At 39.8% G+C, this 469,759-nt stretch overlaps 2 protein-coding genes across 2 annotated transcripts; both read right to left on the minus strand.

The window, feature by feature from the left end:
* Window positions 1-1,368: 1,368 nt before the first annotated feature.
* Window positions 1,369-4,907, minus strand: LOC103003409 (grpE protein homolog 2, mitochondrial-like). The gene is made up of 2 exons (XM_057549152.1): window positions 4,831-4,907; window positions 1,369-2,065 (listed from the first exon to the last, which is right to left on the minus strand). The coding sequence occupies exons 1-2, from the start codon at window positions 4,905-4,907 to the stop codon at window positions 1,369-1,371; spliced, it is 774 nt and encodes a 257-aa protein (XP_057405135.1).
* Window positions 4,908-41,468: 36,561 nt separating this feature from the next.
* GNAQ (G protein subunit alpha q) lies at window positions 41,469-331,721 on the minus strand. The gene is made up of 7 exons (XM_057547794.1): window positions 331,570-331,721; window positions 230,831-231,015; window positions 133,154-133,308; window positions 115,830-115,958; window positions 113,047-113,176; window positions 52,633-52,786; window positions 41,469-46,771 (listed from the first exon to the last, which is right to left on the minus strand). Exons 1-7 carry the CDS (start codon window positions 331,703-331,705, stop codon window positions 46,581-46,583), a joined length of 1,080 nt encoding a protein of 359 aa, XP_057403777.1. The 5' UTR covers window positions 331,706-331,721; the 3' UTR covers window positions 41,469-46,580.
* Between the last annotated feature and the right edge of the window lie 138,038 nt (window positions 331,722-469,759).

Genomic DNA, 469,759 nt, shown 5'->3' on the forward strand with positions numbered 1-469,759 from the left:
AGTTTACTAGTTTTAGAGTTTTTTTTTTCTTTGAGTCCAGTCCTAAAAAGACTATGTTTTCATACTTCAGAAGAAGTTGAAAGGGTGAGATTAGATCATCATTAAGGCTGCTTCTAACGTTAAAATAGCCATATGACCTCCTTTCTAATGTACAATTGATTGATATATATATATATGTAATTCATTCACTAACTCATTTATTGAATAAATTTCTTACAGAACACTATCTATAAGCAAGACTGAAATAAAAAATATACACATAGGCTCATTAACTCTAGGAGGTCAATACATAAAAAGGGAGCTAGATGTTTACACATGTGACATAAGACAGACACAAAAACTGGGAAATAAAGCTTGTCAATGTAAGAGAGGTAGTGAATTGTGAGTACCCCATCCCACCCCAAAAAACACCCCCAAACCCAGCATAACTAATGAGGAATCATGGGAACCTAACATTTTTTTATCCTGACCACCTCCCCACGTAATCTAATAAAGGATCATAAGGTTAATGTGACAAAGTGGCAGAGGATTTAAGGGCTAGTGGAAAGAGAAGTTGTGGGTAAATTACCTGTATAGACCAATTTAGGTCATTAGCTGTTGGTGCTGCCTCAATTTCCCTGAAACGATTATATACCTAGGGAGGCTGAAAATAATTTGAAGATAATTCAACAAAGAAAGCACAAGGTTTCTTGGCCATACTTGCTTGAAAGGGACCTGATATCTTGATTTCTTGCTAGTCCTTGCCTTCCAAGCCTTGCCTTGTAAATGGGATTTGAAAAGGGACAATGAGTGTGTATATGAAGTCTATCTGGCAGGAACTACAAGGACAAAAGATGGCTAAAAGAAAAATAAAATAAAAATGGGAAGTCGGAAAATCTATGTGCATAAAAATCAACCCAAATGATTTAAATGCATACAACTATAAAGCTTTATCATTTAAGTACCCAAATGTTAAACCAATCCCTACCATCTCCTTTTCCCACAAATACAAGATTCTATACAATTCCTATTATAGGGACCATTACTAATGAACATTTAGTTAAAAATAAACATATACTCATTTCCACCTTTAAGAAAGATTTTGGATTGAAAGTCATCAGAGTACCAATTTAAAAATAATTTTCTTAAACATATTTTGATAAGACCATAGGAACACTTGTCACATTTCTCAAATGCCCAATGACAAGACTTCTGATGAGACCAAACAGGTCACACAAAATCAACAGAGTATCTTAGAAATAAAGCCAATATGACTAAATCCAAGACAGATCACATGAAGTACCTCATGTACAATACGAACCTAGTTTAATAAATAAAGGAATCACAGGTGACTGCACTCTGGAGAACATTCAGTTCCTCTGGGCCCATTCATAGTCTTCTCTGAGACCCTACCGCCACTTCCACCTGGGCGAGTCTAATGGCACGGCCATGAAGCTTGTAGCCATCCTGCCTTACTGATGCCACAGTGCCAGGCTGTACCCCAACATCAGCTGGCACATGACAGATGAGTTCATGCTCATGAGGGTCATATTTGTCACCAATGGGTGTCAGCTTCTCCAGGCCATGTTTGGCAAACACACTTTTCAGCTTTGTTTCTAAAAATGACAAGTCTAGGAAGATCTTCTCCAGAGTGAGCTTCTGGTCTCCAGGCTCTGTTTCTTCAGAAATACACTCTGTAGTCTTCTCCAAAATGTCTGCCACCTCCACCAAATCCTTACAGAAACTCTGAATTCCAAATATCTTGGCATCTTCTACACACCTCTGGGTTCGCCTTCTTATATTATCACCATCAGTTACAGCTCTCTGGTATCTCACTGTGAAATCCTGTACTTCCTTCTCCAGTTTAACAGCTTTTAGCTTTAAGGCTCGTTCTGCAAGAGAGGGCCCAAGTTCATCAGGAGAGTCCTCAGAATTGCAGTCTTCACCCACGGTTCTCTGGGTGACAGTGCTGAAAGGATGCAGCCATCCCCTGCCATCTGACGCGGCACTTGAGGCCAGGAGAGACTGCATCCACCACCGGACAGCCCACAGGGACCTGGTGGCCTTGTTCCCCAACTCGGCTGACCTGTCAGTTGATTATTAAAAGCCAACTTGTCAGAAAAATCTGTAGTTGTATCAAGATTACATCCTTGAACCCGAAGAAATACAAACAATAAGTATATTGCTAATAAGGCCAGTCATCCTAGCACTGGCACTGTAGAATGTAGAGAGCGAAGGAATCCTGGTAAATGACTACATAAACTAAAAGACTTCTCTTCAGTCCACGTGTTGTTTGTTTCTGTTTGGATGATTTATTTAAGAGTGACATGGTTTCCCTCTGGCCATTGTCTTTGTTTTCTTTGGCTCTTTTTTTTTTAAAGCTTTTGTTTTTGTGGGGGTGGGTTTGTTTTTTTTTTTTTTTTTTTTTTTAAAGGATTTTCTTATTTATTTATTTATTTATTTTTGGCTGTGTTGGGTCTTCGGTTCGTGCGAGGGCCCTCTCCAGTTGCGGCAAGCGGGGGCCACTCTTCATCGCGGTGCGGGGACCGCTCTTCGCTCTTCATCGCGGTGCGCGGGCCTTTCTCTATCGCGGCCCCTCCCGTCGCGGGGCACAGGCTCCAGACGCGCAGGCTCAGCAATTGTGGCTCACGGGCCCAGCTGCTCCGCGGCATGTGGGATCTTCCCAGACCAGGGCTCGAACCCGTGTCCCCTGCATTAGCAGGCAGATTCTCAACCACTGCGCCACCAGGGAAGCCCCTCTTTGGCTCTTTAATCATTATGTGTGACATGCATCGCCTAGGACCCTGAAGTCATTAATTGCCTTATAAGCAACTAGTTCCGAATGACCTGCTTGCCAGTGCAAGCATGTCTGACAGGTTTAGTGACCACCCAACTCGCATATAAGGGGCTGAACCAGCCAGGCACAGGCTCTTCTCCAGGGGTACACACACAACCAAGTCCAGGGTTATTTCTGATTTGAAATCCTGACTTGGGCTGCAAGGCTATCTTCCAAACTACCCTGACAAATGGCGTCAGTCAATTCATGCCTTCTTTCGTTCTTGCACAGATGTTTATTGGGGTCTACAGCTGATGAGTAAGACTCATTCTCTTTCTTGAGGAACTTCTAGTCTGCAGGGAGACAGGTCTATTGCTATATTTACAACATACCCTAAAAGTACTTAGATGTGGACCACAGGCTTCAGGACCACAAAAGAGGGGAGCTCTTTAGGAGAGAGAATATTTTCTCCGTTACAAATATTTTCTTAATGAGTACACTAGTGTTTACCTCCCTTTCTTGGACATAGTCCTAACTCAGGCTACTTCTAAATAAAACTAAAAATTATTTTCTACTAATAAGGACCTACTGTGTAGCACAGGGAACTCTACTCAATATTCTGTAATGGCCTATATGGGAAAAGAATCTAAAAAAAGAGTAGATATATGTATATGTATAACTGATCCACTTTGCTATACACGTGAAACTAACACAACATTGTAAATCAACTATACTCCAAAAAAATCTTTTTCAATTAATTTATAGCTCTATGTGCTATCTAACTTTAAATATGACTAAAATTTTCCCTACTTTCTATTTGGAAATTGTTGTAATGTAGAAAAAATTTGAAAGAATTCTATAATGAACCCCTGTAAATGCTTCACCGAGATTCACCCATTGTGAACATTTCCCCCATGTTTGTTTTATCTTCTCTCACTCTCTCAAAATATATATTTGCTAAACTACTTGAAAATAAGTTGCAGTTATCATGGCACTTCTCCCCTAAATAATTCAACCAATGTTGCCTAAGAATTAGGACATTTTCCTACAAAAACACTATATGATTATCTCACCTAAGAAATTTAACAATGCCATAATATAATTTAATGTACAATACACATTCAATTTTACCCAGTTGCCTCAAAAATATATTTTATAGCTTTTAAAAAAATCTAAGGTATAATCAAGGCTTATGCACTGCCATTGGTTTTTATCTTCTTAGTCTCTAATCTAGAGCCGTCCTCCTGCCTTTTGTTGTTTTTCATGCTATTGAATTTTTGACAAGCTCAGGTCACTTGTAGAATATCCCACAGCTTCAATTTATCTGAGGTTCTTCATTATTTGATTCTAGTTTAAAAATATTGGCAAGAACACTACAGGTCATTTGGGTAGTTCTTATTTCATTATATTAGGAGGTATGCAGTGGGAATACGATTTAAATTTTAAACTCATACATTTAAAACAAACCAAAAACAGGAAAACAGTTGATTTCTTTTCTGACTGATGAGAAGATCCTGTGATTTAAGGCCTTACAATTAAAAGTGTGGTCAGCAGGCTTTCTTAGAAATTAAAAGCCCCAGGCCCCTCCCCAGATCTATTGAATCAAAATTTGCATTTTAACAAGATCCCCAGGTGATTCGTATGCACGTTAAAGTGTGAGAAGGACCAATTTAAGATATTAACTAGAGGACGCGCATCTGGCATACTGGCTTTATCCAAATCAAAGATTTATTTGTGGCAGACACTCTTAGGACATAATATCCATTTCTTCTTTTTCCTGACTAATAGGAAAAAATTGTACCTAGCTAAAAAGCTACATTTTCAATCTCTCCTGAAGTTATAAGTTGCCATGTGACACAGTTCTGGCCAATGAGAGGGAAATGAAATGCCCTGGGGAAGGTTTTAGAAAACAGCTTGGATTCACCTGGCACGCACAGTTTGTTCTTCCCCTTCTTTCTTCCCGGTTCAGGGATAGGAAAGTAGAGGTGGAAATGCTACTGGTGACCCTGAAGCTTCAAACCGCAGGCTAAGGATGGCTGCGTGGCAAGAGCCTTGAGGAGCCCTGGTCTGCCTACCTCCGCACCTCTTTCACGCAGGTAAAATGAAGCCTCTGGTTTAAGTCACTGTTTAAATTTAATTTCCTGTTATTCATAGTCAAACTGAATCCCTAACTGATAACGCTGTTTGAAGAATTTCTTTTTTTTTTTTAAATAAATTTATTTATTTTATTTATTTATTTTTGGCCGCGTTGGGTCTTTGCTGCTGCGCGTGGGCTCTCCCTAGCTGCGGCAGCGGGGGTTCGCAGGCTTCTCATTGCGGCGGCTTCTCTTGTTGCGGAGCACGGACTCTGGGCCCCAGGGCTTCAGTAACTGTGGCACGTGGGCTCTAGAGCGCAGGCTCAGTAGTTGTGGCGCACGGGCTTAGTTGCTCTGCGGCATGTGGGACCTTACCGGACTAGGGCTCGAACCTGTGTCCCCTGCGTTGGCAGGCGGATTCTTAACCACTGCGCCACCAGGGAAGCCTTGAAGAATTTCTTGATGGGAGATTTTGAGGAACCGCTGGTGGATAGAGTCGCAGAGAGGTGGATTCTTTTTCGGTTTTTTGCTTTGTTTTTGGTTTTGTCCATAAAGAGAGACTGAAATGTGAAATGTATTCCCTTCCTGTTTGTGAAGGAACAGCTAGGCCTCCTCCAGAGGACTGTCATTAGGGAGACAGATTTATGCTGCAAGAGCGTTTTCATTGAAATTTTGGTTCCACAGATAGGCAGTAATACACACATTTTACTGCATGTGAAGACTATCTCCTACTAACAGAAAAGGTATGAACCAAGGACTTGCCTTGCCCTATGTTGCAAAAGTTTTTCCTCCTCATGTGACAGTCTAGTCCCCTTTGGTGACTCACTCACTATCTCTGTTAATTTCCTTCGACTTTACCGTGGAAAAGGAAATGTATGTGTGTGTATGTGCGTGCATGTGTTCATTATGGCGTATGCCTTTCCAAATTGTTACGCATCTCGTTCCAAAAATAATTTGAGATAGTTTACATCTCAGCTTTCATCACCATTTAGGACTGACCTTTGCCCAGAAGAATATTTAATCTCTAGTACTTGGCTTCTTCTACGCCAGGTATAATTCATTCCTGCCTGGATGTAACGAGTTCTCACTCCATCTTTGAAACCCCTCCCCCACCCCATAATCTATTGCTAAGTCCTTGCACTCAGTAGAAGAGTTAAATATTTGTTGAATGAATCTATTTGTTAAACATTTATTAAGCACTCTATTTGCAAGGACTGCATCTGGCCACAGAGGTTGGCAAACTTTTCTATAAAGGGCCAGATAGTAAATATTTTGGCTTCATGAGTCAAGAGACAAAAGTGAGCATATTACTAAGGTCATATTACCTTTATTTGACCATTTAAAATGTAACCATTTAAAAATGTAAAAACTACCTTACTTTACGCCGTATACAAAACGTAACTCAAAATCAAAGACTTAAATGTAAGAGCTAAAACTATAATATTTTTATGAGACTGATGCCCTATGTACTGCGTTAACAAGGCACCTTAAAACTATAATATTTTTAGAAGAAAACATAGGTGTACCACTTCATGACTCTGGATTAAGCAATGGTCTTTTAGATATAATACCAAAAAGCAAGAACAACAGAAGAAAAAAATAGATGACTTAGATTTCACCAAAATTAAAAATTTTCATGCATCAAAGGAAATTATTAAGAAAGTAAAAAGGCAGTCTATGGAGTGGAAGAAAGTGTTTGCAAATCATATGTCTGATAAGTGTTTAATACCCAGAATATATAAAGAACTCCTGCAAGTCAACACAAAAAGGCAAATAACCCAATTAGGATTTTTAAATGGGAAAAGGACTTGAATAGACATTTCTCCAAAGAAGATATACAAAAGTTTGAAAAGATGCTCAACATCATTAATCATTAGGAAAATGCAAATCAAAACCATAATGAGATACCACTTCACATCTACTAAGCTAGGTATAATTTTTTAAGGGAATATAAGTGTTGGCAAGGACGTGGAGAACTTGAAACCCTCATGCCTTGCTGGTAGACTGTAAAGCGGAGAAACCTCTGTGGAAGACAGATTAGCGATTCCTCAAAAAGTGAAACAAAGAATTGCCTTACGATCCAGCAATTTCAGTCCTATGACCCAAGATTCCTAACTGATATGTAAACACTTTCCAAAGCCGTTTCAGGTTCATTCATCTCCTTTGATTCTTCTAACACCTGAGGTTTGGTGGCAGAGTGAGGGCTGGAACCAATCTCCCGCATCCCTACTAGGCACACTTGTTGTGTTGTCCAGCCTCATGAAGGGGGCTGCTCAGTACACAGTAGGCTTTGCTATGGAAACAAATGTGTCGGGCCTTGGCTAAAGTCAAGGACACTCTCAGTGCTGGAAGGAGTTTCTTCATGATACAGCCAAATGCCGAGGACCGGATCCAGAGAAAATAAATGAACAGGAAAGGCTGTTATGCATTAATGTGATCAAACTGCATGATTTATTTGCTTAATGTTTGCTGAAAAAGAATATGGCATTTAACCATTCCCTTCTACTCAGATTTTACGTGGATCCTTTTAAAGTCAACCAATGAGATAATTTAACAAAGAAGTCTTTTTATTTCTACTTGCTACTATTCATGTAAAAATTAATCAAGAAAAAGCTGTAACACCAGTAACCAAAGACCACATACTGTACAACTTTATTTGTATGAAAGGTCCAGAATAGGCAAATCCAGGGAGACAGAAAGTAGATTAGTGCTTGCCAGGGGCTGGGGAGAGGGAAAGTGGGGAGTGACAGCTAATATAGGTACAGGTTTCTTTTGGAGGTTATGAAATGTTTTGAAATTAGATTATGGTGATGATTGCACAACGCTGTAAATACACTGAAAACCACTGAATTGTGTACTTTAAACAGTGAATTTTTTGCCTTGTAAATTATATCTTAGTGAAGCCATTACATAGGAACCATCACTGTTCTGTTTCATAACTCCACTTTCTAATGTTAATAGGAAACACAAATACTTTTATTTAATATCGACAAAGGGCCATTCATTATATTATTTATCCAAACAATACTATTAGGTAAGCATTATTATTATCCCATGGTACAGAAGAAGAAACCCAGGCTCCAAGAGATGATATCATTTGCTCAGCGTTACATAGCTACCTAGGAGGTTGTATACCTAGGAATTAAATCTGATCTATCAGATCCTGACTCCAAAGCTTTGGGCTTAAAATTTTGGTATATTCTTCGATTATTTGTTTTGTTGTTGTTATGGTATATATGGTAAAGACTGTTTACTGAAAACAGGCAGACAATTCCTGGTTTCTGGAATATCCTGATAATAAAATAATGTCTTGATGCAGCAGTTATTTATCACGTCTCCTATAACTACTCTATCAAATGCTCTCTTTGTGGGTGGCAGAATGGCGGGATCACTTTCCTAGAGAGTAGGGGGATAAAACGACAGAAACTCCTCTGCACCCGCCAGCTTTTTACAACACTCAGTGCAGTTGTCTATGTGAAAGCCAGCCTGTGGACTTGTGTGTCTGCCTGAGCTCATAGCTCTGGGCACCCGGTCTGGATAAAATTATGCTCTGAAGGTCTTTTTGAGCTGGACACTTTGTCCAGGCTCTGCCTACATTGGAAACTCTCAAGATTTCCCTTGTTTCAAAGATTAGCTTCTTTGGAAATCACTGGAGGGACTCCGCTACAGTGTACATTTAAATGTGCTGGTTCTCTTTTTCTTCCTGCAAAATACAGACTTGGATTAACAGGATGTAAGAGGTACTATTTGGCGGAATGTAAAATGTCTTAAATCTCCCCATATTTGGCAATGCAGCGTTCTCTCTCTCTTCCTCTCTCCTTTAGCAGATTTCCAATTGCACTTCATAGATGGATGTCAGCTGGTTCTTTTTTCCTGTTATGTAAACTTGAGAATGATTATTTGGACTATGTTTCAAACCATTCTTCCTTGAACTTCAACCGCCAAACACTGTTAAAATGCACCAGAAACTCTAACTGTAATTCTTTACCAGAGTTTAGAAACACCACTTGACACTTTTCAATGCCAGCAATTCCCTTTCTCTGTCTATAGATCTTCAGACGTTTCAAAGCTCCATTCTTCCTCTATGTGCCTTGACTCTCTTTCATTGCCTCATTGTTGGCCAGTAATCCAGCTTTGCTTTCAATGAGAGAGGGAGAAAAAGAGAAAGGTGAGCCAGAAAAAAAAAGGGTGTGAACCCAGAAACTCAGGAGCTTTTTTTTTTTTTTTTTTTTTAAATAGAGTTCATGCTAGTGAAAGACTGGAAAGAGGCTTAACCAGTGTCAACCAGTATCCACCAGTGAGGAGACTTCAAGTGCAAGCCACCCAGTGGCTGCTGAATACAGAATGCTCATTCAAGCGCTAGTTGCTAAGCCAAAGATTTGAGGAGTGAGGTGTGTGGGGGGGGCAGGGTGGAGAGGTTTGGGGGCTAAGAATAGTTTGATGTATTTGTTATCACTGAATATCCCTCCCCCAACACCATTTATTTTGCATAATGAATATTTCCAGAGAGACAATTCACGCTTATGGTTGTATCCCGTATTCCCTAGCACGTTTCCGTGTGAGCATGATTTCTTGAAAACGCTGTAGACAGATTTAGCAGGCATCACGCTCTTTGTCCCCTGGGATTATGTTTTGATGGATGTTTTTGGTGTATACAAACAGGTATAAGAATACAGACCCTTTGCGGCTTCAGGAGGGTAAAAGTCGTTTGCAAATTGACAGTGGAGAGATTCTGAGAACAAAGTGTTTCAAACAGATTTCCCACACGATTGCTGTCGAATATGTCTTCTCCTGACACTGAGAGAACATTGTAAATTGCCAGTTGTCAATGTATTGTCAACCAAGGTTGACAATACATTCAGACAGGAATATGTTTAATATCCCTATAGAATTTTAACGAAAGTGACTTTTGGTTCTCTGCTCTTCTTACACAACTAAACAAACTTGGTATTTTAATGTTATTTCCTTTCCTACCACAGTAGCCAAAGCAATTGTCAAAAGAGACCAGGGGATAAATATAGAAAACTAATTACAGAGGGTGGAGCTCTTTTATTTTAGAAATGAGGAAACTGAAGCCAAGAGAGGTAAAGCGATTTGCGTAGGTCACAAACATTAGTCGTGGCCATGGGGGCGTCATATTCATTTGATTGTGTGACTGATCACTAGAGCCTCATACAGAGGCAACTTGGTCTTTGATGCCATCTGGAGCGGATTCACACTCAAACCAATGGCCACCTGTGTCCATGCAGAGCCTTCGGTAATGAGGAGAGGAAAGTGTGTTATGCTCCCAATAACAGTGAGAGAACTAAGGAAGAAGGCCAGGCAGTACCCCAGAGTGGCAAAGAGGGGATAGGGAGCAGGCCAGTAGATGCCAACAAGGTCTCCTGGACCACAGTCCACATATCAGCCATCACGTGGTCCCTCAAAATATGGGATGTTAGGAAAACGCTAAAAAGTCAAGGAAGGCTTTAGGTCAGTGGCTCTCAACTTTGGCTGCACTTGAGAATCACCTGAGGAGCTTTTAAAAACTGGATACCCAGGCTAAACCCCAAACCAATTTCATCAGTGTTTTCAGTGGTGGTCCCAATTTATATGCAAAATTGAGAACAACTACTCCAGATAAATCTAGTATAGACCCATTAAAGGAATGTTAGATGTAGCTTATCCCTAAATTCCTGAGACTGAGACTTGGCTTTTCTTTAAGTTCCTGAGTGCTGCTATAAAAAATGAGGCATTACCTCCTCTTACTCTGCTGAGGTGCTTTTTTAGCAGTAATATAGTGACATACTGGACATGTGCTGAGTTTGGGTCACCTTTATTTTTATTCCAATTAACTACTTCTGTATAAGAAATCACTCCAAAGCTTAGTGGTTTAAAATGGCAATGACTATTATTTCTCAGGATTCTGTGGGTTGGTTGGACGATTTTTCTGCTGACTTTGCTTGGGGTCACTCACACAGTTGCATTCAGCTGGAGGGTTGGCTGGGCTGAGAGACATGAGACAGCCTCACTCACACATCTGTGGTTGATGTTGGCTGGGGCACCTTGGTTCATTGGTCCAGGTCAGCATTCCAAGAGAATAAAGGTGGAGCTACAAGGTCTCTTAAGGGCGAGGCTTGGAAATCACATCACTTCACTTCTGCTGCATTTTACTTGTCACAGACCTCCCACTACAGGAAATGTAATTGACTCAGGGCCTCATCTCTGTGCTTTGAAATTCATTGCTGAGTTTGTGCAGAGGCCACAGGCTGGATATTAAGTCAGACCTGTTCCTGGGCGATATGGGACTCCGTTTTTTGGCCAGCTTTGGCTAAAGGATTCCTCGATGACTTTGCTGAACCTTTTTCTTAGACACTTCTACCCAACCTTTTCTCGCTCTTTCCTTCTCTCAAGATCTGACTTGCCTCAAGGTCTGATGTTCTCTCAGCTTTCTCTCCCCAATTCTTTCACGCAGGTGCTTCCCCTAATAAAAATACTTGCACATTTAGTTTTGCCTTGACTTCTTCTTAGAGGACCTAGATTAACCTAGGAAGTTGAAGACCAGCCCAGATTCAAGGGGAGAGGAAGTAGACTTCATCTCTTGGTGGAAGGAGCAGGAAAGTCACACTAAAGAGGAGCGTGAGAGGAATTGTTCGCACCATCTTTGAAAACAATCTCCCGTGATTTCCCCACGGGGAAGGCCTCCTCCCTCATTCTCCGCGCAGATGCTTTAGGTGGAATTGATTCTATTCCCAGCTCCAACGTGAGTGAGTGATGCCAGTGGGATGCTATTAGGAGGTGGGGCCTTTGGGGGAGTAATTAGGTTCAGATGAAGTCATGAAGGTAGAGCCTCCATTATAGGATTAGTGCCTTTATAAGAAGAGACTAGAGCTCACTCTCTCCGACTTGTCAGAAGAGACCAGTGAGAAGCCAACCATCTGCAAACTGGGAAGCAGGCTCTCACCAGACACCAGATCTGCCAGCACCTTGATCTTGGACTTCCCAGCCTCCAGAACTGTGAGAAGTAAGTGTTTGTTGTTTAAGTACCCAGTCTATGGTATTTTTGCTATTTTGCCTGAGTTGACTGAGACAGAAGGTAAAATATCTCACTAATAATTTGTGCATTGATTACATGTTGAGATATTTTGGATATATTGGTTTAAAGTATATAGTTATAAATTAATTTCACCTTTTTTAGTTTCTTTACTAACTAGAAAATATAGACTCATTTGCAACTTGCTTGATATTTCTGTTATGTAAGCACTGCCTTTGAATATCAAAATTTCCCAAGAAATTAAATCAATATTTTTAGTTAAAATATTTATTTTGAAATAATTGTAGATTCACCTGCATTTGTAAGAAATAAACAGATCCCTTGCATCCTTTACTCAGTTTTACCTCATGATAACTTACCACAAATTTATAGTATAATATCACAACTAGGATATTGACATTGATACAGTCAAGATACAAAATATTTCCATCAAAACAAGGGTCCCTCATGCTGCCCTTCTATGGTCACACCCACTACTCTACACCCTCACTCTCTTGGTAACCCCTGGCAATCACAACTCTGTTCTGCATTTCTGTAAATCTGTCATTTCGAGAACGTTGTATAAATGAAATTATACTGTATGTAACCTTTGGGGGTTGGTGTTTTTTTACTCAGCATGATTCCTCAGGGATTCATGCAGTTTGTTACATGTATCAATAGTTGGTTCCTTTTACTGCTGAGTAGTTATTTCATGGTATGGATATATCACAGTTTATTTAACCATTCACCCATGAGGAAAGACATCTAGGTTGTTTCCATTTGGGGGCTATTACAAATAAAGCTGCTATAAATATTCATGTACAGGTTTCTGTGTGAAGCTAAGTTATCTTTTTCTGGGATAAGTTCCCAGGAGTGCAATTTCTGGGTCGTATGGTAGTTGCATGTTTAATTTCTAAGAAACGACCAGTCTGTCTTCCGGAGTGGCTGTACCATTTTACATTCCCATCAGCAATGTAGGAGTGACTCAGTTCCCCGACGTTTTCCCTAATCATTGGGGTTGTCACCACTTTTTATTTTAGCCATTCTGATAGGTATAGAATGGCATCTAATTCTGGTTTTAATTTGCATATCCCTAATGGCTAATGATGTTGAGCATCTTTTCATGTGTGTGTTTTCCATCTGTACATCTTATTTGGTGAAATATCTCTTCATTCCCTTTGTCTATTATCTAATTGGATTGTTTGCTTTATTACTGTTGTTTCAAATTCTATTCTAGATAATAGTCTGTCAGGTATGTGGTTTGCAAATATTTTCTCCCAGTCCTTTCATGCTTTTAACAGGGTCTTTCTGAAAGCAAAAGTTTTTAATTTTGAGAAATCTAAATTATCTGTTTGCTTCCCTTATGGATCAAACTTTTGGATCATGCTTTTGTTGTCAATCCTAAGAAATCTTTGCCTAACCCTAAACCCTTAAGATTTTCTCATATTTTTTTCTAAAGATTTTATAGTTTTACATTTTACACTTAAGTCTGTGATTCATTTTGAGTTAATACTTGTACAACGTATGAGACTTAAAGCTGGAGGTTCATTTTTTTGCCTAAGGATGTGCAGTTGCTCCAGCACCGTTTGTTGAAGGGGCTATATTTTCTCCACTGATTTGCTTTTGCATGTTTGTCAAAAATCTGTTGGCTATATTTATGTGGGTCTATTTCTGGGTTCTCTATTCTGTTCCATTAGTCTATGTGTCTTATCGCTTCACCGGTGCTGCATGATCTTGATTATTGTAGCTATTTAAAAAGTATTAATATTTTAGACTGATTTCTTTTTTCTTTTTTAATGTGTAAATATGGTGGACTAGATGGATTTATTCCCAAATGTTAATCTAGTTTTGTATCCTTGGAACAAACCCTACTAGGTTATGGTGCAAATTCTTTGTATAGATTGCTGAATTCTATTTGCCAGTATTTTGTTAAGAATTTTACATCTATATTGTTATAGATTGAATGTTTGTGTCACCTCCCTACCACACACACACACACACACACACACACAGACACACAGACACACACTCACACACACACTCGTGTTGAAGCCCTAACCTCTAATGTGATAGTAATGATATTTGGAGATGGAGCCTTTGGGTTACATTACTAGTTACATTAGGTCATGAAGTTAGAGCCTTCACAATGGTGTTAGAAGTAAAAGAGATCTCGCTCTCTCTTTCTTTCTCTCTCTCCACTTGCATATACCCCCCACCCCCTGCCCCACCCCCAAAAAAAAGAAAGAAAGAAGAAAAGTCCATATGAGGGACACATCAAGAAGGCAGCTGTCTGCAAGCCAGGAAGATAGTCCTCACCAGGAACCAAATTGATTAGCCCCTTGATCTTTGAGTTCAACCTCCAGAACTGTGATAAGTAAATATTTTATTATTTAAGCCACCCAATCTATGGTATTTTGTTATGGCAGCCCAAGCAGACTAAGGCATAGATTCATGAAGATATTGGTCTGTATGCTGTCCTTGTCTAATTTTTGTATCAATGTAATACTAGCTTCAGAAAATTCATTGGTAAGTGTTAGTTCCTCTTCTATTTTCTCAAAAATATTGTATAGTGTTGGGATAATTCTTCTTTGAACATATAATAGAATTGTCCAGTGAAACAATCTCGGGCTGAAAAAAAAAAAATTTTTTTTTTTTTTTTTTTTTGGCCCTGCGACATGGCTTGTGGGATCTTAGTTCACCCACCAGGGATTGAACCCAGCCCTGGCAGTGAAAGAGCTGAGTCCTAACCAGCAGACTGCCAGGGAATTCCTGGAAATTTCTTAGAGGGAATTTTTAAGTTATAAATTCAGTTTTCTTAATAGTTCTAGAGCTAGTCAAATTAACTGTTTCTACAGGGAGAGTTGTGGTGGTTTGTGTTTTTTGAAGAAGTGATCCATTTCATCCAAGATGTCAGTGTTACATGTGCAGCATTATTGGCAATATTCCCTTATTATATTTTGATGTCTGTAAGTGATATTCCGTTTCATTCCTGATGTTGGTAATCTGTATCGTCTCTTTCATTCTTTTTTTCTCTTTCAGTTTTGCTAGAGGTTTGTCAATTTTATTGAACTTTTCGAAGAACTGGCTCTTTATTTCATTGATTTTTCTCTATTTTTCTGTTTTCAGTTTGATTTCTTTTGCTCTCACTGTTATTTTCTTCCTTCTGCTTGCTTTGTGTTTGTTAATTTATTTTTTCCTTGGTTCTTGAGGTGGAAGATTAAATTATTGATTTGAAACTCTTTCTGTTTTCTACTGTATGCATTTCGTGTTATGAACTTTGCTCTCAACACCCACACATTTTAATAGGTTGTATTTTCATTTTCATTCAATATAATATATTTTGAAATTTTGCTTGAGATTTCCTCTTTGACCTATGGGTTATTTAGAAGTGTGCTGATTAATTTCCAAATGTTTGGAGATTTTTTGTTGTTGTTATCTTTCTGTTATTTCTAGTTTGATTCCATTTGTGGTCAAAGAGTGCACTCTGTACGATTTCAGTTCTTTCAAATTTGTTGAATTTGTTTTATGTCCCAGGATATGGTCTATCTTGGTTATATACACATTCGGGGGCACTTAAAAATAATAGGTATTTTGCTGTTGTTGGGTAGAGTGTTCTTTAAATATTAAGGTCCTATTGGTTGATGGTGGTGTTGAATTTTTCTATATCCTTGCTGATTTTCTGCCTAGTTTCTCTATAAGTTGTTGAAAGAGGGGTATTGATGTCTCCAACTATAGTTGTGGATTTGCCTATGTCTCCTTTCTGTCTTGTTTTCACTTCACATGCTTTGCAGCTCTGTTTGGTACATACACATTTAGGACTGCTATATCTTCTTGGTACATTGACCCATTATATAATGTCTCTAGTCGTCTTCTTTGCTCTGAAGTCTACTTTACCTAATATTAATATAGTTATTACAGCAGCTTTCCATTCATTAAAGTTTGCATGATATCATTTTACTTTCAACTTGCCTATATGATTATGTTTCAAACGAGTTTCTTGTAGAGAGTATATGGCTAGGTCATGCCTTTTAATCCATTCTGCAAATCTCTGACTTTTAATTGGTATGTTTAGACCATTTACATTTAAATGTAAATATTGATATGTTAGGGTTTAAGTGTACCATCTTATTTTTTGTTTTCTGTTCTGATTTTTATTTTTCTCTGCATTCTTGTGGGTTACTTGAACATGTTTTAGAATTCAATTTTGATTTTCTCTATAGTGGTTTTAAGTGTATCTTTGAATAGCTTTTTTTGGTGGTTGCTTTAGGTGATACATTATATATACATATCCTAGTCTACTGGTGTCATCATTTACCAATTTGAGTGAAATATAGAAGTTTTACCTACTTTTACATTCTTTTACTTCTACACCATTTAAAATACAGTTGTCTTAAATACTTCCTCTAGATCCATTTAGAACCACATAAGGCAGTATTATAATTTTTGCTTCACTATCGAACACACTTCAAAAAATTAAAATGATGAAGGAAAACCTACTGTATTTATTCATATTTTTTTATTACCATGTTCTTTCTTTCTTCCTGATGTTCCAAGTTTCCTTCTTTTAACTTCTGTTTGACCTCTTTTCTGTTTAAAGAACTGTCTTTATACATTCTTTTAGGGTAGATTTGCTGGTGACAAATTTTCTTAGTTTTCCTTCATCTAACAGTGTCTTGATTTTTACCTTCATTCTTAAAGGATATTTTCACTGGGTATGGGTTTCTGGATTGACACTTACTTTAGCAACTGAAAGATATTGTGCCAATTATTTCTAACCTCCATCATTTCTGATAAGAAATTCAGTGTCAATTTAATTTGTTTTTCCCCTATAGGTAAGGTGTAATTTTTCTTGAGCTGCTTTCAATATTTTCTCTGTCTCTAGTTTTCAGGAGTTTAATTATGTGTCTTGGCTAGCATTTCTTTGGGCTTGTTGTGTTTGGGGTTTGTAGAACTTCTTGAATCTATATGTTTATGTCTCTTTCCAAATTTGGGAAGTTTTAATTTATATTTATTTGAGTACTTTTTCAGACTCACCCTCTTTTTCTCTCTTCTGGGATTTCAATGACATGAATGTTAGATCTTTTGTTAATTCCCGCAGGTCCTTGAGGTTCTGTTCTTTTTTCCCCAGTCTATTTTCTCTTTAATGTTCAGATTGGTTATTCTATTGTTTGTTGATTCTTTCCTCTGTCCCCTCCATTCTGCTGTTGAGCCCATCCATTGAGTTTTTAAAATCAATTAACGTAATTTTCAGTTGTAAATTTTTCATTTGTTCTACTTTGTAGTTTGTATTTCTTTACTGTGGCTTTTTATTTCTTTGCTGGGATTTTTTATTTTAAGCAAGTGCATAATTGCTCATAGGAACATTTTCATTATGGCTATTTTAACATCCGTGTCAAGTAATCCTAATATCTCTGTCATCTTAATGTTGGTATCTACTCAATGTCATTTTGCATTCATTTTGAGATCTTCCTGGTTCTTAGCATAGTAAGTGACTTTTTTTCCCCAGAGGAAACCTGGACATTGTCATATCGTATTATGAGACTTTGAGTCTTATTTAAACCTTCTATTTAAGCTGGGTCTGACACCACTCCTGTATGGTAGGGGTGTACCACCTTGTTCCTGCCAGAGAGGAGTTAGGATGAAGAATGGGTCCTTGCCATCACCATGAATATATTCCTGACTCCTTCTCTGACCTTTGCCCTGGCCTCCATATGCCCCCTGTACAGGCCTGGTTTGGGAAGTTGATATTTGAGTTACATATGTTAAACACATATGGTTAGTGCAAAATTTAAAATAATAAAAATCCAACTTTCTGCTCAGTAGAAGACTAGGAGAAATTTGAAAAAAGTTTGTTGATAAAGCTAGGATTTCCCTAGAAATCCTAGGGGATTTGGAGGAATGGTCTAGGAAGACAATCTTTAATATTTTGTATTCAAGACAACTGATTTCAAGAGGCAAAATGGAATAGAAGCAATATGCCCAAGAAAAGAAGGTATTCATTCTGCTATCCACTTGAGCTTCATTTTATTAACTAACATCAGGAAGGAAAGAGTTATAAGGGTAGCTTACAGGTTTAGCTAAGAGCACGGCCTGTGTCACAATGGGGCAGTAAGCCAATAAGAAGAAATCCATGTCTACTTAGTCCCGTTGGTATTTCATCATCACTCAAATGCACTAATGCTTAAAGAATGCACTTCACATAGTTTCCTTTCCACATCATTTTATTTTCCCCAAACACATCTATCTCTTGGGGAATTCATGGCTTCCAGCTTTTACTTTTGGAAAGTTGTGAGCTATTTACCAACCACAACTCCATCTGCAGAAAATTTGGGCTGACGCACAATTGCTGCTCTCAAAAGTTTTGACTGACACTGTGCCAAGTGACCTCAAGGACGAAGTGATCAACTCTCGGGCTAGCCACCCACTTGCACGCTGGTCTAGCTGGGCTATGAGAAAGGAGGGAGATTCTCAGTGTAGCACCTGGGACAAGTCTCAAAGCCTCCTATGCTTGTGAACCTTCAGCTTCAAAGAATATCTGACTGAGAGAATATCAAGGTTGGGGCCCAATAGGAGGCAAGGAGAGCTGAGAAGTGTGTGTTTATGCCTGTGAGCCTGGAGGTTTCCTTGCTGGAAGAGTTAACTTGTGACTGTCTTGCTGGAAGGCTCTAAGAGGTATTCGCCATATGACTCAACTCTGTAAGTGCCAACTCGGTTCTGAGAGGGGTCTCACCGGTTGGTATTTCTGTGCTATAGCCAACCATACTCATTGGAAATGGCTTTTTAATCTTGCATTGATTTCCTATTGCTGCTGTAACAAATTAGCACCAACTCAGTGGCTTAAAACAGTGAAAATTCATTATCTTACAGTTCTGGAGGTCAGAAGTCTGACATAGGTCTCACTGGGCTAGAATCAAGGTGTGGGCAGGGCTGCTTTCCTTTCTGGAAACTCTAAGGGAAAATCTGTTTCCTTGCCTTTCCTAGCTTCTAGAAGCTTCCTGCGCTCCTTGGTTCATGGTCCTCTTCTATCTTAAAAGCCAGCAATGGCCAGTTGAGGTCTTTTCACATCACTCCAGCACAGACTCTGCTGCCTCCCACTTCTAATTTTAAGGACCCTTGTGATTACAGTGGGCTCACTCAGATAATCCAGGATAATCTCCCTATTCTAAGGTCATCTGATTAGCAGCCTTAATTTCCCCATCACATATGATTTAATATAGTTATAAATTCTGGAGATTAGGGTGTAGATATCTTAGGGGGAATAATTCTACCTACCACAGAGCCCCCACTGCCCTTGGAGTTTCTCATCATCAAAGTTTAGCAGTTTATAGTTGTGTTTTCACCTGTTGTCATGGAGACTCTGAGAAACCCTCCTGAGGCACTCCTAACAGTCTAGTTTGAGTCCCCACACCATCACTTTAACATCATCTGGACCTCTTGATTTACTTAGGGCTTTGGAAGGAATTCTTTCCTATGGGATATATGGTTTTGTTTCTAAGGCTTGACGAGCTGGGCATAATGTATCACACAAATCCTATCCCACCTCAGAAAAGAGGGTAGCACTAGTGAGAGAGAAGAAGAAAATAACTGAGTATCTGTGTATGAAGACCATCCCTTCTTCCAAACGTGTGCATTTATTCAGTCAATGAGTATTTCTTGAGTCCCTGCTGTGTGCCCAGACATGTGCTAAATATTGGGAATGTATTGGTGAGCAGAAAAGCCCAGTGTGCAAGGTTCTAATAGTCTGCTGGAAGGTACAAATATATTTTTTTAATATTTATTTATTTGACTGCATTGGGTCTTAGTTGTGGCACGCGGGCTCCTTGTTGTGGCACATGGGCTGCTCTCTAGTTGTGACGTGCAGGTTTTCTCTCTCTAGCTGTGGTGCGTGGGCTCCAGAGTGTGTGGGCTCTGTAGCTGCAGCACGCAGGCTCTAGTTGAGGTGCACGAGCTCAGTAGTTGGGGCGCAGGCTTAGTTGCCCCGCGGCATGTGGGATCTTAGTTCCCCGACCAGGGATCAAACCTGCCTCCCCTGCTTTGGAAGGAGGATTCTTTACCACTGGACCACCAGGGAGGTCCCTGGAAGGTACAGATATTAATCAAATAGTTGCACAACCAAATGTAAGACTTGTATTTAACTAGTGCTATGATGGAGAAATATATGTCACCATATTGACCATAATAAGGGGATTGGAGCTACACAGAGAGGCCAGGGAAAGCTTCCCTGAAGGTGAGAAAATAAATCTGAGATTTGAGCTCAAAGTGACGAATTAATTTGGAGTTGGTTTGGTGATATAAGAAGAAAGGAATACTCATGAAGAAGGATGAATACTCATGTGCAAAGGTCCTGTAGCAGGAGAACATGGTGAGGATGCAGCATGTAAACAAGTTTGATGCAGCAGGAACACCAGGAGCTAAGGTGAGCTTGCTACCAGGTGAACCTAGCCAGGTAGGCTATGTTAAAGGCTTTGTCATTATTTTAAGAGTTTTAAGTCAGAGGGGGGAGGGGACTATGTAATGTGTGGAAAATTTCTCTCTGGCTGCTTTGAAGAAAACAGATTTTAGGGGACACTGTGTGGATGGTAGGCCAACACAAACAAGTTAGGAGGTTATTGCCACAGTTTAGGTGAGAAATCCTGATATTGTGAACCAGGGTAGTAATGATAGAGACAGATGTGCATTAAAGAAATATTTAGTAGGTAAAATCATGAGGACGTGATGATGGATTAGATTTGGTTAGTATAGGAGAGAGAGATGAAAAATGCTGGGCAGAAGAATGGGAGTAGATTTCACACCTGTTGACTTTGGGGGTTTTTTCCTTCCAGTTTTATTGAGCTATAATTGACCTACAGCACTGTATAAGTTTAAGGTATATGGCTTAATGATTTGACTACATATATTGTGAAATGATCATCACAATAAGTTTAGTGAATATCCATCATCTTATATAGATACAAAATTAAAGAAATAGAAAAAATTTTTTTCTTGTGAGAACTTAGGACTTACTCTCTTACCAACTTTCATATATAACATACAGCAGTGTTCATTATATTAATCATGTTGTACATTACATCCTAGTACTTATTTATCTTATAACTGGAAGTTTGTTCCTTTTGACCACCTTCACCCAATTCCCCCTCCCTCTGTGCCCATAACCCTGATTCTGGTAACCACAAATCTGATTCTTTTTCTGTAAGTTTGTTTATTTGTTTCTGAAGTATAATCGACCTACAACACTATATTAGTTCCTGTTACACAGCATAGTGATTTGGTCTTTCTATACATTTCAAAATTATCACCATAACAAGTCTAGTTAAGATATGTCATCATACAATAATATCACATGTGCTGGCTCACTGATAGGCAGAGCTGGGTTCCTGGGGTCTCTGGCTACAAGGCCCTGGGGGTCCCTGAGCGGGTGTCAGCCTGCTGGTGGATGGGGCCGGATTCCAGGGTGGCTGGTTAAGGGACCCAAGGTGTCCAAGAGCTGGTGTTGGCTTGCTGGTGGGCAAGGATGGGGTCCAGGGGGCTTGGGGGCTGATGCGGGCCTGCTGGGGGGTTAGCTGGATCATGGGGCTAGTGCTGGCCCACTGGTGGGCAGAGCTGGGTCCCAGGGTCTCTGGCTGCAGGGCCCTGGGAATTCCAAGGCTAGTGCCAGTGTACTGGTATGTGGGGCTGTGTCCTGGGCCCTCTGGTGGACAGAGACAGGTCCTGGGGCAGCTGTGGGCTCAGGGGGTCTTAAGGCAGCAGGCCTGCTGGTGGGTGAGGCTGTGTCTCTACCCGGCTGGTTGCTTGGCCTGCAGTGTCTCAGTACTGGTGCTGACAGGCTGGTAGGTGGGGTTGGGTCCCAGCGCTATTAAGTTCAAGGGATGATTCCAAAATGGCGCTTGCACTGGTGTGCACATGGTAGAATGAACTCCCCAAATGGCTGCCACCAGTGTCTGTGTCCCACGGTGAGCTTCACTTGCCTTCCGCATCTCTGGGAGGCTCTCCAAGATCAGCAGGTGGGTCTGACCCAGGCTCCTCCCAAATTACTGCCTCTGCCCTGGGTCCTGGAGTCTGTGAGGTTTTGTGTGCACCTTTTAAGAGTGGATTCTCTATTTCCTAGAGCTCTCTGGGTCTCCCGAAAGTAAGCCCCACTGGCCTTCAAAGCCGAACATTCCGGGGGCTTGTCTTCCTAGTGCAGGACCCCTGGGCTGGGGAGCCTGATGTGGGGCTCACACTCCTTGCTCCTTGGGGAGAACCTCTGCAATTGTAATTATCCTCTCGTTTGTGGGTCACCCACTGCATGTATGGATCTTGACTGTGTCACAATTCCAACACAACTACCTGTCTCATCATGGTTCCTATCTTTAGTTGTAGAATATCTTTTCTGCTAGTCTTTCAGCTTTTCTCATCAATAGGTGCTCTGTAAATAGTTGTAATTTTGGTGTGCCCATGGGAGGAGGTGGGCTCAGGGTCTTCCTACTCTGCCATTTTCTGTACCTGTTGACTTTGAACTATCTTTCATCCACTAGCCTGTCATGTAGACAGTTGAATGTGAGTCTGGAGTCAGGCTCATAGATAGTGACTTAGGAACCATCGGCACACAGGTGGTAATTGAACTCCCTCACCTCAGTGAGTTGAAAGAAGAGAAAGGGGGCTAGGAATATGACCTAAAGCTCTCCAGCATTTAATAGCTTAGTGAACCTGAAAATAAAAGAGAAGGCTAAGGAAACAGAAAAGAAGGGAGAATTTTATAACAGAAAAGAAAAAATTTTTTAATTAATCAATTTATTTATTTTTGGCTGTGTTGGGTCTTCACTGCTTCGTGTGGGCTTTCTCTAGTTGCAGTGAGCCAGGGCTACCCTTCGTTGTGGTGCACGGATTTCTCATTGAGGTGGCTTCTCTTGTTGCGGAGCACGGGCTCTAGGCGTGCGGGCTTCAGAAGTTGTGGCATGTGGGCTCAGTAGTTGTTGCTTGCGGGCTCTAGAGTGCAGGCTCAGTAGTTGTGGCGCACAGGCTTAATTGCTCCGCGGCATGTGGGATCTTCCTGGACCAGGGCTCAAACCCTTGCCCCCTGCATTGGCAGGCGGATTCTTAACCACTGTGCCACCAGGGAAGTCCCAGAAAAATTTTTAAAAAGCACTTTATTTCAAGAAGCAAACTGTAGTCCTTGGTGTTAATACTTTTGAAACGTGAAATAAGTTAAGGTCTGAAGAATATCTTCCGTGTTTAGTGACACAGTAATCATTGCCAAGCTCAGTGAGAACTCAGGGTGAGAACCCACACCAGAGGAGGTTGAGGAGTGAGGAAAAGTGAGAAATAAAAATGAAAAATATTGAGAATTCTTGTAAGCAATGGTTGTGTAGACAAAAGGAGTCATGACTGGAGGTGAATGAGGAGTTAAAGGTGAATTAGGTTAAGCTGGTGATGGTATTGTACATTCTTTCATATCCTTGACATTTTCTGTTTATTTGTTCTACTGGTTACTGAGAGAGGGGTGTTGTAATCTCCAACAAAAAATTGTCTGTTTCTTTTTTCAGTTTTGTCAGTTTTTGCTTCATATGTTTTGAAGTTGTGTTATTAGGTGCATATATATTTAGCATAATGTCTTCTGGATGAATTGACTTCTGTGTCATTATAAAATGTTCTTATTTATATCAGGTAATATTCCTGAAGTTTACCTTTTCAACTACTTTTAATATAGGCAGATTAAAAAAATTATTTACATGATATGTATTTTCCCATCTTTTAATTTTTTTAAAAAACAGGCCTTATTGTTTTAGGGCCGTTTTAGGTTCACAGCAAAATTGAGCAGGAAATGCAAAGATTTCCCATATACCTCCTGCCCCCAGGAATACATACATTCCATTATCAATATCCCCCACCAGAGTGCTACATTTTTATTACAATCAATAAAGCTACTTTAACACATTATTATAAAAGCCCACAGTTTACCTTAGAGTTCACTCTTGGTGTTGTACATTCTATTGGATTTGACAAATGTATAATGACATATATCCACCACTACAGTATCACACAGCATAGTTTCACTGCCCTAAAAATTCTCTGTTCTCTGCCTATTCATCTCTCCCTAGTCCCTACCCCTGGCAACCACTGATCTTTTTACTATCTCCATAGTTTTGCCTTTTCACAGTATGTAGCTTTTTCAGATTGGTTTCTTTCGCTTTGTAGTATGCATTTAAGTTTCCTCCATGTTTTTTCATGACTTGATCACTAATTTCTTTTTAGCAGTGAATAATATTCCATTGTCTGGTTGTACCACAGTTTATTTATCCATTGACCTACAGAAGGACATCTTGGCTCTTTCCAAATTTTGGCAATTATGAAGAAGGCTTCTGTAAACATCTGTGTGCAGGTTTTCACGTGGGCATAAGTTGTGAACTTCTTTGGGTAAATACCTAGTAGTGTGACTTCTGGATCTATGTAACAGTAAGTTTTTAAAGAAATTGTCAAACTGTCTTCCAAAGTGACTATACAATTTTGCATTCCTTCTGACAATGAATGAGAGTTCCTGTTGCTGCACATTCTCACCAGCATTTGATGATGTCAGTGTTCTGGATTTTGTCCATCTAAGGTGTGGAGTGGTATTTCTTTATCATTTTAATTTGCATTTCTCTAATGTATATGATGTGGAACACCTTTTCCTGTGTTTATTTGCCATCTGTGTATCTTCCTTGGTGAAGTGTCTTTTTATATCTTTGGCCCATTTTTAAATTGGATTGTTTGCCTTCTTGTTGAATTTTTAAAGATTCTTTGCATATTTTTGATAATAGTTCTTTATCAGATATGCCTTTTGCAAATATTTTCTCCCAGTCTGTGGCTTGTCTTCTCATTCTCTTGGCAGTGCTTCTTGCACAGCAGAAGTTTTTAATTTTAATGAAGTTCAGCTCTTTGATTATCTCTTTTATGGATCTTGCCTTTGGTGTTGTCTCTGAAAAAGTTCTCATCATACCCAAGGACATCTAGATTTTCTCCTATGTTATCTTCTGTGAGTTTTATAGTTTTGTACTTTATATTTAGGTCAATGACCCATTTTGAGTTAATTTTAGTGAAAGGTACAAAGTCTGTATTTAGATTTATTTTTTGCATGTGGATGTCCAGTTGTTCCAGCACAGTTTGTTGAAAAGACGATCTTTTCTCCATTGTATTGCCTTTGCTCCTTTGTCAAAGATCTATTGACTATAATGTTTGGGTCTATTTCTGGGCCCTCTGTTCTGTTCCATTGATCTGCCCTTTCACTAATACCACACTGTCTTGATTATTGTAGCTTTATAGTAAGTCTTTAAGTCAGGTAGTGTTGGTCCTCCAACTTTGTTCTTTTGTTTCAATATTGTGTTGGCTATTCTAGGTCTTTTCCTTTGCCACATATACTTTTAGAATCACTTTGTAAATATCCATACAGTAACTTGCTGTGGTTTTGACTGGGATTTCACTGAGCCTCTAGATCAAGTTGGGAAGAACTGACATCTTGCCAATATTGAGTCTTTCTATTCATGAACATAAAATATTTCTTCTGTTCCATTCTCTTTCTTCTTCCGATATTCCCATTATGTGTATGTTACACATTTTGTAGTTGTCCCACAGTTCTTGGATATTCTATTCCTTTTTTTTTTTTTTTCAGGCCGCACCGTGCGGCATGCGGGACCTTATTTCCCCGACCAGGGATCGAACCCATGTCCCCTGCATTGGGAACGTGGAGTCTTAACCACTGGACCGCAAGGGAAGTCCTCTGTTCCATTTTTTTCCACTCTTTTTTCTCTTTGCTTTTCAGTTTCTATTGAGATATTATCAAACTCAGCAGTTCCTTCCTCAGCCATGTTCATTTTGCTAATCAAACATTCTTCATTTCTGTTACAATACTTTTGATCTCTAGCATTTTTTGATTCTTTCTTAGAATTTCCATCTCTCTGCTTACATTACCTATCTGCTCTTGCACAGATCTCTTAGAATATTAATCATGGTTGTATTATGTTTCCAGTCTGAAAATTCCAATATCCCTGCCATATCTGAGTTTAGTTCTGATACTTTTCTGTCTCATCAAACTATGTTTTTTCCCCTTGCAGTTTTCTGTTGAAAGCCATTCATGATGTCCTGGGTGGAAAGAACTCTAATAAATAGGGCTCTAGTAGTGTGGTAGTGGGGGGGGTGTTGGGAGCATGCTATAGTCTTATGTTTAAGTCTTAGTCTTTTAGTGAGTCTGTGCCTCTGCCCCTGAGATGTAAACTTCACAGGTGACTCTCAGCTGTTTTTTTTCCCCCTGCTTTAGGTGGGACTGGATGGCTGGATGGGACTGTAGTTCAGTATTTCCCTTCCCCTACCTAAGTCAGGCTCCCATAAAACCCCCATCATATAGGTGCTAGTAAAATAGTGTCTCTTGAGGACAGGCCTTGTTAAGAAGTACAAAATGTTCCAGTGTGTTTCAGAATGGTTACTTTTTATCCCTACCCTGCCTGAAGCCAGAGGGAATTTTTCTCTGATCTTCACTGTGAGCACCTGGTACAGATCCAGGAGGTTAAAACTCACAGAAGTATGGAGTCCTCCCTGGAATTTTTAACTCACAGGTTTGTCCACACTGAACATCCCATGATTCATCGATTACAGGTCTTTTCTATCCTGGTGCCAGTTCCTATAGATGCTTCTGTTTACAGGTTTGTGCTCAAGTAAGTTGTAATTCTCTATTTCTCCGCTTTTGGGGGGGGCAACAGTTTGCCCTGTAACCTCACTTCTCTGATGAGTCTGAAGAGTTGTTGATATTGGTTTGTTCAGCTTTTTACTTGTTTTTAGGATGGAATGGCAACTTCCAATCTACTTACATGCTGGACGAAAAACTGCAAGTCTCCTTTTACTTTTACCATATCTGTGTATTTATATTTGTAGTGTTTTTTCTTGTAAATAGCATTTATTTAGTATTTTTTATTCAGTCTGATAATCTCTGCCTTTTATTTTCAGTGCTTATGTTATTTACATTTATTATAATTAATATGGTTAGGTTAAAATCTACCATCTTGCTATTTTCTTTTTATTGTTCTTTATTTCTGTTTTTCTGCCTTCTTTCTGACTAGTGGAGTAATTTTTTTATGATTTCATTTTGTCTTTTCTCTTGGTTTGTTAACTATACCTTTTTATTTTGTTTTGTGGTGGTTGTTTTATGGTTCACAAAATACATCTTTAACTTATAGTCTACCTTTGAATAATATAAACCAATGCACTTGTAAGAACCTTAACAAATACACAGTTGGCCCTTGGACAACACAGGAGTTAGGGACGCTGACCCCCCTGCACAGTCAAAAATCCATGTATAACTTTACAGTCACCCCCTCCATGTCTACATCTGTGGATCCAACTAACTGAAGATCATGTAGTACTATAGTACATATTACTGAAAAAAAAATCCATGTGTAAGTGGACCTGCACAGTTCAAACCTGTGTTGTTCAAGGGTTAACTGTACTTTTATTTTCCGTGCCTATCTTTTTGCTATTGCCGTTATATCTTTTACTTTACATGTTATAAACTCTACAATGTTTTAGTACTTTTGCTTCCAACAGTTAATGATCTTTTAAAGAAACAAAAAAAATGAGAAAAAAAATTATGTTTATTCATATATTCACCACTTCCAGTTTTTAGTCCTTTGTGTGAGAGAGATCCAGGTGCTCATCTGCTATATTCCTTTTGTGTTAAGAAATTCTTTTAACATTTATTATAGTGCAGGTCTACTTGTAGCACATTCTCAGCATTTCCCCCCCCTACCCACAAAGTATTCATCTTTAATTTTTTAAGGATTTCTCCTCTTACTGGATATGGATATTTAGGCTGACTTTTTTTTTGTCAAGCACTTTAAACATAGCATTCCATTGTCATAATAGTTTCAGATAAGACATCTTTGTTAAGTTTTATCTTGGTTTCTCTGGATATGATGTGTCTTATTTCCTTGGCTACTTTTAAGCCATTTTCCCCCTTTTATCACTGGCTTCCAGTAACTTGATTATGTTGGGTCATAGTGTGGTTTTGTGTTTATCATTCTTGGATTTGCTGAATTTTTGAATCTGTGAGTTTATAGTGTTCATGACATTTAAATTTTTTCCCATTTTTTCAAATATTTTTTTCTTTCTCTCCCCATTTACCCCATCCCTCTGTCCCTCCCCCCTTTCTTGGAATCCATTTATATCAGTTTTCTCTAAATGTCATCAGTGAATTTTTAATTTCAGGTATTGTATTTTTTTATTTCTAGTAGCTTCATTATTTGATTCCTTTCCTGTCCTCCATTTTTTTCCTTGTTACTTCAAGTTTTCTTTTTTTTTAATTGAGAAATAATTGACATACAACATTATATTAGTTTCAGGTATACAACATAATGCTTCAGTAATTGTATATATTGTGAAATGATTACCACCATAAGTCTAGTTAACATCTGTCAGCATATATAGCTACAGAATTTTTTCTTGTGATGAGAACTTTTAAGATCTACTCTCCTAGCAACTTTCAAATATGCACTACACTATTAACTATAGTTGTCAAGCTGTATATTACATTACCATGACTTACTTTATGACTGCAAGTTTGTACCTTTTGACCCCCTCCACTCATTTCACCCACTGTCCGATCCCCACCACTAGCAACCACCAATATATTCTCTGTATCTATGAGCTTGGGGATTTTTTTGTTTGTTTTACCTTTTTTTGTTTTAGATTCCACATATAAGTGAGATCATACAATATTTGTCTTTCTCTGTCTGACTTATTTCACTTATGATAATGCTCTCAAGGCCCATTCATGTTGCAAATGGCAAGATTTCATTCTTTTTATGGCTAGATAATACTCCATTCTGTATATATATACCACATTTTCTTTATCCTTTCATCCATTGATGAACACTTAGGTTGTTATCATATCTTGGCTATTGTAAATATGTCACGATGAATATGGGGGTGCAGATACATTTTTGAGTGAGTGTTTTCATTTTCTTCAGATAAAACTCAGAAGCGGAATTGCTGGGTCATATGGCATTCTATTTTTAAGTTTTTGAGGAGCCTCCATACTGTTTTCCATAGTGGCTGAACCAATTTACATTCCTACCAACTATGTATAAGGGTTCCCTTTTCTTCACATCTTTGCCAATACTTTTTTTCCTTGCCTTTTTTTTTTTTTTTTAATAGCTACTTTATTTATTTATTTATGGCTGTGTTGGGTCTTCGGTTCATGCGAGGGCTTTCTCTAGTTGCGGCAAGCGGGGGCCCCTCCTCATCGCGGTGCGGGGACCGCTCTTCATCGCGGTGCGCGGGCCCCTCACTATCGCGGCCCCTCCCGTTGCGGGGCACAGGCTCCAGACGCGCAGGCTCAGCAGTTGTGGCTCACGGGCCCAGCTGCTCCGTGGCATGTGGGATCTTCCCAGACCAGGGCTCGAACCCGTGTCCCCTGCATTAGCAGGCAGACTCTCAACCACTGCGCCACCAGGGAAGCCCCCTTGCCTTTTTGTAATAGACATTTTAATAGGTATGAGGTGATATTTCATTGTGATTTTGGTTTGCATTTTCCTGATGATTAGTGATGCTGAGCATCTTTTTATGTACCTGTTGGTCATCTGTATGTCTTCTTTGGAAAAATGTCTATTCAGATCCTCTGCTCATTTTTAAAAATTGGATATTTTTTTGCTATTGAGTTGTATGAGTTCTTAATATATTTTGAATATTAACCCCTTATCAGGTACGTGATTTGCAATATATTCCCCCATTAAATAGTTTCCCTTCTCATTTAGTTCATGGTTTCCTTTGCTGTGCAAAAGTTTTTTAGTTTGATGCAGTCCCACTTGTTTATTTTTGCTTTTGGTGTCAGATTAAAAAAAATCATCACCATGGTCAATGTCAAGGAGATTACTACCTATGTTTCTTCTAGAAGTTTTATGTTTTCAGATCTTACATTCAAGTTTTTAATCTATTTTGAGTTAATTTTTGTGTATGGTATAAGGTAATAGTTCAGTTTCATTCTTTTTCAATGTGGCTATCCAGTTTCCCAACACCATTTATTGAAGAGACTAGCCTTTCCTCATTGTATATTCTTGGCTCCTTTGTTGTAAATTAATTGGCCACATATGTGTGGGTTTATTTCTGGGATCTCTATTTTGTTCCATTGATCTGTGTGTCTGTTTTTATGCCAGTACCATACTGTTTTGATTACTATAACTTTGTAATATGGTTTGAAATGAGGGAGTGTGATGATTCCAGCTTTGTTGTTCTTTCTCAAGATTGCTTTGGCTAGTTGGGGCCTTTTGTAGTTCCACATAATTGTTTTTTTTTTTTTCCTGTGGAAAATGCCATTTAAATTTTGTTAGGGATTGCATTGAATTTGTAGATTGCTTTGGATAGTATGGAAATTTTAACAATATTAATTCTTCCAATCCATGTGCACAGAATATCTTTCCATTTCTTTTTTTTTTTTTAATTTTTAAATTTTTGGCTGCGTTGGGTCTCCGTTGCTGTGCGTGGGCTTTCTCTAGTTGCAGTGAGCAGGGGTTACTCTTCATTGCAGTGCGCAGACTTCTCATTGTGGTGGCTTCTCTTGTTGCAGAGCACAGGCTCTAGGTGCACAGGCTTCAGTAGTTGTGGCTTGCGGGTTCTAGAGTGCAGGCTCAGTAGTTGTGGCATGTGGGCTTAGTTGCTCCGTGGCATGTGGGATCTTCCCAGACCAGGGTTCAAACCCGTGTCCCCTGCATTGGCAGGCGGATTCTTAACCACTGCACCACCAGGGAAGCCCCATCATTCCATTTCTTTGTGTCATGTTTAATTTCATCAGTGTCTTACAGTTTTCAGTGTACAGGTCTTTCACTTCCTTGGTTAAATTATTCCTAGGTATTTTATTCTTTTTGATGCAACTGTAAATGGGATTGTTTTCTTTCTCTTTCTGATGGTTCATTATTAGTGTATAGAAACACAACAGATTCCTGTATATTGATTTTATAACTTGTAACTTTACTGAATTTATTAGTTCTAAAAGTTATTCTGATGTGATCTTCAGGTTTTTCTATATATAATATCATATCATCTGCAAATAGTGACAGTTTTACTTCTTCCTTTCCAAATTGGATGCCTTTTATTTCTTTTCCTTGCCTAATTGCTCTGGCTAGGATTTCAATTACTATGTTGAATGAAAGTGATGAGAGTAGGCATTCTTGTTTTTTCTCTGATCTTAGAGGAGAAGCTTTCAGCTTTTCACCATTGGGTATAATGTCAGCTGTGGGCTTGTCATATATGGCCTTTATTATGTTGAGGTATAATCTCTCTGTACCCACTTTGTTGAAAGTTTTAATTATAAATGGATGTTGAATTTTGTCAAATGCTTTTTCTGCATCTATTGAGATGATCATATGATTTTTATCCTTCATTTTGTGGTTTATCTCATTGATTTGCTGGTGTTGAACCATCGTGCACCCCTGGAATAAATCTCACTTAATCATGGTGTATGATCCTTTAAATGTATAGTTGAATTTGGTTTGCTAATATTTTATTGACAGTTTTTGCATCTATATTCATTAGGGATATTGGCCTGTAATTTTACTCGTGGCATCCTTGTCCAGTTTCAGTATCAGGGTAATGCTAGTCTTGTAAAATGAGTTTGGAAGTGTCCCCTCCTCTTCTGTTTTTGGAAGAGTTTGAGAAAGATTGTTATTAATACATTATTGACCAGAGATGTACTAATATGTCTTTTGTTACCCAAACATTATTGACTGGAGACATTTCAATATTCATTTACATAACAAATCGCCGGCCACAGGTGTTAGTTTCTGGAAAAATCCCCTGGTCAATAATGAGTTAATTTGTCTTTAAATGTTTGGTAGAATTCACCAGTGAAGCTGTCTGGTCTGGACTTTTGTTGGGAATTTTTCAATCACTGATTCAGTCTCCTTACTAGTAATCAGTCTGTTCAGATTTTCTATTTCTTCATGATTCATTCTTAGAAGGTTTCATATTTATAGGAATTTATCCATTTCTTCTAAGTTGTCCAATTTGTTGGTAAATAATTATTCATGATAGTCACTTATCCTTTGCATTTCTGTGATATCAGTTGAAACATCTCTTTCATTTCTGACTGAGTTCTCTTTTTCTTTTCCTTGGTGAGTCCAGTTAAAGGTTTGTCAATTATGTTTATCTTTTCAAAGAACCAGCTCTTGGTTTCATTGATCTTTTCTGCTGTCTTTTTAGTCTCTAACTTTAGGCTTCTTGTGTTCTTCTTTTTCTTTTTTTTTGAGGTGTAAATTTAGGTTGTTTATTTGAGAATTTATTATTTCTGGAGGTAGGCATTCATCTCTATGAACTTCCCTCTTATCACTACTTTTCTGTATCCTATAAGTTTTGGTATTTTGTATTCCCATTTTCATTTCTCAAGATATTTTTTTATTTCTTTGATTTCTTCATTGATCAATTGGTTGTTCAGTAGCATGTTTAATGTCCACATATTCCTGATTTTTCCAGTTTTCTTCCTGTAATTGATTTCTAGTTTCATTCCATTGTGGTTGGAAAAGATACTTAATATGATTTCAGTCTTCTTAAATTTGTCAAGACTTGTTTTGTGGCCTAACAGGTTATCTATCCTGGAGACTGGTCCATGTGCACTTGAGAAAACTGTGATCAACTTTTTATTTAAATACTCAAACATTTATAATAGCTATTCTGAAGTTCTTGTCTGCTAATTCCATCATATCAGTCTTTTCCAGGTAATTTTCCAGTGACTGATTTTTTTTCCTGGTTATGGTTTACATTTCCTGCTTGTTCACCTACTAATTTTTAATTGAATATTGGACATTATGTCTTATGTTAAGTGCTTGATTTGTTGTATTTCTTTCAGGAGCGTTGGACTTTGTTCTAGCAGGCAGTTATTTATGGATCAGCTTAATCCTTTTAGGGTTTATTTTTTAATATTTCCTATGGTGGATAGAGTAGCCCTTACTTTAGGCTTCATTTAACCCTATTTCTAAGGCATGTTCAGTGAGAATGCTCCACTCTGGTTAGTTGCAACTCAAGCATCTCCCAACTCTGAGCTCTGGGAACTGTTAAGCTTACAGTTCCCCAGTTATTTTCTGCCTGGCATCATGCAGTTTCACTCTATGCATGCTTGCTTTTGTCTTGAGCAATAGGCCCAAGGTCTGGGACCTTTATGCAGATTTCTGGAACTCTTTTCTTGTGCCAGTCCCTTAACTCTAGTAGTATGCCCCACGAATTCCAGCTACCTTGGCCCTTCTGAACTCTAATCTTTGTGCTCTACTTAGAATTCTTGTTCCTCAACTATAGTTCAGAAAGTATTACCAGGAAGAAAGCCAAGATGTTGTAGGGCTCATCTCACTAGATTTTGTTAGGGGTTACAACTCTATACTGTCTGTTGTCTAATATCTGAAAACTTTTTTTGAGTTTTCTATTTGTTTACATTGGAAGGTAGATCTGGTCTCATTTATTCCATCACAGCCAGAATCATCTTCATTCTTTTCACATATTTTCATTGTGGACAGAATTCTAGGTTGGTAGTTATTTTCTTCTTGCCCTTCCAAGGTACCATTCCATTGTTTTCTGGATTTGATTGTTTCTGTTGAAGAGTCGGCTATAAATGTAATTGTTGATCTTTTAAAGGTAATTCTGTTTTGATTTTTCCCACTAGTTGCTTTCACTATTTTTCATTTGTTTTTCAGCATGTTTACTATGATATGTCTAGGTATATACTTCTTTTTATTTATCCTTCTTGGGGATCATTGAACAGCTTGATTTGTGGCTTGATGCATTTCATTAGTTTGGTAAAGTTCTACACACCATCTCTTTAAAAATTGCTTCTTTACTATTTCTATCTCTTCTCCTTATGGGATTTCAAATATATATATATATATATATACTATAATTTCTCACCAAAACCTCTATGTCTCTTGTCCTATATATTTTCCATTGAAAGAATGGAAAATATATATGATATATATTTTCCTCATTTCGTCCTCATTATGTTAGCATGGTCTGTTTTCAAGTTTGCTATTTTTCTCTTCAGCTATGTATAATCTGCAAATCACATCCTGAGTTCTTAATTTAGGTTGTTTATTTTTTTCCTTCTCTTGAATGTTCATTAGTTCCTTTTCATCTTTTACAAGATGTCTTCCAAAATTCACTATCTTGTTCTCTTATCTCATTTTGAAGCAGAACTTGAGGCCACATGCATTTCTGGTCCATTATTGCTCTTAGGCTGTAATCTTTGTAGTTCATTCCAAGCTGACGTAGTTCACTTGGACCACACTGTTGGGCACTGCACTCTAATACCTGTCCTTTTAACTGTAAAAGGCTAACAAAAATGTCACACTACTTCTCAGCTTCTTCTCTGCCCTTTCTGGAACTGATGAATACTGCCAGAGGAAGAGTGGGCCTAAACACTGGACACATTCTCCTAAGCTTTTGTCTTCCTCTCTGTTGTGGTCCAGTAACTATTCATTATCTTATTAGTTTGTCCACGCCTTTAGGGAGCTGTTTTTTAATATTTTATCCAGTTTTTCTAGATGACCTTTATGGGATGATTGGTCTGAATTAGCTAGTCAGCTATTGTAAGAAACGTCTCATGGGCCAAGTTGGGGTTGAATTTATAGTGGAACTAATCTACTTTGGTTATTCTCTCCAGCTTCCTTCAGCTTTTTATTTTATTTATTTATTTATTTATTTATTTATTTATTTATGGCTGTGTTGGGTCTTCGTTTCTGTGCGAGGGCTTTCTCTAGTTGCGGCAAGTGGGGGCCACTCTTCATCGCGGTGCGCGGGCCTCTCACTATCGCGGCCTCTCTTGTTGCGGAGCACAGCCTCCAGACGCGCAAGCTCAGTAGGTGTGGCTCACGGGCCTAGTTGCTCCGTGGCATGTGGGATCTTCCCAGACCAGGGCTCGAACCTGTGTCCCCTGCATTGGCAGGCGGATTCTCAACCACTGCGCCACCAGGGAAGCCCACCCTTCAGCTTTTTCAGTGTAGGCATGGAGAAATAAGTTAGTTGGCTTCATGTATGCAACCAATAAACAAGTTTGTTTGGGATAGATTGAGTGTAGAATGTTTCCAAGTTGGTTATTTAGTCCAGGAATATTAAATCTAAACTGGATAAGAAGTGAAGAAAAGAGGGTTGGTGAATTGGGATAAAGTCAAGTGGTAAACAGCCTGAAGAAAATCTTTAGATTTAGGACAGTTGAGTGGAAATAATTGAATAAACAACCAGGAATGGAAGTTGTAGTCAGATGTTTGAATTAGTGCTTTGGAGGGGGAGAAGTTAAAGAGTGATCATGGAAATGGTTGGCTGGAGTGGAGTAGAGGAATTACTAGAGATGAAGATGTAGAGGATCCAAAATCCAGGCTGCCCACTGGGTTAGCCGTATAGATTCTAAAGCCACCCAGGGTAATGTCAGGAGAGGTTAATAGATGGGAGCAACAAGGAGGGTACCAGGCATGTTTACTTTCCAGATCCTGAATCAAAGTTTTGCAAAGCCTTTATACATCCCTTCATTCTCTTAAATGGCCTAATCATACCATGTAAGCTCAAAGATACACAATCATAGTAATGAGTTGGCTTCTTCTGATGGTCAAAAGTGTACCCCTCAGTCTACACCACACAGTTTAGCCCCCTGACGTCCCTAATCAAGCAAGAGACAAATTTCCGGTCAACAATGTCCAGTATTAAAACAGTAGGAATTGATCACTTTCTTCACTTTTTCTCTAGTCTATTCCATGGATGGTAGCCCATATTTGGTGAATTATGTGTAATATAACTTGTAGTGCTCACAGTCGAATTGATCCCTAATGCTAGTATTTAACACCAGCAGATTCACAAGTGATCTTATTGAGAATGTCCCATTTAAAGTAATAAATCTAACTCTAAAAGGAAGTCAGGAAGGGAAACAATCCTCCCATTCTTCAATGGTTCTGTGGGTGCACCAGACCAGGCAATCCTAGAGGTGTTTGAGTTTATCTTGGAAAGGCTAATAAGTAATAATAAAATCAAAGAGTGCAAGAAGCTATGAAGAGGTCTTCAACTGCCATCTAAAATCGCTGAGACAAGGGCATATTTAAAAAATTTATAAATGATAGAGAAAAAGGATAAATTGTAACATATTTCTGGTGGCTAAATGGAATGGGAGAGGCAATCTTGTCAGAGATTTTCCTGAATCATTTATATTCAGAACCACTAAATTAGTCTCTTGGTGCCTAATTCTATAAAAACAGTCAATTTAATTTACTCTAAAATTTTTCCTTCTGAGTTAACCTGAATTTAGTCCCAAGTTCCATACACATTGGCACATTCTCTTTTACATGGATGTCTTTGAATAACTTTTCCCTTAAACATATTAAGCCACCCCCAGATTTTGTCATCATTGTTGCTTTCTTTTTGGAAATATCTTCTCATTCTTTATAGAATTATGCCCAGCGAAAGTATTTCAATAAAATAAATCTGGTTTTTATGAAACAGTTTGGAACCCTGACAGTGCCTTCTAAAAAGATAACAACATTTGATTTTGAATACAACTTTATTTAGCTTTGAACCATCTCAAAATATACAGGTGTGTAATCCCTACTCAAAGACTCATTCCTTTACAATCTCGTCCAAGGACTTAGTTAATAATTAGATAGCTAAATACAACATATTTTAGAACAATATATTCAGACATTAGTACTGACAATTGTGGTATAATAGTTTTTGCACTGGCAGAGAGCCTCTCATTCTAAAGTCTTGTTTCAGCAAGATCTGAAGCATAGTTTCCTTAATTCATTTTTTTGAAGGAGATACCTTTACCAACCACCAAAAATTAGAGAAATTTATGAAAGAAGGCAGACACTCCCTTTCCGAACATGGCCTTTCCTTTTGTAATAGTTTTCAGTATATGTTCCCTATTCTCTCATTTTTCTCCCAACAATGAAATGTCACAATATGTGCTAATTCTCCGATGGAATACTCTTTCCTCTTTCCTCCCTGCCTCTGATTATGTCAGCACCATCCACTGGCTGGGGGAGCAAGATAAAAGTGCATGCGTGTCTCCAGGGAGGCCGGCCTGACCCAGCTGGAATCAGTCAGTCGGGGCGGGTGTGGGAGCTCATCCTGGAACGAACAGACAGGGCTGGGCAGGTGGACGAAAGGAGTCCAGAAGCCCCTAAACAGAGCGACTGCAAGGGGGAAACGTCCGTGTCACTTCTCTTCAGCAATTGAAAGTGATTATCTTTAAAAATGGTTTGGTGGCAGCTTCCAGGAAAAGGCAGCATTTTTGTTCATCAATGTATTATTATGGGTGTATCCAGTCTCCCACTGTGGGACCCGTGTAGCGAATTCATTGCAGGCTGGGGTTCCAGGTGCTTGTCTTGGACCTCAGTCACCCGCTGCAGCTGGGAGTCCCCTGAAAGGCTAAAAACACTGTCCCTAGTTGTGGCCATTTCCTGACAAGTCCCTGTGGGTGCTTGCCCACATAGAAAGCCACCCCTTGATGGTCTTATTGTCTTTACTGGGATTTCCCCCAAAGCACACCCGTGTAAAGGATTTTGGCGCAAGCTGTTTATTGGCGAGATGAACCCAGAAAGCATAATGAGCTTGGAAGTGAGGCAAGGGAAGGAGAAAAGCCAATACAGTGGGTGCTAATGAGTGGGTTCCTGCAACCTTTGCGCTCAGGCCCGCTGGGGGACCCCCTGAGGGCGTGGCAAGCCTTGGTTTGCCCACCGAGGGCCAGAAGCTGCAGGATTTGTTAAGCGTTACTCCTGAGGCTTTGGCTTTTGGTTTCTGGTCTGCGGCCAGAGAGTGCTAGGAGGATACAGGCAGCTCCTGACTTGAAAGAGAAGCCTCTGCAGCGCCCACCACCCCCTGACCCCCGTGTGGACCAGGGGGCATGGAAGGGCGGCCACCCTCGGCCGGTCTGACAGCACTGACACAAGAGCACAGCCCCACGCTGTGTGGCCCAGCCCGAGTCTGTGGCTCTGTACAGGCGTCTGCGTGGCGTGGGCCTGGGGCTCTGGGAATTCATCCTGCTTCATGGGAAGTAAGCAGTCTGCACAGAGAGGACTTAACCCAGGGATGGAAATGACAACATGGAACAGTGACTGCACTAAAACACGCAGGCCTGGCCTTAGTAATTTAGGGAAGCTTTCGTTCAGCTTCCGAACCTTCTCGAAACCCTTCCTCCCTGTCTATGCTGGAAATACAGGCCCTCATTGCTCAGAGGCATTGAAGCCCCAGCTCAGGTTCATCATTAAAAACAAAACATTTTAAATTGGCCATAATTAGGTGTTCTCTCCTAGATTAGGACAGAGCTCTTTAAAGATGGCTCCTGAAAAGACTGGCAAGAGAAACATTAACAACAGCAACAAAAGAAGGTTAGCTGTGGATTTTATAATCTTTTCTGTCTTGAGCATGTCAGCATGAAGCATTGCCGAGTTAAATGCTTCTAGTAACCAAGAGATGAGCCAGTCTGACTGTGACTACGCATGTATTCACACATGTACACAACTTCAAGGTCAAACTGTTTTTAGGTTTTACATGTGTACCCCCATATGTATCGAGATTAGTTTTTAAAAGATTTAGGATTAATCTTGTCACCCACTGGTATGAATATTTGGACAGGCTTTTTCTCTTTGTTCAGCAATGATTGAATTGCTTGGAAATGCTGAGACATCTCACACACATGCACACAGAGCGTTAGGTTAATCCGATGTCCAAATTGATTTTGCATTTCTCCTCCCCAGCTTCCTGGGTACCCATTCCTGCCATTCCTTTTTTTTTTTTTTTTTTTTTTTCATTTTAAAATTTTATATTGGAGTATGGTTGATTTAGTTTCAGGTGTACCCATTCCTGCTATTCCTTCTGAGAGTTTAAATATTTAGTATCGCCAGCCAAGCTGCCTCATCTCTGAGCCTATTGTGAGCGGGGTGCTCTTTGGTAATTAGCTCCAGGTTACGGGGGAAGGGAATGCATGTGCTCTGGGTGCAATAAGCCAGGTAGGCTTGTCCTGCTGCCGGCTTCCCAGGTTTACAGAAAGGCATTGTCTTAAGGGAGTGAGGGTGTCCTCCCTGCAGGAGAGCTTGAGAGTCCATTGTTAGCATCTCTTCCCAACTCTGAGTTGTGACCTTACAAATCAGTAGCTTAAAATTGGGCATGGTGGGGGAATACTTCAACCATGGAAATCAGCACTCACTACCAATCAGTACCATAATCCTGCACTGCTCCCCCGCTGTTAACCATTTATCAGGATACCACTGGGTGGGTTGTGTTGTATTCCACGAAAAGAAAGCAGGCCCCTTTTGCTAATGCTGCTCTGAGCCTGGGAAAATAACCATGGCATTTACAACTCCTGACGTGGGCCCTGCCCATCAGGGGCGCCCCAGCTGGTGCCTTGACTGGACAGTACGTGCCAGGCAGTGTGGGATCCCTAATAGGCATGGCGCCCTAGGTGAGGGGACCCCAGAGCAGACACAAACATGGTCTTGTGAGCAGCTATGGGAGCTTCTTGGTAGCTGGGTACATAATGTGGAATTCCATTTACAGACTTCCAGGGTTTGCCAGGCTTCACTTGCCAATCTCTCTTTTCCTGGGACTCTCATTTCTAAAGATGCTTAAAATATCCACCATAGAAATACACTGGGCAAACTGTGAACAGACTGTAAGTTCCAGGGGCCCTTTATGCAGCCTGTCTCAATGGGACAGGCATATAGTCCTCTAAGCTGCAGAACTCCTCCTCCAAGGCCACTGAGGCCCAGAGCAGTGCGGTGGAAGGCCCGGAAGGCCCACCGAGGGAATCCCATCGGCTCTTTGCTACTATGGTTTGGTTTAATTACCCTCTTAAAGAGGCAAGTTGCCTATCTTACCCATAGGCTTTTGGGACAGAAAAATATCTGGCCTTTGCATTCTTGAAGAAAACAGGAAGAGAGAACATCAACCCAGATCATATTTAAAGTCTTGAGGCATAAGAATTCAAAAAGAATCTTTTCAGAACTCCCTGTGTATCTTAGATTTTAAAGAGACCCACATTTTACAACCAAGGCCTTGTTTCGCAGGGACCTAAGAGAGGCTCCCTTAAAATAGACTGAGTTCAGTGCCTCATAATAGCTGGATCTGTATTTAATTAGCCGTGACAATGAAACAAAGAAACAATGGTAACACATAGATAAGTTAAAACAAAAGGAACCAACCAGAAACCCGCCCTCAACCACTGCCTTCCACTCTCCAACCCTGAGCAACATTTCAGTAAAGGATTTAAATATGAAGTAGCTGATGAACATGGAAATGACTCAGAATTAGACAACTAGAGAAAAACGAGACACCAGCTGATGACCATTAGACATTGCTCTGTACACACTATCAAACGAACTACTGTTGTTCCTTGGCATCAAGTTCTCTCCCTCCATCTCTTTGCTGTGGTCTAATCGGTTTCTCAAGAGGCAACATGCCGGCTGTCACATCCTAAGAGAAAAATGGGAGGAGACAGGGAAGATGAAGAGCAAGGTAGAGCAGCTTTCAGACCAGCTACTCCTTTATTGCTCCCAGGATAGGACAGAAAAACATCAGACTAGGCAGGCTTGACCTATGAGTTGAAAGGTCAAGTTAAAATACTTGGCTCAAATAATGTTCAGCAAGTTCCTGTCTTTTTCTGTGGGCGGGGGTCTTCAAGATGATGATGCAGATGGACCGAGGTCAGGTCCTGGTGGGGGTCAGGCCCCAGCAAGACGGCCACAGAGTGAGGAGCGCTAGGGGGCTGCCTAACACCCCGGTTCCTCGGCAGAGAGGCTGTGGGAACTGTCACTCCAGGCCTGTACTAATGATAGTCCCCAGGCACACAGTTCCCTTCACAGGAAGGTCCAGAGAGAAGGGACACCACCTACTGGAAAGGGTCTCTAAAACATGCAAGGATAGGAGAGCCTTAAAACTAAGGCTTTTAAGTAAAAATGACACTTTCTTCTCTAAAGTAAATGGACAGAACAGTATTCTGAAAGACACAATTCCATAAGCAAGGGCTGGGCTACCAAGTAAAAGACCTGATCACGAGTAGCAGGAGGAACAGTTCTTGCTCCTGTTACGGTTTCGGGTCCCTACGTAAGCACCGATTTTCTGGAGAAGCACTTGCTGCCATCACCCCAACTTCACAAAATTGCTAGAAAAAGAGAAGCTAGTTTTTAGCTGATCTCAAAAGCCTCGATGTAAAAATCACAGACTTAAAGGACACCTACAGCAGGTCCTTTTTCCCACGTGGAGTGGACCTTTCCTTTCCAGGGCTGAGACAAGGAACTCTAATCAAGCCCTCTGCCTGTAAGGCCTGTGTTCTTTCTCTGAGGAGAATCTCGGCCTCAGGGTGAAGACAGTGGCTTGTTCTAAGTCTTTTTTTTTAAAACAAATTTGATAAATACTATCAATATGAAACTTTCCACTAAAGAAGTCAGAAATTTCTGATTATATTCAGAAAGGAAAAGGGTTTTTTTTTTTTTTTTTTGGTGGTTTGTTTAAAAACTATTGAACCTACTTTGGGAAATGGATGTGCAGTATAAAGTGCTTTAAGGAAGGAAAGATTTATCCCAATACTCCTTATAATAAAAAACATTCTTGGAGAGGCTTAGGCAACTTCAAGAGAAGGAAAACTCAAGAATGAAGAAAACTGTAGTACAAACTTATGGCCAAAAATACTGTATTTTTAACCAGCAAGATCATCGGGGCATTATTATACAACATTAGGTGTTTTTTTGCAAAACTAGTTCCCATCCCCAAACAATAGACAATACATGCATTTGAATGACATTTTAAGAACAGTAAATATGATTCTTTTAAATACTGCAAGTTAAAAATGTTTTTCTGACAAAACTCCCTAAATACATAGGTCTAGTAAGGGTTTCCAGCATGATGACAGGTGAGGAATCCAGCAAGTTGCATTTAGAGAGTTCTTTGAGGAAAAGAAATCCACCAAAAACATGTGTTTCAGTCGAAGTAACCTGAACAAAGTTACATAGTAATTTTCCATCTTCCCTTTCTAAACTTAAAAATATTCTACTGAAGAATATCTTCTCCCTGTTGTTTTTCTGTCTACCAAAGCTTATATGGAAGTCAGAATTCCTTTATCCAAGTGAGATCCAATTTTACCCAATAGATGTTTTCATAACATGTAAATGCCACTTACTATTGGGTTGGAATCATATGGGGAAATGGAGGATACATGATAAGGGAGGTAAGAAGGAAATTAATATTTGAGCACCTACTATGTGCTGGGTGTATATGCATACTTTGAACAGATGATTCTAGGAGCAACAGGGTTATTGAAGGGCATTGGTAGTTGGGAAGACAGCAGGAAATGGTTATTCTGTGAGAAAAACAAGTGGCAAGTTCAGACTGTGTACTAAGTGTCTACGAAACAGCAGGTGTTTGGCTCCAAAAATCTCTAGCTAGTCATATACAACTAAGCCATTTCTTTTCCTAATTTTATGGAATCAAAATGAAATCCCAAAGACATAGTTACCAGGACAGATCTATTAACGCTACATATGCTGGAAATATGTAGAGATAGATAAACACAATGTTACTAGTTTTAATTTTTGTGTGTTATTTCTAACCAAAGATAATCTTTGGAAGAAAACAGTATACCAAGCACACCTTATCTGTGTCAACTGAGATGTTGTCAATGACCAATTAAGTGGTTTTAAACCCTTATTTAATTTTAAGAAGAGCAGCAATATCCGTTACAATATTTGGGTACACTTTATTTTTATATGGGTTAACATTCTGCTATATTTCATTTCATTCATTCTTTTTGAGAAACTGAAAACAAAGGGAAATTGAGGGTAACTTGATTATTTCCAACCAGTATCTGAGTCTTGCAGTATCTCATTATGCAGCCCTTTCTTCCCATTATTTTTATATATTTTTTGCAAATAATAGTCATTTTTGACCCATATCCAGCATAAATAGCTTTTCACTGATTCCTGACTTAAGACAACTAAGATTTACAATCATGTGGCAGTATAAATTTTAAAATTACAGTTCGTACACCTTGACAATCAAGATAGTCTGAAGTACAAAAAGTAAATTGTCCTTTAGCTGAATTAACTTTTTTAAATATTAGACCTGCTCGTTAATCTACAAAAAAATACAAGTTTTGGGTGTTCCTTAAATACCTTTTGTAGATGTCATCTGCTAGTAAACAACATATGCAGGTTTCTAGAAGATTTTTCCCCCCAATCTATTCATGACATTCAACAGAGCTCTTTATATGAAAATGTATTTAAAAACAAACATTTTGAGGGGATTTATTTACTTTTGTTATTTCCCTTTGTTTCAGATATGAGGCACAAACTTCTGAATTTAAGCTCTGTAAGGCATAGTACAAACCTCCAATTTACAAATAAGGGATTCTCTGTGGGTTGGAACTGCCATGTCACGCAAAAAGGGAAAAATCATCTGTAAACTGGTACACTGCAATGTGTTAAGTGAGTCATGAAACGGCTGCTTGCCTTGGTCTGCTGAAGAAAGGTTTCTGTGTTTTGTGTTTTTGTTTTTCAATAAGACATGCCCAAGTCACCACAAAACTCGCCACAGGCCTCCGTTACTGTTACCGAGAGCATCAACAAGAGGGGTCCAGCGGCACACGCTTAGAATGCTTGCAATCACAATAATAATAGAAAGCATGAGTAAACTTTGTTTTTATACAAAACTGAAAAGAATCCCTTCCCACCCCAGACCCTTCAGTAAAACCCCAAACAAAGAAACAAAAAAGAAAATCCTTGAGCTTCGACTGACTAGTGTGGATACAATTCGGTTTCTATGCATCACTGTAACTAGGGTGATCAATTTTTTCCTTTCTCAAGAGAAGGGATCTTGTCATGCACCCTAAGATGAACAGTGAGACCACAAACCTCAATTCTGCATAGCAATTCCATCCCGATTTCATAAAGACAAATATAACAATCTTTCCCTGTTTTGCTCAGCTTCTTCGAGCTTTGAGATCAGGTTTAATTGACTACATCTACTATAGCTCTATTAAATAGAATATCTTGATTCCCTAAAACTGTAACACTTATGACCTTGTGATGAGGTTTTCTCTATACACACTGTAGGCCTTCAAATGTTGTTGTTTATACTATTTTTTTCTTTTTTTTTTTTTTCTTTTTTTTTTTGCTGCACCAAATTTAAGATCGCCCTTTCAGGCAAGCAGTGGTCGCTAGCTGTTAAAACATTTCCTTAGTGGATCACAATAGCTTCTAAAACTGCCTTTCTAATAAAGGCCATCAGAGAGGTAATACTAAACTGTGCATATTTGCCAAATAAGAATATGAATTGTATAAAAGCTCATATTCCAATCCTAGGTCAAATGGCAAAAGTTCTACAAAGTTGGTTTCCATGTTTGTATAAAAGCTCCAACTGATTTTTGCTATGAAATTACCTTTGGGTCTTAAGACCTTTGGGTCTTATAATCAGTATACCTCTACTCAGGAATGTGCAAATGATTTTATATAGCACGATGCTAGTACCGCTCCGTACGATAGTAAGGTTTTTTTTTTCTTTTCTAAATGGAAAAAAAAAAATATCCCTAGTCAGAAATAAACTGACAAATTTACATTCTCCTCTCTTAAAAAAGTAAATAAAATAACATTATTCAAAATGTGAATTAGCTATAAGACACACAATACAATTACATAGATACATATCAATACAGCACATTCAATCTGCCAAAAAATTAATGATTACAAAGCCAGTATGGATGACGCAATATCAAGGGAGAGATGTATGTACAATGATTAGAGCATTCGTAATTGCACTATACCTACAGGCAGTCTGTTTCTTAATTAAATTACAGGTGCTTTCTGAATAAGGAGAAAAAAAAAACCCAAGTAACCTGTGTAGTTTGAGGCTGGGAGAGTAAAGAATGGGAACATTCCATTACTACTTAGTAACTCTGGTACTCATCTGATAAGCCATTGATTTTTCTCCCTCTCCTTTATTGTTCCAAAAGAGTGATTTATATGAAAGTTTAGACTTGTGCCAAATAGTATTGTAGTTAAACTGAGACCAGCATCATGGCCTAATTCTAACTTCCCAGCAGGTTTAAAACAGTCATGACTTATTTTCTTAAATCATATTTCAACTCAAACTGCTTGACAGAAGCTCATCAATACATGTGCTGTGTTTTTTGCATTGGTTGAAAAATTGCACATATAGAATTCCAGATCTCTCTCCTACGATGTTCAGTTATATAAATACATGTTCTACAGAACAGAGAGGTTACTTTTGAGTTTCGGTCCACAAATCTTCCTTAAGTTCAACTCAGCCAGTCACCAGTTTAAGATCCCAAAGGTGGTAAACTAGCAGTAACTTCAGATTCTGCAAATTAAAGGTGTCAGAATAATACTATCATCAACCAATGTTCTTGGCAGACCTACTTGACCTTAGAGAACACAAAGAGAGTAAAGCTGGCTTCAAGTGAAGAGAGAAAAGCAGATTTCATGGGGTATCACACAGGACAGCTTTTCCACATTGCCGATTTAGATGCTCAACATGGAATGTGGACACAAAACAATGTGATTTGAAGGGCAAAGAAAAGGATAGACTATGAGAGTCAGATTGACAGTGACCAACTGTTTGGCAACTGGTGTTTCAGGTTCATTCGCAGCCAAACATTTTAGCCTTCACAGTCTTACTCTCTTACATTTTAAGATACTGGCTTTTATCTTTTAAGTTCTTACTAAAAATTTTTTTTTTAAAAGCCAGCTTTGGCAACACATACCCATTAATAAAAGTCATTTTTAAAATTGTGGCCCAAACACTAGGAAAAAAAAAAAAAAGGGAGGAAAAGTTTGAACTGAAGGAAAAAAAAATTAAGAGCAACCTATGAAAAGGATCTGGGTAGCAGCCATTGGGATAATGTAGTGTCTCTTGGCATATTTTTTTGGCATCTGCAGTTTGAAGAAAGCAGGGTGAAAAAAAAAGGGAAGGGAAGGAGGAAGGACAATGGCACATGGCATTTCAAAAGAAAGGACTTCTGTGTGTCTTGGCCCGTGCCTTACTGACTTCTGTACAGTTCACTGAGCAACCAAGCTATGGCTGAAGGTAGAAATCCAAAAAAAAAAAAAAAAAAAGACACTTAACCGTTAGATGGGCCATCCACTGTCCCAGCCCAAAGTGAGGCAAAACAATATATTTATATAAAAAAACCTCTACATGTGCATCCAGAGCAATACACTTAAAACCACAGTATTAATACTTATAATCCTTCAGCAAAAACTACAAACTGTTAAATTAAGCTGATGTTGATGGCTTAAATTGAATGACAATTGTCCTGACTGTATCATTTGAGAGAAAAACTTGACCAAGAATGGAACTAGGATAAAGGCCATTGTAATGTGGGAAAAATCAGGAGGAAGGGATGGGTTAGGAAAAGGAAAATCAGCTTCATTTTGCTCAATAGAAAAGAAGAGGGGAGAGAGAGAGAGAGAGAGAGGAAGAAACAGCTCTTTGTGAGTGTATGACTGAGAATTTAAAATACATTGAGTCACAAGGTTTTGCCTAAAAAAAAGAGAGGAAATGTGCTGGGACTGTACTTCAGCATCCTGTTTTTCCTCTGAATAGTTTAAATAAAATCATAATATTTACTACAAACTCTGTGGACACGCTCACACAGAGTCCAGGACGGCAATAAATTAGTATTATGCAAATTGTTTTCCACAGAAATACAGTCCCTCTTGTATAGCTTCAATAGCCCACCAGGGAAGGGAAGGGCGGTGTCAAGGAGGCACAATTAGACCAGATTGTACTCCTTCAGGTTCAATTGGAGGATGGTGTCTTTGACGGCGGCAAAGACAAAGCGGATGTTCTCGGTGTCTGTGGCGCATGTGAAATGGGAGTAGATAATTTTGTCACTGTCTGGATTCAGGTCCACGAACATCTTCAGGATGAATTCTCGAGCTGCCTGGGCATCTCGCTGGGGTCCTGTTGGCCAAGGGAGGAAAGGGACATTTTGTCAGCTGATCTGTTAAGGCATTTGCTCAGTAAATGTTTACTGATGCTCACAAAGACCTCTTCAGTGCAGATGTGATCTGTTATAAGCATCTTCCTCAACACTACTATGTGTAATTGCTCCTCTCTGTCACTTTACCTGCCCATCCATTCATCTCCATCCATCCACAGAATGTGATTAGGTGAAAACAGGCAGAGCGCTTGAAGGGCAGGCTACGTTTAGCTCTGATTCTTGGGGAGACAGGGAGCCACAGGAGAATCTTCAGTAGGGGTGTGATTAGTTTACTTCTGTTGGACTGAGTTTAACTGCGCTGGTTTCAGCTGCCTGATAAGCATGGGTACAACGTAACTGCCTCAGGCTCTCTTGTCAATCTGCCCCCCTGTGTCTCCCCTCCCCCACTCCATGATGGATCATTTTACATTCTCCAGACTGAAATCTCTCTCAGAATACAAAACCTGTTCCTTAAGGTCTGGTCCATCTACAGCTGTCCTCTGTAGCCTCACGTCTGGTGTTTCTGAGCAAACCACATTTATGAGAATTCAATTCACTACGTGTGATGATTTAAAAAGTTGGTTTACATTTTCTTACATTTATCCAGGGTCTCTTATGTGCCAGGCACTGTCTTAGAAGGATTATGGTACATTTATCAGGATATATGAAGAACTTATTTAATAATTTTGCAACAGATTCTTAGATATGACACCAAAGTCACAGGCAACAAAAGAGAAAACAGATCAATTGGACTTCATCAAAATTAAGAACTTTTGTATATCAAAGGACATCAAGAAAGTAAAAAGAAAGACAACCTACACACTCTGCTGTACAGCAGTAATTAACACAACATTGTAATTCAACTATACTTCAATAAAAAATAAAAAAAAAGAATGACAAAAAAAAAAAGACAACCTACAGAATGGGAGAAAATATTTGCAAGTCACATATCTGCTAAGGGGGTAAATATCCAGAATATATCAAGAACTCCTACGATTCAACAACAAAAAGACAACCTGATAAAAAGATGGGCAAAGGACTTGAATAAACATTTCTCTCAGGAAGATATATAAATGGCCAATAAGCACATGAAAAGATGCTCAACATCATTAGGGAATGCAAATCAAAATCACAACAAAGGTACCACTTCACATCTACTAGAATGGCTATAATCAAATCAAGTGGAAAATAAGAAGTGTTAGTAAGCATGTGGAGGAATCTGAACCCTTGTGCATTGTTGCTGAGAATGTAAAATGGAAAGCAGTTTGACGGTTCCTCAAAACTCTAAACACGGACTTACCATGTGAGGCAGCAATTCCATTCCTAGGTATATACCCAAAAGAATTGAAAGCAGGGACTCTAACAGATACTTGTACATCAATTTTCATTGCTGCATTATTCATAATAGCAAAAGGTGGAAACAACCCAAGGATCCATCAACAGGAATGGATAAACAAAAGGTAGTATATACATACAATGGAATATTATTCAGCCATAAAAATTAAGTTCTGATAGATGCCACAACATATATGAACCTTAAACACTATATCAAGTAAAATAAGTCAGACACAAAACGACAAATATTGTACGATTCCACTTATATGAAGTACCTAGATTAGGCACATTTATAGAGACGGAAAGTAGATTAGAGGTTACCAGAGGCTAGGAGGAGGAGAAAAGGGGAGTTATTGCTTAATGATTACAGAATTTGTTTGGGGTGATGATAAAGTTGTGGGAATAGTGATGGCTGCAAAGCACTGTGAGTGTAATTATAATATCACTGAATTGCATGCTTAAAAATGGTTAAAATGGCAAGTTTTACGTTACATATATTTTACCATAATTTAAAAAATTAACATAACATACCAAAAAGCATTGAATTATATGCTTTAAATGGGTGTATTTTAAATGGTATATGAATTATATCTCAATAGAGCGTAATAGATCACTAAAACACCACCACCACCTATCAAGGATTGAGCACCTTTCTCATATGCGTCTTTGTGGCACTATACATCGGCATTTCTCCCATTTTTTCCACTTCTGTACCATGAAAGAAGGTCTTGCGCTATAGCCTCCACTCCTCCTCTCTCAGAAGACCCTCTCGGGAGTCACAGCTTAGATTTTTTTCTATCAGTATTGTTATCTACTGGTTGGGACAAAGAAATCTTTGAAATTTCTACCGAGGGCCTGCAGATTCTAACAAAGTGCACCGTGAGTTTCAGACAGCCAAGCTGAAAACTTTTCAAACCAATCTTACTGCAAATAACTTTATATCCAACATTGCTGGAAACTGGGAGAAAGAGCCATGAAAACGGATCATTCTCATTTGTACAGTTTACAAAAGGAATGTTTGAATTTCTAACTTCAGAGCCCAGAATTGAAATTTTTGTCAATGATTAAGAAGGCTGGCATCATAATGAATTAAAAAGTTCCACAATTACTAATATATAATATATATAATCACTTAATGTCCTAGCTTATTCGATGTACTTATTGTTACTTAATAATTCCATAGCAGTAATAAAAATATTTAAAACCAGGACTAATAGATTGTTAGAACTGGTGCAGCCTCTCATTTTCATGAAAGAACACTATCTTTCTGGCTTATGAATGAATTTTGTACTTATTCTTTTTGGGAAAGAGAGGTCTACTTTTTTTTTTCCTAACTCTAAAGTGTATCAGAACAAGACTCAAGTTCACTGAAGAGCACTTGGAGCCTGTTATGTTTTTAAGCATAATTTGCTATTTGAATAAACATAAACTACAAAGAAATCCTTATAGCCATCATAGCAGTAACAGGATTCCATAGTCTCTATGGACAATTTTGCAATTCAAGTCCATGTAGAAATGGTAGTTTTCCTTCCCGAAGAGAAATACAGAAATGGCATTCATTACAATGAAGACCTTGTAAGTGCAGAAATGTGGAAGTGTGAAATTTAGAATACTATAAACATGTTTATGATAAAAATATCACTGCAGAGTGGGCCTAGAATTTTTTCTGTCTTAGCTCATCTTACAAGGGCTTGAAGTCTCCTGGAATGACAGCTGTGTTTGCTTTATGAATAACAATCAGTGTCTTTCTTTTTCCACAGCCAAGTTTCCTGTATGCGTTACGTGTATTACTGGGGGAGATGGACAGTAAAGAACATCTTGGGATTTAAAGATAGTCACAATGGGCACATGTTAGAAGGAAGATGCTCACACTCATAGTGATGGGATATCTGGAGAAATTACTGGCCAAAGGAGATGTGTAAAGAGGTTAGGAAGACGCTGCACAGAGAGGGGAGAACAGTACTCCTAACACGTGTCGTACTGCAGGAAACCAACCCCGGTGTGCTGTGTGTGCTGCCGCCTCATGCACCGTGAGCCTCGGTGGGTCTGCTCTGTGGGGCCGTGTGCTGCCTCTGTCCTCCCGTGTGCAAGCATATCACGAAAACATGCTGGCCTGTAGGCGGGTGCTGCGTCGGGAGGTGCGGGTCATTTCCCATCCGTGGATTCTCACCAAGTTCTGAGAAAAACTACAAAGAGCCTCTCCTTCCCGGTGTGTGAGGCAAGCATGCGTGTTTGGGTGTAAGCCGGATGCTTCGTGCTCATCTTATTCGGGCAGATCTCATGTTTAAGGAGCCAGCCTGTTGCCGTGGGAGAGAACTAACACAAAGTTATTTCCTTCCACAGTTTCCTCAGGAGCACTGAGGACTCCAGGCTCTGGCGCTTGTGACGTGGTGGCGGGCGAGTGGCAAAGTAAAAGGAGGAAAAGAGAACACACTGCCTAGGCTGGGCAAGTATCGTTTTAAAGGAACCTCAAAGCACAAAGGAAAATGTACTTGGACAGAGGATGGGAACACACTGCTACCAAAAACAGTACTATCTCTTCTAATACCTGACAACATCCCCACATGGCAGAGTCAGCAACGCTTAGAATCTTATATGTATCTGAGAAGGGAACTTCATTAAACATGTAACGTTCCCCTTCCAAGAGCAGCGCCATACCAAACGCATGTGTGATGAAAAGATGAATAAAACTCCATCCTCGATGTGTCTGTGTCTCCGTAGAAAGCTATGAGGCCAAACTGAATATTAGTTTTGAAGCAATTACCATTCTGAGGGAGTTTGCAGAACAAAAACACTGCTGAGCTGACATCCATGCCAGATACCCTTTGCTGATAATGTACTTTTAAAAAATAGCCCGTTCTCTTAATGTTGCACCTCTATAATAGGTACTTTTGGGTTTGTGCTCTTCTCTGTGCCAGGCACTGTGCTAAGTAACTTACATATGTGATTCCATTCAATTCTCTTTTACTCAGGAAGAAACTCAGTGGTTGAGTAAACTTGTCCGAGGCACCACAGGTGGTAAGTGGCAGTGCTGGTTCTCTGTGACATTCAGAGCTTGTCCTCTTACCTGCTGTTCACCTAGATCTGGGTTTGGCAAACTTCTCTGTTAAAGGACCAGAGAGTAAATATTTTCGGCTTTGTGGGCCACTTGAGCTCTGTCACAACTTCTCAGTTCTGCTGTTGTAGCATAAAAGTGGTCAGACAGTATATAAATGAATGGCTGTTTCAATAAAACTTGATTTATAAAAAGAGGCGGCAGGCCGTAGTTAGCCGCTCCTAACCTAGACTTGAGCACGTATGGGGAGATGGGTGTGGACTGGGCACGGAAGTTCTTACAGGGCAGTGGCTGTGACTCTTTCACCTGTTTCAGAGTGGCTGGGTGTGGATGCATTCTGTTACCAATCTATCAACAAGTATTTCTCGGAAGGGGTTGGGTGTCATGCCCGGTCATCCAGGATTTCACAGTCCAGTTGAGGAGGCAAGATTTGTTTATAAGAAGGAAGCAGGGCTTCCCTGGTGGCACAGTGGTTGAGAATCTGCCTGCCAATGCAGGGGACACGGGTTCGAGCCCTGGTCCGGGAAGATCCCACATGCCGCAGGGCAACTAGGCCCGTGAGCCACAACTACTGAGCCTGCGCGTTTGGAGCCTGTGCTCTGCAACAAGAGAGGCCGCGACAGTAAGAGGCCTGCGCACCGCGATGAAGAGTGGCCCCCACTTGCCACAACTAGAGAAAGCTCTCGCACGGAAACGAAGACCCAACACAGCCAAAAATAAATAAATAAATAAATAAAATTAAAAAAAAAAAAAAAAGAAGGAAGTAAATAATGCAAAGTGCATACATATGAGTACTGAAGTGGGTGCTACAGACCCTAAGTGCTACAGGAAGAGCTTAAAGGATGGGTACCGTCCCTTAGGATGATGGGGTCATGAAGCGCCCCAAAAGTAAATATTTGCTAAATATTCGACGGGCATCATGCTAAAATGTCACAATATGTTATCTACAAAACATAAGTTTGGTCCTAAAGCCCAGAGCAACTAAATGACTTGATCACGGTTCCACAAATAGGAAATATCAGAACTGGGATTTGAATCTGGGTAGATCGACTCCAGACCATGGACTCTTGACCACAATGTTGTTTTCTCTCTAGAGAGAGGCAGAGGCAGACTGTTACCAAACGAAAGGGAAATCAAGAGGGAACTATAACGGCTGACACACAATTAGTCGAAACTAGGGGATTGTTCCCTCCTTTGAACAGCAAAAGAAAAGAACTTCTTATATGCTTTGAAATAACTATAACTTTCAGCATTGTTGGGGTATGAAACATTTCAGGTCGTCGTTAAAAGACAGGACAAACAAGAATTTGTACTCCATCAATCACAACGTGCAGGCTTTCTGAGGGCAGAGGCAGTGACGGAGCACTGTCGTGTGTCGGCTCGGGCACTGGTCCAGCGAGGCGGGCGGAACGTGTCCCTAGCTATTGGGCGGGCGGAAGAGTGCTGACTTACCATCATATTCTGGGAAGTAGTCAACTAGGTGAGAATACATAATTTTCTCCTCTAGAAGGTCTTTCTTGTTTAAGAACAGAATAACTGAGGAGTTCTGGAACCAGGGATAGGTGATAATTGTTCTAAAGAGTGCTTTGCTTTCCTCCATTCGGTTCTGAAAAAAATCATCAGAAAAACAAGGCGTGAATTACATGATTACTCAGTCTGTGAATTGTTTGTTTTGTAAGTCCAACCCATCTTTGGTATGCATTCAGTTTCTGTGGCCCTGGGCTGGGCTGCAGCAGCTTTTATCAGGATTTACATGCAAAAGGCTCAGCAGCTCTTTTCATTAGGCGAACTCTCAGGTTGACAAGCTGAAGAGAATAATAATAATAAACATCTGCTGAAATAACACTTAAGGTTGAAAGAGAATCATCAAAGGCTGAAGAATCATGCATCTGGCACACTGTCACAAGAGTCCACCAAGCGTCACAAATGTCCACCAAGAATTATTCATTCATGGCCAAATACTTAAGATCTGAATTAAGAACAAAGTACCAGGCTTCATTTTGCATCTTTAAGCTGTGTGTACTTGGGGCTTCACTATTAGTTCTATTTCATCATAATCAAAACAAAGTTACTTAGGGGGCTTCCCTGGTGGTGCAGCGGTTAAGAATCCGCCTGCCAATGCAGGGCACATGGGTTCGAGCCATGGTCCGGGAAGATCCCACATGCCGCGGAGCAACTAAGCCCGTGCGCCACAACTACTGAGACTGAGCTCTAGAGCCCGCTCGCCACAACTACTGAAGCCCACGTGTCCTAGAGCCCATGCTCCGCAACAAGAGAAGACACCGCAATGAGAAGCCCACGCACCACAACGAAGAGTAGCCCCCGCTCGCCGCAACTAGAGAAAGCCCGCGTGCAGCAACGAAGACCCAACGCAGCCAAAAATAAATAAGAAACACAACAAAAAAACCCCCCACAAAGTTACTTAATTCTTTGCCCAAAGTGCATCTGTATTCTTAGAATTATTACTACTTACTTTACAAATATATACATTCCCTGATTAGAAAAACACATGGAGGGCTTCCCTGGTGGCGCAGTGGTTGAGAATCTGCCTGCTAATGCAGGGGACACGGGTTCGAGCCCTGGTCTGGGAAGATCCCACATGCCAAGGAGCAACTGGGCCCGTGAGCCACAACTACTGAGCCTGCGCATCTGGAGCTTGTGCTCCGCAACAAGAGAGGCCGCGATAGTGAGAGGCCCGCGCACCGCGATGAAGAGTGGCCCCCGCTTGCCGCAACTAGAGAAAGCCCTTGCACAGAAACGAAGACCCAACACAGCCAAAAATAAATAAATAAATAAATAATAAAAATAAAGGAATTCCTTTAAAAAAAAAAAAAGAAAAACACATGGAAAAATATTTTTAGATCACACATTTCCTATTTATCAGTACACACTTTCTCCCTAAGTTTCACTATAATTTTCATACAGAACTGTGGACATATACACAGTAATTACTTGGAGATACAAATGTAATATTTCTCACCACCCTCAGTGTTGGTGAGAAACTATTCTCACCTGAAACCATCATCAAGCCACCCTTGGTAACAAAACCTCAACGGATTCTCAAGGAATTAGTCAGCCTGCTCTTACAAACAAAGATACTAATCAAAGTTACTCTTGAGACTCACCAGCCAAAAGCTAGAGAGCCTCCTAGTTTAGCCCACATCTATTCACCAGCTTCCTTCTACAGACACACTTGCTTCTACATCATTCCCATCCTCAGGTCACGGACAAAGGCAGCACATTTGGAGAGTCCTCCTTTCCCTGGTGCACGGGCACACTTCTTCTCCCAGGGAACACTCTCCAACCCCCTGACTTAGTTCTACGTGTTATGACCAAGTCTGGGGCAATGGAAAAGCCTGCTGGGGATTGAGCCCACCTCCACTGCTACCAGGTGGGCCAGTGGTTTAAGCCAGAGCATCCGATTCTCCTGGTACGTGGGCTGATTCAGGGCTGGGCTCTGAATCCAGGCTCATGTCACTCGGAGTATTGCTTCCCTGGTTTATGGTCATCAGCGTAGCCAAGCTGCTCCACTGGTGTAATTAACCCCAGGATTTTTGCTAAGAGCTCTGGAACAGAGAACCCTGCTTTCATCAAGAAAATGGAAGAGGCATTGTATAGCCTCGAGCTTCTAGCAACCATCTTGCAACAGGGAGAAAAAGAAACCAGGTTTTAACTTCTTGGTCAAACCATGCCTGAACTTGGTTATGCCTCTGGATTTTTTGGTAACATGAGCCAATTAAGTACCCTTTAGTTTTTAAGCTAGTTTGAACTGTATTTTTCTGGTTCTTATTATACATAAAATGGTTCTCAGAGAAGGACAAGTATCATATGATATCACTTATATGCAGAATCTAAAAAAAAATGATGCAAACGAACTTATTTACAAAACAGAAACAGACTCACAGACGTACAGAACGAATTTACAGTTAGCGGGGGGAAGGGTGGGAGGGAGGGACAGATTGGGAGTTTGGGACTGACACGTACACAATGCTACATTTAAAATAGACAACCAACAGAGACCAAACGTATAGCACCAGGGAACTCTGCTCAATACTCTGTAACAACCTAAATGGGAAAATAATTTGAAAAAGAATAGATACATGTATATGTATAATTGAATGCCTTTGCTGTACACCTGAAACTAACACATTGTTAATCAACTCTAATATAAAATAAAAATTTTTTAAAAAGTGCTTCTAATTGATATACCTGGATCCACCTCACTCTCAATTTCTAAAAGGAAATTGAATGAATGATGTTTGAAGGATGACCATGAAGACTAAGGCTCCAAGCTGTTAACACGTTCTGCTCAGCTTTTGCCTTCCTGATGTAGAATGTGTCCTAAGTTTCATAGTGCAGCATTATGGAGGCCAAGTACACTCCTCTGCATTACCCTTTGGCTGCTGTTCCAGGAAATCTCCGGGAAACTGAGCTCACCAAGCACAATTTTCTAGATCCTGAATATGTCTTGCTCTTTTCTTCTATAAAGTGTGCTGACTCAAATCAGGTTGAAGAGGCCCACTTTTCAAAAGGAGATCTTTACCAAATCTGGTAAAAGTCGATCGCCACCAACTGAAACTGAGCAGGACCCTGTGGGGCTCCTGGGCACGGAAGCCCTTCTGTGTCCCCCATTTCTTGTTTGTAGGGAATAGGCTTCAGCCACCATGACCCTCCCAGAGTTCTAAAGGGCAGGTTCAAACAGTTGCTAATCAGGGAAGGAAGGGGATGTGGAGACAAGGGAGGAGCAGTCAGGAAACAACAGTGCAGCCTTGGGACAGGGTCCTGGTTCCTCCTCGCCCCAAGGGATACACATAACAATATCTTTGAGCTCTTCCGCAGAACTAAAACCCCCAACAAATGGAAGATGTTAACTACTTGATGAAGCATTCTTCATTCCAGAGAGAAGGTCACATTTTGATAACCTTGAGAACCACAGAAGCTCATCAAGAGACCACCTGAGGCCAGATTAAAGGAATGCAGGCCTTGCACACACCCCTGAAACACTGCTACAAAACTCCTCACCAAATCCCCCTGGGTTGGGACACACAGTTTTGAGGGCACGAGCCTGCTGTGTCCCCCTTTGCCTGGCAAAGCAATAAAGCTATTCTTTCCTACTTCAGTCATAACTCTGTCTCTGAGATTTGATTGGGCACGGGTGCACAGAGACCAAGTTTTTGGCATCACAATCTCTTTGACCTTTACACTTTGCGCCTACCATTGCTTACATAATTAAATATGGATGAAATGTGGGACCAGTGGAGTGAAAGGTTACTTCATGGCTCAAGGGACAGTGTTTATTTTACTGTACACATTTATCTTTAATATAAATAACACGCATAGCCTTTAAACATAATATTTTACCATCTACATGCCTTTTACTGGTTATCATTACCAGTGGTAAAATTTTAAGCCTGGAAACCATATTCACTGAGAAACAATGTCTTGTAGCCTGAGATTTTATAGGTTGAAAATTTTAGGACTGAAGGAAAGCAAAGGCTCTAATAAGAACTGAAAGAATTAAAGGATCTAAAGAAGGTTAATTAGATAGTGACATCCCTGATGTGAGAATTAACATTTTTTTCTTATTTACAGCTACAGAAATTCTAGAAAGTCATACTGTGGTCTTCAGAGAAGCCTTCTCTAAAGGGTGGGTATGTACATCTTGGCCTCAACTAGGGAGCCTCTGTCAGAAAGGCTTACTGTAATTAGCGCTCTCCAGAAGGGAAAGGGGCCCTATTTGGGGCTTTCCTGGTTGGAGTCCTTCAAGGGTAAGTCGCTAGACCCTGGGTGGAGACAGGGAAAGGGAGAGTGGTCTTGACCTTGAGTCAAAGCACAAGGAGGTGCCTGAAGTCGCTCTGATTAAGTTTCAGATCAGAACTGGAGCCCACGAGCTCCAGACGGGGCTCTATTGGGAGGGGGTCTCATACCAGCCTGCAGGACAACAGCCAGGACAGTGGACTGTGCCCAGCCCCGGGTCCTAGAGAAGACTGTGTCCGGCTGCACTGGGCCACTGTGGAGGCATGCCCGCTTACTGGCCTGGTCCCATTCAAGCTTTGCTCGTGTACGCAGTTCGGGGCTGCTCTAGGCTATTCTCCCACTTACCATGTGCTGTGTGGCCTGGGCCTGAGCTTCTCATTCAGGGGAAAGCTAAAGAGCGACAAAACGGACCGCTGATAAGCAGCGTCGGCACCCCTATGCCTTCAACCGGATCTGCCGAACTCAATCTTAGAGGGCGAGCCCCAGGAATCTACGTTTTAACAAGCCCTCCAGGGGATTCTGATATAGGTGTAATTTTGTGAAGCACTGTGCGCTGTAGGTGAGCTTCGCCAAATTAACGTGTGTTATGAAATCACCCGGGGACATGGGTTCTGACCCAGCCTGGGGTGGGACGCAGGAGTCTGCAGTTCTAACAAGCTCCCAAGTGAAGCTGACTTTGCCGACACACGGCACACACTTGGAGGTGGAAGGTGCAGAAAGCTTGCCGGGCTAGGGACAACAATGAGACAGGCGATGCTCTGTCCCATTTTCGTGATGAGAAGCTCTAGTCACACATCCAGCCCAGTGCCTGAGTCGTGTGAGGAAAATATAACTCTGCTGGCTTCATGCTTTTTGTTTTTCCCAATTAAGATAAGATTCTTACTTTATGCTCTGTTGTTTTTTCCTAATGAGAATTCCTAATGAAAATTGGAATTCCTAATGCCTTTTCCTAATTCCTAATGAGAATTCCTAATGCCTTTTTTCACCTGATCAAAACCCCCAGACTAAATCCTAAATGGACTAAATGAGATTTTCATGATGCCTCACAAGGTGGTGGATTGTGCAGTGCGGGAGGCATAATCCACTTTGCTCAGTAAAAACTGAAATCTATGAGGGAACGGTATGTCCCACAAGACTTGGTGGCACTTGCTTTTTACTAATTCTGTAGGGCCTGGAGTTGCAAGTAAGAAAACAAAATAGCAACATGGGACACTTGATTTTATCAGTCATACACATGAGGATTTGTTCACCTCTGGAGACAGGTTTAAAAGCCGTCTAGGGGTGGTGGTGCTAATCTTAGGCTCCTTCTCTTGGGGTTAAAACCAGCTGATGTTAGTAAAGGTTTTACTCTCTTCAACACAGGGCTCCTTGTTACCCAGGGGGGCCTGCCTATGCCTGAGGCCCAAGGAGCCTCTGTCTTCTTATCAACCCCATCTGCCACTTCTCCCAGACTGAAAGCAAGTGTCTCTCCCAATGACGGGTGGCCCGACGCAGGTGAGAAAGCTGGAACAGAGGGAACAGAAATCCATGGGCCTGCCTAGTCTCCCCCCCTCCACAGACATGGGAAGAGCAAAGGGCCATGCTACCTGAGGACGGGCTGCCAGTGAGTGGGCACCCAGTGGCCTGGGTGGTCTCCATGCAGTCACCCTGCCTCAAGAAAACGTGGCCACGGAAATGTCTGTCTTGGCCAGACCACGTGTTTGGGACCCCCTGAAATAAGTATGTTGAAATCCTCACCCCCAATGTGATGGTTTTAAAAGGTGGGGACACCAGGAGGTGGTTGGGATTAATACCATTATAAAAGAGACCTCAGAGCCTCACCCCTTCTGCTATGCGAGGACATGGCCATCGATGAACCAGGAAGCAGATGCTCACCAGACACTGAAACTGCCCAAGGCTTGATCTTTGACTTTCCAGCCTCCACAACTGTGCGAAATAAATGTCTATGTTGTTTATAAGCCACCCCGTCTATGGTATTTTGTTATGGCAGCTCGAACAGACTAAGACGACACTGATCAGGTAAGTCACTCCTCACTCGGGCTGGAACCAGTGAAAAGCTGGAGCGCTAAACTCCACGCTGATCGCTGGCCTGGGAAGAAGGGGAGGCTACCTGTTCCCCACTTTGTAATCACGAGCAGAATGGTGGGACCGTTTGGTGTCTTCCCTCCCAAGATCATCAGAAAAGGCCCTCTTTAGGCCATCACTGAGGGGTCTTACACCTCTAATCCTTAACATCTCAAATTGATTCTCAAGATCTCATACAATTCCAACAGCAAAAAAACACAATTTCTGATTAAAAATTGGGCAGATGACCTGAATAGACATTTTTTCCAAAGAAGATATAGAGATGGCCAATAGGAACTACATGAAAAGATGTTCAACATCACTAATCATCAGGGAAATGCAAATCAAAATCACTATGAGATATCACCTCACACCTATTAGAATGGCTATCATCAAAAAGCCAACAAATGAGTGTGGGCAAGGCTGCGGAGAAAAGGGAACACCTTGTAGACAGTTGGTGGGAATGTAAATTGGTGCTGCCACTATGGAAAACAGTATGGAAGTTCCTCAAAATATTAAAAACAGAACTACTATATGATCCAGGAATTCCACTTCTGGGTATCTCTCTGAAGGAAATAAAAACACTAAGTTGAAAAGACAGCTACATACCCATGTTCACTACAGCGTTATTTACAGGAAGCAACCTGTGCCCATCAGTGCATGAATGGATATAGAAAACTGACATTAAATATATATTATAATGTATAATATTACATGTAATGTAAAATATATATATCTCTAATCTCTAAAAAATAATGGTTTATGCAACCCCCCTGCTGCACATGAGTGACTAATGCTTGCTGCAGGGTAAAGCCCCAAGTTCCTCAGTCTGGCATTTACAGCTTGGCAGGGCCTGAGTGCAGTGCATATCTTCAATCTGACCCCTCACAAATGCTCCTTTTGCCACATAAAAGGACTCAGTGTCACCACGGTCACACAAGTGTGACCACTTTCCTGACCTGTAATGCTGTCCTCCTCCGCATCCTTCAAGACCCAAATCGACCTGACTTCCCTCAAAACTCCTTCCTCGAGCCCCCCTGGACTGGCCCTTCCTCACACCCTCAGCACACAGTGTCCTAGCCTTTGTTTGCCCATCACTCAGCAGACATATGTGGAGGGTTTGTGAGATGCCGGGGATGACGGTGTGTTGGAGCAGGGCCTGTGTCCTGGAGGGCGGAAGCAGACAGGAGGGTCAACATGTAGTTACAGGTCCACATACGGGCCCCTAAGAGTGGTTATAAAAAAAAAAAATAGGTTGGAGTCACACAAGGAAAGGTGTGACTGGGGAAGGCTTCAAAGCAAGGTAATTCTGAGTTGACTCTTGACAGATAGAGGAGAGATTACAAGGAGGAAGGGAGAGCAAAAGCAAAAGAGAATTGAAACCCAGGACCCTCTGGAGTGAACTATGACGATTCTGTATAAAACAGTTCGTGGGCTTCTGATCTCTGCAACTTGGGCATCAAGTTAAGAAAATTCTCCATTTTGAGAATGTGAAACAATTCCTCCTCATTTGGATCTTACAGTGGGGGCTGGGGGGCACATACATGCCAAGTTCCGTGAAGAACACATGCACTCCAGCCCATCACTCTTGAAATAAGCTGCCGGCTCTCAGTGCCTGCTTGTTTCCAGTGCTGGCAGGTAGCAGAGTCCAACAGGAAACCCCATTAGACATTGCAACTGCAGCTCGCTGAGACACAATTATCTGCCTGGAGGTAAGAGGCCTCTGCTTTCCTCTTGGCTCACGTGCAAACCTCCCTCTTATCAAGGAAAAGGCCAGATCCTGTGGACATGGCTCAGGACCGCAATAGGAAGCCCGCTTTCTTCAGGCTATGACTTGGCCCAAATCTCTGCATAAAAAATTACCAGTGGGCTTCAAGGGGCAATATTTCATGTCTATACCCTTTGTAACCCTGCTGCCATTGAGAGCTTGTTTGCTGTCTGCCAAGGTGGTACTTCCCTCCAGCAAAGTCAGCATTAAACAAGAGATCTGAACATCCATTTTCATAACTTTTACAACTCCTCATTATTTTGCCATTAAATACAAGTTCTCACATTCCTCTGTGAAGAATACAATTTAAACGAGACCTTTAATTCATTTCTATGATTCAAGTCACCCACTGCCTGTCTCTCCCTATTGAAATATTCCCCTTATCAATGCCTTGATAAACCACATTGATTTATATTCCCCGTAAGATCTAGAATGTAGCCTTTAAATGCAAAACTAGACACTTAAGAAATAAGCATGCAGACTGTTGAATCACCACTGAGGGCCTGATTGATAGGATGTACCCCAGAGAAACTGGGATGCAGCTTTTCAGGGCTCAGAAATGTCCTCTGGTATCAGAGATGCAGACAGTCTGAGTGATCCACAAACTCACTAATTGATGCAGAAGTCGGTCAGGTGCCTATGATTCTTTGTTCACAATTTGTGTTCACAATTCTGTGATTCTGTGTTTCCTGAGTGTTCTAAAAAAGGCCAAGCAACACACTTGAATGAGTGAGGTCCAGATACACGGACATAGAGTGGTTACATGAGCATGTCTGTAAAGTAACAGATTGTTTAGCACAGGGGTCCCCAACCCCTGGGCTGCGGACCGGTAGTGGTCAGCGGCCTGTTAGGAACCGGGCCACACAGCAGGAGGTGAGCGGCGGGCGAGCGAGCAAAGCTTCATCTGCCACTCGCCATCGCTCCCCATCGCTCGCATTACCGCCTGAACCATCCCCCCACCCCCCCCCCCACCCCCGCCTGCAAGTCCGTGGAAAAATTGTCTTCCAGGAAACCGGTCCCTGGTGCCAAAAAGGTTGGGGACCGCTGGTTTATTAGCAGAAGGGAAAAATACACGTTTTATCATGTCTTACAATATTTTAAATCCAGATCTTCAGTTACAGGTTAAGATATCTGCTGGCCACACAATCACTCAATTTTAATGCCTAGCTGCTTGTAGGGCTGCTTCTATATACTGCACATGATGAAAAATGTGCAGCTAAGGTACACTGCACCAGTTACCATTTTTATTAGCACTGTTTCTGCTTCTGAAATTGATCAGGAAAGGAGATCGTCAGGATATAGGATTTTATGCTTCAGGAATCTTATTTTATTTATTTCATTTTTATTGGGGTATAACTGATTAACAATGTGTTAGTTTCAGGTGTACAGCAAAGTGAATCTGTTATACAAATACATATATCCACTCTTTTTCTAGATTCTTTTCCCATACAAGCCATTGCAGAGTATTGAGTAGAATTCCCTGTGCTGTACAGTAGGTCCTTATTAGTTATCTATTTTACATAGAGCTTCAGGAATTTTAAATGCCACTCTTCACTTTTATTGCTATGACAAGCTTCACTATTTCTTCTCAGACATAACTTATCAAAGAATACCTCATAAATTACTATATTAAAGGTCATCATTTTAAAAGAGCAAGACTAGTTGACTTTTAATGTAACAATCCATGATAATGTGAAATTTGAATCAGTCATTATCATTTGTAGCTTACCAAACATTGAATACTTTGAAAAATTCACATCCTTAACAAGGACTTAGGAACATATTCTCTCAGGAATTTATTTCATTTACATATGTCAACTAAGTAAATAAACGGAACAACTGAAAAGACAGGAACTCCAAAGCCTTTATGAAAAAAAAAAAAAATTTGCAAGCCTGGTCTGCATATTTCTTCCCTTCCTCGATTATTTAGTTAAAAGCTTGGTGTGTTTGACTTTGTATCTCCAGCAGGATCACACTGATGTGTGTCCTAGCTGACGTCAACACACACTCAAAACACATTCTGTGCTGAGCTCCTGTTGTTGGGGGGAGATGGGAGTGGGAAGGGCCAGGGCTGTGAGCTCCCTTGGTTTGAAACATGGCTCTACTTCGAATACCCTTGTGACCTTGGGCAAGTGACTGCACCTCAGTTTCCTTATATCTCTCAGGTTTTGGGAAGACAGAATGAGATGATGCATGCAAAGTGCTTAGCCATGACCCCGGCACACAGTAGCTTTTGATAGCAGCCGCTCCCAGACGTGGCAAAATTGCTATGTAAGAGCCTCCTGGTAAGGTGATCGCTTATCTCAAATCTTTGGCCAAACTATAAATCCAGTAAAATCTTTCTATTCCCTGGAACTGCACGAAGTTAATCTATCCACAATTTCAAGTCCAGATACATTTGATTTATAAAAAACTGGAAAATCATCCAGGTTTCTGCCAAATGCTCACTTAGAGATGGTTTCTTCCTACGATTCTCCATGGGTTAAGGGGGAGTATCTTGAAAATCTCTGAAAATGTTCAGTACTCATATACTTGGTCCACCCAAAATGACTGTTCTCTTGATCTTTGTACATCCCCTGCTCGACCAGTCCTTGCTTCACCTACACCCTACTCACGTAACTGACCTTCCCTCTTAATCATAGAGCCTAATTAGTAAATGCCTACATACCTGCCCCAGGCCCCAGCTGGTGACTGTTCTAATCTTTAGATCAGAACATCTCCACTACGATAGTTTATCAAAGGGGCCTCCAGAGCAGGACATACCCATCTGGTTTCCCTGGTAACCGATGAGCCAACCTGACGTCAATTCCCCCTATAACTGGTAGCCTCCCTCTTCCCTTGGTAGAGAAGACGCTGCCCTGTTCCGCCTGCTGTCTGCAGCCACGTTGGGATGTCGCTCCGGGAACTTTGAGCTTCAGATGTGTAAGATCCCCCCATCTATTAGACCATCGATGTCTCTGTGGCTGACTCAGGGCTCTTTCTTTATCCTTGGGGCTGGGCAAGTACAGGGCTTGCAGGCCTGCAGAGAGCAGCCCAACAACTCTCAACCCCAGAGCAAACCAAGAAAACAACTGATAGAAGTGGAGCAGTTCGAATGAGAAATAATTAAGGACAGCTCCCTAGCCATCCCACTTCTGCTATCCAAATTAGACAACAGGAATAGAAATAATAAGGATACTAAACTCAGCTGGACAGATATCATTTCCTCTATAATTTTCTTAGTCTTTGCAAATCTTTGCAAGTGATTATTTGAGATCGATTCTGGCATACTCTCCAGGCTTGAAGACAGCTCCTGAAGGTTTTAATATTATAATTTCTATGAACTGATGTATTCTACCTGCACAGGATGTTTAGAGAAGCAAGGAATACAGCATATTTGCCTATTACCTCCTGTCTAAGGTTTCTAGCAGAGATGAGGTCACAGAGCAGGCAGGCCCTTGTGCAGTGAACTGGTGCAGAGCACAGCGTGTTGTAGGAGAGGAGTGGAGGAGGGAAAGAGGAAGACAGAAAGAGACTGGAGGGACAGGGCAAGGAGAGGTGGTCACCCTCAGGCCAAGGACTGCCCAGAGACTCAACATGAGCAAGAAGAAATATGACAAATGATGTGGAAGCCCACAGTCCCAGAGCTTACTTCCTGGGACCTCCTTTAATATGTCCTAATATTTTGGTTCAGTCAAGTGACCAAGTAGCAACCTCCTTTCAAAGACTATTTTATAGCACATTGATCTTTCTAGTTACTTTTACCCTATGCTTCATATCCTACTAATTGTATGCTTACATGCCAATGAGCCAAAGTCTATCCTTAACTTACATACGTAAATTCCTTCTCTTTTCCCAGAATGCGCCTCAATTACTGAGTTAGGATTCAGATAGTTAATGCCTTGAGTAGTCACACCACTGACTTTTCAATTCACTCACCTTTCCTGTACTCCATCCACACCTCAAACTGAAAAAGGATTCTGCAAACTGTACTAGAGCTGTTAGCAAGGAGCAAAGTGTGTGTGAATGTCAGCTTCTTTTGTTTCACTTGTCCACTTTCTGATTCTACAGTTGATAAATAGTGACTTGGCCAAATTGCTGGAGACTTTGGATAAAGGGAAACAGAAACAGGCTGCAGGGATGTAGAGGTAAAGGATTAAAACAAAAACAGGCATTGCTACAACTGAGCTTGGAAACCCTGAGTAGCCTGAAAAGGTCCAAGGAAGATTTGATTGATGTACACAAACCAATCATGTACGCATCAGCACATCAGACTGAATCTGAGCAAATTCCTGTGTTATGCCAGTAAAGTCTAAGTCTGGGAGTGAAAACAGGAGTGAAATGAAATAAATCAAGCAATTCAGTAAAATATCTCCTTTGTTGACTTAAAATTTTTTTATGGATGAGTCAAGTTTGGCCCAGAAACATGTGGTTGCCTAATTCTTTGGCCAACAGAATAGGTGTTGGATAAGAATTTGGTTTGCCTTGTGTCCAAAGAGATAAGCTCAAAGGACTTACATGGACTGCACTTTTGAGCCCTGTTCAGTGGGGGTAACCCCTGACCTGACTCATCCCTGATCACACACACACTGAAGGTCTTGCCATTAACTCTTGGTTTCTAAGCCTTTTCTTTCTTCTTCTACCCTCCAAAGACTGCAGAAGGATCGTAGGTAAAAGACGATCAGTAGGTAAAAATGGAGAATTCAGACAGGGAATAAGTTTGGAATTGGGGCAGATAAATTGAATACTATGACAAAAAATTTAAGGAGAAAGGAGATGTAACCTATTGAAAGTTTACTCATAAGGAATATATATTCTAAAAATAAGTCCCTTGTAAAATAAGCCTGGTGCATTATATTCCTAAGGCTTTTTTTTTTCACATCTTTAAACAATAATAATTTGTCATATTGTTAACAGGGTTTTTTGAATTTTTAGTCTTATTTTCAGGAACAATATATGATAAAACTTTTCAGACTGTGACGTATTTTTAGCTATATGAATGTTATTATTCATTTTATATAAAGTTTAATTATATTAATAATAATAACTAACATTTGTTTAGTGTGTATATACACCAGACATTGTTTGAAGGACTTTAGCATGTAAAAGGAGTTGGCAAGCTTTTCTGTAAAGGACCAGATAGTAAATATTTTAGGGTCTGCAGGGCACACTGTCTCTGCTGTAACAACTTAACTGCCCATGTAGCAGGAAAGCATTTATAGACAATATATAAATGTATGAGTGTGGCTGGGTTCCCATAAAACCTTGTTTTAGATGCTGAAATTTAAATTTCATAATAATTTTCATGTGTCACAAAATATTATTGTTATTTTGATTCTTTTCAACCATTTAAAAATGTAAAAACCAATCTTAGCCTGCAAGCTGTACACTAACAGATGGTGGGCTGGATTTGGCCTGAGGGTCACAGTCGGCTGACCCTTGGTGCAGAACAGTATTTAATTCTCACACCAACCCTAAGCGGAAGGCATTGCTGTGATTCCTATTTTCTAGGTGGAGAGACTAATAAAAAGCAAGTTAAAGTAACAGACCTAGCATGTAGTTAAATAACTATCATAACTATTTGAATCATTAGCAAATTTATATACATATACATATATGCACATACACGTGGAAATAAAAGCACAAATAAGGTTTCCTCCATATAAATTTGTTGTAACATATGTTGCCTTAATTTTCTCCCTATTTACCTTCTCTCTATAATTTTTAGTTAGATACTGAGGTTCTAAATTTATTTTCCTCCCAGGAAAAAGTATCCATTTTCTTTCTTTCCACAACATGGAGGATAAAACATAAGAAAGACACTCAATGTTTTAATTCGTTTGCTTAATTTTTAGTGTCAGGGCAGGAGATCTACTTACTCAGATGTTGCACACATGTAAAAATGCCTTTCCAGATGATTTAATAACATACATCTGGCATTTTAAACCAATAAAATTGTTGTGAAATAGTCCTCATTTGAAGATGGAGATATATTTTTCATATGACTTTAAGTAGCTTTAAAAACAGTAATTCTACAAACATTCTTAGTTAATAAGACACTATTAAGGATCTATGTGTGGGTTTGCTTTGTCCCTGCTTTTAGTCTCTATTCCTCCAGAGGACTGAAGACAGTGTGGAGGGAGGGCAGGGAAATAAACATGTAAAGTTCAAACCACTCAGCTTCGGTTTATGTGGCTACTAAAACATATGACTAGAGGATCTGAGGGTAAACTTTTGGCTAAAATTCTGTTGCATGCATTATCTGCAGTTTTCAATTATTTATTTGATCCTTATTCTTTTACCAGTGTTTTTATTTGACAGTGCACACTAGAATGAGGTCTTGGTACCTTTTTAAAGCAACGTTTACTGTCTGCTTAAAAAAATCAGTACCCTCATCTCGCATGACTTATTTGGAGGTACAAGATATTCACCCGATGAATTTCACCGGAACCTTTCGCCCACTCAAAAGATCCCTCCTTGGAAAAACTATAAACTGCTCAATTATGCTTTAGACTAACAAACTTTGAGAAACAATGGGCTCTTCCCCTTTTATAATTCCCAGCATTCTGTAGAATATGCACGACAGGAATTAACATAGAAGGTACAAAGGGTATTATAACATTTACAAAGAGACTAAGTATTACTTTTCTAACAAAAAAGCATTATCTACACCAATGAAAAACTGAAAACTGGTTGTAAACTGCTAAAGTGGAAAGTTTCAATATTCTGCCCTAGACAAGAGTTTGCTTCTTCTCTTTGCTCTTTATTCTGACAAAAACTTGATGAATAATTTAAAACATTTTAAATAAAATGCTTTCATAAAGCATTTGCAACATAACCTTATTACTAAATTGGGCAATCAGACAAAAAAATTTTAAAGTATCAATGTTCTATTAAGTATAGAAAACTGCATTCTGCGTGTTATGAAGGAGGTAAAAGATCTCTTCCAGAAGCTAATAACCAAGTGAGATCAGAGACAAGTGCAACACAAACACCTTTAAATATAACTAACAGAACATTAAAACCATACAAAATCAACTTCTTGTATAGTGAACGGAAAGAGGTGGGAGTTGGGGGTGGATGGGTGGATAATTCAAGTATCATGAAGAAAGCAGACAATTCTGAAAGAACTGAGGGAAGACCTGGAAAGATCAGCGCATGAGAAAACAGCAGTAATTCACATGGGAAAATCCGTGCCTGTGGTCACAGACACAGCATCAGCATCATTAGACTCTACCATGGTGTTACCACGGAGATTCAACGGGAGAGGGAGCACAGCCGGCACCCAGCCTTGAAAGAGCACACGCGTCCAACTTAAGACCTCTGAGATGAAGTAACTTCTCAGGTATCCAGACAATATGCACGCGTTGAGAAATTTGTGAACCCACAAATCCCAATGTGTTGGAGACTTGAATAGAGGTAAAAAGGGGAGGGGATTAGAACTAATTCTACTGTTGAAAAGAACCAGATGAGGGAAGTGGAAAGTAGCAGAGGCGGAGTGAGGCAGCAACTGTAAGGATGGATGCGTGTTGTAAACTGGCTAACGTTCAGTTGATGGCGAATGTCCACTCTGGCTGATCCTCTTTTCGGACTGCCTGGTAGTTGAGTTGTGCCAAACTTGTCAAATATTTAGTATGTTTCTAAGGTTTTGCAAGTTTATAAGCTATAAATTTCATTCAACTCTAAGAACAGCTTCTGAAATTCCCCAATCTGTCCCCTGCACCCCAACCAACATTTTCATCTTCTTAAGGCCGAGTAAATGAGTAAGAACTGCAGCTCCTGATCTAACTCTGAACTCCCAGTGGAAGTTCAGGAAAAAAGTAGAAGGAATTTTGGGTGACAGTGACCATGTGCTCATTCATGGCTGTGATACTAGAAAAGGGCACAGGTCTTATATAATCCATATATATTTCCACGGACTTCAGGAATGTAATTTAGTAAAATCAGGATCAGGGTGCAAGGTGGAAATTACATAGAGTCTAATAACTTACCCTTAAAAGTATATTTTTAAGGTACCTACTGGTGGCCCCAAGACCGTCTTGCCATGCTGTATGTCTGCTACAGACTGCTCTTCTTTCCCTCTGTGGTAGGAAAGGTCATGGCTCCTTTAGTGAGCACAGATGAAGTCTGGTTTGGGTCTGTGGTTGCATTAGGGGAACTTGTTAAACGAAGAATTAGAACCACTGAACACTAGCTCATACTTTGCACTGCAAGCTGCTCACACGAGGTGAGGGAAGCAGGAACTAAGACTAACCGTGGGAACAACTGATACCATTTCTCCATCACACATTATTTCACTGCATCCTTTCACTGGGTGAAAGGCAGCCAGAGCGTTTTGCATAACTTATTCTCTTTCTCCCTCTCTCCATCCTTTTTCCTTTTTATGGGTGAACATGTATAACTACATTTTCATAAATCCACTTCTGATGTGACCCGTGTAATTCCACGGCATGTCTCTAAAAGTGACACTGACCCTAAAAGATCTAGACAGTCTCAAAAGATATGATTTGGATAACTTAGTCCAAGCCATTCTCATGAAGGTGAAAATAAACTTCCCAAATCACTGTCGCCACAAAGGAGCTTCCCCATGATCTGAACTTCCAAAAAGACAAAATAGGGGGAGGGGAGAAACTGAAGAAAACCACATAATCAAAGATAATTAGGGGGGCCTCCCTAGTGGCGCAGTGGTTGAGAATCTGCCTGCCAATGCAGGGGACATGGGTTCGAGCCCTGGTCTGGGAAGATCCCACATGCCGCGGAGCAACTGGGCCCGTGAGCCACAACTACTGAGCCTGCACGTCTGGAGCCTGTGCTCTGCAACAACAGAGGCCGCGATAGTGAGAGGCCCGCGCACCGCGATGAAGAGTGGCCCCCGCTTGCTGCAACTAGAGAAAGCCCTCGTACAGAAACGAAGACACAACACAGCCAAAAATAAAACAGATAAATTAATTAATTAAAAAAAAAGATAATAAGGTAATGTATAAGGACTTGAGCAACTTGAATTTGAGAGAAAATTTCAGAAACTTTCAGGAAAAGACATATTTACTTCATTCTGTTCCCTGAGACCCCAGCAAAATGAAACACCAACAAAACCCGATGAAGAAACTGAGCAACGACTCCAGACACAGATGTGGAAGAATATCTGTCAAATATGTAATATCTGCACTGACCCAGAAAGGATGCTGAAAGTTATTACACACCTTTCCATATTTCAGGCAGGCTGAGACAATCAAGTGATAACCTTTCACTGAGAACACAGAGGACTGGAGGTGCACTGGTCCTTGGAGAGGAAGAGGAACCCAGTGGGAGTCGAGTTCCATAGCTCGTGGCTGTATAGAAAGCAGGACTGGTGAGAGGAACAGCGGGCTTATGCAGTTTTTATATCCCCAAACCTGGACTCCTAACTCAAAGAACTGGCTAGAGAAGAGGCACGGAGAAGAAAGCTGTTTACTGCCTCACTACTGTAAAATACCTAGGAATTCCAAACCTTTGAGAAAATTCCCAGCATGGAAAACAGAAATCTAAGCAAAAAGAGAGAGAGAAGAGGAAGAAGAAGAAATCATAGGAAAGAGATCAATGCAGAAAACTGAAAATACTTTGAAAAGGAAAGAAAAAAATCCTCAGAAAGACACTGCTGAAACACAAAAGGATACTAACTTAAAAGGGAACATATGGAGCATAAAGAGAGCTGAGAGTTTTTAAAAAAAGAAAATCTATAGAAGCCAAAATACAAACAAACAAAAAAGATGGTTTGGAAAATAACTCCAGGAAATTTGTCAGGCAGTAAAAAGAAATGGAAAATTGGAGAGAAAAGTTTAGAAAAAAAAGCAAAAGTAGTTCTCCATTTAGCCAAAAGAAGTTATAGCAAAAGAAAAAAGAATAAAATTTCATATGAATAAGGAAATAAACCAAGAAAAAAAGACAATGATGGATCCAGAAGCAGGGAACTCAACAAAGGAAAGAAGCTGTGAACTCCCAGGATGATGGTAAAACAAAGTCCCAGAATGATAAGTGTTTAAGATGCAACCAGTTATGATTAGAAAAGGAGGACAAAGGAATCTAGAAAGGAGATCTCCAAAAGAAAAAAAAAAAGAACTGATATATTATCTGATATGTTAGTGATCTTTTATAAGATTTCAAAGATCTGTTGATGAATTAGAAAAAAATCAGTTAGCAATATACACAAACACACACACACACAAAATTTAAGGCAATTATTAACTCCAAAGAAAGTTGACCACAAAATGACTGAAAGCACAGTCTAATACTCAGCTCATCAATGAACAACATTTATATTATCACATAGTGTAAACACTGAATTACATAAAAATTGTGCTATACCTATGTGGAAAGGATGGGAGAAGAAGAAATGGGGTAGGAGTGTTAAGACAGCATGATTTTTAATCCACCATAAAAGAAGGAAAATAATCTTGACAAATCAAGAAACAGTGGTATATTGGGACTTCCCTGGTGGCGCAGTGGTTAAGAATCCGCCTGCCAATGCAGGGGACACGGGTTCGAGCCCTAGTCTGGGAAGATCCCACATGCCGCAGAGCAACTAAGCCCGTGTGCCACAACTACTGAGCCTGCGCTCTAGAGCCTGTGAGCCACAACTACTGAGCCCGCGTGCCACAACTACTGAAGCCCGCAAGCCTAGAGCCCGTGCTCCGCAACAAGAGAAGCCACGACAATGAGAAGCCCACACACCGCAACGAAGAGTAGCCCCTGCTCGCCACAACCAGAGAAAGCCCGCATGCAGCAACGAAGACCCAACGCAGCCAAAAAAATAAATTAATTAATTAAAAACAAACCCCCCCCAAAAACAGTGGTATAAATACAGCACTTAGACATATTAGGGAAATAACAACAAACAAGAGATAAGAGTTGAGGGTAGTGTATCTGGTTATCAGACTGGCGGTGGGGTAGCAGTTGAAGAACTGCTGTTTTTTTTTAAAAAAGGTTAAGTATTTTTTTTAAGGAATTTTTTCTTTTTTTAAAATTTGTTGGGCTTCTCTGGTGGCGCAGTGGTTGAGAATCTGCCTGCTAATGCAGGGGACACGGGTTCGAGCCCTGGTCTGGGAAGATCCCACATGCCACGGAGCAACTGGGCCCGTGAGCCACAACTACTGAGCCTGCGCGTCTGGAGCCTGTTCTCCACAACAAGAGAGGCCGCGATAGTATAAGGCCCGCGCACCGCGATGAAGAGTGGCCCCCGCTTGCCGCAACTAGAGAAAACCCTCGCACAGAAACGAAGACCCAACACAGCCAAAAATGAATAAATAAATAAATAACTGATTGAAGGACTTTAAAAAAAAAAAAAATTTGTTTATTTATTTTTGGCTGTGTTGGGTCTTCGTTGCTGTGCGCGGGCTTTCTCCAGTAGCGGAGAGTGGGGGCTACTCTTCGTTGCGGTGCACAGGCCTCTCATTGCGGTGGCCTTTCCTGTTGCAGAGCACAGGCTCCAGGTGTGCGGGCCTCAGCAGCTGTGTCACACGGGCTCAGCAGTTGTGGCACATGGGCTCAGTAGTTGTGGTGCACGGGCTTAGTTGCTCTGCGGCATGTGGGATCATCCCGGACTAGGGATCGAACCCGTGTCCCCTACATTGGCAGGCGGATTCCCAACCACTGTGCCACCAGGGAAGCCCGGAACTGCTGTTTTTAAAATTATACATCTTTTAGTTATTCAGCTCTGTAAACCATTATTGATTTAAAAATACAAATTCATTTTTTAAACTTAAAAAATAAAAAAAGGTTATTGGTTCATGTGCAAAAAATAAAGTTCTGGGAAGATGAACACAAAACTGCTGGAAGTAGTCCCCTAAATTTGGAAGTGTAGAATGCCGAGTAAGAGTATGAAGGAATTTTTTACTCTCCTCTATAGCCATCTGTATATTCAGAATTTTAAATAATGGACATGTATTCCCTTGGTTATTAAAATGGTAAAAAATGGACTAATATACTTTAGGAAATTAACAATATCATTATTTTATATTAAAAATGTAATATAAAAATCAAAAGGTAAGACATCCAAGGAAAAGACAAGTCCATTGCCGGATAAATGTCACACACAAAACCAGACCTTTTAACTTCTACTTTGCTCTTGACTACTCTGTCAAGGAGAAGACTTCATATTGAAAAAAGCAAAGAGAAGATCAGTAAGAAGAAAATAAGACAGGAAGGAGATTATGAGAGAGCACCCTAATTGCTTTAAATAGATCAAGTCTCTAGCTGGAGACATGACATTCTAAGGCAATACATCAATCTGATTGTAGTTATTACCGTTCTTACGAACACTAGTTTATAACACTATCAAGACCAGCAGGGAATAGGTCCAAGGACCCTTAATTTTGATGGGGAACAGGGACAAAATGGGATAGTGCATAAGGTTGCCCCACACTGTATTCGGAAAACCTTAGGTATTCTGGGGGCAAGGTGAAGATCCACGCAGCTAGCCACAGCACCTCTTAGACCAGCGGTCCCCAACCTTTTTGGCACCAGGGACCAGTTTTGTGGAAGACAATTTTTCCGCGGACAGGGGTTGGGGGAGATGGTTCAGGGGGTAATGCGAGTGATGGGGAGTGATGGGGAGAAGCACATGAAGCTTTGCTTGCTCGCCTCACCTCCTGCTGTGCAGCCGGGATCCTAACAGGCCACGGACCAGTACCGGGGGTTGGGGACCCCTGTCTTAGACAACACAGCAAGGGTAGGTGAGGCGGCATTAGAGATCAACCTGCCTGACTCTGTGGATGTGTCTAGAGCTGGTAATTCCTCTGCAGGAATTTATTTCTTGAGCATATGCTCTGTGCTGGGTGGTTCACATATTACCTCGATTAATTCACAAAACCTTGTGAGATGAAGTATTAGTTTTTCCCACTGTACAGATGGAGAGATCTGAGGCTCAATTTTGAATTTCCCTGGCTTTTCCTATGCAGCCATGTTGGATGATATCAATTGGTGAGAAATTAAAAAAAAAAAAAGTATTCTCATTCCAAAAAAGCAACATGTTTAAGATGTTGGTGAACATTCCCCATATTTCGATCTAGCCGGACAATGTGGTATAGAGATGGGTGTCAGGACAACTTAGCTGTCAGCCGAGACCCCAAGGCCACTTCATGGGAAGTCCTTTCACTTCTCGAGGCTCCAGTTTCCTGATCTAGAGGCTCATCTATCTATCTAACCTTTTAAGATGAAACAACGTCCAGTGAAAGAAATACTAACAGGATAAATATTTTCAGCTTTTATTTTTAAATGGATTACGTCAATACTTACCTTTTCTTTTAAATCTACATCTCACTGCACTACAAACAGTACCTTTTTGTAAAACTGTCATTTCAAGGTGCTGAAAATCTAAAACTTAGATCATGAAAGTATAGTAAATGACTGAGGCTTTCCTAAAACACCCTGGAAACATCAAAGGATTCACTACCATTCTGGGAAAAGGAAACACATGTACCTGGCACTCGCTCCTTCCCTGACACTCCCAATTAACTTTTAAGGACAAGCGCAAAGCTTTGTAGAGCCCGATGACTTAAGCAGGCACTCCAGTGAAAGTGGGGCATAAATTGCCTCCCATTAAACAGCTGTGACGGGTAACAAGAGCAGGTCAGTTGTGAACAACCTAGCTCAGCAGGCTGCGTAGTAAAATCCACGACTCTAGGGCTTCGACATCTTTGAAAGCAATGGGTAATAGAAAAAGTTAATTAACCCTTTTGTGCTGAAATTCCCAACCCTCCTTAGTTTTAGAGAGAAAATGTCAACAGTTCTTGTCAAAAAATAATTTGGAAATCAGTGGCACAGCACGAACGTGACAAATGTTTAATAGGTTCCAAAGTAAATACATGTGAGAAGTGTTTAATAAGTGGTTATCAGCTCACTGGGGTGGGAATCAAGTGTACCACGTGGTCCAGGTACAGTCCCCAGTGCTATACCAGGACTGCTCCTGTTATTATACTCAGATGCCTCCAGTTTAAAAAAGTGGAGCACAGGAATGGAGAGATGCCTCAGGACAGGCGGGAGACAGGGTAAGGAGAAGGCCTGAGATGAGGACCCTTGGGGATCCTGGCTTCTGACATTTCCAAAGGTGGGCTGTATATCTAACACTCCTAGCTCCTCCATCCCCCCAGTTCTCAGCCTCTGCATCTGGGAAGGACAGCCGTCCTCACTCTCCCCTCTGCCCCCAGGCTCTTCATACTATGCACGGCTTTGACATTTTTCCTCTCTCCCCAGCTGCCTAAGCCCCCTTCCTGCTTGGAGTCCAGTCAGAACTGGTACCAGCTCCTTGTGGGGGAGAGAGGCTCGACCATACAGGAGCAATGAGCTGATGGTGCCAACCAGACCTTCACAAAGTAAGGGCTCTTGGGTGTTCACCCCAATGGACCCCTTGCCAGAACTCCCTTAACCAGGTAACAAAACGTTTTCAAGGAAAACAGGCAGTAAGCTTTAAACATGTTAGCAGGCCCTTCATCATTCCTTTTCTTTGTCTCGGTTTCTCAGGAACACGTACGTATGGGAAGAAGTTCCTCATGAGAACGGAAGTACTTTAGAAACATATTTTTACATAAATGATAGGCTAAGTGTGGATCATTTTTCTCTAGTTACTGACACTGGGACTTAGACGGGTCTCCCAGGCCAACAGCTGTGGATGTAATTCCACTTACTGTGTACACAGCTTAAAGAAATAAAGGGTTATTTCTCTAAAACAACGTTTTTCAAACATTATTAAGAAATTAGTAAGAAATACAGTTTACATAGCAATCCAGTAACAAATGCATACAGAACTACACAGCTGAAGCTGAAGTCTAATGAAACAGTATTTTTCCTTATAATATGCAATGAACTCTCTTCTACTCAGCTGCATTCTGTCTTCCCTAGGCTATTCCAGCCACTTGTATTTTAAAAAAAAATTGCTGAACAAGACCCATTAAACTGATTTCATACCCAGTGATAGGTTTTGATGTGCTGAAGAAAAATACTGTGGGTATCCTCTATTTCTTCACTAATTTGGACCGTTGTCTCCTCAGTCACACTACAATAGCAAATACTTTGCAAGGCTGGGCTAAAAAGTCTCTATAGCCAAATGGATACACAGTTTTGAAATCTTGCAGTAGAAGTCCTGAGTGGCAAAAGGATACTTGATGAGTTACATCTAATTCATCTTTAAAAAAACACTATCTCCACTGAAAATCAGCTGCAAACATTCTCCTTTTATAAATGTCAAATTAATATTATATTAAAGAAGTAATCTTACAATTCCTTTCCATCAATGTAGAAATATCCTTAATGCATGGACTAACAACTTATTGTACTGACTCCTGTATTTGTTATAGGATTATCAAGAACAGATGTTTTGGACACCCAATCTTAAATGTAAAATATGAAAAACAAGCAAGCAAGCAAATGAACCTGCCTCTTTCCAACAGTTTAAATCCTAATGTAGTTTTACTTAGTTAGCAAATATAGATGAGGCCTTAATAAGAACATTTTAAATGTCAAGAGGTTTTGGTGATAATATAATCCCATTAGTAATTATCAGGCTATCATCAGTATGTAACTTAGAAATAATATGAATCAGTCAAGTTCATTTCCAAGATGGTATTCAGAGGCTGACCCCATGCCATCTATTCTCTAGAGGGAGTGGCTCGACCTTCCCTGAATAGGCCTGTATTTTTTGGTTTATTGCCTTTATCTCCACCATTCTCTCTGATTGGAATATCCTTAATCCTTATCTCCCTCTTATGAAAATTGGCCTATTTCAAGTTTCAGCTTAAAAGCCACCTCTTTGGGCTTCCCTGGTGGCGCAGTGATTAAGAATCCGCCTGCCAATGTAGGGGACACGGGTTCAAGCCCTGGTCTGGGAAGATCCCACATGCCATGGAGCAACTAAGCCCATGTGCCACAACTACTGAACCTGCGCTCTAGAGCCCGTGAGCCACAACTACTGAAGCCCGCGTGCTCTAGGGCCCGTGCTCCGCAACAAGAGAAGCCACCGCCATGAGAAGCCCGCGCACCGCAACGAAGAGTAGCCCCTACTCCCCGCAACTAGAGAAAGTCCATGTTCAGCAACGAAGACCCAACACAGCCAAAAAATAAAATAAAATAAAATAAAAACCACCTTTCTTGAAGCCTCCCCACTCATCAAGCTGGAAAAAAAAAATCTCTGAAATCACACATGGCTTGTTAACATCACTTGTGATATTAACTTCCCTTGACTTTTCAATATATTTATTCATGTATATGTTATATCAACCCTGATGGACCACGAGCTTCTTGGAGGGTAAAGGCTGTGTCTTACTTACTTCTTATCTCTTCCAACACCCTAACATCACCTTGTCATGGCAGGTGATCAAGAAGTATTTGTTAGGTGAGTGCACATTTTGAACAAGGGTAAAAAAGGGCACATATCTAAAACAGTGGCAGTGATACTCCTCTAAAGTGACTGAAATACATACTCACTCATGAGTCTAATAAAGGAAGACCCACTACTGCTTTGGCTTTCCAAGTTATTCCTTTACAAATCTTTTCCCTTTTATAGTCTAAAGAGCAGACATCATGTAAAGTCACTGGAATCCCATTTAGCAATTAGAGGTGATTAAGGGAGCTATTAGGCACCTGCTTTCAATATTATTCCAGGCATGGGAATCAGTAATACCCTACCTTTCCCAACACACTGCCTAATGCCTTGATTTTGGAAGAGTCTGTCCAGTTTTCTTTGTGGTCTTGCCTTGCTAAGGTCGGCAGGGATTCCACACGTTCTGTGGAGGTGTTGCCAAAAGAACAGAAATATTCTAAGAGTGGGTTGGGTGGTTTCTCTGATTGAATATGTGGCTCTGAAGTAATCCTGTACCGAGGTCTAACTCTAGGTGAGCCTGACAGGTAACCAGGAAAATGAACAAGCAGATGCTGTAATCTTCGTTCAAGCAATCTGAATGATCTTTGAGATAGTTGAGTGTGTTTTGTAAAGCCCAGTAAAGGAAAAACATGAAAAATGGTGGTTAGCCTAGAAGTAGGCAGAAATTCTATAATGGGGGGTGGGGGTGGGCGGGTGGCCTGGGGATAGAGGGGTATAGAGAGTCGTGACCTCACTCAAAGCAATGCTGCCCCCTGTGGATACCAAGAGTCAACCTGTATCTGAGTCAATAGCTCTCCCTTCTCCTTAGTAATAAACAAGGAAGACCTTTCACTTCCTGTAATTTCAATTTGATGGTTGTTGCCCAGAAGACTAGGAAATGAGGTGAGGAACAGAGAGACCTCCAAAAAAAATCCAAAAAACAGGCCACCCAAGTGAAGTTATTATATTAATTCTAACACTGTAGCTCTGCCAAGGGAAATGTGAAAATGAATTTGAAATGAGGTGCCACTGTCCTGATAAATGACGGCTGCAGGTATGCCGTGCCTGTATTCAGGCAGTGTGAGAGACGCACATATCAAATAGTGCTGGTAAGTGCTTCCCTTGGAAGTGGACGACAAAACGACTTTCTCTAAAGTCTCAGGCACACAGTGTGAAGGAAAAGCTCATTTAAAAAAATCTGTAGTCACTTGTAAGTTAATCACCCTGGCAAGTATTTGTTTGCAGTTGAATTGTCAAACAGATAATAAAACAAAACAAACATGGTGTACAGAGGTCTCTCAGCAAAACTGCAGTAAATGTACCTCAGTGAAAATAGCAGGAGCATTCAAATGTACTATAGAATTTGAAAAACTTAAAAGAAAGTGTTCAACGGTTCATTAAGAGCCTTATTTAAAAGTGACTTTGAGACTTAGGAGTGTCATTCATTGACGGGTTACAGTAACTAGCATTGGGCAGGTAGAGTAGGTACTCAATAAATGTCTCCTAATCAGTGAACTGCCAGGCTATTAAAAGTTCTGACAGGACTGATGTGAACACTGTTTTACACTCCCACTCAAGCATTAAGAAACAAACAGGAAGGGAACACTGAGTTCACCCAGACCCAATCTCCTCTGTTTATAGCAGCTCCAACTGCAACCTGCAGAGGTTGAAGAACTGGCTCCAAAATCCACAAAGCATTTCTGGTGATGCCAAGACTACAATTCGGTTTTCTCACCCCTCAGTCCAAGGCTCTTTGTTTTCTTGTTTTGCTATGTAGAACTGTCTCTGTCCATTGTTAAACCTCGTAACCCTGAGGTGTTTGTGCAAACTTGGCTTTCTATAGACATTATTCTGCCTATGATTTTTGTTTACTACTCCAAAGTGATTTTTAAATTGAGGGCCATTTCAAAATTAGTGTTCTTATAGATAGATGCATTCGCTGAGGATTTTTTTTTCCATAAATAGGAAGAGTAGGAAATCTAAGTCCAGTTTTGAAGTGACATTGCTCAGACACATACTTGAGATACACATTCTTCAGTGTGACCATTGGGAGGTGGTATACTCATTAATATAAACACATACACGTGCACGTGTGTATGTGTGTACAGGTGTGTTTTGACAAAGTTTTCAGGATAAGATATGAAATAGCTGCAGGAGGCATATCCTACCATTCACTTTTTACCGGAGTCTAACATGTTTTCTTGGCTTTAGGATGACAGACGGTCCTTTTATGAAATTGTCAGTCACGCTTACTTTGCATATGGATGGCTCTGTGGATACCACTGCTTTCAAAATGATCAGGGCTAAGATTAAGAGTTTCTCTTTAACTAGAGAGCAAATAAGCTTTCACGGATTAAAAGATGCCTGCAGTCAGATATTTCAGGTATATACAAATTGAATTTATATATATTTAAATTTTGTATATTTAAATATAAATATATTTATATTATATTTATATTATGTATAAATATAAAATATATTTATATTATGTATAAATATAAAATTGTTTTGGGAGGATTCTTGGGAATGCGGTGATATGATTGGGGGGGTGACAGGGAGAGGAAGTACAGTCTGATAGTTTAAACCATACTCATGAGGTAGGTAAAACTACTTTTTTCCCTAGAGAAGTCTAGAAATACCAATACGGTGTTTATCTGATGATCATGTTTATCATTATTTAACATGCTTCCTAAAACCATTATTACGTAATATGAATGACAGAAAAGGCAGTGGATGTTCTCCCTTGAAAAACCAAAATATCTAAATAAACTGAAATGTTCATAAGCCACTGGGATATTTAACAATGTTCAATTACTCTGTGTATACACTAAATACTGTAACGGTTTCCTGATTTTGTTTTGGCCACGCCACGCGGCTTGTGGGATCTTAGTTCCCCAACCAGGGATCGAACCCAGGCCCACGGCAGTGAGAGCGCGAAGTCCTAACCACTGGACCACCAGGGAAGTCCCGATTTCCTAATCGGAAACAGTAAAAGCAAAATCTCCCAGAATTCTCCTGTCCTGATGTTATCTTTATCAAACTACTTTCCTTTCTTTGTGTGTGGGGATCGACTTCACAATGCCAAAGTCAGGCAAAATATTTCTTATGAAAGCAAAATCACGGTCTTTCCCCTGTGAGCCCTGATGAGTGGAGTACTGAGAAGTAACATTGAGAAGTAACATTGGAAGAGTGTGGGGAGGCCAAATTAAAAAGGGATGTTCAGGGCTTCCCTGGTGGTGCAGTGGTTGAGAGTCTGCCTGCCAATGCAGGGGACACGGGTTCGAGCCCTGGTCTGGGAAGATCCCACATGCCACGGAGCAACTGGGCCCGTGAGCCACAACTACTGAGCCTGCGCGTCTGGAGCCTGTGCCCCGCAACGGGAGGGGCCGCGATAGTGAAAGGCCCGCGCCCCGCGATGAAGAGCGGCCCCCGCACCACGATGAAGAGTGGCCCCCACTTGCCGCAACTAGAGAAAGCCCTCACACGAAAACTGAGACCCAACACAGTCATAAATAAATAAATAAAATAAATAAATAAAGTATTAAAAAAAAAAAGGGATGTTCAGGCTTTCCTGGTGGCCCACTGGTTAAGAATCCGCCTGCCAGTGCAGGTGACACGGGTTCAAGCCCTGGTCTGGGAAGATCCCACATGCCGCAAAGCAACTACGCCCGTGTGCCACAACTACTGAGCCTGTGCTCTAGAGCCTGCGAGCCACAACTACTGAGCCCACGTACCACAACTACTGAAGCCTGCGAGCCTAGAGCCCGTGCTCTAAAACAAGAGAAGCCACCACAATGAGAGGCCTGTGCACCACAACGAAAAGTAGCCCCTGCTCGCCGCAACTAAAAAGAAAGCCCGCGTGCAGCGACGAAGACCCAACACAGCCATAAATAAATAAATAAATATAAATAAATAAAATAAATAAAATAAAAAGGTATGTTCAAGATCCTGGAGTCTCTGTGCTGGCAAACTCCTACCTGTTGTTAGGTGTCAGCCCAGGCATGCTTCCTCAGGACTAGGTCCCTACAACCCAGGGTTAGGTTCTTTTGTTTCCTTCCCCATGTCACCTGTATGTACTGCTATGGAAATGCTTTGCTGCCACTCTGCACTATCACTGCCCACTTACTTGAGTGTCTCCTCTACTGGGCTGGGGGCTTCTTAAGGACAGGGGCAATATCTAGAGCATCCTAAGCATCTAGCACATTTCCTGGAACACTTCATAAATATTTCTTAACAAAATAAATAGGTATTTTATATGTATTACCTAACTTAGCATTCATAACAAGTTCCCAAACTATAACCATTATTTTATTTTAATGAACCAGTAAAAAAAAAAAAAAAAAAAAGAGAGAAAGAGAGTGAGAGAGAGAGAGGAAGGATTACTGAGCTGCAGAATTTCCTTTGTTCTGCCATAATCATCCTCCCGGGTCTGGATATAAGAACAGGACCTTGACGGCAGATACCACCACATGGTCCTGGGTAATGGGCATATTATGACCAGGTAAGTAACGCTTTTTTGCTATGTAAGTGTCCTTCATAGGATAGGGGATCTACAGGAGTTAGTAACAGGAAAGATGGTTCTAAGACCTGCTAAGTATGTCAAATTAGGAAACTTACTTCCAGGGCTCATTATAACCTGGATGGAAACCATGTGGCATGGCTGTGGATTTCTGAAAACCAAAACTGCTGACAGCACTTGACCAGGAGTCTGGTCTGCCCCTATGGCAGAGACCATTCACCGTCCATCCGAATGGGTTTCTCCCTCCTCCTTTAATAACAGAGTTGTAGCCAGAGGCCTGACTTCCCAGCTAGACTCCATGTCCAAGCATCTCTTGAAGTTACATGTGACCATCTGACTAAATTCTTACAAACGGGACATGAACAAAGTGATGTGTGCCAGTCTGGGTCTGGGGCTTAGACAGTAGATATAATCCACATGCTGTTCTCTACTTCCCGCTGACTGAAACCTGACAGGGTGGTGACCCAGCTTCAACTGCCCACTTGATAACCGTGCCTAAGGAATGTGGAGCAATGACCTGAGGGAACCTGGGCTCCTGACTGGCCACGAGCGCCAGACCTGCTGGGCTGAACTGGATTGCTTCCTTAGAAAAGAAATTAACGTCTATAGCTCTTTAAGCCCCTGAATTTTCACAGGACGCTTTCTTATAGCAGTTGAGCTTTCCCTTAACTAATAAATTCTCTAAGGAAAAACTTGAACTAGGAGGAGATGGTGGCCTCATTTCCCCTTCACATTTCTGAGCTTCAAGTTTCCTTATCTGTAAAATGAGAAGGGTAACGGAAATCCTTTCTGGCTCCAGAATTCTATGATTCATCATTATTCTCCCTCCCATGAGACCTATCCAATCCCACCCTAATAAGCACTCTGCTTCCTCAAGTTTGCTTTCACTGGGCCTTGTCAAAGTCGGCTCCATGGCTTTCATTTACACTGATAACAGCTTGTTATCTCAACTTGGAGCTTGTGTCATTACTGAGGATCAAAGCCTTAAACTGAGCTCATATTTGAAAGTTCAGGTACCAACTGAATTGATGAGATTTTGGAAAGGCAAGGACTCCATGAAATTATTCTATTGAAATGGAACTTTCAAGTTAAGCTCTGCTTACATTAAAACATAAACATGCTGTAAATTTGTAGTAACTGTCTTCTAACAGACTAAAATCTATCCTGAGTACAACAAACTGCACCTCATTTATTTATTTTTATCAGCAAAGGAATCACCCTCAAGGACGTTTGATCACATAATGATTTCTCTCACTTCTGGCTACCCCACAATATTTACCTTCACCAGATCTGCAAATAATCATCAACTTTCTACCAGTTTAAAAATCTCTTCCCCGTATTTCCACAATTACTCCCATACCACTAAGTCATTTTCTCTCCCTTTCTGCCTGGTCCCTAGCTCATAAATAACTTCTTATTAGGAAGAGAACTGCTAATATGACTTTCACATCTGTATCTCTTAGAGCCCAGTATCTGCTCTTATAGGCACAGGCCTCCAATTCTTACCAGCCTAGAAAATACTCACTACAATATTTTCTACCACTACTACCAAGCCATAGGCTGTCACCATAGAGCTCTCACTACCTCTTGGATATCAACTTGTATAAGGACCTTATCAACCAAAACTGCATTTCTGGCTTCTACCAGCTGTGAGTCCCTGAGCTACACAAATGTTCTCCAATTTCACTAGCTGCACACAAACCTCCCACTGGCTTATCGATTTTTTCAATTTCCAAGAGTCCAATAACTAGCTCCAGGCACACTTGAAGCCCTTTTTTAGTTCTTCCCAATCAACATACAGCTCTCCAACATATAAATATCACACACATTTGAACTGCTTTGAAATTTTCTAAGCCTGCTAAATCCATATATGTCACTAAAAGCAAAATTCTAAAAGACACAAATATCAATCGTTCCAACTACAATAGTTCTTGATTAACTACTTAGTCTAAAAATATTATGTAGATTTAAGTCAAGTCAAAGTCAAAACGTTTATTGGAAACCTCAAGTACAAAGGATTATTTCCCTCCAGCAGTGGGGGGCATCTTTAAATGTCCTTGCTATGCAAGGACATTTGCCCTACATTTTCTTTCAGGATTTTATTTTTATCCATTCTCAAATCATCCTTTCCTTTATACAAGTTGCACGTGTTTTGACATGATTTTCCTTAAAGTTACTCGGCATAGGCATCAACATGTGAGTTAAAGCAGCAACTCAATTAAAAGCCCTGAACACATTACAAACGTTCTGAACTCAATGTCAAGGAATTCATTCAAGAAACATTTCATAAAGAAAAAGTAGGTGTATATTTAGATGGCATAAATGATATGTATGGCACGTTTTTAAAAAATTTTTAATTAATTAATTTATTTTTGGCTGCGTTGGTCTTTGTTGCTGCTTGCGGGCTTTCTCTAGCTGCGGTGAGCAGGGGCTACTCTTCGTTGTGGTGCGCGGGCTTCTCACTGCAGTGGCTTCTCTTATTGCGGAGCACGGGCTCTGGGCGCATGGGCTCAGTAGTTGTGGCATGAGGGCTCAGTAGTTGTGGCATGTGGGCTCAGTAGTTGTGGCTCGTGGGCTCTAGAGCACAGGCTCAGTAGTTGTGGCGCATGGGCTTAGTTGCTCCGCAGCATGTGGGATCTTCTTGGACCAGGGCTCCAACCTGTGTCCCCTGCATCGGCAGGCGGATTTTTAACCACTGCACCACCAGGGAAGTCCCAACACATCTATGTTTTAATGGTTACTAAATGTCAAAGTACTAATTTCTAAACTAAATTCATTGCTATATTTTAAAATGAAAATTACATATACAAGGTAAAAAAAATTTTAACATCAAAAAATATACAGGGACTTCCCTGGTGGTCCAGTGGTAAAGAATCCGCCTTCCAATGCAGGTGACGCGCGTTTGATCCCTGGTCAGGGAACTAAGATCCCACATGCCGTGGGGCAACTAAGCCCGCGCGACACAACTACTGAGCTTGCACCTCAACGAGAGAGTCCACGTGCCACCAACTAAAGAGCCCATGCAGCCTGGAGACTGTGCGCCACAACTGGAGAGAGGAAGCCCGCAGGCCACAACTAGAGAGAGAAAACCCGCACGCCACAACTAGAGAGAAGCCTGCACGCTGCAAGGAAAGATCCCACACGCCTCAAAGAAGATCCCGTGTATCGCAACTAAGACCCGACGCAGCCAAAAAAAAAAGAAAAAAAAAAAACAAAAAATAGGAATTCCTTCCACCCCAGATCCATATTACCTCCCATTTTTTCCTGTATCATTTCAGAAAAATGTTATGTACATACAAACATATAATTGCACTTAGGTATATATAATTTTTAGATAAATGGAAGTATACTATATGTATTGTCTATGCTTTGCTTTTTTCACTTAATTATATGCTTTTGAGACTATTCTATGTTAGCACACGTAAACCTAGCTTGTTTTTTAAAGAGCTTGAATAATTTTGAGTCAGTCATTTTGATCTCAAGATCAAAGATCAGGATGGGGGCTTCCCTGGTGGCGCAGTGGTTAAGAGTCCACCTGCTAATGCAGGGGACATGGGTTTGAGCCCTGGTCCGGGAAGATCCCACATAAAAAAAAAAAAAAAAAAAAAAAAGATCAGGATGATCTTTTCATCTCTGCACATAAGTTTTTGTACAAATGTGCACAAATAAGTAAAACTGCTGAGGCAAAGGATGTGTATTTAAAATTTTGAAAGATATCCAAAATTGCTTTCAAAAGAGACTGCTGTATATTTAATTTAAAAAACAAATCATGTTGTTTGTAAAGACTAAAAACAGCCCATTAAAAAAAATATACAGATAAAAATAAATAAAAGAACTCAACAGAGTGTCCTTAGGATATGAACCAATCTGGATATGTACAAAGTACTTTCTTGGCAGAATTCTACAGACCCCTCTTGAAAATACATATTTCAGATTTTATAGATCAATGTTATGTTTTACAGATCAACGTAAATATGGCATTCAAAACAACATCATGCAAATTTTATCAATAATCCAAACCTAATGCCATTATGTGCAGAGCAAAACTCAATTTTACGGCTCTATCTTTAAACATTTTAGTAAATCATTATTTTTTGGCTTTTCAGTGAGTAATTAGACAACACCTGGATGTTAAAAGAACATGACAAATCCGAAGTCGTCTTCTATAATTTCCGTTAAATTCAATCATAGCAAAAGTGAACTTTCTTCATTAGGTATTTTTCAAAACAAAAAACAAAGCTGGGATAGTCCCTTGCCAATCAGGATTCTGAGATAACATGTTTTTCTTCTTATATGCCAAATATTTAAAAGTCCCTGTTCAGTTCAGGTTCCTTAATCAACAAGTGCAGGATGTGACTCTAATTACTGCTCTCTCTACTGCAGACGTGAGGCAGGTCTGTGGAACAGGGCAGAGGATGGACTGATTTACGCGCCCTCCTTTAATACGTAACCCAGGAAACCAGGCCCTCAACCCTGGGATAACTTAGGAAAAGGCCAGACCGTGACACAGATATTTTCCAGATAGCTAGAAGAATGAAACAAAGGAAAAGGCTAGTAACAGAAGCACAGCAGCTGGTTGGAAACTTTTGAAAATGTAAAACGAAGCTCAAGATTGCAACGTGTGTACTGAATAAGGTAATCCATGAAAAGGGAGCAAGGTTTTCGCTCCCTTTGCCTTCAAGAACTATGACATGTTGTGATAATAATATTCTATGGGCAAAGCCATTTAAATTGTTTTCCCCCTAACCCTGTTTTCTGTGAGGCAATGATCTTGCCTTTTGTGATTTTGCTAATTGCTGTACTTTTCAAGGAGGTAACTCTGACTTTGGTGAGGGATTACTGTATTGTGAGAGATCAAATGTGAAGAGATATTTACATTCATTACAAGCGTAAACAAAAACTGTTACTCTGAACATTACTGAGCTGTACAAATATAAAGTTGAAAATGTCCTGCCTGGTGGGATGATTCTGTAGACAGACAGACATGGAGTGAAAAGCAAAGCGCACACACACACACACACACACACACACACACAAAGCAAAGCACACTGGTAATACAGCCACAATTTACTTAGGGAGAAGACAGGTGAGAAACAGTGTGTGAAAATCTGTAAATGATTAGCAGCCTTGAGCACTGCAAGCTGCTCTGGGAAGCCTATATAAATGTTCCACTTAAGTGCTATTTTTATACATTCTGCAATACATTGCTATAAAATAGTAGCATCTTGTTAGTAGTTCTGTTTTAATTGCAGGCTTATGTATCATTGTTCAGTACCAATACTAGTGAAAGTGAAAGTTGCAAAAAGTTTAAAAATGGTTAGCTGGTGCCCAGATTTCATCCAACACCATGAGAAAAGGTAAATAAGAATTCACATCATTGTACTGTGGAAAAAGAAATACAAAGCTATGTCCCAAACTAGAAAATAAGATTAAGTCAGGGAAATATCAGGCTTCTGGACTAAATTTTTATATAATACAGAGCTTAAGGATTATCTGCATACATTTAATGCAACCTCTTAATTTAATGATAAGGGTACCAGGACTTGGATACTAAATGACTTTCCCAAGATTAATAGGTAAACTAGTGGAATTCTGTTTTCCTTATCTGTAGCCCAAGGATCTTTCACAAGAGCAATATAATATCTTGCTCACTTCCAGAGTTTCCTTTAGTCATGGAAGAAGCTACACTAACCTAGGCCCTAGCACACTCTAGGACACTCCAGGAAGACTTCCTAATAGCAAGAAGTGGCAACATGGGGAATTAGATTAAGTACCAGATGGGGAGTAAAAGCCTGGCTTCATCGGGTAACTAGCAGTGACTTTGGGAAAGTTACTTAACCTAATTGGATCCCAATTTTCTCATTTTATAAGGAGAAGGTCAAAAGAGGTGAACTCTAACCTTTGGTTCCGACATTTTATAAATGTGATCACTTTGTCCAAATTAACACAAATACCATATTTTTGTGAAGCAACAAGTCTTTGTCAGGATAACTTTGGAGTTTACCTTCAGCTTTATGCAAATACTTCCTGCTGTAGCTCGAGTACCATCTAGTGGACGTTTGGCTGACTTGACAGCCAAGAGTAATAAAAATCTGAATTTACATAAGTGCTAAAAAGAACTATTTATCTATTTTTAAAAAACCAAAGGACTGGAAGGACATCCAAAGGTCGTACTGATCATTCTCCCTGACTTCAGGGTGGATCAAAAATAACTATCATTGACATTTGAGAATCTATCTTCTTATTACTGAAGTGATTTGAGTGCCATTATTAGTATACTAGAAGAACAATGACTTCAAGAAGTTGATATCACTTATGGAGTGTGAGAAAATATCTGCAAATCATATACCACACAGTTTAATACCTAAACTATACAAATAACTTACAACAGCAACAAAACAGCAACAAAAACCTGAGTCAAAGGAATTGAAAAGACATTTCTCCATAGATGACATACAAATGGCCAATAAGCACATAAAAAGGTATTCAACATCACTAATCACTAGGGAAATCAAAATTACAGTGAGATATTATTTCATATCTATTAGGATTGCTACTATAAGAAACAAAACAAAACCCAAAATATTAAATGCTGGGCAAGGATGTAGTGAAATTCGAACCTTTATACATTGCTGGTGGGAACATGAAATGGTACAGCCACTATGAAAGACAGTATGGTGGTTTCTCAAAAAATTACAAATAGAATTACCATATAGTCCAGCAATTCCATTTCTGGGTAAAAGAAAGAATTGAAAGCAGTAACGCAAAAGAACTGAAAGCAGGAACTTGAACAAATATTTATATACCCATTTCACAGTAGCATTATTCAAATAGCCAAAAGGTAGAAACAACCCAAATGTCCATTGATGGATGAATGGATAAACAAAATGTGGTATACACATACAACGAAATATTATTCAGCCTCAAAAAGGAAGGAAACTGTGACATATACTATCAATACATGGATGAACCCTGAAGAAATTATGCTAAGCAAAATAAGTCAGTCAAAAAAGGACAAATAATGTATGATTCCACTTACGAAATACCTAGAGTAGTCAAATTCCTAGAGACAGAAAGTAGAATGGTGATTGTCAGGGGCTGGAGGAAAGGGGTAGTAGGGAGTTAAGGCTTAATGGGTTCAGTTTCAGTTTGTAAAGATGAAAAAATTCTGGAAATGGATGGTGGTGATGGCTGCACAACAATGTGAATGTTCTTAGTACCACTGAACTGTACACCTAAAAAAATGGTAAAATTTATATATTTTTCACTATAGTAAAAAAAAAAATTGGTATCAGTGTGAAGCCAAAAGTCTGTTTTTAAAGAAGAACTCTTGTTGCCTTAAAATTTTTATTTTTAAACTCTCCTAGTTCTTTTCCAGTGGTTTAGAGTTCAGATATAATACATCATTAACTCAAAATACATATGGAGAGAGTGAATTGTTCTCGATAACTGTTGAAACACTTTCAAAAGGGGAAGGTGTACTTTCAGGAATCTGGGAGAAAGATAACAAACATCATCATGCCTTGTGATTGTTGACTAATAAACAATGCACATTTGATGAGACTTCTGGGTATCCCTGACTTTCTCTGAGTTTGATCCAGCAGGGAGAGGTGCTAACCGTGCAAATGCTCACTCTCACTCCGTTGCAGGCTGGGCTCAGCACCAGGGGGACATCCGACCATGGCGCTCTGATGCCGGAGTGCCAGTTATGTAGTTTTGCTGCCACTGTCTGAAGCCCAAGAGCAGTGTAAGCTAGGGACAGCGGGAGCTGCCTCTGCTGGAGGGGACCAGCATTCTATAAAGAGTGACTGCCTCTCAGTGAGTACCCTTTGCTCTTGCTTTCAACGAGGTAGCTGCATGGGGTCTCTCTTGGGGGGGCGGGCTACAAAGAATGGCTGTCCTTAGCAAAAATTAATTAACTTTAGGTTCTGATAAGCCCTTTCCAGCGCCTTTCCCTTCGGAAATACTCTCTGTGCTCCTGTACTTAATCTTTCTCTACAAAATCTACCTTTGGGAAGAGATATTGGGCAAATGACATAACCCTAATATGTAAGTGTCAGGGGAAGCTTGATGTGTATTGGCATTTTAAAATGAGGTCTGACAAAAGCCAAATGTAGGAACCTTCCTTAACTTTGGAATTCCTGATGTCAGTGAGCTGGCAAGGGGACGAACTAGGGGGAAGGTATGGTGGTCCTCTGGGTTCCTCTAAAGCCGGGTTTTCCAACCTCGGCACTGTTGACATTTGGGGCAGGATAATTCTTCATTCTGGGGGGTGGTCCTGTGCATTGCAGGATGTTTAGCAGAACCCTGACCTTTCCCACCAGATGCCAGTGGCACCCCTCCAATTGTGAGACCCAAAGATGTCTCCAGACATTGGCAAACATTCCCTGGCGGGGGCAAAGCAGCCTCCCCCCAACCCTGTTGTATAGCCACTGTAAACATACCATGTAGGTGGTCGGCTGCTCTGCCAATACGCATCACTAGCCATTCTTGCCAAGGAGCTTATAGTCTCACTAAGGAATTCAGATCTACACTGAAACTATTAGAAAACACGCCAACATATAAGATTAAGTGCTCAAAAGTTAAACAGTGACAGTAACTCTTGTCAGATTTCCACAAGACCCTTCCAGTGCAATTTGATAAAATGGAATGAGAATATTAATGTCTAAGGAGAAGTCTCTCTTTTTACGATGAGAAAACTGCTTAAAGGAGAAGGAATAATATAGATCTCAAATTGGTCTATTTTCATAGGATCTCATGCGCCAAACCTTCCACCTTCTTTACTCCCCTTCAGCCCACCCTGAATATTTAATCAAGACTGTTAAATCTTGAAGTCATGGTCCCCTCTGCCCCCATTTGCTCCTTCTGGAAGGGAATAAGTCCTAAAATAGCCTCTAAATGTAGGAAATTCATTGAGTTTTAATGTTTTGAGGTTGTAGCTTTTGAAAACAAGAACGTGTATTACACTGGAAGGCAGGGAGCAAAGCTGGCCTTTGTCCCTTGAACCCCACTGGAGTAGTGCCCTATATTAAACAGCTCAACTAAAACAATTCGGCCACACAGCACAGAAAGGGAGGAGGAGAAACCGCAAACTCCCCTCAACCTTCACACAGCTCTGTATCCCAGGCAGGCAGAAGGTCCAATAAGAATGTATAAGTTTCTCACCTACGGAGAATGTTGGAATACTCTCTCAAAAGAAGAATACAGATTGTAATAATTCCAACAAGAATTACCTTTTCTCAAAGAAACAGGTTCTTAATGGGGATTGTGTACTTGAATAACGAAATAGCAACGAGTACTAGTTTCTCCTTGTGATGATGCACACTGGTTAATGGGACTGAATAATGAGCAAAATGATCGGCACAACTTGAGAAATTTCAGGTTAGTTTAAGAATTTAGCATATGATCTGGAATATTAGGAATTCACTGTTAGCTTTGGTGTTTAAAGTGATATATATCATTCAACAAGATTAGGTTTCAAATTTATCTTTAGTGTTTTAAAAGGTACTCTCGAGATGAGAGGAGAAAGGCGAAGATGACATCTATTGATGAAAATTCATTCACTGTCTAATGAACAGAATGATTTTTATCCAATTAGATGTTGGTTCATTTATAATGTGCTCGCTGCCTGGAGGATTTGTGGAAAGGCAGGTAAATACGTCACTTCACATGTCAAGACCCCAAAACACACAATCTCAAATGAAACCGGAGACCAGAGTCTGCTGGACTCAAAAAAACAGGGAACTCATTATTCGTGTCAACAACAGGCCTTTGTCAGAAAAGGCCCCCTCCCCCTGGTTCTTTTTTCATGACTGTCTTTCCCTTTGAAAGAGCTCACTTCCGTGTGAGCTAGCGTCTGAAATTCCAACCTGTGAGTCATTTTTAGCTGGATGGCTGAAACTGCCCTAAACTCCAGCTCCAACACCTTAGGAGCTTTTCCTTTTGGTCTGACAAGTTCCAGAGCAAGACCTCAGGCAAGACCTCCCTTCTCAGCGGGAAAGCAACTTAAGGCATGAAACCTCTGGTCATTTCAGTGAATCTGAATTAAAACAAAACAAAAGATTATATATGTTTTATATCTGTGCCAAAGGGACTCTTACGGGGCACTGGGTAATTTGGACATTTAATCACAAAGCAAAGGTAAAAACTGTTTTAAGATTTTTGTTTTTCAGGTGACAAAAAATAAAACATGCTTCACCCTTTTCCTCTGTAGTTTTTAATCAGTGGGGGCTTTCTTGTGGGGGTGCGTTAGGGGTGGGGTGGGTCTAGCCATTAACTCAGTTCCACGGACAACTCTATGATGAGCCGAGAGGCGCACTGGCACGTGGACACTATATGTCAGCAACTCAGTTTAATGAATACACAACCTGTACCTTTTAAATCTGATGCTGTCTCTTTCCCTTCAGTAAGTTGACAGCCTATTTAAAGGATGCAGGACCAGTGAGGGGACGGGGAGAAATGGGGCATACATTAAACGTTAAGTTTGGGCTGCCACAGACTCAATGATTAGTTTCAGCCTGACCTCACTGGGCATGTCAGCCTGGCACCATTGGGAAAGTGAGGCAGGAAATCAGCTGCTAATTATAGTATGTATTAACATACTGCAAATTAATCAGGAAGAGCACATTTCGTGTCATTTAAAAAAAAAAGAATTAAAACTAAGAGGCATCAGGTGAAACTAAGTTTAACAGAGAATTAAAGATATATTCCTCTTGTCAGTATCACATGCCCCGTGAGCACAGGTGAGAGCGAAGAAATGTCTACAGCTCTCCGGGTGGAGGCAACACTGACTAGAACTACTGATCCCTCCATTCAGTGTTTAGAGGACAGGACTGGCTACATAATTTGCAGGGCCCAGTGCAAAACAAAAATGCATGGCCCTTGTTCAAAAATTAAGACGGTGACGTCAGAGCATTAAACCAAGAGTGGGACCCCGTGTGACTGCATGTGGCTGAACATGCAGCGGGCCCTGGTAGTGGAAGAGACTTTGTACGTTAAAACATACAAACTGAGTAGAATTTATGGTTGCAGCTGTTTCTATTACTTTTACTAAACTGAGTCACAGGAAAAAATGTGCCCCTAGACTCTCCAACCAAAAACAAAACAGAAACCCAACTCTGTTAACGGCGAGGTTGGGGAGCAGCTATTTCCCACCTGCTGCTGTGTACTACTCCAAACTCACTATTCTTCCCAACGCCTAGGTCAGAATGGAGAATAAGAGCCCAGTTACAAGCAGACTACCTTCCCATTGATGACACTCATTTATCAGTGAAGAGCATTGTGCAATGGAGACCTGGAATCTTTCTAAACTGCAATCTACATTTTGAATTGCACTTGGCCCAAACACACACAAATACTGATACAATGGAAACTAAAGTTTCATGAAGCCATAATTCTCCTCATTGTGATATTCTTTGATAGTTTCTATTCAGTTTGATTAAAATCTCTCCTATTTTATTTTTTAATGATACTGCTCATGACTCATCATACGGAATTTACAACCCAGTAATGGTTCCAACTCATTGTACTAAAATCACAATTTGAAAACACTGTTATAGTGGCTGTTGTTTTTACTCTGCCAGGTGTGTTCTCCTCCACACACCCCAGTCTTCTGGCAATCCAATTTGCCTCTGACTACTACGTCAATGTTAACTTACACTGAGACAGTCAACATAATACATCAGCCATTCCTTGAGATTTTCAATTTTGAGCTGGAGTGGAAACTCCCGCTTTCTCTTGGGTTGTTAAGCTGGAAAGATGTGATTCGGGGCTGTTTGAGGATAAAAAAAGAGACAGATTCCCAACCAAATCCCTGGTTCAAGGAGCCTCTAAGGCAGCTTCCCAGTTGCATGAGCCACTATGTGCTTGAGCTAGTGTGCAAGAATTTTTCTCTTTTTTCAACTCCAAACTAGTAACAAATACAAACACTATGATAAACAAAACCTGTAAGCAGATAACAAATAAGTTATGAAAATGAATAGCTGTATCTTAAAAGCCATATTGACTTCAGTTCCTCTTTTTTGCATTTTAAAACCTTTTCCTTCTGTATTTCTGAAAGGAATTTTCTTAAACAAAACCTATTTTTTTAGCATGTGCACAAATAACACTTTTTATCATGTTTTTATCTTATTGAACAAATATCAATTAGGCCTATTACTCTGGTTATAAGGCATAAATGTCAAATCAAAGAGTTCTCTTAAAGAATTCTTCTCTACTGAATTAACCACAGATGATGATATTTAGAAATAAAAGTTATAACAGCATTTCTTTCACCATTAGAATTATCGATAATATGAATTATATATATCTATCATTTACTGAATAGATATCTATGTGCTCCAGTAAGCTTACATGTTATTTGTTTTAATAATCCTCATGACACCCTGAGACAAATAATATCCTCATTTTGTACATTAAAAGGGAGGCATGGGGATATTAATTTGTTCAAGATCACCCAGCTTGAGGGACTTCCCTGGTGGCACAGTGGTTAAGAATCCGCCTGCCAATGCAGGGGACATGGGTTCGATCCCTGGTCTGAGAAGATCCCACATGTTGCAGAGCAACTAAGCCCATGTGCCACAACTACTGAGCCTGCGTTGTACAGCCCACGAGCCACGACTACTGAGCCCATGCACCACAACTACTGAAGCCCGTGCACCCTAGAGCGCTGCAACTACTGAGCCTGCATGCTGCAACTACTGAAGCTCGTGTGCCTAGAGCCCGTGCTCCGCAACAAGAGAAGCCACTGCAATGAGAAGCCTGTGCACACAATGAAGAGTAGCCCCACTCGCCACAATTAGAGAAAGCCCGCGTGCAGCAACGCGTGCAGCAACGGAGACCCAACACAGCAGGGGGGTGGGGGGTGGGGGTGGGGAGAGATTACCCAGCTTGAAATGGGTGGAGTTGCAATTTAAACCAGGACTCTTTCTACTTCCTACTTCCCTGTTGCCTCTTCAAGGACTGTCTTCCAATGTCTTTAAAAAGAAATCTCTGTTCTCTTATACCTTTTTTAAAGTCACAATTCACATCACGGGAATTGACAATTCAAAAAATAAAACATTGCTTTCATTCACTTCTTCATTGTTTCATTGGTGAAAACATATTGGAGATGTCACTGTAGCATATTTAACTAAGGCAGCAGAAGAAATGTAGACAATGGCTGCTTTGCCTCGCAATCTTAATCTCTTTGAAGAAAATTTCATGCAATCCAGACCTCCTATTAAATACTGAGTCTGGGATTCCATCAAATGTGCTATTTTTCTAGAGAACAGCAAAGCCACAGATAATGATCTTAAGCTTTATAAAATGCAGATTCCCCGATAAAAGATAAATTCTTCTCTTTTTTAAAAAAGGGAGAGTCAGATGGTACTCAAGAAAGACCCCAGCTGGTTAAGTTTGGCCATTGAAGTGGTCCGATTCTTCCGGCTTCGAGCTCACAGCATTTTGAGCATCTACAATGTAGAGCTTTTATTTATTTTTGAGCTTTAAGCCCTCTGCATTTGCTCCATCTAATATGAACAAACAAGTGTTGAGATAAAACGTAGCCTTATAAAACTGTCTCCCTTACTTCAATGAACTCCTTAATTTGCATTATCTCTAAAAGCTGTCTCAGTTTTGAAGACATCTGCAACAAATTGACAGAAAATGGATGTTCTCTAATACAGCTAAGCTTCTTTGACTAGCCATTTGTACTTATTTCTCTATTCACTTCCACCTCCATTTTATGCTTCTTAAAGCAATTAGGAAAAGAAAAAGCAGGCTAAAAAGCTTTTTAAAAAATTTAATCAGATTTAATTGATAAACTTAAAAAAATAAGACTTCTTAAACTTTTAAAATATCTATGCTGTGGCCATGCTGTGCGGCTTGTGGGATCCTAGTTCCCTGACCAGGGATTGAACCCGGGCCCTAGGCAGTGAAAGCGCAGAGTCCTAGCCACTGGACCACCAGGGAATCCCCAGTGTCTATGATTTCTTAATCCACACAGTTTATATGTTCATGGAAAACATCAGAAAATGCAGATAAGGAAAATGAATGAAACATAAAAACAAAATTGCCCTTAATCCACCCATTCAGAGATAATCCCTGCTGACAGTTTCACATTAACCTTCCAGATATTTTGTATGCATCTATAATAAACACCTGTATTATATCGTTAAAATCAGATGCATTTAAAAATTTATTTAGATTAAAATATTAAATAATCATTAAAATGTAATAAATCATTAAAAATGATTTTAAAAGTCATGTTATTTTGAAATTATTTCTTTATGTCAATATATAATGAACAACTTTCTCTCTAGTATTAATTATACATCCATATTATCATTTTTTTTTTTTTAAAGAGTTATTTTTTTATTGATTGATTGATTGCTATGTTGGGTCTTCGTTTCTGTGTGAGGGCTGTCTCTAGTTGCGGCAAGCGGGGGCCACTCTTCATCGCGGTGCGCGGGCCTCTCACTATCGCGGCCTCTCTTGTTGCGGAGCACAGGCTCCAGATGCGCAGGCTCAGCAGTTGTGGCTCACGGGCCCAGTTGCTCCGCAGCATGTGGGATCTTCCCAGACCAGGGCGCAAACCCGTGTCCCCTGCATTAGCAGGCAGATTCTCAACCACTGCGCCACCAAGGAAGCCCCCATATTATCATTTTTAGTATCTAAATAGTATTTTATTTTTTAGATACACTCTGACTTCTTTAGCTGATCTCCTACTATTGGATAATTTAGTTGTTCTCAATTGTTTACAATTATATACAATGTTGTGATGGATTGTCCTCTACATATCTTTGGGACTTATAACTAATTAAACAATTAGTATAAATCCCTAGCAGTGGAATTAACTGGATCAAAGGGCATAACCACCTCAAAGGATTTTACAAATTACCATACAACTGGCAGATTGTGCCAATTTATCCTCCTACCAGCAGTACATAAGAATGTCTATTTCTCTGCATTCCTCTTTCTTTTTAATCTTTGCATTTCTAACAGGTAAAAAGGCACTATCACACATCAACTGTGTTTCTATGATTATAGAATGGTCAGATTTACCTTTAAAATTCGATTTAGAGAAGCACATATGGACGATGGAGCAAGGGTTGTGCATAATGGGAATAAAAAAGGAGAAAAAAGAGAGGAAGGAACAGAAGAAATATTTGAAGCAGTAATGACTGAGAATTTCCCCAAATTAATGTCAGATACTAAGGGGGATAAATATCAAAAAAGCAAAAACAAACAGAAACATGTAGGCATATTATATTCAAGCTGCAAAAAATCAAAGATAAAGAAAAAATCTTGGAAGAAGCCAGAGGGGAAAAAAGCTGACCTCTCTTCAGAAACCATGTCAGCAAGAACAGAGTGCAGTGATATATTTAAAGTGTTGAGAGAAAAAAATGACCACCATAGAATTCTGTACCCTATGAAATTATCCCTCAAAAGTGAAGGAAAAATAACGACTTTCTCAGACAAACAAAAACTGAGAAAACCTACTGCCAGTAGATATGCTTTGCAAGAAATAATAAATCATTTAGAGAGAAAAAATGATGTAGGTCAGAAACTCAGATCTACATTGAAAAAGAATAAGTGAAGGTCAAATAAAAACTTCCATTTTTCTTATTCTTAATTGATTTTAATTGATTTTGAACAGTTTGTTCAAAATAATAATACAATGTATTTGATTATGAATGCTTATATATATGCTTATGTATTCTTATGTGGAATGAATGACAGCAATGATACAAGAGACGGAAGGGAGGAATTAAGATTATTTTGTTATTATACGGTACTCACACTACTGGTGAAGTGGTATAGTGTTATCTGAAAGTGGACTTGTATTTGTTTTAAGTGTATATTGCAAACTCTAGTTGCAAATACTAAAATAAGTGAAAAATATATATACAATCTATATGCTTAAGAAGACAAAATGAAATCATATAAAATGTTCAATTAAAACCATAAGAGACAGAAAAGGAGACAAAAATAGGAACAAAGAACAAGGGCAAAACAGTATCAAATATGGCAGATATTGATCCAACCATATTGATAATCACTTTAAATGTTATTGGTCTAAATACACCAATTTAAAAACAGAAATTATAAAAGTAGATCAAAAAACAAGACCAATTGTGTGTTGTCTACAAGGAAGTCACTTTAAATATCCAGACACATGTAGATTAAAGGTAAATGGATGAAGAAATATGTACCACACTAACACTAGTCAAAATAAAGCTGAAGTAGCTATATTAATTTCAGACAGAGCAGACTTCAGAGCAAGGAAAGTTATGAGGAATAAAGAAGGACATTACATAAAGATAAAGGGCTTAATTCTCCAAGAAGACATAACAACACTTAATGTACATGCACCTAAAAATAGAGTGTCACAATATGTGAGGTAAAAACTGATATAACTGCAAGGAAAAAAGAGATACATCCACTATTATATTTGTCAACTTCAACATCCTACTATCACAAATGGACAGATCCAGCAGGCAAAAAATCAGTAAGGACACAGTTACTCAACAGCACCATCCATCCACTGGATATTACTAACATCTATCGCCTACTTCATCCAAAAACAGAAACAGAACAGAAATTCTTCTCAAGCTCACATGGAACATTCACAAGATAGACCATATTTGGGGTCATAAAACATACCTTAATACATTTAGGACATGACACCATGTATGCTCTCAGACCACAATGGAATTAGACCAGAAATCAATAACAGAAAGATAGCTGGAAAATCCCAAAATATGTAGAGATTAAAAAATACACTAAAGGGGAAAGAAGAAATTTTAAGATAAATTTTAAAATATTTTGAACTATATGAAAATTAAAAATTATCAAACTTTGTGGGATTCAGAGAATATAGTGCTTAGAGGGAAATTTATAGCATTGAGTGCATATGATAGAAAAGAGGAAAGATCATATAAGGTATCAGACAGAAGAAAGAATAATCATCTATGCTTCCACCTTAGGAAGCTAGAAAAAGAGAGGAAATCAAATCCATTGTAAGTAGACAAAAGGAAATAATATTATAGCCAGGCTAACTGAGAAAAAAAGAGAAGATACAAATTACTAATATCAGAAATGAAAGAAGGGACATTATTACAGACTCCATGGACATTACAAGGATAATAAAGGAATACACTGTTGATTCCCATAAATTTGATAATCTTCATGATATGGATCAATTCCTTGAAAGATACAATCTGCCAAAACTTATACAAGAAGAAATACACAATCTGAATAGGCCTATATCTAATAAATAAATTGAATCAACAATTAATAACCTTCCAAATCAGAAAACAAAAGGCCCAGATGGATTCATTAGCGAATTCTACCAAACATTTAAGGAAGAAATTATGCCAATTATCTATAATCTCTTTCAGAAGACAGAAACAGAGGAAAAACTTCCTAACTTATTCTATGAGACAGCAGTACCCAAATATCAAAAGCAGACAAAGAAAGGAAAAGCATTACAAGAAAGGAAAACTATGGACCATTATCTCTCACGAACTTAGATACAAATATCCTCAACAAACACGAGCAAATCAAACACAACAATGTATAAGAAGAATTGTACACACCATGTCCAAGGGGATTTAGTCCAGGTATGAAAGGATAGTTTAGTATCTGAAAATCAATGAATGACATCCATCACATCAATGGGCAAAAAAAGAAAAGTCACATGATCCTATCTATTGATGCAGAAAAAGCATTTGACAAAATCCAACACCCATTCACAATAAAAATTCTCAGCAAAACTGGAAATAACGGGGAACTTCCTTGACTTGACAGAGAACACCTAAAAAAAACTCTTACAGCTAACCTCATGAGAAACTAGAAGCTTTCTGGCTAAGACTAGGAACAAAGCAGGAATGTCCCCTCCCATCACTACTTTTCAGTACTGTAGTGGAAGTCCAACCTAATGCAATAAGATAAGAAAAGGAAATAAAAAGTATATAATTTGGGAAGAAATAAAACTTTTGTTTGTTCACAGATGAAATGATCATTTATATAGAAAGTCTGAGAGAAGTGATGACAAAAATCCTGGAATTAAGAAGTGACTACAGGCAGGTTGTAGCATACAAGGTTAATGTAGCATACAAGGTCACTTTCCTATATACCAGTAATGAACAAATGGAATTTGAAATTAAAAACACAATATCATTTACATTAGGAGGAAAAAAATGAAATGCACAGGTGTAAATCTAACAAAATATGTACAAGATCTAAATGAAGAGAACTACAAAACTCTGATGAAAGAAATCAAAGAACTAAATAAATGCAGAGCTATTTCATGTTCCCAGATAGGAAGATTCAATAATATCAAGATGTCAGTTTTTCCTCACTTGATCAACAGATTCAACACAATCCCAATCAAAATCACAACAAACTGATATCAACAAACTGATTCTAAAGTTTATATGGATAGGCAAAAGACCCAGAATAGACATCGCAATATTGAAGAAGAAGAATAAAGTTGGAGGACTGATACTATTTGACTTCAAAACTTACCTATAAAGCTGTCATATCAAGACAGTATTGGCAAAAGAACAAATAGAGAACCCAGAAATAGACCCACATAATTACAGTCAACTGATCTTTGATAAAAGAGCAAAGGCAATAAAATGGAGAAAAGACAGTCTTTACAACAAATGTTGCTGGAACAACTGGACATCCATATATTAAAAAAAAAAAAAAAGACTCTAAACACAGATATTTCACAAAAATGAACTAAAAAATGGACCACAGACCTGAATGTAAAATGCAAAACTATGAAAATCTAGGATAAAAATCTAGATGACCTTGGTATGGCAATGATGCTTTAGCTACAACACCAAATGCACAATCCATGAAAGAAACAATTGATCAACTAGACTACATCAGGGTTAAAGACAACTCTGCAAAAGACAATGTCAAAAGAATGAGAAGACAAGCTACAGACTGGGAGAAAATATTTGCAGAAGATATAACTGATAAAGACTGTTATCCAAAATATACAAAAACCTCTTAAAATTCAACAATAAGAAAACTAACAACCAGATGAAAAAATGGATACCTGAACAGCTCACCAAAGAAGATATGCAGATGACAAATAAGCACATGAAAAGACGCTCCATATCATATGTCATTAGGCAAATGCAAATTAAAATAAAGAAATATCTCTACATACCAATTAAAATGGCCCAAATCTGGAACCCTGACAACACCAAATGCTGGGGAGGATGTGCAGCAACCGTTTTCATTCAGTGCTGGTGGGAGTGCAAAAATGGTACAGCCACTTTGGAAGCCAGTTTGGTAGTTTTTTACAAAACTTAACACCCCCTTATCATATGATCTAGCAATTGCACTTGTTGGTATTTGTCCAAAGGAGTGGATAACTTATGTACACACAAAAACCTGGACATGGATGTTGATAGCAGCCTTATTCATAACTGCCAAAACTTGGAAGCAACCAAGATATCCTACTGTAGGTGAACAGAATAATACACTGTGGTACATCCGGACAATGGAGTATTACTCAGCACTAAAAGGAAATGAGCTATCAAGACAGAAAAGGACACGGAGGAATCTTAAATGCATGTTAATAAGTGAAAGAAGCCAGTATGAAAAGTCTACATTCTGTATAATTCCAACATATGACATTTGGAAAACATAAAACCCTGAAGACGGCAAAAAGAACAGGAGTTGCTGGAGGGTGGGAGGGAGGGAGTGAGAAGGGAATGAAGAGGCAGAGCAGAGGATTTTAGGGCCAGTGAAACTATTCTGTATGATACCACAATGGTGAATACATGTCATTATACATTTTTCAAAATCCATACACTACACAACAGAAAGAGTGAACCTTAAACTATGGACTTTGAGTGATAATCAAATGTCAAATGTAGGTTCACTGATTGTAACAAATGTACCAGATGTAACACACCCTTTGTTAGGATGATGATGATAATGGGAGAAGCTACACATGCGTGGGGGAAATCGCTGTACTTTTCGCTCAATTTTGCTGTGAACCTAAAACTGCTCTAAAAAAATAAAGTCTCTTTATATATAAAAAACAATTAGACTCCCTAAATATCCCTTCCCCACACCGTTCCCCCCGGTAACCATAAGTTTGTTCTCTAAGTCTGTGAGTCTGTTTCTGTTTTGTAAATAAGTTCATCTGTATTATTTTTTTTTTAGATTCCGCATATAAGCGATATCATACTTCTGACTTGCTTCACTTAGTATGACAATCTCTAGGTCCATCCATGTTGCTGCAAATGGCATTATTTCATTCTTTTTAATGGCTGAGTAATATTCCATTGTATATATGTACCACATCTTCTTTATCCATTCCTTTGTTGATGGACATTTAGGTTGCTTCCATGTCTTGGCTATTGTAAACAGTGCTGCAATGAACACTGGCGTGCATGTATCCTTTTGGACCATGTTTTTCTCCAGATATATATATAGTTAGGGAGTTTGGAACTGACATGTACACACTGCTATATTTAAAATGGATAACCAACAAGGACCTACTGTATAGCACAGGGAACTCTGCTCAATATTATGTAACAACCTAAAAGTGAAAGGAATTTGAAAAAGAATAGAAATTAAAAAGAAAAAACAAATAACCCAATTAGATAGTAGTGATTTTGTCCAATTCAGTGAATATACTAAAATCCATTGATGTGCACACTTTAAGAGGGTGAATTCGATGTTTTATGAATTAAATCTCAATAGGCTGTTTAATCTTTTCTACTATTTTTCAACTGAATATTTTCTACTTCCTTTATGGCTGGACTCCACTTCTGAAATACTCTTTCCTTCCCAAGTGAGTCAGCCGTTCAGCACGTCTCCCGCAAGTGTGTATAGTCTGTCCACTGCTGCCCTCGCCCTGCTGCTGCTACCAACTGACTTCCTACTGCGCAGTCCCCATCTCTTATGAAAACACTGAACCTCTTCTGTGGACTCACCCAGACTGAAAAGCAGAACACTAGCACTTCTGGTTTGCTTCTTGCATAACTGCTTTATTTCAGCAAAGAACGCTTCTGACGTAAGAAAAAAATCTTGATGACAAAAAGAATAATTCAACAGGAATATATAAAAATTTCAAACTTATAATGTACATAATAATGAAGTCTCAAAATATAATAGTAGAAGTGTGGAATTTAAAATATAGACAAGTTTACAAGCAAAGTGGGTATTAAATAAAAAAACAAACAAACAAACAAAAAAACACCTCAGTCAGTGAGGGGGAAAAAAAAATCCCTACACATTGTTTTTCAGACGGCTTTATTTTTTTCACCCCCAAAAGTGAGAGGACATTTTTTTCATTTTTTTCAGGGATTCATTTCTGTATACAAAATATTTTTATAACACAGGATTGTATATCATATATCAAATGACTCTGCCAACGTATGCAATTTTTACTTTACAGGTATATTTCTACCATATTTATCTAAAAGAAATATATACCTTAAAATAAAAGTTTAATTTAAATTAAATTTAAATATTTAAATTTTTTCCAATGTTCCCAAATTACATAAATGGGTAGTTGCTCTCCAAGTGATTTCAGTATCAAAGAAAAATCACATGCTAGTGGTTAATTATTTATGCTTATAATGTTAAAATGCTGGTGTTAATATTAGCATTTAATTTTTAAATGCATTTAGAGTCAACAAAATAAAGGTGGAACTATACAAGTAACAATTCAAAAACAAAAAATTTATAGCAAATGTCATGTTAAAATGTCCATTTCCAAAATACAAATGCTTATGCACTACAATTGGGAGGAAAAATTCCTTAAGGAGGACATGTAAAGGACAAAGTTTAAAAGACCAATAAACTAAGCCACACCAACACACACCACTTAAGGCAGTAAAAAGCAAGTCATGGAGTAGCAGAAGTTATCTGCAATATAGATAACATACAAAGAGCTTGAATCAAGAATATAAAAAGGACTCTATGTTAATAATGTTTTTCCAAAAAGTCAGATCAATAGAAAACTGGCAATAGAATCAAATGGGCACTTCAAAAAGAGGACACCCAATGGTAAAGAAATACATAAAGAACTCAGTCGCATTATAATCAGGGAAATGAAAATTGACACCACAGTGAGATGCTACTACACACCCATTATAATGATTAAAATTGAAAAGCTGACCATATCTTTGTTAGCAAGGATATTGGTCAACTGGAACACACATATACTGTTGGTGGAAGTGTAAACTGTTTTCAAAGTTCAAACTGGTAGTGTAGTGGGTTGAATGGTGACCCCCTCAAAAGGTATGTCCATGCCATAACCCCTAGAACCTGTGAATGCAACCTTATTTGGAAAAAGTCTTTGCAGATGTAATTAAGTTAAGGATTTTTAGATGAGATCATTCTGGATTATCTACTGGGCCCTACATCCAATGACAAGAGTCCTTTTAAGAGACAGCAGAGAAGACAAAGACACAGACAAGAAGGCCCTGTGAAGACAGATGCAGAGACTGGAGCTATGTAACCCGAAGGAATGCCAACAGTCACCAGAAGCTGGATGAGAAAAAGAAGGGATCCTCCCCGCTATCGCCTTCAGAGGGATTTCAGCCCTGCTGATACCTTGATTTTGGACTTCTAACCTCCAGAATTATGAGCCAATAAATGTCTGTGGTCGTAACCCACCAAATTTATGGTGATTTGTTACAGCAGCCCTAGAAAATGAATATAGGCAGTATCTAGTACAGTTGAACATACACATTCCCTGTGAACTCTAATCAAGAGACAATCAGGCACATATAAGGCAAAAAACATGAAAAGAATATTCATATCAGCATTATTCATAATAGTCCCAAAGAGAAAACCACTCAGATGTCCATCAGAAATAGGATGGATTAAAAAAAAAGAAAAATAGGATGGATAAATAAATTATGGTATATTCATTTAATTGAATAATATAAAGTAATAAAAATGAAAAACTGCAGCTACACAACATGGATTTATCTAATAAACTTATTCTGAACACAAGAAGGTAACACAAAAGAATTCATTTACTTTCACTTATATGAAGTTCAAAATAGGCAAAATTAATCTACAGTGTTAGAAGTCAAAATAGTACCCTTGGGGAAGAGGCAATGGGGTGGTTTTAATAGACATAATGTTAGAACCTTGCACCCCAAAAGTTGAAATCACAATTTCAAGTGCACGTGGAACGTTTATAAAACTTGACCCCTTCAATGACATGACAAAAGCAATGTCCTAAACAATAAATGGTGAGCTATACCATGGCACATTCATGGATGGTAACATTCAATACTGTAAAGTTGAGAAACCAACCTCAAATTTACCTATACATTTATTAAAATTCCAATCAAATTTGTGTTTTGGTATTTGATAGGCTGATCTTAAAATTCAAATGAAAGACTAAAAAACCAAGAATAGCCAAGAAAATTCTGAAGAGCAACAAGGTAGGTAGACTTGATACTCTAGATATCTAAACTGGTGATTTGATAACTTTTATATTGCTACAGGAGTAGTAAATACATCAATCAAATAGAGGGCCCAGAGAAAGACCCATGTGTGTAATAAAACTTGACTCACATCTCAAGTGTCATTAATATCAATGGGAAGAAGGACTACCAGATGAGCTAACAAAATAAAAAAATACATCTGCTTAAAGTCCTTGGAGTGCTAAACAGTAGTGAAGAAATACCAGGTCAGAATTTGGGGAAGGACAAGTCTGGAGAAGTGAGCCCAGGCTTTGGGGCCACTTTCCCATGGAGGTATTTGCTGATTCTGGAGATGGCAGCTGAGAGGCTTGAGGGGATGAGGCTCTAGTGAACCATCACTGCTTTGTCCTAGGCTATGCACTGGGAGTGAGGGTATGCCCAAGGACACAGGCACCTGCAGCTCAGCTCTCTAGCCTCCAAAAGGGCTAACATGAAAAAGACTGACAATACCAAGGGTTGGCAAAGATGGGAAGTGACAGGAACTTTCTGACATGGCTGGCAGGACTGTAAATTGGTTCACTCACTTCGGAAAATACTTTCACCTTATCTACTAAAGTTGAAGATATGTATTCCCTATGTGCCCACAATTCTACTCCTAGGTATACAGCCAACAGAAATGTAAAGCCAGGTACATCAAGGGACCTTTACATGAATATCCACGGAAACGTTATTTGTAATATTCCCATACTGGAAGTACATGAAAAGTCTATACTTAGTAAAATGGATAAACAAATTGTGGTATTTTTAGGCAACAGAATACTATATGGCAATGTAAATGAATGAGTTATGTAAAATATATATACCTTGCAAACATAACACTGAGCAAAAGAAGCCAGACACCAAAGTTTATATAAATAGCATACTGCTTTTAAAGGTCAAAAAACACACTATTTGATTCCCTTTGTGTAACAGTTAAACACCAGTAAAAACTATAGTGTTCAGGAATGCATAGTTAAGCATTAAAACTAAAGAGAAAAGCAAAGAGTGATCACCTTACAGAACTGTGGTTACTCGCTTGGGGAGGGGCACTAGCAGGGCTTCAGTGGTCTTATAATGTTCTGTTTCTTGACAGGGGTTTTGGACGCACAGATGCTTTGTGGTAAACCAATGCTCTGTACGTTTTTTGTATTTGTGTACTTTTCATATATCTTTCGTAATTAAAAAGGTAAGAAAACATCAGTGGAGATGGATGATGGATTTATTATTCAATACATGGTAGTGGATCAACTGAACAGAAATATGGCAAGAATATATTAAATCTTTACTTCCTATCACACACAGAAATCAATTACAGGTGTATAAAAAACCTAGGAAAAGCAAAAAACCTTGTTAAGTTTTAATAGAAAATATGGGATGTATCTTCATATTCTATGGAATAAAAGTAATTCCTGAAGAAAATACAATAATACAACCAATAAAGGCAATGAGTGAGCTGACCACATTAAGATTAAAACTCTTCTATAAGATAAAGTGAAAAGACAAACCACACACCAATAAGTTCTATATGTATAACCAGCAAACAGTAATAACCAGACTACTTAAAACTGCGTACGTATCAACTGAAAAAAGAGACATCTCCACTGGGGATCGGGGTGAGGGAGAGAACAGGCAACGGTAGGAAAAGGTGATCCCTATTACAAACAACCTGGCTGGCTGAGATGAAACATGGTAGGGCATATTCACATAATGGAATGAGATGGTGATCTAAATAAATGAATTAGAGCCATGTGTTGCAACATGAAAAAAATCTCTAAAACAATGTTGAATTAAACAAAAGGACCAAATGCAAAATAAAATCATTTTATAATAATAACATTTATAATCATGCATACTATTTAAAATCCAATATTACATATTCCTTATCAACACATATATAGTAAAAACATGAAAAAAATACGCTTAGGAATGATAAATGTTAACTTGAGGCCAGTGGCTTCTTCTGGGGAGGGAGAGAAATGAATCAGGGAAGTTTACACAAGGACTTTGATTGTACCTATACCATTTTATTTCTGTGAAGATAAAGATTTAAAGCAAATATGTCAAAAATTTCAAGTTCTCTATAATTTTACAGTCTCCTGTATCACTGAAATAGTTTATAAAAACAAAGGTAAACAAAATCCACTTCCCTAGCTATTCTCAGTTTTATTCTTACATCAAGCTGTGGGTTCAGACCCCATGTTACTGGCCCATCACAAACTTTGATACTATGGCTCCAACTTACACTGAAGGAAGCTTAAGAAACAGGGCTCGTGATTCTGATATTTGGCTTCCTGGAGGGGAACCATCACGGATATAACTTACTACCTCCTGCAGCATCTCTGTACAAAGTTGAGGGAATAGTCACTTGGAGGGCCCAGTACCAGGAGAAGCTAACTTTTTCTTTTTATATAGACACAGTGAACCTTGTAACAGACCATGGTTACTTCCTTTTATTGGTTGCTAAGAGACGCTTGACTTGACTAAATCTATGGACTACCACTAGGAAAGGTACCTGATTGCCTGATTTGTATTTTAATTCTTCATCTCACTCTCCAATCCTTACTGTCCTTTCATCCAGATTTTTCAGGTGATTTATTTTATCCTACTGTGTGTATGTGATTATGTACACACACACACGGAGGCATATAATATAAAGGAAAAATCTGATCGATTTCTATTATATTAAAATTTAAAACTTCTGTAGATCAAAAGGCACCATTAAGAGAATAAATGGCAAGCTACAAAGTGGAAGAAGATGTTTGCAGTACACATGACAAAAGGTTCACATCCAAGAGTGTAAGGAACTCCCACAAATCAGTAAAAAAAAAAAAAAAAAAAAAGGACGGAAAATTCAAAAGAAAAATGGACAAAGTTGGTAAACAGCAGAGCTAAAGTTCCAGTCTGAAGTCTTATTTTACTTAAAAAAATTATCATTTCACTTATTTGTAATGCCATCACCTAGCAACAATGACAATCACGCTTTACACTTTGGTCTTGGTAGAAGATCTTCCATTTTCTTTTTTTTTGGGGGGGTGGGTGTGCTAATAACCTTCCCTATAATTATATATATGTAATTTGTTGTGATTACAGAAATCAGATTATACCCAATATACTATTTTGCAATCTTTTTTCATATAATTCATCTTTTTAAAAAAACTATTGCATAGATTATGCTAATATGGGTTCCATGTAGTCTTTAAAAGATTTCCAATATACATTCACATATAAGGTGCCCTTGTGTGTCTGCTTCCCCACACCTTTACCAGCACTAAGTGCAGGTCTCTGGTTCAGACTCATGAAGGGTGATCAGAATACTTCCTTCAAGCCTTGAGAACAAAGCAATTAAGGAGGAGTAAAATAATGAGCAAACAGAAATGCTAGCAAATGAAAAGGGTGTGGGAAGGAGTTTAGAAAAGAAACAAGTGGCTGAAAATGAACAAAGGAATGAGGAAATGGGAAAGGGGTTAAATATAAAAAAAGTAGGGCGTCTTTCAGGAATATTCTTGTTAATCAGGCCATGACTCTGAGTCGTATACTAAAGACTGAGGGGCAAGATGTAGCTTCTGATTTCATAATTTGATTAAGAGTCGATAAAGGAGGGCTAGAACCAATCCCATTGAGACCAGATATCTTAACCTAAGCTCTTACTTTTGGAGTTCAAATTTCTTCTCCTCAATTTTTAGTCAGTTTCCTCCCCCTAGAGCTGAATTTTATCTGAAAAAAAAAACTCCCAAACTTCACTTGAAGTTTTTAGAGCAGAACAAAGTACATGCTTCACACTTTTAAAGAAAATGTTCAGACTCTGGTTGCAGCTGAATAACTTCAAAATGGCTTCATTTTTTTTTTTTTTTTTAAAGGATTTTCTTATTTATTTATTTATTTATTTATTTTTATTTTTGACTGTGTTGGGTCTTCGGTTCGTGCGAGGGCTTTCTCCAGTTGCGGCAAGCGGGGGCCACTCTTCATCGCGGTGCGCGGGCCTTTCTCTATCGCGGCCCCTCCCGTCGCGGGGCACAGGCTCCAGACGCGCAGGCTCAGCAATTGTGGCTCACGGGCCCAGCCGCTCCGCGGCATGTGGGATCTTCCCAGACCAGGGCTCGAACCCGTGTCCCCTGCATTAGCAGGCAGACTCTCAACCACTGCGCCACCAGGGAAGCCCCAAAATGGCTTCATTTTAAAACTTAGTAGAGCAGAAATATCTGAAGGAAATGCATATTTTCGATTATTTGTTTTAAGATAGTTTAAAATCACAAGAGCAATACAGAAACTCTGAATTACTGGTAAAGGATCTCTGGCTGGTCTCATGTGAGTATAACAAGAGTTTAGAGGTGGAGAAGAGGGGTTTCAACTCCTGCAGGGTCAGGATTTTCATTCTACCTCTATGTTCTCGGCCACCTTTCACAGCTCCTCTTGCTTTTCCTCTGAGTTTATCCCTAACTTCTGGAAGACACTGTGAAGCAGGGGAAAGAAAGCTGGTCTAGAAGGGGAGGAATGGGGGCCCTGAGTGACCTGGGCCATGGGCCTTAATCTCTCCATTCTTGTATCCTCAGCAAACCTGATCTTCTCACTTCACGGGAGGTCAGCTGGTGAGATTCAAATAAGTAATGGTTTAAGCAAGTTTTGAATAGGCATAAAGCGCTAAGGTATTATAAATGTCTACTCTCTCCTTTCACTATTCTTTTTTAAATCAATTGAGCAACTCCAAGAATCAGATTTGAAGGATAAATGTTTATGGGAATTCATCTTGGTTCAAAGGAGGATCTGGGGTACAGGGAACTATCTTGATATTTTAATAAAACTAAAACCTAATTGGTTGTGACCATTTCAAAAGAATTAATATAAGTTAGAAGCATACATTCAAAAAAGGAAGCATCGGAGAAAAGGGGCCTAAGTCTTTGGGATTCTATAAAAAGCTTGGTCTGTAAGACAGTCCCTGAGTCAATATCTGAGAAACAGCTTTGTATAGTGCTCAGATACTCATGTAACAGAGAACCACAAAAAACAAGGACTAAAAGACAGAATCTGGATACACACTGATGAGCTGAAATACGTTATGTGAATGCCTTATTGTGTGCTCTGTGCTTTCAGGGGTACTGAAATAATGTATGCGTGAAAGAATTACAGCAGAGTAACTGTCTCTGTGCTGGTGTGCTATCAAAGGGAAACCAAGACAGCAAAAGGAATATGTAAGTCAACGCAGCTCTACAACCCTGATTATGCTCACCCACTATTTGATAACATACTTCCTTCTTTGGAGAAAAAAAATAAAGAAATTCATTCCCCAAACTCTTGGGAGGCTGAGAATCTAGACAGACAAAAGCATATCTACATAAAAATTTTGGAGATTAATACATAATAAAAGCCAAAACAATAATCTAAAATAAAATACTTCCCTTAGCTGCTTTTGCTTGTGGTCTGCAATGTATTTTCCACAGTTCCCCAAGATAAAAGGGAGATTGTCAGTATCCATTTCCAGGTTTTTCTCACGAATATATATCAAGGGAAGTACAACAAAGTCTGCTTTGGATTAAAGTTATGAACATCAGATTTCAAAACCAAGAACAAAATGTTTTAGGAGTCTATTCCAGCTTTGTCTCACCAAACCCTGAAAATGTGGGGAAAGTAGAATTCTATAGTTCTGAGTTTTTTTAATGATTTAAGAAAGTAGAGAGGCAATGACATTTTCATATATTACTATAACTGGAAAAGAAAAAATAATAATGGACTACATCCTGACATTAAAAAATACTTTTGACAGTGTTTCCTAATTACCAACAGTGATGACTATGGCTAATATGGATGAAGAAATTAATGAGCAGTATTTTTTTTCTTATTATGTTTAAGATCATCTCCAATACTACCATCAGGCTTGACCTGATACCTGAAAAGAACACCATAAAATTACAAGGTAGGCTTTAAAACTATTCACAAGTGGTTAGGGAGTCCTAATGAACAATAATAGAGTTATTATTTTAATTTGTAGCATAAGGCATCACTACAGGAATCAAAGAAACTGATGTATTTTTAGATGTGTGTACTGCTTATACATTGAATGGTGAGTTACTGTGGAAACTTTCATTCTGTGGAAACTTTAACTGGATTTACGTGCTAGAATTAGCTGATGAGTTGCAAATTTTAAAGTGGTAAACTGATTAGCATTAAATCACAAAATATATTTCTTTATAAATAGAATGCATTTATCTCATATAAAATGTGTATTGATAAACACTTGTTTTCCTCTAGCTATATGTAAACAGTGGCATGAGAAATAAAATTATGCATGCGTCTTACGTCTTCTGTGCAGTTGAAAATGTCTTAAATTTTATTTCACTGGACAGCAAACTAAAGAAAAGAAATGATGACCTTTATAACTAAGGCCTTCCTTCTCTCGGACTCTTCTATTTTGACAAAAACATCCCTCTTTTATGAGGTCCTTTAGGACAATGTTGATTTTTTTTTTTTCCATTTCTGTATCTCTTTAGATACCCTGGTATCCAGCACATAGTAGATGAGCGCTCAAAATATTTTTTGTCTTGATTCAACATTCAAAGAAATAAAAAATGTTGTCATATGCTTCCAAGATATGTAGTATGTTTAAAATACTATACCCAAAGATTATGGAACAACTAACAGATATAAAAATAAAAATACATATAGAGATATCATAGCTCAAATTGTGATGGTAACTGCTTAACTCAAAGTGTGATAACTGATTCTCATATATCTTAGCACGGTTTTCAGGCACTTTGCATTACGGCTACAGAGGGCAAATGGCTGATAAACCTCATTGTTAAAAAGAAGTCCCTTAAATAGCAAGATATACACATGAACAACAAAAAAAAGAACTTCTTTGATTGGTTCAAAAGCCCATATACTTGTAACCCAGGAAACATTTGAAATGTATGAATAGGTAACTCAGCTCTATATGGGATACTGGTTCATAACTCTTCATCAATCCTACATACAAAAAAAAATGCTATGTAGGACTGGATACGTATTTTAAGAGATATTAATACCTGCAGAAAAATAAAATATTTAAAAGGACCAAGAAGCCAGAATTCTTATGTACCAAAAAAACTGTATAAAATTAGAAGTACATTTTAATATGCCAGATCTTATTTTAATCAGCTATTGGGGATACTCACTTCCGTCTCTTTATTTTCTACCCTATTAGGAGGAAATTTAATACCTACTATTGGCATGTCAGTCTGCAAACTCTGCCTCTAACAGTATAACAATGGTGTCTTCTCCATTCTCCCAATACACACCGAACTCCAGATCCAAGTCACGGTTTTCTGTGCCCCCTTAATTATCCTCCACAATCAACTCTGACTCACCAGCGAGCCTTTATCGTCCTAAAAATCCATATTTATACTTGTTAGGATTTCATGCCATAGGGAGGAGATGACAACACTGAATCAGTTCTCCAGACAGGCATATCAAGGATGCTTTTTCAATCACCCAGTGCTTGGTAGAGACAAAGTTATGCAGTAGCCTACAGAATTCTGTACGAGCAGAAAGGCCACGTCACTAGGACACTTCTTGGCTCCAGAACAAACTGATTTAGAGCCCAGCTGCAAAGTCATTCACATTTGCCAAGAGAGGTTTTGACTACTCTTTGGGACCCACCCCTCATACAAACAACGATTTAAACAAAATGAAAACAGAACAAAACAGGCTGACTCACTCCAACACTCCCAACTCCATTCTGGAGGAAGAAGGCTATAAAATAATGTGACAATTAGCCTAGGGATTTCCTTGTTATTTTCATTTTCAGAGCCTCTGCGTAGTGTTAAAAGTATCACACAGGGTCCAATTAGACCTGAACACACAGACCTGCTCAAACATCTTACTGTTCTGAGTACACCACGTGGTACCACAGGGTTATTTTTAAAAATTCCCAAATCAGTAGTCAAGAAAGCAATGAAGTCAGTTTACCCCACACCCTATCATTTATTTGTGTCAGATGTTAAAATGAGAATCCATTGCCTGTCCACAGAGCACTCACCTCATTGTCTGACTCCACGAGAACTTGATCATATTCACTAAGCGCTACTAGAAACATGATAGAGGTGACATTTTCAAAGCAGTGTATCCATTTTCTTCTCTCTGACCTTTGGCCCCCTACATCGACCATTCTGCAAGGTTAATAATATTCATATTAATAGCACATAAAAAAATGTCAATATAAATATAGCTTTACTTACAAACTTAGGAAACCTACTCTCTAAAGAGAATGGTCATCAAAACCAATCCAATTAACACTTATTGAACATCTACTAATTTTCTGTTACCTAACAATCAAAGTCAAGACATTCTGGGTAATAACTCATTGCACTTATTAGAAAGTTACCTGATATGTATAAAAATTATAAGTTTGTAAAAAAAAAAAAAAATCCTGTGCCAAGCCAAGGAAAAAGGCTGTTTTATTTAATCAAGCACAGAAGAGTCAGAAACAAAATGAGTTTTATTTGTGTTCAGCTCTGATGGCAAATACTGACTTCAGTTTCTTTTCCTATAAAGTGAGAATGAAGATCCTCACGTATTTCTCAAGGAAGCTAGGAATGACTACAAATGCATTTAAAAGATGTAAGACGCTATGTATTTCAACATGGGTGTGTAATGCTTCAACTAAATGCAAACAAAACCCCACTGATCTTCATCAGGAAGGTAAGCTTTTGGGGCTGTTCTTTCTTTCCAATACTGATAATAATTTGGGACAGTCCAATCATGTTGGGTAACATGGTGCAATTAGCCTTATGCACAAGTCAACTTGCTAAACTGCTAGAAGTGGTATGTGTAAAACATCAAGATGCTATAAGAGGCCACCATTTGAACTATATCAAGGACTTGTTTTTACACATCAATTCTGTGCTCAGGAATCAACACTGGCATCAATTAATTTGAGTGCTAGTGTATATAGAAAATATCTAGCAGAACTTGGTAATGAATCCAAGTTTCCTCAAGTTGTTGAATCCATAACTTGACTAAAATGTGCACAATGTTTACAAGATAAAATATTTTCAGAAAATGAGAGTTTTAGGTATAAAAGTTTGAGAGTAGGGCTCTTTAAGTGTTTGTTGAAAACTACAGTTGTTCCTGGTATTTTCCTGCCTCTAAGGATCAAACCTAAACTAAGAAATCAAGAATCTTCCCGTGACTGCTCTCAACAGTTTCCTATGAAAGAGATATCTGAGGGGCAAAACAATGGATCCAGGGAGACCTATGAACTACAGACATCAAAACTAGAATTCTTAGGTCTTTAGAAATATTAAAATGCTAGCTCTTCTCTAATGTCAAGTCAATAATATGCTCATTTATATAAAATTCTCATTCCATGAAATCCTGTCATGCTAAACCCTATAAGATGTTTTTGATGGTAGCAAGAAATTATTCTTCTACGTCATTACTTCTACTGAAGTGCCAAAGAATGTCCTTTAAAAGCTAGTGCCCAAAATGTAGGGGAAAAACCCAAGATGTAATAGTAACCTGGTTTCAGATTTCACTAATCATAAAGCAAAAAGGAGATGAAATCTCCATGAAATGCTTTATGTTTTCTGAAAATATTCTAACATGGTTATAAGCAGAAGGAAATTTGGTGTCTCAAATTAAAGATCTCTAAACGCAATGAACTCAAAACTTAATCCAGAATGCTGGAGCTATAGGGAGCCTTGGTGGTCATCTAATGTAACCATTTTATTGATGAAAAAAAAGAGGCTCAGAAATTATTTCCAAAGTGTCACCCTCTTTATGGCTATGTCTATTAGAGTAGCGTATGGCAGCCAGATGTAACCACAGGTGCAGAGATTGATTAGAATGAAACACACAGTGCTTTGCAGGGAATGATGGAGGGCCTGCCCATCAGGGTCACATGGCAGAGTTACATCACAGGAGTTACATTAATTTCCACTTCACAACCCTGTGTTGTACGTAGTTGTCTTAAATGGATGGCTCTCCCAAGGAGCTCAACTCTCTGCACCCGAAGACATATTCATATGGCCTCATTTCTCCATGTACCATGTGCTTTGTATTCTAACTAAAAGTACGTCTGAGTGATTGTGTAATAAGAGATTAAATGAAAGTACATCAGTCTTGTTTATTTTTTCTCATCTTAAAAAAAATTAGACTACTTCAGCTGAAGTATTACCCAGAAAGAATAGCAGCAGCAAGGGAGAAAGTAATAAACTTTCATTCTATTTTCCTATGTAAATTTAGACTAGGTTAATCAATCCATTTCCAAAACCATGTATTTTTAAAATTTTCAGGCAACTCATTTTAGGAGTACAAAGCAGCCCGTATTCTTATTGCTACTGAAAAATTCTACCTTGGTACCAGAGGACCTGGAGGAAACAACATGAAAGCTTCTGACAACCTGTAATTTCTGTTATTAATAGGGTTATGAGATAATTTATATCTTATACAAATGTAAAAATACAGTGTTTATAGGTACATGTAAAAATACAGTTTGTACAATGTACAAACATTGACCTCACAGTTAAAATGATTCCCAACCAGTTTTAGTCTGGACCAATGTTTGAGTAACTTTTAACCACCAGCAAACTATTCACTGATTTCTCAGTGATTTAACCTGAACTAAGAAACCTGCCCATACATCTTTCCTCTGCTTCCTCTTTCAGGGACACACTATTTCATTTGTGTCTCCAATGATAATAATTGTTATAAAGGTGATATTGTTTTAAAGTCTACACATGGTTTCAATATTCGTAGAGTTCACAAAACGTGCTCAAGGCAGAAGAGCTGGGAAGTAGATTTTATGGACTCGGGTACTACCTGAAAATGACACTTTGTAAGTCAAAGGGGTATTCGATGATCCCTGTGGTGGGAACTCGAACTCTGAGCACATCTTGCTGCGTAGGCAGGTAGGCAGGGTCGGCAACGCGGTCCAAGTCATTAAGATAGCTGGAGGAGGGAAGACACAGGAGAGCGTCAGTGACACCGTCACACCAGACCTACTGATGGAAAAGGAAGGACAACAATGGATCCTAAGACAGAAGTGGAGAGAAGGAAGAAAAATATCAGAAAGTGGTAGAGTAGCTTGGGAAGTGAAAGATACGGTCAACCTTCTGTTAGTCAGAGCAAGGTTGTCCATCTATGGATGACTGGTTCCCAGTATTTCTCTTTTCTTCTCTTACGGTCAAATAGAACCCTGACAGAACGTAAAGCGGGAGAAGAAAAGAATTAAATGAGTCTCCTACCCTCTACTTGTTTAGCAGGTCTGGTGGGCAAGCAGGAGTTTAAAGCAAATAGTTTTTGAATTATTTATACAAATGTTATTTGTATAAACAAACAGATAACAGAGCTACACAGAAGGTCAGGATGCATTTTTTTGCCTTTTTACAGAACATCAGAGCCTTTCCCTGGAATGTATTTCCTTATAAAACAGCAGCATACCATGTCCTAAACTCTGTCCAAAGCCTAAGTCATTCACAATTAATGTGAAGCCATGAGATTTCTAGTTACTGAGGCAATAATATTGAAGGCCAGATATTCCCAGTATATAGACTCATCACACCTAAACTTTAAATTTATCTGCTTATATGACACTTTTCCATTAAAAAAAAAAAGCTTTTTATTGTGAAATAATTATAGACTCACAAGAAGCTGCAAAAATACTACAGAGAATTCCCCTGTGCCCTTCACCTAATTTCCCCCAATGATAACATCTTATGTGACCATAGTATATTATCAAAACCAAGAATTTGACACTGATCAATACTATTAACTATACTACAGACCCTACTTGGATTTCACCAATTTTTACACACACACACACACACACACATTTTTGGGGGTGTATACTTCTATGAAATTTTATTACATGTAGAGATTCGTGCAATCACCACTGCAATCAGGATACAGAATTGTTCTCTTAGCAAAAAGAAACTTCTGTGTGCTACCCATCCCAATCCTAACCCCTGGCAAGCACACATATGTTCTCCATCAGTATAATTTTATCATTTCAAAAGTGTTATATTCCATTCACTTTCCATTCTCTCAAATTGCAAAAATAATTTACAACTTTAAGAATGACATAACTTGATATAACTGATGACAAACAGGTAAAAATGACTGTTCTGCATGGCATCCTCATGATTTCAAAGAGTCACTATGTTCCCTTTGGCCCTGGAAGGGATGGAGCACAGATATGATTTCAAAACATACAACTGCAAAGTATATACAGAAAGTAACTAACGTGTGAATAAGATTTAAAGAAAAGGTAGAACCATCATAGACTTGGAAGAGATTAGATCTTCAACCCCTTTATGCCCACAAACAAGACACAGTGAGGGCTGGGGCTTCCCTGGTGGCGCAGTGGTTGAGAGTCTGCCTGCCAATGCAGGGGACACGGGTTCGAGCCCTGGTCTGGGAAGATCCCACATGCCGCGGAGCGGCTGGGCCCGTGAGCCACAACTGCTGAGCCTGAGCGTCTGGAGCCTCTGCTCCGCAACAAGAGAGGCCACGATAGTGAGAGGCCCGCGCACCGCGATGAAGAGTGGCCCCCACTCGCCGCAACTGGAGAGAGCCCTCACACAGAAACGAGGACCCAACACAGCCAAAAATAAACATAATAAATAAATAATAAATAAAAATTTAAAAAAAAAAAAAAAAGAGACAGTGAGGGCTTCCCTGGTGGCGCAGTGGTTGAGAATCTGCCTGCCAATGCAGGGGACACGGGTTCGAGCCCTGGTCTGGGAAGATCCCACATGCCGCAGAGCAATTAGGCCCGTGAGCCACAACTACTGAGCCTGCACGTCTGGAGCCTGTGCTCCGCAACGAGAAGCCACGATAGTGAGAGGCCCGTGCACTGCGATGAAGAGTGGCCCCCACTTGCCGCAACTAGAGAAAGCCCTCGCACAGAAACGAAGACCCAACACAGCCATAAAAATAAATAAACAAACAAATAAAAAAAAAAAAGAGAGACAGTGAGTTCTGAGACACGTAACAGGGAAAGTCTGGTGTGGAGCATAACTCAGCAAGCGCACAAACATTCAGGTGACGTGACTTACCCAGGATAAAGACTGTCTCGCCCTGTTATTCCTGCCTTAGTACCTAAAAGAGCGCCTGGCAAATAGTACTTAACGATTATTTGCTGAATGGAGGGATGATTTCCCATGCTGAGATTTAGTTTTAGCATTATTTAAATATCCTTCTTACTAGTGGTGTTTCCATATCAATGATACTGTTAAATTTGAAACTGAGTATTGAAAAAAATTTAAGTCTCTAAGATTCATTGGATCATAAAATAGTAGAGCTACGTCTGTCTTTAACAAAGAAAGAAATTACTGCCTTTTTGGAGCTGTATCAATTCTTTAAGACAAAAAAGTACAGTATTAGTCTGGAAATTCCTAATACAAAGCAACTATAATTAGTATTCTAGTGACCTTGTCCCAAACATATCAATGATTCTTTAGCTGGCAATTAACTCTCTACTGGCTGATAGAAACCAGCCTGGTATCTTTAATTATTAGAAAAATGGCTGGGGGACAAAAAGAGGGAGAGCCTGGGAGAATATGGGCTTGAGAGGCAGGAAGGAAATGTAAAAATGGACTGGACTCCAAATTTTAGTGAATATCCTGGCACGGTCCGGGAGTTGCCTGATGGGGTTAACAAGCCCATGTTTTGGGTGTTGGCCTGTATCTCATCCTACAGATAAACCAGCTCATGACTCCATAAATGCAAAATCAACTGGGTACTCTGTATAGATGGAGTTTTTTGATTTATGAGCTCCTTGATTTGAAAAAATCGAAATGAATGTACATTTTGAAATCTGCAAGATCATCATTTATTTAACTACTATATACAAAAATTTAATTCAGAGGAATCAGAGAACTTCCAATTCACATTGGCAAGCTTGTTTGGAAATAGGCTGCCCAGTAAACCATTTCTACTCACTTCACCCAATCCAGAGGTCAGAACAGAAGGTGGCTAAGTCTTGGACACAAGGCGCTACTGTGTTCTTGTGGGAAGAGAAATCGTGGCTTTCTGTTTGTTGATCTGTTTCTTGAAGATGAACTCAACAGACTACTTGTTGCCACTTCATTTTTAAACATGTGTCCTTGCACAGGAAAATTTAAAGAACCAGCACATGAAGTGGGAGGGTCCCTGTCACACCGCACGTGAGAACCTTGCTAGTCTCTCTCCAATTCAGAAGGGTGAACTGAGCTCTGGGAAAAACACGATGGACTAACACAGAATCAGGATATACACCTGCGACTGAAAGCCACTGATACGACTTTAGAGGCCGTCCTAAAAATACTGTCAGTGGTTTCTCTCTGTGAACGCCGGGCACTACTGAGACATTAGCTGAATATCTGAAGCATTCATACGTGCAAGAATATTTTCCTCCTTCATCTTTCTTTTGCTCCTTTTCAATGTAAGCATAGTTCAGAGAGTAATAACGGCAACGTAACAATTAACCTATACTGGGCACTTGCTGCTAGCTAGGCTCTGTTCTGTCTGTTCATTGCCCAGGTTTCAACATATTTCAAGGCAAGGAAATGGCCATTAAAGATCCTCATACATTTACAATTTACTGGAAAGTGAACTGCACTCCTTGCTTGACATTCTTGTTGTTTTGTTTTAGTTGGATGGTGGAGAGAAAGGCCCACTTCACTTGGAGTAAAAAAGTTAAACTGATCTAGTTTAACAAAAGAAAAAAACGGAAAAGAACTTGTTATCAAGGTCTGCTAGTTGAAACATACATTATCTAGAACCGGAACCAAACCAAACCAAACCTAGAACACCCCAAAACAAGACTAGAAAAACAAAACAGAACAACAACAAACCCCCCCAATCAAACAAAAGACACACAATCTATTTTCTCCTACAGGAAGGTCTGGGCGGCTCAAAAGCTACCCAAAGCTGAAGACCTGTTGCAGATAATTTGAGAAACGGTAAAACGTGCAGGCCACCTAGACTAGCATCTTTCACTGCCAAAGAGAGGCCAGTGTGGAGAGCTTCTGCCTGCACAAGCACCAACCCCACGTGGCCCCCTCACTCTGGGCTTCAGGACTTGGAGGGACTCACAGCACTTTCTGCATTTCACATTTGCTTAGGGAAAAAGGCCACTCTACTGCCTTAGAAATGGAGTTCTAGCATGATAAGACTAGCATATCCTCATTTGTTGATTCTTGTCATATTCTGAGAAGAGGTAATGATGGAATAATCTCTTAACTGAATTGTACTTTCCACTGAAGCACCTCATATTTGGGGGAAAAACGCTGGTGGAATATGGGGGGCGGATGGGTTCATGTTGGATTACTCCATTCATTTAACCTTTAACTAAAAAACACTGAGGTCTGAACAACTTACATTGCAGAGTAAATTCAGAGTTAATTATAGTTATAATTTGTTTTGTAGGAATGATTTTGAGTGGCTGCTGAGGTCATTCTCAGGGTGCTGCTATGGTGACAGGCACAAGGTACATTTCCAAGGCAATGTATGTATAACAAGTGGCTGGCAGTAGCTCTCTCCTGATGTCAGAGAGAGAAAGCTCCATGGTACACACAGGACTTATTTAACTGTCTAGGAGTGAAGACTTATTTAAGATTGTGCTTGAAAATGGGTTTAGTCAAACTCATCTTACTCTAATCCATTCAAGGGAATTTAATGACTTGTCATTGCTTTGAGACATTCAATAATTGATAACTTCATAATTGACTAAAAAAACCCAAAAAACCTCAACATTTTCCCACAGACATTTGCCCATTTAGGGCTCTCACACTCCGTGGGGTCAAGGACCATGACTCCCTTTGTCCAAGGCTGGTCACCGACACTCAACCAAGGGCCTGGAACACAGCAGATGCTTAACATGGGACCCAAATTAAAACTATTTTATGGAAAACATTGTAGTGGTTAGAAAGGCAGGTTACACCTTCTAGGAGAAAACAACAGAGTATGGGGGTTGTTAGGTACCCATCTTTACACAACTCCTTCTCCGGGCTATTACTGGCTTGCATTATGTAAGACCTAAATTCTGAATTCAAATGCCTCTGACGAATATAAAGACAACACAGAAAGGAAAGGCAGTATCCATTTAATTTCATTTAGTAGATGCGCTTCCTGCTCTTCTTTAGGTCCTGGCCACAAAATGATATAATTTGTACATCCATTTTATGCCTGTCAGTATCAAGCTTTCAGGCCTTGGAATTCACTCTAATCCAGGGCAAACAGAGGGAGCGGTCCCTTATTAACAAACGATTGTGACACAATATCTTTAATGGAAGAAACAGGTTTCTGATGGTTTTCAGGGAAAAGGAAGCCGACAAAAAGACTAGTAAAATTTCCATAATTCCTTTCCTACCATGAAAAAAATGCAGGGTCATCTGAAATTCAACAGCCATCTTGATCATGACATTCTGGTAGGTGCTAAGGAAATGAAAATTCCCAGGATATGATCCCTGCCTGCAATGAGTTTACCAACTTGTAGGAAAAAAGGGTGTTATATGAAGAGGAGAAACAGGGGAGTTTATTAGGGAAGGAATGAATGCTTGTATATTTTGGAAAGAGCCATTTTCTGGGAACTTGTTTGAACTGTCTCTAATCCTTGGTGATTATCCACAAAACATCCTTCTCTAGCATGACTGATTTATAAGAAAGACAAGGAAATCATGTCCATTCGTTTATAACTACACCTTGTAACTGCTAAAGTCTTTATATATTAAACTTCAGTATCACATCTGGCTGCAGAAAAAATAAGAAATTCAGAAATGGGCTATAATCCATTACTTTAAATGATTAAAAATATATGCGATAAGCTTGAATGTCACTAAAACAATATGCTCTAATCAAACTAAATATGGCATTTCTCTTTTGAATGTTTTAAAAAGAGATTTCAATTGTTCCTTAGTTTTTGGCAGTAGTTTGTCAGTAACAGATTTGAGTTGACCTTCAAATTTAATTTATGCTCCAATCTGACATGTAATGAGAACTTATTTTCTTAGATCTTTTTAGAAGTAAAAAGAAAAAGCCCTACTACCTATGACTGGAAGGGTAATTGAAATCTAAGCCAAGAATAACATAGAAATTAGAATCAAGTGGGTTTTTTTTTTTTAATGAAGGAAACACGAATAAAATTTAGAGATGACTCAGCAAGTAAACAGTATCATATTACAGCCGGGGTTAAAAAAAATTAATACACGTATTAGGCATACAAGCCTTAGCAATTATACCAAAAGGGGGAAAGCACCCGTGGGTGATAAGTGGAAAAAGAAATCTCTGACATTTGTTCTAAATCCAACCAAACATAGTAAGATGACTGAATACAGCACCTTAGAGCATTTAATGTAACACACTATGGGGTGTATGCTGGGGCTCTTCAACTCCTGTGTAAGAGCCTCTTATCTAGAGGCTGTATTTATCAATATAAGAGAGTTGCAGTTCAAGTCAGATATTAAGACGAAGTTCTGGCACAGAAAATGACTCTGGGTAGAATTTCACATTTTTTATTATTGAAAAGAAGGTTAGAAAAACTAGGTCGACTTCATTAAAAAAATGAAGAAGACCTCCTTGTAAGAGGAGAAGTCTTGGGGGATGTGAAAGCTAGATCATGCCTGAGATCTTATCTGACACTGTCAAAAGCAGTGGAAGCTAAGGAGAAACTAGAAACTTACAGTTACTGTGCAGTTTCTATGTGACCACAAGGATTCAAAGGAAAAAAATAAAAGAAATTGTCAAAGTGAACTTAAAAAAAAAAAAAAAGTGAAAGTAACAGTTCTGCAAAACTGCCGTCCTGAGGGGAGAGTCAAGTACAGGTTTTGATGCCAAGACCCAGCTAAGTCCCTCCCTCCTCTGGTAGAGCCCACTGCTCAGATGAGCCTGGCTGGTAACCTGGTTAGGTGGGTCAGCTGCACGAGATTTCTGATTACTCATTATACAAACACTTCCATCTTCTGAAGAGCTCGCTCTGTGGAGGGCAAATCAACTCTCCTTTTTCCTCTTTAACACCTGGTACACCATGATCAGAGTTCAAGGAGGTGCAGCATTTACTACAGAGAATTTGTTCATAAGAAATTATTTGTTTTCAGTACAAAATTCCAGGTTTAAAACACGATCACCTAGTGGTAGCAGGGGGGCTACAATCTCACAGTTTATGAAAGCTACTCAGGGAGAATATGCTGTGGGATAAAACAGAAGAGATCATGCATTTAAATTGTCCTTTGCCAATAAACTAAACCAACCTAGAAAATCAGATTTTTTGAAAGTAAATTAAATAGCTCGTAAAAAGATCCTATATCACTGCATCTAGTAAACAGTTTCAGTATCTTATATATGGATAGTTGATCTGAATGTCTACTGTAAAGAGACCACTAGTGTCAAGTGGGGAAGGAGCGGGGCACCTATGTGTGTGTCAGACAGACTCCAGGGCCAGGGCCACCGCCAGGCTTGGGTCAGAGCGAAAGATTCCCAAGTCTGTTGCCCAAAAAACAAATTAACCTTGTAATTAAGAGCAAAAACAAAACAACAACAGGGGGGAGGGATAAATCAGGAGCTTGGGATGAACATACACACACTACCACATATAAGATAGATAACCAACAAGGACCTACTGTATAGCACAGGGAACTCTACTCAATGTTCTGTGATAACCCATATGAGAAAAGAATCTAAAAAAGAATATATGCATAACTGAATCACTTTGCTGTGCACCTGAAACTAACCCAACACTGTAAATCAACTACACTCCAATCAAATTAAAATATTAAACAACAACAAAACAACAGAAGAGGGTGAGAGACAGAGATCGAGAAGGAAAAGGGAAGGGAGGAAGAGGCCTTTTTCAATTTGCCTGTTTGGCTTTGTTAATTTATTCATCTTTTATATGTTAACTTTCAAAGCTGTTGACTAATTTTGACACAATTTTTATATTTCTAAAATGTATCAGAAGCATCAGAAGGGTACTTTTTATTCTAGTCTGCTCAGCCTGAACTGTAAGGACAGTGCTTAATTCATTAATTTACACATATTTATTGAAAATCTGTTATATGTTCAATTCAAATCACTGTGTGTGTTGGAGAGGGAGGCGGGTTGGCACAGGGAGCTGGTACAAAATACTTAAAATATATATATTTTCTTTGCCTTTAGGGACATCAGGCTACCTGCGAAGCAAAGATAGCACAGATGAATCTATTAAGAAATAATTAAGTGCCAAACTGTGAGGTGCTAACTACGAATGCATTAAGAAGGGAGAGATGATTATGAACTGCAGTCACTAGAGAATTGCGTAGAAAAGTGGGGGATGAGTTACAGCATGCAGACTGAATGGGACTGGAACAGGCAGAAGAGGGGAGAAAAGAGGGATGGGAAGAAATCAGCAAAGAAACATAATTTACTTATTCTTTTATTATGTTCCTCATTCATTCAACAACTTTCTCTTAAAGCCTGACTGAAAGCTAGGCACTGTGCATAGCAGTGGGTGGGAACCACAAAGGAAAAAAAAAAAAAAAAAGATGTGAATCCTGTCCTCAAGGAGCTCGTGCTCTAGCAAGGGCGATAAACATGCTATAAAATAACCATTCTACAGCACAGAAAAGATGTGACTCAGAAGAGAGCTCCCAGTGATGGTAGCGAAGAGTCAGCCATGAGCAAAAGGTCGCTGACTAAAGCAGGTCTCTCATGGTCACGTCTCCTTAACTTGGATATTGTTTCTGTAGGACCAGAACTTTCATTTTAACAAGGATGATCAGGTCTGAGGAGCTGGTCACATTAAACTAATCATAGACCACAATTCTTTAAATCAAGAAGCCATGGTGTTAATGAAGAAGAACATCAGGGTCAGCCCATAAGAGTCCAAAGAGGGCTTGGTAGGTGGGGAGTGAAAATAAAGGAACGGGCCCGATGCAGAAAGCAAGTGTCCTGGGCTCACTTGAGACTGGAGGTGGGGTCATCTCCCAGTCAGGTACGAGTTCTATTAGGCCCCTTTCAAAAACCGGTCAGCCCTACCTTTGGTTCCACTGACTGTTAAATCCCATCACACTCTCAACCAGCTGCACCAGGCACTACAATGGGGGCAAAAGCCAAGCCACATGAGACACAATCCTTACTCTCAGAGCCAAATCTACTCAGTCAACATTTCTGGTCATTTATGCCATCTTTAGTACTGGACATTCTGTGCACGGCATTTAGAGGTACTACCAGGGAACACAGTCTAGAGCTCTCTGACGCTCACCTCCTATCTGAAGTTTTGTTGTGCAAAGAGCTATTGATGGAGTACTGCTGAGGGACTGCAGGCCATCTGTTCTCTCAGTTCTCTATAAATGAATCTCTGGGTTGATTCAGAGCATCCGAGGCCTAAGGTAGGGTCTATCTAAATGGCAGAAGTGGAAGCAGAGTGCTAGTTGCCTTTTAATATTCAGTCTTCTTCCATGGGAGGGGCTTGCCATTATTTTCTTTTCTTTTTTATGCGAGCTGGGGTGGTTTGAAATCAGATAGTAAGTATTTTAGGCTTTGTGGGCCATTCAGTCTGTTGCAATGACTCAACTCTGCCACTGGGCACAAAACCAGCTTTGGGCAACACATAAACAAATAGGCTTGGCTATGTTCCAACAAAACTTAATTTATAAAGACAGGCAGCAGGTTGAGTTTGGCCTGCGGGTTTTCCAATCCTGTTCTATAGTAATAGCGCCCCTGGTTTCATGTGGGTACAATGTCATCCTGAGTAGACTGTGGGAAGGATTGTAAAGAAGAGGTCAAACTACTGAACGTGCAAACATTCTGCCGAAATATGAGCAAGCAGCAAACTGACAGAGTGAAGCGTCTCCCACATCCACTTTGCCCTTCAAGCAGAGTGAATGAATGACGAACAGGTGTCAAGGCAAACCCCCTTCCCTACTACATCTCTGTAATGAAGGTTACAGTGGTTAAGTCTTACCACCTCTAACAGCTCCAAGCATTCTGAAAAAGAAACACTAGAGACCAAGTCTTAGAATCATCAGAGTTCACTGTGGAAGACAAATACAGGGTATGTTTTATTCTTGCAAAAGGTTATTAGGAGAGGGACTTCCCTGGTGGCGCAGTGGTTAAGAATCCGCCTGCCAATGCAGGGGACATGGGTTCGAGCCCTGGTCCGGGGAGATCCCACATGTCGCCTAAGCACCACAACGACTGAGCCTGCACTCTAGAGTCCGCAAGCCACAACTACTGAAACCTGCATGCCTAGAGCCCTTGCTCCGCAACAAGAGAAGCCACCGCAATGAGAAGCCTGTGCACTGCAACGAAGAGTAGCCCCCGCTCACTGCAACTAGAGAAAGCCTGTGAGCAGCAATGAAGACCCAATGCAGCCATAAACAAACAAACAAACAAACAAACAAATAAAGGTTATTAGGAGATATGGCTCATTAGATAAAAGAAAACAAAAATAGAAGTAAATATGTCACGCGGGTGAAAAAAAGGGCCACTCCATGTTATTACTGTCACTCTTTAAAAAAGAGCAAACATGCAAGATCAATACCCTCTTCTGAGCTCAAGACAGCATTTTTAGTCATTTAACTATATAGAGAATAATCTCTCTGTTCATTATATTTCTAGGTAAATTTGGGGGGTACCAGGTTTCCACTTGACTGCATAGCGTAATGGTTTCTCAGATAAAGGCATTCTACTATTACAGAATCAAAGGATTTCAGAATTAGAAAAGAGTTTAGAGATTACAGAACAGACACCAGTGTCTGAGGCCAGTGAGACTTACGTAGTCAAAAGCCCCACAGGTGAGGAATGGCAGACACAATTCCACTGAAGGCTGGACTTTGACCCAATGGTCTCACCACACAATGTCTCGTCTGCCTCCAAAAGCCTGCAGTAGGCTTACACTTCTTTTTAATAGTCAGATAAAGAGTAAAGTTAGAATGGCTGTGAGAGTTAGAGATAACACACGCTCAGGTTCAAGTATTTGGCTCATGAGTCAGGAACTAATTTAGCAAGGTACTTCTTCAAGAAGGATTCAGCCCCAAAGCAGGCGGATATGCTAACCTACCTCTGAAAATTCATTTTGCATTTAAAATCCAACATTCAAATTCCTTGTGCATTTTTAAATTAAATTAAAAATTTAAGCATGAAGTTAGAAGTAAACTCCAAATTGGACTTATGCCCCAAAGCCAATTTTCATGTACTTTGGATTCATGGGCTGTGGAACATGCGGAAATTTCAAGGTGTCTGATCTACTGAAATCCTTGGAGGGTACTTCAGTAAAGCAAGACGAGGCATTACCTGGTCCCTGAAGGTGAACAAGGATACAGCAGTCTTTTGCCAAAAGCCTGCTGTGTGAGGACTTTTCTCACTATATGCCACGTTGATTGAGATTTGTGTTCTCTGGCTAATGTCAGGGAGCTTTTGCTACTGTAGGCAGTGAACTCATTTGACCTGATGTCTCAGTCTATTAAGGCAGGTGGTGAACCCCAGCCAAAAAAAAAAAAAAGTAAACCTACAGCCATCTGTTTATTGTACTCTTTATCTAAAGATATTCAGAGGCCTCAGACTTTTTTTAATCAATAACAAAAAGGGTAATAAGGGAATCTACAAAACTCTCCAGCATCTTTTTTAGTCTTTCATTAAATAGAACTGGAAGACTATGCCAAATTAAAGCCAATTGCAAACTTATCCTAAACTGCTTATCGGTCGTCTGGAATTTCCCATCTCCTTGTTTCTACCAGTGGTCCCTGTCCTTTGAGCCATCTGATTGTTTATTATGATCAGCAAGTTGGCTAATCAAAGTAGAAAAAGGAAAGCTCAAATCATTTTAGTGTTCGTATTGGCTCTAGTTTGACTCCAGTAAGAAGTTATTGGATGGAGTATGGGAAAAGGGGTTAAGACTGTAAACTAAAATAAATAATATTTCTCAATTCTGTGTGACCTAGAATATCTTTTATGTTGTATGAACAATTGATATACTGTTAAACATGGCTAAATTTTCTGGATGATAATCAAAACCCTGCTGGGTGTGTTTTCCAGTAAATCGGAACTACCTATAGGCAACATTAATAAAGATTAATAAATAATTTGTATCTTTCATGGTAAGTGATTTATCTAATCATAGCTATTTTATCTATTAGTCTATCATCTATACATCTAACAACTGTCAATTATCTCTCTCCCTCTCTCTCTCATTCATTCAACCAACCATCCATCCATCCATCCATCCTCTGTGAGGCTGGATTTCACAGTGGTTAAAAACTTGGGCTCTGGAGGCAGCAAATCTGATTTCAGTTCCTACTCCTATCACTTACTGATTGTGTGACCGTGAACAAGTCACTCAACCTCTCTGAGACCCTGTTTACTCCTCTGTTTCATAGGGATAATAAGAAATATCTACAGTTTTGCATATAAACGACTAAGCACAGAATCTACCATACAGGAAGTGTCCAGTAAATGGAAGCTATTTTGATAATAGAACTTTCCACATGCCAGACCTTCAAAAACAGCAGGAAAAAAGACTTAAATGCCTTTAGCTCTGGAACTTCATAGTTCGTCTATAATGGCCAAAGACAGATACTGCCTACATCACGGTCACTGAAACAGTGGAAATTACCCATCTATGATTTCATGGAACAATCATTTGTGAAGGTCAAACATGAGCAGTCAATGTTAGGCACTGTGGGCAGAGGAGAGAGACACTTCAGTAAACATGATACCAGATACAAAGGAGATTTGTACAAGTGTTAAATAAGATACGTGACAGAGTGACTCACTATCTCTGGTGTTGGGCAAGACTTTCAGAGGGTGTGACTCCTGAATTGGGTCTCGAAGGATAAATAGGAGCTCATCGGATAGAAAAGAAGGGAGGTATGTTTGGCCTCTGTTCTCAGTATTCCTGGCAAGTGGCCTACACTGACTCTCACAACCAGCAGGGTCCTGGAGAGAACTGTTGTTAAGCTGCAAACTTTAAGCAGATGGGCATGGCAGGCACGGATTCTCACACAGCTAGAGATTAGGTACCTACATGTTCCCTAAATCTAAACTGAAGAACCACAAGAGAGACAGTCAGTACTCAGGGAGGCTGGTCTTAAATTCAGAAAGATTTCTGTAAGGTGATGATACCGTATAAGAAATTAGGTGCAGAATATCAACAAAGTTTTAAAATTTTAATTATAAAGATAGAAAGAACAACATGCCTCCACATGAAGTACCAGAGGCAGGATAAAATACTAAAAGACACACCAGTGGAATGTACACAAACGTCAGAAAGGAAAAGGGGTAACAACTATCTCGAATGCAGAAAAAGGAATTATTTTGAGTTACTCTTTGAAAATGAATTCAGTACTGGGAATCAGTGGTGCTCAAGATAGGGGACCTACATCCTCCTCAGTCTATCCCCGCAGTTCACGGGGCATTCCCTGGACCACACTGGAGGAACATGTGCAACACAGCAGCAAATGGGTGAATCCAAAAAGCCACTGGTCTTATCTTTGTGCTGGGAAGGTTTTCCTGGCTAAGGAAAAGGAAAATGCCTGGGACTAAGATGGGGAAGAATAAAGTGACTCTAATACTTGGCCTCCCGGCACAATGGGATTAAAGGCAGGCCAGACAGGCTACTTGGGCCCTGATCTATAATATAAAGAGTGCTGAAACATCCTGGTTAGAGATCAGAAACATGGATGGAGTCAGCTAACTCAGGTTTCCACATACAACTTCCATAATTGGGAGGAATAGATTGGTTCTACTCCCTGAAAGTAAACAAGAGTCTTCTAGAGAAAACGAAGGGGAAAAAAACAAAACACCTCCCTAGGTTTCATTTAGCTAAGGTGACCAAATGTCCCTGCTTGACCAGGAGATTCCCAGTTTATGCCTGCTATTTCACTGCAATTATTCATAGTAACTCCTTCCTTCTCAAAATGTCCTGGTTTGGGTAAGTTATACAGTCACCATCTATTTAGCCTATGTAACAAATTACTGTAACGAAAAGACGGAAACATACACCTTTTGGTAGAAAATGTATTTCAGGATGAGCAAATAGCACCAGTGGAGGAGAAAACCTTCTACTTCATAGAAGAATGCCAACAAAGACCAAATGATAAAAGTAGAAAATCATTCTTTTACAAATCCTAATGGAATTATTAAACCAGATAAGACTTATTGATTGGAATTAAAACGATCAGGTGAAGAGTTGATGGGGAACTGGAGATTACACAGTGACAAAGTAACACCACACAGATTGCTTTTGGTGGCAGAAGGAAAAAATTATAACTTTATAATGGAGGCTGTCAGTGCCCTAACACTGTGGTGAACCTTAACTTACCACTGATGGGTAAACCAGTGTATGACATCACTTAAAGTGTATTCTACTCACAATGGTTAACTGGAATGTAATCAAGTCTTTAAATGCAACTTCCAGTTTGTAGAAAATCCAAGAGACGGAAGAGAAAGTTAAATCATGCTCTGAGGCAGCAATCAGGCCCAATCCAGGTCAATCTTTTCAACATGCCAGTGAAATACAAAGCAGGTCTCTACTAGGTTAAAAGAGACTTAAGGGACATAAAAACCAAATGCAATGTGTAGCCCTAAAATCGACTGACTCTAAATCGACTGACATTTTGGAGGAATCTGGGAAATATGAATATGAACTGGGTATAGAATGATGAAAAGGACTGCTGATTATTTTTAGGTATAATATGGTATTACTTATTATGTAAGCAAATGCCCTATTTTTTCAAAAAGATGCATACTGAAATGTGGGTATAAGGACATATAACTTACTTTATTACTTCTGCATAAAGACACGGTTAAAAGAGAAAAAAAAGTGCGTGTGCATGCACTTATATACCCACATGCACAGTTTAGAAAATCGAGTTCTCCCTATCCCCGTCAGGGGAAAGTAGAACTGTTTAAAGAATAATCATGTGAAGGGGTTGAGATCAGCCTGTCCCAGGTGCTCCCGTATCTTCAGCTCTAACACGAGGGGCGTGCCCACAGAGCAGGCGTGTTTTTATGGCAGACGCAGGCTGTGCGACAGAATTCTAAGACGGTGGCTCTCCCAGCATCACAGTGCTAACAGGGGCCTGGGGAGACCGTTGCGGATAGCTCTTTACCCTAAAGCAACTCACGGGTACTTGTCTGGGAATGCACAAATCTAAACTGAAGGAATGTCACCAGACATATGGTGGGGCTTTGTCTCAAGAACACAACCGCAGCGGCCGAGCCAGGTGTCCTCAGAGGGCCCATCCCAGGAGCAGGAGGCAGACCATTTCCTAACGGGGAGCCCTAACCCTGGTAAGCAACATCATTATGGGACACTGGTGCTCTGATACCCTAGTCGCAAGACCTCTCTGTAGGGAGAACAGATCTAGGTGACAGGTAAAGAATAGAAGAGGCGAGGAGGAGGGGGAGAGACAGGATTTATGATAAAGTAAAAAGACGGGGGTAAGAAATGACGAGAGGTGGAGGATTTATTTGCGAATATAACTTTATAATAGAGGATTTCTTCCTCAGTAAGGACCAGGAGAGGCATCACAACAGCAAAGTGGGAAGTGAAGAGGAGTTAAAGGAGAACCAGAGGTGAGCGCGGAGGGGTAAACCGGCGGACAGGGGAAGACATAATGAGCAGGAACAGGAACGAGGGGTAAAACACAGCAGCAATGCGGGGGAGATGGGTGAAGTCTGACATGGCAAAGGAAACAGAAGGACAGAGGGGGCAGGAAGTAAAAGGAAGACAGCTGGTCAAAGGTTGAGGGGGCAGAATTTGGAACACATAAGAGCTGAATGCATCTTCTTCATCTCTCTACTCACAGGAACTTATACAGTAGGAATGGGGTGGGGAGGAGAGAGGGAGGGAGGAAGGGAAGGGGGCCAAGGAAGGCGGGCAGACCCAGAAGAGGAAGCCTGAGGACAGGCAGTGTGGAAGGCTCCGTGAAGGCGTGGAAGAAGGCCAGAAGAAGTAGGGAATGAGGAAGCACTCATTTCAGAGGCACACAGCAGTGGGTATTAGCTTAAACACGACAGACACGGCGTTCCTGAGCGTTCCACGTCACATTTCAGAATTACGTAATTCAGATTTACCTTAGGAATACAAGAACTGTTTTGACCAGGCAACATTTCGGTGGCTGACCTGAATCATAACTTATCTTATACAAATGCCTAGAACTAGGGTAAGAGCATGACCCACTTTACTGCAAAAACAGAGCCAAATAGCTCTTGGATCTTCTCTGCACTGCTGAGCGATGCCAATCAGCCTATGGGGCTCCTTATTTTCCCCATGGTCCTGTTCTCATCCAGAGGGTCATTTCAACATATGAACTGCCCTGAGGCTGCTGAACATTTTCCACCCTTTCTTCTGTCTGCCCAGAACCAATACAAGAGGCAAATGCTGGGTTAACATAATTAATGTAGGCAGAAATCTGGCTAAATACTACTAAAAAAAATCCATTTTTCAGGCGCCCAATTATCTACATTGCTGACCACATTGATTACATTAATCCAACGATTGCCAGATCTTTACTTTCTTTCTGTTAGGCAAGATTTAATCTAGAGAACTAACAAACCTCTCTAGGATGCAAATCTCTCCCAGGACACATGATTTTGATTGACAGCTCACAAAATAATTCGGGAATGCATGCAAAATTAGACTCCCACGCAATTTTCATGCAAAGGCAAATCTATCCATCAACATAACAGTGGCTCCCAGAAAGCAGCCAAGGTTCTGTGTCTGGAAACTAGAAACCAGGAAGTCTGATGTTTGCGAAGCCATAATCAAGCGCATTTGTTTGCGGTTCTTAATGTGCGTAGGTGGTTTCCAGCATATGAATAAGATCAGAAATTTGCATTAAAAATTATTATTACAAGATTTCAAAGCACAATGAAGTATGTGTTTGAGAATTGCTGGTTTACAATGTGGGGAAAGAGACAGGTTAGTGAATGCAGATTCCTAGAGTCTTCAGTTTGTTTTTCAAACAGAAAATAGTAAAATACTCTCCCTGACTCATGATGCCAGCCCCTTACAATATAGTTTAACTTTATGAGGTTGGCACAAGTTTAATACCTATACTTCCTAACTGTGCAGTTAGAATCAGATAACAATACACACATTACAGAACACAGAAGGTCTCACTGCAGAGCACCTGCACATGAAAGTAAAGAGAAAGATCCAAAGGGCCTCCTGGAGGAATACTTACTATTTGGTAGAGTCAGATAACTGATATTCCCGTCGTCTGTCATAGCATTCCTGGATTCCAGGATCGTTCCATAAACTCTTTATTGCATCTACATACGGATTCTCAAAAGCAGACACCTTCTCCACATCAACTTCTCGAACTAATTGTGCGTGAGCCTGTTTTTAAAAAAAAAAAAAAAATAGTTTTAACCTCCTTTCCATCACTGAAAATTGCCTTTGGTTTGCACATTACATTGTGCACAAGTGAGGTCTTTCCTCATATACTGGTTTTTGAACTGGTTTATAATAATGTAATGCTTCTTTTTTTTTTTCCTTAGATAAAACCCAGTCCCAAATCTTTCCCTCTAGAGTAAACCATGAGGCTACCTAAAGTTGACTAGAGGAAAGCAGAGTGTTTGGTTCCCGTCGGAACAATGAGGATGTCATGCTACACATAATGACTGTTTTCAGGTGATGATCATAATCCTAAAACAATTAATGTTATTAAAGGGAAAAAAGAGACACTTATCCCCTCTATGTTTGTAGTTTATTATAATCAAACACATAATATACCCAGCCCTGAGTGTTCTCATGGGCTGGGCATTCACTGAGTAGCAGAAGCTCAATCAGACTCCTCAACTAATCAGGGTTAGTTTCTATGGCTCGCTTCTAGGATAGGGGTAAAACCACAGAAGAACAGTTAATATTAACGACTGAATCTGAGCAGCAGTAAGCATGCCTCTCCACTCCCACACCCTTGAATTGCCAATATTTATTTTATAGCTGCCTTATCTATATTATCAGATTGAGGAGGCTATTCAGTTTTTTTTAACAAGGAAAAAGGACTTTGTTATTTTCATTATACAACATTTAGCAGGAAAGAGGTAAAAAGATTTAAAAAAAATTTTCAACAAGATTGAAATCAAAATGTTGTATGGTCAACCCCCAAATTAACCAGAATATATCACTGTCTAACAATCTCAATCAAAATAGGTTTTCATGGGTGTAGTTTACATGTAAATTACATATGCACATAAATATGTAAATCAACAAATAACTAATTATCTTGAAAACTGGAGGCAGATGGCTGATGATTTGTTAAAACAGTCTTGATTTTGTACAGATAAACAAACTTCTGAACTAGGTCAGTGAATGGTTATCTTGATTACATGATGACCCAATTATTCTTTTCATAGAGTTTTAAGCAGATAGAATTTAATAAATTTAATCCATGTTAGGCCTGTCTGGTTCCCCATCTTTATCTTCCTTCTCATCCCGTAAGAGGGAAGGGCCCCATGTCATTAGACTAATCTTGATTTAGAGAAAGTTTTAAGAAGCCCAACATGCCAAGACTGAAGAGACCACCTTTCTTGCTAGTTCTGCTCTGACCCTGACAGTCAGATCTAGTAAGTGAGAAGCCCTATAGCTCCGCCCTGCACCCCAATCTTGGAAAACGGATCCCTATAGTTGTTTTCTGTACCTAGTCCCTGCCCAGGCAATCTGCCTTATCCCACCAGCAATCCTGCCATCCTGAAGTCCTGTTCCCAAGTCTCAGACCTCAGGTGGGCCTACCTCAATCACAGTTCCCCATGAGACTCCCCCTTGAAAAAAGTATCACTGGCTCCCCAATGAATCCCCAGTGCTGTGCTCCGCCTGGCTCTGTAGCACCTGTTGCTCCGTGTCAACACCAAAGACTGTACTGGTCCCACCTGTTCTGCCGTCTACCTGCTCAAGTGGACCTCCTTCAAGCACAAAACACTGGCTGTGGGGCCTCCTGCACTCTGCCCAGCAGGCATGTCTCATACCTTCACAGGTATGCCTGATGTCAAGCTTTGACCCCGCCTTTCTGCCCTTGCTCACTGAATACAAACAAGTGCTAACTCTTCGTGTCCTGAGATACGACAACAATCACCCATGGTATAATCCTCAATTAGAATCCCTGTGGCTATGTCTATTTTACAGCGTCCTCTAGAGGATTCTGTGCATCTTGGAGGGCAGATGTGGGGCAGGAACAGGGATGTACGGGATGGTCTCCTGCTGGATATACTCTAAAGACATGGTTTTAATCTGACTCCGCTGCTTCTTATGACATTGAATAAGTTGCTTAATCTTGCCAAATATTATCTCTGGTGGGGAACATCCTGCCCCAACAAGCTCATGTGACTTACTATTGTGCTACAGTACAGTAGTTGAGTGGTTCTCAAAAGGCGGTACACACACCAGCAGCATCACCTGGGAATGGGATAAAAATGCAAATCCTTCCATCCTACCTCAAACTTTTTGAATAAGAAACTGATCATCAATCTCTGTTTTAACAGGCCCTCTGGATGATTCTGATACATGGAAAAGTTTGAGAACCACTGTGAACTATTAAGCATCACACAGACACTAGTTGTTGTGGTCATAATTAATTGTCTGGCTGGCCAGAAAATTGCTATTGGAAACTAAAGAGAAGGGTCCCAGAAAGGCAACAGCACTCCAAAGCAAGGGGCATTATAAGGGCCAGGAAGCCACAGAAATGAATAAAACAAGCTAGATGTAGGCAATAGGGAGTGATAGGGACTACAGCACACTGAGAAACACACACCCTAATTAAAGAGGACAGCTGCTATTTACCTCCCACTAACTGTTGCCATTGGGATATAGGCCCAGTGTTGCCAGATTTTCCGATTTACCAAGGAAAGCCAAAAATCTAGATTTTTTCCGTGAAATAGACCTAATTTTTATTCTTAGCAATGCTATAAACGACAAAGTATATCTGTGCCTGAGTTGGATCAGGTACCACTCATTTGCTCCTCCATTTACTTCCCTAATAAGATTGACCAATAACACGATGTCCTACACAGAACCTGGAACACAGGAGCTGGCCGCTTAACACACGCTAATAAGTAGTTTTGCAGCACTTTCCTACAACAATATTTAGACAAACTATTATACTATCCATAGGGAGAAATGGTTGAGACCTCTCTGAATTGCATAAGAGCTACGTGATGATACAGGTTCGTGTAGGCAGTATTTAAAAACTGAATTTGATACTCACTACACTGGGCCAGCCATGTCATCTGGAAGGAGTTCTGTTTCTGTTTCTAGAGAAGGTAACTTATGCCAGAGAAAACAGTTTCAACATAGCAGACACTTTTTACTATGATGATTAAATGTTTATTGAACCCCAATGAAATGCTAGGTAACATAGCAATTAAAGACTTAGATATAGTTACCACAGAGGGGTAGGGGTGGAGTTGGGGGGAACAGTCCATATAGCCGGCAACCAAACAAAGCACAGGATTATGTGCTCCAGGAGTAGAAACGAGGGAACATTTGCATTTCCATCTTTAATTTCAGTTGACTGTAAGGGCATTTAAATAGACAACATCCTCAACAGTTGTATAACCGAAAAGCCTGCTCCTGTAAAATGAGATTACTTTCTATCGTTAGAAAACTCCTCCAATTTCCTATCTTGTTCCATCTCTGTTTGCTTTTTCTTACATCTGGAAGGCCTTCTCTATTCCTTTCTTTAGCCTTTTTTCAGGGGCCGTATCCTGTGCCATCTCTGACAGGGAGATGTTCCTAATATTCCTCCTCGCCCCCCAAAATGTGAGCTTTGTGTCTTTTGAACCATGGAACTTCTACATTTTGCTTTCTGTTGATAGTTACCTCTTGGCTTATCGTCTTCTAGACTATACATTGAGGGAAGGGGCTGTAGCTTACTGGCTCTAATTTTTTTGGGGGCCCAGCACAGAGTGAGCAACAACAAATATTTGTCTAATTTAACTGCATTTAAAAAGGACATATAAACACAGTGCCAAGTCCTACAAGTCAAAGACAAGTTTCTCAAGGAAATCTTCCATCCATTACCTACTCTCTCAGAACTACATAATCCTTAACAGCACTTACCTCAGTAGCTAGTGTGCATCTATTTGTGTGATATTTGTTAGTATCCTTCTCCCTGATCACTGTGTAAGTTCCAAGACAGGCTCAGCATTGCAGTATCAGGGTCTAGCAGAGTGCCCGCCACTGATGCTCAATAAATATTCGTTGAATGAAGTATATAAGGAAGGAAGAGTGGAAATTATACTAAACTGGAAATTGGGACACCTAAATTCTAGGCCTGGCTTTACCCCTAACACAAGCCATAACCTTTAGAAGAAACTACTTTACCTCTATAGAGCTTCGTTTTCCTGGTCCACAAAATTATGCAACTGAAACAAATCATCTCCCTAAGGCTTCATCTAGCCATTAACTACATGACTGTAAATAAATACATCTAGAATACATGGAGCACCAAGGAGTTACAACACTGTCCCTCCAGGAGCACACAATATATCATTTATTGAAACAAGACCTCACCATTTCAAACAGTGCCTGACAATAAAGGGCAGAACATGGTTAAGTCTGTACATCGGCAATGCTACATAGGGGTTGAGAAAGTAGAACTCAGTATGGATAGAGAGGTCAGACAACATGTCAGAGAGAAGAGAGGATTCGGCTGGCAGGTGGAGATGAAGATGTGTGACTTCTGAGGAGGAGGGATAGGTGAACAAAGGCTCAGTAGACAAAATAAACATGGCCCTCTCTTTTAACTGTGGGGAAAAAAACAGTCTAGTGAGGAAGTTTCATGCTGACCCTTACTGCAAATTAACCTCCACAATGAAAGCTACAGTATTAATTTCAGCTATGAACCATAATCAACCTCTACCAACTATGAAAGTATACTGGCCTCAAAAATCACAAGATCACCGCTTTGCCTTCATCCAGGTCATAATTTCTAAGTCACTTTTTTTTTTTTAATTTTTTTTTATTTTTTATTTATTTATTTTTTTCTTTTTTTTTCTAAGTCACTTTTATTGCCTACTAAGCTCTGTTTTTTAATTCCACCCTTGCTGTTCTGTAAAATGACATTCAAATATAATCAACTGTAATTTGCATTTATGTAAGAGCTTTCACTTGAAGTTCTCAAGTTATTTAAGTATGACAGCATTTTACAAAATACACACAGAATTTTTACATTGCCTATACAAATGTCCTCAATGGAAGTGCAACCCTCCCATTTCTTTGGTAAAAAATATTCTGTATGTGGAAAGAATATTTTTTTAAAAAATTATTTATTTATTTATTTATTTATTTATTTATTTATTTATTTATGGCTGTGTTGGGTCTTCGTTTCTGTGCGAGGGCTTTCTCTAGTTGCGGCAAGTGGGGGCCACTCTTCATCGCGGTGCGCGGGCCTCTCACTATCGCGGCCTCTCCCGTTGAGGAGCACAGGCTCCAGACACGCAGGCTCAGTAGTTGTGGCGCACGGGCTTAGTTGCTCCGTGGCATGTGGGATCTTCCCAGACCAGGGCTCGAACCCGTGTCCCCTGCATTGGCAGGCAGATTCTCAGCCACTGCGCCACCAGGGAAGCCCAAAGAATATTTTTTAGTACAATGTGTTAGACTAGGAAGATAAACTAGACCCTTTTCTATTTGTCCAAATGTCAGATGTGAAGTAGTAAAAATCACAAGTAATTACGTGAAATTAAACAATTACTAATGAAAAAGGCTATGACGAAAAGGAATGAAGTCATTTCTAATAATATAAATAACAGTTACAATTGACTACCCTTTTTATTTTGAACACTGTAAATAGAAAAGCAAAACAGGTATGAGTTAGTTAATCATATAAACAAAATGCAAAATATAATTCTATTTCATTTCAAGTTACAGTTGAACACACTGGATGGAAATACTTAATAATGAAAGTTAGCTTTCAGAATTCTTAGCAAGCTGGTGGCAAGCCTCAGAGGGAACGTTGTGAGAAGTAAGTAGTACTCTTAGGAACTCTGGCAGAATTTTCGGTTAAGACCACATGGAAACCGCAGGATGTGCCAATGTGGTAATGTCTTGTTTTTGTGATTCGGTGGTCATAAAATTCAGGTAAACCTTAGATGTGTTGATATTTCCAAGGTTGCTTCAGCAAGAGGAAGGAAGAACTGAGTTCCCACCACAGTGAGTCTTACCCTGCCCACAGAAGGCCAAGCCTTCAGATGAAATAAAAAAGAGTTTATAGTCACTTTGGAAGGATTTTCAAAAACTCATTAACAGCTCGAGGCGGCTTTAGGCTGGAATGTCACACCTATTCCGGTTCCTACACTCTAGAAGTAGAAAACCAAATGGTAACTTCCACATTTGTTGAAGCTCTTAGACACAAATATTTAGCTCATTAGGGCTGCTCTGTTTGAAAGGATGCCCAACACACACAGAGGGGCTCTGAATTAGAAAAATTCTGAACTGCTGTCCGAGTATGTTTTAATCCTGAACCAAGGTGCACACCTTCTCACTCCTTTTTTTTTTTCTTGTTGCTTATTTCCATTTTGGCATTTGATTCTAAGTTATGAAAACAAACAAACCAAAAAAACAGGCTTTCTTTGTTTTCTTCTCAAAGGAAATACAGAGTAAAATGATGGACCTTGGGATCAGATCTCTCTGTTATAATCCCACCTCCACCCAGTACTAGTTGAGCATGAACTAGGGCAAGCTATTTAACATCTCTAAACCTCTGTTTCCTAATCTGTTAAATGGGGGTAACAATGGCATTTATTTTATTTTATTTTTTTAACATCTTTATTGGAGTATAATTGCTTTACAATGGTGTGTTAGTTTCTGCTTTATAACACAGTGAATCAGTTATACATATACATGTCCCCATATCTCTTCCCTCTTGCATCTCCCTCCCTCCCATCCTCCCTATCCCACCCCTCTAGGTGGACACAAAGCACCGAGCTGATCTCCCTGTGCTATGCAGCTGCTTCCCACTAGCTATCTATTTTACGTTTGGTAGTGTATATATGTCCATGCCACTCTCTCACTTCGTCACAGCTTACCCTTCCCACTCCCCATATCCTCAAGTCCATTCTCTAGTAGGTCTGCATCTTTATTCCCGTCTTGCCCCTAGGTTCTTCTGACCTTTTTTTTTTTTTTCAGATTCCATATATATGTGTTAGCATATGGTATTTGTTTTTCTCTTTCTGACTTACTTCACTCTGTATGGCAGGCTCTAGGTCCATCCACCTCACTACAAATAACTCAATTTTGTTCCTTTTTACGGCTGAGCAATATTCCATTGTATATACGTGCCACATCTTCTTTATCCATTCATCTGTTGATGGACACTTAGGTTGCTTCCATGTCCTGGCTATTGTAAATAGAGGTGCAATGAACATTTTGGTACATGACTCTTTTTGAATTATGGTTTTCTCAGGGTATACGGCATTTATTTTAAATTTATTTATTTATTTATTTTTGGCTGCGTTGGGTCTTCACTGCTGCGTGCAGGCTTTCTCCAGTTGTGTCGAGCGGGGGCTACTCTTTGTTGCAGTGCGTGGGCTCTAGGCTGCTGGCTCAGCAGTTGTGGCACACGGGCTCAGTTGCTCCGCGGCATGTGGGATCTTCCCGGACCAGGGCTCGAACCCATGTCCCCTGCATTGGCAGGCGGACTCCCAACCACTGCGCCACCAGGGAAGTCCCTATGGCATTTATTTTAGATGGTTATATGACAGAAAGGATGTAAAACACTAAAAGGCAGACCTAACACCCAAAGCTGCTAACTCTTTAAAAAGCAGAAGAAAAGGAAAATAGCACAGGAAACGTAAAACGTGCGGTGTACACACTTACCAGCTCTGTAACCTTAAGCAAATCACCCACCTTTATTTGCTCAAATGTGAAACAACATTCTAGAGACCAGCCTGGGTAATGGATCTCAGAGAGTCCTCAAATTTGCAAACACCCCTTAAAATTTCCTACCGAAAATGTGGGCAAGAACTATCATTTCTTAGACCACTTCGCCTTCTCTGACTTCATTACAACTTGAACAGCTGACCTTCATTCATTAAGAGGCACTGAACACAGAGTGACAGTTGTTGATGAATTTTCTTATGGGCATTACTGCATAAATGACAAAGAACAGCAAAGTCACACCGAGCTGCTGCTGGCTGGGTTCACGTAGCCAGTGACTCATTCCTACAGAACAGCCTCTCCACACTTATGATTCAACTCATGGCTCAGCAAAATTACAAATGACTACGTGACACAGCCTTTTGAAGTCCCTGATGAAGATGATAAATCCTGTGTGTGGAATCTTTCAGTGCTAGGGAATCTACTGATTCTCCTTTGCTAAAGCATCCACACCCCTCTTTACCCTGGTCTCACAAGAACAGAGTAGGTATCCACAGGTACTCAAGACCCTTATAAAAATTGTCATAGTATTTGCATATAACCTATGCACATCCTCCCATATCCTTTAAATCATCTCTAGATTACTTACAATACCTAATACAATGTAAATACTATGTAAATAGTTGCCAGGGATGGGGAACAATAGCTTGAGATCAAACCGGGCTTCAATCATAACTCTGGCACATTCCAGCCCTGTGTCTTTAGGCTTGTCTCTCAACTTTCCTGAACCTCAGCTACCTCATCTATGAAATGGGAAAATAACTCATTTTAGGGCTGTTAGAAAAGTTATAAGAATTGTTAGTAAAATACCTAAAACAAGTATTATAATTACTATGAAATCTTGAGCTATTTCAAAATTACCATTAATAAATATTATCTCAACAAATACTTTTCTATCATATGTCAGGCAATACACTAGACACTGATGAAGCTGATAATTTGTGTTAAATAGAATGTCCCAGATAGCCAAATATTAGATAAGAAAGTTTATTAAACTGTCACATATTATTCTACTTTAAGATTTTACAAACTGATTTATTATCATTATTAGATCTGCTTTTCCAAGGTTAGAGCTTTATTTTTAATCTTTATTACGGCATTCACCAAGCTAATCAATGACTATAAGGCACACTGCCTTTCCCCAAAAACTTTGCTGAAAATCTGTTTCTCTTTTTGGTTTTGCTTCGCTATAAGCTACGTTTGCTTAATCTAACATATAGCAGATTCCTTCTTCGATGGAGAAAATACTCCTTTACTATTTAAAATGTTCTTTTTCTTTTAAAGAACTCCATCTCTTTCTTGGCTCTACCACTATAAATTTCACGCAAATATTTTCTATTTAGTCCTCTGCTTATTATTTTCCTTTTTCATGTTCGTAGGCCATGTCATAGTTATCAGGATCAATGACATTGCAGGTCAGAGCTTGATGCACCACGGCATAACACACACCAAGCAGTTCCAAAGAGTCTGTTGACTGATGTAATTACATGGTTCCATTATGTAGAATCTTGCCCTCAGGTCTGTAAAATCTTGGGATGAAATAAAAAATTGGGCACTCTTTGAAATGCTACTTATCACCTTCATGATTATGATGGTGATACACACACACACATTGTGAATACTACAAAAAAGTTTATTTTCAAAGAGCTAGTTCAAAGTCACAGTGATAAAGAAGAAATCAGAAGATTCTTTTAAAGATATACGTATTTATTAAGAGTCAAAGAATTAGGCATACTTGTATGGCTACTTTCAAAGAATATTTCAGGACCATTAGTTACTGGGGATTTTAATGGCTATTTTTTTGAAAAGTGGGTTCTAGAGCCAAAGTCAGATAACTGTAGAGAATGATGTTTATAAAAAGTTAAACAGATGGTCCATACTGCAGAACTCAGAACCTTTAATAAGACAACGGTGCTAGGAATCCATGAGCACAGGGTAAGGGTGGAGGCATTACTGTAGGACCATGGCAGCACTTCCCCCTCAGGTCAGCTGATGAGACTGGTGTTCTCGTGAATCACACTTTGAAAAACACCGACTAGAGACTGAGACTCCCAACAACCAAGTAAGGACTGATTTTACACAAGCAAAACAACTGACCGGCTGATGCTTCCGCACGCTGGCCTAACAGGCTAGTGCCTGCTTTATAGATTCACATCATTCTCGTTGTTGAGTTCACATTTTGCATGTGGTTCATTTCCTGAAATTATGTCTCAGAAAAAAACATAATCATTTTAGCCCTTTGCAATGTCTGGGCTCCTACAATCTTATTAACCAGAGAAGTGTGTTGCTGCTGGTCTGGAATTTTATTTTGTTTGCCAATAGGAAAAACAGATCAAGATTTCCCTTCTTAGCTTGGTAGACATTCAGACAAGGCTGAAAAAAATTTTTGAAAGAACAAGCTCCTTAATGAAGGGAGGTCCAGATGTACCCGGAAATCTCAGGGTCCTGCAGAGCCTTTCTGGGACACCCACTGTGAAACCTGACCACTGCAGCTTCAGAAACTATCTTCAGGAGAACTGAAAGCGAAAGGCTCGTAGCCCCAGAATTTTGCAGAACAAAAGGAACTTCCTAGAACACCTGTCTAAATACCTCTTTCTCAGACAGCAAGAAACTGTTCCAACAGTAAGGATGTAAAAAGAATCAATGGCAATGATGTCTAATTGTTCTGTGAAGAAGAGTAATGAAACATCTAGAATCTGAATAGGAAGAAGGGAAGGGAAATAAGAGAACCCACATCTTGCTAGGCACTTTTGGGGGGCAAATAGTAATACATATAATTTGTCACTTTGAGAAAGGACCCAAATTTCAGGAAGATTACAGGTAAGAATCAATTGTAAAAAGTCACTTGGATCAGTGTTGAGAAACTGGTAACTTTCTAGTGAGAGTATGATATAGTTTATAGTGTATACATGACATTCTGGAGTATGAAAAGGAATATTAACAATAGTTAATGCTATATATCTTTGAAACATTATTTATTGACCAACACATCAGTTATATTATATTGGTATTGTTAAAACGTTTTCAAACATAAAATTCTTTCTAAAAAATAAAACTTTCATATATCCATATACAGTAAAAAAAAAAAAAAATAAGAAGTTTTCTTGGTACATTCATGTATTTTAGTTATGTTCTTAGCCATTTCTGTTTCTAATATCCTATCCCTGACATTTTTAAGAAGACTATATTTTTTTCATTATGGACATATTATATAACTATTTCATGAAATTGCCTGCAATATTCCTCAAAATTGCATTAACAATTTTAGGTTAATAAATTTGAAATTATAACATTTTCAATTGGGTCCTTCTCTATAGACCTTAATATTTTTAATTGAAAAATATTCTCTCTTACGGGCTGAAATACCTGGTAAGCACAAAACAAATTCTGCTAAATGGGAGGTATTCTTAACTCTATTATTTTTTCAAATGCAAATTTGTAAATATTTCAGCTCAAATATTTTCATAGGAAGTATCTCATTTATCAGTTCATAATATTCTTCTTCCACAGATACCTTTAGGAAACAAAACTCAAGATTGGTAGATTATCACAGCTTGTTTGAAAACAATTATGACTGTGTGTGAGTCATAACTAATTGCAAGTACATTTCTGCTCCATAGGCTTCTTAATTTAATAAATGTTTTACCGTAACACTGTGCACCATTAAGCACTACATTCTTATCATTACCACAAAATATTTTTATTTTCAACATTTTTTAGAGAAGCAAAAACATTTATAGTATTCAAAATAATGAGAGAGATTTCACTTTATCAAAATGAACTATCAAAAGCTGTACCCTGATTCCATGAATTAAAAGAGGGAGAAAACCAAACCATCAATCGTTTGCAAAGATTTCCTTCTGCTAAGGGAGTTAACAGATGAATAATTATTGCCTCATTTTTTTGCACCCAAATAAGAAAACTTGGAATAAAAAATGAACCAAATTAACTTGGAAGGAAAGTCACTTGATCTAAATGAAAAGTCATGCTTCACAGAGTAACATAAAAATGCATTTCCTGCAGCTGCCCATGCTAAAATGTCATCTTTGGGCACAATCCTCTGAATATAACAGCTAACTTTTGAAGTAATGCTGACACTTTTTCAGCAGATCTGTGTCATTTGAATTTTGTGTGGTGGATGATATCACTTTGGGTATAATGGTGGATGCTGCTAAATATCAACAAACAATTTTGTACAAGTCATACATTACCATTCACTTTTCTGAGAAACAAAAATTCAGTATTAAATTTTTTGTTAAATACGCATTTTCGGGTTAAAAAAAAAAAGCTTATTGTGGCCAAAAGAATTTATTACAAAATAAAATCATTATCAGACAATAAAACAAACAGTTATAGATTTACACCAAACAATAAATGATAAAACCATGGAAGCAAAAGCTATCATGGCAAGACCACTGTGGCAAGACTGCTCAACCTAGATTTTTCCATATAAAATTTCACATACATCTAACAATTTTCCACTGACCCTGCTCACTGAAGATCTGGTGCGTTCCTGTTCCTCACAACTTATAGACCAGAGCACAGCATGACTGGCTAATAACAAACGGATGTAAAGGCAGCAGCGACATATCCTTCCCTACCACCCTAGACACTGGAAGGAGTTGGCTGTCCCTAGTCTCTCTTGTCCACGTTTATTCCATATTAGCAGTGAGTGCCCACATGCTGCCTTTGAAAGAGAGATGCAGTTACATTGCATCTGGGAAGGATTTGGAAAAGAGTTGGAACATCTTTCAGATTTAAGCAAGTGCTAAAGTGAGAAATCTGTTCAACTGCATGGGCAGAATTTGGAAATACTAAGTGAAAGTCTATCAAATCCATCCTGGCTTATTTTAATACAGCTATTAATAAGAATGCTTCATTAAAAAATGAGAAACTAGAACAAATGCTCAACTAGTGGGATGCTGGGACAAGAGGTGTAAAGCGAAAGTGTCTCGGGCAAACTAGGACGCAGGTTCGACCTCTGTATGGGGAAGACTTGGGCTAGGGGATCAAGAAGACTAGAAGTGACCTGACGGTCTGTAGACCTGCTTGGTCTAGTACAAACAATTTTTTTTAAAGTGGTCAACATCTAAAATTGAGAACGTTTCCATTAAACAGAAAAATAGATTTCCTACTTCTCTTGATAAACTGGAAAATCCAGCAACACTATGCCCATATTCCAAGAAGACAAGAGGCCACAGCTCGTAAGCTACTATCTGCCCCTCACTGTTGTCAATAATAAAGGGAGAGAGGATGATTCTTTACGGAAGTGAAGAATATCCTCTGTCCTATAATGCCAAAACTCCCTACCTAATTAACTAAGTTGTGCTGAAGAACAGAACGTGTCCAGCTTCACATTACCTGCCTGGCCCTGAAGAAATTTGATTTTACACCCTACCCACCACCCCCAACTCCCGCAGAGCTTGTGTAAGTCTTGCATTCTTCGTGTGATAAGGATGCTTATACACTCTGCATGAGAGGAACTGAGAATTACATTTATCTGATGCTCACCAGTGGGCACTGTCTCAGCTTCCTGGTCAGGATCTGTTGAAAAATGTTGTGCACCTGTGATCTTCCAGTATTTTCCCCTCACCATCCCTTTAAATTATACCCTAGCACTGTGGTTACACTGAACTGTGAATGTTTGTGTTATGAGTTCCAATCTACCCCGGTCTAACCAAGGGGACCAGGGCACGTGTTAGGTGGAAAATGGTACCATAAGATTTGGGTTGTTACAGGTGGTCATGACTGTCGTAAGGTGTGATGCACAGTGAGTAGCTAAGGAAGGGTCTGTGGCTTTGGTGTCAAACACCGAGTTTCATCCATGCTCCCATCTACTTGCTTTGGGGCTTCTCCAAGCTACAATTTCCTTATCCCTAAACTGAGATAATGATACCTTCATCACAGCACTGTCATAAAGCTTGAATGTAATACTATACATAAAACAGCACAGTAACAAGCACACACTAATGGCTCAGTGCACAGAGGCACCCTTTAGTTTGTACTTCAGATATGATCCAAGGGGAATTATGGTGCAATACCTTCAACCCAGCTCTTTTCTTACATTTAGTGAACTAACCCTTTGCGAGGGTGAGGAGGAGGTGGGGGGATGGGGGGTGGTTCAACTTTAGGGAATCTATTTCAAAAATATAAAATAATTTCCATGATTCCTACCAACATGCTATATAGCACTAACAGTTTGATATCTTAAGGAAATGCTATTTTAAACTCTTACTTAAATTATACAATAATTACAGTGATCACTGGTGATTATTTTACAGTTAAAACTGTTTTTCCAAATAGCAGCATGTTAAACTTTATTCACAAACAAATTTTTCTGTCTCCATAGGTAAATCCAAATCTCATTACACAGTATTCATCTCAATGTTGAGTTTTCAAAACATGCAGAGATCATAACTTGACTAAAACCTTTTCTTAGACACCCAAATAGATGTGCATGAAGATTTTATCAAATATTGTATACCCAGATGTGCTTTTCCCCTTAAATTCTGATGAGCTTCCCATGAAAATCTGACTGGTGACAGAGCACATGGGTTGCGAAATTAAACCAAACCAAATCAATCTTTATATAACTCAAAAAGACTTAGCATTTTCACTGCTTTTTCAGGAAGATAAAAATGCATATTGCCTCATGTTTTTTTATATCTATCTTTGAAAAGCTTTCATGTAATTTCTAAATTTAGCTCCTACTTCCTTTTTACCGTGCCACCTGATCTACAATCCATCTCTGATAACATTCTGATCTTCACTCCAAGGAACCTCCATAGAAAACAACTCTCAGAAGGAAGATAACCTGTCACTAACCTCTTCTTACGGATAGCACAAGATGACCACTTTCTTCCCTTCTGCAGTTTCTGTGGGTACCATCTACATATATTTCAAAATTCCCTTCACTTGGTGGTAGGAAATATCAATCTTTTTAGAGCTTCAACATCTTTTATCAAAATGATCTCTTGCTAGGAAAATGAATTAAAGGGAGAAATTCATCTCTTTTAACCTAAGGCGGAAGATTGAGGGGGAGAGAAAACAAAGAGAAGCGACCGTAGAGAGAGAGCTGGTGCGCTGGAATGAGGTTAAGAACAATGTTGCACACATAGCGATTTCAGAATAGTTTATCTGGATTAATGCTCATTCTATGAAAACGTTCTTCTCTTTTTATTTTCCATTAACATCAGATTTAATAAGGATGAGTTATATAGAGACAAAAAATTCTGGTATGAGGAGAAAACTTCTAGCAATATAGTCATCGTTATCATTCTATGAAAGTGTTCTCTTTTTGTTGTCCGTTCATTAATATCTGATTTAATAAGGATGAATTATATAGAGATAAAAAAATTTTGGTATGAGGTGAAAGCTTCTAGCAATACAGTCATCCCTCGTTATCTGCGGGGGACTGGTTCCAGGAGCCCCTTGCATATCAAACTCTGTGGATGCTCAAGTCGCTGATGTAAAACGGTGAATGAACACAGTTGGCCCTCCATATCAGCGGGTTTTGCATCCACGGTTTCTGCATCTGTGGATCTGAGTGTGTAGCCAGTAAATATAGCACAGGAGTCTTGCATTTATGAAGGAAACCGCTGGTCACAAATAGCAGAAGCCCTTAATTAAAAAGCCAACCTACAGATCTGGCGAAGAAAGGATGTGTAGTGGGGACTCAGTCTTCCAAGAATCCTATCCATCCTCCCATTTAAGCCTTTCCTAATTATTCTTATCTTCTTGGGGCATTTATAGTCTTCATAAAACACCTGCTGGGCACCAAGCTATATACTGCCTGGCACTGCTATTTAAGTGCTCCATGTCTGTATGTACAGAATTTCTAACAATGTTGTGAATTACTTCAGGGTAGGGACTGTCTAATATTCCTTACATTCTAGCAAAATGCTAGGGCTGCTCAATAAATATTCCACAATGAAAATGAACTGTCTTCCTTTCTGATACATTTGTCCAGAAATGTGACCTAACAAGACTGAGGATAAGCAGAAAAAATGACCAGTACTGGACAGAAGAAACAGTCCTGCCCAGGAAGTTCGGAAGTCTGGCTGGGCCTCTGGTATGATATTAGACTGGTTTCTTAACCTGTATAGGTTAACTGTTGACTTCTGGTAACTGAGTTATTGGACTAAAGAAGGCGGAGATGCCTTGCCCTTATGATTACACATTCAAACATAAGCTAGGATGAAAGTAAAATATTTATCCAATGGTATGGCATGGACGCTGGTCAAACAGAACAGAGCAGAGCTCTGGACTTCCCTTGCCATCCCTCACATCAACCTTTTAGCTCCTGGACCGTGAAGAGGTCAATAATGTCCCAGGTGCTGGAGTCACTCAAGGAACTTAGGGCAGTGAACTTAGGGCAGTGACTAAAATTTTAATGCTGGTACAGTGCGTAATGGGTAAGGGCTGAATACCAACTCAGCCTATAAGTATTATCTTTGAATCATAAAGGTGTTAATTTTATTCAAAAGTTATTATTCATCTGATGGCGCAGGACTACCTAAGAGCTGGCAATAAAATGAAAAGAGATTCCCACCAACACTATCAATAATGGGTCTTTTTGATTCCGCTCCTCCCCATACTTCTAACTCAACACTTTTCTTTTTTTTTGAGGTAGTCATTCTATAACTCCCAGCTTCTCCTCAACAGCATGAGTTCATCTTGCAATGAGGATCCCAAACCACACTCTGTTCCCTGCTCTGCTAAATAAATAAAGCATAACGGTCAAGAACAGGCCTAACTACAATCTTGGTTTCACAGATGAAGAAAGTGTTATTTTCTGTTCACAATAAAATTCCCTGGGACATGCAACAGCAGTAAGGGTTCCGTCAGGGGGTTTGAGGCCCCTCTGGACACAGCTGCAGCTCGTGGCACTCCAGCAGCCCTGAGAGAGCCAAGAGGATGAAAAGAAGAACAGCAGGGAGGGTTGATGTAATCCTTGCACTAAGTAGTACTAAGTATTACTTAGTGGTATGGAGTATTAGTCCTTGGTTGAACACTGGAATCACCTGGGGAGCTTTAAAAAACATACATGTCTAGGTCCCACCCTTGGAGATTCTGATTTAATAGGTCTGGGAAGTGATCAAGGTTTTATAATGCTCCCTAGGTGATCTAATGTACAGCCAGAGTAGAAAAACACTGGTGGAGACCTGGTCTCCAGAGTATGGGACACATAACCATCCACTGGGTGCAGGAGGAAACTATCAAAACCTATGTGTTTAATCTGAAAAGGAAAAAGATATTAAGTTTTCCTGTATCTAATGGATGGAATAACAATGGTACCCTCATCCGTCTGATGGCCGTGTACGGTGTCCAGGAGTCGTGAGGGAAGGCAGGAGGTTCCTGAGGAGCCCTCACTCTTCTGTTCACTTTCAGTGTGTTGCTACACACCCCCATTAATGTGTCCCCAGCCAGTAACTTACAGATTCTAGTATCTTAAAGAGAAGAATCCTGACAACAGTTTATAATGAGAAGGGGAATAATCAGGAAGACATTTTGAGCCATGAGAGGTTTCCAAATTATATGATGGCAAACTAATTATAAGAATTGTAGAACTCAAAGAAGAGCCGCACATTTTTCTTTTATAAAATGACAAGTGTTCCCAATATGCTGACTTTTTTTTTTTTGGTCATGACAAGGGGCTGAAGGAGCTGCTTTATTTGGCTTATACTTTTATAAAAATAAACATATTTAAACTATCTCTTCAAAGCCAAAGAGCATTTTAACAGTGAGTGAGAGAGAAATCGCTAAGAAACTTGAGCATTTTTGAAAATGGATATTTGGAAACATTCCCATTGTGATGTGATTTTGCTGTTAAAATCAATATAAGGTGTGACACCAGGAAAAAAAATAAACAATGATCTTATGTGTAAACTTTAAAAGCTTGGGTAAAAAATATTTTAAAGAAAGAGTTTTAGTGGAGTTTTTAACTCATTTGTGAAAGGATGAATAATGTAACACTTTTCAATTGGTTTGAAAGAAGGGCTGACCCATACCCAGCAAGATGGAAATTTATTAGCACAATTTCAATTAAAAACATTTGCATAATCAGTGAACGCGACTGAAAACAAGCACTGTGATTTAGTAGGCAAAGCCAATGATGCAGCTCCTTCCATTTACAAGTACGTATCTTGTGTGACATCTTTTTATTTATAAGACACTAAAAATAAGTACTGAATTAAACTGAACTTAGAACTAGACCACTGAATCACTGTCACACATAATTAATCAATTTTTAAAAACATTAAAATCTTTTATATCACAAAGAGCTCAAAAATTTTATCAAGCATAATTTCTTTTTTTGGTTTGTTTTTTTTACATCTTTATTGGAGTATAATTGCTTTACAATGGTGTGTTAGTTTCTGCTTTATAACAAAGTAAATCAGTTACACATATACATATGTCCCCATATCTCTTCCCTCTTGCATCTCCCTCCCTCCCATCCTCCCTATCCCACCCCTCTAGGTGGTCACAAAGCACAGAGCTGATCTCCCTGTGCAATGCGGCTGCTTCCCACTAGCTATTTATTTTACGTTTGGTGGTGTATACATGTCCATGCCACTCTCTCACTTTGTCACAGCTTACCCTTCAATGAAAGTCAAAATAATTGTTTTCAATGGGGTACATCATCCAAAAAGTTTTGACCGTACTCTGCTTAGCAGACTATCCTGTGTATTTAGTCAGCCACTCCAAAATCAGAGATCTGCAGTGAGGAGAGGGGTCTGCACCGCATACTGTAGACACTGGCCACCTGTTGGATTGGTAGTGTATAAGAGGAGAAATCAGAAATCCTATCCGAGAGAGGGAGCCATGAAGAAACTTCTGGAACTCTGCTGAAGACTGGTTTGGAAATCAAGCGTAATTGCTTCAGCAGGCAAGTATATATTTAACTAGTTCAACGAACCTGGGGAGAAACTGTGCCTCATATTTTTATTCTCCCGTGTCTCATATGATGGTTTTATATGGTGGGTGCGTAAGAGATGCGGTTGACAAAAGCAATAACTTTTTGGTGAAAAAACTGTACCTTCTCAGCAGCGTTATCAGTAGGGTCCATTTCTACTAATGCAACACAAAAATCGTTCTTATCATTGATAATGTGTTCTGATACAGTATCTAAAACGGTCAGTCACTGGGAAGTGGAAAAGTTATTAATTAGTATCCCTGAATTATAAAAAGCCTCAGTTAAATATAGTACAGTGGAAAACTACGAGACAGTGTTCTGAGCCCCAGAAGACAACCACTTCCAATGTGTCAGAATTATCTGTTTCACACCCCATGTATTAATATTTGGTTTAGCTGCTAAAATCACTAAACATCTTGTTCTTAATACTGTGCCTGTAAAAATGCCCGTGTGATAAAATGGAAACTGTTATACAGAGATTACATTTCATACGATCACAGAAACACTGTTTCTGCTTTTGTGAAATCTTACCCTGAAAAGCAAATCTGTACGAAAACGGATTAGGTACAGGCAATAAGTATTCATGTACCTCGCCTTTCGTTTCTTAACAATGTCAGGATCTCACGTGACCTAAACTAGTTGTATGCAACTGCCCTCACCAACTCGCCTCTCAGAACACATTAACTGTCAGAAGAATCCTCCACTGGCTCGGGATCACGTGATTCTCTCACCTGAGGTGCCCCTGCTCTGGGTAACTGAGGATATAGCACATGTAGGTCAAAGACATACTTTGCAAAGATTTAAGTCCATCCCCAACCTCAGGCAGCATTTAGAGCATTCCCGTGCCCTTCCACTGCTTTTCTATTTTTCAATATGGGGCACAAAAATCTGAATTTTAGGAAGACAAAAATCTCACGCTCCTAAGGTTCTCCATGCAGTATCCATCACATACAACTATTCTACTCATTTTGTCTTTTGCTCCCTGCTTGCTGATTCATGAGGGAGAGGAGATGGAAAAGGAACAAAGTAAATACACGCTAGGCTTCACCCATCAGGACATTTTATTTTTCCTTAAACCCAGATGTCCAATAACAAAGCCTTGCTCTAATTATTCACAGTGGTTACTTGGTTTGAAAGTTATGATACAGAGTAGATAACCAGCTCTGCAGAGCTATTCAATATATACAGTACACTGAAGTGTCGCACTAGGGGGTGGGAAGAAATGGATGGGGTACACCTGGAAGAAGATTCAGGCAGGAGATGCCTGGAGTCAAAGTCTATGGTAAGAAAATATGTTACCTGGATAGGTGAGAAACCACAGCATCCATAAAGCTATTATTAAAATGCATATTTAGAAAAGCACCAAGCAAACTCCCCAAAACGTGATCTTGGGAGTACCCAAGTCTATGGTAACAGGTACTATCTGTCCCCCTTCTTGGTAAGGCTAACTGAATGCCTATTTCCCAGTCCTTCTGAACTATTTTTCATTTGCTACTAATCCTCCCATCATTTGCAGGGTGTGATGTGGGAAATACTTTATTCTATTTACTATCTAAGCACCTACTTTGTGCCCAGCACTGTGGTGGACACTTGAGGAGATACACAGAATCAAATGGTTAGAGAGACAACTGTAAAGACAAATAATAAAAGGAATGAACCTGGAGAAGAATTTGGACAAGGAAGGGTTCAATTAAGAGGTATCCCTCAAACACACATTCCGGGGAAATATGCAGATCCTTCTGGCAGCTCTTCACAAGTTCAGCCCCACACTTAAATCTGTGATGCCCCCCAGGGAGGAAGCTGAGAGAGCAGGTCACCTCACACAGTCATGTGATTCACTGCACACGGCCCTGAGCCAAGGGCGTGGTGGGAACTGAAGCCCTGCCCACGTTCTGCTGGCCAGGCACACAGTGTCCACTCCCAGGAAGGCCTTTTCCGTGTCACACGAAGGCACTGCCCCGACAAGGGCAGGCCTGCAGCAAAGGCAGCAACTGTACCAGCCCATAGAAATTTCTCTTCTTTGCCTCCACGTAGCATGGACAGCACGTGCTAATTATATACTGTCTTGTGCTGTCCTTGCTCTTATATTTGTAAATATCATCTCCCCAGCTAGACTTTGCCTGAGTGGCATGTCTCTCCCTTGGGTGATTCCATTCCCTCAGCGGGCTCCCTTAGGTGGTTCTGAAAGTCTGTGTTTCAGATACCTGTTCGGATCAGAAGTACAGAGTAAGTGACTGTGGTAGGTACCCAGCCACTTAAGGTTAATGACAATTCCCCAGGGTGTGTGGTAAAGCCTTCTCATTGCTTTCTAGGGTTTTCTGGTTCATACCTCGGTACCTGGCCATGAATAGACCTGAAGCCATTCTTGAAAACATAAATGTGTATCCTAGGCTTAAAGTTTAGTTTCCACTTCCTCAGATGCTCCTGCTGAAGAAAAACTGGGAATTGAGAAGTTTTTCTGAGAATATCTCTCATATGATATAACAATGGCTTTGAAGAGTGAGGAAGCAAGATCCATTTCCTCTTTAGGCAGTGAGTCTGGTCATACGCACAACTATTTTTAATCCTGAATTCTACTGCTAAGGAGGCAATTTGCTCAATAAGGCAAATTGCAAACGTTTTATGTAAATCCTACAGTTGCCACTCTTTCTTTTGCAGAAACAGGCTTTACGCAAGGAGAAGCTGATCCAATAGTTAAAGAATGAAAGACTTGGCTGTTGTAGAAAAAATATTTTCTTCCAACATCTAGGCAGTGTCCAAAATTCCTACAGTCTGATAAAATTAAAACCACATGGAAAATGGTGTTGAGTTGGTTTTTCTTTTTCTTTTTTTTTACATAGAGAAAAATATTTAAAAATATGTAATAATATATTTAGAAACTGGGTACTGGATACCAATGAATAGTATCAGTTTTTGAAACTGAGTGTCGAAATTCTGTGTTAAAACAGAAAATAAGTAGTAATAGTTGTGCAATAATGTGTCACACTGCAACTATACATTTGTAACTGCTGAAATAGTGAGAACAGTTTGAGATTTTTGCCTCAGCCCTCAAATGCCTAGCAGGTGAGCTTTGATGGAAGGAGCTCGGTGATAATGTTTTCTACTTCCCCATTTTGCTCCCCTGTAGTTTACAATCATTTTTGGGAAACAATGACTATTGAGGATTGAGGGATTAATTATGACATACATTAGCAACTGTTAAATAAAAGTGCTCCCTTGCTTTTTTGTTCAGTTGTTTAAGGTCCGTGATTCTCAGCAGACATGATTTTATACCTTTAGGCCACCTACAATTACGATTTCATGCCTTAGATGGGTTTTGGTGAAGAATTTTTAAAATGGGGAACTGTTCTTTCAAATACACTATGACTCCACCTATTTTTGTTTTTAACAGAACATTGCAAAGATCCACATCATTGGCCAAATTTAATGTACCACATTCTGCAACTCTGGTTAATTTTAGAAAGAATTGCAAATCTTACTTTGAGAACAAAGCCTGGCCCACATTTGTTTAAAATGTCCGGAGGCAATCTGATTCCTGGCATGGATGCTGGCAGAGGAGACATTTGCAGGTACTGGAAAGGCAGTGACTTCTGGCATTTGGTAGTAAGTACAGTCTTTGGAATGAACAAGAACTCATGCCCCACCTCCAACCTGCCTTTTTAAAAAAACATGCCTAAGGAGATGGGAATAGTGAAGATCTACTTTTGGGTCCTTGAATTGATTAGAGTTTTAAGAGAACTTCTGTCATGATATTGGTTGAGTTTTCAACTTCAGATGAGCAAAATGACACATTACTGGGTGACAACATTTACATACTCGCTACTAACTTCAGAGTAGAAGTGACTAGTGAGGAGATGAAATCTAATACTTTAAATCTATTGACTTAAAATACTGGGATAGGAGTGTAACTTCTGTAGTGTCATTCTGAACCAAAGAAGAGAAAATTTTTTATACTATAAAATTATGTATAACCACATATAGTAAGGACAGAAATATGGACAGAAAAATGTCTATCTTTGATTGAACACTTACTGTGTGCCAGGCAGACACGGTTCTAAGTACTTTAATATAGAATATGCATTTAATCTTTATAGCAACCACAGAAGATAGTTACTATTTTTAGCCCTATTCATTGGGGTGGGGGAATTGTTAACTAACTTGCCCAAGGTCACACAGGCTTATAAATGGCAGAGTCAAGATTCAACCCCACAAAGCTGGCTCCAGTATGCTTGCATCATAATGATACACAAATAATGCAGAAAAGAGCAAAAGTTATTTGTCTTTTTAATTTAGATAAAGAAGCTGAAGATAGTATTTCCAAGTTGTTGGTATAGTGGAAATGTTTCCAAAAGTGACTGCAAAATACGCTTCCTATAAGATGATTTTACGGTGTTGAGAAAAAAAAGAAAGAAAGAAAAAACTGAGATTTGTACATTCAGTATTACAAACTTATGGCCAAAAAAACCAATCTAAGCAGCTATACTTGGGGAACTACGGTTGAAGATATGGATTGGATGGAAGCCACCAGGTGAAGTAAATTAGGCCTGCAAACCTCTTCTTACATTTTTCCTCAAAACACCCTCATTTCCTGATCTCCATGATTACAGGCCACCAGGACCTATCAAAGTTCTCTCTTCTAACTCCACGGGATTCCAGTACACTTCTGGGTATCCCCTAACTACACTACGTGGTCAAATTATTGGAATTAGGGGGAATATGAAAGTGATAGGGTTTCTTTTCTTTTTCTTAAGAAAATACTCATGCAGATCCTTAGAGCAGAAAAAAACACCACTGTTTAAGCAATGTTGTTAGGTTTGAAATAATCTCTTTCATTTCTTCTTTTCTATTATACACGAAACCTCTAGACAGAAAAATCAAACCAGGTTCAAGGGAAAAAAAATCTTATTGACCTCAGTCTTCTCCACAGTAATTATCAACGCCAGGAAATACTGGAGCAACGTCTACAAATTGAGGAAGGACCTCAACAAAGATTCTCAACAGACAAGAAGGCAGGGAATATAGCACACATCCTGAAATAATAAAAAAAATAAATAAATAATGATATAAGTAGTAAATAATAAAATAAAAACAAAACTTGAAACAGTAAAAACAAAACTACAAGATGTTTAAATTCATTCAACTTGAGAAAAGAACTAGCTGTAAATCCTGTATCTATTAAGCCTACCATTAAAATTAAATTGTGGAATTTATGTTTACAGAACATATTGTGAATGTTATTTAGCTTGACAATGTAAAAATAATATAATAACCATCACATATTGAAAGATGGGTGAAAAAGAAGTAGGTCACAGAAGTTTTCTAATTTCCTATCTTTCAATGGCAGCGAGTGAACAGATATGGCCTACATTAAACGTACAGTTTTAAAAACTCTATTTCAAAATTATGATGTTTCTATTATCTTCCACTTTTAGTTGTAGGAGGAACTATTAGGAACTAATTTCCTTTGTGAAAAAATGTATATCTGAAATTCAGTGACTTTTTTTTTCAGTGTCTCAATTTCTTTCTACCACTTCTTAGTCGAAGTACAATTAAATAATTATATATATAATATTTATATAAAAAAGATATGATAAAGTTAATCAGTCTTTCTCTCTATCCATCTGGAATGATGTTCACCAAACTCTGATGACAGCTGTTTCTCAAGGGTGGGATTCTGAGTGTCTTTTTAAAGTTGTTTCTTCATAGTGATTGACTTTACAAAAACAGTGTATTATTTTTCAAAAGAGGAATAAAATTACTATTCTAAAAAAGCATGAAAGTGACTTCAAAATATATTAACTGACATGAAAAGGTGTTAAAAATATAATACTGGAACTAAAAAGTAGATTGCAAAACAGTAAAATGCCATTTTTATTTTTAAAATCTATATGCATGAAATAAATTCACACACAAAAAGAACAGAGCAAAAGGTTAAGGATGGTTAATTTCTGAATTGTGATCTTTATCAGCATTTTCTGATATATCTATGAGGAACGGCATTACTCATGCAATACAATATAAATAAATGTACACATTCAAACAGTAACCCGACAATTTTTACTGGGGTGTAGCTGAAAATTTTTAATGGATACTCTGAAGAGAAGACAGCAGCTGTGACTCTAATGAGAAGAAAACAAACAAACAAACAAACAAAAACACCCTATTGTGAAAGAGAGCTTTTATTTCTGAGCACTGACTTTGTGGGCTGAACTTAAATGGAGCCCTCTTTACAATCGTCATCTTTGGGGTCCATACTGGCTGGGGTGGAGACTCCCCTTCTCTTTCCTTTATTGCTCTACAACTTCCATTTCTGATTCTCAGGCTCTGTCTCTCTTCCGCCCAGGTCTCCTGGTTGACAACACTATGTTGCTAGCAGGTGAATAATCAAAGCTCTTTCTGAACTATGTTAACCCAAACTGGAGTCAGACTTGATTGATCAAGACCAGAAGACCTCATCAAAAATCTTGATTTTCAAAGGAAAATGAGATGGTCATTCAAATATTGCTTTATTTCAGACAATCCTCCAATCGCTTATTTGGGACAAATATAATTAAAGGAGAACTGATAGGATAATTTCTGAATGGATTGAAATCTGCTCTCCATAAACCATTCCACCTCTCAACTTCATTCAGCAGGTCTGTGAGCTACAAGGTACCCAAAGTCCTGGCTGACCACATGGGAGAAAAAAAGGGTGAGGAATCTGACACTTCCAAATCACAGCCTTCATACTCAGGCCAGAGTCTGCTTAGCATTCCTCATTTGATTTGATTTTAACTACAGAATTCCTGAAAAAGGTCACTTTCCAGCATGTGCTGCCCTGTGATTATTGAAGTCATCCTGGGATTGCCAGGGTTAGCAGGGGATTCATGTACTACCTGGCCTGAAACATCTCTCATGCCACAATCTAAAGAGCCTCCGTGGATGGGAGAGAACCAGGGGGGCAGGCAAGTGCAGTTTTGATGGCAAGAGCTGGCTCTATTTTACTTGGAGGAAACATGTGATTAGATTTGGTTATGGGCAAAGTTTCCTATTTAGAAATAACTACCTTACTCCACTTAGTGGGTTAAAAACATGAATGTAATCCTCACCTTTCTGAGAAAAGTAAGAATGTTGAAAAATACACAAGAACTATGTATTTAATTAGAACATTAACCAAGAGATGCCTTCCCTAATACTCTAGCATTCCTGTGCCCAATTTATGATGACAGAGAGCTTTGCTTTTTAACACTGCTGAGATTTCTGAGAGGGCAAAGTTCAACTTCTGACTGTCTGTTTTATTTTCTTCACCAGCAACTGAAGAGTATAACCTTTCCAAAAGACTCAGTGATTCATCTTTAACTCATTTTTCCTGACTGAGAACCTGGACATTTTTCTCTGCAAATGCTCAAGAAGCACATGTTTCATTTTTTAAAGAAAATGTTACAGCTCTTCCTCTGCCATTCTGGATACACAGTGCACTTAGTAAGTGGTTGACTGAATAATGATTTTTAAAAAATACATAGTCTGGTGATATGAAAGAATTCATGTACTTCTAAATAGAACATTTCCTTCTGTAAAAAAAAAAAAATGAATGGATTAGCATGTAGGTAGGTGCAAATTATTATCTCTGTTCTCATTCCTGGATTGGGTGTTTGGTGCAGGTGTGTGACGTTTATTATGTTCTATAACATTTTACGTAGAGTCTTATGTCTTAATCAAATATTTTTTAAAATAAAAAAGAAAAAAGTGAATGGGTGAATGATCAGCCGTCCATTATTAATGTTCAAGCCTAGGACACGTCACTGTGCCAGTCTCAAGGGAGGGGTGAGAGGAAGTGATTTGCTCATGCACTTTAGTTGGCAGGGGCAGTTCCTTTATATTTGAGCCTGAGGTCACAATTCAGACTCTTCCTTTCCCTTCAGGGACAGCACTGGAGAGAGAGGGGGGAACAAGGCAGCAGGCAAGGAAAGCAGATCAGACTTGGCTACTCCTGATCACTACAAAAGGTGTCTCAACTGTACTCTGGTGAGACATGGTAGAAGGAATATCGCTCCTTCTACAGTGGCTGCCGAGTCCCATCCTGGTACACGTGCACCCCCAGACCTTATGCCTCATGCATTCATGTTTTAAAAATATTCAGCCCAACCAAAATGGATTGAAGCACAGACACACATAAAATTTTTTCAATAATATTTTCTGCCTTCTATGGGAGTTTATGCTGACCTACAAAAGAAAAAACTCTCTGTACACATAACACACGTATTAGAGAACCTTTCTTAACTGCTTTGTGGTGAGAGACTGTCTATTTTTAATACAGACATTGGAAGCATTTAAATAAAAAAATTATCCAGCATCTCACATTGAAGTCAAACTTTGCATTGACATTTCCTGCAAGGGCAAATGGGAGGAAAAAAAAGCCCAAAGCTTTCAGCATATACTTAAAACAGCATGGCCACAGAGAAATGATTGGCAAAGGAAGAATTATCATTCTGCAATTTTCACACAATAAATTGGGCAAAATCACTGCAATTTGGTATAAATGTTCCTTTCAGGTATATTTCTCAGAGTACCCATTATATTTTATTTTAATGTGTTCTTTTTTCCCTCCTTGCCTCTGACTTAGTCGCATTCTAGAATTTTTATTTAAAAGGAATCTACGATAATCATTTATTATTTTGTTTCAGATATATCAAGGGTTATTATACCCAATTGTTAGTAAGTAATTAAACACACAAATAAAATGAGTTAGTAAAACAAACCATACGTAATTTACACCAGCTTTTAGAAAGACAGTGTGGCATTGGTAAAAGTCCCCTGACATATTACCTTCATTACAAGAATGACTCTGATTAGGCGTCACCACCCTTAACATTGAGATTGTATTTTTAAAAAACAAGGAGAAACTGAGGCAGAGGTAAATTCTTGCTAGGGATGCCCAGTGGTTCCTTGGTGAGGCAAAGAATTCTATTTTGTATTTTAAAGTTGGGAGTGCCCTCTATTGCCCAAAGCCATGGCTTCCGTGATGTTCATTCAGGAAGCTCTGTGTGATATATACAAAAATCATTAAAAATAAGAATAGCTCTTTTACTCATCCACAGATGTATAGCTTAGAAATCATTTAATGACCATGTGACTTGGGCATTTCACTTTCAATAAATCAAACCCTCCTAGGGGGGCTTGTATGTCACAAGAAATAACATGAAATTGAACTCCTTGACGACCTTTCCCCTGAAAGACGGACATCACAATTCAGCAAGGTGGCTGCAACATCCCTCAGCCCCTATCCTGGCTTCTAGTTCTAACCTCACCTGTTCTGAGGAGGCATGGGAGCATCTGCTGCTGACCTTGAACTGGGATAGGGGCTACAACACAAATTCCAGGGCTCTAACTGAAGTGAGGAAAGCTGGACTGAACCCGTCAAACACATTCCCTCTTTATGGCCCGGTCAATCCCGGCAGTACAATATGAGCAGAAGGGCGCAGACTCAACAAACAACATTCCTTGGCTCAGAAAAAATGAACCCGGTGTTCATCAAAACCAGTTTAGGCATGTTAATGGGTGAAATGTAGAAAGAAACCTGATTAATATTTGGGGACGGGGGCTTCCCTGGTGGCGCAGTGGTTGAGAATCTGCCTGCTAATGCAGGGGACACGGGTTCGAGCCCTGGTCTGGGAAGATCCCACATGCCACGGAGCAGCTGGGCCCGTGAGCCACAATTGCTGAGCCTGCGCGTCTGGAGCCTGTGCCCCGCGACGGGAGGGGCCGCGATAGAGAAAGGCCCGCGCACCGCGATGAAGAGTGGCCCCCGCTTGCCGCAACTGGAGAAAGCCCTCGCACGAACCGAAGACCCAACACAGCCAAAAATAAATAAATAAATAAATAAATAAATAAGAAAATCCTTTAAAAAAAAAAAAAAATATTTGGGGACGGAAAACAACCTTGTTTTAGAGAAAAGAGATTTTTCTTCATTCTGATTTCTCTTTGCTATGTTTGAAGATGTTTCGTTGAAGACTACCTAGAGAGACAGAAAAGTTGACAGATGCGTGTCATCAGGCTGGTACACACCTCCCAAGGCGGGGGTGCTGGGACACTGAGACATCTGCCTGGCTCCCCATGTGCTGCTGACCCCTGGGCCCTGGGATTATCTCATTCTTGGCAGGACAGCCCCTCTACTGCCTCGGAGACCTCCAGGTGTACGGCCCAACCCAGCTGAGCTGGCATCCATGCTCCTGGGATCCGTACTCTGATGAGTATATGCACTGCAAGACTCCAATGGATACGTGTACCTGTGCCAGGCTCCTAGAATTCTGTACGTAATCTCAGTGCAAAGATACCATTAGGAGAGACATCATACGGACCCACAACTTCTATTACACAGCAATGCCTAAGGTATGAAAGAGAATACCAACCTCAAGTTCCTGTGACAGCCTGTTGCCCAATGTGTTATGGTGTACGACTGACCCCCCCTTAAGCCTTCACCTGGCAGAAAATAATGAAAAGTACCATGGGCTTCATGAACCTCTGAAATAATGATTCCACTCCTGGGCAAGAGGACAAGACCTAGGCAAACTGCAGGAGGTACTAAAAGGACTCCTCATCCTCTTCCTCAACCACCTCATCCACTCTGACCCTCCCCCCATTAAAATAAAGTCTAGGGGGGATAAAAAAGATCCATTCGACTGACTAAATGGATGTTTATATTATTCGTTATATTATTTTCCCAGGGACATATGTGTTTTAACCAGAGACAAATACATAGGAATAGTATAAACCATCAGAATAAATTCTAATGGGAAGATTTCAGGCTTCAGCTGCTAAGTGTAGGATGGATCTCTCATATTCTGAAAATCTGAAATTGTAGGAAGAAATTAAAAATGGAGGATGAAAATTTGAATCTCACCATACCACCTGCTCTCTGTGTGCCCTTGGGCAAGTCATTTAACAACTCTGAATCTGCCTATTTTTAATCTATAAAATAAAATTAGAAATCTTTTCAAAAACTATTTTACCTACTTAATCACGAAAGTACAGGATGAAGTGAGATCCTAAAGGGTTTTTGAACCTCCACGTGCTACTGTAGCATCAGATTACTGTTTAGTACATCAGGGCTGTGAATGGTTGGAATTATAACTCAAAGAACTAAAGATTTTAAAACAATCCATTTTTACATTGGTTCTTGGTTCCACTTCTTGTCAGAAAATCTAAAATTATATTGCATTTCACTTCCCCTGGTAATGTCTACTGTTTGCTCCCTGTAATAAGCCAGCGGCAAGTGTCAAAATCAACTGTGGAACCTAAGCTAGCGCTGGACCTTCCTTTTTAAACACAATTCTCTGGTGGTGAATTCCTTCAGTGTATAATTTCATTACAAACTTGAGATGGAATCATGGAAATTCCTTACAATCCATCTGGCATCAAGAACAGACGTAGATTAAGTTGGTACATACACAACGAAAACATTAGAAAACCTACCCAATTCCTTTATGGACGTTATTTTTAAAAAGTAGTTTCATCTGAGCAGGGGTTATGTCCTCACATGAACCCCTAAAGTCACTCAAGGGAAATAACTTCAAGTTCACCACATAATTGTACGGCTTGTATCCACCCTCTGCAATCCTTCCCTCACAGTCTCATAGGCATCTCTTTATAATCAGAAAGATGACCTCCTACCCAGAAGCAGTGAAAGAAGAAAATATCTTTACTGTAAACTTTTACAGGGTATAAGCAATTAGGAACGGATGAACGGTGATGGGTATGAGAAACCACCCCGCTATAAAGAGTGGTTCCTTGGGGGGTCTAGCACAGGGAGACCCGGGTTCAGAAGGTCTAGGCTAGTGTAAACAAAAAGAGCCTAAAAAAATGTCATCATCCACTAAAAAAAGAGCTGCTTGCCTGGAGTGGGAGCTATATTACAGCAGATCAAAGAGACAGGGCTAAGCGAAGCTACAGACGGGCAGAAGCAGAAAAGGAGGCTGATGTTACAGTTGAGTCTAGTTGAGCATTGTATCCGTATGTACCACCCTTTAGGAAATGAGGCACAATCACAATGCGCTCCGAGAAGGTCACATATCAGAAGCTTTATGGCGAAGCGTGGCTCACAATTTTATTGTCTGGCTGAACTCTGTTGATTTGCAGATTATAAAAAACATATTGACAGCCATAAAAAAAGAATGAAATATTGCCATTTGCAGCAACATGGATGGAACTAGAGAATATTATACTAAGTGAAGTAAGTCAGACAGAGAAAGACAAATACTGTATGATATCACTTTTATGTGGAAACTAAAAATGATACAAATGAATCCATATATAAAACAGAAACAGACTCACAGACCTAGAAAACAAGCTTATGGTTACCAAAGGGGAGAGGGAGGGAGAAATTAGGAGTATGGGATTAACAGTACACACTACTATACATAAAATAGATAAGCAACCAGGATTTACTGTAAGGCACAGGGAACTCTACTCAAAATTTTGTAATAACCTATGATGGAATACAATCTGAAAAAAGATAACTGAATCACTCTGCTGTACATCTTAAACTAACACAAATTGTAAATCAACTATACTTTAATAAAAAAATATTGAAATAGCTCCCAGTGCTAAAAATTAGGGAATTTCACATAAAAATTGGAATTTCTGCCTTCTTTTGAAAATTCAGGAGGTGTGTGGCAAGTCAGGGCCTGCAATTCCACCGGCAAAGCTGCCTGACGTCGAGGTGCAACACCCCGCAGGTCTGCTGTGATCTCCTCCAACCCTCTCATCCTTCGTTCACACGCAGACATGCAGGGATTTGAGTTGTTTCTGCCCAGCTAGAAGAACAAGCTGGCGGGGAGAAGCTGATTGAAACCGAAAAGAAGAGGACTGAAGGGGTGAGATCTTCTTGGATGTGCAATGGGCCCAAAGCAGTATGGGCGACCCTGGGTGGACCGACAGAGAACTAGTTAGGAGGGCAAGGTAGTCATCGAGGGGGCAGGGAGATGGCTGGACTGTTGATTGTCTTATTTGCCTCCATTAAATGGGGAGAAAATGCAGCAGAGATAAAGCACGTGTTCGCCTTTAACCTAAATACAGAGCATACGGTTCTCTCCTTGGTTAATCCTCCCGTGGGCAATGGTATCTTTAGAGCCTAATATAAATCACATTGTTCCAGTGGGTTAGCAAAGCACTTTTACATACATTTTCTTTCACATACCCCTAACCACAATTTTGTGAGCTAGACTAGGCAAACAGTATTGTTGTGTATCATAGATGAGGAAACGGAGGCAGAGGTTTGATGGAATTCAAATCGGACTTTGTCACCACAGCCCGTGGACTCGCCGTTCCTTGGCAATGACCTGTCCTGGACTGCAAGGAACACCGGGCCACTTCAACCTGCCCGGACAGCGGTTGTTCAGACACCACAATGCTGGCTAGTGACTTAGGAGGCTTTTCCCTTACTAGGATGATCTTTCCCTGAGCAAATTCACCCCTCCTCCCCCAAACTCAGAGCGCCAGGAGTTTGCTCAGCCTGCAAGGCAGTGGTCAGTTATGTCTAGAAACATCCCTTATTTGTTCACGAAAGCCCTGCAAATGTTTTGGCAAATAAATTCAGAAAGCCGGAAACGCTAATTATTAGGCAGAGACAAACCCACAGTAATAACATAAACAACAAAGTGCCTTTTCAGCGCTGCTATTCAATGTGCCTTCCTGTTGCCAGTGCCACGAAAAACACGCCGGGGAATGGCCTGGAGGGGATGGAAGAGGAAATGACTGCTTCCAAGACCTCGTCCTGTGGGCAGGCTGCTGTCCTCCCATTTGCTACAGCAGAATCAGAGAGGAAGGGCGGGTGGGGTATGTGCAGGCAGAGAAAAACAGCTCAAAGAATGGAGCTCCTTAAGAACACAGGGAAGGTGGGGCACTTATAATTCTTTAACGGATGAACTTTTTTGTTTTTAGGTTGGGAGTAAAATGAACGGGGAAATAAAGATTTTGCTCAGCTGGTTGCAGATACATATGAACTAGTCCTTTGCCAAGACAGATGCCCGTCTCGGTCCTCCACATATGGCTGTGCATGGTGTGCCTTGTGTAAAGGTGTGTGCACAGTGGGCTCAGCCTGGGGCCTGAGACCCTTCCGGTATTCTGCCCACTCAGCTCCGTGCGCTGTTCAGCCAGGAAGAAAACACCTTTTTGTAAGTGGACGCCTGTTTTCATTCACACAAAGGCACTCCCTGTGCTAGCAGCAGCCCCGACCTGGGTAATGGTTTGCGCATGTCAGCTTTCTGGCCTTTCAAGCCTGTGTCATTTTAAAGCCACACAGTCACGCTGGATGTCCTGGACTTAAGTACCAGCCACGTCGAGCCTTACACAAATCGGGTAAGTGCTTTTTTGCTTTCCTTTCTCTGGCTGGAGCAATAAGAAAAGCCCCACCTGCCCCCATCTCCTTAGGGCCACTGTGAAGCCACTGCGAAAAGTCTAATGCTATTTCTTCCTTCAACATGTCCAGAAATGGCTTCCTCCCACAGAGCTTTTCCGTATAGTGACATCACATGCCTCCTCCGCATTTAAGTTCCAAGTAAATAAAAGAAGAAAGATTATAAGTTCAATGATGTGCTATGTGGCCAAGGACCACAGGCCCACTGTAATAGGATAACGTCCATTTTCCAAGCAAATCATACACGTTCATGTATCTAAATTCAAACCACAGTCACAGATTTTCAAGTCATTTCACTAGAGTCGTATGGTTAAGCAACGCCATGGCTGGCCTCTCTGAGCAGCAAATCAAACCCCAAACTGGCTTGCTTCCCCCAGCAGACTGCTGGGATACGCGTTCCTGACCAACTGCAGGAGAGCTGCCAGCTTGATACTGCTTCCAGAGTCGGCTTGGCCAGGGCAACGCTGGAACAATTGGTCTCATTACCTTCTGAGATGACAATTAATTAGTGTGATGGAAACAAGGAGTGGCCTCTCCAGGGAGCCGAGCCTCTGCCCTTCCTTCTGAGGGATGTGGCACTGGCCTCTCGTCAGAGCGAACGTCTGCATCGGAAGATGCACTGGGGAGGATTTCTGGCCCCCCTGAGGCAGTCTAGGGGGGCAAGAGGGACAGAACACCTTCCAAGGAGTTCTTTGTTGGGGAACAAGAAAGATGAAAGAACTCCAGTAACAATGAAAATCCAACTTAGAACCAGAGATAAATATTCGGCAGTGAAGTGCAACGACAGGTTAGAGAATACATCATTCTAGACATGATAAAGGGGAAAAAAAAGGACAAATGTTTCATTGAGAAGTGCCTCAGAGCATGGCATAAAGAATGTGTGGTGACAGGAATCCAGCCCCATTGAGGAATCTGAGCTCAGTGACAACATCCTCGGCAGGCTTTATTAGGCACTCGTACCAACTGCATTGCTCAACACGCTGTGAATGAGAACGTATGAGTCACAGGACAGCACCCCCCTGACTCAAGTCGACAGCAAAGGACATCACTTATTTAACTGTGGAAGAGGATGACTGAGTCCCAAGGGCTTTCTAGAAAGGAACATACTATCTCATTGCAGGGGTGGGTGAGTTAAAACATGACTCTCAAAACAAGCATCCTAAAACTATTTTAAAAATATAATTATTTAGAAATAATGAAAAGTCCTTTATGAAAGACTGTATATGCTTCATAGTCACCAAAATTCCTAAGCTATAGGCAAAGGCTTGACATTGGAGTGGGGTTGGCAGTTCAGTTAGTGGCCACGTGGAATCTAAAATTCAAACCTTGGTTTAACCCTGACCCCCCCGGACTCCTCCTCTTCTAGTTCTCCCTGTTCCTTCTCCCGGCCAAATTGCATTAAAATGGTCACCCGACCTGGCTTCTCAGCCTGCCCCCTGCCCCTCGGCTCCCAGCCTGCTGTAATTCACCTTCCACCCCACCGCTCCACCGACACGGCACTGGCCAAGATGATCAAGTCTGAGGGGCCCTTTTCAGTTCTTCTCTTGTCTTCTTTTCAGTATTTGATAATACTGACCACTCTGTCTCAAACTGTATTGTGATTCTTTGATACTATATTCCCTTTTTCTAGAATTTCAGTAGCACCTTGTCTTTCTAGCCAGTACTTCCAAATGTCTGCTAGGCACTCCACCTGATGTCCGTGGTTGCCTTCTACCCCAATGTGTCCCCCAAACACCTCTCGACTGCTTCCCAACCCCCCCAAAGCAGGTCTTCCTCCTGTTTAGCTGTCAGAGTTAATGGTGCTCTCACTCACCTAGTCACCTCAGCCAGAAACTGTGGACAATCGTGGCGCCTCTCTGCCTGCTGAACCTCCCACTTCCAGCCACTAAGTATTATTCAGTCTACTGCTTACCCACCTCTCAAGTTGTTTCCCTCCTCTCCACTGCCTTGGGTCTAAACCTTGTTCTCTCCTACGTGGACCCCAGCAACACCTTCTAGCCTCTCTTCCTGCACTCAGGGAGCTTTTTGAAATCCATCTTCCAACCGCTACCAGATGATTTCTTGCGAACACAAACCCACTTACGTTACATCTACTCAAAATCCTCCACCTCCCATCCCAGCTTCCCACTTTCTACAGGACAAAGAATTTCTGACGTAAACCCCATAGGACTTCCTGGTCTCCTCAGCTCCCACTCTGCGCCATTAATCTTAGCAAAGTGGACCCCTCTCAGTTCCCCAAGCCTGGCAAGTCCATTCGTACCACCATTCTTGTCTCTGCCGAGGTTCTCTTCGTTTTGCACGCCCTCAGTCAGGCCTTCATGCTCCTTGTCCTTCACTACCCATCTCAAACGCCTCCTTTCCTCTGAAGGCTTTCCTGCCCCTCCCCGTGCCCGTACCCAGACAGTCACTCCTGCCTCTTTACTCCCACAGCAAATGTGCATCCCCTCCCGGTCAGTCTCACACAGGGTCGAGGTGTGCCCTGAGAACGGAGACCACCATTTCTCTTTTCTTTCCTCCTCTCTGTAGCTCCTAAAGTGATCAGTGCCTTGTAAACAATCGATAAACATCTACTGGAAAAAGTTTTTTTCCTGCCCTTTCTTAGACCTTCACAGGTGTATGTAATTTCACATCCTTTCTCTCTCCATGCAAACCCGTGATGGGGAACGTACACATGCATGTTTATTTCACCCAACAAGGACAAGTCTAAGGTGGGGAAGGAGCAGCAAAGTTGTACGACTTGCCTAAAATCTAAGAAGCAAAGATTCAGAAATCCAGATTTTCAGATAAAAGACCCGTTTTTTTCTTTATGATTGACAAAAAGTTTCTGTAATAAAACTCCCTAAAAACAGGGTGCTTATTGTGTAGGACATACCTCCTCTCCCACTATAGAATTTTAAACATCCAATGGTAAGTTTTCTGATATGTATCATTACCTGGGTATTTCTGTGTGGGGAGCTAAGATCTCTGGTCCCCTAGAGAGTATACAGAACTTATTCTCTAAGGTCATTCTTATCCTTACTAGAGGTCATTGAAAAGGACCCAAATTCAGGGATAGGTAGATTACATCAAGCCAATTTCAACACCGCTGTTCTAACTGTCCTGCTTTTGTTTCTATCTGCAAGCTGTGTCCCCGTGTGGTCCCTCCTGTCAGTCTCCACCTGGATAACCACCCCCCTCCTAATACTCTCCTGCTTGGTTGGGGGGAGGTGATTACAAATGCTGGTGGCAGCATGTAGTGGACAGTTGGATGCTTGCTCTGCCTACTTTAATTGTTGCTGCCCTCCTTCCGTTTGCTACAAAGACCCCCTTACTCTCCTCTCTCCAACATTTTTCAGCCTCATGCAATGCACACCCCATATACCAACTGAGCTGGCATCTCCTCTTTGATGTAATGTTTCAGAGGAAGGTTATTTTTTTTGACTTATGAGGCTTTCTCTTTCAACCCTCGGTGAAAATCAGCAAAGATTCCTGTTCTTATCAACTGAGCGCTTAAGTAAACAGAGCATGTGCCAGAGTAAATAGGATATGGAAAACGAGATTTTGCTGAAGATTATTTGTAATGGGGTTCTGCTGCTAACACAGAATCAGGAGTTCACATTTCGTGAAAAAGAGCATGAAGTGGGAAAGAGCCAGAACTTCAAAAAGAGGGCAGGGTTGGTTTGCCTGTACCCAACTTGGTCAGGTAAGGTCCATGCTTTTGTAAATCTGGACAGAATTTCCTCCTCTCGCTGAAGGAACACTCTCATTTGTATATGCAGAGAAGAAAATACACCATTCTGCCCCGCTCTCATTTCAACAGACTGTCCGTTGTGCCACCTGACCACTTTACCCACTTGGGACAGTGCCTCCTTCACCTGGACTTGGAGCTCAGAGGCACAAGAGCTTTGGCAGAGTGATGAGGAAAAGGGATGGAGTGCAACTGTGCAGAGGCAGAATAACCATGGCAACCATGCTTTGCCAACCTGTTCTGCCCCGTTGAGGCCTGGGAGCCCCACGCCCCCTGAACTGGGTGTGCTGCTCCTGGTTCTCACACCCTCCACCAGCAGCAGGATTCAAACGGTTGGCTCTTCCAGCCCTTCACTGCAACATGAATTTACATCCTCTTTCCGGGTATCCATATATCATCTCCAGGAAGCATCGCTATTCAGCTGTGGGGCCTTGGGAAGACTACTAGCCCAGCGTTCTTGCTCCCAACCCTTCTCTTTTGTCCTTCACAACATAGTACCTTTTGCAGGCAGCTCAGGTATCTCAGTATCTGAGGAGGAAACCTCACAGTGTTCTATTTGCAATTATATCCCTGGCCTTGTATTTACAGTTATACTTTTTCTAAAGAGCTGAAAGAACTTGACATCAATCCCTCATTCGTACTTTGACGTCAAGGCAAAGGCGACTTGATCTCCATTTTACCAGTGGGGAAACTGAGAAAAAATAAGGTTGAAGAATTTATACGCTGGCAGTCTGTGGTGAGGCTCTCAAAATAGTGGCTCTCTTAGCATATACCTTCAGGTGTGCACAGATGGAGAAAAGACCTTTCAGTAGGCCACATATTTTTTCTTTTCTCTTTCTATAAAAATTGATGGTATTGTAGAAAAGGAAAAGACAGACAGAACTGCTATCAACCAAATGATGCCAATTGGAAGAAAATCTTAGAAGAGCACACTACATGTCACTTTCCTGCTTCAGTCTTTTAACCCAGAAAAACAGAGCATCTGTTGGTAGCAGTCAGGAGTCAGATCTGAGCTGGAGGTATACTACTGTGTGACTCTTGCAGCATATTTTAAACTTCTTAGCTCTTTATCTGAAAATAAGGATAGGGGTGGTTATCTTAAAGGGATGTATGGGGATTACATGAAATAATGTACATAGATAGTATTAACAAGGCCTAGTCCAAGGCAAACGGTTAAAAAAGTTAGTTATTATTATTTATGCTACTGGATGAATAACAGGACCTGACTTCAGTAACAGTGAGCATAATAACATTTTGTTTTCAAAACCATCTACCATGAAAGCACAACCATGGAGACCATTCTCTTGACCAAGAACTTGACAGCCTTTCTGACAGTACAGATAGATCAGAAGGGCCACTGTCATGCTAGATTTTGTGTCATACCCTGAGAAATCTTGATCAGTTTGCAGTTTGAAAAATGAACCTATGTATTCACAACCATAAGTCACAGATACAGACATGCCAGGTATAATACAGAACAGCGTACAACGGCTACACCTGAGTGTCCTATTATTCCACTAAATTTCAATTTAGGATCTTTGTAAAATTACAACAACAAAAAAAAACGACAGCACTATTTCATTAGAAAAAAGCAATTACCTTATGTTCAGCCTGTCCCACTTCTAAGAATCTTTCCACTATTACATAAACCACCTAAATGAATTTTGGAGCACCTCCAGGCAAGAGGACAGAGCTTGCTGCGACGTGTTGATATGATAATGACAAGTTGTTGCTATAGGAAAAACTGAGTTAGGGGGTTCAAACTATTTTTGAGCCTAAATTGGAAGAATCTCTTTCTGATTTTTATCCTGCAACCCAAATATAAAGCCACTATTTCATACGGATCACACGTCTCCCTTACATCCTTTATATTTTTGTAACTCTAAAATGTAGACTCATAAGTATAAGGGTTGTTGAACTCGCTTCTGGAAAAGTACTCAGTTTTTGTTTTTTTAAAAACACTTGTAGCCCAGAGATGAATGTATTTAAGATTATTAAAAGGTGCAACGGCTGAAGAACACTGTCTCATCAGAAATAAAGAACTGATCAACTTCGAGGTTAGATGTAATAGAATTGACAGTCCCACTTCCTTCTTAGAAATTATAGGTTACATCAATTTCAAAATTAAAATTCTGGAAATGCTTGCTATGGAAATTATCAGGAAATGCTCAAAATAAATAAAGAGCTCAAAATAAATGAAAACGGAATATTCGTCACACGGCCAGACTAAACACAGATTGTCAGTGACATGCACACTGGGGGAGTTATCTGTTCATTCACTGCTTCGGGTTTCATTTGCTCATGCTTACTCTTTCTTAAATGGCCCCAAAAGCCAGACACAACGTAGCAGGATGTGAAAACGACCTATTTTCTCTGCCCTGGACTGCTCTACTCATTCATGAACAAATGTCTGAGTGCCTTTTAAGGAGACGAGGCCAAGGCAAGCATTTTCCTTCTCTCTATGTAGACCAGTGCGATCATGCACCTCTGCTGGAGGGGTGCACCTCGTGTAATCTCTAGGGACAAAGGTGCAGCTGGTATAATTTATTGGCTGGCATGGTATGCATGACAAAAGTATTGACAAAGGTATATTCTGCTTTTTCTATTAAGAAAGTAAAATTACATGTAAGATTTGCTCACCTAGAAGTTCAATGTTTTGTGTGGAACAGAAAAGTTTAGTTTAACTGAGGGGGGGAAAAACCTAACCCTATATTTTCAAAGAACAAATAACCAGTCTTTCTGGGAAATGGGCACTTCAAAACTAGGAAATGAGTGTATTTGATAAAGCTCTGCCAATAGTTTATTGGTTACTGCCTTTTGCCCCAGAAATGACTTCAATGGCATGATATGAAAGTACCATTGTGCCCTCGTCCCAGTCCCAAAGAAATTACACAGAACTGTTTCCTAAGAATGGTCAGATGGCATCTTAATGAAAAAATTTCTCTGAAAACACAAATGGAAATATAGAAGGAAAACAAGAAGAGATAGGAAACTTGGTATAATGGGGCAGGGGCAGGAAAAATTAGGATTAAGCCAGCAAAAGTAACTGTAGAGGATACAAATAATTAAAGGAAGCACAGAGAACCTTGTTAAAGACTTAAAAAACATTTTTTTTTCTCCCACAGAAAGTTCCCTTTCATAAAAAATAGGAATCAATAAAAGCAAACTAAAGCTTCTGTGGCTTCTTGGCTAGAGAAGTAAGCTAGGTTTTAAACACAGCCCCCAAAGAATGATTTTCCAGGTTTATACTTTGATGATGCTTGGTATATCTGTAAAACTAGCTCATTATCTCACCTCTTTTTCCTCTTTGTTGGCTGAAATGAGATCTATTTTGCATGAAAACATGGAACATATCTATCATTGGAATAAAAATCCCATGATTAAACATGCAGAAACAAATGCCATCACTGGTAATGTTAATCTATTAAAACATTTAAGGGCAAAGATGTTGAGTTTTAATTTCCTAGTGAAAGTCCCACTACCTTCCAATAATAAAAAAATGCAGTAAAATGAACTATAAAGAGAAGCTCTCTGCCATTTGCTATAAATGTCATGACCGGCTGTAATATGAGAACAAAAAAGGAAGTGAATCAATCAGAAGCATCTACTGATATTTTGTGACTGCATTAAACACAGAAAGGCATTTAATTCTTATAATTAGTTCTTATATTTACTATAGACTTTAATCAAAATATACATATAGTAAACCTTCTGGTCAAAGGAGTAAGAAAATAACACAAACTACAACTAAATTCCTGGCATAGGGCTTGGCTCATGGGTTTTGTTTACTAAATATTTGTTGAATGAATCAATAATCTAAATATCATTTATATTTGCTTTATATTTTGGCATGGAAAGTGCCTGCTTTTCAATGAAAGGCATTCCTGGGCCTACACAAGCATTTTCATTCTCTGACTGGTGTGGGCAGAGGCTGTGATTTAAGGATATGGTTTACCCTGTTGTGAACCACCAACTCTGGAGGAACTGAAGGGGTGTCTAGGTTCTCAGTCTTGTCACTTCAGCCTCAGCTGAATATACATATATACTTCTTAGGAATGAAGGATATATATAATATGTATCCTTATATATATAATAATATATATATAAACTTATTAAACTATTATATATTAAACTGTTACTAACAAGTAATCAGGTAGATTGTCTCAATCTTTAAACAAACTGTAAACTAGAATTTTTTTCTGTAGTAACTGACTAATATCAGTATTTCATGCACAAACAATTTACATTTGGCAGCATATGACATCTAAGTGACTGTTTTCTGATGGAGAACACCTTTAATAAGAGGATGGAGCTTACACCCCAGACTTCCACTTACATGATATCCTAAGATCACTTGAGAAACACAAATTAAACTCTTCCAACATGATCATGGCAGAGAAGGGAAACGACAAAGAAAGACTGTCAAAATTAAGATGACTTTTTTTCATCTTTTTTTAAACCATTTTTAAAAAATTGAAGTATAGTTAATTTACAGTGTTGTGTGAGTTTCAGGTGTACAGCAAGATGACGTCTTTAGACAATTACTTTAAAGTTATTTTTATGATCTATACTCTGAGTACCTTCTAAATGGGTCTGCTTAGTAAGCAATTAAAAATTATTCCTAGAAGAGTCAGGCTGCGTATCAATTAAGCCTTTGTTACGGTTTCATTATTTCACCTTGAAAACCAACAACATGAAATAAAGAAAGGATTTAAACCTGACCTCTTATCAGCAGTTCTTTTAAATATCGGTTCAACTGAAAGGGAATTCTGTGAAGAGGGTGGAAATAATCCGTGAAATCAAGATGTGTTATTACCATCTGGATCCATACCTCTTCCAAATTCCCTCTCTCACTGAGCTCTCCCTGCCATCATCATGGAAAAGGGAAAGTGGACCCTCTTGGTAATACAATCACCACCTCTTCTAAAACTGCAGAAAAGCTGAGAGGTCAAGCAGGGCGGCGAGGGAGGGAAATTCAGCCCCATGCAGGTTCAAGTGCGGTGGAAAACCCAAACATGGAATTGGCTGGGTTCTCTTCATCACCGTTGGCCTTAGCATCTTACTACCTCGGGCCCTTTTCTTTACCAAACATGGAATTCTCTGTTGTTAAATTCAATTATTTTCAACAGGGATCTAAAGCTTGGCCTACATCTCTTAGCTTTGTGAGATTAGTGGTGTACCGTTCCCTGAAATGCCACTTTTAACAATATCACACTTCTCATCTAGATCTCTGTTTAACCTGCACGGATCCAGACCCTACGTGGTACACACTGTGTTACAATCCAAAGGACGAGGAGGGTAGGAGGGAGGCATCAACCTAAATTCCTGCCCTGAATGTTAACACCTGTTAATAAAAAAAGAAAAAACCTTTTTGCTCTTTTTAAAAGGCCATTTTCTTTTCTGCTGTTTAACGTTATGAAAAAACAATTTATAGGTAAAGCATGTTGAGAAGGCAATAAATGCTCTTTTCGGTTTTGAATTTAGGTTACATGTTTCACATAGCATTAGGCTTCTTTTTATTTCCTTACAAACTCCCCCAAAGCTTTTTAAAACAGAGCTGTCAGCTCTGTTTGTTCCAGTCTCTGATTTACAAAGAGCCCGTGGATGAGGGAGCAGCCGGTCGGAGCTGCCACCGCGTTTCCACTACAGTCCTGCTGTGAACCTGGGAGCAGAGATCGACCCTTCCTGCTTTCCACAGCGGTGCTCCCGGCTCACCCCCATTTAGGCAAGTAGCACACAGGGGGAGCTAAGATTTTGGGGGAGGGGATGGTTTTCAGCCCTGGCTCAATCATGGGATTAAGTCACCAGGCCGGAAAGTAGTGTAGGTTCTGTGTTTCATCCTCCAGCACTGGAATACTCATTCCAGAGACATGGAACCTGGACCACTGAACCTGGGAGAGCTTCTTAACACACTACACGGTCCGCCCCACTTGGGGACCACTGCTCCACATCCACAGTAGTGAGCAAATCAAAGTTGGTGCAGGGTTCTGATGCTAAAAATCAGTCCCCCTCTGCCACTTGGTGTGACTGCTGCTACCTTCATTTCCCTGCCAGGCCAAGGGTTGGTGTCTTCACTTCTCACGATTCCCTAATTCCTCTCTCTTAATCCATCTTTTGCTCTCAATGGGTGGCCAACATTGCTTTTGTAAGTTTCCAAAGGCCTACCTGCGGCCTCAGTCTTCATTCTCTTCTGTAATATCTGACACCGTTAGTCACTCTTCCTTCTTGAAAGTGCTGGCTGGTTCTCCAGCAACCCCTCTAGCCCTGCCTCCTTACTCTCTTTGGCCACTTTCTCTCCTCTGGCTGACCTCTGGGTGCAATCATTCCTCCAGAATTTTAGGCCTAGCCCACTATTTTTCTCTTTGACCTTGACGTCTTGGCCGTTTGTTGAGCCACAGCTATTAACGCCCAAGTGTCTGGCTTCTCCAGCCCACTCCTCCTTCAAAGCTCCTGGACCTGCTCTGTGACAGCCTGCCGCTTTACTGCTCTAACCCGGGGAGGGCTGTGTGCACCTCAGGTCAATTAACTTCTTTCCCTGGCCTCCTCTTGATTTTCCTGTTTCTGTTACTGTCATTCCATCTTTATACTTGGGTCCCGTCGTACCAGCTACAAGTCTCAGCTTCGTGGACTGTTTCTGTGCCTTTGCCCTACACATCAACCACATTAGCAGAGTCCTGCCTGTTCCTCCCCCAAACGGTCCCCCTGTGCTGACATCCCTAAGTTCATATCGCCTGTGTGAGTGCCTACACCTGCTTAAATACCAACTCCTAGAAGATGTGTTCTCCAGTCTCCTTTGAACACAAGGCCTCTCTTCTGGGGATTACTATTCTGTAGCACAATTCTGACACTTCACATATTGCTGATGAATAACAACAAAATGAAACCCATAAACTAACAGCCAAGGAAGGTATATCCTTACAGTACAGTCAGAAGAGTTAACCTATTCATTCCCCTAATGGGTGGTTTGTTTTGCTTTCACCACAGAAATAGGTGGATGTAAAATAATGATACATTTAATAATTTCATTGAATCAATTCCATACTTTGATCCATCTCTGTTTGGCCACGCTGTGTATAATAAAAAGCATATCAAGCTTATTAACCCATTAGTATGAAACCTGAAAACATGATCTAAAATTCACCTCCATTTTGTGTAATGTGGAATCTTTGCTTTAATGTAAAGCAGCAGCCATTGCTTTGCTTTTTAACATATAGATATCAACCCTAAGCCCTGGTAACCATAAGTTCCACAATTATAATAGGATTCAAAGTTCAAGAAAACTAGCTCCAGACAAGATGTTCATGTGTTTGTAGATTTGGACAGGCTATATAACAGCACTTTTTCAATCTTTCAGAAGGCAAGATTTTAAAATGCTATTTTAGAGTACCGTTAAGCTGTCACCAGCCATACAGAACAGAATGCAGTGAAGTATGAGGCCTACTGTGTAGGATAAAAAGTAAATGCATCCAACTTACCCTGCAGCTATTCTGGGTCTTAAGACAGGGAAGCTCCCATTGGCCACAGCAAGCCACTTGTGAGCTAGCAAAATTAAATTATAACTTTTTATGCTGGATTTAGTAAAGTATAGTATATAGTGACAGAAACATTCAACTGCTTGAGCAAAGAAAAAAAATCCCTAAATAAATGCATGGACAGACGTCTATAATTTATCCTCTATATTAGGAAGGCCAGGAAAGGAATGATTAAGTTAAGTGTGGTTTCATGCAAAAATTTTCAAAGGAAGCTAACTTTCTATTCTTCCACATTTAACAGAAGCCATGAAATACTCGTAGGCTGAGATTTCACATCAAGGTTGCCCTGGAACAGAATCGATATTTCCCAGTAAGAGAGCCCATGGCCCCCAAGGCTCTGCATACTGGCTGGGGCAGGGAGCGAAGGAGATCTGTTGGTGTCTGGTCTCCTAGTGCTCTCTCAATCCTGCAGCTCAGGCAGCCCACCTTTCTGACCCGGTTCTCCGCCAGACAATGCACAAGGGAAGGATAATGCACATACATTATCACTAATGACGCCAGTGACCTGCAGAAGCAGATACCATCCTTGATTTACAGATGAGGAAACTAAGTCTAGGAGAAGATAACCAATATGCCTAAGATCTGGGAGGTTGGTTTACCTCTAAATATTACCCTTTTCACCGCCAGTGGTTCTCAATGGAGGCTCTTCCCCCCTCCCCCCCGCCTGCCCCCGGGGATTCCGGTTGCTACAATGACTGCGGGACCGAACTGGCATTGAGTGGGCGGGGACCAGGAATTTCAAATGTTCTGTAACACACTGGACAGTTCTCACCTAAGGAAGAACTGTCCTGCCCCACAAGCAACAGCAACCCACGAGAACACTGTGCCATGATACTCCTGGAGTTTGAAGGGGGAGAAACAACCTTGAGAGGCCTCACCAATTAATGCTGTCAACAGGCTAGGGTGGCACGGGGGTGGGGGGCAGGGATGTCCACTAACACGGGTGTCTAAGTGAACATACATGAACCTTTTCTTAATTAACAGAATGTAGCTAACATAAGAAGGAACCATTTAAAGAAGACTTTACTAAATACTCACAGATAACAAAAGGGAAACAAATACTGGCTGAAACATGAAACTAAATAATACAGCTTCTCCCATCCTAGCTCCTCAGCTGGATGCCGGGCACCTCATTAGCAATGACTGCTCAGGAGACTATACCAAGGCTTCCAGAAGTCAAGACCTAGGATGCTAACAGTTCCTTGGTGGGACAAGTTCCTTTTGCCCCTGCTTGTCCCTCCTTCTCCCCTGCCTCCCTGCATGGACTGCACTGCACCAGCAGTGTGCCTGCACCTTCTGGCTTTCAGATGGGTTCAGCCAAGGGGGAGCTCTGGCAGGAGGCCTGAAAGCAGAGCATTTACTTCCCTGCCTCCTTCCATGCAAGGTTACCTTAGGCTAGATGTATTCCCAACTGGAGTCCACGGCTCGCTGAAGTTAACAGACTCTACGTATCTCTCACTCTTTGTGGTGGGCAGGATAATGCCGCCACCACCCCCGATATCCATGTCCTAGTCCCAAGAATCTGTGGAATATATTACCTTACATGGCAAAAGGAAATTAAGGGTGCAAATCAAATTAAGGTTAATCACCTCATCTTAAATAGGGACATTATCCTGGATTATCTGGGTGGGCCCAATGTAATCACAAGAATACTTAGATGTGGAAAACGGAGGCAGAAGAGGTCAGAGGGATGCCATGCGAGAAGGACTTGACCCACTGCTGCTGGCTGTGAAACTGGAGGAAGGGGCCACAGGCCAAGGAATGCAGGAGACCTCTGGAAGCTGGAAAAGCTGAGAAAATGGATTCTCTCTTAGAGCTTCCAGAAAGGAAAGCAGCCCTGTTGACACCTTGATTTGGGCCCATCTAACCCATTTCAGACTTCTGACCTCCAGAAGTCTTGTTTTAAGCCACTGACGTTGTGGTAATCAGTTACAGAAGCAATAGGAAACTAATACATTCCTTTCAGGTTCTGGTAACCACTCACTCCCTTTTCTGGCCTAGATCACTGACTCTCCTTGGTGGTTCCTATCCACACCTTTGCAGAGAGCCTCTTTATAAATAAACCATATTCTCCCATTTTGATTGTGCCCCTGTTAGAACCCAGAGTAACAGACTTCCACCTTATCATTCGGCTTTTTCCCACTGAAAGAAAATTAATCTTTTTTCATTCTAAACTCCAAATGGAGCCAAATTCATTAAAACCCAGGACTCCTCTACATTTGTCAGTAATCTATTAATGTATTTCTCTTAACAAACAGCTCACTTTGCTATTGCATGTATCCTTCCCTACCTGAAAGGCCACTAGGGCCAACCATCAAGACAAGAGTCAGTATCAAGTCAGCTCAAAATGATGACACCTGGCACAAACTTTCAGAATGTCATTTCAAGAAACTGCATGTAATTTATAATATTAGGAGAATAAAAGGGTCCTTCTCTCATTCTTACCTATGCATTTTTGTGAAATTACTGAACCAACAGAGTAAGAAAACTCTTTGCTTCATATAATCTGTAGTCTGGGACTTCAGGAACTTTCCGGCTCTATCAGATGTCAGCCTTGGTTAGAAAAATGTTATTTCAGGATAACCCAATTAGACACTGTAAATACGAAAGAGCAAAGTCCTTGGAGCTGTATGTGTAAAAAGCAGCATTACCAACCATGTAAAATGTTTAACTGTTGGGGAGAGAAGGCTGAGCGGGTCAGTGGGCAGCGGCAAGGAATATCATGGGAACATGGCCTGACCACAAGGCACCCAGAGTTCTATGCCCAGCTCTCCTAGTTACAGGCTCTGTGCCCTTTGGCAGGTCAATTTTTTCTCTGGATCTCAGCGTTTCCCCATCGTAATAAAGGAAATTAGATTACCTTTAATAATCACTCCAGCTCTCATGTGCTATGAGTCTATGAAATACTGAGTTGGAAAGTGCTACAAAACACTAATAAAGAGGTCAGTGATGATTATAATCAGCCTTAGTGATGCTCATTCATTCATTCATTTATTCATTCATTCAATATTCAGTGAGGGTAACTCTGTGCCAGGTACTATTTCAGGTGCTGGAACTAAAATGATGATCAAGATACCATCCCTACCCTTGAAGAACTTATTGTTTTGAAGAGAAATATATATTAAATTGTTAACACTGCTATATTAGAAGTTTACATATGGTTCAAAGGGGACACAGACAATAGTGTTTGATTCTAATATTCCTGGGAGGGGAAGGAGCAACTATGCTTGATAAATTCTACTTTTTAATAATTATTTACCACTAGCTGGCAGAACAAAGACGGGCAGTGATTAAAAACAACAACAACAAAATAAAACCAGATCATCACAGCCAAAATCGTTAGTTGTGTTATCTTGTCGACAATCTTTACTGATTGCCACCATGGCTGAGCAAATTATCAAATTATCAGTGGTATATATTAACCATATCGATGGACAAAATAATCCAATCAGGAGTACTTCTCTAGAAACTTCACACAATAACGCCATAGTTGCATACAACAATGAGTTATAAAAGGAATATAAATATAAAAACTGAGTAGTTCTTAAATTAAGCATCACAATCTTGAGTTAAAAAAGGATAGAGGCTTAGAAATTAGCTGATATAAAATTTAGTCAAATATTTTGTCTAAATTAAAATAAAAACCTTAAAAATGGTGGCATATAAAAGTTGTCTTTTTTATTGAAAGATAACTGTAGTCTAGAATTTATTATTAACATTGTCTTTAAAGAAATATATTCACGCTTTGCATCTTAAACTGAGAATTAAAAGGTGTCCTCCATATAAGATTTTAAAATAGGTAGTTACTGAGCTTGAAGAATGTACCAGTTGAAATCAGAGCTCCTTTAGTAAGACAGAGTACATTCTGAACATCCTTTCTGTATATCTCATCTGTGCAGACATCAACCTTTATCATCCCCTGCCCTCCTCCACCCTGTGTTCCATTTCAAGACCCAGATCAAACCCCACCTCTTCTTGCCTGAGCATCCAAGCTCCCTAGGAACTCTACAATCAGATAGCACTGACTGTCTGTGCCACCCATTTGGGCCCTCAACATGGAATGACTTTTTTTGTTGTTGGTTTAACTATTCATTTGTATTCCCTCAACTAAACTGAAACTTCCATAGAAGCCAACATCAGATTCCAAAATTTTTTGTATCACACATATTGTTTTCCTTTTCTAAACTACTTCCAATTTCTTTTGCTCCTTGGATCAAGGCCGAGTATAAAGAAAGAAATAAAGGATCCCCCGATAAGGACCAGAACTGTGTGCTAATTATGGTAGAGTCTTAGTAAAACATTATTAATTGAATGAATGATTTTAAATGTTTCAGTCAAACCATATATTAAGATTGTGTACTCATCTGAAACAAATCCCAAAGTGTGAGTACAGAAAAGTCAAGCAGAAGCAGAGCATCCTTGGGCTCAAACCCACAGTGTGAATCCATCTCCAGGTGGCCCTCAGGAGGACAAAGGCAGTCTTCTTTTGTGAATGGGAGGAAGAGTGACAATAACTGAGTGTGAAAGCATCATATGCAAGAGCACACATTCAGGAAAATAATCTTGATTCTAAAGTGCAGTCCTTTCTATGAATTAAAGTTGTATGCCATTGAGAACTGGCTTATCCGATCTGGATTATTCCCAAACACAGTATCATGGAAGAGGGCTGAAGACAGGTCTAAAAGACAGGCAGGAATAAGCAGAGCCTTTCAAACATCTCATCATCATTAAGCCCCTTTAAAAGAACTCAAGTAGACTATGGGCACAAATCACTTACCAACCTGGACCAAAAACGTAGCTTTGCGATATAAACATATCCCAAAACTACCAGCTCACAAGCACAAATATCAGCCCTTTTAGACCTCAACAGAGCCAATTTTGCTTAGCGGCAGTCAACAGATACGAGTTACCGACACCCTGACCTCTTCTCTTGTCACAGATGCAGTAAGAGAAGCATCAGCATATATACAAAATAGAGTCCATGGGGATTGGTTCCAGGATCCCCCTTGGATACCAAAATCCAGGTATGCTCAAGTCCCTTACATCAAATGGCATAGTATTTGCATATAACCTACGCACTTCCTCCCGTATACTTTAAATCATCTCTGGATTACTTATAATGCTTAGGCATGTAAATAGTTGTAAATACTAAGTAAATGCTATATAAACAGGTGCCAGTGTGCAGCAAATTCAATTTTTCCTTTCTGGAACTTTCTGGGATTTTCTTTTTCTCCAAATATTTTTCACCCATTGTTGGTTGAATCCACAGACATAGAATCTGCGGCTACAGAAGGCCAACTGTACACCTTTATCTTTGTAAGTATATATCATAGGATATAGTGTATGAATGTGTGTTACTTAGTAATAGAAATTGTAGCAAATTATACTACTAAACCAATTTAATCTAAGGGCAGTTCTATGGTTATACTTTTCAAAATAACTTCACCAATTTTTGGTGTTCAATGCTGATGATCACCTTGTTTTTCCAACTGCAATAATGCTTTTCAAACAAAAAGTCAACCTTCACTGAAACAGACTAACCTTTATGAATTATGAGTCAGAGGATACTTAACGATTTGTAGCATAGTTAGGTTAATAGACTTATTTTTAATAAGGAAACAGTTTATTAAGTTTCTTCTTAAATGATGACATTTTCCCAAATTAGCTTTAAACATACAATTTAACTCTTCAAGAAATATGAATGCTAAATACTAGAAGACAAGCTGTATTTATTGACCTAGTCCATATATTTCTTATTATCAACAATATTACTTTCAACTGCTTCCCCACTGACTGCCTTTGTCAATATTTATTGACAAAATTTTAATTTCTAAATAAACTAATCTTGTAAGTCTTCTACCATTATTTTGATTGGAAAAAACACAAAGAACTGACACTCAGGAGAGGAAATTTAGTTGTATAATCTGTAGAACAAGCCTGATGAAATGAAGTCAGATAATTATATTTTCTACTCTTCAATGTTAAGCCATTTTCTTTTAGTGGGAATAATGAGCTCCGACCAAAAGCGCTTCAGGAGAAAACTGGAGGAAGAGTGATAAAACTAACAGGTCATGACTGCGTACGTTTATCACAGCATCCCAGGGCCACGTACAATATTTATGAAAGAAGACTTGTTGTATAGGAACACAATCATTTGGGTCAAGAAGGCTAAATAAGTGTAATCAGATTAAGGAGAATTTTGAATTATTCCCTCTTGGGATAATTTAGTTAGCTAAATTGGTAAACAACCATATTTGCTACATAGAAATGTAGAGAATTGGACAGGAATTAAATCTTCTTAAATACTACTTTAATGACATCACTGCCTTGCTGAAAAATTCAAAACTGCTGTCAAATGCTTCTAGGATAAAACCCAAACTTCCCTGCGCAGCCTATAAAATGCTCCTTAATTTGGTCACTTCCTATCTATATAATTTTATGAACAACTACCCCTCAACAGGGCCATGATTCACTCTCTTCTGAATGGACTCCAGTGCCCTCTCTATGCTTGAAACCATCCCCTTCCTGGAATGCCCTTCCCCCACTCCCCATCACTCAAGGCCTGACACAGGGTCTCCCCGCTTTGCCACTAGCTTCTTCCAACCACTCAAACCACAGAAAAGGCTGAAAATATTTAGAATTTCTAATTAGACAGAGAGATAGATGTGAAATTTTTAGTTTAAGTACCTACATGTATATATAAGAGAGATTCCCTTCTAAGTAGTGTCATGATAGTGGGGACTTTGTCTTTCAGATCTTTGAAACACCCGCAGTAAGAAACACTGCTAGAACAGGATAAATGACTGCTTCCCTTCATCACTTGGTTCTTTTCAATAACTCTTGAAGGTAATATGCTGATATGACAGTTTTTAAGACTAGGATTAAAAAAAATGATCTTCTGGGTCAAGAAGGCTATGAGCTTAATCAGCTAATGGAGAATTTTTAAATAGTTTCCTCTGGGGATGACTTAGTTATGTGATATTGATAAACACATTCGTGACGTATAAATGAGGTTAGAGGAAGCCGTTTAAGAAGCATGTTTGAAACGTCAGATAAAGTCTGATGCCATTTTTAGGTGCTAGCTTTTTACCCACCAATGGCACATACTTTACCCCAACTGTAACACCTCAAGCTGTGTACTTGAAGTGGGTACATTTTACTGAATGTAAAGTATATCTCAAAGTTAATTTAAACAAATGTTTAAATCTTAGTTATGATTCTGCCTACAAGATACATCATATAATAGGCTACACATGGTAGCTAAACAACTAAAAATTAGTTGACGAAAGACAATTCAGCTTCTTCTTTCTTGTGATAATATTCTGCTTTCTTAAGACATACCTTCTGGGTTCCCCAGAAGAGAACTACAGCCTTTCACCCAGCACTGTACTCTTCCCAAATCACAACCGTTACTCATTCCCAGTATTACGCTCAGGAACCAGGGACGAGTAGCCAGCCCAACAGTCTGCTTATATGAGACTAAATGTAGAGCTCAGAAAAGTTATTTTCAAAACACTCAGACCGGCTTGTGTTCCTCCCTGCTTCTCTAAAGCATAGAGTTTTTAGTTTTTTATTTTGGGGGGCATTGGAGGGTTGGAGGGAAATCTGTTGTGAAATCTCAGAGGGGTCTTCAACAGCCGTGGGCTTTTCTGATCCCTTCTAAGGTCTTCTTCAAAGGCAAGGTATTCAAATGCTGCTTTTTGGTGGCTTCCTCTCTCCACACCCTCACTCTGCTTTGCTCCCAATGTCTAACTTCATGGTGAACTCCCAGATGGAGTGATAAAGATGTGTCAGTTATCCAAAGCGTGCTATAAAAATATCACTCTCTTTTGATCTATAATAGAACTGTAGAGTTTTATACCTGAGTGGACAAATGTGAAACCTATGGTTCTTTAATATGAGACCAGCTGCCATTAGAGAAAAAGTACTCCTGTAGGACAACTTGAGATTTTCTAATTATTGGAGCAACACTGCACTTTCCCCAGGGTGTGTGTGTATTTACATAAATGGCTACAGTACAGGCAAGGGGCAAGAGTGGAGACCAAAACTTTGGACAAAACATTGCTATGCCCTAAATTACTATCTCAAGTATGCTGAATCTACAGTTTTACTTTATTCCAGGGATAATACAGAATGGGTTTTAATAGTTCCTCCAAATCAAATACTAGGAAGTGTGAGTGTCCAAAATTTCCTGAAGGACAAATGCTATTACTTGTTTGTCAAAGTCTTATAACTTCCTGCTATATTATGTTTTATTATCTATTATTCAGTATTTCTTGAGCATTCACTCAGCACTGAGCTAAGTAATGGAAACTATGTGAAATAAAATGCAGACACATTATGGTTTGGTTGTAAGTCTGCACTTAAAGTAAAAATTATATACGGTCAAAATTACCTGTGAAAATTCCTAAAATCACTGTCAAATTATGATTAAACTACTAGGATCTGAATTCTTGAAAGCCTGAAAGACAAAAAAAATTTCTTTTGTTTCTTTTAGCATTTCAGCTGTGGCTTTCCCTTTCCTGAGGCAATGGAAGCCAAGGCTTAGCTTCAGGGGGGCGCTTCGCGTAAGGTGAATTTGCCGGCAGCTAAATGTGTATATGATACAGTTTCTGGGTTAAGAAACTATTTCTGACGTTAGTAAACTCACACTACAAATACATATTTCACATGAGGTACAGATTAGAAAGCGCATTTTAACTCCCTTTAGCAAACTGAGTTCTTGACCACAAACTTGTGTACCTGGTGTGGAAGAAACGATCTTCCAGGTCATAGATGGGGACGATGAAGCCCAGCGAAATGAAGACACATCCAAGGTCGCACACAGAAAGGACTCTCCTGGTCCTGTGCTTTTACAGCACACCAGCCTCTGCATACATACCATGCTCGGACACATGAAAGGGGCTCGTGTATACACAGAAAGCAACACAATACACCCCCCCCCCACCCCCGAGGTTGTGCAAACTGACAGCACACTCTCCCAGGGGTAAGGACTAATGCCAAAGGAGAACAGGAATATCCAAGGTGGAATCTGGCAGAAGGAAGATCTGGCTTAGAGGAGAGTGAGAGGATATTCCAGGTCATGAGAATGTTCCCAACAAAGGCGCTGGAGGGAGGGAAGAGCAAGTAAATTTGCCTCCCTGGAAGGAAGAATGTACTGGAAGGTACAATAGAATGAGGTTTTGTATTCCTCCCTTGGGGTCTAACCCTGAGGATGTTACAACACTCAAACATCCCACTTAGCTGAAGCTGGCTGAAGAACAGAAATGGAATGGCAGTAACAGTGGTGAACAGATGTTTGCCCGCACAATGAAATATCTATCTGTTTTCACATGCAAAGTATAAGAGCTGATACCTACTCATAGTTGGCTACAAATAGGAAATAAACCTTGCTATATTTATTATCCTTTCTGAGGCTTGACTTGGCCTCCAAGGGAAGTAAATGCTTATGTATTCTCTAACAGGGCTAATGGCAGAGATGCCTATTTATTTTACATTTATTTGCAGTGCTCCCGGGAGTTGAAAAATTCCCTCCACCAAAGGAAAGCATATATAGGTATCAAATCACTAAGCTGCTCTTCTTTTACTACAAATAATGCATTTAGGAGTTTGTTGGCAGGTGTTTTCGTTTGGCATTTCCTGAGACATAAGAACAAGGAAGGGGTGGGAAGGGCCAGGAGGAGGGAGCCAGGGAAGAAGAAATGATGTCTGGAGGAAGGCAATGGAAGGCAGCCACCAACATTGCTTCTGGGCCCAGGGGACAAGACGATACAAAATATCCAAACGTGGCTATGTGCCCTTGCATTAAACAAATTAAGCACAGAAACAAAACATCTCTCTCATTTGTGTTCAGATTTCATGATCATGGGGTGGTTCACACAAATGCGTCTAAAGCCTTCCATCATTTCTTTTCTTAGGTAGAAAAGGGGCCAGGCACTTCACACAGGATATTAGGCTCAGACTTGCCTCAGGTAAATCCATAAAAATAGTAAAATGAGTCTGTCTTCACGGTCTCACTTACCCTCTCTGGAACTTTCTACCTATTTCTGGCCTAGGGGTGAACTCTTGGGAGAGTGACCCGGGTTCCAACATGCTCTTCCTTCCACTCCCTCCTATTGCCCACCAGATTTCATATCTGTTCCACCTTAACCCACCAGCCCAGGGATCTGCAGATAAAACAGAGGCATTCCCCATGGCACTCTGAGCCCCCTGGACTTTGGTAGCTACCATTTCTACTTATATTCAGGGTGGCCTGGCAAAGCAGGCCATCTAAAGTTTCAAGTTCAGTGTGATTTATTTGACCTACTGAGATCACTGAAAACCGAATTCTCGGGTTAGGCTTGAGTAAATAGCAAAGGAGAGAAAAAGAGATGACTTCATCATTGCTTCAGATAATGAACACCCCTCAAATTTAAAAAAGGTCAGCCAGTTACCCTACATCCTAGACCTACTTCCACTTGTGTTAGAAATGAAATGCTCTACACAGCCTACGTGAATCTCTCCAGTCAAAGGGTGAGGGGTTACATTAGCCCACATCTTTGCAGTTAGAACAGTAAACATAAATATAATTTAACTTTTTACCAGGCTCAACAACAATCATCTGTGCTAACTATCCCCCAAAGAAGGTAGGAGCCACCAGTCAGGCCAACAAGCTACTAGGCTGAGAGCCTGAGTATTCACTACAGACTGGTCCATCTCCCCACCTGCTGATTACTTTATGGATTTGCTTCCCGCAAATACATCTCCATGGAGCTCTCTGGAGACGCCTTGGAAGATGTCCACTTGCATAGATCGGAGCCAATTTTAATGCCAATAAAGAGCCTCAGAAGCTGAGCTCATAAACCGGTCACCCTTTTCCTGGTAATCAGAAGGAGAGTCACAGAAGCTGCAATGCTGAAGGCATCACGTCACACTTCAGTCATGCAAACGATGGGAACCTCTCAGAGTGACATAACACGAAGGCCATGCTCCACGGCAGCATTCAGGGAAACCAAATAAACTAAGAACCTTAACCCCAATCTCCCCATCCTCTGTCCACACCGCAGCTGGACTAACTGACTTAACTCACCATTGTTTGTTTGTTTGTTTTCGAGGGGGGGGGAGTTTGGCTGAAAAGGGGGAGACAATGAAGAGAGAGACCTACACACAGTGAGGTGCATGATAGGCAGAGTTTCCCCAAATCCAGTCACCCTCATATTCCACCATACAATTTTCTGCCATATCTGCATACCACCAGGATTATTTAGTCATATTTTTAAAAGACAGTTTATGTCATAGCTAAAATTGAAAAACAAATATCACATTCTGTATACCCCTCCCTATACACACAAAGTATAATTACTGACTTTTTAAAAATATCGTCAAAGAGAATGTGCATGGGATCCGGGAGGGCAGGGGTGTGCGAGCACGGGCACAGATGGCCGAGTCTGGTCTCCTCCCTGAAGGAGAGGCAAATCCCAGGACGGGGCAGAGCACATGCCCAAACGGGCAGCGATGTGACCTACTGACGGAGGAAGAGGGCTTTCAGACAGGCCTGGGTGACACTCTAAGCACCAACCACAGGACTATCTAGGTGAGTTAGGCAAGTTACTTAATCACCCTATCCCACAGAAGGGCCACAAACCTCCTTTTCACAGCGATTGTAGAAAGCAAATAAAATAATGTACTAGCACTTAGCTCCCTGCTCAGTACAAGGCATCTATTATAGTTGCTGCTGCTGCTGTTTTACCTCTAAAATGAGGATAAGCAAACATAGCTCCTGGGTAGGACTGCCCTAAACCCATTGTTTTCAGCTAATGTTTATTAAGGGATTTGCTTACTTGGTGCCAGGCATTATGCTAAGCACTGGACGTTAATGCTCATTTGATCCTTATCTCCTTGGAGCCTCCCAATAACCCTATAAGGTAACTGTTATTAGTATCCCTATTTTACAGAAGAAAAAAGTGGGACTTGCCCCAGGTCATCCGGTAATAAATCAGGGAGCTGGCTTCCACTCTGGTCTCTGTGAAAGCAAATAAAAACTGTGGAGAGCTGCAGAAGCATGAACTCTCCAACAGCTCTACCCTCCACTTGACTTTCATTACCTCTTAACCACACAATATAGCCTTAAAAGGCCAAAATTCTCCACACAGAGTAACTGAGGAAAAATCAGTTAAAATACATTTTCATGTCTATTGTATTATAAATTAAATGTAATAAATCCTTTCAGCTAAATTTATTTTCAATAAACTAGCCAAAAAACCCATACTTGGAAACACTTGAGATGAACCATTTTTAATACTGACATCCCAAGAATGATGAGAAAGTCCTATGAATGAATGCGTAGCTGTAATTACCCTGTAACATTTTTCTCTAATAATGCCTCTACTGCTTGTCTTGCAGACCAACTCTCTCCAAAGCGTACTGTGGTAGCTATTCAAATATTCTGTACTCTCATATAATTTGTTTATGTTCCCTATTCCATTTCACAGAGACTGTCATTATGAAGGTTATTATTATTATAGATTTTTCATGCGATCTGAATACCAACTGCAATGGCCTCAGTAACAGTTCCCTCGACATCAGTTCCAACCATGAGAGCCGCAACCCATCAAATGTTTTCAAGGGACACTTGAAATCTGTTCAAGTTTAAGGGAAGCCGAACTGATAGCTAACAAATTAATATATTTTCAAGCACAGATTCTGTACATTTCTTGAGAGACTGTTGTATCATTTTTCAAACTGGGGACTCTGCCAGGTGGGAAGAAACACAAGTGGGCGGTAAATGTGCGTCCTCCCCAGGTTAAGCTTGTTATTTGAGGAAAGGCGTGATACAATTAAAGCATCCTGCTTTGATTAAAAATTTTCACATGAAACTATTATGATCCCATTTTCTACTAGTATGATCCAATTTTCTATCCAACAGGAATAACACACTGTCATTGAGCCAGGGCAGGCGAAAATGGGCTTAAACTGCCCTGCAAACAACACTGCCCCCTCTGCCACGCCCACTTTTCTTTGTCATCCTAATTCTTATTTACTGCCCTGAGTTTCAAGTTCATTTAGCTCTGGTGAGTGTGTCGTCCCCGCCCCCGCACCTCCAATGCATTTTCAGTCCATTCCACTAACTAAAGCTTACTTTTTTTTTTTTTTTGGCCGCACAACGCAGCATGTGGGATCTTAGTTCCCCGACCAGGGATGGAACCCGCGCTCCCTGCAGTGGAAGCACGGAGTCTAAACCACTGGACCACCAGGGAAGTCCCTAAAGCTTACTTTTAACTCTCTCCCACACACCAATTGCTTCCACATTTGACCTGGTCACCACACTTTGAATGACCACGTCCCTCTTTCCCACGAGCCCCAGTGCTCCACGAGGACAGAAGCAGGGAGTCTCATTCTCCCCTTGAACCCCAGCACCTAGCACAGTTTTTAGAACTTGGTGTTATGATCAATAAATATTTGTTGAATGAATGACTGCTTTTGTTTAGCTCTACCTTGACTGCCAGTACCCAGGAGTATTAGATGGATAAAGTTCTGGCTCTCTGGTAGGAATCATGCGAAACAGTGAAGGGAAAAAAAATTTTTTTTAAAGAAACCCTTCCAAGTACAAAAATACTGCAATCCAACTCAAAATTTTTATATTCAGTCTAGAAATAATGGCCAGGGTAATGGCAGAAAGAGAAGGAGAAAGAGAAGATTGGAAAACTATGTGCTTTAAATTCAGAATGGCTGAGGTCTAGATGCCACCCTTGTGCCTTACAGGCTATGTGACTCGGGCAACTTAATTTTCATGGGCTGGGTTCTTTGTCTCTAAAACGGGGCTCATAACACCTCCTACATATGTCTCGGGCATTTAAAGGTGTTGCATATAAGACACAAGCACACTTCCTCGGCCATAAAATGCACCAAATATGTTGGCTTTCTTGCGTTTCCCAGGGCCACTTTTCAATCGTTAATCATCTGATATAAAGAAAACATGACATAATTCAAAAAGAGTCATGTATCACAATGTTCACTGCAGCTCTATTTACAACAGCCAGGGCATGGAAGCAACCTAAGTGTCCATCGACAGATGAATGGATAAAGAAGATGTGGCACATATATACAATGGAATATTACTCAGCCATAAAAAGAAACGAAATTGAGTTATTGGTAGTGAGGTGGATGGACCTAGAGTCTGTCACACAGAGTGAAGTAAGTCAGAAAGAGAAAACAAATACCGTAGGCTAACACATATATATGGAATCTAAAAAAAAAAAAAAAAAAAAAAATGGTTCTGAAGAACCTAGGGGCAGGACAGGAATAAAGACGCAGACGTAGAGAATGGACTTGAGGACACGGGGAGGGGGAAGGGTAAGCTGGGACGAAGTGAGAGTGGCATGGACTTATAAATAATACCAAACATAAAATAGATAGCTAGTGGGAAGCAGCCGCATAGCACAGGAAGATCAGCTCGGTGCTTTGTGACCACCTAGAGGGGTGGGATAGGGAGGGTGAGAGGGAAACACAAGAGGGAGGAGATATGGGAATATGTGTGTAGGTATAGCTGATTCACTTTGTTACACAGCAGAAACTAAGACACCATTGTAAAGCAATTACACTCCAATAAAGATGTTAAGAAAAAAAAAGAAAACATGATAAACACCTTCCTAGAGGGAAAAAAGGGGGGGATGGGGTGGGGTGTAAAAATTGAAGTCCATCACGGTGTTATTAAGCTAAATATTTTGAGATAGAAATTTTAAAGTTTATAAGGGATTTTGAGTAACACTTTAAGATGAACAAAATGATGAGTCTGAAAAGTAATGACAAAGAGCATGTGAAAAATCTGGAAAAGATACAGGAACAGGCTGAAGCTTTAACTGTACTTCTCAAATGCCTATTTTTCTTTTTTCTGTGGCAAGTCATTCTTAAATTATTCTTCCTAGAGACTGATTGCTCTTGTTGAACATATGCCTTTGAGTAATATCTGTCCAGACTTATTACAAGGGCAAATTCTAGCTGTGATGATTATTTTCTAGACAACCAACCACTCAATATCTAATAAATATTATACATAATGGTTTTACTGATTAAAAAACATATTCTTGCAAAGTAACCACTTGAGGGGCAGGTTTTATAGAGTGAGATTCAATAGAAAGATTTGGGTTGTGTCTACAAACAAATCAGACCAAGTCAGAAAAATCTCATTCAGTCAGTTCACTGAGGTTGAACTTAATTCTACCCCTTGGGTTCTGCTGTGTTGCTGGGCTTGAAAATTCCCGGTTAGATGAATTTTACCAGCTTCATCTAGCTTTCATGATGTACGCAGTACATTTTCCTTCAAGGAAAATACAGAGTTCAGTAATTCGTTTAGTGTCCAAGTGTGCCACACAGCACGTTAACGAGTAGAAACTGATTATCACCTCAAGGAAAGGTGAGAGGAAATTATCTCATAATTGACGTCATTTAGAAATGTATTTATCAATCAGTCCTTCTAATGAACAAGGAAGCTTGACAGAAACACACTGGCCCTGGGAGAGACCCACTGTGGGAGGGAGTGCAGCTCTGTGAATCAGGCTCACGGCAACTCAGCGGCGAGTTCATGCCAGCTTGGGAACAAGTCCTGCAACTGCCTTGCCTCGGTTTCTCCCACTGTAAAATGGGAGCAAGCTGAGAAACATGTCCTGGCTGATCCTTTAGGATTTAGGGATTCATAATCACTCGTATACTTCCACTGCACTCCAAATGGGATTATTTATACCTTTTCTCATGTAGTTTAGGTATCATCAATAAGCCTAGATATTTCACTAGACTGTATTTTCATTTTAGACAGCCTACTTCATGAATTTCATGGCATCCTAAATTTTATTTAGCTCCCTGTGAAAAAGAATTCTTATTCATTGTAGAGTGTTTTTGGTTCCCTCTGAGACCAATTCCTTTTCCGTTCGTCTACCCCAGCTGACCCAGGTATACATTGAGTGTGTTTTGCACTTTTCGTTACATAAAAAGGATATGCTTCCCAGGGTCTGCCCCAGCATGACAGGCCTGGCAGCAAAGACGGTGCTCCGGATGACCGTAAACAAGGCAGCAACGGGGGCTGGATACATTCTGGGTTGGTGTGCCTGGGTGTGCAACAACTCTTCAAGTCCTTGCCGTCCTGGACCACAGCACGGCCCTGCCAGGCATGTGTCGGCATGCTGCATCCCTCCCATCCTGCAAATTTCTTGGCCCAAACGTCAGCGTCTCACTGAGGCCAACATCCTCCTTCACTATGTACAACATGTCCCATCCCCCTTGTACTGCTATCTGTTTTGTTCTTGTGACACTGATCATCTTCTAACGCCCTATATAAATTACTGCATACCACCTCCCCCATCGTAGGCTGCCATGTCAGCTGCACAGGTACAGGAGCTGCTCACTGGTTTGCTCCAAGCACCCAGAATACTGCAAGGCATGTAGAAGGGGCTCAAAAATCTCTTTGGTGAATAAATGAATGGTGACCTTTTGGCTAATTATTTTTTAACAGATGGAATAGCTGGTTGACCCTGTTAGTCACAACCTGTTTTCTGCCCAATTATTGTCTTTCATGGAGTTTTACGGACACCAATCAAGGGTGTATAGAGGATTCCTACTCTAAGTGCTGCTGACTCAATCAACTACCGAGAATGACTTTAAATGATGTTATGAATGTAGTGCCACGTCTTCACACAGTTTTGTGAAAAACGGGCCCTGCTAACACAGCAGTCCATTTGAAGCTCTTTTCCCTTTCCCCCGATGATGCACAGAATAGAGAAGTAATACGGAAAATGGGAGAGGAAAAATGCTGTTCCAGATCTTGTATTTAGTTGCTCTAATTGAACCCAGAATCCCAGAAAAGTAAGCCATCCTGGAGAGTGATGCGGCAAAAGCTCGGGACCTAGCAAACAACACTTCCAGGAGTTTATCTAAAAGTTGCAATCAAGCAAGTGTAAAAGGGTTTCAAGAATTTCACTGCGGCACTGCTTTTATTATTAAACAACTAGAAACAGTCTACACATCCAACAATCTGAGTTGATTATGCAAGCTATTTATAAGCCATACAATGGGAACCTGCACAGCCACTAATACAGGGCTAGAAAAGATGGTCAAATGACATGGAAAGGCATTCACAATGAGGTTCAAGAAAATGATGGGCTGAGAGCCAATTCTTGGTAAGAGAGAGAGAGAGGAAAAGCATAAGAAAAAAGACTAGAAAGATGTATTCCACAAGTATTTATGATAAGTCTATTGGGAAGTGACACTTGATGGAAGTTTTTCTTCTTTTTAAACTTATCTGTATTTTCTAATTATTTTTGTAATAGAGAAAAACTATTTTTAAAGTGCCCGTGTGCAGATGAGATACATAAGAACATGATACTGATTCAGAGTGAAACTAGCTGAGCATTTAACTTAATGATTTCCACTCCACTAAGTCTATTGTTCTTATCACACACATACATCAAAGGCGTGCTTAACAGAGATAGCACCCTTCTAAGGAAAAAGCAAATTCTTGAAATCAGAATGCAAACATTTCAGTTCACAGCTTATTAACTCAAGAAACTCTCTTATAAGAGAACCAAAGTGATTAGTAAAATCAATTAAGATGTCGAGGTGACTGGGAAAACACAGGGGCTGGGAATATAAGGGAACATGTTTTCCCCATTTGAATTCTACCAGTTAACTGAAATTAAATTAATACCCCCATCTACCCACCTCCCAGTATAAACGACACAGTCCTTACCCTGACTCTCCACAGTGTGTTTCAGCCTCCGCCTAATACACTAGCCTCACCTCCGCCAGTGCCTGGGGAAGTGACATCACGCTACATCTGGAGTCTCAGAACTGTCTCAGCGGCATCTAAAACACCCAGATACCTCACTCACCGGAACGTTCACTGCCTAGTTCACAGAGAAGAAACAAAGACGCAGGGAAGGGTGCTTTTCTAGGTAGGCTGAGGAACAGTGGTTCCTTCTCATAGGAAAAAGGGGCTGGTTCTTTTCAGCGCTTGGATTTCAATATACTTGCTTCTGCACTAAGTCTCTGGATCACTTGTGAACCACGGTATGAACAGTCTTTAGTTTCTGAGGAAAATTTTCTGAGGAAAATTCACTCCCTTCCATGCTGTCATACCCCCATCTGCTTTGTCGACTCACCCCAATCCCAAACTGCCCAATTCCTGTTCCCTGCTGACCCCCTCACCAAAATAATAGTTCGTGAAGTAGAAACTACCAAGTTTGTTTAACACTGTCATAGGCTCGCAAATTCTCAAGATTTTGGTGTTTCAGGAAAAATGGGTTTATCTGAAGACAAAGGATGTCTCTGACTTCACCAAAATGCTTGCAAAACAGACAAGGAGGGAGACTTCCCTGAAGACAGATACAATCCCTGAATGGGTGGTTGCCCTAAGTGAGAAGAAAATCGTGCAAAACTGCTAGAAGCATCAGCCAGCCCAACAACATGCTCAAAGCTAATAACATTTCTGTAGCTTCAGAAATACTCACAGGGTTGAAATAAGGGGAGAAAAACAAAACAAAACAAAACAAAACAAAATATTCCCTTCGTTAAGCTGTGTAGGTGATTCTTCTAGCACTTGCTTCTGGCAAGTTCCTATGGGGATGTGAAGCCTTTTTCTCCTCCAATCTGCCTGGAAAGCCAGCTGCCTTCAGGACGCTCCGTACCAGCTGGCTTTAATCAGCACGCTGGCCATTTTGCCCAATGTCTCCATTCTGCTATATTTCAGAGCAAGAGAAAAGGCAAACGATTATGAAACCAAAGGGGGGGTGGTATTTGAAACGGGGGAAACATTTAAAGCATAAAAGAAAACAATGAATGAAGCAAGCTGCAACAAAAGCAAAACTTTCCATAATGATGAATAAGGAGTTAGGAATCTCAGTTCTTCCCGGTGGCAAAGACTAGAGACGAGAGATGCCTAGAGAATACGCTGTCTGCCCCACCCCACCTCCTCACACTGACGCCAAAACACCAGCCTATACATCCTGCCTTCGTTCAGTGCCCTTAGGGAAGCTCATCCCTTTCCAAAGAGGGCAGGCTGTGGCAGTTCAGTTTTGAGGTCTGGTTGGCACACTGGTCTCCTGCTAATATACCCTACATTTCATTCAGCAGTCCCCGAACTGTAAATGCCTCCTTTTACTAGGGAAGGGCCACTGTCCCAAGGACACTGTGAGTTAAGAAACTTGCCAGAAATCAGCAATGCTTACTTAGCAAGGGTGAGGGTTCAGAGAGGGAGATTTTGAGGAGGAAGAACTCTTCTCTCCTTTGGGATTTTGTGTCACAGTTTAGTCCTGCAATGACAATGACTGTGTAGATTCCTCCAAAAGAAAGCCAGAAGCCTTCACTGTCTCATAACACTGGCTACCATTTACACTCTCTCCTTGGTTCTGTTTTCTTTAAGGGCAAAAGACTGCTGCTCATTTCTCTTTCCTAAACTGTTCAGAGAGCCAAAGTCAAGGCAGCTGTTTTTTCCACGAAGGGAGAAAGTTTGTAAAATGGGAGAAATTCAATAAACCCATCTGTCAAGACTTCTTACTCTTGAATCAGGTCTCTGAAGGATGTGCGCTTTAATACCACTCTGAAGGGGCCCTTATTTTGGAGAAGTGGCCAGGTGTTTTACCATCAGGGCATTTGTTTATTTGCAAAGATGAAACGCTGTGTGTTCAACAGTGAAAGATAAAAGCACCATTTTCAAAACCTCAGTCTTGAAGATGTGGCCCTTAACCCACGCTCCTGTTTTATAGCTAGCCACACCACTGACAGAAGAAAGTGCCCGCTGTCTGGTGCAGTGGCTCTCAAACCTGAGTCTCTATCAGAATCGCTTGAAGGGCCTGTTTAAACGGATTCCTGGGTCCCACTCTTCCCATGTTCCTGATTCAGTGGGTCTGGGGTAGGGCCTGAGAATTTGCATTTCTAACAAGTTCCCAAGTGGTGGTAATGGTTCTGGTCCTGGGACCATAATTTGAGACCCACTGCTCTGGTGCAGTTTTTTAAAACGCTGGGTCCATCTAGCTAACCCATATGCTGTAAAGTGGTCCTGGCAAGAAAGAGACTCAAGCACTTGGTCCTTAGTCTGTCCAGAGATACCTATGGTCATTGACTTCCAGTTCCTAACATTAGGTCAAAGCTCCATTATTGTCCATCCATGCCTTCTTGCATGCAACCTCGGATCCAGAAGCACAGATGTTTTAGGGGCAGCTGCAGTCCAGAATCACTAAAGCTGATGAGAGGCGTATATTCCCCCCGTTCCTTCTCCTCTTTCCTCAACCAAGCCTTCATAAGCTGGAAGCCCTTAGGGGCATATAACAGTGAAAGCTTTATAAGAGATTTTGATTCAAATTTTTCCTTACTATTTACCAGTGGTTGTTTCTTGAACAAGTTTATTATTTCTGAGCCTCAATTTCCTTGTCTACAAAACTGAGATAATAATATTTACATCATAGGACTCTGCTCAAAGTGCCTAGCAGTTTGCCTGGCACAAAGCAAGCCCTCAATAAACATGGCGGCCGCTTGACTTTCCCTTTTTTAGGAAGCAGCAGGCATAGTGGAGAAAAGCAATGATATCAGAAGACCATGGCTTGAAACCCCAGCTCTACTACTCATTAGCTCTGCGATCTTGGGAACACCCACCAACTTCTCAAAGCCTCATCTGTAAAATGGAGAAAATAGTGGTGCCTAACTGCTGTTTCTAAAGACATTAAATAAGACAACATAGATTCCCGGCCTATAACAAGCTATCCAAAGTTAAGGATTATTACTGTTACTATAATAGCAGAGTTGGGATGAACTTTAGAGATATTTTAGTCCCACATCTTCATTTTATTACTAAGAAAATTGGAGTTCAGGGAAATGAAGAGATGTGCTCAAGGTCTTGGGCTTTTTGCAAACCTCAGACACGTAAGTACAAAGAAGTGTAAGTTCTGCTCATTTTCAGGAAGTCAGCATGCTCATAGAGCCGAGAATGCCAAATAAGCCAGATACAAAGCAAAATAAAGAGGAAGATGAAAACAAGAGCCCAAGAACAAACTGGAATTCTAAGACAGCTTTGCTGAAAAGTAAAAGCTCGGTAGGTTTTAATAAACTTGTTTCTTTCTGCTTGTTAAGGGGAAGGAAAAGAAAACAAACACCGAAAGTGTCCATCCCCAACCCGTACAACTTTCCTGAGGGTTAGGTGTATTTTAGTAACTGAGTTTGAGAAGAGAGAAAAAGCACCAAAAGTATAAATCAGGTTTTAAAAAAATTTCCTAGGAGCTATGCTAGATTTACAACCCACAAAAACTATCCTTTGTCTTTATGATTTTGAAATTACCAGTCCCCATATCTAAGGTTACTTTCTCACTAGAGGTAGAAAAGTCCCTTTTCAAACTCACTAAAATCATTCATGATTTTTGGACAACTTACATTTCCCTAAAACTGATTTTTTTTTTTTTTTTTAATGAGCGTGGAAAGAGAGCACTTCTAGGATGAGAGAGAAAAAGAAAAGGGTGAGGACTGTGCTGTTGTTATTTATAATAAGAAATACATACTTAGTCTTCATCCCTATTCCTGGTACAGAGCTCCTAAAACTTCTGGAATTTCCTAAGTGACAAGAGTCATAAAGGTGAAAGGAGAGCCTTTTGTTATCTATAACAAGCCCTTTCCAAACACAAGGGAGTTTATGTTAATGCGTGATTTTTGGAAAGCCCCTAGATAACCACAGGATGGGGGTTGGTTCCTCCAGGGAAACCAACCACATGATTCGATAGCCCCTCAACTGAATCAATCACCAAGGGCCAATGATTTAATCAACCATGCCTACATCTGAAGCCTTCATAAAAATCCCTAAAGTACAAGGTTTGAAAAGCTTCCCAGGTTGGACGTGCTGGGAGGGTGGCGCACCTCCCAAGGAGAGGGGATGGTGGTACTGCGCCCTTCCACATACCTTGCACTATGCACCTCTTCTTTCTGGCTGTTCCTGGGTTATAGCCCTTTATAATAAACCCGTAATCTAGTAAGTAAATTGTTTTCTGAGTGCTCTGAGCCACTCTAGCAAATTGCCAAACCTGAGGAGAGGATCGGGGAAACCTCTCATTTATAGCCAGCTGGTCAGAAGCCCATGTAACAACCTGGATTTGTGATCAGCATCAGAAGTGGGGTATGGGGGCAGTCTTGTGGGACCGAACCCTTAGCCTGTGGGGTCTGACACTAACTACAGGTAGATAAGTGTCAGAACTGAACTGAATTGAATTGTAGGGCATCAGCTGGTACAGAATTACTTGGTGTGGGAGTGAACCCCTCACATTTGCTGGCCACAAGTACTGAGTGTAAAGCACAGCACAGAGAAAAAGAAAAAGAGCTTTACCTTTAAGCACAAGGAAAGTGGTATTATCATCTTGACAATACGTCTTTTGTTGAAACTAGATTCAAAGTCAATAAATGCTGATATTAAAGGAGCATAAGAATCTTCCCCATAAGGTTTAAACTTTTAATATGATTTAGGGACCTACTAAAATGCTCTCATATACTGTCCTCAGCATTTAAAAAGAAGGGTATTGCCATTTTTTAATTTTGCAAAATTAAATAAAACTGGAGAAACCTCTCAGAAAATATATTTACACAACTTAATTGAATTTTTAGCAGTGACTATGCTCTTCAGGAAAAAAGAAGCATCTAAGTAATTAATTTCTAATAGTCCAACCATTTCTCCTAGAAAGTGCGAGCATTATGAGTTGCTACAGTGCAGAAAGAATGCCCCACAGAATCCTGGAATAAATTTTGAATTCTTTTTAAAAATGGATTCCATTGGCTCAAAGCAAAGGGGTCTGGTTAGCAGGAAAGATTTCGGTTGGTGAGACATTTAAACTTATATTATCTGATAATAGGGTGTTTACAAAACAAACGAAAGAATAAGTGATGTAGAATAAACTTTATTGAGACCAGAATATTATCTGTGGCTGTGCATTCAAAGAAAGAAAGTGCTGTGGACAAGTTACTTGTGTCTGCCCCACGAAAGCTATGGTAAAGCTTATCACAGCTACCACTTCAGTGATCCAAAAGAAATAAACAGAGAAGCAGCTGCCTAGAAAACTAACTGGGGTCTCCCACGTTTGGGAAAGAGCTTCACGCTTGCTTTGACTGATGATATAACAAATAAATGAAGTACAGTTCCTGAACACCGGCAGATACACTGCATGTTACTAAAAACTGAAGACACATATCCTACATTTCAAAGCAAAGATCTTAAAACAAATTTACCTATTCTTTCAGTTTATAATTTTAAACCAAAAAGGATTTAATATCTTTTTTTTTCCTTTATCAAAGAAAATAAACAGTTTTTAGGGCTCAGGCAAAGACTGATTATTAGGCTTCAAATAAATCATCAGATTGTTTCCTATTTGCTTTCTTCACTCCCTAAACTTCTATCTGCCCCAAAGACAAAAAAACTAGTTTTGCCGCTTTATATGTAGTTTGGTGCTCATGCACACAGGTAAGGAATGCCAGCTACATTGGGGATGTCTGCTGGGGGTGCACTATTAGTCTGTTCTAGCTGTCACAGCTGGAGATTTAGAGAATCTCTGAATATACGTAATCCTACCAGATGAAGTAGAATGTTCATATTATTATTCTTAATGTTAAATACATAGATTCTCAATATATGATATGAATGCTACATATATATTATTAAATGTTAGTAATTAGTATATATAATCATATAAGTAATATGCATACACAGTGTTATTCTCTAGAGCTTTTGTTGTACTTTCACTGAATTTCATGTCACAACTAGTATCATTTCATCCATACCCTTTCAAATAATGCATTTACTAAAGACTTTTTATGAGCTAATTATTAGCTCACGTAATAATTCTATTTCTTAGTAATTACTCTAGATCAGTAGTTCTCACAGTGTGATCTGGGCACCCCTGGGGTTGTTGAGACCCCTGAAGAAGGTCTGGCGGGGCGGGGAGCTAATTGCTTTCACAGTAACACTAAGACACGTTATGCCTTTATTGCTCACATTTTCTCATGACTGTGCAGTGGAGTTTTCCAGAGGCTACAAAACATGTGACGATGCCACTGCCCTGACAACTAATGGAATGCGTGCTTGTGTATGCATGTGTTTTGACAGTGTCTCAATTTTAATTTCTAACAGGGTAAATATTAGTTGACCTAGCCCATATAAACAAAAGCCCACACTGGAGTCCACAATGATTTTTAAGAAGGTAAAGAAGTACTGAGTCTAAAAAGTTTGAGAATTTCATTCTAGATAACTAGCAATAATTCCTCCTATAACAATACATATTTCAAAATACTAATTCTTGGGTGATTTCTGGAACTCTTATCCTTCAAAATTAGTGTGCCCAGAGAAAATACCTAATTAAGAAAGTATAACAATAATAGCTCAGCCAAACAACTTTACTGGGTGTGGTGGGGTGAGGCAGGAAGGAGGCAAGTGGTTAGCTGCAAGAGTGAAAACAGTTTAAATGTCTGTGCATTGTCTCCAGTCCTCTCATGCCTCAGTATAAGATGACTCTTAAAATACCTATTTGGGGTTATCTTGTGGTTGGCGTTCTGCTTGCCTTGGGGGGGGGCGAAAAAAAAAGCCTACCTGAATCTAAAAAACTCTACACAGTCTGTTTATTCTGCACATGGGACTCTGGTTGAGAAGAAGGTCAGCTTTTGGAAAAAAGTCTTTGGTGTGGGTTTATGAGAAAGATAAGGAAAATAATTGTTCCTATAAGTCGGAAGAGCAGATTGGGAGCCTCCAGATTACTCACTAACAATTAGCCCAGCGAAGCCCCTTAAGTGTTTGATGCACCGGAGCACTAAAGCTGTTTGCCCCTCAGAGAGTAGAGAATGGGAGGGGTCACAAAAGAGATTCCATTTTCAGCACGAAGAATCAGAAAATCAGAAAAATTTTATATTCTGCCCATAAGGCTGAACTCCCCTTTGTCACTCTACATCCTTTATGCCCAGTTTCCCTTGAAATACCATGTATCTTAAACTAAACCCCTCAAAACAATTTTTTATTTCTTCCACTATTAGTCAAAATATACATTCTGAATTGAATATTTCAAAGATTTATTTAATCGTATCTAATATTCGATAAGGCTGTTTATTCATTTCTGACCTGTTTCTAGCATCTTGCCTTTGTCTGTAAATATGGCATTCCAGGCATTTTCAGAATATTTTCAAAGAAGGATCATTACCCCAATGCTTACTGACACAATGTTGATCTCTCCACGTCCCATTTCGTGCTGTAAGTTCATTTCCAATTTGCTGTCTAAGATAGACCCTTGACACTAGGCAGAATCGTTTCTTGATTTTTTCTCTTCCCTTTATTATCTTAGTCTCTAATGAGTTCTGCTTGCTGTATTCAATTAGTTTGCTTCTCTTTGTCAAAATACATCATTGTTTATTCTTATCCAATGCACTACTATCTCTCTATCTATTCTTTTGTTATGTTTCCCCAGAATCTTAAGTTACCACAGCCTAGAAATTTTAATAAATTGCCAGCTCATTCTGATTTGGAGCTTTTGTCTTGATCTTTAGAATAATTTTCCAGTTATGAGATAACATTTCTGTCAATTTGTATTAATTTTACATGCAGAAATTCTGTAACATACCAAATCATACATACTGAACTAAAGCAAAACTACAATTTAGTTGTTCCTTTTATCTACCTAACTTACGAAACACATAAAAACAAATCCTCCAAACGGGCACTGATTTGTTTGCTTGACATGCTTTATACTTTATTCCTTAGCATTTTACTAAAATTTTTATTCAAAATATTTTTTCTCTCCAATACCACATTTGCATGGAAATAATGTATCTTAACTCTGTTCCCAGTATAATACCCTATTTGCACATACTGCATTGGTTATTTGTGCAGGCAGAACACCATACTCCTAGAATCCTCCACTGTCCCTCTGTCCGACCCCTAAAAATATTTGATTTGACTGTAAAGACTTCATAAATTTACCCAAGCCATCCAGCATTACTTAAGCTGTACCTAGGAAAGTTTCAATAGCAGTCATTTCCTAAATGCTCTTATTTCATCCTAAAAATAGAGGCGGCAGAGAAATAGGAGAATTAGAAACGTGTCATAAAACAGCCTTTTCACTAGTAAGAAAAAGTCTACCACAAATGCACGGAGGAGAGGTGGTCAGGATGCTCACACCCAGTGTTCAAAAAAGCCACCATCTCTGTGCTAGAATCATGTGCTCAGAGACTGGCCAAGTAAGAGTATCTCATTCAACGTCATGGAATTAGAAGAGAACGCTTTAATTTCCATAATCTGTTTTTTAAAAATCTGTCCTTATTTCAGAGCTTCTTTAACTTTCTAATTCATTAACATACCATTCAAAGATAAAATGCACTTCAGCAAAAATAAGCAGCTTTGATTTTCTTTACTTTGGTTTTTTTACAGCATCCATTTTGCCATTTTTTAAATCCTCATACATATTCTCAACTAAATTATTCTTATCTTGCCTAACCTCACTGACCAACCCATTACACGTACTCTCTTTCCATCTCTAGCAGCTCTTTTCTAACAGCATTCTTATCTTTCCTCTGAAAGTTTAAATAGTTTCTGCATATTGTTGTTGGATTCTTTCCCTTGCCCAAAATAGGTTGGTTTTTTTGTTTTGTTTTGTTGTGTTTGGGGCAGCGGGTAGGAGATAGGAAAATGGTTATTTTAATTTTAAATCTTAAAGATCAAGCAATTTACTCACCTTGCCCCAGTACATATATTCGGAGAAAATTTAGTGCCCAAGTTCATTTTGCAAAGCTCGGTACACACTGCCATTGTCCTTTCTATGTGAATGCTGCCTTGTACCTTCGTAAATGCTCCAGCTTTGGGGCCCTGCCTTTGCAACTTCTGTGAGCTCACTCAGTGCCTTCAAGTATAGGAAAAAAGGGTTGTTCTCTTTCTACTTTGCTGGCCCTACTGGATGTGTGAGGTCAGAACTCTGAAAAGCATACTAGTTCTTCAAAAAGAGGCCTCTACGCCAGGCATACAGAACATGCCAATACGTGCAGCACTGTTCACTCTTCCAGTGTGATCTGGTTAGAGCATAATCCGAGACTCCCTTCCTCTCATTTCTCAGTTGTTTTTTTCCCCTCCCTTCAAGCACATTTTAGACTCTAAGCAACTGATCCTTGTGGACAAACCCCTTTGAACAAGAGCACTGAAGCCAGGTCATCGCCTGAGGCATGAAACAAGATGAGAAATAAGTCTTTAGTTACTAATTTCACCAAACTCTGCCTTTTTTCAGAAGCCAAAGCTCTGTACCCAGAAAGCCCCCTTTTTTTGGCTTTCCAACAGGTCTAGAGCACCAAATTTGTTACTTAAAAACTTACCAGATTCTAATTTCACTTGTCCTTCTTTGGCAAACAGGGAATCTGAAATCCAGCCTTGTAAAGAGATTTCAGGTCCACTGAGTTCTCTTCAATGTTATCTGACCCATTTTTAAGGCCTCTGTCCTCACCTCATTTTTATAGTCAGGCCTTCCAACCAATGGTCAGTCCCCACCCCTCCTCCCTCTCCTTCACGCCCCTGTAGCACATTCCGCCCATCATGTACACCTTCTACCATTCCGTAGGCCATGCACATACGTTCAGTAGGCTTGAGGCTCTTCCTTCCCATACCCTCTACAACTGATCATCAAATGCCAAATAAACAGAAAGAAGGACATCATCTTAAATTCACAGGTTCAAGGCTGGTTACCACTATGTCCAGACTGGCTTCTTCTAGATCAATGCCCATTTTCATGGACAGTGTTCACAGTGAGATGATGTTTTCTATCTTACAAGAATGAATTTCATAATCACAGTCCATTCAAGGATACCAAGTCCCTCAGTGTTGCACAGACTGATTTTTAACAATAGTCATGAGCAATGCTTTGTTCAAAACTGAAGCTGAAAAGCACTACTGAATATCAACATGACCTGGGTTTTATTCTATGGCATTACTGGTGTGGAAATTAAACTTATGCTGCCCATTCTTATGTGAATAATGCTTCATTTATGGGACACAGATAGGAATCTATGAGTAGATTCTTGAACAACCCCTTTTGGAAACAATACAGCTGTTTAGTTAATAATACGGATTTTGAAAAGAAAGAAAATCTCTTGTCATATTTTGTAAAGTTTTTGCTTAACCTCTCACATAGGAGAAAAATTAATAAATGGATAGAATATACTCGTTTGAATTTAGTAAAAGGGGAACTCCACCAAAATGTTAAACGGTTATATTGTTCCATCCAATTCCTAATTATCTGAGGGTAAACTGTCCACCTTACAGATAACTGTGAGGCTTGGAAACCTCAGTCTGCCCCAGTTGGGTCATGAAGAGGTGAACCAGGAGGTCATACGAATACTTCTAGTGCAGGGTTTAAGTAAATGTATAGGTTCTTGTCTATTTGGCACCTTGAGAAGAACTGAAGAAAATGAGGTCCTTGCATTTGAGCCATTAGATTCCGTAGCCTCAGCATCAGCAGAGGTGCAACGGGTCTCCCCGCAGGGGCTCCCAGTCCCTTCTGTCACCTCCCTCCCCCTCCCCCCTTCTCAGCACAGTACACTGTGCTAAACTGCCATAACATGGGACACATCTTCTACACACTGGGAACTGTATGAGGGCCTCACGGCGCTCCTCATCCCCACAATGGCCCTCCTAGTAGGCCTCATGTTCCCCACTTCAGAGCTGAGGGAAATGTGGCCTCGAGAAATTATCCAAAAAGGCAATAAGGAACAGAGCTAGCATTCCAATCTAGATATGTCTAGTTCTACGTTCTTGTTCTTTCTAGAATGCCATGCCATTCATGCTATTTCTTTATATTAACTGTACCACATAGATAAGGGTGTTACTAAATCCTCAAAATATCAATTTTAAGTCACAGACAGTAAAAAGTAGTATTGCTAGTAACACACTGACTGAATAGAATTATTTTGTGCTTTGTGATAAGATGGGGAGACTAAATAACAAGTTACTTTTTTCATCGATTGTATAAGCATTATTTTCCAGAAATGTTTATTTATATAATAAACCTAAGAAGAATGGTAACAAACATTTATGAGTATTTACTCTGTGAAAAGCACTCTAGTAATCACTTTACGTATTTATTTCATTTAATCTTCACCCTGTGAGTTAGCTATTTATTATCATCACTGCCCTTTAACCAAGTAAGAAACTGAAGCACAGGGAACGCAACTGATTGGGCTGTGTTTACAGCTAGTAAGGATCACAGCTAGTAAGTGGCGGTGGTGATACCCAACTTTGGTGTCAGGGGATCTGACCACTGGGCCATCTTGTCACATCGAGGGAACTGACTCTGGTTACGTGGACAGGTAGAGGAGGCCTAAGAGCTGAGCAGGGAGGTGGAGACATTCCCAAGACAACCTCCCCTTGGTCTCAGGTCCCAGACCCTCAGAAGAGCAGGGGCAGACCAGCACAGCCTTTTGGTGGGAGTAGAGCTCTTGACACCCTCCCTTCCTCCTTGTGATAGATGACAAGGAACGGAGAGGCCTGGGCAAAGAGCAATACGGAAAATTCCTAAGTTAGAAAATACTAAATGTGAGCAACTCATTACAGAATGGTCGGAGGTATGATGAGGCAGGGAGGCATCCCGGGTGCAAACCTGCTCATGGTTTCGATATACAAATCTTGGGGGGGGGGGGGGGCGGACACGTGAGGGATTAGCATTTATTTACTTAATCCATTATCCCCATTTTAAAACGTAGGAATTTACAACCAAAGAAGCTGAAATGGAACGTTTTGTAAATTACTTAACAAAATACAGTAGATATTTCCTTCTAAAAAATTTAGAGCTCAGTCACTTCAAAGTAACCACTATGAAAAAATTCAAACATACATAAAAGTTTGGGAAGTGAATGAATCCCCATAAAATGAATGATTTTAAAAAATGATTTACAAAATGATTCATAAAATGAATCCCCATAGGGCTTCCCTGGTGGCGCAGTGGTTGAGAATCTGCCTGCTAATGCAGGGGACACGGGTTCGAGCCCTGGCCTGGGAAGATCCCACATGCCGCAGAGCGGCTGGGCCCGTGAGCCACAACTGCTGAGCCTGCGCGTCTGGAGCCTGTGCTCCGCAACGAGAGAGGCCCGCGCATCGCGATGAAGAGTGGCCCCCGCTTGCCACAACTGGAGAAAGCCCTCGCACAGAAACGAAGACCCAACACAGCCAAAATCAATCAATCAATCAATCAATCAAACATACGCATCTGATTCAAGATCCTCATTAAAAAAAAAAAAAAAAAAAAAAAAAATGAATCCCCATAACCCTTCAACAATCATCAAGATTTTGCCATACTGTACTATTTGCTTCACTACACCCTTTATAATTTTTCTGCTCAAGTATTTCAGAGTAAATGCCATTTGTCCTAAAACTGTCATTTACCCCTACAGGCTTTAAGATGCATTTGTTACATATAATGCATATAAAAATAAAATTTTATAAACCACAATGTTATTGTCAAGTCTGAATAATTATTGGTATCAGGCCTGGTCCATATTTAAATTCCCCTGTTCATCTAAAAATCACCTTTTTTCTTTTAACTTGTTTTGTTCAAAACAGGATATCCAAACAAGGGACATACACTGCATTTCATCTCTAGTTCCTTTTAATCTATAACAGCCCCTCCTCAACTTCCCCCTTTTAATCAGGCTATCAACTTAAGGGAGAAACTAGCACAATTATAACCATTTTTATTCACTTCATGCCCCCCATTATTTACTATGCCCCTCAGAACATGGCAGACCTGATTGAGATCTTCCAGCCTCAAGAGTCAATTTTTCAGTTCCTTTACTTTTTGTCTTCAAAGTGGAAAACAACTACATATGACACATCATACCAGCAGCTGTGTTTTGTCTTCCAGAAGTTATCCACATTGCTAAGGACTAAGCATGTCTGTTATTACAATGATACTTAATTACATTGGGAAGCACACTGAAGTCCTCCTTGAGAGACTGGTAGGAACCCAGCCAACCCATCCCTTTGCCCCATTACAAAGAAGGCACCAGTACCAAACCTGGGTAATTCTCTTAAGAACAGAGCTGCCCATTGTTAATTCTAGAGCTTGGGGAATTAGTAGGCCAACAGACAACTGTGATGGAGGGGAAAATCAGTTTGCTGTATCACAGTATGTGCTGGGCTCATTTTCTTTGTCAGGGGTTTTTAATTATTTAGGATGAAGCTCCATTGCATGTTTTGTAATAATAATGAAGTCTGAGGAACACAAAACCTCACTACAGCAGGGCACAGCTAGTAAATCTTTGCTGAGAGCAGGCAAGGGATCCAGGGCTTCTGACCAGCTTTTTGCGAGCGGTAATGACTATCAGGTCTGCAGACAAAAAAAGGAGAATTAGCCAATTCTGAATGGCAAATCCAATTCTGTCACTGAAGCCACCAGTGGCCAAGCGACTCTGGAGCAGCCCTTTTGCTCTCGTGGGGGCAGCTCTCTCCTGCTCTGCCCTCACCCAGCTCGCCCTGCAGCACTGGGCAGGAGCCAAGGCTTGATGAGCCCTGACAGCGGCCCAGAGCAAAGCTTCCTGTGGGAATGTCCCCAGAGACTCTCATTAAGATCGGCTCCTTTTTACACTCCTGGGTTATATCCTATGAAACGAAACACCAAAAAAGGCATATGTGAGTGAAGTGAGGCCATTCAGAATCTGGGCGTTGCTTCAAGTGGTCCTCGATAGGAGGCTGGAAGGTGCTGGCTCCTCCTTCCCACCCCTGGCACTCCACGGTTACTCATTCAAACCAATTATTTTATTTCAGAAATTACCATGATTAAAAAGAAATTAGTGAACAGTTTAAAAGACTTTCCCTAAAAAAAAAAAAGGCAATCCAAGACATGCTTCATTTAGAATACAGCAAATGAATAAGAAGCAGGGCTAAGAAGGCAGGATGGGAAAAATCATTCAGAATTGTCATGGACCCTAAACCTACGGGAGAGTGACATCTTTACAGACAATGAAACACAGCTGCTCTTAACTACCCAGAGGCCAACTGTTCTGTGACTGGATAATCCAGGTTATTCTCCCTCTTTCTTGCCAATCTGAGGTTATTAGCTCACGTGATGTACATTTCTGCTACTTAGTGCTAAGAAAAGGAACACTCTCTCCAATAGCTTATGGGTTCCTGGGAGACAGGGAATGTGCTGAAATCAGCCCAGAGGTTTGCAAACAGTAGGCACTCAAGAAATAACAGCTTGAGCAAAAAAGTCCTAGGGAGCCTCTCCGCCCCCCTCACCCATCCAGACCATTGCCTATCCAGGGTACACTGAGGTTTCTCCCATTGTAACACCTGTTAAACTACATTGTAAACTGGCCACGTACTTGCTTGTGGCCCCAGCTAGCAGTTTAGCAGATCAAGAGCATTTTGTTTATTAGTTATATATAAAATACTTTGCATAGGGCCTGGCACACATGTGTTCATTAAATATCTTGAGTGAATGAATGAATGAAGAGGGCAGAGAATGAAATTTATAGCCCCCCCAAAACTACATTTTTTTCCCAAATAAATTACATACAAAAGAAAAGAAATAAAAGTGGAGCTTTAATTCCACAACTCAAAAATAAACCTGTTAGGAGTTCATTGTGTATCCATCTAGTATTTTTTTCCATTCACCTACAATATATACATTTTGGGTTTTTTCTTTTTCTTTTTTTTTTATAGAAAGAGGATTACATTATGCATAATAGTTTGCAACTTGTTTTTTAAAAAACACAATAATAAATATGTCATACATGACTTCCAAGGTTAGTACATACAGTTCTTCTTCATTGTTTATTTCAGTTGCACAGAATTCCAAAGAGTGGGACTTCCCTGGTGGCGGGGTGGTTAAGAATCCACCTGCCAATGCAGGGGACACGGGTTCAAGCCCTGGTCCGGGAAGATCCCACATGCCGCGGAGCAACTAAGCCCACGTGCCACAACTACTGAGCTTGTGCTCTAGGGCTCACGAGCCACAACTGCTGAGCCCAGGTGCCACAACTACTGAAGCCTGTGCGCCTAGAGCCCGTGCTCTGCAACAAGAGAAGCCACCGCAATGAGAAGCCCTCTGAGAAGCCTGCGCACTGCAATGAAGAGCAGCCCCTGCTCACCACAACTAGAGAAAGCCCACGAGCAGCAATGAAAACCAAACACAGCCAAAAATTAAAAATTAAAAAAAAAAAGGAATAAGAATTCCAAAGAGTGACTACCATAATTTACCTATTTCTTTATTGATAGATATTTGGGTCATTTCCAAGTTTTCACTATTATAAACAATGCTGTACAGAAGCTCACTATTAATTTGTGTGTGTGTGTGTGTGTGTCAGTGCTCATGCACATATCGGACTCTGTGCCAGGTACTGTACTAGCAAGGCCTTGGTATTGATATATAATGGTGAACAGATACCATCCTGCTCTCAGGAAGATCAGAGCTTGATGAGAGAGACAGACATTATTCAGAGAATCTTATTAACAAATACACAACCACAAAATGGCATAAGTGCTCAGAATGAAAAGCATATGATCATATGAAAGCATCTCATCAAAGAATCTAGAAGAATGGGGAGGTGGGTGGCACGTGCAAAGACCCAGTGCAGGAGGGACCATGGCAGAAGTATAGAAGTAAAAGAGGATCTGGCTGGATGTCAGAGAACACTGGTGGAGAATGGTGTCTTTGCACACTTTTATGAGTTCCAGTCACACATTTATGTAACAAACACGTACTGAGCCCATATTATATGCACGGAACTGGCTAGGTGCTTCCGATTCAGCATGAACAAAACAGACACCATCCCTGCCATCTCAGACCTTTCGTTCTAGCAGAGCAAATTCTGCAGAGAGCAACTGCTAGCAAAGACAGAATATACAGTTTAAATTTTGTTACATGTTGCCAAACTGCTCCCTTTGGGCAGGGTCCACTTGTTCACTGGGTTAGAAGACTCCTCAAAGCTATTTCTTGACTGAATTGGGTTCCTTAGAGCAATACGGTTCTTTACTAAGTCAATCAGTGATCCTGGGGTCACTGGGCTGTCACAGGCCAGAGGGATTCCACATCCTGAAAGAACCACATGCACAAATACCACAGTCAAAAAAGACGATTCTGACACTCCATCAGGGGACACCAAGATATTCTACCCCAAAAGAAGCTCAATGCTTGATGAGATTTGGGGCCTCTCTGGAGATTTAAATTATTCATGTTACACCTGTTGCTGTTTACCATGGAAAATGGAGGGATGACTGTATGGAGTCTGGATACCTAGCAGGGCAGGCTGGTGACATTTCTGCACGGTTAGATACGGGGCGCACGGCCCCGCTCAGCGATTCTCCGCAGTTCATTTCAGGTTCACTCTCTTTCACTAATTCCCAGTTATCTGCACCCCAAGTGATTTTTTCCACAATCCTGACCCCCCACCCCCACCTCCTGCCCGCTTCACTCACTCCCATCTTTCTGGGCAGATGATCCCACCACTTCTGATGAAACTGATTAGGACTGTCTGGTAAAAGCTGCCTCTTCTCTACCTTGAATTTCTGAACTTCACCAATTCTCTTTTCACTTCTAATAGTTTCCAAGCAATGCTTCTCCAGAGATTTGTTTTATTTTATTTTCTCCAGATTGTCGATAGTTGTGCTCTTTACCAGCCAATTTCCCCTGACCTACGCATACCCTCAGGTCTCTTCTTAAGCTAAAAAACCAAACAACTTGTTTAGATACTGATTCTGGCTTCCGCCTCAAGGCTGCCACTTCTCCCCATGGGCGTTCCTTCGCCCTGGTTGTGATTCTCATCACCCAGCTTCCCAGGGTTTCCTCCTGTTTCCAGACACCACCCGCCACCTGTCACACTTCCAGCCCACCTTGAATTCTGAAAACACAGACTCCCATCGCTTCCTTTCTCTGTCCTTGGATTTGGGTGGCCCCAGGGCAGTTAAAATCAACCTCTGGAGTGGGAATCTGGAATTCCGAGGAGCCTCGGAATTTGAGTCTCCTCACAATCTGATTCCCCTGCGTCTTTCCAGCCTGAACTCTTACCAGAAAACCTGCCCACCCTGTTGTCTTTGGTCCCTCAAAGCTTCCCCAGAACTGCCCTGTACTTTCTTGTTCTGTGTCTTTGCTCATCACCTTCCCCCACTCTCACTCATCTGTCACCCCCCACCCCATCTTTCAGGACCCAGTGCAAGTATCATCTGGCAGAGCCTTTCCAGTCATCGCCCACACCCCCCACCTCCCGAGCTATTCTCTTCAACTTCACTCCCTCGGTATTCAGTAAATGCCTGTGTCCCTCACTGAATGGTACACTCACCCCTGTATTCCTCACACAGCTGGCCTAGAATCCTGGTCTTAAATCCATCTTCCCTGTACATTTGCAACTTCAGCCTCTTTACCTAGGTTTTCTGACTTCAGGCTCTTTATCAGTAAACTGGGTTAAAAATACCCACCTTTAGGCAAGGATATACAATGGAGAAAGACAGTCTCTTCAATAAGTGGTGCTGGGAAAACTGGACAGCTACATGTAAAAGAATGAAATTAGAACACTCCCTAACACCATACACAAAAATAAACTCAAAATGGATTAGAGACCTAAATGTAAGAACCGGACTCTATAAAACTCTTAGAGGAAAACATAGGAAGAACACTCTTTGACATAAATCACAGCAAGATCTTTTTTGATCCACCTCCTAGAGTAATGGAAATAAAAACAAAAATAAACAAATGGGACCTAATGAAACTTCAAAGCTTTTGCAAAGCAAAGGAAACTACAATCAAGACAAAAAGACAACCCTCAGAATGGGAGAAAATATTTGCAAACAAATCAACGGACAAAGGATTAATCTCCAAAATATATAAACAGCTCATGCAGCTCAATATTAACAAAATAAACAACCCAATCAAAAAATGGGCAGAAGACCTAAATAGACATTTCTCCAAAGAAGACATACAGGTTGCCAAGAAGCACATGAAAAGCTGCTCAACATCACTAATTATTAGAGAAATGCAAATCAAAACTACAATGCGGTATCACCTCACACCACTTAGAATGGGCATCTTCAGAAAATCTATAAACAACGAATGCTGGAGAGGGTGTGGAAAAAAGGGAACCCTCTTGCACTGTTGGTGGGAATGTAAATTGATACAGCCACTATGGAGAACAGTATGGAGGTTCCTTAAAAAACTAAAAATGGAACTACCATATGACCCAGCAATCCCACTACTGGGCATATACCCAGAGAAAACCATAATTCAAAAAGACACATGCACCCCACCCCAGTGCTCACTGCAGCACTATTTACAATAGCCAGGTCATGGAAGCAACCTAAATGCCCATCGACAGACACATGGATAAGGAAGATGTGGTACATATATAGAATGGAATATTACTCAGCCATAAAAAGGAACGAAATTGGGTCATGTGTAGAGACGTGGATGGATCTAGAGACTGTCATACAGAGTGAAGGAAGTCAGAAAGAGAAAAACAAATATTGTATATTCACGCATATATGTGGAACCTAGAAAAATGGTACAGATGAACCGGTTCGCAGGGCAGAAATAGAGACACAGATGTAGAGAACAAACGTATGGACACCAAGAGGGAAAGTGGTGGGGGATGGGGGTGGTGGGGGGATGAATTGGGTGATTGGGATTGACATGTATACACTGATGTGGATAAAATAGACAACTAATAAGAACCTGCTGTATAAAAAATAAATAAAATTCAAAAATTAAAAAAAAATACCCACCTTTTAGAATTAAATTTAAATTAAATTTATTATAACTCATTGGGTGAAGCAAAACGAAATTCTCTCAGAATTTCTTACACCTAAGGCAAGCTCCAAATATACAGAAAATATGTCCTGTTTGCTTTCTACTTGCTGTCATCACAATTCATTTCCAAATAATATACTTCACCTGATGAAAAATACCCTCTTCTCATGCTGTGGTATATGCCTAAGTTTCATCAAGCATCCTTGTCAATAATATTACTTTGACTATTTGCATTAGCATCCTCCTTAATTGAAATCTCATCCTTTTTGCAGATATCCATGATAAAAAAAACTTTGCTGTGCAAATAACACTGAGAGGAATGCCTTAACAGGTTATGATAGTAACAGATGAGACAGTAGGTCTGACGCAGCACATCAGCTAAACAGTTTACTTTTAAATTACCAAAAAAAAAAAAAAAAAGAGGACGGCAAGAATGTTAAAAATAATAAAGGAAAGGGAATCTAATTTTTTTTTTTTTAAAAAATCAAGAATCCACAAAATGTTATCAGTGACAATGATATGTAATGATCGGAGACTCAAGAACTGGGTTTACAAAATCTAAACTGGGGTAGAAAAATGAACACCAATTTATTTTCTGGACAAAAGAGGATAAATCTGAATAGAGACTGTGAAATTTCACCCAGGTTTTTCCATGGTGGCCCCAGAGTGTGTACACATGCTTCCCAATTAGCCAGCCTGGCTTCTTAGCCATGAGCCATGGTAACTGAGTCAACTTATTTCACAGCCCTCTTTTACTTCACTTACCACCTCAGCATGCAATCTTGGAGTTTCTGCTTTAATTATGTTGCAACCTGGCCCAGACCTTGGTATCACGCACAGTTCATAACCACAGGAGGAAGCAAAATTCGTAGCTGTCACCAATATTCAGGCAGACATCATGGCCAGTTACATGGCGACGGAAGCAAGGCCAGGAAGGAGTGGCCAGCATCTCAGCTAGTCAGAACAAGGGCTGCAAGCTACCATGAGCAATGCGGGTCGGAAGTCACAGGAGGGAGGTCAACCCAGGGTGGTAGAATCAGGCACTTACAGATGAGAAGCAGACTGGACACAAAAGATTAAGGTTTGAGGCATCCCAGGTCCCAGTCCATCTAAGCAGGCTTGGTCACAGACACAAGACTAGGGCAGCCAGCAAGGATGGAGCCCAACGGCCGGGGAGTTCTGACAAAAGCCTGTGCTGTAGAGCCAGGCAGCCTGGGTGTTAGACTTGTCTAGAGATGTCACGTATCCACTTGGCAGCACTGAGTGTTATTTCATCTCACAAAGCCTCGGTTTCCTTATTTGTGGAAGGGCGAGCACAGTGTGAGGAATAAAGTGGGACACCTAGAGGAAGCTCCTAGGACATCTGGTACCTGTCTGGTATCGGACAAACAGACCAATAAGAGTAAAGCTCTTATTAAATGATAATTCCCTTCCTTTTCCAAGAGGCTACAGGTGACTTTCCACTCAGCCTCTATCTGCTTTACAGATAGGCAAGTGACCCACCCTGTGAGAAGCTCGGAGTGCAAAGTGTGGGAAGCAAAATAATCTGACACTGGCCTTTCTAGTCTAAACCCATCATTACCGCACAAATAAATATACCTTACTCTTAAAAGTTGAGAGAGAGAGAAAAAAAAAAAGTCCAAAAGTAAATTGTCATTTTTCAAAATGCAGCTCCAGGGTTGTATGACTTCGGGGAGGTCACCTGTGTGCCTCTGTTTCCTCACGCATAATAAGAGCCAGGCTACATGTATCTCCCATGTTTTAGGGAAACACAAAACGAAACAAAACCAAACCACCCTGTCAAATCATTTTCAAATTTAAGGCAAAATGTAAATGCCCTTACAAGGCCAGTGAGAGGATGACGTTTGACTTTCCATATCTATTTGGGTAATTTGGCAAGCCAGCTCAGACTTGCTGATCTGAGCTAACGCCAAGCCCCCTTCCCTGAGAGAGTGAACGCGTGCTGGATCAAGTGCACAGAAGATCAATGATAAACCCTGCTTCTACCGGGACAGAGAGCCTGCTCTCGCCTATCAGCCGGGCATACCTTTGCTTTTCATTGAGTCAAGAGCTGACTGTGGGGACCATAAATCATCAGTTTCCAGAACACAAAGGGATCTGGGTGATGGAGCTGATGGAAGTTCACACATCTGCTTATGTTTTAAGAACAAGGTTCACAAAATAATTAGTGCTTGGGTCGCATAATTAGCAAGTCTCCCGGGTTGACCCAAATTAACGTGGCTAACATTCTTTTACATCTCTTTGTTCCAGAATGCTGAACTGCATGGACATGTTGGAAACTGATGCAAATGTGTTCTGCTCTCTTGCATCAACTGTTCACAAATGTGTCTGTGACAGGATCCCCAAGGAAGCAACTAGATTCCATACAGGCTCATTTCAAAACAGACAATAAAGAAAGTTACACACACACAAACTATAAGGAAATGAAATGCAAACTTTAATAAATTACAGAAGAGTGAGATCGTGTCAATAGGAAATTTTCTAGTTTGCTTGTAGTACTCTATTGCTCAACTAAGAAAACTGATCTCTTTCTGAAAATTTCTTTATCATAAAAAAATGCTGCCTATATCTGTGTTCTCTACATTCAAAAGTTAAGAATGGCCCTTATTTCAAGTACTCATTCTCTATCTCCAAGAAATAAAATATGATCAGATATTAAGGATGGTGAATCCAAAAGTTCCTCATTCATTTAATGTGGAACTTTGACTAATATTGAGTTATCATACATATTTAAAACATTCATTAACAGTGCCATTAGTAAGAATTTTTATGATTATCTCTACTGCCATTATAGTAACAATACCTGTACTTAACAAGTATAAAAATCACTTCTATGATTATTACTGTTGTTATTATAACCTGATTAAACTCAGAGCTGGGCTACCGTTCTCAAAGCAGTCCAAGACCTGCTGGATGAGGTCTCAACTGCCTGAGCTCAGGTACCTGCGTGGCAATTAAGCTCCCCAGGTGATTCCAGACCTGGTTACCAACAACCGAGAACCACTGTCTCAGACTTACGGGAAATCTTTTTAGATCCTGCAGAATGAAAGGATAAAAACATCAAAATTCCTCCTTTAGAGTAAGTGTGGCTGTACTATTTTACAGTTGTCAGAAAACCATACGAGGTAAGCACACAGGGCCAAAGGGCACAGCCTCATTTATTTCCACCTACAGGCTGATGTTGTGCTTAAAGAGATTTCAAACCAAACCCTTCAGGTGTGAATGCCATTCAGTACCTCTTCTGTACTCAGGAAATTTCTATCCAAATGATCCTTGAAAGAGTCCTCACTGTAGACACTACCATACTTGTCCAGATTAAAAGAACCAAGGGGGCACTCTGAGAATAAGCCAGCCAGGGATTAAACACATATCTGGCCTACAGCTTGCTGACACCTACAGAGATATTGGCTGTACCTCACCACTCACTTTTTAAATGAAATAAACCACTGCAAGCGATCATACCTGAAATATATAATTAATATCTCCGAAAGCATCATAAGATGATCGTCTCAGTTTACTGATTTGAGAATGTCTCAACCTCTGCAATGAATCTACCAGAAAGTCTATGGCCAAACACTTATGAAAAGAACTACATCATTAGTATTGAAAAAGGTAAACTAAAATAAGGCTTTTGCCTATTAGATTGGCAAGATTTAAAACATTAATACAATGCAGAATTTGCAAGGATGTGGTAAAAACAGGCATACTCAGACCCTACACTGAAATTTGGTGTGATCTTTCAGGATGGCAGTTTAGCAATCTTTATCAAAAGTCTTAAAAATATGTACACACTTTGACCCAGCAATTCCATTTCTAACAATTTATCCTGCAAAAATGTTCAATATGGCACAAATGAGAAAGCAAGTCAGAAAAAAAGTGTGGTGTACAGCCAATAAAAACAATCAGTATTTATATACAGGTCCTCACTCCCTTATCTATAATCTGAATTCTCAAAAGTTCCAAGAACTGAGAGATGTTTTTTGTGATGCATTTACGGGAAAACGTGACCTACTACAAGAATATTTAGAGTCTTTATTCTATTAATTATAAATATTAGTATACTTTGCTGCTGAAATGTTAATGTATTTGATTACAGGGGCCTATCCCATACCTCGATGGGGGTTTTACAAAATATATAGTATATTTCTCATATTATGTTTCTAAAATCTAAAAAAGAAGAAAACTTTGAATTCAGAAACAATCTGGCCCACAAAGTTTTGGATAAGGGACAGTGACCCTACATTTATTTGTGCATAGTTAAATTTTAGTATGTCTACCTATCATAATGTTCACAGTGATTTTTACTTTCTTCCTTTGCTTTCATATGTTGTCTAAATTTTCTTTTTATAATGAGCACATTTATCTTTATTTTTATAAAAATCAATGTATTTCCACTTGGGAAAAGGGGAAGGGGGAAAGAATCTGGTCCTTATGAAAACACTCAACCAGATTTCTTAATTTCACATATTATAGCTCTGTTCACATATTATAACTATGTGTTTTATAATTCATAGTCAAGTGATCTTTCTGCTGAATAAGCTTTCCAATCACTTTCTTGATTTGTGACCAAGCTCACCATAGAGTTGTATCTTTACATCATTTATAGTAGTCTAGATCAAGACCTATTGGCAGCCCAGGAGTGCAGCAGCTGAGACACCTTCCTGGGCTCCCATAAAAGATCTCTCCCTGGGCAACTGTCAGAAAACAAACAGATGCCCAATAGTGCCAGATGTATCACCACATGCACCACCCAGAATGACAGGAAGGAGGACAAAGAAAGGGTAATCACAAAAGGAAGAAAAATATATATGCTTTCATGTAGAAATCTTTCTCTTGCCTGAAAATTAGAGAAGTAAATAATTTTGTTGAGTATCTTATCTCTCTCTCTCTCTCTAATGAGACTGCAAGTCTCCACAAGCAAATACATGTCTAATACTTCCTTTGACCCTAAGAGAAATGAAAAATGCATAGTTTTTAAAATTAACTGCTAAACAAATAACCATGCTATTAATTGAAAATATAAAGAGGTAATTAAAAAGTTATAGTCGGGAAGCAGAAGTCAAATGGATGGTTGTAAGAATTAAGAGTTTAAAAGGCCCACAATAATAGTAGTATCACACAATCAGCTCCATTCCATTAGATTTTGGTTCATTCATTCTATGGTATTTACTGCTTCCAACTGCGGGTCAGGCAGGGTGCTAGGTACTGAGACACAGCAGTGAGCAGCGCGGTCTTGCCTCTGGCCCTGACGGAGGGGGTGGGAGGACGGCTGCAGTGGCCGCAGAGAACTCCAGCTGCCCTTTCTCATAAGGAACTTAACTGTGTGTGTCCCGGTGCCAAAGGTGTCTATGGAGTCAAGTACAGTATTGCTTTTTGGAAATTATGAAGCCCAACTCTGATTTTAAAATCCAGCCCATAAACTTGCAACTGGAGTGATCTGAGACACACATTTTAAACACTTTTTTATTTGTGAAATTCGAATACTACCTGCACCTCACACTTCTGAGCATATAAAATACCTGACATGGTGTTGGGCCCAGGTTTGTCTGTTCGACTGGTTGGGTGGTTTTGCTGGGCAGAGGTTATTTCTCTCCCTTTTCCTTCCTCCCCACCCACTTCCATTTTCCGCAATGGACTGGCTGCCGTCTCCTACTTGCGAACACCCTGGAGTCAAGATAATAAGATACCTTGACCACCAGGAAAGAGTCAGTGCTCCTTGAGAGCAGCAGTAACATGGATCATGAACCCCTTCCGAGTCGCCACCGTTACTTACATCCTAGACCAGTTGTCCTAGGTCTTATCACAGTCTAGGCCACTACTTCCTGGAAACCACTGGTGTACCTGATAATGACTCACGTCTCATTGTTGTGTCATAGCCTCTTCAACATCTTCAAACAATCAGCAATTTTTTCTTACACATTCTGCAGTTTATCCAAAGGCCCATATGTTTCTCCTTACCCAAAACTTTCTGAGAAGAATTTGACAACAACCATTTAGTGGGCACTACTATACTGATGTTACCATCCTGAAAGTTCTGCATCAATTGGGTTTGCATCAAAAAGTCTGTTCTCAGTTTTTCCATAATATCTAATGGAAAAACCTGAATGAACCTTTTGGCCAACCCAATATGTTCTCTCATTAATGCCCACATCGACTATACAAAGTGGGTAACATTATCACCCTCACTTTTCATATGAGGAAGACATAGCTTAGGAAGTCTGTTACTTGCTGAATATCCTTCGGCTGAAATCCTATAGATGTATCAGTTCTGGGATCTTTACTCAAAGGTTAGCCCATTGATGATTTCATATTGCCTCTGGTGGTACAGTCAGTTATTTCAAAGATGGCTCTACTTCAGGCAACTTCAATATCACCTGGGAGCTTGTGAGGAATGCAGACTCTTGGGCCTTCCCCAGATACACTGAAATACAATCCACATTTTAACAAGATCTCTATGTGGTTTGCACACACTTTAAAGTTTGAGAAGCACTGTTCTAGAATATAAAATTGCCATCCCTAACCTCATATTCATTTTGGATGATCCAAAGCTGCCATCGGACTATATGGCAGCTATATGCAAATTAGAAGGCACCTCATCTTTATATAGCGTTTGGCAAAATGATAGTGTCATTGCACAAAGAAAAAAGACAACTCTTCCTTCAGGCCGCCCTTCTTCCCCATGGCTGGGCACACACCACTCGACATCTACACAGACCATCAGCAAAGTATATGGTACTGGCCATTTTATGCCAATATCAAATTCTTGGCCAAATATCTCACTGACATTGCACTTGGCCCTGCTAAAGCCAAAATTCCTAAAACTCTGACAAGCATTGCTAACACTAAATTTTCCATTACAATATGGAATATAGGATCAAGGTCAATTGAAGGATTACTGAATCCAAAAGTATTTTAACACCCAACTTTAGTGAGGGCTTGGCTGCAGTGTAGTCTAACCAAACAACTATACACTCTTATCCCTTTGCCATGAGCACAGCCTGAGGGCGAAGATCAGGCTAGTGCCTTCAAAATACACGAGGAAAACGATGACCTGAACAGCCAAACTCCTACCACAGAGTCACCATTTCAAGAACTGTTCACTACCTCCCAGAGTGGTCCATGTCTACTACAGTCAGGACAGCCTTCTTTTTAGCTCAAAACCATTATGCTTTTTACCACAGAGTATGTGTGTACATTGAAAGAAGCAGACAACCTACCAACCAATCTATAATCTTATACATCTCAACAGCGGTATCAAGTTCCTTGATATACGCTGGTAATGCCAGTCCTTTCTAAGTCATTTTTCATTTTAAACAAATAACACAAGATTGTAAGAAAACTGCATAATCATCTTACAAAGTAGTGGTGGCAACAACAACTTAAAGGTTACCTTCTTAGCAAATTCACTTTAAGAAACATAAAATCAGGAAAATAGATGTGTTCAAAGTATAGGTTTACAACGAATCAACCAAAACTAGTGATCATAGCTTTAAGTGGAGCATTTTTTAACCCCTTGAGAGGAAAGTGTCACAATATAACGTGACAAAAAAAGTCATTATTTTTTTAAAGTATCAATACATTTCCTTGAGGATGTTCAAGTTTGGATACATGCACATATATTCATGAAAATCATAGTATATTAACAGTATGCTATTTAAAAGCACAGTTATGTAGCAAGTATAAGTGATTTGGGATAAACAATACGGTGAAGAACAGAGTACAAGAAACAAGAAGAGTTTAGGCTTTGATATACATGACCAAGATAAGCAAAACTGCCACTTTGCTAAACCCTAAGCAAGCCCCACCCTAAAAGTCAACAACAGCAAAAAGTCCGGAACTGAAATTATTTCTTCAGTGGTGTGAGAATGAGGAAGAAAAATGCTAGCATGTCTCATATTCTCACTAGATCCCTTCAAACTCCATTAGGCATTCACTTTCTTTGGTTCCAACAAATAGATTCTGACTCTAATTGAAAATAGATGCACTGTTTTAAAATTAAAGGGGAAAATCATGCATTACGTGGTTTAAAAGAAGAAGGAAAGTATGTATGTGATGCTTTGCCAGGAGTTAACTAAGAACATCCAAATGACCAGATTCACAACTTCCTACTGAAATGTGTTAAACTATGCCACATGTATTTTATATGGCGGCTGTCAGTCCATGGACGTCCAAGTCCTGAGCAGCTGAAAGGGATTTAGAGGGAGATTGCTTTAGCAGAGTTCTCGCGTGTATTTGGACTAATCAGTAATGTTCCTTAGAGCACTTGCTCTTTTCTTTTTTAAAAAGAGCCAAATTGGTTTATGTTGACTTTCATACAGGAAATGTTTAGTAAATATTTGTTGAGTGACAAAATGAAAGATGACAGACACTGCACTGCACTGGGCAAAGGATGGTCTTTTCAGTAAATGAGTTAATTATATACCCATATGAAAAAAATAAAACCTGACCCCCCCACACGTCACAATATACTCTACAATCCATCTGAAATGGATTTTAGATCTGAACGTAAAAAACAAAACAAAGAATTTAGAAGAAAAACCTGCAGATTATTTAAACAACCTTAAAGCAGGCAAAGATTACTTTAAAAGGATCAAAAGGGTAAAAAAATGATAAACTGGACTATATTACAATTAAGAACTTCTTTTCACTTAAAGAACTATGAAGAAAGAAAATAAAAAGCAAGCCACAAAGTAGAGACAATATCTGCAATACATTTACTCAACTGAGATTCCTTAATATATGAAGAGCTCCTATGAAACAGTAAGAAATCAGACAACCCAATAGGAAAAAAAAAGGGAAGAAGTATTTTTAAAAAGATAACCAATGGCTGATAAATATATGAAAAGGTGCTCAACATGCCTACTTATCAAAGAAATACAACAATGTGACACCACTATCCAGCCACCAGAATAGATAAAATTAAAAGACTAATAATATACCAAGTGTCGTCAAGGATATGGGGCAACTAGAACTCTCAAAGATAACTGGTGGAAGTGTAAATTGGTACAATTATTCTGGAAAACTCTTTGGTAGTATCCACGTACTGAAACTGACCAGATGTATACCTTCTGACTCAGCAATTCCAAATTCTAGGTACGTAATCCAAAGAAATACACGCTTATGTTCACCAAAAGACAGGTACAGGAATGTTTATATTGGCATTATTTGTAATATCCAGAAACATCCAAATTTCTATTAACAACAGGATATATAAACAAACTGTAGCATAGTCATAAAATGGAATATTATACAACTGTGCTGCCCAATACAGTAGCCACTAGTCACGTGTAAATATGAATTTAAAAGATTATGTAAAAATTCAGTTCCTCCGTCACATTGGCCACGTTTCATGTGCTCAATAGTCACATGTGGCTAATAGCTACCATACTGTACAGACATAAACCACTTTCATAAAGTTCTATGGGGCATTGCTATTAAACAGCAATTAGAATAAATGAGTAAATGAAGTAACAACATAGGTGAATTCCACAGATGTAATGTTGAGTGAAATAAACCAGACACAAAGGAGTATTATACTGTATGCTTCTATTCATACAAAGTTCAAAAACTAATCTATGTTATTAGAAGGCAGGATGGTAGTCCCCCCTTGGGGTTGAGAGTATTTTGAAGGAAGCACAAGGAGGCTTCTGAATTCCTGGTCATGCTAATCTGGATGAACAGGTCTGTATGCAAATGTGTTCACAATGGAAAAATACATGGACAATACTAATGATGTGCACGCTTTTCTGTACACAAAAATTACCAAAAAAAGAAATCAGCCTCAGTCTATTGCTCAAGTCTTTCCTTGCTTCAGAGTTCTCCTCTGATGAACATGAACTCAAGATAACTCATCCTGCATAAATGATATGGCATGCCTTGGGATTATGGATTAATTTTAGCCAAGAAAAGGGGATTACAAAATTCATCTTCTATTTTTATATGGCTGACATGGGTATAAAGAACTACAGTGGAACAAGGATAAAGTGAGGAGAAAACATGGCTAGGACATATTTGCAAGACATGAAAAGATAAAAGAAAGCACACAAAGGGATTTTGAAAGCTGATATAGGTACTGGAGAATCTGTGTTGATCAACTCCCCAGCAAGAGTCCTAGAGAGAAAGGAAAAAGTGGTAAACCAACCTCAGAAAAAGAGGTGGTTGACACATCAAGTGGGTCATGAAAAGTCTCTGGATTCCTTTAGACTATTAGAAAGAAAACTCTCAAAGATTTGTAGAAGCAGGAGTAGAAAGTTTCCCTGTGAAAAAGTACAGGCTGTCTTTGGTGGCCAGAAGCCAACAACACAATTAAAATAACTATCACTACTAACACCCACAAAACCTGCAGCTGATTTTGAACTTTGAACACTGTTTTATTTTTTAAAAAAGTACACAGACATAAATATTGTAATCACTTATGGGACTGAGATGCAAAGAAAGAAAAATCTCCACTGGGCTAGAGATCACTGTCAAAGCAAATCTGTTTTTAATTCTTTTTTTTTTTTTTTTTAATTCTCATAAGTACTCTGGAATGGACAATGTTCAAAAACGGTAGGAGCTTTAAACTATAACAAATAACTTTAACAACAGCTTCATCTCTTTGTTAGAATTTTGGAATCAGAGGATCAGCATGAAAAAAAAGTAGTGTTGGAAAGCATTTTAGAGGTTGTCTAGTCCATCCCTGGTCTTATTTCAGCAAAATGGCCTTAAAGAATTTCACATGTTAAAAATACATTCTATTTTTGAACACATCCAGATAAGGAGATTTCTCTCCTTGGTATCCCATTTCAATGACTGTCACTCTGAGGAAAGTTTTCCTTAGATACCTCCTAAATCTGGTCATGCTGTTTAAGCTATTGTCTGTTTGTTTTAATCTTAATAAAGATGGAAGATAAGTAGTATCTGTTCTCTTCATAATGACAAATTCATCTTATAATAACTTCCAAACATTTTTTTTCTCATTTGCAAGACATTTTCACATAGATTATCTATTTAGCCCTTGAAATATCTTATTATTATCTGTACCATTCTACAGATGAGGAAATTCAGGCTTAGAGAGTAAAGAAATTTAGGCATAGGGAGGAAATGCGACAATCCCAAGGTTACTCAGCTATTCAGTGGTTTGGCTCAAACTCAGCTACTCACTTCATTTATAACTGTTGCTATATCACTAACCTCCCAACCTCCCCCGATATCCCACCCTGAACAATGCCAGAATAAGAAAATGTATTTTAGGACAGGCTTAGTGAATGCTGAGCAAAACTGGAGGGCTTGCATCTATAGAGAATCCATGTGTCATTTTATTTTTTAAATTGATGGTATGATTTTGCAGTGGATAACTGTGATTTGTGCCAGCATCATTCCTCTTCTTCTACTAACTGTACCCAGACTTCCCTCAGGGACTGTCAATCAAATTGCCCAGCCCTCCACAAAGCTAGCACAGAAGCTGGGCTAGACAAATCAGGCAAGTTTTCCCGGGAATTTGAATCCTGAATCGGGTGACAGAAGACTGGAAACAGTCAGAGTTCATGCTTCTCTCAGATGAGTTCCACAGACCTGTCCTGGTTTCCGAGAGTTAGTCCTTCGGCTTCTCCTCAATTCTCCAAGTGACCTCACGGTCCCATCAATTCTTCTTCCACTTAAGTTAGCCAGTGTTGGCTTCTGTTGCTTGCAAGCAGAGAACCTTGACTGAAACAACTCTTCAGAGGCACAGATACCGACATATACTGATTAAGGTCTGCCTTTATTATGTGCTTATCATACAGGTGACAAATATTAAATTGAAATCAGTCTCTTAGAAAATTCCCTCATGTTGAAAAAAGTAGTACAGTAATTTTCTTGTTCAATTGATCAAAGGCAGGAACAAGTTGGCAAGTCCTCCAGAATCTTGGCTACATCTGTCTTTTGAAAAATGGCTTCTGGGAGCTTAGATTTCTCAGGAAGCAGAGAAAGTTCAGAAAGCTGTAAATGTGCTTAACCAGGTACTTTCCCCGTGACACGTCCTTTCCTAGAAAGGTTCTGGGAGGACCAGAAGTATTTGTTGCAACATGTCCCCTCAACCCCTCCATCCCCAGGAGAGAGGGGAACACAGGAGTCGGGCCTGGAAACTGCTGGCTGGCTGGGCAAAGGCAGCTGCAGCTTAGGTGCTAAAAGAGCCCTGGTCATCAGGACTTTTGAGTCTAACAGTAGAAGCTAGAAGACGTGACAGTGTCTACCCAACATTAGCATGTGGCTGAGTTCTACTCAATAACTGTCTTGAAGATTCATCAGATTCTTTTCTCTTCCTGGGGTTGGCAAAGGGAGCAAAGGCCTTTCAATACTTTGAAACTGCTGTAATACCTGGATTTCACAGTTCACAGAAATGATAAGCCAACAGTAAAGGGACACCAGGACCCGCTAACTGTAGTGATTCACTCAGTGAACAAAAGCTCCTACAACATTCCTGGCTTCTTGTGGGGGAGATAACAAATTATAAAACAAGAAGCTTGCTCACTGTAAGGTAACCTGCAATCGAATAAAAAAGTAAGGCATGTGTATATGAAACAACAACAACAAGCAAAGCAGGAAGAACGCCAACTACCAGATACAGGTAGTAAGTACATAAAAATCAGGAGTTCAAAACCTTGTGATCTATTTCCCCAAGCTGTAACTCAAGACAGTTCTTAGCATGTTAACATAGAAATTTTATTGAGCTGATTTCAAGGTCCAAAGAATAATCAGAAGAGTACGCCTGTTTAAGACAGGAAAGCATAAAATAATAGTGATGAAAATTGTACCTTTTGGAAAGTAAGAAATGACAGAGAAATCTATCTCATCATTGAATGCCTTGTACCTAGTGGAGCCTTAAATGCATCTTTTGATTTGACTAAGCAACAAATATTTAATCCCTTTCAACATCAGCTATCAACACTTGTGTTTAGGAAAAAGGCAAAGCAATATTTAGAAATAAATAAACCCGAGCTCACGGTATTCAGAAGTCCTCAAGCACATTCTCTTACTTGGGCTGAGTCCAAGCAGCTCACCTATAAATATTACTTGTTTGGGAAAGAAAGTCCAAGAACAGGATAGTGGATACACGCCCAGGGAGGAATTAATCTGTTTCTTTGGTAAAAGTTTGCAATTTATTACAAGCTCCCCTGGAAATGAAGATCCCGGGAACACTGAGTAAGGGCCCTGAAGAGACATGCAATGCAATGCCACTACCTGGGGCAGAGGTTGTGGCCTGGACTCCCCTTGACCACTGTGCCAGCCCCCAGCTAACCAGTGAGACTCTCAATTCAATGTAGTAACACTTACACAAGAGCAAAAGAAATTCCCATATTTCAGCATGGCAGTCCCCTAGCTAGACCAACTTCACAGCAAACAAAACTGTGAACAATTCCTCAGTTAAGAACGGGCCATATCGTCTGTAAGCTGCTTTACAAAATATATGAACTTAGAAGCAAGAACAAAGTTAGGCTGGACAATACTGGAAAATGTTTGTTTTTATTAATGCTACTACCACAGATTATGGCCAATGTGGCAGTAGGTGCAAAGAAGCTTTTTAATAAACCAAACGGTTATTTATGTTGTATCTTTAGGGTCACAAAATAATACAAATCACAACACACTGCCTCCAAGTAATTGCTAATAAAATGCACACCAAGTCCTTTAAACTATTTATAAAATATTAGAGCATACTGTAACCAGAAACTTCTGTAGAAAATTCTAACCAAGACATAAAATATTATTATTATTAAGTAGGTATCATAAATATAAGAAAACAAAAAATTCAAACTTCTTAGCCTGGATTCAAAAGCTTTCAGAAGCACATTCTAAGCCTTTTTTTTTTTTTTTTTTTTTTTTTTTGGTTCTTATTTCTTCAGTTCTCCTCTATAGGAATTCTGTTCTAGTAAAACTGGCCAATTTATACACTGCATGCACATACCTTCTTCTGAACATCTACTCTAGCCTTTCCTCCTCCCCAAAGTGACCCTCCCTCAGCTCTGCCCTTGCCTCTTTCTGGACTGCAAATTTCTGCCTAGCCCTGGTTAACCTTCTCTGCCTCCCTGACAGCCCACTGCATTTATTCCCTTATGTATCAACAGCTATCTATTGATTTGAATAATCACTTCAACAATGGTGAGGGGCAGGAAAGGAGGCCTTCAGCTGTTTAAGCTTACAAATTATTTACCTATTCATAAAGCAAGTATCTTTTGAACACCTACTGTGTACAAGATACAATGCCAGGGACAATGAATAATGCCAAGATGGAACTGACACAAGATTTACTTTCAAAGAGCCTAGAAGCTAGTCAGGAAAATAAGATCAATACCCAAATCATCATAACGAATACAAGCTAGGCAACTATCAATACTCCAGTATGGGTTCTGCAAGAGGGTGGGATCACTTAGTACCACAGGGGGAGCAGAGAAGAATGAGGAGGAATCGGCAGTTGGGTGGAACAGGAAGGAGACAGACGACATTATTTCCTTAATAAGCTTTAACAAAGGCAAGGAGGGAGCAGAGCTCAGTAAGTTAATGGAGGAAGCAAGGGGTGATGCTTTAAAATTCATGCACGTTGTAGAGAAAATGGAGCAAATGTGAACGTAATTTATATTATGAACTAAAGGGAATTAAATGTACTGAGGAATTCAGATGTCAGTCACTATATTAGGCAGTATGTTAAGTAACCAAGAGATGTGGGAAGATTTCACAGGATAATTATGATCTCTGAGAAAAATCTGTATTATTATAACGTTTTATGATGTTGATTTTTAACTGAATGGTACCCAACACAGTAAAGTCTACTTAACTAGAATTGATACAAAGAGCTCAAATAACACACATTAAGCATTCTTCAATGTGTTCTATGAATAGGGGATAAATTCCACATCATCTTCTACATCTGTGTGTCTGTACAATGAATGATCTTCATATGAAAATTTAACATCAAGGCAAGACCCTGAAGGATTCTTCTGAAGCACCAAGAAAGATGATTTTTTGGTATAATTAAGAAGACGGTATTATATTTTAATGTGTAAACTGGCAATATGTATGTATATATGTAAAATACACAAACAAACATCAATTACACCACACATGTGGTAACTCAGGCAGAATTCATCAGATCATCATGTTATCAACGAACTGTAGACTGGAAAAGTCACTGGCATTTAAAAAAAATTCCTTCTACAGAATAGTCTTACAATTGCAACAAAACAAGCATGCCACCTATTTCAGAAACTCGTTACACTGAGATTTCTTGGGGGGTGGGCTGGGGGAGGGGAGGACCCTGATCCTTTTAAATTCAGACTGCTTCCATATCCAGGCAGCCTCACCTGATTCAGGTACCATACTCCCATGAACCTACCCAGATCTTTTCACTCTTGAGAGTAAAAGCAGGGAGGGTTATTTGTGGAGAGACTCTCGTTGCCATCGGAAAACTAACTGTGAAGGTATCAACTAGATAAGAAGCAGCCAGTTGATTTCAAAGAACCACCCCCCCAAAAAGAAATGCCCGATTTGAAAATGATCTGAATATTTAGAAGCTTCTAAATGGTAACAGAAGCGGAGGTACAGAGAACTGCTTTATTTTACCTATGATTCATGTTTGTGAGTTACATCTCAGTTAATGAGTCACACTGGGCATGCCAACTTCTTCTTAGTACTCATTGATACTGGTATATGGAAATGTCCTCAAGAGTAGATTATCAAGAGTACTGAGAGAATGAAAGTTCTGACTGAAGGTCCTAAAATAAATGTAGGTGCAAAGGTAGTGTTTTTTAAACAAAAACTACCAACTTATAAGATCAGCATCTACAAGTTGTAAGGAACAAAGACTACATCCATCAGTAGACATACTGATTGATTAACAGGAAGACATTTCTACAAATTCCAAATAGATTCCGCTTCCCTTATAAACTCCCAGCATAAACTCAAACCTGGAGACACCCTCAGATGCACCAACCTTGTTGGGCATCATGTAGCTATAATATTTGGAGGGTGAGCAATTACAGCAATTGTTTTCACCTGAATAAAAAAAATCTGATTTTCTATTTCAAGTAAGAAAAAATGCTGGATATTGGGAAAGTTTGCTTGTTTTCTAAAAAGCTAAAAATTAAAAAAATTTTTTCCGCTAACCCTTTCTCAAGTGATTTTAGAAGTTTCCATTACTTTAATACAACTCCAGGGAAACATGTTTGAAAGGTTACTGGAAGTGACAGATGGGCCTATTTTGAAAGAAAATTAAGCCTGTGGTACTACTGAAAGGAAGTCACGAAATCCAAAATTAAACTGGACAGAATGGTCTTAAGCTGTTTTTGTTCTTTTTTCAAGGGAGTACAAAGAGTGGGAGGTTGAAGCAAGGCCACTGCTTCTCATCTGAATCCCCTCACTTGGGTCAATTTGTCTTGAACTGACAAACTGTCTTCTTAAGGTAATGTGTGCCCCTACCTTTTAAACATCCATGTATCTATTGTCGAATATCCAAACGTCCTTCACTGATATCACTAAGAATACAACTCCAATTTTTTTAGCTGTAACTTTAAAGACTTAAGAAAAAAAAAAAAAGTTATAAACAACTTGTTGAGCCATTGAAAGCCCCATTTAGGATGAGATGGAAAACGTCCATTAAAAAAGCCACCACACATCCCAGCTCTTCCCAGGAGGAGCTAGGCCTACCTTATTGTGCTCGTACTTGTAGGGGATCTTGAGCGTGTCCATGGCTCTGATCATAGCCTGCATGGCCGTGAAGATGTTCTGATACACCAGCTTGGTGAAGCCCCTTTTGTCTTCATCAGAGTAGCCCGACCCGTGGATGATTCTCATCTGCTTGATAAACGTACTCTTGCCACTCTCTCCTGTCCCTGAAAGAGAAATGACGGCAGCGTATCAGACCATGAGACCTTCTCACAGTCTCCCAGACAACTCAACTAGGAACAGGCCTTGGATGTGACATCTCCAAGGGCCTGCCGAGAGGGGCATCACGAGAGGGGGAAAGGCCACCTATGGTGAGCACTCAGCAGAATTAGAGGAGTGACAGTCCATTTCAGAGGCAGATGAGCTTTAAAAAAAAACAAAAACAAAAAACTGTCACCTCTTTGGAAGCTGCTCAGCATGGAATTTTGATAGTGATTTGTAACCATGTATCTTATATGAAACACAATAAAAATAGCATCGTTTGAACAGAATAAACACTTGATAAAGCTCTCTTCCCTGGAGAATGTCTGAAATGATTCCAGGAGGCTGGGGTGTTTAGCCAGGATTTGGATCTGAAAATGACAATGCACTCACACAAATGCTGGTCAGAGAGTGGTAAGACAAAAATGCCTGAAAATTTCTAGACATTTTCTCTTATTTTAAAATGGGGTATGTGGAGAACACAGTACCCAGATAAGATAAGAATCAGCATTTTTCAGGACAGCAAGTATCAACTGTATTTATTTCCAGGGGCTTTGGTCAGCTGAGTTATGCCGAGGAACCACTGAATCCAGAGAAGACACAGTGACTCTCCTTCCTTCTGCCTACTCTTAACTGTGACACAGAAATTTACTGTTACTGGATTTTTTTCTTTTGTGTTCTCATTTTTCCCTTCTTCAATATTCCTTTTCAGTTACCATAAGCCTGAAGATAATCCATAACAAAGCTACAAATGCCTGTGGGGAGGAGGAAAAATGGAAACATGAGATCATTTCACAGAATGACAACGTATTTCTTCTACAGTGAATCTGAAACTATGAATCTAAAAACTTCATTTTTTAAAATATAAGTGGTTTTGGGAGTATGTAACTTCATTTTTGAATATCTCCCACTCACTTTCAAATTTCCAAAACAATAAATGTCTTTGTCTTCTCCTAATAATGTGGGGAAAAAAATAAAAGTTTTTTGGATATTAAACATGGAAGAATATAATAATAATACACAGGATGACTACAGCATCCTCGTTGCCATCTCCTATCAACAAGGCATTAAAACAACAACAACAACAAAAAAAGGCGGAAAAGGAGAACTAAAAACTAGGAATACAACATCTGTCCTAATTTTGTTTGGTTTTTCTGGTGGTTGGATTTCATTACTATCTTTATAAACAATCATGAAAAATTCAAATAAGTATTACAGTTTTCATAGAAGCACTCTTAAATGACTACAGATGTCTTGGTAAACACAGAAGCCTCACATAGTTACAGTGAAAGATGATTTCTAGCCCCACAGTCCTGTGGTCACCGATTCCTTTATCCTTTTCATATGACTTTTAATAAAGTGATCTGCAATTTCTTGAAATATAAAATGAACACTTCCTTTATCATTTTCACATGACTTTTAATAAAGTGATCCGGAATTCCCTGAAGTATGAAGTTAACACTGCAATGTGAATGCTTCAACCCATTTTAACAAGATTAATTCCAACAAGTTAAAAATTAACTTCTTATAATCCCATCCATGAATACTGGGGGAAAAAAAACCCAGAAAGTATCTAAAAAGCTACAAAATTGTTTCTCATTACCAATCAACAATTTATAGAAAGAAACCAGTATATTTACTTTCTGAGCAATTCAGAGTATGGAAGAAAAAGACCTAAATCGCTTCTCTGTGTATTATCCTTATCCCAGAACCAACAGCTTGCTCTGAGGGCCCAAAGAGAGACATAAGCATCAAATCAGAATCTCTGCCAGTTTTTTCCACACCAAAAACAAGAAGAAATCTTAATATGTGAGGTTAATGGTATGAAAAGAAAAGGAAAGAGAATCGAGCAAGAGGCCTCCTCCTAGCTGAGAGGCTTTTATAGACTTACCCCCTCAAAATAAAATCAAGAAAGTAAGAGAAGAAATCTAAACTACACTGGCTTGTGTGTCACTTAAGTCGTGTTGGGCAAGAGCAGTCAACGCTTAGCCCCTCTTGGGATCTACACTAAGCCCCTAGACATCACCCTAATGAAGACTCCAATTATAGGTGGAATACGGGACCCAAGAATGAATGAAATGGGGAGAGATTAAGAGGAAACAAAAAAGAATCCAAAAATCAACTCCAAAGTAAGGTATGTTCCTGTTGCCTCAGATACACCCAGGGTCCTCTCTCTCCATTTTACCGTCTTGCTTGGTGCCCCAGGAGGCTGACTGGGAAGGATTTCACATCAACAGCTCTCTTGTCCTTGGTCTTCCTGGGTTTAGTCCATAGGAGACACCAGGAGGAGACCAGAGAGCAAGAGAATGAGGAAGGGGTATCTATTTCCCCAGTTTGCTCCCTGCAAGGGAACCACAGATATGCTGTCTCCCCTTCAAAAGGCCACAGCTCCTGCTGGGTGGCCCCCTCTGGGTGCCTGTACCTGCTCCGTCACCTCGCTGGCCCCTGGTTACTGCACTCATTAGCCCTCACTGGTTACCTACACCTGGTCAATACCTTTGTAAACAGTCCCTGAACAAGACTCTTCTCAGTCACCTAGCTGGAGTAGGCCATTTGTTTCCTGCTGAGACCCTGACAGGTACAAATAGCCAAAGGAAAGCATGGCAGCTTAATAAATGAAGGAACAGGAAGGCAAGGGAATGGAAGTACCCTCTCTTCTTCTTCTGCCCTTTCTCTATAAATCTTGCTGCTTTTTTTTCTAGTCACTAATTCACTCTTATAACACTCTTCTGGAAGCCAATCATGATGACAGAGCCCAAAACCAGAATCCAGGGCTCGCTCCTGACCCTCCCCCAAAAGTACTAATATATCTAATACTTGTCCCCCAGAGCATGTACACGTGCACCTACTGTCTCCCAGCAACACACACTTTAAGACTAATCTCCAATCCTGACAGGGGAAACAGTCAGTCGTCTCCACCACCTGAATATCCTCTCTCTTATAAAGGAACCAAAAGAAATTTGTGTTCAACCCTTTATACTTTGCCACTTTGAAACACACTGTCATTCTATCCTTTCAAAACTCTATGAGAGGGGCTTCCCTGGTGGCGCAGTGGTTGAGAATCTGCCTGCCAATGCAGGGGGCACGGGTTTGAGCCCTGGTCTGGGAAGATCCCACATGCCGCGGAGCAACTAGGCCCGTGAGCCACAATTACTGAGCCTGCGCGTCTGGAGCCTGTGCTCCGCAACAAGAGAGGCCGCGATGGTGAGAGGCCTGTGCACCACGATGAAGAGTGGCCCCCGCTTGCCGCAACTAGAGAAAGCCCTCGCACAGAAACGAAGACCCAACACAGCCATAAATAAAATAAATCAATAAAAAAAAAAAAAAAAAAAAACTCTATGAACAGATGTCATTTTCCTCATTTCATGGAAAAGAAAAGGCCTTGGAAAGGTGAGGCATCTGAGCTAAGATGACACGGCTGGTAACCGGCAACACGAGAGCTCGAGCCCAGCCTTCAGCTGCCCAATTTGGGTTTGGCAATACTTCCACAGTCATGGCTGCCCAAATCCAGGATAATTAACTTCCACTGCCCGCAGTCTAAAAATGTCTCCACCTGACTTTGACCACATTCAACTTTCATCCATCTGAACCTAATTCTGAATTTCTGAATACTACTTCAATTAATAGGGACCCATTTTGAATCTTGGTACCATCTTCCAAGACTGGCCATCCCTCCCAGGTAAATTTCACTCACAAATTTAATACTCACACTTTGATTCTATTGTATAAATGCAGCAAATTCAAAGTGAAGGCAAGCTTCACTTAAGAGAAAATCTGTGTAAGGCAAATGCTATAGGTACAATGATAAAAGTAGTCAAAGTATTATTCTGTACTATGGACTAAAACATCAACCAAGCAAAGAACTCAGCTTCTTTGTTCTGTGAAAAGAGTTCTGTCGTGGAGACAAATTAACAATTCTTCACAAATGTGTAAGCCAAATTTCATGTTCTTCTCCTATTTTCATAAACTTATACAATATTCTCAGGGTTTGAAATGGACATTTTATTTTATTTAATTTATGCATGTTAATGGGTTTTTTCCCCCCTGTATTTTGGCTGTGCTGGGTCTTCGTTGTGGTGCGCGGGCTTCTCGTTGCAGTGGCTTCTCTTGTTGTGGAGCACGGGCTCTAGGTGCGCGGGCTTCAGTAGTTGTGACACGTGGGCTCAGCAGTTGTGGCTTGCGGGCTCTAGAGCACAGGCTCAGTAGTTGTGGCGCATGGGCTTAGTTGCTCCGCATCATGTGGGATCTTCCTGGACCAGGGCTCAAATCCATGTACCCTGTGTAGGCAGGCGGATTCTTAACCACTGAGCCACCAGGGAAGTCCCAGAAATGGATATTTAAAAAATCTACTCAGGATTAGAATTTAAAAAAAAAATCTGTTACAATAAAACAAACCCCCAGCTGTTCCAAATTACAAAAATGATGTTTCCTAAGGCCACATGGAAAGCATAATGAGAGACTTCACAATTCTTTATCTCTGAATGAAAGAAAGCAGACTTCTACTAGTAGGTTGCTTTGTGAATCCAGTGCTGGCTAATCTCTTTTCACAGCACAGAGCATAAGTAACTCTTGACTTACCTAAAGAAATACAAATCTCCTATTTTATCAAAGCCATTGATAAAATAAAATCTAGGAAGGAGCCCTTACATTAAATCTAGGGGGTGGGAGGCTCCATCTTTGCTAATTTGAATATATCTCCAATCATATTATTTAATAACAAGCACATCAACACACACAAGGATGTGAGTCCAGAAAAGTCCTGCTTTTCTCCTTCATTAGTCTCTATAAATGTGCTGAAAAATTTTCTCTAGAAAAGTTATTTGTACCTTTGGTTAAGTACTATGCCTTTTCTCACCCCAGCCCATCAAAACACCCAGAAATGAGACTATTTAAGAATCATGCTATTTGAGACTTCCCTGGTGGCGCAGTGGTTGAGAATCCGCCTGCCAATGCAGGGGACACAGGTTCGATCCCTGGTCCGAGAAGATCCCACATGCCGCAGAGCAACTAAGCCCGTGCGCCACAACTACTGAGCCTGCACTCTAGAGCCCGCAAGCCACAACTACTGAGCCTGTGTGCCACAACTACTGAAGTCCGCGTGCCTAGAGCCCATGCTCCGCAACAAGAGAAGCCACCACAATGAGAAGTCCGCACACTGCAACGAAGAGTAGCCCCCGCTTGCCACAACTAGAGAAAGCCTGCGTGCAGCAACGAAGACCCAATGCAGCCAAAACTAAATAAATAAATTTATTTTTTTAAAAAAATCATGCTACTTAAAAAGGCCACTTCATCCAGCATGCATAATTGATTTTGAGGGATACTTTTTTCTTCCCTACCCACTGGATCAGGATAAGCCACAGAGAGCAATCCCAGTTCACTTCACATGTCCCTCCAGCAGGCCAAACATCAAATACGAATTTATATAATATCCTACTGTGGAGTGCGTCACTTTGTAAGCTGTTAGAATATGGCATATTCAACATACACGCTCTCTCTCACACACATACAATCTGATGCTTTAGGCTTTGCCAAGATCTTTTCAACACGAGGATTTTCACGTACAGCTTCTACCACAGATCCGTGCTTATTCTATGTATCCTACTCATACTAACCATCTATACCTTTACACTGATTACTCGGCCCATTCTCAAGATGCAGTCTGTAATTAGCTCCCTTCAATTAATCTCTAAAAGCAGGACAATTTTTCTTTTTTTTTGGCTTCTTGCTCAGCATGTTGTTGTTGTTTTTTAAATTTATTTTACTGAAGTTTAGTTGATTTACAATGTGTTAATTTCTACTGTACAGCAAAGTGATTCAGCTGTACATACATATATATATGTATGTATACATGTATATATATATACACATACACACATTCTTTTTCATATTCTTTTCCATTATGGCTTATCACTGGACATTGAATATAGTTCCCTGTGCTATACAGTAGGACCTTATTGTTCATAGGACAGTCTTTCTTATCCCACACCCTACCTGACAGTTTTAAATCTAATAATACATTACCTTCTTAATGGTAATGAATTGTCATTTATTGTTGAAAGCAATCATGGACTCAATGGTTCCTTCTTTCCCACTGAAGTTGGATTCCTGGGCTACACTTTTATCAGAAGGGCTGTGAAGCACAATGCACGTATACACAAGAATTGCTCAGTGCCCTAAAAATGTCAGTTACGACTATCACTGTCTGAAGAACGTGGTGTGACCCATTTCCACACATGGCCCCTAGGAAACAATCACTGAACATTTCGCTGTCAGGAACTTCAACAGTTCATTCCTTTTATCCTGAAAGAAAGTCAGAAAATAGACCTTCTCAGGGCCTCTTACAGGCTCAGGGAGACCCACACCACTGCCACTTTTTTTAGGCTCCCACCCAGGAAAAAGAAGAAATGCCAAAATAGAGTTCTAAAAACTGTGGTATTTAAAGCTGTACAATGAATATATTCGTTTTCTCCTTCTAGTGCCTTTCATGACTGTATTTGGAGATATTGTCAAACCATCAGAAGTCTACATCTGAAGCCTTTAATTAATGTGAAAGCTCAGGCGAAATGCCCCTGCCCTCTTGATTGGCCAGCACCCAGATAAAGAGCAGCTAAAGAACAAACCCAAGTCTCATGGAGCTCAATTGTAATCCAAGTATCTGTACTTAAGGTCCATTGGTTTAGGCCAAGAGTCTAAAATACGGAATCTCAGCACCACCAAAGCTGAACCTGGGCTATTTCCACATAAACTTTGATAAACCAGAACCAGAAATTTCAAGGAGGAATTTTCTACCCACAAGCACATCATCAACCAACCCACACCTGCAAAGACTTAATAGCACTGAGATAAAAGTGATTTAATAACATTGAGTCAAAATGCAACCCATGTGTTGTCCACATTCTGGGTTATATACTTAAAAACACACGTATTCTGCCTCCCGCCCATTTTCCTCCACTTAAATTGGAAGCCTGCTTGTGAAATTGAACAGCTCTAATACCAAAGTCACCATTACTTCCTCTCCTTTAAATTTTCTTTTTTTTTTTTTAATTTATTTTGGGCTGCGTTGGGTCTTTGCTGCTGCACACTGGCTTTCTCTAGTCGCGGTGAGCGGGGGGCTACTCTTCCTTGCGGTGCGCGGGCTTCTCATTGCGGTGGCTTCTCTTGATGCGGAAAACAGGCTCTAGGTGTGCGGGCTTCAGTAGTTGTGGCACATGGGCTCAGTAACTGTGGCTCGCAGGCTCTAGAGCACAGACTCAGTAGTTGTGGTTCACAAGCTTAGTTGCTCCGCGGCATGTGGGGTCTTCCGGGACCAGGGCTCAAACCCGTGTCCCCTGCATTGGCAGGCGGATTCTTAACCACTGCACCACCAGGGAAGTCCCTCCACTCCTTTAAAGACTGTGCTTTAAGGGCAAGGGTTGGAAATACTTGACTCTTTACCCCCAGCAAGGCTGAAGAAGGTTCTAGACAGTTTTTAAAATGTAGCATGGTAATTAACTGAATTTAATATCACCAACTGTGAGTGGAAACTGAATAGATGAGTAGGTTAGTAGTAACTAGGACTATTAATAATAACTCTCATCCAGTTGTTTTTAAAAGGAATGACAGGCAAAATGCATTCAAAATGCAATCTATTGAAAATGTTTTGGGAGAGGGAGATTACCTAGTCCTGGGCTTCTCGAAGTAGTAAAACCCTCCTGGGTAAGGTGCTTCCAAGGTTACTCAAACACACAAGAGTGTTTTCTTAGAATCTCCATTCTACCATCATGTGTTCATTGTAAACATCCATGTATGAAAAACTAGCATCAGTTGACTGCACCACCTTCTGAATATACCAAAAGCCATTAAAATGTACACTTTAAAATGATGGATTTTACGGTATGTGAATTTTATCTCAATTTAAAACATTTCAAACTGACATCAGTATAGTTTGGAGAAGAACAGGAAGTTTCCATGAATTTTCAGGCCAAACTTCTTCAAAAAGGTTACTCTGAGCCAACCTGCCCAACCTCCCCTGCACCCCCAGACCTCTCCTCCTCCAGGAGCGCCTGTTCGCTCTCTTCTGCCTCGGGATGTGTTTCGGAGAAAAAGTTTAAGAAGCCCTGAACTCACTTATTTTACAAAGGAGGGAAGGAAAGTGACCTGTTCAAGGCTTCTGCTGGTTGAAAACTAATTAGGAGGAAGATGGACTGTAATCTACCAAGGCCTCCTGTCTGTCCAGGGCTCTTGATCGTATGTCCTTGTAAACTCTCTTTTTATAAAACATTTTTCCAACTTAAAAAGTTATAAATATTGATTATGGAAAATTCAGAAAAACAGAAGAGGAGTTTTCAAAATTGCTAAAATCTGAACATTTTGGTATATTGCTTTCCAGATTCCTTTTCTAAGCAAATGTTATCCTAAGAGTGTCTGATAATTTAACAATTCCTGTCACAACACATTTTGAGTACTTCTGATTTTTCACTTTTATAAATAATGTTGTGATAAGGAAAACATCATAGAAACGCAATTAGGTGAAAGAGTTGTAAAGGCTCTGGACATCCTATAGTAGTACCAGTTGACACATCCATCAGATACTTCTTTCCCCACTTTTTTTTTTAAAGCAACATTACTGTGACATAGTGTTTTGTAATAAATAATATTCTTAAAAGCTTTTGCACAGCAAAGGAAACCATAAACAAGACGAAAAGACAACCCTCAGAATAGAAGAAAATATTTGCAAATGAAGCAACTGACAAAGGATTAATCTCCAAAATATACAATCAGCTCATGCAGCTCAATATCAAAAGAACAAACCCAATCCAAAAATGGGTGGAAGACCCAAAGAGACATTTCTCCAAAGAAGACATACACGGATTGCCAACAAACACATGAAAAGATGCTCAACATCACTGATCATTAGAGAAATGTAAATCAAAACCACAATGAGGTATCATCTCACACCGGTCAGAATGGCCATCATCAAAAAATCTACAAACAATAAATGCTGGAGAGGGTGTGGAGAAACGGGAACCCTCTCGCACTGTTGGTGGCAATGTAAACTGATACAGCCACTATGGAGAACAGTATGGAGGTTCCTTAAAAAACTAAAAATAGGATTACCATATGACCCAGCAATCCCATTACTGGGCATATACCCTGAGAAAACCATAATTCAGAAAGACACATGTACCGCAATGTTCACTGCAGCACTATTTACAATAGCCAAGACATGGAAGCAACCTAAATTGTCCATCGACAGATGAATGGATAAAGATGTGGCACATATATACAATGGAATATTACTCAGCCATAGAAAGGAACAAAACGGAGTTATTTGTAAAGAGGTGGACGGACCTAGAGTCTGTCATACAGAGTAAAGTAAGTCAGAAAGAGAAAAATAAATACCGTATGCTAATGCACATATATGGAATCTAAAAAAACGGTACTGATGAGCCTAGTGGCAGGGCGGGAATAAAGACACAGACATAGAGAACGGACTTGAGGACATGGTGTGGGAAGGGGAAGCTGGGACGAAGTGAGAGAGTGGCATGGACATATGTACACTACCAAATGTAAAATGGATGGCTGCTGGGAAGCTTCTGCATAGCACAGGGAGATCAGCTCAGGGCTTTGTGACCACCTAGAGGGGTGGGATAGGGAGGGAGGGTGGGAGGGAGACGCAAGAGGGAGGGGATATGGGGATATATGTATGCATATAGCTGATTCACTCTGTTGCACAGCAGAAACTAACACAATATTGTAAAGCAATTATACTCCAATAAAGATATTTAAAAAAAAGAAATAATATTATTTTGGTCTTCATCCGAGTTTTTGGCACAGAGCTCCTAAAACCCTTGGAATTTCAAAAGCAAAGGGAGCATCAGAGGTGTTTTTGTTATGTTAATGAGGTGACTTTTGGAAAGTGCCTAAGGATGGGGACTGGTTACCAGGGGAACCAACCAGGAATAGAGAAGTGGAACTTTCAGTCTCACCCCTGACCTCTGGGGAAGGGAGGAGGAATTGGAGATTGAGTTCAATCACCAATGGCCAGTGGTTTAATGGCTCATATCTATATGATGAAGCCTCCATAAAAACCCAAAAGGACAGTGTTCGGACAGCTTCCGGGTTGGTGAACACGTGGAGATTTGGGGAGAGTGACACACTCTGGAGAGGACATGGAAGCTCTGTGCCCCTTCCCACTTACCTTGCCCTATGCATTTCTTCCATCTGGCTGTTCCTGAGTTACATCCTTTTATAATGAACCCACGGTCTCTAGTAAGTAAAATGTTTTCCTGAGTTCTGTGAGCTGCTCAAGCAAATTAATCCAACCCAAGAAGGGGGTCATGGAAACATCTGATTTACGACCCTTTGGTCAGAAGCACAGGTAACAACATGGACTTGAGATCGGCATCTGAAGTGAAGAACAGTTTTGTAGGACTGAACCCTTAACCTGTGGGATCTGACCCTATCTCCACGTAGCTAGATCCTAATCTCTCCCACTTCAGAAATCTGTTTCTACCCTTAAGAAATATTCTGCATATGCTGCCTATCCTGGTTCCTCTTTACAGCTCTGTGACCTTGGGGAAGGTACCTGGCCTCCCAAAGCCTGTTTCCTCATCTGTAAATACCACTACCTACTGCTCTGCTCCGAGTTTTCAGTGAGTTAATCCAAGTAAAGCACAGTGTCTGATACATAGTAAGTACTCAATAAACACTGCCTATAATTTTCAGTGTAAAATCAAGCAGAAAAATGAGAGAATAGTCTGATACAGGGCTGGGGGAAAGGCAAAAACTAAGTAATCAAGAGAATAGTTTAATTCAGTATTTTTCAAAGTGAAAATTAATGCCTCCCAAATCCATGATGAACAAAATACCACAATTTTAAATAAGGCTACTTTATTTATAATAAAGCACAGAGCTGCATTGTGCCACATTGGCATCTGAGAAGCTGCTTTAAATTCTGTATCCAAGGCAAGTACCTTACTCACCTTAGTCTAGGCCCTGATTTTAATTCTCCACTCCCTAAATTGACTGAGATAATCATCTCCAGTATCTCAATATTAAAAGCTATAGTGTTTGGATATTTTTAGCTTGAATTCTTTATTCACCATTTTATTGGGTACACGCTGCATTATGTTGGGTAAATGCATACATTCTTGTAGGTATCAGAACGTAAGACACACCGTCCTTGTTTTCACAAGGGGAACACATAGTGTGAGTGGCAGATGACATATAGAAGATAGATGAATAAAAAAAAAATCCGATGGAGATAGGTGCTATGCATTGAAGAATTAAAGAAAAATGAAATACAGAGTGACTTAGGAGTGACTTTAATTTGGGAGGCCAGAGACAGCCTTTCTAAGAAGGTGCCTTTAATGCTGATATCTGAATATTCAAGATCTAGCCACACACACAGACACACACAGACACACACACACACACACACACAGACACACACACAGACACACACACACACGGATTCGAACAGCAAAAAAATGGAAACACCATTCCAGGCAGTAAATCAGCTGACTCAGAGGTCAAAGTGGGAACAAGCTTGGCTGGTACGTTGCAGGTACAAGAGGGCAATGTGGCCGAGGTGTAGCAGTTACTGGGAAAGAGGGAGGAGAGAACATGGGAGCGTCAGCTACAAAGGCAGAGGCTAGGCAGAGGCTAAGTCACACAGGGTGCTGTATTTTAGGAAACAAGCTTGGATTTTATTCTAAGTGCACTAGACAGCTTTGGAGAATTTTAACCAGGAAAGTGATATGGTTTGATTTAAGCTAAGAAAAGAATGGATTGTAAGAACAAGCAAGTAGGGTATTTCAGTAATCCAAGCAAAAGATAATGGTAGTTTGGACCAGGATGGCAGCAGACATGATGGAGAAAAGTGGAACAATTCAGGATCCAGTCTGGAGTTGGATGAAAAATGGGTGGTGAGGGGAAGAGATAAAACAGAGATAACTCCTAGATTTTTGGCCTGAGTAACTAGATGGATGGATGCCCTAGTTTCTTAGAGAAGCCTGAAAAGGAAAAGATTTGGGCAGAGAGAAGCATGTTCAGTTTGAAATGCTTATTCACTCCAAAGAGAACCACTTTTGTACACTTACAACGTCTGCTGCACTTACGTGGAGGACATACATGAAATACAAGATTCAGCTTGTATCCTATATTCTCTGGGCCTTCAACAAAAGCAACAAAAGCCATGACTGAGGTCTTTATGCTAATGGATGAGTCAGAGCAGACTGCAACACTGGGGCTATAATTTCACTTCCTATAAGATAAAGTTCCTCATGTAAAAATATATGAAACTTTTTAAGGTCTAAGTTACACACACTTATCTGTTTGTTTATATTTACAAGGTGCTGATATTGCTACATGTACACCTCTTTAGAGAAAACTGGGACTTCAAGGAGTATTATTTGGGATGCATGAAGATACCATAAAAATACCAAATCATCATCATAACATTTTAAGAAGTAGGAACCCTTCAGAATAAATATCCACCCACAGACTTTTAACATTGATTTTTTTCAGAAAATAAAAAACGTGAATAGTAAGTGGTCCAGATTTTTAGGTTACACATAATCATAAACTGCATACTTTAAAAATGCACTGGTTGGAAAATGACCAGACATCACACTCTGGAAAGCACTCTGAAGGCCTCATCAGACCAGTAAATACTTGCTCAGAATAGAATGGCTCGTGTGGCCCTCCCTCAAGGAAAGCAACAAATTAAATCTGTAGTGGAGGAACAGGCCCAGGACAGATCTGAAATGCCATTTTCCACTTCATTTCATATTCCACAGAAGAGATACACAGGCAGGCGTGTGGGAAGAGTACCCGCCGAGGCTGGCCACATCAGCAAGAGCGATCCTCACGTGGTCCTCTGGCCTCCAAACGCTGAAGATGAGGGGAACTGGCCTGGAAGACCTCAAGGGCTACCTCCAGCTTTTGGATTTTATGTTTATTTTCCTTCTCTGTACGTAGTAGAGAGCATTAAAAATCGTTCATTATATTTCTCATGAGGCAGGGGAAAAACCTGACCTATTATTTTTACTATGTATTCAAATATTAATTCCAATGACTTGACTTAAAACTGTAGTGGCCTTCTTTCAAGGTTAATATGTCAAGATTTTTTTTTTTTTCTTTTACTCATGTGGTTCTTCACTTTGAGCCTCTAAAAATAATTATCTTTTGAGGTAGGAGAATTAAGGTGCTGGAGGGAGCGAGCAAGCACTGCTCCAATTAAGAGAAGCAATGATCTGGGCTGTCTCACAAGATACATGGGTATTCAGATTGCATGCTTTTTGAGTTAATATCACTCTAGTATTTCAATTTACGACACTAGGAATACTAAGAAGGGTTTCTATATGTTCCAAGTCAGCCTAGTAAGCAAAAAACTAGGAAAGGATCCTGAAGAGACTGCACCATGGAAAACAAGAGTTAGTGAATCTGCTCACTCATGTAGAGAGCGGTTATCAAGCTAGTAGAGACTTTTAAAAGTTCATGTGGCATCTGAGATATGCTAAACTAAACTTACAGAAATGTTTCCCTTCTCTTAAAGGAAGAGAAAGCACAGGATTTAAAAACACACACATAAGCGAGCCAAACCTATGCATTGTTCACATTTTTAAAGTTGTCTCTTGGGGGGAAATGTTGATCAAAAACCATAGTACCTGCTGTGGGTGTCATTATTAGCATGAATACCACCCAGCCAAAGACTCGTAAAACTAATCACTTCCAAATGGCTCATTTGGGAGGACTCAAAAAACACACCATGGAGAGATGCGTTAGGTAATCATTAGGGTTCTCCGTTCCCCGAGAAGCATAAAATAAAAATAATTTTTAAGATTCAGCTTTTTTAAAAAGCTGGCACATTTAGCAATGGAGGAGGAAGCGGCCCCTTTGTAGTTAATGCTCAGGAAGCTCTGAAGACAGGGACATGAGATGCCCTCTGTATTAGATATGAACACTCCAAAGCGATCTCCAATGATGCATCTTGGACATTGACATGTGCTGCCCAAAGAGAGAGGGACAACATCTGGTACCACCAATTGATGTCAAGACAATTTCCCCAGCCCATTAAAGAGTTGCCCTATGATTTGTTTTATTAATTTAAATTTTGTCCTCTAATTTATTTTGCCTGATGGCCATATGTTTCTCCACTGTTCAAGCCAATGACAATAACAGACATGCAGCAGAATGGTAATGGAGCAGGGCTCTGCCTTCTGCTTTTTACCCCTCCAGTTTTTTCAAAAATAGCAATGGTCAACCTGAGTCTCAAACAAGAAAGGCCTTTTTTCTTACTCTTTAGAAAGTTACGTGTGGAAATATGCCTTTTTACTGAAAGGAGAATATGACACACTCTTTGCTCAGAAGAATCACACCTAGAAACGTATAAACCAGTGGGCAGGAAAAAGGAAAGGGCAGACTTAAAACCAGATTTGCTCCTTGAGGAAGTAAAAGAGAAAAGCACATTGGTGCAATTTAGTAATGTTTAGTAAGGTTTGCACATATGATGACTTCCTACCATTTGACTGATAAAAGAGGAAGTGAAACTAATTACCCTCTTAATTTAAACTGAGTCTCTCCTCTTGCTACACAATCCATGGGATTGTTCCAAGAAACAAAAATTAGAGTTAAAGGGAAAGAGACTCATAATCCAAGATAACGAATAGCTCTTGGTTTAAGGCCCCATGACCCAACAAACGTTGTCCAAATTATTATTAGTATATACTCATATGTGATTTCTTATAAACTGACCTAGTAATCCATTAATATAACATTTGAGGTTGTGTAACAATAGTCTGAGTAAAAACGAAACAATCAGAAACCAACCGTTTTATGTGCAGCCTTTTCTCTTTCATCACAGAAAAAACAGAAAAGTTCTTACGGCATCTAATGAAGGACTGCATTACCTAGACAGGGCTTGCTTACTTGAACCAGTAAAGAAGTTGGCAGAAATTCAATCAACTGAATGCAAAATATTAAAATAAATTTTTAAAAAAGGAAATATTGAATCACTAGGCCTCGCTAAGTAGAGTGATTATTTCCAGGCATTTGTAAAACCACACACATTAAAAATGTGCACTTGTGTGTGTGTGTGTATACCTAGTTAGCCTAATGCTGACACTATAATCATTTGCTTATCCTGTGATCTACCTACAGCTTTTCCAAGTATACTCACCACTGATTAGTTAAAAGCCTGTTAACACACTACATATTAACTGAAATGACTATTGCAATATTCTGGATATTCCTCACACAAAAGTTAAGAATATAGGTGAGGAAACATCCCCTTATCATGCATTCTTCTTAATAAATATTATGAAGGTGATTAAGTCATTGCTTGCTGTTTGTATTGTACTATAACAGATGCCACTGGAATTTTATAAAGTATCGGTAACAAATTTTTTAATAACAATTTCATTGAGACATAATTCATATAACCTACCATTCATCCGGTTAAAGTGTAGAATTCAATGGTCTATAGTAGATTCACCATCAGCACAATCAACTCTAGAACATTTTCATCTTGGGTAAGGAAACTTCAATGAGCTGCCAAACACCTAACTCACCAAAATATCAGACTACTTATTAGAAGAGCTTGCTGCTAAATGCATTCCCTCTCCTTTTAAAGTATATAGTCATATTCGGGCTTTGCTGTAGTTGCTTTGTTCTTTTTCCACTAACACATGCTGAAGAGTCTGGATTTGATTCAACAGCCTATGAGGAATCAGTGAAAATATTTGAGGAGGTGTGAACTCCATCCTAGGAATCCATTAAGAAGACAGGGGCAAGGCATGATGGATAGTTCAGGTTTTGCAGGGGAGAAACAAGACAACGAAATGAGACCAAAGAAAGCTATTGCAAAGGTCCAGACAGGAGAGGTCTGAGGCGGAACTTGTATAGTGAAAATGGGCAAGAAGGAAGGACTTGGAACAATACTGAAAAGGCAGAACAGACAGGTGTGGCTCTGGTCTGTGGTGGAGGGGGAGAAAAAAGGAGTCACAGAGGACACCGTGGCTCATGTAGGGAGACTGGGGAAACTGGGGCACCTTTACCGCGAATGGGGGATCCAGAAGGAAACACTCATTTCAGGGTGAAGCTGATGGGCCACTTTTAGATGTGTTATGTTGGCAAATGCAGTTCCAGGGCATGGTAGAGACTAGAAGTGTAGTTCCAGAAATCATCTGGTTGGGCCTATGGAAGGGAAATGGTGCTAAGTATGCACAGCTGAATATTCAAGACGGGACAAAGGCATCTCCTGCACTGGTTGACTGAAGAAAGCTTCTGATGGGGTGGAAAGAGCAGTGGGAACCAGGAAGATGGGACTGAGATGGCCCACTGTCTCTCTACACGCACATGGCTACCTGAAGAAGAAAGGGGAGTGCAGAGAAGGGCTGGGTGTGCGATCCTGCCTAGACTACTGTGGAAGACGAGGAGAAACGGAACCTCTCATGCCTGCAGTGTCACCTCTTTCTCACCGCTGCTCCAGTATCAGCTATGTCCCCACCCCCCCCACCTTCCTAATCCGACATAAGGAATGAAGAGTGAGGAAGGTTCTAGAAATGCTGAAGAAATACATACATGTAGGGCTTCTTCTGGCAATGGCCATTGTACACCACCTCAGAAGCTCCACTGGGCCAGAAGCAAATTTCCAAATCCTATTAACGTATGCGACGGCTGGGCTTCAGCCATATGCCTTCAGTTTGACCAGAAAATTGTGATCCGCATCACAGAGAACTGTGTTCTTCAAACCTCTCCAGGAATATTTCAGTCACCTTATTGAAAGTTCACTTACTTTGACTAAAGTTAACTAAAAACTGAAAGGGTACAATTGACGTGTCAAACTACTGTTCATTGTCTAAGGTCTTATCAATTCACTTTGGGACTGTATAAAGCATAAGCACTTCCAGAATATCAGAGCTCCCTTTTCTCTCTCAAGTCACCCCCAGAAACCAATAATCTAAACCGCTGAGGAAAAGGAAAAATATTTAAATCCAAACCACAGTTCATTAGCCATTATAATCAGCCCTGGGGGCTGGCGGGGGGAGGTAGCGATTGTGGAACTTTGATTTCAACCTAATTTTAAAGTGAACAATTATTCCTTCCAACTTGAATTAGTAAGTCTTAAGAATCAAATATATAACGCCATAAAGAAGATATTTCATAATATGCTAGGTATTTTGAGACATGGCCATTGAATTCTTTCGCATGTTAAGAATACAAAGACCATGTGGCAAGATTACATTACATTTTTTACATAATTACATTTTTTTTTTACCAAGTCAATAAAATGACTCTGACTGAATTACTCCAATTTTATGTACTCACTGATGTCCTAATACTTAAAGATCAGGGTGACCAAACGGGTCACCTTTTGAGAGTGAAAGGGGTACTGTTAACAATTATGCTAGGACAATTTGTGTCAACCACAACAGTGCTAGGCACCCTGAGGCACATGGGTGTCCCATTAAAGGTATTCAGGAATGGAAGAGGGTTGTAACACCGCATTAAAAGAGCTGAAGAGATGCTGTAAAGGCGAAGAATATAGGACATGGAATAAAAATGAGTATCAGGGCTGGCGCACAGTCCTAATATCCCTTAGGGTGCACACTACAGAGTCAAGAGCTAGAGGTGTTACCTCCTGGAAGTGACATTTATCTCACAGACTCTGGACTGGGACCTTCACTGCCTTACGCTAGAGAGGAAGTCAGGACAGCGGCTCGCATCAGACAGCCTGTGCTGTTTTACAGGTAATGCCTGTTATATGATTACAAGAGAAAATGAGAGGACTAACTCCAGGTTGGATGACTGATCAGGTCATTTTATAAATTTATAATACATTACAAAAATATTAATAATAAAATGGTCCCACAGAAATAGGAGACCTCATTAACTTACCTTTGTGTCAGCTCATGCCGTGAAAGCAATTCTACAAAGGGTTTGAACTCCCATAACACACAAAGCATTGAAAGTAGGATCTAATACACTGGGACAAAATATCTGCAAAACTGCGAAGAGTTTATAGTAAATTGCATAAAACACACTTTCAAATCATATTTAAAAGTGAGAAAAATCTCCCAATAAAGGGAAATTAGGGAAAAAAACTTTAATCAATTAAAAAGTAATTTAGCCTCATCTAATGTTAAAAGAATTACAAATTCAAATGACAATGGTGTAATTAATTTTCACTTATTAAATTGGCAGAGATTTTTTTAAACGATCATATTCAGGACTCAGAAATCTAGGGGAAAACTGGCATTGCACACTTCTAGAGGAAATAAAAATCGCTACAGCTTTTCAGGGAAATTCAGTAATAGCTATCATGTCTTATAATGTTGCACATATCCTGTCCCAGTGACTCCGTTCTTAGGGACTTTTCCAAAGGAAATAATTATGAATTTTGCATATATTAGCTATACAGGATATGAATCCCATAATTGGTTAAAACAACAAAAAATTAAAATCTAAACAATTCAACAATAGGGAATGGGTAAAATAAATTATGTGAGATCATGCAGCCATGAAAAATGGTATTTTATTACATTAATTAAGTACGAAAATGTTATGATAAATGAACATGGAAATGGAAAACGTGGGTTACAAATCCATATGGAAACATCATACCAGTTCTTGAAAACTTAATTACACACAACCAGAAACACACACACACACACACACACACACACACACACACACTCACAATATCTATACATAGAAGAAGGTAGGGTTGAAAGATTTATAATAAAGTGTTAAAAGTGGTTAGCCGTGTGGTGGGATGAGCAACTTTTCTTTTTTTCTTTTTACTAACATATTTTCTCAATTTAATGCACTGAACAGGTATCATTTTGTAAAAAGAAAAAAATTGTTAAAAAGAAACTGAAAAAAATATATCCTACCCCTTTACAGAGGACTTTACATCACAGATGGAACAGAATTGGTAAAAGAGCTGAAAGAGCACTGGTCTTTTGGTCAGAAGTAAAAAAAAAAAAAAAGGTGGTTTAGAGCCCTATTTGGACTTCCTCAAGACCCAGTCTTGTGAGGATAAAAATGAGATAAAAACACACAAGAAAATCTTAACAGGAGGTCAAGTATTATATAAAGAAATGATTTTACTAGATGGCCTGCCATTGGCAGAACATGTACTTTGGGTAGAGCCGTTTTCTTATTAATTGTGCAGTGATCTATCACTCTAGCTTATGAGTATCATGATGCATTTGCACATGGTTTATGAGAGTATAAAGTGAACTGGCATGCTGGGCTAAAACCATAAGCTTCACTTCATTAGCCCCTATTCTAATCAAAGGGAGAAAAAAAATAATAATAATAGGACAGTCCCAACAGGTTTCCTGAGAAACTCATTCAAATACAGGAAATGAATCAATTCCTACTAAATATATTATTAGCAGTTCTTGCTCTCAGGACCTTCAACATAGTAGGGGTTCAAAGAAAAAAGGTTGATCAATAATTACGTCACACAAAAAAATTCAAGCATACAACATTTCCAAAAGTAAACAAATACTGAAATTAACCAAAATGTTACCAATAGCTGTGTTTGCGCTGTGAGAATACAGGTGATGCTATTTCTTTCTATTTTATAAATTTCAAATGATTATTTATTAAATTAAATTTTAAGGCTGCAAATCCCAGGAATCTTCTGCACTCAGACCCAATCCCAATCACTGACCAGCAGTTATATGACCATGAACAAGTCAATTTACCTACCCAGGTTTCATGTTCTTCAAGTTTATCTAGGAAAGAGTTGGGACACATGTGATTGCTGACTGAAGACATTTAAAATGTCTAGTACAATGGACACATTGCTTTAAAAGTGATGCCTTTTTAATGGATAAGAACAGTATCTATGAATAAAACATTATTTGTTATTATTTACTGTAGTTCCACTAATTCCAAGTTAGCACATAAGGCTAATAACCTCAAATGGCAGTGTAGAATCCATTTCTGGCCTCTAAAGCTCTCAAGCCAACACAGATCTGAAGATTATTCTAACCTGTAGAGCCAAAGAAAGGGGTGCCCTTGGAGGTTTTGGTTCATAGGGCAAATTTAAGCCTCAAGATCATTTTAAAGCCAACCTACATGCCACAAAAGAAACCCAGAGATATTAACTGCAGTATATGCTGTCACACGTTCAACTGTGTCTTGAGAAAAGGGAAGTATGATACATCATATTTGTATGATGTATGATATGATATGTATATGACGTATGATATGATATAGTGGACAACAAATACCAGGAATGCTAGTCCCTTTTCTGCCATTAAAATAGTTGACTTGGAGCAGTCACATAAATGATATGGGCCATAATTCCCTTATATATATATATATATATATATATATATATATATATATATATATATATATATATATATATATACACACACACACAATAAGAGAGTCAGACTAAATAAATTCAAAAGCGCCTTCTATTTCTATCATGATATAAATCCCTAGGACCCACATTCATACAAGGCTACCCTTAATTTAAGCTTGGTTTTCCCTACAATGCAAATTGGGTTTTTTACTCAAGTATCTTTGTCATGAGTGACTAATGTCCTATTTTAAGGTTGTCTCACATCATGTTAGGCAACTATAAAAGTAATGCTTTAGGAAAATATTTAATAGCGAGAGAATACATTCATCATCTATTAGCGGAGAAAGTAGGCAGTATGAACACATGATACCTGTTCAAAATCTATTGATGCATACAGAACAGACACATAACAGTAACACTATAATAACTGCTTGGTGGCAATACTAGTGATGTTTTCTTCTTATTCTGTGTTTTCTAAATTTGGTAGACTATTTTTACAATCAGAAACTAATAATAAATTGTATTTTAGAATTATTCTAAATGGGCTCATAAATCTTCAGTTGTACAAGGTAATCTGGCTCCATTCCCCCTCTTTCTAAGTTAATTCAGAAACCAAATAGGTCAACGATAGAGGCTATTTTGGAAAGCTTAGTATAAGATGCAGGTTGGCACCATTCTTTCAAGGCACCCAGTCATCTATGTACCATCAAGCTGCCTCTCCCCATCCACCCTCTTTAGACCAGACACCAAACCACTCCTCTTTCCTCTCCCATTGGGCAACACATTCTCTGAGGCCCCTCTGGTCGTGCCCATGGGGAAGACGTTTGGGGGTAAGCGGAGCTTCATAGGGCTCCCATGTCAACTGCCCTTGTCAACTGCCATCTATCCTGCTGAGGTACTGCTCCAACCTCTGCCACTCACTGCAATGCAAGGACAGATCTGGTTCACTGTTTTGACATAGATTTAATTTATCCAGACTGGGATTAACCTTATGAAGTGCAGATAAATAATCAATGAACATAAAATGACACACTGCCTCTTTTCAGCAGCTGTGATCCCATAATTACCTCCTCATGAGTGGAGTGACAAGAACACCTGAATAATTCAGTTCTCAATATCTAAATACTCCAAGATGCACTGGGAGAACATAAACGCAAAGACAATGTGGGAAAAAAAGAGAGAGCCATTCAGCTCGGGAGGGATGTTTCATCCCAGAACACGGAGGGTCTTGGCCCACCACAGACAAGAACTCAGCAAAGTAGATGGGGAAGGACAGAGGTCTATCTGTCAGCTTTCCTGTTCCTTCTGAGTCTGTCTTCACAGTGGGACTTCCTTATTTGTTTGAAGTGTTGTAAATTCCCAGAATATTAGGCACACCCATGCTCAAATCTAAGTACAAAAACACACTGCAAAGCCAAATACAAATGGTTCCTCGCCTATTAATTGGAGGCCATCCATCAGATAAGGTTGATTTTCTTTTACATGTTTAACGTGGCTCCTTCACAAGAGATAAGAACACTTTAATGAAAATCTACTTGCCAGCTTTAAAAAGTTAGCACTCAAAACAGATATGAAGCGGCTGTAAAGCTGCTTTACACAAAAAGTAGGGAAGTAAGGAGTAAACAGAAAACAGATTTTCTTAAATTCCACACTGCTTTGTTACCACTCTACCAAATGTACTGCCTAAGGTCATGTTTCTCTGGGTTACGAGCACATGCAAAACCTAGGCCAAAACTGCTCTCCATATTTTATTCATGTGGCTTTTCAAGAAAGTGTAAAATGATCTTTATGTTTATTAAGAAGATAGAAAAAGCTTTTCTATTTTGTAAAATGCTTAATTACCTAGGTTAGAGGTAAGCTGCATACGTGGAAATGAAAAATAGATCCTCTTAGGAAAAAAAAAAAATGGTTGCCCTAATTATACATGGATGATCTAATTAAACTGTCATTCACATTTCATTAAAGCTATTAATAAATTGTACATGGGAAAATGGATATTACAGTTAAATTTACAGGAGTGTTAAAACCTCTTAAACATAAAGACAGCCAAGAACTAGTTGTGAAACTTCACTAGAAATACCTGAACTTTAGACCTCACTTAGGGATCCTTAAAGGCCTCTTCTAAAGACCCTGGACCTGCCTCCTCGTTTGTAAATGAGGAAACTGAGGTGTACTGAAGCTAAGTGAATTGTCCAAGTTCACGTCCTCTAACTAACTTTCCCACCACGTACATGGTTGCCACACTTCCTGAATTGCATGCGTTTCTTGGTTCCAAACAGATAATGCTGGCATGCCCTGCTGCCGTCAGTGCCGACGAGGGTAAGGAACCCCAGAGCAGTTCACAGGACAAAACAGTAGAAGGAAAGTTAACTGAGGCAGAGGAGAGACGACCAAATGCTGAGGTGGTAACAGCACCAAGTACAGGATATCCACCGTGCTGCTAGCTGATACTACACCAAGGGAGAAGCAGCAGAAACTAAACAGAAAATCTTTATTAAATCTCATTTGTCTAGAAAAACAGAGTTCCTACGAATTCCGAGGTGAATAAAATAGCCCTATTACTAATCTACCTATTGACAGAAGAAATTTTTCACTTAAAACAAGATAGTATGATACCACCAACCACAACAGCAGAATCAACACTTCGTCAGTAAAGGATTTAGAGAATAAGCAGAACAAACTTCTTTTCCGGCTCTAGGAATCATGTGTTTTCTTCTTAAGATTCCACATTTTAAGGAAGGCCCCAAATTACCTAGGCAAAGGAAACCCCAAAGACAGGTCATGCTGCAGTGCTAGTAAGTACCTGAACCCCAAACCCTTGTATACAAACCCTGGGCATATGAACCCACACACTCTACCACTGGTCTCTCAAAATGACTCAGAATCAAAAATAAATAAATAAATAAAACATGCTCTGTATTCGTGTTAACCATATTCACTTTACACTTAGCTGTATACTTGTGATGACGACTTTTAAAGTACTTGCTAAATAGATTGCTGGTGCCACACTGGGAAGCACAGTGACTGAAGGCCAGGTTCACAGGATGAACAGATCCAGACACTGTGATGAGCTATGTGGCTTTGTGGCAAGTTACCTAACATCTGCTGTCACTTTTCATCATCTGCAAAACGAAGAGAATGATGCTAACCTCACCAAAGGGTGTTTCGCGGATGAAATTCACATAAAGCCCTTAGTAGATCAGCTGCCACAGAGTAAAATTCTGTAGCCATATTATGGTTAACAAAGCCTAAAGCTGTTCATTATGCAGCCTCATCTCCCATCACTGCCCACACACTGGCCATGTTCCGGGCCACACCCAACTCCTCCTGCCCCTCCTTCCCCCAGAATAAGCGATGCTCTTTCAGACCCCCTATTCCCCTTTTTCCATATGCCTTTCTCTGCCTGGTAAAATCTCCCTCATTCTTGTCCTTGAAGTTAGCCAACTCCCCCAAAGCTGGCTGGCTGCTCCTTCTATGGCTATTGTGTGATTACATTCGGATTATAATTACTTACATAACAAGAAAAAAGTTTCTTTCCTGGAATGGGGCAGGGGCGGGACACGAGGACCAGCCTGTCAAGGCCATTTCCCCGTGGGAGTGGGTCAGGCTGCACTTCCCAGGGAGCACAGGCTTTAAAAATGGTCTCCACGGGAAAGAAGAGACAACATACGAAAAGCCACGAGCATGAGATGTGACTGCCCTGTGCTAGTGACATTCCCACATCATTTCCAAAGTTATTAAACCTCACAAGAAGTTAAACATGAGTAGATGTATGTAGGCATGCGCGTAGAGAAAGACAAGAGGTACCACTGTGTGCCAGGAGGATGCCTGGGAAGGGTTCTGAAATGCCTGAAGCACTAAACTCACATTCGGGATAAGTTTTAGTCAAAGTCAGAAGGGCAGGAAGTTACCATGCACCATGAGTTACAAATGTTTACTTGCCCATTTGCCCTGTTACACTGTTCCCCCATTATGAAGTTCTCACGGCTGGAGAAACAGTAGAGCAGTTTTGGAGCAGTGATTCTGAAACTTGACTGTGTATTCGAGTCACTGGCAATATTACTAAGATGCATGTTCTGATTCCAGGGTGCTGGGGCGGAGCCTGATATCCTGCTTGTCTAACCAGCTCCCAGGTGATGTGATGCTGAGGCACCACTTAGGTAGCAAGAACTCAGAGCACAGACACTAAAACTAGACTGTCTGTGTTCACAGCCTGGCTCTGCTACTTAACAGCTGTGTGACCTTGAGCAAGTTACTTAAGCTCTCTGGGTCTCTTTTTCCTCTCATCTGTACATAAGAGATAACTTCATAGGGTAGCTATTGAGGATTCATGAGTGAACATGCCCAGAAGAGTATGTGGCACAGAGAAAGTACTAGGTAGATGCTCTTATTCATTCATTTCTAAATATCTCCTGTACCTATCATAATAGTAGAAATTCAAAAAAGCAGAAATGTTTTTTTAAAAATAAAATGTTACTTCTCAATACATTAATGTGTTTATCAGATAGCATGAACAATAAAGAAAACAGTATCTACATTAAAATCCCCAGAGGCCACTACTATAACAAAACAGGGACAATATTTAAGACTACTTCTTTTTTTTTTTAACATCTTTATTGGAGTATAATTGCTTTACAATGGTGTGTTAGTTTCTGCTGTATAACAAAGTGAATCAGCTATATGTATACATACATCCCCATATCTCCTCCCTCTTCAGCCTCCCTCCCACCCTCCCTATCCCACCCTTCTAGGTGGTCACAAAGCACCGAGCTGATCTCCCTGTGCTATGCAGCTGTTTCCCACTAGCTATCTATTTTACATTTGGTAGTGTGTATATGTCAGTGCTACTCTCTCACTTCGTCCCAGCTTACCCTTCCCCCTCCCCATGTCCTCAAGTCCATTCTCTACGTCTGCGTCTTTATTCCTGTCCTGCCCCTAGGTTCATAAGAACCATTTTTTTTTAGATTCCATATATATGTGTTAGCATGAGGTATTTGTTTTTCTCTTTCTGACTTACTTCACTCTGTATGACAGACTATAGGTCCCTCCACCTCACTACCAATAACTCAATTTCTTTTCTTTTTATGGCTGAGTAATATTCCATTGTATATATGTGCCACATCTTCTTTATCCATGCATCTAAGACTACTTATTTTAAACTGATAAAGGAGTTGTACCCATATCCTTCATCTCTCAAGATCTCAGACTGCTTCAGCTCACTACCCCAACTCCAGGACACAAACTGTAGGTAGTCGTTGGCCAGAGGCAGCCTTTTATCCTTTTCCAGGTAGGGGAGGGAGGCTGAGGTGTTGCCTGGGGATCCCCAGGAAGGCGGGACCAGAGAGGCGGGGATGAAGGAGGACATGAAGGTCTGGAGTGGGCTGCAGCGGACGTGAGAGTGAGCCAGGAGGGCAGCCTAGGTTCCGTGGGCTAGAGCAAGCTGTAAGCGATGATTCAGTCTCTCAGGGATGCACGAACTAGCACAGGGTCCTAACGCGTGGGCGGAGCAGAGCAAAAAGAATGATGGCCACTACCATGTACTGATCATCCATGATGTGTCAGGCCACAGTCGTCCCATTCATCCTTACGGTGACCCTGTGAGGTTAAGTTTTATTATCACTGCCAGGGTGCAGTATAGGTTGCCTCCCAGCATTGTTTGGAGACTCATTATCCGTGCTTAAGATTAATAATCCCACAGCCACTGACCCTGGAAAAGAGAGCAGCAGTCTGATCCCAAACCAGTGGCTCTTCTAAGGCAGTTGCCCCCGACATTTTCTTTTTTTTTTTTTTTTTTTTTTAATAGCTACTTTATTTATTTATTTATTTTTGGCTGTGTTGGGTCCTCGGTTCGTGCGAGGGCTTTCTCCAGTTGCGGCAAGCGGGGGGGGGCCACTCTTCATCGCGGTGCGGGGACCGCTCTTCATCGCGGTGCGCGGGCCTCTCACCATCGCGGCCCCTCCCGCCGCGGGGCACAGGCTCCAGACACGCAGGCTCAGCAGCTGTGGCTCACGGGCCCAGCCGCTCCGCGGCATGTGGGATCCCCCCAGACCAGGGCTCGAACCCGTGTCCCCTGCATTAGCAGGCAGATTCTCAACCACTGCGCCACCAGGGAAGCCCCCCGACATTTTCAATCTGGGGTTCCTGTTGGAAAGCGGTGTTTGCACCTCTGCTCACGCGTCTCGATAAAGGTGGCACATCTCTCCCACGTGCCTGTGACCTCTTCAAGGTGCCCCAGGGTCTCCCCAAGAGGATTTTGCACATGCTTCAAAGCCTTGAATTAAATCCTCCAGGTTTTAGACCAAACCCTCCACGTTTACTTTTAGCAGCCATTTTCCTAGGATGAGATGACACACACGCAGACAGAAATTCTTATTATTAAAATAGAAAATGAGGACACATGCTGAGAGGTTAAGTCACTTGCCTGAACCCACAGAAACGCTATGTGGCAGAGCTGGTCCTGGAACCCAGGTGTGCATGACCCTAGGCACAGGCACATGTGCCACCAGGCCACAAAGCAACAGCCACAGCCGGGAGTCTGGAAGTCAAGATCCGAAGAGAACAGGTCACGAAGAGCTTCACCCAGGCACGGGGATGAAGTTCAAGGGCGGGCTAGAAATGAGAAAGAAGGAGTGCAGCAGGGCCATAGGACTCACAGGCCACTGGAGAGTGAGGCCAGTTGTCATGGCAGTGCCCCACAGTGGGAACCGATCAGAATTCAAGTTCTGAAACTTGACAGTGACTCAGGCTTTTAGATGAGCCTCCCAGCAGGATACAATATGTGACTCAGGGAGAAGGCAGGAGCCCGAGGTCAGCACATACCCCACAACAGGTCAGCAGCAAGGAGGGCCTCTTAAGTCTAAAAGCCACTGGTTGGGGTAAGGGGCTGATGAGCAGCTGGGGTGGGTCACCACTTGTATCTCACCCTCCATCACAGCTCTGGGAAGCGGGAGGTGAGCTACAGAAAGGGAAGTGTATTGCTCCATCTGTAGAGAACGTGGGGGGCTAATACCAGATCCAGCAGAGCTGGGTGCGTCACTATATTTTTAAAGAAAAACATCAAGAGACTTGCATGCAAATTCTCCTTGTGGGCAGGAAATTTTTCCATACTTTCTATAACTTTATTCATGTTCAAACTGAAAGGAAGCTATGCCTTGCTTCAGAATCCTCTTCTCCAATTCCCTCTTGAATTGCCTACAATCTGGTTTTTGTCTTGAATCCTAGGAAGGAACTACCCTCAGAAAAGATTCCACATTCATGTGGCCAAGTCTTACCCCATCTGGTGTGAAACAACCCCTCTCCCCACCATTGCTTCTTCCTGTACTTTATTTCTTACAGATGGACCTTCCTATTTATCCTGACTCTTCCCTTAATAAAAACCTCATCGTACCTGGTTTAAACTACATACTGTAATGTTCTCACCAGGTTCCCTTCCTGAAATGCTTTTCCTCTGGAGGCCATTATAAATGACTCCATTAAGCTCACATCTATGTGTTGGTCAGCTCTAAAGCTGTCACCAAATTCTCAGGTCCCTACAGAGGGAATTTCCCATTTCAGTGAATTGCATCGTTCCCTGTCTGCAGTAGGTTAAGCTTGCTCATTTCTCTGCACTGATTCTTCCTTGATTTGCTTCTGTGCCTCCACTCTAGATGGTTGTCACTATGTGATCCAGGAAAACACATTATAACATATTTAACTTCCATCTCAGAATCCACACCAGCAGCCAAGCTCCAGCCAAGTTTTCCCATGAGGCCCACAGCTACACTTTCAGGCTCATTTCTGCACCCTAATTGTGCATCCACTCCAGACCTTCATTATTTTAACATCTGCCTTCTTGTGTATTAAAAACCAAAAACGTTTGTACAGATAAAGAAGAAAATGTTCACACGTGTTTATGTCTAGAGAGGGACTAGGAAAAGGGAAGGCAGGCTTTCCCCTTCACTTTATACATCTCTGTGCTATTTGAAATTTCTTACTGTGTGCATGTAGTACACTTATTTTTCACTAAATAAACACTTATTATAAAAGAACCAGTTAACTAGTGTAAAAAGATGTTTGTACAGGGACAGTCACTGCAATGTCATTATGGCTGGGGAAAAAAAGGAAGGGTAGATAATAATAGGTAAAAACTGGAAACACCTGAATCAATCAATAAATAAGGTCTCAGTGCAATAACTCAGATTACATCTATAAGAAAGAACACTGGGCAGCTACTAAAAATACTATACTGTCATCAAAAACAACTATAATACATTAAAAACAGGTTATGAAACAACACAAAGCTTATTTTTTAAATCTCCATCTTTAATCAGATTAAAAGCACCATGAGGGCAAGATTTACATCCTCTACCTTCATCCCAGTGTGCTTTGTTTAACACATTTATAAAATATGAATGCTGAACATCATCAAATTTTACCAGAGTGATCTTCATTCACATATTTTAATCAATCAGCCATTGCTAAAGACGTGTGTGGACTTATCTTTCACAAATACCTTCACAGTCAGCTTACAAATTATACAAATAAGTCTCTCAGCTTTACAGTTTTATCTCGAATGTTTTCATCTAGATGGTCAGCCTCTTTGTGTAAAGCTCAATGGTTCTGGAGCCATGGCTGGAAAGAGCCTTCACTTGGATACCAGACAGAGAAAGGGTTCCTTAAAGGAGCAAAGGCTACAAAGATGAACTCCAAGGCCCTTTCGACCACCCAACATTATGATTCTCCATACTCATTTGGTGGGAAAGACCATCAAGGGGGTCATCCTGATGAGTCACCAAATCCAAGAGCTCTGAATGATCTCAAAGTTTACATTTCAGAGTTTCCCTAAATAAAGCTCTTTCAGCATTCACTCTGCCCCAAGATCACTCAACACGACACAAAGCAGGTCTGCTGATACAGGCCAAGGTGGCTGACACTGACTGTAGGCTGATCACCAGCCTTTATATTACAAAGAAGTTGTGCTCCTCACCCCCACTCCTTCTAGCCACCTGTCTAGAGGCACTCTCAGGATCATTAGAGCAATCATGAGTGGGCAAAGAGACAAAACTCAAATACGTCCAGTTCCCTATTTATCAAAAAGTTTCTCAGGGAGGCTGAAATTAGGTAGTATCTGTGTTTTGTATTTCTCTGTCCCACTTAATAAAGTGAAAAAATATGCCTAAAAGTAGGCTGATTCAAAGTAGGAAATATACTCATTTTTGTATTTAATGTATTTATTCATGTTCAAAAAAGGGCAGTTTTTATGTTGTTGTTGTTCTAAAAGTTATACTAGGGTAGAGTATGACTTAACAGTTCTACAAAATAGAAGAAAATAAAGAAAGCTTTCAAACTGCACTTTCAAACAACTTTTGCTACATATGTCAGATCCAAAATAAAAATGAAAACAGCACAGAGGATATTTGTTTTATAAGAAATTCTCTTTTCTATCTCCTTTTAGTCATTCTATCACAAAAAAACTGATGGCACACAAATAATAAAAAAGAAAATAGCAGTACTCAACTGTGCCTTTATTCCAAAGGACTCTTAAGTTTATTATATTTCATTTTAAAATGATTAACTTAGAACAGTTAGGAAATGAAAAATTAAGACTGCAGGAAAATTAAGTTTTAGCTTTTATAAAGTTATTCTTTAATTTATCAAATTTCAATACAAAATAGCCATTATGCATTTAATTTATATAGTGTCTTCCAAATTCAGTTTACCACGCTAAATCAGAATATGTCACTTGGCCACTAAACTTAACATTTGTTTCACTCCATCTATTGCTTAATAATTCATAGGTAAATGTCTAAGAATTGTTCATCAATAAATAATGAACAGAAACAAAATATCGGATGTCATGCTGGTGACTCAAACCAAAAGACAAGACTGAGACTGGGAAAACACGAAAAACACTTCCCACAGGGAGAGCAGAGAAATATTAAATATATCTTTAAGAACCCTATTAAAATAAGCCATTCTCTATAATCCACTATAGAGAGGTCTTAATAAACACGAAAAAACATTGTAAAGTTAGACATGGACAGAATCATATACTCCAGTAACAGCTGTATGCACCATATTGTGTTGCCAAGTCCATCATCTCCAACACCAGACGGAAATCACTGCTAACAATTTGGAGGTGAGGTGAGGGAAGGCAGAGCGCTCCTAAGCTGCTGCTCTGGGAGCTACCCCCTCCCGTCTGAAGGGTGCTCCCAGCGGGGCCCATCCCTAGAGGTGTGGGGTCAGGTGTATTTTGGCAAGATCTTGAGATGCTTCTGATGTGCATCAAAGTGCAAGATCCCCTGGTTATTCCCTGCTGTCTCTCAACAAAATCATCTCTGGGTGTTTATTGTGATTTCCATGTTTATGACATAAAAAATAATAATTTGTATGCTTTGAAAATAGTTCAGTGTTTTTAAGGAAACAGCCAAAAAGTGGTGTTCATTAGACTAGAAAACTGCATGGAGGAGAGGTGCGGTTTCCCCTTTGCCCTTTCCCAGAAGGAAACCTAACTCAGGCTGCCCTGGCAGTGTGCAGATGTGAAAGGGGTGAGAATCAGAAACTGCTTCAAGGGCCCGTCTCCCAACCGGCCCTACCCTGCGGTGAATCCCTGCACTCCTAAACCCAGCAGCAGGCCTTCTTTTCTTTCTTAAACAAAAACAAAAATATGAGCGGACAGTTCATGTGTGACTGCTTTGTTAAGTAAAGTAATCCTCTTTTGGTGTTTAATCTGCCTGTGTTTGAACAGATAATAAATGTCATGGCTCAAAACTAAGGAAGCAAATCGAATACAGCTGGCTGGCAGTGAGACAGAACCAAGTAACAATTACAATGAACTCTTGCACCGCTGACCTCGCTTAATACCTGCTGTGGCGTGGCCTGCCCTGAAAACCCAACCTGGCCTTGGAATTTAACCTCCCCCAACACAAACTCATTGTTAAAGAAACAACTGATTAAACTGTTCTCTCTCAGCATCACAGATGTTTAAGTCTCTATTCTCATCAAACTCAAAAATCTGGCCACAAATATTTTGTATCCCACTTAACTGAGTAGCACAAAACGTTATGCTTTCTTCCAGAGAAAAAGTTTAAGATGTCTTTGAAACTACATAATGAAAACTGTTTCATTTCCTCATCACCTTAGTTTATTATGTGGTCTTAAAAAGTCCAATTTCATGCCTTGCTTGCATTTGATACTAGCAAATGGTAATATCATCATGGACACAGGGATCCCCTGGGTTGCAATGAAAGAGGCACGAAACTAGATTTCCATCCTCTCTAGAATACTTTGTCTTTTTTCTTCCCAATTCGTTCAGCTCAGCTGCATGCCAAATGGTTTTAGAGAATTCCAGTTACCAGGAAGTCATCTCCCTTTCATTAAATCAGTGTCAAAGCGAAGTGTGTCTAATGCATCGTCAACCTGGTCTCAGTGCCACCATACTGGGTCTTAAGGAACAGAATTGAGAGTACTTAAATTTCCAGACTGGTGTTTCCGAAGCATCCTCAAGCTTGGTAGAACAGGAGAATGATACCAAGAGTCGGGCTCAGTAACACTGTTGAGCATACCAGCTGTGTGACTTTCCACCGTGTCTCAGAATTTCCTGGATGGTTTATCATCAAATTCTAATTAACTCAGGTCAGCATTCAAGGTTTGTCACATTTCAAAGAACATTAGAGCTAAAGGGTCACAAAATTAGGATCCCAGAGTTGCAAAAGGCCTTTAAGATCCTCTACCTCAAACCCCTCATTTGCTGCAGACATACAAATTGAGGCACAGCGCTATTAAGAGACCAGACTAAATCCAGGTCAGGCTAATGGCAAAACCAGGGCTGGTAATAAGGTTTCTTGATTCTTGCTACAGTGCTGTTAAGCTAACAAAAGGTCCCCAGTCATTCCTGTATTAACCACCAACACAAACACAAAGCCCTTCTAAGGAAGGCAACAGAGGTGTCCAGAGAAAATGCTGTATTAGCACTCTGGGTAATATGCTCAATTTTCATTAAATTTGGTCCTGACCATTACATGATTTCTGGTAAACCAGGTCTCCCCTGCATAACCACAGAAATAATAGCTGGCCAGATAATAAGCCTGAAATACTAGTTTAAGAAGATGCAGGCATGACACGTTCTATACTATCAACTTTGAAAATGTTCAAACTCCACAGCTATTACTCCAAGATGCGTATGGGGGAGGGGTGTCTTCTAGAATCTTTACTCCTTACCGAAGTCATCAAAAAAAAGTACTTGTTACACTTTGTTTCTGTTCATATGCAAAGCAGATTATGTAATAATACATAACAGTAAATTCTATTACCACAAAATTTGGCAAACCAAGAAATTTGCTCAATAACTCTCAAAAAGCTTAAATCAACTTGTTAAAAGTTTGACTAGTGTAAACGTGAAAAGGATTAAAACAGGTACTTCATTTGCCTACTTCAATTCACTTAGTAGATTATGGATTAATCCAAACTTTTTATAGGTATTATAAACCTTTAGATTTACAGGGTCATTAAATCTAAAACTTTAGATTTACAGGACATAAAGGAAGTGCTCTCTAGTAATAACTTTGCCTAAAACATTCAGTAGACTTTTTTGATTGAGATGTGTACAAAATCACCAGCACATAAAACTATTTGACACACTGATGACAGGTAATCACTGTTTCCACTCAAAACCAAGATGTTTCCTTTCTTCCCTTCTTCTTCAGTGGGTCCATGAATAAGCCACATCCATGATAAAGAACTTCATGTGAAATGCTTTTGATTCCTTTTTTTTTTTAACCAAAGGTTGTCATTCTTCATTATTAAATAGTAACAACAATATGGGTATTGAGCACTTTTCACTTACCAGGCTTTGTTCTAACCTCCTGACAACCTTATAAAAGGTAGATAATATTACTATTTTTACATTGAATCCAGCATCATTCCATCTTAAATGGACTGGCATGACTCACTAGACCCCAAACTGAGGGAGAAATGTATAGCCCCCCAAAATGGGGAATTTGAAGATAACCATTAAAAAAAAAAATGTTGATTTCTCGTGCAAATTTAAATCCCTAGCTACCTTACTAAGGCCCTGTCATTATCCTGTTATACATTATAAATGCCCAGTTTCCTTTCTCATGTCTTCGGAAGATGGGAAAAGCTGAGAAAATGGATTCAAACTCCAGAAGATTATGTCTTCCTTTTAGTACAAGAATTTCTTACTTTTGAAGCCATATATCCTGAAAAGATCAATTTCTAAGGCAAACACTACAACACTCTTGGATTAGCACCTCTCAATTATGGAGTCTCTTCTTGACATTCTAAATTCTAGTTTTCAATCTCTCCCAATCCGATCGCGAGTACAGAGCCCCATGAAAGGTGACGAAGGATGACACCCTCTCACCCCTACTCTCAGCCAAAGGAAGCGAACATGTGTAAACTAACCACAGGTATGGAGGTGGAGGGGACCATCCCTCAGCAATGCAATATACATTCAACTATATTGCACATTTCACGAGAGCCCCTCCAAGCCCCATGCTGGGCATCAGGGACACACTGTCTCCTTCCTCAAAGACAGCAGGTCAGAGAGTTACAGAACACCGGAAACATACCACAGGAATTGAACTAAACAGGAGAATGGTATGAAGAGTCACATAGGGCAGCATCGTTTATTCTGCATTTTGAAATAGGAATAGATGTTTCCCCAGTGCCTGGGTGGATGGGCGAAAGGAATAGCATGGGTATAGCTCATACCCAGGTATGATAACATCCTGATGCAGTACTTTGAATGAGGATGACAGCTGATCAAGTAACCTCGTTTTAAAGGATAGCTGGGGAGAGTGTGATAGAAATAAATGCTGGCAGTGTAAAAATAAAATAATAATATCCACAACAGACTAAGGCCCCTGTCCCTGGGGGCATGCAGCATGTCACTACTTGCACTACACGCAGGAAGGGGCAGGGTCACTCTTGCATGGGAAGCAGTTAATGAGAAGTGAATGCTCCAAGGGCAGGGGAGACTGTGGGGAATTTGCCTGTTCTTTTCCAACTAGGTCAGATTCACAGAGGCGATGGAATTTCATGAGTAACTTGAATGAAAGAAAGGTCAGATATCTGCAAGCTGAAAAGTTAAGGAAAGAGGAGGTTGCAGGCATCAGGGAGTCCACCTTATGGTGTTAGGCTGAACCCTCCATCATAGGATGAAGGAGGAACAGGTTTGCACCTGCTGAAGGCAGCAAACTGTGGGAGCCCAGGGGCAAAGTCCAATCTGAATGAGAGAGGGCAGGATCTGTTTAGGCACATAGCTGGTACCACCTAGACATTTCTGCCAGCCACGCTGCCTGTGTGGTATGTCAATTGCGTGGCATTATATGTAGTGCGGTGTCCTAAAGAAAAGCCACATTTTAAATGGCAGGCATGTTCTTACGAGATCAAACAGTATATTATTAGTCTATGGTTAACTTCACAAACGTGTTTTTTTAAAATACAAATTTTTGCCTTTATAAAGGAAATGTGGGCAACTTACTTGATATTTCTGAACATCAGTTTCTTCATGCTTTTAACAGCAACAGTAGTGCAGCTATTAACTGATAAACTTGTTGAAGGGGTTAAAGTACAAATAACAGCATTTACTTAGCACCTGACCTATAGTAAATGTTCAGTAAATGCTGGCTGTTGCTAGTTATTTTTCATTGTTTCTTAAGACCCCTTCAAAGGCCAGAATTTATGCTTTCCATGATCAGTTATGGGCTATGTCTCCATTGTATCCTACTGCCAATACAAAAAGAATAAAGATGAGTTTTAACAATTGATCAAATAAAATGTAGCTTAAAAAGTACATCCATAACCTCAAGCCATAAAATACACTGCTTAAAACAACAACAAATGACTTTGAGATTGTGCATTACTGTGGGTTCCTTTGGCCTATTCCTTAGGCCAAAATTTTAGAACTTCCTTTGGAGGTTATGAAATTGACAAAATAGAAGAATGATTATATGTAAGACTGATAAATATTTTTAAGGAACCAACTTAGGTTAAATTATTTGCTAAAGTTAGGGATATGTTTTTAACTGGGCCAAGATGTCTGTAACTAAGTGCCTCTAAGGTCGTCACAATCTAACGCCATTAACAATGAGCCAGGTGAGGGAAATGCAGGAAGCCAGGGTGCAAGGCAAGAGGGAGCAGTAGGGACTGTGGCCAAGCAGACGGTTTAGCCTGTCTAAAGTCACTCAAAATGCAAAGGGGGGTGGGAGGTGAGGAGACCACCAAGTACGAAAAACAAAATACACCTGGAGGCTGATTTCAACCCACAGACGAGCATTTTGCAACCCCTGATAAACTCCTCAGTTCTTTAATGACTTCTGTTTTCCTAACACAAAGGTATCCAAATTACCAGTACTTGTGAAAAGAGAAATAAAGAAAAAAATGAAAGAAATAGAGAAAAGAGAAAGACCTTGTTATGCATATAATATAAGCCTCAATATCACTATTTTTCCAAAGTGTGGTGTACAAATACCTGCATCAGAATCATGCAGGGAGAGGGTCCTGCATTTTTAATAAGTTTCCCAGGTGATTCTTCATACAGTGACGAGAACCCTCTTCTCCTTATAATAATTAATTTATTTGGTAAAATTTTTCTGTTCTATTCACATTGTTAGTTGAGTCCTGTCATTCCAAAGTCTCTAGCTTCATTTAAATTTTCCAACTTTCATTCTATAATATTTTCTTCTCATGTACTATAAGTTGAAGAACTATTAGTTTGTAATCATCTGTTTCATCTCATTTTCTATATTCAATTTTTATTTTTATAGGTCTTACTACATCCTTTATACTTAGAGATGATGTGAAATTTATAAATATTAAATGTGTGATATTAAAAATCTCCATAAAATACAAATAAATATTTAAATAAAATAGAGATTGCCATCACAAATCAGAATTTAAAAAAATAGTGCTGTGGACAAATTTTTACACTAACACTTGCAAATATTAATCTGCCTCAAAGTATGCTTTTGAGGAAATAGCAGAAGTCAGTTTTGAATGTTTATCAAAACATTATAGCACAGCATATAATGAACATCCAATGAGCATCCTTCACTCACTTCTTTATTCCCTCACTTATTTTTTATTTCTATAATTACTGAGAGTCATTAACTTTTTTCCTTCCTACTCCCCACAATATTTACACTATTATTGTAAATATTCAAAGGAAAGTATTTTTTTTTAAAAGTCAGAGAAATCTCTCCTTTCCAAATAACTGCTGACAAATCTAACTATAATGAAATCAATTTCCTACAGCAAAATTCTTGGAAACTAAGGATGTCAAAATTCAGACCCAAAGAAAAAGTGGAACCCCAGTTCTGGGAATCCTGTATGTTCAGCCTGGGCCTCACCCTGTGGGGTTGTAGGGTCTGCAGGTGGAAGGTAAATGGGATCGGCTGTATGGCCACCACCCTCCAACAGGAGGGCAAAGGTGGGTAAATGAATTCCTTGCCTCTCATTCAATACCATTTCTTTCTATTTTACTCATGTAAGAATAACCCTGAACTAAATGTGATAATCATCATTAGTCTTCTGGGTATTAGAGAAGACAATGGGTACAACTTTGGTTTTGTTTGTTATTAGAGGTAAAGGTGCTATAATTCTACTTAAATGCTCTATCGAATCATTCTGCCTTTTCTTTTCAAATCTTTCTTTTCTCTCATTTTCTCTACTCCCTTTACTTCCTTCTCTCCTAACCTCCTCAAAAATCAAGAGATTGGCAAAATAACTGATACTGGTTGGCTATGATAGGAATATCTTTTTCTAGTCAAGTCCTATCTTTATTTTAATACATTTGGCTTGATTACTCTAAGAAATGAATTTTAATAGATTTGAAAATTTTTTTCAAATGTTTTAAAATGTACCCAGGACTTTGTTTTTATTCAGGTATGGTAAGGCCAACAGATCAGGAGACAACTGCCACTGAAAGCACAGTTTGTCGCTCACAGTTCCCAAAAAGGGACATGCCACACAATGTGGGACCAAAAGGGGAAGCACCAGGGTCAGTCAGGAGACAGAAGGAGTGAGGGAAAAGCACAAGCCAGAGTCCTTATTGTGGTTTTCACAGGAAGAAAAGGGCAGGCAGATGGGATAGGCTAGTTTGAATAATCTCAGTGGGCTCTGGGGCGTAGGGACTGCCCCGCTTGCCTAGTACAAGGTTCTGGGGTGATATCAGGGCAACGACAGTGGCTCACCTGTGAGAGCTCTAAAGGAGGTAGTGGGTAGGTATGGGATCTGGACTGGTTGGTTTGCATATGGAAAGCATGCTCACAGGAGAGTCAGTTGCTATTTCTAGGAATTAGCCAGCCCTGGGAGGAGCAGTCTCTCCAGAATCAGCAAGGCCCTAGATGCCATATGGTCAAGAATATATAGCTAACACAAAATATCATTTGTAAAAGATGCGATAACCAATTTAAATTAAGACCACAGAGAATCCAAAGTATCATTTTAGCTTATTACATCAACTTTCCCTTCACTAACACTAAAACAAGTAGAAAAATACAGAACTTAAGAGTTCACTTTCTTTCCTTCATTTTTTATGCCTATTTTTTTAAAATGCAGTACTAATGAGTACAGAAAGCCTGGAAATCATTTTGTACAAGCAACCATTTCTTAAAGGATGTATGATATCATTCTCTGTATGAAATGTCTTTAATATATTTCATTTTTTGAAACACATAGCTCAGGATCCAACAAACAAAACAGTCTAAAATTCTCTTCCCTTCTAAGCACACCTAACAAAAGTAAACAAAATACTCTTTCTTTTAAAAGTAATATCTGGTTTATTTTTATGTACAAAATTCAAGTAACAAAAACAAATGCTTTCAGAAGCTGATTGCACCAGAGTTTGAATGTATACTCATTACTAAAAACAAACAAACAATAGAAAATCAAATAAAACATACAAAATAATTATTTTAAGAAACTGAATAATAGGTAACACAGGTATACAAATAAGGTAAATCCTTTGATTGGCCTCAGATAACTGCCTGAAGGCAGTTTCTACACAACAACATGGCAAGGACAGAGATGAAAGTTCAGGGAGGCTGAGAAGTCTAAACTTTACATGATAGAATGTTGGAAGGAGAGAGCTGAGCAGAGAGAAAGAGCTCTAGAGATGTGAAGAGGCACACCCTTGAATCTCTGGCTCAGTAATGATCTAAGAATGAGTAGGGTGATACTCCATGAGGCTTGGAAAAGAAGCACTAGAAAGCATAATCCAAACAATTCCCAAAGTTTACACATGTTCATGTTCCCACCAGTCAGAGAGAATAATACATAGGTCACTGAGTCATCAGAAGCGAAGTTTAAGTAACCACAGAATAAAGACTGCTCTAAACACCCTAACAAAGCCTAAAAGCAAGTCTGAAAATTATTAAACTAATTCCAAGTGAATTAGCTACATAATAGAATGAAGTCCACCACTATTTAAAGGAATCCCCCAAATCCAGCAATCAACAATGTAAGATTCACAGTGTCTGGCATCCAATCCAAAACTACTAGGTAAATAAAGAAACAGGAAAAGGTGAGCTAGAAGTAGGAGAAAACTCAATAAAATTAGATCCACAAAAGATAAGCATGTTGGAATTAGCAGACAAGAATATATTTTAAAAAGGCTATACTAATTCTGTTCCACAAGCTTAAGAGTGTAGAGGAAAACATGAACATGATGAAGAAAGAAAGGAATACAGAAAAAAATCCAAATGTAACTTCCAGAGGTTAAAAGTACAATATCTAAAATGAAAAATACAAAAGATGGAAATAACAGCAGATAACAGACTGAAAAGAAAACATAGGTAAACCTGAAGACACAGCAATAGAAATGATCAAAAATGAAGCACAAAGAGAAAAAAGACTGGGAAAAAATGAACAGACTCAGTGATGTGTGGAACAATATCAAGTTATCTAACACACTTAGAATTTGAGTCCTAGAAGGGGAGGAGAGTAAGGTGGGGACACACACATGCACACACACACAAATATTTAAAGAAACAGGAAAAAAGACACATTACATATAGAGACCCAACTACTCACTGCTTTCAAGAAACACTTCAAATATAAAGATAAGAATGGTTTAAAAGTAAAGGGAGAGAAAAGATATACTATGCTAACACTAGTCAAAAGAAAATGATAGTAGATATAGTAATAACAGACATAGATTTTAAAGCAAATAATATTATCAGGAATAAAAACGATTTCATAATGATAGAAGTGTTAATTTATCAAAAGGACATAACAATCCTAAATGTTTATGTACCAAATAACAAAGCTTCAAAATATAAGAAGCAAATGATAGAACTGCAGAGAGAAATAAACAAGTCCACAATTATATTCAGTGATTTCAATACATTTTTCTCAAAAATTAATAGAACAAATAGAAAAGCATGAAAGATAAAGAGGACTTGAACAACACTGTTACCCAATTTATCTAACTGACAGTTACAGAACACGTTTCCTAACAATAACAGAAAAAAACCCATTATTTTCAAGTACACACAAACCATTTATTAAGAAGACCATATTCTGGGCTATAAAACCAGTCTCAATGAATTTTATAAGAGAACATACGAAATATGTTCTCTAACGACGATGCCATTAAAAAATCAGCAAACTTATTTGTGATAATCATTTCATGATGCATGTAAGTCAAATCATTATGCCATATACCTTAAACTTATACAGTGCTGTATGTCAATAATACCTCAATAAAACTGAAAGAAATAAAAATTTAACAATAAAAAACTTAAAATCAATAACAGAAAGATATCTAGAGAAAAACTAAAAAGCACACTTAAAAAACAACACATAAGAAAAATCAAAAGAGAAATTAGAAAGTATTAGAAACAAAATGATAATGAAAACAAAATATGTCAAATGGGAAATGCCACTAAAGTGGTACTTGGAATTAATAGCACCAAATACCTATATTAAGAAATAAAAAAAAGCTTCAAATCAATGTCCTCAGGTTCTACCTTTAAAAAATAAAAAAATAAGAGCAAACTAAACCCAGAATACATAGATGAAAGGAAAATTAAAGATCAAAGGAGAAATCAGTAGCTCACCACTTAAACTAATCAAGATAAAAACCTGTGATCATCTCAACAGAGTCAGAAGCATTTGAAAAAAATCCCACATCCATTCCTTATCAAAATTCTCAGCAAACTAGGAATAGAAGCGAATGTCCTCCACCTGATAAACAGAATCTATGAAAAACCTACAGCTCACATCACACTCACTGGGAAAGACTGAATGCTTTTTCACCTTAAGATCAAGAATAAGACAAAGATGTCCTCTCTTACCACTTCTACCCACAATGTACTGAAAGTTCTAGTCAACGAATAAGCAAGAAAAAGAAATAAAAGGCATCCAGATGGAAAAGAAATAAGTCCTTATTCACAGATAACATGACCTAAAATCAGTATTCAAAATCAATCCTGCTTCTATATACTACCAACAAATGAATACTAAATTTTTAAAAATACCATTTACAATAAAATCAAAACTATGAAAAACTTAGGGATAAATATGACAACAGATGTGCAAGAATATACAACACACCGCTGAGAGAAATTTTTAAAACCTTCATAAACGGGAGACATATTGTGTTTTTCTTAAGAATTGTTAAGGTGACAGTTCTTACTATATTGATCTACAGAGTTAATTCAATCCTTTGTGAACATCTCAGAGGCCTCTATTGTAGAAACTGACAAGCTGATACAAAATTCATATGAAAATACAAGGATTTGGAAGACCCAAAACAAAATTTAAGAAGAACAAAGTTGGAGGGCTAATATTTGATTTTAAGACTTATTGAAAAGCTGTACTAATGAAGACTGCGGTATTGGCATCAAGGTAAACAAATAGAGCAAAGGAATATACAGGCCACACATACACACACACACACAGATTACTGGCAAAGGTGCAAAGGCAATTGGGGGAGAAAAGATAATCTTTTCAGCAAATGGTGCTGGAACCACTGCACAGCCATATGCATAAAAAATAAAATTTGAGCCATACCTCACATGATCCATAAAAATTAACTTAAAAGATTTTCTCCTATGTTTTCTTGTAGAAGTTTTATAGTTACAGGTTTTACATTAGATTTAGAAGGAAACAGGAGAAAATTTGTGACCTTAGGTTAGGCAAAGATTTCTTAACTATGACACCAATTGCACAGTCCAGAAAAGAAAATATTTGATAAAATGGATTTCATCAAAATTAAAAACTGCTTTTCAAAAGACACCGCTAGAATAAAAAGACAAGGACTTTCCTGGTGGCGCAGTGGTTAAGAATCCTCCTGCCGGAGATATGGGGATATATGTATATGTAAAGCTGATTCACTTTGTTATAAAGCAGAAACTAACACAACATTGTAAAGCAATTATACTCCAATAAAGATGTTAAAAAATAAGTAAACAAAATAAAATAGAAAAAAAAAAAAAAAAGAATCCTCCTGACAATGCAGGGGACACGGGTTTGAGCCCTGGTCCGAGAAAATAGCATATGTCCCAGAGCAACTAAGCCCGCGTGCCACAACTACTGAGCCTGCGCTCTAGAGCCCGTAAGCCACACCTACTGAAGCCCACACTCCGCAACAAGAGAAGCCACCACAATGAGAAGCCCACGCACCTCAATGAAGAGTAGCCCCCGCTCGCCGCACCTAGAGAAAGCCCGCACGCAACAATGAAGACCCAATACAGCCAAAAATAAATAAATTTATTTTTTTTAAAAAAGAATAAAAAGACAAGCCACAGACAAAGAGAAAATATTTACAAAACATATATCTGGACTTGTATCCAAGAAATATTAAGAACTCTCAAAACTCGATAAGAAAACTAACCCAAACCAAAAAAAATGGACAAAAGATGTGCATACTTCACCACAGAAGTTTGACACAGACAGCAAATCACATGAAAAACTGCTTGGCAACATCAGTCATTAGGGAAATGCAAAGGAAGACCACACTGAGATACTACTTCACACCCACTGAAATGACAAAAATTTAAAGGACCGACTATGCCCAATGCTGGCAAGAATGTGGAGCAATGGGACCTCATGCACTGTTACTGGGAATGCAAAACATCACAACCCCTTTGAAAAACAACTTGGTCCTTTCTTAAAAAGTTAAAACCCTACCATGTGTTCCAGCCATTCTACTCTTAGTTACTTACTCAAGAGGGGGAGAAAGCCTATGTCCATACAAAGACCTATATACATGAATGCTCATAGCAGCTTTACCTGTGGTGGCCAAAAACTGGAAACAATCCAAATATCCATCAATAGGTGAATGGATAAAGAAAATGTGGTAAATCCATACAATAGAACACGTCACAGGCAAAAAGGGAGCAAACTACTGATATATGCAACAGTATGGATGAATCTCAAAATAATTTCACTGAGTGGGAAAAATAAAAGACAGACAAAAGTGGACATACCACATAATCTCATATTTATAAAACTCTTAATAAATGCAAATTAGTCTGCAGTAACAGGTATCAGATCAGTTGTTGTCCCAGGGGCACAAGGGCTGGGAGAGTGGGAAACAGGCAACTTTTGGGTTTGATGAATACGTTCTTTATCTTGATGGCAGCGATGTATATAAATGACAAAATTTATCAAATTTTACATGTTAAACATTTGCAGCTTACTCTGTATCAACTATATCTCAAAAAAGCTGTTGTTACAAAATGTTATTATAACAGACTATATCTGAATCATATTTTACTGAGATCACATTACATACAAACAGAATATTTTGCTATATATGTTTTTCTTTCTAATAGGATTTTACTATGTTGCAAATCACAGTTTAAACTTTTTAAAGGTAATTACTGTTCCCCAAAGGAATAAAATTCATTTTCCTTAGGCGTGGTTCACTACAGCACGGGCACTGAATCTTAGTACTAGCCACTTCACCTGAGGGAAAGTAAACAGGGCATTAATAAACATGAACACAAAGTTGATTCATCATAAAGTCAGGAAATCCCAAGCTAAGGTACCCATGAGGGGAAAGAGATAATCAGTTCGTGAAAAATAATGATATTCAGTCTTTGACTGTAAACCTGCCTCTTGAAATGTCACAGTTTTCCAATACTAATCCTTGGCATCAGTGATGGACTGTGGACCCCACCATCCTCCAATATTCTGTGTTCTTTCCCAGTGTCTGGACATGCTTTCTCAGCAGAGGTCAAAGGTCTTGCCCTCCTTCCGTGCTGCCTGACTTGCCCTCTGCCATGGTCCATACTGATTCCTGCCCCGGGTCCCGCTTTGGCCTGGGTTTGGTTGGTCAGTCCATCAGCTGCCACTTCCTTCCCTCTTTCACAGCCTCTTTCAGATTCATTCTTCATCATTCTCCCTATGGGCTTTCCTCACTGTTGTTGTTGTTGCTGTTTTTAAACTTCATTTGTTTTTCAAAACGTGCATCTTCATGGGAAATCTAAAATAAAGGTGGGGAATCTTTTTTAACCCTAAGTGCCTCTTGGGAAGTGGATGCACCACAAGAAATGCAGAGTAGGAAGCTATCCCTGTCCTGGGTACACTGACCCACTTGGTGGTCCAACAACAGCTTGTCGGGGGAAGGATTCTATTCCCTAGGTCAAAGCCAACCGTGGTCACTACACCACCAAAGGCCCATGGCCCCAGGCTGCAGCTTTTTATATTTGAACGTCACCTGCACAACTATTAGGTTCCAGCCACCTGCTGTGCCTAGAACCAGCCCCTCTCCATCAAAATCTAGGTCCCAGTCTCGTGTTCATTCCAGCCTTCTCCATGCTCAAAGTGCTTCCTTGTTACCCCTTCTTAGCGACGATAAAAAGCTGTTAAGTACTGGTACCTGTTACGACATGGATAAGCCTTAAAAACATGGTAAGTGAACAAAGGCAGACACAAAAGGCCACATATCGTATGACTCCATTTATATGAGAAGTCCAGAATAGGCAAATCCATAGGCACAGAATGTAGACTAGCAGTGATCAAAGGCTGGGGGAGGGAGGAAGGGAGAGTGACCACAGATACGTAAGGCTCCTTTTGGGGGATGATGAAGACATTCTGGAATCAGATGGTGGTAACAGTTATACAACTCTGTGAATATTCTAAAAACCACTGAACTGTACACTTTACAACGGTGAATTTGATGTTATGTAATTTATACCTCAATTTTTTAAAAACAAGATATCTAAAGAACTGAAACAAAGATACCAAGGATTCCATTTGCTTAGTATAAAGTATTTAGGGCCACTTCATTAAGTCCCTACAGGCTAAATGAACCCCTAAATTCAAAGGGTGACTTATTTCCCTCTTTTTCTCTGCAGAACAATCAAAAACTAAAGATTTCCTTTAGGTGTTTTCTAATTCTTAGACTAACGATAACAAATTTATCAAGATACCTAAGCATTCATTTACCATACAGGTTCCTTCCTCTTGGACTCTGAAGTCTATCTGGAATAACCTAATGCAACAGTAAAGGAAAAAGTCACTTCAATTAGGCTATTAGACAAGGCAGTGACATTCGACGCATTTAATGTATTTCCCAGACACTGTCTAAAATGCTTTCCATTTCCCAATCAACAACACTGCTCTGTTCTAACAGATCTGGCCATCAGATGTAATTGGCCTTCGATAACATTCCATTCCAAATTAATCTTCATAAGTGTAGCAAGCCAAAGGAAAGACAATGCTGTTTGCATTGCACTAATACGCCAGGACTCTTAAAGAGAACTCAGGGAGAAAACCAGAGCCAGAGTTGACTGCGTGAGTAATTCCTAAGTGCGGGGATTTTACGGGAAATCAACTCCTGTGGGCAAGTTTATTCCCCTCTCACAGAGCCTGGCGGAAGTGATGCCACCAACATATGCATCTACATGAGGTCAGTATTCTCCCCAGTCATGCATGATTGCAGGGCGCAAGAGTTTATCACTCCAAATAAAAATATTTTGGAAAAACCATGATAGGACATTTCTTTTTCACTGAAGAAATTCAAATATATGTACTTTTTTGAAGCTCGCTTAGTCTGCCCAGGTCTATTATTTCTAAGCACTGGGAGATACAGTAATTCCTTCCTAAAGCGGCCAAGCAGCCTGTTCAGTCTTATTCAATCCCTAAATGCTCCTTTTGGCCTTGCCACCCGCAGGTGGGAAATACAGCTGTGGCTCTCTCAATGATTTCACACTCCTGCAATCCCCTGTAATTTCCTAACACACCCGAATGACTATCCAGGGCCCTAAAGCAGCAATTTAAGAATTTCTGCTGGCCTGAAAGTTAATGCAACCATCAAAGTTTCCAATTTAAACTCAAGAATTAACTTACTTACTGCCCAAGATCTTGCCTCCCTATACAATGAGTCTGATACGACGGTTTCACACAGAAGAATAAACAGAAAAGTATATTCTGTATAAGAATAAATAGAAAAGTATATAAACAGAAAAGTCATAAAATGTAGAGGACCATGTGAGGCAATAAATAATTGAGATGTTCTATCCTTCATTTGGTGAAGGAGAAAAGTGGTAGAAGAGAGATTATAAATATGTGTGTGTGTGTGTGCACGCGTGTGTGTTAGTATATACCATGAGTGTTACTAACACACGGAGCGTTTAAATACCACACAGCAAAATGGTTTCAGTGGTTTCAGCAGCACTGGAAAATATCCTGGCTTACTAGCCATATCAACAGTTCAATCCTATGGATTTTCCGGGAAATCTGAGGCATTTCTGTGTGTAAGTACATGAAGGCATCACATTCATGTATGGAGCACCTACTAAACAGAAGGCAAAAGCATTGTTTTCTGTCTCAAACATGTTTTTCAGAGATACAGAGGACCAGCACCATTGTTTCCCCAACTCACTGCCAAGTTCTTCATGAGCAACTTGTGCTAAAGGTTTGAACTCTGTGATGAAAGCTGACGTGGTCACCAACCCCCTCCTCCTCTCTGCTCTCCCCACGTGGGCTCAGTTACATACTGCCACCCTGCATCACCTCCGCCCCGGACGTGAGCTTCCTTCCCCGGTTCTATTCACTATGCAGCTATGAGAAGGCCCAAGTGCACACGCAGGTTAGGGCACAGCTGGAGCCTCTCAAAGGTAGCAGCTGTGGGCCACAGGCAAAACCGGGGGTGTTGGCAGAGATTCATCCTTCTCCCATCCTGTGGGTTTTATGACTATACAAGTAGGAAAAGAAATATATCACCTTCACTTTTTTCAGGGAAAAAAGGATAAAAGAGGAAGCACTTTCTTGTTCTGGATGTTCCACATTCAGATCCATCCAGACCACAGTGAATGCATTTCCTAGAACATCCGTATCCCAATCCCAGCCGAGAACTAAAAACGTAACAAGTAAACAATAATTCATTTTTTTTTAATATTTATTTTTGGCTGCGTTGGGTCTTTGTTGCTGCGCGGGGGCTTTCTCTAGTTGTGGTGAGTGGGGGCGACTCTTCATTGTGGTGCGCGGGCTTCTCATTGCGGTGGCTTCTCTTGTTGCAGAGCACGGGCTCTAGGCACGCGGGCTTCAGTAGTTGTGGCGTACAGGCTCAGTAGTTGTGGCTCGCGGGCTCCAGAGCACAGGCTCAGTAGTTTGGCACACAGGCTTAGTTGCTCTGCGGCATGTGGGATCTTCCCGGACCAGGGCTCGAACCCGTGTCTCCTGCATTGGCAAGCGGATTCTTAACCACTGCGCCACCAGGGAAGTCCAACAATAATTCATTTTTAAATTTTGGGCTTAGCAGGTTTGTCCCGTTTCTTAAACAGGCAGGTGTTCCAGAGCTATCTTTCTAAATCTAGAACATAAAAGACCACTAAATGTGCTAGAATAGAGCTTTAAAAAACCAAACAAACAAACCCTATACTCATGATTTTTCAGATTTTAGTGATTCCATCTTTGACAAATAGAACTTTCTTCAATGATACAAATGTTCTTTATCCATCTGGTCTTTACCTACGTTCTATAGTAGTGACTATCCACACATGCCTGTTGAGCACTTGAAACATAGTGCAATTAAGGGACTGAATTTTTTTTTTTTATTTAACTTTAGTTAATTTTAAGTTAAATTGCCACATGTGACTAATGGCTACATATTAGCGCAGGTTTAGACAGACAGGGTCCCTGAAAAAGGAAGGTGCATCATGGCAACAGACTTTGGTCCAAATCCCAGCTCTGCCACTTACTACCTAACGACCTTGAGCAAGCTATTTAAACTCTCTCATCATTCCCCAAGTGTAAAGTAGCATGTTAGTGGGAGAAATGTCATGAAATTAAACATGGTAAAGTAAGCAAAGCCCCTTTTCCGTCAGTGTTACTTTCCCTGCTGTCATTACTCAGAAGATAAGACATCTGCCCCCCAATTTATGCTCCTGCAGAGAAAATAAGCAACCAGCCAAAGCCTGAAAGGGTAGATACTGAATTGCAAATGGCAATTTGTTTCTCAAAAGTGAGACTGAAATTTTCCATCTCTGCTGTACATACATTTGTACTCAACCTTTTTTTCTTATATAACAAATTTTACTTTCATCAAAAAACAAGTAATTTTTAAAGTACTGCCCCAAGGTTTTGGATTTTTCCTCTGGTGTTCCTCAGGCAGGGATGGTGGCAGGGCAGATACAATAAAAGTTAGTTCACAGCCCTTGGGGCAGGTAAAAGGGACAGGAGGGTGGAAATTGTGGCCAGTCTATAAGCCTCTGAGGCCTGACTGGATGCCAGCACCATGTGTACCTGAATACCCAAGGCTCCTCAGTGCAACGTAGTTAATTAGAGGAACCAGGTTAGCATCAGTGCCTGCAAGCTGGAGGTTTTCCTCATCCATTCCAGCCAAGAAGATGAGCCCTCCTGTGGTCACGTGCTAAATTATCAGCAGGTAATTTTCTTTTATAAATTTATCTGTGAGAGGGCTTCCCTGGTGGCGCAGTGGTTGAGAGCCTGCCTGCCAATGCAGGGGACATGGGTTCGAGCCCTGGTCTGGGAGGATCCCGCGTGCCGCGGAGCGACTAGGCCCGTGAGCCACAGTTGCTGAGCCTGCGTGTCTGGAGCCTGTGCTCCGCAACGGGAGAGGCCGCGATGGTGAGAGGCCTGCACACCGCGATGAAGAGTGGCCCCCGCTTGCTGCAACGGGAGAAGGCCCTCGCACAGAAACGAAGACCCAATGCAGCCATAAATAAATAAATAAAATTAAAAAAAAAAAATTTATCTGTGAGAGAGCTAAATGATACCCTCTACACACTGCAAATTGAACATTTCTGGAAGACAATTTGACAAAACGTACTTAAAAATATGCATTACCTTTTGATCCAGTAATTACATTTGTAGGACTTTGCCTCAGGGGGAAAGTCAGAAAATTAAGTGAAGATATCTATAAAAAATGATTGTTCAACATTTTATATAATAAACGATGGAAGCAATCTAAATATTCATTAACAGAGAGCTGGCTAAATAAATTATACATTTCTATCATGAAATACTATGCAGCCCATAAAAATGATGTGGATTAATTCTGATATAAAAAGATATTCAAAATGTTATAACAGGTAGAATAACGTTTGTTAAAATAACCTGCAATTTACAACCATTTGTGTGTGTTTATGCACAGGAAAAATGTTTAGAAGGACAAAAATCAAAAGGTTTACAAGTGCAATTTATATACATTTGCATGTGTGTATGCACAGGAAAAATGTCAGAAGGACAAAAATCAAAAGGTTTATAAGCACCTTTCACTGCTGAGTAGCAATTCAGGGGCTTGGTCTACTTACCTGTCATCTGTTACATTCTAAATGTTCTTCCTATGATACATACACAGTGTTAAATAATAAGAAAATAAATAAATAAAAGGCTGTCACTGCTGTCAGTTTTACAGGTGAGTGCTGGCAAACCTTTGAGGACTGACATAATTTAAATTCTATCAAAGCCAAAATAAAGTGGAATTTTTTAAAATCCATTTTATTGGGCTAGCATAACAAAAAATACTGAAGAAAGTGTAATTTATGAAGACATAAAATCATAAAAAACAGCAAATTAAATTCAGTAATATATTAGAACAGGGATAATTCTAGTAATTCAAGAATACTTCAATAATAGACTACAGAGAGAGAAATTATCACATAAGTCAAACTTGGACAATCAAATAATCATCTCAAGATATATGTATTGACTCTATACCTGATTTTAAAACAACATAACTCTAGTAAACTAGGAAAAGAAGTAAATATCTTTAATATAACTTAAAAAAAAAAAAAATCTCCCTCCAACTCCCAAGAGTAAAACACTAAAGGTATTCCCATTAAATTCAGGACCAGAAAAGGATGCCTACTATGGTAAATATCACTGAGCACTGTACAGGAAGGTCTAACAAAATACTAAGATAAGAATGAAGATAAAAGAAACAACTACTAGAAAGGAGACAAAATTATTACTATTTAGGGATAATACAATTGCTTTTCTTAAAAAAAGACGAGACACAGCTGAAAAATTCTATAGTAATAGAATTAAGAAAGTTAAGAAACAGTCCACAAATACTGAGTATGTACCACGGTAAATCCTGAGGTAGCTGCTAGGGATACAACAGTGAATAAAAATAGAGATCCAGGGTGCATTTTAGAATCTAATAGAGAATAAAGTAAAAATATAAGTTCCTCATACTCTTTTCCTGTGTTCATGAACAGAACAAATGCGACATCAGTTCCCATTTTCAGGCAATTCAGAAAATGGGCTTCGGAAACCCACTCATGAATGTACAAAATCAACAGCTTTCTATAATTAGCAAACACCAGTTACAAGATATAATTTAAGAACAGTCTATTCGCTACAGAAATCAAAAACAAAATATAAAATATCTAGAAATAAATTTAACAGGAAATGTGTAGGACCTATATAAATAAAAGTACAAGCTTTCACTTACTGAGGTAAAAAAGGAGAAGGCATTTTTTTTTTTTAAAGTGGGAGGTGCCATGTTCCTGGATTGTAAAAGTGTACATTTTCCCCAAATTAATCTATATATTTAGTGCAATCACATTTAAAACACCAATGGGATTTTTTTTAAAGAAGTTGACAAAGCGATTCTAAATTTCATTTGAAGAATGTGTGAGAATGTTCAAATTATTTTCTTTAAGAAAAAACATGACAAGAACTCCAAAAGAGAAGTCATGATATCATCCACGCGTTTTCAGACACAAGTGGGCTGAGAGCTTGGCTCCGCTGTGTGTGCAGCTCTGAAGGCTGGTGCGTATTTTTACATGCAGCCAGTGTACTGCTTCGTCTCTAGATAACCCCTCGTGGCAGAGCAGCTCCCCCGAAAAGGAGGCCTCAGAAGCCAGATGCGTGCGAAGCCACTAACATGAGAGAGTTCTGCCGGCGCAGAGAACGACCTCCAGTAGGAAGGGTTCAAACGCACACTGAAATTCAAGTCAATTCTTGTTGGAAAAGGGCCTGGTGAACACATTTTCCAGGTCTTCATGCTCAATATTAAAGATTTCCAGGAAACATAAAAATTGAGCAATTGATAAAAGTCTCTATTGGGCTATTATAAGATAATAAGGTAAAATTCAATTTCCTCGCTCGATGAATACTATATATTTGGCTTCCTATGAAAACCTAAAATCAAATCAATAATACTTAGTAGTTACATGTACATCTCCTTTCATTTTTAGTAGCATTTTACAATATAATTCATTCACCTACCCACTTCCCAACCATTACCTCCTCCCAATGCTTTCCAAGTGGATGGAAATTCAGCACACTTGATCAAGAGTAAGAAGTTAGGCCTGTTTTACAGACACAGATAAGAAACTTTCAGAGCCTGAAGAACTTGCCATATATCACAGACCAAGTGAGCTGCAGCTGAGACTGGGGCTGAGCTTTCAATTTCTGGGTCTGCAATAGGGACCCTCCCAACTCCTCCCTCTGTTTCCAAAGGCACGGAGCTAATGAGGCCCAGAGTACCATAAAGTTATGAGTTTCTATCGTCCTGTTAACAGGCAGCTGTATTCTGTTCTGAAACTATAGGCTGCATGCCCAAGCCTGACCAAACAGCAGTCTTTAAAATTTTAATATTGGTTGTTCCAAGAGAGACCCACGATAATAACTAACACATGCCGGGCTTACTCTTTGCCAGACCCTGTGCTAAGCACTTCAAAGATGCTTACTCATGTAAATCTTTACAGCACTCCTTATGCCGTAGACTAGTACAATCACATCCCAATTTAGACATGAAGAAACTGAGGCACAGAGAGGCCGCCTAACTTCCCAAAGATCTCAGGGGCTCAGCTCCAGGGCCTGTGCTTTTGATCTGGGTCCCAGGCTGCCAAGCGCCACGTTTGCTAACAGATTTCCATCTCTCTGCAAACCCCAAAGCCAGCTAACAGCAGTCTCTGTAATGATAAAAGATGCGTACGATGGTCCAACCTCAATTACCCATGATAAGGTTTAATTAATACAAATTGCAAAGCATAGCTAATTGCTGTGTTCTACTCTCTCCTCTAATGATGCATATAAAAATACTCAGGTTAAGTCCTCATTGTACTTTTAACATAGCTGAAAATATTCTTGTACAGTATTTGGAATTATTCAAATTATAAAAATCTAGCTCCAAAATAATAAAGTCAGCCACTCTCTGTGAAATCTTACCTTGGTTATCAGCCCACTGGGACAACCCCTGGGCGTACCCTGTTTTGTACTGTTTGGGTATATTCTTCTTGTTAACCAAAATACCAATTCCCTGAGAGCAGGGGCCACCCCACAAAATCCTCTGTACGTAGGTACTTAACACATTTTTGGTGACCAGGGGAAAAGTGGAATTTTTTTTTTTTTTTATTGTGGCAAACAAACAAAAATATTTAAGTCCTGTAAATACATTTTGGACAGCCACATTTCATCATTCTGACAATTAAATTCCCACAGCTAGCAATTTCTCTACTTCATCACATTTACAGAATGCTTGCTGGGTACCAGGAAATACAATGAGTGCTATACCCAAACTAAGCCAGTTAAGCCACACAACTGTCCTATGACAGGGAGCCCATTATATAATCATCCCTATTTTGCAGATGAAGAAACTGATGTTTACAAAAAAGAAAAAAGCAACTTATCCAAGGTCCCACCACTAGTCAGGGATGGTGTCAGGATTCAAACCCAGGCTCTCTACTTCCAGAGACTGGGCTCTTAACTACCTGTCTCCCTAACCATTTCTTCCCTTACCTCCACCCTGGCTCCCCACCAGCTTAAATGAGACCATCAGAAGGTTTTTACCTACAGCTCAGTCCTCCTCAAGACTCATTTCCAAAACTACACCTTTGTGTAAAACGTTACCAGCTTTTTAATGAAGGCAATAGAAAGAACAGGCCTATAAAACTCACACTGCTAAGAGGGTCTTGCCTCTCACATGGTTCAGCGTGTTCCTTTGAAGACCCTGATCTCGACTTCAGTGAGAACCATGCCTCTGTTAAACAACTTGTTTTTGTTTGTTTTTTAAATTTTATTTATTTATTTATTTTTGGCTGTATTGGGTCTTCGTTTCTGTGCGAGGGCTTTCTCTAGTTGTGGTGAGCAGGGGCCACTCTTCATCGCGGTGCGCGGGCCTCTCACTATCGCGGCCTCTATTGCTGCAAAGCACAGGCTCCAGACGCGCAGGCTCAGTAGTTGTGGCTCACGGGCCTAGCTGCTCCGCGGCATGTGGGATCCTCCCAGACCAGGGCTCGAACCCGTGTCCCCTGCATTGGCAGGCAGACTCTCAACCACTGCGCCACCCGGGAAGCCCCAAACAACTTGTTTTAAGTTGCAAACTATATAGCTGATAAGGCTTCTGTGTTAAGCAAGTTGCCCAATTTGCACTTCACTGAAATGCTTGTGTATGTGTACAAATAATTTCATTCTGGTTCCATTTACATCCTCTGTTTTCACTTACTTCAAATTTCTATTACCTTATGTAGAATGAGAGCATCTTTAATTTGCCTTGAGGACAAGATGGAATGAAAGTAAAGTGCCTAGCAGATGTGTAGCTCGTTTTGCACAATCAAGGCAGAACAACTAGGAGACAGGAGTTAGGGTCCTAACCAGAGGAAAACACCGGTGGCCCACGGACTTCATCCACCCAACAGGCTTGTTTTTAAAATCTAGACAGTAGTTCTCATTTTTAAAAATTAGGTGGCAACATTTAAAGTCTAAGAGATGTCACATAAATATCCAGATTCCTTGCCTTTCTTGAAAAACTGGAAGCTCTTGAAACCCTAAGCCTGCTCTCCATACATGACAACATTTGAAGCGGAACAACAGCTTCAACGAACCACGAGACTCCAGTGCGCCAGAGCCCCGACTCAGATGGCGTCACACGTTCGAAACCACCTGCCTCGGCATCTGACTTTGCAGCCCTGGACTAAATCAACAGCAAATCAATTCTTGACAGGGAAATCTGCTACTACAATGATTAGACAGGATTTTCTAGCTGCTGGGGGAACCTCAGAGTATACCCTCTTTTATCTCCTCTTATCTCCAAAGATGGGGATTCTTTAGAAATTTGGTTGGAAAGAGGCAAAAGGGGACTAGATAAAGGCATCTATTTATACACCCTCCTAAGCCAGGGTGTGTCCTTGAGCTGTTGGCACTAACTCCCTGGAGCTAGTTCCTTCCTTGGACTCCATTCCCCACCTAAACCCCATTACTGTACTGCTGTCCCCGGGACCACACGGACTAAGGCTAAGAGCGAAAGTGGCACAACCAAGTCATCCTGCCAGGGCTCCTACCCCACCAAGACGCCCTTCCTTGACCGCCCACCTGGAGGCGCCATGAACACAACAATCCACGCTTCTCAAGGTCAAAACAAAACCAAACTCCTTCTTGAAAAGCAATGCTGCAGCCATTGTTCAATCCACAGGCGGCTGAAGTGTTCACGTAGAAAAGTCAAAATTTCCCCTCACAGGAAGTTCCTGGAAGGAAGTCAGTGCCCAGAAGCTCAGCCACTCCTCAGACCAGAGAAGACAAAGGGAATGCAAGCATCTATTCTCCAGAATGGCTACAGCATCCTAGAATAGGAAGCAGGATCCTAAGGCTGCAGGAGCCTTATTAGCACAGGCGCTGGGCGTTCCAGGCAGGCTCTGATCAGAAAATCCTTCCACTTTGCACCTTTGAGGAAGGGTGGTGGTTCTTTTTGCCACATTTTGATCAGGAACCAACCATGAACACAGTTGACTACCTGAAAGGGGCTCCCCGTGTAAGTTACTTGTCACCCCACGCCACTTACCCCTGTCCCAATTCTTTGGAAACTAGAGCCTCTGCCATTGGCAACAGCAGTCCCTGGGAGCCTGGTAATAGTGACGTCACAGTACATGAGGACATTCCTGACACTGTACATCCACAATTACTGAAATTCTTCCTTTTTCTTAAATTATTTTACAAGTAATGCATATGCAGTTGAATTTTTCCAAACAGAACTAGATGGTATAAGTGGTAAATTAAGTGTCTCTAGGCGTGTATTCCCCATGTCCACTGCCTTCCATTATTACTGTTCTTACAGTCCTTCTGTGGTTATCAGCTTAACTAAATAATAGGCTTATAGCTCTTCTTGATCTGTCAACCTCAGACAGAATCTATTGACTTACTGCCTGCCTCCCTCATATCTACCTCATTCACACTTCCTTCCCCTCTAATTCTTCCCTAGTTTTCTTGATTGTGTTATTTTTAGTTCTTCAATCGGTTAGCTGTCTCTTGTTTCAACAGCATTACACAGTATTTCTGGACATCCCACCATGGAAGAGAAGGAAATTAGCATCTGACATATCCCCCATCACCTCTCTGTCCCTCCTGCCATCTAGCCACGGACTCTTGTCAGCTCTTCCACTCTTTTTGCACCGTCAGGTTTTTAAACCTTCGGCTTTTTTTTCCTTTTCTCCCCCCGTACTTATATTACATCTTCCTTGTCTCATGTAGAGATTAACCAACAAACTATTTAGCTACATTTACATTATGATTATGCAAATGCTACTTCCTGCAGAACCAAGAGCAGCGCTCAACTCCTGGAGAAGGAAATAGAATCCTAGGTGAGTGAACCTGGCTAGACCTCAGGGTCAAATGGGTTCTCTTTTCTTACACTCCAGTAAATGCTCAAAATTATACCACACTTTAATTTGCTTTTATTTTCACTTTTTCAAACCATATAAAACAACTATTTGATTATCAACCTGTCCTGTCGATATTTGTGCCCGTGTGGTTTTTTTAAAAATCAAAACTACCTTCATATGACCTCAATACTATCCCATGTTCAACCCTTTCTTTTCTTATTTATTTGTTTGTTTATTTATTTATTTACGGCTGTGCCGGATCTTAGTTGCGGCACACAAGACCTTTTAGTTGCAGCATGCAGACTTCTTAGTTGCGGCATTTGGACTCTTAGTTGCAGCATGCATGCGGGATCTAGTTCTCCGACCAGGGATCGAACCCGGGCCCCCTGCATTGGGAACACGGAGTCTTAACCACTGGACCACCAGGTAAGTCCCATGTTCATCGCTTTCTCATAAGAGAAGTACACATTACTGCAAACACACAAGGGAACAGTTATTGAGCTAAACAATTAAGGCAATAAAAAGCACCCCTGAGGCCCAAATACTCCAAGGTATACATCCAAGGGGAGAGATGACACCAGGTGAAGAGATGACTCACTCAGCATGGCTACTTTTTCTTTCTGCCTTTTTTTTTTCCCCACCTATGTGCAGGTTGGTTTATGTGATTTAGCTTCTTGGCTACCTAATTTTTTTTTGTTGTTCATTTGCTTTAAAAAACACATAGACAATAAAAAACACACATAGTCTTGAATTAGGTACTTGGCGACATTACAAAACAGAAAATAGGTCATAATACCTAGCAGAGAGCAAATTGCTTGTTCCAGAAGATAAATTAATTTCTGAAATCAGCAAAAGTTACAGGAGAAGCGATGTTGCACAGTAGAAAGAACAATGGTTTGGGGGGTAAGACAAAGCTGAGTTTAAATGCTAGATAAAGACTTCCCTTGTAGTCTTGGGACATTTACTGAAGCTCTCTGAACCTCTGATTCCAAATCTACGAACAGGCCTAACACACCTCTTTTGCAGGGTGAAGATGATGATATGTATAATGCAACCAGGAGAGTCCTGGGCGCTTGCAAATCAGTGCTTACTAACACTAGATCTTACATGTCCAGGAGCCAGTGTCTCTCAAATTAGCTATAATATACGAGACTGGGCATCAAGCTGTATTTACTCAGGTCCTAGGAAGAAACAGGAGAGTGAGGTGGCAGGCAGGTAACATTAAGAATCTAGAAACTAAAGGAAATGTACAAAATGAAGACAAGACATACAATGCTAGACAAAAAAATAAAATGTTACTACAAAATTATTTTGCAATTAGACTCTCTGGAAGATTTTTTTTTTAAGGACCCTTCTTTAATTATAATTCTGAACTAGACCTTAGTACATTACAACATTTTGACAAGCAATATATACCTTACACCACGGACAATTAAGAAATCATTCCAAAAGACACCACTTTACTAGTAAAAAGGAAAAAAAAAAATCCGTAATTCACAATTTAACCAAATGTATGGCTTAAAAAAAAAAGAAAGAGAAAGGCTTTGTATGAATCACTCTATAAGCTGATCACAAAATTATGAATTCCAGAACTCTGGACGATGAATACTCCCACACATTCTACGTATGTAAGAATCATGCACAGAAACATGGTGTCACTAAAACTTCTCCAAAACCATGGCAATATTTCAAGCTCCACCTCTCACGGTTATATGGATCTGAAATCTAAAGTCTCTTCTGTAATTTGCTTGCACTTGCTTAGTCCATGCTGTATCAGTGATGTAAACTTAAAATCATTTCAAGCCAAAATCATATTACTAGACTCCTACATGCTTATAAAAATAGCTTCTGTTTGAAAGTGAGTGGTGAAGTGTTAGGATCTGGACCACCATCTAAATGCATGAACTTTTCCATATTTAATTATATTAGTATGTAGTATCATTAGCCTTTTCTTTCACTATTTCTTGGTCTTCCACTGTTTCTCCCTAAGGTTAATGTTAAACCTACTTTGCATTGCTCCTCACTGCCAATATTCTGCCATGTAACTGTGTTTCTTTTAATCAGTCAAGACAGAAGAAAAATGGTGAATACTTAAAATGTTCTCCCTTTTAATCATCAAAAGAAGGCAAGAGATGAAGAAAATAAAATCAGCCCTTGTGTTCATGAAGGTGATACTTTCAATTATTTCAGAAATTCACTTCAACATATACCTTCTGTGCACTTCCTCTGTAGGAGGCAACTGACAAGATCCTGTCCTACAGGAAGGCGCAGCCAGGAGCCTTGGTGCAGGAGGTTGAAGTGGCCACTACACCCCGGGGCAAGTCAGAACGAGGCAGGTGTAAAAGAAGAGGCATGAAGATTACATTTACTGTGAATCAAGTAAATTCATGGCTGGTTGTCCACTTCCAGGGTTATATGTTCAACTTTGTAGCCAACTAAAAGCCCAGTGGGAAGAAGTGGTTTTAAAATACTCATCCCTTTGGCCAGACTTACCTTAAATCTCATTTCTCATATTTCACGGTTATTTCTCATATCCCAAGTCTTAAGGAAAAGCTATTAGGTACTTCTCAAGAATTGATTCTCCAGGTTTTCATCATTGATCCAGAACTCATTTTTCCTATAGCTCAGAAACCAAAAAGCTGCTGGATTTTTACCCTGCTGCTTCATTTTACCTTGATTATAATTCCACATCACTTCCATATGGCTAGTTAACTGCCTAACCATCCATAAGAGTGATTACAAATTATGGAATCATAAATCTAACAATTAACTGATTTGGTAGCCTTGAGGAGAGTGCTATGCTTCTGTGTTCAGCCTCCTGAGGTGGAAACGTTTCTTGGAATTTGATTCAGGCTCCTAATTGAAGGCTGGGCCACATCTAAACCATCCCAGGCCGACATCTTAAGAACCTACTGTTCACGCTGGCACAGAACGATTACATAGCCTCTGCAAAGTGTGACTACCATTAATGGTAGCATTTCATACATACTCATTGTGTTTGTCTACGTGCGTATGGAAAGTCTTTTCTACAGAACATTTTTAGCAAAGCTCATCACTATTCTCAAAAAGAATTTTATAAAAAGGAAATGATTCTGGTCTTCCCGAGGAGGCGTGGGCTCAAATTCCACTTCGGAGACACACAGTGTTTAAAAAAAATAGGGAACCTTTTGACTGCTGATGCTGGGGAAATGCACACACAAACACAAAACTGAATCCTCTTATCTAAGAAGTGAGTAGGTCAAAGACTAATCAATTATGATAATGGCATTATGGGCTATGGAAACCCCACAGGAATTTTTCACACGGAAACTTACACCTTTTAATGGGATTGGCACAATATAAGAGATAGACATACGTAACATGGAGGAGAGGGAAACTGCCGTCATGTCTTTGAATTATCATACAGTCAAACATGAGCCTTTTCTGAGAAATAATGTGAACTTACTGAAAAGCTTTTGCAAAGGTATTTATAGCACCTTAACATTTCAAGGTAACAAAAATGCCATCAAATATTCATTGCACAATAGTGAAAAATGCATTTTCATTCATGAATCCTCTACCTGGATCCAGCGTTTGATTCTGTGTTTAAAAAAGCAAAAGCCAATGCCAATACAAGTATTACCAGGATAAATGTTTTTAGAAGAAGCCTCATAAAGAAAATACATAAATGGGTCTCTAAGTGGTGCCTATATAATGTACCAGTGCTCGACTTCTTCAAATACTTACACTCCCCAGCACTCAGCTGTACTGGTATAGAAAAGACTGAAGAAACCACGCAAACACTTCCTACACAGAAACAGGCACTTTGTTTTTAACTTAGTGTCTAGTTCTCTGTAATAGCATGATCTCACGTAGGGTAATAACACTCACGTGGTATATATTTACACGGTGCCGAACATCAACATATGACTTTCACAGGGACTTCCCTGGTGGCACAGTGGTTATTAAGACTCCACGCTCCCAGTGCAGGGGGCCCGGCTTTGATCCTGGTCAGGGAACTAGATCCCGCATTCATGCCACAGCTGAGAGTTTGCATGCCACAACTAAGGAGCCAGCGAGCCGCAACTAAGACCCGGCACGACCAAATAAATAAATATTAAAAAAAAAAAAATAGACTTTGACAGAAAGACTGCATCATTTTTTAAAGGTTCTCATATAAGAAGGCCGACATATTAGTAGCTAGTTCATGCTGCCAAAAATCTGGTAAGGGATTGTGTGGATACGGCTCTCTTTATTCCCTTGCAAATTCCTCTCTGGGTAGCCTCCAGGTATATCTCTACCACCTTTGGTTCTCAGCCTGCTGGGAGACTCCCCCCACCCCCTTCTCCAGACCCTGAGAGAACTGATATGGCCTTGGGCCTCTCTAAAGAGCTGTTATTCACTCCTCATAGTTAGTGGCTGTGTACAGTGCTTCTCTCTCTCAAGGCCCTTCTGCCTGGCTTTGGCTGATTTATGAGCACCTGGTCTGTGCTCTTTTTCTTGCATCTTACGGAAATGCAGCAAACGTACTAGCAACCCATGCAGGTAAAATCAGCCTCACTGGCACCTCTGGCCTTGGCTCTGGCCTCATCAGGAGGAGAATTTGGTGACTCCAATGACCATTCACTCTAGTCCACTCTCTTGGCAGAGATCTTCTCCTGGGAAGTCACAGTCTGAGCTCACTGTGTCCTACAGAAAGCCCACTCGCAGACACCTCAGGGAGAGGAGGACTGGCTGGGAGTCCCGCTGCCTTACCAGTCATTTTGCTCAGCACTGGGAGATACAGAACTAAAAGACCCAACCTTTTATCCTTTTATCCAAAGACGATTTCCCGCCCCTCAAAAATCATACTGGATCATTACCGTATGTGCAAACAGAATTGAGGAGGAAAAATTTAAAAACAACAGTAGACCACGTGGTGAGATAGCCCAGCAGGGCACCAACAGGAAGTGGCTGACTCTCAGGTGGGCTACCTGCACAACTGTGATTATTATGAAGTGCCTCACAGAGCTGATGAGATAATTAACCAGGTCCTCGGAAAATATGAGATTCCTAAAAAGATAAGTTCATTTTATTTTTATTTTCTTCAGAATCCTTTTATAAATTAATACGCCTTCACTGTCTTAACATATCTTTTTTTAAACATCATGAAAAAAATTCCCTTTACATCACTTCTCTACAAATTGCCCCATGGAGAACAGGCAGGTAAATTACGAGATCTGCTCTGAAAAGAATTTGGGTCAAAATTTGAAAAGACCCAGCTGTTAAGTAACGTTTTAGATAATATTTATAAGTACAGGCTAGAGCCCTGGAGTGTACTTGTTTAAGCTTCTGATGCTCTCTGCCACCACAGAATTACTACAATAATGTTCAAATGTGTGGGATGAAGTCATGACAATTATATGGTCCTAAGGACTTGTGGGCACCGAGCTACAATGTTAACCCTAGGACCCTCTTTGGATCCTAGGGTTTTGTATTCAGAAGCAAACAATATATGCAGGAATCTGCAGTTTTAGCAGAAGCAGCAGGGTGTTCTGGTGCAGGTGCTTTGATGCACGGGTTCCTTCCACACTTTGAGAAACTCTGCTTTGGAGGGCACAGAGCAGAGCCAGAGCAAGAAACTCCCTGATTTACTACTGGAATTGACAAAGGGACCAAGTTCTGGAGTCGATTGGGAAGCAATTCTCAAACATATTCAAGTATTTAAGAGCTGAGAGGAGAAGGCAAAGAATTACATAATTAACGAGAACTACCATTTGATGATCTCAACGCTATAGCAGAGAAATGGCAATTCTACGGCACGGACATAAACCACTTGGTCCGAAAACAGAGTCTGTGGAGTTGTGGTTTGGTTTTCCTCCTGTGGAAACCCATGTCACACTAAATAATGGAGAAAGCGCAAGAGTTAATCGTTAGCGCTCATTTTTGCAGAAACTCCTATTCCACAGAGTAAAGGATAGTTGTGTGTCATTTACAACATGCCATAATAAGTACAAGGGGTTAGCCTTCACAGAGTGCAAAACACTGGGTGTTGCTAGATTAGTGCAAGTAGAATTTTTTCCAACCAGCTGTCATTCAATCCAAATTTAAATGAACTTTGATCTTCTCAACAAGACATGAACACGAAGACTTTTTCCCTATTCGTTTATTTAGCTGAAGAGTTTAACTCTACACAAACCCTTTATTTGAAGGACGAGGATACCTTACTGCTGCTGTTATTTCCTTGAATTTCCTAGCATTGCCACAGTTTAAAGTCCCACGTCAGTATTTGCATATTCCTCGGCCATGTCACATAGCTGCTGCCACCACCGCCCTTTCCCTTGTCACATAGCTGCTGCCTAGATATCCTGGTCACACGTGCTGTTTGCACACACACTCTCCATCCAACAGAAGCCTGTTGCTCTAAGCAACACTACTAGTCTCCTATAAACAGCCGTTCTCTTTCTAAGTAACCTTTGAATCTCACGGAACTTCCCAGCACTGTGTACTCTGTTACAGAGATTTGACATTCGAGGCTCACTGTGACTGTTGCTAGTGAAACAACAAAATAATCTCTTTAAAGCTGGACTCTCACACCTACTCAAAGGTCAAACCTTAAGTGTAAGTTTCTAGGAGAGCTCCACCCTGGCCCCTCCCACCATCACTCCCTCACTCTGTTTTTGTTCTTTCTCTGCAGAGTTTTGATCATGGTTTTTTAGTTATTTATTTATGGGTATACTGGTTAAATATCTGTTTTCCCTACTTGTCTGGAAGCTCCATCGAGGACAGGGATCTTATATTGTTATTTATCATTGTATTCCTAGCACTTAGCACAGTTCCTGGTACACGGTCAAAGAAACAGTTTTTTAAATGATAGAAACGATTCAAGATACCAAAAGTGCAGAGGCCTCATCCCTCAAAGCTGGTGACCACCATCGCCATATGCATCTCCAGTCTGGTCTGGAATGAGAAGGTCATTTGTTCTCCTTCCTCGCTGAACATGTTGGTTAGCCTGGCTTAGTGCTCTACTCTTTGCCTGTCATCTTGCTGTCGGGGTAGCAAAAACAATACTGCTTCCCTATGAAGTTCTGCCTTCATTTGGCTTATCATCTGCAAGCAGCGCCATGCAAACTACAGAAATGTCAGTATTATCGTAAATGTGTCTCTAGGTCTGCAGAGTCATTGACACGTGGAGCAAGTATCCGGGTGACTGTCGTCAAGACTTCTGAAATGCTTGAAGGCAGTTAATTTTTCTTGCCATTGAGAATTACATCTAGGTCCTGTGCGTGGAGGAATATCAGAGTAAAATACGCTGAGCAAAACCAGACACCCTGATTCACTCTTGGTGAGAGAAAAGGACTAGATACCACTAACCTGGTAGAAACATTTAAAGGAGGTTTTTCCAATCAAGTAACACCATGTTCTTGTGAGTATCTCTCAGCAGTCCACCTGCTTGATCACAGCCAGGGACCTAATCTACGGATGAATCACCCGACTCGTTCAGCTGGTCAATAATATTTACGAAGACTCCACGCTGTACTCCTCAGGCCCCATTCTCGGCACTGAGGGTCTAGCAATTCACAAAACAGACAAAACCTCTCGTAGGGAAAGAGGGACATCAGGCAAATCAATGTACAGGATGTAAACTACTGAAAATTCCTAGGAAGAAAAGTCAGAAAAAGTAAGGATTAGGGGTTGCTATGGAGTGTTGGTGGTGAGGGAAGTCCTCATGGAGATGATTGAGGGAAAGCTTGAAAGAGAGGAGGGAATGAGCTATGCTGATTCCTGGTGAAGGAGCAGTCCAGGATAGACACACCTTGAAGCCAAGTCCTGGAAACTGAAAGGAGGCTGGTGGGTTGAGGAGGAGCAAGGAGGACGGAGCAAGGAGCAGAGCCAAGGAAGAGAAGAGTAGGAGACGATGTGAGAGTGGAGTGGGGTGGGGACAGAGAAGGCAGAGGACCAGCAGGTCCTCCACAATGATAACTTCTGCTCAGGGTGGGACAGGAAGCCCCCAGATGGCTCTCAGCAGATCAGATATAGCTCAACAGGATAAATGATTCTCTGGGAAGAATAAACTGGGAGGGAGGCAGGGCAAGAGAACTTCCTTTAATACCTGCCACATTGGCAAGAGTATAGCTTTTGTTCTATGCTATGACTGAAAGGCATTTTGGAGCCTATGGATTAATCTGCTGAAGGATTTGATCTAGCATCTTTCCATCGACAGAGAACAGAATTGCTGCTTTCTCATCTTTCTTCTTTTGAAGAAGTACGATATGTCAGAAACACGGCCTTCAGGACCAGACAGACCTGGCTTCGAATCCCATCTGCTGCATTTGTAGGATGGGGAGCATGGGCCTAGTTATGCTTTCTCCCTTTAAGGAAAATAAATGATGAACATACCACCTATCAACCATGGGGCCTGGAAAAGAATGCAAGTGATGAATAAAGGATGGCCGTGACCCATTAACCATTGTAGGAACAATGACCAGAGACCTCGAGGCTTTTTCAAAACCCCACGTGCTGCAGAAAGTCTATGAAGACATACTGACACCCTCCTCATTTACTAATCTCAACTGCCAGACCCTCTTTGAAGTACAATACTAGGGACTTTTTCTAAAGCTAGTGCAAGTCTAAATACTTATACCTCACCAGGATATTAATTCATGAGATTTAGCAAGAATGGCAGTGGTTATTCTAAAAAGACTGAAGATGAGTGACAGCTATGGACCTAGAACTCCATTATTCTTGCTGATGGAGATAAAATGATGTTCAATCCTAACCCTATGCCAGATGCTACATAAGAATTCCCGGATAAGTGCTTGATTTGGGAAATTTTAAAAAATAAATTCTTAATTTTTAGCAAAATGTATCTTCTCTTTACAAAAACAGACTGTTGTTTTCTAAAAGTAACCTAGAAAACCAAAGGTTTCATTTGATAGACACATTTCATAACCTTTTCAAAAACTCCATTCTTTCCCATCATTTTCTGTGTACAAAGGCAGACACCTATGGTTGCCTACCCAACATCCACTCCCCCTTAACCCTTGCTAGCAAAGCCCCAAGTGTGTGTGGGAGTGTCCATCCCTCCCTTGCACACTTCAAAAGATGGCGGGTGGCCCTGCGCTCAGTTCAGGTGTGAATTCTGAATCCCAAATGGGACCATGGTCTTCCTTGCGAGTGGAGTGAGCTGACCTTGCAAGGCACGTCTGACTCTGAGACTCCGGGAAGGACTGAATACTAATCCTGGCAGTGGCTGTGCTGGAGGGACCTTGGGGAAGTTTACCTTGCTCCCAAGAAGGAAACACCGGAAGAAAGAGACCTTTCTCTCTCTAGTTTTGCTGCATCTGGATATGGCGCTGGAAGCCCCGTTGGCCAGCCTGCTAAGCGCCTAAGAATCCCAGAGATGCCAGTGCTGGAGCCAGAGCCCCCAGCTGTGACATCTGGAGCCTCCCCTGCCTCTGGACTGCTTGTTACAAGAAAAAATTAATTTCCTCCTTGCTGAGGCCGATTAGAATCAGGTGTTTCTGCTACCAGCAGTCTGCTAAAACAGTGGTTTAATAAAGAATTACTAATTTTCTTTTAATCCAGTATTATTGCTGAAAATTCATCAGCAATGACATCATACTTCTACAAATGCATAAACAGATGACTTTTCCCCTTACTTACTTTTTTATATGTGTAATGTGCATCCCCTTCTGAAAATCATTTTTAAGTCTCAAAAATGAATTGCGTAAAGTCTGAGATTTTTCTTTTAATTGTCTCCATTTTTATGAAACTTACATGTATTCTGGTTTGGTTATTTACAAAAAGCTAATGATAACTCTGTGTCCATATATGCTCATGGTATTCTGATAATTATAAGATTGGAAAGATTTACTACAACCTCTGAGCTGTGCTTTTATTCTGTAGGTATTCAGTGCCTCATGGAATTACAGGGTTTTTGTGGAAAATTAGTCTCTTTTGAGCCTTTTCCTGAGTCCTTCCCAAAGGCATCAGACTTCTGACACTTCCCTGCATATTAGTGTCTCAAGAATCCCGTGGGGTATAGGCATGCGTGCATGTGTAGGTGTGTGTATACATACAAGGCACACATGCATGCATCTAACATTATTAGAAGTTCTGTCCTTGGAGAGAACAACTTAAGTATAAAAAGGAGTTGGAATCCAAAATTTTGCCTAATCATTTCAGTAGATGATGGCTTTCCTGCAAAATGGATTCACAGAAGTTGAGTGTGGTTACGGTATGCCAATAAACAGTGTTTCCTCCCTTTCATACACAAAGAGAAGATATTTATTTGCTTGCTTTCTTAGACACACATGACCCAAGAATGCATGCCTTGCATAACTCCATGTTGACCTTTCTTATACGTACAAAAGAAAATCTACACTGGAGCCACTTATCTCAATGCCAAATGAATTTCCTTCAACGTGTTCTTTATAGAGAGTCCTGTGAATTTCAGATCTCAAGGCAACTTGCGTATTTAAACTATAGGAATTGCTTTGAAGTATCCACAATAGAAAGTGTACAAAGTGAAACAAAAAAAAAATCTTGGCAACGAAACTGCTTGTACACTAGTTGGAGAATATTTGCCATTTACAGTTGACATAGCACTGTTCACCATTTACAGCAGACATATCACTTGCTTAGTCAGAGAACTCTTCACAGCAAAGTAGGTGGTTTTCAATGGAATGTGGACATACAGGTGGCTGAAGTGGCTCTTCAAGCTAACCTGGTCACTTGTACAGAGGTATACCAAAAGTTTGCAGATGCCTGCTTTCTCTTTGTCTTTCAGTGATGTTTCTCACCACAGCAGAAAGAACATATTAAGGGTTAGAGGCCACTGTAGAATTGAAATGAGCCGAAACACGGGAAAAGGCTTAAAGTCAGTCACATTTCAACAGTAACCACCACAGTCCTTAACTGGGACCAGCACTCCAGCCAGCAGCAAGAGACAGAATCACTGTGACAACCAGCTTTTCAATTTCTATCTTCATATCTCCACTGCCCTGCTCATTACCTTTTCAAGTCCTTTTAGAATCCCCTCCCTCCTGGTTTACCTCTCTCCTCACTTCTTTCTATCATTTTCCTCTGCAAAGTAGAACCCTGTAAGAAACACTTAAAACTGGCCAGTTACTGTCATTTCCATGAGAAAGTTAAAGTTTTCTATTGGGCTTTTGGCATTTATGCCACATCCAAGTTAGCCATGGATTGGAAAGACTAAGGTCACCAAATACTGTACTGCCTTATAGGCATGAGTTTTATCCTAAAAAGGAAGAATGAGAGACACCAAAAAATTTTTTTTACTTTTTTTAAGGCTTTCAGACTTTTGAGTGACAGAAGGACAGGGATCTGGCCAAAGCCTAAAGTATAAGAAAAATTTCTAGAAAATTAAGATGGAAATTCTTGATTCAAGAAACTTCTACAAGAGGAATGGAAATAATTTATTTTGTCTCTATAACTTTTCAAAAGCTAGCAGATTTGAAACAAAAGAGGAAATAGGTAGATTTTAGTTGAAATTATTTTATTATTTTTCTATTCTAAAAACATTTCTTATCCTCTAACAAAACACATTCCAATATTGCTACCTTAAATATCCAGCTATCTTAATGGCAATCTTACATATAAAACATGGTGACTTCAGTTGCGTTAGAAGCTCATTAAATTCAATGCAAGTCAACTTAATTTAGCTCTAAACATGCTCTAAAGGTCTACATGACAGGATTTCCCTGGTGGCGCAGTGGTTAAGAATCCGCCTGCCAATGCAGGGGACACGGGTTCGAGCCCTGGTCTGGGAAGATCCCACATGCCGCGGAGCAGCTAAGCCTGTGCACCACAACTATTGAGCCTGCGCTCTAGAGCCCGCGAGCCACAACCACTGAGCCCACGTGCCACAACTACTGAAGCCCGCGCGCCTAGAGCCCGTGCTCTGCAACAAGAAAAGCCATGACAATTAGAAGCCCGTGCACTGCAACAAAGGGTAGCCCCCGCTCGCTGCAACTAGAGAAAGCCCGCGTGCAGCAACGAAGACCCAATGAAGCCATAAATAAATAAATAAATAAATAAATAAATTTAAAAAAAAAAAGGTCTACATGACAAAATTTATAGTTTGCCTTCTCTCTAATGGAGAAATATGCTTTGATATCCAATTTTTTAATTAGTTGTCAGAAAATACTAATAATAGTTATATAGGTAGACTGTATCAACTATTACAGCATTAGTCTTTAGCAAAGCAAACCACAAAGGAACATAAACACATTATTGATTTTTGCATGTATTGATTTAATGAGGAAAAAAGTATATAAAAGTACAGGTAAATTTATTATTTATTGTAAGGTATTCATGTTTATAATATCACTTGAAACATTCCTTCAACAGAAAAAAAAAATGATATTTCAAGACTAGTTTAGCTACATGGACAGCTAACTATAAAAGATCTTCTTGAAATGATTTATGTAAAATTAAAATTAGTTACTAAAATCATGTTTTAAGCTAGTAAAGGATGAAAAACAACTATAATAAAATAATGAAGTAAGTAAACATTTATAATATTCCCTTAATGAAGCTGCTCTGTAAACTCAACTATGTTGAGTTGGTTTTAGACAGGGTATATCTGTAGTTATTTCTGAACACCAGGAACATGTTAATACTCTTTAAGGACTTAATTAGCCCTGTTATTCTGTTTGCTTCTCTTTATGATAAAAAGTCTATGAATATTTACTATCCCTTCAGAACTGAGTGGGACGCTTCATCCACCCTCCATAGTGGACTACCATCATCCGAGATGATGGCTGGTTTCCAGGACCCACTTTAACTCATTTTTCCCAACTCCTACTTCTATATGCAGTTACAACACATCTCCACCACTAACACCACTCAACAGTCAAGTCATCTCTTCCCTGAACTCAACACGAATCACAACTCCATTCTCGTCTAGATTGAATTACCTCTATGTTTTCCTGCATTCGAGCTTACTTTTACTTCCTTCCTCCTTTTCAAAATCATTTACTTACCTCCTATAAGGGCTTTTATAAAACTCTACCTGAAAAATCCAGGGCATTCTCATATCATAAGTACATTTTTAAGTGGCTTCTTGATTCTAGGTTTAAATGTGGACCACATACTACCAACCCTAGTTACATAGTAACATATGAAATTTCTCCTCCTCTTTCAAGGTAGCTATTCTAACATTTGAATGTTCTTATTAATAACAAGTGTCACTTGGTTTGGTAGGTCCCCACTAACTAAGAAAATCCATTTCAGACTTTAAATACATGAGAAATAAGATCCTATTGAATTAAGTCACTGATAGATAGGGTATGTTTGTTACAGCAGCCCATACTACTCTATTATAATGCTCTAAAATAAAAGTTAACAGTTTGGTAGTACCTACCTTATGCCAGACAAATTTAAGTACTCAATATATAAGAACTCATGATTTAATACTCACGGCAGTGATAGTACAGATGAGATAGTACTATTTTTTTAACTTATTTATTAATTTATTTTATTTCATTTATTTATTTTTGGCTGTGTTGGGTCTTCGTTGCTGCGCGTGGGCTTTCTCTAGTTGCGGTGAGCGGGGGCTACTCTTCATTGCAGCGCGCGGGCTTCTCATTGCAGTGGCTTCTCTTGTTGCGGAGCACAGGCTCTACGTGCACAGGCTTCAGCAGTTGTGGCTTGCAGGCTCTAGAGCACAGGCTTAGTTGCTCCACAGCATGTGGGATCTTCCTGGACCAGGGCTCGAACCCGTGTTCCCTGCACTGGCAGGTGGATCTCGAACCCGTGTTCCCTGCATTGGCAGGTGGATTCTTAACCACTGCGCCACCAGGGAAGCCCGAGCTAGTACTATTAATACCCCCATTTATAGATGAAGAAATTAGGACCCAGAGAACCCTTGCAGCCTGTCCAAAATGCTACAGCTGTTAAGTGGGAGATCCAGATGCAAACTCAGTTCTATGGCTGTAGAGTTCACGCCTTAACCGCTGTGTGAAGTGTTATGTTTTTCTCATAATTTTTACAATTCAAAGGAATATTAATGTGACCAACAATGCCCATCAATAGATGAATGGATAAAGATGTTGTATATACATACAATGGAGTATCACTCGGCCATAAAAAAGAATGAAATCTTGCCATCTGCAACAACGTGGATGGACCTAGAAGGTATTATACTAAGTGAATAAGACAGAGAATGACAAATACTGTATGATTTCACTTATATGTGGAATCTAAAAAATAAAACGAATGAACAAACATAACAAAACAGAAACAGAGTTATAGATACAGAGAATAAACAGGTGGCTGCCAGAGAGGAGAGAGGTGGGGGAAGAAAGAAATAGGTAAGGGAGATTAAGAGGTATGCTTTCAGTTACAAAATAAATGAGTCACAGGTATGAAATGTACACTGTGGGGAATATAATCAGTAACTATGCAATATCTCTGTATGGTGACAGATGGTAACTAGACTTATTGTGGTGATCGTTTTGAAATGTATACAAATATCAAATCACTATGTTGTGTAACAGGAACTAACATAGTACTGTAGGTCAATTATACTTCAAAGGCAAACAAACAAACAAACAATCTCATAGAAAAAGAGATCAGATTTTTGATTACCACAGGCGGGGGCGGGGGGGGGGGATTGGATGAAGGCAGTCAAAAGGTAAAAACTTCCACTTTTAAGATAAAAAAAAAAAAAAGATAAATAAGTACTAGGGATGTAATGTACAACATGATAAATATAATTAACACTGCTGTATGTTATATATGAAAGTTGTTAAGACAACAAAACCCAACAGTTCTCATCACAAAGAAAAAAATTTTTTTTTCTATTTCTTTAATTTTGTATCTATATGAGATGAGGGATGGTCATCAAACTTATTGTGATAATCACTTCATGATGCATGTAAGTCAAATCATTATGCTGTATACCTTAAACTTACACAGTGCAATCTGTCAATTATATCTCAATAAAACTGGAAAAAAAAATATGACCAATAATGGTACAATTGGGGTGAAGGATAAAGGTTGGGGGAAGGCATCACCAAGAAATTTTCAGGGTATAAAATTAAGGTGGGAAGGTGGAAGCATAAGGATATCATTAACACAACATTCTTACATGAAGACTTTAGTTTCAAAAGAGACAAGAGTTTGTTTTCATTTAGAAAATATGGTTGGATAAATTTAATTCCTTAGAAGTAAAAAAAAAAAAAACTAAGGAATTTATGTGACTAGTCTTTGCCATACTTTTTATTTGCATACAAAAAGAAGACTAAAGAATTTATTACTTATAAAGGAGGTATCACCTTAGTCACATCTAGCAATTCCTCTGTCTACCGGCACATAATCAAGCATCCACACGAAACAGCATCCTTTAGAGGAGTAGAGCACAGTATAGGGCCTAAGAGGCTGCAGCTTGACAAGAGTCGGGACACAAGAGTTCCTCAATACGCACCAAAAAATACTCTGCTGTTCCCAGGCCTACCTCCTACCTCCTTCCCTTGAATTAACTGGGACTTGCAGTGATTTAGGGCTTTCTTTTAATTTTATTCTATTTGTTGATAAGTTTACAACTTGAGAGAAAATGCACTGATTTCCACTGCACACATGACAAGCACAGATACTGTCACTGAAGTCATTTGTACCCAGCTATCAGAAAAAAGCCATGGCCAAATAAAAGATTTTAAGATTTCTTTCCTTTGCTTACCTACATAAAACTTAATTTTGTAATCTTTCTATTTCACAAAAAGATTCCAGACTCAAGGCTACACTTTGTTCTCATCTCATTAAATTAGCAAATAAGCAGTGTTTTTTAGTCATGAACTATTCCTTTCTTCTATGGACGTGAGTGAGACATACAGCAACAGTGGCTGCATAGTAATAGTAACAACAGCTAACTTTTATTGAGTATTTACTACTGCTAAGCCCTGTATAAAACATTTAACACATTCACCTCATTTATTCTTTACAACAATCGCTGTTATTATGCCCTATTTTACAGAGGAGGCAACTGAGACTTAGAAGGAGAAAGTGACTTTTCTCCTTTATCACACAGGTAACAAATGTTGGGTCAAGATTCAAACCCAGGCTGGGTGATGCTGGAGCCCCTACCTTTAGCTACCATACTCCATTCATCCTAAAAGATGGCTTGGGAGCTGTCTCATCAAAGCAGGTGACAGTAAGACAGAGGGAACCTGTTTGGGTCTCCCCAAGGCCTCCAGATTATGCAGTCACTCTTTTCTATAAAATGTAAATCTAAAGGGCTTGAGCTCACCTCCCACGTTCAACTAGCATGCCCACCTTGGCCTTTCACGTCTCCAGAGGTTTTTGAGGGCTTAAGTGCTCGGTGACCTCCAGCTCCAATTTCCTGCTCCCACCAGATTCTCCGTCTCTGGGCTGCCTCTGGCCTTGCTGTGCTCTTCCCCCAGCAGGGCCTGGTGTCTCACCTCAACAGGTCACAGAGCTCAGTCCAGGATCCCCCTCCTGCGGTCAAGAGCTGCACCCAATCCCCCATACGAGGCCTCAAGCTGCCAAATCAATAAATGTATGACCTGACGGAGGAGGCTGCACCTCCAGGCTGGAACTGGCCTACATTCTCACTCGAGACCCAGATTCACACTGGAATCATGCCAAGCCATTCATCACGGGCACCCCACGAGCAAGGGCCGTCCCCAGGCACCACCGCGTCTCATCCCAAAGGGCATCTCGAGAGGAGAGTTTGAAGAGGCTCGCATAAATGATCATTAAACTGCTGATGAATATGGTTAGAAACTTCCCGAGAAAGAGGATGACCCATATCAGGTGACTTATGCCAAGGAACCAGCTGAAGGGACGGATTTGCTGCATTTCCTTCACTGAAGGCATTAACAATAGCCACAGAATCAAAGAAGCAATCCCTCTCTCTCTCTCTCTCTCTCTTTCCCTCTCATTCTCAGGCCAGGGGCCAGAACCAGAGCCCCCAGCCCTCCCTCAGGTGCCTGTGTGAGAGCTGGTGGCGTTTACTAAGCAGGAAGGGCAGGGTCCCGCCACCGGCGTCCTGCTGCAGGCAGCCCGAGGCGTTCTCACTGGCGCTGAGAAGACACAGCTCACCAGCAGGAGCAGATGCTAACGGAAAACAGCACTGGCACCTCTCGTGCTGCCTTTTTCTGTCCGCAGCATCTTTTAAATAATTTACAAGGTACATACTTTCAAAACATTTGAGGTTAGAACCTGGTTTCTACGAAATACCCCAAACATGAATTGCATAAACCATTGCCTCATGCTGACTATTACTCCGTGATCCTTAGTAAATCTATGCTCCAGTTCCTATCCATTAAAAAAGTGACAACAATATCCCTGTTCTCCAGGATATTCCCTTTTACTTTCCGCATCTGGACTGTCACTGCGAACAGTTCCCTGTCGCGTTAAGTCCAGAGCACTGGATGTGACTCTGACTTTAGAGGAAATACACATTTACCACTACCTCTACAGGAATGTCTTCAAATCCTGATGAATACACAGCAGCCACTTAGAAATTATCTCCTGGCATATTAACATACACAAACAAACAGAATACACCACATACAATAAAATGAATCAAAATAGTGATGAGGTTCATGAAACTACTACTGGATAAAATTATCAGTATTACTTTGCACTGTATGAAACCAAAGACCAAAGTGTTTACTAACTGTACTTAAGAACCACCACAATAAGACTTGAAGAAAAAGATGAATTTGTAATAGAGGGCCATCAATCCGGCACATCTGTAGACTACCTGTGGATGTTTAGAATTATCCCTCTTCTCAAGTGCAAACCGCATCAGCAAGCAAATGATTTTGGCTTCAATTCCAATCATCTAACAAAAGAATTTACTCCATCTGGGAAGTCATGGCTAGCCTGGATGGCTAGGAAGGATCTGAAATAGAAAGCCAATTTTCCTGATTTAAATACTTCCCCTCTCTTCTGCTAAACAATCCCTTAAGCTTGACAGACAAATGTTTCTGGGTTTTTCTAAACCCAAACTCAGTATTTCAACAGCTGATAGAGAAATTCATTCACCCAGAAGAGTCTGCTGTCGCAGAAAACGTTCTCTGATAGTGGAAAGATTACATAATGCCAATCTGCAGAAGAACTAAGGAATTAGGCCTCCAAAGACAAAAATCAGTAAAAAGACCTCATTTTCTTGCCAGGTGACTGAACAAAAGAAAGACTTAAGGCTTTGGGGAACTATTTATTTCAACAAATATTTATCGATTGTCTATTGTGGGCCTAGCATTGTGCTAAGAGCTGAGGATACAAAGATGAAAAGGAATAACAAAGAAATGATTTGTTCTTTTTGAAGCTCTAAGCCAACTCTAAAATCAAATTTCATACACTACCCTATCGAAAATCACCAAATATGTAAAATGTGAAGTCAACACAAATGAAGAAAGAACAACTTCCCGTAACTGGGTTAGTTCCCTAGTTGGAAAACAAAATAATGTTATTAAAGCTCTAATATAAGGTAACACTTAGTAAATGAGTATCTAGGTTTCCTTGAACCAAAGCAGATTACTCCCTCATCAGTTTTAGATCATAACTTAAGAAAAGAGTAAATTAGTATGCTTAGAAAGTACGAGAAGCACATATTAACAGAGAAATTTGCTTGTACAACAAGTAGATCAAGACACTTCTGTTTCAGAAAACCGTCTAATAAAGGTTCATATATTAGAGAAAATAAACTATTAGTAACCAAAATCTAACATATCACCTTGAATTACAATTGAGAGAAGTAAAAAGAGGGTAATTAACATCAACAATTCATTTTCTTCCTCTGAATTGAAAACTATGAAATGATTTATAGGGAAATCTAATGCAGACCAATGAAAACTAGGCTCACAATTATATACCAGTAGAATTTAGAGAAACATGTCAGTCCACTGGTAAATCTGTTTAGTGATCCAACAGTTCAGGCATAGAAACAAAAGGAGCTTTAATGTGTCTACATACATATCAATAGAAAAGATTACGTAGCAGATGCTATATTACATTTATGTCTCAGGAAAGACCACGTGGCCCAGAGGTAAGAGTTTTTGTGTCAATTCAAGTGAAAGTGGTAGCCACTAAAATAACCACAACTGTAATAAAGAAAGCTTGTTTGGTGATACATGTCGAAGATGGAGAGTAAGCGAAAATGAATACGTAATTACAATGTGTCACCTCGCTGACAAGGACTACACCAACAAGCATAATAATTTGCCAAGATTACAGACCGACAATTAGCCTTCCAATGTGGGACTGATAATACATAGTTCCATTAGCATTAACTTAAGATTATTTTGGAAAATAACTACCAAGGCTTGCTCAGATAGAGTCATAAAAAGGAAACTAGCAAATTCTTACTATTCATCTTTTAATTTGGTAGAATTTACTAAAATTATCTTTTCTGACATATCCTAAAACCCTACACAGAAAAAAATGTTTAAGAGCATGTAACCCCCGGTAAAAATATTTGATAACCTAAGAGTATACACCTACCAATCAGAACAAAGACACCAACCAATCAGAATAAATGCAGGGTTAAAAAAACAAAAAACAACAAAATAATGTTGCAATAACCTTGTGACTAGAGTATCAGACAACCACGTAACTCTGTCAGAGTATAGTAAATAAAGAAATTAAATAAAGGTATTTATGCCTTGACAACTATTTCTATAAAACAAGGAAATAAGGGTCTTGGGTTTCGATGAGAAGCAGCAATATCCCAAAACAGTGGATAATTAGAATGCACTTAGTAAGCAGAGCTGCTAGCAGTGATCATGAGCTAACGTCAGTCAGCTGAATTATAAAAATAAATATTATTTTGAATTTTCAAAAACTTTAGTACTTTTTTTTTCCTAAGAAGCCATAGATTGAGTCGGAAGACCTAAGTTTTCCTCTGGCCTCAGCTTCTATTAACTAGAAGCTTAGTGAGAGGAGAAGAAACATTTACAGAGATCCTCTCATGTGTTCAGTCTTATCATCTTATCTACTCTTCTTCACAAAACACAAAGAAGATATTATTATCCTTAGTTTACAAAGAAAAGAGCTGTGGTTCCAAGGCCTTAAGAATTTAACCAATGTTATAAGATAAGTAGTAGGAGTAACATTCAGATTTGGAGGACCCTACTCCACAAGGTCACATAACCTTTCCAGGCCACTCATGATGGAGACTATGTGTTTATTTCATCGAAATGTTCTATGTTTCAAATGAAATCACTCATGTGGAAGGGCATCATAAAGTATAATGATTGTATATTTATCCAGAAGACAGGATCTGTCAATATGGAAAAACCTGACATCATTTTTTAGTGCTTTGCACTTTTTTCTTTGCATTCTTTTTACTTTAGCAGCCAACCATTCCATACAATAGTATTCAGTAAGTGATGAGAATGAATCAGAGGAAGGTAAGTTTCCTCCCCAAACATACTGTCTAACTGAGAAACAACTCTCTTAGCACTTACTACTTCCTCTAAGCCACCTCACAGAAAGCATCTACGGAAAGAGATTATACCAGCTGTCAAAGGCCAAAAAGGACCAAGGTGAACAGGATTATGAAATGTGTATTTAAAATATTTATGGACTCAAAGAGAAGAACCCAAAGGAAGAACACAGAAAAGACATGCTGAAAAAGAATCAAGAATCCTGATTTGCTTGCTGCGTTTATTGCAAGACAGAGCCATCTGCCATAACTTTAGGCCCCATCTAGACACCAAACCAGACCTTGGGTATTGAGGCAAACAAGGACTGCAGTGTCCTTGATCTCCTTGCAGTCTCCTCTACACTGGCCCACTTTCCAAGGATGAGCGAGAATACTGTACATTCTTTTGTCTTATTCCCTAATCACACCAGCTTACCACCCAGCCTATAGATAAATTCCAATATCTACAGGATTATACCTTTTCAACTGTGAATTTGAACCTACAACTTATACAATCTGACAACAAAAGGAAATATATGGAATTAGGACTGAATGGGGAAAAAAAAAAAATCAAAGATATACAATTGTCACTGAACAGCCCTAAATACTTACGCCTGGTTTTCTGTCATTTTCATACTGACTTTTATCCCCACTTAAATGATTATGAGGGCCAAGAGAAGAAAGTCTTAAACTTCCTTTCAACCATCCACAGAACCAGATACATAGGCTGTCTTAAATAAATATGTAGTGGTTATTTCATATCAAACATCAGAGAAGTTCTATACCATAGAAAGTTTTTTAAATGCTGGGTTTTATGTGTCACTGGAAAAATGAAATTTGGGAAAGGATTTTCAAAAGAAAAAGGGCTTTAATAATTTAGAGGAAATTTAGCAACCAGGTCAAGTATTTGATTTAACCTTTATGATTAGAAAACCAAATTTTTGTCCCTCATATAGGAAATCCATCCAAATATGAAGCAACATACAAAACAAATGAACAGAAATCCCTGACGGAATAAAAAGAAAAGTGCCTTCAAGAGGGAAAATTAGATGAGGTAGCACCAGCTACCCCAAAGCTTCTCACCAAAATTCTTTTCTTGAGCCACTTGCTGTTTTCATCTTAAAATTGTTTTAGAAGTCTTGAAACGGTAATTTTTGCTTTCTTCCAGGGCACTCTCCTCTCCTGTACCTATTAACCCTGGCCCACAAGGACCAGGCCACTGTTATCTTCAGAGATCTAGGCCCACAAAGGAGGCTCTCTTTCTGGTAGATCTTTATCTTAGACTCTGAGATTAGGAAGGTAAAACTAGAGTTTTCACTGGACTAGACCGTAAACTGCACTTGTAATACCTGACCAAAGTGGAGAGCAGCAGTAATCCACTCATTCACTGTGCAAATACAAAAATCATAACGTGTGCTGGATGCTGCTAGGAAAGTAGATGAATTACAGGTCCTACCTTCAGGGATCTGAGTCTGGCATGGAGGACAAGAAATGCACAAATAACCATCATTACAAGACAGAGCAGACTTTGTCTGAACCACCCAAAGCAGACTTCCAACTGCAGGTATCTGCACCCTCTCTGCCTGAGGGCTTTCTCTCCAAGTCAGGGACAGGCACTTGACAGGCCAAAGGTGGCAGGAGACCCCCACCTAACGACCACCAGAGTTGGCATATAAACATCCCAGCTCTGGCACTCTTCAGGCGGGACAACTTTACAGCATCACTGTTCTCCAGAATGGGGTCTACAGACCCATGGCAGCAGTGTCACCACCACTCAGGAGCTTGCGAGAAATGCAGACTCTCAGGCCTCACTCCAGAGAAGGGTCTGCCTCTGTTTTGTAACAAGGCCCCCAGGTGAGCCCCAGGCATATGAAACTGTGAGAAGCCCTGCTCCACACCATCAACCAGAGCTTCTCCCCAGGCTTGAGCTCCAACTGCCCGCCGTGGTGGCTGATTTAATAAAGCATCTTTACTGGCTGCCTTCCGTCAGCTACCTCACTTCTCCCCTTCACCACCAATGCTTCCTGCACACACCCAATAAATACAGACACACGGCAAAGGTAAAACGTCATGAGAGTTCAAAAGAGACTCTGACTAGCGCAGAGATCAGAGCTGTTGAGGAAGGAGTTAGCAGTTGAGACGGGCTTTGCACAGGCAGAAAAGGAGGGGAAAAAAGGCATCCTGAGGGAGGGGGAGAGTGGAGGGGGGCGAAGAGAGGATAATGACAAAGATGTGAAGATGGAGAAGGGAAGGAGAAGTGTTAATGCCCAAGAGTTTAGTCAGAGTGCCGGATGCATGAAGGCAAGCAGGAAAAAATAAGGCTAGGAAGGAAGGATAGGATCAGATGAACCTGACTGACAGATGAAGATCTGGCCTTTATTTTGCAATTAATGGGAAGCAATTAATGGTTTGAGCAGAAGAGGACCACAGTCAATATAGCTGAAAAGTCATCTGAGAGCAATGCGAAAATGCAGGGAGTGTGGGCAGTTTGTGTCTACATTATCTTCCATCATCTGTCACTCTTGCAGGCCCAGCCCGCTGGGGAAGTGGGGATCTGTCTGGCCCAGTGTGGAGAAAGAGGCCTAATACTACCTGAAGGGTAGATAAGTGAGTATTCTATGTGTACATAATAATGTCAACTGCAGAGACCAAAATGTACTACGGAAGAAGAAAAATAATAATACTATCACTGCGTATGTATTTGGATGGTGATTTGTTGCTTTCAGGGAGCTGACACAAACATCATTCCCCTCGGGGCAGCCCCTGGTCCGCAGGCCAGGCTGCGGTGCGAGCACCCACGCTAACCAAGCTGGGACCCTCAGGAGCTGATGACGGGGTCTGTGTTAGGGTCCCCAAGACCAACCCCAGGTTTGGTGGCTCAGCTGGCAGACTCGCAGGACTCAGCATAGTCGTACTCATGGCTGTGATTTATTACAGCAAAGCAAGATCAGCGAAGGGGAGAAGGCGCATGGAGCGAAGTTTAAAAGAAGCCAGGCCCAGGCTTCAGAGCGTCCTTTCCCAGAGGAATCACGCAGAATGCACTTAATCCCCCAGCACCGAGTAGTGACAAGACTGGGAAATGCCGTCCACCAGGGGAGCTCGCCTGGGCCTAGGAGTCCAGAGTTTTTATCCGAGGGTCAGTCACATAGGCACCGTCTGCCTAGCACCTGCCGAAATTCCAGGCTCCCAAAAGGAAAAGCAGGGGTTCAACATAAACCACATTGTTCGTACAAACAGTTCAGGCACCGTGAGCCACTCTAATCAGTTCTGAGAGTGGTGGGAACTCTCTGGAAATCCAAGTTTGCAGATGCCAGCCAAGGGCCAATCTTGTTCTTTCAAAGGACAGCAGCCAGGCCTGTTATGTTAACTCTTTCCTGAACAGGGTCACGACACATTCTTGGAGCTTGAGTTCTAATCCTGCTATCGATTTAAAGCTCCGGCTACTTACTGGAGGCAAACTATCATACGTAGGTATTTTGGGGGAACTTGGGGAGGTTGGGTATGTGAAATACAAGGATATAGGTAGATATGCCAGTTCTACCTGCATAAATTTCTTTTAACCTGTCGCCTAACTTCAGGAAGTAGTAGGATATAAAACAAATTCATTATGTGTGTACAATAAGAAACGTAATTACACATTTCCACCTGGCTGCAATTATGTGTGTAAAAAAGAAACATATAGCCCCTGTCCCACAAGATCCCAATTCATTAGGACCGTCTTCTTCCACTGAAATATGGAACCGGTCCCGCACCAAGAAAAGTGTTGTTTAACACAAAAAAATCTTAGAGGAAAAAACTCTACCAGACACTAAGGAGTAAACCTACTATTGCTTTTCTTCCCCTGTTCTCAGCGTGTGTCTAGTTAGTACTGCCAAAAATATAATAATAAAAATAAGCTGAAATCGTAGGACTAAAACATTCTTAAGCATCATTTAACCTGGGACAGCGCTTTTCCCCTTGGTTTTAACATGCTTTCAGAAAAAAATGCCTATCTGAAGGTCTCCTGAAATTTGCCTTTTGTAAGTTTACTGCAAAGTGATGATGGAAGTTGAGATGTTTACAAACGTGTGCTAACTTAAAACTCTCTAAAGTAACAAAGGCAGGTTTGAGGCTTCCCTTCTAACTCACAAGGAGAAGATACTGCAACGTAACGCACAATTTTCTTAACCTCAAAGCTATGGCCTTGCCTGGATGGGGTAAAAGATCACATGAGGTGACTGGATGTGTTTCTTGGCTTGCCAGGAGTAAATTTCAGTTTTCTGCTAGTGAGGTTTAGCACTGTGTGTGATGTTACTCCTCCTATAAATGAGAGAGAAGCCAAGCATTCTCTGCAACCTGGATTGTTTGGCTTTGCTAGAGTATTTCACCAGTGCAGATTCTCCCCGTCCTACAGTCAGGACTGAGTTCATACTCAGAGGCCAGGCGGCATTTGTACCTAAAAAGCACTGATATAGAAGCTAAGTCTTTACGGTTTCAAGATAACCTATGCATCACCCAGGGACTAAGAGGAAAGGAATAATTGTAAAGGAAAAAACATGCAATACAAGAATTAGTACTAATATTTGCCCTTTATCCTTCTCTTTTCAGCTGGAAAAGAAGACTTGAAAACACAGTAAGGAGCTATCTAAAAGATGATTTTTTTTTTTTGGCAAACAAAGGACACCTGTAAAAATGAAAACCTTTACACCAAAATATTTAATTTTTAATAAAAGAAATAAAATTAATGTATAAATACAGATTCTGATGCTGATAAATTTATTCACTGCATTCCCTTGCTCAGGCAAGCCACCCACTGGAAAATAGGGAAGACAGGAAAAAAAAAAAAAAATCAAACAGACTCTGCAGCATCTGATTTACCATGAGTTCTAAGAGTTTACATGCAAGGACACACAAAAAGGATTGGAAAAAGCACTTGTGTAGCCATGCATTATTAATTTCAACTTCAACAGATATGAACTATACTTCATTTGCTCAAAGTAAATGTCAACACAACCACATTTTTTTTTCTTAAAAGGAATATTGATCATTAAAATTATACAAGAAGCACACTTACAACGAGGGCAGCTCCTAAAAGAGCACTTCAGTAAATCAGGCTTACTTCCACGAGCAATCCTTACCTTGTGAGATTCCACACATCTTGGAACCTAGCCATAATGTACCCATACACAGTCAGCTTATTTTTAAAACTCAGGTTTGGCTGCCAAGGCTGACATCTCCGGAAAGGAGTATAATATCTTGTAAACTATAACTGGAATTAGGACAGTGTGCCCTGTTGTAAAGCCAGGTATAGAACACTTTTAAAACACTGGTATAAAGGCCAAATTTTTTTTTTTTAATAATCCTCATGGGTAAGGGAGAAGGAAACAAAAATGACATCAGGCATTTCAACAAGCTATAACAATCAGGGCTAGAAAAGAATACATTCTGGTAAATTACCAAATTAATGAAGAAATAAGCTTACTCCTGATAGCACTGCTTACGAGGAATAAGCCCATTTTTCCAAGGTGAGAATTGAAACAACAACATTAAGGTGTGTTTGAGCAGCATATATACACACGGGCAGGAAGAAAGACTGTCCCTCTAAAGGGGATGTCCTCAAATTGTCATACAGTCCACTTTTCGGTTAAAAGTTCTAGAAAAAGGCAATATCCTGGGCTGCCCACTGTCCAGAAATCAATATCCACCCACTGTGAAGAAGAGCCTTCTACCTGTGGTTGACAGCCACATGGGCACAGGCCAGACTCAATTAAGAGACACGGGTCGGGGGGACTTCCCTGGTGGCACAGTGGCTAAGACTCCGTGCTCCCAATGCAGGGGGCCTGGGTTTGATCCGTGGTCAGGGAACTAGATTCCACATGCATGCCGCGTTCGCATGCCACAACTAAGGAGCCCACGTGCCGCAACTAAGACCTTGTGCAACCAAATAAATAAATAAATACATAAATATTTTTTAAAAAGAGAGAGACAGGGGTAAGGGAGGACAAGATCCCTTCTCAATTTTTTGCTAAAGAAACAATAATTTACTATCAACTTCTCTCCCACCATGACCACCACCATCCAACTGGAAGGACTGAGTTTATTTCATATTAAACAATTATACACACACACACATATACATACACACACACACACACAAACACATACACACCCACACTGAATAAAACAACTTCCACTCAACCACCGAATTTCCTAAATGAGAAAATTTTATGCAATTGCTAAAAATGTGAGCATGATGTCAAATTCTATAAAATAAAGTACACAGAACTGTAAGTTGGCTTTCTGTCTTTCAGAATGACTTGCCTTATGGGGAGAAAAAGAGCAGTTAAACCAATTTGGCTGTAAAGAAAATAGGTACCAAATGAAATCTGTTTCTCCAAAAATATTCCTTTTCTTCTACATGGAAATTAGAGCCCAAAGAGGACAAGGAATAAGAAAATGCTCCTTTGCTCCTTAACGATCATGCCCTTTATAAACTTGGTAACCTAAACTTCAGGATGTAAGGAGAGATTAAAACTGACCAGTCACAATGTGCAGTGTCACGGGTGCTTCCACCTTACACACACCACCCCACCCACCCAAAGGCCAGGAAGTGTGAGTTCCACTGAAGCAGGGCAACCTGACTGCCTTCTATGATAGGAGACCAGGCAACAGTCTAGGAAGAAAGAGCAGAAGTACCTTTCTTGATTTCTCTATTCCCTTTTATACCAACACAAATTAAATACTGAGGTCAAATTCAAATAGTATATTTTGGGTTCTATTAGGTATGTAAACAACAAAGTAGTTAATAACCAAATCAACTGTAGATTCATATTGAGTGATGGACTGCGGGGATCTGATCTGAAATCTAATACCTTCCATGTCTTTATTGACAGTATTAACAAAAACATTTGTCTTAATATAATTCTTAATAAATCTTAATTGTGATAAGTTCATCTACTTTCCTCTGAGAATGAACTGGGAAGGATTAGAAATACTAGAAGTCGGAAAAAAAGCTGAAATGATCTTGACCTTGGAAAGACATTCCCAACAGAATCAGGATGAAATTCAATAGGAATAAGTATTCTCAGCAATTGGGGAAAAAAAAGAAAACCCTATGCAAATATATAATAAATGCAAAAATGCAGAGGACTGTATGCAGATCACAGAATACCATAGGTCAAAAACAGGGCTAGCAATGTAGTACTGTATTGAAAAAAATAAATAAGAGCCATCAAGGTACTGGTAGAGGAAAGTTACAGAAGCTCTCTGTACTCAAAACTGCTATATTTCTTGGGATGATTTGTTTAGATAAAAGGCAAAGATTTCTGAAGTCACATGTATCTCAGTTCGGGAAAAGATACAGAAACATTACCTACTCTGACTTCATAAAAACATACCTCAAGTGTTAGCTTCCATTTTGGTTTGTTTTTTTTTACAGAAGAAAACAACTAGGATGATAAAGGACAAGATGTTATTCCTGCCTTATGAGAAATGATAGAACTCAATGTTAAACACAAAGAAAGCAAACTCCAGGAGTGTCATGAGGATAACTCCGATTACTTGGAAAAGCAGATGTGTTCCAGGGGATTCCAGAGTCCCAGTGTCCCCAAGGGATGGACCTGAAACTAGTTTCAGGATAGGTTTCAGCTCTGTATACAAACATTTTCTAAGCAACACAGATGACCAAAGAGAATTAATTCCTCTTAGGGGATGATGTTCTTACCACTGAACATAGAGGGGAACAAAATAACAATAAATTGGGGGATGTTACAGAGGTGACTGAAGTACGGGCTGCAAGCTTGGACTTTAAAGCATATAAAAGATGCTATAATTATAACTCTCTATGAAAGACTTCACGTGTGTTAATTACAGTCATCAAGACTCATAAAGCACACTTCCTGGAAAGCAGGCAAAGTGCTCCAAAAAAACAACAACTTCCTTTCTATCCCTCAAAATGTACAAAAAGAAAAAAAATAGAGAGGAAACCTCATCTTCGTTAATAATAGCAAAGGACTTATCAACCAGAAGCAATGCAAACAAATCAAAGAGAGAGAACCTGCATAGCTCTTCTGCTGGTAAAATAGTGCAGTGCTGAGGGAAGCTAGTATCCAAGGTCCTGAAAGACTTCCTGGTATCCCCCAACTTGGAGGAATAAGTAACATCCTACTGGAACTCACTTCTACTAGCAGAGGAGGGGCTAAAGAGACACTATACAGCCAAGCGATCCCAGTCTCTCCCTCTGACCTGGCAGTGCTGAGGGTGGAAAGCGGGCCTCCTGTGCAAAGTGGTCTAAGAATACAGAGAAATATACCCAACAGGTGCACAGAACGAAAATCCCACAAACAGCAAAGCATCATTTCTCATCAAATGAGAACAATTTCTCATCAAAATGGCTGGCACATGCAAACGGAAAAGAAAAATGGAACTGGTTGTAAAATACGACAAAATTAAGAAGAGGCAAAGCCCACAGTCTGAAGCTGCCCACCGCCACAGAGCCTTACCACCACTCTACTCCAACAACTGAATGGCTAAAAATAGAATATATACTATCGTCGTCCAGCCCACCAGCTTAAGTGCTAAGAGAAAGACACACACAGACCCAAGACAAATAGGGAAGGAAGTCAATGAGATTCCACCCACACTATTTTTGGACAAACAGTGGGGCCAGACAAAATTTGGAGCATTCTTAAGAAAAAATGAAGACAAGGCACAGAACATGCAGAAGGAAAATGAAGAGAACACTCTGGAAGATATACTCTAGGAAACAGAAGAAAAAAGTAGACTATAACTGCTCTATATTATCAAGAAAATTTAAGGAAACGTAGACTGTTTGAAATAGGATATTAAAAAAATAAAATAAGGTAGAAAGAAATTGTCAGAGCTAAAAGGGGAAATAAGGAGAAAAAATAATATTGAAGAACTTAAAAATGAAATCAGAACATCAAATACATACAGCAGGAACTTCAGTCATTCAAAACCTACTTATTGCCGCTTGACATTTATATGCCAAGCACTGCCAAATCAGTGTTGCTGACAAGAAACTTGAACAAATCACACAAGGAAAAGCATGGAGAAATGAAGCCAAATATAAGCAGTAAAATTAAATAACAACCTATTTCTTTTATTATATATACATGTATATATTTTATGTATCCATAGAACAAAAATTGACTATATACTGGGCTACAATAAATTCCAAAAAGTAAAAACAATACAGACCACATTCTCCTATCAAAATGATGTAAGACAAGGAATAACAAAGGTTGAAAAAAATCACAACCACTTGGAAAATTTTAAACTGTCTTAAACAATCCTGGTTCAAAGATAAAAATAAAAATCATAATTTTATAGTGTCTGTAAAAGAATGATATGAACACTAGGTAGTAACAAGTTGAAAAATTCAAAGCTTTAAACACTTCTCATTTAAATCAAGAAAATGTTAAAATAATCTAAGAATTTTATTTCAAGAAAATTTTTATAGTACAACTAAATAAACCTAGACAAATTAAAAGAAAGTAATAAAGATAAGGCAAAAATAAATTAATAATAAGGGTACCAAGACCATACAATGGAAAATGAATGTCTTTTCAACAAATGGTGCTGCAACAACTACTTGCAAACGAATGAAATCGGAACCCTACTTCACACCATATACAAAAATCAACTCAACGTGGATCAAAGACCTAAATGTAAAACCTAAAACTATACAACTCTTAGAAGAAAACATGGAGGTAAATCTTTGTGACCTTGGATTTAGCAACAGTTTCTTACATGTGACACCAAAAACATAAGCAACAAAAGAAAAAATATATAAACTGGACTTCATTACAAGTAAAAGCTTTTGTGTTGCTGTACAATTTTGCACATAGCTAAACATGTCATATAACCTTATCAGTTCTATTTTCTTTTTCCCTTGGAGATATTCATCCTAGGGCACTCCATTCTTCCATAGATAAAAAGGTCAATTTTCTAGAAATACCTCAGTTATTAAAGCTGAAACTAAAAGTGATTTAAAAAACTAAACCTAAAGGAAACCTGAAACCTAAACTAAATAATAAATTGAGGCATTTTTTATTTTTGTAAATAGGCAGTTTAGAAAAGAAAATGAAGACTTTATAATAGAAATTAATTCAATACAATGCAAATAAATACAAGATTTTTTTTTTTTTAGCCCATCAGATTACCAAAATTCTAATGATACTAAAATGTGCCAAAACAGTTACTACATAAGCTAGAGGTGGGAAATAAACCAATACCACCTTTCTGAAAGTCAGAGTGGTGATGTGTATCAAAATTTTAAATAAGGCTATCATTGGGCTGATGATCCAACTCTGAGGAACTTATCTGAATATGTAAATGTACAAAGATCGATCCCCTACAGTATTCTCTAGAGCACTGATGATTAAAGAAATTTAATGGACTCAAACGAGATACATATCAACAGGGTCAGGTATATATAAATGGTGTTGTGCTGGCAAATCTTTAACAACTAGCTCTGCAGGGGCGGGGGCAAGGGGAGCTCGTATTTGTAATATCAGCCGATTTCTGCGGCATGAGTACTCCCATCATGGCTAATTTCAAGCTACCAAAATGAACTCAGTGAATGCTGAGTTGAGAAGAAATGTACAGAACTGGCTTTTATGAGCAGGTGCAAGCTAGCTGCAGCACATCACTGTATGATTCCTAATACACTGGAACAATGACAAAAAAATACACTGCAACACTAAAAAGCCATAGCTGTGATGCAAAGGATTTATATTACATGGCAAGATATCCATTACATATTACTGGATGAGAAAAGCCAATTACATACAGAACAGCTTATGTTGTATAATCTGGGATAGTGTGAATTTACATGTGTATGCATTTTATTTTCACTTTGAAAGAAAAAGAATCACACAACAGTGATGTGTAAACATTACATTCAATCTAGTTTCACCCATAACAAGAACAGTAAATCTGGCTTTCAGGGAGTATCTAAACCAAATTAAGATTTTTATTTAAAAAAAGAACAGCAAAAGATCAACAGATTTGGCTTCAAAGTAATTAAAAACTTCTGTATTAAATAATACAAAACAAAGAAAAAGAAAAACAACAGATGAGGGTTAAGTTATCTGCAGTAAATATGAAAAAGGCTAATTTCATTTGTGTGTTGGGAGCTCACAAATAGGCAAAGGAAATGAAGAGACAACTTACAAAATAAGGAATTCAACTAGAAACAAACATATGGGAAAATGGTCATTCTTACTAGTGATCAGATAAGTGCAAATGTTTTAATTATGTACCATTTTTTGCCTACTAATTTACTGATAATCTTATAATAATACTCACGATGTTGCAAATTGTATACAATCATTTCAGAATATGTTTAAGTTGTGTGTAATCAAGAGCTATAAAATTTTTCATATCCTCTAACTTAGAAGTAACATTTCATCTAACAAAAGTGTGTGAATGTGTGTGTTTTAAAAAAAATTGCTATCTATGCCAAGAACTTCATCACAGCATTATTTTGAAAATGGAACATATATACACTAATATGTATAAAATAGATAACTAATTAGAACCTGCTGTATAAAAAAATAAAATAAAAAAAAAAAAAGAAAATGGCAACACTGGGAGAAAGCTAAATGCCAAAAAAAAAAAAAAAAAGAGTAAGCAAGCAAATTAATATATCTCCTCTAACAGAATATTATACAATTCCAAATATTAATATGAAGTTTATATAACCACACAGAAAATGCTTACAACATAATGTTAAATTGTACAGTATGATTACATCCACGCAAGAAACATAAAAAGAAAGCAGACTAGAAAGGAATACACAAAAAACAAAAAAATCACGTTTCTTAGATCGGTACATTCTGGATAAACTTATGGATACATTTTCAAACATTTTTTTTCATATTTTGTCTAAAAAACTGCATTACTCATAAAATTTCAAAATCACTGAAAAATAAAACAAAAAATAATATTATTAACATAGAATGGGCTGTCATTTCAAAGGCCATGAAAACAATATAATGTATTCCTTAACAACGTAAGAAAATTCTTAAGTGGAAGAAAATAAACACTTCTTGACTCAAACTTTGTCTATTCAGTACAACAGTTTGTCTCATTATTAAACTTTTTAAACTATTTTAGAAAGCAACCATACCATCAGAGGATACATATCTCAAGTGTTCTTCTTTATTGCATTCCAAAAAGAGAATAAAAAACAATCTAAATTCAGGCAGTAGCATACTGCTTGAAGATATATAATATAAAGAAAGAATATTTTTAACAAAAAAAGACAAATCATTGTGTGACCTTGTGATTCAGTACTAGGGATGCACAATGCATTAATGAATTCTGGGAAGGATACATTGTAATTTGAGTAGCAATTCACAGATAGACCCTAGGGATTTAGAAAAACCCTAGACAAGAATCCCTGTTCCCATAACAAGCAGGGTCTGGAGTGGAAAGCGCTACAGAAAATGTGTTTCTCAAAGGACGTATCTGGTGACTTTGTTGAAAATATATTGGGAGTCCAGATTTCCCTAAAGAAATATTAATGAAGTCATGATTTCCTCCATTAAAATGGAACCCTTTGTCAAGAATTGTATGGATGGGGAAATACAAATTATTTTTCTGAAACTGATCAAGCAACATACAGGTATCTTGTCCAACCAGAAGATGGGAAACTTATGGGACTCCTCATTATAAGAGTTGACATCTGCCCCAAATTGTTTAGTCATTTCTAATGTGCTTCAGGTAACATCTTAGATGGTGACCCAACACGTAACAGGAGATACCAGGATGTTCGGAGGACATCCCATTCATTAGTCCTTGAACCCATCAAGGCCCTTCCATCTCTAGAATCCATGTCTGGTCCAAGTTTGGCTCCAAGAGGAGCCAGTACTATGGTAATTCATTAGTTCCTAACACACCAGGAAGTGATTGGTAATAAAAATAGAGGCTGATTTCAAGTATCTTTTGTTTCAGCACTCATTAGCTCTACTCTCAAATTATTCAAAATTATTCAAAGTATTCAAAATATATTTGCCTACATTTTGAATCAAGAAGTCCTCTTAATTCTATCATGGACAAATGAAGCCCATTTTGAATGCTGGTCGTAAATAGGCTTTACGACCTTGGGGACCTTGAATAATCTGCTCCCTGGACTTGGATGTTATAGCCCAGAATGTGAACAGCTCCTAAGAGAACACAACCAACACACAGGTGCATTTTTCAGCTAAAAATTACAAACAACTTCTATATTACATGGCTCCACCTGAGTAAGAATCCCCTTGGCAAGAATATCTCATGATACCATTTATCTACTCATTGCCTCGGGCAACTGAGAAGGCACTCTATTGTAGGAGAAGCATGCCGCATAAAAGCAGATTTCCTAGGCAAGAGACATCCTAATAACCCATCACCAGATTAGCAGAGTTCTCAATACAGTAATAGATACTTTTCTATCACCTTAAACACCTTAAATGGCGGGGGTGGGGTGGCGGGGGGAATACTTGGAAGAGCCTGGTTGTAAATTTTCTTTTTAAAGTGTGAATGGTTTTCCTCAGAACACAGCTTGACTTGAGCTCTGCGCTTTAGGCTATCTAACCACCTCTGGGAGGACCCAGGGAGTGCATGCAACAAGAACGCCTCCCATAAAACCCAGTCTTCTACACATGCTCACCTCCCAGCCCAGCATCTGGGAGAGGAAGGGCACGGTAGATGTGACAACGAAGAACCGGGCTGGGCAGTGGAGCTGACAAGAGCAAGCTGCATTGGCTGGGCTCTTCCTAATCGATGTGGCCAAGTCCACGCACAGCACACGGCACCTCTCCTCTGCTCTCCTTCCTTCCCTCCGGAGCTTAGGGAACACACGGTGCACCACCCCTACAAGGAGCAACACCCTGTGCCCTGCCAAGCCCCTCAATATCCCCCATCACTCTCTGTCGCCTGCAACTGTTCTCCTTTTCCCCTGCACCTGTCCAACTCCAAATCTGAAATCAAGGTAAGGAAGCCTGGAGCTGATAAGATAATAAGAAGGCCCTGGGCCAGAAGGAAAGTAGGGGTCAAGGAATGCCAAACGCCTGCCTGGCACTTCCAGTGGAACTGGGCTCTGTAACAATGTTTCTCCAGAGCCAGGATGAAAGTCTAGCTGTTCCTTCTTTGGTCATAGAGCCCTTTCTCCAGAATGCAGACAAGGGACACAGGAAGTTGCTTTCTTAAAGTTTCTCCGACCATGGTCATGACAACTAAGGGCGGTTCAGAGGCCACAGCAATTTATATGTATATATTATAAATACTTTTTAAAACAAAAAAGTATGAAAACTCCTTACTTCATATTATGAATGTGTCCACCCTTATCTGTTCTTCTGGTTTCAGTTAAAACCCTGGGACTTCCCTGGTGGCACAGTGGTTAAGAATCCGCCTGCCAAAGCAGGGGACACGGGTTCGATCCCTGGTCCGGGAAGATCCCACATGTCGCGGAGCAACTAAGCCTGTGCACCACAACGACTGAGCCCACGTGCCTAGAGCCCGTGCTCCGCAGCAAGAGAAGCCACCGCAGTTAGAAGCCCGCGCACCGCAACAAAGAGTAGCCCCCGCTCGCCGCAACTAGAGAAAGCCCGCACTCAGCAACGAAGACCCAATGCAGCCAATAAATAAATAAATAAATAAATAAAAATTAAAGCCCCAACGGAAAAAAAATGAGCATAGTAATGGAAGAAGAAATGGACATAAGTGGTCCATCTAAGGGTTAATTCCAAATCTTTCCTGGAAGGCCATGGAAAAGGGACGGACTGGCTCCGAATACAAAGCAGCCCCCAAAGTGCTCCACCAAGGTGTGTGAGGCACTCCCAGTGCCCAGGCTCAAAGAGCCGACCTGCTCTCACTGAAAAGGGCAGAAATGCGCTTGAGCAGCTTGCAGGCAAATGAAAAGCACTGCTTAAAGCCCAACGAAGAAGAATAAGGAGGAGGAGGAGTGAGTCAAAGGCAGCTGCCTAAGGGTGGCTAAGAGAACACACCCAGGCCTGAGCAGGGCAGCTCAGGAACACTGCCTCTCAGGCTCCACCTCCGTGTCTCCTAGGCCGTCGCCCTTCCTGCAGGAAGCAAGAGACCCACGCTGATATGACAGGAGGCTTTTGATACCATTCCCTGCGAAGGCGGTGAGACTATCAGCAGCGCGCCGGGAGGCATGAGGGGCGGCTCTGGGCACACTTGCTAACCCTCCTCACAGCTCTCTCCCGGCACCCTCTGAGCCGCCTGCCTGCGGGGGAAAGAGAGGAGAGCGAGGGTGGCCAGGAGGAGCCCACCAGACCTGGCCGAGCCTCCCAAGGCAGCCCATCACTCCTGGAGAGGCTGGGGCTCAGGCCCCTTGTCCAGGGCTGACAGTGGCTGGAAACTGGCTGAGATGGCAACGTCGCAGAGGCGAAGCAGAGGAAGTTTCAAAGTTCAGACAGCCTTTAGATTTGGTCCAATCTCTTCATTCTACGGGTTTCTATAGAAATAGTAAAGGAACAAAGGAGCGAAACACCCGTGGGTTAGTCGCGGGAGGCAGGGCAGGAGTACCGACTGCCTTTCCGTTACAGGCTTTAGAAAAGATACTCACAGCTACACCAACATGCAGAGCCACAGGAGTATTTCCCGGCCTGCTCAAACAAACTCTCACACAGCCAGTGTGCCGTTGTTTTTGCATGATCTGCTGATTTCCAAAAATATATCACAAGAGTTAGAGAGAAAAGAGACTTAAACTCTTAACAAGTACCCTGGCATTCTTTTAAGGGCAAACCAGGAACAAGAATTAAAGTCATCCTGTATTATTAGAACAAGTCACAGGAAATGGGTCAGCTCTTTAGGACAAGAGGAAAACTGCATTTGCCATCTGCGGAAAGAACCTGTAATATAATGAAGGAGCTCTGAAAGGTGTAGTTCCTAAAATATCAATTCACGTGGCAAGAACATATCATTGTGTCTTTACCCTAAAAAATAAACTAACCAAAGAACCCTCTCAGACTGGGTATAAAGCAAGCAAAGGCTGCTGCTAGCGCCACCCTCCCTGACTATCTGGGATAAAAACACAATGAGAGGGCTTCCCTGGTGGCGCAGTGGTTGAGAATTGGCCTGCCAATGCAGGGGACACGGGTTCGAGCCCTGGTCTGGGAGGATCCCACATGCCGCGGAGCAACTAGGCCCGTGAGCCACAATTACTGAGCCTGCGCATCTGGGGCCTGTGCTCCGCAACAAGAGAGGCCACGATAGTGAGAGGCCCGCGCGCCCGCGCACCGCGATGAAGAGTGGCCCCCGCTTGCCACAACTAGAGAAAGCCCTCGCACAGAAACGAAGACCCAACACAGCCATAAATAAATAAATAAATAAATAAATATTTAAAAAAAAAAAAAAACACAATGAGAAAGAGATGTTTTAAAGCTCTCAAGTAAGGGAGGTGAGGGTGTTCAAATCATCAAATGAGGAAGATGTGCTCTTACCCAACACAGGCCCACAGCACCTTCTCCCCTTCTAGTACACGCACTGCATCCTATTTTGAAACCCAGTGGCCTGTGATAGATTATCCAGCACAGGCTCGCTAGCTTTCTGCTGGTAACTGTGCACCAATCTCAAGTCCCCGTCCTCTGGAAAAGGAGAATTTTACATTTTGTTCGATAACAATGTATTTTGTTTTGCAGACCGCGGTGTTGCTACAGAAAGTTAATCACCTCCTCAAAGCACATTCACAAGTGTCTTTCTTTTAATGCATTCAAGCACCCAACTTCCCCTCTCACCAGCTCACAACCACATGATGTTTGAAAGAAGCACCAACTTGGAAGTTCCCTAAATCTTAAAGAAATGCACACACCAGAGAATCTAAGGAACCCCTCCTAGCATTTGGTTAAGGAAGCTGTGATGAGAGAATAAACGGGTGGGTGGGATTCCACGGAAGGGTCTTTTTTTGCGGGGTGGGTGGCCTGCAGCAAAAAGCTGGAAGACTGAACAATGAGTGGATGAGACACTGGAGCGTTTCTCTCTAGAAATCACTGGTCAGCTGCAGTCACCAGGAAATACGTGGAAAACGCCACCCGTCACCCCACCGCCTCTTCCCCAAATGGAAATGTAAAAAACAAACACTAAAACTGAAAAAGATGAAAAAAGTTTTTAAAATGTAAAAAAAGAAGCAAACAAAAAATTCTACTTCAATTTTTTTACTAAGTGATGGTGATAAAAAAAAGGGGGGGGGGCAAATTCTGGAAAGAGGCAATTAATTCACGATTTCAGTTCTCCAAAGGGAAAAAACATGAGGCCATCTCTCAGAAATACACATGAACACGTTTCTAAACATCACTATTCACTTCCTGTAATAGAGCCAAAAAGTCTCACTCTAGCTCTTTTTCTTTAATTTGCGGATCAATTATTGCTCCCTTCCGTGAGACTGCAGAAATACGATGGCATTACTAACATTCTGGTTCCCGACTGCACCACAATCCATCACACACTTCCCTGAAACAGCTATTTGCTTCCAAAGCAGTCAAATTGCTCACAATCAAAGATTAATCCTGTAATAAAGGTGTGTAGAATTTTCAAATTTCAAAGGACTTGTGTAACAGTTTTCCATTCAAACTGCTGGATAAACTGCTATTGGCTTTTTAACCCGAAACAATTACGAGAACGTTCAACTGAATCATTCTCCTGAGACAATGAATGAGAAGCAGGCATGGAGACAAAGACGACCTCGCCTTTAAAACAGAATTTCTTTAACTGTGCCCCAAGTGGCCCACAAAATGACAAAGAGGCGTGGTAAATGGAGAACAAATCAATGATACCCATTAGAAGAAAGCAAGACATTTAAATTCACTCCCTTCAACTGCTCTACTTTCTTCTGGGAACCCAGCTGCCCACCCTGCCCCCGTCCTCCTACACCCACAAGTCACCAGTTACTGAGTCCCCAGTTACAACAGAATGATTGTAAACTGAGCAAGAAAAGGTGCTTCGCTGAGCTACAAAGAAACAACGGCCCCTATCTTTGCCCTCACGTAGCTTCCACTTTAGTTAGAAACATAGGGCAAGTGGTCATAAACAGTTTATCATAGTTAAAGGCAAAAAACGATATGCTTGCTCCAAGGAAATAATATATATCACTCAGGAGTTCACATTCTCAAGACCGTCTGCTCTCCCCAGTTGTGTAACCCCGGAAAGCTTCTAGAATGGCCTTCAGATTATTTTGTCTTTTTCTTTGTATTAAGAGCCAATAGAAAAGCCAAAACCAGGAAGGATAATACTCAGAAGGACATGTCAGGCCGAGGGCATCAACTGTAAAACAACAAGAACTGTGAAAAGTGCTTGTAGTCTTTCCTGCTGGCAAATAAGAAACAGGGAGTGTCTCACGTAGTACATTATTTTGCACATAGTAGGTGCTTAATATCTATTTGTTCATTTGATCAGCATTCTATATACAACTGTTCTTTCTTATGGTATGTCTGGTAAAAAATTTAGAGGAAATATTTGTTTTCCAAAAATTGGCAAGTGTTTGCTGAATAAATGAATTTGAAATATCTTGATAACTTTATTTTTAAGTAATACTAATTTTGTTCTTAAAATTGAAACATGAGACTCTTAACAAAATATTCTGCACTTATTTCAGAAATTATGGCTAGGTATAAAGGTCAACCCCAGAGCTACTTAGCAAATTCAGTCTTTGGTTCTCAACACTGCAACATGGATGTTTATTTTGTTTGTAATAAAGTCCAGATTCATGACCACCTAGGATTTATGAACTCATTTATGACAGCATGTTTAGGTCCTTTTTTTCCTTTTTACTACATGTTAGATGAGAAATCAGACAGGTTTTTTACATATCAGTAAGGTAACATATCATAGGTGATTGTTGAACAACTTCCTATAATTTTATTAGTAACAGCTGTTCACACAAAATAGAGTTTGGGTCTGAGAATAGCTCTTTCTTTAATGTTACTCCATTCAGCAGAACAAGAGAAAACATTCACTGTTTACTGTAGTCAGTTATTGCCACAGATTTAATTACCAACAATCACACATTTTACCTTCTACTACTATTTCACACTTCCCTAGGATTAATTCTGCAGAGATCTTAACATTGCTTAAAAGTTTCCCTTTGAAAAAAAAATGTCACTACCCTCCCCTTCAACCAGAAAATTAGACTTTAAATTTGCTGCTACAAATACTTGTATTTCCCTCAACCCAAAAGAGAGAGTCTGGAGAAAACACATTCTTTCCACCTTCTCAGGGAGAAAGCAATCCTAACCTTCTTAAAATGGCTTCTCTCTCTTGCAAGATGTACACTTTGAGCTCCCTATTTTTCCTCTACAACACCCAATCCACACTTCCATTAATACCAAAAGAACTAATAACCTTAAAGAAAAACTAATATGAATGCTGGAATCAAAATCATCCTTGGAAAATCTCGTTCATTTCAAGTGTAAGTTTGCCTGGATCATGAAGAAAAATGTGTTCTTTTCTGCTAAGTTTAGCATAGCACGCAGCCTCACAACTGCAGAAGCTGTTTCAGGTCCTTAAAAATTCATCTGTAATAAAAATCATAACTATATTTAATAGGCATCTCTGAAAATTAAACATAAGCCATCTCTTATAAGGTACAGCTGGGTTGACTTTTTTTTAAATGAAAAAGAGGCTATAAAATTTATCTGTAATAAACAAAATGGCCACTAAATTATTCTTCTGGTTCTCCTTCCTAAGCCTACCTAAAAATATTTGAACAGATACATACGGGATAACTTCACTGTTCAGTAGGGTTTTAATTTGCGCCCAAAATTCCCATAAGAAGAAACAATACGAGATTGACAGTTATATGGCAGATCTAGACAATGAATCTACGTGGTTCAATGCAAAAATCTTACTCTGAACGCTTTGCTATATAGTCAGAGCTACAGTTTTGGTTTTTATGAGGGATGCTGCCACTTCACTCTTCAGATACAAACTATAAGTACTTTGTTTCCAAAAACATAAAATGAAGAAAAAAAGGAAACGCATCCAAACAAATCCTGACATTTAGAAACATATTCAACACTTGCAAGCTAAAAAAGTAGCAAAAAGAAAACCAGCTGGTCTTAAAGCAGCCTCCCAAACACTGTATTATGGTATTTCCAGGGAGATTCTGTTATTAGGGCTGCTCAGAAGGAAGCTTTCATTCTGCGGTTCTGAGTAGCCATCCTAGACAGCCACTAACCTCCAGGTTAATTTGGGCATCAACATCCTCGTCCTTCCCCTAGTGAACTCTACACAGGGGGAATGGGGTGGGTGCTTTTACCCAGACCTGCATGCATGAGCTCTCCACACAGTCTAACTTTGTCAGAGCACTCCTAGCCTTCCAGGTGCCTTCTTGCTCTGTAACTGTTCAGTTTTCAGTACAAATGTACATCGCTCAAATTAAAAACGTTCTTTCTGCAATTCTTAAAATTTAATCGCTGTGGTTCTCCTCATGTAATCATATATAGGTAAATCGTAAAAATCTGTTCGGTCACCACCTGTACAATAGAGAATTTAAAAATTCACTCTGTTGAGTGTATCATGGGGAGAAGTATATGGCAAAAAGATGAGAGGGTTAAACTAGCTTCTATACAAAAATAAGTAATCAAGACATGGTATGGTTTCTTTTTTTTTTCCTGTAAACTTTCATATTTTAAGTGTGACTGTTATCATTCCCAAATGCACCCAGCACAGAACTGTAATACACTGGTTCAATATGTGATGTAACATCTTACATTAACACTTCCTATCCTGGAATGCATTTGTATTTAATTGGCTCAAAGAGTTACATATAATTTTTTAAAAAAGATCATGATTTTCTCTGCCACAGAATAAAAACATTACATTTCCCCATGTCTCTATAATGTCTTCATTGTTTTATGGTCCCAATTTCTATTAGGAGGGTTACAAATAAGTTTACTTATTCAACAAATACTTATTGAGACCATTCTATGAATTAGAGATTGTGCTAGAAGCTGGGATTTAATAGTGAACAATATAGAATCAGTCCTCAGTCCCTACTCTCCTAAGCTTCCAGTCTAGAATAGAAAGAAAATCTCCAATCACATATGCAATTCAGTTAGAAGAGCAAGAACATATATTCTTTCATCTAAAACGGGCCTAAACTTTGCCTCTTCAATAGGCAGAATCCAATCAATAAAAAAAAGATTTGCTGGGCTTCCCTGGTGGCGCAGTGGTTGAGAGTCTGCCTGCCAATGCAGAGGACACGGGTTCGAGCCCTGGTCTGGGAAGATCCCACATGCCGCGGAGCAACTAGGCCCGTGAGCCGCAATTACTGAGCCTGCGCGTCTGGAGCCTGTGCTCCGCAACAAGAGAGGCCGCGAGAGTGAGAGGCCCGCGCACCGCGATGAAGAGTGGCCCCCACTTGCCGCAACTGGAGAAAGCCCTAGCACAGAAACGAAGACCCAACACAGCCATAAATAAATAAATAAATAAATAAATAAAATAAACCCAAAGTTAAAAAAAAAAAAAAAAGATTTGCTAAATTTTTCTATTTGATGATTAAGATCTGAAGAGTAAAGATTTCTAAAACATGTAAAATAAGACAGGTTAATGGGGGAAAAAATGTGTCTTCAAGGAACTGAAAATTTCAACATGAATATCCTTGACCGGAAGCAGGCATTCAAGGCCACTTGTTTTATACAGACTTAAAGACACATTATATTAAATAGTGTGACCTATGTACCACCAATAGAAATATTTAGTTAATATTCATAAGTATTAATTAAAGGAAACAATGTGTATTACATCTAGGAAGTATATAAAAACTTAAAATATTCTCTTGCATATCTATGTAGAAAACAAACACAGTTTTCTTTGAGGTGTCTAAGAAAATAAACACTGTATAAATGAATTTAGGAAATGAATAAAGAAAACAAGAATTCAGAATTTAATATGCTATTTTATGGTAGTAGGTTTCTGGGTTCATTTTTTAAAAAGAATAAATATCAAAATGTATAAGTACTGTAGAATTTGGAACATATCGGCGTAATTGCTGGATAGGTATCAAGGCAGCCCAAATTTTACTGCCATACTTTCATCTAGGCAGGTAACCACTATTTTCTCTTTCTAATTTCTCCGTAGTATAAAATTAACTAATTAATTTTATATTTTGCAAGGGGCCCCTGCCAAATAAATCCATTAAAATGGTGTCATGCTTTGAACTACAATTTACTTTGAAAATAATTTTACACTGAATTTCATTTAAATATAAGGGTGATTCCTCAATTTAAATAAAGTAGTTAAAAATACTGGTAAACCTTTTGATGGGCATCATTTACATGAATGAAGATTGAGTGCACACATCAAAGCAGCACATCAGGCATTCCTCAGAAGGAAACCCTCCCCAATACCTTCCCTGGTTCAAATTAACCATCATTTCTCTCCGGGACTCAAAAATTACAAGCACACACACAAATCTACAATTAGTATATAGCACTGACTATATAAATAGTGTAGGTACTACAGTAGTTATGTTACAAAAGCAACATACCTAGAACATGAAGCTGTAGCAAATCTTACATGATGTCTAGGGATTGAGTTTCTAACAAAAAGTTGTATAGTTTTAAAATGCTAGTAAATGTAGATGTTAAACTGATGTCATATTTTTCTACCACTTCTAATAGGCCATATTTGGGGGCTGGGGCGGGGCTGTATTTAATCCTACTCGAAAATCTAATAAGAAGGGGAGGAAAAAAAGTTCTCCACACCACCACTTTAGCAGTAAACTGTTTTAATTTTTTTCCTCATAAAATTATCTCCAAGTTCATTTTTTAAAGCAAAATACGTTTTGTTTTGTTTTTAAAAAAAGCACAATATGTTACTTAAGTCCAGTCTGTAATTAAGTGTCCATCTACGGGCATTTCTCCCAAAGTCCTCCTCCTAGACATTCAAACCTAGGCCCTCAGACAGACAAATCCCCTGAGCTCTAACTCACAGCTGCTAGGAACCCAGAGCTGCCACATTTCAAGCAATGGGGTTGGCCTGAGAGACCTCAAATGCCCTATTCACAGCTAAACAGAAACAAATAGACTGTACACAGGGCAAAAGAAAAAGAAAAACCATCCTTAAGTCTCTCTAAAACACACGCTTTTCCCCTTAATCATGCATTAAACTCCATACGTTTCTCTTGCCCCCTCTATTTTCTTCTCAATCTTGAGAATTCAGAAAGCATTCAACTACACCTTTTCAGCCATTAGAAGTAGCTCAAAATGAGAATAAAAACAAAAAATAAAAAGATCTTCCTTTTCCAATTGCAGTTTTCCCCTTCCCTGGCTTCATTCCCTGAAGTCCGCCCCTCTTATCCAGGGTTTGCATTCTGTTCTTTATAAACATGTGCACATTTACCTAATCTGGTTTCAAAATGAAGACATTAAGCAGGGCATGTGAGTTAACCATTTGTAACTATTTGTAATCACTGTATTTTGTTCCTTCTTGTAAATGATCCAGTACATAAGCAGTTCAGTCCCAAAGGCAATTGGTTCCTTGAACCAGGAGATGGAAAGTTCAAGATAAGAAAGAAAATGCATGCTTCCCAAATCAGAATTGACAATATTCTTTTCTTCCAGAAATGTCTGAGAAGTCTATTTATCATACACGCAAATATCCAGAACACGAGTGCAGACATTTTTCAGGCCTGTTACTGCAAAGCTGTTTGTTCTTCCTACCACAATAGCTCAGAGTTATGTCGCGCTGGCCTGAACGTTGATTCTGAACATTCTCTCAGAGATAATAATCAATAAAATTCCTAGTTCAGAAATGGCATTTTCTTGCTAACTTAATGTTAAGGCAGAATGTTGGGTTATTTTGTAGAGATTAAACGGAAATTTTTGCTGTTCACTTCCCGTTTTCCTTCTAGCCCAGATTCCAAAGATATTAAAATGCTGTCCGCTTTAAACAAAAGGTTTCTCTTTGCTTCCATTAGAGTAATTGAGGCTGTACTGGTAACTATTGTGAATTCAGGCCTACATCTGGGTTGCCTCATTAAACAAAAGATACCCATCGCTGTCAACAACCACACAGCACAACCCTCCCGTATCCCTCATCTTTATCTGGAAGGAATGGTGGAGACACACGCCTGTCACCATTAAGAAACTCTTCTGGGTCCCTCCTTTTGGTGGTCTGGTGGTTAGAGAACAGCAATTGTGTGACACATTTGGGCTTGCCTCCCCGCCCCGCGAATACACAAGCCCGCTTTCTTCGGAGAGCCAACCACTCGGCTCCCTCCTCATCGCTCCTCGGAGAATCCAGTCGCGAGTCAGCCCACCGCTCCACCATTCGCTCCCGACCCCGGAAAGCACTGATAATGGATGCACACAGGCCACCCCACCGCACGCCATCCCCCAACGTGGCTCCGCTCGCCACCCTCGGGCCACACATACGCACAGCTCCCCCACTCCACCACCCCACGGGGCGCCGCGGCCACGACACTGGAAGTTCAACCCCCCTGCCCACCTTCCCACCCCCACGCCTCTCCCCGAAGCAATGTGCCATTGAGCAAATGGCAGAAGCACCACAGACAAACGCGCACCCCGAGTGCACAGCCCTTAGGTATACCGAAAGGCACAAGCCGAGGCCCTAGGCAGAGCAACCCCGACCCCTCTGCGCGCGCGCGCGTCTCTGTACGCGCGCGCGCGCCCAAGAGGGTGCGGGTAGTGGCCGGGAACGCGCCCGGGGAGGGCAGGGGCGAGCCGCGGACGACCGGGGGCCGGGCCACGGTCCTGGGGGGATGAGGGTGGTGGGCAGGGGGCGCAGAGGTCCGGCGGGAAGGCCCGCGGCGGCCGGCTCCGGCTGTACTCACCGAGCAGCAGCAGCTTGAGCTCCCGGCGGGCGTCCCGCTTGTCCCTGCGGAGCTGCCGCTCAATCTCGTCGTTGATCCGCCGGGCTTCCTTAGCCTCCTCGCTCAGGCAGCACGCCATGATGGACTCCAGAGTCATTCTTCCAAAGTGCCTCCGCTGCAGCCCCGCCGGCACCCCCTGCTCACACGCGCGCACACACACCCTCCCGCCCTCGCTCCCCCGAGGCAGCGGTGGCCGCCGAGCCCCCGCCGCCCGGGCGCGCGTCCGGGATGAGCTCGGCGAACCGCCGCGGGGGCCGCGGCCAGGGCCGGGGCCACTAGGTGGGCCGGGGGTGCGGCGGGAGCTGGCGGCTCGAGCCGCCGGGAGGAGCGAGGCGGCCGCGGGAGGCGGCCGCGGGCGCTGGCTCGGGGGGCGCACTGGGGAAGGCCGCCGCGCCCGGCCTCGCTCAGACGCCCGCGCCTCCTTCCCCGGGAACGGGCGGCCCGCCTCGCCCCCCGCGCCGCCGCCGCGGCTCTCCTAAGCAGTGCGCCCGGCGGCGAGAGCACATCCACCGGGGCGTCCCCGCAGCGAGCGGCCGCCGACGGCTCCCTGCGCCCGGCGCGCTCGCTCCTCACCGCCGCCTGACACGGCTCCCGGGCGCCCTCGGCCCTGCCCGCGCCCACCGTCCGGCTCGCGCGCAAACCCGACTCGCCGGCCCGCCCGCCCGGCCGCCGCGCGCTCCTTCGCCTCCGCCTCCGCCTCCGCCTCCGCCAGACGCCCACCCCCGGCCCGGATTGCCAGGCGCGGAGCGGCTGCTCAGTGCTCGCCCTCCCCCTCGCCACACACACACATTTTCTTCTTTCTCTGAACTGGAGCACAGATCCGGGAGGGAGGCGGCGGCGGCGGCAGAGGGAGGAGAAGGAGGAGGAGGGAGGGGATGGGCGTGGGAGGAGGAGAGCGGGAGGCGGGGCCGCCGGCCCCTCCTGGAAGGCTTTCCTGGGCTAGCAGCCGCCGCGGCGCGCCTCCCAGTGCGGCTTTCCCCTCGTTCGCGCAGCTCCTGCTCCCGCGCCCTCGGTCTGGCCCGCCGGCTCAGCGGTCACGGCCACCCCCGGCGGGGGGGGCGAGGCCGGGTCGCTGAGGCGCAGCCGGGGCCGCCGCCAACCTGCAGCTGCCGGCCGGCCGCCCGGGCGTGGTAAAGCGGAAATATGGCGGCCTCCGCCCGCCTGCTGCCCACTGGCCCCGGAACGCGGCCGCGGCTCCCCCGAAAAGGCGGGGATCTCGGCCCAGTAAGCCCCCAGCACCGGCCGGCGCCGCGAACACCCGATCCGGCTCCCCCGAAGACGGCCTCGGCGCTCCCGCCCCCCGGTCCGGGGCAGCGCGGATCAGTTCCGCCGGGCGGCTCTTGCCCAGTTCGGTGTTCTTTCCCGTTCCTGTTTCTAAAACGCCATTCGGATAGAAAGTATCTCGCGTCACCTCTGACCCCAGTTCTGTCGTAGCAAATAAGATACACTCAATCGTGGAGTGTGACTGGAGAAGAGAAGGAACTGTCACTGTCTCGCGGAGGGGGGACGGGAGAGATTTAATAGGAGAAACTGTCCACAAAGTAACTGGAGATAGAAATCTAAATCCTGAGCAGAAAAATGAAGCGGCCCAGTTTCCAAGAGCCTCCTGATAGCGTCCAACTTTTCATGCCATTGAAGTTGTTTTTGTTTTGTTTTTTTACAAGCTCTCCTCTTGTTTTTGAGAAATGTACACGATGTTTAACAGACAAGTAATCGACTTTACCATTCTAGACCGAGATGGAATTATGACTTCTGGGAAAATGCAAAGTAATGTGAAATAAAAGAAATGGAAAGAATAAAAGAGGAAAATGGGAAAACCAGGATCGCTCCAGCAAAATGCCATTCTAGTATTTTGTTTTTCCACTTTCGATTGAGGCAGTTTACTTTAAAATGTTGTTTGCTTATTTTGTTGTAACATGTGTCTGATAAATGCAAAAAAAACTCCTTGCTCGTTCAAGTTTTATTTGATCTAATAGCTACAAGGGGTGAAACTCATACTGCTTTCTGCCTTAATGGAGCCTCAGGTCTTGAGAGTAAATTGTATCTTAAGAAGGGAATCCCTTTTTCACATTTTATGTTTTCTCTGAGATGTCTCTAGTGCAAACCTGCTGGTCCAGAATGTAAAGTGAGGGCATGACTCTACTATTGCTATAGGTCAAGAGTGCACATAGGATTCTTGGATGACGGGTGTGCGACTGCCTTCTTTCATTTACCATTACTTCCACCCCTTGAGACACAGACACACACACACACCACGACTTAGACCAAACAAGTCATCCAGACATAAGCTTTGTATTTTAGACTCCCCTTTCAAAAGGATATTTGGCCTAGAAAATGCAGTTATCCCTTAGCTGAATCCAAGGATGCAGAACCTGTGGATAAGGAAGGCCGACTGTAATTAAATTTCACCTTGGCCAGGAAAGCAGAAAGGACAAACTTCACCCTCTTTATGTGAACAATGTGAAATCAAAATTTAAAATTAAGTGACTAATGAAGTTAAAGATTGAAATTCAATATGCCAAAATTTTAAATGGCTTCAAGGGAAAAACTTAATTATAAGTTTGCATCCTCTCAAATATGTCTATATATGAGTTTCAGAGAGATACGAAACATCAGAAAATCAAATAACAGTCAGGAAGCTTCATATAAGTGTCTGGTTTCCTTGCCAAGAATCCTCTGAGATTTTTGAAAATGTCTCCCAAACTATGCTATTAAGCTATCAGGTACTCCATTTTGACTGAATTGACCTAATATATATATATATATATGTATGTATATATGTATATATGTGTATATATGTATATATTTATTTATTTATTTTATTTATATTTATATTTATTTATTTGGCTGTACCAGGTCTTAGTTGCGGCACACAGCATCTTTAGTTGCAGCATGTGAACTCTTAGTTGCGGCATGTGGGATCTAGTTCCCTGACCAGGGATCAAACCCAGGCCCCCTGCATTGGGAGTGTGGAGTCAGCCACTGGACCACCAGGGAAGTCCCTGACCTACTTTTTGATGAAAGGAATTAAATTCTTTCAACACATTGTAGAACAAGAGAAGTCTGTTTTGTCACCCCTATATGCCTAGCATCAGGGACACTCCTTGGCACTTGGTAGATATTTGAATGGATTAGACAAATCAATAGGAGGATGTTCCTTCAAGTATTGGGAAGAAATCAGGAAGTAAGGAAAACCAACACTCTGCAGTGATAAAGTCATATATGAGTGTCAATAAGGAAATAGGAAAATTTCAAGTCTGAGCCCAGATCTACTTAGAAACCTTTGCATATGTATCTGGAAAGCATTTGCCAAGTGAATATTCATACAACCTAAGTCAAGCGAACAAAATCCATGTAGAAACTACTGAAGTTGTTGACCATGTTCTAGAAGCAAATATGCTAAAATATTCAACTAAACATGGATCATGTTACAAAGTCCCAGTTCATTAAATCAACAAACTTATTCAGTGCCTACCATATGTAAATAACTAATATGAAAGTGCAAGAAGAGAGATACTAAGATGAATAAAATATGGTCCTTGCCCTCAATAGGCTTAAAGTCTTAGGGCTCTGAACAGCTATAATAAAAGAAAATGAAATCAATTTGTATTAAAGTTGGGATACAAGTAAAATATAAAGGTATAAAAAGGAAGGAATCATTCATTCTGTTCAGGAGAACTGAAGACTTCACAGGAAAGGGGACATTTGGAATGAATAGGTTTTCGATAAATATGTATCTACACCACTTAAGAGGAAATCAACAATTTCAAATCACCCCCAAACAGACAGTGAAATGATAAACCATTTCAAGAATTCAAGGGCAATTACTAGATAGCTGAAAAGCAAACCACAAAACCTTAGGAGCAGTTAACACCAGAGGGAAATGGGAAGACTATCACCTCTTCTGTGACATCCTACCTCCACTCTCATGTCATCCTGTCCTTTGGGTACTGGCAAAGAAAAACAGTCAAAGGCATAGTTCAGTCTCCAGGAGTGATCCTAGGGTCAAAGAGTGTAAAGGTCACAGCCACACTCTTGTAAAAGATGCTTGGGGGGAAGGAAAAGCCTGCACTTCTCTTGTTCCCAGAGTCACTTAGCATGGCTGCTTCACACCATGCACTGCACCACTGTAATACCACTGTAATTGTCTACTTCTCTCTCTCTCTCTCATGAGATTAGGAGCTGCTTGAGAGCAGGGACCTTGTCTTTCATAACTGTTTTCAGTGCACCCAAAAGAGTGCCTAGCCTAGAACGGATACTCAGTAAGGGATGAATGAGCACAAGAATACAAAACCTACATCAACAACAAACACACTCGCAGACTGCCTGTCCCAGGCAGTGCACTATGCCAGATGGCTGAGGCATACAAAGCCCTTAAAGGTTTAATAATCTATTTGGGCAGGCAGTCTGCATGCATAAAACAACAATGTGAAATGAGAAGCACTGGCTGCTAAGCTACAGTATAGAGAATGAATTGCTAGAGGAGTTTGGAAGAAGGAGCAGTTAGTCAAGCCACCCTGCAAAGCAACCTGAAGGAGTATGGGTAGGCACACAATGGTCACCTGAAAGATCAATTAGAAGTCAGCCTAAAACATTGCAGATCCTACAAGAGCTGGGAAAGAGCTGCTCTGGGCAGAGGTTGCTGGCACAGCAGGCTGGCCAAGGAATAAAGTGGCCTTGCTTTTGAGGAAGGCAGGCAAGCAGGCCCTGGGAGACTCAGAGAGCTATAAATGGCGCCACCTAGAGGACATTTCTCAAATCAGCAGAAAGTTTATGTTTTTTTGGTGAAAGAAAGAAGGTTCAGGGTCATGTTGAAGATGCAAAACATGAAAAAAGAATACTTTCTTCTGAAAGAGAAGATACCCACACTGCAAAGCCACCAAACAGATATTCTAGATGAAGCAGAGTACCTCAGTGACATCTTTCCATTACCACCTTTAGTAATGCATCCAAGTAATCCTCTGCCTCTAATCAAATGTACCTATTTTGTGCTTATCCAAGGTTAGCATGATCACAGGCAGCATTGTACCTCACAATGTGAAGACCATCAAAGTTCCACTGCACTGGAAGGCTCTACAAGACCGGCCATATGGGAGCCATTTTTAAGCTGAATAGACCATGTTTCAGCCAGAAAAGAATGAATAAGCAAATGAATTAATGTGTACTAAAATCAGATAGTGAGATATCAGATCACCCAAAATCATGATCAAAATCCTTTTTGCACCCAAATGGTCAACAATGACTTAGCTAGTGTAGGAGCTTCCTTCCTGCCCCAGAGTTACTACAAGTTGGAGCCATCTGTTCCCCAAGACTCTCTGGCTATGCTGGACTCCTGCCTAAGACCAAGGCTGCAAACTCGCTGGTCTCTGAGCTGCAGAAGGGTTGCTTTAGACTCAACGGTGCTAATGCAAGAATTGAATTAGCTGCCAGAACTTAAACATCAAATGATTCACACAGAAATCTGGATTTTAGTTCCTGGTCAAGATCTGGCAATTCCAGGCCCATATTCCCAGATGGCAACGTTTTCCACCACCTGCTTTACTCCCCATTGCTGTAAAACCTAAACCAGTTTAAATTCCACATTATAGTAACATGCTGTACCTGTGGGTGTTTCAGGTGGGCCCTGGAAGGCAGTTAGCAGGGTGAGGACTGGGTTTTAGAATTAATCAGGTAGTTGATGGAGGCAATTGATTTCTTTCCCATTCTTTGTTTCCATGTTTTTAAATCAAATAATCATTTATCCCATTACACTCATCTCCCTTTGATGATTTCTTATGTAAACCTCAGTAATGATGTAGATCTTTGTCTGTTTTGTTCACTCTTGAACCCAGCACCTAGAACAGGGCCTGGGATGTAGTATCAATAGATTCTTAATAAACATTTGTTGAATGAGTGAAAAAGAGGCCCTCCAATCAAAGAGGCCACATATTGGTCACGTGGCAGTCTGCCAATTTTTCCTTAGCCAGATGGTGTCCACCAAAGCTTGGCTCCCTCTGTAAAACGTTCCTTGGCCCTGTGCTTCAAAATCTTGCCTCAAATGGGTTCACCAAGAAAAATTAGCCACACTAGGGTATCAAGAAAGCTGAAGATGAAACATTGTTGTTCAAAACCCAGATGGAAACATGTATTAATTCCATGTAAATCAATTTTATAGGAAAGTTGATATTCCTATCACAAATTCATTTCCAGTAATGAGCATGTTATACATTGGAGATCATGACACAATATATAGTCAAAGTTGTTAATTACTCAATGTGTGATAAATTAATGAAACACAGTACACGTTGATGAAAACTACATAATTAAAGTATCTGTTGTGCTGCCTTCTCAGTGATTGAAATGGTCTTAATCATAACCTTTCAATTAGTTACTATCCTTGTAAATTTTTCAATCTGCCATTCTGAATTTTACCAAGATGTTAGAAAGCTAATGGCTTTTCAATCTTAAATAGGAATATAAAATATCTCTTCCAGACCACAAAATTAGATATAAAGGTATCTCTCTTGTTCATTTTTTTTTCTTTTTCTATCTCTTAGGCCTACCAAAATCTATTTGAGCCACAAAAATTTCCAAAGGCCTCTTCCAAATTTGTCAGTGTACTTCCATCTTTCCATCCTTATACAAATTCCTTTTTTGTGTGTCTGTGTGGTCAAATTTTTTTTTTAATTAATTAATTAATTTATTTATTTTTAGTTTATGGCTATGTTGGGTCTTCGTTTCTGTACGAGGGCTTTCACTAGTTGTGGCAAGTGGGGGCCACTCTTCATCGCTGTGCGCGGGCCTCTCACTATCGCGGCCTCTCTTGTTGCGGAGCACAGGCTCCAGACACGCAGGCTCAGTAATTGTGGCTCACGGGCCCAGCCGCTCCGCGGCATGTGGGATCCTCCCAGACCAGGGCTCGAACCCGTGTTCCCTGCATTAGCAGGCAGATTCTCAACCACTGCGCCACCAGGGAAGCCCCCAAATTTTTTAAAATTATAGTTGATTTACAATGTCGTCTTAGTTTTAGGTGTACAGCAAAGTGATTCAGATATATATATTCTTTTTCAGATTATAGATTTTCCATTATAGGTTATTACAAGATATTAAATATAGTTCCCTGTGCTATACAGTAGGTCCTTGTGTATCTATTTCATATATAGTACTGTGTATCTGTTAATCTCAAACTCCTAATTTATCCCTCCCCACCCTTTCCCCTTTGGTAACCATAGTTTGTTTTCTATGTCTGTGAGTCTATTTCTGTTTTGTAAATAAGTTCATTTGTATCATTTTTTTAGATTCCACATATAAGTGATATCATATGGTATTTGTCTTCATCTGATTTACTTCACTTACTAAGTAATCCCTAGGTCCACCCATGTTGCTGCAAATGGCATTATTTCATTCTTTTTTATGGCTAACATTCCATTGTGTGTGTGTGTGTGTGTGTGTGTGTGTGTGTGTGTGTGTGTATATATATATATATATATATATATATATATATACCACATCCTCTTTAACCATTCATCTGTTGATGGACATCTAGGTAGCTTCCATGTCTTGGCTATTGTAAATAGTGCTGCTATGAACTTTGGGGTGCATGTATCTTTTTGAATTTCTCTGGATATATGCCCAGAAAGTGGGATTGCAGGAACCTCCATACTGTTTTCCATAGTGGCTGCACAAATTTACATTCCTACCAAAAGTGTAGGAGGGTTCCCTTTTCTCTACACCCTCTCCAGCATTTATTATTTGTAGACTTTTTAATGATGGCCATTCTGACTGGTGTGAGGTGGTACCTCATTGTATTTTTGATTTGCATTTCTCTAATAATTAGTGATGATGAGCATCTTTTCATGTGCCTGTTGGCCATCTGTATGTTTTCTTTGGAGAAATGTCTATTTAGGTCTTCTGCCCATTTTTCGATTGGGTTGTGTTTTTTTTGTTGTTGTTATTGAATTGTAGGAGCTGTTTGTATATTTTGGAAATTAATCTCCTGTTGGTCTCATCATTTGCAAACATTTTCTCCCAGTCCATAGGATGTCTTTTTGTTTTGTTTATGCTTTCCTTTGCTGTGCAAAAGCTTATAAGTTTGATTAGGTCCCATTGGCCTTATACAAATTCTTAAGAGCTGATTTGGGTTAAGTACTTTCAACCATATGGAATGAGACCTAGGATAGAGTGAAGTGAGGAAATTTTTTTCGCTAGAGGCTCCAATATGGCTTGGCAGAGAACTACTGGTGATCCTCCCTTTATTTAAAAAAATTTTTTTTTAATGTAGAATCTTATTTTTAATTTAAAGTACTTATTAATATGTTTATTTAAAATTTTTATAATTTGTTCTTCATGGATTTTTGTATTAATTTTTTAAAATATTGACTTAAAATATTATGTATCTTGATTGCTGAGATTTTTGGTGCTCTCTTAAATTTTGCACCCAAGACAAATGCCTCACTTGCCTTACCCTATCCTGGTCCTGGTATGGAAGTCATACATGAGTTGGCATACAAGTGGAGAATTTGTCACTCCAGGGAAGGAGTGAGATGTGGAAGATTATCTATTCTTTACAACTTAAAAATATCCATGGGCTTCCCTGGTGGCGCAGTGGTTGAGAGTCTGCCTGCCGGTGCAGGGGACGCGGGTTCGAGCCCTGGTCTGGGAAGATCCCACATGCCGCGGACCAGCTGGGCCCGTGAGCCACAATTGCTGAGCCTGTGCGTCTGGAGCCTGTGCTCCGCAACAAGAGAGGCTGCGATGATGGGAGGCCCGCGCACCGCGATGAGGAGTGGCCCCCACTTGCCACAACTGGAGAAAGCCCTCGCACAGAAACAAGGACCCAACACAGCCAAAATAAATAAATAAATAAATAAATTTAAAAAAAAAAAAATATCCATGATTTCTGCCTGTGGAATTGGAACAAAAAAACTGGGTTGAAAAGCCATTGATTGTCCAAATGGAAGAAGTAGAAGCTTCCACAGCCTCCACTAAAACGCATGGTATCAGGAAAATCAAATACCCCAAAATGATGAGAAAATGCAGAAAATATCACATATTTTAGGTTCACTATTTGGCTTACATTAAAAAGTGAAGATTGTAGAATAAGGAGAGCTAAGAAGCCATGTGATTTAGGGAATATCTTTTAAATCCAGGAATCATTTCTTAAAAATAAAGCATACTGGAGAGCCAATCTATAAATCTATAAATAAGCCAATCCACTGTTGAGTGGGTGGGGGTGTGTGTGACATGGAATGCCCACACTTCTTCCTCTTTCCTCTTTCCTCTTCCCTCAGGCCATTTTCAAAACCTCTGAGCTAATCCAACTGGCACATTTTACAACAGGGTCATACCTAGAGGGTCTATAAATTGATCCAGATTCTCCAGCCAGAAAGTGGCAAAGCAGAACTAGTACTTGGGTTTTCTCACTCTCAGTTTTCTATTCCCTATGCCCCCTTTCTTAAGACTGAAGGAGTCTTGGAGGAAGTTGTATTTGGCCTCCAGCTTTTCTGGTCTCAGAATTTGTCATCTTTTTGGGAAGAATCTATGGTCATTTAGTCTTTTACCTATTCTCAGGAAGCCTATAACCTACTGATAATAAATCACAACTCCCTTCCAGGAGTATTTGCATTTTCAGCTAAGTCAAAGCTCCAGTTTAAAGTGTGGTTCTGGGGCTTCCCTGGTGGCGCAGTGGTTGAGAGTCTGCCTGCCAATGCAGGGGACACGGGTTCGAGCCCTGGTCGGGGAGGATCCCACATGCCACGGAGCAACTAAACCCGTGAGCCACAACTGCTGAGCCTGCACGTCTGGAGCCTGTGCTCTGCAACAGGAGAGGCCGCGACAGTGAAAGGCCCGCGCACCGCGATGAAGAGTGGCCCCCGCTCGCCGCAACTAGAGAAACCCCTCGCACAGAAACGAAGACCCAACACAGCCAAAAAATTAATTAATTAAAAAAAAAATTAAAATTAAAGTGTGGTTCTGACCCTTGGCTACACATTAGAATCACCTGGGGAGACTTTAAATAACATTGGATGCTGGATTCTCACCCCGAATATTTGGATTTAATTGGTCTGGGGTGGGGTTTGGTATTTTTTAGTATTTTTTAATGCCCCCAGCTATTCCATTGTGCAGGCAAGACTGAGAACAACTGAGTTATAGTAACAAAACTAATTACATATGTGCAGGCCTCAGCCAGTAGGTGGGTAATGCAGCCATAATTACCTAGTGGAGATGGGAAGTAAGGCCAGTCCTGCCTAACACAGAAGCAGTACTAGGCTGAGCGCTCACATCACCAGATCCAAGCAAGCTCCTCCTCCACCGTCTCGTTAGACCTTTAGACCTTTTTTAAAAAATTTATTTATTTAGGCCGCACTGCTTGGCTTGCCGAATCTTATTCCCCCACCAGTGATCGAACCCATGCCCCTGCAGTGGAAGTGCAGAGTTCTAACCATTGGACCACCAGGGAATTCCATTTAGAAATTTTTAAATTTCCTTTTCCCCCTCAATTATATTCTTAAAATCTTTATCAATGTTGATTGTCCTGGGGGATGGGGAGGGAGGCTCAGAAAATACAGAAAAACACATAGAAGAAAATTAATATTATCCATAATCCTACCACCCAATGATAACCCTTGTTTACATTTCTTTTGTTTGGTTTTGAGTCTTTTCTATTCAGGTGGATAGACATGAAATTATTTGCAAGTTAAAATCATAGTGGACATACTATGTATTTATTTTTTAATTTGTATAGTCATATGGAAAAGTGCTCAAGTAGAACAAAATTTTACACAAGAAGTGAATCTCCCCTCCTACTGCCAACCCACCTCTCAACAGGAAAAGGTGCCAACCCACCTAGTTCTGCAGACTTCCAGAAATATCTATAACTATATCTTCTAGTTACAAAAATGCTTGCATACTGTACAACCTCCTCTGTAATCTGCTTTTCCTACAATACCTCTCAGAGATGGGTCCATGGCCTGCACTTTTTTTTTTGACACTGCATAGTTTTCCAGTGCAGATTCCCCACAATTTCTTAACCAGTACATTACTGGTGAGTATTTGTTTCCAGTGTTGTGATCCTTTTCTAATTAATATTTATGTATTTAGTTATTTGCTCTTCCCCTGAATTTTTTTCATTTATTAAATATGCTTCAAAAATTATGCTAGTGGCTACTGGGTATTCCATTGTGTGAATTTATAATAATCCTTTCAAATAACACTGAACTGTTAGACATCTATGCTGTTTCCAATTCTTTATCATTATGAATGATGATGCAATGAACAATCCTTGTATATAAACCTTTGTATCTCCATGTCACTAGAGTAAATTAAACAGAGTATAATTGTTGGTCCAAAGGACACACTCTCCTTAAGGCTTTTGATGTATAGTGACAAATTGTTTTCCAGAAAGTTCATAGCAACTTCCACCGGTAATATATAAAAAGTACCATTTCCCCACCTTTTTTAAACCACAAGTACTGATTGTAAAATTATGGAATTGGCTCATTCCTGGGCATATATCCAGAAAAGACAAAAACTCTTAATTCGAAAAGATACACGCACCCTAATGTTCATAGCAGCACTATTTACAATAGCCAAGACATGGAAACAACCCAAGTGCCATCAACAGACAACTGGTTTAAGAAGATGTGGTGGTGGTGGTGTGTGTGTGTGTGTGTGTGTGTGTGTATAATGGAACATTACTCAGCCATAAAAAAGAATGAAATAATACCATTTGCAGCAACATGGATAAACCTAGAGAATATCATACTAAGTGAAATAAGTCAAAGACAAATGTTATATGATATCACTTATATGTAAAATCTAAAACATAATACAAATGAATCTGTATATAAAACAGAAATAGACTCACAGACATAGAAAACAAACTTATGGTTAGCAGAGGGGAAAGGAAGCAGGGAAGAGACATTAGGAGTATGGAATTAACAGATACAAACTACTGTACATAAAATAGATAAGCAACAAGGATTTACTGTATAGCACAGGGAGCTATATTCAATATCTTGTAATAACCTATAATGGAAAAATGATCTGAAAAAAATATATATATATATATAAAACTGAATCACTTTGACGTATACCTGAAACTAACACAATATTGTAAATCAACTATACTTTATGAAACAACTATACTTTAATAATAAAAAAAGTTTTAGAATGGAAAATAAAGCTATGGGATTGATTTGGGGTCAAAAATTTTTTATCTAAATGTAATCTTTCTTCATCATTTTGAACTACTCTGAGGCTTTAATAATTTCAGAGATTTTTATAGACGTATGCATCTATCTAATCACGACAAACACTATTTCAGCTGAATAATAAGCCATGTAGATACGAAGTCTTAAAAAGTTGAAAGCCATTTTATTTTAGGGAGTTCAAATGAAACCCATCATTCAGAGAAAAGTCTACTTGGTAGTACATCCAAAATATTCCAGGTTTTATCACAAATCCACCAGATCCCTAGTTTGGATACATGTTGAGCTTGTTCTTTATGTATTTCCAAAACTTCACTCTGAAGATGCAAAACACCCTTTTAACTCTTTGCATCTAGGGGTATAGCTTACCCAAAGCAAATAAAACTTCTACGGGCTAAGCCTTCCCTTTCATTCACAAGGAGTCCAAGGGAAGGATCAGTGTGTTTAGCTTCATGAGGATTAGACCTCAACGGTGACATTTTGCAGGGATCAAGGAAAGGATGTTACCAATCAGTCGGGAAAAAAAATGCTCCCCAGCAAGACAGGAAGTCCTATTTAATATCTACCTAGGCTACCTATTTAATAGGCTACATGCTACACATGTGCTACTGTATTTGTAGGGAAAATCTCCAAATATAGTACATTTCAATTGATTTTAAAAACTAAGAGCCAGATTAAGTGAGGGTAAAGTGATTTCACAGGAACCCTTTCAACCATTCAGTACTTAAATCTTTTTCAAGTCATCACACATCACTTCTCTTGGACTCTATGTCCTGCCAAGTGATTAACATCTGAAGGTCTGGAATCACTCAAATGCACCTAAATTATAGTTAGAATTTACCTGAAGTACATGCCTTGCAAGATTTTTTAGTTGAGCCTGCCTGGAGAATTTTGAGGCATGTGGTAGAATGTCAATGAGATGGCAGATTGCTCAGATGCCTGTTGTTGGCTCTGAAATACCACCTAAGCCATGCCATTGTGCCAAAGGTATTTATTTCAGTGTATATCTTCCCACAGGGATGGGTGCAAGGCTGCCAGTTCCACTAACTGCATTTCCAGGACTACAGAGTCTAAACTTCTTCAAGGCAGGAATAGAAAAAGAAAGGTTATCTGAGGATTCCAGAATCATCCTCTTCTCTTAATTGAAGTACAAGGAATACTTCAACGCCAGGTTGATACACAGGGGCTTGCTTACTATTTGGAAGGCAGAATATTGATAAAATGGTGGGAAAATAATTTGTGTCTGCTTGATGCATCATATTCAAATGATTTTAATTTTACTTATTCTCAGCGCACATTTGTCAACTTAGTAAAATAGACATGTCTTGCAAAGGCTGCTGTTAGGTCACTGAATAACAACCTCAAACTCTGTGACTTAACCGTGGGGACCACTCATGGCATGTCTTAGGATTGGAGTAGGCAGGCATTGTATTATGGTAATAGGGGGAGGGGTGGGCAGGATGAGGGGAGGGTCATACATTTTTGCCCACTGAAGCCTGACAAGACAGATCCTGCTCTAGGTTCTGTCTGAGGCAGTTTAGTATTACACAGTGTCCAAGGATTAGAGCTACATGAGCTCATGGTTCAAATAACCCCATTCATTCCTTTCATCATTTTTATTCATTCACTCATATGTTTAACCAATTCCCATTTTGCAGCAAGTCAGGATACAGAAAGAGGTAGGAGTCTGTGATTGGAAGGACTGGAATCAGGATTGGGAAAGTTGGCCACAAGGCAGGAAGGTTGGAACCTGACTCTAGTTTCCGGGACAGGCCAAGTCCCCTGGGGAATTAGGTTCAAGGGAGGTTAGCAGAACAGAATTTAGGGGCAGCGACCAAATCTGGTGCACTGCCTTAAAGGGAGATTCATCACCGTGTGAGCTATTGCTCACGTCCAGAAAGTAGGGTTGATGCTCATCCCCAGAAAGTCAGGCTCAACCTGAAGTCCTGTATTGGTCCTGGGAATTGGAGATGGGCCATTACTGTGCTGGGCACCCACTGCTGTTGGGAGGAAGCAGGCACTTGACAATTCTTTCCTTCCCTTTCCAAGCAGGATCTGCTTAATGATTTCCATTTCTAGGTTTAGTTAAAACCAGTTTCCAGCAACTTAAATTTCTTCAGAATTAATCATTCGTAATTTTTTGTCTATTCCTCAAATACTTAAGAAAATAATAATCCAAATGGATATATTATTCCAAGGCTTTACTCATAGGTGAGTATTTTTTTTAGAAAATGACATGAAACTTCAAAATTATTTATATTGCTTCCAGAATTATATAATACACATCCCCAGATATGCATTCCTGGAACCCTCTATATTTTGTTCTGCCTGGTAATTGTTAGTACTTACTAATTTTGTTAAGTTTTTTTGTGATAAAGAGAGCAAGACAAAGAAAGAAAGAAGAAAAGAAAGAAAGAAGGAAAGAAAGAAAGAAAGCCATTATGAAACCTGAGGATACTTGATTGCAAAGAAAGGACAGGGAATATCATCTTAGGCTGTCAGTGTAATAGTTTAGACCATGTCCAAAGTAGAAACCATACTTCTTAGCATATTTTATAACATTATTTTCTGATGAGAAAATAACATATGCTTATTATAGAAAATTTGAGAAATACAAAAAGTATAAAGGAGGATACTAAAATTACTCTGAAACCTAGCATAGCAAATATTTTGCTATATATCATTTATCTATTTTCTTTTTCTTTTTTTTGACCACACCACGCAGCTTGCAGGAACTTCCCCGACCAGGGATTGAACCCGGCCACGATGGTGAAAAGCCTGGAATCCTAAGCACTGGGCCACCAGGGAACGCCCTGTTTTCTATACAAATGTAAATATGATTTTTTGAGCAAAGTTAGGATTAGGCAGCACATCTCATTTTGAATTTCTGCTCTTTTAACTTAGTAATCTCTTATGTTTTTTTCTTATCCTTACATATTTTATAACATAGTATTTCATCATTGGGCATTTAATGATTTATATTCACCTTTCTCCCACTGTTGCACATTTAAGTCTTGCCTTTTTCTCCTCATTAATGTAAATAGCATTATTACAAACATCCTTGTCGAAATCTTTACGAGCATTCCTGAATTGCCATCCCATTCAGAAATTTAATGACTGGGACAGAGGATTCAAATCATACTATAGATTATTTTTATGGAGATAGTTCAAAACTAGAAGATTAGCAAAACATAGAGAGAGGCCTGTTTCTTCATCTTCAAACTCCCTAATTCCTACCATCTAGGAGACCTGCTCTGTTAGTCTTCATGTCACATTCCTCCCACCTGGCCACTCCTGAGACATGGTGTTTACTCTGGAAGGAATGCTACTTGGTAGTGCAGGGTAAACAGAGCAGAGGGAGCTAAGACCCAGGCCTGGAACCACCAGAGGACACTGGGTGTGCAGTGCAGGAGCTGTTCCAGCTTTGGACTGGTGGAGAAGTCACAGCTGTGGATCAGATACAGATCCACCGGGCCCAGCAGGATCTGTGGCCATTCAGGGCTACAGAAGGAAGTTCCAGCAAATGGAATGAGCCAGCTGTGTGGAATCTAGAATGAGTGCTATTGAAGGATTAGGTAGGCAGGCATTAAACATAAGATCTGTCCATAAGGGCTAACGTTCAGAGGCAGGGATGTGTCTGCAAGATCAGGAAGTGACAAGGGTTAGACAAGAAGGCAGGTCCAAACCTGGGATTATACCTGTGGAATGAGAAAAATTTCTGACTTGGGGATCAAATAAATGAATAAATCGTCTGGAGCACAAATCCCATTAAGGAGAAGGTGTGTCAGTTAAATTAGGCAAAATTATGCTGCAGTAACAAATAACCTCTGCATCTAAACAGTTTATAGTTGGCTGGTGGGAAGCAGCAGCATTGCACAGGGAGATCGGCTTGGTGCTTTGCAATGACCTAGACGGGTGGGATAGGGCGTATGGGAGGGAGACTCAAGAGGGAGGGGATATGGGGACATGCGTATGCATATGGCTGATTCGCTTTGCTGTGCAACAGAAACTAACACAGTATTGTGAAGCAATTATACTCCAAGAAAGATCTATTAAAAAAAAACCAACATATTATTTCTTCCTCATGCTACATGTCTATTGCACGTCAGCAGGAGGGCTCCAGTCTACATTGTCCTCTGTCTGGAATCCCAGGTTAATGATCTGTATTATCTGCAGTTGTGGCAGTGGGGTGAGAGGACTGGAAGTTCAACTTCAGTAATTAAATGGTTCCAGTCACATTTCCTTGGCCAGAGCAAGTCAGAGCACGTCACATGGCCATGGCTAACTTCCAGGGACCATGAGCCTGGAAGGAGGGGTGAACTGCAAATCTTGGTGAGCATTGGCAGTGGCTGCCAGATAATGACCAAAGCTAGGTTCTGAAGAAGAGACACTATGAAGGGAGGGAAGATTCAAGACGTTAAACTACAACTTACTTGGAGTCCTAATGCCTCTTTATCTGGAACCTGCGGTGGGACTTAGGTTTCAGCAGACTGGGGGTCCTGTTCCAGCTGATCTAGAGGAGGAGCAGCAGATACACAGTGGGCGCCGATTTGGGGGGAAATGTGTAGTTAGAGAAACTCCACAGCAGCTGTTTCTTGAGCTCATGACCCAATAGGATGAATTCTAGTCTGTCCAGGCTATCTGGGTCACCACCTTACCTCTTCCTCAAATTTGTACCTTTAGGTACAGTTTTCCCCTGCTATCTGAAAGTAGAGCGTTCCTGTAAAACTTTTGTAAGCCGAAAATGTGTGAACAAAGAAGCAATTATCTTAGGACCCATCTTGCTAACAGCTGCACAAAATGAATTGAGATGAAGCACAGATGCTCACAGACACAGTTCAAAGCTATGGCGGCTTGATGCTGAGATGCTGAGTGTAGTTCCCTGGGAAGGAGCTTGGCGGTACCACTCTCGCTGCTCTGGCTGCATGCTGCCTCTGTAACAACTCACTGTAAAACAAACGCTGGATGCTATTGTCATTTTTCACCTTTTTGGCCAAAAATCTTCTGATTCCTTTCAGTAGTAATATAGGTCTTTCATAAAAGTGAGGTGGCTTAAACTGAACTTCTGAAAATTTGGGGATACCCGTATTTGCTGGCCTATTATTGATAACCCCCCCCCCAAGCAGATTTGTCATGATATAGCTCCCTGGGGGAAAAAAGAAGCATTTGTGTGCATCTAGATATGTAGTAGCAAATGTCATCAGCTGAATGGCATCATGAGACATGTTTATCTCAGATACATTTGGGGACATTTGTTTCAGGTAAGTTAAATGCCACCCAGGCCTCTTATTCTGGTGATGATGACAAAATGATGGATCGTAGTTTTTGGAGGGGCTCCCTAGGCTCTTTACAACCCCTAAGCATTTCTAGAACACCTGCTGTGCCCTTGGGACTGTGCAGGGTGCGGCTCCTGACCTTCAGCAATTATAGCAGCAAGATGACAGGAGAAAGTAAGCACTTGCTTGGTATTCATTTCAAACATAGTTCAAATTTTGGAGGATCTTCTGAAGCTTCAGAAAAATGCTAATTTCACATTCAAATTAACAAGAAAGAAGCTTGTGGTTTTTCTCTTCATAATAAGCTTTTCTAAAGGAAGAGATTTTTAACTTAGATGTAGTTCATCCAGTCTAAGGTAGGGGGAGAGAAATTATTGAGTAAATTCTGTTGGAAATCATTTATTTTACCATAACCCCATGCAAATCTCATGTCATGGCAAACAGAAAGTGTGAGTTATAAACATTCTCCAACATGGGATACATTTTTTGCTAATTAACAGTAAGCAGTCTACAAGTCAAGCTTCCTAAATGATTTGCAAAAGGTTAGGGTTATCAAAACCGGCTTCCATGGTCAAAACCATGCTTAATTCTTGTATGGATTCTGGTGAAGCACACGACCTGAATAAACGTGTGGTTCAATTTCTGTCTGTATGGGTTCATTTAAATAGCTGGACACCAAGTAATAAGTACTTGCACATTTTAACAGTGTGTGATCATGAAGATCCCTAGAACTTAGATCCCTTACAATGTTCTATTCCTTTTACAAAAACAAAAAATGTTCGACTACAAGAACCATTATAAATTCTCTCCTTTCAAAAGAGAATGTATATATTATGAATAAAATAGTTGACATTTATAGAAAATTTAAAGCATTAAAAAATATATTCCCAGGAAAACTTTTGTGATTAATTTCTTGCAAATCTTTGGAAGTTTTTGAAATAGAAAAAAAAGTGCCCCCAGAGGCAGTCTTCTACCTGTTGGTGGTCAATTCAATTACTCTGACCAAAAATAGGAAGTCTTATAATTTATAATTTACTTTGGTGATCTATCCAATTTTCATGGGACAAATGTTATTCATATTAGAAAAATAACCCCTCTTCTCATTTAGGAAGACTCACGCAGGGGTTGAAAATGATGATACAGCCATCCCATACTGACTTCAATATAATATATATATACTATATAATATAATATATGTACATAAAAATAATGGGAGTGTGTGTGTTTGAAAGGCTGTACACCAAAATATCAATAGCTATATCTTTGGGAAGGGGGATTGTGGGTAATTTTTACTTTATACTGTCTGTTTTTCTGTATTTTTTGTTTCAAAAATGACGTATTTTACTATTGAAATTAAAAATTATATATATATTTAAAATACATTTATTAGATGCACAATAATATGAATGTACTTAATGCTATAAGACTGTACACTTACAAAGAGTTAAAATGGTAAATTTTATGCTATGTATATATATATATTTTTAATTAATTAATTAATTTATTTATTTATTGGCTGCGTTGGGTCTTCGTTGCTGTGCGCGGGCTTTCTCTAGTTGCATTGAGCGGGGGCTACTCTTTGTTGCGGTTCGCTGGCTTCTCATTGCAGTGGCTTCTCTTCTGGAGCACAGGCTCTAGACATGCGGGCTTCAGTAATTGTGGCTCACGGGCCTAGTTGCTCCGTGGCATGTGGGATCTTCCCGGACCAGGGCTCGAACCCGTGTCCCCTGCATTGGCAGGCGGATTCTTAACCACTGCGCCACCAGGGAAGTCCTATACTATGTATATTTTACCACAATAAAAAGGATACATTTCCTAAAAAAATCTAGGTGTCCTTGCATTTGGTGATGACTTTTTAGGTACAAAACCAGTACGATCCATGAAAGAAAAAGTTGGACTTCATTAAACTTAAAAACTTCTTCTCTAAGAAAGAAACTATTATGAGAATAAAAAGATAAGCCACATATTGAGAGAAAATATTTACAAAACACATATCTGATGAAAGACAGGCATCCAAAATATATAAAGAACTCAAAACTTAACAAAAAGAAAACAGGCAACTCAATTTACAAATGGGCAAGAGATCTGAACAGACATCTCACCAAAGAAGATAGATAGATGGCAAATAAGCATATGAAAAAATGCTCAACATCATATGTCATCAGAGAATTGCAAATTTAAAATGACAGTTAGATACAACTACCTACCTATTAGAATGGCTAAACTCCAAAACACTGACACCACCAAATGTTGATGAGGGTGTAGAGCAACAGGAACTCTCATTTACTGCTGGTGGAAATGCAAAATGGCACTGTTACTGTGCAAGACAGTTTGGCAGTTTCTTATACAATTAAATCTATTCTTACCATATAATCCAGCAACTGTGCTCCTTGGTATTTGCCCAAAGGAGTTGAAAACTTTTATCCATACAAAAACTTGCACATGGATGTTTATAGCAGCTTTCTTCGGAATTGCCAAAACTTGGAAGCAACCAAGATGTCCTTCAGTGGGTGAATAAGCAAATAAACTGTGATACATCCAGACAGTGAGAAGAAATGAGCTATCAAACCACAAAAAGACATGGAGAAAATTTCAATGCATATTTTTAAGTGAAAGAAGGCAATCTGAAAAGGCTACATACTATATGATTCCAACTCTGACATTTGGGAAAGACAAAATTCTGAAGACAGTAAAAAGATCAGTGGTTACCAGGTTTTCAGGAGAGGAAGGAAAAGGGAAGGAAGCACAGGAAATGTTTATGGCAGTGAAATTATTCAGTATTATACTGTAATGGTGGATAAATCTCATTATACATTTGTCAAAACCCATAGAATATATAACACAAAGAATGAATCTTAATGTAAACTATGGACTTTAATTAATAATTATATACTGATATTATCTCATAAAAATAAAAGTTACATAAAAATATTATTTATCTTGAAAAAAATATACTTAATAACCAAAATAAAGGTCACTGTTTCCAGTCACAATTCTGCTTTAAAAATATTCATTTCCATAATTACCTCTTGGTTACTTAATGCTGCATGGTAATTTATGGTGTCTGACAGCAACCTCTAGAAATTTTCAAGCAGATAATATTCATATTATGTAACAGTGATTTGATCACTGATTCAGTATGAGTTCTAAGTCCCATCATTTTTACATTTTGCTTAAATAATTTTACTATCTTGAATAAATAATCCATATGCAATTTGGGGATCTAATTTCTCAAGATTCTAATAAATGTTTCAATAGAAACTAGGGGCTAAGCATGCATAACACTTAAGAATTCTGTCATTTCTGGGATTTCCTCAGCAGTGCAGTGGTTGAGACTCCCCTTTCCATTGCAGGGGGTACGGGTTCGATCTCTGGTCAGGGAGCTAAGATTCCACATGCCTCAAGGCCAAAAAACCGAAACATAAAACAGAAACAATATCGTAACAAATTCAATAAAGACTTGAAAAATGGTCCACATCAAAAAAATCTTAAAAACAAAAAAAGAATTCTGTCATTTCTGATGATAACACAGCATTAGGAAAAAGGAAAAATGAGATGCCGACAGTATTCATTTAACATAAATATTATTCTTTGTGAACACAAACACAGATGTAATTTTCACAACATGGATGGGTCAGCTTGGAAGCCTTTTGGGATTTCAGTACTGGAACTGGGACTGAGAAGGACGTTTCTACCAATCACAGAGGCAAATAGTATGAATAGCAGCGTGGAGAGTTTTGTGGCTAATTCAGACTTGCTCACACCAAGGGATCTGTTCAGGTGGGTAGAATATAACCAAAGGGGCCTCCTGGCACCACTGTTACTCAAAGATCATGGGTTCACGAGGCTTCTGAGTTTTAATAGAATATTACTCTTCAGCTGGAAATATGAAAGTTGGAGTTAACTTTTGAGGTGAGGAAGCTGGACAGAGCTGGGCACTTTGGGATGATCCCAGGTGTATGGCATGGAATTGAGCCTAAGACCCCAGTCCCCTCAGAGAACCTGGAGCGAAATTAGGTAACCAAAGTCAAAAGCCAGTCCTTTCTGTAGAGCAAACACAGTAAGTAGTTCAGGGTCCCACTACTGATATGGATGGGATTGTAGTAAACTCACCATGGTGGTCCAGTTATGACTTAGGAACTGCATAGGGCTTAGCTGTCTGGGCCTTGATAACTCCAAGAAACCAGGGAGTGACATTCACGTTAACTTAATTTTCATGTATGTCTCTTTGTCTGATGTTAAAATACTACTTAAGTCAATAGAGTAAAACATAGTAGTCAGAGTTGCATACTGTCATGAGAGCAATTATTCCCATTAGGTATCAGTCCTCAGGAATCAGCCTTGCCTGGAGCTATGCATTTTGAAATGTCAGGTATTTTCTCATATGAGTTGGCAGGTCATCCAACTCGCTGTTTGATGTTGCAATCAGGTTGTTGATGTTATAGGTCAGTAGATACTCAAATCTCTATCCTACAGGGAATGCTGACACTGGCTTGTTCAATTTGGCTCTGTTTATTGCACATTTGGCCTGCTGAGCCAGTATTATGCAAAGGGAAGATGCATCGTATATTAACATGATGGAATAGTAAAGCTGAAAGACACTAAATGTCTAACCTTGCAATCTCATTTTACATGTATTCCCCAAAACACTGTAAAATTCTAGAGGGCAGGGACAATGTCATTTATTTCTACTTAATCAACATGATCTCCTCTTTATACTTGGCATGGAAAATAATTTAGATGATTTACATTTACATTCCTCTGAGAAGGAAACTCTCCTGTTTATTGCAAGCATGTCTTTGCTCCACGAGTCCCTCACGCTAAGGTCAAAGACCCCAGGGGTGTGATGCTTACTATGTCTAACGGATCAGTCTTGCTTACTAGTGCCTCAAAAAGTAGAGAGGGAAAATCAGCCACTTCCCCAGAGATGTCATCGTCCCATAACATCAGTGAGGGAACAGGAAGGGCAGAGGGCTCAGTGCAAGGCCCCATTTATCACACCAGCCTTCTCTGGTCCTCCATAAGTGATGGATGCAGGGGATGGACCAGAGTTCCTAATATTAAAGCCCCTTTCAGGCCACTTTATATACATAGAACAATTTCTCCCTCAAGACATTCAGAAAGTGTTCTAGTAGTAGCCCAACATGTGCATAGAATTAGCTTCCACCCAGCTCCTTCACTTCTATCCTTATGATGATTTCTTTATATCAGGGGGATTTGTGCCCCTCCTTGCACATAGGACCATCTCAGTTCATCCCAAAAATGTTTTAGTAATTCCGAACCTCCCAGAGAAGAAGCCTAACTCCTATTCTCCCTTTTCGCAGAAGGGTCCTTGGCTTTAGGAAAATTTGCCCACCATTCGGACTGCTTCTAGTTGAAGCATTCATTGTTCATATTCCTTTGTTCCTCCCTTGTCCTTTCTTTCGCTATGCGTGGCGTGGAGTATCCTCCCATTCCCAAGGGTGTTGAATTTGGCCACGTGACCTATTTTGGCCAATGGCATAAGGGTAGTTAGTGACAGTTTCAGCTCAGCTAAGGTCTTACGATTCACACCAGCCCTCTTGTACCTCTGCCATCCATCCATAGGAAGAACATATCCTAAGAATCTATTGTTCCTTTAGGCCAGGTTCTAGAACAAAAGACCAGTGGATTAGACCTGAAAGTGAGCTGTGGCCTAGAGCCAAGCCCAGTTGAATCCAGCTAGGATCAACAACCCCGCCAGAGACTAACTGACCTGCAGACCAATCAGCAAGAAATGTCTGTTGTCATATGCCACTGAGACTGGGGGTGGGTGGGCGGTATTTGTTATTCAGCATTAATGCAGTGATAGCTAACGTGCTTCATATAATACCAGTGAGTATGGGGGAAAGAGAGTAAGGCACCAGCTGAAGTTTAGTGTTCAGGATGCTTATTATCGAGTCCTCCTGGGAACAACACCTGTGGATAGGAGGGAAGGAAGCAGGATTGGGCACAGGGAGAAGTTCTACTGAAATGCCCGCCTGACAACAGACTCAACTGACCATGTGGGAGATAAAATGGACCATAAGTGATGTTCCACATTTGGTAGCCGAATGAACAGGCCTTTATACACCTGTCACTGTTAGTGTTTGGGTGAGGGCTGCCCAAGAAAGGGTGTGACCTTGGGTGAGATGGCTCTTTGCAGTTGACACAATCCCTGAAAGGGCTGATAGCAGAACACTGTCTGATGATAGCACCCCCAGCAGCTGGAGCAACCAGTTTTTCCTTGAAAGAATCCTCATCACCTCCATCATACCTGCTTCTACCCATTGAGCTATCACCTGGGACCCTTGCTATGGCAGAACAGTTCTGGGTTATTCCTTCCATCAGGGCAGTGGATGGGCATGGACATAACAAAAAGGACTCAACCTGGAGACTTTCCCTATACAAAGACAGAGTTGGTGAACTTTTTATTATTTTACTACTTTGAACCTACTCTGTCTTAGGAAGAAAATTGTTTTGGAGACAATTCTGGGATAATCTGGCTTGGGCAAATGGTGAGACTCTGAGTGCTGGGGCCAACGCAACACAGGAGATGGCTAAATCGCAGGGCATGGAAAAAGGAGAAAAGTTTGTTCTTGAGGTAGAGGGTGCGGACAGGGGAGGCCAGAGAGAGAAGCCAACCATGGGTCAGGATGTGAGCACTTCTTTAGGTGAAGGGACAGTGAGGCAGCCTGGTGGCTGACTTCGGATGTTCACAAATTTGCCTCCGTGGTGACCTGAGGTTCCCCAGTGATCAAAGCAAACTGTGAGCAGCTTTTTGAAAAATAATATTTCAACATATCCAAAATAGAAAAGTATAGAGAATATTAAATACATATGTCTGGCCACAGCCCAGAATTAACAGCTGTCAACATCTCGCCATAATCTCTTCTGGTCTTTTAATTTTTTTAATAAAGAAAATTTTACAGATATAGTGGAAGCCTCTTGGTGCTCCTTCCTCAACCCCCTTTCTGCCCTCACCAGAGGTAACCACTAAGCTGAACTTGATGTCTATTCTCCCTGTCCATATTTTCATACTTCTACTACACATGTATAATTTTAGTTCTGTGTGTTTTAACATTTACAGAAATAGTATCATGCTGTATGTGTTTTTACAAATTGCTTTTTTCTTTCAACTTTATATTTGCAAGAAACAGCCATGTTCATATATGCACATTTATTTCATTCATTTTTACCGCCTATATAGTATTCCATTGCACAATTAAACATCTGTTTATCTGGTCCTATAATCATAAATAATGAGCTTGTTTTGATATTTTTCTTCACAACCAATTCTGCAGTGAACATCCTTGAAGATACCTTGAAGTGAAATTGCTGGGGTTTTGTTAACAAGATTAAAATGTCAGCTTCCCAGCTTAAAACTTTTAAGTACCACCTCACAGGAGCCTCCATTGCATTTCTCTGCAGAGCTTCTCTCATGGTGACTGAAAGAGTAGTGATGTAATACATGTTTGAGTGAATGAATTGCAGATGAAGAAACTAAGGCCAAAGAGATAAAGTGACTATCACTATCCTATGACTAGTGAAAAGGCCCTTTCTAGAACACACATTTTCTAGCTCCAGGGCTGTCCCTGTAAAGCCCAATTAGAAGTAAAGATGCTAAAGTTCAACTCCAATTCCAGTTGAAAACTGAAGGAGAGTGTCATTAGATGACCAGTTGCCCTCCCATTTGATGTTTGCTCCTGAGAGGTCAGGAATTATTAACATTTCAAGTTAAACAATAAGAATGAGAATGAAAAAACTGAGTTCTTCCAGATAGACTTCTGTGAGGTGTGTTTGAGCCAATATCAATTATCTCTATCTCTCAGCTGTTTTTTCTTTTAAGGGTGACAAATACTTTCTTTTACAATCTATTTTTTATTTTAAAAAGCAAACCTGGGATTGAGCAATAAGTGAATGGATAGTAGATGGTAGGAGCTAGGCATCTCACTTTGGAGTGAGAAATTACAGGAAAACAAGAGGGAGAGGTTAGAATAAACCATATGATACTGAATTAGAGTTGAAGATATCACTATGAACTTGTGTTTAGCTTACTATAGATACAGATGGTTAAATATAGAAATAATTACAGGTATGTATGTATGCACAAGTTAGTATATACACACACATATATTTTCAAGCTCTGTTTGCTGAGAGGGCCTAGAAATAACAATACCCCAATCACAACAGACACACCCAGCGCCCAGATCTTAGTATATAATACCATTTTGCAGTAAAAAGAACCACACCTCCCTGGAGAAACTACCAATTCTACAGTTGGGGCAGGGAATGTACAAGACGCCTGGTGCATCTTATAGTGCCAGTAAGTAAGGAAGTGCTAAAAACAATAACAACAAAGGGGTGTGTCAAAGAAACACAGGAGCCAGCCAAAAGAGCTGCCCATGGCTAAAGCTGGAACAATTTGAGCAACAGAATAAATAAGGCAGTATTGAATTATGGGTCAAAGTGTAAAATAAATATCCATGAGTCCATACTCATAAATAAATGCTTGAAGAAATAAATAAATAAGGGAGAATAACCAAATCTCCTGTACAGAATTCCAAATGATTTATGTAAGTACTGCTCCCTCAAGAAGGGAGAGCATAGCTCCCCACTCCTTTACTATGGACTGTGCATAGTAATTTCTTTCCAAAAAGTATAGTATGGAAAGAGAAGAAAAAAGAGCAACTGTAGTAGAAACACCTAAAAAACACTACATCAGCCATATAAGTTTCATATCATCAGTGATAAATCGTGTTGATAGTCTGTACCCTGGATATGATGTGCAGGAGAATGCTACATTATCTCTACGGTCTTCCTCCCAGAAACCCTAACCTCATTCTAACTGTGAGAAAAACATCAGACAAACCAAAGAGACAAACAATCATCAGACAAACACACCAATTCTAAAGAATACCTGACCAGTATACCTCAAGACTGTCAAGGTCATCAAAAACAAGGCAAGTCTGAACAACTGTCACAGTCACTGAGGACCCTAAGGAAACACGACAACTAAATGTAATGTAGAATCCCATATAGATGGGATCCTGGGACAGAAAAAGAATATTAAGCAAAGCTAAGAAAATCTGAATAAAATATGGACTTATATTAATAAATAATATATAATAATGTACCCAACAATATTGCTTCATTAGTTGTGACAAATATATTATCCTCATGGAAGATGTTAACGATGGGGGAAACTGGGTGCAGAGTGCATGGGAAGTCTCTTCCATATTGCAACTTTTTAAAATCTAAAACTTTTCTAAAACAAGAAGTTTATTTTAAGAAAAAAGCTAGGACTGAGAAAGGAAAGGAGGTGATTAGCTTGGTTTTCTATTTGTTTTTATCTTATTTTGTCCTCTACTAGGTAAAAAAAGTGACTTGTTGCCTATTTCTATTTTGTAAGATTGGTCACCGCAGTGGAAGGGAACCTGCATGCAGCCAGATGGGGGATTTATAGGTCTCCTGGATAGAAGTTTACCGATTTTCTCTTTTAGTGCGTGCTTCTCGGGCTCATTAGCATTCAGCTGCCTTTGGCCAGTGAATTGGCTATCTTCCTGCGTATGACAGATTGCTAACTCTCCCAGGCCAATTCACAGCCTGAAGATCTCCTTAGCTAAATGGAGGAGAAATGTTGATGGTATCCTTGCCAGTCACTGTTTTTAGTCCCACTGATGCTTCTGAAACATTAAAGGGGCAGGGCCTCATTAGAGGAGGCTTTCATTATTTTTATTTTTAATTTAATTTATTAATTTATTAATTTGGCTGCACTGCGCAGCTTATGGGATCTAATTCCCCGACCAGGGATGGAACCCGGGCCCACGACAGTGGAGGTACAGAGTCCTAACCACTGGACCACCAGGGAATTCCCTCATTTTTTTTTTTTTAAATGTATTTATTTATTTTTGGCTGTGTTGGGTCTTCGTTTCTGTGCGAGGGCTTTCTCTAGTTGCGGCAAGTGGGGGCCACTCTTCATCGCGGTGAGCGGGCCTTTCACTGTCGCGGCCTCTCCTGTTGCAGAGCACAGGCTCCAGATGCGCAGGCTCAGCAGTTGTGGCTCACGGGTTTAGTTGCTCCGTGGCATGTGGGATCCTCCCAGACCAGGGCTCGAACCCATGTCCCCTGCATTGGCAGGCAGACTCTCAACCACTGCGCCACCAGGGAAGCCCTCCCTCATTATTTCTAAAAGAGCATTCTCTCATTGATACTTTTGTGTGTCTTCCTCTCACAATGATTTCCACTTCTCTGAGTCTCTCCACTTTTTCATTCACTGGCTCTAGAGGTGGGCATCTGCACCATTTTTACAGTAGGGAGCCCTGGCCCCCTGGCCACTGCTGACTGGATGGATCAGTGGTAGTTCCTGGGCCCAGTGGACCCATCAGGCTTCCTTCTTGAGGAGTTAGAATTGGGGCCGAAATTTCCATCTCAGAACTCAACTGGCCTCTTGAGTTGAGGAGATGAAAACTCTTGGGACCCGTGGCACAATTATCTTTAGCCATGTTGGTTTCCTAATGCTTGTAGCCAAAATATTCTCACTGATTTAGAGCAAATCTATTTCTAGTGAGTACAGAAGAGGGTGAGAAAGAAAGCTAACATAATGATGCGCCAAGTCGCGTGCTAGGCAATTTGTGTTTATCTTCTTGAGAATATTTGTGTATTAGTAAAATAAAAATTGGCCAAATAATATGATCACGGGATCTATGTCCTCAGCAGAACCCTGATAAATCTCCAAGATTTGAATATCAGTGTCCATCAAATATATCGACAGTGTGAGCTCTGCCTTTCTCATTCTAAATCATTTCTGGAATATTTCCTGTTGTGGACATGTATTGTTTTTGGCTCCCCACTATCCATTCATTGATCTTCTGGTGAAAGGATACTGATTTTCCTTGGGGAAACTATCCTTTCAGGATTGAGTCATGCTTAAAGATGATCTACCCCTAGAGTTTTCAGTTACATGAACCAATAAAAACCGCTTTGCTGAAGCCAGTCTGAGCTGGGATCTTGCCGCTTGCAATGGAAAGAGTCCTGTTTAATATACTTACTAAAAGTACATGTTCATGTTCTCATTGGACTCACTTATTTCCTCTGTAAACTCTTTGACTCAGCTCTAAGTCTTCCTCTATGTCTCCACTCTCCCCCTCCCACCCCAAACCACCCCGCTATCTCCATGTATGTATGTGTGTGGGTGTGTGTGTGTATCTTCCAGCAGGGCTTTGGTTTAAAAATGCATATCACTTAAAAGACAGTGTAGCTGGCTTATTTTCACGCTTGGTTAGCAAAAGGTGTTTTAAGTGCTTGCTTGAAAGTCCTTCTTCTCAATTTCTATATATCTTTCTTTTCCTCAGAGTAGAAAGTACTGTCAATGATATGTCAGAGCATGAATCTTGGCATGCAATCAAAATGATAACCTACATTTTTAGAATATAGTTTACAGTGCACTTTCACATGTGTTAGGTCATTTAATCCTTAACATGTAAGTGAGATGTTGTCTTCATTGTTATGATGAGAAAACAGAATCAAAGAGGTTAAGGGACTCACTCCTAGATACACAATAATGGCTAAGAGTTACACAGGAGAGTGCTTCCAATGTGCCAAAACACGTTTTGCGTTTTAACCCAATGTCGGGGGTATTCTATTGTGTCTATATTTCATAGATGTAGAAACTGAGACAAAAATGTCAAAGACCATGCCCAAGGCCATATTACAGGCATGTGCTATTCCATATCTGCTAATTGGCAAGACCAGAGCTTGAATTCTGACCCAAGTCAAATGACTTTTGCACAATATCATTAAATCTAGCCATGTGCCAAAAGCCAACAACTGGAAACAAGAATGAACTTGACCACATGGGGAGATCAACAAACTAGAATCTGGAAGCATTATTTTTTCTTAGCACTCTAATAATGATGCATAAGGATGTATGTATTTTGTGTTAAAATTGTTACTATTTTAACTAATTGAAACTAAAATAATTTACAGAATATCACATATGAATGAAGAATTTTGGAGTTTTCAGATGGAGTACTTAGTTCTTTTTATTTTCCAGCTCTTAAAAATCAATTAATACATTGTATCCCCCAGTCCTGCCATCTTTAAAAAAATCTAATTTTAAATCATTTAGCATGTAAGATAATTATTAAGCTTACCTTTGGAGAAATAATATTTCATGAATAACACATAACATATGTATAGATAATAAAAAATATAATGGTATATTTCAAAGAGTAAAAACATAGTCTTAGAAAGGTTAATTGGACCAGAATTGTGTGTGTTTGTGTGCATGTGTGTGTGTGACTGTATAAAATTGTGTACAAAACTGTGCAGCTTTAAATTTTACTAATCAGCAACTGCCCTTAAGGAAGAAAACTGGGTTTTTAGAGAATTTTAAAATAGAATTATAAATGATACCTGCCAGTTAGAGCAATCTGACTTATAGTATCAACATTTCCAAAGAACTTTTTGTTGTCTCTGATCAAGTTTTCTATTCTTACTTTTTCTCTATGTTTCTCTATTTTCCCATCTATGAAACAAAGATAATGATACTGATTTTCACACATTTATACAAGAAAATGAATTTGTCACAAAATCTCTGTGGTAGTCTTCCTTTAGAAGTCCATCCTTCCAGAAAGAAAAGACTGGTGGCCACCAGTTGGCTTGATAGTCTCTTAGATTAGACTTGGTACTTTCCAACGCCTGTCACAAACAGTAGTTGGAAATCTGTAGACATGGCCAGGGTGTAGGGAGAGCCAATGTCCAGGGCTAAGCCCTAAATCAGGCCAGAGAGAAAGGTCAATCCAATGAACTGGGCAAGGAAGTAAAAGCAAGTAGGAGACAAAAGAATAGGAGCAGGGACACCAGAAGGGAGCCAGCTCATTCTGGATGGACATTGCAAGGCTGAACTGTCATGGATGGAAGAAGGTTTCCCTGGGGTACAGAGTCCTTAGGGGCATTTCTTAGGAAGAGAAAAATCTAGTACAGAGTTTGGGTCACAGCATTGTTCTATAGTGGAATTTTGTTTAAGTGCAAACAAGGAAATCTTTGTTTCGTATTTTCAAAATCATTTTACTTTGGAAAATTTCAGACACTCACAACATTAGAGAGAAGAGAATGATAAATCCCCACGTACTACCACCCTGCTTCAACTATTGCCACAATTTTTCTATATTCTTTCATTTATCCTCCTCCACTTATTCATTTATAATTTTGGCTAGAGTATTTTAAAGGTCATTCCAGACATCAGACATTTCATATTCTTCATTATGCATCTCTAACTGGTGCTTCATGAAACATCTGTAATTGATAAGTAAACTGAAAAATTAACAAGTCTTTAATATTATATAATACCACATTTATATTAAAATTTTTTGATTGACTCAAAGGTGTTTAGTTTGGATCAGGATCCAAGCAACAGTCATGTGTTGATTTTGGTTATTCTATCTCTTAAGTTTCTTTTATTCTATAGTGGTTCCCCTTGCCCAGCTACCTGTTTTCCATGTCTTTGATTTGTTGGAGAAACTGGGTCATTTGTCTTATAGAACAATGTCCCATATTTTGTATCTTGTCACTTAACTTGCTCTTCTATCTCTCTTATTTCCCCTAAACTGGAATATAGATATAGATACTTGATGGAATTCAGAATAATTTTTTAGGTAAGTATATGTCATTAGGGGTGCTATAAATAAAATATGTACAGCCCATGAGGAAAATCTATAGCTATGGTTTTATTTGGCCCATACAGTTTATGTTTATTTGGCTCATATAACTAGAAAAGTAAAGATTGAATTAGATTCTGAGTCAACCTGGGTTTTGGCAGGAATTACATGGCATTCTCAAACAAACTTTTTATAGGAATACGGACAGAGCTAAGGGAAACAACAGAGAATGGCAAGACACTCTGGGGCTTGTAACTGCAGGGAGCTGTCACATTCCCATCCCTGGAAGGGCTTGTGGACAGGAGCCTTTGGAAGAGGATAGTAGCCAGGGCCAGCCCAAGCCAACCCAATACCTTGCAGAGCGGGAGATGGAGAAGCAACACTCCTTCATCAGTCCTCCCTCCCCCCATCACACACTGGTTGTTGACTCCCACTGGCTGAGCTCAACAGGAAGCTGAGCCTATATGGGAAAAAAAATCTAAAAAAAAAAAAAGAGTGGATATATGTATACGTGTAACTGATTCACTTTGCTGTACACCTGAAACTAATACAGCATTGTAAATCAACTATATTCCAATAAAAATTAAAAACAAAACAAAGCAAAACAAAAAACAAAACAAAACAAAAACAGGAAGCTGGAAGGCAAAGCAGCCCTTTGATATTGACCCTAAAGGCCAGCCTCCCTGCACAAAGCAGAGTCAAGAAGGGTGGTGAGGGCCTCCCTGGTGGTACAGTGGTTAAGAATCCACCTGCCAATGCAGGGGACATGGGTTCGAGCCCTGGTCCAGGAAGATCTCACATGCCGTGGAGCAATTAAGCCTGTGCGCCACAACTACTGAGCCTGTGCTCTAGAGCCCGCGAGCCACAACTACTGAGCCCGCATGCCACAACTGCTGAGCCCGCATGCTTGGAGCCCGTGCTCCGCAACAGGAGAAGCCACCGCAGTGAGAAGCCCGCACACCGCAACGAAGAGTAGCCCCACTCACCGCAGCTAGAGAAAGCCTGCGCACAGCAACAAAGACCCAACACAGCCAAAAATAAATAAATAAAATAAATAAATAAATAAAAAGAAGGGTGGCAAGTGGATCTGGAGGCACAGACACTTGCCAATATTTACAAATTGAAAGACATTTATGTAAAATTCTGTTTCTAGTTTCTCTCACCATATGAGATGATCTGGCAGTCCTGAGTCCCAGTGTTGACAACTGGTTATAGAGTTAAACATCGGCTGCCCTATATCAGATACAGGAATGGTGCTGTGGACGTCAGATCAGTCCTAGGAAGAAAAGGAAGAGAGAAGAGACTCCTTGAATGGAACTGATTACCTACCTAGAAGAAACTTTTAATCCAAAAGGAGCTGAGTTTATTTTGAATTGGCCAGATGGTGTTTTCTGCTATTAGGAGAAGTGGAAGCTCATATGAATTAAGCTCAGTTTGATTAGAGAAAAATAAAGAAAGGAAAATTTTGCACACTTGAATACTGCACTAATATGAAGTATTATTATCCTCATGGTAACAAGAAAAAGAATACAGAAAAGAAAATCCACATATATTTAGAGGTGCGCAGAATATACATTTGGGCTGATTACCAAACGACCGTGTGTTAAAATGGATGTTCTGCTGAAGGCAGTCATCATATTTCAGAATGAACTCCTAGCTTACAGGAATAAATATGAAAATATTTACTGAAAAGCAATTATTATGAACATTTTATTCTTGAAAATCTTAGTAATCAACTAAAATTTTTGACATTATAGTGCAGCAATGATCATTTCTCAGCACTGCCAGCTCCTAGGTTGTTATCAAGGTCATTATTCTGCCCACTGCTGACACCAAATATACAGGGGCACCATATACAGTAGTTCAGGTTATACACTGCACAAGGCTAGGTAGTGCCAGTCACTGTGTGGGGTCTATAAATAGGCACTTTTTGTTGCTTTCTCCTCTTCTTTATATTACTTATTATTTCTGGATTAAAGTTGATTAATCATGGATGTTATTATATATAACTAAAAATTATTCTTCCTTGTGAAATGTTGAAGTGTAAAGTCAGTATTCTGCTTTCTTCTATGATGAGAAAAATTTATAAACATATAAAATTCCTTTATATACTCATGGCCCAGATGGAAATAGGTGAGATTAAATATAATTCTTAAGACTTTAAGAATGTAATAACTTAAGATTATCTGGTATATAATTATAAATGAAAGTTTATCAAACAATTTTGCAGATGTTAGAATTACATTATCTAATCTTGAATATTCTGCCTTTAATTATTTAAATTTTTGTAGGATTTGTTGGCTCAAAAAGTATATAATACTATTCTTAAATGTTTCCAGCTAATGCACTCTCTTAATATTCTTATTAAGTTTCAATCTAATTTTTCTATTCATCTAATTATTTGAAAATTCCTAGGTATTTTTGTACATAATTTTCATAACTTTAAAAGTCACCCTTAATTATCATGTTAATCCACAGCAATAAGTATGCATTTATTTCAACTGACTAATTGAGTTTCAATATATAAAGCACATATGGGTATTTTTCACTTTAAGTTACTTGTAGAATGAAAGCAAATATTTAAATAGTCCCAGAAAATTTGAGTGACAGGTTTTATTGGCATAAATGAAGTTGTTAGGCTAATTATGTGTGATGGTGACCTACCTGCATACACCATCATTGGTCATGGTCAAGTTCAAGAATATGAGACATGAGAGTGAAAAGGGCAATCAGCTTTCAACTTTCCACAGGCAAAGACTGAAGCCATAGCCAAAGAGCAGCTTTTGGCAGAATATCAAGGCAGAAGTCAACATAGGTGCAGCCCTAGTCATTATCTGAAAATATTATTCTTCTGCATAAACTTAAAAATAAGTGGGTTACCCTTAAAACTCCTGCACATGAGGATAGAAGAAGCAGCTAACATGTAATGAGCACTTACTACCTGGCAGGTTATTGTGCCAAAAGCTACCTTTATCATCCAATATAATCTTCCTGATAACCATGAGGTCAGTACCATTAATATGCCCAGCTCATTGATGAGGAACTGAAAAGAGTTTTTAAAAATTACACTCATTGTGGGAGACCCAGATCCAGAACATAGTTTAGTTTAATATGTGGACCTCAGGTCAAGAACTTGCCATGAACACTTGCCTTCCATAGAGGGGAAGGGAGAGAAAGAACGTGTATCCATCCCAGACACCAGAGTATCCTAGAGGCTCACTGCTAAGCCAGCAGCTTGAGAATGATGGGCACCATGAAGGCACAGAGAATGTGGGTCAAAAGCAAGAGGGGGGAATGATGAGAACAGTGAGCAGGAGACAAGAGGCAGAACGAGGAAGCAAAGCTTCTACCTCCTGGACAAATGTTTTCCACTTTATGCCCTTTTCTCCATTCCCACAGCCACCCTGGGTCCTGCTTTCCTTATCTCTCTCCTGGACTATTGTACAAGACTGGAAACGAGAACCTTAAACTTAGGTTAGAGGATAGAGACAGCACATAAAGCAAAGTTCTCATGGATTTAAAATGACTCGATTGGGACTTCCCTAGTGGTCCAGTGATTAAGACCCCGCACTTCCACAGAAGGGGGCGCAGGTTCAATCTCTGGTCAGGGAACTGGGATCCCACATGCCCCATGGTGTGGCCAAAAATAAAAATAAAATGACTCAATCATTTCCCACAAAGCACAGCATATATGGTTTTGTGTATACAATTTAACTATATTCATGCATATCAAAGTTTGAGAACCATTGAATTAACATGAAAAAAAGGAAGAAAAATAAAGATCATTTATGTCTAGGCAGTCAAACCGGGCTTTCTTTAAGAAGACTATCAACTCCCTTGTGTTGATGGTAAATGGGTGAAAAATTCCAAAGTGTTTACTCGATTTCATTAACATTAAACCTCTGTAACTTTAATGCATGCTAAGAGATTTTCCTTTCCTGTTGTGAGGATTTAAGAAGTCATATCCTACAAGGGGATTCAGTTCTAAATTCTGACCATAAATTAAACTAAAGTTATAGTTCTCTCAGCTGCCCTAAATTTTCTTTCTGGAATGCAGATCTAATCACATCACACTCCTTTCTAAATTCCTTCCATAGACTGAGCGGCTGACCTTCGATTTCATTGCCAATAATTCCAGGGCACAATAGGTGGACCAAAAAGCAACCCTTATCCCCAGTGAAGAGACATACCATGGTCTGTTCTCCCCCATATACAAACATGTGACCCATGGGGCACAGGTCATAGTTTGGGTTTGTAGTTAAACTCGATTTGGATCACCATTACATTGATTTGATTAAACCACATGGGCAGTGTGACCTAATGGTTGCAGCCCACCATAGATGGCAGAATCCAAAGACACTCAGACATCAGGAGAAGTGTATGAGTTTGTATCAGTCAGATTGAAACAAGGATGTGCCATTTGGAGTATTATACCCTTACGAGGGAAGTGGGAGGTATTTGCATTCAGGAGCTGCTATTGATAGTGTCACACACAAGCCTTTTCAAAATCTGATCCCTGGAACTTCCCTGGTGGCGCAGTGGTTAAGAATCCACCTGCTGATACAAAATTAATGCACAGAAATCTCTTGCATCCCTATACACTAATGATGAAAAATCTGAAAGAGAAATTAAGGAAACACTCCTATTTACCACTGCAACAAAAATAATAAAATACCTAGGAATAAACCTACCTAAGGAGACAAAAGACCTGTATGCAGAAAACTATAAGACACTGATGAAAGAAATTAAAGATGATACAAGCAGATGGAGAGATATACCATGTTCTTGGATTGGAAGAATCAACATTGTGAAAATGACTATACTACCCAAAGCAATCTACAGATTCAATGCAATCCCTATTAAACTACCAATGGCATTTTTCACAGAACTACAACAAAAAATTTCACAATTTGTATGGAAACACAAAAGATCCCGAATAGCCAAAGCAATCTTGAGAAAGAAAAACAGAGCTGGAGTAATCAGGTTCCCTGACTTCAGACTATACTACAAAGCTACAGTAATCAATGCAGTATGGTACTGGCACAAAGACAGAAATATAGACCAATGGAAGAGGATAGAAAGCCCAGAGATAAGCCCACGCACATACGGTCACCTTACCTTTGATAAAGAAGGCAAGAATATACAATGGAGAAAAGACAGCCTCTTCAATAAGTGGTGCTGGGAAAACTGGACAGCTACATGTAAAAGAATGAAATTAGAACACTCCCTAACACCATGCACAAAAATAAACTCAAAACGGATTAAAGACCTAAATGTAAGGCCAGACACTATAAAACTCTTAGAGGAAAACATAGGCAGAACACTCCATGACATAAATCACAGCAAGATCCTTTTTGACCCACCTCCTAGAGAAATGGAAATAAAAACAAAAATAAACAAATGGGACCTAATGAAACTTAAAAGCTTTTGTACAGCAAAGGAAACCATAAACAAGATGAAAAGACAGCTCTCAGAATGGGAGAAAATAATTGTAAATGAAGCAACTGACAAAGGATTAATCTCCCAAATATACAGGTAGCTCATGCAGCTCAACATCAAAAAAACAAATAACCCAATCCAAAAATGGGCAGAAGAACTAAACAGACATTTCTCCAAAGAAGATATACAGATGGCCAACAAACACATGAAAGGATGCTCAACATCACTAATCATTAGAGAAATGCAAATCAAAACTACAATGAGGTATCACCTCACACCAGTCAGAATGGCCATCATCAAAAAATCTACAAACAATAAATGCTGGAGAGGGTGTGGAGAAAAGGGAACCCTCCTGCACTGTTGGTGGGAATATAAATTGATACAGCCGCTATGGAGAACAGTATGGAGGTTCCTTAAAAAAACTAAAAGTAGAACTACCATACCACCCAGCAATCCCACTACCAGGCATATACCCTGAGAAAACCATAATTCAAAAAGAGTCATGGACCACAATGTTCATTGCAACTCTATTTACAATAGCCAGGACATGGAAGCAACCTAAGTGTCCATCAACAGATGAATGGATAAAGAAGATGTGGCACATATATACAATGGAATATTACTCAGCCATAAAAAGAAACAAAATTGATTTATTTGTAGTGAGATGGATGGACCTAGAGACTGTCATACAGAGTGAAGTAAGTCAGAAAGAGAAAAACAAATACCGTAGGCTAACACATATATATGGAATCTAAAAAAAAAAAAAAAAGTCTCTGAAGAACCTAGGGGCAGGACAGGAATTAAGACGCAGACATAGAGAATGGACTTGAGGGACACGAGGAGGGGGAAGGGTAAGCTGGGACGAAGTGAGAGAGTGGCAAGGACATATATACACTACCAAATGTAAAATAGATAGCTAGTGGGAAGCAGCCACATAGCACAGGGAGATCAGCTTGGTGCTTTGTGTCCACCTAGATGGGTGGAATAGGGAGGATGGGAGGGAGAAGCCAGAGGAAGGAGATATGGGGATGTATGTATATGTATAGCTGATTCACTTTGTTATACAGCAGAAACTAACACACTATTGTAAAGAAATTATACTCCAATAAGGATGTTAAAAAAAGAAAGGATACATTGAAAAAAATAAAAGAGATCAGAAAGATTCTACAAAAAAAAAAAGAATCCTCCTGCCAGTACAGGGGACACGGGTTCGAGCCCTGGTCGGGGAAGATCCCACATGCCGTGGAACAACTAAGCCCCTACACCACAACTACTGAGCCTGCGGTCTAGAGCCCACGAGTCACAACTACCGAGCCCACATGCCACAACTACTGAAGCCCGCGTGCCTAGAGCCTGTGCTCCACAACAAGAGAAGCCACCGCAATGAGGAGCCCACGCACTGCAACAAAGAGTAGTCCCCGCTCACTGCAACTAGAGAAAGCCTGCACGCAGCAACGAGGACCCAACACAGCCAAAAATGTAAATAAATAAATAAACAGATAGATAAATAAATAAATAAATATAAATAAATAATCTGACCCCTGTCAACCTTCCAGGTTCGTCCTCTGCCACTGGCCACATGAACCACATTTCTCACCATGCTGACTGACTTGTGCCCTATATAATACCTCTGTTCCTTTGCACATTCAGCACTTCCTGTCTGCAATGCCCTCAGTCCTGCTTTGAAGAACTTTTCTTTGACGATCCTCTTTTTTTTTTTTAGTTTTTATTTATTTATTTATGGCCGCGCTGGGTCCCCGTCTCTGCGCGAGGGCCCTCCCCAGCTGCGGGAGCCACCCTTCATCGCGGTGCACGGGCCTCCCACTGCCGCGGCCTCTCCCGCTGCAGAGCACAGGCTCAGCAATTGTGGCTCATGGGCCCAGCCGCTCCGCGGCATGTGGGATCCTCCCAGACCAGGGCCCGAACCCGTGTCCCCCCCACTGACAGGCAGACTCTCAACTACTGCGCCACCAGGGAAGCCCTGACGATCCTCTTGAATGACTTCTCTACAAATTGTTCTTTCTTGATTTACTACCTTCTAAAGCACAGTTCCTTCTTTTGACATTTAAGTCCACTATCACTTTTCTTAACTATAATGTAATTCATTACATTAGGAAGGAAGGAAGGAGGGGAGGAAGGGGGAAGGAAGGGAGGGAGGAAAAAAGGAAGATAGAAAGGAGGGAGGGATGGTAAGAAGGTAAGAGGAACAGGAGGCAGAAGGAAGGAGAGAAGGAAGGGAGGGAGAGACATAGGCAAGAAGTGGGGAGATAGTTTAGGATGGAGGATAACGATTGTTATAAACTTTCATTGGGTTATTTGTATGGAAATATGTTAACATAAATGTTTCAGACATTATATGAAATTTCTAAAAATCTTGTATGTTCTGGTATGATGTTATAAGTCATAATTCTAGTTATTACTTTAAAATGTATATCTCAGAAATAACTAAATTTCCTTGTCAATTGCATTATCATGAACTTTCATCAAATCTTTAACCGTGGTCATTTTTAAGTCTTTTGTCATTTACAGACAGTTCTGGGTGTACTCTGATGCTTTTGCAAATATGTTCCTACAAAAGGGTTTCATCTTCAAGAAATTCATGGAAAAGACTCTGACAAGTACAGGTTTCTGGTAACTGACTGTACTGCTGAACTGAATGAATAAGCATTTTCAGAACTCTAATGAAAAACTGATGAACTCATAAAAGTGCCAACAAAAGATCAAGATGAAGAAAAAAAATTAATTACATGGGACTGAGTGTGCTGATGAGGATGATTATAATTTGTGTGACTTTCTGTTTGAATAAAAAAAAAAATTCCACAAGGACTCAGAGGCAAAGAATATACAAATCAATTTTCACTGCAAAGTAAAGGAGCTGTTACAGTGGAGGATTACTGGACTGAATGTCAATATTATGACATAGCATGAGTGTGTTTCGTGTTTGGTAATTGCAATCATTGTTGCTTTTGTTGTGGTCATCCATTTACAATGCTTGGTGTCAGTCTATTTATCTCTTGTAAAAATAAAATACAGTGTGTGTGTGTGAAAAAAAAATAAAATAAGATAAAACCCCCCCAAAAAAACCAAAAAAACCCGATTGTTATAAATGTAATATGTGAGGCGGGCTTTTCTAAAATGGGTAGGGACAGAGGATCAAAAATATTGTTTCTCCACCTACAGCTCCTGACTGTCCAGGACTCCATAAAATCTTCCCTAGAACATCTGAAGTCATGCATGTCTCACTCCTCAAGGTTTACTCCACTCGTTCCCACGTCCAGTCAGGTTTACCTAACAAATTCATCATTCTCTGTGAATTCCTCTCCTGGCCTTGTCACAATGAGAGCTTTCAACTCTGCCCTGCCCTGAGTTACGTCATAAAGCATCCTACATTAATTTGATTATGGAGGTCACCATGCACTTTTCTCTCCCTCTTCATCTCCACGAGTGGGTAACAAGAGGGTTTCTTTGGCAGAGCAAAAGAATATTTGCTTATTTATTAATACACTCATCCACCCACCTCCCACCCCTATCTATTCACTCACTCAGCAAACATTTTCTGTGTGGTACTAAATGGAAGGTACTTGCCAGGGGCCGCATAATCTACTTAGACTAAAGATATGAATCATTCTTTGAATCTTCCTTTTAAAGATTTTTTCTTTTGCTCTCTTCCTCTCACAAAACCCCACATAACTGTTCTTATCTTATTTCCTTTGCTGGTCTCTATCTCATTCTTTGCAACAATTTTGATTAAAAATTTTCTTTAACCATACAGCAACAGTCAAGCAATAGGCAGGCACAGTGGTTCTAGAAGCATCTTTGTAGTGCTGAGTTCATTTTTCAACCTTTCAGGCAAAGTTTTGCTAAGGAGCCCTTTACTTGCCCAGTTTCCTTTTGCCTCATCCAAGTGGCTAGAGTGCTTTATTCTCAGGTTTCTATTTTAGGTTTTGTTCCCCAGAAAACCCTGACACAAGACATGCATTCAGGCAGTCTGTTTGAGGTAGTTTCTACCATTATAGCCAGGAGTGACCTTAAGAGTGGGCTGGGCTTTACTGTGACCTGGTTTGGGAGCAGATGGGAAACAATCACCTTATCCTGATTTACACTGAAGGAGGAAAGCTAGTAACCTGGATTCAGCTTATATTACTTGTCTTCAACTTCAGTTGTTTCTTAAATGAATGCAACTCAAAATTTTAACTATTAACTAGAAACAATTCAAGAGGTAGTTCTTTCAGTGGTAGTCCTTTCAGAATTTTACTTCTTAAAGCAGAAAAAAAGAGGGGTGGTGGTGACATTTCCACCCTTATTAGTTCTGGTCTGCCTAAAGCAGTGGTCTAAACTGCTTAGAAGCAACCTAGGGGTTCTGCCAGGGTGCCCAGGGCCTTCTAGAAGCAGGAGTGGCTTGGCTCCAAAGCCGGTTCTGCTTTCCCATTACCATGTTATTCCCATTCATCACTGTGCTGCTGCTGATCACATATTATTATTTTAAAAAGTGGAAACATATAGGTTCTTTTCAATTTTAGTTTTTACAGCTTCTCTGTGTCTATAAACGTAAAGAATGTTTACTGTAGAAAACTCAGAAAAGGCAAAGAAAATAAAATAAAAATATTCTAATTAGCACTTAGAGATAATCACTTTTAACATTTTTGGCATCTATCTTTCCTTAAATGTATACAGAAGTTATATACATTTTTATATAAAATTAATATCACATTATACATCTTCATGTATAACTTTGTTTTTATACTTATTAGGTGCAAATTTTTTCACTTAAGCATTGCTTTTTAAAGATTTCAGTTTTTGCGCTGTATAACATTTTACTAGTATTATTTGACATCTACAAGTAAAGCTGTTTGATATTTTAAAAACTGAGGTACTCATTTACCTTTCTTTAATGGGTTAACTCACACATAACTCCACCAGTCAATATTTTCTGGCCATTAAAAATTCTCTCTAGCTCAAGAACTAGAAAGTAGCATTTTTTAAAAAACAAGAATTTCTTGGCAGTTTTATCTAAAGACTGGCCTTTATAGGATGTGAATATTTTAGGATTTGATTCATAAGAACATTTACATTGACCTTTTTCTCAGTTTGCTTTGGAAATGTACAAGATGCGATGGGTCTAAGCATTAGTAAAAGCTTTTAATAAAAAATAAATTCCATTTCTCCTGGACCAAGAGGTCATACTCTTTATTTGAACAATGTTAGGTAGATACAAGTGAAAAGAAAATCACAGAGAAATTACTGATTAAAAAGAACTTAAATTCTCTTCCCACTATATAAATGTACCAGTTTATGTGCAGAGACCCCTCCCTCTCTGAGGAAAGGCTGTTCTGAGACCATCACAATGTATTATTCTCTGTTGAAAGTTACTCAATTTGTACAGTGATATACATCTTGAAATGCACTGCCAAACATACCAGCTTATTGAGTTCTCATAAAAAGCCTGCATGTTGGGCAGGCCAAGGTTAATATACCATTTTTTAGGAGAGTCTGATAAGTTAACTGTTAGATGGCCCCCAATGATCCCCACTTAGTATTCATGCCCTTGTTTAATCCTTGCCCCTGGAGAGTGGCCTGGACTTAGTGTCTTGCTCCTAATCAGTAGAACCCAGCAAAGGTAATGGCATGTCACTTTGTGATTAGGTTAGAAAAGACTACAATTTCCATCTTACGAGCAGATTCTATTGTTTTTCAGCTTGCATGCTTGAATGAAGCAAGGTGCCACGCTGGGAAGGCCCATGTGACAAGGAACTAAATCCTACCTACATCCATGTGAGCTTAGAAGTCGATCCTTCTCCAGTTAAACCTTGAGATGACTACAGCCCAGCCAACTCCTTGCTTGCAGCTTGTGGGAGACCCTGAAATCAAGCCAGGCCCAGATTCCTGACTCACAGAAACTATAAGATAATAAATGTATATTGTTGCAAGCCACTTTGTGGCAATTTGTGATACAGCAATAGAGAAAAAATACTAGTGGTAATCTGAGGCTGAATGTAACCTGTCTGTAGAAATAGTGAAATATGACCGCAAATTCTTTGATATACCTGCCACCCATAGTTGAGTTCTGTGTCTCCTCCACTTGCATCTGGGCAGGCCTGTGATTGCTTCCATCCACAGAGTTCACTCAAAGTGATGCCATGTGACTTCTAAGGCTGGGATGTAAAAGGCCATACAACACCTACTTTGATTAATGAAACACTCACTTTTGAAGCCCTGAGCTGCTGTGTAAGAAGTCCTACTACTCTGAGGCTGCCATGTTGCTAGGAAGCCCAAGCCACTTGGAGAGGCTTCATGTAGGCACTCAGGACCACAGTCACAGTTGAGCCTACTCATCCCAGCCCAGGCACCAGACAAGTAAGTGAAGAAGATTCCAGATGATTCCAGCCCCAGCCATTCAAATCTTCCCGAGTCCCCAAACATTGTGAAGCAGAGACAAGTCATGCCCACTATGCACTTTTAAAATGCCTAACCATGGGATTTCTGAGCATAATGAAATGCTCAGAAATGTTGTTGTTTTACTCTACTGCCTTTTGGGGTGGTTTGTTACACTGTAACAAACCAATAGCTGGAACATTGCCCAGTGTCACATGCGCAGCTTGTAAGTAGTAGAGTTGGAACTGGGATCCAAGTTTTCTCATTCTTACTTCAGCATTCTTTCCGCCACTCCAGATGTTGCCTTTTTATCTAGGGTGTTTATTTTTCTTTTCACTTGTTAGGAGAGAATCTCTAGTACAGCAGTGGTCAACTTTGGCAGCATACTGGAACTGCTAGTGAAGCATTTAAAATACTGATATTTGGCTCCCACCTCCCAAAATGCTGACTCTTTGGCTTGGGATGCAGCCGAAGCATCAGGATTTTTACAAAACTTCCTAGCTGGTTCTAATATACAGCCATGTTTGAGACCCACTACTATATACCTACATGCTTATCTGTGCCAATGATCACAGCTGGTAATGATCAAATCGATTCTCAATGATCCATCCTAGTGAAATGAAGCAGAGGCATAGAGAATCCAAAAGAGCAGATTATTTTAAAATCATAATTCTTTTATATATAGATTATGTGTGAGTGTGTGTGTGTGCATGAAAATGCACATGAGCACCACTGTGTGTGTGTGATTATTTAGGAGGCAGAAGATTAACTTTCCAACTTGTATATACCAGGCAACATGCTAAGCACCAGGAGTTACAATAGTGCTAAGCTCTAATATGTTTGCACTAAAGGAACTTACTCTCCAGTAACAAGAGAAAGAAAAGGAGAGCCTTGGAACCTAAGAAGCCCTAGATTATGGAAGTATTACTATCCCACCTAATAGGACTCATCACACAGGGGAGTCATAATAAGAAGAGAACCATGAAGTCACATTGAAACATAAGTGCTGAGCACTGGCTAATCTCACTAGCTAAATGACTTGATTCTGGATGCTAGACTCACAGCTCTCAAAAATCAAAATTGTGTGTGTGCCCAATAAAATGATAAATATTTACAGGTCACAGACCTTCAGGGTAACTTGCAAATCTTTAGAACCACCAAAGTTAAAATTCTTGAATATGAGGGTCTATCCTGTGAACTAAAATTCAACAAAGATATAAACATTCAACAAAATATACAACCTTGATACATTAAAAAGAGTAATAATAAAAAAGTAAAGATATAAAGAGTGGTATAGTAGCATCGAAAAAACAATTGCTTTAAACCAAGAAGGGTTAAGAAACTTGACTTGAAGGAGAAATTATCAAGGATGTGTGTGTGTATGTTTGTGTGTGTTAGAGTGCCTACATATACACAATTACTCTACGTACAAGCTACATATTAAAAAGCTATAAAATTATAGACAAAAATATTGTATTATAATCATCAAATTTGTTAAGAGACTAGATCTTAATTATTCCCACTACAAAAAAGAAATGTAATTGCATGATATGATAGAGGTGCTAACTATCACTGCAGTGGCAATCATATTACAATATATAAATAGATCAAATAAACAGTTGTACAACTTAAATTTATACAATGTTTTATGTCAAATATATTTCAATTTTTAAAATTGTGATTAAAAAATTTTAAGCTATAAAATTATTCTTGTTTGCAATGATGGAACAAAAACATTGAAATTATGTAATCAAACAAGGTAAATTCTCAAACAATGGAAGAAAATGACTTGCTGGAATATGAAGCTAATAGTTGAATAAACATGTTTTGAGGGGAGACAGATGGTGTTATCATAGAAACCTCATGTTAGTTGGATTAAATCTCACAAACCATCATTTAGAAATGTGTGTGTGTATATTTCTAAGCTTATATATATTTTATGTACCATGAAGAAATAGGAAGGGGATCAAATAACAAGAGAAAAATTTTTTGTCCTAATTCTGAGAAACACACTAGTATGGAAACACAAAAGACCCCAAAGAGCCAAAGCAATCTTGAGAAAGAAAAATGAAGCTGGAGGAATCAGGCTCCCTATCTTCAGACTATGCTACAAAGCTACAGTCATCAAAACAGTATGGTACTGGCACAAAAACAGAAATATAGATCAGTGGAATGGGATAGAAAGCCCAGAGATAAACCCACACACCTATGGTCACCTAATCTATGACAAAGGAGGCAAGAATATACAAGGGAGACAAGACAGTTTCTTCAATAAGTGGTGCTGGGAAAACTGGACAGCTACATCTAAAAGAATGAAATTAGAACATTCAGAACACTCTCTGACATAAATCACAGCAAGATCTTTTTTGATCCACCTCCTACACTAATGAAACTAAAAACAAAAATTAACAGATGAGACCTAATTAAACTTAAAAGCTTTTGCACAGCAAAGGAAACCATAAACAAAACAAAAAGACTATACACAGAATGAGAGAAAATATTTGCAAACAAAGCAAATGACAAGGGATTAATCTCTAAAATATACATACAGCTCATGCAGTTCAATATCAAAAAACAAACAAACAAACAAACAACCCAATCAAAAAATGGGTGGAAGATCTAAACAGACATTTCTCCAAAGAAGACATACAGATGGCCATAAAGCACATGAAAAGATGCTCAACATCACTAATTATTAGAGAAATGCAAATCAAAACTACTATGAGGTATCATCTCACACTGGCCAGAATGGCCATCATCAAAAATTTATAAACAATAAATATTGGAGAGGGTGTGGAGAAAAGGGAACCCTCCTACACTGTTGGTGGGAACATAAATTGGTACAGCCACTATGGAGAACAGTATGGACATTCCTTAAAAAACTAAAAATAGAGCTACCATATGATCCAGCAATCCCACTTTTAGGCATATATCCAGAGAAAACCATAATTCGAAAAGATACACATATCCCAATGTTCACTGCAGCACTATTTAATAGCCAGGACATGGAAGTAACCTAAATGTCCATTGATGAATGAATGGATAAAGAAGATGTGATACATATATACAGTGGAATATTACTCAGCCACAAAAAAGAACAAAATAATGTCATTTGCAGTGACATGGATGGACCTAGAGATTGTCATACTGAGTGAAGTAAGTCAAACAGAGAAAGACAAATATCATATGATATCGCTTATATGTGGAATATAAAAAAATGGTACAAATAAACTTACTTACAAAACAGAAATAGAGTCACAGATGTAGAAAACAAACTTATGGTTCCCAGTGGGGAAGGAGGGAGGGATAAACTGGGAGACTTGGGTTGACATATACACACTATATATAAAATAGATAACTAATAAGAACCTACTGTATAGCACAGGGAACTCTACTTAATACTCTGTAATGACCTATATGGGAAAAGAATATAAAGAAGAGTGGATATATGTATATGTATAACTGATTCACTTTGCTGTACAGCAGAAACTAACCCAACATTGTAAATCAACTATACTCCAATAAAAATTAATAAATAAAAAAACAAGAGAAAATTATACTGCATTAGCTGAGATATGGCTGAATGAAATCATTGTTCTAATTATAAATGTATTGCGCTCATCACAACGTAGCCCTGTGATAAAGAGCAGGTTCTCTTTTTAGTGGACACCACCTGTGTGTGTGCCAATAGAATACATTAATTCTGTCTTTATCCTCCTGTTCTGACTTGGCAGGTCTGTGTGTTTCCTTGAATGGCTGCCCATTAAATCAGACTCTGTCATTTGCAACATGATTTTGCTAGGTGTTAGCCTTAAGTTGTGTCCAAGAATCATCCTACTTTACTAACCTAGAGCTTTCACTTCTTTACACGGTTAAGAAAAACACCATGCTTTCTCACTTCCTGTTTCAGAAGAACCATCCAAGTTCACATTGAAGAAATGGTAAGCAATAAATCTCACTGTACTGCTTGGGCAAATCTTCATAGAAAAGGTACTTTTTGAGCTGGTCCTGAAGGAAGCCTGTTGGAAACTGTCAGAAGTATCTAAACACACACAGTATAAACCCTTAAGGAAGTTTGTATCATAGTTAGCGAATCAAGAAGTAAAACTGGTGAAAATTAAATCACAAGACAACACCACAAGATATGTCCAAAAAATGATTAAATATTTGGCAAGTGCTTGGTATAGATAACTAATGCTGTTTTAGAAAAGGGAGATGCCTCCATGAGATAGAGTGGATTGAAGTAGGTGGACCTCAGCAGAACATTGAACTTGTGGATGTGTACATATGTGGAAAGAAGGAGCAGCAGTAGAAGTAAAGAAAAAACAATGTGTCAGAGGGAGTACATCATTGCAAGACCTTACAGAGAGGGAGGACTCGTCCAACAGTGTGTTGGTGGCTTGAGTAGATTCATATAATTTAGTAATTTAAGAAATTTAATAATCCGTAAACATTTACTCCAAAGTTGACTGCAGTATTCTGCTTTTGGTGGCTGCTACTTTCATTTCTATTCATCAGTTCCTCTTCCATGGGCTTGCCACACAACTGCATTTCCACAAGACAGGGGGTATTTTTGGTGAGCAGGCAGGCAGAGGAAAGACAGAGGGAACAGTTGGCTATTCCCACTAATGACTCATGGTTTTGCCATTAAGCACAGAAGAGATGTGATCTGTTGAAGTCTTTCAGCATTCTATTTATGTTAAGTTCATTTCCTATGTTCTAAGTACTTTCTTTGGTAGCTCTGCAGCAATCAAATGAAGGGGGCTATCACTGTGATAATTAAATGCTTTTCGATTCTTATTGCTTGGTGTTGAACCTCCTCCCATGGTAGTATACAATGCAGGAGGTGAAATTGCTCTGTAGGCTGGAATTACCCTGCTCTCAGTGATAGGCAAGAATAGGCTTCATAATAATATTTGTATAAATCAAAAATCATTTGTGAAGCAAGCAAAGCCTAAATACATACAGCCGTACATAAACCACAAATAATGAAATATATGGAAAATTTGGTAAAGATGTTGGGGAGTAGAACAAGGCAACTATTTGATTTTACTTTAAGTTTATAGGAAACTTAATTCTGAGAGATTTTTCTCCCTTGCGGTCCTGTTCACGTGTTCTCAGAGGTTGGAAAAGAAATGTGTAGGTGGGTAGAATCCACAGGCATTTGCTTAGGGCTGGTTCAGATAACCTGCTCTGCAGATCTTTATGTGTAATGACAGGGGATCATCACCTTGATGAATTGTTGATCAATAAAAGGAAGTTGCAGAACAATAAGTATGATATGACCATTAAAAAAGATGCAAAGAAAGCTGTATGTATGTATGTATGGCTGTGCAGACATATCTCTCTAGCCATCTTCCTACCTATCTATCATTTGTCAGTCTATCTATCCATGCATAGGAAAAATCTGGAAGAATACACACTTAATTGTTAATAGTGGTTAATTCAGGGGAGGGAATTTGGTAGGGATGGAGTGAGGACAATGAAGATGGATGACATATTTTACTTTACATATTTCTGTTTTGTTTGAATTGCTTGCAATTAATTACTTCTGAAGTTTAAAGATGCCTCACAAAGAGAAGATAACAAGTAAATAAATCACCAGCAGGGATCTAAAATACAAAAGTGAGTTGCTTAAATGACAGCATAATAATTTTTATTATATTATTATAATAATATAGTAAAATTATTTATTATTACATTAAATGATATAATAACTGGTAAATAAATTAATTAATGTATCATTAGCAATGATAAATTAACTGCTTTGATCTCACTGTGATGTGTTTGTAAGAGCTTACCGGGGAAAATGACAAATATGTTTGTTTATAACAATTTCTTCAATGGCAAATATCTTGTTCCCTGGAAATAACTTGGAAAGAACAGGAGATAAACTACGAAGATGACGGTGCTACAGAATAGAAAGACTTGGGATTGAACTGTAACATCGTTGTAAACATGCATCTGAGGCGACACAAAAAAGAACAACAGCAAAACCTACATGTTTGGATGATATTGGATGCATTACTTTACAATGGAAATTCAATTTAGTAGACTTTTGCAATTACCCAGTGTTATGGACTGAATTGTGTTCCCCTCCAAATCCAAATGTTGAAGCCCTAACTTCCAATGTAACTGTATTTGGAGACAGGGCCTTTAGTGAGGTAATTAAGGTTAAATGCGGTCATAAGGGCAGGGCCCTAACCCAGTAGGACTGGTGTCTTTATAAGAGGAAGAGACTCCAGGAATGTGTGTGCACAAAGAAAGGCCAGTGAGAAGGCAGCCATCTGCAAGCCAGGAAGAAAGGTCTCACCAGAAGCCAACCTTGCTGGCAGCTTGATCTTGGACTTTCCAGCCTGCAGAACTGTGAGAAAATAAATTTTTATTGTTTAAGCCACCCAGTCTGTGGTATTCTATTATGGCAGCCTAAGCCAACTAATACATCCACCATACCACATGCAAGTTGTGCAAGAGTAGGGAGAAGGGTTACAGAAATGAGTAAGACTGGGACTCTGCCTTCTAGGACCGAAGCATAGTAATGCATGATTAAGTACATGACTCTGGAGCTAGACTGTACTGTGTGACCTTGAGCAAGTTATTTAACCTTCAATTTCCAATCTGTAAATTGAAGACAATAATAGTATGTAGGGACATTATGAGGATTAAATGCTTACTATTTGTAAAGAACCTAGAACAATGTCTGGCACACAATAAAAACAATTTAAGTATTTGTTAAACAAATAGATGAGTGTTGTCCATTGGAAAGAGGATATGAGATCAGAAATATGAAGAATAACTTTAAACAATAATGATTTACTTACAATTTTCATTTAACACCTCCGATAAACTTATGCATTCTCTGTAAAAATTATGGAGCACCTCTAATAATGCAAATCCAAATTATGATGCTAAAAATATAAACTTAATAGAAATATATAATATTGGTTTATTAACTGTGACAAATATACTATACTCCTATTAGATGTACATAATAGGGGAAATTGGCTGTGAGATATACAAGAACTCTCTGTACTGTCTTGAAGTAATTGTCAGTAAGTCTAAAACTATTCTTAAAAAATTATTTTTAAAAAAAGATAAACTAAGGAATAATTATTTACTGAAATATTTACAATTAAATAATAAAATTTAGGTGTTGAGCCACAGTAATCTTTAATTCAATCCTGTCTATTTTACAGAGGATGGTTGATATCAGTTTCCTTTACAAATATCTAATTTTCAAGATCAAATACACATAGGAACAAAAGGGAATAGAAAAAAAGGGCACTAATCTAGAAGGTGGGGTGCATGATATTTCACTGAGTTCTGCCTTGAACTGGAGTGTGGCCTGGCGCACATCACAGTGACAGTCTGGCCATCAATTTTCCATTGGTCACTTTTGCTCCAACATTTTAAATTCTAAACCTTTTGTGCATCTACTTCACAAAGTAAGGCAGCCCCAGGAAGCAGACTCAAACCGATAGAACAGACATCTAAGCCTAAGAAAAACTACTGTATGCAGTTGGTGTGCCAATTTTTGAGCGTGTGTGAGTGGGTTATGAAACAACCAGACAACACCTATTTTTAAAAAGAGTCAGCATTCAGGGCCAGGTTTTCATAGTGTATACTATTCAACAGATCAGTCATTCAGATTTGGACAGGAGTAACTATGAGCCAACCCTGACACTAAAATATTTACAGAAAGCTTGCAAGGGCCAATGACATTCTAAATAAGTGCATGTTCTAAGTGAATGTTATTAACAGATAAATTTTGATGCAGAAAAAGAGGGGGCTGGAAATGTCCTACAAAGGCAAGCAAGAAAGAAAGATTACAAACAAAAGCAAGAAAATTTCAAGCCAAAGAGAAGAAAACGTATAAAGCTGTAAAAATAGCTGATGCCATCACACCAGGAGCTTGATGCCAACTGATGTTGGAGAAATGCCATCACAGATATACTGTGATAAAATAATATACAGACCTGGCTCTGAGGCCACCTGCTGAGAAAGCACTAAAGAATAATGACAGCTGTTCAATCAACACATCGGGGGAGAAATTCAATTGTCCTAGATGTCCTTTTCTATCTCACTACGAGTCTTCACGAGCAAATTGTCATTCATGTTGTAATGTTTACTGTAAAAATCGCATTATTTTCCTTTTGTGAGTTACTATCATAACACATATTCAATAATTACTTATAAATGAAAACTCAATTTATGGGCTATGATTTCTTTTTTACCTAAAGAACTCATATTCTCATCTTAGCAAATTATTAAATGCATAAAAGCCCCACATCCTTCATGCCCTGAACGTCATTTGATTCAATGTGATTGTGCACTGATGTGCAATGAAGTTTATTTTTCTTTTAACCATTTTTAACAGCATCGATTGAGATAAAATTCAAGAAAATGGACAGCTATTGCATTGGCTTCGATTTTGATGTAATTTAAAAGATCTGTGCTTGAAATATTGAAAACTAATGGCACCCCTAATTGTTCTTCTAACACTATTAAATAACCATTTCAAGAGTCAGTCCCTTGGGGCAGACATATATGAGCAGAGTATTTATAGTCTAGAAAACAATGATGTATTCTAGGTGAATAAAAGGGATTCTCTTCTGCTTATTTTCTGTCTGGAAGTATGATTCATCAAGCAGAAGGCTGGATGGAAGTAGTGAGATTTTTATATAGTCAGTAGAAAGCTCTTCTCATATAAGGACTGGAGCAATTTTGGCAAAAATTGTTCTTTCCAGCTCTAGCTCTCATGATGTAAACACTGTTGCCAACAACCAATAAAATACACCGAAGCTGCAAATACTTAGTATGTTTCATCTATATGTATATGCAATCAGCTAAATAAAACTTTGTGCCTCAATTGGACCAATTTCTAACCATTTGTTCTAGTTCAAGGCCACCACATTGTATGACATCAGGGGACACTATTCATATTTTATTTGACATATAACTCATTGTAGGTAATGTGAATGGTGCCCTCTTTGAATTGTACAGCACAGTTTCCCTGCTATAATTCATAAAAACTACAAAATGGAAAATGTTTATCAAGAAATCTCGTTACTAAATTCTTCCTCTCACTTTTAGCAAAATCAGACTTTCAAAGACCATAGTATTTGGAAAGAGAGATCCTGTCTTAGATGTTTTCGTTTTCCTGTTTCTTCCCAGCATTCCCTTCTTTGGGACAAAGACTCTTCCCCCACTCCCAGCAATTTTGGTGATGCTATCAATCACCAGTGATTACTGAAATGGGCATGGCATCCAGGTCTGACCTATCATGGCAGGTATTATCTGGATGATAGTGATTGGTTCAAGGGTCATCATGTGATTCCAGCAGGGCCAATCAGAGTTCTCTCACGAGATTTGATATGTGGATACAGTGCTGTGAAAATGTAATTCTGGGACTGTTGGCAGCCATTTCCCCCATTAGAGGGAAAACACCCATGTAAATTAGTTCAAGAGATGAAAGCCAAGTAGAGAAAAGAAGAGTGAAGGAATGAGAGACAGAGGAAAATATTCCTGAGGACATCTACTTGAGTCCCTGGATTTACCTCTAATCTTCCAGTTGTGTGAGCAAATAATTTGTGTTCAAATAACTTGATTACCAGAACCCATGATTACAAGTTTTTCATTCCTCTCAGGAAACTATTCTGAGTCCAGTCAATTTAAAGCCATATAGTTCTACATCCTCTCTCAGAAACAGAAAATTAAAAAAAAATTTTTCAACACCAGTGTTATTAACTCACTTGGCCCTAGATATTAAGGCAATATTCTCAGGAAATACTTAAGGTTACTAACACAATATAGTGGATGAAGTAAGTGGAATTTAAAAAATATCTTCTTTGCTATAAAACCTTTCAGAGCACAATTTTTGAGAATAAGATAAGAGACAATTGTGTCACTACCACCGAGTGTTACCAAATCTTCACGTGTTGCCACACCAAGCAAGTGGAATTCATTTCCCCTTTTACATGGTATAAATTCTTTCTCATATTTAGTGCATCACTAGAGGAAATGTCAAGATATGAGCATTAGTTCTAATCCAAATTCTGTCAATAATTTATTATTTACTGGGAAAATTTGGACAAATTATGTAACCTCTCTGAGCCTCAGTTTCCTCACTGTCAAATGGAGATAGTAAGAAAAAAATCTGTGTTTAGATTTTCTGCTTCTTATTCATCTTATACATTTCGATGCCCCACGCAAAGCCTGGCACAGAATAGATATAAAGCAAATAATTGTTGGGAAAACCGGATGAATTTATGAACACATATTTACCTCATGGGTTGTCATGAGAACGAATAAGATAACATAAACAAAGTTTATATTAAAGTTACAATACCTAACACATCATAGTTGCTCCCTCCCTTCCTCTTGCTGGTGTTGAGACACAGACCATTTAGTGCCTGATGCTCTGTCTACCACCTTTCGCACTAAGCCTTCTTTATTTCAAACCTTCTAGAATTCTCCATATCTGATGATTAATCCACCTAGTTCCAAAGTTGGCTTCACTGTATGGGCCTTAGCCTGGCACTAGAAGAACTTGCACTGCATTGCATGTCCCCACGTATTTTTTCACACCTGTCTGTCCTCTCTCCTGATTGGGTCCCATTTCCTACAGTGTCTAATACTGTCTCTGACACACTGCATATTCACTAAATGGAATAATAATGATTCTCTGACTTAGAAAACAATGTACTTGCTTGGAGCAAATTGGACTCTTCCCTTCCCTATGTTACTTTATGTAAACAAACTTAAAGCGTAGGCCCCTGTATTTTGAATTTGCTTTCTTCTGCCTATGTAGGGCTGATTCTGAACTCCCTGTTTCACCTGAAGATAAATCACATTTTAACCTAGAATAATAATTGCTCACAATACCATACAACTTTATAGTTTAGAATGGCTTTTCACACACATTATTTCACTTAGTATTCACAATACATTAGTTTAGCATGGCTTTTGGAGTCCAGCTGAATTAGGTTGGAATCTTGAGTGTATCACTTAATAGCTGTGTGGAGTTACTTAACCTCTCTGACCCTCAGTTTCCTCACTTAAAAACTCAAAAAATAAAATAAAATCATGCTTCTTAGGATGATTGTGGGAGTCAAGTGATACATGTATAAATCAAGTACCATGGTCAGAATTTAATCAATGGAATGGAAGTCATCTAATAAATGGTAGTTATAATTATTATTTTATAAACGAGGAGACCAAGGCATAGAGTGCAAAGAAAGCAATTGGAAGGCTTTGAATAAAGAAGAGTTTTGATTCTAAATGCTGTGTTCCAGTCTACTTCTCTGCCCTCCCAGCAAAACAGCCTGCAAAAAGCTTCTTCATACTTTCTTCAATTTGATCTTTATAATAATCCTAAGAGGTTTATGCAGAAAATTATGCTCTTTAGCTCTGTGGGGAAGTGAATTTTAATGGATGAGTTTTAATGGCTGCTCAAGCTAATTGAAAAGGTTGGCCAGCATCACAACCCCAACAAGGAGAAAAGTTGAGCAGAAACACAAAAGACTGATGCACGTGTGAACTGAGAAACCAGAGAAGATGAGGCTGTTGGTACTAGGCCAGGACATACACATTCAACAGTGACTCACAGGAACTGGAGTCTAAACTCACCTGATACTTATTTTTTTAATTTTAATTAATTGTGCAAAAGGGTGAAAAGAGGTTCCAGAAAGACATAAAGAAAGATTTTTCTTACTCCCTTAACCCTATTCATGCTCAGGAGGCCAGGTTGCTGCTATTATTATTATTATTATTTTAGATATGGTATATTTAATATAATAGGTAGCATTCAGAGTGCCTAATCTGTGCTAAACACTGTGAAAGTTATTTTAGCTCTAATTCTTTCAACAATCTTCCAGTGTAGGCATTATTATTCCTTTATTATAGAAGAGAAAGATTAGAAGAGTTTTCTGTTACAGAGAGTGAGGGTCATAGGTAGAAAAGAATCTCTGGCAAGAGAGAGAAGCCCTAGCTCACCCAGCTTGAATTCTCTTTTCTTCTTCCTCTTTCCCTCTGTTTCTTCCCTCCTTCCTCCTCTCATTCTTTCCTTCCTCCCTCCCTCTCTCCCTCTCTCCCCCGCCTTCCTTTCTACCCTCCCCCAACAGAGGCATTTATTTATTTATTTTGCAGTGCACGGAATGAGACAGCTCTATAATTACCAAGAATTCTGCCTCAAAGTACAATAGTCATCTTAATGTTTTGTGTTCTTATCCAAACAGAACGTCCTCCATTTCTCCAGGCATCCCAGATAACACTTGGTTAGACCTGAGGCCTTCTCCTGAAAAATGGCAATGAGTCTCATACCTTCTGTGATTCTGGGGAGTGATTCCCAGGGCCGCATACTCACATTTCCTTCTGAACTGCTGCTCTGGCCTCCCGTCCAAGTCATCTGCTGGCTTCTCATATGAGAAGCTCATATTTTTCCATGACCTTTCACTCTCTCTGTTTCATGTCCTAAGGCACCCCTACTTCAACACTCTTGTGTGCTTCAGATTTTAATAAAGGTTAGGGATAGTAGAGGTGAATTATTCCTCAGGATAAGAAACAACTAAAAATTGAGAACAGACATTACTTGTCTTAAAATCCTTGTCATTCTTTGCCATAGAGCATTTATTTCAAGCTGTCACTCCTCATGGTCCCATCAACCACTGTGTTGGTTATATGGTGGGACTTTTGCCCCAGTTATTTCCCTCAAAGTACTAGAGGCCAACTTAAAAATCACTGTTACTGAATGGCCATCATTAAAAAGTCTACAAAGAGCAAATGCCAGAAAGGGTGTGGAGAAAACGGAACCCTCCTACACTGTTTGTGGGGATGTAAATTGGTGCAGCCACTATGGAAAACAGTATGGAGTTTGCTCAAAAAACTACAAATAGAGTGCCATATGATTCTGCAGTACCACTCCTGGGCATATGTCAGACAAAACTATAATTCGAAAAGATACATGCACCCCTATGTTCATAGCAGCACTATTTACAATAGCCAAGACATGGAAACAACCTAAATGTCCATCAACAGATGAATGGATAAGGAAGATGTGGTACATATATACAATGAGATATTACTCAGCCATAAAAAGGAATGAAATAATGGCATTTTCAGCAACATGAATGCACCTAGAGATTATCATACTAAGTGAAGGAAGTCAGGAAAAGAAAGACAAATACCACATGATATCACCTATATGTAGACTCTAAAATAAACACAAATGAACTTATTTATGAAACAGAAATAGACTCACAGACATAGAAAACAAACTTATGGTGACCAAAGGGGAAAGGGGCAAAGGGAGGGAAAAATTAGGAGTTTGGGATTAGCAGATACAAACTACTATATATTAAATAGATAAACAACAAGGCCCTACTGTATAGCACAGGGAACTATATTCAATATCCTGTAATAAACCATAATGGAAAAGAATATGAAAAAGAGTATGTATATACATATAACCGAATCACTTTGCTGTACACCAGAAACTAACAGAACATTGTAAATCAACTATACTTTAATAAAAAAAAAAAATTCGGGCAGCTTCAAAATACTCATGCTGATGGTTATAAGGGGAAAGACATATTTGGGAAGTTGAGGTGAGTTTCCCTTTCATCTTGAAATCTCCATCCATCCAGCAGGTTCAGCCATCATTCCTGAATATGCACAGATCATTCATTTAACAAGTATTCACTGAGTGTATATGAAAATGCTGCAGGTACCATTAACCACCATTAACACATTGGTAAACAAAGAATTAAAAGCCTTTGTGATGGATGAAATTACAGAGTTCTCTTTCATGGGCTATGGGAAGATGAAAGAGGGAAGTTATTAACTGGCTGAAGAGTTCAGTGAAAAGTTCAACTTCATATTATAAAATTCCTTTCTCTTCTTTATTCCATTGGTTTGCCCCAGATGGTTAAACCATACTGTGGTTTGAAGAATCCATCAGCTAGACCTGAAATTCACATGTATTAGTACCCTGACTCATATAGTTTTTATTTTTATTTATTTATTTATTTAATAACTCCCTCAATGCTCTATGAGTGTTGAGTGCAAAATCATATAGTTTTTAAAGAGAAGGGAAGAGAAGAGAAGCAACACCCTAGAGTTGGGCAGCATGGTGGTCCCAGGATTCTACCTCAGAAACGTTTCCTTACATTGTCTATTTTCCATAGGTAAGTGGAGTAAAAGTCCATATGTTGCTGTGGAAGAGGCTGTGTTGGTATAGTGGAAAGATTCGAGAACTGACCCTCAGGATATGTGGATTTTATAACTTCCAAGTCATTCACTAGCTGGATGACAACAGTGAGCCTCAGTTTTCTTAGCAGTAAAATAACAGATTGCATGATTGGATGATTTTGAAGGTCTATTTCAGATAGAAGACTGTGAATCATTACAGTTTTTAGAGATATTATATTTGACTACTTGTGATGTCTACATAAAGAATGAGTCAGTCTCATTTATCTGTTGATTTATTCATTTAATTATTCATTTATCCCTACCATACTGTACTTAAGATCATGAATTTTATGGTCAAGTCCTTTGATTCCAGACTTGGTTTCTCTACTTACTAGATATATGACCTTGGACAGTTAACTTATTGACTAGTTTGTGGCCCTGTTTCCTCATTTCTAAATGAAAATAATTTTACCTTCATAATAAGGCTATTGGAAGGTGTATTAGTCAGGGCTCTCCAGAGAAACAGAACAAACAGAATGTGTGTGTGTAGGGGGAGTGGTGAGTGTATGTATGTGTGTGTGTAGAGAGAGTTTAAGGAATTGGCTTACATGATTGTGAAGGTTGGGAAGTCCAAAATCTGCAAAGCAAGCCATCAGATGAGACCCAGGAAAAAACTGATGTTGTGCCTTGAGTTCAAAGGCAGCCTGCTGGCAGAATTCCCTCTTTCTTGGAGGAGGTCAGTCTTTTTCTTAAGGCTTCCAATTGATTGGATGAGGCCCACCCACATTACGGAAGGCAATCTGCTTTACTCAAAGTCTATTGATTTATATGTTAATCTTATCTAAAAAAATACTTTCACAGCAACATCCACATGTGTTTGACCAAATATCTGGGTACCATGGCCTAGCTAAGTTAACATGTAAAATTAACTATCACAGAAGTAACACTGATAATGTGGGTGACAAATTTAGCACAATGTCTAACACAAAAAGCAAATAATAAAAATCAGCTATTATTATTGTATTGTTTTTGTTATTCTTTATTGAGTACCTAATTTTATTTGCTGCGTACTAGGCTAGGTTCCTAAGACATAACAACTCACAAGATACAGTCTTGGTTGGTCCTCAAGGAACTTACAGTCTAAACATGGACCCTAATAAGCTACCTGACCATTACAGCACAGAATTCTGAATACTATGAGAGGGAAAGAGTACTATGAGAAATATGAGTACTATGAGAATACATAAAAGGGGCCTCAAATCAGAATGGATAAAGGGATAACTTAGCTAAGATCTAATGAGTGAATAGACTCTGGTCAGGTAAGTGGACGTGGAGGGAGGAGAAGGAAATAAGTGCATGGAACTGAAAATGAGAAAGAACATGATCTATTCATAGAATTGCAAGTAGTTTATCATTTGTTGGGGCATTGGATGGAAGAAGCAAGTGAACACAAAAAGGTAGAGATATGGACAGGGTGAAACATATAAAGAGCTCTTACCAAGATAAGCAGTTTGAACTTCATCCCCAAAGCAATAATGACCTAAAATACAGTCATGATGTTGGAAATAGAGAGAAGAGCCAAATTTGGGAGATCTTAGTAGGTGGGTGGATAAGACCTAATGATTGATTGAATGTTTGAGGCGGAAAGAAGGAAGAAAGCTGAGACTTAGGAGTGAGCTGGGCTATATTTAGAAGTTGCTATAACTCTTTTGGACCCTATCAAAGATATAACATTGGAGAACTTGGCACTAGTCATCTACACTTTCTGTTCTTCATTTTCCTCACTGCTCTTTGAAAGGCCTTGTCTTACTCTAAAATTCTATAATCCCGTGACTACTTTTTAACTTTGTTAATAAATACAAGGTTTTGGAATATGCTTTTCATACTATCAGGTAGACTGAAGAGCAATAAATAGCATCATCATAGTGGTATTTAATTATGATTTTGCAATTATTACAGGATATCACAATGAGAAAGATCAGGAAATTATATTACACACTCTAGCATCTTTTATGTTCTGTTTGAACTGTCAGAAAAATAGGGGTGGTTGACGCTGCAGATCTAAAAAGATTAGATGAATTGTTCTAACTAGAATCAAAGTCGATAAGCAAATTTCTATGAATAGTGAAACAGACCAAAAACTTGATTGGTCAAAAAAAAAAAAAAAAAAAAAAAAAGCATGGGAAAGAGAAACAAGCAAGCTCTTCTTTTTCTGCTGTGTGTTTGCAAAAAAAAAAAAAAAATATATATATATATATAGATAGATAGATAGATAGATAGATATAGATTGCCCTGGTTTCAAGCACTTGATTTTATCTGACACTTGAAACCTAATATTTGCTCTATGGCTTAGAGTTTATTTGGTGTGTTAATAAAGGGCCCGCAGAATCTGAGGGAGAGGATGAAATCAAATGAGGATTTGAACTGAAAACCAGTCCAGATGGTCATCAAACTCAAGCTGAACTTGAACCATTATTTAGAAGTCTTTTTGAACAAGACTTTTTGAACAAGTCTTTTTGAAAAAGTCTTTTTGAACATTCAGTAATGGTGAGAAGATTTTCAGAGATAATCTGGTATAAGCCATTCAGAACCTAGTTGATGGGATACTAGTATTTTTTGACCTGAAAAACTTAAGGAACCTAATATAAGGCTGTGATTCAACTCTCCAATCTTTTGATAGAGTGCTGGGAGAAAATATCTTATATCATGAATATTGTATTTGGAGTTAGTTATCATTATCTGGTTGGGCCCACAGAAAACAATTAGAAAACATTTATCAAAAATTCAGAATGCAGGGGCTTCCCTGGTGGCGCAGTGGTTGAGAATCTGCCTGCTAATGCAGGAGACACGGGTTCGAGCCCTGGTCTGGGAAGATCCCACATGCCACGGAGCGGCTGGGCCCGTGAGCCACAGCTGCTGAGCCTGCGCGTCTGGAGCCTGTGCCCCGCAACGGGAGGGGCCGCGATAGTGAAAGGCCCGCGCACCGCGATGAAGAGCGGTCCCCGCACCGCGATGAAGAGTGGCCCCCACTTGCCGCAACTAGAGAAAGCCCTCGCACGAACCGAAGACCCAGCACAGCCAAAAATAAATAAATAAATTAAATAAATAAATAAAAAAAAATTTAAAAAAAAAAAAAAAAAAAAAAAAAAAAAAAAAAAAAAAAATTCAGAATGCATTTCTAATTTAGATGAAAGTCAAGTTGGTTGGGGTTATCTATAATTTGCTAGACAGCATCTTAAAAATAATCAACAAACTAAGTTCCAAGTAATTTTTTATCATCTTATTGCACCTAATTGTATAAATAATCATTACAGACCATATTAGTAACTCTAATTTTCTTGGGAGAAGGAGGGGAATCTATGTTCAAGCTCACTTTGGCAGAGTCTATCGTAATACTACCAAGTTCTATCCTAAGGGCTATGGGATTTATCTAAGGGCTAGATGAATTCAATAAATTTTCTGATCTCACAGTAAAAATCATAAATAATATTATATTTATCTCTTTGTTGAATTAATAATTAAATACTGACTCACATTCTTCCCTGATTTAATTCTAAACCTGTGAGTTACCTCTTCCCAAAAGATATTCTCAAATAATCCATTCATTGTACAGCTATAACTCTAATTTAATCTTTTCAATGTGTTTGAATTACAGAGCAAATTTTTTTCTAACAAATTCTGCCACAATGTAAATTTACTTCAATATTTAAGTAAGTTTAAATACCTTATTCCAAGGCAATAAATGAATTCAGATAACACTAGGATTAATGAACCGGGTTAGACTTAACCTCAATAATAATACCTTACATAATTTTGCTGATGTCATACTCAATCTATTTTGCCTCTATTTGATTATAATCCTCTAAAGGCAAAGACGATGTTTATTTTTCAAAATGTATGTCAAGTACTCACTGGAATTTTCAGTCCCTGTTGGTATCCATATCAAGAAGAGTTGACCATCGTGAGGCATCTGTGCAGGTACATTCATGCCAGCATTTGGGGTCCAGAATAGGGGAACAAACTAGAATTGAAGATGCCTCTGAATTGACAAGGAAAGGAAAGGACCAGAAGTGTGAGTCCAGACTCAAGGCATCAGACAATGTCAAGGGTAATTCAATGCCAGGTAACTCAAGGTAAGTAAGCAAGTGAAAAGGGCAAGAACAAGAAACAAAACAAAAAAAGAGAGGCAAGTCAAGCATCAAAAGCTGAGCTGAACCCGAATCAAGTGGGTGCAAGGGCAGGACCTAGAACACCAAGGTTCTGTTGTGACCACAGCCCCTACACAAGATTCCAGGGTCTCTGTCCTTGTGGACTCTCAGGCACACGAGGCTGGACTCCGCATGAGCCATGGGACATTTTTCCTGGCCTACAAGTAGTGCTAAGTTGCTTGTGGGCCTAACTCTGGTGCTACTTTGCCTTCAAAGGATGTGGACACCCTCTTTCAAGCAGAAGAAGGAGGTTAGGGACCATCTATCTTTGTAAGTTCAGAGAAAGGAAGAAAGAACATGAAGCACTTCCAAAGAGATCACAGGAATATTTTGTCTCACTTCTATTTTATTTACAATCCCTTTCCTCCTCCCATCAGAACTCTGCTCCTTAGTACAGTGGCTCAAATATATCCTTGGTGTCCACTTTCTCTGTGACCTATACCTGAGGTCTCTTCCTTAGGGAGGGTGGTGAGGTGGTGAGGGAAGACATAAAGCTTTGAGTGTTCCCTAGGGGTTTGCATGTGGGGCTAACATTCCTCTTTACTTTGATCTTTCCTGGATTAATGCATGTACACTATATGCCAACCAGAGCTGACATGGTTGCTACTCCCCCAGCCCCCGCCACTGCTACAAAGGAATATCAGCCCAATGTCAGGAGAAAACAGCTTTTTTAATCCATGCCATTATTTCTCTTATTTATCTGGGACCAATAACATGGACAACTCAGGCCCTCAAGCCCATATGTGAATGACGCTTTCATGTAGCTGCGGAATCCTCTAAAATGTGACAGAACCTCATTTCAAGTCACATTATGCACTAGACAAAGGAAGCTCCCCTAGTCTCTTTCCCATCTGCTAAGTGTTATCAACAAAACAGAACAAAAGAAAAAACTCACCTGACTAGATTTCCAGCAAAATCCAAGTAATAATAATATATTATGTTAATAAAATGTGATGTTACAGTATTAAGATAGCTCAGTAAAACACACACACACACACACACACACACACACACACACACACACACTCCTTCTCATTATCAATTCAATTCCTTTTTATCAGAAGGAAATTAAAGTCCTAAAAAAACCCAGAGGGCTCGCATTTAGATGCCATATTCTCAGTGTTTAGCAGCCGTAAGCAGGGGGTGTTTCCATTAGAATCAAGTAGCTTTCAGAATCTCTCTGGTTAGAGAATTCCAATTTAAAGTCTCTCATGTATATCACTTTTGCAAGTATCACTTGAACACATAAAATGTCACAGCAGCAGATCCATATCCATAAAATTTAGACAAGAAGATTGGCTACTGTCTAAGTATCAATTTCCTTAAACCAAAATGTTTCAAAACATGATCTATAGAAATTAAGGATTTGTTTGGCAAGGATGGGCATAGTGGGCAAAAGCAGAGAGGCATCCCCACAAAACTAAAGCAGTTCCATTTTAAAAAGTAATTTTTATATATTGGGGCTCCTCAGACTATCTCATTTGAAAAACAGGTTCTGATCCTTCTGGAAAAAAATTGGAAACTATTGTCTTATAAAATAGTGTTTTTCAAGCTGAAGCAGTGTTCCCAGACTGCTTCCAATAAATGTCTCATAATCTAGGATCACATGGCTGTACAGCTGTTGATCTTGGTGGAGTTGGAGGGGAGGGAGGCTGAGAAGGAACAGGCAGATCAATCTATGCCAGTTGCCCAGTGACCATCACCTGTGAACTTAAAACTCAAGTGGCTACCCAGCAATTTCATTACTGGATATTTATTTGAGGGAAGAGAAAGACTAAGTCCACAAAAAGCCTTGTATGGGAATGTTCATAGCAAATTTATTCATCACAGCTCCAAACTGGAATCAGCGCAGATGCCCACCAGCAGGACAAGCTGTGGTACATGCATGCAATGGAACCACTGGGCAATAAAAATGAAACTACAGATACATGCAGCAATAGGAACAAATCTCAGAGCTATTGTGCTAAGTCAACAAAGCCAGACCAGATACAAAACAGTACCCATTGTATGATCCCACTCATAGGAAGTTCTAGACTAGGCAAACTTAACGCGTGGCAGAAAAAAAAATCGGAACAGTGGTGACTTCAGGGAAGGGGGTTGACAGGGAAGGGGCACAAAGGGAGTTTCTAGATTGTTGGAAACGTTCTATGTTTTGATTGCGAGATAGGTTACATGACTATATTTGTTGAAACTTATCAAACTATACACTTCAGAATTGTGCACTTCACTTTATGAAAATTTTATCTTAAATAGACTTGTGGGGAAAATATTCAACTGAAAAATTAGATATGAGAAAAATTATAAGAAAATATTTTTAAAACTTTATAAGCTTAGAGTAGAAAACAATTTCTTAAACAAGATATAAGTTCTATATAGAAAACATTGACAAATACCCTTATCAAAATTAAAAACCTATGTGAAAAGCATACAGAAAAGGCCAATTCAGAAGTGACCAATAAACATTTAAAAGAATGCTTGATCTCAGGAGTAATCAAGTGAGTGCAAATTGTTAAAAAAGAAACTATTGCACACCTATCAGACTGCAATAATTTCAGAGTCTTATGACCTGGTAAGCTGTGGGACTGTCCATCAGCTCAGCCATTTTAGTAAAAAAGCACATTCTAGTACCTAGTTGTTGAATTTCTGTTATATATCCTAAAGAAAGGCATACATGGTATGAGGAGCATATGCAAGGATGGTTATTGTAACAGTGTTTGTACTAGTGAAAAAACGGATTCCACCTTACTGTCCACTAATAAAGAGATGGATAAGTAAAAGGTGGTTTACTAATATGATGTAATATTACATGGCAGTCAAAAAGAATAAACTAGATCAACATGTATCAAGATGGATAGATTTCAAAAACATGTTAAAATAAATATATTAGTTAGTTTTATAGAGACATATTTGCACCCAAATGTGTAAAAACTGGATCTTGATATTGGCTACATTTGGGGAGTAAAGAGAGGAAAAGTGAAGTAATGGTTGAAAAGGACTTTATCTTAAAGGTATTACTTAAAAATGCCTGGAAGAAGCATCATTATGGAAATAAATGAATCTTGATTCATTTCTCACACATTATACAAAGGTTAACCCCAAATGACTCGCAGCCATTTGGGTGTTGATTCTAGTTTGTGACTTTGGGTTAGGCAAATTAGTTCTCAGGTATGACACCTGAAGCACAAGAGACAAAAGAAAAAAAAGATAAATTGGATTTCATCAACATGCAAAACTTTTGCTATGTGAAAGACACTACTAAAAGCACGAAAAGACAAGCCACAGACTGGAAGCAAATATTTGCAAATCACATATCTGACCAAAAACTTGTATATGGAATATATGAAGAGCTATCAAAATTCAACAAGAAGAAAATGGACTGGTTTTTTTTTTTTTAAGGAGCAAATTTTTGAACAGAGACTTCACTAAAGAAGATACATAGGTAGCTAATAAGCACATGAAAGATGCCCAGCGTTGTCAGTCATTAGGGAAATGCAAATTAAAACCATGAAGAGAACACTACGCTTATCAGATAACTTAAAAAAAAAAAAAAAAGAAACCCGGCCATTCCACGCTGACGGGGATGAGGGACACCTGGAATCTCAGCTTATGCTGCTTGAAAAGCAGCCACTTTGGAAAGCCTCAGGCAAAGAAATATAGGTGCTGCAGCTGAAATCTGCCAACCGATGAGGAAGTGGGAAGAGCGAGAGAATATGGGTGGGGTACCCGCAGCGTCTGGTTCCCCCACCATGTAACTGTACTTCAGTTCCCACTCTACCGAGGGCTCTGTCGGGTTGTAAGTAGGCCAATCCAACCATAAAAATTCACCGTCTTGCATATCCTGCAATGTTTTTCCCGTAACCTTGACTAAGGAACACAAGAAAGAGGAAAGAAAACAGGGTGCCTGACAGCAACTTGAGACACAATCAAACCAATAGCCTACACACCAATGTCCTGTGTATTTTGAGGTGAGCCTGCTCTGTCCCTGGAGAATGGTCAGGTGTGCAGGGAGAACGACCAGATTCCACTCTCTCTACATGGAATGTCACTCAACAGATATGAAAAATGCTTTTGTAGGCTGAGGTTCCTGAGTGAGTCTAGTGAAGAAGGAGTAGGAAGAGGGGAGGGGAGAAGGAGGGAAGGAAAGGGAAAGAACAAAAGCCCCTACATTTCTGTCAGTGCCTCATTCAGCTCACTAGGTCCTCTCCCAGGGCAGGGCAGGTTCTCTTCACATGGAAGGAGGCCCAGAGTGAGCTCTTCATGCAGTTTAATGTCCCCCGGGAACTTGTGCCCGCATCTGCATCTTCCCTACCAGCTCGTCTAGATCTGCTGCCCTGTACCAAATGTTATTTGTATGTCTAGAAGATTTAAATATTGGTCATGATGCTTCTGAATCTTAAAGTCCTGAATCCTGTCCTGCCATCTACTACAGTAGACAGTGATGGAAAAAAAAAACAAACCCCTAGTCAAGGACCCGCTTGATTTTATCTCTTTTCTCTGGCAACTTTATTACGTAACTTTTCAAAATCAACTTCAGTAGATAAAATTTGCATGAAATAAAATGCATGCATTTGGGCTTCCCTGGTGGCGCAGTGGTTGAGAATCTGCCTGCTAATGCAGGGGACACGGGTTCGAGCCCTGGTCTGGGAAGATCCCACATGCCACGGAGCAGCTGGGCCCGTGAGCCACAACTACTGAGCCTGCGCGTCTGGAGCCTGTGCCCCGCAACGGGAGGGGCCGCGATAGTGAAAGGCCCGCGCACCGCGATGAAGAGCGGTCCCCGCACCGCGATGAAGAGTGGCCCCCACTTGCCGCAACTAGAGAAAGCCCTCGCACGAACCGAAGACCCAACACAGCCAAAAATAAATAAATAAATAAATAAAGTAGCTATACAATTAAAAAAAAAAAAAAAAAGAAAAAAAAAGAAAAATAAAAAGGAGCAGCTTTATTAAAAAAAAATGCATGCATTTAAAATTTACAACTTGATGAGTTTTAACAAATGAATATCACCATATATAAGCACCACTATAATTGAGATAACAAATCATTTCTATCATGCCAAAACATGCCTTTTGCAGCCAATCTCTGTCCCAGGAAACCACAGCTCTGCTTTATGTGACTATAGTCTTGCCTTTTCTAGAATTTCATATAAATGGGATTATACATTATTATGCTTTTATATCTGATTTCTTTTGCTTGGTCTAATTTTTGAAATTCGTTCATTTTATTGTGTGTGTTAGTAGTTCACTCTTTTTATACTGAATAATATTCCAGATCATTTTTTAATAGAAGAACAACTTTTTCACCTCTGGATTAAGAGCTAGATAGGAGATAGCAAGCTTAAATGCCTAGAGAAGGCAGGCAAGTAATATAAATGAGAGAAGGGCTGGTGTGAGAAAATTTATTCTCGAAACACTAGGCCCCCTTGTTATATCTTTGTTTTCCAAAGAAACATTTTTCCTTCAACTTTGAGGAAAATATAAGAATAAGTATTATGATGAATGGCAATTGACACCTGGCCTTGATTTTGGGGGGAACAGTAAGGAATGAAGGGGATGGTGGCAATTTACAGAGCCCATATCGTAAGGGAAGCCACTTTGTTAGGTGGGAATGGGGAACCAGGTTTCAAATCTTCTTATTGTCCTGGAGAAACAGGAAACCTAGGTTTGTACATGAAATCTCCTGAGTTTTAAATGTTGGAAATAAATTTAAATTTTATGAAAACACTGGACAGTTCCCCCCCAAAATCTGGGGGGCCAGATAAGGACCAGGAGGGACTACGTTGTGTCCTCTGATGTGGACACACTAAAAGCTAGCCCAAGCCACCCACCCCAGCGTGCTTTCTGTAGAACCACCCTGATCCTGTGAGGTCCTCCCAGGCTAGAGGAAGCCCCAGTGAGGTAAGGGTTGGCTTACCTCATTGGCTGCACGGGAGAGACAGGAAAAAATAGAAGCAAAAGTCATCCCAAGGTCCCAAGAAGAGAGGACGTGAATACTCGCTACAAGTCAGTTATTATACTCTTTCATTTCTCCCACACTGCAGCAGTGTGGGGGGACATACATTGGAATCAGCTGGGGTGGGGAAGATGCAGAGTCCCAGATCCTCTCCCAATTTACTTAATTAGACTCTCTAGTGCCTGGGTTGGCTGTGGATTTCTATCTTCACAAGACGCTCAGGTAATTCTTATCCACATTGAACTCTGAGACCCACTGCATTGGATTTTTCCGCCTTTACTACAAACGGCTCAGTCGCCATTAGCAGTCCATTTTGCTCTACATCTAAGTTTGAGGTCTCGTTTGTGGGAACAACACTAATGAGGACAAAGGGAAGGCCTTGCGCGCCCCCTAGGGGTTAGCTTGAACAATGAACAGCTTTATAATGGTAAGTGCTTTTTCAGAGGTGTTAGGAATAAAAATAATAGGTAGTATTTTTGAGCCTTTACTGGCATCAGGCATACTGATTGGCCATTCACATAAATTATCTCATTTAAGCCTGTGAGGCAGGTGCTATTATTACCTGCATTTTACAGAGGAGGAAATTCACCTGTAAATCCAGTGGCGTGGTTGATCATGCCCTCATCCTCAGTATAATTTCTTCACTTGGCTTCCAGGATGCCATAGGTTTTCTCATTTGCTTCCCATGTCACTGGTTCTTCCCCCTCAGTCTTCATTTTAGTCCCCCGTATTCCCCAAGACCTATTCATTTTGGTGCACCCCAGTGATGACTCCCAAATTTCCATCTTGTGACCAACCTCTCTCCTGAACTGTAGACTCATATGCAACTCCCTACTTGGCATGTCCACTTGATGCCTCACCGACATCTCAAATTTAACATGCCTAAAAGTGATGTTCTCATCTTCTCCCACAAACCTATCCATCAGAGGTTTTCCCCCTTTCAGTTGATGAAACTCCATCCTCCCAACTGCTCACACCCAAAACCTTGGTCTCACTCCTGACTCTGCACACTCACACCACTTCCCTGCACTCCCATGGCCGCCACCCTGGTTTGAGTCATCATCATCTCTCACCTGGATTATCACTACAGTCTCCTCCTTGGTCCTCTTGTTCCAAAATGTGCCATTTGAGACTATTCCCAACACAGAAACCAGAGTGATCTTTCTAAAATGTAACGCAGATGGTATAGTTTCTCTGCCTAAACTCCTCCGAGGGTTTCCCATTTCACCCAGACTAAATGCCGCAGTCCTTAAAGTGGCCAGTGAGGCCCTCTACCAGCAGGGTTGCTTCTGGGTCTACCTCTGACCTCATCTCCTGTTTGACTCTCTCTTCATGACTCCACACCAGTCATGCTGGTCTCCATGTTATTCCTTGCATGTCCCTGGCTTGCTTCAGCCCTAAGACTTTTGCCCTGGCTCATCCATCTGCCTGAAACATTCTTCCCCCAGAAATCCACTTACCTAACTAGTTCAGCTGCAAATCTTTACTCAAGTGTCACCCTCTCAATGAGACTGACCTTGTCTCCTTTATTAAAAACTGCAATCTGTCCCTCCTCCTGTAAGCCCAAACCTCTTACCATGTTCTACTTTTCCCTAGCATTTGATGACTTTCCAACAAATTATATAATTTAACTATTTATTATGTTTTTAGCTATTTTTTTCTCCCCTCACTAGAATGTAAGCTCCAAGAAGGCAGGAGGTTTTGTCTGTTTTGTTTACTAACATATCCCAAACACATAGATCAGTCCCTGAAATATAATAGAAATATTTGTTGAATGAATAAGACATGGATGGGTTACATACCTAGTCCTAAGTATTTCAATAACCCATTTGAGAAGTAAACCTAAATAATAAACAATTGCTTTCTCTCTGTAAAGAAGCAGAATATAGCTCCATGCAATCTGTTTGGGCAACTTCTACGGGGATGAATACTGAGTACTGGCACCTACAGCCCCCATCCTTTAAAGAAGTAACAAACAGCAACATGCTATGTGTATCATTCACCTCTTCCGGAGTAAAGTTTGTTTCCTACCATTATGTCACCCACAGAGCTGGGCATTGTCTTCTTTAATCAGTTTTCTTGGGGAATACCATGCTGTTACATGTAGTATTTTTCCTTACATTGAAAAGCAATATACAGTCTGCAGTGTACGTTTTTATATACTATTTGGGGTTTAAAGATGAGTTCCTGGAAGTTGTAACTCACAAAAGGAAGCAATGTAAATTTCTGTGAAATGGATATTCTATAACTAGGTCACTGAGTAAGGGTGAATTGCCATCTGATATACCTTGATAAGAGATGTAGCAAATGGCTCTGCTCAGTGTTTTCTTTTTTTTTTTAAATGTACCGTTTTTTTTTTTTTTTTTGGCTGTGTTGGGTCTTCGTTGCTACACACAGGCTTTCTCTAGATGCGACGAGCAGGGGCTACTCTTTGTTGCGGTGCGTGTGCTTCTCATTGCGGTGGCTTCTCTTGTTGCGCAGCACGGGCCCTAGGCATGCAGCCTTCAGTAGTTGTGGCACGGGGGCTCAGTAGTTGGTGCTCGTGGGCTCTAGAGCGCAGGCTCAGTAGTTGTGGTGCACAGGCTTTGTTGCTCAGCGGCATGTGGGATCTTCCTGGACCAGGTACGAACCCGTGTCCCCTGCACTGGCAGGCGGCTTCTTAACCACTGCACCACCAGGGAAGTCCCTCGGTGTTTTATGAATTGCCTGCAATTGTAATTCTCACAGAGAGGCAGGTGACAGTTTCCTGTAGTAAGAATTTCAGGGCACTGACTTGCCCACAGTTGTATCTCACTGGGATGAGTAGCACAGGGCTCTGGCCATGTGTTCCTCATGTCCTCTACTTAGCTAGTCAAACCCAAGCTGACCAATTGCAGCATCCATCTCTCATCCCCGATTGTAGACTGCCCTCCAAAGATTCAGGCTTCTGAAAGAAATCCAGGTCCTCTTCTCCCTGCTCTTTGTCAACAACCCCAAATTCTGCCCTGGTCTCACATCTAGTCTTCCCCAGCCCTCCCAGCATTACAACCATATGGCTGCTCCCAACCTGATGCGCTTAGAAAAAGTGAAAGATTAAAGACCAGATTGTGCGAAGCTTGATGAATGAACAATTTGAAGTGTTTGTTTCCACAATTCGTTTTTTTTTTCCACTGAAAAGCCAGAAACTTCCAAGACTCAGTGTCAGAAAATAAAGGGAGGGGGCAATAAAAACAGTCTGTACCTCCTGAAACATCTATGAAATTTACTCATACAAATTCCCGGCAGTCTGACCACACATACAACTACTTAGATTTATAGTTCTACCTCTCAAAATTGGACAATTTGCTTCAAGGACAAGAGTCAGCTAGACAGAACATTTGAAGATGAAAGAAAAGATCCTAGTGTATGTCAATGATTAAACTGTGTCAATGCAGTATTTTTCGGTTGCAAAAGTAAAATCAGCTCAAATGTATATATAAACAAAATAATACATTTCAATCACAGTGACCATCTTTTCCTGTGGCCATCATTTATCCATGAGGAACCACCCCAAAACTTGGTATATTCTATAGGAGCCAGTATCTTCTCCTTCACAGGGGATACCTGGTGGTAACTTATGACAAGGTGGCTGTGTAGCAAATGCACCTGAACTTGTTGAAATACTTGTTTCCCTTGAGAGCCAGGCCACCGCACTCTCTAAATTTTCCCCTCACCTTCCCGGCCAGTTATCAGTTTCATTTCTGGTCCTTCTCATCACCCTGACTTCTAGCCATTGGACTGACTGCCACGAACTCAGTCTTTTAACTTCTTCTCTAGATTCTCTCCAGCAATGATCTCAGCCAGTCTTTATGAAACCATTCTATGAGGCAGGGATCTGCATCTATTTTGTTTATTGTTGTATTGCCAGAGCCTGGAACAATGCTGGCATATGGTAGAGGCTCCATAAATGTTTGTTGAATAAGTGACTAAATAACAATGGTCAAACTATTCTTCTGGGGAGATGATACGTTTATTCCAATGATACCGCCATTATTCCGAATATTTTTAGGGGAATAGTGGAAGTAGGAAAACCAGTTAGAAGGAGGCTATTTGCAATAATCCTAGAGAAAGATGATGATGGCTTTAACCCAAACAGGTGGTAGCAGAGGCAATATTGAGACGTGATTGGCTTCTGGATACAATTTGAATATAGATCCAATGGGTTGAGGTTAATTTTCACAGTGCATATGGAACCAGTCTCAGTATTTATGAGACCATCCCATTAAAAAAAGTAAAAACTTACTGTTGCTCAGCTTAATAGCACATATTATTTACTAGCCCCAGAATCATACAACATTTGGCTATGGCAGAAATCAAATTTCCCCTTGAAAAGTGAAACACAGAACCACTGGAGACATTTATGGGCTCTGAATGCGATTCCCTGTATGATGAAAGAATAATTCTGATTTTTATGAGCACGTTTTTGTATTCAATTCTCATAGCAATCTTTGAGGTTCTTGTTATTAACCCCATTTTTCAGACAAAGAAAGGAGGCTCAGAGAGGTGAGCTAATTTTCTCAAGAGCTCCCAACTGCAGAGCGGGAGGATTTAAACGCAGGCCGGTTCACACATGTGCTAGACGAATAAGAGCACCATGTTGGGAACAAACGTACATGCTGCCTAGAAAGAATATTCATTTGGGGCATTTCAGTATGATTTACTTAATTTCTCTCTTTCGACTTCATACTCACATCTCATAAGGACAACTCCGGAGGGTGGGAGCCCTGCAGCAAATATGAGACACTGTAGCTAGGACACTAGGACCAGTTGTGTTTTCCTGTTAGACTGGGAACGAGCGTACTTTCAATGGCCGCAGGCCTGGGTCGGGTGGTTCTGCCAGACGGTGTTTCCAGTGTCCCTGGGAGAAAACGCTGCCATCACCATGGGGATTCGATGCTTTCCAGGGCTATGTAGCCAGCATCGTCTCGAGACAAGAAACTATTGTTCGGATAGAAAGAGAGCATATTTCTCACTAGGGATTTGGGCTTGAATAAGGATTCAAATTTCAACAATGCCTCCTTTTGTAAAAATGGCTGACTTTTTTTTTTTTTTTAGAAGTATGTGGTTTTTTTTCAGATTCAGATCATGGCTACTAACAACTGTTTCTCCTACAATGTTTCTTAAAAACATAATGTATGTGTTCCTGGGTGTTAGGCTCTCACAGAATAAATATCCCATTGAATATTAACATGAAGGTTTCATGCTGTTCTGAGCAGACTCTGGCTTTGCCATGGCAGGAAAGTCGTTTTGGGGGTGGGGTGGAGCCGGAAGAGATGGGTTCCTGGATGGGAATTGGCACTTACGGAGAATGGCATCTAATGTGCCAGACACTTTAGATACGTTATTCCAATTAATCCTCACAATCACCTGAACAGATATTATGCAAGTTTTACAAGCAAGGAACGTAATTAGGTGACTGGAGCAAAAATCACAGCTGGTGAGAATAGAATCTGGGATCGGTTCCCAGATTTCACTTCAAACCTGTTCTCTTTCTGCTTCCTGTTCCATGCTCCCTTGCTGACCTGTTCAAATTTCATTTTCTCGGACGAGCCACCTGGCAAGGAAGAGTGCACCAAATGGTGCTTGTGAACGCCTCTGCCACAGGGCTTGTCACATAATAAGTACTCAATAAACATCACATTTTCTCCCATCTTCCTCCTGTATCATCTCATCTTACCTTTTGTCTCTCTTTCTCTTTTTCTTCTCTCTCCTTTTCTTTCAACTCCTGCTTTCTTTTTGCTCTCATATGCTTTTCTCTGTAGAAAACCAAAATCTAAAGATCCTGTTCCCAGTGACAACATAAGTTTAAAAAAAATCTCCCAGGAATAAATCAACAAGAACAATGTGAGATCCACATGAGGAAAACTATGAAATTTTAGTGAAGATACAAAAGAAGGTCCTGAAGAGATGGAAAGCTATACATATTTCAGGAGGAAAGATTCGATATTTTAAGGATGTCAACTTTGCTAATTAATCCATAAATTCAATACAATCCCAATACAAATCCTAACGGGAGATTTATTGAACTTGATAAGTTGATTTTAGAGTTCATGTGGAAGAGAAAATGCACGAGAACAACCAAAAAATGTAAAGAAAAAAAAACAAAGAACAATGGGGAAGGACCTGACTTTTTAGTTATCAAAATATGCCAAGTGTATGTTAATTAAAGAATGTTGTATTGGTTCAGAATAAAAACAAGGACAAATTGAATCAAAAAGAACAATTCAGGGACAAAGGGACATTTAGAATATAAAAAGGGAGCATTTCAAATCAGAGCAAAAAGGATAGATTGTTCAAAAATGATATTGAGAGGGTTGGAAATCCTGAAAAAAATAATTTAGATTCCAGTATCACATCATACACACAAAATCCAAGTGGATTAAACTCTAAACACTAAACTAAAAAAATAACAAATCAGAAAGGAACTTGAGTAAAATACAGCATATAAGTTTTTATAATTTTAGGGTGATGAAGGCCTTCCTAAGGAAGATACAAATTCCAGGAGCCATTAATAAAAATACCTTATTTCAAAAAATTTAACGTTCTGTGTGAAATAAGACTCTAAAATTAAAGGTCCTAGTGAAAGTCTTTGTAAAATATGTAAAGCAAAGTATAATATACAAAATATATTAAGAGCTCCTAAAATTATTAAAAGACATAAAATGTAAAACTGGGAAAAAGAAATGAAGAGATAACCATAAAAAATTAAAACATTGATAAAATATAAAAAGATGCTTAATCTCAAAATAAAGGAAATGCAAAATAAACCACAAGGTGTACTTTATAAACAATCAGGTTGTTAAAAGTTCAATAGATTGATACCAGTATTATCAGGTGGAAATGCGCAACTTCACACACAGTTTTTAAGAGTGTAAATTGGTACAGTCTTTTTTAATGACAACTTAGAAATAGCTATCAAAATTTAAAATAAGCATATTCTTGGATTTCTTAATTCCATTTCTAAGACTCGATTCCTCTGAATCATTCACAGATATTCATAAAATAAACATGGCTAGTCATTGAAGGTTTTTTTATAATAAAGAAAAATTGGAAAAAGACAGAAATTTTCCTCAGTTAGAGAAGGGTTAGATGAAATATGGTACATTTATATTGTGGAATACTACATGATGACTGAAAAAAATGAGGTAGATTTATATTTATTTCATAAAAGAGCTTTAAGACATATGGTCAAGTAAGAAAGAAAAAAGCAAGGTACCACATACTGTGGGTAAAGAGGATTTGGTTTTTCATATTATTTGAATTATTTGCAGTTAGCACATTTTGCTTATGTAAATAAGAATAAAAGGAATCTTACTTCATCTTATAATACTTAATTTGATCCAAGTAACCATAGCAGTACTAGTACTGTTCTCATGTATTCAGTAAATTTCCTGGGCTACACCCTCCCAGGTCAGGGAGGGATGAGTTGGTGACACTACAGGCTGGAGGCCCAGGAGAACAAAGCTGAGGCGATGCTGAACTAGCACAAGAGAAGAACGCTTCTCCTCAACTCCCAGCTCAGTGTTGTAGCTATAAGCGAGAATCACTTACTGAATTCCCTCTTTTGCTTTGGACTTCAGTGAAGTCCTTCTGGCCGTGGAACCATGGTACTCACCACCCAACAGTGTGGCATCCATCTTCCGTTTCTTGGTAAACTCCCTTCTGTCACAGGGGAAAAATAGCACCAGGTCTCTCTCCCCTTCCTCCCTTCTCCAAAACCTTCACTCTTGTTTAGCTGAAACATTTAGGAAGAAAAAGAAAAACTTTAAAAAAGTTTTAGTAATATAAACATACATGTATGAAGAGTATATATTAAACTTCACATCAAACATCATTTTTCCTGGAAAAAGTCCTTTAGAAAATTAAAAAGAAAACTATCATCATTTATAACAAAGTCATTATTCTCCTACAATATTTCTTTGCGTATATATTTCTTCTAATTATTTTGTACTCTTGTACCATTTTCAAAATATTTCTCTTCCAATTAGATTTTTCATCTTCTAATTATTTTGCACTGTTTTCGGATTTTTTCAGATGAGTATATTGGTTAGCCTAAGTCGCACATGATAGCAAGCTAGAACTAAAACTGTAAGTGATCAGAAAAATATGAAAACAGGAGGAATAATTCTGCACATACTCAAGAGCAACTAAAGTACTTGAGCATTTCGAGCAGAATTGAACTCTGGCCTGAAAATCAACAGACTTCAGCTCTGTCATTCAGTACAAACTTGGACAAGTGTGTGTCCTCTTAGATATTGTATAGATAGATGAGTTTCTTTACCTGTAAATTAAGTGGGTTGAGTAACAAAATTTTAAAACTCCCGTCCACTGATAAGATTCAAAGATTTCCACCAATGGTTGGGTGTGTAGAACGACTGGCAGACAGACTTAGAAACAGAAAAAACAATGGACCCAGAGATGATCATACTAAGTGAAGTAAGTCAAACAGAGAAAGACAAATATCATATGATATCACTTATATGTGGAATCTAAAATATAATACAAATGAACTTATCTACGAAACAGAAACAGACTCACAGACCTAGAAAACAAACTTACGGTTACCAAAGGGGAAAAGGGATGGGGGAGATAAATTAGGAGTTTGGGATTAGCAGATTCAAACTACTATATATACTGATAAAATAGGTAAACAACAAGGACCTACTGTATAGCACAGGGAATTATACTCAATATCCTGTAATAAACTCGAATGGAAAAGAATCTGAAAAAGAATATACATATATGTATAACTGACTCACTTTGCTGTACACCAGAAACTAACACAACATTGTAAATCAACTATACTTCAATCTTAAAAAAAAAAGAAATAGAAACAACAATAGCAATAACGTTAATAGCTACCATTTCATGTGCACTTATCATGTGCCGAGAACTAGGGTATGTGCTTTATATATATCATCTTGTTTGATTCTTATGCCATTTGAGGTTGAGATTATTTCCTCCATTCTTTAGATGACGAAATGGAGACTCAGAGAGAGTAAATAACTTTCCCTAGGGCATACAACTAAAAGTGGGAAGTCCTGAAGCCAGGTCTAATTCCAAAGTTTGTGTTCTTAAGCTAAGGGCTAACCACAACCTGCGGTACAGGTCATTTTAAGTCTCCCTCTGCATTATACCGTTAGTGCTGCAGGGGCCGGGGGTGGCGAGGCAGGCGGGGAGAGGGAGAAGAGGAGGCTGGCAAGACGAGACTGTTGCAGGAGAGGGAAATGTCACGTCGTGGGACCCGCAGGAGTCCTTAGGACGGACTGCCAAGTGAGGGTTTTTGGCTTCAGGCAGGAAAGAATTCAAGAGCCAGCCGGAGTAAAGGGAAAGCAAATTTATTTAGACATGCACATTCCATAGGCAGAATGTGGACATCTCAGGAAGTGAGAGTGGCCCCAGGAATGGGGCCATAGGTTTTTATGGGCTAATTTCATAGGCTAATGAGTGGGAGGAATATTCTTGCTATTTGGGGCATTTCCCAGGAATTGGGCCACTGACCACTTTTTGGCCTTTTTGGTCCTCCTGGGAACTGTCAGGTGTAAGGGGGAGTGATTTTTAGTGTTACAACGAAGGTATAATGAGCTAAAGGTCAATGCCTGGACTATTCTCACAGCCACGTTGTTTGCAGCTCGTTCCAGCCGGTCTTCATCGCATCCCAACCGCTGCGCCCCTTCTTCATTATGTAGCGTTTGTGTCCTGCCCCTTTCCTTCCCATCTCAAGACCTTCAAGAGTTCCTTGTTGTTTCAGAGTGAATATAACTCAAAGCTTCTTCCATTCCCTAGAATGTTCAGTTGTGGATGGGGCAATGAATTTCCATATGAGCCTGGAAATTTATAGCTGTGAGGGCATCCTGAAATTTTCCACTAAGATGAGAAATGATTTGTATGGCTGAAGACAGATGAATCTCCCAGTTGAGTCTTAGAAAAGAACTTCCAGGTCAGGTTCCTTGGCTGGCCTGGATGCCTGTAATTCACTTACTGTGTGATTAAGTGACAGGCTTATATTTCCAGAGCTAATGATTCAAAAGCTTTCTGTGATATTAAACTCAGACACGTGAAAAAACAACAAGCAATTAGAAGCAATCAAAGCATTCTGAAATTAAGATTCAATTTCTGCATTTGCTAAACTCTTCATCAAAGAAATCAGTTATTTTTTTAAAAGCCATGAATATGATACACAGAGAATTAGAACAGCAATCAGTTTTAAAATGTACCCATGCTTCCCAGAATGCTTAGAATATTTAGGACCTAGTATTTTTCACTTGTCTTATTATGTTGCATTTTTTTAGACATGTGCCTTTGAACACTTTCTTGAGTAATATTTCTCTTTCAGTTTTGACAGATGAATGGGCATGTAACTCCGTGAATGCCAGAAAACCCTTATAAGCATCAAAGAATAAAAGCCACACTGAGCCATTTATACAAGTACTTCCAGCAAACTGCAGTGGGCAGGCTTCTCTTCTTTGGGTTTTGGTGTATAAGATGTTTGAAGATCCCTGAAGTCATATTCAACCAGGTGGATCTTGAGGTTTGTGAGTGTACAACCATCCTCAGCCTCTAAGAACCTACCAAGGGACAGAAAACAGGATTAGAAATAAATATCTTTCCATCCAAGCAACTAGTTGCCTTCTTTAATTGGCATTTTCATTTTGCTCAAGGCTGAATTCAATACCTTTTGAATATGAAGCAGAGCATTTTACCTTTCAGTCGTGCATCTCTTTTCCCGCAATCCATTAGTCATTCATGTCTTTCTCTTCTCTTAGGTGGCTCAAACACACGTTTTTCAGTTTCTCTAATTTATCAAAGTTTTTCCTGAGTGGAGTCTCTGCACCTGTTGTCACCTCTGTCTGAAACCTCCCTCACCCCCTCTCCCTTTTCCAGCTGCCTCATTCTTTAGGTTTCAGCTTGAATGTCACTCCTTTGGAGAGGTCTTCCTTACTACCCTCTTAAGTGTGCCCCCCTACCCCTCTCCACTTGGTTCTGTTACTTAAAAATAAATCATATAACATTATTACTTTCTTTTAGAGCAATCACAATTATAATTGTATATGTAAAAGAAATTATGTTCTTTTCTTATTTCTTTTTTTTTTAACATCTTTATTGGACTATAATTGCTCTACAATGGTGTGTTAGTTTCTGCTTTATAACAAAGTGAATCAGTTATACATATACATATGTTCCCACATCTCTTCCCTCTTGCGTCTCCCTCCCTCCCACCCTCCCTATCCCACCCCTCCAGGTGGTCACAAACCACCAAGCTGATCTCCCTGTGCTATGCGGCTGCTTCCCACTAGCTATCTATTTTACAGAAGGGTAAGCTGTGACAAAGTGAGAGAGTGGCATGGACATATATACACTTCTATTATTTCTGACTTTCCAAAAGGACTGTAAACTCCATGAGAGAGTATATCTTAAGGTGCACACATACAATATTGTTTTCAAGTCAAAAAGCAATACATATACAAACACATAATAAGAAAACTACAGGCCAATATCCCTTATGAATATAGATGAAAGAATCCTTAACAAAATATTAGTAAATTGGTCTCAGCACCATATAAAAACAATTATATATCATGACCAAGTGGAGTTTATCCTAGAAATATAAGGTTAGTTAAACGTCTGAAAATCAATTAATGTAATGCACTATATTAATAGAGAGTGATGGACAGAAACCGTATTATCATCTCTATTATCATCTCAATAAATACATAAAAAGCATCTGGCCAAATTCAATAACTATTTATGATAAAAACTCTCAACAAACTTTCTCAACCTGATAAAGGACATCTCTGAAAAACTAACAATTAACACTATACTTAGTGGTGAAAGACTGAATTCTTTCCCCCTAATATCAGGAATAAGACAGGGATACCCATTCTCATCACTTTTATTCAAGATTGTAGTGGAGATTTTAGCCAGTGCAGAGGAATAAAGATACTAGAGGTATATAGATTGGAAAAAAATAAATCTGTATTATTTGTGATGATATGATCTTGTATATAGAAGATACTAAGGAACGTACCAAAGAAGAACCCTATTAGAACTAATAATCTAGGTTACCAAGGTCCGGAATATGCAAGATCAATGTACAAAAATGAATTTTATTTCTATAAGCTAACAATGAACAATCCAAAAATGAAATTAAGGAAACAATTTCATTTGTGATACTATCAAAAAGATTACTTAGTAATATATTTAACAAAGAAGTGCAGGACTTGTATCATGAAAACTATAAATAATTGTTGAGAAAAATTAACAAAGACAAATAGAGACTTATTTCATATTCATGGATTGGAAAGACTTAATATTGTTAAGTTGGTAATTCCCTCCAAGTTAACCTATCAATTCAGTGCAATCCTTTCAAAATCCCAGTAGGCTTTTTTTTGTGTGGAAATTGACAAGCAGATCCTAAAAGTCACAGAGAAATGCAAAGGGCAGCAGCTAAAACCACTTTGAAAAAGAACAAATTCAGAGGACATACGTATTTGAGTTAAGACTTGCTATAAAGCTTCGGCATTCAAGACAACGTGGTATTAGCATAGGATAAGCATAATCAGTGAAACAATAGAGTCTGGAAATAAACTTTATACATATGGCGCATATATATATATATATATATATATATATATTTTTTTTTTGGCCACACCGCACTGCTTGTGGGATCTTAGTTCTCCGACCACGGATTGAACCCAGTCCCCGGGCAGTGAAAGCGCAGAGTCCTAACCACTGGACGGCTAGGGAATTCCTTTTTTTAATTGATCAATTAATTAATTTTTGGCTGCGCCGCGCGGCTTGCAGGATCTTAGTTCCCCAACAAGGGATCGAACCCATGCCCGTGGCACTGAAAGCATCGAGTCCTAACCACTGCACTGCCGGGGAATTTATATGGCCAATATATTTTTGATAAAACTTCCAAGGTAATCCAATAGGATAAGGATCATCTTTTTAACAAATGGCACTGAGAAAACTGCATTATCTAAATGCAAAAAAATAAACCTAGCCCTTTTCCTCATACCATACAAAAAATTTACTCAAGACAGATTATAGACCTAAATATAAAAACTAAAACTATAAATCTAGAAGTAAACAAATATGAAAATCTTTGTGCTCTTGGGCTAGGCAAAAGTTTCTTAGATATGACACCAAAAGCATTCTCCATAAAAGAAAAAATTGACAAACTGGAGTTTATCAAAACTGAAAAATTTTTTTTTCAAAGGACATTTTAAAAAATGAACTGACAAACCATAGACTAGGAGAAAATTTGCAAAACATAAAACTGATAAAGAAATGTACCCAAAATATATATTAAAAAATTTGTCCCACTTGCTGCAACTAAGGAGCCGGCAAGCCACACCTAAAGGAGCCCGGGAGCCGCAACTAAGACCTGGTGCAACCAAATAAATAAATAAAATAAATAATTATTTTTTTAAAAACCTTGTAACAATAATAATAAGACAACAACTCAATACAAAAAAATGGGCAAAATATTTGAATAACATTTCACCAAAGAAGACATAACTTGCAAATAAGCAGATGAAAAGATGCTCAATATTATTAATCACTGGGGAAATGCAAATTAAAACCATAATGAGATACCACTACACACTAGAAAGATTAAAATAAAAAAGGCTGACAGTACCAAGTACTGGCAAAGATGTGGAAGGGCTTTGCTTTTGAGGGAATTCATGTGAGAGGAAAATAAATGAATGCTATGTGCATAATGACACCTCATAGCGGAGACGTGGTTTACACTTTTTCATTGGGTAAGTCTCCAAATGGTTCTGCTAGGGTACAGGTTCTCAATTTTTAAATGCGAGAATTGTATTAGAGGAGCCATACAGTTAGTTCCTTCCTCTCAAATGTGAATAAGTGGAAGGGAGAGGAAACGTACTGCAGGTGAGGGAGAAATATACATAGAAATATACATAAGAAGCTATACTGAGTATGTATGTGACAATGAGAGGCCACTTGACTAGGGATAGGCTGCAGGCAGATGAGCTTCAGGAAGCAAATCTGGAGAGTGGAACAATCAGTTTGGTTGTCCTTGAAACCTCAGCCCTGGAAAATTGGGTTTGAAAAAAGTACAGAGCAATATAAAACGTAGGAACAATATTTTTTGCTCTTACAGTAAACTTCTGCTATCTTCACTCATTTGGGTGAAAATTTCCTAAGTAATTTAATTATCCAAGCAACTTCATTGCAAACCTTTAATGCAAAATAGTGAAACAAATTATCAAAGGGAAAGTTTTATGTCCATCCCATTTCTGGCATCTTGGTTTCTCCTCTGAACTAATTTTACATTTTTTTCAAATGAAAATAAAATTTCATACAGTGACCATAAGTAAACAGTGAATCATTAATACACACAAAAGTTTGAATTTGACGTGCCTGAATATGACATGAGATACTTCATGAATTATTTAGAGTGTTCTTGGTATCTCAAAAATTTTACTTACCTAGCCACAGTGCATATTCTTATGAGATATCACTAGCTTAACTTTATAGGGAAAATTCAGAGGAAATCAGTATGAAAAATAGATTTCATCAGACAAATGTTTTAATAATTTGGTTTTAGTAATACAACTTGATAATAATTCAGAAAATGTGCTGATTTAAATTTTGGCAGAACTAGCATCTTCCTGTTTTCTCCTTTGATTAGGCTGTTTGATACAGTAGAGCAAACATTCTATTTAAAAGGTTCTTTTATGCCATAAAACTTTATATAATATTGAATTAGTCAAAAGGTAAATGGTTCCACCATCTTACTTGACTAATGTAATGTTAACATTTGATCATCCAGTCACTATTTGTAAAGATGCTATCCAATGAGAGGGAAATTGCTGCTTCACCAGATAAGTATTTTCATTGTTAGATAATACTTTCATTTGCAGGTATACAAATGCTCAATTTATGATTTTTAAATTAAGAAAATCAGGTGTTAATATTGTTTTTCTATTTATGAACACTCTCTGATTTAAAAACAAAATCCAAAGATACACTATACTGTGATGCTCAAAAGAAATTAATAATTAACCACTCCTGTTACTGAATGGTCAGTAATGGGGAAGGATTCATTTGTATAGGGTAGACCATTTGATTCTATTGTGACCAAGAAGACTATATTCTTAAGCAGGATGGTTCAGTGGTTTACTTAGGCTTGTTTTAATTCCCATTTAATTCTTATTTATGATAGTATGATATTTAAACCAGAGAAAAATTCCTTATGTGAAGTCATAAACACTAAAAGGAGAAAAAATGCTCACCTGAAGCATAAAATAAGACATGGTAGGACAAATTGAAGAAGATCAAAGAAAGTAACATATCCGTCTTGCATCTATATGTTTCAACAGGGCCAATGATCATAAGGAAAAGATCATAAAGGTTACTGAGTCTGATGTAGGTGCCACCATATTATGTGATGTTTCTCCAACATTGCTTGAGGCATTGGACGCACTGGACAGGAAGCCACAATCAAGGAAGTTCCTGAGCCTTCTCATTTCTTAGACTATTTGCTAGTAAGTCTTCAAAGACTTAGAAATCATCAAAGAGAAAGCAACAGAAGAGCTGAAGACCAGAGTGCAAAGAACTGCAATTCAAGGGAAGCTGCAGAAGTTTCAAGACAGTGAATAAAGAATCATGAAGACAGACTACTTTCTTGACCTTATCCCATGGGAAGAGATGTCGTCTGTCCATATCAATGCTGGAGACCTTCAGAAGTTTGTCCTCAAAGGAGGCAGCTCTCCATAAAGATAAGGCTTGTTTGGAAGTGAATGGCCTCTAGCACTTCAATTACACAGGAGAAAAAGAAAACCTCTTTCAATATTTACTTAAACTGCAAACATTGAAATATTCCCTGCACATTTTTTTTTTTTTTTTTTTTTTGCCAAATCAGTAAGTATGGTCCTCGGTATGATTTTTTTTTTGGTTGATTCTATTTTTCAAACTTTAGTACATTTACTTAAAACGGAAAAAATATCTAACTACCACAAATGGAAGTCCAGGAAAGTCACTTTTAAAAGAAGGCAACCATTAAAATAAATATAAATTAAATAAAAATCATTTTTTTCAGTCTTTAGCTAAGTATTACTGCTTACTGAAGGTTCTGGGGAAGAGTTGAAGATATAAAACCCCAAGACTGAGCCTTTCACCTTGACTACTGAGAAGAGTTGAAAGAAAATCAAAAGGGGCAACATCTATACATCAGGTAGAATCATCTCTTACACCACTGGTTGTGTTATCTAGTACATGTATAGGTTGCTTTCAGTATTTTGAATAAGCTCTATTGAATAATTTTTTTAATTCTTTACTGCTTTTTAAACTTTTATTCCTTGGAGGTAGTCTTCCCTTGCTCTTGGGTTAAAATTTGAGCAGCTCCCATGATTTTGCTGGTCATTCTCTGGTAGTTAAAATCCAAAGATCATATCAAGTGACAAACACATTCTCACTTAAAATTGTCTTCTCTCTGCTATTAGAGCTAGCTGTAGCCAAGGTGTGAGAGTCTTATTACATGGTTTCCTTTATTTCAATCCAAAATCTACTTTCTGGTCTCTCCCATGCCTAGATCCTACCTCTGCTCTCTGGAGACATTCTGAATAAGTCCCATCCTTTTCCTCTGAGTCAGTTCCTCATATAATTGAACACAGAAATTTTGGCTTCTTTCATTCTTCATTTTTTTAAGTCCAAATTGCCCCTTATCTCCATGGTTTCTCAACATAAAGTTTCCTCTTTAAAATTTTCAAACCTACAGAAAAATTGAAAGACTAATACAATAGGCACCTATATCCTTCACCTCAATTTTATATATGTGTAATTCTTATTTTTTCTGGGCCATTTGAAAGAAAGTTGGAAACATCATATTATTTCACATTTAAGTGTTTTAGCATGACAACATGTATCTCCTAAGAGTAAGGACATTGTCTTCAAAACCATAATATCATTATCTCACTTAAGAAAATTAACAGCAATTTAATAAATTTAATAACATCATATATAGACCATATAAAATTTCTCTATTATTCAAATAATGCCTTTTCAGCTGTTTTCTTTTTTTTTTCAATCTAGGATCAAATAAAGGATCTCACATTGCATTTGGTTTTCATGACTCTTTAGTTTCCTTTAATCTAGAATAGTCCCTCCAACTTTCTGTGAATTTCATGACATTGCTCAAGTTAAAATTGTAATCCAGCTATCCTGGATCAACCTCACCCTGACAAGCCAGAGCCCACAGCCTCCTCCAGATATAGACAGGCAAAAACAATTTAGAGGAAGATTAATACCACCTTTCTTTTGAAAGCTTTTTTAGCAACTGCAATAGACAGTTGGTTCCTGTGGTCAAACAGACCCTACCCCAGGCCCATTTCCTATGAACACCTGTCAGGCTGGATCTTCCCAATCTTGGAGTCATGTAATTCTTTTTTTAAAAAAATGTTAGCAGAGGTTCATTTTTTTTTTTTTAAATGTTAGCAGAGGTTCATTCTTTTTTTTAAAAATTAATTAATTAATTAATTAATTTATTTATTATTTTTGGCTGTGTTGGGTCTTCGTTTCTGTGCGAGGGCTTTCCCTAGTTGCGGCGAGCGGGGGCCACTCTTCATCGCGGTGCGCGGGCCTCTCACTGTCGCGGCCTCTCTTGTTGCGGAGCACAGGCTGCAGACGCGCAGGCTCAGCAATTGTGGCTCACGGGCCTAGTCGCTCCGCGGCATGTGGGATCTTCCCAGACCAGGGCTCGAACCCGTGTCCCCTGCCTTGGCAGGCAGATTCTCAACCACTGCGCCACCAGGGAAGCCCCATGTAATTCTTTTTTGAGCTTGCTTACAAAACCTACCTGGTGGAGTCCTTCTTGTTGGTTTGGCTCACTTATGAAAAATAGCTGAGTCAGTCTGAAGGTCTGGTGTCCCTTCATGCATGCCAGCTGCCCCTGCAGTTTGTGATGTGCTCACATGTGGCGAACACAGCTTAGCAGCAGGAGAGGAGAGCTGGGCACAGGATTGCTCACTTGGCGGGACCAGCACAGGGCAGACTGAGTGAATGTGGAAACGACGCAGAGTCTTGGGCTTGCAAGTGAAGAACGGTGATCTAAGTCCCAACAGTCTCTGTTTTACTCCAGACAAAGGGCCAGCAAGGTGGGAGGGAGAAGATTCCAAGTGGTACTGCTATCTTCACAAGTGAGCAGTGAACCTAGAAGCAAATCTGATGTGGAACACTCAGAATCCAGGAGGCAGGCAGACAGCAGAAGGGAAATGTGTGTCTGGGGAAATAGGGCCCTTGCCCCAAGCAAAGTTTCAGGGGTAGATTGCCTGTCCCCAGAAAGGGACTTGCACATAAAGCAAAGCAAGGCTGCAATGGAGAATTTATTTAAATAGGGGCCTAGAACTGGATTTTATAATGGAGACAGAAATAGTAGGTGGGTCTGTGGTAGATCTATATTCCAAAGACTAATCCAAAACCAACGGTGGTTTCAGGGGGATATATGTGCATTTGTCACCCTTTGATCTTCTTCCTCAATTAAGTCAGTTTGATCCTCACTTACCTTTTGACTCAGAACCTAACTCAAAAACAGTAAGAAAAAAAATAAATAAAATCTCAAATCCCCTCAAACCCTTTTCATTAAAGTAACCTCTATTTTATCAGATGTCATTGGTCCTTTGTATTTTCAGTTGGAGTAGAAATTAATAATATACTTGCTATTCCAGGGGATTTCTTCTGTTCTGCTCTCTCCAGCTAATTATTATTTTTTTAAATATTTATTTATTTATTTGGCTGCACTGGGTCTTCGTTGCGGCACACAGGATCTTTAGTTGCATCACATGGGATCTTTAGTTGCGGCATGCGGGATCTAGTTCCCTGACCAGGGATCGAACCCGGGCCCCCTGCATTGGGAGTGTGGAGCCTTAGCCACTGGACCACCAGGGAAGTCCTATCTCCAGCCAATTCTTATGTATATCTTGGATCCTGAGCTTCCGGGGTTTGCCCTGGTTTTTCCCAAAATACTCTTTCACTGCCAATCCCTGAGGCCTGTAGATTCTTCCTGGTGACCAGAAATGCTGTATTCTCATCACCAAAGCTATTGATCTTGCAGGTTGTAAGTCAGGAGAGGCTAGGTTATGCTGCAGTAACAAGTGCTCCCCCCCCCCATCATAATGGCTGGTAACACAAAGATTTCTCATTACACTTCACATTCATTACAAGTCATTGCAGCTTTATTCATATGGCTTTTACCCTGGGAACAGCCTCTATCTGGAACGTTGCCAGTCTCATGGTTGAGAAACAGGAGAAATGACAAGCCACACACTGGGCCCAAAAGTGACTGTCTAGAAATGACACACTTTTGCTTACACTTCATTGGCTGGAAGGAATCTCATGGACTGGCCTGACATCAGTGGCACAGGGAAGTATAATCCTCCCCTAGGATGCAAGTATTCAAGAATAATTTACATAAGTGTTTCAATTTACGTAAGTGTTTTTTCTATCAGGATATATGTTGCTTTCTATCAGGGTTCATGTGCCTATCAGGATATGTCTGCTTCTCTATCAGGATACATGTGCCATTGCTTAGGGACAAGAAGCTTGTGGGTCTTTGGTTAGGACTGAGCTATGGTTTGTGTACTGGCCCCCTAGCTCCTCCCCAGGCCGGGTTTCCAGCATTGCTCCTTCTCCTCATCCTATCCGAGAACCCTTCCATTGCGTGTTTGGGACCTGCCATAGGACCAGGCTTTGGTCAGGACTGACAAGCTAAGAATGAGTGTGGGCTGCCCCCTTTTTCCTTCCTACTAGCAGCTGGGTCATAGCTGAGCTTTCTTTCTGACACATGCAGCTTCTTCCCGAAACACTGTTTTTGTTTTATTTTTATTCTTAGTTTTTCATTCTGGCCAACCACTTCATAACATACTGCCAGCAGATTCAATTTGTCTTGTGTTTCTTTCTGGAGTGACTTTTTTCCTTAGCACTTTTTAAAAAATCCAGTTCATTCTAGGTTTTGGCCTGCCTGGCACTATTGTCAAAGGTTTCTGTCATTCTTTTCGATGTGTTTTTCTGGAACTAAAATTTCCTCAGGCCTCTCAAGGCTATGGGTACAAATGAGATCACGTTTCTGGTAATACCTCAAATCTCCTTGACTCATCTTGCCCACTTGCTCATGTAAGACTTTCTGACCTCACCAAAGGTCTCTCCAGTTTTTTTCTGGGTGTGTCAGGAGTGAGGGCTGGGGTCAGGAGTCCTCTCACATTCTTCTGTCTAGGCCCCCACCCCATGAATGTCCACTGCCGGTGGACTCAACTTGACACGTGGGTTATTCAGGACTCTTTGGTTGCACATCATGGAAACCAACTTGAGCCAACTTAATCAAGATAGAGGGTTCACGATAGGTATATGAGGCCATTTCTCAGAATATATGGTGTACAGCTGGCCCTCAAGAAAGTTCTATTAGACTAGAAAAATGAAATGTTTAAGAATCTCCCCTCTTTTACCTGCTCGTTTCTGGGTGTCTGCTTTATTGACTTGCCTTTGCAGACTGGATCTTTCTGCCCTTGCATGCACACTGGGGAGATTCCCTAGTTCTCCCTGAATCCCAAATCCAATTTCTGAGACGATGCCATTCAGGCCTGGATTTTAAGTAAAAGTTAAGAATGAGGATGAAGGTTACTTAGCAAAATAGGAGTTTGAAGGTTCACCTGGCAGAATCAGGTAGGAATGAGGGAGAGAAAGATTTTTCTTGAGTTTGCCAGAGCTTCCATAACAAAGTATCACAGACTGAGTGGCTTAAACAACAAAAATTTATTTTCTCATAGTTCTGGTGGCTAGCAGTGCAAGAACAGGGTGTTGGCAGTGTTGGTTTCTCCTGAGGCCTCCTTGGCTTGCAGATGGCCACCTTCTCACTGTGTCCTTACATGGTCTTTCCTCTGTATCTGAGTGTCCCTGAGGTCTCTCTGTATGCCCTAATCTCCTCTTCTTATGAGGACACTAGTCAGATTGGATTAGGGCCTACCCTAATGGCCTCATTTAAACATAATCATATCTTTAAAGGCCCATCTCCAAATATAATCACATTCTGAGGTACTGAGGGTAAATTTAGAGGGAACATAATTCAGTCCATAACATCTGTTGCCTATCAAATCACTTGAAAACTTAGTGGTGTAAAACAAAATTTTTTACTATGCTCATAGATTTGGTAGGTCAGAAATTCAGAAGAGGTATGGTGGGGATGGCTCTTCCCTGCTCCATGATATCTGGCCTCTCAGCTGGGACGACTTAAATGGCTGGATGCTGATAAATAGCTGGGCTAGGGGATTCACTTCTGAGACGGCTTCTTCACTAACATGTTTCATGCTTGGGTTGAAATGGCTGAAACCTGTGCTCAGATGGTACTGTTGACCACAACAAGTCCATGTGGTTTGGGCTTCCTCATAGCATGGCAGCCTCAGGGAAGATGGACTTTTTACATGGCAGCTCAGGGCTCAAAGAGCATTCCAGTGACCAAGGAACATAGTGTCACTTCTACTATACTTATTGAAGCAGTCACAAGCACAGATAAATGCCAAAGAATTTGTGACCATATTACAAAACTGCCACGACAGGCATATTCAAAATGTCTACTACATCCCTGTCCCATATGTCCTCTGTGAGAAGACCAATTCTCTCCCATGACTGTTGGTTCTTGTTGTTCTCCAAAATTTGGTAAGCTTTTTATCCATTTAATAGGAATCAGCCCCAATGTGTCAATAGCCACACTTGAGTTCTTTTCTAGCCAAGCATCTTAAATTTGCAATATTTCAAAGATTTCTCAGTCTCATACCTCTCGCTCCATTTGTTTATAGGTACTTAAGTCCATCAGTCTCTGGTGAGAGAGTCACACTTTTGGTACCTTTTTATTGTGCTTTTAGAGGTATGTTAAAAATTGAGATATAATTGACATAAGACATTATATTAGTTTCAGATGTACAACATAATGATTCAATATTTCTATATATTGTGAAATGATCACCACAATAAGTCTAGTTAACATCTGTCACCATACACAGTTAAATTTTTTTCTTGTGATGAGAACTTTTAAGATCCACTCTCTTAGCAACTTTCAAATACACAATTCTACATTATTAACTACAGTCATCATATTGTATGTTACTTCCCTGTGACTTATTTTATAACTGGAAGTTAGTACCTTTTGACCACCTTCACCCATTTCACCCACCCGCAACGCCCTACCTCTGGCAATCTACCAGTGTATTCTCTATATCTATGAGCTTGGTTGCTAGTTTGTTGTTGTTGTTGTTAGATTCCACATACAAGTGAGATCATATGGTATTTGTTTTTCTCTGTCTGACTTACTTCACTTAGCATAATGCCCTCAAGGTCCATCAATGTTGTCACAAATGGCAGGGTTTCATTCTTTTTTATGGCTGAACAATATTCCATTTTATATATATATACACACACACACATACACACATACATGCACACAAGCACGCACACACATAGCACATTTTCTTTATCCATTCATCCAATGATGGACACTTAGCTTGCTTCCATATCTTGGCTATTGAAAATAATGCTGCAGTGAACATGGGGGTGCAAATATCTTTGTGAGATAGTGTTTTCATTCTCTTTGGATAAGTACCTAGAGGTGGAATTGCTGGATCATATGGTAGTTCTATTTTTAATTTTTTGATGAAGCTCTATACTGCTTTCCATGGTGCCTGTTACATTCCCACCGACAGTGAACAAGAGTTCCCTTTTCTTCACATCCTCACCAAAACTTGTTATTTCTTTCTTTTTTAAAAAATACATTTATTGGAGTATAATTGCTTTACAACGTTGTGTTAGTTTCTGGTGTACAACAAAGTGAATCAGCTATAAGTATACATATATCACCATACCCCCTCCCTCTTGAGCCTCCCTCCCATCCTTGCTATCCCACCTCTCTAGGTTGTCACAAAGCATCGAGCTAATCTCCCTGTGCTATGCAGCAGCTTCCCACTAGCCATCCATTTTATATTTGGTAGTGGATATATGTCAGTGCTTCTCTCTCTCTTCACCCCAGCTTCCCCTTCCCCCGCTGTGTCCTCAAGTCCGTTCTCTATGTCTGCATCTTTATTCCTGCCCTGCCACTAGGTTCATCGGTACCATTTTTTTAGATTAACGCTATGTGTGTTAGCATATGGTATTTGTTTTTCAATTTTCTGAGTTACTTCACTCTGTATGATAGATTCTAGGTCCATCCATCTCATTGCAAATAACTCAATTTCATTCCTTTCATCCAGAAAGTAGGCATAGAGGGAACTTACCTCAACATAATAAAGGCCATATAGGAAAAACCCACAGCCAACATCATTCTCAATGGTGAAAAACTGAAACATTTCCTCTAAAATCAGGAACGAGACAAGGTTGTCCACTCTCACCACTATTATTCAACATAGTTTTAGAAGTTTTAGCCACAGCAATCAGAGAAGAAAAAGAAATAAAAGGAATCCAAATCGGAAAAGAAGAAGTAAAGCTGTCACTGTTTGCAGATGACATGATACTATACATAGAGAATCCTAAAGACTCTACCAGAAAACTACTAGAGCTAATCAATGAATTTCGTAAAGTAGCAGGATACAAAATTAATGCACAGAAATCTCTTGCATTCCTACACACTGATGTTAAAAAATCTGAAAGAGAAATCAAGGAAAAACTGCCATTTACCACTGCAACAAAAAGAATAAAATACCTAGGAATTAACATACCTAAGGAGGCAAAAAACCTGTATGCAGAAAACTATAAGACACTGATGAAGGAAATCAAAGACAATACAAACAGATGGAAAGATATACCATGTTCTTGGATCGGAAGAATCAACATTGTGAAAATGACTATACTACCCAAAGCAATCTAAAGATTCAATGCAATCCTTATCAAACTACCAATGGCATTTTTCACAGAACTACAACAAAAAATTTCACAATTTGTATGGAAACACAAAAGACCCCGAATGGCCAAAGCAATCTTCAGAAAGAAAAACGGAGCTGGAGTAATCAGGCTCCCTGACTTCAGATTATACTACAAAGCTACAGTAATCAATGCAGTATGGTACTGGAACAAAGACAGAAATATAGACCAATGGAAGAGGATAGAAAGTCCAGAGATAAACCCATGCACATATGGTCACCTTATATTTGATAAAGGAGGCAAGAATACACAATGGAGAAAAGACAGCCTCTTCAATAAGTGGAGCTGGGGAAACTGGACAGCTACATGTAAAATAATGAAATTAGAACACTTCCTAACACAATACACAAAAATAAACTCAAAATGGATTAAAGACCTAAATGTAAGGCCTGACACTATAAAACTGTTAGAGGAAAACATAGGCCGAACACTCTATGACATAAATCACAGCAAAATCCTTCTTGACCCACCTCCGAAGAAAATGGAAATAAAAACAAAAGTAAACAAATGGGACCTAATGAAACTTAAAAGCTTTTGCACAGCAAAGGAAATCATAAACAAGACAAAAAGACAACCTTCAGAATGGGAGAAAATATTTGCAAATGAAGCAACTGACAAAGGATTAATCTCCAAAATTTACAGCAGCTCATGCAGCTCAATAGCAGAAAAACAAACAACCCAATCCAAAAATGGGCAGAAGATCTAAACAGACATTTCTCCAAAGAAGATATACAGATTGCCAACAAACACATGAAAGGATGCTCAACATCACTAATCTTTAGAGAAATGCAAATCAAAACTACAATGAGGTATCACCTCACACCAGTCAGAATGGAGGTTCCTTAAAAAACGAAAAATAGAACTACCATATGACCCAGCAATCCCACTGCTGGGCATATAACCTGAGAAAACCATAATTCAAATAGAGTCACGTACCACAATGTTCATTGCGGCTCTATTTACAATCGCCAGGACATGGAAGCAACCTAAGTGTCCATTGACATATGAATGGATAAAGAAGATGTGGCACATATATACAATGGAATATTACTCAGCCATAAAAAGAAACGAAATTGAGCTATTTTTAGTGAGGTGGATGGACCTAGAGTCTGTCATACAGAGTGAAGTAAGTCAGAAAGAGGAAAACAAATACTGTATGCTAACACATATATATGGAATCTAAAAAAAAAAAAAAAAGGTTCTGAAGAACCTACGGGCAGGACAGGAATAAAGACGCAGATGTACAGAATGGACTTGAGGACACGGGGAGGGGGAAGTGTAAGCTGGGATGAAGTGAGAGAGTGGCATGGACATATATACACTGCTTTATAACAAAATGAATCTGCTTTATAACAAAGTGAATCAGCTATACATATACATATATCTGCATATCTCTTTCCTCTCGTGTCTCCCTCCCACTCTCCCTATCCCACCCCTCTAGGTAGTCACAAAGCAGCAAGCTGATCTCCCTGTGCTATGCAGCTGCTTCCCACTAGCTATCTATTTTACATTTGGTAGTGTACTTATGTCTGTGCCACTCTCTTCGCCACAGCTTCCCCTTCCCACTCCCCGTGTCCTCAAGTCTATTCTCGATGTCGGCGTCTTTATTCCTGTCTTGCCCCTAGGTTCTTCAGAACCTTTTTTTTTTTTTAAGGTTCCATATGTATGTGTTAGCATACGGTATTTGTTTTTCTCTTTCTGACTTACTTCACTCTGTATGACAGACTCTAGGTCCATCCACCACACTACAAATAACTCAATTTCGTTTTCTTTTATGGCTGAGTAATATTCCATTGTATATATGTGCCACATCTTCTTTATCTATTCATCTGTCATTGGACACATAGGTTGCTTCCATATCCTGGCGATTGTAAATAAAGCTGAAATGAACATTGTGGTACATGACTCTTTTTGAATTATGGTTTTCTCAGGTTATATGCCCAGTAGTGGGATTGCTGTGTCATATGGTACTTCTATTTTTAGTTTTTTTTTTTTTTTTTTTTTTTTTTTTTTTTTTTTTTTTTTTTTTTTTTTTTAATGAGGATCTTGAATCAGATGCGTATGTTTTTTTTTTGATTGATTGATTGATTGATTGATTTTGGCTGTGTTGGGTCTTCGTTTCTGTGCGAGGGCTTTCTCCAGTTGTGGCAAGCGGGGGCCACTCTTCATCGCGATGCGCGGGCCTCTCACCGCCGCGGCCTCTCTCGCCGCGGAGCACAGGCTTCAGACGCGCAGGCTCAGCAGTTGTGGCTCACGGGCCCAGCCGCTCTGCGGCATGTGGGATCTTCCCAGGCCAGGGCTCGAACCCGTGTCCCCTGCATTAGCAGGCAGACTCTCAACCACTGCGCCACCAGGGAAGCCCTATTTTTAGTTTTTTAAGGAACCTCCATACTGTTCTCCAGAGTGGCTGTATCAATTTACATTCCCACCAACAGTGCAAGAGAGTTCCCTTTTCTCCACACCCTCTCCAGCATTTATTGTTTGTAGATTTTTTGATGATGGCCATTCTGACCGGTATGGTTTTGATTTGCATTTCTCTAATGATTAGTGATGCTGAGCATCTTTTCATATGTTTGTTGGCAATCTGTATGTCTTCTTTGGAGAAATGTCTGTTTAGGTCTTCTGCCCATTTTTGGATTGGGTTGTTTCTTTTTCTGATATTGAGCTGCATGAGCTGCTTGTAAATATTGGAGATTAATCCTTTGTCAGTTGCTTCATTTGCAAATATTTTTTTCCCATTCTGAGGGTTGTCTTTTTGTCTTGTTTATGATTTCCTTTGCTGTGCAAAAGCTTTTAAGTTTCATTAAGTCCCATTTATTTTTTATTGTATTTCCGTTACTCTAGGAGGTGAGTCAAAAAGATCTTTCTGTGATTTATGTCAAAGAGAGTTCTGCCTATGTTTTCCTCTAAGAGTTTTATAGTGTTAGGCCTTACATTTAGGTCTTTAATCCATTTTGAGTTTATTTTTGTGCATGATGTTAGGAAGTGTTCTAATTTCATTCTTTTACATGTAGTTGTCCAGTTTCCCCAGCTCCACTTATTGAAGAGGCTGTCTTTTCTCCATTGTATATTCTTGCCTCTTTTGCCAAAGATAAGGTGACCATATGTGCATGGGTTTATCTCTGAGCTTTCTATCCTCTTCCATTGGCCTATATTTCTGTCTTTGTGCCAGTACCATACTGCATTGATTACTGTAGCTTTGTAGTATAGTCTGAAGTCAGGGAGCCTGATTACTCCAGCTCCGGTTTTCTTTCTGAAGATTGCTTTGGCAATTTGGGGTCTTTGTGTTTCCATACGAATTGTGAAATATTCTGTTCTAGTTCTGTGAAAAATGCCATTGGTAGTTTGATAAGGATTGCATTGAATCTGTAGATTGCTTTGGGTAGTATAGTCATTTTCACAATGTTGATTCTTCCGATCCAAGAACATGGTATATCTTTCCATCTGTTTGTATTGTCTTTGATTTCTTTCATCAGTGTCTTATAGTTTTCTGCATACAGGTTTTTTGCCTCCTTAGGTATGTTAATTCCTAGGTATTTTATTCTTTTTGTTGCAGTGGTAAATGGGAGTGTTTCCTTGATTTCTCTTTCTGATTTTTCGTTGTTAGTGTATATGCAAGAGATTCCTGTGCATTAATTTCGCATCCTGCTACTTTACCAAATTCATTGATTAGCTCTAGTAGTTTTCTGGTGGCATCTTTAGGATTCTCTATGTATAGTATCATGTCATCTGCAAACAGTGACAGTTTTATTTTTCTTTTCCAATTTGGATTCCTTTTATTTCTTTTTCTTCTCTGATTGCTGTGGCTAAAACTTCTGAAACTATGTTGAATAACAGTGGTGAGAGTGTGCACCCTTGTCTTGTTCCTAATCTTAGAGGAAATGCTTTCAGTTTTTCAACATCGAGTATGCTGTTGGCTGTGGGTTTGTTATATATGGCTTTTATTATGTTGAGGTAGGTTCCCTCTATGCCCACTTTCTAGAGAGTTTTCCTTATAAATAGGTGTTGATTTTTGTCAAAAGCTTTTTCTGCATCTATTGAGATTATCATATGGTTTTTATCCTTCAGTTTGTTAATATGGTGTATCACATTGATTGATTTGCGTATCTTGAAGAATCCTTGCATTCCTGGGATAAACCCCACTTGATCATTGTGTATGATCCTTTTAATGTGCTGTTGGATTCTGTTTGCTAGTATTTTGTTGAGGATTTTTGCATCTATGTTCATCAGTGGTATTGGCCTGTAATTTTCTTTTTTTGTGATATCTTTGTCTGCTTTTGGTGTCAGTGTGATGATGGCCTCATAGAATGAGTTTGGGAGTGTTCCTCCCTCCGATATATTTTGGAAGAGTTTGAGGATAGGTGTCATCTGTTCTCTAAATGTTTGATAGAATTCACCTGTGAAGCCATCTGGCCCTGGGCTTTTGTTTGTTGGAAGATTTTTAATCACAGTTTCAATTTCAGTGCTTGTGATTGGTCTGTTCATGTTTTCTATTTCTTCCTGGTTCAGTCTCGAAAGGTTGTACTTTTCTAAGAATTTGTCCATTTCTTCCAGGTTGTCCATTTTATTGGCATATAGTTGCCTGTAGTAGTCTCTCATGATCCTTTGTATTTCTGCAGTGTCAGTTGTTAATTCTCCTTTTTCACTTCTAATTCTATTGATTTGAGTCTTCTCCCTTTTTTTCTTGAGGAGTCTGACTAATTATTAATTTTGTTTATCTTCTCAAAGAACCAGCTTTTAGTTTTATTGATCTTTGCTATTGTTTCCTTCATTTCTTTATCATTTATTTCTGATCTGATCTTTATGATTTCTTGCCTTCTGCTAAATTTGGGGGTTTTCTTATTCTTCTTTCTCTAATTGCTTTAGGTACAAGGTTAGGTTGTTTATTTGAGATGTTTCTTGTTTACTGAGGTAGAATTGTGTTGCTATAAACTTCCCTATTAGAACTGCTTTTGCTGCATCCCATAGGTTTTGGATTGTCGTGTTTTCATTGTCATTTGTTTCTAGGTATTTTTTGATTTCCTCTTTGATTTCTTCAGTGATCTCTTGGTTGTTTAGTAGCGTATTGTTTAGCCTTCATGTGTTTGTACTTTTTACAGTTTTTTTTTTTCCTGTAATTGATATCTAGTCTCATAGTGTTGTGGTCAGAAAAGATGCTTGATACAATTTCAATTTCCTTAAATTTACCAACGCTTGATTTATGACCCAAGATGTGATCTATCTGGAAAATGTTCCATGTGCACTTGAGAAGAAAGTGTATTCTGTTGTTTTGGGATGGAATGTCCTCTAAATATCAATTAAGTCCATCTGGTCTAATGTTTCATTTAAAACTTTTGTTTCCTTATTTATTTTCTGTTTGGATGATCTGTCCATTGGTGTAAGTGTGGTGTTAAAGTCACCTACTATTATTGTGTTACTGTCAATTTCCCCTTTTATGGCTGTTAGTATTTGCCTTATATATTGAAGTGCTCCTATGTTGGGTACATACATATTTACAATTGTTATATCTTCTTCTTGGATTGATCCCTTGATCATTATATAGTGTCCTTCCTTGTCTCTTGTAATAGTCTTTATTTTAAAGTCTTTTTTTCTGATATGAGTATTGCTACCCCAGCTTTCTTTTGATTTCCATTTGCATGGAATATCTTTTTCCATCCCCTCACTTTCATTCTGTATGTGTCCCTAGGTCTGAAGTGGGTCTCTTGTAGACAGCATATATATGGGTCTTGTTTTTGTATCCATTCAGCCAGTCTATGTCTTTTGGTTGGAGCATTTAATCCATTTACATTTAAGGTAATTATCGATATGTATGTTCCTATTACCATTTTCTTAATTATTTTGGGTTTGTTTTTGTAGGTCTTTTCCTTCTCTATGTTTCTTGCCTAGAGAAGTTCCTTTAGCATTTGTTGTAAAGCTGGCTTGGTGGTGATGAATTCTCTTAGCTTTTGCTTGTCTGTAAAGGTTTTAATTTCTCTGTCGAATCTGAATGAGATCCTTGTTGGTAGAGTAATATTGGTTGTAGGTTTTCCCCTTTCATCTCTTTAAATATGTCCTGCCTCTCCCTTCTGGCTTGCAGAGTTTCTGTTGAATGATCAGCTGTTAACCTTATGGGGTGTCCCTTGTATGTTATTTATTGCTTTTCCCTTGCTGCTTTTACTATTTTTTCTTTGCGTTTAATTTTTGAAAGTTTGATTAATATGTGTCTCAGTGTGTTTCCCCTTGGGTTTATCCTGTATGGGACTCTCTGTGCTTCCCAGGCTTGATTAACTATTTCCTTTCCCATATTGGGGAAGTTTTCAACTATATCCCTTCAAATATTTTCTCAGACCCTTTCATTTTTTCTTCTTCTTCTGGGACGCCTATAATTCGAATGTTGGTGTGCTTAATGTTGTCCCAGAGGTCTCTGAGACTGTCCTCCATTCTTTTCATTCTTTTTTCTTTATTCTGCTCTGCAGCAGCTCACTTATCCGTTCTTCTGCCTCAGTTATTCTGCTATTGATTCCTTCTAGAATATTTTTAGTTTCAGTTATTGGGTTGTTCATTAGTGTTTGTTTGCTCTTTAGTTCTTCTAGGTCCTTGTTAAATGTTTCTTGTATTTTCTCTATTCTATTTCCAAGATTTTGGATCATCTTTACTATCATTACTCTGAATTCTTTTTCAGGTAGTTTGCCTATTTCCTCTTCATTTATTTGGTTTTGTGAGTTTTTATCTTGTTCCTTTGCCTGTAAGATATTTCTCTGTCTTTTCATTTTGTCTAATTTACAGTATTTGAGGTCTCCTTACTCTAGGCTGGATGGTCATAGTTCCTCTTGCTTCTGTTCTCTGCGCCCATTGGTGGGGTTTTGGTCCAGTGTCTTGTGTAGGCTTCCTGATGGGAGGGACTGGTGCCTGCGTTCTGGTGGGTCGAGCTGAATCTTTTCCCTCTGATGAGCAGGGCCATGTCAGGTGGTGTGTTTTGGGTGTCTGTGAGCTTAGTATAACTTTAGGTAATCTGTGTGCTAATGGGTGGGTTTGTGTTCCTGTCTTCTTTGTTGTTTGGTGTCCAGGAGGTGTCCAGCGCTGGGAACTGCTGGCAGTTGGGTGGAGCCGGGTCTTGGATTCAGATAGAGGCCTCCATGAGAGCTCTTGGCGATTAATCTTCCCTGGGGCCAGGAATTCTCTAGTGGTCCAGCATCCTGGACTCGGTGCTCCACTCCAGAGCCTCAGGCCTGACTTCTGGTCAAGGGACCAAGATCCCGCAAGTTGTGCATCCCAGCAATAAAGGGCATTAAAAAAAAAAAAGACTAACAAAACCCCAGACAAATGGTAAAAAGTAAAATCTAACAAACAGAAAGAGAAACAAGGGAACACTCACACACACAAAAGAAACAAAAACAGAACCAAATAAATCAAATAGCAAGAGAACAACCAGACAAACAGAAGAACCCAAGAACAAAATCAAACAATTAAGAAGAAAGCTGACAAAAACCCAAAACCAAAAAACAAAACCAAAGCAGAGTGCCATCTGAAGAATGAAGCAAAGAAATATATTGAAGAAAAAAAAAAGGCAAACAAAACCCTGGAGAAATGGTAAAAACAAAATCAAAGAAACAAAAATAGAAACAAGGAAACACACACCTGTAGAAGAAACAAAAACAGAGGCAAATAAAATAAAAAGCAAGAGAACAACCAGAGAAATAGGAGAACTCAAAAATGAAATCAAACAATTAGGATTAAAACTAACAAAAACACATAACCTAAAAACAAAACCAAAGCAGTGTGCCAATTGAAGAATAAAGCAAGGAAACAGAACAAACTGATAAAAATGAATAAAATAATAATAAAATAAAATAAAAGGGAAAAAACACAGGACAACAGAAAAGCAAAGTAGAAATGGAAATATTAAAAAAAGAGAAAAATATATTAAAGAAAAAGAGGATGAAAAAAATGAGGGAAAAGAATACAGAATGACAGAAAAGCAAAATAAAAGTAGAAATGTGTGAAAAAAATATGTTATAAAACACGGAGATCCCAAAAGACTTAAAAAGAAAAACAAAAACAACAACAAAAAAAGAAAAAGAAACCAGAAAAAAAAGCTAGAACTAATAACAGAATGAATCAAAACATAATAAAATTAACAGTAATAATTATGTTTCCCTGGGGTGTCTGTTGTAAGTGTCCTCGCACACGCTGTGAGCCGCAGCCCACCTCGACCTCCCCGAGAGGCTCTCCTCTGCCTCTGGGCTGGTCTCTGGACCTGCTGTGGGCCCTGTGGGGATCACTTAGACTCTGATCTGGCCCAATCCTTGGGTGTGCTGCCCCCAGAGTCCACAGCTGCCAGAGCTAGACCGTTTTCATTTGTGGGAACACTCATTGTCTACTCAGATATTCCATAGACAGAGGGTCTACCTAGCTGATTGTGGGGATTTAATCTGCCGCTTCTACAGCTGGTGGAAAGATTTTTGATCTTCTTCCTTAGTCACCCTGTCCCAGGGGTTCAGCTTTGGTTTAATCCCCATCTCTGTGTGTGGTCCACCCAGAGGAGTCTGGTCCTGAGGCTGCCTTGGAGCTCTTGGGTCTGCCCCTGTGAGGACCAGGCGCAGAGGTGGTCTGACTGCTTGGATCGCAGGAGCCCCAGCAGTGGCAAAGGCACAGGGAAGCAGGCAGCCATGGGTGCCAGAGATATGGCCCTAGTAAGGCCTTTTCTGGCGCCCAGTGTAAGGCATGTGAGGGCCAGCCCTGGCCAGGGTTTTTCTGGCACTCGGCAGCAGGTGTGCGAGGGCCAGCCCTGAGATGGCTTTTTTTTTTTTTTTTTTTTTTTTTTTTTAAATTTAGATGCACAGATTCTTTTTTTTTTTTTTTTTAATTAATTAATTAATTTATTTATTTATGGCTGTGTTGGGTCTTCGTTTCTGTGCGAGGGCTTTCTCTAGTTGTGGCAAGCGGGGGCCACTCTTCATCGCGGTGCGCGGGCCTCTCACTATCACGGCCTCTCTTGTTGCGGAGCACAGGCTCCAGATGCGCAGGCTCAGTAATTGTGGCTCACGGGCCTAGTTGCTCCGTGGCATGTGGGATCCTCCCAGACCAGGGCTCGAACCCGTGTCCCCTGCATTGGCAGGCGGATTCTCAACCACTGCGCCACCAGGGAAGCCCCGGCTTTTTTTTTTTTTTTTTTTTTTAATTGCCCTGCAGCCAGTGTGTGAGGGTCAGCTCTGAGGGAGCTTTTCTTATTGTTCGGCAGCCAGCACACAAGAGACAGCCCAGAGCTGGCTTCTTTTATTGTCGTCGGCAGGCACCAGTGTATGGGGAGAGAGAGGCTACAATAGTGGCTCCTCCCCCTGCGTGTGACTCAGCAATAGTGTCTTGCTTCCATGGCAGCCCCATCTTCCTCCATAGGCATTCCCTGCTGCAGATTTCCTCCCTCCCGTCCCCTCAGTCCATCTCCCCACAGCCAACAGCAGTTCTTGCTCTGGGCCTGTTCTTCAATCCCCATGCACCAGCTCCCAGCCCACTTGCACACCTGTGAACACATGTCCCAGCCTGAGGCATGTAGGGCCGCGGTATGGACCATCTGTGTATTTCTCACTCTGTCCATCTGCCACGGATCAGCTGCTTCACCCTCTTCCAACAGCCTCAGATGTTTCCCTTCTGTCCCAATTTCCCCATCGGAGAGGGGGTTTCCCCGTTGGAGAGGGGGTTTCCCTGAATTCGGGAATCTCTCCTCTGCTTCAGCTCCCCTGCCCCTGAGTGCAGGTCCCATCCCGCTTCCTCTCCTCCTCCTTCTCCCTTCTTTTTTTCCATCCTACCCAGTTAAGCAGGGATCTTTATAGTCCTTTCCAGTGTCCAAGGTCTTCTCTTAATTTTCAGCCAGTGTTCTGTGAGAATTGTTGCATGTATAGATGCATTCCTGATACATCCATGGAGAGAGATGAACTCCACGTCCACCTACTCCTCTGCCATCTTGAATCTCATTTCTTTCTTTTTGATAATAGTCATTCTAACAGGTGTGAGGTGTTAGCCATTGTGGTTTTGACTTGCAGTTCCCTGATGATTAGTGATGCTGAGCACTTTTTATGTACCTGTTGGCCATCTGTATGTCTTCTTTGGAAAAATGTCTATTTAGATCCTCTGCCCGTTTTAAAATCATATTATTTGGGGCTTTCTGCTATTGAGTGTATGAGTTATTTATATATTTTGGATATTAAACTCTTATGAGATATATGACTTGCAAATATTTTCTCCCATTCAGTAGGTTGCCTTTTCATTTTGTTGATGGTTTCCTTTGTTGTAAAGAAGATTTAAGTTTGATGTAGTCTCATTTGTTTACTTTTGCTTTTGTTGCCTTTGCTTTTGATGTCAAATCCAAAAAATCTTTGCCAAGACCTATATCAAGAAGCTTATCACCTATGTTTTATTTTAGGAGTTTTATGGTTTCAGGTCTTCTGTTCAAGTCTTTAATCCATCTTGGCTTAATTTTTATGTATGGTATAAGATAGTGGTTGAATTTCATTTTTCTGCATGTGGCTATCCAGTTTTTCCAAAACCATTTATTGAAAAAAACTCTCATTTCCCCATTGTATATTCCTGGCTTCTTTGTTGTAAACTAATTGACCACATATGTGTGGGTTTATTTCTGGGTCCTCTGTTCTGTTCCTTTGATCTATGCCTGTTTTTATGCCAATACCACACTGTTTTGATTATTACAGCTTTGTAATATAATTTGAAGTCAGGAAGCATGATGCCTCCAGCTTTGTTCTTTCTCATGAGTGCTTTGGCTACTTTGGGCCTTTTGTAGTTCCATTCAAATTTCAGAATTGTTTTATTTCTGTAAAAAATTCCATTGGAATTTTGATTGGGATTTCATTCAGTCTGTAAATTGCTTTGGGTAGTATGGACATTTTAACAATATTAATTATTTCCATTTATGAGCATGGAATATCTTTCAATTTATTTGTGTCTTCCTTAACTTATTTTGTCTACTTGTTATAGGTTTCAGTGTACAGGTCTTTCACCTCCTTGGTTAAATTTATTTCTAGGTATTTTATTCTTTTTGATGCAATTGTAAATGAGATGTTTTCTTAATTTCTCTTTTTGATAGTTTGCTATTAGTGCATAAAAATGCAACAGGTTTTTTTTGTATGTCAGTTTTGTATTCTGCAACTTTATTGAATTTGTTTATTAGTTATAACAGGTTTTGGTAGAGCCTTTAGGAATTTTTTATGTATAATATCATTTCATTCTAATTAGTGACAGTTTTACTTCTTCCTTCCCAATTTGGATGAATTTTATTTCTTTTTCTGCCTAGCTGCCCTGTTAAATACTATGTTAAATATAAGTATCCTTGTCTTATTCCTTAGTAATTTTTGAGTGCATACTGAACATTGTGAATTTTACATTGTTTTGGGCCAAATGTTGTATTCCTTTTTAAAAAATGTTGAACATTTTCTGCCAATAGTAAGTTACTGGCAGGGTTGATCCTGTTTTAGGTTTTTTAAAAGCCTTTATAGAGTTGGTCTAGAAGAGCCTTTTTTTTTTTGTAGCTAATTTAGTCCCATTTCTAAGGTGTATCCATCTTGGGCTCTCTACTGAATGCCCTTTGTACTAATTGAAGTCTTTCCAGTTTGGCTGGGAGAAACTCTAATAATTAATGTGTGAGCCTGGGGACTATTCATCTTACAACTCCTCAGTAACTGTTCCTTCCTCAGAAGTTGTTCTTTTCTGGCTTCATGGATTCTTGTCATATGCATTTGCAGATTGGTATTTTGTCAAAACATGAAGGAACCCCTATACAGGTTTCTGGAGCTCTTTCTCTGTGTACCTCTGTTCTCTCTGGTACTTGGTGCTGCAAATTCTAGTTGCCAGAAATCTAATCTCTGTCTCCTTAATTCAAGAAGATTGCCAAACTCTTCCATGTCACAATCCAAGAACTATCCCAGAAGAGAAACCCTAGGCAATGGGAGGGCTCACATCTTTTATTTCTCTTTTCTCAGGGAGAAAGTCCTCTGTTGCCTTTTGTCTAATGTTGAAGAATAGTTATTTCCTATATTTCATCAATTTTTCTAGTTGTTTATGATGGAAAAGTAATTCCAAAATCTTACTCTCTCATAGACGGAAGAAAAAATGAGCAGGATATTTTAACAACTAATCAAAACACTTAAGCTAAGGAGTTTAGCTACTTCAACTGTGTACTAATCTATGTCTAAGCTTCCTGGAATTCAAAGACTGATTATAAGGGTAATAACTTCTGTATATAATCTATACAAATCTTACAAACACAATTGGCTTCTTATATCATCAAGTACATTTTAAAACTTTTTTTGCATCAGAAACATTCCCGGTTGAAGAGAAAGAATTTTATTTATAGAAACCTTTTTTCCCTGGCCATTTGTCTTTTTTTTCTGTGTTTTTTTAAAACTGCCTTTCCATAGTCTAAAGTATATGTATAATTATTTCTCAGCTTTCCCTCCTTCATTCTGATGCTCTCCATGTTGATAATACTCAGATTTCTATCATTTCCACATCATTATAATTTCTTCCTTATTCTTTAGAATTGGTCCAAGTTAGTAGTTCCCTTCATTCCTTCCACCACCTACTTTTAGGCAAAGTGATTATCAGGGCAGAATTTACCAGCGCTCTGTTTTTAGAAGAAGGAGACTTTGAGCAGACATCTATCTGCTCAGGAGAAGTTCCTCATCCTTATTATATCTTGTCTCTAGGTCAATCTTGTAATCTGCATGAGGAAAGCATCTTTGAGGCAGTTTGTAAAACATATTCTCTTATAACATTCACCTGATCTATTCCAATCTTTAATTTTATACAAATGGTCTCTGAATTCATTTTAGTGATGGGGTGGATGTTTGTAATTAGTTTTACTATAGAATACAGAACTTTCTAGATAACAGTGTCTCATAGTTGAATGATGATTATTTGTTATTTTCCCCAGAACCCTTGCCCTGTGTTATGTTGCATAGCAAGAGTAGGGCAGCAAGATACAGGCAACAATGTCAACAGCCATCAAAACCCCAGATTAGTAAGAAAGAGTCTCAGGCTCGAGGAAAGATGGTTTGGTGATATAAACGGAGAAATGCAGGAGTGGAAGCAGCTGTATCTATTATTTTGAGTGGTCTAATAAATATAAATACAGCTTGTACCTTTATTATTGATTAGAATTTTGTGAAGTTAGTTGATTTTCAAAAACTACAATATCTTTTTCCATGACCATAATTTAGCAGCATACACATTGGCTCCTTCTAGGAGTGTGCATAAAATTTATGGAAAAGGAATGCACACACTCGAATGAAAAAATAGCTGGCTCTGTGTGCCTGAATATCAAATGTGAAAGGACCAAGTACTGACAAGCTGACTGGAGTGTTGATGTATGCAAAAAGCAGTCAGAGCAGAAAACAGAAGTGGCTTCAAAAATATAGATTTTTTCAAAAGGACCAAATACTGACAAGCTGACTGGAGTGTTGATGTATGCAAAAAGCAGTCAGAGCAGAAAACAGAAGTGGCTTCAAAAATATAGATTTTTTCAAAAGTACCTAGGCCCAACAGTATTTACACCCCTTACCAGACATAATAGATATTAGTATGTAGGCATCCTAGGTGACTAATGTGGATATTGAAAAGCCCAACAGGGCCTTAAGTTTGTCTTCAGGGTTTATTTTTGCTCAAACCCAGAAACTTAAGCTCAGCATAATGGAAGACTCTCCATTGTGAGCAAAATACTGGAATTAGAAGGTTTTACCACTCCCATATCATTAAAAGCAAGTTCATGGTTCCTTTGAACTACTGAGTGTAGGTTTTTTTTTAGATAAAAGATCAATTTTTTCCTAATGTTTAATGAAGCTCATTGTCTCCCTCTTCAAGGAACATGACCATTATTTCTATGAAACCATAATATAGATGTAAGATGATTGGTTATGTTGATGATCTGGCTGCCTTCAAATTGTTTGGTAGCATTTCCCTAAACTCTTTTAATCAAATTTTGTTTAAAAACATAGACACTAGTGGCTGTGGCAGTGGGTAGTGACAGTGGGGGCGTGAAGGAGAGAGGAGAGAAGCAAAGTGGAGTTGGATAAAAGCCCCTCACCTGCTTTTGGACAGGTGGCAGGGACCGGCTGTGGACCAAGGGGAACGGAGGAGCCTGGTGGGGCGGGCCCTCTCTCCCCACCAACCTGGACTTCCATCTCTCTTCCCTTTGGCCTCTAAGTTCTTTGAGCCTAAGTTCTCCCTCAGTGACTCAGGCCTGGGCTTCCTGGGAGTGACTGTCATCTCTTGAACCTAGCCTTCCAGAATAGTGGTGTATTCTTTTCCTAGAGCTGCCGTAACAAAGTACCAAAAACTGGGTGGCTTGAAACAACAGAAATTATACTATTTCAAAGTTCTAGAGGCTAGAAGTCTGATATCAAGATGTCGGCAGGGCTATGCTCTCTTTCAAAGCTCTAGGGGAGAATCCTTCCTTGCCTCTTCTAGCTCTTGGTATTTGCCAGCATCCTTGGCATTCTTTACCTTTTAGATGCATCACTCAAATCTTTGCCTCTGTTGTCATGTGACCATCTTCTCCCTGTGTATCTTCACATTGTCTTCACTGTCATTCTTTTTAGAAGAACCCCAATCATATTGGATTAGGGGCCCAACCTACTTCAGTATGACCTCACCTTAACTAATTACGTCTACAAAATCCTATTTCCAAACAAGGCCACATTCTGAGGTGCTAGGGGTTAGGACTACAACATATCTTTTTTTGAGGAGACACAATGTGACCTTTACAATTAACAAGAAAGAAGTGCTTGTTATAAGTTCTGGAGATCCCTGTTTTTTTATGGAATACAGTTCTGCAAAATTTTCATATGATTCCAATATATATATACTTGTGATGTATATATTGAAATACTGCTTTGTTGGGACTGAATTCTGATTCTAAGGATTTTCAAGGCAAAGTCTCTCTGTCATCAATACTAGCACAATGATCGGCAAGAGAGAAGTGGAATTAGAGAATGACAGAAAGGAAGAAGAGGGCCATCACAAACAAACTGGGGCAGAAACATGGAGGCAAAGAAAAAAGTATATCTAGGGACAGAAACCCAGAACAGGTAAGTCACCAGCCACAGAGATAGCTACTTTCTCCTTACTGGACACATGGTCATTCATTTCTGCTTCTCACTGTGTGTGCTTTTCTCCCCTCTTTCTTTCTCTAGATACTATTTCTCTGTTCCATATGCACACAGCATACAGCTTCCTGTTCATCACATCACATTCAACCTCACATGCTCACGTGAGCCACCACAGACTGGGTGGCTTAAACAACAGAAATTTATTTTTGCTTCTTGCAAATGCTACATGTCCACTGTAGGCTGGCTATGGCTCCATTCCATGGTATTTTCACTCTGGGACCCAGATTGACAGAAAAGCATCTATCTGGTATATAACCCATTTTACAGAAGAGAGAAAGGAAGGGTATGGTAGAACATGATCTGACTGCTAAGGCTTCTGTTCAAACAAGATAAACATCATTCCTGGCCCATTTCATTGACCAGAACAAGCCATATGGCCAAGTCTAACATCAATGAGGGGGCGGGAGTTATGCCCCCAGGGGAGGGTATCAAATGCTTGTAAATAGTATTATAACCTACTACCACGGTGTTCTCCCTAAGATCAGCGTGGGGCAGACTTGGGGATTTTTAAATATATAGAGTAATAATGCTCAGATGTGGCATGGGGCAGTTGGGTGAACAGTGGTCCCAATCTTTATCCTAAGGTTCTTGGACTAAAAGAGATTGTAGATAAATCAAAATGTGAGACAGCACTCAGAGAAAAGGCGAAGAATGAGGAGGTATTTGCCACATGAAACAGAACTTCCTGGGATCATAGTGGAAAGGTGTGGGAAGATGGAACTCAGCGGGAATCAGGTTGCACAAGAGAAATCACAAAGGAGTATAGAGAAGTATGTATCCTGTCTAAAACTCACATTGTGCATAAATATATGAAAGGCTCTGACAAGTCCCGCAGCAAAGATTTTATGAAACGTATTTATCCACATAGTAGCCTTCCCCCGTTTATTCTATTAACACCAGAGTTCCAAAGAACATACTCTGGGAAACAATCCTGTTGACAAAGTGAAAACTGTGAGTTAAAGAAAGTCCACTGTAACATGTTCTATCCATATTTGTAACGACAAAAGTTTGAGAATTGCTTGGGAACAAGGAAATAATCTTTTGGAGAAGTTTTCAGACTTTGTTATTTCAAACCAAGTATTACTTAGAACTCTAGTATCTAAAGCCCAGAGAAGCAGAGCTGCTCTGGTTTCATCAGGCCTAGGAAGACCAGAACCCTACCTTTGTAGTCCTCTGTGCCACCCCTCCCACCTGTGCCCCCAAGAAAGCCTCATGGAACTTTAAGAATTGGAGGAACATTGGCTGAAAATCCATAATCAAAACAGTTCCTCATTCTTAGACGGGGACACACCTTAGAGTGTTACTCAACTGGGTCTGGAGTACAGGTCTCCAGCCCCACAAAGCCCAGTGAATTTTTTACTGCATTATGTTGCTTTAAGTCTTTGTTCTAATACCACTTGCGTATCTCCTTGTGATTACTCTGTTTCACTGCTGGTTCCTAATATCACAGCATCAGTGAACATAATGAACCCTGTACTTCTTAAGAATCTCCCTGGGAATAGGCATTACATGGAGAATCATCTAGCCCATTACTGGTGAGCTAAATAATAGCATCTTAATAGCATGAACAAATTAATGTTTCTACCCAAGTGCCAAACGTACTAATAGAAAGTGACTTGGCCAGGGGCCAGATTCTGCCACAAGATTAATAGCCTTTTAAAAAACTTCCTGAACAATGGTTTATCCCAACCTCAGAATAAGATAAAAATTATTTTGAGGGCAAAATTCTCTGCAGATTCAAATTCTGAAGATCTAGATATGAATTGCTTGAAAGATTTCAGAAACAGTCATATAGGTATTGAAGAAGCACTAATGACATTGAAGCTTGTGCATGTCTCCCTGCTAAGGCTTCGTCTGCTTATCAATGTGCCCTTGGGGAATGGTATTACTATAAAAGCCAGAACTTGTATATTAAATTTTGTAAATAATAGAAAACAAGTAAATGGGACAGCAGTGTCAATACCAGGAAGTGTATTGCTCACAGCTTCCTGAAAGCTCCCATGTCATAATGCAGGAATTTCCTTAATAAATGGACCCAATTAATATCAATCAATGTTTCTCTTTTACATACATTTATAAGGGTTTGCTTGCTGAAAACGGGCAGGATTATTCAGTTTTTCCAAAAATGAGATCATACTATGCTTATTATTCTGAAACAGGCTTTTTTAATCTAAAAATATTATAGACTTATTTCCAAATATACAGAAAGTTATCTCATCCTTTTAATTACTCTGTAGTATTTTAGAGCATGAATCTATCCCAGTTTATTCAACAATTTCTCTTTGTATATATGGTGAGGTTGTGTTCTTGTTCTGTGACAGCATCAGATGTTTCCAATCTTTGTCATTATGAGGAAAAATACCTTGTTTTATTAATAGCATTTCCCTGTTCAACAGCAAGGACCGAACTAATTTTGTCTGTTCCTTAGCCATTTAGAATTTTCTGTTCTCTAAATTGATTGTGCAAGTGTTTGTCCATATTTCTATTTCATTGGTTAGTTTTTCTTATCAATGGGTAGGAATAATTTGTATATTAGAGATTAGCCACAGCCTATCTTAGCTTTTTAATTTGTTTGTATTTTCCTTTATCATTAAAAGTTTAATGTCAAATTTTGAAATCTTTCTCTTTATAATTTTTTTTTCTGTCTTATTTGGAAATTCTTCTGATCTGGAGACCCTAAGATTTTTTTTCCTAAAAGTTTTTGAAATTTTGTTTTATCACATTTATGTTTTTGATCCATCTCACATTTAGATTTATGGATGGTATGACGTAGGGTGCTGGTGTTATTTTTTCCATGTGGAAAACAATTTTCCTTCATTCTTGATGCTGGTCCATCTCTAAGGGATTTTGCTCAAATGCTTGTCAAAGATGAGTTGCAGGCATGTCCATATTACAACACACTGTAAGAGGAAAAGGGAATAACCAGAGCAAGAGATTTTCTTTTAACTAAGTGACGCCATTGTTGCACACACCACTTTTACTCCCATTCCAATTGTCCGAACCTAGCCACCAGGTCACATGTAGCAATAAGGGAGGCTAGGAAAGCCGCCTTTAGCTAAGCAGCCATGTGCCAAAGAAGAAAGTGAGACTGAATTTGTGTCCACAGCCAGAAGCCTCCACCAATATCCATTTCTCCCATATTCTGTAGTAAAAGAAGCAAATTTTATTTAATAGAGCAACAAGTTCACTAAAAACCAAAAACAAACAAAAAAACAAAAAGCAACTCACTTGCTGCTTGCTATGGTTAGGTGACTATATATACAGGTTGATGGGTAAGACGTCTGGGACAGGTCATTCAAATAAGGACAGCTAGCTTGGTACACCTTTTAATCTCTCCTGCCCAGGTGGATACTACTGCTGGAGTCCCAGAAAGCTTCTTGGAAGAAGAAAATCAAGCACTCAAGATGGAAAAACATGAAGTCAGAGGGTATCTCAGTGGTTGACGACTTCTCTAGAACTGCCCTACCACCCTGGATGGCCCATCTCCCACCCCTGTACCATCCTTGGGAGATGTTCATCTCACAGCACTCTGGTAGTTGTTCTTTCTCTGGTACTAATTCCTTCTGGCCTTATAAAGTCTAATTCTGTTAATGAATAGCTTAGTATTTATTCAATTTCAATATTCAATTTCTTCTCTACATTAGCCTTCCAGGCAGATTCCAGCCACCTCAGGATCCCTGAATTCTGATCCTGTCTCTTCACCTCATTGAGACTGCTCTTCTCTGCTTGGGCTACCCATCCCTGCACCATCATGCAGAAAGTGTGTCCATGCAGAAATCTAAGGTGTTTATGGGTCTCATTTCATTTGTTTCCATTCTCTCAGGGACCACATTCTCAGAGTTGATCACTTCCTCATGTGGCTTGAAATTTTCTTAAAATGAGCAAATCTTTATTAGGGATTTTATTTCCCTGTTGGGAATTTTATAAATACAGAATTGTAAAAGTGGTCTATGGTTTTATTATTTGTTTGTTTAAATGTTTGCTTCAGCTGTGATTCCCAAGAGTTTTCACTAATATGACACATATTTTTGTATTAATATTTCAGTGTGGGGAATGCTATACGAAAAGTATAATATAAATTTTAATTCCATGCTATGCACGGACCAGGGGAATTCTCTGGTGGTCCAGTGGTTAGAACTCTGTGCTATCACTGCAGGGGACATGGGTTTCATCCCTGGTGGGGGAACTAAGATCCCGTATGCCCCATGGCACGGCCAAAAAACAAACAAACAAAAAAAACAAAAAAAAGTGCTATGCATGGTCCAGATGTGAGACTTTGATGTACAACAGAAGGCATGTTTAAGTTCTACTTTGAAGCTCAAAGACTCAAACTTTCTTTTGGCTTCCCAGGGCCAGTGGGCATTATTTTTTCAGTTCTCCCTTTCCAGAAGTGGTAGCCCTTCCGGAGAGCTGGTTTTATCCAGGATTTATTCTTCTCTACCAGTTTGTTTTGTTGCACACCTCCAGGGAAGACCATTCATGTGAGCACTGTCCTCATGGCCTTATGGCTGCATTCGCATTGTGCTCTGTTTCCTCTAGGCTGGTGAGGGCTCATTTCCAGGTGTGTAGCCCCAAGAGACTGTGTTTAATCCGAGCCTTCCCTCTGGGAGATGTCCTTTCTTTGTTTTGAGTGCTGGTAAGTGCTTAATCTCTTCTGTTCATATTTTATCCAGCAGTTCAATGGGCTTGTGGTTGAGGGAGAGGGGTCTATATTAGTTCGGTTTACCCTGTTATTCAAACATTTTGTTTATAAACATTTATTATAGCTTTATTTTTTACTTTTATATTCTAATCCACTTAATGCAGTTTTTCTTTCAGATGATAACTAGTATAGGTGTTTAGAAAAGCTACTGAGTTTTGTCTGTTGATTCTATGTATGTTGTAGAACAAATATTCTTTTTTGTTGTCGTTGATTTTCTTACATTTTATCTATATGCAGTCATGTTGCCTGCAAATAATATTGTTGCCTCTTGTACACCTTACTTATACATAAACCTCTCACCAGTTTTTTCCCGTTTTATTGCATTGTTTATGTTAGCTATGATGAATAGTAGTGGTATTAGTGACCACCATGCCAAATTTTCAGAGATGATTCTAAGTCACTATTTTTTTTTTTTTAATTTTATATTCTTTTTTTTTTTTTTTTTTAAACGGCTCTGATGTCCTGCTAGCCATCTTTTTTTTTTTTTTTTAATTTATTTTATTTATGGCTGTGCTGGGTCTTCGTTTCTGTGCGAGGGCTTTCTCTAGTTGTGGCAAGCGGGGGCCACTCCTCATCGCAGTGCGCGGGCCTCTCACTGTCGCGGCCTCTCTTGCTGCGGAGCACAGGCTCCAGACGCGCAGGCTCAGCAATTGTGGCTCACGGGCCCAGCCGCTCCGCGGCATGTGGGATCTTCCCAGACCAGGGCTCGAACCCGTGTCCCCTGCATTGGCAGGCGGATTCTCAACCACTGCGCCACCAGGGAAGCCCCACTATTTTTTTTAAATCAAGTTATGGTGGGTATGGAGATGCACTGCTTAGATTCCCTTTTTTTTTTTAATTTTTTTTTTTTTAAATTTATTTATTTATGGCTGTGTTGGGTCTTCGTTTCTGTGTGAGGGCTTTCTCTAGTTGTGGCAAGCGGGGGCCACTCTTCATCGCGGTGCGCGGGCCTCTCACTATCGCGGCCTCTCTTGTTGCGGAGCACAGGCTCCAGATGCGCAGGCTCAGTAATTGTGGCTCACGGGCCCAGTTGCTCCACGGCATGTGGGATCTTCCCAGACCAGGGCTCGAACCCGTGTCCCCTGCATTGGCAGGCAGATTCTCAACCACTGCGCCACCAGGGAAGCCCTTAGATTCCCTTTTGAGGAAGGACTTGTTACAGCTCTCAGTTCCTTCAGGGTTTCCCTAGGCTGCAGACAGCTGCCTCAGCCATGAGCCCACGCTTCCTACGTTGCCCCAAATCCAGTGATTGATCAAGGCAAGGGTATAATGGTCCAACCCTCTGGGTCCAACGCAGGACACCACTGACAGGCTTCTTTCTCTGCCCAGTCCTGAGGTCTCCTCCCTTCCACAGGGATTGATTCCTAAAAAATATCCTGCACATTGAAATCTATGTTTCTGTCTGTATCTTTGACCACATTCTATTGAAAGTATATGGACCTCTCATAATCACTTATTTCTAATTAATTTGTAATTTTAGTTTTTTAAAATCTCTAACCCAAGACTCACTTTTAAAACTTTCTTAATTCTTGTTGTGTGACTTAAACACATACACATACCTATACCTATCTTTTAATATCAATCTAAAATTTTTATTTAATTATGATCAAAGAATATAACCTAGGATATTTCTCTAGAATTTACTGAGATTTTATTTGTGGGCTAATATTTGCTCCAGAGCTACATAATATTCACAGCTATTAGGAAAAATGTGATTTTCTGTACATTGGGAACACAGTAAACAATATATCTATTAAGTCATTCTTACTGATTGTATATTAAAATTTGCAAAGTTTTGTATTCTTAATTAAATTCTGAGTATTTGATATATCAAATGTGATAGAGTTTTGTTACACTTTGCCACTGTTGTCATGCATTTAAAATTTTCTTTTAGCATTTCTAGCAGTATTTGCTTTTCGTATTGTTGTCTTATGTTACTTGGGGCATTAAGATTTTTTTAAAAAATTTAATTAATTAATTAATTAATTTTTGGCTGTGTTGGGTCTTCGTCTCTGTGCGAGGGCTTTCTCTAGTTACGGCAAGCGGGGGCCACTCTTCATCACGGTGTGCGGGCCTCTCACTATCGCGGCCTCTCTTGTTGCGGAGCACAGGCTCCAGACACGCAGGCTCAGTAGCTGTGGCTCACGGGCCTAGCTGCTCCGCGGCATGTGGGATCTTCCCAGGCCAGGGCTTGAACCTGTGTCCCCCTGCATTGGCAGGAAGATTCTCAACCACTGCGCCACCAGGGAAGCCCGGGGCATTAACATTTACAACTCTTTTATCTTCTTGGAGGATTCTGTCCTTTCTCAATAAACACTTCTTAGTTTAATTAATTCTTAATTCTTAATCCTGGCATGTTTAACTAAATATTATCATATGCCTTATTTTTGTTAGCCTTTAACTAACATACTTTGTCCTTCCTTTTATTTTAATCCTTCTGTTTAGTTTGTAAAAACAAACAGGGTATTTTAAACCCTTTTTGAAAGGCAATGTCTTTTAACACGGACATTTTACTCCTGTGTGTGAAATGTTATGTCCTTCTTAGATCTGTACAACTTGGCCTGGAAAAGCAAGGAAATTAGAAAAAGATAAGATAGGAATCATTTGGCATAAGTAAGAGTTTGTCTTTTCACGAGAAGTTAGAGAAGTTAGAAAAGTTTGGCGTGGTCAATTTGACTGTGTTTCAAAAAGGCTGCCACATCAATTTGCAGTTTGGACAAACGGCCAGGGGCAAAGACATCCTGAAAAGAGACCTAATCTAAGGAGCTTTCTGAAAATAGTCTTTGTCAGAAGGTGTGCTCTTCTGGCTGTGAGAGCAGCCTGAGCAGCCTCATAACTCCTCTCTCTTCTACTTCCGAGGCCAGAAACTAGAAGTGAAAATAAGTTGGTTAAAAAAATACATGTATGTAGAATATGGTCAGAGCCTGAAGTCAGAGTAAGAGTAGAAAAGGGGTCAGGAAAAGAAGAGGTTTAAACAAAAGAATAACCCCTCCCAAATTATTTTAAGACAACTGTAATATTACCAGTCCATTTTAGGGCTTGGCCAAGTTTCCAAAAGCCATATTGCTGCTGTTGAAGCCTCTCATAGAAAATACTAAAGTAAACCAGTTTGTAAGAATTGCTTATTTTCCCTCATACTGTTCATTATGTGTTGCCCCATGTTCTCCAGTTTCAGACTGACAAAAGACTGCTGGGAGTAACTCATAAAGACTAAGGGCTCGGCCTCCTTATTTTGTTTTGTTTTTACACCGACAAAAACAAAATGGCTGCTGAGTACAGAGTCAAATACCTCTGTATGGTCAAGTGCTTTTTTTGTGTTCATGGGTGCCTGAGGCCTGTTTATTTTGGGAGGCATATTGGTATTCATTTCCAGTAGAAAGTAGCAGAAGGAAGCCAGATCCTTTTTTTCCCACAGAAGGAGAGCAATAAATATTTTTTTTTTTTTTTTTTTTTTGCAATAAATATTTTAAAAAAATATTTAGAAAGGATGATCAGTGATAAGCAGGAGCATGTCAAGGAATATTACACATTCTGTTTTAGGAACTTTGGAAGTGCTTAGTGCCTGAGAAATCAGGAAAGCTGCTTTTGTTGTAAGGAAATAGCAATCAGAAAGTTATCTATTTCTAAATCTCAGGGGTGGTACTGTGAGCCTATCCAAGGGTCTGAGGTCTAAGTACAATGGAGAGGGGAAATGAAAAATAGGGAACGAGAAGAACCTAATTTAGAAAAGAGATAGGCTATTCTGCTGAAGAAACACTAGACACAGATCTGTACTAGGCAGCAGACGTTTTCATGCAGGGTTGTTTGCATTACCAATAGATTCCCAAGTGGAAGATCAGTTAAGAATTGAGTCACATAGGGCATTAGATATGAAAGAATATGGTATACTCAATTCATAAAGGATTGGCCTATTATTTCTTTCTGAGTTTTAAATTTTATACAGCTGCCCTTCTAAGCTGAAGAAACTGATGGTTCTGGTGTGATTTCATTACTAGGTAGTTCTTTGTCACTCTCACTTACATGGTTATTAAAATAAAATAAGTTTTCAGCTTTCACTGCTGTGGCCTGGGTTCAATCCCTGGTCAAGGAACGAGATCTTGCAGGCCACACAGTGTGGCAAAAGAAAAAAAATTCAAAACTTTTTTCAGAAGACTTTTCAGACTTTTTCAGAGAAAAGACAAAGTTCTCACCACTAGGTGCTAGAACCCCAGACCAAAAGAACCCATTTGAACTTCTAACCAAAAGTAAGACAGACATATGACTTATGGCAGCTCATGTGACTTCTGGCTATGGACAATGGCTGCTTGGTCTCTAGCCAAACCCCTCAAACAGGCTGGGATTGCAGTAGTTAATCTCTGAGATAGTTACGTGGAGAATGATACAGCCCTTCCTGTGCCAGGTATAGATCTATTCAAGTAAATTGATACGACAATCCCTCTTTGAGTAATCTATTCCACAGAAGTAAAAGCACTGAGATTTAAGTCCAAAAATGCTTATTGTAGCAATATTTAGAGTGGAAACAAGGCTGGAAACAACCAATGGACATCATTAGGAATGGTCAAATGAATGTTGGTACCTCAATTCTATGGATATTATACAGCTATTTAAAAAGGAGTTAGAATCCTATCTATTGATGGCAGGTATAGTATAGCAGCTGGCATTTTTAGAATGCTTACTATGTATGTGTCAGCTCTGTGCTGTACATTTTACAATCTTATAAGATGAGAAATATTATTTCCTCTACTTTATTTTATAGGTAAGAAAACTGAGCACAAAGATGGTTAAATAATTTTCCAAAGATATCAGAGCTAGTCAGCAAGGAGCCAGGATTCAAGCCTAATCAGTCTGACTCCAGAAACTGTGCTTTTTATCCCTACACTAGCTTACAAGCTGCAGAGAAATGGAAAGTAAGACAACATTTGAATAATAACAAACAACCCAAAAACCACATAATGTGTTTATGTATTTGTATCAATTTGTATGAACATGAAGAAAAGTGTGGAGAGATGCAACCAGATATTAACATGGATTACCTTGGGGAGCCAAGTGTGGGTGGGGATGGATGGAGTGGGAGAGCTTATTAACGCTTTATTTATACATCTTTGCCTTGTGTTCCAGGTTATAGACAGCACACCTAATAGTTGTATCTCTAGTCTAACTGATAAAGTTCTTTGTGCACCCACAATACATTCCAGAATTCATTCATTCATCCAAAGAACACTTACTGAATATCTGCTATAAGGCAAGCACTAAGCCAGGCATAGGGATACATATATTAAAGGTATCTAGAGACACTTCAAGGAGACAGACAAGTAGAATACATCATAAGTGTTAGGACAGCAGTAAAAAAAAAAAATAGGGACAGTTAGTAGAGGCAGGACCCAGGCGTGAGCGTGGTGGTGGAGAGAATGGTAATCCTGAAATGTTTTCCCCAAAAGCGGCACTAGACAGTCTCTGCTTAGCAATCCCCTATGATTTCAACTTCACTATTATTGCCTCCTTTTATTTTACTTTATTTTATTTTATTTCAGTTCAGTTTCTGGCTTAGAGAAACAACAAGGTAGATTAAATAGAGCCTGGGCTTTGGAATCTGGCAGGCCTGGGTTTCAAGTCCTAATCTCTAACTTACTAGTTGTGAAACCTTGGGCAAGGCATGCTTTTTTCTCTAAACCTCAGATCCTTCATCTGCTAAAGTCTGATAATAAGAACTACTTTAAGTCCACGGTGAGTGTCCTGTATATCTATTATAGCATTGAAAACCTCCCCAAATTTAGAGGCTTAATACAACTACGTCATATATTTTGCCCATGAATCTGCAATATGGGCTGGGCTTGGTGGGGATAGTTCATTCCTGCTCCACACAGTATGTTAGTTGGGTTGGCTTGACTACAGCTGAAGGATCCATTTCCTGGTTCACTCTCATGACTAGCAAATTGGTACTGAGTCCTTTCCACACTGGTCTCTCCATGAGGCTCTCTGGGCTTTCTAGTAGCATGGCGTCTAGATTCTAAGAGCAAATGTTCCAAAAGATAGGAAGCGCAAGCTGGCAATCTCTTCAGACCTGGGCCCAGATATTATATAGACTCACATCTGCTACATGCTATTGATCAAAGCAGCCACAGAGCCCACCCAGATTCAAGGAAGGAGTGTATTAAGAAATTGTGGGGAATACAGATCTATACAATTCATGGCCAGAGAAATTCCTGAGGCAAAGAAATGCAGGTTCTGGCAGCAGGATGTTGGACCTTTTTGAACTGAAGAGACGAGATTGAGGGGATATGGCCAAGGTGCCTACCTGATCCAGTCCACGCTGTAAGCTGCTTCAGTTGCAGGAATCTTTGTGGAAACAAATAAGTGTTCAATAAGTGATCATAGAATGAATGAATGAATGAATGAATATAAGAAAATTGGCCCTAAATGTAAACAGGGGGAAGAACCCCGAGAACCTGGCATAACATAAAGCAGGGATCAGCAAACTATAACCAGTAAACCAAATCCAGCCTATGACCTGTTTTTGTAAATAATGTTTTATTGGAAAACAGCCCCACCTGTTTGCTTATGTGTTGTCTGTGGCTGCTTTCACACAACAATGGCAGAGTTGAGTCACTGTGACAAAGAGCTACAGCCTACCATGTAAAAAATACTTACTATCTGTCTCTTGACAGAAAAAGTTTGCAGACCTCTGTCATAGAGTATTGAAATCTGACAGTCTACACCCACACTTCTTATCCGTTCTCCCTTATTTCCCGTTTTCTTTCCTTTATTATCAAAGGCATTCCCCACTTTTCGAAAGTTTGCTTTACCCCATTTAGCTTTTACGAAAGACCTGTTTTCTCTAACAGAAAGAAATCCAAAGAGGATTAAATAGTGTCAGTGTTTGTCTTGCAGGGAGTCCTTACAGGCGCAGCATGAACCCTGAGCAGTGGGAATGGCACCGCCAACCAAGCTCCGTCCTAGGGAACTACACTGAGCATCCCAGCATCAAGCCGCCATAGCCTTGAAATATGTCTGTGAGCATCTGTGCTTTATCTGGATTTGTTTTGTGAATCTATTAGCAAAATGGGTCCTAAGGTAATCGCTTCTTTGCCTTACGTCATTTCAGCCTAGGAAAGATTTCATAGGAACGCTCTGCTTTTGGATCATGGGGAAAACCTGTATTTATCTATCACTGTGTACCCAGGGCTTAGGTATAATTTACAGGGAGCGAAGGGATTTGATCCTAGAGAAAAACTAAATTGTACCATTCCTATTTTAACAGATGTAGCTACCACAAACAGAGGAAGGCAAGAAGAGGAATGGTTAGAGCAGAGAATCTAATAAAGTATGGTGCTGCTATTAAACAATTCATTTAACTGCCCTTTTGCTTGTGACAGGGACTGACTGTGTCATATTTATATCACATTTGGCTGCCATTTTGCCAAGGAGTCTCAGATACCAAGCAACAAAAACAAGTTCTGAGTAATTTAATTAGAAAAGAATAAATTAAGAGATATTCGGTAGCTCACTTCACATCCAAGAAGGCTGAAGAACCAGATGTAGAGGCTACATAGCAAGGAACAATATCCAAAATCTATAAAACCGGTCCCATGAAGGCCATACTGCCTCTCCTGGTGGACAAGAAAAGTCTCTTGTACCACTTTCTTTATGCCTTCTGGACCTTGTACCAGCTGTAGGAAATATCACTACTGCCTCTGGAAACTGGAGAGGGCTATCCAGAATTGCCACTTCATAATTGACTATGCAGTCTTTGATTCTCTGTGTCACTAGTAACTGAGCCAAAGTCTGACACAGGGGCATCTGGTTGGGGAGCTATACGTCATATGCTTGTGTTTTAGTTCAAGTGAGTCAGAGAAAACGAAAATCTGGCTTCCATGGTTAGAAGTGATTTGTCCCCAACTCAGAGTATCCTGAATTTTCTAAATTTCTTTACTTTCTTCATTGTTCTTGTGTCCAAATTTCAGCAGGAGCTTTGAGAGGTGATTCAACTGTTTAATCTTTTTTTTTTTTTTCCATTTACCTGCAACAATATTTACTAAGGGTAGGCTGCATGAAAGCAATAACTTTGACTGTGCTTTGATTATGGGCACATACCTGGTCTGGGTCTGAGCGTGGGCTTACCTCACTTATCAATGGAACACTCATCGGCTGTGTTAAATTTGCCATTTCTCAGCTCTTTCAAAAAAGCTTCACTATTAAATAGAGAACAGGGATGTGGGAGAAAGGAAAAGGGATTTTAAAAATTATTTTGTACTTATTTATCAAACTGTAGGAGGAAATATGAGCATGTTTTTCCACTAACAGGAAGGAGTTTGTATAGAGGGAAAGGTTGAAGATACACTGATAGGAGACAACACATGGAAGAAGGCAAAGTTTTCATGATATTATGATGGTATTACAACCCAGAAACAAGGAATATCTAAGTTCCCTACAAAATTCTCAATGGAGGGAACCAAATATAAGGAATAATAGGCAAAAGGGAAATACATTATCACTTTTTAAAATCATTAACAAGATGGACAATGCAAGGCTCTCTCATTAAGTCTATGTTCAAAAACATGGCTAAGATGACCTAAATAAAGTGTCCTACTCTCCCACATGTGAGCAACACATTCAATTGTACTTGTAGAGAAAAGGATGGCCTGTACCCTGGTACACTTACATACATAGCCTCATGGAATAGAAGAAAATGAAGAGCAGTGTTTTACAACCTTGGCACCAGGGTTGAAATTTTGGACCAGATAATTCTTTGTTGGGAAGGGGAGTGTTGACCTGTGCATTGTAGGATGTTTAGCAGAATCCCTGACCTCTACCCATTAAATAACAATAGCACATACCCACTCCCAGGTGTAACAACCAAAAATGTCTGAAGACATTGATAAATGTTGCTGGGGGGCAAAATCCACCTGGTTGGTAACCACTGGAGAAGAGAATGGCTGGCCCGTCTCTGATTTGTTCTGAGATAGGAAGGCAAGAGAGTAGCCCTACATGGATGCAGACTTTAAAAATGCAGTAACCCCACCCATAAGTAAACAAGAAAACAAACAAACAAACAAAAACACCCAGTGTACGCCCAGGGCTCTTACTATGCTGATTAACAACTCTATCCTTCTCAAGGAACCAGTAACAGGTGGGCAGAGAAAACTGACATGTCCCCTCCACTTTAATTTTCATTTTTGATTGCCTCTCATTACCTCAGGATGGCACACAGAGATTAAGGTCTACTGATGGTAGACTATCCCCCACTCACACAGGGTGTGATGGTTAATTCTGTGTGTCAACTTGACTGGACTAAGGAATGTCCAGATAGCTGGTAAAACTTTATTTCTGGGTATATCTGTGAAGGCGTCTCTGGAAGAGATAAGCATTTGAAGAGACCAAGTAAAGAAGACTGCCTTCACCAATGTAGGTGGGCATCTACCAATCCGTTGAGGGCCTGAATAGAACAAAAAAGTGGAGGAAGGGCAAATTTGCTGTCTTGCTTGAGCTGGGACATCTGTCCTCTCCTGCCCTTGAACATGATGCTCCTAGTTCTCAGACCATTAGACTCAGATGGAGATATATACCATTGGCTCCCCTGGTTCCCAAACCTACTTGTCTCACCGCTCTGGCTTTCAGAAGTTCATAGGGTCAGCAGAACATACAAGAACGTCAATGAATCAGTCTACACCCACAATGTACGTGTGAATACCAAGTGATGACAGCTGTTTATTTCCAAGCCAAGTTATTTCTCTAGATCCCAGCATATGGTGTAATCCAGACCACACTGCTGTTGCCAGTCAAAGAACATAGCAGAGACTTAATGTTTTCTTAGGGCAAGGTGGGTAGACAAAGAAACAGGAAAGAGAAAATAGAAGGCATGTTTCATATTCTTCCTGTTCTGACTATAAGACCAACACCCAGTTTTATGAGATAATCACATTCCTTTTGGAGTTTTGAAGCAAACCAGAATCCTGGTTTGTGTTTGGGAGCAAGCTTTTTTTTTAAAATTTATTTATTTATTTATTTATTTTGGCTGTGTTGGGTCTTCGTTTCTGTGTGAGGGCTTTCTCTAGTTGTGGCAAGTGGGGGCCACTCTTCATTGTGGTGCGCGGGCCTCTCACTATCGTGGCCTCTCTTGTTGCGGAGCACAGGCTCCAGACGCGCAGGCTCAGTAGTTGTGGCTCACGGGCTGCGTTGCTCCGCGGCATGTGGGATCTTCCCAGACCAGGGCTCGAACCCGTGTGCCCTGCATTAGCAGGCAGATTCTCAACCACTGCGCCACCAGGGAAGCCCCAAGCTTTTTTTTTAATACAATATAAACGTGCTTTTATTTATTTATTTTTAATAAACTTATTTATTTATTTATTTTTGGTTGTGTTGGGTCTTCATTGCTGGGCGCAGTCTTTCTCTAGTTGCGGTGAGCAGGGGCTACTCTTTGTTGTGGTGCGCAGGCTTCTCATTTCAGTGGCTTCTCTTGTTGCGGAGCATGGGCTCTAGGCACGTGGGCTTCAGTAGTTGTTGCTCGCAGGCTCAGTAGTTGTGGCTCATGGGCCCAAGAGCACAGGCTCAGTAGTTGTGGCACATGGGCTTAGTTGCTCTGTGGCATGTGGGATCTTCCCGGACCAGGACTCGAACCCGTGTCCCCTGCATTGGCAGGCAGATTCCTAACCACTGTGCCACCCGGGAAGTCCTGGGCACAGCTTTTAAATTTCCTTTTCAGCTCTTAGATTTTTAATAATCTCATTGAATTTTTTTCTCTATGTCAACCTAATAGGGTTTTCATTTCTCTTTAAATGTCTGTTTGAAACAAAATCACCTTCCATACCAACCCCCAATCCCACGCCACCACAGTTGAACCCACAAGCTTAGCTCACATCTATGACTTGAGCTTATGAAATGAACAAGTTAGAAGCAGTGTGAGGCCATGTGCTGGTGGAGACCATGATGGTGAGGGGCCAGAGTAGTGAATGCCAGGACCTAAGGACAAGCCACATAAATCCAAAGTAGAAATACACAGTGATTTTCTTTTCTTTGTATCCTCTTCAAAATAGCATAAAGAGGAACTAGATTTGGAACTACCATTTTAGTGCCACCTACCCATGCCAAGCACTAAGAATTTAAATTCCAAATGTTTCACACATTAGTGTTCTCTAGTCCTCAGGAATCAAATGGCTTTTACAGTTTAAAATACTGGCCCACAGTCATGGCTGAGTAATACAATGAAGAGAAGTACAAGCTCTCGTAACAACATCAACAAATTACTCCACTACCAGTACCTAAAACAGCTGTAATATTGAAGCTCTGTTTGTCTTGAGATGAGTATTTTCTGACTCAAAAGTATCTCCTTTCCTAAAAAATCTAATATTAAGTCAAGTTACAATGTCAGCTGTCACAGGTGCACCAAGACCCTCAGTCTCCCTACATGGTATTTTGGCCTAAATACCAGTTCTTATGGAGATATCCACATGAGCCCACATTGGATATCAATAAGTACTGGTTTGGGGAAAGTGGGGGTTTGGGATGCTTTTATTATTGTCAAGTATCCAACAATCCTGCCCCTATGCTCATCTCTCCTCCTTGTGGGATTTCAGGCCATATATATATGCAAGAAGCAATAACCAGATGGGAAACAACATAGCCCTTTATTAATAGCAAGAACCATATACAACCAAAGACCTACACCTGGGTATTGCAGGCCTGAAGGTGTGCCACCATAATTCAAAAGCCCCTATGGATTTCTGGAAGATACAAAACAGAGGGAATGCACTGGTGGCAAAACCCAACAGAACTGAACGATTCTCAACCTCATATGAGAAAAAGGGAACTATTATAAGAAGAACCCTGAAATATGCCCAAGCTCAAAAACAGAGTTAAAAAAAAGAGTTGCCCATGAAAAACTAATTAAACTCAACAAACAGAACTAATCCTCATAGAAGCAGAGTCTGTACAGGGAACAGAAGAAGAATATACTCAGTAACTTGAGAGAGATTTGAAAGGATATTTTATCAAGGGAAAAAATTCGCTGTGAATAACAAGACTTAGGAATTTTGGAATTAAAAATATAATTTCTGAAATACAAATTTAACTCAATGGAGGGCTGAATAGTAGAATGCGCCGCACTGAAAACAGAATCAGTGAGCTGGAATATCAGTCACCTTATTCTTGCAGAACATGCAAAAGAAGACACAGAGGTCTTTTACTGGGTCTCTAAGGTCTCAGCTTCAGGAGGAGAATTGGATGAAGATAAAATTGAAGAACAGAATAATTTTCCTGTGTCGGGTAAAGGCTTGAGCATTCAGATTAGAAGGCTATGTCTACCAGATGATGAGCAAGAAAAATAATTTTAAAAATACCTACCAAAGTCCTAGTAAAACTTCAAGTATAAAATGAATATACTAAATTACCCAGAGAGAATAAAAAAGTATAACAGAGAAAGAATCAGAATGACTTCCAACTTTTCATTTGAAATATAGGACACAAGAGGTTGAAGGAATAACGTCTTTAAGTTTCTGTGGGAAATTTTGAACTAGAGTTCTCCATTATTCTAAACCAGTATTTAAGGGTAATGGCAGAAGAAATATTTTTCATAAAACTTATCATCCATAAGCCTTTTATAAAGATTTAAGCAAGAATGTATTCCAGGAAGAGTAAAATATAACCCAAGAAAAGGAATATATGGAATAAAAGAAGCAATAGTGAGTAAAAATACATCATTATATCTAAAAAATTGCTGATACTAAGGTGTATAAGTGAATGTTAAGGTTTGCTTTCAATGAAAATAGAAGCACAATTTAAATAAATTTTAGATTAAAATTTAGACCTAAATTTTAGATTATTTCAGAAAAACATGAAAGATCTCAGAAGCAGTGCTGGAAGATTTTGAGTGCTGTGGGTAGGGTCGTATTGGGAAAATCAGAGAGAGATTATAAAGCCTGAAGAATTTTGATGCTGATGGAAGAATAAAAATTAAAATTTTTATTAGAGATGGATTGTTTAGTACCTTTCTAAGAAAAATTCTGAAATCTGAAACACATCTAACAAAAAGGTTTCAGATAAAGGATTGTGGACACATAGGATAACAAAGAATATCAATAATATTGAAATACAGTCGTCAAAGCACTAAAGTAACGTTTATGGTAATATACTGCTGCTTTAATAATAAAAAACAATATCTAACAGCTGGTCTAATAACTACCATAATTTTATAGTAAATTATATTACAAGATATCTGCAACAACTGTAATGTGATGTGCACGTGAGAATCTCCACCCTGAGTCCCCTGACACATTTCTTCCACCGTCAGTAAGACGGCTAACATGTCTGTTTCTGATGCGTGACCCCTTGAGAGGAAGTACTGAGAAGGCCCAGACCATTTCAGTCCCTCCCTCCAGGGTCTCTGAATCTAAGGATGGAGGCAAGTTGTTGTGAATCTGGAGTTCTGTTGGTACAACCAACCATAATATGTTCCTTGAGACCGCTCATAAGATAAGTCTCAAGACTCTTTCAACCCATTTCTTAATGTTCAGTACCAGCCTAAAGGTTGCCACCGAGTTTTAAAACTCGTGCAACTTGGACTAGTGAATGCTAGAGGGTTGGGTGGCTGGACTTCCATGGTGACTTCACTTATGAGAAATATCACCACACGCAAAGCAAACTGGAGTCTTCAATGCCAGCCTTGGGAAAGTTTGGGATTGGGGGAGCAGTGAGGATTCCCTTGTGAGGATACCCCCGTCCATGACATATTTGCTTGTTGGAGATAGGATGTCGAGTCACTGGGCATGCCTGTATCACTTCCAGAGACTTGGGTCTGCATTGGTGCTCAAATCTTAACTCTATTATTAGGTCTTCCTCTTGGAGTGTTGCCATTAACGACTCCTTTTCTTCCTCAGCTCTGATTAGCTCTCACTAATCACAGAATTCAGGCAACTCCAGGGGTTTGTGGTGAAATTTAATCATTTCTGGCTATAATTTTCTCCCATTCTGACCTAATCTTATTTCTTCAAGCAGGGCTCCCCTATTCTTCATCAGGAATGGCCAATTGTAGACATACCTCCAGCATGAACGAGTCATTAGAAGATTTTTCCTTTTGTGTTGATGTACAGGTATGATTCCAATTGATTCCCAACAGGTTCTACAACCCATTCTGCAAGGCCCAATTAACCAAGAATATAGAAAGAGCACAGAGAACAAGTCAATGGCAAGTGCATGGAGCAGTGGCTCTCAAACTCAGCTGCATGTTACTATCACCTGTGGAGCCTTTGAAAAATGCTGAGTCCTTCAAAAACTGTATAGAGGTTCCTCAAAAAACTAAAAATAGAACTACCATATGATCCAGCAATTCCACTCCTGGGTATGTATATAAAGAAGATGAAAATACTAATTCGAAAAGAGACATGTACCCCAAAGTTCACAGCAGCATTATTTACAATTGTCAAGATACGGAAGCAACCTAAGTATCTGTCAACAGACGGATGGATAAAGAAGATGAATGTATATATATAATGGAATATTGTTTAGTCATTAAAAAAAGGATGAACTTCTAATATTTGCAATAACACAGATGGACCTACAGGGTATTATGCTTAGTGAAATAAGTCAGACAGAGAAAGACAAATACTGTATGTTATCACTTATATGTGGAATCTAAAAGTTAAAATAAATGAATGAATATAACAAAACAGAAACAGACTCACAGACATAGAGAACAAACTAGCAGTTACCAGTGGAAAGAGGGAGAGGGGAGGGACAAGGTAGGCGTAGGGGATTAAGAGATACAAACTACTATGTATAAAATAAATAAGCAACAAGGACATATTGTACAGCACAGGGAAATACAGACATTTTTTGTAATAACTTTAAATAGAGAATAATGTGTAATAATATTGAATCACTATGCTGTATACCTGAAACTAATATAATATTGTAAATTCACTATACTTCAATTAAAAAAAAAGAAAGAAAAATGTTGAGTCCAGAACACACCCTTACCAAGTAAATCTGAATATGTGGAGTAGGACCCAGGCATCATGACTTTATTATCCCAGCTATGAAATAAATAAATAAATAAATAAATAAAATGATTATCTCTCTCCCTCTTTGGGTGGTACGACTACCCATCCCTCTTTTTCATTTTTAAGTTTCTTTGCAGTTTTAGCTTTCTGTGATACCTATGTATGGCTTTTATGATATGTAAATGATTAATCCACTTTTGATTTAATAAATAAACATTTAAATAGGAATAGAGAGTTACAAGGCTTCATATCTTATAGAAAGACCAAAAAAAAAAAATCCCCTTGCTGTGAAAAGTGTGGGGAAATATGATGAGCAGAGGGAGTGGGAGAATCTGCAATAACTTGCTTTCCTCACTTTTGTGGAAGACTTGAGCTTTTCGGTCAAACACATGACAACACTACAGTTCTTAACCTGGGGTTTATGGAGTTTATGCACTTTGGTCAATCCTACAACCTCCTGAAATTGTGTGAAAGTACTGAGTTTCTATCATTGTTTTTCTGGTAAAAGACTCAATGAGTTAAGCAGATTCTCAAGGAGACTTACACCCCTACTGCTTCATACCCTTGGTGTTTGAAGATGTGATCTTAGAATCACCTGCATGGGAAACACCATGGGTTTTTGTTAAAATGCAGGTTCCAAGTTCTACTCCAGGACCACTGATTTAGAAATTTTCAGACAAACAACAGATACTTTTTTATTATAAGTCTCAATTATTCCATGGGTTACACTTATACTTAAAAAAAATCAACTGCTGTTACCTACAACCACATTGATGAATCTGAAAAGTATTATGTTAAATGAAAGAAGCCAGTCACAAAAGGCTATATATTGATATTATATAATTCTACTTATATGACACTGTAGAAGAGGTAAGCGTTTAATGACAAATCTGACCAGTGCTTGTCAGGGGTAGAGGGTGAGTGAGGGACTGACTGAAAAGGGGCATGGAGTAATTCTGGGCTGATGAAAACATTCTATATCTTGAGTGTGGTAGTAGTTACATGATGTTTACATGTGTAAACATTTATAGATCTGTTTATTACCTACAAGGGTGAATTTTATTGTGTGTAAATTATATCTCAATAAACCTAACTTAAAAAAAAATTGTTCATCTGAAATTCAAATTTAACTGTTCGTCCCATATTTGTATTTAGTGAATCTGGCAACCCTGTCTGATAATGAAGTGAAATAAACTCGCTTTTTAAAAAGAACCTTCAGTAATTCATAGGCACACCACATACAGATGTTCTGTGACCTCAATGCTAGAGCTCTTTTGTGAACTGAATACTATACCACCAATCACTGGACAAACAAGATTATATCACTGGTTTACTAGGGCCTGGGATAACTCTTGTCCCTGCCTAGAGTGGATTTTTATATTTACTGGAAGCAACCAGGCGCTTTATACCACAGACTGCCCAGTTTTGCAATGTACAGTGGCTAGCAGGAAGAAATTTTTGTTTTGATCATTCCAGCCTGGCAGTTTCAGACAGTGCTGATGCCTCTTTGTGGGCTGAAACCAGGAAGCCTGGTTGAAAAGTTGCTAATGAAGAGACAGTAAGGCAGTATTTTCCTTTCTGTTTCAGAAAGGGACCTGTAGGCTCTAATAACCATCCTTTTGGTGAGGGAACATTGCCACCTAGCAACAGAATCAAGGCTCCAGACAAAGAATTGACTCCAGCTACACATTTTCAAGTGCACTGAGTTGCAAGTTTGGGTTTTAGTTGCTTTCCACTTAGCATTTAGGGTCTGTATGCTTTCCACGGAATGCAGGGAGAAAAAGGCATTTACCAGTAGAGCCTAGCTTTGTGAAAAGTAAGTGGAAAGGATCTTTAAAAAAAAGATAGTAATATAAATAAGAATGGATTCCCTTTAGTAAGCACTGGTATGTATGAGAATAAAACAAGCAAACTAAACACACTTTGTTGAAAGAAACTTCTTTCTGCTGAAAGCTATATGGATGAAATTCACATTTTATTTTACAACTCATAAAATGTCCAAGTTTCTGATGTATGCAAAAGGCTGAATAAAAATTACCGGCAATTAATACATAGACTCTCATGTATAAAAAGAGCATGACTTGGAAGCATTAAGCTTGGCTCCCACTTGAGATTCCGGGATCAACTAAGGGCTTCCCCCAAATCTAGCTAATCCTGGAGTCTTCAAACTCACCCCCACAATACTCACAACGTCTCATGCCATGTGTGTTTCTAGTATAGGGAACAAATCTTGCCATCAGAGAAGAGAAACTAGTTAGAATTTCCCAAGCATTTGATATGGACTTTCCTTTTTCTTGCAACTAAAGTAGTCAGTCTTGGCTTAGTGCCACCAATTTTAATAAACATGTCCTTGTGAGCTGTAGCAACAAAGATTATGTTGCTGTAATAAATATTTACTGTCCCTTATTTGATGCTGAAGAATCGTGATTCCAACTGTAGTATAGTCTTACAGTTGGTTACTAAGTATGGATATGCTTTACAAATTTGTATAACCTCCATCAACGAGATTATTTTATACAGAAAAGAATTTTTTAACTGTCAGTCAAAACAGTCACCTATTTCTTTTTTTTTAAGATTTATTTTATTACTTATTTACTTATTTTTTATTTTTGGCTGCATCGGGTCTTAGTTGTGGCACACGGGGGATCTTCATTGAAGCATGGGGGCTCTTCATTGTGGTGTGTGGGCTTCTCTCTAGTGGCATGTGGGTTTTCTCTTTATAGTTGTGGCCCATAGGCTCCAGAGCACATGGGCTCTGTAGTTTGCAGCACGCGGGCTCTAGTTGAGGCGTGCGAGCTCAGTAGTTGTGGCACGCGGGCTTAGTTGCTCTGCGGCATGTGGGATCTTAGTTCCCTGACCAGGGATTGAACCCGCGTCCCCTGCATTGTAAGGTGGATTCTTTACCACTGGACCACCAGAGAAGTCCCCGGTCACCTATTTCTTATGGAACACTTAAAATGGGCCAGATATTGAACTGCAAACTTACATAAAGGAGATGAGTATCATTATGCCGGTTTTAACTAAAGCTTGGAGAGTTGAAGTAATTTGTCTCAGATCCCACAGCTAGTGTCAGAGCTACACTTCAATGCCACTGGTTAGAACTGCAGAGGGTGGGAGTTCCTCACTAGCAAAGGCAGTAATGAAACACTTTAAATTCTTGGCTACATCTCTATTTAAGCCAGGCTGAAGCAGGTAATGCCTACATATCTAGTCAACCTGCTTCCACTGTGTCCTAAGAGAAGGATAGTTGAACCCCAAAGAAACCCACAGCCAGATCCCAAGGCTGCATTTTCATTACAGAGGGTTGTCCTACCACAGAGACTTGGTGGTGTGTAAGTCCAGGGAGTCCCATTCCCCTTGTGTTTAATGTCAGTGACACCTGCTAAGGAAGAACTCTTTGTGCTCTCTGTACAACTCTGAGCAAATGGATGATGGCCCCTGGGTTGAACCACCTGTGAGCCCTGGAAGTGGAAACAAAGCACTTGAAAATGTTCCCTAGTACCAGTGCCCTCATCTTCCTGCCATTATTCAGCCACTGAGCTTTACTGCTTTTATGTGTTGCCATATGGACAGGAGTTGGGGAAGAGGAGGAAAATGTGCTAAAACAGAGCAAAACTGGGGCATCTCTCCTAGACAAACCCCCTCTCTCCATTTGGGACTGTCTCATACTAGGCCTCTTAGTACAGAAATCCTGTCTGACTGTTCCATCACCTGGGTGTGTATAGAGATACCCAAAGATACAGGATCCAGAAATGACTTTCCACGTAAAAAAAGGTCAGTCTCTGAGCTCTTTCCAGCCACAAACTCTCCTTTGGTGAGAAGTCCTTGATCCCTAAGTATGTGAAAGAGATCAATGGTATGGGAGCCTCATCCCCCAAGTCTCTAGTCCTGCCTTTTCTACCTAGTGGGTCACTGAGAATCTCTGCACTTTGGAAAGTTGGAAAACTCACACACAGTGATAGACATGCAGGACTGTTCAACAGATAATCAAAATCAGAAATTCATCTTCTCAGGCTCAAGGCTTTGCTTGCTCTCTAAGCCTGCCCTACTCAATAGGAACCAAAGGTTGTTTTTCTAGGACCACAATCCAGAAGCTAGGGCAGGGGAGTGGCCTGGGGGAGCTGGGGGAGTCACACTGCCCCTAACTTCTCCATCCCCTGGGAGTAAAGGACAGCGTTGGAGTGAAAGGTGATGCCAGTGGCTTCTCTTATCAGACATTCACAGGCAGCCCCCATGCCTCCCTAACCTTGTCCTTTGTGGCCTCACCCTCTCTGAAGTCTTTGAGAGGTGCTGCTCCACTCAGCCCTTCCAGGCTACGTCCAGATAACACAGATGGCGATGAGGGCGAGGAAGCACTGCGTGCCTCTGGACTCTCTGACTTCAGGCTGAGTGGGGATCCAAGGTGAGGCCAGGACCCCCGAACCCTCAGCACAAAGGGCAGGGCCCACATCAGCTAAGAGGGTACTGCAGGACACCTATTTCGGCTCCTCCAGGCTCATGAAGACCACAAGGTGGCAACCTAACTGTGATGAGCGAACAGTTTGCATCAAGAACAGTATCTAACAAGTTGTCATCCTACATGGCTGGAAAAAGGCACCAGTATCACTTTCCCAAGACAGGGAAATGCCTTGCCTGACAACATGCATGCATGCCAATATTGCCTTGTGTTCACATACAAAGTCATTCACACCCCTGCCAGGATGGCACCCAAGGGCTGCACAATGACCCGGTCAGCTCCGAATCAGGCACAATGCCTTGTGGCCTGAATCAGGCTTTGGGGCTGGGGGTTGAGGGCAGGAGAAGGCAGGATGAGACCCAGGAATAAGCAGGAAGGGAACATTCCCATTCCATCCACCTGCTTCTTCTTTCTTCCATCTTTTCATCCTTTCTGACTCAAACACCCACCAAGCTTTCCCTCACTCTCTGCCTCATTTTCCCCCAGGTTCTGTGTGGCTGTACCATGGACACTCCCATCACTAATAGATAGGTGCTCCCTTTGTCCTATGTGACGTCACCAACGCAGGTACCATGGAGGGCCTCCAGTCTGAGAAAACGCCCAGCCAGCAGAAAACCTCAAGGTTGAGTTCAGACGGGTCCCCAGACAGGTTAACTCTCCAGGCACAACAGATCCTCCTCTGGGCTTTGCCCTGGCCCTCCCAGCATAGCTGGAGCACATCCCTGCCACAGCACATACCTTCATCTAAGACCCACCAGATCTGTGTCCCCTGGACACTGACTAGCTTGCTGGAAGACAAAAACAGTGGTAGTTTTCAACAAAATGTTCTTGTCCCTGAGCTGCTTCAGTGCAGCTATTGCATGGTTATACAGGGTGGGCAGTCAAGTGAGCTGGACCAGACCAGAAAGCAAAACTCATGTCCATGGCTTTGAATCCAGCTCTCATCTGGAGCTGGAGAGTGACTGAGTGCCACTTGGCGATATGTAAAGATCTCTTGCCCAACCCTGGAATGTCCTCCTTCCCCTCCCAGCTCTGCCAAGACTTTCTTCTGCCCTCTTCACTCTCTGGCATCTTCCCGCTGGAGGAAGCAAGAGGAGAGAAAGGACACTAACCCCTCACCTCACCTGGGCTACAGTGCCCAGCAGGAGACAGCTGAGGTTCCTGCACACATCTCACCCACTTGTGTCACTCACTCAGCTGCTCAGGCCTCACTGGGATTGAGACGGAGGGGAAGCAGGTCACCGATGAGCACCTCTTTGTGGGGGCAGTGCATGAACAAGGCTCAGAGCTGCCTCCCCGATATCTCTGTATCAACTGGCTTCCCCTCATCCCCCTGGGGCTGGGGCTGGGGAGGGGTTGTGATGTTTACAGCGTCATTAAGATCTTACACTGTTGCAATCAAGCACCATATCATTTCCTCACTTTGATTTCCTCAATTCTCCTCCTAAGTTTAACAAATCAGCCATGCTTAGGACACTCACACCTTTCCCCTCCACGTGAAGAAGACTTAAAAGAGTTGAAAGTGCTTTTCTTTGCCTGTTTTCTCCCACAAAATCAGCTTCTTTACAGTTTCCATCCTCCAAAGAACTTATGCTTCAAGACTTGCCTTCTCTATTCTCCCTTCACCGTAAGATGACTCTTAGCAAAGTCCCTTACACATGCTAGCATCTCTGGTGTTGGCATTTGCAGACTGACTGTGGCCCTAACAAACCCAAAAGGTCCCAGGACTTCATTCCTCAAATGTCCTGCAGAGATTAAACGTAGATAAGCTCAAAAAATAAAATATCCATATGAGAAGAAAGGGCTATGCAAATGGTCCATCAGCTGTATTCCTTAAATATGTCAATATCCTGAAAGACAAAGAAAGGCACGGGATTTTAAATCTTGAGAGACCACAGAGACATGATATTTATATACCTGTGTGACATTTGCTGGATCCAGGACTTGAGAAAAGACAATGCTATAAAGAACATTACTGAGTAAGTTGACAGATGTGAAATACAGGCAGTAGATTGAGTAAAATCTATTAATGTTAGATTTCCTGAAGTTGATACATTTAATGTGGGTATGTAAAGAAGTCTCTTGGAAATATGTTCCGAAGGACTCAGGGAAAGGGACAATGATATATGCAACTTATTGTAGAATATTCAGGAAGGAGATTAATATAGAGAGAGACAGACTAAATGAGATAACATGTTAAAAATACATGAATTCTTGTAACTTTTTTGTTAGTTTGCAATTATTTCCAAATAAATACTGTTTTAAAATATTTCCCACAAAGCACCAGGAGATGGGCCTTGGAGACACCAAATAAGAAATAAGGGAGAGTGAGGGAAGCATGGGGCTGAAAACAAGGGATTGGTTATAGATCTGGGTAATTAGATCCCCATCCTTGGTTTCCACCCATCACTGAAGAGCCAAAGAGCTTCCTCTTCTATGGCATCCCCACCCTGCTCCCTGCCTGGAGGGTTGGTAATTAATCTCTGGAGAAGTGGAACTCAATAGGCTTTGACCTCAGGGATCCAAGCAAAGCAGAGGGTGGGGTGAGGTACAGGGATTGCCTGAAAGTGCCTACTGTTCTAAGAAACATGAATGACCAAGGAACCTACCATACCCTTTCTCACTCTTTTACTTCTCTGTATTAGCCAATTGGTTACACTGAAAATGATGACACAGAAGGGAAGGGAAAGACAGGGCAACCGTTCCTTTCACTTTCACTCTTTCTTTACACAACACTAAGCTGAAGGTAGAAATCATGGTAGAAATCACATGTGTTGAGAAATGAAGGTGAAACAGTTGAGTTAGTTTTGTGCAGCATTTCCACAGTATGTGTAAGTAAAAAAAAAATACATATGCATGTACAATCTACCAAGTATAAATTGTGTAATTTTGGTAATTTTGCATACAAGCAAAAAGCTCTTATAGTTGCAGTTAAAACTCACATTGTACAATATAAAGATAGATGGTAAAATTCATGCTATTAATGCAAATTTAAAATTTTTCTTTACTTAGAACAGTCTATAGCAAATAAAAAACAACCTGACAAGCTGAGGGAGAGAGACTTTGGAAAAGAGGAGGTTTTCTATTTTAACCTGCTAACACCACTTTTTTCCTGCTTTTCAAACAAGGGACCCCACATGTTCATTTTTTCCTAGGCCCCATAAGTTATGGGGTTGTGCCTGGACATTCCTTCTGATCAATTTACAGCCATGGAGGGTGAAAAGTTTGAGGTGAGAAGTTATCCACCTCACCCTCCAATAGGCATCGATTGTTTTTATTGTTTTGAATTACACAAGTGACTTAGATTGGGTCCCCAGAAGCAGACGCTGAGAGGGGGAACTGTTCTAGGACAATCCAGGGGGACCTGAACTGGAAGGAGGCCAGGAAGAAAGTACAATATCAAGTAAAGACCCTTAAGGTCAACAAAGTCATTTAGGCTGAATTTCAGGGGAGCCACACAGAATCAAAAAATGCACCTTTGAGTTGCCCAATCAAGGGCTAAGCTGCAGGAATCTTTATACTCCTCTTGTCAGTTATTTGTTAAAAGCTGGGGGCACAGGGAGAGGGACACAAATAACCAGCACTTCTGCTCTCCAGGTCACCAGCAAAGCTGCTTCTGGTAGCCTGAAGGCACCGTAGCAACAAAGAGACACAGGTGCTGGCTCTTGGGGGGTGCCAAGCCCCTTAGGTGCCAGAAAGCACAAAACATAAACACACTCTAATAAGACTACTTGAAACATGAGAAATGGTAGTGAACAAAAATGCACTCCAATGCTGCTCTTTCAGAGAGGGTAATTCTGATAACAATGTGATGTTTATCCTTCCAGGTTATTTTCTGTGCTCTTACATTCAGTCCACAAATATGTATGAATGTCCACTATGAGTCCACTAGACGCTGATGCTGCAGATAAATCAGATAGGCCTTGTCTCTGTTTTCAGTATCTTACATTCCAGTCGGTATAGTGCTTGTCTAACTATCCTGTATCTTGCCTATTTCACTTTACAATATACCGTGGATACCTTGTTACGTCAACATATGCAAATTCGCTGCATGTTTTATTGGCTACATACCATTCCATAAAAGGAATGTAGCATAATTCATTTAACCAATTTCCTATTGATTAAGCACTGATTCCTAAAAGAAAATATCTGAGGAGAAAATAAAGCAAATACCTTCTTTACATGGGTGACACATCTTTGCATGGGTGTATTCTCTGAGGCCAACTGAGAGAGGGTTACTTTTTAGGATGAAGATATGTATGGATAAGTAGAGCAATCTGCCTGAAGTTAAACCTAAGAGAAGGTTTCAGGAATATTCTGGGTGAGGATGCACAAAGGTATGAGAGTCAGACCACACTGAGCATGAAGGCCACATTAACATGAGGAAGTTGAACAGATGTTACAATTAGAAACCATTACGAGTCTTTGGGGGGAACTTCAAGTCATTTTACAACAGGTATATACTGTATGATTTCCAGTTATTAGTTTGCCATTCAATCCTCTGATGCATATTTATAATACAGATGAGGAAAATGAAGACCAATGTTGCACAACCAATGGGTGGTAAAACCTGGATCTGAATCCTAGTCTGACTCCTCAACCCATATTTTTCCCAAACATAATGCTGCCTACACTTATGCTAAACTGTCAGCTTTTAAGCGGCAAAGTATAAACTGGGTTCGCATTTTACTGCCTGGCTGAGGAGAGGCGGGGAGATGATGACCAGAGGCAATGAAAGTTGCTTATCAGCAGGATGGGCCTCTAGGGGAGAATATTAACTCTTTATTTTAAAGTAAATTTTTTAATAGAAATGTAACATACACAGAAAACGTGCACAAATCAGAAGCACCAATGAATTTTTATAAAGTACATCTGTGGGACCAGATCTTCACACTCAAAACTTTAAACGTTATCAGCAACCCAGAGCCCTGTCAGTATTCACCACAATCCTGCTTACTATCACCATGGATTTATTTCACCTGTTTCAGCTCTTCAAAACAAAAATGGAATCACATCATGTAGTAGGCAGCTTCTGAATGAGTCCCTATGACCTCTACGCCCTGGTATTAATGTCCTTGCTATGCTCCCCTCTGGAACTAGAGACTTGCTTCTAAATAGAATGTGGCAAAAGTGATGGGATGGCACTTCCAAGATTAGCTGACGAAAGCCCTACCTTGTTCTCTCACTTGCTCCCTCTGATGGGAGACAGCTGCTCTGTTACAAGCTGACCTAGGGAGAGACGTGTGTGGCAAGGAACTAAAGGAGGTCATCACCCCACAGCCAGTGAGGAGCTGAGGCCCTCAGTCCAGAGCTTATTAGGAGTGAATCCTGTCCAGAACCACATAAGCACACTTGGAAGCAGATCCTCCTTCAGCTGAGTTTTCAAATGAGGCCACAGCCCCAGCTGACACTTCAATTACAGCCTTGAGGCTGAGGCACCCAGCCTAGCCACACCTGGATTCCTGACCTACAGAAACTGAGACCATAAATGTGTGTTGCTTTAAGCTGCTAAATTTTGTGGTAATTTGTCATGAAGCAATGTATGATATGCACTCCTTTGTATCTGGCTTTTTTCAGTCGACATTAAATTTGTGAGATTCAGCCATATTTTTGTATATAGCAAGAGTTCATTCACTTTCATCGTATTCTATTGTATTGAAATTACCACAATTTATTTATTCTCCTCTTGGAAGACATTTGGGTTATTTCTAGTTTGGGGCTATATGAATAGTGCTTCTTTGAACAGTCTTCTGCGTGTCTTTTAGGACACATATGTACACACATCTGCTAAGGATACACTAGGAGTGCAATTGCCAGGTCACAGGCTATGCATCTGTTTAGCTTTCCACAGTACTGCCAGCAGTTTGTAAAGTGCTGATATTAATTTACTGCTCCACCGGAAGTGCATGGAGTTCCAGTTGCTGCACATCCTCATCAGCTCTCTTTTTCATCTTAGCCATATCGATGGGCATATAGTGGTGTTACATTATGGTTTTAATTTGCATTTCCCTGATTAATTAATGTTTGTTTTAATTTAATTACTTAACTTTCATTTCCCTCATTAGGATGAGCACCTTCTCAGGTCTTTTGGTTATTTTGGATATTCTTCTTTTTGACATGCCTGTTCAAGCACTGTCCATTTTTCTGTCAAGATGTCTTTTTCTTATTGGGTTCTGATACAAACTGGAATCAAGGTCTTGTCAGAAATAGATATTGAAAAGAACTGTCATTCTTTGGTTTGTCTTTTCACTCTTCAGTGATTATTTTGTTGATTATTTAGATTGACAATCCATCTGGGATTGATTTTTGTATATGAGTTGACATAAGGGTCAAAATTAATTGTTTCTATATGAAGATTGACACATCACCATTTATTGAAAAAAAATCCTTTATCCATTGTACTTTCACCTTTGTCATAAACGAAGTGACCATATATATTAGTCACAGTCCAAACCTTTCTGTTCCATTGCTCTATTTCTACTGTGTTAACACCACATTGTTTTAGTTATCATAGCTTTAATGAGTCTTGTTGTCTGACAGTGTAAGTCCTACAGCTTTGTTCTTGTTTTTCATCTTACTATTTCTTGGTCCTAAGAATCTCCACGTAAATTTTAGACTTAGCTTGTCAGTTTATACACACACACACACACACACACACACACACACACACACACAAAGGGATTCTGCTTCTTATTGCACTGAATTTGTAAAAAGTGCAGAGATTATTGATTTTCCTACTGCATTAAATCTGTAGAAAGTGTGGAGATTATTGATTTACAATGCTGAGCCTTGCAATCAATGACTATGATATATCTGTTCATTTATTTAAATATGATTTAATTTCTCTCAATAAAGTTTCTCAGTTTTCTGTGTAGAATTTTTGTAAACTTTTCATTATATTTATTCCTAGGTGTTTGATTTTTTAAAAACACTTTTATTATAAAATAAAAACAGATTCAGGAAACCACATAAGACAAATTTATAGCTTATTATTACAAGGCAAATACCATTTTAATTGACACCCAGATGAAGAAATAGAACTTTGCCTAAAGCCCCTCCATCTGTCCTGATCCAATTATAATTCCTTTCTTCCCCAAAGTAATCATTTTCCTGACTTTTATAATTGGCTCTTCCTTAAATTTCTTTATAAATGTATCACCCAAGTTTGCCTCCCTAGACAGCATCGTTTAGTTTTGCCCAGTTTTAAATAATGACTTTTTCTCTTTTAATCTACAGGTTGCTTTTCCATCCTTTTATTGCGCCTCAATTTACCTGCTGACATGTAGTTTCCCACATGTAGAGTTGACATGTAGAGTTTCCCACAATATGGGTTTTGCTGAGTACATGTCCATGGTGCAGCTCAACACGTTCCTCTGTCCTATTTCCTGCAAAATGGGAAACTGATCAATACTTTTGGGAAAACTATCGTTTGTGGTGTATTATTTCATCAGGAAGCAGGCAACATCTAGCTATTCTCCTTTTATGATGTTAGCAGCCACTGATACTTAGTGTTTAGATCTGTTAACTCATCACAGATTGCAAAATTATGATATTCTAAGTTGATCATTTCTTTTTCATTTACTGGCTGGAATACGTCTATGAAGAGATCCATCCCCTCATCT

The sequence above is a fragment of the Balaenoptera acutorostrata genome, chromosome 6 (genome assembly GCF_949987535.1).
Source record: "Balaenoptera acutorostrata chromosome 6, mBalAcu1.1, whole genome shotgun sequence".
Taxonomy (NCBI): domain Eukaryota; kingdom Metazoa; phylum Chordata; class Mammalia; order Artiodactyla; family Balaenopteridae; genus Balaenoptera; species Balaenoptera acutorostrata.

What these genes read in the sequence shown, in the direction of transcription:
- LOC103003409 (XM_057549152.1), bottom strand. Translation starts at nt 4,907, where the DNA reads ATGAATAACAGGAAATTAAATTTAAACAGTGACTTAAACCAGAGGCTT. An exon ending in TGCGTGAAAGAGGTGCGGAG is followed by an intron (nt 2,066 to 4,830) that starts GTAGGCAGACCA and finishes ATCAACTGACAG; the next exon opens with GTCAGCCGAGTTGGGGAACA.
- GNAQ (XM_057547794.1), bottom strand. Translation starts at nt 331,705, where the DNA reads ATGACTCTGGAGTCCATCATGGCGTGCTGCCTGAGCGAGGAGGCTAAG. An exon ending in ACAAGTACGAGCACAATAAG is followed by an intron (nt 133,309 to 230,830) that starts GTAGGCCTAGCT and finishes TTTTAAAAACAG; the next exon opens with GCTCACGCACAATTAGTTCG. An exon ending in CTACTTCCCAGAATATGATG is followed by an intron (nt 46,772 to 52,632) that starts GTAAGTCAGCAC and finishes CTTGGCCAACAG; the next exon opens with GACCCCAGCGAGATGCCCAG.